The sequence below is a fragment of the Vicugna pacos genome, chromosome 16 (assembly GCF_048564905.1).
Source record: "Vicugna pacos chromosome 16, VicPac4, whole genome shotgun sequence".
NCBI classification, from domain to species: Eukaryota; Metazoa; Chordata; class Mammalia; order Artiodactyla; family Camelidae; genus Vicugna; species Vicugna pacos.
Genome location: NC_133002.1, coordinates 57,991,162 through 58,541,371, shown reverse-complemented (window position 1 = coordinate 58,541,371; position 550,210 = coordinate 57,991,162). Strand labels below are relative to the sequence as shown.

General features: G+C 50.7%; 26 protein-coding genes, 2 long non-coding RNA genes, 1 other non-coding gene and 1 pseudogene across 83 annotated transcripts; 17 read left to right on the top strand and 13 right to left on the bottom strand.

The window, feature by feature from the left end:
• Positions 1-900: 900 nt before the first annotated feature.
• On the bottom strand, positions 901-3,895 carry GALR2 (galanin receptor 2). Its single transcript, XM_006199407.4, is given in 3 exon segments — positions 901-1,106; positions 1,109-1,788; positions 3,054-3,895. Coding segments are annotated over 3 exon segments (1,161 nt in total). The 5' UTR covers positions 3,422-3,895; the 3' UTR covers positions 901-993.
• Positions 3,896-7,252: 3,357 nt separating this feature from the next.
• SRP68 (signal recognition particle 68) lies at positions 7,253-35,536 on the top strand. Its single transcript, XM_006199404.3, has 16 exons — positions 7,253-7,447; positions 9,015-9,081; positions 14,026-14,139; positions 15,309-15,504; positions 16,097-16,179; positions 16,467-16,576; positions 16,897-16,979; positions 18,079-18,219; positions 24,579-24,677; positions 26,936-27,000; positions 30,047-30,203; positions 30,868-30,962; positions 31,930-32,059; positions 33,710-33,785; positions 34,182-34,234; positions 34,702-35,536. The coding sequence occupies exons 1-16, from the start codon at positions 7,273-7,275 to the stop codon at positions 34,927-34,929; spliced, it is 1,872 nt and encodes a 623-aa protein (XP_006199466.1). The 5' UTR covers positions 7,253-7,272; the 3' UTR covers positions 34,930-35,536.
• Positions 35,537-43,532: 7,996 nt separating this feature from the next.
• On the top strand, positions 43,533-59,648 carry EVPL (envoplakin). Of its 2 annotated transcripts, none has more exons than XM_072939616.1 (22): positions 43,533-43,830; positions 46,148-46,247; positions 46,629-46,783; positions 46,887-47,013; positions 47,764-47,889; positions 48,086-48,124; positions 48,260-48,421; positions 48,499-48,606; positions 48,785-48,880; positions 49,851-49,976; positions 50,422-50,568; positions 50,895-51,049; positions 51,204-51,301; positions 51,601-51,773; positions 52,742-52,920; positions 53,007-53,145; positions 53,276-53,469; positions 53,843-53,939; positions 54,717-54,800; positions 54,933-55,043; positions 55,138-55,230; positions 55,956-59,648. In XM_072939616.1, exons 1-22 carry the CDS (start codon positions 43,733-43,735, stop codon positions 59,394-59,396), a joined length of 6,048 nt encoding a protein of 2,015 aa, XP_072795717.1. In that variant the 5' UTR covers positions 43,533-43,732; the 3' UTR covers positions 59,397-59,648. The 2 variants fall into 2 exon arrangements, with proteins under 2 accessions (XP_072795717.1, XP_072795716.1); XM_072939615.1 differs by having other exon boundaries at positions 53,843-53,993.
• A 282-nt stretch (positions 59,649-59,930) lies between these two features.
• CDK3 (cyclin dependent kinase 3) lies at positions 59,931-64,155 on the bottom strand. 3 transcript variants are annotated; one of them, XM_015235132.2, is made up of 8 exons: positions 64,076-64,155; positions 63,313-63,443; positions 62,897-62,974; positions 62,696-62,816; positions 62,435-62,605; positions 62,250-62,351; positions 61,765-61,968; positions 59,931-60,662 (listed from the first exon to the last, which is right to left on the bottom strand). In XM_015235132.2, exons 2-8 carry the CDS (start codon positions 63,426-63,428, stop codon positions 60,537-60,539), a joined length of 918 nt encoding a protein of 305 aa, XP_015090618.1. In that variant the 5' UTR covers positions 63,429-63,443; positions 64,076-64,155; the 3' UTR covers positions 59,931-60,536. The 3 variants fall into 3 exon arrangements, with proteins under 3 accessions (XP_015090618.1, XP_015090619.2, XP_072795712.1); XM_015235133.3 differs by lacking the exon at positions 64,076-64,155 and adding an exon at positions 63,654-64,062; XM_072939611.1 differs by lacking the exon at positions 64,076-64,155 and adding an exon at positions 63,680-63,725.
• A 26-nt stretch (positions 64,156-64,181) lies between these two features.
• Positions 64,182-81,515, bottom strand: TEN1 (TEN1 subunit of CST complex). 4 transcript variants are annotated; one of them, XM_072939614.1, is made up of 4 exons: positions 81,243-81,515; positions 74,152-74,248; positions 70,642-70,799; positions 64,182-64,613 (listed from the first exon to the last, which is right to left on the bottom strand). In XM_072939614.1, exons 2-4 carry the CDS (start codon positions 74,238-74,240, stop codon positions 64,492-64,494), a joined length of 369 nt encoding a protein of 122 aa, XP_072795715.1. In that variant the 5' UTR covers positions 74,241-74,248; positions 81,243-81,515; the 3' UTR covers positions 64,182-64,491. The 4 variants fall into 4 exon arrangements, with proteins under 4 accessions (XP_072795715.1, XP_006199604.1, XP_072795714.1 ...); XM_006199542.4 differs by lacking the exon at positions 81,243-81,515 and adding an exon at positions 80,119-80,257; XM_072939613.1 differs by lacking the exon at positions 81,243-81,515 and adding an exon at positions 80,000-80,097.
• On the top strand, positions 80,386-101,732 carry ACOX1 (acyl-CoA oxidase 1). Of its 4 annotated transcripts, none has more exons than XM_015235313.3 (15): positions 80,503-80,651; positions 80,932-81,091; positions 85,248-85,408; positions 91,058-91,218; positions 93,281-93,388; positions 94,781-94,900; positions 95,047-95,162; positions 95,604-95,773; positions 96,896-97,058; positions 97,512-97,702; positions 97,986-98,165; positions 98,304-98,409; positions 98,549-98,692; positions 98,853-99,059; positions 99,730-101,732. In XM_015235313.3, the coding sequence occupies exons 3-15, from the start codon at positions 85,344-85,346 to the stop codon at positions 99,778-99,780; spliced, it is 1,782 nt and encodes a 593-aa protein (XP_015090799.1). In that variant the 5' UTR covers positions 80,503-80,651; positions 80,932-81,091; positions 85,248-85,343; the 3' UTR covers positions 99,781-101,732. The 4 variants fall into 4 exon arrangements, with proteins under 4 accessions (XP_006199462.1, XP_015090799.1, XP_006199463.1 ...); XM_072939607.1 differs by lacking the exon at positions 80,503-80,651 and adding an exon at positions 84,389-84,436 and having other exon boundaries at positions 81,021-81,091; XM_006199400.4 differs by lacking the exon at positions 85,248-85,408 and having other exon boundaries at positions 80,386-80,651.
• Positions 101,733-103,887: 2,155 nt separating this feature from the next.
• Positions 103,888-127,570, top strand: FBF1 (Fas binding factor 1). Of its 11 annotated transcripts, XM_072939596.1 has the most exons (31): positions 104,038-104,158; positions 104,499-104,631; positions 105,141-105,224; positions 105,799-105,826; positions 106,584-106,625; positions 107,955-108,045; positions 108,628-108,688; positions 109,224-109,274; positions 110,835-110,976; positions 111,462-111,536; positions 112,136-112,255; positions 112,582-112,714; positions 112,858-112,991; positions 113,564-113,660; positions 114,698-115,147; positions 116,196-116,294; positions 116,622-116,710; positions 116,876-116,934; positions 117,729-117,884; positions 118,039-118,139; positions 118,256-118,462; positions 119,133-119,240; positions 119,322-119,461; positions 119,561-119,679; positions 121,173-121,295; positions 121,381-121,566; positions 122,011-122,187; positions 122,279-122,416; positions 122,511-122,628; positions 123,531-123,640; positions 124,199-127,570. In XM_072939596.1, exons 3-31 carry the CDS (start codon positions 105,222-105,224, stop codon positions 124,280-124,282), a joined length of 3,441 nt encoding a protein of 1,146 aa, XP_072795697.1. In that variant the 5' UTR covers positions 104,038-104,158; positions 104,499-104,631; positions 105,141-105,221; the 3' UTR covers positions 124,283-127,570. The 11 variants fall into 11 exon arrangements, with proteins under 11 accessions (XP_072795699.1, XP_072795701.1, XP_072795695.1 ...); XM_072939598.1 differs by lacking the exons at positions 104,038-104,158; positions 104,499-104,631 and adding an exon at positions 103,888-103,969; XM_072939600.1 differs by lacking the exon at positions 104,499-104,631 and having other exon boundaries at positions 104,024-104,158; positions 114,701-115,147.
• Positions 120,442-120,540, top strand: LOC116283762 (U6 spliceosomal RNA; annotated as a pseudogene).
• A 631-nt stretch (positions 127,571-128,201) lies between the features above and the next one.
• On the top strand, positions 128,202-133,401 carry MRPL38 (mitochondrial ribosomal protein L38). Its single transcript, XM_006199399.4, has 9 exons — positions 128,202-128,430; positions 128,555-128,734; positions 130,049-130,183; positions 130,270-130,478; positions 131,001-131,073; positions 131,244-131,289; positions 132,280-132,438; positions 132,688-132,824; positions 133,027-133,401. Exons 1-9 carry the CDS (start codon positions 128,364-128,366, stop codon positions 133,161-133,163), a joined length of 1,143 nt encoding a protein of 380 aa, XP_006199461.1. The 5' UTR covers positions 128,202-128,363; the 3' UTR covers positions 133,164-133,401.
• Positions 133,402-133,551: 150 nt separating this feature from the next.
• Positions 133,552-139,508, top strand: TRIM65 (tripartite motif containing 65). 2 transcript variants are annotated; one of them, XM_072939609.1, is made up of 6 exons: positions 133,552-136,127; positions 136,854-136,949; positions 137,150-137,383; positions 137,469-137,643; positions 137,782-137,847; positions 138,348-139,508. In XM_072939609.1, exons 1-6 carry the CDS (start codon positions 135,666-135,668, stop codon positions 138,920-138,922), a joined length of 1,608 nt encoding a protein of 535 aa, XP_072795710.1. In that variant the 5' UTR covers positions 133,552-135,665; the 3' UTR covers positions 138,923-139,508. The 2 variants fall into 2 exon arrangements, with proteins under 2 accessions (XP_072795710.1, XP_072795711.1); XM_072939610.1 differs by lacking the exon at positions 137,782-137,847.
• A 5,791-nt stretch (positions 139,509-145,299) lies between these two features.
• Positions 145,300-149,768, top strand: TRIM47 (tripartite motif containing 47). Of its 2 annotated transcripts, none has more exons than XM_072939593.1 (6): positions 145,300-146,014; positions 147,110-147,205; positions 147,414-147,644; positions 147,824-148,022; positions 148,470-148,541; positions 148,812-149,768. In XM_072939593.1, the coding sequence occupies exons 1-6, from the start codon at positions 145,340-145,342 to the stop codon at positions 149,450-149,452; spliced, it is 1,914 nt and encodes a 637-aa protein (XP_072795694.1). In that variant the 5' UTR covers positions 145,300-145,339; the 3' UTR covers positions 149,453-149,768. The 2 variants fall into 2 exon arrangements, with proteins under 2 accessions (XP_072795694.1, XP_072795693.1); XM_072939592.1 differs by having other exon boundaries at positions 148,467-148,541.
• A 13,198-nt stretch (positions 149,769-162,966) lies between these two features.
• On the top strand, positions 162,967-170,332 carry WBP2 (WW domain binding protein 2). 2 transcript variants are annotated; one of them, XM_006220272.4, is made up of 8 exons: positions 162,973-163,383; positions 165,497-165,605; positions 166,734-166,869; positions 167,373-167,465; positions 168,100-168,234; positions 168,426-168,548; positions 169,030-169,106; positions 169,226-170,332. In XM_006220272.4, the coding sequence occupies exons 1-8, from the start codon at positions 163,325-163,327 to the stop codon at positions 169,277-169,279; spliced, it is 786 nt and encodes a 261-aa protein (XP_006220334.1). In that variant the 5' UTR covers positions 162,973-163,324; the 3' UTR covers positions 169,280-170,332. The 2 variants fall into 2 exon arrangements, with proteins under 2 accessions (XP_072795692.1, XP_006220334.1); XM_072939591.1 differs by lacking the exon at positions 168,100-168,234 and having other exon boundaries at positions 162,967-163,383.
• Positions 170,333-171,116: 784 nt separating this feature from the next.
• UNC13D (unc-13 homolog D) lies at positions 171,117-187,343 on the top strand. 5 transcript variants are annotated; one of them, XM_072939586.1, is made up of 33 exons: positions 171,117-171,229; positions 171,631-171,782; positions 172,492-172,527; positions 172,730-172,837; positions 172,954-173,013; positions 173,103-173,169; positions 173,401-173,581; positions 173,980-174,024; positions 174,161-174,229; positions 174,392-174,461; positions 174,650-174,754; positions 174,837-174,929; positions 175,005-175,108; positions 175,974-176,091; positions 176,181-176,305; positions 176,428-176,518; positions 176,600-176,656; positions 176,750-176,847; positions 176,953-177,004; positions 177,090-177,220; positions 177,308-177,428; positions 177,790-177,933; positions 178,093-178,191; positions 178,298-178,504; positions 178,684-178,752; positions 179,745-179,824; positions 183,898-184,003; positions 184,079-184,150; positions 184,559-184,642; positions 184,737-184,857; positions 185,023-185,146; positions 185,634-185,830; positions 186,580-187,343. In XM_072939586.1, exons 2-33 carry the CDS (start codon positions 171,666-171,668, stop codon positions 186,699-186,701), a joined length of 3,273 nt encoding a protein of 1,090 aa, XP_072795687.1. In that variant the 5' UTR covers positions 171,117-171,229; positions 171,631-171,665; the 3' UTR covers positions 186,702-187,343. The 5 variants fall into 5 exon arrangements, 4 of the variants coding, with proteins under 4 accessions (XP_072795687.1, XP_072795689.1, XP_072795686.1 ...); XM_072939588.1 differs by having other exon boundaries at positions 171,134-171,251; XM_072939585.1 differs by lacking the exon at positions 171,117-171,229 and adding an exon at positions 171,457-171,514.
• Positions 187,344-188,338: 995 nt separating this feature from the next.
• Positions 188,339-220,905, bottom strand: UNK (unk zinc finger). 2 transcript variants are annotated; one of them, XM_006199396.4, is made up of 16 exons: positions 220,721-220,903; positions 202,261-202,470; positions 201,038-201,214; positions 200,758-200,888; positions 200,070-200,205; positions 199,387-199,504; positions 198,394-198,478; positions 197,089-197,231; positions 196,492-196,692; positions 195,842-195,907; positions 195,174-195,348; positions 194,129-194,230; positions 193,790-193,978; positions 191,522-191,703; positions 190,659-190,916; positions 188,339-189,803 (listed from the first exon to the last, which is right to left on the bottom strand). In XM_006199396.4, the coding sequence occupies exons 1-16, from the start codon at positions 220,822-220,824 to the stop codon at positions 189,648-189,650; spliced, it is 2,433 nt and encodes an 810-aa protein (XP_006199458.1). In that variant the 5' UTR covers positions 220,825-220,903; the 3' UTR covers positions 188,339-189,647. The 2 variants fall into 2 exon arrangements, with proteins under 2 accessions (XP_006199458.1, XP_072795690.1); XM_072939589.1 differs by lacking the exons at positions 188,339-189,803; positions 190,659-190,916 and adding an exon at positions 190,933-191,081 and having other exon boundaries at positions 220,721-220,905.
• LOC140686210 (uncharacterized) lies at positions 208,782-220,627 on the bottom strand. Of its 3 annotated transcripts, none has more exons than XR_012059855.1 (5): positions 220,325-220,627; positions 216,826-217,082; positions 216,359-216,524; positions 216,131-216,233; positions 208,782-215,269 (listed from the first exon to the last, which is right to left on the bottom strand). It is a non-coding gene; the product is annotated as an uncharacterized lncRNA (long non-coding RNA). The 3 variants fall into 3 exon arrangements; XR_012059857.1 differs by having other exon boundaries at positions 220,482-220,626; XR_012059856.1 differs by lacking the exon at positions 220,325-220,627 and adding an exon at positions 220,076-220,317.
• A 3,507-nt stretch (positions 220,906-224,412) lies between the features above and the next one.
• H3-3B (H3.3 histone B) lies at positions 224,413-226,810 on the top strand. Its single transcript, XM_006199395.4, has 4 exons — positions 224,413-224,566; positions 225,038-225,175; positions 225,299-225,452; positions 225,541-226,810. Exons 2-4 carry the CDS (start codon positions 225,048-225,050, stop codon positions 225,667-225,669), a joined length of 411 nt encoding a protein of 136 aa, XP_006199457.1. The 5' UTR covers positions 224,413-224,566; positions 225,038-225,047; the 3' UTR covers positions 225,670-226,810.
• A 7,280-nt stretch (positions 226,811-234,090) lies between these two features.
• Positions 234,091-239,258, top strand: GALK1 (galactokinase 1). Its single transcript, XM_006199539.3, has 8 exons — positions 234,091-234,318; positions 235,063-235,252; positions 235,710-235,829; positions 236,030-236,165; positions 236,286-236,467; positions 238,611-238,761; positions 238,850-239,012; positions 239,110-239,258. Exons 1-8 carry the CDS (start codon positions 234,154-234,156, stop codon positions 239,179-239,181), a joined length of 1,179 nt encoding a protein of 392 aa, XP_006199601.2. The 5' UTR covers positions 234,091-234,153; the 3' UTR covers positions 239,182-239,258.
• A 103-nt stretch (positions 239,259-239,361) lies between these two features.
• ITGB4 (integrin subunit beta 4) lies at positions 239,362-266,220 on the bottom strand. Of its 6 annotated transcripts, none has more exons than XM_072939579.1 (41): positions 265,946-266,220; positions 263,122-263,210; positions 262,056-262,138; positions 261,742-261,843; positions 261,381-261,585; positions 260,857-260,953; positions 260,519-260,690; positions 259,160-259,423; positions 258,775-258,864; positions 258,354-258,476; positions 257,746-257,910; positions 257,482-257,558; positions 256,897-257,099; positions 255,199-255,302; positions 254,981-255,079; positions 254,685-254,814; positions 254,061-254,183; positions 253,860-253,966; positions 253,077-253,110; positions 252,714-252,905; positions 252,352-252,455; positions 251,990-252,048; positions 251,835-251,858; positions 250,716-250,864; positions 250,454-250,633; positions 249,638-249,786; positions 247,356-247,560; positions 246,382-246,539; positions 245,853-246,033; positions 245,615-245,752; positions 244,496-244,678; positions 244,276-244,407; positions 242,891-243,079; positions 242,217-242,453; positions 241,907-242,065; positions 241,329-241,478; positions 240,580-240,768; positions 240,345-240,500; positions 240,099-240,263; positions 239,891-240,001; positions 239,362-239,790 (listed from the first exon to the last, which is right to left on the bottom strand). In XM_072939579.1, exons 2-41 carry the CDS (start codon positions 263,198-263,200, stop codon positions 239,651-239,653), a joined length of 5,607 nt encoding a protein of 1,868 aa, XP_072795680.1. In that variant the 5' UTR covers positions 263,201-263,210; positions 265,946-266,220; the 3' UTR covers positions 239,362-239,650. The 6 variants fall into 6 exon arrangements, with proteins under 6 accessions (XP_072795680.1, XP_072795681.1, XP_072795682.1 ...); XM_072939580.1 differs by lacking the exon at positions 265,946-266,220 and adding an exon at positions 265,716-265,744; XM_072939581.1 differs by lacking the exon at positions 241,907-242,065 and having other exon boundaries at positions 265,946-266,219.
• An 8,537-nt stretch (positions 266,221-274,757) lies between these two features.
• On the bottom strand, positions 274,758-306,051 carry SAP30BP (SAP30 binding protein). 2 transcript variants are annotated; one of them, XM_006199391.4, is made up of 11 exons: positions 305,879-306,048; positions 304,553-304,662; positions 302,288-302,335; positions 286,518-286,560; positions 281,725-281,813; positions 279,431-279,522; positions 278,112-278,172; positions 277,672-277,723; positions 276,739-276,797; positions 275,517-275,601; positions 274,758-275,220 (listed from the first exon to the last, which is right to left on the bottom strand). In XM_006199391.4, the coding sequence occupies exons 1-11, from the start codon at positions 305,982-305,984 to the stop codon at positions 275,039-275,041; spliced, it is 927 nt and encodes a 308-aa protein (XP_006199453.3). In that variant the 5' UTR covers positions 305,985-306,048; the 3' UTR covers positions 274,758-275,038. The 2 variants fall into 2 exon arrangements, with proteins under 2 accessions (XP_006199453.3, XP_006199454.3); XM_006199392.4 differs by lacking the exon at positions 302,288-302,335 and having other exon boundaries at positions 305,879-306,051.
• Positions 306,052-306,182: 131 nt separating this feature from the next.
• On the top strand, positions 306,183-339,166 carry RECQL5 (RecQ like helicase 5). 3 transcript variants are annotated; one of them, XM_006199390.4, is made up of 20 exons: positions 306,183-306,338; positions 306,831-306,971; positions 308,267-308,388; positions 309,408-309,926; positions 310,382-310,487; positions 311,130-311,241; positions 312,402-312,564; positions 317,364-317,443; positions 334,643-334,861; positions 335,100-335,199; positions 335,335-335,371; positions 335,501-335,559; positions 335,644-335,717; positions 336,050-336,143; positions 336,396-336,530; positions 336,834-337,375; positions 337,534-337,624; positions 337,846-338,070; positions 338,300-338,369; positions 338,461-339,166. In XM_006199390.4, the coding sequence occupies exons 2-20, from the start codon at positions 306,845-306,847 to the stop codon at positions 338,559-338,561; spliced, it is 2,976 nt and encodes a 991-aa protein (XP_006199452.1). In that variant the 5' UTR covers positions 306,183-306,338; positions 306,831-306,844; the 3' UTR covers positions 338,562-339,166. The 3 variants fall into 3 exon arrangements, with proteins under 3 accessions (XP_006199452.1, XP_015090784.1, XP_015090783.1); XM_015235298.3 differs by having other exon boundaries at positions 306,183-306,349; positions 306,827-306,971; XM_015235297.3 differs by having other exon boundaries at positions 306,183-306,393; positions 306,827-306,971.
• ERLN (endoregulin) lies at positions 317,963-321,752 on the bottom strand. 6 transcript variants are annotated; one of them, XM_072940089.1, is made up of 4 exons: positions 321,700-321,752; positions 321,017-321,055; positions 320,863-320,934; positions 319,652-320,099 (listed from the first exon to the last, which is right to left on the bottom strand). In XM_072940089.1, the coding sequence occupies exon 4, from the start codon at positions 320,091-320,093 to the stop codon at positions 319,917-319,919; it is 177 nt and encodes a 58-aa protein (XP_072796190.1). In that variant the 5' UTR covers positions 320,094-320,099; positions 320,863-320,934; positions 321,017-321,055; positions 321,700-321,752; the 3' UTR covers positions 319,652-319,916. The 6 variants fall into 6 exon arrangements, 5 of the variants coding, with proteins under 5 accessions (XP_072796190.1, XP_072796189.1, XP_015090788.1 ...); XM_072940088.1 differs by having other exon boundaries at positions 321,017-321,123; positions 321,651-321,736; XM_015235302.3 differs by having other exon boundaries at positions 321,017-321,123; positions 321,700-321,730.
• SMIM5 (small integral membrane protein 5) lies at positions 325,904-332,735 on the bottom strand. Of its 2 annotated transcripts, XM_015235301.3 has the most exons (3): positions 332,357-332,735; positions 326,631-326,791; positions 325,904-326,151 (listed from the first exon to the last, which is right to left on the bottom strand). In XM_015235301.3, the coding sequence occupies exons 2-3, from the start codon at positions 326,755-326,757 to the stop codon at positions 326,042-326,044; spliced, it is 237 nt and encodes a 78-aa protein (XP_015090787.1). In that variant the 5' UTR covers positions 326,758-326,791; positions 332,357-332,735; the 3' UTR covers positions 325,904-326,041. The 2 variants fall into 2 exon arrangements, with proteins under 2 accessions (XP_015090787.1, XP_072795678.1); XM_072939577.1 differs by lacking the exon at positions 332,357-332,735 and having other exon boundaries at positions 326,631-328,910.
• A 411-nt stretch (positions 339,167-339,577) lies between the features above and the next one.
• Positions 339,578-369,611, bottom strand: MYO15B (myosin XVB). The gene is given in 64 exon segments (XM_072939117.1): positions 339,578-339,637; positions 339,790-339,930; positions 340,020-340,153; positions 340,336-340,469; positions 340,706-340,821; positions 340,967-341,112; positions 341,280-341,376; positions 341,503-341,580; positions 341,683-341,777; positions 341,862-341,977; positions 342,081-342,154; positions 343,487-343,563; positions 343,952-344,024; positions 344,118-344,181; positions 344,342-344,469; positions 344,865-345,019; positions 345,128-345,239; positions 345,462-345,603; positions 345,675-345,793; positions 345,975-346,093; positions 346,224-346,299; positions 346,872-346,931; positions 347,162-347,274; positions 347,777-347,996; positions 348,112-348,202; positions 348,281-348,710; positions 348,876-348,954; positions 349,169-349,363; positions 349,461-349,576; positions 349,724-349,822; positions 350,006-350,090; positions 350,211-350,296; positions 350,394-350,485; positions 350,713-350,874; positions 351,349-351,421; positions 351,634-351,812; positions 351,897-352,132; positions 352,237-352,332; positions 353,028-353,158; positions 353,365-353,422; positions 353,726-353,782; positions 354,455-354,548; positions 356,551-356,714; positions 356,963-357,080; positions 357,505-357,629; positions 357,781-357,826; positions 357,918-358,033; positions 358,226-358,303; positions 360,083-360,208; positions 361,949-362,080; positions 362,330-362,425; positions 363,476-363,608; positions 363,685-363,743; positions 363,857-363,970; positions 364,964-365,125; positions 365,245-365,358; positions 365,520-365,583; positions 365,750-365,853; positions 366,117-366,239; positions 366,560-366,638; positions 366,795-366,904; positions 367,114-367,177; positions 367,510-368,903; positions 368,934-369,611. Coding segments are annotated over 64 exon segments (9,207 nt in total).
• A 4,230-nt stretch (positions 369,612-373,841) lies between these two features.
• LLGL2 (LLGL scribble cell polarity complex component 2) lies at positions 373,842-406,276 on the bottom strand. Of its 7 annotated transcripts, none has more exons than XM_072939570.1 (26): positions 406,252-406,276; positions 395,526-395,619; positions 386,764-386,861; positions 385,446-385,587; positions 385,066-385,181; positions 384,558-384,716; positions 382,565-382,727; positions 382,295-382,427; positions 381,945-381,999; positions 381,168-381,322; positions 379,663-379,880; positions 379,522-379,589; positions 379,244-379,397; positions 379,050-379,154; positions 378,348-378,640; positions 378,104-378,254; positions 377,596-377,746; positions 376,801-376,917; positions 376,516-376,682; positions 375,797-376,061; positions 375,399-375,552; positions 375,116-375,168; positions 374,835-374,882; positions 374,592-374,634; positions 374,413-374,474; positions 373,842-374,184 (listed from the first exon to the last, which is right to left on the bottom strand). In XM_072939570.1, the coding sequence occupies exons 2-26, from the start codon at positions 395,598-395,600 to the stop codon at positions 374,177-374,179; spliced, it is 3,153 nt and encodes a 1,050-aa protein (XP_072795671.1). In that variant the 5' UTR covers positions 395,601-395,619; positions 406,252-406,276; the 3' UTR covers positions 373,842-374,176. The 7 variants fall into 7 exon arrangements, with proteins under 7 accessions (XP_072795671.1, XP_072795669.1, XP_072795674.1 ...); XM_072939568.1 differs by lacking the exon at positions 406,252-406,276 and adding an exon at positions 405,884-406,035; XM_072939573.1 differs by lacking the exon at positions 406,252-406,276 and adding an exon at positions 405,884-406,035 and having other exon boundaries at positions 375,116-375,144.
• LOC116283716 (uncharacterized) lies at positions 395,960-401,639 on the top strand. The gene is made up of 3 exons (XR_012059853.1): positions 395,960-397,029; positions 397,819-397,940; positions 401,317-401,639. It is a non-coding gene; the product is annotated as an uncharacterized lncRNA (long non-coding RNA).
• Positions 406,277-407,060: 784 nt separating the features above from the next.
• TSEN54 (tRNA splicing endonuclease subunit 54) lies at positions 407,061-413,423 on the bottom strand. Of its 2 annotated transcripts, XM_072939576.1 has the most exons (12): positions 413,294-413,423; positions 412,987-413,151; positions 412,808-412,871; positions 412,640-412,723; positions 412,213-412,311; positions 411,661-411,713; positions 410,097-410,198; positions 409,253-409,896; positions 408,520-408,580; positions 408,086-408,202; positions 407,844-407,891; positions 407,442-407,578 (listed from the first exon to the last, which is right to left on the bottom strand). In XM_072939576.1, the coding sequence occupies exons 1-11, from the start codon at positions 413,347-413,349 to the stop codon at positions 407,888-407,890; spliced, it is 1,449 nt and encodes a 482-aa protein (XP_072795677.1). In that variant the 5' UTR covers positions 413,350-413,423; the 3' UTR covers positions 407,442-407,578; positions 407,844-407,887. The 2 variants fall into 2 exon arrangements, with proteins under 2 accessions (XP_072795676.1, XP_072795677.1); XM_072939575.1 differs by lacking the exon at positions 407,844-407,891 and having other exon boundaries at positions 407,061-407,578.
• Positions 413,424-414,443: 1,020 nt separating this feature from the next.
• Positions 414,444-428,371, top strand: CASKIN2 (CASK interacting protein 2). Of its 3 annotated transcripts, none has more exons than XM_072939565.1 (20): positions 414,444-414,618; positions 415,770-416,312; positions 420,388-420,439; positions 420,957-421,054; positions 421,455-421,600; positions 421,702-421,797; positions 421,884-422,014; positions 422,198-422,306; positions 422,643-422,751; positions 422,974-423,068; positions 423,499-423,760; positions 423,881-424,002; positions 424,075-424,153; positions 424,267-424,358; positions 424,544-424,654; positions 424,733-424,834; positions 424,948-425,086; positions 425,224-426,696; positions 426,789-427,011; positions 427,447-428,371. In XM_072939565.1, the coding sequence occupies exons 2-20, from the start codon at positions 416,219-416,221 to the stop codon at positions 427,535-427,537; spliced, it is 3,624 nt and encodes a 1,207-aa protein (XP_072795666.1). In that variant the 5' UTR covers positions 414,444-414,618; positions 415,770-416,218; the 3' UTR covers positions 427,538-428,371. The 3 variants fall into 3 exon arrangements, with proteins under 3 accessions (XP_072795666.1, XP_072795667.1, XP_072795668.1); XM_072939566.1 differs by having other exon boundaries at positions 414,446-414,618; positions 424,093-424,153; XM_072939567.1 differs by lacking the exons at positions 414,444-414,618; positions 415,770-416,312 and adding an exon at positions 420,222-420,284.
• Positions 428,179-462,427, bottom strand: TMEM94 (transmembrane protein 94). 3 transcript variants are annotated; one of them, XM_015235292.3, is made up of 32 exons: positions 462,300-462,427; positions 452,017-452,146; positions 442,231-442,350; positions 441,771-441,898; positions 441,355-441,491; positions 439,629-439,831; positions 439,122-439,273; positions 438,649-438,751; positions 438,341-438,427; positions 437,996-438,112; positions 437,567-437,623; positions 437,163-437,267; positions 436,870-437,034; positions 436,436-436,645; positions 435,594-435,909; positions 435,148-435,321; positions 434,639-434,741; positions 434,299-434,516; positions 433,415-433,596; positions 433,189-433,327; positions 432,813-432,928; positions 432,599-432,698; positions 432,146-432,254; positions 431,727-431,916; positions 431,413-431,490; positions 431,039-431,124; positions 430,692-430,773; positions 430,323-430,471; positions 430,145-430,239; positions 429,944-430,037; positions 429,601-429,771; positions 428,179-429,420 (listed from the first exon to the last, which is right to left on the bottom strand). In XM_015235292.3, the coding sequence occupies exons 2-32, from the start codon at positions 452,038-452,040 to the stop codon at positions 429,348-429,350; spliced, it is 4,083 nt and encodes a 1,360-aa protein (XP_015090778.1). In that variant the 5' UTR covers positions 452,041-452,146; positions 462,300-462,427; the 3' UTR covers positions 428,179-429,347. The 3 variants fall into 3 exon arrangements, with proteins under 3 accessions (XP_015090778.1, XP_072795665.1, XP_072795664.1); XM_072939564.1 differs by having other exon boundaries at positions 430,323-430,384; XM_072939563.1 differs by having other exon boundaries at positions 433,415-433,593.
• A 13,524-nt stretch (positions 462,428-475,951) lies between these two features.
• Positions 475,952-476,024, top strand: TRNAT-AGU (transfer RNA threonine (anticodon AGU)). Its single transcript has one exon. It is a non-coding gene; the product is annotated as a tRNA-Thr (tRNA).
• A 13,838-nt stretch (positions 476,025-489,862) lies between these two features.
• Positions 489,863-548,696, top strand: GRB2 (growth factor receptor bound protein 2). Its single transcript, XM_006199384.4, has 6 exons — positions 489,863-490,072; positions 497,155-497,368; positions 538,341-538,438; positions 543,381-543,503; positions 546,189-546,357; positions 548,155-548,696. Exons 2-6 carry the CDS (start codon positions 497,291-497,293, stop codon positions 548,338-548,340), a joined length of 654 nt encoding a protein of 217 aa, XP_006199446.1. The 5' UTR covers positions 489,863-490,072; positions 497,155-497,290; the 3' UTR covers positions 548,341-548,696.
• Positions 548,697-550,210: the final 1,514 nt, after the last annotated feature.

Sequence of the window (550,210 nt, the reverse complement as noted above, 5' to 3'; positions counted from 1 at the left end):
ACACCTCTGTGACATGATCCTTCCAACCTGGGCAGGTGCAGCCTGTGTTTCCATAGCAGGTGCCCTTCTGGCTAAGTACCCAAGCCCTCACCAAAGTGCCCTGTGCTCAACGATGTGAGGTGGGCATATCCTGCCGCTCCTTAAACACCGATCTGATTTTACATTAAAAAAACAAAACAAAACAAAACAAAACCTTGGCTCAAGAACTCTAGGAGTAGGGCAAATCTGGGAATAGGTAGAGAGTCTAACTCCTGACCAAAGCCCTGGGACATTTCTATTCTGGACTGGATTCTCGGCCTCCCTAGTTCAGCAGTGCCTTAGAACGGCTGCTCTGCACCTTGGAGCAGGACTGGTGGGTGTTAGGGTGGCTTTCCTGGCCCAAGGATAAATGGAACCAGTGGAGACCAGGTCCCAGAGAGCTGCAGCAAGGAAAAGAAACCCCAAGGCTGAAAGTGGGTAGGCACTGATCTGGCTGCCCAAATCGAAGAGGCTCCAGGGAGCTGAGAACAGGCGAGGACCCGTCACGCCGGCGCACGAACGCTACTGGGAACACACACATAGTGTCTAAATCTCAGCCACCGAACTTGATGGAGCGCGCTAAAACACTGTCTGCCTTTGTCGCACGCACTAGCGGCTGCTGGTTTGCAGATCTATATACACCTGTCACCTCCGCATGGCCACGTGCAAAGAGCCTTAGGCCGTCCTGCGCTCCCCAGCCTCAGGAATTTCTACGTGGATTTTAACTCTGCTGCCTTCAGTGCCGGCGTCCTTTTCCCTCGTAACTAGGCAAAGCACCCAGCGCTCATTCATCCAGAGCTCCCCTGTGAAGTCCCGGAGGCTTCCTACCACGGTGCCTCATGACCATGAGAGATGCGGAGACACAGCGCGTCACTGCACATGAAATGGTTTGTGCGTTTTATTAACAGATGACACTTCCTCCACGATCCCCCGACCTCTGACTCCAAATTTTTAACACCCAAGCGTACCCCCTACTCAGGTCACATTAACTGTCAGGATGCCTTTGCGGGCATTTTGGTCCCGCAGGACAGGCTGGGGACCAGGTTCGAGGGCTGGCCGCTGAGAGGCGCCGGCGCAGGGAAAGAGGGCCCGGCCGCCTCGCTCACGTGCGTTAGGTCGGTGGACTCGCGCTCCAACACGCTGCTGCCGCGGGCGCCCTGGACCGCGACACACACGCGGCCAGAGGCTCTGCGCGGGGCGCGGCGCAGCAAGCCCGCACAGATCTTGCGGAAGCCCTTGCGGAAGTGCTTGGAGACCAGAGCGTAAACGATGGGGTTGACGCACGAGTTGGCGTAGGAGACTAGGTGCGAGAGGATACGCAGCGCGTAGGTGGCCCGCGTCAGAGGGAAGCGGCCGAACCACACGCAAAGGATAAGCGCGTGGTGAGGCATCCAACAAAGGCAGAAGAGTGCGGCCACGATGATGATCATACGCGTCACCTTGCGCTTGGCCCGCCGGGCGCCCGAGCTGGCGGCCACCGGGTCGACGGCGCGCCAGAGGTAGCGCAGCGTGCGCGCGTAGGTCAGGCCGAGCACCACCACGGGGAGCACGTAGCTGAAGACAAAAGTGCAGAGGTCCATGGCGCGGCGGCGAGGCGCGCTCCACACCGGGTGGCACACGGTCAGGTTGGCCAGCCGCGACTGGCGGTAGTAACTCAGGTAGGGCCCGGAGAAGAGCAGCGATAGCCCCCAGATGAACGCGATGGCCGCCAGCGCGTTGCGAGGCGTGCGCAGCTCGCGAGAGTGCAGCGGGTATCGGATGGCCAGATACCTGCGGGTCAGGCCAAAAAGAGAGACGTCAGGTGAGCCAGCGGATTCTCTAGGCAGGGCTGGGTCCCTCCACCTCGAGCCCTACACCCGCTCTCGAGGAAGAGGAAGGTCCCTACCGCAGGTTAACACCGCACAGCGCGCAGGGCGACACAGCGCATCCAGGACACCCTAAGCCGCGCCTAAATGGGGGGGAGGCGTATAGTATAGGCCTTTCAGTGGCCCTTCCCGGGACTACGACCACAGCCAGGCTCCACCTGGTAGGGCACCCAGTAGATTAAATTGGCTTTAGGACTCCAGGGGATGGAGCTATGATTACCCATCAATGATGGCGCCGAGAGAGTTAGGACCCAAGTGCTTGGAAGCTCTAGTAGCAGACAGCCTGGAGATACGTCAGGCAAGGTACCGTGAGGGAATTCCTTAGAGAAGCCGACGGTGGGTCCCACCAACGCTCTTGGAACCAACACACTTCGTGTTCAGTGGAATGGGAAGTATATGGGGAATGCAGCCTCATCTGCTGCCTGTCCAGAGAAGGTCGGGAGGACGTGGGGGCGGGGAGTGGGGGAACCAGGTGAATACTGGAGTCAGACTCGGATTTTTTCCCCAGCAATCATCCAAGTGTCCTTTCAAGATTCAGCTTTGGTAGTGGGGACCCTTGGGCAGGCACTCCTCTCCTGCCCTTGACCCCAGGCCTGCTGTGGGGCGTGTGCTTGCTGGGACTTTGGTGTGGGCCCTCGCGAAGGACCCAAATTCCACAGGAAGAACCAGAGAGTCGACTGTGCCCAACAAACTGTGGCTTCAAGATGAAGGAGGTGGGGGCGCCTGAGTATGACCCTGAGAGACAGACTTAACGTACAAGATTACTGGATGGGCGACTCTGAGCACATCACTTAGGAACTCCCTCTTGTCTATAAATTGGGCGCAGTAATCCCTCCCATCCCAGCCTCACAGGGGCGCTGAGCTTCAAGGGAGATCCAACACGCGGGCACGCTTTGTACCCGGAAACGCTGTGCTTTGTTAGATGCGGGTGGCGCCATAGAGCTAAGGTCTCCAGCCTGCAGCCTCCAGGACGCATCTAAGAGGACACCAAGGTCCCCCATTCCTATTCCTGTTTCTCCTCCTCCTCTCCTGCTTGTCTTTCACTCCCTCCTGGACCCCATGATTTCTTAACGTCCTTTTCTACTCTCTGCGCATGCCTCCCTGACCCGCCCCCTTCTCCAGCCCCAGCCTGCGATTTCGACACCCTGGGCCGCCAGGGCCCTCGCTCACCTGTCCAGGGAGACAGCGGCCAGCGTGAAACTGCTGGCGTGCATGGTGAGGAAGATGAAGAAGTGGACGGCTTTGCAGAGCAGCGAGCCGAACACCCAGCCGTCCAGGGTATAGATGGTGGCCTGGAAGGGCACGCAGCACACGATGAAACACAGGTCGGCCACGCCCAGGTTGAGGATGAACAGGTTGGTGGTGCTGACCGCCTGGCCGCCGCGCAGTAGCACGGCCAGCACCAGTGCGTTGCCCACGGTGCCCACGAAGAAGATGAGCGCAAACAGCGCAGGCACGATGACTGCCTCCGGCTGCCAGCTCCCCGCGCCGGCCGCCTCGCTCGCGTCCTCAGTGTCCAGGCCACCCGAGCCATTCATGATGCCGCCGCACCCGAGGCTGCCCGGGCTTCTGCAGCCGTCTGGGTCCTGGCGAGAGCGCAGCTCCGGCGGCTCCAGCCGCCGCAGAGCCCAGCTCAATTCCGGGGAGCTGCAGGCGGAGTGAGCCTCGCTGCGGCTGGGGCAGAAGAAGGGGGTGCGCTGGGGCCAGGGGGAGGAGCGAGCAGCCGCAGGGTGGGATGATCCCCCGCCGCGCTGGGGGAAGGGCTGTCCAGCGGCTCCCGCGCGTCCCGGCCACGGCACAGGCAACCCATCCCGGGGACGGAGGGCCGCACTTGGGCCTGCCCGCCGGCCCTCCCGGGGCAGGCTAGTGGCGGGGGAGGGAGGCGTTGTCTTCGAAAGAGTTCCAGGCGGCCCCTACAGTGTAGGGGTGAGGAGCGATGAGGAGCGGAGGCGGATGAGGGGCTGCAGTTTTCCACAACTATCGAGTAGGACGGCCCTGCCGGCCCTGCCGTGTGCTCCGCTCCTCTTCCCGCTTCCAATTCCCAGGAGCACCGCACCTCACAGGAACCCAGGGAGCAGCGGTGCGGAGGGTGGAAGGAGGTTTCTGAGAGAATTTCATTCCCTTCTCTTCCCCATTGAGTGTTTTCCCCTCTAGTTCAATCCAATAAAAATGTATTGAGCATCTGCTGTGCGTCAGGCTCTGTACTTGGCGTGGTGCCTCAGTTTCCACAATATTACTATATGGGCCAATAACACCTTCTCCGAGGGCTCTGGTGACGATAGAGTGAGATGTATGTGAGACCTGAAGCCAGCAGGTAGAATGAATCAAATTCTTCTCTTTCTCCTTAACCTATTCAGATATCCAAAAAGAGAAAACTTGAGGAAATACAAAACACCAGAGTTCCATGCATCAGTAGTAGTTTCCTAGATGGCCAGGAGAGTGTTTAGGTCACAATAAAACCTAGATATTTGTTTCTGATTTTGTCATACTAGGCACTAAATATTTGAGCCCCAGAATCATGTTTCTACAGATTTTAAAAACTGGGTCTGAAAATCGCCACCTTCTGTAGCTTGACTTCCTGCTTCACCTTTTCCTGCCCTGTTCTTTGAGTCCCAGACAAAAACTTTTTTTTTCTATACCCTCTCCCCCATCTCATCTTCAGGAACCCAGCTAATCACCCCTCTTGGTAGGGAAGGCTTATTCACACCTCTGCCCTGCTTGCTTATTCATTGAATAGGAAGATAATAACCATTCATGTTTCTGTGATGCTTGCCCATCATTTATTCAATATGCATTTATAAAGCACCTACTCCTTTTCCAGGCACTGTTCTGGGTCTTTGGGCTATATCGATGAGCTCTACAAAGATCAAGGCCCTCCATGAGCTTCCTTTCTAGCAGGGGAGACAGACAAGAAACATAATTCAAGTAATTTATGAATCAATTACAAGTTGATAAGTACTTGCAGGAAAAGTAGATTAGGGTGAGGGAACTGGGACTCCCGAGGGGGTGGTGATGGTGCAATTTAAAATAGGGTGGTCAGGCAGACCTCATTAGGAAGGTGACATGTGAGCAAAGACTTGAAGGAGATGAGGGAGCTAGCTTAGCAGACATCTAAGGGAAGTGCATTCCAGATAAAAGAGCCAGTGCAAAGACCCTAAAGCAGGAGTGTGACAGTGTCCCTAAATAAGGAGACTGGTATGGCTTGAGTTGAATGAACCAGAAGGAGACTGGTAGGAGGGGAGGTGGGAGGCACAGCATGGAGGACTTTTTTTCCATTGTAAGGAGGACTTTTAGTCTGAGAAGAGGATCCACTGCAGAGTTTCGACTTTAGGACTAACATGAACAGAGTTTTTTTAAAGCGTTACTGAGATATAATTCATATGCCGTACAACTTACCCATGGATAGTGTTTGTTTGATTTTTCGCATATTCACAGAGTTGTGCAACCATCACCACAAACAGTTTTAGAACATTTTTGTCCCTGCCCAAAGACACCTCCCACCCCTAGCCCTAGGAAACCACTCTTTCTGTCTCTAGATTTGCCTATTCTGGCCATTTGATATAAATGGAGTGATACAATATGTGGCTTTTTGTGTGTGGCTTCTTTTACTTAGCATGTTTTCAAGATTCATTTACATCATAGCATGTATCGACAGTTTGTTCCTTTTTACGGCCAAGTAATATTCCATTGTGTGATATCACATTCTACTTATCCATTCATTTGTTGATGGACATTTGAGAGACTTACTTTTTAAAATTATTTTTAATCATGGTAAAATATACAATGCACAATTTGTCATCTTAAACATTTTAAGAGTACAGTTCAGTAGTGTTAAGTATGTTCACACTGCTGTACAACCAATCTCCACAACTTTTTATTTTTAGAGGAGGTACTGGGGATTGAACCCAGGACCTTGTGCATGCTAAGCATGAGCTCAACCACTTGAGCTATATTCCTCCCTATCCAGAACTTTTTGATTTTTGTAAAACTGAAACTCTATAACCATTAAACAATAACTCCCCATTTCCCCTGCCTCCAGCCCCTGGCAACCACCATTCTACTTTTTATACATTTGACTACACTAGATACCCCATATAAGTGGAATATTACCAGATTTGTCTTTTTGTGACAGGCTTACTTAACTTAGGACAATATTTTCAAGCTTCATCATGTTGTAGAATGTGTCTGAATGTCCTTCCTTTTTAAGGCTGAATAATATTCTATTGCATGGATAGACCACGTTTTGTTTATCTGTGAGGGCCACTAGGTTGCGTCCACCTGTTGGCTATTGTGAACAATGCTGCTGTGAGCATCAGTGCACAAATGTCTTTTCAAGACCCAGCTTTCAATTCTTTGGTATATATATCCAGAAGTGGAATTGGTGGATCATATGGTAATTCTTTTAATTTTCCAAAGAACTGTCATACTGTCTTCCATTGTGGACATACCATTTTCTATTTCCACCAAGCTTATAATTTCTCCACATCTTCACCAATACATATTATTTTCTGTTATTGTTATTTTTAATAGCAGCCATCCTAATGAGTGTAAGGGGATAACTCATTGTGGTTTTGATTTGCATTTCCCTGATGATTAATGTAGATTTACTTTTAAATGCACCATTTCATTTAGTCTTCATAACCGTCTTTATTGGTTATCGCCAGTCACAGATGAGGGTAAAGCTTTAGAGGGAGATTAAGTTATTTGTCCACAATCTCCCAGCCAATAAGGGCGGAGCCAGAATTGGAGCTGCAGAGCTGACTCCAGAGCTCGCACTGTCAATACTGCAGAGTAAAGATTTATAGTATCCTTTGCTTTAAAACTTCTCTCTCCTCGGATTGCTCGCCCCAAAGAAGAGCACAGATCCCCAACGGTCTGAGAAAGTCCCTGTACTATGGTCGGCTCCAGAGGAAAGCGCAGACACAGGCGGTTCCCTCACAGACGGGGTGATTCGATCCGTAGGGTGGGAACTCCATCTCCTGAGTCCCCAGGGAGGTAGACATTCCGAAGTCCAAAGGTCTTATCCAACCGCCCTAGCCCTTTGTGCATGGGACATGAGCCGGATCCCCGGTGCAGGGATGCGGGGTCGGAGAGCGCATCTCTGGGTCCTCCGCCTTTGGTGGACGGGAAATGGTATTCCCCTAAAAGACCTCAGCAGCTACGGTCTCCTAGCATGTCGGGGCCCTCGGACTATCCCGCCACCCTTCGAGACCCCGGAATCTAAGCCCACGCGCAAGCGCGCTCCAACAAGTGGCCGCAGCCTGCGGGCAGAGCCGTCGACAGCGGAGTCCGCCGCTATCCCGTCAGCCCGTCCGAGCAGGTCCCGCTCTCTCCCGCTCGGGTCGTCCCGCCTCCTCTATCCCGTCCTGCTCTGCGGCGCAGGGGCAAGATGGCTGCTGAGAAACAGGTTCCTGGAGGCGGCGGCGGCGGTAGCAGCAGCGGCGGAGGCAGTGGCGGTAGCGGTGGTGGACGCGGTGCCGGAGGAGAGGAAAATAAGGAAAACGAACGGCCTTCAGCCGGATCGAAGGCAAATAAAGAATTCGGGGATAGCCTGAGTTTGGAGAGTATCCTTCAGTAATGGGGCCTAACTCGCAATGACTACGTGTCGATCTGGCGGGCTGGGGGCGGGAGAGGCGACGGGGCCCGGCACGTCCTGGGCAGAAGAGGCCGAAGGTTGCAGTTTCTCTCGCCCCTACTTTTTGGCATTTAGAATTACAAGGTCTCTGTTTCGACCGGCCTTTCCTTGCATCTCCTTTACCCTCCAGTCTGGGGAACGTCCTCTTCTTTCAGGCAGCACCGGAATCCTGGGCAGTTTTCTGTAGTTTCCCCGCAGTTGCCCAGTTGGAGAGCTGGTGAAGGGACAGACACTGTGGCCACCTTAGTGAACTACTGCCTTGGCACCTTGGGCCACCGTATCGGGGAAAGGAAACTGCAGTCTTGACCTGTCGACTCAATATTTCTGACAACCGTCGAAGAATAGATAATGAAAATTACAGTCTGATGGTCTGGAAGTGGAGGCAAAAGTTGACTGTTCTAAGGAAAAGCTTATTGCCCGTTTTGAATATAAACCAAAGTAGGTTGTGAACATTACTTGTATACCTTACTTAGCAGGTCTGTAGGCATTTTATCTTGTTGAGAGTCGTTCATATGAGCTGGAGAAATCGGTTACTAGTTTTCACCAGAGGGTATCACAGTTGAGTGCTTATGACACTAATTTGTGGTTTTTTGAAATGAAAAGTAGTGGAGAAAATGGAAGTGAATTTCTGAAATAACACATTTAGCCTGACATCTTAATTTAGTGAAGTTTTCAAGGGGTTGGGAGTTTTACTTTCTGAACTGGTGACGTACTTCCAAATGGATGTTAGAATGCCTTAATTTTACTACAAACCTTATATTTCCTTGTCTCTTTTTAGTTATGGAAATAGTCTTATTTATTTTAAAATACACCTATAGAGAAGCATTGAGGAAACTTTAAAAGAAAACTAAAATTGTAGACAAAGGTCACTGGACTTCCTAAAGTTTGAGACAGTCCTAAAATATTTTGAGATCCTTAAGGAGAGTTTGGTCAGTGCTTTTTCTTTTAAAAGACAAACTGGGATTTTAATGCAAACTGTGGTCTTGTTTGGTTGGCGTGTGCTTACCATAGGCACATGCATCGTCACAGCTGTTAAGGAACGTCAGGTTTAGCAGATGTAGGAGGTTATGCAAATAGAGAAGTAATACACGTCATTTATAACCTGAATCTGCTTGAATGAGTAAAATATTGGGTCCAGGTGTAAATCAGTGGGAACCACCCCAGATACAGCCAGCCTTTAGGATCCAGCAGCTTTATTTAAGCTGTTGGGTTTCATTAATCCTCAATGGCCAATAATGCCCTCCTTTTTCAGTTTGAAAGTAGTAATAGTTCAGGCAATCAACTTTTCTGTATGCTTACAAGATAGCTGTCCTATTGCAAGATAGCTATTGAAAATGGTTACCAGAGATTTCACTAGTTAATGTACTAAGTATTTGAGAAATGTTTAATGTGCTATAGTTTGATGCAAATATAAACTAATGATACTAATATAAGACTAATGTTTTGATTTATTTTGATTCTCGCCATTGTGAGCTTTTCCTTAATCTTGGCTCTAGTTCTTCAGATAATTAAGGAATCCCAGCAGCAGCATGGTTTACGGCATGGAGATTTTCAGAGGTACAGGTTAGTATCATATTCAAGATATATAGAAATCATTGTGGAATTTCCAAACTTGGTTTGCTTTCATTAATAACCTACTTACTCTGCTCTATCGGAAAGTCTAGCTCTTAACTTATATTGAATCCTCAAAAAGATACTTAATTTTCCAATTTAAAAGGAGCCCATCTTTTTATCCATTTTGCCTCACAGTATTGCAGATACATTGGAGGCTTCTGAGAATAACAAGCAGTTATTATAATCTTTTTAAAATTTTAACCATGTTACAGAATCTTGGTTAAGTTCAGATTTTTGGTATTTCAAGCATTATATAAGGGGAATTTCTATACTGTCATTAAAATTTATTGGTAAACTTTTGTAACAACCTTCAAGTTGAAAAACATTTAATGACAAAAAATTGAATATGTGCTTAATATATAATACAATTCAGTACTTTGAAAGCAGACATATCCAACTATTTCTATATTGTAGATACAGGCTTTCATTACCTGATTTTTAAAAGTACTACTAAAACACCCTACATCTCAGATTCTAAGAAATTAGCTTTGTGGTGAAGGGCCAAGCACTGCGGCAAAGTGATCAAGGTGAGGAGAGATGGGAGAGGAAGTGGGAGAAGTAGGCAGGGCTCTATTGGCCAGGGTGACTCGTTCAGGTGTTAATCCAGCTATACTGGGAAGCCACGAGTTTTAAACAAAAGATTATTAGAATTTGATTTTTTTTTTAATTATTAAAGAAATTTTCGAAACTAAATGTGGAGATGTTAGTATAGTGAACCTATTACTCAGTTGTTACAGTAATCAGCTTCCTGCCCTATTAGTTTCCTCTGTTCCCTCTCCTTTTTAAAAACATTTTATTGAAGGATTTTTAAAAATCATTTTACTGAAATATTGTTTATGTACAGAAAAGTGTACAGAAGATGATGAATTTTTTACAACCTGTAACCAGCACCCAGATTGAGATGGAACAAACATTACCAGCATCCCAGAAGTCCCTCTTTTGCTCTTCTAATCACAAACCCTCCCTCCCCGAGGATCATCACAATCATGACTTCTAATCCTTAGATGGGTTTGCTTATTTTTGAAATGTATCTACATAGCATCACATAGTATATATAGTACTCTTTTGTGAGCGCCGTCTTTCTTTGTTGTCTTTCTTTCAACATTATGTTTGACATTCTTCCATGTTGTGTATAGTTATAGTTCTTTTATTCTCATTGCTTTATGTTACTCTCTTATGTGATTGTACCACAATTTATTTTCTACTGTATCATTGCTGGGCATTTGGTCCTGTTCAGGCTGTTACAAAGAGTGCTGCCATAAACATTCTTATACATGTCTTGGTGGAGAGAAGTATTCATTTCTATTGAATATATACCCGGGAGTGGAATTGAATAGAATATGTTTATGTTCAGCCTCAATAATATACTGCCAAACAGTTTTTCAAAGTTGTTGTACCAGTTTACACCTCCTACCAGCAGTGTTTGAGACCTCAGTTGCTCCACGTCCTTGCCAGCGTTTGGTATGGTCTGTGTTGCATTTTTTGCTGAATTATTTGAAAGCAAATCCTAAACATTTTATCATTTCAACCATCAATACTCTAGTTTGTATTGCTAACAAATAAGGCTTTTGAAAAACATAAGCAAAATAAAATACTGTTATCCCACTTAACCAAATTGGTGATAATTTCTCAGTATCATCATATATAATGATGTAAATAATGTAAAAATGCGTCGTTATTAAGTTTGCCCTAATTTTTTTTTAATGTTTATTTATTTCTTAATGGAGGTACTGGGGATTGAATCCAGGACCTCATGCATGCTAAGCAGGCACTCTACACCGAGCTATATCCTCCCCCTTGCCCTGATTTTTTTTAAAAGTCTTCATAACTTTAAAAATTTGAAAGTCTCAGACTTACAAAAAAGTTACTAGTATACTACAAATAACACTTTTTTCCTGAATCATTGAGGGTGGATTGCGTACCTGATGCCCATTGCCCCGGAATACTTTTAATGTGTATTTGCTACAAACAAGGACATTTTCCTACATAACTGCCATAATCAAAAGCAAGAAACTAATGATAAATTGTTATCTGATCATCAGACCCCATTCAGGATTTCCTAACTGTCCCAGTAATTTCCTTTATAGCAAAAGGATCCAGTTCAGAATCACTGCATATGGTTGTCATAGCTCTTTAATCTTCACTGCAACATGGTCCCTCAGTCTTTGATTTTTCAAGATCTTGATGCTTCTGAAGATTACAGGCCAGTTGTTTTGTGGAGTGTCACTCACTTTGAGTTTATTTGATGTCGCCTCATGATGAGATTCAGGTTATCCATCTTTTTCAGGAACATCACAGAAGTAATGCTGCATTCATCTCATTGCACCCATCTGGCGGTCCACAATTTCAGTTCATTCCGTTAATGATGTTCATTTTGTTCACTTAGGATGACCTCGGCCAGACTTTCCCACTGTAAAGTTACTCCTTTACCCTTTGTAATTACTAAGAATTTTGTGAGGAAACAATTTGAAACTATGTAAATAGCCCATTCTTCATTAAACTTTCAACATATCCATTTATTTGTATCTATATGTACTCATAGTTTCCTATTTCATTCTGTCAGTTGTATTCTGATACTAACATTATTTATTTTGATGCTCTGATTGACCCAGATTTGGCCAGTGAGCCCCTCCAAGTTGGCTTTCATGTCCTGTGACATGCTCCCATCTTTTTCTTTCTTTCTTTCTTTCTTTCTTTTTTTTGTTTTTGAGGGAGGCAGTAATTAGGTTTATTTATTTAATGTAGGGGATTTAACCCAGGACTTGATACATGCTGGGCATATGCTCTACCACTGAGCTATATCCTCGCCCCACTCCCGTCTTTCTTGAAGTCAGATTTTGTTGAAGTATTATTTATAAACAGTAAAATTCACCCTTTTTAGGTATGTAGCAGTTTGATGAGTTTTGATAAATGTATGTAGTCAGGTAACTATACAGTGAAACAAAGAACAACATTTCCATCATCCAGAAAGTTCCCCTGTAGTCAGTCTCCTCTTCCCCCCTCCCCGGCTCTTGGCCATCATTGTTCTGACTTCTGTCTTTATAGTTTTGCTTTATTTCAGAACAGTCTTTTGTGTCTAGATTCTTGCACTTAACATATTGCTCGGTGGTATTCCATTGCAGGGATGACCCACAGTCTGCTTTCTGTTCTCCAGTTGTATGGCTATTGCTTGACTCCAATTTTTGGTTCTTTGGGGTTTTGTTTTTTTTTGAACTTTTTTTTATTGCTTTATAGTCATTTTACAATGTTGTGTCAAATTCCAGTGAAGAGCACAATTTTTCAGTTATAAACGAACGTACATACTTTCATTGTCACGTTCTCTTTTGCTGTGAGTTTGGTTCTTTTAATTATAGTTATTAATTTTTTCAACGTTGCATTTTCCATTAGATTTTTTTGGGTGGTAAAACATACATAGCATAAAAATTACTTTGATACGTACCCTTTAGTCCATTTTTATGTCTTTTAAGACATAAAAACATTTGTATATGTATGCCTACCAACTAGTATTTTTGGTCTTCTAGTCTTTTTCTATGCATCTTTTTTCATAAGTTTGCTCATATTGTGTATACAACATTGTGTCCCGCTTTTTTGCCGAACATTATATGGTGTATATTTCTCCGTGCCTGTAAAAATGTTCCGTACATGTGATTTTTATTAGTTGCATTATAACCCAATATGTAAGCATACCATGATCTATTTACCTATTCCCCCAAGTTGGTTATTTATATGATAGCCAGTTTTGTAGGTGTAAAAATTTTGTTCCTATGTATCTCTGTATTTTCTCTTTGTATTTCTGATTACTTCTTTAGTATAGAGTACTGTAGAAGCAGACTGTCAGTTCAGGGAGTATGAACATTTTTAAGGATTTTGATAAATGTATCCATATTGCCAGAAAATTTTTACCATTTTATATTTCTGCCCATAATGTATGAGTGTTCCATTTGATTTTTATGTAAAAGGGTAAGTGATGATTAAAGCATAATTACAGATTAGGGAAAAGATCTAGTTCATAGATTTAACCAGACTATTACGTCTTCTTTTTGATAACCTGTACTCTGGTAGCTTTAAGAGATGCTGAGTCATGATTTAAATACCTTTTATATTGTAAATTATATGCTGTATTATTGATTATGGGTTGGTAAAATTTTGTATGTATTTTACACTAATTTAGTCAAAATATATTTATTGCAAATCTATGTGTTATATGCTAAGGCATTGGGAGGAATTCGGAAATAAAATCATCTTTGCACTAAAGGGGTTTATATTAGCAAGACAGACATGTAAGAACATAACGATGACGCTCTCACGCTCTGGTAGATGTGAGGATAAAGAGCTGTGTGAGTACGGGAGAGGGAGGCTTGGCATAAGAGGAGACGTTTATTGTATTTCTTGGCGCTATCCTAATTAGCCGCCTCGTTTTTCTGCAGATGTGCTTGCAGTTCCTTTCTCCATGTCTTCATTGTCATCACAGTCTCCCTCAGGATGCCCCTTCTCCCCTTTTACATTTGTCATTACCCTACTGATTCTTTCAGAGTTCACCATAAGTCCACTCCAGTGAAGGTGTTAATAAGAAGAAAGTGATTACTCATGTCCTGTACTTTTAGCTTGACATTTGCCTTGTTTTTTTGGTTACTATTTTATCTGCATTATTCTCTCCAACTAGAGTGTGAGTTCTTTGAGAATGGGTACTGTGTCCTCTATCTCTTCATGTTTTCTGTGATACAGTTATACTTCCTTACACGTTTTAGTTCATTGAATGTTTGCAAGAGGATGGTGGTGTCTGTAGCAACTGTAAGTAGAGAACACCCCAAACTTTTGATATGACCTTATGGAATGTACTATTGAAAATACTGTCGATTTGGCTGAATGATTTTTGTTTATGTTTTCTTACAGGGGCTACTGTTCCCGTAGACAAAGACGTCTTCGGAAAACACTCAACTTCAAGATGGGAAACAGACACAAATTCACAGGGAAAAAAGTAACTGAAGATCTTCTGACTGATAACAGGTATGACTGCTCAGTGCTAAGTGCTGAATACATCTTGTTCATACACTTATTGAACAACTAGTGTGCCAAGTGCTGTGCCAAACTCTTTAGTTATTTCATGTGATTCTTTTAGCAGCTCTGTGGAACAGGCATTTTTACTGTTCCTGTGTTACAAAATAGGGAAACTGAGGCTCAGAGAGGTTCAGTAACTAAGAACTGTGGTGGGATGGTAAATGTTGGAAGTCAGTGATTAGAATCTAACTGGTTATTAGGTAAAGATTCTAAAATGCAAATTTTAATGTCTGAGTGGTTAAACTTAAATCAGCATATCTTAAGAGAAATCTGACCATATGTAAATTATTACAAAGAGTTTTGTAATTCAAATGTTGAATCATTCATGCTTCATATTTGCTGAAGGATTACTCTGTCAAGCAACATGCATTAAAAGTCTGTAGATCAGTTCCTCAAACTTGACCTGTGGGCCAAATTGGTCTTCCTGCCACCTGTTTTATGTAAATAATGTTTCACTGGAACACAGCTACACTGTGTGTTTAGGAATTGCTTCTGGCTGCCTTCGCGCTGCAATAGTAGTTGTGACAGAGACCGTATGGCCTGTAATGCCTACAATACTTACTGTTGAGTGCTTTACAAAAAAAGTGTGCTGCCTCCGGTCTAGGATGTAGCCAGGACTGAGCTAGACATCAGATTGGTTGTAGAAAAGTCAGGGAGGCATAGTTACTTAACCTCATTGATTGCGACATTGTTGAGAGGTGCTGGTCGTGTATAGAACAGGGGACACTACAAGTTAGCAAAACTGCCATATTGTGTGTCATTTCCTCATAAGAACGCTGAAGTCTTGAAAGGGAGAAGTTAGTTTGAGGGTTCTTGATAGGGAAGCCAGGAAGCCAGATTGTGTGCCTGGACTGCCTCTATTTCCTAAATTTGGAAGGGGTAAGCCTGAGTTTGCCAAGTTTGAGGTGGTAGCAGTCTTCTTAATAAGATGTATCTGCTCGGTGGTTAGAAACCTATCAGAGATGCTGATGGTTGGTTCTGAGAAGGGCAGCTCCCCGGAGGAAGGTGAGGAGAGCGTAGGGAAGGGTTGAGAGGCCACAGATTGCACTTCAGAGAATATCTGAGTCTGATGCGCCTGGCCTGTCCTGTTCACTTGACCTGTTCTCTCTCTGGTTTAGGTATTTGCTTCTGGTTCTGATGGATGCCGAAAGAGCCTGGAGCTATGCCATGCAGCTCAAACAGGAAGCCAACACTGAGCCCCGAAAACGGTTCCACTTGTTGTCTCGCCTACGCAAAGCCGTGAAGCATGCCGAGGAGCTGGAACGCTTGTGTGAGAGCAATCGTGTAGACGCCAAGACCAAGCTGGAGGCTCAGGTTAGTGTCTTAACATCAACTTTGCTTAATTGTGGAGATTAGAAATGTGACTTGAAAACAGAAATACAGTTAAACAGAACAGAGTTTCTTACATTGTATACTGGTAGTCAGGAGGGGAAAAAATCCCAATCTTGCTTTTAAAAGGTGAAATTGTCATTTTTCTGCTCTTGAGCTCTTGGGTTTTAATTTGCTCTAACTTTAAAGAAAGCTCATGTTTCTTTTGATGTGTACATGGAAGACTTATATCTGGGAAATTCACAAAGTAAGAATTTTTTTATTAATGAATATTTGAAAAAGAGATGAATGATATTTCAAGTGTATATTCAAATTTTGATGCTCATGTTATAGCCCAGAAACTGATTCTTAAGTAAAATGAAGAAAACAAACTTTCTTTATTTTGAATTTCTTTCCTGGGAAGCAAATGAATCATAATGTATCACATTTTATAAGTGAAATAAATTTTTTCTTTTAAAAACAACCAGAATGTCTCTGTATTTCTTGATGTCAAAAGTTCAAAGTACGTAGAGGAGATTGAGCTGTTACACGGGGTCTCGGGTGTTGAAGCAGTTTGTCTTTTCCCGTCGCCTTACAGGCTTACACGGCTTACCTCTCAGGAATGCTGCGTTTTGAACATCAAGAATGGAAAGTCGCCATTGAGGCTTTTAACAAATGCAAGTAAGTCCTCGGATCCAAAGGCTGTGACCCACTTTGACTGGCATCACATTCAAGCTGCAGATGAGCTGAAGATTGTTTCTGTGAAAGTTATTACCATTTCTTTCCTTCTTTTTTTTCCTTCTCTTTAGAAATGTTGATTGTTCTCTCTCAGCCTCAGAACATGCCAGCTCTGGTAGTTGGTGGAAGGGCTTCTAAGGCCCATGTTTTGTTTTTAGCCACTGTGTTTCTTGTGAGTTTATTTTCTTCAAGTGAGGCTGTTGTGAAACCTAATGTTTCTTCCCTCGCAGAACCATCTACGAGAAGCTGGCCAGTGCTTTCACGGAAGAGCAGGCTGTGCTCTACAACCAGCGCGTGGAAGAGATCTCACCCAACATCCGCTACTGCGCATACAACATTGGTGAGCAGCGACTGGGCTGGGCGCCGGCAGGTGGCTTGGTGGGCGGTCATCTCAGGGAGCCTAGGGAGTTTCTCTGGCCTGGGTGTTGGTTGATGGAAAAAGTAGAATTGTCGGAATCAGCCCTACTCAAAACCCAGGAGGCGATTGCTTGTGTTTAGGCCCTTTTATCTTCCGTGCTCACCGAGAGCTTTGTAAAAGGACTCGGACTTCGTTGAAATGTGCTTTTGGAGGGGGAAGAGCTTGGAGCTGAATCTGGTATTTCTCGAGGGAACAGGCAAGACCCTTGAGGATTTTCCACTCACTCTCTCGCTCTTTCTCAGGGGACCAATCAGCTATCAATGAACTCATGCAGATGAGATTGAGGTCTGGGGGCACGGAGGGTCTCCTGGCTGAAAAATTGGAGGTAATCTAGTATGCACATTTTTGTAAAAAGTCTGGTTTGAAAAAAGTCCAGTAAGAGAAGTAATCCATAATTCTGTCAACGCAGGGATAATTGCTATTAATATATGCATATTTATATCTATATTGTCAACAAAACCTTTTTTCACTTAATATTTTTAACTTTTCAACTTTTTTACTTTGTTGCTCATAGGAAAAGGAAATATAAAAGATTGGAAAAAAATTGGGGGGGGGGGACCAAAATCATGTTGGTTACCACCCCGAGGTAACCACTCTTAATAATGTGATGACTGTTTTGCAGACTTTTGTATATGTAGAGAAGGCATACGTTTTACAAATAGGATCTCAGTGGGGTAGGGATAAAAAAAATAGGACCTCAGTATATGCTGTTTAGTCATGTGCTTCTTAAATTTAATGTTATTTGCATTTTTTCCACTTCAATAAATACATTTCCAAACATTTTTTTAATTGAAGTATAGTTGATTTATAACGTTTGAGGTGTACAGCAAAGGGATTCAGTTATACATATATATCTATTCTTTTTGAGATTCTTTTCCATTATAGGTAATTATAAGATACTGACTATAGTTCCCTGGGTAGTTCCACAAATCTTTTGATGGCTGCATAGTATTCCATTGTGGTACACGTTTTGTTTGACCAGTTCACTATTGTTGATTATTTAAAATGGTAACTGGTAGTACCATGAATATCTGTGTCCCCAGTTTTTGTACTGTTCTTAGTACTTCCTTAGGGATAAATTGTAAAAGTGGAATTGAATGTTTTAGAAGCTTTTAATATACATTGACAAATATTTTTAGTCAGTTTCTACTAATTTACATTTCTGCTTGTGGTGTGTACTGTTACGCTTTTCTCCAACCAAAACTTAGTGTTGCTCTTCTTAGCTTTCTGTCATGTCCTTTTAATGACTGAGTTTCTATAGGCTAAGAGATATGATACCAAGGAGGAATTTAGATTAAGTTTCTGTATACTCTATAAGCTATAATGTGCTAGTTATAGAAAGAGACAAATGATAGTTTCCACTCATTTTTCACCTTGATCACTCATACCCACAGTGAAAGCCTTACTTTAAAACTACTTCCCAGGCATTGATCACTCAGACTCGAGCCAAGCAGGCAGCCACCATGAGTGAAGTGGAGTGGAGAGGGAGAACCATCCCCGTGAAGATCGACAAAGTGAGGATTTTCTTACTGGGATTGGCTGACAATGAGGCAGCCATCACCCAGGTAAGGAGCAGGAACCTGTTATGTTCCCTTCTGTATGTCTGAAGGTTGTCCATGTGTGTTTAATATGGAGTGTTTTGTTGGTGTTCATTTCTCACAAAACAAAAATTCATCTGAATGCTGCTTGGGATTTAGTAACAGTCTCACGATGCCCCTCTTGAATGAAATTATTTTGAAAGCTGAGTTTATTGAGTTCTTATGTGTAGAGGGCAAAGAAATTGACAGTGACAGCCTTTACTAAAAATGGGAGCAATAAGAGGCTGGCTTAGAGTAAGGGGTCACGTTTGGCCCAGCAGGTGGTGCAGCAGCATAACTACTGTGTTCCTGGTGTCTTTCTCACCTCTTGTCCTAGTCTTCTGACCCTAGAGGGCCACCTTGTTCCTAGGCCCCTTAAAGGACAGCCTAGCTAAACTGAATCTCTTGTTCTACGTGTGATAGATCTGCTACATTCACGCAAAGCTGCACTCCCCGGTGCTCTTACTAACATAATTGTTACCTGTTTGTGGTTGTGAACAACCAGATGAGTTCCAAAGGATGAGAGATCCTGGTCATCTTGGTTTGTGTGAAGTAGACAGTGATTGAGGCTTTTTTTTTTAGAGCTCCTCCCTATTAGGTGAAGAATGTCTTGGGGACGTATCTTGCCTTGTAAAATAATTCAGTTTAGGCTACACTAGACCAAGTGAAGACATTTTACAATTGCACTTGAAGCCATTGCCTTTGAAATTGAAGATCACTTCAATCATGTGGTGACTAGTTGAGCTGTTCGGACATTTTTAAAGGATTACTGTCAGATTTGAGTTTTAGTGTAGTTGAAGAATTGACTTCTGGTCACAGCCCCCCTTATAAAGCAGTTCAAGATTGGCCAACATTGAATAGATGAAAATACTCATGGTCAGTCATCTCATCACAGCTGCTGTTGGCCTGTGTTCCCACCTCGTCTTCGGTGTGCGTGTTTATATAGTTAAAAATATTCTATTTAATACCCATCTTTACTATACGCAGATAATGGCAGGTGTCCTTTTAAAAATGCTGTTTAATCAAAGCACATCTTTTACTGGACATTTGCATTTCCTACACCTTTTGAGCACTATAAACAGTGGTGTAGTGTAGTGAGTCTTTCTAGATGGATTTTTCCATACTTTGGATTGCTGTTGTAGAATAAACTACAATCAAAAAGTATCATGTAGATTTAAAAATACATATGTGACCTCTTTTCTGACTGAATGAAGTTATTCAAACTAAGAGTTTTCAGTCTTGGTTTAGTGGGAATGTTTATTTTAAAGATTTGTTTATTAAGCACCTGTTCAAAGAAGCGAGGTGGAGGGACAGCGAAGGAATCTCATTGGGTTTGATAGTTTGGGTTTTTTTCCCCTCAAGTGTGCTGTGTGTTGTTTACGGTATTTAAGGTCCTTATCAAGAAGAAAGTAATCCTTCAATAAGTAGCTCTTTGCAGTAATACCAAAGCTTCGTAATGAAAGTGAGGCATGTTTGTGTTGTGCTAACATTTTCTCATGGACATCCATTTAACCCCATTATCATTTATGTCTTACTTACATTACTTCAGTTATTAAATTTAAAAATTATGCAAGTGCTTCTGTGCATAAGGGTCAGCGTTCTTCCCGCTAGACATGCTTTATGCAGTTCTATGGCAGGTTAGTCCAAGATTTTATGCTGAGGGTAAGTCAGGGTGAGTGGCCAAGGCTTCCTGTCCCAGCTACTGCAGGCTGTCACTGCTGCATGTAGCTGCTCCTCAGTCAAATTGAGTCACTAGAAAACCTAGCATGAAGCTTTCTCCTGTAGCAGTAAACTCTGTAATATGCAGATACACGAGGAATATTGTATGGGTTTTTAATTGTTACTCCAAAAGGTACAGGGATGTGTTGGAACAGTGTGTGAAATCAAAGGGCTGGAAAGAACCAAATGAGGAGAGTTTCAGATCTTTCAGTTTGGAAAGATAAAGGCTGAAGAGGGAAGAATGTTTGAAGCCTGTTAACATAGTGAATTACATTGATTAATTTTCAGTGTTTAACCCAACCTTGAATGTCTGGGATACCCAACCCCACTTGGTTATAATGTATTGTACCTTTTATATATTGCTGGATTTGATTTGTTAATGCTTTAAGAATCTTGCATCTATTTTCATGAGAAATAGTGGCCTATGATTTTCTTTTCTTGTCCATAATGTCCTTTTTACAGTTGGTGTCAGGGTATACATACCTCAAAAAACAAGTTTGTAGATGTTCCCTCCTTCTCTGTTTGGGTTTGTTTTTTTCCCTTAAATGTTGTGATTCACCAGTGAAACCATTGGGTCTGGAGTTTTCTTTGTGGGAAGGTTTTTTAAATTTGCTTTTGCTTGTTTTAAACAAATATAATTCCTTTACAAGTTCTAGGGCTGTTCAGATTCCCTTTTTCATCCTGTGTCAGTTTGGGTTTTATTTTTTAAAGGAATTTACTAATTTCATGTACATTATTGATTTTATTGACATAAAGTTTATAATATTCCCTTATGACCTTATAGAATTTATAGAATCTACAGTATTATTTCCTGTTAAGTGCCTGGTTAATGTGCTAGTTGTGGTGAATACAGTTATCTGTGGCTTTTAAGGATCTTACAGTGCATTAGGGTCACTTGACTATAGGAGACCTTTAAATATAGTAGCTCTAACAAACTATGTAACAATCCTGGGAATCCCGATACGGTTTTACATTAAAAACATTTACATGCCTAATGTGCTATATGACACATACACCAGATCAAGCCAGTAAGTAAAATAACTTCAGTACAGTGTCAAATAAAATCCAGTTAAATCCTCAGAAGTCAGGTCTAACACTGTGGCTGATTAAATGTGTATTGAATTGAATGAATCATGGGTCATTAAATGTGGGAAATGCCCTTTGGCCAGTTGAGGCTAATCTGCAGAAGAACTACTTGCTCCTTGTTGCCACTGTCAGATTATTCGCCAGTTCTTGTACTGTGTTGAGTGGTTCTCTGCCTGGGCTATGCCCTAGAGAGACAGGGCTTTTCACTGCTGTATTTCCTAATCCAGCTGATGTCAGTGTTTGCCACCCCCGGAACTGGAGTGCAGAAATTTGGTAGCCCCACTTACTACTTGCTTGTAGAGGTTTTTAGGACATTGAGATATACCAAAACAGTGGTTTACTGAAAAGCATGAAAGGAAGAAATAATTCAGGGAGGTAATATTCATGCCAGAGACTGGAGCTGAGACTTAATCAGCTGCCAGTATCCAGCTGCAAAATCCTTCGTTTCTTTAGCCAAGATTTAGGTCTTCATATTCTAATTACCTTACTTACATTGTCTTACTCAATAATTGTCTCACTCTGTAATTTATTTCTATTTTGCTTTATTAATACTTGATCACACCTAAATTGTCACTGTTGGTTGCATTGTGAGGATGTAAGGCAGCTCTTTGGTGGTGTAGGGGGCAGGGATTAGAATATCTGCAGATTTGATTATTCTTATCCTCAAGTTATGGCTAATATTTTAATGTTTGAATGCAAGGGAGATGCTTTCTCCTTTACTTAAAAAAAAAAATCTGTTGTTAAGTGAGGTTTGTATCCTTTACTAGATTTCCATGTGTGTTTTTCCTGCACCTCAGTGGGCCAAGTGAGGCCTGGTTCTCATCCCCTGGTTCTCCTGCAGGTGTATGAGTTTGGTAGACAATTGGTCGGACCCAACTTGTTTGTCTCTTAGTCGCACCACCACCTTTAAGCAATTTCTTTAGACAAGTGAAAACAGTCTGAGAGCTCTGTCTTTAATAGCCTGGGGTCTCTTATCTCAGGACACAAGCAGCCGGTTTTAGTGAGCCTTGAGGTGTGGCTTGAGGCTGTAGAAAAGCACATCCTAGAGTGTTTGAAGTTCAAATGAAAATTGATCTAGAATGTGTTTCTTTGTTAGAACTGAATAACATTGCTTTGGAGGCGCAAGGTTTCTTCTTTGTGTCAGAGGCATACCCGGGGAAGGTCCCGCCGACCAGATTCTTACGCAGGGAGTCTTCCCCTTGTGTTTGGCAGCACATTCTTGTGGGTTCAGCGACAGACTTGAGGTGTCTGCACGTCGATTCTGAGGAGCCCTGCCTCTACATACGAATGGAGAGGCGTTTCTTCTTCCTCTCTCCTTTCAGGTTATCTTAGCCTCCAAGATAGGTTTATAGAAGAATTTAAGTAGCAAAATAAGTTCCAGGCTTCCTGTTTGGAGGCATTTTGCCCGGCCCACAGAGAGTCGTGAGCTCTGCTCCAGAAATTAGTGGCCTCTGTGTCACTGTGCAGTGTGGGCGCTGCGAGAAAAGCACAACTGACCAAAGTCCTCACCTTCAGATAGGAGTTTTCCTTCGTTGTGGTTTAAGACTTTTGTAAAATTCGCAGTGGAACTTAGAATTTTCTGGAAGAAGAGGGAAAGTTTGCTTCTGTTCAGTACCTTGATGCAGAGGTTTCCTTATTCAAAAAACGAAGGTAGTATGTGGCAGTAAAGAGACTTAGCATTTAACATCATTTTAATTTTTTTATTGGAGCCATACCCTCCCTATAGGAAAGGAGACATCCTGTGTAGCTGGTAAAACCAAGTTTACTTTTCTCCTGCACACCCACTGCCGCAGCTGCTGAACCCCACCCATCTTAAAGGGGTGTTGGTGGCATATTTACAGGATTGCATGATATCAAAACTGGGAGTTCATCCACCTGCTGTTAGCATGGCTCTGGTATGTGTGTGTGGTGCCAGGTCTGTTGCATGTTAACTGTACGGCTGCCCCGTTCCACGGGATCAGTACTTTGAAAATGTGGGCCAGTGAATTTGGTTAAATAATTATAAAGAATCTTGCTAACTTGAGATGCTTGGCAGTGTTTTGTGTGAAGTGTGTTTCTCCAGAGCAGTAGCCACTTGAACGCATATTGCTATGTAAATTAATTAAAATTTCAGGTGCTGGATAGCCACGCGCAGCTAATGAGCACTGCATCGGACAGTGCAGGCTTACATCATCACAGAAAGTTCTAGTGGGTCACACTGCTCTCGGTGTCAGTGAGTTAGTGGTGGCTGTGTTTGCCTTTAGAAATTTATAGAATAGCTGTACCCCTGAGTTGTTCCTAAGTTACTAAACAACAGGAAAGTCAAGTAACTTATAAATAGAAAAGTATGTTTGGTTTATATTGGGTAATCTACAAGGAAGTTTTTTTTCACATTGGAACCTAAGAGTTCTTAAGAGAAGAAGAGGTTTTTCTTTAAGCCCCTTCCAACCATCTCTAAAGGAGTGGGTAGCACTTGAGGGTGGAGGGGTTTGGGCTTTCTTGGAGTTCAGCTGAATGTCAGGAGATCAGATTGGATGTTAGTTTCGATGGAAAGTCAAATATAACAATGGGAATGTTGATGTTTTAACGTCAGAGTGGGTCTGCCAGTAACACAAGTTCATCTCCTTTCTGCCTTCTGTCCATTCCCACCTGCTCAGTCAGATTCTTTAGAATGATAATGTGGTTTGGCAGGTATTCAGTTAGTGAATCACTTTTTGCCTTATCCCAGCTGGCTGGCGGAGGGGTGACGCCCTGTGCTTTGCAGACACTGTCATCAAGTGTCTGTCAACCTCATCGGCCCTGAAAAATGTTCTCAGCGTAGCCACATGGACTATCTGAGTGCAGAATTTCTGTGGTGGAGAGAACCTCACATAATATTTAGGAGAAATATATTTTTGATTGGCTGTTAATTAGTAATGTTTTTCACTTGCTTTGACCTAAAAGAAATCCAGTATCTACAAGTCTGTTGGGTTACATTTGTAAGGGCAAATTTGCTGGCAGTTTGACAGTATACTGAAAGACAGTCTGTTCTGGAGGGAAAAAGGAAAAGAAACTTCTGGTGTGCTGCGCGTCAGTGTGAGGTAGCAGGTAGCAGTGCTCCAAGTCTAGCCTGCAAGGCTGCTCTGGGGATGCCAGGGGCAGGTCCTGAGCCAGAGGTAGAGGTGTTGGAGGAGGCTGGTACGAAGTTCTATGATAGGAGAAAAATTAAAGCAGCTGTTTGTTGCCTGACAGTTTTAGATCAGTTATGCAGATACTTTTTCAGTATGTTCACTTTATATTTTTACATATATGTGTTTCTCACTTCGGTACAAATAGTGAATAAAACTATAAGAAAAATCGTGTATGGTAGAGAATCTTAATAACTGAAAGGATCTCTGACTTGGGGTGTTTTTGGTTGGATTTTTGTTTTTCTTTTTTTGTTCGTTTTTTTATTTTGTTGGTTGGATATTTATGTTCATGTCTAATTGGAGGAAGCAAAGTGCTGTTAGGTCCTGCTCTCATCAGAATACTGTGGCTTACTCAAAAAAAAAAAAAAAAAACTACCGCATTCTGCCTTTGTTCAGGCTGAAAGTGAAGAAACCAAGGAGCGTCTGTTTGAATCCATGCTCAGTGAGTGTCGGGACGCCATCCAGGCCGTTCGGGAAGAGCTCAAGCCAGATCAGGTAGGACTGTCAGCTACGGCACCAGCTCTTCTCTGGGCTGAGGTCCTCCTCAGTCTGTGTGTCTCATTCTCATGTGGGGTCCCAGTGGTCTGAGGGCTTTGGCTGCTAGCCACTGCTCTGTTTAGGTATGGTGACAAACAACAGAAGCCCCTTCTAGGCTCCCATCAGGTTGAGCAATTCTTTTCTCTCTATCCTGTTTCTCCTAATGGTTTCGTGTAGTACCTGTTAGGCCTTTGGTCTCAAATTCTTATCTCCAGGTGAATTCCTCCAGTGTTCCCTTTTTCTAATATCAGTGTGATTTATTCAGGCATCTAGGCTGAAAACCTCAGAACTCTTTCTTCCCTGTCACCAAAAACCTGTTCCTTCTCCCTTTTGTCATTTCACCTGCCCTTTGTCCCATCCACCTGTTTCTGATGAGCCTTTTGTATTATGCCTGGACTACCACAAAGGTCTCCTGATTGCTTTTCCTAACTTGATTTCAGTTTGGTCCTCCAGGCCTTTTTGCCAGAAGAGCAGATGAATCTTTCTAGATCCCATTTCACTGTCTCCTTATGAAAAGCCCAGTGATTTACTGGGGTCTTAGAGCAGTGGTCTCTAAACTCATGGTAATGCACCCCAGAAGTAAAATTGAAGATTTACTTCTGATACATTTATTTGTGAATTATAAACCTTATTATTCAGCTGACTTGGGATATATAAAATGCATTAAAACAAAGTTTTTAGAATTGAGAAATATAAATAGAGGCTTTAGTTCTCTTCTTATCCCATGCTCTCAGGGCTCTATGCAGGTATAGTTCAGACTGCTTGAGCTGGTATGTCAGCCTTCCCCTGTCTGTTTCACACCTGTTTCAGGCATTGTGCTTTGCTTCCCTCTGAACCTTCTGCCTTGAGCTGTTTCGCACTTACCTGTCCCACCTTAGTGCATCCCTAACCCTGTTGTCCTTTCCCTCCCTCCTCACACCTGGCTTCTCCTTCCTCTCCCTTTCACATGTCCAGACTCTGGCTGTCTTTCAAGGTGCAGCTCATAGCTCACCATGTCTGGGAAGGTTGCCTGCACTACCCGAGCCCACATCTCTCCATTTTCTGAATATCTGATACTTGCAGCTGTAATTTTTGTTTGATAGGTACTGCCTTTTAACACTCTGTGCATTGTTTTATATTTATTTGTTACATTTTTAAGATTATAGGCATATTAAAAGCAACTGTGTATTTCTTTAGTCATCTACCACAGCACCTTCTGTATAAAAGGTTCAATAAATAGATGTTGGGCTGTAGTCACTTGTTACCTTCTCCCGTTAAGCTGCCTTTGTATATTATACTTCCCCTCCTTGATTTAGCAGGTACGTACAGAGCCCAGCCTCTGCCGTTCACCTTGAATGCACAGCAGCTGAATTCAGTACATACCTCACAGAATGGAAGGAATATGGTGATAGGAAGGTGTATTCGTTTTCTGTTGCTGCTGTAACATTACCATAAACTTAATGGCTTAAAACAATGCAAATGTATTATCTTACAGTTCTGGAGGTCAGAAGTCAAAAATGGGTTCATAGGGCTGCATTCCTTTTGGAAGCTCTAGGGGAGAATCCATTTCCAGTATTCCAGAGAATGCATTTTCCACTGGTAGAGGTCTCCTGCATTTCTTGCCTTGTGGCCCCTTCCTCCATCCTCAAAGCCAGCAGCATAGTATCTTCTTTCCTGCCCAACTTCTGCTTCAGTCCCAGTATCTCCTGTATATTGTTGACCCTACTGCCTCCCTCTTATAAGGAGCCTATGATTATTTGGGGCCCACCTGGATAATTTAGGCTAATCAAGAGATCCTTAACTTCATCACATTTGTAAGATCTCTTACCATGTAAGGTAACATCTTCACAGGTTCCAGTTAGGATGTGGACATCTTTGGTGGCCATTATTCAGCCAACCACAAAGGCACAGAGCTTGGGTCTAAGACACAGATCCTCAGATGAAGCTGTGGACTGTGGCCTGTCTGTCGTCGGTGCTTTGGGTCTGGACACTGGACGCAGTGGTAGGAAACCTTACTGGCCATTACTCTGAATTCTCTTGTTCAAGTCCAGTTTTTGGATGCCAGTGGCAACTGAGTGGCCCTGTTCTAGAATATGCCTAGTAGATCTCTGATATTTGAGGACCTCTAACTGTCTGTGCCTGTGTTCCAGGGCACTGGGGCACCACACCATTGAATGAGGTAGTCAGAGCCAAGGATAGGATCAGCCGTTTTATCTTTACCTTTTCACTTTCTGCAGAAACAGAGAGATTATACCCTTGAAGGGGAATCGGGGAAGGTATCGAATCTTCAGTACCTGCACAGGTAAGGGCTGTAATTTTATTACTTTTTTTTTAAACACCTTTATTGTGATACAGTTCCTGTACAGTAAACTGCACATATGTGCAGTTTGATGAATTTTGATAGATGTGTACACCCATGAAACCACCACCACAGTCAATTTAGCTCACATTTCCATCCCTCCCTGAGAGGCGTAATTTTACTACTTTTTAACATTGTGTAATACATCATTAGAACAAAAGAGCATATGTAATGTTTATGTATAATTTATAATTTATTGATACATATTAAAGTACTAATGCATTTGTGCACTTTCATCATGTGAGTCTCTCATTTGCATATTATTCTAATTATGTATAATTTAGAATTTTTATACAACATAAGACCTGGAATAGAACCAATAATGTTGAAGCTCCCTCTGGCCCCACCCTTGTTGATTCCTCCCCCTCTTCTACATCTAACCACTCTCCCCTCTGTGTTCTGAGTGTTTTAAGTCGTCCCTTTCACATTTAAGTTCAGTTTCAACTCAAGTTGAATTCCATCTGGAGTTTATTTTTGAATGAGGTAACGATCTACTTTGCCTTTCCTTGAGGATAATAGATTGTTCCAGGGTACAATTTGTTGACTGTTTGTCCTTTCCCTGCTCATCTGCAGGAACACGTCCCGTTTTCTGCTTGCATGCTCTTTTTCTGAGCTCTTCTGCCCTGCTGATTTGTTGGTCTGTACTAACACCAGTGTGGTGATTTGCTCTTAACTTTATGACAAGTCCTGGTATCTGGCAGAGCAAGTTCCCCCACCAGGTTTTTCCTCAGGCATATCTTGACTGTTTTGCTCCCTTTGCTCTTTTATATGCATTTTAAAATCACCTTGTCAAATTTAATTTTTTTTGAAGGTGGATCATTTTGTTTCACAGAAGAAAGGAGGCAGAGTGACATTTTTCAGACTTCCTCAGGAGAAAATAAAACTCCATTTCTCTTTTTCTTGTCAGATTCTCTTTCCATGTGACCTTGAAAGTTCATTTCTTAGTCACTGCTAATAACTTTTTAGTGAACCTGGCAATATTTTCAATATTTTCACCTGCCCCCTCCCTTTTTTTTTTAAAGACAAACCCACAAAAACTTCTGTCTCTATCTTAATCTCTATTCCTGGAGAATTTGGTACCATGCGAATGTCAGATTAACTGCCAGATGACGCAGATGCATGGAATATCGAGCAAGAGTGGCCAGTAGCCACTGCCTTCTGTTTCCACAACCCCGTGAGAAAGATGAGGCCCCAGGAGGTGAGGGCACATGTTGGTAGCTAACAGCCACAGAGAGGCAAAGTCAGGAGTTGATCAGCTTCCCAACCTTGAAAGACAAGAGAGCCTCAACAAGGGTCAAGAAACTTTCAAATTGTGAAGCCCCTTGCCCTTGGAGCCGTTCGCCCACCTCTACAGGTGGTTAGTTTCGGGAATATGATTTCATTTAGGATCAGAAATCAGCTTCGGGGTAAACGGAAGGCAGAAATCAGGTGGCTCTTGTATTTTAATAAAACTCTGTAACGATGTATCTAGATTCCTATACCACTCTGTGAATGATACTTACTTTGCTTTGAGAGTCTGATTTTTCTGCAAAGCTTCAGGAAAATCCGTATCATGACCTTTCCTTCCATTTCTCAGAAGCAGCCACTTTTAATTCTTTTAACAAATTCTTTTGGTATTTACTCTCGTGTCTCTAAATGACAGTGCATGTTGCTACTTCTGGATTTGGGGATTTCGGCATTTCTTACCACTGTCCTCTACAGCCCGCTCTCAGCTGCTCCACTCCTGCTCTACACCTTGACCCCTCCTGACCGCCCATCTGACTCCTACATAGCCTTTCTCATTTCCGATGCCATTTTAATTTCTAAGAACTCATTTGGGTTTTTTGAATATTACTTTTAAGTAGCATCTCATTCTAACTTCACAACCGCAAAGTCTTCCCTTGTCTTCTGAGATTACTAATAATAGTTGTGTGAAGTTTTCTTCTGCCTGCAAAGTCTGGTTCTTCCAAGTTGCTTTTTTTCCCCTCTCAGTCTTGGCCTCTTCTGTCTTACTAGAGGTTTCCCTTAAAAGGTCTGGTGATCCTTCTTCATCTACTCCTGTTAAAGACTGGGGCCTATCTGTGGGAGCTCTGCACACATGCGTGGAGCTCGTCAGCTGTGGGTTTCACTGTGGGCATTCTGGCTCTGCCCTTCCACTGAGGACCCCTGACTCGAGTCTTGAAGGGTTTTTTCTTGGGCTGGTCAGATCCCTGGAATATACCGGGCTACTCTTGTTCTGGAAGCTGAGCAGGAGAAGGCTAGGAGGTCGGCACTTGGAACTTGACAGTCCCTTAGCTCCCCTGGTTCTTTATGGAGCCCCTGTATCAGCTGTGCCTGTATCCCCTGTCCTGGGCTCTTTTGTATCCTCTCCCAGGGATGACTCCAGCCTCTGCCACAGTGGGGTGGGAATCTAGAGGCCTAAATACTTCTTAGACAGACTTAAATAGTTACCATGTTTTTAATCCCCAAATATTAAAGAGATTTTCCAGATGGTGCAGTTAAAATAAGCAGGCATCATGCATGGTCTCTGATATATACACACGTTTACTGTGCCTAACCCTCCAGAGAGACTGCCTCAGTATTTTCTGAGAAGAGAAGGTCATCAGATGAGTAGGAACAGCTGTCACGCAAGTACACTGTCCTTACAGTGCGGGCCAGGCAGTTAACTTGTTCCTGGAACTAGCTCATCATTCATCAGTCATCTTAAGGGCCAGCCGTGCCCTCTGAAATTAGCAGCTCTGTGGCTATTTAAAAAATATACAGTGGATGTGATTCACCTAAAATCAAATTTTATCATAAGGTCTCATACTAGTCCCCTGCAAGTTAGCCACTGAATAGAGGCCAGCATTTGAGGCCCTTCAAGCTTAAGGCCCAGTCCTAACGGCCCTGCATTATGACACACCATCCACCCCACACTTCCCCTAGGTCAGTCCCAGCTTGTGGTCCAGTGCTCTTCCCAGAACATCAGCTTCCCTGAGCATAACCTGAGCTGCCATGTGGTACATTCCAGCTACCTGACTTACATCAAGCTGTCAACAGCGATCAAGCGCAACGAGAACATGGCTAAAGGTCTGCAGAAGGCACTGCTGCAGCAACAGCCCGATGACGACAGCAGGCGTGCTCCCCGGCCCCAGGACCTGATCCGGCTCTATGACATCATCCTGCAGGTGCCTGGGGGCTGGGAGAGCGAGAGCCTGGCCCGTGCGTGTGTTGGACACGAAGTGACCGAGCTTTGCATAGCAAGAGGGCTGTGACAGCCAGGAACGTTAGTGTCTCGGTAGAAGTCAGAGGTCTTGTTCTTGTACCAGGTCAGCAGCCCGTGAGCCCGCTATTCAGACGTGTCGATGTGTAGACACTAGTGAACCCGCAGGTGCTGACTGAGCGCTTCCCCTGGGCAAAGGAGCCTCCTGCGTGCTATGGGGCATCCTGGGACCTGAGGCCCCCCTGCCTCAGCCCACTGGGAGATCGTCAGTCAGTCAGTCAGCTAGCTGACGAGAGCCCTGCGCACAAACAAGGCGGCTGTGGAGATGCCATGTGAGTGGGCCGTCTGGGTTCAGAGCCAGTGAGAACCCCTCTAGCTGAGACGGACCAAGAAGCCTCTGAGGGAAGTGAGGTGTGACCAAGAGAGAAAAGAGAAACAGACTTTCAGTGTCAGGAGGGCAGAGGTGACACCGGGGATGGCTGCTGCCGAGTCACTTGTCACAGACTTTTCCCCGTTGTTTGAAGCCTAGGGTGGTTCTTTTTGCCCATGTCTGTTCTTACAAGTCTTCTGTCAGAAACTCAATGTGAGGCCGCCTCTTCATGAGTTTCCTTGTTGCATCTGTTGTGCAGAATCTGGTGGAACTGCTCCAGCTTCCTGGCTTAGAGGAGGACAGAGCTTTCCAGAAAGAGATAGGCCTCAAAACTCTGGTGTACAAGGCTTACAGGTAAGTCCCTGTGGGACGGACAGGGACTCTTCTACCATCCGATGGTTCTAGAAGCCTTGGGAGCATGTCCCGTCCCCCGAAAGGCTGGGTCACTGGCTGTGTGATCAGAGAGCAGTCAGCCTAGCATGTTCCAAGGAAGTCTCAGGTTGTGGCTGGGCATTTCCAGGGTAGCTTGGCTCTTTGGACAGCTTAGGGGAGCTGGGGAGCACATACGTTAAACATCTTTTCCCTTCTCTTTCCTCCCTCCTTCCAGTGGAAAAGGGACAAGTGTTGGAAAAAGTGTTAATTAGCAGAACCAGAGCGACCGATTCAGCGAACCGAGCTGAACTAGGAGAAAGCTAAACCTCTCAGTTTCACAAATGGATTGTACTGTTTGTAAAGTGAGAGTGGACTATGCAGCAAGTTGGGGACCTGGGCAGAATGGCACAGGAGAGCCCTGGGTGTTTTTGCCTTTCCTCTTCCGGCCTACATGCACACCCCAGTGCCCTCTGGCTCCTGTCAAGGACCAGCAGTGCTCAGGCTCTGTTGATCCCAGCAGAGTGATTTCCATTAGAAAGAGGTTTCTTTGGATTTGGTTTTTGAAAGAGGGGAGCAGAGAGGAGCGGTTGTGTCTTAGGTGTGTGGGCAGCGGTGGGCGGGGTGTCTATCTGGGCTTGGCAGCATCCCTCCTTCCTGCCCGTCTCCAGCTTCTTCCCTGTGCTGTTGGCGAACTGCCCCTTCTTTGCAGAGTCAGCCAGTGATTAAAAACCGTGGGTCAGCTTCAGCCCTACACTGTCACCTCCGGTTTCGGAGGAGTCTGCACGTTAGCCTGGCAAGCTTGAACTTTGAGCGTAGTGGGCTCTGACATCCCATGCAGTGATCCCGAGGTGAAGAAGCTTTGCAGTTTAGCCTAAACAGCAAGGAGGGCCTTGGTCTGGGGTGACTGCTGCTTAAGAAAACACTGAGGCTCTCTTCCCTGCCTCATCAGGTGTTTCTTCATCGCTCAGTCCTACGTGCTGGTGAGGAAGTGGAGCGAAGCTCTCGTCCTGTATGACAGGGTCCTGAAGTACGCCAACGAAGTGACTGCCGACGCTGGAGCCTTCAGGAATAGCCTGAAGGTGAGCCTTTGGCCTCTCCTTGTTCCCAAGCCCCGAGCACTTGTGCAGTGAAGCTGCAACTCCTTCTCCTGCCTGGTCAGCCGTGGGCTGAGGTGCTACCCCGAGTGCCCAGAGCTGCCGGTGTCAGGGTGTAACTCATGGCAGCATTCCAGGCCTGCGGGGGACTCAGGTTCTTAGAAGGATAGCCGTTCCTCTGGTTACTGTTCCTGGACTTGGCCAAGTGTTGGAGTCGCCTCGGAAGATTTTTAAAAGGTGGATGTCTGGGTCCCACCCTCAGAGATTCTGGTTCTAATTGATGTGGGATCTGGTATGAGCATTAGGGTTTTTCAAAGCCCCTCAGTGATTCTAATGTGCACCCAAGCTGAGAACCATTGGTGGGCCCTTTCCCCACAGAATGTGCCTGGACCAGCCGTGGCAGCATTTGGGAGTTTGTTTGGAATGCAGGTTCTCAGGCCCCACCCAGGCCTGCTGAGTCGAGTGCGTTTTAGCAAGGTCCCCAGGCGATCTGGGTGTATATCAAAGCTTACGTGCTGATCTGGTTTATTGTACTAATTGTGGAATGGCTGTAGCTTTTTAAACTTGTGGGCTGCTGTGAGGACATAGAGGTTCTTACAGCACTGATCTAAGAAACCTGTGTATATTTTACAAGTAGAGAGTGTTTAGAAAAGCAAGCTAAGGCTCCTGATGCTAATGTCACAGCCAGTGTGAGAGAGTTGCTGCTCTTAGGGCTCTTGTATCTGCTGGAACAGCGCTGGGCTCAGGGTTGAAGGAGAAACCTCCGGAGGTTACTACCTTCAGAGAGTTTGTGGTTTTGCCTCGGCTGCAAGACTTGCTGGCAGGAGGCCACCTGTGAATACAAAAGAAGGAAGAGAGTGAAGGTGGAGAGAGGAAAGAGGAGGTGGAGGTGGGTGTGGGCAGGGGATGGGGTAGCCAGTGTGGCAGTGTCATCGGGTAGGGTGTCTGGAATGTGGAGACAAACCAGCGTGGGTGGTTTATCTCCGGAGAGAAGAAAGAGGCTTTTACAATATTTAATGTGTCCATCTGACCTGATGTGTCGGCTGGTTTTGGGGGAAAGTGTCAGGGAACAGAGATGTGAAGGATTCAGCAGTATCCAGACCTACTCAGGTAATTCCAAATTTTGCCAAGTAAGAGGTGAAGCAAGACAATGGCATCACCCTCATAGAAGCAGGAGGTCAGTGGGTCGGGCTCAAGCCCGTGAGCCAGGTGACCTGGCTCTGATCCCTGTCTTGCTGCCGCTGGGCACGTGACTGGGCATGTTCTTTGGCCTCTTTGTGCTTTCGTCTCCTCATCTGTAAAATGCAAGTGCAGTCTGAGGATTATCATGAAGATGCAGTTAGTTATGTGAACCACACGGAGCAGTGCCTGGCACCTGGTGCATTTAGTGGATGGCAGGTTTACTAAGCTATCATTGTTGCCATTGTTTCTAGGCATTGGTTCTTAAGCCGTGGCATAGTTTTCCCCTTTTGAAACAGGCTAGTTTCTTTGGTGTTGTTTTTAAAGTAGGGAGAACCATTTAAAAAATCTAAAACCCCATGAAAATACTAGTGGAGTCTCTTAACCTCAGGTTAGTTCAGTGCACTCCTCTGAGTGGCTCCAGCTCGTGAGTGCACGTTGTCTGCATCGTTGCAGGACCTGCCTGACGTGCACGAGCTCATCACGCAAGTGAGGTCGGAGAAGTGCTCTCTGCAGGCAGCCGCGATCCTGGGTGAGCCACCTACCTGTTTTCTGCTGCCGATCTTCCCAGAGTCCCCTCCACTGCTACCCCTCTTCTCCCAGACTCCTCATCCCTCTGTTGTAAGATTGAAAGGGTTGTTTTGGTTAATCTGTAAGGTTTGAATTTTTTCCTGCTGCTACTTCTGCCTATGAGTGACTTCCATTCAACCACGCCAGCTTCGCTGGGCCGGCGACATTGGTTCTGGGGTTTGTTATCTGTTACCTGCACTACTTCTCCACCAACTTTGGTCTCAGGACGGAGAGGGCTAACCCCCCACGCACTGGCTGCCTTTGTGCTTAGGATTTAGAACCTAAAGGTGTGATAGGTGTCGTTCATGACAGTAGTGTGTCAAGTCCCTGTTCTCACTGAATCCTGTGAAACTTTCAGATACAAATGACTCCCACCAAACAGAGACTTCTTCGCAAGTCAAGGATAATAAGGTAAGTCTTGGCTGTGGCTTTTCAGGAATAAAGATCCCTTATAACTCACCTAAGTAAGAATATGTATTCATGTGTAGAGCAGAGGACCCTTAATTTCTTAGGAAACACCCTACTTCCCTCCCTTCTTTTACTCAGGACCTGAAAGCTGCCTACATAAGGTTTGTTAGGTCTTATCTAGATGGTCCCAAATAAAGTTAGGAACTTACTGTGCAGAGTAGCACCCCTGGCCAGGAGCTCTGTCTTGGACACAGGCCAGGCCTGCACCCCAGCCCCGGCCCTCTCCTCACCCTCACTAGGCTTCACTGACTCTCAGCTATAAGATGGGAACATGGTGGCACCTCATAGGTTTGTGGGGGCTGAGTGAGACAGCACATGTGAGCTCTGAAGTGGGTGCCCGGCACGTAGGGACTGATCCGCGGATGGACTGTGATTAACGTCTGAGTTCCTGCCTTTTATTTGACTTTCAGCCTCTAGTCGAACGGTTTGAGACATTCTGCCTGGACCCTTCCCTCGTCACCAAGCAAGCCAACCTCGTGCACTTCCCACCGGGATTCCAGCCCATCCCGTGCAAGCCTTTGTTCTTTGACCTGGCCCTCAACCATGTGGCTTTCCCACCCCTTGAGGACAAGTTGGAGCAGAAGACCAAGAGTGGCCTCACTGGATACATCAAGGGCATCTTTGGATTCAGGAGCTAACCAGGCTCTTCCTTGGGGGCAGGGGAAGATTCTGACTCTTAATCTGTATTGTGAGAAAACCCCAGCAGGTTCCATGACATTAAATCCAGGTCTACATTGGCCCCAGGCAGGAGTGTAACATCCTCAGCCCTGCATTCCTATGTCTTGTGTGTTTGTACACTTCCATTCTTAACCAGCGTGCTAGAAGGGCACCCTGTCGTCTTCTGGTAAATGTGTGCGGGGTCCTCTGTCCATACCCTCTGGGGGCAGGGCCCCTGCCATCTGGTCTCACGTGAGCCATGGTTGATTACCTTTGGTCAGTAATGTGTTCGTGGGGGTCCACACCAGGCACGGATGGGGGCCCGGAATGTTTTGTCGTGTTTCTTCAGTACCATGGATTTGAAATGAACTTACCCTTGCTGTGAGCATCCAGAATCCCTTGAAGAGTTTGTCCGTGACTAGGAAACATTGGCCGCGTCACCCCGAATTACAAGTCAGCCTTATTCCCCATCACCGCCAAGTGAAAGTTAAGAAGTTTCAGAACAAGCAAAGAGCTCTATTTTTAGAAGAAATATGTTACACTCAGAAATGATGAAAACAAATCTTATATTAAAAGGCAGAGATGCTGGCTGCCGTGCGCATGTTTTACCTGCCCTCGCTCGTGTCCGGTCCCAGTTCCCTCCTTGGAGCCTGGTCGCGTGCGCTTGTCCTGGCACGTGTTTCCCGGCTTCCCGGCAGCACTGGTGTGTCTGGTGCCCGATGAGAGACTGTTGGGTGCCCTCTGTCTTTAGAGTGCCCAGCCTGTCATTTTTAGTTGCCATATATTTTGATCAGTTTCCTTCCTGCCCCTTTATTTTTTCCTTAGTCAGTTTCTTATTTCTATTCTCGTATCCATAATAGAAATCGCAAAAGCAGTATCAGAAAGCAGGGAGTGAGAATGACTTAAGCATGGGGTGTGTGAGACACATTAAACACACTGTGGGCTCGGTGGTGCCTCTTTTCCCCCGGGAATGGCAGAGAGATTGCCAGAGGTTAGAAGAGGGTGGCGGGGAGACAGATCAGACGTGGCTGTTAGACTTGAGTATTGGCAGTGTTCTTGTGATGCTCAGAGATAGGATCTCTTCTCCCGCCAGGATTTGCTTTGGGTCTGAGAGCCTCAGGAAGCTGATTTTTTTTTTTAACTGGAAGTTTATCATCTGTGCTACACAACTTAGGGATATCTTTCCTCTCTCTCTGCCTCCCTCTGAAGATACAGCACAGATGATCTTAGGTTGAGGTCCTGGATTTTGGTCCTGAAAACTCGGTCGGTGTTCCCAATGGGCTGAGGGAGTACTGGGGGCCTTCGTCCTCTTCCTCACCCTCCTCCAACTCCCTCCCCAGTGCGGTTGGCAGCACCGGGGCTGTGGTCCAAGGCTCTGCACCTCCCTCGCCTCGTTCTCTTGCTGACCTGGGCTGCAGCCACAGCTGGGGCGTCCTCCCGCGCCAGGAGCCCAGTTCAAGGCCCACTGCTGTCCTCCAGCCTGCTTGTGCCGGTGTCTGTGGTGCAGTGGGGGTGGGGCCGGGGCTGGAGGAGCTCCTTCTGTTCCCGTCTGGGAAGATGTTTATGTCCCTTAGTCTTGCTCACAGTAAGTCCTTCCAGCCCTTCCTACTATCTTTAGATAGAGCAGGAGCCAGAATCCCGAGTCACTCATTTGAACCTTTTCTAAGGTGCCGCTTTGTCATGGCTGCACTAGACATGCCGTTCCACGTGGTGTCCCTGCTAGCTGTCCTGAGTAGCAGTGGCTTCTGTTAGCCCATGAGGCCGTGACAAGACACATTTAGTGTTAAAAGCACATGTTTACATAAGACAGACCCGGCTGGGCCGAGGTCTCGGTTCCCTCACACATCCCTTCATGTGGACTCCCTAGACCTTAAACAGGTGGTGTCATGGGGGACAGAGCACTGGAAACAGGACCCCATTCCTGTCCTCAGGCCTGGGAAGTGGCCGTCGCCTGTCATGGGAACAGGGTCAGAGTCAGCCCTGGGCTCTTCCGTGGGCCGGGCCAGACTTTGCTGGGCGAACTCACAGAAGGAGACTGCAGAGGCCGCGCGGTCCTTCCCTGAGAGCAGGGGGGGCAGTGAGGTCTCCGGGAGTAAGGAAGGGATGTGGACGCTCGCTCTGCCTTCAGCGGGTCCTTCCTGCTGCTCTGGCTTGTGTCCCTCCCCCAGGATGGGCTGTGACCCTGGAAGAGTCTTCTGCCTCCCCAGTCCTGAGAGTAATAGGGAAGCTCGGATAAGTCAGTTTTTAGAACATGCCTGAGACTGTGGTTAATAGTCTTTATTTTCTTATCTGTCAGGTGGTGATGGTTTTGATCTGCAGAGACGTTAGAGGTAAAAGCTCTACGTATGAGCTTAGAGGAATAAGGTTGAACCTTGGATGGGAAAGACATGATTTGGCCAAGTTTGTCACCCTTAACTCTGCATTCTGTTGGTAAAAAGGAACGTCAGGCAGTTGGGACTGGACAGGCCCCCCCTCCGCTGCTCAGTCTCAGTTTTTTCCCTTTTATATGCATTGCTTGCCGTACTCGCTCTGAGTTTCTGTTAAATCAGGTGATAATCCTTGGATTCCCTGTTTGAAATGAAACACTGCCAGGCTTGGTTCCATCTCCTTCTCTGGTGGCAACCTGAGCCTTTCACCACGGCCGTGAGGTGACAGCCTGGGGTGGCAGGTACCCGTCCACCCACCACAGCCCTGGACCTTTGCCTGTCTTTGTTTCCGAATCTGAGGTGATGGCTTAACCCCCCACCCCAGGAGAGGACGCTCGGCTGCAAGGACTCCAGGGCGGGGGCTGCACCCTGCCTGTTCACTCTCATCACCGTGGCAACGCTAATTTCACACACAGCATCAATTCTACACAAAAGCTAATTGATCACAGAATTCTAAACAGCACGTTGCTGTCTGCAGCTTTGAGAAGCTTGGAACCTTCAGAGGTCTAGAAAATGTCCAAAGATAGCAAAAATACGTGATGGTTCTCTCTCTTTTTTTTTCTCTGTAAGACGCACTGCTACAGGGGAGATGGAAACCAGATTTAGCTGTAAAATTTATTGATGTTCCAAAGCAAAGAGATAAATTGGAAACTGCCTGCGTCGTGACAACACCAACTGGAAGAACCTAGCCTGTTGTTCTGTGAGACATCGAAGACCCTGCGTGGGCGCGGGCGGGGACACACGAGCGACCCGCCCAGCCTCTTGCTGCAGGGGTCTCCCCTCCACGTAAGCACCTTGTGGCCCGGGAAAGGCTCTGCGGTGTTGGTGAACTGTGCTGTCGGTCGGCACAAGTTAAAATACAATCTCGGCTGATGAATACTGGTGGAGCACTTTTATCTGGCCTTTTCCAGCTGTTCAGGGACTGTGATCTCAGAAGCTATGGTTCTGTTTTATTGCTTTTGCTCCCAGGGTGGGATCTGGGGCAGCTCTGGCTGAGGCCATCTCGCGCTGGTGCCGAGACCAGCAGCTCCAAGGCAGGCAGGCGCTGCTTTCCTCCTTCCCCGCACCCACCGTGATTTGCATTGTGTTGGAAAGGGGAGCCTTGCTGCTCTGTGGTCCCTGTTTTTAGCAGGCGGTTTTGTTCACCTCCATTAACTGCAACTATGTGTCCTCACGCTCAGTCTGACTCCTTGGAAGAGAACCACGTCCTTTTCTGTTAGGCTGAAATTTTCCCACGGATCTTCTGGCAGGAAACTGCAGTCCCCACAGGCAGGCGGCCGGTCCCTGGAGCTGGTGATGCTCGTCAGCTCTGGCTCCTCTTGGCTTGGAAGGGGGTGGGGGTCATCTCCCATAAGACAGGGGCACCTGGTTGTCTAACATGCAGACGGCTGAGTAGCTGGTGGGCCCTTGACAGATAAGAATCTTCTCCCCTCTGCTCCCCACAGGTGAAGCTGGCATTAGAAAACCGTGCTGCTCGTTGCACTGCTGCCTGTGGGCCCCATTCAAGCCTGAGCCCTGGCCTGGCCCTGACCCGGGCCTCTCGGGAGGAGACCCAGCCTTGCTGGGACTGAATCTGCGTGGCAGCCTCTCCTCCTCCTCCTCCTCCTCCTCCCTGTAGCCTTAGTCTGAGCCCACGGTCCAGGATGTGTGTGCTGCTGTGCACTGAGCTGCGGGGCCACACGGCTGAGGGTGAGGAGGCCCTCCGGTTCACGGTGCCCCCTCCCTTCTCGCAGCAGACGCCTCTCTCTCTCCCCTTCCCGGAGCTGTGTCCTGCGGGGTCTAAGCAGCGGCATCACAGCAGGTGGAGGCTAATGTGCTGCCCCGTGTGCTCCCCAGTTTCCTGGCAATGGAGACGGATTCGGCGGGCCTGCCCCTCAGCTAGAAGACTGTTACTAGTTCTTTCATTTTTTGTTTTTAAACCTTCCTCAGACTGGTGAACGGGGCTTGCTGCGGCTGAACCCCTGCTGCTTCAACACAGCCAATGTAACTCTGTCCCCAGCTGCCATGCTGGCCTGCTCACCTTGCAAGGGACACAGCTAATTAGCCGCCTCCATCATATCTGAACATCTCCATAATGGGGCTGCAGGTCCCCAAAGGCCAAGCCATTGTCTCCAAGGTGACAGGCCGAGAGCCCTTGGGGACACCTGGAGGCCCAGCAGTCCCCGAGTGAAAGCGGGCAGGCTGCAGCCCTCTGGAACGCAGCGGGGCTTGTGCAGCAGGCGGCTGCCGCGGCCCGAATGTGTGGGCTGCACACGTGCTGGTCCCACAGGTGAACTGGGGCCGGCCACAGTTGCCCAAGGCTAGAGAAAGGGAATCACTTCTAGGGAGGGACAGGCATGCGAGGCAGCCTTGACCTTGCCCTCCCAGGCAACTGGGGACTTGCAGACTCCTGAGGTCCCCTCTGTGCTCCCTGTCTTGCGACCTCGTATGGAGAAGCCTGCTCTCCCAACATGGGCAGAGTTGGTTGGTCGGTTTGCTTGAGTTGCTTCCTCTAAACTCCCTGAAAGACCTAGAAGCCGTAGCCAGCACCTGCTTCTGCCCGTTCTGCTCTAGTTGGGCAAACTACGGTCCCCTCCTCTCCAGGCTGACCTTTGGCATTTATTTTTATCAGGCCAGCTAGGCAGCCATGCAGCCAAGAGAGCCTCTTCCAGACCGCCCAGTGGATTCCCAGGGCCTCTGCCTCCCCCAGTGCCTGTGGACAGAAGGAGACCCATCCCCTAGCTCCCCACCCCACCAGCCCTTGTCCTCTCTGCCAGCTGGTGCAGGTGCCTTGGCTCCTCAGCCGGCCACAAACGTGTAAGGCAAGAGACGTCACCAGCCAGCTCTGCTCTGATAGCTGAGCTCGTGTACAAACAGGGCAATTTCCTGAGATGGCAAAGCTTGTCCTGTTCCAGGAGCATATGGAAGCCTAACAGGTCATGGTTCTCAGGGCAAAGGAGATAATTGCCACTGTCTGCTTCATCAGAGGTGATTACCACTAACTGCTTCATCAGGGAGGATGCCCCTTCCTGCTGGACCCCTGAGCTGGAGGAGAGGGCGGGTAGCTTAAGCCCTGGCATGCTAGCCAAGCTGCCACCCGGTTGCCTAGCTACGTGCCCGCATGTGGCCTCAGAGCTGGGAACTGAGGTGTTTTCAGCTCTGAGCAGCCCTCCTGCTCCAGCCTTGGGCCTGTGAGCTGTGAGTGGCCCATGTCAGCCTGCTTGGAAGCTCCAGGCTGGGGCGTGTGAGTAAGCTGCCTCTCAAAGTCAGAGCTGGCACAGGATGGAGGGAGGCTTGGAATTAATTGATCTCCAGATCTCTCAGTCCACAGAGGAGAAGCAAGTGCCAGGTGAGGGGACAGCCTCGGGGCAGGACGAGAAGCCAGGTCCTGGGCCTCCTGCTTGGCTCAGAAGGAGGAGGTGTGGCAGGGGCGAGGTCTGGGAAGGCTAAAACTCGGGATACCCAGTCCAGCTTCTCAGTCATAGAGTATTATAATGTGAGCCACAAATCCAAGCCTCATCTGTAATTTTAAATTTTCTAGTAGCCACATTAAATAAAACTAGCAACACCCTTTCCACCGTGTGAGGACAGCACGACAGGTCTTCGACCCTAAAGAGGCCCTCGCCCGACCGGGCTGGCCCTCGGGTCTCAGGCTTCCGGCCTCCAGAACTGTAAGCAGTAACCTTCTGCTGTATAAGCCAGAAACAGTCTGAAAAGCCGCAGGTGAAATTAATTTTTGTAAATACATTTCATTTAACACAATCTACCCCAAATATTATTTTGACCTGTAATCAATTTAAAACATTGAGATATTTTACATCCTTTTTTCATTCTCAGTCTTTGAATTCTGGTGTGAATTTTATACTTAACAGCACATCTCAATTCAGACTGGCCACATTTCAAGTGCCCAGGAGCCACAGGGGCTGGGACAGTGCAGGTGGCCACCAAGGCCGTCAGCACCAACCTGGCCTTCTAAATGAATGACTCATTTTTTTCTCGGATATTTAGAACCCTATATCTTTCTTTGTCCCTATCCTTTCTGTTAAGTCTTGGGGACTGAGGTCGCTGCCGTCTGAATAGAAGCATCCCACAGTGACAGCCGCCTCAGAGACCTGGCTCTTCCGGCCTTCTGCATGTCAACCCTCTCTGGAAGCTGGGGTCTGATTTGATCTAGCCTTAGACAGTCACGCCTGGAATTCAGCTCTTGTTTTTCCTGCAGTGAATCAGTCTGTCTTAACCTCTGGGGCGTGTGAGGGCTCCCCATGATACTCATTTATTTCCGAGGGGGCAGGAGGGTGGCTTCTCCAGATAGGAGGCAAAGCTCAGATATTCCAGATCTCAGCCTGCCTGCCTTTCACCACCTGCGGGCCGTAGCCCTCTCCCCTGCCCAGCTCAGCGGGGCGTTCCCTGACTGCTCCTGCTCCTGGGGCTTGAGTCCTGACATTTTTTCCAGCCCCTGCTTCCCATGACCACCACCTCCCAAGAAGGAGCTTGGAGCTCTTGGGGAGGCTGACGGGGGCTGAGAGCTGCTGTCTCCTGGCTTGGCTCTCCTGGGCTGTGGCCATCTTCTGCCCAGTCTCAAAGATAAGGAAAGGAGCTGACTCGGGTTGGTGATGAGAGGCCAGCAGTTAGGGCTGGCTCCGGAACCCTTAGTCATTTAAACAGATGAGCCCCTTTCTGAGAACAGTGGATTGCAGGCATGCAATGAGTGATTAGAAGAAAACTGTCACCCAGGAGTAACATGGAGAGAGAGACTGGGGCAGAGGGTGAGGGGCCTCCTGGCCCAGCCTTCCATCGCTGGCTCCGTCTCACTGTCACACTCAGCTGGGAGGAGAATGTTGGCAACCACTCTGCTTCCTCATTGCTGCTTGTCCTGTCAAGGCCTCCTGCTGCTCTCCCCACCCCCACTACCACTATCAACCCCTGCCCCTCCAGGGTGGGTGACTCCAGTGTTCCCTGTCCAGGGCCAGATTCAATGCAGTGGCTCATTAAAGGGATGCAGCTAAAAGGACCTCCGGCCTTTTCTGTCCCATGGAGCATAAGGCCAGTCTCAGGCCTCTGTCCCTGATCTCCCCAGTCTCCCAGGACCCTTATCTCTTCCCTGGATGTTTTCTGCTCTCAGCTGGGCCTGCCAGGATGTCCTAGTGCTCCAAACCCAATATGTCTACACCGCTCCCCACTAGCTCCCCCTCAAATGCTGCTTCCACCAAAACAAATGGTTCCAGGAATGACTCCAGATCTACTGAAGGGGCTTCTTGAGCTGGGCCAGTGAAATGAGTGCCTGGAAACAGGGGGACCCACTCCTTTCTTGAAGACCCTGGGGACCACTACAGGAGAAGGCAGCTCCCAAGATGACCTCTCTGGCCCTCGATGTGAGGAAAAGGCTAAGAAACTGGCACTGCTGTTGGACACTCTATCCAACTTCAGAAAAGCCACCATGGGCCACTTTTGGGGAATGAGGAGGGGCAGGTAGGAAAACCCAAGTACAGTGGGTTCCCAGGAGGCTCTACAGGACCCAAGGCTTAGCAGCACCTGCAGGCTAGTGCTGGGGGCCTGGGGGGAGGGGCCCAGGGGAAGTCCCAGCCCCTGAGGAGCTGGCCTGGAACCCTTCTGAGGATCCCAATGATGCGCAACTGACTGCATCTGGCCCTGGAGCCGTGGACGGACGGGATGACCAGCCAGCCAGATGAGCAACCTTGGGCCAGCTGGGTGGTGACCACTTTCAAAATGTGCCTAGTGCCAGTTGTCTGGGGCAAATGCCCCCTGGCTGCCCCATCATGTCAGTGGAGGACATGGAGCAGAGACCTGGGCACCCTGGTGGTAAGCAGAGAGCCCAGGCCTTCCCGCCCGCCCTGAGCTTCCCCCAGCTGTGGGTGGGGGCCTGCCTGATAGCACTGTGTTGGCTGGAGGTGTTTATTAACCCCGAGCCTCAGGTCTAAGGCCGGGCCTCTGTCCCTGAGCCTGCACATGCATCCGCGCGTCCGTCTGTCTGGAGCCCTGTCCCTCCTGGGCCTGGCTGTTTTCCCATCTGGGTGTGACCACTGCTGGCTCCCTCTGGGTGTGTAGGTGTAACAAGTCCAAACCTTCTCGGAGAGTTGGGCAGGCTCTGGACCCGCCCTCTGGGCTGTGCCCTTTCCTCCCAAACTGGTTGTACAGGAGCAGGCGTGAGTGTGGGTGAGCGTGGGGGCATGCGCAGCAGCCTGGCCGGCCGCTCTCGCCGCCTCGCCTGCGGGGAGGGGCCACCCAGAAACTGCCTGCCTGGTGCCCAGCCGCCTCACCTCTCCAGAGCCCGGCTGAGCAGCCCGCGAGGACGCACGCCTGCCATCCGCCCTCCCGCACCGGCCGAGCGCAGCCTGAGCCGGCACCTGCCTTCACGACCATGTTCAAGGGGCTGAGCAAAGCCTCCCAGGGGAAGGGGTCCCCCAAGGGCTCCTCTGCCAAAGTCTCCCCCAAGGGCTCCCCCAGCAAGCACAGCCGGTGAGCAGGGCCGGGAGAGGGGGCCAGGGCGGGGGTGGTGCCAGACCAGGTGCTCCAGCCACCTGGAGGCAGCAGGCTGGAGCCCAGTGCTGGCATTTGGTGTCCCAAGGCCAAAGAGCCTGCGGGTGGACTCTCTTCCTGGCCCACGCCACTCTGAGGCCTGGCAAGAGGCCAGGGCTGGCCTGGAGCTCTCCACATTCTCCAGGGGGCCTGAGGGCCACGGGTTGGGGCTGCTCTGCAGAGGCGCTGGACAGGGGCCTGAGAAGCTGCCTTTCTCCGCTGGGAGGGCCTGGCTCCGTGTCCTAGACTCCTGCCCTCAAGACTCCGCTGGGACTGGGATGACCCTTGGGACCTGGTCACAGGGTGGGCAGAGGGACTGAGGCTGGAGGAGCGGAGAGGTGGGGGTGGGGTGCCCAGCTGCAGGGAGACAGGGCCGTGCAGCCTTCCCCACACGGCTCGTACCTCGCGGCTTGAGAGTTTTGTTAGAGTTGGGGTGATTCCTTCATCGTATGGGTTTGGGGAGGGGATGCTGTGGGGAACCAGGAGGGGCCTGTGGGCCCGGGGCATCCTCAGAGCCTCCCTCAGTTCACCCAGCTCTCTGCAGGGCCCAGCCCAGCTCTCCAGAGCCCCACAGTCTATGAAAAGACTTGGCCAGTATTCTTTTGCTCACTGGCCATCAGTCCCCTCTGCAGGATGGAGGTGGCAGCTCTCCTGGGGTCCTGGGTGTGGTGCTGAGAGCAGAGATGGAAGGCCCATTACCCCGATAGGGATCAGTTCGAGGACAGTGAGGCTCGGCTTCTAGGCAGACAGGAAAGACAGCAGTTAAGACTCTCACTGGAGTGACCTGTCCTCCCTGGGGCTCCTGGGCCCTGCCCAGGGTGGAGTGTGCTCCTCCGGGCAGGAACAGCCCTCCCAGGGCTCAGGACCCAAAATTCCCACCCTCAGGTAGGATCCCAGCAGCTTGGTCCCCACGGCCCTGTGCCCTGGCTGCAGGCCCCCAAAGACGGCTCACCATTGTTCAACACGTACTTATCGAGCACCCACTGTGTGCCACCTCTGTACCAGGCCCCGGGAATGCCCCTGAAAACAGAACCGACAGGTCCCTACCTTCACGGTACTTACATTCTAGTGGAATTAAAAACTAACACTTACCAGGTGCTGACTCTGCACAGGCTCAGTACTGGACACTTCAGATAAATTAGTTCTCTTAACACTCATAATGACACAGTGAGATAGATATTGTTAGAGCCTTACTTTACAGGTGAGGAACCTCAAGCACAGAGAGGTTAAGCAACTTGCCCAAGACCACACAGCCGTAGTGATGGAGAAGGATTAAAACCAGGCTGTCTGGCCAGAGTGCCTTCAGGCTGTCTTTGTGGCACCGTCCCTCTGCCTGGGGAGGGGGCGGGTGGGCGGGGCTTATCCTTTGACCCCTTTTCAAGGCTCAGCTTGGTAAAGGCTTCCCTTCTTCCCCAGGACTGTGACCTTAGACCACTCTGAGCCTTAGACCACTCTGCTTTTTATTAAGTCTGCTTGACCCTCCAGGCTCCAGAGAGTGAACTCAAGCACAGAACAGGTGCCCTGCAGAGGCTGCTGAGTGTCTGGGAAAAAAGCCTGGGTATGAACCTGGGGACTTGATTCAGGTTCATATTCAGCTCCTGGCTGTGTGGCTGGAGCAAGTCAGGTCCCAATTTGGGCTCTGAACCCCCCGAATCTGGAAAATGTTAGGGTGCCCTGGCAATCTCTTGGCCTCCCCCTGCCCTGGTGCTGTGGCTCCTCTGAAAGCTTGTTAGCTTAGGCACAAGGCAGCAGGGGGAGACAGGACTGGGGTGGGAGGAAGTTGGGCTGGGGGGACATGCTGCTGCTCCCCTGCCCCCAGCCAGCCCAACTGCCCCTCCCCAAGTCCCAGACATGCGGTCTCAGGTATTAGGAGCTAAGCCAGTGACTCACTCCTGGGCCGACTGTCGTCCAGCCCAAAGAAGCAGCAGGGAGCCGGATGGAGCTGGGAACACACTTTCAGGGCAGGGAGTTTGGCCCACTCTGCAGTGCTGCACACACCCAGGACCCTCATTTTTCTGAACCCTTGTGTGGAAGCCACGCTCCCCAGCCCAAGACTGGGTGTCTCATGGAGCCTCCTACAGAGAGACCAGTGCTCTCCAGGTCTTGGACTCCTCCCTCCGGGGCAGTGAGCCTGGCTCTTGGGCAGGATGGGGCAGGGAGACGCAGGGGACCCCACCCAGGTGGGCAGTCCTCTGCCCAAGGAGAACAGAGGGAACCTTTCCAACCATGCTGCCCTCTGCCCGCACCGACCCACCAGGGCTGCCACCCAGGAGCTGGCCCTGCTCATCTCCCGCATGCAGGCCAACGCCGACCAGGTGGAGAGGGACATCCTGGAGACCCAGAAGAAGCTGCAGCAGGTGAGGCCTGGGGGACAGATGGCAGGACGTGGGGGCGTAGGAGGCCCACTGTCACGCCTGGTGGTCCTTGGCGTGTCCACTCATCACACTAAAGATGAACAGACAGCCTTGTGAACACTGGCCACTGTTTAGGGAGTGGCCACAGAACACTGGCCACTCCCTAAATAGTGGGAGAGAGGGCTTACCACTCCTCTGTTGGGCTTCTAGCCTGGAGGGTCAAGGAGGCTTGAGGGGGCCCGGGCCTCCCTGTGTCTTTGAGTCTGCCCCAAGGGTACGTGAGCCCAGCCACCTGCCGGTGCAGGCACCAAGGTTGGCCAGGGTCCCTCGGGGTGGGGCTCAGGCAGCAGTGATGGGCAGTGAGGATGCTGTCCCACGCCGCAGGACCGGCAGCACAGCGAGCAGAACCAGGCCCTGCAGCACCGGCAGGAGGTAGGCCGCAGCCTGAAGGAGGCCGAGGGGCTGCTGAAGGACCTCTTCCTGGACGTGGACAAGGCCCAGAGGCTCAAGCACCCACAGGCTGAGGAGATCGAGAAGGAGTGAGCAGGGTGGTGGCAGGGGCTGGGGCTCAAGGTTGGAGGCGCTGGGGGTCCGGGTGGAGCCCCAGGCCCGGCTCCAACCTACTGGCCACCTCCTTGGCAGCATCAAGCAGCTGCATGAGCGGGTGACCCAGGAGTGCGCCGAGTACCGCGCCCTGTACGAGAAGATGGTGCTGCCGCCCGACGTAGGGCCCAGGGTCGACTGGGCGCGGGTGCTGGAGCAGAAGCAGGTCAGCGGCCATCCCCAGTGTCGGAGACACTTCCGGGAGCTCAGAGGCACACCCGGCAGCAATCAGAGAACAATACAGAGCTTCATGTTGTCAGGGACGGGGGACGGCTAGGGGTCTGGGAAGGGAGAGAACGGTGCAGTCAGGGAAGGCTTCCTGCAGGCGGGCAGGCTCTGCAGGGTCGGGATGAAGTGGTGAGGAGAGGATATTCCAAAAAAAGGAACAGAGCCTCCTGCCTGGAGGAAGCCTGGGGTGTGACGGGAAGTGGGGTTTTCTGGGCAGGTAGGCAGAACCAGATCACGGGTACCCTAAACATTAGGTGAGGAGTTGTGCTTTGATGTCACAACAGAAGGGGTGCCGGGATGACAATGAAGGGATGGGGGAAGGCAGGGCAGGGGATGCTTAGGCTCCTGGAGCCAGACTGGAGGTGTCCAGGCAGGAGCCAGGGCCCGGGAGGGGGCAGAGCACAGTGGGGAGACTTTTCAGAGGCTGAGCCCTGAGTCCCGGGGACCAGTGGGATTCAGGGCCTGCAGTCATGCAATGCTGAGGCCTCGGCCAGGACCACTGGAGAACAGCATGTTCCCCTGGGGGAGCCGCCAGCCACTCACCCAGGCGCCCACCTGGCCTGTCCACCCACTACCCAGATGACCAGCTCCACCCCTGCCGATGAGGATGCGGGGAGGGTGCTGGTGGGTGCGGGAGGGCTCCCACCCCAGGCCCTGCAGCAGAGCTGAGTCGCCAGTTCTTCTGCAGAAGCAGGTCTGCGAGGGCCAGTATGGGCCGGGCATGGCGGAGCTGGAGCAGCAGATCGCCGAGCATAACATCCTGCAGAAGGAGATCGAGGCCTATGGGCAGCAGCTGCGGAGCCTCATAGGGCCGGTGGGTGAGCTGTCCAGGCACACACCCCTGCTCCGCCGCAGCCCCCTTCTCCCATCAGAGCCCGAGCTAGGCCTGGCTGGCCCTCTGGGGCTAGGGATGGAGGAATGGGGCACAGATGGCCCAGGGCATGAGGTGCGTTCTCCCCTGCACCCCACCTCTCACTGAGCCTGCATTCTCTCTCCCTTGGTCGAGACAGGATGCGGCCACCATTCGGAGCCAATACCGGGACCTACTGGTGAGCAGAGGAAGGGCCAAGCCGACTGGGAGGTCTGGGAGTGGGGCAGGTGCTGGCTGCCTGCTGCCTCGCTGGGGCCAGCGTTTCTAACCGCTCGCTACCCCTTCTCGCTCCCTGCCTCTCACTGGAGAACAGAAGGCGGCCTCGTGGCGAGGGCAGAGCCTGGGCAGCCTGTACACACACCTGCAGGGCTGCACACGCCAGCTGAGCGCCCTGGCCCAGCAGCAGCAGCACATCCTACAGCAGGACTGGAGTGACCTCACGGCAGACCCTGCGGGCATGCGGAGGGAGTACGAGGTCAGTGGGGGAGAGTGGGGCTGGGGGGGGACAAGGACATCCTCATCCTCACTGCCAGCTCCCCGACTCTCTCCCAGCACTTCAAGCAGCACGAGCTGCTGGGCCAGGAGCAGTGCGTGAACCAGCTGGAGGATGACGGGGAGCGCATGGTGGAGCTCGGGCATCCGGCTGTGGGGCCCATCCAGGTGCAGAGGCCCAGGCACTAGGGATCCCCGCTTCCTCACTTGAGGCGCTTCCCAGGGAGGCTGGGGAGAGGGAGACGTGGCCCAGGCTGAGGACAGTGGGCAGGGCCCTCCAAGTGAGTGAGTGGGTGGACAGACCAGGGCAGGGCATGGTCCAAGGGCCTCATGCTCCTGCCCCCAGGCCCACCAGGAGGCCCTGAAGATGGAGTGGCAGAACTTCCTGAACCTGTGCATCTGCCAAGAGAGCCACCTGCAGCACGTGGAGGATTACCGCCGGGTGAGCATCTCGGATTCAGGGCACCTCATAAAAATGACAGAGCTGTGGAGGGGAGAGTACAGCTCAGTGGCAGAGCACGTGCTTAGCATGCATGAGGTCCTGGGTTCAATCCCCAGTCCCTCCATTAAGATAAATAAACCTAATTACCTCCCCTCACCAAAAAAAACATACAACAACAATATGACAGAGCTGTGTCATGACTAGGTCTCAGAAGGAAAATGTCACACATACTTTCTCAGCAGGATGAGAGTTGGTTCTTATGGGGGAAAAATATACCTTTTATGCATAAATTACAGATATACACATGTAAAGGATCTATAGCTTATCTGTGGTATTAAAATTTCACGGTGATAATGGGGAAAATAAAGAAAAAAAATCTAAAAAACTCCTCGGAAGGGACAATAATGAAACAAGGATTGAGAAACACTGACACAATATACAATAGGGAGTTGTTGTTTTAGTAATTGCCAACCAAAATGTTTAATGTACTCCGAGAATTTGAGAAAATGAAGGAGTTTTTTTCCTTCCTTCGTCTTTTTTTAAAAGGTATTTTCCTATACACCTCACAACACCATTATCCGGCCTGTTGACGAGAATTTCCCTTCACCCAACTGTGCAAGGTTTCTTTAAAGCACTTTCCCAGCTTCTACTCTGAGACACCCGGCCACCCACCCTGGGGCCGCAGCCAGGACGACCCCAGGTGCTGGATGAGGCAGGAGAGGCACTGCCCTTTATCTGTGGGGAAGGCCCCAAACCAAAGTGTTTTATGACACTAATAGAAATTAAGTTCAGTGACCCCAAATGTCCCATTTGCAGAGCACTCCAGTTAAAAAGGCCCCTCTGCCTGAGTAGAAGGGCTGACAGTGTATGGCAAGTGGCTGCTTGGGTTTAGCCGGTTTACACGAGCTGGTTTGCAGGGTTGCGGGCAGCGGGTGCCCCAGATCTGCCCTTGACCGCCCGCCAACCTCAGTTCCAGGAGGAGGCCGACTCTGTCAGCCAGACCCTGGCAAAGCTCCACTCCAGCCTGGACACCCAGTACAGCCCCGGCCCTGGGGGCGCCCCTGGTACCCCCACAGAGCTGCTGCGACAGCTGGAGGTGAGACGGCCCCACCTGGACACCTGAACCTACTCCTGCAGACAGGGCCTGCCTGTGTGTCTGGGCCTCTCGCCTCCTGGGTACTTATTCCTGCCCGGAGCTCCAGCCTTGGGGGTAGGAGAAGGGGGTCTGTTCCAGCAGGGGGAGCCTGGTCTGTTACCAAGCAGCCCTTCCAACTCTGGACCCCAGCTTCCTCTGCGGTAATGTCGCAGGGGCTGCCTTGGAGAGGTCTGAGGCCCCTCCAGCTCCCTCTCTGGAGATCTGGGTAATGCTGGGCAGCCCCCTACCCCATCTCAACCAGCACACCCAGACCTTGGGTCCCCAGGGAGGGGCTCCTATTACTTTGCTCACTGAGAGACCCTGTCTTCATGAAGGCCAGACCCCTCACCCTCTTGGGGGGCATGTATGGGACGGGCCTGAGCCCCCACTGCCTGGGACCCTGCAGGCAGAGGAGAAGCAGCTGGCCAAGGCCGAGAAGACCGTTGGGGACCTGCAGCTGCAGAGCCGGGAGGTGGCCCCTCTGCCGCAGCGCAGGAACTGCCCCCAGCAGCCCCTGCACGTGGACAGCATCTGTGACTGGGACTCAGGAGAAGTACAGCCTTGGCCCGCCCAGCTCCCCCGGCCCGGCCCACCCCACCCTTGCTGCCTCCAGTCCCACCCCTGCCCCACTCCTACCATTCCTGCCACCACGCCACCCCACCCCTGCTCCACCCCTGCCCTAGCCCCACTCCTCTCCAAGCTCTGCCCTGGCCTCTCCCTGTCCCTGCCGCAGCACCACCCACCCCTACTCCTGCCCCTGTCTCAGCTCCTGTCCCCACTGTCCCTGTCCCCAGCTTCTACCCCAACTTGGCCTTGATCCCTTCTCCAGCCTGGCCCTTGAGCCTACGTAAGTCCCTCCCCACCTGCCCCCCTCCCCAGGTGCAGCTGCTGCGGGGTGAGCGGTATACACTGATGGACAACACTGACCCGCACACCTGGGTAGTCCAGGGCCTGGCAGGCGAGACCAAACGTGTCCCAGCCGCCTGCTTGTGCGTCCCGGCCCCAGACCCTGAGGCCATGGCCAGGGCCTCCAGGTGCGTCTGCCTGGGGATCCTCAGGGGCAGGAGGCAGGTGTGGGCCCAGCCCAGGCCCTGTGGTTTGAGGCCATTGCCCAGCCTTCACCTGGACCAGTGATGGCTGGGGAAGAGAGTGGAGAGACTTCCTCCTCTGATCTCCTCCTCCTTCCAGGCTGGACTCGGAGCTGCAAACCCTGAAGCAGAAACTGACCACAGTCCAGAGCCGCCTGAAGGCCAGTTCTGTGGAGCCCTCGCGGCCCAGCCAGCAGGGTACCGAGGGCTGGCCCGAGCATGGGCGGAGGCGTTGTTGGCGGAGAGGGAGTAGCACCCCGCTTTGGTCGCTGTGGGAACTGCAGGGGGCAGAGGGTGACCCTGAATTAAGGACTTCTGCTCCTGGGCTGGTGAGCCCCTGGGGCTGTCCCTCCCTCAGTTAGGCCATCCCTCCCCCATCCCACCCTACGCAACACAGGCACTTCTGCAGGCACTCAGGGAGGAGGCCGTGAAGCAGACGGGCAGACAGGCAGACATGATGTAGGCCCTGGACCCTCACAGGCATCCTATTCCCCCAGCTCCGACCGGCTTAGCCCCAGCTGACCCACAGGCCCAGAAGCTCCTGACGCAGATGACCCGGCTTGGGGAGGACCTGGGGCAGATAGAGAGGCAGGTGCTGGCCTGGGCCCGAACCCCACTGAGCCGCACCAGCCCCCTGGAGGACCTGGAGGGACGCATCCAAAGCCACAAGGTGAGGGGTTGCAGAAGTGTAAACACAATCACAAAAGGATTCAGAAGGGCTAACAGTGAGAGCCGCCCCTTCCCTACACCTGGGGGGGCAGCAGTTTGGGTTATATCCTTTCAAGCCAGTTTCTATTCAAATGCACTGTTTGGATTTGGTTTTTAAAAATTTGAATCACATTGTTCACATTATTGTGCAACTTGTTATTCTCAGTCCACAATACACCGGAGTTACTGGGAGGCAGCGTTTCAGCTCGGTCAGAGGGCTGGCCGGGAGGGAGGGCTCCAGAAGCGGGAAAGGTGTTACAGATTGCAGGTGTTGGGTCCTCGGGCCAAGGGGACTTTGAGGTGTTGGAGGAGGAAGCAGGAGGAGAAGGCAGAAGGAGGCGCTGTGTAGTCTCTACAAGTCCCTCTGCCCACGCTGGGCACTGGTTACAACTGCCCTGGGACCTGGCAGCTCTCTTGGGCCCAGGCAGTTTCCAAATTGGTCCTGGAATTTTGAAGTCACAGCGTCTACTGTATCAGGGGCGTTGGAAGTCCAATTAGACTGGAAGGTAGGCAATGCGTGGCTCAGAGTTGGCACCAGTGGCTTATGGGATAGATGAGTGAATAATTGATTAAAAAAAAAAGAATGAAATAACCCCTAGTGGATGGAGCTAGGGTTTTGCTGCTTGGAGCAACAGGGCAGAGAACTAAAAGTGTCATGAACAGGATGGTGACATGAGTACTGACCTGGGCAAGAGCTCCTTACACACAGGGTCTCATTTCATCCTCCCATCGAGCACTCTGTCAATGAGGAGACTGAGGATCAGAGAGGTTGACCTATCCAAGGTCATCCACACAGGGACTGAGCCCAAGAATGTCCCCACCACACTCTCAGGCCTCATGGGCAGAGTTAGGCTGACATGGCTGGAGAGAGGGATGGGTGGTACCCACCTGCCCAGAGAGGAGGTCCTCAGCATCCCACCCCCACCCCAGGGCACCGCCCAGCGGCTGCAGAAACTGGGAGCAGAGAAGGAGGCGGCCCAGCAGGAGTGTGAGGCTTTTCTGTCAGCGCGGCCCGTGGGCCTTACCGCCCTGCACCTGCCCGTGGCCCTCAACAACGTCAAGAACAAGTACAGTGACGTGAAGGTTCTCTGCAGCCAGTACAGGGAGAAGTGAGTACTCTGGGGCTGGGGGCTGTTGGGCAGGGCAGCACGGTGTGGCCAAGGAGGTGTCTGACCCTCAGCCTCCACTGTGGCAGAGCTCAGGCTGCCCTGGGTCTGGAGCGGCAGATCCGGGATGCGGACAGAGTCATCCGAGGCTTCGAGTCCGCCCTGGCACAGGAGGCCCCCCTCCCTGCTGGGCCGGGTGCGCTGCAGGAGAGGGTCAGCGAGCTGCAGGTAAGGGGCTGGGTGGCCTCCTGGCAGGAGCGGGGCACAGCCTGACCAAGCACTGGGGGGCAGGTGGAGGGTGCACATGGCCTCTCACCAAACCTCACGGGTACATCGTGCTGTGGCCCCTCTCCCCCAGCACCAGCGGAGGGGGCTGCTGGAGCAGCAGGCCTGCGTGCTGGGGCTGCACCGCGAGCTGAAGGCCACCGAGCACATGTGCGGCGCGTTGCAGAACAATTTCCATGAGTTCTGCCCTGACCTGCCGTACCAGCAGCGCCAGGTGCGGGCCCTCACCGACCGCTACCATGCTGTTGGGGACCAGCTGGACCTGCGGTGAGTGGCTGGGTCACTGGGGCTCATGGCATGCTTCCACAGTGCCCAGCAGCCACTGCTGATAAGCTGTGTGACCTTGGAATAGTGACCTTGGACTAGTGACCTCACCTCTCTGAGGCTGTTTTCTCACCTCTAAAAGGGGGTAATAACTGCACTGACCTCCCATGTGGTACCTGGCAGAGGCTGTCTGGTCCATCTCTGAATGCCCAGTACAGAATAGGGCCAGAGTTAGAAGATCAGCATGGGAGGGAGGGTCATTTGGGCCTCCTGACCTGTCCCAGGGAAGGAGGCACCCACCAGCCTCTTCCGTGCACCCCTCACCTGTCCTCTGAAGGCAGCTCTCACCTCTTCTCTGGGCTTCACCCTCCTGCAGGGAGAAGATGGTGCAGGACGCCAGCCTCACCTACCAGCAGTTCAAGAACAGCAGGGACAACCTGAACTCCTGGCTGGAGCACCTGCCCCACAACCAGGTGCGGCCCAGCGACGGGCCGAGCCAGATCACCTACAAGCTGCAGGCGCAGAAGGTGAGGGGCTGGGGCTGCAGGTGACCTGGGGGCCGGCACCCAGAGCTAGGCCCTCAAGCCATGACCACCTCCCTGGCCATCATCCCAACAGGGAGCGCTGCCTGTGCGCATGTGGCCCCCTAGTGGCCAGTGTTTTAATGACCTCAAAGCTCAGACCACAGAGGCCTTGGGTCACTCACCACCACCCACCACACAAAATGCTTCATTTTGCCCACTGAAATGGCCAGTGCTTCTTTGTATGGTCAGAGATGGGCAGCGGCTTTTATACTTCTGGGGGTTCCAGCTCTTCCTGCATCCTCATACTTGCTGACCCCTACTACACGTAAGTAATGAACTAGGGGCCGGGATACAGCTCGGCCTTCAGGCAGCCCGCAGTCCCAGAGGGCAGCCGGTGCATCTCCGGTCACGATGCTGATGAGCACTTTTGTGGAAGAGCCAGAGCGCTGTGGGAGCCCACTGAGGACACGTGTAGGGGTCAGGGCAAGCAGTCTGGAAGGAACTGACACCCAGGCTGAGGCCTGAGGAGTAAATAGGATGGCCAGGTATTGGGGGGGAGGGTGAAATGTCCCATCAGAGGCCACAGAGGGTCATGGGGAAGAAGAGGCTGTTTTCCATGTAGCCCGTCCTGCCCGTGGGCTGGGCTGGCTGCCTGTGGCCCTGGAGGTGCCCAGCTGGAGGGGAGTCCAGTGAGTGGTGTTTCCTGACTCACTTCTTCCCCGGCAGAGGCTGCTGCAGGAGGTCCAGGGCCGAGAGCAGGACAGGGCCATGGCATCCCGCCTCTCCCAGCACCTGCAGGCAGCCCTCCAGGTGAGCAGTTACTTCAGCTTGTCCCTCTTTACTCACCTGCCCTCACTCCTTCTGCCAGTCTCCCACGCCACCCTCCCCTGCCAGCTTCCCCCACTGACCACCAGCCTCTTGTCCACTCCCTGCCCCACTCAGGACTACGAGCTGCAAGCAGACACCTACCGCTATTCCCTGGAGCCCACCAAGGTGGGGTCGGCCCCCAAGAGACCCCGAGTGGGTTCCCTGCAGGAGAGCATCCAGGCTCAGGTGAGACGGGACTGGGTGGGTCTCTGCATCCGTTGGTGCCTGCTCTGCAGCCTCTGAGACCCCCCCTTCCTCTCCCTCCCTCTGGCCGCTTCAGGAGAAGAGCCTGATGAAGACCTACACTGAGGTCACAGCTGCGAACCAGCAGCAACTGCAGCAGCTGGAGTTTGCCAGGAAGGTTCTGGAGAAGGTATGGAGGTGATGCCCATCTGTTCCTGCACCAGGCAGCCTGGCCCAGTCGTTGAGTTGGCAGTCTTCCTTCCCCTCTCCCCCGGCAGCCCACAGCCTGGGACAGACTCAGCGGCCCCTCCCCCAGTGCTCTCCCACCTGCTCTTCCAGGATGGTTTCCACCTCAGAGTTAGCACCAGGAGATATCACTCAATGCAGTCACAGCTTAGCCACTGGGCAGTGACTCCCCCACATGCAGACAGGAGAAACGCCTTCACAAAGTCTTCAGCCTTAGGACCTGGGGCAAGAGGTCACTTAGGTCTCCATCCATGGGAGACCAGGAGCCCGAAGCTCTCCATGACTCTTGGTGACTGGCCGAGGGACTTGATTGTTTTCTCCTACCCAGAGGAGTACTCCGGGACCCCTCAGAGGAGTATGGGCCCATTTCTGAGCCTAGATGGAAGGGGAAGGGGAAAAGGTTTGGAAGGGAGGAACTTCTTATTTGCACATTCTAGTGCAAACTCACCCTGAACACTGCCTTGCATCCTAACATCCTGGGCATTGATAGAGCCTCTCAAAATCCTGCCTCCAAGCCTCCCAGGTCTTTAGCTCCACCTCCTGGGACCTACTGGGAAGTCTCAGGAAGCAGGGAGGGGTCTGAGCTCAGGAGGGGGGGTGGGAATGGGCTTATCCCTTCCCTTCCCTCCGCTCGCCCTGGCACTCTTCCCTCTTCCTCTTACTCTGCAGAAGGAGCTCAGTGAGGACATCCAGGTGACCCAGGATGCACAGCAGGGGTCGGATAGCCCCTCTCAAGCCGGGAGGGAGTCAGAGGCCCTGAAGTCCCAGCTGGAGGAGGAGAGGAGGCGGGTGGCCCAGGTGCAGCATGAGCTGGAGGAGCAGAGGAACCAGCTGCTGCAGCTGAGGACTCAGCGGCCCTTAGAGAAACTGGAGGAGAAAGAAGTGGTGGAGTTTTACCGGGACCCCCAGCTGGAGAGCAACCTGTCCAGGGTGAAGTCTCAGGTGGAAGACGAGGGCAAGAAGCAGGCCAGCCTGCAGGCAGACCTGGAGGCAGCAGCCCAGAAGGTCATGCAGCTGGAGAACAAGAGGAAGGCCACACAGCCTCACCTGCTAACCAAGGAGGTCACCCAGGTGGAGAGGGACCCCAGCCTGGACAGCCAGGCGGCCCAGCTCAGCAGTGAGATCCAGCACCTGCGGGCAGAGAACACCGCCATCTCGTCCCAGCTGGAGGAGCTAAAGACAGAGCTGCTGGCCCTTGAGCGGAAGGAGGCGACTGTGAAGGAAAAGGTCGTGGTGAAAGAAGTGGTCAAGGTGGAGAAGGACCTGGAAATGGTCAAGGCGGCCCGGGCTCTGAGGCTGCAGGTGCAGGAGGACGTGGCGCAGAGGAAGGCGGCGGAGGAGGCCATGGCCAAGCTGCAGGCTCGCATCACGGAGCTAGAGCTGGCGATCAGCGCCGTGGAGCCCAAGGTGATCGTGAAGGAAGTGAAGAAGGTGGAGCAGGACCCAGGCCTCCTCAAAGAGGCGTCCAGGCTGAGGAGCCTCCTGGAGGGGGAGAGGAGTAAGAACGAGGCACTGGCCAGGGAGCTGAAGGAGCTGCAGGGCAAGTACTGCGTGGTGGAGAAGCAGAAGCCCAGAGTGGACCTCCAGGAGCGCGTCAATGAGATCTTCCAGGTGGATCCGGAGACGGAGCGGGAGATTTCGCGGCTCAGGGCCAAGCTGCAGGAGACGGCCAGCAAGAGGAGCAGCGTGGAGAAGGAGGTGGAGCAGCTGCTGCCCGACCTGGTGGTCCTGCGGGCGCAGAAGCCCACGGTGGAGTACAAGCAGGTGACGCAGGAGGTGGTGAGGCATGAGAGGAGCCCGGAGGTGCTGCGGGAGATTGACCGCCTGAAGGCTCAGCTCAACGAGCTGGTCAACAGCAGCGGGCGGGCCCAGGAGCAGCTCATCCGGCTGCAGGGGGAGCGCGACGAGTGGAGGCGGGAGCGGTCCAAGGTGGAGACCAAGACGGTGAACAAGGAGGTGGTGCGCCACGAGAAGGACCCGGTGCTGGAGCAGGAGGCCCAGCGGCTGCGCCAGGAGGTGCGGGAAGCGGCCCAAAAGCGGCGGGCAGCCGAGGACGTGGTCTATGAGCTGCAGAACAAGTACATGCTGCTGGAGAGGAGGCGGCCCGAGGAGAAGGTGGTGGTGCAGGAGGTGGTGGTCACCCAGAAGGACCCGAAGCTCCGCGAGGACCACAGCCGGCTGAGCCGGAGCCTGGACGAGGAGGTGGGCCGGCGGCGGCAGCTGGAGCGGGAGGTGCAGCAGCTGCGGGCCGCCGTGGAGGAGAAGGAGGGGCTGCTCAGCTTCCAGGAGGACCGCAGCAAGAAGCTGGCTGTGGAGAGGGAGCTGCGGCAGCTGACCTTGAAGGTCCAGGAGCTGGAGAAGCGGCCGCCTGCGGTGCAGGAGAAGATCATCATGGAGGAGGTGGTCAAGTTGGAGAAGGACCCGGATCTGGAAAAGTCCGCAGAAGCCCTGCGGCGGGACCTGGACCAGGAGAAGACTCAGGTGACAGAGTTGAACCGGGAGTGCAAGAACCTGCAGGTCCAGGTCGACGTGCTCCAGAAAACCAAATCGCAAGAGAAGACCATTTACAAGGAAGTGATCAGGGTGGAGAAGGACCCGGTGCTGGAGGGAGAGCGTTCCCGGGTGTGGGAAACGCTCAACAGGGAGCGCACAGCCCGGCAGAGCCGGGAGGAGGAGGCAAGGCGCCTGCGGGAGCGGATCGACCGGGCAGAGGCGCTGAAGAGGACCTGGTCGCAGGAGGAGGTCGAGCTCCAGAAGGCCCGGGACCAGGCGAACCAGGAGTGCCGGCAGCTGCAGCAGGAGCTGCGGGAGCTGGAGAAGCAGAAGCAGCAGAAGGTGCTGCAGCTGCAGGAGGAGTCGAAGCTGCTCAGCCAGAAGACAGAGAGCGAGCGGCAGAGGGCAGCCCAGCGGGGCCAGGAGCTCTCGCAGCTGGAGGCGGCCATCCTCCGGGAGAAGGACCAGATCTACGAGAAGGAGAGGACCCTCCGGGACCTGCACACCAAGGTGAGCCGAGAGGAGCTCAACCAGGAGACCCAGACACGAGAGACCAACCTCTCCACCAAGATCTCCATCTTGGAGCCTGAGACGGGGACAGACATGTCCCCGTATGAGGCCTACAAGAGAGGCATCATCGACCGTGGCCAGTACCTCCAGCTGCAGGAGCTGGAGTGTGACTGGGAGGAGATCACCACCTCGGGCCCCCGCGGGGAGGAGTCGGTGCTGCTGGACCGCAAGAGCGGGAAGCAGTACTCCATCGAGGCCGCCCTGCACTGCCGGCGCATCTCCAAGGAGGAGTACCATCTCTACAAGGAAGGCCACCTCTCCATCTGTGAGTTCGCCCTGCTCGTGGCCGGGGAGACCAAGCCCTGCTCCTCCCTCTCCATTGGCGCCATCATCTCTAAGTCCCCGCTCACCTCTCCGGCCCCTCAGAGCACCAGTTTCTTCTCTCCCAGCTTCTGTCTTGGGCTCGGCGAGGACAGCTTCCCCATCGCCGGGGTCTACGACACTACCACAGACAACAAGTGCACTATCAAGATGGCTGTGGCCAAGAACATGCTGGATCCCATCACCGGGCAGAAGCTGCTGGAGGCGCAGGCAGCCACGGGGGGCATCGTGGACCTCCTCAGCCGGGAGCGCTACTCCGTGCACAAGGCCTTGGAGAGGGGCCTGATCGAGAACAGCTCAACACAGAGGCTGCTCAACGCCCAGAAGGCCTTCACTGGCATCGAGGACCCTATCACCAAGAAGAGGCTGTCAGTGGGCGAGGCAGTCCAGAAGGGCTGGATGCCCCGGGAGAGCGTGCTCCCACACCTGCAAGTGCAGCACCTGACCGGAGGGCTCATTGACCCCAAGAGGACTGGCCGCATCCCCATTGAGCAGGCCGTGGTCTCCGGCATGATCAGTGAAGAGCTGGCCCAGCTCCTGCAGGATGAGGCCAGCCATGAGAAGGATTTGACAGACCCCATCTCCAAGGAGCGGTTGAGCTACAAGGAGGCCATGGGGCGCTGCCGGAAAGACCCCTTGAGCGGCCTGTTGCTCCTCCCAGCCTCGCTGGAGGGGTACCGCTGCTACCACTCAGCCTCCCCCACCGTCCCGCGCTCCCTGCGCTGATAGGGGCCAAGCAGTCATGGGGAGTGTGTGTGAGGGGGGAGGGTAGGATGCATGCACCCCTGGCCCCTAGAGCAGCCTAATCCGAGGGGTGGGTCTTCCCTCTGATCGCTGCTCTGCTCCTCAGATGTTCTCAGTATTGGGCTCCCTCCTCTAACTTTGGTGCCCAGCCCATCCCCTGACCTGGAGACCAGCAGCTCTGTTTCCTTCCCTCCTCCCCAACCAGTGCTTCCAATAAACAGATTTTTCCCGGCATCTTGGTCACATGGAATGGATTTGTCTGATGCATGAGCACAAAGGACAGCACTGCTTGGGTCCCTCCCACGTGACCCCACTGGGTACGGGGTGCTTTCAGAGGGCTGTGGCTCCTCTGCCTCTGGGAGGGATCTGATGTGTGGGCTGGTCACAGAAGATCATGGACCAGCCCCTCCCTGCCACTGGCTCAGGGCCTCTCAGTTCAGGCCAGAACCCTCTGTCCACCTCCCCCTTGTCAGTAAGTCCCTGGTGTTCCGCCATAAGCAGAGAAACACTAGAAAATTCAGAAATATATCAGTTTTATTTTCTGTTCTTAAAGCCAGAGGCAAACAAACGTAAGCATATCCTAGGTGACAGAACAACTACTTAGAACAGCCACACACCGGACCTCTCCCAGGGTCAGGAGAATGTCCTCTCTCCCCAGCCCTGCTTCCTGCTTAACTTGGGACTCTTAACTGGAACTCAACTCTTCCCCAAAACATTTTAAATCCAGAAGACCAGCCAGGGGAACCCTCCCCCTCAGGGTCTGGCTCTGCAGCTGAAGGCTGGGCAGCTGAAGGGCACCAGGAGGGCCTTGCTGGCGCCCGGGCAGGCTTCCTGCTCGCCTTGGCACCTGCTGTTTCAGCGCCAGCAGACCCGGCCGCTGACGGGCCCCTCGCGCACGGGGCTTCCGCGCCCTCACCTTGAATTGGCACGGTCAAACCCAACAAACCACACAGGAACTCGCTAACCTGCTGGCGGGACGAACCCAGACTCAGCCCTCTGACAGCTGATGCCCAACTGCTCTCTCCCCAGGTGTGTCCTCATTCTTGGGAAGTGGGTGGGGAGGTGGGTGGGGCAGCAGCTGGAGAGAGGCTTTGAGGCGGGGGAGGGGGGCCTCAAACGTCCTCAGCGGCAGAATCGCTCCAGCATACACTGGCGCGGGGCTGGGGAGGTCTCGGTGGACGAGAAGTACGGATGGGCAAGGGCGGCCTTGGCTGAGATCCGTCGGCTCGGGTCGTACTGCAGGAGTTGCTGTGGAGGAAGGCGGAGGTTGGGCCAGGGTGTGGCTGGAAGAGGAATTATCCTCCCAGGTCTCAGTGGGAGGGCCCCAAGCCCCAAAGCAGCTGCCTTCAGACCCAGAACCACAGGAAGCCACTGCCTCCCAGTTTGTGAGCCAGTTCTGGACAGTCCGGGAATCTGAGGACATGGACTTTGCTTTGGTCCAGCCCTGTTGAGTCACCTCTGTCTCCTTCAGGCTAGTAAGTACTAAGGCTGAGTCAGTCTCTCCCCCTCCTAATGGAAGTTCCCAGGCTCCAGCCTACTTCCAGTTGAGACAGACTTCTCTCTAGGTATTAGGAAGAGGGAGCCAAACCTGTCCAGGGGGCATATCGAGGGTGGGGCAGAAATTCAAAATCTCTAACCCCAGCCAGGCTGGAGAAGGACCCCCTGCCTTGGAGTAGCCTCGGTTGGAGTCCACACTGTCCTGCTGGCACTGTGTACACACACACAGTCCTCTGGAGAGCTGGACACACAGCCTGGAGATGAACATACTGCCGTGCCTTCCTCTGACCCAACATGAGACTAAAGAGAGAAACATGCTCCAAGTCTTAGTGAACAGAAAGGATGGCTCTACCTGGGCCAGGCAAGGGGTCAAGATTGGGCGACAGGAAGGGTGAGTGAGGACTGTGGCAGGGGCCGAGGCATCAGGAAGCAGCATACTCTGAACAGCCATGTGTGAAGCATAACCACTGAGGCAGAGGGTGGTGTGGACCCTGCCTGGGAAAGCTTATAGCTTAGATGGTGTAATGATGTCCACAGGAGAAGATCACCAAACACAAGGTGGCTGAGAAAAAGGGCACGTATCACAGCATAAAAACAAAGCTAACTAGAAGAGAGAAGTTTTAAAAGGGAAGGTGAACATTGGACTGATCTAGGGAGAGGCCTCCAGGTGGAACAATCAGTACACACAGGGACAAGCCAACTGTGTACAGGGGTCAGAAAAGAGACCAGCTCGGACTCAGAAGAAGCCAGGGTTACATAAGAGGCTAGATGACAAAAGGGACACTTCTGGCGACAGCAGCAGCTGGTGCTGGGAGGCCTGTCTTGCCCTCCCCTGCTGCCCACCCGTACCTACCGTGAGCAGGTCCTTGCCCTCTGGCTCCAGATTGGGCACAATCTCCTCCAGCCCCTTCCTGGTCCACTTGGGGAAGCTGCCCTTGTAGTCAGGCAGCTGGGTGACTCCTGGCCATATGGCTTCACTGGGTGTCCCCAGGGTCCGAAAGATACGAAAGAGCTGGTCAATCTCAGAGTCGCCAGGAAACAGGGCTCTGCGGGTCACCTGGAATGGGGAAGGGGAGAAGGTGTGGGGGCTACTCCCTCGTCATCCAGAATCCAGTACCAGGTAAGAGGCCAGACCAGGGAGGCAGCTTCAAGATATCTTTCCCAGGGCTGTGCTGAAAATCTTGGCCTTTCCTGGAAAAAGACCTGTTTCCTCAGTCCTTCAGCCAGACCCAAACACCCCCAAATCCACATCTAATTGGAAAATCAGAGCCCCCTGACCCCACCCCAGGAGGACCCTGCCCATGGTCTCCCTGTGGCCACAAATGTCCCTCTCTCTACCATCTCTGCGAAGATGCAACCAATGCTCCAGACATCCACAGCTGTCGAATAGAATTTGCTGCCCAAGAGGATCTCGGGGGCACGATACCAGAGTGTCACCACCTGCGGAAGCAAGAAAACAGCGTCATTCAGGGTAGCCGAGTGCTCGGGGTGACATCCCTTCTCTTGCCTTCATCCCACGGTACCTCGTGGGTGTAGGTGCGTAGGGGCACCCCGAAGGCTCGAGCCAGTCCAAAGTCAGCCAGCTTGATGGCACCCAACTCATTGATGAGCAGATTCTGGGGCTTCAGGTCTCGGTGGATGACCCGATGGGAGTGGCAGAAGTTCACCCCCTGCAGCAGCTGGAAGAGGTAGCTCTGGAACAACGAGCACGGAAAGGAGCCGGCTGAGCGGATGTGCGGCTGGCCGGGTGGGGCTTGCCGGTGCTCCGCGTCCTTGCCCCGTACCTTGACTAAGTGCAGGGGGAGCTCGGAGGCCGGGGTGGAGTCCATGTACTTCTTCAGGTCCTGGCTGAGGAACTCAAACACCAGGTAAAGCTTCTTCTCACTGTGCACCACGTCCAGCAGCCTGGCCGGGCAATGCCTGTCAGGACATGGCTCCCAGCCAGACGGGGACAGGCCCACTTTCCTGCTTCTTCCCCAGCTCACCTGACAATGTTGGGGTGCTTAAGCTCTTTGAGTAGGGAGATCTCCCTGATGGCGGTGCTTGGGACGCCCTCAGTCTCCCTATGGGAGGGGAGGGTACAGAAATGGAGGCAGGAGCTGAGAAGGGCACTTCTGCTCCCGGGGTGTCAACTGTGTTCCTTATTCCGTAAGGATGGCCCACCCCCCAGTGACGGGGTGCTGTGCTTCTGGGCACATGCTCCTCACCCCCAGGGGCCAAGGGGAAAACCTGGCCAAGGGGAGGATGTGTGGCCCCTCTGTGGCCGCCCCCGTGTAACTGGGCAGCACTGGGAAAAGGAGTTGAATGCAAAACTCTGAGGGGAGGGACGGACAGGGGAGCTCCCAGGGCTGAGGGTACCCCCTGGGAGAGAGGGGGTCTCAGAGGCCGTCCCCGCACTCACAAATCCAGCCTGATCTTTTTGAGGGCCACGAGCTGGCCTGTCTCCTTGTTCTTGGCCTTGTACACCACCCCATAGGTGCCCTCTCCGATCTTCTCCACCTTCTGGAACACATCCATGTCCGCAGAGCTGCCCTGGAAACAGATGCCGCCTGGGGCGTTCGCCCCCATGCACAGCACCCCTGCTTCCCCCCCAGCCTCCATGGCACCCCCCCCGCCCAGCCCACACCCAGGCCCCCCCAGGCTCCTGTGGCCCCCAGGGCTCATCACACTGCTCTGCCCGCCAGGCCGAGCCCCGGCTCCCGCCCTCCACCCCAGCTGCAGCCCCCAGCCCTCCCTGGGAACCTGGCTGGGAGCCGGCTGCCCCTCACCCAGCCCAGGCCAGGCAGGAACCCCAGGTCCCAGGAAGCAGCTGCCCCTGAGCCCGGCTACGGAGTGCAGGAGGGCCCAAACTTCCATGGCTGAGCCCCCGCCTCTGCTCAGCCAGGCCCAGGCCTTGGGGGCGGAAGGCTGCCCAGAAGGGCTGCCCAGGGGGCTGGGGTCAGCTCGGGGCAGAGGTCAGGGGTCGGAAAGGGCTTCTAGAGAAGCCATAGTTCCACCCTAGGCCGCAGGGCCAGGGCGAGGGGCTGGGCCCGGCCTGTTTGGAGACGCTCGGCCTCCTGTGAGGGCAGAACCTTAGCAGGAGGGACCCCCCTGCCTCCTGGGCACCCAATGTGGGCTTGGGCACCCCCAGAACCTTCCCCTCAGGCCCCCAGCCCAGAATTCACCAGAAGCCCTGCGCTCCTGCAGCCTCACTGCCTGGCAGGCTGCCCCTCGCTGCTCTGAGGCTCCCCCTCCTGGCCCCTGCCGGCGCTGCACCACATGCACACGCTGCACTGTCACACCACCAGGGCTTTATTCACATGGACCTTCTGGAACCCTCCATAAGCCCACGCGAGGCCCAGCCTCCAGCGCCCCAGGGCCCAGCCTCGGCGGGGCTATAGGTGTCAGGTCCTGGTGCGTGATCTCTAGAGTCTCATTTCTTGGACAATTCCAATGAACAACCCACCCCTCTTCTCTCCAGCTCCAAAGGCTGGCACTCCGGGAACTTCCTGTGACTTCTGCAGCAGCTCTGGCATCTCCAGTGCAGGTAGGAGGTGCTGGGGCCGGGGTAGGGGTGGGGGTTGCCAGAAGTTGCCATTTTCTACTGACTGCTGTCCCTCTCTTGCTGGTACATCCTCTGCTCCCGGATGGCTTGTTCTAACAAGGGTAGATTCATTCCTTCCACACAAGTCAGCACCCGGGCCTTCACCATGGAGCCTCCATCTGAAAGACAAAGACACCAGGGCATTAGCAGTGTCAGCCACACACCCTGCAGACGCATCTCAGCGTCTACCCTCGACCTGTTCTCCGTCTTGAGTTTTCACAGAAGAGTCTGACAGGTCACAGCTAAGAAGGATGGTTTATGGGGATGCTGGCAATTTGTCTACTTGGGCCTCAGAACTGCGGGATCGCACATGCCTGGAACTTAAGGGGTAGCCTGAAAATTCCACTTCTCCAGGGAGGAGGCCCAGAAAGACATAGCCTCTACTTCCTTCCCTCTTTTGTCATCTTAATTCCTGCCACTTCTCTGTAGGTCCCAAGTGCCCAGAGTTGAGGAGGAGTCTCAGTCACCATCCTAGTTCTCCAATTGTACCAAGGGAAGGGCCCCTTGGCATCCTGGGGCCCATGGGCATTGGAAATAGAGGCCAAGAGAACTCTACTTTTAATCAATCCAAGGGGATAGTCTGGCTTTATAGGGGCAAGTCACCCCACCCTAGACAAGGGGCTGGGGACGCCACTAGCAGGTGATGGGTGACCTGATGGAAAGGTTAGTCAATGTTCAGGTAACACCAAACAGGAAAGATATCTGGGGTTTGCCCTAATAGGGTTTTGTGTGTTTGCTTTTGTTTTTGTTTTCACTATGTACTCTCTGCTCTCTGGGCAGGTCAATGAGTCCAGAGTCCTAGGACATTACCCTGTCTTCTTCTGATGCCGTTTTGAGTTAGAGGTTCTCTCTGGTTAAAGTCTGTGCCTCGCCTCCCCTCCGGTCTAGGCCACTTTACTGCTTTAACACAGCCTGGGGGCAGAATTCAGAGTGTCGGACTATCTAGATTCCAGCCTTCAACACAGGAAGATGAACTAGTCTGAAACACAAAGTTGCCTAAACTTTATTTGGCACTGAAAGGCCCAGACCTCTTCTTGTGACATATGTGGCCCTGAACAGTTTTCACAGAGCAGCTGCCCGTGTTCACGACGACACAGGGAGAGCAGGGACCAAATCAGAGAGCTTGAGTTCGCAGCTAAAAATCTCAAAGTACGCATGTAGGTCAAATATTTCCAAAGTTCCTGTATGATGACTTTCTTAGTTATTTGACTTAATTTCACAGAACTTTCCTCACAGGAACACCTGTTAGCTCCTTCCACCCCTCAGCCTGGGGAAACCCTCCCTTCGAGATACAGAGTGTGGAATGTGTCGTTTCTCCCTGTGAATGGAAAAAAAAAGTTCTAAAGATGGAAGTGAGCTTTAGAAATATGATGATCAGAAGGACAAACTGGGCAATTCTGTTAGTCCAACTGCAAAAGGTCTGTGTAAATGGAATAAAAGAACAGCATCTGAAGACATGCTGCAGGGGAGGGAGCAAGGAGCTTCTGAACCCGGCAGCTAGAGAAATCTTCATTTCGGGGAATTTCTTCTTGTAAAGATGAAGAACTTGCAGTAAAGGAGGAGTGGCAGATATAAGAGCAGTTAGAAGGCAGCGGGTCGCCGTGTGAGAAGGAGAGAAGGAAGGGGTGTTAACGGAGCACAGACCTTCTTTTAGGAAGTTTGACTGTGACAGGAAGGAGGGTCATAGCTAGGTAGGGACACAGAGCTGAAGCTGACCTTATTATTGTTACTATTATTTTAATAGAGAAGAGGCCTGAGTGCTTTAGATGCTAATAGGGATGAACAGGTGGCAACAAGTTAAGGATTCAGCTGAGAAAGCAAAGCCCCTGCAGGAGGGCCAGCGTGCATCACAGCACAGTGGCTGCGGCCCAGGCAAGGCAGAAGGGGCCTTCCTCCCTCCCAGACTGGAGGAAAGGAGTTACTGATTTTAGGAGGACGGACTGCTGCTGTGGCCTCAATTTCTCCTGGGATGTATGAGGTGAGGTAATTTGCTGGAAAGGACAGGGGAGGTGGTGATGGAGGAGTCCTGGGTGACAGGTGAATGCCTGAAAGAGCTGCTGCGGACGGGGAAGGAGAGATGGGGAGGGGAGATTGGCCAGGACACGTGGAAGGATTTCTAGGCAGCGTGTTGGGCTCCGATGAGAGACCTCGAAACCACTGTGCTAGGGATCCCCGGAGCTCTGTGAACTTTCTCCATCAAAAGGCGGCTGGGACCTGAGGGTGGAAGTTGAGATTTCATCAGGGAGGAGGGATGGAAGGCAAGGGGCCGGAACTCCTGTCAGGAAAGTGGTTGAACCGATAGTGAGGTCCAGCTGGAGGGGAGAGAAGGTGGGAGAAAACGGCAGAGTTCAAAGTGTGGGTGACGAGGCAGAGGGCAGAAAGATACTGAGGGTGGAACCGCCTGGTTTCAGGTGGCAGGATTGGGACAGCTTTGGGTGTGGGAAGCAGCACTGGAGCAGGGGTGCCCGATGGCAGAACCGGTCGCTGCAGAAGATGGAGGAGTGCAGTGACAAACTTGCAGAGCAGGTAGGATTCTGGCACCACGTCTGGTTTCTGTGATCTGCAGGGCTTGGGAGGCACCACGTGGGAGGGTGGGAGGGGAACCACTTGGGGTGTGGGGGTCCAGGTTACAGGCAAGTCTCACAGGAAGGTGGCTTGAGGATGCAGGAGCAAAGGTTCAAAAGGACACAAAACAGCAGTCAGGTGGACGAAAACCACAAGAGGTGGGATTTATGGTGAGTGCTCAGAGGCAGCCTCTTGCTGTAGGCGAGTAACCTACAGCCTGGGATTCCATGCAGGACCCCGGGGCAGAGCTGGAGAGAGGCTGTGTCCCTGTCACCTTCACCTTAATCCACCTTAATCGTGGACAGAACGCCCTCAGTCCTCTGCTTGGTGTCCCAGCCAGCTAGCAGTTTGAGCACATGGCTGGCATTTTTTCTCCTTTGTGTGCAAAAATTTCAGCATGATGAGTTGCGGTTTGTCGGTCCAGAACTGCCAACCTTGCCACAGGACAGGATCCGTGCCCTTTGTGTCTCCACAGGACTTTGGGCCTGTCCGGGGACCAGACATGCCACCCCAGGCTGGAGGTCAGAGGCCACTTGCAAGCTCAGCCCGCACACTGCCCTCCCTCCTCATCATGGTCTTTCCTTCCTCCTGTCGGCTGCAAATGATCTGCATGTATTTTTTTACAGATTAGAAACTTGATGGGAAAAATTTTTAAGATAGAAAAAAAATATAGAATGTGATGACAATATTGAGTAGCAGTAAACTAACCAGAGCCTAGGAAGAATGCTGCTGATCTGAGGCTTGATTATTGAGTGCAGTTTTTTTTTGCGAGGTGGGCAAGAGTACTTCAGAGCGGTACTGTCTGTGCCTTCCCCCTGCCTCACAGCAGAGGGACGTGGTCGATCGGTCAGCTTTTTGTAACGTTTGGTCCATCGGGTGGGGCAGGCCTGGTCCCCACAACGCAACATTCCCGGGGAGCTTCCACCTAGTGGTTTTAGCAACCGGCGATAATGATCGTTTGCCTGGATTTATTATTTCCTCAGGGCTTTTAAAGTGGTAACTTTGGAGTGCAATCATTTCTCCTGCGTTTATTCACTGGGATTCTCCTCTAAAGAACCTGCCCTCGTCCAACCATTTGGTGTCCCCGAAATACAATCCATTCAGAAAAAAGGCAGGATAAACTCAAGGGAAGGAGCACGTTTAATGCACCAGGAGGAAGCAGTCAGCTAATTCCGGACCCAAGTTCTCCAATAAATGGCATTTAAAAAAACAAAGGAAAAAAGGAAGCCAGAACTGTTATTGGGATGTGTAACTCAAATGCAGTGTATGGACATTTTTTTGCATCTTGCTTTTTTTTTGAGGAGGGAGGTAGTTAGGTTTATTTTAATGGAGGTCCTGGGGATTGAACCCAGAACCTCATGCATGCTAAGCACACTCTACCACTCAGCTATGCCCTCTCCTCTTGCTTTTAAATGAACCAAAATTGTAAAAAGCCATTTGGGGGGTAAGGGGAGCATGAACACGTACAAGGTACGTATTAGATTATATTAAAGAACAGCTATTAATTTTGTTGGCCATGATTGTGGTATCATTAGAGATACATATTGAGGTATTTATGGGTAAATGAAACATCAGATTTGCTCTAACGTACACCAGCAAAGTAAGTAAGTAAATGTGGGCAGTGATGACACAGAACTGGGGAATGTGGGTCATGCAGAATCCAGGTGGTGAGTACGTGGTGGGTCAATCCACCATTCCATGTATATGCATGTTTGATCTGAAAACATTAAATTAAAAAAACTGTATGTGCTGAATTTATACTTAAGTTTTTTCCATTTTTTTTCCCATAAATAATTCTAAATGTCCACTCCGGGTCCTGCCCTGGTCTTGGCCCACTGTCCCATCTTAGTTTCAACCCTTATCTGCATCTGTAATCAGGCCTTTGAGTTCCAGATGCTGGGCAGTCGGTGCCTGAGAGCCTCCAGGACTCACTGTGGCGGCAGGAGTGTGGGACAGAGCATCAGGTGATCTGGGCTGCAGTCACAGTGGAAATCATTTCTTCATAGGCCCTTTGTACCTGTTTGCACCAGTCCGCCCCATACCTCTCTCAAATAGATTATGAGGGCAGGAACTTTGAGCTCAAAGGCTTAAGCCTGAATAAAGATTAACTTTTATTAAATCAGATATAATTAAAATAAGCCCCATTTAATTACTTTTTCCTAGTGCCTTTCATCTAGAGTTAAAATTCACTGCCACTGAAAGTAGGTTGGTAGTGTAAATCAGGAAACATAAATATTCTTATCCTTTAATGCAGTAATTCTACTTTTAGGAAACTACTTTAAAGAAATAATCAGAAAATGGACAAAGATTAGTACATGAGGCTATTAACTGCAGCATGTTAATTTTTTTTTTTAATCTTTCTTTTTTTATGGAGGTACTGGGGATTGAACCCAGGACCTCAGGGCATGCTAAGCACACACTCTGCCACCACCCATTTTTAATATGTATCTAGACAGATAGGTATTTTTAAACTTTTTTCCCCCTCTGGCTATAAAGCAATAAGTTTTCAATGTAAAATGCTAATAAAAGTATATGGAATCTCACAATCCCATCACCCAGAAATAATTATTATTAACATTTTGGTAAATAATATTTCAAAATGTTATGCATATAAAAATGTTTACTTAACCAAAAATGAGATCATGTGAAACACAGTTTTGTACATTGCTTTTTCTTTAGTAAGACGCTGTGAACATCTTTTCATGTCAATCGATATACATTTATAACATTTTTAATGGCTGTATTATATTCTCCTGACTGAATATCCCATGGTTTCTTTAACCAATAACTGTACAGTGTACTTGTAAGAGCAAAAGACGGGAGAAATACAAGCATCTAATGGTTGTGTGAATTAGGGTACACATCTAATCTATAAAATATTATAGAGCCATTAAATACTGTGTCTAGAAAAATTTAAAGACACAGGGAAATGCTTACACTATATGTATGTATGTATCACATTACATAATGTTAAACCAAAATAACCAGATACAACACTGTATAGTATGGCATCAGCCGTGTGAAGGACAATGGCACAGAGATGGCCAGAGAGGGAGGGCAAAGGATCAGACAACCTAGGTTTGTGTTTGTTTTTGGTTTTTTGTTTGGTTTTCCAGACTACCTAGGTTTTAAAGAGCAATCTTCAACCTTTGATGCCACAGAGATTCTCCCAGGTTGCTTTGGTTCCTTCCCTTGTGTTTCATATCTCTTAACCTAACTTCCTGGCTTGTTATTCCAGCCCCATCCTCTCTGAGCCTTGGTTTTCTCATCTATGAAATAGCCCTAAGACAACTCAGGTTAAGGGCTGGTGACCAGATTCAAAGAGACCGAGGACCAGGCCTGGCATGGTGCAGACCTTTAGGAATTAGTGATTTCTCTCTCCCCTTTCTCGCTTCCCTGTGCCAGATCTGCTGTGAGTGCAATCATGTGTTTTCCATGAGTCCCTGAAATCGGGGGCTGACGTGGAAAAAATGTGAACCCCAAAGAGGGACTCCTGCTGGGTCAGAAGCCAGGCCCAGGCACCCGAAAGACTGCCCCACTGAGGACCCAGAGTGAAAAAGGGTGTGTGAGGCCAAGACTTACCCCTCTGGTGCTCAAGCTCCCCAAGGACAGTGTAGAGAGAGCCCATCTGGGCTTGGAATGGTTCCACCAACTTGGTACAGACGAGGATCCGGTGCTGGTCAGATCCGTGCTGAGCCGTAAGGGTCACTCGGGACTGGGTCATGTCATAGCTGTGCAACCTGGAGGCCAGGGAAGATGGGATCATGTTTATCTGCAAACAGAGCCACCACAAAGTTCAAAAGGCTCTGCGAGGCCAGTAACTCCATAGGAAAATGTGCACCCTCACTTGAACCAGAGAAATTTAAATGGTAGCAACAGAAAATGTTTTTTCTCAGTCTACATAACTGAGATATAAATCACACGCATTAAAAGGCACCTGTTCAATGAGTGCTGATGAAAGTACATGCCGTGCAACCACACAGCAGTCAAGCTTTGGTACATTTCCATCACCCCGAAGGTTCCCTTGTGCCCCTTTGAACTCAGTCTGCCCATCGCCCACCCTAGGCAACCACTGATCTGCCTTTGGTCTCCATAGATGAGTTTTCCTACTCAAGCACCTCATATAAGTAGAATCATAACAGCACATATTTTTCTGTGTCTATCTTATTTCATTCCACATAAAGGTTTTTAGGACCCATTTATGTTGTTGGGTAAATCAGTAGTTTGTTCCTTTTTGTTGCTCAGTAGCACTCTGTTGAATGGATAAACAAATTATCATTATCCACTCACCAGCTGATCTGGTCTGCTTCCAGATGTCATTATGAATAAACAGGTATGAACTTTAACATACAAGTGTATTCATTTCTCTTGGGTGAATACCCAAGTGGAATATCTGGGTCATATGGTCAATCTGTCTGTTTAAAGGAAACCGCCAAATTGCTCTTCAAAGTGGTTGTGCCGTTTTACTTTCCTACCAGTAAGTAACGTATGAGGGGTTCTAGTTATTCCACACCGTTCTCGGCACTTGATATGGTCAGTCTTTTTAATTTTAGCCACCATAGTGGGCACGAAATACTCAATCATTGTGGTTTTAATTTGTATTTCCCTAATGACTCATCATGTTGAAAAAAATTTCATGTGCTTATCTGCCATCTGTGTATCTTCTTGGGCTGTGTCTGTTCAAATATTGTGTGTTTCTGTGTGTTCAAATCTTTTACCCATTTTAATTTTGGGGAGGCAGGGTAATTAGGCTTGTTTATTTACTTTTAGAGGTGGTGCTGGGGATTGAGCCCAGAACCTTGTGCATGCTAAGCATGTGCTCTAGTGTTTGAGCTATATCCTCCCCCACTTTAAAATTAAGTTCTTTGTTTTCCTATTATTGAGTTGTATGAGTCATTTGTATATTCTAGATACAAATTATTTGTTGAATGTACATAACATATAATACACACACACTTATTTCCTCCCAGTTTGTGGCTTGCCTCTTAATCATTTTTTTTTTAATTTTTATTTTTTTGGGTTTTTTTGAGGAGGGTACATAATTAGGTTTATTTACTTATTTGTTTATTTTTAATGGAGGTACTGGGGATCAAACCCAGGACTTCATGCATGCTAAGCAGACACTCTACCACTGAGCTATACCCTCAGCCCTGCCTTTTAATTTTCTTAATGGTAACTTTTCATGAAAAGCTTTTAATTTTGTTGAAGTCCACTTTATTCATTATTTTTCTTTCATGGTTTTTGCTTTCTGAGTCTAAGAAATCTTTGCCTACCTCAAGGTTGTGAAGATTTTCTCGTGTTTTCTTTTGAACATTTTATAGTTTTAGCTTGTACATCTATAATCCAGTTCAAATGATTTTTGTGTCTATGTGCTGTGGGGTGGGGATCAAGGTTTTTTTTCACCCCCGTAAGAATATTCAGTAGTTCCCGCACCATTTGTTGAAATGACTGTCTTTGCCCCACTCAATTATACTGATGTCTGCTGAAAATTAATATATTTGGGTTAAATAAAAAGACTGTGGTTGGGGTGGGGGGTATAGCTCAGTTGGTGGAGCGCACACTGAGCATGCACAAGGTACTTGGTTTGATTCTCAGTAGTTCCATGTGAAAAAGAAAAAGGAAAAAAAAGAAAAAGACTGTGGTTAAATGATGGTATATCTACACGCGATGAAATAAAGTGGATCTATTTAAAGTGATGATACTGATCTACATATTTGGCCTGGAACTAGGTCTACTGTACACACTTAAATGGTACCATAATAGGATCTTAGCTAGGTTACAGTATTTCTATATGTACGTGTATATGTGTGTGTGTGTGTGTGTGTGTGACTCTAAGATGGTCCCAGTGATGCTTATCCCCCTGGTATTCACATTCTTGTGTAGTCCCCCTGTCACCTGGACCAGCAGTGACCTGTGTAACCAACAGAACATTGCAGAAATGTAACTTCCTAGAGGTTAGGTCATTGACATTGTGGCTTTCTCTCTGCTCTCTCTGTTCAATCACTCGTTCTGAGGAAAGCCAGCTGCTGTGTTATGAAGACCCTCAAGCAGCCGTGTAGAAAAATCTGCGTTGTGAGGAACTGAGCCTTCTTGACAGCAGGCAGCAAAAACTGCGAAACATGTGAACGAGTGACCTTAGAATCAGACCCTCCAGGCCCAGGCCTGCCTTCAGATGTTGGCAGCCCTGGCCAACATCTTGACTGCAATCTTAAAAGTGAATCTGAGCCAGGGCCACCCAGCTAAGCCACTCTCAAATTCTGAGCCACAGTGAGTATGAAAAAATAAGCATTTATTATCATTTTAAGACGCTAAATTTTGAGGTGACTTGTTACACAGCAATAGGTGACTAACACAGTATATATGTATATACATATATTGTGTGTATATACACCCACCCACATATACATATATACATACACGCACACATGAGAAAGTGTATAATCACCAAAAGGTTAGCAGTGGGTGGTTGTCCAGACAGTGGGATTGTAGGTGACTTTTTTCTTGATTTCTTTACACCCTTATGGATTACCTACAGTTTTTACAATGAATACATATTAATTTTTTAGCATTTCAAAATAATTAGATAAAATTATAGTAAGACTTAAAATTTTAAATAATTAAAAATATATATAAAACATAATAAACTTAAAATAAAATAGAAGGTGAAGGTGTAGCTCAGCAGTAGAGTGTATGCTGAGCATCCCTGAGGTACTAGGTTCAATCCCCAATACCTCCATTAAAAAAATGAATAACCTAATTACCTCCCCTACAAAAATATGAAAAAAAATAAATTAGTTAAATGAAATAAAATTAAAATATAAAAAAATTTAAATAATTTTAAAAATAAATTAAAACAGGGGGAGGGCATAGCTCAAGCGGTAGAGTACATGCTTAGCATGCATGAAGTTCTGGGTTCAATCCCCAGTACTTCCTCTAAGAATAAATAAATAAACAAGCCTAATTACCTCCTCCCACACCCCAAAATTAAAATATAAGTTTTAAAAATAAATTTTTAAAATATTTCAATTTTTAAAAAGATTATTTTAATTTTTTAAACACCCCCCTACCATGTGAGAAAACAACCATTCTCACCTGCCGTACGTTCTCAGAGTGTCCCCATCAGGAACTTGGCCGGTACTGACCTCCCAGGGGAGGTAATAGATCCCAGGTTTGGGTAGCATCGTTGCTCCTGTAACCAGGTTGAGATGGAGAGTTGAGACGGATTTTTGAAGAGCCCTGACAAACCAAGCTAACCACCAGATGGAGATTAACAGACGCCCGAGACCAGCAACATCTGAAAAGCTAGTCCCAGGGGTGGTGTTTTAAAATTTTTGTAGATTTTTTTGATAGATTATGCATTCACATCTTTTAAAGAACAAAACAATATACTAAAGATCTATGTGGAGATGCACTGTTCCCACTCCAATTCCCATGTAGCCCATTCCCTTCCTTTTTTTTTTTTTAATTGAAGTACAGTCAATTACAATGTGTCAATTTCTGGTGTAGAGCACAATGTCCCAGTCATGTATATACATACATATATTTGTTTTCATATTTTTTCATTAAAGTTTATTACAAGGTACTGAACATAGTTCCCTGTACTATACAGAAAAAAACTTTTTTAAAATCTATTTTATATATAAGGGCTAACATTTTTAAATTTCAAACTCCCAAATTTATCCCTTCCCACCCCCCCATTCCCTTCCTGATCCCTTAAAGCAGGGGTCCGTAAAAAGGCAGACAGTAACATAGGATCTCTGTCACGACCACTTGGCTTTGCCATCATAGGAGGAAAACTCTCACAAACAATACGTACCGGATGAGCATACCTTATTTCCTTCAGACTTCATTTACAAAAACAAGTAATGAGCTGGATTGGCCTAATGTTTGCCAACTCCCGCCCAAGAGGAAATCATTTTCACAAATTTCTGTTTATTCTTTCATATTGCAAATAAAACCAAACAGGAGTATATATTAATTTTCCCTCTATAGTATACATATTATTCTTATTTTTTTCATTTACTATATTTGACACTCTTTCATAGTTGTACATTAAGGGAGTCTTCATGTTTTTTAAAATAAACTTTTTATTTTAGAATAGTTTGAATATATTAAAAAAAACTATAAAGATAGTACAGAGGATTCCTATATACATCACACCCAGTTTTCCTTATAATTAATATCTTACATTTGTTACAATTAATAAACCTGTATCAATATGTTATTTTAACTGAACTCCATACTTGATTTGGACTTCATCGGTTTTCCCCTGACGTTCCCTTTCTGCTCCAGGATCTTCTCCAGGATTCCAAATTACATTTACTTATCATGTCTCCTTAAGCTCCTCTGGCTGTGACAGTTTCTCAGACTTCCCATGTTTTTTGATGACCTTGACAGCTTTGAGGTATATTGCTCAAGTATTTTGCAGAATGACCTTCAGTTTGGGTTTGTCTGATGTCTTTCCACAGTTAGACTGTGGTGATATGTTTATGTTAATTATTAAAAAAAAAAGAAAAATAGACTGGTTAAGTAAGTTAAATGTAATAACAATGCAATGGAACATTCAGCGGGCTTTTTAAGAAGATGAGGCATTAAAGGTACTTATAGGACAAGAGCTCTAAGGTATACTATCGGGGGAAAAAATAAGGAGCAGGTGTGTACACATAATATGTAGCTTTGTGTGCACGCATGTGTGAGAAAGAACATGCCAGAACAAGAGGAGCCATGTGTGGAAAATGTTAGAGCACTGGAGATGCAGGAATAATTGTTCAAAGACAAAGGAATCCGGAAGGTGATTCTGGTTGAAGGACTTCAACTATTTCTGGGTAGGACAAGCAAGTGGTGATATGAACAAAGAAAACGGTAATTAAATAACCTTAAGTAAGATCCTCACAGAAACCAAATGACACAGCTCAAGTCCACAAGTTTAATGTAACCTAGAATCTTGCACAATTGTTTGCAATATCCCCTAATGAAGAGGTCACTGGGCTGGGCTGTTCATTTCACTATAGCGTGCCCAGAACTAGTTTGGCCAGTGCAGTGCAGAAGCAACTGGCCAAAGCCCAGTCCTCTTCCTCTGAGTGCAGAGGTCCCTCATTGCTGCAACCAGGAGCAGAGCCATCTGGTCACCAGAAGAGAGCCCCCTGATCATCTCTGGCATGAGAGGGAAGCAAAAAACAAAATAAAACCCCAAAAAACAGCCAAGAGAAGAAAAAAATGTAGTGGTTGCGGTTTTGGCTAACTGGGACAATCCCATCCAATCCAGCAAACCACTGAAACTTTAGAATCTTTTTTACAGTAATTTTTCTACTCTTAAGTACCACATATAAGTTAAGCTATAAGTAAGTATGTCATTAAACTTATTTTTATTTTTTTAAAGTACCACGCAGTAGCGTTGACTGTTCGGCAGAGGTATACTCTTGTAAATTTTAACCTCAATTTCTTCTGCAAACAAAAATTGCTATGTGTTTATTAAGACAGTTCTGTTAATTTGAATAAGCATAACTGGGGAGAGGGTATAGCTCAGTTGCAGAGTGCGTGCTTAGCATGCATGAGGTCCTGGGTTCAATCCTTAGTACCTCCATTAAAAATAAATAAATAAGTAAATAAACCTAATTACCTCCCCCCTAAAAAAAATTCAGATAAATAAGTATAGCTGACACCATAAACCATTATCCATATATTACTACCCATTCGATTCTGAGAAGATTATACTAGGATTAGGCTTCTCTTGTGACTCAACTGGATTTCAGATACTCTCTTTATAAAGTCTGAGTAATTCTACGACCTGTACTTTGTTCGAGCCTTGCCCTTTCATTCCACAAGGTGAAATATCCACTTCTGGGAGAAAAATCCATGACAGGAAACAAGAGATATATTCTCTTTTTTAACAACTGGGATGAGTGAAAATACTGTCCAGCAAGAATGGTGAACCAATCTTGATTGCTTCTTTCATTTTTTTCTGAAGCAACTGCCAAGATTTCTCTAGCAGGATCGAAAACTCAGACAAGTAATACTTGGTTTGTAACTTCCATGCCCCACTCTCCCAGCACCTCTGCACAGTCACCAACCCATTAAACATTAATTAGTGTTTTTAAAGTTACATAGCTGTAGTGTAGTCTAGATTACACAATGGATCTTCAACATGAAAACTCAAGTTATTCCCCAAGATTTGAACTATAGCTTCAAAAGATCCTATCACATGGGAATTATTACAAATTTTAAATGTAATTTCAACAAAATGAATTTTACAGTAACCAGATAAAATGGTTATTTTACGATGCCTTTAGAAGTTTTGTAATCACCAGAGGAAAAATGAATTCAGGGAAGAATTATCAATGGATGCTGAAAGTCTTGGGTAAAACTTGATGAAGAACATGATATTTACATGGTCTCAACACTATCTCCCCCCAGATTACTTATTAATTACAAAGGAGAAAAATGGTCCACTTCACAGTGAAGAAAATTAGCAAATACAGCCTTCATGTACCTCCTGGATGTGATGCACTGAGGATACATTTTTCTCTGTGATATTCCTGTAAAAAGTGCATAATCTGAATCTAATTACGAAGAAATATCAGACAAATCTGAATTGAGGGACAGTCTACAAAACAACTGCTTTGTATACTCTAAAAGTATCAAAGTTACAGAAGATGAAGAAATTGCCCCAGTTAAATGAGGCTCAAGTGATAGAACAACTGTTATGGGTGGAATTGTGTCCCCTCTAAAAAAGATACATTTAAGTCCTAACCCCCAGGACCTCAGAATGTAACTTTATCTAGAGATAGGATCTTTGAAGAGGTAACTAAGTTAAATGAGGTCATTAGGGTGGACCCTAATCCAATATGATTAGTGTCCTTATGAAAACGGGAACGTTTGGACAGACAGACATGCACACATGGAGAAGGCCAGGTGAAGATGAAGGCAAAGATTAGGGTGACATGCATACAAGCCAAGGAACACCAAAGATTGCCAGAAAACTATCAGAAGCTAAGAGAGAAGCATGGAGCAGATTCTCACTCACCCACAGCCCTGGAAGGAACTAACCCTGTTCATACCTTGACCTTGGACTTCTGGCCTCCAGAACTAAGAGACAACAGACTTCTGTTGTTTAAGACACCCACTCTGTGATGCTCTGTCATGGCAGTTCTAGCAAACTAACATAACTAAACAGAATTCCTGATCCTGGATTGGATCTTGGTTGGGAGAAAAAATTATGATAAAGGATTTTATTGGACAATAGTAAGTCCACAAAAAGGTTTGTAGATTAGGTAATAGTATTGTATTAATGTTAAATCTCCTTAATTTGATCATTTCTGACTTCCTCTTCTCTTTGTCCATTTAGGTGGGTCTTTGGGAGGGAGAGGAAACAGGCACAAGAAGAGGTTTTGGGCAGTTGGGGAGGGGGTAATTAGGTGTATTTACTTATTTATTTTTATTTAATGGAGGTACTGGGGATCAAACCCAGGACCTCATGCATGGTAAGCAGACACTCTACCACTGACCTATAGCTTCAGCCTCCTTTTTTGTTTTTAGGAATATTATTATTTATTGAATGGATGAATATATTCATGAAGAAGAGAGTGAAAACCCAAACCATCTACCCCCACACTCAGCCTGGACAAACAGAACCCAAACCACATCTTATTGCCCACATTAACTTGACTCTGTGATGCTATGTCTTCATTAACATTTTTTACTCTTCCTGATCCAGTCCAGGCAAATGGTTTGAACATCAACAGCCAGTCTGCTCACTGAGATTATCTGAATTCCCTTGCCTTACTGCTTCCACCAATTTGACTGTTGTGCAATGGTTTGTACCCAATCCTAAACAAACCCTGAACTGAAAGAACCATCTTAAATAGAACTTAATATTCTCAACAAATTCTAGCCTTAATTCTGAGGCATGGCCAAAGCTTTGCCAAGTAGTAGTCACCCTTACCTGTATAGGCAATCAACTCAAATTTGTTTTATCAACAGAATGCTAGTGATACCTGGAGAGCCAGCTTTTAACAAGAGGAATACATAGCTGCTAAACAGTTTAATGCCTGAGGGAATTAGAAAAAGCATCAGTTAACCAGTGACTTGCCCTGGTACACTGGAGCCTGAGACAAAAGGAACAATCAGTAATAATGATCCTGTCTCTATTTAAAATTTTGGTATTTTATTCATCGTGGATTTTCCTGCATTTTGATTTTTTAAATGTTTTATTAAAATAATAATCTTGATTAGTTTTTGGCGCTCCTTTTATTGTGTCTGTGTTACTAAAAATTGATGCAATAGGAAACTGACTACTATGTGTAGTTTTTTAAAAAACAGGATTTGTATGTTGTTTAAAGTTACAAAGGAAAATGAGAGATAAAGGAGACGTGTAGTATGCCATATCTTCATTACCATGGCATGAAGTCAAAAGGTAACTAAAATGGGCAAATCAAGAAACAGCATGTAAGAAAAAAAAAAAGAAACAGCATGTAAGTATTTCACTTAGCAATTTTTTTAGTAATCAAAACTAAAAACACAGATGGTTAAAATCGGCTGCCTCTGAGGATGGGGAACTTTTTCTTTTCACTACAAACCTTCCTATACCAGGTGTTTTTTCAAGTGTTCTTTTACTACTTTGAAGACGACGATAATTGTGAAAACAAGAAAGTCTGGATTCCAAGACCCCTGAACACACTCAGGTCCACCTCAAAGTACACACCCACTCCATTAACAGGCAGGCGCACACACAATCCCACACCCAGGTCCCCGCAGTCCACGCCTCTGGCAGCAAAGATGCCATTATCTGAACAAAAGATAGCCTGAGACATTCGCCATGTGACCTTTGTCTTCGTTCTTTTTTTCTCCAATCTTCGAGGGTTGCGGGAAACCCTACGGCCCGCCCCCTAGCAACTCCGCGCGGTCCACACGTTCACCACCCCCAGCCCGCGAGTCTCCTAACCTCTCTCATTTCCAGGAAAGCCTTAGCGCGCGGACCCGGAAGCGGCGGGGAGGGCGGGTCCATGGCGCAGGCGCCGTCCTCCCCAGCCTCGTCCCGCCCCTTCCCAATCCCTGGCCAACCTGTCCCGGCGTCCGGGGGCTTAAATTCCCTCTTTCCGCCTGGCGTGGTCACGTGACGAGGGAGGGCGGGTTACCAGGAGCGCTTCGCTTTGCCCCCAAGGCAATTTCTTGAGCTTCTTTTGGGGTCCCCTTCCCGGGGAGCTGCTCTGGCGGCCACCTGGCCGACAGCAGGCGACTCTCCCACCCCAGCACCCCCACCGGCGCCGCCTCCGCCTCGGTCGCGGGCGATCACGCGTGGAGGGGTCGCGGTGAAGGAGAAGGGCTGGGCCGGGGCGGGCCGAGGCGAGCGGGGGCGGGGACTCGCGCTGGCCTGGGGTGGCTCTTAGGGCCCGGCTCGCGCTGGCGGTGTGGACAGTCGTGGTCGCTGCAGCAGCCGCCGCCGTCTTCGCCTCCTCGGTCTCCCCTGCTTCTGCTGGCCGTCACCATGAACCAGGACCTGCGGAAGGAGCGGGCCGCCGCCAGCTTCAACCCGGAGCTGCTCACGCACGTCCTGGACGGCAGCCCCGAGAACACCCGGCGCCGCCGAGAGATTGGTGAGGGCGGCGAGCCGGGCTTCCTTCCTTCCCTGAGCAAAGCTGGAGACTCCCTCCGGGAGGAATCGGGGGGCCCTGTGAGGCGTAGGCCGCAGCCTCTGGCCCAGCTTTAGGGGAGATGGGACCCCTGCTTCCAGGGGCGGCTTGCGGCCGGGAAGGGAGGCGCGCCCATCTAGAGGGGAAATCTGTGCCAAAGTACTGAAACCAGCTGTGATCCAGGGAGCTGTAACGGAACCCTGAATTTCTGTCTTCCTTTTGATACCCTTTAACTCCCCTCTAGAGAACCTGATTCTGAAAGACCCAGACTTCCAGCATGAAGACTTGAACTTCCTCACTCGTAGCCAGCGTTACGAAGTGGCTGTTAGGAAGAGCGCCACCACGGTGGAGAAGATGAGGAAGTTTGGCATCGCAGACCCTGATGAAATCATGTGGTTTAAAAAGTAGGTATGCCTTAGCTTAGATCAAGTGCCTAAGCCCAGACTTTAAATCCGCAATCTGTGGTGGCCTTTTTCATCGTGTTTGGTGTTTGAAGACTCAAATTGGCATGTTTTTACACCATTTTAAAGTTATGTGTATGTGGAAAATGTTTACCTTTGCATTTAAGCTTTTTAAAGGCTTAAGTGACGTTTGTAGAAGGCTTTCAATGGAGATGCTGTAATTTTCATTCTCCAGAATTATACAGATTCGATCCAGACGTCTTAATTTTGAATGGTTTAAATGCAGAATGACTTTGCTCTTTGTAAGAAGGAGGCCTGCCAAATCCTGCCTGAATTCGGAAGGATTTTTTTCCGTTGCGAAAACCAAACACTTAAGTGTTCTGGAGCAGTAACAGATTGTATTTTCATATGGTAATATAGATCTTGCGTCTGAAATAATGGAAAATGTGGGTAAATGAAGAAGAACTTTATTCAAACCTCAGAATCAATGTGAAGTATTCTAAGAACCCAGCATTGTTGAATCTGGTGACAGTGTTTAAAAGGCTCTCATGTGTGTGTGAGACCTCGTAAAAACATACCTTAGTCCTACGGCTGAAAGGAGTATGTCCTTTTTTCAGACCATCTGCTTTTTGTTCTGTTTTTTAATTAGAAGTAAAACATTTTTTTTTGCCTTTATCTAAATAAACACTGTAAGAGTACGTGATCTTAGTACTCAGTTTCCTTTGGCCTCTAGCATACCTTAGGCTTCTCATTTTTTCCTGGACATTTCCTGTTTTAGGTGTCTACGTTTTAGAAAAATTCCAATATTTCCATCAATAAAGAGTAAATGAGGGGGGAGGGTGTAACTCAATGGTAGAGTACATACCTAGCTTGCATGCGGTCCTGGGTTCAATCCCTACTACCTCCATTAAAATTAAATAAATAAATAAATAAACCGAATACCCTCCTGCAAAAAAAAACAAAAACCAACAAACACAAACAAGAATAAATAATATGAATGGTGTATATTAAAGAGCCATTAAAAAATGAAACATGTTACAAGTTCTGCATTTATGTAGCAATAGTCATTGCTCCCTTTTACTACTCTACTGTCTCTAAGACATTTGGTATCTATTTTCAATTTAAGCAGGTTATTACTGTCAAGAGGAAATGATTTACTCTGACCCTTAGGACCACACTCAGAATTCCTTTCCATTTTACTTGTAAAAATGGGATTTATTTTTAGTAGCCCAAATCAGAATATTTACTAACTTCTGAATGCTTTTTTTTTTTTCTCAAGTTTGTAACTCAGGGCTGTGAGGATATTGAGGTAGAGTAACTCCTAGTGGATTCTGTTTCTGATTGACCTGAGTTGTGTTTGTGAACTTTATAAAATTAGTGATTTTACTCTTCCTTAAAACATGAAAGAGAAGGTGTGGGGTTTTGTGGGTTTTTTACTTTCTTTTATTGCGTTACAGTCATTTTACAATGTTGTGTCAATTTCCAGTGTAGAACACAATTTTTCAGTTATACATGAACATACATAGAGGAGGTGTATCTTGTTTTACCTTTAAGTGGCTGATGCAGTGTTTCTGAGTTGCTTAGAAGATTTCATAATCTATGGTGGTTCGTATTGTGTAACGTGACTCTAGCGAAGTCACAGTGAATTAAAACAAAGTCCTTGCTGTGAGTTAAAGATCAGTGGACACCAACCAGCTGTTTTGTGTGTCATTTTTTATGACACAGACCTTGCTGTTTGAGAAATACAAAGTACAGACCTTGGCACACCCTTTGACATCCTTCCAGTATTTCTGGGATATGACAGGGATACCCACTTATGTTAGAGAAGGTGCTTGACCCTTAGTCTTGGCAGTTACTGAACGCCATCCATTGTCACTCACACCCAAGTTGTATGTATCACTAACCGTTAACAGTGCTGTACCATTAATTGTGAGACGCACCGGATTTCTTAAATGCTAAAATTGCCGGGGAGGGAGAGAGGGATGCTGGAATTCATGAAATACAGTAATATTTCTCTTTCTGGGGATTTTGTGCATTTGTTGATCTCTTTTACATCCATTTCTCCTGTCACAAAGTAAAACTTATGAGACTCTTTTGAAGTTGACTGAAATATTAGTCAAGTACTTTGAGATTTCTCAACTTGAGCAGTGAAGAACTCTTTTCTCTGTTCCTCGAGAAAATAAGACCTTGCTGTCTGGGGAACATAAAAGTTGTTTTTCTGATCTCCTCTCCTGTAATTTTGTCTTTTAACTACACTGTTTGCTATGAAGAAGCTATAAAATGTTCTTAAAAGTAATTTAAAATTCCAATGAGAACCAGTCATGGTTTTTTTAATCGTCAGGTTTTTGTTTTTTGTTGTTGATCCTTTTTTCTATTTTTTATTTATTAAAAAGTTTATTTTGGGAAGGAGGTAATTAGGTTTATTTATTTATGTATTTGTGTACGTATTTATTTTTAATGGAGGTACTGGGGATTGAACCCAGGACCTCATGCATGCTAAGCATGCGTTTTACCATTCAGCTATACCCTCCACCAATCCTCCTTAATAAGTTTTTAAAGCTGGTTCCCTGAAAAGCATCTTCAGGAGGGGTTAAACATAACTTAAAAAGCAACCTCTCATGTTTTGTTCTTGAGTTGACTTGCAGGTGGCCTCAAAAAAGAACTCAGTATGTTTATTAAGAACATAAGTAATTGACAGTCTTTATTTTGTGTCACATATTTTTCCCTCTCAGCTTCCTAGAGTTAATTATTTTGTGCCATCATTATATAAACCCAGAGCCTCCTCCGTTCCCTCAAGGGAATGGGAGTATCATATTTTGCCACCACTTTCAGTACCTGAATTACTGCTTTTATTTCTCAGAAATACTTGTGGGTTCATTTCCTGTTTCAGTAAAGCATGGCTGTTGGGGAGTGCTGTGGTGCCTGTGCCCTTGAGAGACCAGCCTCTACATTTATCTCATTATCCCGCTTAAGTGAGATGAGTGTGCTTTGTGAAGTGCAGCAGCAGGAAGTGGCGGCCAGCCCGAGCTACTTGGAAGCTAACTCACCACTTCTGTTGCTGTGCCTCCCCCCGCCCTTGCCTTCTCTCTGTTCAGTTAAAATTAACATTTGATATTGGTGTAAAAATCATAGACCCTCAGGGTTAAAAAGCATTTTTGATGGTAGCTAGTCCAGGCAATCCTCAGAGGTTTGAATCTGTCCCCAGTACCCTTGAAAGGTGGGTTGGTTTCAGGGCCTCCCCAGAAGAGCACTGCAGCCTACACCCTGTTGCCCTTAATTCATGGTCTTTTTGTTGTGTAGGTCAGGATAAACTGGTGCTTCCTACCCTCTCCTTGAAAAGTCATGAAGGTCAGTTACATAACACTTATTTTGTACCTTAAACTCTTTATATAGACAGGAAAAAATGGACCCTTATAAAAGCTATAACACAGCGTAGCCAAGGCTGAGTAGTGTCTATAACGCATATTTTGACTATTTCACAAACTCTATGAGGAAACAGTTGAAGACTGAATTTCATTATGATTAGAGGTCCCTTAATCTGCAATAATGTTCAAAGATCATTTCTGATAGATTTTTAACACGCTAGTATTACCTACTTACCCATCTCTAAGCTCTGAAGACCTACAGAGATTGTGCTATGACCCCGGGGTGTATATGTACCACCCTGGACATTTGCTTCAGTTACTAGGGAAAGATAGTTTAAATTATTCTTCTTTAGGATGTTTTGTTAATAGCTCAACAGATAAGTGTTCCATAGAGTTTCTTTTGCTTTTCAAAACAAGTAAAACCTGAAAATAAAGCACAAACAAACACACTACCCCAAAAATCAAACCAACAAATAACATCAACAAAATAATAAGAGAGGTTTGAGGCTAAAACATGGGTAGAACTTGCTTCCTGGATTATGTATAAAACTCAGAATTCTGACCCTGAAATGATTAGGGGGAGAAGAGACACGGCTAGCTTCTGCTGTTGGTTTGTTGTTGTTTGTTGTTTTTTTTTTTTTAGGTTGTAAATGGTAACTATCACTCCTCGTTTCATAAGAAGAAGGGTTAAACTTTCCTGACCTTCTCCCTGAGGGCCAAGGCTGTCTGGCAAGACAGGTGGCGAGTGCAGTTCCCAGAGTGAGGCTGAGCTCCTTTTCTTTTCTCTCCCATAGACTGCATTTGGTCAATTTTGTGGAACCCGTGGGCCTCAATTACTCCATGTTTATTCCCACCTTGCTGAATCAGGGCACCACTGCTCAGCAAGAGAAATGGCTGCTCTCCTCCCAACGACTCGAGATAATTGGCACCTACGCCCAGACGGAACTGGGCCACGGTTAGTCTATGTTCGAGGGTCAGTAGGTAACCCACCTCAGGACTCCAGTTAACAAATGACTCCTGGCATTGGATTTTTTTTTTTTTTCGCCTGCTGCTACACGTTTGGGATTTTATTTTTGAATTGTTAAAACTTAAGTTCAGCCTCTTGTCTTCTTACAGTTTATTTTCCCCCATAAACTGGTCCAAGACTGTAGCCTGAAATATCTGTCTTTGTTACCTTTGTAAAGCCTTTTACCATCAAAATGGGTATTGGGCAGTTTGGAAAGGTGGGGTGGAAAATGTGGCAAAACGACCCATTGTGTTGGTATCTGATGAAAGACTTAGTTGGATATTCTTAAGAGGGTTAATGCCTCATCCAGAAGATGCTCCTCTGCTTTAAGGAAGTTAAAGGTGTGGATTTTAATGGAGGCAGAGGGTTAGAGCTGATAAATGTCTTACTCTTTGATTGCTCACTAGCAAGGTTAGAAAGTGGTTTGGAGAAAGTCCATGACTCTTCTTCATTTCTTTTTACTTATTTTTTCTGTGCATGTCCGTGGTCCTTGTATTGTCCATAATTCTTGGTTAAATTGTTCCTAAAAGCCTGGCTACTTTCAACAAGTCTTGTGTTTGGTCTTGTGAAATAGGTTTGTTTTCATAGACAAGGCCATTGACAGGTTTGAGTATCTTGAATTTGAGCTGCCCGATCTCATTCCTAATTATCATAATGGTTCCATCATGTAAATAAAAGAAGGTAAAGAAAGGGAATGAGAAAAGCACGCAAATATCAGGAAAGCTTCATTTTTGTGTTTGATTTGGCGCTTTTGTTTTGTGAATTGGTTTAAAGAAATGTTCTTTATTGTAATGCCTGTGGGCACTGCAATTCTGGTCATGTTATGGTAATATAAACACCCTGCCAAACCTCCAAAACTGGCTTCAGGATGGCTGATCCTGAGATAACAAACCTGAAGGAAGATAACATTTGTATAGTCCGTTCTCCCTCGGATTACATTTGGGTATTTTGTAATCTTGAAATAACTTTGTGGTACAGAACGCTTTTTCGGTTTTAGTATTCATCATTGAATTTATTTGACTTTAACGGTCAGGTTGTTCATAGGAAACATAAGGTATAAATTCTTCTGAGGCTAAACGAGTCTAACATGTGTCTCTCTTGTTGGTCTAATCCTGCTTTTATTTGTAAAGTACATTCCAAACATATACTGGAAGGAAGAGAGGAAGAAATGAAGACTTGAACTTCACTTGTTCGAGTAGCCCAGAATATTCCACGAAGGTCCTGTGTTGCTCTGGACGAGTTTGTGTTTCTTAGAGTTTCCTTTCCCTTACTGCTTCCAGTTTTCGAATGTTTTCTTGAATTCAAACAACTTTATCTTAATCTCTGTAGTTTATTTAGAGAAACAGAATTTTAAGATGAGGTCTTGTTTCTTGCTGGAACTTTGTCAGTTCACATTAGTTGTGTTTTGCTGACTGCTATTCTTTTCCAGAGAAGCTAGTCAGTTTGTTGGTTAATTTGTGTCGTGTGATGGTATAATCTTACGTAGAATCTGTGAAAAGTACTGCAGCGTCAGAGGGGTTGGCAGGAGAGCGGCTTGCACAGGGTAAAGATTGACTGTTTATAAAGACTTTGGATCATTGATTGGTCAGCAATGATTATCTAGAGAGTTCTCACAGAATTGGCTGTAACATTCAGTTTAGGTTTCTTTCACCTCTAGAGAGCCACTGAGAAGTGAAGAGACTCAAAATTGCTCGGGCTTGCTCCACAATGCTCAAAAATCTTAAAATGCAACCACCGGCAAAAAGTCTAGGTCACCAGTTTTTTTCCTTTTCCCTTTAGAATGTGTCTTCCCGCCTTTAAATACACACCTGTCTGTATCAGCATACGAGCCCCGCACACACTTGGTCTGTGAGTCTGTGAGCAAAGACAGAGGCCTGGGCCAAGGAGGATGCTGTCTCCCTGGGTGTTAATGGGAAAGTCTGGAACATGGTCCAGGGTTAGTCATCCTGACCATACCTTTCCCCAGGTCACAAAGGAGATAGTATGTTTGGTCTTCACACGTATTTGACCATTTCAAGTTATGGCCACTTAATAGGGATTCTTGCTTATTATTATTATTATTATTATTAAGGAAAATAGAGCTTATGTAGTTCAGTCATCCTCGAAGATGGTGCAGGATCTTTGCAAATTCCCATCACTAATACTCAAATATGAGATAATGCACCTTTCCTTCTTTGAAACTTGAAAAATAAATAGTAAACTTGATTTTGTAAGTCACTAATCTTTCTCTCCCTGTATCCTCACTGCTCTGTCTCTCAGAGAGTCTCCTGTCCTCTTTTTCCCAGGGTGATTCTCTTCCCTGTTGGACTTACCGTGACACTTGCTCCCTGGGTATTCTCATTTCCCCACTGTTTTTCATAACAATATAAACTTCTTTGCAAGAACTGTGTTCTTTGGATTATGCCTTTGGAATATCTCAGAAATGAATTATTAAGTTTTAAGGGAATGAACACTTTCTAGCTTTTGGTGGTGCAAAGTCCAAACGAGTTTTGGTCTGTTCATCAACTCACTAGTGCACTTGTGTCTCCATAGCCCCATCGACACTGTTACTTTGTTATTTTTTTTCTTCCTGCTTTAATATATCCTAAGAGTTAAAGTTTTAATTTTCCAGCACTAGTGAGTCTGGACGTTACATGTTTTGACTTACTGTCTGCATTTCCTATTTATAAACTGGGTTTTTCTCCTTCAAGTACTGAATAAACAAACTTTGCATATTGATCTTGTAAGATTACATTGTGCCCTTCCGGTGTTTTTCCTGTTGCCTCTGTTTAAAACGTTTTGGCCTTATATATCCAAAGTATCCTTCTCATATCTTGGATAATTATCTTCTATTTTATTCCTTTTTTGTTTGATTTGTGTTTAATGCTTTGACTCGTGTGTGATACTGAGTGATGAGTGAATCCCATACTGCTTTTATGTTTATTAACTAGTAAGCCCCTCCTCCTTGTTGCGTTCTTTCTGGTTCATCTTAGAGTTTTGTGATAGTTGCAATTTATTTCTGGAACCTTAAGTATATTACATGGATTTGTTTCATTCTTTTTCTCCTAACATCATAAACTTAGGCTCGTTGTTGCTTTTTAAGACATTTAAAAATCTGATGGGATAAGCCTACTGTTGTTACGTTTCAGGATATAGGTATTCAGTGTTCTTGCACAATTATTCTTCCAGATGAATTCTGATCTTAATTTGCCAAGTTCTAAAACATATTCTATTAGAATTTAAAACTCATGTTGCATTAAGTCCCTGTATTTTCTTGGGAGGTACTCATTTTATTTAGTCCTCTCAGCCAAGAATTAGCAATTTCTTTCCTGTTATCCATATCTTCTTTTATTCATCCTAGTAAGTATTTATGCTTTTTCCTAATTAAATCTTTAATATCCTGAGCTAAATTACTTAACACATTTTTAAAGTATTTTGTTGCTATTATAAATCACCTTTCTCTATACTGGTGCTTCTATTTGAATGGTTTTAATGGATAAGAATGAAGTGGGTTTTTTTCCTTATAGCGTACAACTTTTCTGAATTCATTTATTATTGATGGTGTTTTGTTGTGGTTGATTTCCTAGAATTATAATCATACTGCCCATGGAGATGATATGTTGATTTCTTCCTTTTTTATGTATTATTAACCTAATCATTTTGTCCTCAGTTGACTGGAGCCTTTCCAGCCCTGTATAACATAGAAGAGACTGGAAAGGCCTTTTGGTGTTACGGTTTTAAGAGAATTAATCCTAGCTCTTTAGCAAGTAAAATGATGATGTGTTGCAATTTTCAAATTATTTTTGAATAGTATATGATCTTTATCATGCATAAAGATTGCAACAAATATTTGATTTAAGTCAAAAACTATCCAGGTCACTTTCTCCTTGTAATATTTCTTCATTTCATCCACTTCTGAATAGTCCTTATCCTAGTCACAAGAGACTTTTTACTCCTGAAAACATTTTTCAGTTTCAAAACAGTGTCTGGCTGTGGTAGTGTTACCCCTGCCTTACTGAGCGTGCTCTGGGTAACACCATTTTTCCCCAGTACAAAACAGGACAGTTGGTTTTCCTATTTGTGAGTGAGAGATACTCTCTCATCCCGTGAATACCTTTTTCCAGGGATTGCAGCTGGGTTTTGGTTTGGTTTTGTTATGTTTAGCTTTTTATTTTGAAATGATTATAGAGTCATAGGAAGTTTCAAAAATAGCATGGAGAGGTTCCGTGGACCTTTCACCCAGTTTCCACCGGAGGTAACAGCTTACAGGATTTCCACTTTGACATCTCCCAAGTCTAGCTGTAGTGTCCGAAAGTCATCCTAGTGTCCTTATCATTGTCCTCGGCCCAGGTTGCACTGGGAGACAGAATGAGCCAATGAGATTCTTGTCCTTTATTGCCATTATCTTTTTGACCTGAAGACACTCAACTCATCTCAGCTTGAATTTCTTTGTAAAATGAGGAAGTTAGTCGTACATTCTTTGGTTTTTATTTCACTGGTTAGCTGAAAGCCCCGCCCAGCCCCCCCCGGGGGGGGGGGAGGACGACGTCACAGATCCCCCGCACCTGAGCACTCTGCCCTAATTATGCTCCTCCTCATGTGGAACAGATTTTTGAAACTGAAATGTTTAGGCTCATTTCTAAGATAACTAAAGAGAACAGTAAGAGCAATATACAGTTGATTAATTTAGAGCTAGAAGTTAATAAAAATGCCAAGAACGTGCAAAATTACAAAGGAATATAGAAAGCATATAGAACTATTTCCTATTAGAAATAAATGCCTAAGGCACCTGCAAGTTTTAAATGGAAAAAGAATGAATTTAGGAAGTGGATTATAAATGACAACTATAAATTAAATAAATAAATAAATAAATAAATAAATAAATAAATAAATAAATAACAGACAACTAACATGTTTATTATCATTAGTGGTAATTCCCATGTAATTGTAATGGAGAGCTTATTATGCATAAATCTGGTGTTTGTATATATTGTGGTCTTCAATAAAAATCACATGTCTTTTTATTTCTGAAATTAATTATTGGGATTAGGAGCACTGTCACTTTTTGTATTAAACTGGTTCAGTAGCATGAGGCTGAATATTTGATGGCTCTGAATGAAATGAACAGAGTTACGTGAGGAATGTGGACTAATGCTGGATGTTTTGTGGACAAACAGGAAAGGTTCCAGCCTAGAAGCATTATTGAAATTGGATCCTGGAGGAACTTTCACCTGAGAGAGCGACTCTGGTCTCCACTTTCCATTAACGTAAATAAGTCATTGTACAACTCAGCTTCTCCATTCCATCTAGCCTCTTCACGTTTTTCAGTTGCTTTGATTGCAAAGCTGGAATCCTCTGCCTTGCTTGTGTGGCTTTGTGCTGCACAGGCTTTGGAATCAGCGGCCAAACACTTCTTGCCAATGTAAGAAAAGTGGAAGTTGCCAAGAGTTATAAAGTAATACAGAAAGGGGCAGTGCTCCCATCCATAGTAAAGTCCACTCAACTAATTCATACTAACAGGTTTTTTTCTCCTTCCCTTGCTCTGTTTGTACAAATTGCTGATTCTCTCATCCCGGATGACTCTTCTCTCAAATCCCCATCCTTGGTATTTCTTCAAAGCTTTGTGCAGCGAGGGCAGCCTGGGCCTCTGGATCTTCACTTGGGCATGTTCCTGCCCACCTTGCTTCACCAGGCGACCGAGGAGCAGCAGGAGCGCTTCTTCATACCCGCCTGGAACTTGGAGATCATTGGCACTTATGCCCAGACAGAGATGGGTCATGGTATGGTGCATTCAGTCTACCTTCTGGGCTGGGCGGGGCTCTGCGAGCTTAGGGGGCCTGGAGTGCCCCCACGCCCCCGCCACGTGTCAGTGGTGGCATCTCCACATGCTGTGTACAATCTATTTAAATGCAGTCTTTTCTGTGGAGGCAAGGGTTTCCATACTTGAAAGTCTTGACTTAGACAGTGCTCTGGTCGGTGGAAATGAAAGGTCATATTATCACAGACTTGCTGATTATCTGTTCATGGTTCCCCTTCAGAAGGTCAAGAATTCCAAGTCAGACTTTATTTACTATGCAGTTTTTGCAGTTCACTGAAGTTATATAGAATTTGTGTGCATGTAGAATCTGCACCCATCTCTTTTTCCTCGTTACTATCTGATTACCTCTACTATGGATACCTTAATGAGCTTGTACAAATTCCAGAAGAACCACAAATTAATAGTATGTGTGCTCTTTGACTTGCTGGAGGGAAATGAGTGGCTTATGTAACCAGAACGTGCAGCATTTTGTACCTTGACATTGTCCTTGCCTTGGTTCAGTAAATTCAGTAAAGTTCTGAAGATGGCTTGGCCAGAGTTTAGAAAAATAAGGGAAGCAGTACTTCTAGGCGAAAAATTAGGGAAGCAGTACTTCTAGGCAGCTGATTCCGCACTGTGTGCAACCGCCTTTCTTTTCTCTTTCCATTCTGCACCTACCTTTTCCAGTGAACTGGATGGGGCTGGAGATGGTGGCTGGTCCTCTTAGCATCTGTTCTGTATTGGTATCTGTTGGCCATTCATTTACTTCTGGCTTCCTTTTCCTACTCAGAGGTTTTAAAACAACTGTCCTAGTGTATATGTGCCATTTGCTCCTTATTTCTGTACAACTTCATCTTAATTTGGTTGCTTAATTTGGTTGGCTTTCAGTTTTGGTGCTGAGTGGTAGTTTACAGGATTTTTCCAAAGGGAATATTAGTTGATCCAATTGTGCCTTTGAGCATTTTCATTACCTGCTCTGTTTAATATGCTACCTCGTTTTCTATAAAAGTTTCTTCTTTGATGAAAGGAGCCTCAGTGTCTGGTTCCTTGATTCCCACACAGAGGAAGGTTGTGGATCACACATCAACTGGCCGTTCTGTTACTTAGCCTGGAGGTTTCTAAATGTCTCACAGTTTGTGTTTAATGAGATGTGCGTTATCAAAGCAGTTTGGTAAAAGGGTCTCAGAATTGACTTGAGAATAGTATTTCTAGGGTTGTGTCACTTAGAACATTTTTCTGTAACTCTTTTCAAAGAATTTTGGCACATTTGTATTAACATTTAAAACATGAATCCCTGTCCATCTCCAGTAAACATGAAGTCGGGAAGTCTTCTAGTCACACTAGTGAACCAGTCAGGACTGAGTTAAGGCCTAGCATTGCAAGAATGCAGGGTGAGCTCAGACTTTATTATTGGACTTACAGAAGATTAAAAAAAAAATCCCTGTTCCGGGTCTTTTTCCCTGAAATGGTTATAACTTTTTAAGCTCTCTTTTTCGTTTCTAGCGTTCATTGTTGAAATGAACTCTCAATTTACAAGAACTTTAGCTAAAATCTCTTCCTGTCACGTGTTATTCTTTGTTGTGACAAAATTCCAGAATGTTGAATCGGTCTGGTAGACACAATACCAATGAGTTGAAATTGGCAACACTAACAACATAGAGATGCATTTAAAAGGGCTGTTAACGTCCCTGTGCAGTTAATATCCTGTGATCCTATGAAACTGATTCTAAGCTGCCTTTACATTTTCTATTGGTTGATCTCAATAAATGTTATGTATCCATTGCCATAGAGGTGCACTCAGTCAAGTGCAGAAATGGAACATGCTTGACATTTGTATTTCCAACTGAACAGGAACTTCTGATTTGAGCATAGGAAATTGTGTGTCTTGGTTATCAACCATTTGTCACTCATCTACAGATGTTTTGTTGATGTTAGGTTTTGTTGGTCTCTGAGAGACTATTGCTTTAGAGGGCTGGGTGGGAAATTTGACCCTGTACCTGTTTTTCCCGTATTCTGTCTGAAGTAAGTGTAATTCATTTCCTTAGGAACTCACCTTCGAGGCTTGGAAACCACAGCCACTTACGACCCTGAAACCCAGGAGTTTATTCTCAATAGTCCTACTGTGACCTCCATCAAGTGGTGGCCTGGTGGGCGTAAGTGAACTTTTTTTTAACAATTATTGGATCTTTTAAAGATTTATTATTGTAAGATTGTGTTTAGGATGTAGAACTTACATGAGAATATAATTTCGAAATATAGAAAAAGCTCTTCAGGTTTAAATTATCCTAAGCTATTTCACGTTCTCTTGGGTTGCATGTTGTAGATATTTATACATTTTACGAAGCTCAGGAAGGGAAGCTGTCTTACTCTGCTTTTCTTAGTTTTTCATTTAAACATTCCAACACGTTAGCATAGTTTCCAGAGTCGTCATTTAAAGTAACGTGGAGGGGAGGGAGCATATAGCTCAGTGATAGAGGGTGTGCTTAGCATGCATGAGATCCTGAGTTCAATCCCCAGTACTTCGGTTAAAATAAGTAAGTAAGTAACTAAACAACTAAATAAATAAACTTAATTACCCTGTCAAAAATTTTTTTAAAAACCACACAAAAACAGTAATTTAGTATTCCCTGTTTGGTTAGTCATTTCCATATTGAAAAGCATTTGAGTTGTTTTTAAATTTTTATTCTAAATAGCTTTGCCATGGAATTTATTTAATATCGCTGTTGTTTTAGGATATATATTTCAGATGACATGAGTGGTTGAAGGATTTCATTATTCACATTATATATTTTAATATGTGATGTTACATTTTGATTTAAAAAGGAAAAACCTAGCATGCAAAAAAAAAAGCTAAATATTTCTGGAGGCGCTGACCAAAAATCTCTTAAAGCAGTTCTATCCCATAGTACTTTATGCGGTGATGGAATCTTCTCTGTCTTCACCGTTCAGTGTGGTAACCACTAGCCACTTACAGCTGCTGAGCACTTGAAATGTAGCTAGCTGACTCGGGACTGAATCCTTTATTTCGTTTACTTATGATTAACTTAAATGTAAATAGCCACATATGGCTAAGTGGCTCCTGTTTTGGAAAGCCCTGCTTTAAGGGAGAAAAAGGAAGTGATTTAAATTAATGTTCTTATGGTTATCCTGAAATTATCTTTATGTAAATGAATGAGAAATAAGTAGAAGGAAAAGTAAAGCTGTCTTTTGAAGTGAAGGCTGGCTCTCAAATCAACATGTCTTACACTTTAAATTTACATAGTTATATATCAATTATATCAATACAAATTTAAGTTTATATATTAAAAAAGAAAATGAAGGATTGCTCTGCCAAAATTCAGTGAATTTTAATAGCTGTCTGTTTAAGTGTATTTCTTTCTGAGAAGTAGATGTGGCACTGTCATAAGAAAGGCTCTCTGGACACACTTTACTGATGGAATCTAGTGTTATGTTTAACATACGCTTTCCCCTGGCTTTTATTTCTATCCTTCGAAAATGTCAGAACGTTTGCTCACTTTCCTCTTGTGTTCTCTTTGATGTTGCAGTTGGAAAGACGTCAAACTATGCAATTGTACTTGCCCAGCTCATCACTCAGGGGAAATGCTACGGGTTACATGCCTTCATTGTTCCTATTCGGGAACTTGGGACCCATAAGCCTCTGCCAGGTTAGAATTGTTCATCTGATGTTAAGATGAAAAATTAAGCCAATCCCTTTCTTCTGCAAAAAGTGTAACATGTAACTAAAGAAGAGGAGGGAAGCCAAGAATTCTGGATCATAAACACCTTGTGACTTTCCTTTCATCTGTGGTAGGGATTACCGTTGGAGACATCGGCCCCAAATTTGGCTATGATGAGATGGATAACGGCTACCTGAAGATGGACAATTACCGTATTCCCAGAGAAAACATGCTGATGAAGTACGCCCAGGTATATTTAGGCAGAAAGTAGCAGCAGAGGTGTCAAAACCACGGGGGCATCAGTGTCTATTGATAATCACAGGGTTAGAAGGGTCTGTTCTTTTAGAAGATAATAACAAATTTTTACTTCTGCTGCTCTTTGTTTATGACCAGGAAATCAAAAGCAGTTGGAAGGTATGAAGAGCATGTTGTGGTTTCTTCTGCCAGGGGGTCTCAAACTTTCATTTGCATTAGAATCACCTGCAGGGCTGGCTAAAACCTAGATTGCTTGGCTCCCTGCCCAGAGGTTCTGATGTAGTAGGTTAGAGTGGGGACTGAGGTTTTATCTTTCCAACTAGTTTCCAGGTGACGCTGATGCTGCCTTTCTGGGGACCACACTTTGAGAACCACTGGCCTAAACTGCCACTTGGGTTTAACAGAAGGAAGCATCAGTCCCATGTTCTTTTTCCAGGTGAAGCCTGATGGCACGTACGTGAAACCCGTGAGTAACAAGCTGACCTACGGGACCATGGTGTTCATCAGGTCCTTCCTTGTGGGAGAAGCCGCTCGGTGTCTGTCTAAGGCCTGCACCATTGCCATCCGATACAGTGCCGTGAGGCACCAGTCTGAAATCAAGCCAGGGTAAGGGAGGGCCTGAGGTGGACTCAGTGCTGAAGACTTGACTTTGACCCCATTCAGATATGAGAATTCCCAGATATGGTGTGGAGAAGGTGTGCATTTGCTATAAAATTAGTGAGGATGGCTGTGTACTGGGTCTGCAGCCTAGAACCTAGACTTCCCTTAAGTGGAAAGATGAGAATAACCACCTTATTGTCACTTTTAACCTAGGAAAAACAGTAATGTGACTTCAGCTCTGTAAGTCACTTGAGCTCTGAAATGTTCAAAACCTGAAGGCAGTGTGAAACTCTCACTGCCGCTAAGCACTACAGATTGGGTATGGTAAAAGTGGCGTCAAATTTGACTCCTTGTTGTGCTCGTGGACGCGGTTTATTTCTTGGGCATGGCTCCTTGGTAACTTTTTTACTCAAAGAAATTGTTAAGAGCAGACTTTCTTAGACTTCAAGTATTTAACTCTATGTGTTGGGTCTTCTCAGATTGTGATCAAAATACGGTTTATTCAGCCATCTAGACCCCTTTCACATTGCCTTCCTCCTGTGAGGTTAATGAACTTTGGTCTTATATGTTGTCATGGGTCTTGCCATGTTTTCAAGGAAACTTAGACTGGAAAGACTAAGATATGAACGTCACAGCTAGAAAATTCTGTTCACCTAAGGCAGCTCAACAAGGTGGTTAAGAGCATGGTCTTCTTTATCCAAACAGCCTAGATTTAAATCAAGGATCTGCCACTTATTAGCTGTGTGACCTCTGGCAGGTTCTTAACCTCTCATTTTCCCCATCTATAAAATAGGGAAAATAAAAGTTACCTCACAGGGTCTTTATGAAGATTAAATAATCTATCAAAGTACTTAGACTAGGGGAGTGGGTATAGCTCAGTGGTAGAGCACATGCTTAACATGCACAAGGTCCTGGGTTCAATCCCCAGTCCCTCCATTAAACATAAATAAATAAATAGGTAGGTAGGTAGGTAGGTAAGTAAGTAAGTAAGTAAGTAAGCCTAACCACCCCCCCTCCCCCCCTCCCCAAGAAAAGTACTTAGACTAGAACCTGGCACACAGTAAGTTCTGTGTAGGTGTTTAATTTTTCTTTCTCTCTCTCTTTTTTTTTTTTTTTAATGTACTTTAGTGAACCAGAACCACAGATTTTGGATTATCAAACCCAGCAGTACAAACTTTTTCCCCTCCTGGCCACCGCCTATGCCTTCCAGTTTGTGGGCGCATACATGAAGGAGACCTATCACCGGATTAACAAGGACATTGGCGAGGGGGACCTGAGTGAGCTGCCAGAGGTGCGTGTTGGGTCCTGTTCCCTCGTGGGCACCCTCTGGTTCATATTTCCTGCTGGGTAATGTCCAGAGAAAGTGAAACATTGAGATTTCTTGAAAAGAATCCATATATTCTCAAAAGGTAGAGAAATTTTTCTAATTGAAAATGGATCAGATGTGAAGATGGTGTGGGTTTGTTTTTAAGATTCAGAATTACTGTACCACATTGGTCATTTATTAATCAAAGGAACATAAGTGGTGCCTTTTTTTTTTCCCCAGGTAGAACAGTTCAGAAGGGAGTGTGGGCATGTTATTATTTCAGGCCAATTGGATGACCTTGCTTTTCAGTTTACATGCCTGGCAAGTGATTTTGAAGGCAACTAGTACTGTTTGGTGAGGATAAGGGTTTCTTGTTGGAACACGGGCCGTCAGCCCCACGGGTGATGCTCTGACGACCTCGTGCCTCCTCCCCCGCAGCTTCATGCCCTCACCGCCGGGCTGAAGGCCTTCACGTCCTGGACGGCGAACGCTGCTATCGAAGCCTGTCGGATGGCCTGTGGCGGGCATGGCTATTCTCACTGCAGTGGACTTCCAAATATTTATGTCAATTTTACCCCAACCTGCACCTTTGAGGGAGAAAACACTGTCATGATGCTCCAGACAGCCAGGTGAGAGTCTAACTCATCGTTTCTCTGATCTGTTCTTAAGAATATTCCAGTTCTGGGAACCTTTTCGTTGGTTCCTTTTCCCACATTTTCTCTTCGCGTTGTATTTCTTCCTGAAAGATACCATTCTTGCTTTCCATCCTTCCAACCCGCAGTTTTTCTCTTATGGTCAGACTCTAGTGAGTATGAAGCACCTGTCCCATGGCTTAGTCCTTCCAGGGCTCTGTTTGATTTCTGTTTCACAAGAAGCATAGTTAGTGAAAGCATGTGACCTGGTGATTTGTAGGTTCCTGATGAAAAGTTATGACCAGGTGCACTCAGGAAAGTTGGTGTGTGGCATGGTGTCCTACTTGAATGACCTGCCCAGTCAGCGCATCCAGCCACAGCAGGTGGCAGTCTGGCCGACCGTGGTGGACATCAACAGCCCTGACAGCCTAACTGAAGCGTACAGACTCCGTGCAGCCAGGTGAGCACACCCTCGGGAGCTGGGACAGGCAGCAGTGGGGGCTGGGGGCCCGATGGCAGAGGACAAAGGCACAGGTACCACTGATCACTCCCTTGAGCTCTAGTTTTCTTTCTTTTTCTTTTTTTTCTTTTTTGACAGATTAGTAGAAATTGCTGCGAAAAACCTTCAAGCTGAAGTCATTCACAGAAAAAGCAAGGAGGTAGCATGGAACCTAACGTCCATTGACCTGGTTCGGGCAAGTGAGGTCAGTGGTGGTTCTCTCTTCCCCACCCCCCCGCCCCGGTCCTTCACCACCCACCTCGTTTTCTTAGTGCAGAAACCCTTCTCCGTGCGTTGAGTCTTTTTCAAGGTTTCTTACACTTTGCTGTTTTCTTTTTATGTAGGCACATTGCCACTATGTGGTAGTTAAGCTCTTTTCAGAAAAAATCCCCCAAATTCAAGATAGATCCGTGCAAGCTGTCTTAAGGAATTTGTGTCTCTTGTATTCCCTGTATGGAATCTGTCAGAAGGCAGGGGATTTTCTTCAGGTCAGTATTTCTCAGTTTAACTCCTTTCATTTACGCATGTAAGTTATTGGTAGAAAAAGAATTGTGGTTTACTTTATAGTTGTGCAGGTGTATATACATGCATATAAATATATCCTTCTGTCTGTGTAACATACTTCTCCTTCTGTTCTGCTGCTTTTAGTGGGGCATCATGACAGAGTCTCAAGTCACCCAAGTGAACGAGCGCATAAAGGAGCTGCTGACCGCCATCCGCCCTGATGCCGTTGCTCTGGTTGACGCGTTTGATTTCCAGGATGTGACACTGGGCTCTGTGCTTGGCCGCTATGATGGCAACGTATATGAAAACATGTTCGAGTGGGCCAAGAAGTCCCCACTGAACAAAACAGAGGTAAAGAAACAGTGTCTTTTCACCGTTTGAAACTGTTCACTTAAATATTAAGGCAGAAAAGCCCTGAGAGTGACTCATCCGTGAAAGCTTTGAAAGCCCTTAAAGGGCGCTTGGGACAGTCGCTCCATTGATTGAGCAGCAGGTGAGAAGGGAACGAGGCCATTCCTGCCGAGTGCAGGTTTTCAACTTCCTTGATTATTTAACAACAGCTGAAAAATTTTAAACACATACACAAATAGAACACTAATGCCTCCCTGCGTACCCTTCGTCGGGCTTCAAACCCCGCCTGCTCATGGCCAGTTGTGTTTCATCTCAGCCTCCAAGCTGCAGATTATTTAGAAACAAATCCAAGATATCAGATAACTTTATTTGTAGATATTCCAGTGTGTATCTCTAAGAGGTAAGGGCTCTCTTTTGAAAACATAACCACAATACCATTCTCATGCCTAAACAAGTTAACAGTAATTCTTTCATATCATAAACTACTCAGTCAATGTTCAGATACCCCCGGTTTGCTCAATTCTTCCCCACCTCCTGCCCTTTGGTGTTTTTTTTTTTTTTTTTTGGACTCAGGATCCAAATAAGATTCAGATAATTTCTTTATTAAAAGTATGTTGTTTTAAGTTGCAAACTCCTTGTCAGCAATTTTTTCTCTCTCCCTTCCCTGCAGGTCCATGAATCTTACCACAAGCACCTGAAGTCACTGCAGTCCAAGCTCTGAAGCATCTTGACAACTTCGACCTGCTTCTGAAAGCTGCTGTATCGATTCCCCTGACACCTGTCACACCAATCTGCGTGGAATCTTTATCAAATTCAGAAAGCTATAGAGCAAATGATAAATTGACCCCTTTCCTCTTTTTTATAAAAATGAAAAGAAAAAAACAACAGATTTCAGAGATTAAAGGAAAGAAACAGATGTGTTTTACAAGTGCAATTAACACTGAAAGAGAACCTGTGATGCATTCAGAAAAAGCTTTAAGAAACACAGGATGACTTCCATTTGTAATGCTGCTGATCCCAGGAGGCCATGACTTTTGATAATTAGTAGAATTCAACTACTAAGTAGTTAATTATTTTCTCTTCTTAATTGCTGATCACTGGATCTACAAGTGTTTTTAAGCAAAGGTATTTTTTAAGCAGGGTAGAACCCTTCCAAGCTTTCCTGCTAACTGTCCTCCCCCTCGGAGCCCTGGCTAAAAAGCAGGACCGAAGAAGAGGGATTGGGGAAGGAAACTAATCAGGAACCAATGTGCGTGAGTTTGTACTTGACACATTGGCACGTTTCCTGCCTGCTTGCCCCCCTTTGCTGACATCTTGTTCCTGCCTAACTGTAGGAACAACAGGAGGATTTCTTCAGCACAGGCTGCTGCAGGGTCCCTGTCCCATGTAATTAGGAACTGATCTCCCCTTGGAGAGATCCCTAAGCTGTTGCTTTTAGTAGCACTACAACTCCCTTTGTCCCCAACTTCTTGGGAAAGGGATAGGTAGCAAAGTTATCGCCACATGTAACTTTTGGCAACTGATGGGACCTCAGTCAGTGTTTGATCTGGCTCCCTCTCTCTCTCCTGAGAGAGATGCTAAAGGAAGGAGAAAAAAAGTGCCACGGTTCTTTCTTAGTGAAATACTTCAGGGAGAGCTGTCAGTTACGATTACTGTAACTTTTGTGACCATATTAACTAAATTTTCTGAAACTATCCAGTTTTCCTATGTTCTGTTCATTTTAGCATAAGCCATCAAAATGCTTGGAAGTTACAGTACCTGGCATCACAAAAATAAAAGAATCACTTACCGCCTCTTACACCCAGAAAAAAACCTTTGACAAACCATGTGTTCTGATTTTGGGATCAGAAAATCTAATCACTGAAACTCTGGCTAAAGGATGAATGGAAGTTCCATAGAATCTATTTCTTATTGTATATCTGGCTTTATTTTCAGCATGTTTCTAGGAGCTTTATCTGACTTGCTAAATTGTCCTTTCGGCTGAAATCTAATTTACACAGTCATTCTCTATTTAAAGCCTAAACATGTAGCTCTTAATGAATTTTTCTTAAAATCAACTAAAACAAGTCACTCGATTTTTTTTTAACTTGTTAACTGCTTATGTATATCTGTGACATCTTCATGAAACCGGTTGTTCTAGAATCAGTCTTGAGAATGTAGTATAGTTCAGTGGAAATAAAATTCCTATCTTGGGACCTGACATAAAATTTATCCCAGTGGAATAGGAGTCTTCAAGGTCCAGCAGAAGAAATACTGTCTGTTGACACAAGCCTTGATCTTTCCACCAAGAGAACTAATTGATAATTGTGTTAAGATTAAAGTAAAAAGCGCTCTTAATCTCTTTTGACAATAGTTCAGATTCTGGGAAATAATGAAGAGTAAATTTAAAATTGCTTAGTATTGACCTGTTCAAAGTCCTATTCACAGATGAATGCCTGTGGCCAGGATCTGAGGGTGTTTGAAATGGCACCCACCTAATCAAGCTGCAGAGGTCTGAGATCTAAGCAGGTTTGAATAGGGTGAGGACTCTAGAGCCAGCTTTATTCCGTCTAGCACCTTGATTTTTATTTAAATACTCAATCTGATATTTGACAGTGTTTTTATTAACATTGGAATGTTTTGTCTTGAACTTTATTCATTGTAATCAAAGAATAAAGATATCATGAAATCTCACTAATTTGTACTATTGAGAGGGAAAGACTGCCACATAATTAAACATAAGTTTATGAAGAATTATAAGATACAGGTTTAGGTAACACTAAAAACAAAAAAAGGGAAGAGAGACCTACCTAGGCAGACAGCTCTGAGCCGGCCGTAATTGCCATTAACTGTAGAGTGTGAGTACTCTGCCCACGCAGGAGTACAGATGTTGGCTGTTCGTAAGGAATTAGCAGACCCAGTTTGCTGTCTCTAAAAAGCCAGACTGCCACAGGTAAGTGTGGTTCTCTTGGATTCTTTAGTGAGCCATTTTCACAAAGAGTACAAAAAGATAAATTTCAACCTAGTCTTTAATGATGATGAATAGAACTAATGATACTGATGTAAGCCTTTGAGGTTTAATAGAGATGTTGCTGTTTGTAACGGATGAAGGTTGATTCTTCCTCACGTGTTTGAAGCTCAACATCATGCTCTACTTGATAGAGACAGGTATATTTCAGTGTTTGGACATTAGTCACCTCAGAGCACAGTGGGGCCCTTCATATTCTTGTTTTCAGAACATAGCTCTGCTAAGTAGCAGCTTATCTTCAGAACATTCACTTAATTGCAACATTAACGATGTTCACGTACTTTCTGAGGACTCACTGCTTGTAATTTCAGATTCCATATACCTGGAGGTGTTTAATAGTTCCTAGAGTTAACATATTCAGTCTTGATTCTTGAATTTTCTTCAGTGTAGGGCTTTGGCTGGGGAATTAGATTCATGATCCTCGAGTTCCGGGAACAAAAATTCTTTAGACAACCGTTGGTCAAATTTCCTCCTACGCTTTTCTGAATTCTTTCCATCCATCTTACTAGAAAGGAAGAAAATCAGACGCAGACAGTCTGTGACACCCACTAGGTATGTGGAGGGGATTATAGATTGTCTTCAAACGGCAGTTGCTACTGCAGCTGGAGAGGGGAACAGTGCCAGAAAATTGATTATTTTACTTGAGACCAAGAGTCTTTTGTTGAGTCTTCTGACAATCAGATAAAGGTTTTGATCATTTTCATGAAATAATGCAGAGATCATTTCAGCTAATTGAATATTTACTACTATAATCCTGGAGGATTAGACTTAAGTCACCCTGTAAGTGACTAAAATGTCTTTTAATATTAAAATATTGGTGGAGTTTTGCTTTCAGATGTCCAAACTAAACTTTCAGTACATATTCCTGTGGTCCATGGGAGTAAACAAACATTTAAGAAATCTTTAGAGTTACCAGATGTTAGCTGTTGCAGACTTGCAAATTCCTGGATCCCAAGAGGCTTTTGATTTGATTTTTCCTTAAATTCAAGTGAGTCACTGATTATCTCAGGAAGATCATGGAAAATTGGGCATGATTTTAAGAATTCTGACTCAAAATACATTGTTTTGCCACACTACTGTCAACTGTTTTCACAGGTAACAAATAGTGATCTTCAGACTGTTGACTACTACTTGGTAAGCAATTTCCAATTGCTGTGGATTCAAGGAAATGATCTGTATTCTCTGGAGTGTATAATTCCCTTTTTTTCTATGACTGTTGTGGCTTGAGTTGGTTCCTACCTGACAAGACATTTAGTGTGTATTGTTACCCATCCCTGATTGGATGTGTCATTGAGGATGGGAGTACCAGGAAGTGCGCGGGGTCGAAAGTCTGAATCATGGTTGAATCATCCGGCGGTGCCCCGCCAGCCCTGCTTGGCCTGCGGGTAAGCCAAACCACTAACCCCCCTTTTCCTTTGTAAAATTGACAAACCCTTAATAAAATCTTAACACAAAAAGATGTTACATGTCTTTATTACATGGTGATGTTGGGTTTCACTCTACCTTTGCAACTTTGATTTTCTTAACAGGAAGGTCACAACTATTTCCCTAAGCTTTGGAATGTGGGATAAATACATAATAATTTGTGGTTTCACCACGTCAATCTCCCACTCTTGACACGTTTCTCACGCCCTCCACGAGTCAGCCCTCGGAAGAGTGCTGGAAGAACTTTAAATGTTCCGTCTTGGAGCCTAGGCCCCAGCAGTTATCCGGGGAAAGAGGAGGAGGAAAAAGCCCAGCAGCTTTGTATCCCGGTCGCCCGCTCTTGGCGAAAGGGCTTTCAGTGAGCTCCTAGCAACGCGCCAAGCCTCAAACAGAGGCCCGACACCGACTAACGGCCGCGGCGGGGCACCCTGGAAAATGTAGTTCATCCTGGTGGCCCATGTTTCCTTGGTCTCGGCAGGTGAGCGGGCCTAGGACTACAACCCCCAGGATGCTTCGCGCCTCGCCTTACTTCCGGAGGCCGGGCGACTGAGAGATTGGCGTTCGCGAGGCTCCGTAGCTGGAGGTTGACAGAGCCGGGCTCGAGTGGAGTCTGGACCAGCGGCTGTGGCTGGGACACGGCCCAGCGGCTGCGCCTCCGAAGAGAATGGCGCGTAACCTGGGGGATTTCAGGGGCTGGGAGGATCGCAGGCTGCGCTTGGGATCGAGATAGGCTGGGCGCGGGGAGGGGGTGACGCATGGAGGGACGCGGAATCTCGGGACTGAGGGAGTGGGTGACTCCGGGAGGGCCCTTGCTAAGGGGCGGGCTCGGGATTTCAAAATGCCTGTCACGAAGTTGGCTGAGCAGATGCGATGACGCGAGGGTCCCTGTGGCAGTGTCCTTTGCAAGCCTCTCAGAAATTCCCACGGTCTGGGAGGGAGGAGATGGCAGACGCTCCTAGACTCCAAACGTGTTTGGACTTAAAAGTTCGTGAACATTGTCATTACAGAGAAGGAGAAACACAGCCATTCAGAGTGGCCCTGTACAGTAACCCCACACAAACTGCATTCTAATAACAGGACAGGACACCAGAGAAGTAAAGATCCCCTCCTCTGACTCCTTCCTTTCAAGCTGTGCCAAAGGTCAGATTTGGCAGCGTTGAGGAGGGAGAGGAAGAGTGATCATTCTGAGGAAAACCATTCTCTACTAATGGAGTGATTCGGATGTGTGTGAAGGGGAATTTTTCCACCATCAGTGAAAATGCTTTCAAGGAGTAACCAGCGTTCCCATCTGCTCTTTGTGCTGAATGCTGCCTGGAGAGTAGTCATGAGTGTTGCCTGGGGAGGTTTATTGGCCATAGTGCCAGGCACCCACCTCCTTTCTGAGATAGGTACCCGCCATTTTCTACATCTTCTTCCAGGGTGAGGGATGAGGACCACTGCACTTTTTTTGAGTGATGTCCAGGCCTCAGAAAGTTACCCAGAGCACTTTGCTTCTCATCTGAATTGCCCCGCATAAGGAATTTTTAATTGCTAGAAGTAGGTTTTGACCTCTTGAATGGGTAAAGTGAGAGAAGGCGTGACAGGTCTTGGACTCAAGCACTGTTAAAGCTACATCACTTTTAAGCAACCACTTTAATTTTCTTCATTAGGAAGGATGAGCCTGATGGACAGAATTCAAATGAGCTGGACAATGCTGTGAAGGAGCTGCAAGCAGCCCCCAGAGCCTTGAGATGGTAGGCAGAATGCAGAGTAGGTGTGTGGAAATGTCAGCCTGCCCTCACCCCTACTCCCACCTCCAAGATTTTAGCTGCATGAAGTACTTTGGGGAGCTGGGTGACCCCAAAGAAGAGTGATGGTTAGTAGCATTTATATCAAGCTTCTTATTAAGCAATAAGCAAGCATTTCTTCTTAGTCTCTCAATGTCCATTTGAAAGGATTTTTTTAAGTGTCTGTTCCTGGTATTGAGAAGTCAGGAACATGGAATAGAGGAAAATATTGCATCCTGGCTGGCTGGAAGGGTATGAATGTGGTGTCTGGAAATCTGGGGGAAAAGAAGAGACTTCTTCCCATCGGATGGCACCCACAGTGGTGTCCACTGCTTGTTAGTGGGGGCCGTTTTCATGCTCTGAATGAGCCTGTTCTCAGAAACTCTAAGAAAACCACAAAGGGCTTCTGTCTCGAAATGCCATCAGTGCTCCTTTTCCTCTGGTGACTTGGCAAAAGGCAAAACAGTTCATTCTGCATTCTCGATTTCAATACACATTTACTGTCTGATTTTGTTAATGTGATTTATTTTTCCCATTTTAGGCACCAAAAACCAAGAAGGGACTGAAAGGTGAGTGAGAGATGGAACATCACCCTTAAGCCAAAAAGAATTCCCCACCTTCAGTCCATAAATAACAGACACGTCTGTCTGAATGTTCTTGGTGTGAATCGTGCTGATTTCCCATAATCCCAAAGGCAGCTCTGGTTTTCCTAGGGAACTCCTGCTGCTGCCTCATTGGCCCTCAGAGTAATTCGGAAATAAACAAGGGATGGGACTTGGGAAAAAATCCTTCTTGTTGGGCTCTGGATCCAGAAGTATACAGTTGGGGTTAAGAGTGGTGAAGGCACTTAAGCTGGATATGAGAAGTTTAATTCACCATTCACCCCTGAATTTCCTCCATGTTCCCCCCATCAGAAGGTGTGTCTCCAAACCAGTTCTGGGGGTTTCAGCTGGAAGGGAACCAGGAAGCTATTGGTATAAAAGAAGATTGTATGTGTGCCTAGAAATCCTGGACACTTTTCCCAAAGAAGCATCTGGACTTTGTTCAGGGTCTAGAAGACTGGCTTGTTGGCCAATGTGTCACTTAGAATGTAGGTTCTCCTGAAAATCTGTGCTGTCCTTTGAGAAAGTTATTTTCAGTTTCTACACTGGGGTCTTTTAACCAGACGTTGTAACTTGTTGCCGGGAGTTAGAAAACATCTCGTGGCCAGTGAAGAGAGAGCCAAGCCTGAGTCCCAGCCTCTGAAGGCTCTGAGGTCTCAAGACATGAGGCCCTAAAAGATCATTCTTTTCTCCTGAAGTCATGGTGGCCCTTTTTCTTTTCCAGGCTCCATTGATGATGTCCTTGGTGACCTCCTGGGGGATGAGAGTAAGTGCCCCTCCCCAGAATCCCCCAACTAGGCTTTTTTTTTTTTAATTGAGATATAATACACTTTAAAATTCACTCTTTTAAAGTGTATAATTCAGAGACTTTTAGTATATTCACACAGTTGTACAACCATCACTGTAATCGAATTTCAGAACATCTTCATCACCCCACAGAGAAACTCCACACCATTAAGTCACTCCTCATTCCCCCCTCCCCCAGCCCTAGGCAACCACTTATTTAACTTTTCTTTCTCTATGGATTTGCCTATTCTGGACATTTTATAGAAAATGGGATCATACAGAATAAGGCGTTTGCATCTGGCTTCTTTCACTTTCCATGCCATTTTCAAGGTTTGTCCACACTGTAGCATTCCCCTCTTTACTCCTTTCCACAGCTGGGCAGTATTCCACTGTATGACACACCTTGTTTTTAGCCATTCATCAGTGGATGGCCATTTGAGTGGTTTCCACATTGTGGGTAGGCTGTTAGGAATAATGCTATTAGAAACATTCATTGGCAAGTTTTTTTTGTGAGCATATGTGTTCAGCTCTTTGGGTATAAATGTAGGAGCTGAATTACTTGACTGTATGGTAGGTAACTATGTTTAACTCTTTGAGGAACTGCCAAACTATTTGCCACAGCAACTGTACCATTTTACATTCCCACCAGCAGTGGAGGAGGGCTCCAGGTTCTCCACATCCTTGCCAGTACTTGTTACTTTCTGTCTCTCTGATTATAGCCATTTTAGTGGGTATCAGGTAGCATCTCAATGTGGTTTAGATGCACGTTCCCTAATGACTAATGACGTTGGCCATTTATGTCTTTGGAGAAAGGTCTTTGCCCAGTTTTTAAAGTGGGTTATTTGTCGTTTTATTGTTGAGTTGTAAGCGTTCCTCATATAATCTGGATATTAGTCCCTTGTCCTGTGTTTCTGTGTCTGCTGCGCTGAAGAGCAGGGCTTCGGGGTCATGCCAGACTCATAAGGGACAAGGCCCCGGTTCCACCTACCTGACCCAGAAGAACGCACAAGCACCAGCCCATGGACACGGCGGTGCCTTTTTCTTCTTGCATTTCTATGGGGTCGGGTAGCCTGTGGGGAGCATCTTCATTTGGCACCAGTTGGGTTGACTTCCTGCTCGGAAAGATACTGCTTCTTCCCCCGTTCAGGCTTTTAAGGGACCTGCTTACGGGGCCAGTTTCCTTCCTCCATAAAGGCCCTTCTTTCAGCAGGAAGATCTGGGAGACAGCGTGATGAGGAACTTGCTGCCCTTTTCATCTTGACTCCAGCTCTGCGTGGTCAATTGATATCTTCTGTTTTCTTTTTTCCAGCAACACCTGAGAAGCCTGTTAAACTAACTTCACGTGCCAGAGACACCTCAGCTGTCGCTCAGGCCCTCCCTCCTTCGAGGGCGAGGACAAAGTGAGCGCAGGAGCCTGGCTTAGGCATCCAAGCCCCATTCCATTCCAAATGCCCCTGCCCCTCCCCGACCTTCCCACTCACACGGGGCATCTTACAGTGTCAGCCCCTCCCTGCTCCCCGCTCAACTCCTGGCCAGTGAAGGAGCCTGGAGGAGAAAACAACTGAACTGGAGTCAAAGGTTCCGGCTTCTAGTCCTACATTGGTTGCTTACTGTGTGACCGGGGCAACTCCTGAACCTCTCTGAGCCTCAGTTTTCCTACCCTCAGAAAAAGGAGATTGGTGCCTTTCACACTGTGTTTGCTCTTCTGAGCTTTGTGAGCTCCCCGCCCTCCACCTTCTTTTTACTCCAAGCATTTCTGGTTTTCTCTCTTATCTGCTGTTTTTAAAGGGGCTCTCCTACTTTAAAAAAGTGAAAAATCATTGCACTGTGTGGTTTGTGAGGTTCCTTTTAGCAACCCTGTACTCCGTGAGTAGAGTCTACCTGGGTTCAACTCGGACTCTTTAAGCCACTTCTCCTTTGTTAGAATCACCGAGTGCCTTGGGGACTGTTTGTGGGTGGGTGCTGACTCTGCCCCTTCGCAGGTCCCTCCTGGAAGACAATGGCTTTAGCACGAGGGCAGGCCTGGCAGGAGCTGATGCTGAGGTGAGCCATGCCCCTTCTCTGCTACTCACCCTCTTACCCCCAGAAACAGTGAGAAGGAGGTTGTGGCCAAGGGGCTGCTGCTCACAGGAGGTTTAGAAGTCCCTGCGAGGCCAGTTTGTTCTTAAACAGAACAGTACCTGAGGGCTGCCCAGTGGACCCAAGGTGACATCCTTTTCCTTCCTCCCAGTGAGATGAGCTAGGGAGTTGGGCTCCTTGCACCTGCTAGAGGCTTGGGTGTTGCCCCTTCCCATAGTAAATGCCACAGCTGGTCTGGTCATGTGGACAGGAAGTAGCCTAATTTGAGTCCTGTGATGGATGTGGGCTTCCTATTGGGAAGGACAGGAAGGCTTTCTAGGTCTCCACTTCTAGGTTTGACTTCAAACAACACCCAAGCCCCAAGTAAGGGCGGGACCCTGCAGCGTATGCCCCGCTGGCCCAGCTCTGCTCCTGCCCTAACGGGAGCAAGGCAGCCAGGGCCCTGAGCTTTGTTGGGCCTTGACTAACACTCGTCCTTACTCTCTGAGGGTGGCTGTAGGTTTCAGACATCTCAGATGCAGACCCGCAGGCTCTGCTCCAGGCCATGAAGGTAAGGAGACAGCTGGCACAATGTGGGGACCTGGGAAGGTGGGGTGATGGTACTATGTACCACGCCTTCATTCTCCCTCTTTACAGTTTGCGTTTCTGAGCCCTTCCTAGTGCAAGAGTGATTTCATCCATGAGCTGCTGCCCTCCCTGTCCCTCTGGGCATATATCAGTTTTCCTGGTTTATGGAGATTACAGGCCTCTGGTGAAATGGGGCGGCGGCTTCCCGCTGAGGAATGGGGGAAGACTCCCCTGAATCTTGTTCTTAACCTTTCTCCATGTTTCTCCTCACACCCCCTGCCAAGTCCCCTTCAGTACAGCCATCCTCTCATCAGATCAAGCCCCAAGCTAATCTTTTTTTTTCCCATTTATTTATTTATTTAGTGAGGGAGGTAATTAGGTTTATTTATTTCTTGATGGAGGTACTGGGGACTGAACCCCGGACGCTGGGCATGCTAAGCAGACACTCTGCCACTGAGCCATACCCGCCCTCCTCCCAAGCTAATCTTTGCAGGGAATTTTAAAACGTAAGTTCTGAACAGCTCATGAGAGCATGATTTCACCATACTCGGGCAGCCTGGCTGGGGTCCAAGGCCTCAGGTTGCCCTTTGCTCTCCCTCCCCCTCCGTCCAGCAGCCCCCTCCTGCCTGACCTCCACCTCATGGCCCTCCTGGTCAGCCTGTGTTGCCAGGAGCCAAGGCTGAGCTCTCAACCCTGCAGGGCCCTCAAGAATTGAGACCTATTTCCTTCTTGACTCGAGAGTCAACTTCTTAAACTTGGCTCGGCTCAAAATCGCTCTTGCCCAAGGTCAGCCTGCTGGGACCTCCGGGCATGACCCTCAAGTCCTCTGACTCTGTTGACAGTGGTGACCCTGAGCCTCTCATCCAGAACCACGAGCTGAATCCTCCACCCACTGTGCCGCCGTCCTCATTCCTTGTTAAAATCACCATGCAGCCAGTCTGGACTCAGGGCTCATGGTGACCATGGGGTCCCCGACTGCCTTCCTCTCCTGGCTTGGTTGTGGTGGTTTTTAACGTCCTCACCGTGGAACCTTGACACAGAGTAGCATGCCTCTGCCTCTGGTCACAGTTTGCTTCCCCTGACCCAGGCAGGCTTAAGAATCCAGGTCAGAATTTTTCCAGACTTTGGACAAAGGGTTATCTTTTGCCTCAGGTCCCTCTCACTGCCCAGGATCCTGCTGTTTGGTTTCTACTGCAGATGTCTTCATCATTTGCTAAGCCTTTGTGCGAAGCTGCTGAGAGCAGGCTTCAGCCACCCTGTCATTCCCACGTCAGGGCAGCAGCTGCTAGTAACTGCTGGTAGGGGTACCAGTCTGAGACCGTTTGGCTTACTGGAGACTGACTGTCTGGGGCCTTTGTGGTTTGGCCCTGCCTCTGTCCTTGTTCTGTAACGCTGCTGGGGTCAGCCCCCCGCCCCTAGTCTTCATGCGTTCTGTGTGGAATTTGGGGGCAGCACCCTCACGAGGCTGCTCCGAGTGTGAGCGCATTTAGCAGCTACCAGCTGAGCAGCAGTGGGGATTCCTCCCTCCTTCCTGCTTTTCTAGGATCTGGATGAAATGGATGCCGATTTCTTAGGTCTGAAGAAGTCTAATCCAGCCTCAGACAAAAGGTCTGCCAAGGGTTCTGAGAAAGAAGAGCAGCCTAGTAATCTTAAACCTGCTGGTATGTTAACGGCCAATGAGAAAGGTAGGTGGGAGATGCTTAGACGGAAGCTCTCATTCCCGGTGGGTTTTCTCTCCCTGGGATGGAGATGAAAGGACGGGAGCTCCATGAGTACAGATGTGTGTTTGAATGTTTGTGGTGGGAGAGGGAGGCAGGCTGAGCCTCCTCCCTGCCTAAGGCTCTTCCAGTCCCGCTAAGTCCAACATGGTGGCTCTGGAGAAGCCATTGGAGTTAAATTGGAGAATGTTATGGCAGCCTGTGCATCTCCCAAGCCTATGTCCCCATTTGGAGTGACTTGTGACTAGGGGGCAGGAGGTAGCTTGCAGACCACATTTCTCTGCCAGAAGCCTCTCTGACAACTGGGGAGGTGTAGATCATCCCGGGGCTGCGTCCATGGCCGCCCCCAGGTAGAAGTGCTCACCATCCCAGTGGTCCCAGTCATGGTGTGGCAGAACATAGGCCAGGAGAGACACAGGCCTGTGACCTTGCCCTCTCTTGGCTCCCTGCAGGAGACACCATTCCCACCAAGAAGCTACCTCCCTCTCCCACCAGCTTTGGGCATCACAGGAAGTTCTCCTTCGAAGGTACCACAGGCCCTGCAGTCGTGCTTCTGGAACACTTTGGTTCTGAGAGTAGAGTAGCCTGGGCAATGCTTACCTGCTTGCCCGAGGCCAAGTCACTGTGTTAATCAGATGAGGAGCAGACGGCCGGTGCACCGATTTTGCTCTTCATGAATTCAGGGAGGGACCAGTTTTGTTCTCCTGGCTGGGATATTTGGGACACTTATTTACAAGGACTTTGACACCAGGTGTCAAACTGAAGATTTTATAACATGTGGGGAGAGTTTCCTTTCCCTTCGAGAATGCATGGAAGTTTGACTTCTCTTCTGATGCCTTGGGAATGTTTCCAGAAGGCTCGGGCAGACAGCAGAGCCTGGGCCAGTCACGCTGGAACGCAGGCCCCGCAGGCTCAGGGCCGCTCTCCCCGCTTCCTGTCTCCTGGCCGAGCCTGGTCTGTGTCCGAGCCCCCCTAACCCAGGCCCCCGCCCAAGACACCCTTGCAGCTAGTTTATGTATCAGAGCAGCTAGAAGTCTCTGGTTGAGTGAGAACACACCCAGCATGGTGCTTGTTTTCCTGAACAAAGTGTGCCATCTTACCTTTGCTTTTCCCTTCTGGCTTTGAGACTTGGAAGACCCGTTGGCAGGACTTCTCTCTGATGACGAGGAAGGAATCGCCAAGAAGCCACCAGGGATGGAGAGCAAAACAGCTTTGGAAAAGAGCGCAGCCCCAGTCAGAGATCAAGGTAGGGGGGTGGGCTTACCTGTCCTGAATCAGAGGCAGCTGACTCGCCCAACTTTCTGGTGCAGAACCAAAGACCCCACCAGGCAGAGACTACAGGTCTGAGATCCTGGACCAAGAGATTACCAGTCTCCAGGAACGGGATGGGGGATGCGTGAGCCCTGGCGTGGGGCCGGGGAAGTGAGGTCCTGCAGGCAGACCAGACACTGTGATGCCTGCTGTTCCACGCAAAGGTCAGGGTTGCAGGGAAGCGCCCCCCTCAACCAATTTAAACATCACAGCTAAGGGCAAGAAGGCTGCAGGCCTTATGCCCTGTGTTCTGTCTCTTAGGTCCCTCTCTGCCTCTAACTCCTGGGGACACCCCAGTCCGAAAGAAAGAGCTGCTCTTTGACGATGAGGATGACATCATAGCCACCCTGGGGTTTGGAGACCACCCCAGAGCAGAGAGGAGGCCAACGGGAGAGTAAGGGGCCTTATGAGCAGAGAGTCCCTGGCCAGGCTGCTGCTTCAGGCCCAGGGAGAGGGAGAAGCTGGAGGGTGGGCACAGCGTGGGCCCCCCAGGAGCCCTTGTACTCACAGGTCCCTGCCCCGTGTCCCATCCTGCAGGGCAGCACCCCTCCCCGCTCGCTCCAAGCTGGATGAGCTGCTGGGTCGGGGAACTGCCGCCAAACTCCTGGTCTGCCCGGGCAGCGGGGAGCGCAGGGAGTTCAAGCTGGACAAGAAGTACCAGAGGCCACAGGGTGAGGACGCCTGTGGGGCAGGGAACCCCAGAGCAGGTTTTTACAACAATCCATAATAGATAAGCTTTACATCATGACACACATTATTCTTCCCGTTTATAACTGAGACAGAAGCATCAGGAAATAATAATTACCTTGCTCAGTACTCTTGTTTTTTATTGATACACTGTTTGACTTATAAATATATTGGTCACAACTCATTAGTTTCTCAACTTGCTAATAGGCAGCAGCTCAGTTTGAAAAACACTGCCCTGGACCAGTGTTTCTTTGTTCAGAGCGTCGGCCCACTGGCCGTCTGTTGAGAATCATTCCTGTGACACAGGCAGCTCACCAGGCCTCACCTGCAGGATGCCTGGTGCAGGGCTCCCCGTGCACTTTTAACAGCTCCTCGGTGAGAATCGCGCGTTGGCAGACGCCCAGCCCCTCACCCCGCTCCCCCCACAGCAGCCTCCCGGTCCACTCGTCTTAACCTGTCAAGCTGCCAGTTCAGCCTTTTTTAAACAAAGAATTCTACAGCCGCAAAAGAAAGGTTGACGCCCCCTGCTCTAGATCACAGGTGCCTTAATTCACAGACAAAGAAGACACCTGGGATGACGAGGACTTCACCTTCAGAGCCTATCAGCCCACCGTGGGCCCCGAGGGCCGGCAGTCCCGCCGGCAGTCGGTCAGGTAAGCAGGGCCTGCAAAGAGCTTGGCCTCGGAGACTGGCTGCCTGTTGGGAACGTGGACCCGGCCCCGCCCCATCCCACTGCCAGTCTTGTTTGCGGGGCATGAGGCTCTGCGGGTGCTACAGGAGGAGGGGGTTGCCCAGTGCCCACCAGTCCAGGCCCAGTGGTCAAGACGGCCCCCAGCAGGAGCCAGCCCCAGGTTCTGCTCCCAGGGTCCTCAGAAGGAAAAGGAGACAGGGAACCCAACCCCACCAGAAGCCCCTGAAAGCCTTAGACTTCTCCCTGAGGCACATCTGCCCGCTGTGGGGGAAGAAGACTGTGACTGTGAACCTTGGGCAGCGGCTCCTCAAACTGCTCCAGGGCACACTGCCCTGGGATCTGCCGTGACCTCCTGACGGCAGTCTTGGCCCAGTTTGCAACGGAATGTTAACAGATAGAATTTTCTGAGTTTGAGGTATTTTCTCCCAGTAAGTATTTTAAGTTTTGTATTTTGAAATAATTTCGAATTGGCAGAAGAGTTGTGAGAAGGGTACAAAGAACTCGCTCCCCCTTCACCCAGGCTCAGCAGGGTTAACATTACTTCGCAGTAGCTTCATCAGCCTCTCTTTCTATCTGAATAACCCTGTGTACACGTCAACTTTTTTCCCCAATCACAGTATATTCTTAAACCTTGGAACTTGCTGCACATGGCCAGTAGTAGCACATAGAGGCAATGGCCAGATCGTGGAATGACTGTTGATGGAAAACCTAAAACCACCTGATCCAACAGATTTTTCTCTGGACATGTGGGCCCATGGTTGTACTTTGGTCCCATTTGCTGCGAATGGAGTTGTCCCTGGTTCACGTGGCAGAATCCACAATGTCTGTTTCACAGTGTTCTACAGATAGCACTCACCCACTGTGGCTCTGGCTGCGCAGGGCCGCTGGGCATCACGACTCCTTAGTGTGGGCCCCATTGTCACCCACTCCCAGCAGCAGAGGGAAAGGCTGGGACAGGCTGCTTGCCCTACCTTAGACTCCCTCTTCTCTGTCTTGAAGTAGGTTCTTAGAAGGCGGCACAGACCCCAAGGGAGAACCGGGCTCTAGACAGAGCAGCCCAGCGGCGTCCAGCCCCATCCAGCCCAGGAGGGGAGGCGCCGATTGGCTGGGCCTCAAGGACGACATCTCAGACCTACTCCCTCCCTCCCCAACCAGGGAGGCTCAGAGGGGACCCCCTCCTGTGAGTCAGCTTTCTGCCCCAGGCTGCCACTCAGGCCCGGCCAGGCTGCCTTCCTTCTCGGGGGCAAAGCCACCAACCGAGGGTGCAGGTTCCCCTGCCAAAGCCAGTCAGGCTTCCCAGCCAGGACCATCTGAGGAAAAGGAGGAGGAGGACTGGCTGAGCCATGCCCTGTCTCGGAAGAAGTCCCAAGGTCTGGCCAGAGAGGAGCGCACTGCGGCCCCTAAGGGCCAGAACTCCGTGGGGGCAGTGGGCCAGCCACCTTCTGGCAGGTAGGGGCTCGGGCTGCCGTCTCTGGTGGAGGGAGGGCCTTGCCATCTTAGTGCCTCCATCGGGAGCACCCACAGTGCACTGTGGGGCACAGTGCCGCCTCCTACCAGTGCTTCCCCTCTCTTGGGGGCTGGGGTGAGCATCTGGCTCCCCGCCTTTGCCCGGGTGAAAACATAAGGGAGCTGGGGGCTGTCAACACTCATGCCCTGACTGCTGTGGGGATAGGTGCCGACCTGATCAGGCAGGAGACCCAGGTACCCTTATGGCAAATACACAGCCATCCCGGTGCCTCTGAGCAGGGGCTCTGCCCACAGCACCCCCGGGCTGACAGAATACCAGTGTCCGATTGGTCTGCTGGCCTGAGCTGAAGCAGGTGACTCATCAGCTGGGATTCACTTGTGCTCTTCCGGGGTGTTAGAGGAAACAATGGCTGAGAGGCGACTCCTGGGGGAGGCCACAGAATTGGGGGCAGGACAGGGGCCTGGTAAGGCCGGGACTGTCCAGAGGAAACCTCAGGATGCTGTGCAGCCAGAGCAAAGGGGAGGTGAGGTGGACAGTTGTGTGACGGGCCAGAAACGTCACCCACCCCTGGGGTTGCTGTGAATGAGGAGGGCGGTTTTGACCTGAACCTGAAACCAACGGGAAAGCTTCCTCGCTGCTGACCCCGAGAGCCCAGAGGAAGGGGTAGCCACAGAGGGAGAAGGGAGGAGCTGGTCGGGCTCCGGGCACAGCGGGAGAGTGAGCCGAGCTGCAGCCTAAAGCCAAGCGAAGCTGCGGGGACCAGAGCATGGCCCAGCATTGGTGCCCAGGACAGGTCCACTGTCGCTCCTCAGACTGTCTTCAGATGGTCGCCCCAGTGAGCACTGGGGCGAGGACAGGTTACTGAACACCAGGGGCTCAGACTTGGGAGAATTTCCAAGACGGGCTGGTGGGAACAGGAGAAAGGCTGAGGGAGGCGCGGAGAGTCTTGGCCACAAGGCTGCACACGTGGGCTTTGTCTGGCCAGACCTGGACCTCCTGCCACCTTCACGCTCACGTTTCCTTTCTCAGCCTGCCTGCTGCCAGCCCGCAAGGGCTCAAGCCAGCGGCTGCCGCAGGGCCCTCAGAAACGGGAGCACCAAAGCCGCCTGCCAGGACTGCCACCTCAGGGTATGTCGCCGCGGGGCTGAGGGTGGGTGGGGCGTGGCAGGGCAGCTTGGGCCCTTTTCCCCACAACAACAGGTGGTGGCTGTGCAGGGCTCTGACATGGTCAGTGTGCTGTGTGGTGTCAGGCCCACTGAGTAAGGGACCTGAAGCTGGGTCCCCGTCTCCTCTTCCCAACTGAGACCCCACTCTTAGTGAAGTGATCACCTCCAGGCCTTTCCAGGCAGTGACTCAAACCTGGTGTTTTCCTTTCCTGCCCTGCCACCCTCCCCTTTTCCCTGTGTCCTGTACAGGAGGCTGTTGACCTTGCCACCTCCATCCCTGTGTCCTCAGGTCCCGTGTAACTAGGAACCAGGCCACCTTGGCCCTCCATGCAGGTGACTCAAAGAGGGGAACAGCCCCTGGAGACCACTCCGGCACCGGTTCGTGTTCCGCTTTGTTTGGCGGGTTTAACTTGGGGTAAAGGAGAAGCACTAACAGCTTGCCTTCAGGGCCCCCAGAAGGCGAGTGAAGCTGGGCACTCCTGAGCGCACACACAGACCGCATTTCTGCACTTCCTACTCATCTCTGTGCCGTTGATCTTTCAGAGCCTGCGATTTGTTTCCTGAACTCCCAGGAACCCCCAGAGCTTTCTGTGCCTGTCCAGGTAGGGAGGGGAACAAACAAGGGTAGGTTTCAGCCCGTGGGGCAATTCTTGTGTGCTCAGAAGCAACACCCGCCAAACCTGACCAAGGCCAGGAGGAATGTGCCCTTCTCTCAGCCAGCAGCCCGGCCTCCTCTCCAGCGCTTCCTTGCACTCCCAGGTGGAGTCAGGTGCTGATGTGCCAGCACCAGGAGGGAATGGAGGTGGCACCCAGGCGGGGGCAGCCAGAAATGTGCCAGTCAGAAAGCAGGGCTGCAGGCGTCCTGATGTTCCATCTAGAAAGCTGTCTCCATCCTTGCCATCCTCCCACTGTACTCCCTCTGTCTCCCAGGGTGGCAGGCCCCCGGGCCTGGGGAGGCCTAGCCCCACAGGAGCAGCTCACTGGGAACCCAGACGTGCCTCTGAGGTGGTAGATGGAGGCCGGTCTGCAGGAAGCAGGGCAGCTCTCAACATTTGGACTCAGGCCTGACGGAAAGGGCCAGTGTCACAACCTCTTGTCATAGCTGGGGCCCCAGTGTTCATCCAGGAATCTAGGATCCCTGCTGGGAAGGAAGTTGTTCTGAGGAAGGAAGGGAGACTCATTTTCCCTAACCAGACCTGAGAGGGAAGGGCAGTGACCCTATGACTATTCCAAGGCCTCATCCTTGGCCTCTTGGTGTCACATCCTTGTCCCCATCTACAGCTACAGATCAGGCACAGGCCCAAGAGGTCCAGAGGAGTGAGGGCCAGAGGTAGGTGAGCTCAGCTGAGTCCCCGTCCCATTCCTGAGCAAGAACATCCCTTCCCATCTCCTCCAGTCCCTGCTCCCGGAGTCCCTGGCCCAGAGCCTGCTGCCAGGCACACAATACCAGATGCAGCTCCTGGCTGCACAGGCACAGCTTCAGGGCGGCACCGCCGAGCTCCAGGCTGACCTTCTGCAGAATCAGGCCCGGCTGGCAGAGCTGGAGGCCCAGGTGAGGGGCAGAGGGGCAGCTGGCTTGGGGTTTGGGCAGGGAACCAGCATTGCCATGGGACAGTGTCACTGTGAGGGTGGGTGGCTTCCCCAGGTGGTCTGAGAGATCCCACCTCCCCTCCCTCCCTCCACGCTGCCCCTCCTGCATCTCCCAGGTGCGGAAGCTGGAGCTGGAGCGGGCCCAGCACAAGCTGCTGCTGGAGAGTTTGCAGCAGCGGCACCAGGCCGACCTGGAGCTCATCGAGAGTGCTCACAGGTACCCCTGCTCTTCCTGCCTGGGCTCGCAGCCGTCCCCGGCAGATGCGCTGGGAGAAGCCCTTCGGGTGTCTGCCCTCACCTTCTGAGGCCCATGATTGGGTGTTCTGTTGGCAGAAGCCGTGTCAAAGTGCTAGAAGCATCATACCAGCAACGGGAAGAGAGGCTGCGGAGAGAGAACGAGGAGCTGTCCACCCAGTACCTGTCGCGCTGCCAGGAAGCCGAGCAGGCCCGCGCCGAGCTCACTGCCCAGCACCAGCGGCGCTTAGCTGCTGCCACGCAGGAGAAGGACCAGGAGATGGAGCGGCTCCGGGAACTGCAGCGGTGAGGGCAGGCAAGGCCCAGGGATGGGAGGGCAGGGGGAGCTGGCTTCAAGGGTGGCCAGAGGAAGCTGATGGCCATGAGACACCAAGCTGTGGCTCAGCAGCCTTTGAACCAAAGCTTGACCTCACTGACGCATCGCCCCTCCTGAGTAGGGACCCACCACTCCTACAGAGGTGGGGAGGGCGGACTCGCAGGGCCCAAGGGGTCATTGGGTGCTCGGGAAGGGCCTGGCAGCAGCAGGCAACCCACGTGCTAACTCAGCACAGGTTAATCCACTCGCCAGCCAGACTTCTTAAGTCCAGTGACTAGATCGGCCCTGGAAAAGGTTTGCACTGCTGTGCCTGGCATGTTGATCTGCTTGCCCTTCTATATGGGGGCAGCGTGGGCCTTTTCACCCTACTCAGGTTAGCCAGACAATTAAGGGTTGTTGGCACACCTGGCCTTTCCTCCATGTCAAGTGTCCTTTGCTGAACAACAAGGACTCTCCCCCAGGGTGTGGATTGGGCATTGAGGCACCGAGACAGATAAGGCAGAGGAGCCAGGGAAACTGAGGCAGTGCCCAGAGGAGAGGGAGGAGAGGTCCATGGAACACTGACCACCCAGAGGCACGCCCCTGCCACGCAGAGCTGCCCGTGGTATTCTCTACACCACCTCCCCACCGTCCCCTCAGGGCCTCCATCCTGGAGATGCGCAAGGACCATGAGGAGCAGCTGCAGCGGCTGAAACTGCTAAAGGACCGGGAGATTGACGCCGTCACCAGTGCCACCTCCCACACGCGGTAGGCGTGCCCTCCTCGCCCCCTTCACCCCAAGGGGCGGTGCTGGGGTCCCCAGGCCCGCGTGACCCGAGCCTTCCCCAGGTCCCTGAATGGCATCATTGAGCAGATGGAGAAGTTCTCCAGCAGCCTGCACGAGCTGTCCTCCCGCGTGGAGGCCTCACACCTCAGCACCACCCAGGAGTGGGAGCTGGGGATCCGGCAGCGGGACGAGCAGCTCCGAGGTACTGCAGGATCTACGTGTCCCTCCCTCCGCTCCCCCCCTCCCCCGACTCCCCGTGGGAAGGTGGGCGGGCACTGAGTACCCCGTGGGCCGCCCCCAGTGCTGCAGGAAAGGCTGGGCCGGCAGCAGCGGGACATGGAGGAAGAGCGAAACCGGCTCCAGGAGGTCATCGGGAAGATGGAGGCGCGCCTGAGTGAGCAGAGCCGGCTGCTGGAGCAGGTGGGCTCCGTCCTCCTGCCCAGGGCCTGTCTCCCCCAGGCAAGGGCAGCTGCGCTCTGACCTCACCTTCTCGGCCCTAGGACTTCCTCTGGGGTGTCTCCCCTGCTCCGTCTGACCTCTACCAGGGCTCCCACCTCCCCACGTCCAGAGGTGCCCTGGGTCTGCCCTGTCCAGCCCCTCCCTGCCTACCCGCTGCACCTCCCTCTCTCCTGCCCCCCACTCAAATCCTTCACATCAGCTGCTGCCTACGACATTGGGAGAAATACTCCTGTCTTCTGAGCTGTAACAGATAACATTTTTAAATTCCCTACATATCTTCCATATATAAGAACAAGCTTTATTCTTTAAAAAATAATGCCTTTCACCTAGATTATCCAACTAAGTCAAGTCAGACGAAGAAAGACAAATGTATCACTTATATGTGGAATCTAACAAAATAGCACAAATAAACTTATTTATTAAACAGCCATAGACTCACAAATAAAACAAACTTATGGTTACTAAAGGAGACAGCAGGGGCAGGAGGGGATAAATTAGGAGTATGGGATTAACAGATATACCCTACCATATGTGAAATAGATAAATAGCAAGCATTCACTGTAGAGCACAGGGAACTGTATTCAATATCTTGCAATAACCTATAATGGAAAATAATCTAAAGAAATATATATATATATAACCAAATCACTTTGCTGTACACCTGAAATTAACACCATACTGCAAATCAACTTATTTCAATTAAAAACAAAAGCTTGTTCATGCTTGCTTCAGCAGCACGTATATTAAAATTGGAACGATACAGAGATTAGCATGGCCCTGCGCAAGGGTGACATGCGAATCTGTGAAGTGTTCACTATTTAATAAGTGTGCTAAAACAATTGTACTCCAACTGACCTCTACTTTGTGCTGAACAAAAAAGCAATTCCTGATAGAATTGGTCCAATAAATATTTGATGAATTCAGCCAGGGTGCCACTGATGGCATGGCATGTATCCTGCAGACCTATCAATATGTAGACATATATCCTGTTTTTTTTTTTAATCATGTTTTTTTATATTGTGAACCATATTTATTCAGCCCTTCATTTGGTGCTTTACTAAGCGCCCGCCTTGGGCCAGGCTTGTGTGTGCCCCGCATCCCCTGGCATATGGTGTCAGGCCCACCCTGGCTGGTGCTTTTACCTGTTGGATAACAGGAGACAGGAAGGCAATGCCATAGTTGGTGATTCAGGGAACAGAGGTATTGCTGTTCTTCGGACCTTCGGAGCCACCTGAGGCTTCTCCAGCAGTGGTTCCTGAGCTGTTAGTCGCACAGTTAATCCCAGCAGCTGGGCCCTGGTCTGCACCACTCAGGAAAGGAGGTGTCTGTGGTATGCTCTGGGGGAAGCCGGGATGGGGGCAGTTTGCACAGCTCCCCAGGGAACATTCAGGCCTGACTGGGGGCAGGCAGAGCATGGAAGGGGCAAGAGCTCTCATCTCTGACTTGGCCCACAGGAACGCTGGCGGGTGAGTGCGGAGCAAGCCAAGGCAGAGTCCGCGCAGCGCACTCTAGAGGAGCAGAGGAAGGTCATGGTCCAGCAGATCACCATGGAGCGGGAGGAGCTGGAGAGAGCCAAGGTGAATCCAGGCGCACCGTGTTCAGCTGCCTCCCTGCCATTACGCCCAAGGATGCTCACTCTGTGCCCTTGCGCCCTGGTCCCAGAGTGCCTTGCTGGAGGAGCAGCAGTCCGTCATGCACAAGTGTGGGGAGGAGCGGCGGCGCCTGGCGGCCGAGTGGGCCGAGTTCTTTGCACAGCAGAAGTTGAGTAAGGAGCGGGCAGAGCGAGAGGCAGAGCGGGCGCTGAAGGTGGACACCCAGCGGGAGGGCACCCTCATCAGCCTGGCCAAGGTAGGGCCCAGAGCCTCCTGGGCAGCCCTGCCCCTTCTCCCTGCCCCCACTGTCTGCTCCTCCCATCAGGAGCATCAGCTTAGCAAAGAGCGTAGTGAAAACAAGAGATTAAAACAATAGTCATCGCATCATAGTCAGCTTCCTCTTATCATCCTAGGTGCTCTGTGCACATTGTCTCATTTAATCCTCATCACGTTTCCATGACTTAGATATTCTAGAAATGAGGCAACTGGGGTTCAGAGAAGTTGAGCCCAGGGCAAAGGGGCTACACAGAGGCTTGGCCCCCGGTCTCTCTGCCCATCATCAGACCCCACCTCCTCCCAGGGTCAGGGTGGAGCAGAGCCACAGCAATGAGGCAGGAGGCTGGGGCTGGTCCTCGGAACCCTGAGCAAAGCCCAGTTCAACTCTTGGGAGGAGAAGGGAGCAAGGCTTTACCATCTCCAGGAGCAGGCAGAGCTGAAGATCAGGGCAAGTGAGCTCCGGGCCAAGGAGGATCAGCTGGTGGCCGAGAGGGAGGCTCTGGAGCGGGAGCGGCAGGAGCTGCGGCTGGAGAAGGAGAGGGTCAGTGCCGCCGCCCAGCGCATCAGGCTGCGCGCTGAGGAGGTGGAGAGCATGAGCCAGGTACCCAGCAGCGCAGCTCCCAGGCGTGGCTGGGGTGCGGGCAGTGCGCTGACCCCAGCCAGCCCAGCTGACCCAGGAGGCCTCCCCGCAGGTGGCCTCAGAGAAGTACGAGGAGGGGCAGCGGGCACTGCGTGAGGCCCGGCAGGTGCAGTCAGAGCAGCAGGCCCGGCTGCAGCTGGTGCAGCAGCAGCAGGAGCGGCTCCGGCAGCAAGAGCAGCACATGAATCAGGCAAGGCTCCTCCCCGCCCCCACCCCACCCTGGCAGCCCCTCTTCCTTGGCCGCTGTTCTCACAGCCGTGTTCTCTCTGTGGGGACGGGGACAGGAGCATCTGAGCCTGGCCCAGCAGCGGCTGCAGCTGGATCATGTCCGACAGGACCTGCTCTCTGGCCCTGTGGCGCTGCTCTCCAGGGCCCAGGGCCTGGCACCCTCTGGCCTAAGTGGTAAGTGGCTCTGGAAGGACAGACCATCGGATCAGCTGGCCCACTGGACCAGGCAGTGCCTGGAACATCCAGCCCATGCTCCTGGCCTGCTCAAGTTAGGGGCCGGCTGGGTTTTAAAGTCATCTTAGTTACTTCTTTTCCTACATAAGTGGTGCATGTTAATTATAGAAAAATAAGTCATAAATAGAAGAAGGAAAACTATTTTTTTAAATATTACCCTCAAGCTCCTAGACTTGACTTGCCCTTGCTATGTGCCTTCCTTGCCTCCTGGCACAGTGCTGGGCATATGCTGGGGGCTTAAGACACAATGGATTCTTGGGGGAAAATAAAATAAAATAAAAATAAGACAAAAATAATAAAATATTACCCTCAACTCCACTCTCAAGAGATAACCACTTTAAACATTTTGGTGCATAACATTCTAGACTGTTCTGTATATATTTTTTAAAACAAAATTGGGATTGCGTCATATGTTGTTTCATAACTTGATTTTTTTTTCATTCAGGAATATACAGATGGACCATATTTTCATGTCAGTAATTAAAGATTTAACTTAATTCTTAATCAGCATAATTTTCCATTATGAGGTTGTTCCATATTTTTACTGGTTTCCTACTGAGGGATTTTTTTTGTCACTAAGATAAACAGCACCTCAGTGGAAATCTTTGTACATACATCTCTGCACCTTTGCCCAATTATGTCCTTTGAATAAATCCCTAGAATTGAACTTACCAGGTGAGATCCCATGAGCATTTTCAAAGGCTTTTTAGAGTTGGATGTGCCAGCAAGATTGGCCTGGCTGCACCCGCCTGCAGTGATGAGAAGGCCCCGGGGAACAGGCTGTGGCCATCTTGGTCTCCCACTAACACTTTGGTCCCTGACTTCCTCCTCGGCCTTTTCAGCTGTCGTGGCTCCTGCTCCCACCACGCCTCGGTGCAGCCAGCCTCTGGCTGGCCTGGGCCCCTCACACCTCCACGCCAAGCTGGTGCTACTGAAACACACAGCTGCGCAGGTGAGCCTCTCAGCACATAGGCCGCCCTTGCCCCGGCCCACCCACCCCTGGAGACTCAGGGCTCCTGGTGTTCACACTGGTGACAGGCAGCTCTCGCGGAGGCAGGAGGGAGCCCACCCCCTGGAGGGGAATAGAGCATCTCTGAGGCCTGTCCTCTGTGTCACTTAGGGAGCATGTCCTATGTGCCAGGCTCTGTGCTGTAAGTTTATGTACCTTGTAAGCGCTTGCCCTCCCACAGCACTCCAAGGCAGGTAATGTTATTTTCTGCAGTTTCCAGACAGGCTTAGAGGGATGAGTCACGTACTAACAAGTGGTCCCACCAGGAGTGAGAGCTGGTGTCTCCCTACACTGCACGTGCTCCTGCCCTGCCCCACCCGATTCCCAGAGCCAGACAGAACTGGGACATAAGCGGAGGGGAGGGGGGCTCCCAGAGAGAGGGCTGCTCGCCTAGCACCCAGGGACCCCCTCACCCACAATGCCACAACCCAGTGCCCCTGTCCACAGAAGCGGGTACAGGAAGCAGCCAGAGGGCGACTGCTCAGTAGCTCTGCCTTTCAGGACCATGACTTCTTGGAGAATGAACAGTTCTTCCTGGAGACCCTGAAGAAAGCCTCCGACAACATGGCATCCCATTCAGCCTGAAGGGCCCACCGCCGCCTCAGCAGAGGCCTCGGACCCTGGAACTCTCCCACCGCCCACTGGCTGCCAGCCCTGAGGAGGGATCCCCAGGAAAGCTTGCGATGCCCGGGGCCTGATTACAGCTCTCCCTGTGGATGGGGTGCAGGCGCCTTCTTCCTGAGCGCTCCACCCCGTGGGTAAGGCCCTGTGCCTCTCGGACTCCAGGGGCAGCAGCTTCTGGGGAGACGTGATACTGAGGGCATCCCAGCCCCACGACACTGTCAGCCCCAGCTCTGGTTCTCCTGCCCCGCACGCTCCCAGCTACGGTCCCGGGGTCTGACGGGCTCTGTGGGCCCCTCAGTTCCTCAGTCTGTGGGTGGTTCGGGGATCTTTTCCCCTGGGCCTCTTCTGAGGCAGGGGGTCTTCTGGAACCCCTTTCCACAAGGAATCTCCCACCCTTCCTGCCTGAGAGGCCAGCAGAGAGAGCACGGGGTCTTCTCCCTAATGGGGACAGAAGAGTCAGGCCACCCATTTGAAAGGGCCTTCCAGCCTCCTGGCCAAGGGGGTGGGCAGCCATGCAGGGGCAGAGAGGGCTCTGGGCCCGGCCAGCTGTTACCTCCCAGTCTGCTGCGCTCTTGGGCCTCAGCCAGCCAGCCCTGCCTGTTATCAGGCCAGCTCCCACAAAGTCCCCGCCTCGTTCCTGGCTGGTGGAGCAACAGACTAGCTCACACAGACACTGGCCTCATGGCTTCTTGGAATACGCTCCCCAGAGGCAGGAGAGGGGGCTGTGGGTGATGGTGGGGTATGGGGAAGGACAGAAGGCTTCTCTCTGTGCTGTTCGCTTGTCACAAAACCACATCCGGGTGGGAATGAAGATGATGGCAGCGCCAGACCGCTGCCTGGGAGGAGACAGCACCCTGGAATGGGAGGGGCTGCTGCCCTGGGTCAGAGTTTGGGGGGGCTCTGCCCTTCTCCACGTGTGGGCAGTGGGCCAAGGCCAGCCGGAAGGGCACCAGGAAAGGGGTGGAGAGTTGGTGGTTGTCCCCTGCAAACCCAAGGACTCAACTAACAAAATCACAACTAATCTAGAGTGGCTTCTCTCACCTTCCATCAGAGGAAACCGTCCAGGGGCGCAGGAAGGTGAGGAGGGCCATGCCAGGTCGGGTGTGGTGGGCACAGGTGTATCTGCTCTTTCAGAAAAGCTTCCAGAGGGATCTTTTTTGTTACAGCCTTCATCTTGGACCCACTAAATAGCTATATTATTTTTTCTTTGTTTGATGAGGGGAAGGTAATTAGGTTTATTTATTTATTTAAATTTGGAAGAGGTACTGGGGATTGAACCCAAGACCTCATTCACCTAAGCATGCACTCTACCACTTGGAACTATACCCTCCCCACTAAATAGCTACATTCTTAATGGCTGGATTCTTAAAATGTGCCACCACTCATCCGAGTTTGAACCTATCTCTTAGAACTGTTTGTAGTGCTGTTATTTGCTATAAAACTGGGCGCGGCTGGGACCCTGCAGCCCTACACCCTACCTGCCTGCTGGCTGGACCACAAGCAGGAGAAGGATATGAAGGGGCGTCACAGATAAAGGGACTGAGATTCAAAATAATCTGCCCCAGGTGGCACAGCCAATAGCAGAACCTGGGGTTGAGTTTTGCTTGGGCAGATTCCAAAGCCCTAGGCGCTCAGCCACGTCACTCTGCTGCCTCCTCCTAGAACGGCGCACCGCACACAGCACTTCTGTGCAGTGGAGGATCCCAGGCTCCTTGGGTGGTGCCCACACCCAGGAGGGACACATCGGTGTCCCATTAGAAGCCTGATTAAAGCTTGGAATTCAGTCCTTTGAATGAATTCCCACCCATGTAAAGAGCTAGAGGGGTCTGAGGATGGGAGTAGCTGGTGTTTACAGTCACCTGACGGATTTGTGGATTAGGGGAGGGTGCAGGGAGACCCACAGGAAATGAGCTTAAAATTAAGGAGCAAGTTGTTACGGCTCTGTACACCTTGTTAAAGAGTTTGAACTTTTATTTTCAGGGCAGTAGGTATTCACTGAAGGGTTTTAGTCAGAGTGGAACCAAATTTGCGTTTTAGAAAAGCCGCTGTGGCCAAGGGGGGAGGACAGACTGGAAGGGCAAGAGTGGGGACAGGGAAGCCGGCAGGAGTCTGTCTGCCATGGTGTAGGGGAGACAGGACAGCATTCTACCCAGCATGGCAGTCAGGAACCCAGTGCCTGACCTGCAGGGTCAGGAAGGAGGGTGTATGTAGGAGGACCCCCAGGTCTCTGGCTTGGGCAACTGGGAGGTGTCCTACTTGGATGACACTAGTGCCCATGAAACAGCCAAGTAGAGATATTCCACGGGTACTTGGTCCTGACGACACTAAACCCAGTGCCTGTCACTGCTCTGGATCACCGTCCCTGGTGTGAAGGTGTGGTAGGTGGCTTACTCATCCCCTTTCACTAACCCTTTCTCCTTAAGGAGAGGCTGGGTCTTACTGGCCTTAATGTATAGTAGGTGTGCAGTGATGGTGAGTTGGGTTGTCTGGCTGCTCTTTATGAAAACCAAATTCAAGATGTGGCCACTTCCTGCTGGATGGAGACCCTTCACACCATTTCAGTGTGAATGTGAGGGTAAAGCTTCTGCTAGTACCAGAGCAATTGAGTGAGTCATCAGCCCTGGTTGGGACATCAGGGAAGGCTTCCTGGAGGAAGCACTTAACGAGGTCCAAGAGGTAGCCAGGCAACAGGGAGAAAGATAAGGAGTGGAAGGCAGAAGTGACAGCATATGCAAAGGTCCTGTGCCAGGGGGAGACAAGTGCTGACTAAGTGAAAAATGTGAGACCAAGTCCCTGTAAAACCCTGTTCCCTTACAGGGTTTATAATTAGTCTCTCTAACCAAAACGTTATTCCCTGTCTTGTCCTCTCTGACCTCAATCCTGTGCTAACTGAACACTAATCAATCAATCAGAGTCAGATGACTAAAACTGCTGTTGTTTATAACATCGTTAATGTACTAAAATTGCTATTATAGATATCCTCAACACACAAACTCAGGTTGTTTCTCTAGAGTAAGATGAGCTAACATATCCCTGAGCCTGGCCAGAGAGTCGTATGTAAACCAGAAATATCCCGATTCCCAAAACTGCAATTAAGAAATGTTACAAGATAACCCCAGCTTCTTTGTTTTTCCCCTTAAAAAAACAAAAGAAAACCCTAACTCAAAGACCAAGCTGGGGTGGAGCTGAGACTTGTCTTCCATGCCCTTGCTTGGTGCTCTGCAATAAATCTACTTTGCTGCAAACCCACCATCAGAATTCGGCTTTCTACACCACGGGCACAAGAGCCCTTTGCTGGGATACATGGAAGTTTGAGTTCCAGGACAGAGGCGAGAGCGGAAGAGGGTCCAGATCACCTGGGGTACCAAATTTTATCTTGTTAGCGCAACACAGTTCTGAAAGGGTTTAGGCACAGACACGGTTTTAACCAGGTCACTTCTGCTGCAGTGTGGATAACAGTAAACTGGAGGTGATCAACAGCTAACACATATACCACCGAAAATGCTTTATATATGTTAATTCATTAAGTCCTTCTAACAACCCTATGAGGTAAGCACCATCACTGCCTGCATTTTTTTTCCAAATAAAACGGCAAGACAGACAAGAAGGTCGCAATCTGGAATCTGAACCCAAGCAGGGGGACTCCAGAATCCCTGCTATCACCCCTCCCCCTGCCCGTGCTGCTGCACCACTGGGGGTGCTCAGGTTGCCTCCTTCAGGGGTGGGGCGACCCCTGAGAGCAGCAACGGGAAAGCGCCGCTGCCCGGCCGGCAGACCGCCGCCAGTCTGTGGCGCCTCCCGGTAGCTGGCCGGGGGCGGCGGCCCGGACTGCTCGCGGCTCCGCCCCGCCGCCCACTGGGCACGCCCAGGGCCCGTAGCTACCTTCAGCCTGGAGGAAGGCGCCCTGGGACCCCGGAACGGAGGGCTCCGCGGCCTGGGCGGAGGCGCGGCTACTGGGACGCGGGGGCGGGACTTGAGGGGCGTGGCCTCTGTCGTACGCTCAGGCGCTCTCCTGCCGTCTCTGACGGGCCTTAAGGGGAAAATGGCGGCGCCCTGGTGGCGAGCCGTGCTGTGCGGAAGTCGGGGGTGGCGGGGCTTCAGCACTTCAGGTGAGGGTTCTGGGGGTGGGGAGGGCTCTTGAAGGTCCCCGTGTACCCTAACCCTGGGGCTCGAGCCAGCGCCCGCCCCCGGCCTCTGTGGGGCCTGGCCTGACGTCCTGCTCTCTGCCTGCAGCCGCCCTGAGCCGCCGGACCCCTCCTCTGGGGCCGATGCCCAACGAGGACATCGATGTCAGCAACCTAGACCGGCTGAAGAAGTACCGCAGCTTCGACCGCTACCGGCGCCAGGCGGAGCAGGAGGCGCGGGAACCACATTGGTGGCGGACCTACCGGGAGCACTTCCGGGAGGAGTCAGGTGCGGGGCTTCCGGAGCTGGGCTGTGGGCGCCGGCATCGGGACTCGCGTCCTCCTCCCGCTTGGCGGAGGGGGCCGGCCTGCCTGGCTTCCCGCGCGCACTGATGGCAGTTTAGTCCCACCAGGATTTTTGACACCTTTTGGTCTCCCTACTTGAAAAGTTACCTTCCCTCACTGTTAAGAGTTCCACCTTAGATATGTCTACTCCTAAAATCCTTTCCAGATCAGCCTCCACACCCGCCATTCCTGGTTAGAACGCCTCTCCGTGCTGCTTTAATAGTATCCATGTGACCTTGACACACCGTATCCTGACATTTTTCACTGTCTCCCTCCCGGATTGTGCCCCTAAGGACAGGGATCCTGCCTATCTTGACCACTGTTGGCCCTCACACCCATGCAGTGCTTGGCACGTAGGTGTGCAGTACTTTGCTGAATTAAATTGAAAGCCCTGGACAAGGTGACGCAGGGACCCTGCTCTTGAGGGAATTACTGAATGTGTCCTTTTAGAAAACATTGACAAAGGCATTTTTAATATTGGTTAAGGGCACAGGCAGGGAATCCACATAGTCTTATTTAAACCCAAGTCAGCCTGTTGGGAGTGACTTCCCTGACGTTCAGTTTCCTCCACTATAAAATAAAGTGATTGTGTCACAAAATCGCTGTGAGGATTAAAGGAGACAGTTCATTGGAATTCTTAGACTAATATTCCTGCTGAGGGCCATGTTTCTTACTGTTACTGTCTAATGTAAATAGGAAAAGGGGTTGAAAGTTTTCTAAGGCCTTGCTGCTCAAAGTGTGTTCTGGGACCAGAAACATGGGCATTACCTAGGAACTTGTTAGGAATGCGGAGTCTCAGGCCCTACCCTGACCTACTGGTCAGATGGAGAATCTGAATTTTAACAAGTTTCCTATGTAACTTGTATGGTTTGTCCATTAAAGTGTGAGGAGTGCTTCTTTAAGTCCTTCTAGCTTCAGCTGTTAATTCTGCCAGGGACACAGGTGTGAGCCCATGGCCAGCTGTGAACAGGCTTGGAGGTGATCCCAACTCCAATTGGGATGACCGTCTGCCTCTGTTTCCCATGACTTAGATGATGCGACCTGGTTTAGGGATCAGAAAATAGTCTCGATTTGTATCCAGTTTGCTTAGCAGCTGGACACCGTTCAGGTCTGTGAAGCCTACCACACAGTAAATTTTAGTTTTGTGAACTAAAGAGTTAGAGTTAGCAGCAGAGCTTGGCCAGTGAGAGGACTAGGTATGGACAGGCAGCTTAACCAAGACTTGATACCACTGTCTCCAATACATCTTCCCTCCCAGATCCCAAAGACAAGATTGACATCGGGCTGCCTCCACCTAAGGTCTCCCGGACCCAACAGCTGTTGGAGCGGAAACGGGTCCTCCAGGAGCTGCGGGCCAACGTGGAGGAGGAGCGGGCTGCTCGCCTCCGCACAAGTAAGCCATCCCAGGGGCCAGGGGCCTGGGACCCGGGTGTGTCCCTGCCCCTAAACTGCATCCTAATTGGCATCATTCTTTCCCAGCTCGCATCTCCCTGGAGGCTGTGCGGGCCGAGTGGGAGAAGACCTGTGGCCCCTACCACAAGCAGCGTCTGGCCGAATACTACGGCCTCTACCGCGACCTGCTCGGCGGGGCCACCTTCGTGCCCCGAGTCCCCCTGCAGGTGGCCTACGCTGTGGGCGAGCACAACCTGATGCCCGTGTACCATGGCAACGAGGTGACACCAACTGAGGTGACTGCAGCCTGTGACAGACGCATCCCACCACGGGCCACAGACAACTCCTTTTTGAAAGCACCTATAGAGGTGGTGGTTACAGTGGTCAAGGGTGCCAGCGCAGCCTTGGCTTAGACTGATCTGGGATGTTCTTGTTCTCTGTCTCCTCTTTTTAATTTCTTGGTAAACAGCACCAGCGTACAGTAATTACAAAGAAAAATTATAAAATGACAGAAAATGAAGCTGCATCTTGGGCACACTTGGCATACATACCCTCTGTCTTCACAGTGCTCTCCCAGCCACTGGCTGCCAACACATGGGCCTTCTTGTAGTTCAGATCTCTGAATAGGCAATGGCAGAGTTCCTTCCATAGGTCTCTCTTTGCCCACCTGCCCACCTTGAGGGGCTGTCAAGGGCGTTTGGATCAGAATGGGCTCTCCCTTCAGGGCTCCCTCAGGCTCCTGCCCTTCAGAAGGAAGATCTGTTTAGAATAGTTTGTCCATCCCTGCTGGGGGTGACAGTTCCCTCTCTCTCCCCCAGGCTGCCCAGGCCCCAGAAGTGACCTATGAGGCAGATGAGGGCTCCATGTGGACACTGCTGCTCACCAACTTGGGTAGGTGTCTGGGGCTCACTGGGACTCCTGCCTCCCTCACCTTCCATGAGCCAGGGCTCCGGGGAGTTGGGGGCCGGGCCAGGCAGAGAGCTCCAGCCCCAGTTCCTTCCAAGGAAGGAGGTGGGAAGGGGCAGCAGGGCCCTCAGTCAGCAGGGTGTGTTTCTGTGCAGATGGACACCTGCTGGAACCGGATGCCGAATATGTCCACTGGCTGGTGTGAGTACCTGGGGCAGGAGGCTGGGTCAGGAGCTCTGGAGGAGTCCCTGGCATCCTAGAAAGAGCTGTAACTGCAATTAAGTCTTGGTTCCACCATGGAGTATCCGTGCGGTTTTGGATTAACCTCCCACCCTTGGAGGTGGTTCCTCACCTCTGCTTCCTGAGGGCATCAGGGGCCCTGTGATCCAGTGGCTGAAGACAGGTACAGAAGAAAAAGCAGGCAATGGCCTTGGGCACTCCCACAGGCCTCTTGGCTCCCTGAACTCATTTCCTCGCCTGTGAAACTAGGATGATGCCACCACGTGCCTTAGCTGCCCTGAGGGGCTCTGTGACAGTCAAATGGGAAAAGGACCATGACAAGCCTCTGGCAGCTGTGACATGCCCAGTCTGGGCTACCTTTGTTTTCTCACTGGCCTTTGGTTTTGAGCATCAGGCTAGAGGGCAGAGGTCATGCAGGTGACCCAGCTTTGGGACTTCTAGCTAATTGGGATGAGTGACTCAGGCTGGTTTCTGTCATTTTTTATTTAACTGCATATACCAACGTGTACAGCAGGAGCCTCTGAGGAGTTGTACCTGGGGCAGGCCCAGTGGCCATTCCCAGTGCCGGGCTGGGCAAACACTGCCTGACAAACCCAGAGCCTTCAGGAAGCAGAGAGAGAAGTAGCCTTAGGTGGCATGGCTCTCCTGCTGAATGGCTGTGGCAGCCCCACCAGCTCCCCAGGCCCCGTAAACAGCCTGCTTGCCCTTGCTGTCAACCTGACAGTCCTGGGACCCTAGCCCTCAGTCTCTAAGCCCCTGCTGCTCCCTCCACAAGTTTGCAGTCCGTCCGAGGGTTGCAGAGCTCTGCTTCCTGCCGGATTGTACAACAGAGATCACCTGATGGTCTGTCCTCCCAGGGGGTTCATCAGTCTTGAGGGAGCACAGAGGTGAGGACGTTCCTGCTGCCACTTCCCTCTAGTGGCAGCTAACAGATGCTTTTCCTCCCGCCAGAACCAACATCCCAGGCAACAGGATGGCTGAAGGACAGGAGACGTGTCCCTACCTGCCTCCCTTCCCTGCCCAGGGCACCGGCTTCCACCGCTTTGTCTTCCTGCTTTTCAAGCAAGACAAGCCAGTCGACTTCTCTGGGGACACCCGGCCCTCGCCCTGGTAATCTGCACACCTCTCCCGATCCCCCCACCACACACAGCAGTCCCCCCAGCCTTAGGCCAGCTTCCCAGCAATGGTCAGTCTTGCTCATTTCTCCTCTTTCCTAACTTAGACCTTGAGGTGCGCAGAAGGCTAGTTGTGCTAGGCAGACCCTAAGGGGCTTCTCAGGATTGCCTGTGGGACTGGAGGTAGGGTGTGGGGTTCTGGTTCCCCCCTCCCCACTCTCAAATGCTCCCCATCTTCCTGTAGCTACCAGCTTGCCCAGCGGACCTTCCACACTTTTGATTTCTACAAGAAACACCAAGATGCCATGACTCCAGCTGGCCTGGCCTTCTTCCAGTGCCGTTGGGATGACTCGGTCACCCACGTCTTCCACCATCTTCTGGGTAAGGGCAGAGGGGGCTGGGGGAGAGCGGAGGCTGGCCTCAGCTCACAGACCCGACTCGCCAGGAGAAGGGCCTGTCAGGAGAGGGCCCCCGGCAGGTGTGCAGCTCCTGGGGTGGGCTGGCTGGGTATCCCACCTAGCAGACTAGAGAGGGGCTCGGGCCAGCAGCAGCCCACACTCATGCCCCTTCGCTCTTCTTGTAGAAATGCGAGAGCCAGTGTTTGAGTTTGTGCGGCCGCCCCCGTACCACCCGAAGCAGAAGCACTTCCCCCACCGGGAGCCCCTGCGCTACCTGGACCGGTACCGGGACAGTCACGAGCCCACCTATGGCATCTACTGAGTGGCCAGAGTGCCACCCACCTCAGTGGACTGGGCCTCTCAGGCCGCCCTGTCAAGCTCTGCAGGCAAGAGCAATGGAGACAGCCCCCGGGGCCAAGCACTGGGGTTCTCGGCCCTGCCTGAGGCAGCGCCTCTGCCGCCCTCCCGGCAGGCCCAGGGCTTGGGAGTAAAGAAGGCTCTCTGGGGGTGACAGTGGGTGGCAGTGGGAGGAGATGAATAAAGACTCTTGCTGGAACCAGCCCTGAGCCTCGTGGAGGCCTAGGTGAGTACTGTAGGTGCGTGGCAGCCGAAAGCAGTTGCTTGGCTCCTCAGGTTTGTCTGCTTCTGGCTAAGGCCTCCGTGGTGCCAGCAGCAGAGGAAGCAGAGGGGACGGGGGCCAGGTTGCTAGGGTAGGGGGGAACCTGTGCTACTGCGACGCCCCACTGCTGCAGGAAGCCGCCCACGGATGCCGAGGGCTGGTGTGTGTGCCAGCAGGGCTCGCCTGAGATGCTCTGGCTGCATGGTGGGTGTGCGGAACCCTCCCCTCACCTTCTGACTGAAGACTCAGTTTAGGGACGTCTGACAAGATTGTAACCACAGCCCAGCCTTTCAGTGCATCTTGGAAGCAATATGTTTGTGGCTTGGGGAGGGTGCTGTGGGCTAAGGAAACAGGGATGGCAGGGGCACAGAGGAAGGTTCAGTTTTGAGCTCTCTCTTTAGAAACTCAAGATCTATGCACATGAGTCACAAGTGACGAGTGCTAAGTTGTATGGAAGATAGTTGAAGTATTGAGGCAGTGGAAAAGACTTCGAGAATTGGACTAACCCTGAGGGAAATGGGCCTCAGGGGATAACACTGATTAAAGGAGGTAGATGGGAGAATGCTTGACATTCTAGGTGAGAGGAACCATATGAAAAAGGCAAGTGGTGGCAGGACAAGGAAGGAAGGAAACAAAAAAAGAGACTTTTGCTGTAGCTGGTCTAAGTCTGTGTTCTAGGAACAGCCACAGCGCCCCCTGGTGGAAGTCTTGCTTTATGGGTGGGAAGTGGGCTGCCTCCCACCCCAGGTGACCACTCACCTCTGCTTCCTCAGGGTGTCAGAGGCCCTGTCATCCTGTGGCTGAAGATCAGTACAGAAGAAAAGCAGGTAGTGGGCCCTGACTGCTCCCACAGGCCTCTTGAAGAAAATCTGCCAGCCCTGGGCATTGGCCCCTTGCCTCCAAGTGCTTTGAATAAGAAGCAAAGGCAGGGCAAAGGCAGGTCTCAGATCTCTAGGCACACCCCCTGCTTGGGGTCCAGAAAGCCCTTGCATCCTTGCTGGATGGTTAGGGTATTTCTCCTCTTTAAAGGAAAAGACTGCCTAGTTGTCAATCAAGAGGAGATCTGTACACCTTTTCCAGAAAGAGAAACTTCATATACAACACGGAAGACAGATGCTTACTGCATTGCAGAGGGCAGCTTGCCTCAAAATTAGGCCAGCTCAGTAAGAAAGGAGAGTTAACCCTCCTCCAGCTCATGCTGGCTAAATACCAACTGCCCCAGGGCAGGTGGGCTAGCAATCAGGAAAGACCCCTCTCTTCTGCTCAGCTGCAGGGGAACCACCTCTCTAAAAAGTGAGGTTCCAGAACAGCCTGGACCAGCAAAGAAGGAACTCTCTCCAGCAGAGGGCTGACACCTAGAGGGGATTCCAAGTAAAGCTGAAGATTGCTTTTGAGTTTCCTTTAAAGGGGGTATGAAAAATAAATAAATAAAGGGGGTATGAAGAAACCAGTTTTCTGGTCCCTGTCTCTTGGTAACCAGAAATTTCCACCTCACTGTTTACTTTAAAAGAACTAAAATTAGGCATGGCCTAGAGAAGGGAGACACCCCAGTCTGGCAAGAGCCTGAAATTTAGCTCAAGGAGAAATGCAGCAGAGCCCTTGGGGTCAGGAGAGAGCATTTAATGAGCACTAGCTGTGTGTCCCATTCTCATTGCCAGGCACTCCCATGCGCTGTCGCATATAATCGGCAAAACTCCAGGGAGGTAGACATTGTTGCTAGTAGTATTAGTATTAGATTTTCAGGTAAGGGGCTCAGAAGAGGTCCCGTGATGGCCCCCAGCCAGGCCTGGAGGTCTGAGGAGTTTCCCAGGGCTCTTTTGTCTCTAGAGCCTGCGGCCGGATTCCACGCACAGAAACTGCTGGACTGAGGGTCTAGGGAAGCAGGATGGAGGTCTTAGGGTGGGACCGGAGAGAGCCAGACCCAAACTCCCAGCCTCCCAGACAGGAGGCAGAAAGGGGGTGTTTCGGAGCCGGGAGGGGCCGAGCGCCGGAAAGGGAAGCCGGGAGCCGTCGGAGCCGGCACGCTGCGGCGGGCAGGCGCTGGGAGTGGCAGCAGGTCGGGACGGAAGAAAGGCTATCACGTTTCTCTCCCGCGGTGGGTCGTCGCTCCGCCCCCAGCGCCCACGGCCGGGCGCCGCCCACGGGAGCCGCGGTCCCTTTCAGAGGCACGATCTGAAGGCGCACCCGGGGCCGCCCGCCGCCGCCATGGCCGCGCAGCGCCTGGAGGACAAGCTGACCTGCGCCATCTGCCTGGGGCTCTACCAGGACCCGGTGACGCTGCTCTGCGGCCACAACTTCTGCGGGGCCTGCATCCGGGACTGGTGGAAATGCCGCGAGAAGGCGTGCCCCGAGTGCCGGCAGCCCTTCCCCGACGGCGCCGAGCTGCGCCGCAACGTGGCTCTGAGCGGCGTCCTGGAGGAGCTGCGCGCCCGGCCCGCGCCGGGCCCTGGCCCCGGCCCCGACCCCGACCCCGACCCCGCGCCGGCCCCCGGCCCCGACCCCGAGCCCGCGCCGGCCCCCGGCCCCAGCGCGCGCTGCCCCCGGCACGGGCGGCCGCTCGAGCTCTTCTGCCGCACCGAGGGCCTCTGCGTGTGCAGCGCGTGCACCGTGCGCGAGTGCCGCCTCCACGAGCGGGCGCTGCTGGACGCCGAGCGCCGGGAGCGGGAGGTGACGCGCCGGGGACCCCGCCCTGCTCTCTGCGCCCAAGCTGGGGCGGGCAGTTTCAGCAGTGCGGCTTGGCCATGGGAGGGAGGAACCGGTGGTCCAACCAGATGGTAGATGCCCTGAAGGAGCTAGAATTTAGCCGAGAAGGAAAGTTATGCTGGAGTGTAAGGGGACAGATGCCTGGCCTAGCAGGTGGACAGTCCTGCACTCATGAGAGTACAACCTTTTGATCCTCAGGGGACCAGACAGGTCACAGCCAAATAGGGGTGCCCTCTTCCCCCTCATGCCCAAAGCTAGGGCTGAAGATTGGCCAGGCGCTTGGAAGAACCCACCTCACACATGCACTGCCTGACAAATAGCTTTGGTGCTTTGGGTCATCACCCCTTCCCCGCAAGTCTGCCTAAGCCGGAAGTAATTGCTCCCACTTATTGACGGGGTGATGGGGGGATGCTCCGCCTACAGGAGGGACCAGAAGTCATCTTCAGCCCAAGGCTTCTGCTCTATCTGCACCACCCTGCTCCAGGTGGGGAAGGGGCTTTGTCCTGGTCTCCCTGGGACTCTGACCCAATTCTCCCAGGTCTCAGATTAAGGCTGGTGCTTTGTGTGCTGTCCCACTGCTCAGCCTCACCTGGGGTGGCTGGGGAGGGGTGCCCAGCATACTGGCTGAGGGGAGACTTCACAGCCAATCCTGGCCCCCTCTTGTCACTCATTCCCTTGTGGGCACCACAGGCCCAGCTGAGAGCGACACTGGAGGTCACCCAGCAGCAGGCCACCCAGGCTGAGAGTCAGCTGCAGGAGCTACACCAGCAAAGCAGTCAGATCCAGGTACAAGACCTGTCTGTGCCACCCACCACGTCCTCGTGCTGTAGGTGTGAGCTACCTTGGAAATGCCTCCTGGCAGCAGGAAATAAAGGGCTGAATGGGGGAAGAGACCCCAGGGCCCTGGGCTGCCCACCCTCCCACCCCTCAGCCCAGTGGGCAGCCCAGGACCCTGGCTACCCTAGGTTCCTCGTGTGCCCACCCAGAGCTCAGCCTGCGCCCTGGCCTCCGTGGTCTTTGGGAAGTTCAGCCGCCTGCTGCAGGCCCTGGAGATGCGGCAGGCTTTGGCACTGAGGGACATCGAGGTGGCCAAGACACAGGTGCTGAAGCAGGTCCGGGACGAGGAACAGCGACTGGAGGGCCACCTGGAAGCCTTGGCTCGCTGTGACCGCAGGATTCGTGACCTCCTGGAGCAGTTGGATGACCGGACCTTCCTCCAGGTACCAGGCCTGGGGGTGGCGGTGTGGGGGACCAGTATGCCTGCCCCTCAGGCCCGGGCTCACTGCAGCTGTCCCTGGGGCTCAGGAATCACAGCTCCTGGTACCCCCAGGGCCCCTCGGGCCACTGACTCTCCCTCAGTGGAATGAAGATGGGCAGCTAGGTGGCCTGAAGGAGTCACTGAGCCAGCTGTGTACCCTTCTCCTGGAAGAGGGGGGCCACCCTGGGGCACGAGCCGAAGCTGCTGACTTGGGCTCCACTGGTAAGGCTGACCCCAGCTCTCTCCCTACTCCTCTGGGCCCAGCTGTCCCTCCCACTGGGGGTGGGAATGGAGTCAGGGCCCAGCCCCCCACCAGCTCCCCTCCCCATCACTCCCCTAAAACACTGCTTTGCTCCCTAGAGGCCCCAGGTCCCCTGGCACCAGTCTTGAGCCCAGTTTGTCCACTGAGGAGGAAACTCTGGCAGAGTAAGAAGGCCCAGTGCGTGCACGTGCACTTGTGTGTGCACGTGCGTGTGAGTGTGTTGTGCGTGCGTGTAGGGATGTGTATGGCACGTGCCATGACTGTTCTGTTCAGGAAGTCTGTTCCATGTCCTTTCCTGGGTCCGGGCTCATCCCCTGCATGCCTGTTGCAGGATGCACACCTCTTCCACATGGAGCCAGTGCAGTATTTAAGGAGATTCTGGGCACACAACCTAGGATTGATCATAATTCTTCCACTTACTTTGAAGCTAGTTTATCTCTCTGAACCTCAGTTTTCTCATTTGTGAAATGAGGCTCATGGAAGGTTCCACACCTCAGAGGTTGCACAGAGGATTGGATGCTGTGATGATGTCCAGCTTGCAGTATGCCTGGCAACTGTCTAGCGATCTGTCCGTGGGACTTCAGTTGCTGTCTGTCCCCTCTGGGGACAGGATGGTGGACTTGCTCCCTTGCCCACTCACCTTCCGTCTGTCTCTGCCCAACAGATTATCGCAATCTGACCTTCGATCCTGTCAGCGCCAACCGTCACCTCTACCTGTCTCGGCAGGACCAGCAGGTGAAGCACCGTCGCCAGCCCCGGGGCCCAGATGGGCCAGGCAGCTTCGAGCTCTGGCAGGTGCAGTGTGCCCAGAGCTTCCAGGCCGGGCAGCACTACTGGGAGGTGCGTGCATCTGACCACTCAGTGACACTGGGCATCGCCTACCCGGAGCTGACGAGGCGCAGGCAGGGGCCCCACACAGACAACATCGGCCGTGGGCCCAGCTCCTGGGGGCTGTGCATTCAGGAGGACAGCGCCCAGGCCTGGCACAACGGGGAGGCCCAGCGCCTCCCGGCGGTATCAGGGCGGCTCCTGGGCGTGGACTTGGACCTGGCCTCTGGCTGCCTGACCTTCTACAGCCTGGAGCCCAAGACCCAACCCCTGCACACCTTCCACGCCTTCTTCACCCAGCCCCTCTACCCTATTTTCTGGCTCCTTGAAGGTAGGACCCTGACTCTATGCCATCAGCCCGAGGCCAAGCTCCCTCCAGGGCTCCAGGAAGAGGCCTCAGGGCTCAGCTGAAGAAGGCACAGGGTGGAGCTGGGGGTCAGGTGCCACCGTGCCTGTGTGCCCAAGCACTGCCCCAGCCCCTGGCCTGGGGACTTGAGGCCGCAGTTCTAACAGGACCAGTCATTGACCGGAAGACCAACTCAGGACCAGGCTGGGCCTGGATCCTGGGGAAGCCTCCAACCTGGAGTTCACCTTTCTAGCCTCTTTGAAGGGGACAGGGACTGAAGGAAATGAAAAGGGCGCGCATGTCTAGGCGGCTGCCTTGACCTCAGAGGCTAGTGCGGTGCCCGGGGGCTCCTGGTCCTACACGAGCGTGCATGCAGTGTGGGACACACCACAGGGTGGGACAGACAAAATCATCCACCTGTAAACCCCAGGTTGCCTTCCACCAAGACAGTGTGGAAGCAAACAACTCCCAGAGGGAATCTTGAGAAAATTGATTTTCACCTTCTCTCTCCTTGTCTTTCTCTCTTATATTCCTTAACATTTTGGTGTATTTTAGTCTTTTTTACTTTGTACATCCTTGTGATTGCATTCTATAAACAGTTGCATTTTTGCATTTTTTAAATTTATCATAAGCATTTTTCACATTGTTAAACTTTTCCCCTGAATGATTACCATGTAGACAGTCATTCTAATGATTACCAAAATTTATTTACCCATTGTTGGACATGCAAAATGTTTTGGGCTGTAAAAATATGGCTGTGATGACTGTTTTTGAGCAGGAAGCTTTGGCCACGTTTATGGCCACGTACAAACGTAGAGTACACTCTAAAGAGGGATCACTCGACAGGGAAACAGTGAGCGCTTGAAGATATTATTTTTATACGAAAGACCAAAATGAAGAACCCTCGAGTCAGGCAGCTAGTGCCCCTGGCGCCCATCACACCGGCCAAGTTAGCGTGGCAGGGTCTTGGCCCCTAGCATCCTCACCGCGTCCCCACCCAGATGTGGGATTATGTGCAGTGATTTGTGCAGGGGCCAACACGGTGCTAACTCCTGTTCTTTTGTTTTTTTGCTACTCAGAACATGATTCTGGGACGATCTCTGTACATGTTTTTCCCTGTGTTTCTGGAACTGAGGGTACTGGGTCATAGGGGGAACAGAAATTTTGTCCTTGAAGTGTTCCACATGATCTGGGTGCTGGTTCCCAGGGTATTTGCTTTATAACCTTTTATGCTGCAGTTATATGTTTTCTATACTCATGTGTAAGTATTTTGTAATAAGGTTTTTTTTTTAAAGGATGACACATGCAAAAAAACACAGACTCAAAAAAAATACCAAGTATTTTTATATTTGTAAAAAATCTATCTCCCTTCCACATTGTACCCTGGCCTGGGCAGAGGCCACGGTTGCAAACTCCACCTCAGGCCCTCACTCCTCAGCCCTGCGGCATCTGTTCAAGGGCAGGGCCAGGCAAGGAGCTTCCAATAGATTCCTAAGGTGGGGAGGCCCCCAAACAGGAAGAAGGTTCTTACACTGGGCAGCCCCGACAGCGTGACAGGAGGCAGTGGGGACCTTGCTGAACAGCTGGGTTAACAGCAGAGCTGAAAGGCCCAGCAAGGCAGGAGGTGGGGTGGGGCGGGGCTGGGCCGGCCTCATCATCGCTGGCTGCCCCAGCATACAGAGTCATACAGTTGCCCCAGCACATGTCCAACTGGCCAAGCCCATCCTCTGAAAGGGGCAGAGAGAACAGCGTCCTTCTGCTTCCATGGTGGGAGGCGTTTGGGGTCACTTACTCTATGGATTTCTCTCTTTAATGGGTCGTTAATCCTTTCCCTGTTGTTCTGTGGGAGTATTCTAGATCATGACCATTAACCTTTGTTTACATATGATGAGATGCTACTGAAATTTTGATAGAGTGCTGTGATTAATCAGTGCTTCCCATTTTTGGTGGTGGTGGTTGTTTTTTAATGACAGTACTGGGAATGGAGCCAAGTACCTCCTGCGTGCTCAGCATGCGCTCTACCAACTGAGCTATACCACCACCCTTTTAAATTTTTTGGTGGGGGAGGTAATTAGGTTTTCATTTATTTATTTATGGAAGTACTGAGGATTGAACCCAGGACCTCGTGCATGCTAAGCCTGCACTCTACCCCTGAGCTATACCCTCCCCTGATCAGTGCTTCTCAATTAGGTGCTGGGGAGAAGCATTGCCAAATCTGGAAAACTTCAGATAAATTCACTCCATCTACCTGATTATGACAGAACTCTCCACCTGCTCTCCAGGAAAAATGTATTGGTACAGAAGGAAAAAGAAGCACGGACTTCGGGGTGTAACATTTATAAAAGGGTCACATTTGATTAGCCTAGGAGTGTTTCCAGCACCTCTGCCTGCCCCCTCCTCCTCATGGCTTCTGGGCTTCTGTGAGACAATCAGGAGGGTGGGCAAACAGACAGAACAAGGGCAGGAGAGAGTTTTAAAGACAGGGGCCTCTGGAGCCAATAGAGGTGGAGGGAGTTGGATTGGAGGCCAGAGAGGGGAGGGGTAAAGAGAAGAGGCTGCTCTTGCCCAAGAAGGGAGTAGCGGGGTGACTGCAGGAAACGTGGCTTTGAGTAACACAGGGCTGGAAGCTGGGAGACAATGGAGCCAGGCCTTTGAGATTCTGACAGGAAAGGATTTGCACTGAGAGTTCCATACGCAGCCAAGCTGTCAATCACGGACGAAGCCTGAACAAAGACATTTGTAGACACTTCCGCTTCCATTCTCAGGAAGCTCCCAGAGGACGTACTTTTCAAAAATAAAGGAATAAATCAATGGAAGGAAAGGGAGGCTGGGGATCCAAGCAACAGGGAATTCAACACAGAAGAGAAGCGATCAAGAATCAATATCCCCAGAAATATGGGCCCAGACATCCAGATGTTCAAGGCTTATAAGCATGTGCTTTAGAGACCTGGAGGTAAATGCTGGAAGACACGGTTAAAGTTGAACCCGGTTGTCCCTGGGAGCACGAATCTGGAGGAGGTAGGACAGGGGACTGCCAGGTTTTTGTTATAAGCCTCATTAAATTGTTTAATTTGTAAATACTCTATATTACTTTGAAATAAATATAACTTTTAAAGAACATCATAGCATAAAGAAGTGCTACTGTGGGGACATGGCTCGGGCCCCAGTTCCTTTTTTTTTTCAGCGGTGCAAGCAGAGCTAGGCCTGGCTTACTAAATACGATCATTTGCTTGACTGCTTTTGCTTGTTTTTTGTTTATGTTTGATTTTTTCTTTTTTTTTTTTTTTTTTGGAAGCAATACTGCAGCTAGACAGGGTCATTTATGAGGTTTAGGATTGTTTTCATTTTGCACCTTTTGGATTTAAACTCTGCCGCCTCTGCAGGACTGGCTATATGACCTCTGGCGAGCTAGGCAGCCTGTCAGAATTCCATTTCCCCTCCTTCATGACAGTCCTTGCAAGGGCCCAGCGAGATGCAGGCGTGAACATGCTCCTGCTGAACTCAACAGTGTCAATTACCCTTTCCCCTTACGAGCCAATTAATTTCAAAAATAATGAATATATTGGGCAACTTTAAAGCAACGATCATGGAAACGAAGTATCAAAATGCCACCACCCTGACAAACCACAGCTCCCTGCTTTCCTGGGGGAGCACTTCTTCCTGAACAGGCTGTGGGGTGGGGAGCAAAGCACCCCCCAGCCCGAGTGGCACGCCTCTCTCCCCTCCAGAACCAGGCGGGTCTGTGGACTCAGCAAGCCCAGGCAGCCTGGCTGCCAAGCCTCCGGGCAGGGTAGCACTGATGTCTGAGCCTCTGAACTGTTCCTGCGTCTTGGCAAACCAGCGACAGTTGTACAGTCAAGATCAAGTGCTTCTTATGGAACTCATTATCCGCCTTCCTGCCAAATTGGGCACACCCAGGCTGGTTCCCTCTGCTACTCCTCTGCCCGGAAGATCTTTTCCCACCCTGCTTTCTGCCCACCTGAGTCCTAGCAGTCTGAAAGCCCAGCTCAAATGCCACTTCCTTCATGCAGGCCTCCACGTTCTCCCTCCCCTTCCCCAAGAATCCCCCAGGAGTGGATCCCACCTCTGTTAATATTTAATAGATCCTAGTTTTCTTCTCTCCTTCCAGGAGGCTCTACATAGCATCTTTCTAGTTTTGGGGGGGGTTAGGTAGTTAGGCTTATTTGTTTACTTTTTAGAGGCAGTCCTGGCGATTGAGGCCAGGACCTTGTGCAGGCTAAGCACTCGCTATACCGCTTGAGCTGCTATACCCTCCCCTCCACAGCATCTTTCTAAATTAGACATTTTTAACCTGGGGTCTTGGGAGCTGGGGTGGAAACTCTATTTTCACTGTCCTCCAACTGAAATTTAGCATTTCTTTCTATTCCGAATGGAAAGAACACACCACAATGATATTAGCAATACCTGTGACTGGTCACCAATAGAAATTAGATTTTTCATAGTGCATTACAGAGGTGACAGAGAACTTGAAATATTTTTATAATCACCACTATTTCAAAAATACAGTAATGTTTTGGCCTCATCAGATCTTGTTACTTATTTATCCTTGTGTTAAAGAAACACATACATAACTTTACCACAGATTTTTCTTCATATTTTGTGCCTGTATTTCAGTGTTATTGGTTTCCATGGAATCCTATGCATTTTGTTTTGTGCATTTGAAAGCGTTACTGTGGAAAGGCTTCGGAGGCTATACTAGGCTTCAAGAGCCCCCTGCCCTGCACAGGGCGAAAGGCTAAGCCCAGCTCTAGGTGGGCAGACCTTCTTCACCCCTTTACTCTTTGCACTTTGGCCTCCCATCAGCAGGAGGTCTGCTTGCCTTGCGGTAGGAAGCATTGCCTCAATTATTCTATATTTTTTAATGAGCTTTTAATTTTAGAATAGTTACACACTTACAGAAAAGTTGCAAAGATGATTCAGAGTTCCCATATACCTCCCTCCCAATTTCCCCTTTTGTTACATGACTGTGGGACATTTGTCACAATTAAAGAGCCCACGATGGTACATTCTTATTCACTATATTCCATAATTTATGTGAATTTCCTTAGTTTTTTCCCTAGCATCCTTTTTTTATTTTCTTTCAGGAGCATGTCCAGAATATACATTACATTTAGCTATCATGTCTCCTCAGGTTTCTCCTGGCTGTGACAGTTTTTCAGACTTTCCTTGTTTTCGTTTGATGACCATGACAGTTTCAAGGAGTACTGGTCAGGCGCTGTGCAGTCTGTCTCGCCAACAGGATTTGTCTGAGGTTTTAATCTTAATTAGCCCAGGGTTATGGGTTTTGGGGAGAAAGATGATGTCATATCAAGGGTACTTACTGTCCACATGCTTACCACTGCTGATGTTGACCTTGCTTACCTGGCTGAGGTCAAGTTGGTCCATGCTCGTCAGGTTTCTCCTCTGTAAAGTTACTCTCCTGCTCCCTTTGGAAGAAAGTCATTAGGCACAGCCCACACTTTGGAGTGGGAAGTCACGCGCCACCTTGGAGTATTTACAAAAACTGTTCTGAATTCCTCTGGATGGGAAATTTGTCTATTCGCCCTCATTTATTTATTAATCCAGTCATTTATTTATATCAGCGTGAACTCATGGATGTTTATTTTATATTTTGGGTTGTAACCCAATGCTACATTAGTCATTTTGTTGCCAGTCTACTTTTGTTGACTTAACATTATTGAGGTATAATTTACATATAATAAAATGCACCGTTTTAAGGGCGCTGTTGGATGAGCCTTAGCAAACGCCTCCACTATAGGAACCTCCGCCCCTAGTCCAGGCACGCCACGTGAGGGTCCGTGGACCGGAACTGGATTCTTCGAACGACGGACTTGAGGATGACTTCAATTTCCCATTTCAGGTTTGGAAAAGCCCAAGTTCCCCATCGGGGGTAAATAGAGTCGCTATGGGGCAAAAACATGCGCACATCAGCAGTTATTTTTCTCTGCCATCAGCAGCTCAGCAATTTGCTAACGGTGATGCGGAGGGGTCTGGAGCGCAGAGGTGCCGGCATGACCCAGTAGGGTCGCCCAGCCCCTTCAGAACCCCTGGGAGGCCATGGGATAGGGTAATTTTGGGGGGTGGGTCATGGAGGGGTGAACTCCTTCCCAGCTCCCAGTGTGCCCCCCTCACCTTCTCTGCCCTCCGCCCCCTCTCTCTCTCCTCTTCCAGCAGCGCCCTGGCCTGACCACGCAGAACGCCAAAGGACGGGCCCAGGAGGGGCTGTCGTCCAGGAGCCCCTCAGGGTCAGGAAGGCCCAGAGGCCGCCCCGCGCAGTCTGGGCTGGGGCCAGGTGTGTCGGACGGGCAGGCAGGCCTGTGGCGCTGGGGGGCGGTCCGAGCCAGGGGCGGGCAGGGGCCGGACCCTTGGCTTTGGTCCCAGGGGGCGGCGCCGAAGCGCGAACGGTCCCGGTCCCTCCCAGGCGGAAGCAGCACAGGCGGTGCCCCGGCGGCCGCGAAGCCATGGACGGCAGCGGGCCCTTCAGCTGCCCCATCTGCCTGGAGTCGCTCCGGGAGCCGGTGACGCTGCCCTGTGGCCATAACTTCTGCCTCTCCTGCCTGGGCGCACTCTGGCCCCACCGCGGCGCGGGTGGAACCGGTGGGCCGGGAGGCACGGCCCGCTGCCCGCTGTGCCAGGAGCCCTTCCCCGACGGTCTGCAGCTCCGCAAGAACCACACGCTGTCCGAGCTGCTGCAGCTCCGCCAGGGATCGGGCCCCGGGCCCGGCCCCGGCCCTGGCCCAGCCCCAGCCCCGGAGTCGGCGGCGCCCAGTGCGCCGCCCAGCGCCCCGGAGCCGTCTGCGCCCTGCGCGCCCGAGACTTGGCCGGCGGGCGAAGAGCCGGTGCGCTGCGACGCGTGCCCTGAGGGCGCCGCCATGCCCGCCGCGCTCTCCTGCCTCTCCTGCCTCGCTTCCTTCTGCCCCGCGCACCTGGGCCCGCACGAGCGCAGCCCCGCGCTGCGCGGACACCGCCTGGTGCCGCCGCTGCGCCGGCTGGAGGAGAGCCTGTGCCCACGCCACCTGCGGCCGCTCGAGCGCTATTGCCGCGTGGAGCGCGTGTGCCTGTGCGAGGCCTGCGCCGCCCAGGAGCACCGAGGCCACGAGCTCGTGCCGCTGGAGCAGGAGCGCGCGCTCCAGGAGGTGGGGCACGGGCGCTGCGGATGGGCGGGAGCGGGCTGGGGCAGGTGACCCGCCTCGCAAGGCCCCCGAGGGCCCGGGACCCCCCATCCCCATCCTTCCCAGGTTGGGTCTTTATTTCCTTCTCTAACCTGAGGATCTTTGCGGTCCCTTCTAGTCCTGACAGTGTTATCCGCTCGCTGTGGGACATACCGCTCCGGACGAGAACTGGGGGGATGGAGGGGCCCAGTGAGAATGAGAAAAGGACGCGAAAAGCGGGCCAGAGGCCTGAAGCTGGGCCGGGGCCCGTGGGGCTCTAAAGCATCAAGGAACCCGATTAGGTCCGCGAGGTCCCGGCGGGCGGATTCCCGTGGCGCGGCTGCTGCGCCGGTCGGCCGGCTGGGTTCATGCGAGTCCCAGCTTAGATTTGCCTGGGTTGGTGTGGCGGGTTTGGATGGGTGTGGCAGGCGATGAGAGTACCGCAGAGGGTGGGCCGAGCACACAGACTGCTCTGTCCAGTTGTTCTGGGGGCCCCTGGTGTGGGAGCGTGTGCGCTCTGTCCATCCCGTTACCTCCGCCCCCAGTTTCCCTTGGCCCCCAGCCCGGTCTTGGCGCCTCTGGCCTTGGGATTTTCCGTCTCTCCTGCCTGGAGCGGTGACTCATAAGACCCAGGGGATTTGCCCGGAATCCCCTTTTTTAAGTCCTGAATTGGGGACACAGACTTTTTGGGGACAGTGTACTCCAGAACAGCTGAATGCCCTCTTGTGCAGCGCCCCCTCCCCACTCTCATTCTCTGCCTCTTCCCCACTGAATAAGTTCTCATGTGAATTTGGGCAACACTGAGGACGGTAGGGGGCCCTATACTTGCTCATGGGTCAGAGGAGAGGCAGACAGCCCACAGCTAGCCAGCCTGCCCTCTCCCCAGGCATTTGGGAAAGGCATCAGCCTGGGCTTGAGACACCACTGGCAGATTATAGGACATCATGGCTACTCCCAGTCCCACCTATGCACAGATGCCACTCCCAAGTCGCCCCTTTTCTCCCTCTGCATGAGGCCTGGGACCCCAGTGCACGGCTGAGCCTCTGCCAGACCCCTACTCCTAGAGGGTGTCATTTGCAGGCCGAGCAGCCCAAAGTCCTGAGCGCTGTGGAGGACCGCATGGATGAGCTGGGTGCCAGCATCGCACAGTCCCGGCGCACGGTGGCCCTCATCAAGGTCAGATCCCGTCCTAACCCCCACCCCAGTCCACTCCTGCAGCAGGCTCCTGGCAGCATCTCCCCCCACCTGGCATAGATACAGGGCCGTTCGTGCTGGTGTCTCTGTCCCTACAAGAGGACAGAGTGGGAAGGTGGGATCTGGGAAGGATGGCCAAAACAGTGACGTTCTTTGCCCTCATCTCTGTCCCCTCTGTCGTCCTGTGCAGAGTGCAGCCGTGGCAGAGCGGGAGAGGGTGAGCCGGCTGTTTGCTGAGGCTGTGGCCATCCTCCAGAGGTTCCAGACAGAAGTGCTGGGCTTCATCGATGAGGGGGAGGCGACCATGCTGGGCCGCTCCCAGGGCGACCTGCGGCGGCAGGAGGAACAGCGTGGCCGGCTCAGCCGGGCCCGCCACAACCTCAGTCAGGTCCCCGAAGCTGACTCAGTCAGTTTCCTGCAGGTGAGGGCAGCTCTGCGGGCCAGAGAGGGCACAGAAACGGGTAGGAAAGAGGTGGAGTGAGGAGAGGGCAGGGGGTGCCTGGCCTTTGGGGCTATGCCAGCCTCCTAGCAGAGCTGTCCCCCACCCAGCTGGGAGGAGCTGTGGCCAGCAGGGCCTTAATGGGCATTTGTCTGGCACAGGAGCTCCTGGCACTCAGGCTGACCCTGGAGGAGGGGTGTGGCCCTGGGCCTGGTCCCCCGCAGGAGCTCAGCTTCACCAAGTCATCCCAGGCTGTGCGGGCAGTGAAAGACGTGGTGGCTTCAGCCTGCACCAGGCAGTGGGAGCGGCTGCGGGGGCTGAGCAGTGACGAGGACGGGCTGCAGAAGCCAGGCACAGAAGGTGGGTGCCCCTCGAGTGACTCACCCTTGCCCAGACTTTCTGCACAGGCCCCCAGGCCTGGTGCCCATTCAGGAGTGGAGGATGGAAACTGTGCCTCGCATGGGGTGGGACCCAAAATCCTGCCTGTGACTGAAGCCACCACCCTGTAATCACGAGTCAGCCCCTCTGGCCACAGCCCAGCGGGTAGAGAGGGCCTCCCCAGTCCACCCTCCAGCTTCAGAAGGGCTGAGACCCAGAGAGGGAATGGATTGGGGGCAGAACCCAAGGACCAGGCATGTGGATGAACACAGGGCACCATATTTGGACGTGTGCCTGTCCCCAGGTGGCTTGAGATGATGGGAGGATGAAGGAGGAGGTCCCAGGTTCAGAAGGGGGTCACCCTTGCACAGCAGCTGGGCCACGGGCCGCTGAGGACACCCCCTCCCACTGTCTCCTCTTCTGCAGCAGATACTGAGTCCCAGGACCCTGATAGCACCAACAACCTGGAGAGTGAGGCTCCCCGGGATTACTTCCTCAAGTGTAAGTAAACACCTGAGCTCACGCCTCTGCTCACTCTGGGCCCTCCCAAGCCTGCTGGGCTGGGTCCTGGCACAACAGGGCTTGGATTCCTCTCCCTCATTTATGGGGTGAACTAGATCAGCTCAGGGGATACTCCCCAGGGTGGCTGAGTTGTGCTGATTGCAGAGGAGGGGAGATGCTGTGTTTGGGCAGGTGGGGCACCTAAGGGAGGGGCCATCCCACTTGACCTTGAACCTGAGCCCTGCGTCTCTCTCCCCTCTGTGGGAGCAGTTGCCTACATTGTGGACCTGGACAGCGACACAGCAGACAAATTCCTGCAGCTGTTCGGAACCAAAGGTGTGAAGAGGGTGCTGTGTCCCATCAACTACCCCGAGTCGCCCATCCGCTTCACCCACTGTGAGCAGGTGCTGGGCCAGGGCGCCCTGGACCGGGGCACCTACTACTGGGAGGTGGAGATCATCGAGGGCTGGGTCAGTGTAGGGGTCATGGCTGAAGACTTCTCCCCACAAGAGCCCTACGACCGGGGCCGGCTCGGCCGCAATGCCCACTCCTGCTGCCTGCAGTGGAACGGACGCAGCTTCTCCGTCTGGTTCCACGGGCTGGAGGTGGCCCTGCCTGACCCCTTCTCGCCCACGGTCGGGGTCTGCTTGGAATACGCTGACCGAGCCCTGGCCTTCTATGCCGTGCGGGACGGCAAGGTGAGCCTTCTGCGGAGGCTGAGGGCCTCCCGGGCCCGCCGGAGCAGCACCCCAGCCTCCCCCGTGGACCCCTTCCAGAGCCGCCTGGACAGCCACTTTGCGGCGCTCTTCACGCGCAGGCTCAAGCCTGCCTTCTTCCTGGAGAGCGTGGATGCGCATCTGCAGATCGGGCCCCTCAAGAAGTCCTGCATATCCGTGCTGAAGAGGAGGTGATGCGGGGGCACAGAACTGCCCCAGTGTCTGGGGAGCTTGCTTCTCTGCACTCGCCTTGCCCCAGGGAAGGCACCGGCCTCGGAGTCCCACACGTTCCCCAGCCTTCTCCTTTCTAGAGGCCTCCACCTTCCAGATACGTGGCCTTCCACCTCCAGGGAGGAGGCTCCCCAGTCCTTGTGCCCCTGCAGGCCTTGTTTCTGGGAGAAGGAGCCACATCTCAGTCAGCCCCAGGCTGCCCTGACCCTTCCTCTCCCAGGTTCCCGGGCCAGTGCCTGGCACATAGTAGGTACTCAATAAACATTTGTTGACTGACTGATCCCTTTTCTACCCTTCTCTCCACCCACCAAGAATTCCCAGTGCTTCTCATCTTTCAAGAGCTGGTCCTGCTGGGAGGGAGAGCCCTGGCCTGGGAGGAGCGGGCTGAAATGAGGTGCCTCAACTTGGGGCACCCCTACTCCCTGGTTCTGGGCAGGGGCAGCTAGAGGTGGCTTCTTCTGTAGGGGCCCAGCCCCACAGTCATTCCCACTGCCCGAGTGTTTACTTTGGAAGGTCTGGTTCCCATCAGCTATTTTCATCCTTGATGCCACGGCTGAGTTCTGGGCCTACCTAATGGTGTTTGTGCCCAGGATTAAATGCAGACCTCACACCCTCGAGAGCAGAGCATGACTCTTGGGTGTGGGTGAGAAAGTTCCAGACCTATAGTTTCATACACATACCTTCTCAGCCCAAGAGGGACAAGGACATGACTGAGCTGACCCCAGGATGTGGCTGGAGCTGAGGACTTCTACGCTCAAAGGACGCATGTCTTCCTTTGGAATCTGCCTCACATCTCCCTACCACGCTGGGGAGACCCGGGGCCCTGCGCCCCAGCAGACCTCTGCTTCTCTCCCAGGAAGGCTCAGTGCTCCCTGCTGCCCCAGAACCTCCATCCCATCTTGGGATACCCACATTCTGCTTTCAAGGGGAAGACTTGCTCCCTGAGGCTACAAGGTGAGTGTGTTCCCAGGCCAGGCCCTCCTCCCTGGGTTCTCTGTGACTCAGGTGCGGCCCAGGGAGCGCCTGACCTAGAGAGCAGGAGCAGACAAAGACCTCTCAGCCCTGGCCTGAGGTCAGGCGGGACAGAGGGTGACTTATGCAGCCAGACAGCAAGGCCATACAAGTCCTGCATCGCTGCCTCACCAGCTAAAAATAGCCCCTCCCACAGAGCCTGCTTGTGCCCTAGCAGCCAGGATGTTGTTTTTCCAGGCGGTGCCTCCTGGCTCCTGGTGCTCTGTGTTCTTAACACGGTTTCCTTGACAGCCATGGGGCCTGGGGCAGATGGAGGAGGCTGCTCCTGTCGCTGTCTCAGCGTGGACCAGTGGGGGCTTCCTACAGTTCCCTCACCTCTGGGAGCCTCCCACCTTCATAGGGTCCCTCCCACTCCCCAGCCTGGCACTCCTCACCCACACACTCCCTTTACAGAGAACCCTCAGGTCCCTGATCCTGCAGGGTCCTGGTGTGTCACAGAATGTGGATTAGACTGATGGGGTTGGAATTCAGGCTTCCTGGTTGGAATTTGGGCCTGACTAGTCAAATCTGCAGTCACAGCATCCCTGCCACTTGCAGAATGATTGGCATCATCCAAAGATTCATGTAACCTTGTGCAACTTAATCTTAAATCCCAGTGTTAACAGATTTACAAGGAAGGGGACTGTCTTGCCAAGGGCTGCACAGCTCCCACGTTGCTGGCTGGGCTGACCCCAGGTTTTTTAGTGTTAACCCCTTCCTCAGCCCGGAGCATTACTTGCAACCCTGCTGCACTTTCTGTGACTCTAGGATAAGATGGGGTGTGTGTAAGTCTAAGTGTTTCTGGGTGTATCTCTTTGCCTATGTGTGTATTTGTGTAAGTGTCTATGTGTATCTATGTTGTGTGTCTCTGTGTGTCTGTCCTCATGCCTCTGTGTATGTATGTGTGTCTGTTGTGTGTGCATTAGTGTATATGTCTGCCTGGGTGTGTGTGCATTTGTGTGTGTGGATGCAGCCCAGTGACTTTTCAAACATGCTCTGAGAACACCTGGAATTCTGAGGAGATTCACTGGGGCAGGGCTGGCTGGCGGATTGGGAGGGGGACACCAGGGGGTGAGCCCTTCCCTGCCCCTGCCAACACTTACCCAAGATGGCTTGCAAAAAGGAGAAGCTATTAAAAAGATAAAGTGTTACAAAACCATTGATCTAGTCCAAACCTCTCCCATCACCTTTTCCAGGTGAAGGAACTGAGGCTGAGAGACAAGAGGAGTTGCCCAAGGCTCCTCAGGCCACAGGACCCCTGCTCCATGTTCCATGGCTTAGATATGTCCTGCGCTTAGAAATGTCTACACACACACACACACACACACACACCCTGCTTCCCAGCGCCATCGCCTATGTAAGAGCTGCCCTCAGCCCAGGGCCCAATTTCCACGGCCACCAGAGCCCTTCCTTGGCAGAGCTGCCAGAGGATCTGTGGTCCCCAAAGCTCCAGTCGGAGCCCCGCCAGCTTCAGACAACAGCGGACAGCACAGCGTGAAGGATCTTTTGAGGCTGTGTTGCTATTAGCTGAATCTGGCTCCTTTGGGACAGGCAGGGAGCCAACCACCACTTGAGCTTTGTTTCTGTGGGAAAATGAGCTCCGAAGTTCCAAACAACATTCTGATCAACGGACTTAAGCATCGTTTCCCTCTCCGCAGCTGCAGGCTGCTGGGTCCTACAAGGCTCAGTGCTTCCTCCTCCACCCCCCAACCAATTCAGGGAAGAAAGAGAGGCATCCTCTTCCCTCCCTCCTCCTCCTCCTCCATCCCCTCTCAAGAAACTCTCAGAAGTGCTTTCCTTCACCTCTCCTCCTCCCAGGCACAGGGTGAGGCTGGACCGAGACTGTGGCTAAAAAGGAGAGCCTGGCCTGGAAGATGGGGCTGAACTGGGAGGGTCAGCGATTTGCAGGCGGCTCTACTGGTGCTTGGTTTTCTCCCCTGGGAAGAAAACAGCCTTCAGCTACAGGGTCTGTCCCATTCAGCCCCACGCCCAAGCCCAACACTCATTCCCATTTGATGCTAACATTCAAAATCTGAAACACGAGGTCACTTCCTTTCTGCACCATCACATCTCCTGGAAGGTCTCTAAGAACTGCAGGAGGGGCCCTGGGTGGTCCTCATTGGCTTCTCCCGGGTGGAAGCCTCGCCCTCCTTCCTGGCGTTCTCAGAGAAGGGACCAGGAAGGGAGCGCACACCCCAACACAGCTCAGAACCCAGCACTGAGGCAGGCAGGACGTATTGGACAGATTCTTTGATGTCCTGTGTACTTTGTCTTTAAACAACAGTTTTTGAATTTCACTCCATCATATCTCTTGATTTTGCTTTAATATAAAGGACAATGCTTCTCTGCCCTGGCAGTGGAGAATGGTGTTGTGTGTGAGTTCTGGAATCAGAAAGTCTCGGCTAAAAGTTCCACTTCAGCGATTTCCCTAGCTGTGTGTCTTTGGGCAGGGTACTTAGCCTCTCTGTTCCTCGCTTTCCTCACTTGTAAAATACGGATAATAGTAGAACAGCATGCACAGGTACAGAGAATAAACAGGTGATTGCCAGAAGGGAGCAGGTTGGGGGAGGCGAGAAACAGGTAAGAGAGATTAAGAGCAGGGCTGTACTGGGGGAAGGTATAGCTCAGTGGTAGAGCCTGTGCTTAGCAGGTATGAGGTCCTGGGTTCAATCTCCAGCACCTCTGTTAAAAAAAAAAAAAAGAATAGAACTGCATGGCATTATCTTGAGCATTAAATGAGGTCATTTAGGCAAAGCACTTGGCACAAATCTGGCACAGGTTGAGCTTTCAATAAGTGTTATTGTTATTATTTCTCTTGAATGATGAGTAAAATCGATACTCTTGGAAGTCTTTGCCAATCCTTGGGAGATCCCTGGATTTGTTCTTCAGGAGCTAAGATTAGCCCAGACCTAAATTTGTGAAGATGCTACATCTTGACCCACCCACTAAGACTGGAAATTTTCATTCACTCATTCAACAGTATTTATTCGGCATGGGGCACTGTACTCAGGGCTAGGGATACAGCAGTGAGTGACCCAAGCAGAGATGCCTGGGCCCTCGGGAACCACGCAAACAGCCACATGATAATTGCGGCTATAGTAAGTACTGTACGAGAAAAGGGCAGGGACTCCACCCTTGGGACGTGCCCCAAAGAACCAAAAGCAGGGGCTGGAACAGACATTTGCACACCCATGTTCATAGCAGCACTATTCGCAATAGCCAGAGTGCCCATGGTTGGACGGATGGGTGGATGGATAAGCAAAATGCGGTCTGAATAGACAATAGAATATTATTTAGCTTTAAAAAGGAATGAAGTTCTGACACATGCTATCACAGGAATAAACCCTGAAGACATTAAACTAAGTGAAATAAGCCAATGCGAAAGGGCAAATCTTGTATGTTTCCACTTAGATGAGGCATCCAGACTAGGCAAGTTCATAGACAGAAAGTAGGAGGGTGGTTACCGGGGGCTGGGGAGGAGGGATCGGGGAGTGAGTGTTCAGTGGGGTCGGAGTTTCAGTTTGAGATGATGGAGAAGTTCTGGAGATGGGTGATGGTGATGGCTCTACTGCAGTGTCATTGTACTTAATGCCACTGAACTGGACACTTAAAATGATCGATTTTATGTGATGTATACAGTGTATTTTACCTCTGAGGCGGAGAAAAGTTTTGCCTCCCATACATTACAAAACAAAACAAAACACAAATTTCCTTTGAACAGGAAAAAAAAAAGGAAAAAGATAGTGGTCATGAGAAGGGGCCCTATGAGGGCTGGGGGAGGGGCGTTTCCAGGGAGGACTGCCCTGAAGGGACAGCTGAGACTCGTTAGCAAGACAAAGGATGGGTGTGGGCTCCGGACAGAGCACTCTAGGGGGCCGAAGTAAGGAGAGCAAGGGGCAGGAGGTGGCTGGCGAGCCTGGCCGAGCAGAGCCTGGTAAGTGTTCTGGAGTTTTCTTCGGGGAAGTGGAAAGCCGTGGTGGGGTCTCACTAGGGTAAACAATACAATCAGATTTGAAAGTTTAAAATCACTCTATAATTTAAGTGAGAGATGGGCTTAAGGAGGGAAAAAGAGGATGAGAGAGGGGGGTTTTCATCTCCCTGGGGAGACGGGGAGGAGCCCCCCAACTCTTGGAAGGAGGATCCAGAAATAGCAGGGAGGGGTCCGGATGCACAAGAGCCCTCTTCCCCCCGACCCCGGCCCCTCCCATCCTGAGCTCCCTCCTGCAGAGGGGTCCCTCCAGGCGTGGCTTTCCCGTGCTAGGGTGGGGACGCCTTCAGAGGGGATGCCTATGTCTTTCCTGGGGTCTTGGAGGCCCAGAAGTGGAAAGAGACAGCAGGAGCGTTGTGTAAACACCCCTACAGCAGGAATCTCTCAGAGGAGGGCTTGCAGCAGAGTCTGGGGATATTGAACTTGACAGAGGAGGGAGGTTTGGATTGGGAACCGCTGGGTGGGGCTCATCTCCATAGCAACCAGAAACAGCCCCAGACAAGCCTTGGCTCAGGACCCCTGATGGAGGAGCAAGGAACTTGTGTTACTGAAATACTCACAGCCAAAATGAACCGCCCCAAAATAGCTCACTTCCCCATCCAGGGGCACCACACATGGTGTCTGCCACTCCCTTTTCGAAGCCCAACCAACCAACCACTAGCATATGCTGGCTTCTTTGAATGATGATGAAAAAAGTGCGGTGTGTCAAGCATGAATCTGCTCCAAAACACTCAGGTACAAGAAATGTCAATTGTGGAATGTTTCCTAAATCATAAAATTTGATTATGGGCTAAATCATAAAATATGATTATAAATTTCTTCCCCTTTGCCAAGAGGATAAGAAATTCAACCTCAGTCATGTTGGGGGAAGGAGTGGGATCTTCCCCTTGGTAGAATGATAATCTGGGGTTTACAAGGAGTTAGGATAAGAGAGCTTCTCCATGGGAGAGGAATCTTCTGGTCACCGGGGCAGCGGCTGAGATGCCCGTTGTCTGAGCCTTGTATGGTGAAACTTCTCTTCCTTGAGCCAAGCAAGGTTTGGAGATGGTGACAAACTGGTATCTTTCTGCTCCAGCCCAGTTGTAGCAGTCAGCCGACTGCGGCTAGGGCTGTTGTAACAAAGTACCACAAACTACGTGGTATAAACAACAGATAGAGTCTGAGATCAAGGTGTTGGCAGGGTTGGTCCCTTCTGAGGCTGAGAGGGAGAATCCGTGCCAGGGCTCTCCCCTAGCTCCTGGGGGCCCGCTGACAATACTGGGCGATCCCTGCAGCTCTCTGCCTTGGTCTTCACATGGTGTTCCCCCGTGTGCTTGTCTGGGTCCAAATTTCCCCTTGTTGTAAGGACACCAGTTATACTGGGTTAGGGCTCACCCTAATGACCTCATCTTAACTAATTATGTCTGCAACAGTCCTACTTCCAAATAAGGTCACAATTTGAGCTACTGGGGGTTAGGATTTTAACATATGAATTTAGAGGGGGATACAAGTCAACCCATAATGCCTACCCTCTAAACTGAGCTCTGGGAGGCTGGGGCTGGGACTCTGTCCCGCCCCCAACTCCGGGGCGGGGGGGGGGGGGGCGCATTTCTCCATTTCTTGCTGCTCCCTGCCAGGTTCTGCCAACAGGGGGCACTAGAGGGCTTGCAGGGCTGGAGAAGAAAAGGCGCTTCCCAGCTGCTGGCTGTTCCCTCATCGCAGGAAGGCTGCTTTACTGGGGCTGCTGCTGGTCCTGAGCAGCAGCTAAATGCAGTTTGTAGTCTTTCCAACCCTTGCAGAACCAACTACCTCGAGCCCCCTTCAGAGACACCAACACCAGCGAGCGTGTGTTCCCTAGAGAGCTGGGTTTTAGTTCCCAGGGGCTTTTCCTTCAAGCTTCTATATTTTAATTATTTCACCCTTGGGTCCTCCAGCCCTAGGTTCAGGCACCGCTGGGACACCTTAGAATTTTTTTTCCCACCTTTTCAGTTACCTATTGACCTAACTTGAAAGCAACATGCCTAGCTCTAGACCGGTGTTAATTCTTTATAGCAAATTCTCTCTGTTCAGATAGCTGGACCCTTTCATACAAACCCCAAAGCAGTGACCACACCCCACCTCCTGGGATTGCCTTGTGGGAACAGGATCGGAGGGGGTTGGGGGCTACCACTGGAGAATTCTTCAAACTCTGCTCCTGTCCTGGGGCTCTGAAAGCACCCCTTCCCTCTCCAGGTCCAGCCATTCAGCCCCCTAGCACCCTTTAGCTGCTACAGCCCCGGCTGCATGCAGTAGGCCTTGGCTCCAACAGAAGCCTGGGGCTTTGTACCTTCAAAGTGTCTGGTAACTTCTATGTTAGCCAGAGCTGAGAACAAGTGTCAGGGAACCCATAAGCCCGCCCTAGGAACAAGAAGGTTTGCCTGCCCTCTTGGTTGAGAGATGGAAAAATGCCTTGTGGTCTTTTGAGTCGCCTCCCACACAAAGTGAGGCAAAGATATAATATCTTAAAAAGCTACCCTCCCCACCAAGTGGTTGAGAATGACCTAAATCTCACTGACACAATCCTTTAGTGAACTGATTTGGAAATCATAAATACGGGACAGTTTCAGCTCCAGGAGGTGGATGCACGCGTTACTGAACCAGACCCGGGTCTGCTGGCCCACGCACAGTGAAGCCAACCTCCTGACACCTGGTTGTGGTGAAGGGAACTGTAGCTTTTCTTCGGGGCGCCAAGCAAGGAGTCCAAGCAACTAAGACTCAGAAGACTCGAACTCCCCATTGGCTTTCAGGGAAAGGTTTTTAAAGACATGGTGAGGGAGGGGGTGTGGCTGTGTGATCAGCTCGTGGACATGCTTCTGATGGGTCGGTGGTGAGGTCATCGGGAGTCTGCATCATCCACCTTCTGGTTCCAGCAGGTCTGGGGCCTTCGTGCTTGTGGGCAGCACGCAGTTAACTTCTTCCACCTGTGAGGGTCTCAGTCTCTGCAAGCAAGGGACATGGATCAGAATATCATCTATAGCCATTGAGGAGGAACTAAAGGTCCTTGGCTTTGTGTAATGGCAAAGTTGTTATTATTTTGTCTTTTTTGTTTTTGGTGGGGGCAAGTAGTTACGTTTATTTATGTACATTGTTTGATAGATGCTAGGCACACACTCTACAGTGAGCTATACCCTCCCCCCCTTATTATTTTGTCTTGCTTGATTGGTTTCCTTTGCTTCTGCATTTTCTCACTTCTCTGATTAAATTTATTCTTTGGAACTTGGAGGAGGCTAAAATTTTTCCACAAACAAGAGGCAGGTGGAGGACATTGCGGGGGTGGCGAGGGAGGATCTGTGCCGGGAAGGCCCCCTCACTGCCCCCCCACCCCCGTTACAGATGCAGGTCCCAGCCTCTGACGGGGTGGGTGCTATTTCCCTCAACTCCAGCACTCTCCTCTCCTCCCCCCCTCCTCCCCCACAGCCCCATCCCTCCTTCTGGAACAGGGGTTTTCAAGCTGAGGACTGCAAAATCAATTTAGGGCAGAAAAATTAGCAGTTTTAAGGTACAGAAAATCTCAGCGTACATCATAATAAAAATTGTCCCAAACCTAGGCTGGGGTAATTTCTTTTTTTTTTTTTTTAGCTAATACAGTTCACAGTCTCCTTCTGGGGAAAATATAGCATTCATGATAAAATGCTTAAGCAATTTTTAGGTAAACTTTAATGGCATTAAGATTGCTCTGGGAAATTAGTTACCACACCCACCTACCCAGTTGTCTTCAGTCAGAAGCCCAGTAACTTCTGGCCAAACAGAAGCTCTGACAGCTCTCTTCCTGTAAATGGTCCCTTATAAGAGGGAACATCTGAATTGCCCTTTTCCTCTGCATGCACTGTTGCAATACGACTTCTATGTGCTCATAACTAGCGTGACCGAATGGTGTCCTTTAGTAGCATATAGTGAGGGTAGGTATTGTTTCAGGAAGGGTGTTATGGTAGAGCCTCCTCCGCCAGCCACCAGCAGGCACGCCAGCCCAGGATTGCCACGGGATGACCACGCATCCCTGAGTGGGAGGGGGGAAGCAGTTGTGTCTAATTTAGTTTCTAAGGGAGTCTGAGGGGAGTCTGTGGGAAGCAAGGACTAGTTCTGGAGTGGGTGCTGTTTCTGAGCAGAAATTAGAAACAGTGGGGATTAACTGGGGCCTGGGGGCTGTCACCAGGTGAGCGGTTGGGGACTGGGGCATGCCCAGCAATAGATGGGAATTGCAAAGCTTGTCTAGGGGTATCATTGGTAAGAAAGCAGCATTGCTGACAGAGAGGGGAATTGTGCCAACTTAGAACTGCTGCATGAAAAAAAAGGGGGGTGGGTATAGCTCAGTGGTAGAGCGCATGCTTAACATATATGAGCAAGTACGAGGTCCTGGGTTCAATTCCCAGGACTTCCATTAAAAAAATAAAATTAAAATCATAATAAACTTAAAAAAAAAAAAAAAGAACTGCATAACTCTGGGAGAAACCAGGTTTCCTGCTGGCTCTGCTGCAGGTTTTGTCTGAGTCTCTCCTCCCAGCCTGATTGACTGCAGGGCCATTTTGTTTTGTTTTGTTTTGTTCCTATTTCAGTCTGGGCTGATTTTTACTCTTTCAGTCCCAAACAGGCTTTTACTCTTTCAGTTCCACTTATAATAAATATATGTCTGTGTGTATTGGGTCTGGATATAAAAATGTACTTCTTACTGTGGGTCAAGTTTAAAAAAAAAAAAAGGGAAAGCCACCATCTGATAAATTGCTTCACAACCTTTTTAACATCAGGACACACAGAAAATTATTTCTTCATTCAGCACAAATGATATTTTTTCCACTCTCTGGGGCAAATAGATGAAGCTTCTAGGGAGTAAAGAGGTGATGGAAACAGGGGCCCAGTCACCCTAAACCCCGCCTGGTTGTCCTGTAGCGATGGGAGAAATATGCCAGGCTTACCTAAACCCCTGCTTAGCAACGCTCCAGAAGGTTCGGTCTGGAGATTAGGAGCAATTGCAGCTCAGCAAAAAGTGATCATTTCTGGAAACAGGCAGAGCCTGTGTGGACTAGAGCTGTCTGCGTTCTGGGACTTGGGCTCAGATGGGACCTTTGGCCACAAATCTGGTTCAGGAATGAAATCCCCCTGAGCCCCTCATCATGGGTACCTGAAAGGACCCGCCCCCTCCACCGCCTGGGAGCAGCCCTAACAACCTGTTCACACGGTCAAGTGGTTTTATCAAATTTGCAAAAGTTGGACAGTTCACCCTGATTCCGTGAAGCCTGCTATCTCATTCCGCCCCCACTTCCTCTTCATCACGTTTCCCTTCCTGTTAGGAGGCTTCAGGGTGGCCACAGCTCTGTGTTCCTAATTGTGTATTTTAGTTCTTAAACAGGATCTCCAACATTGTATAGGCTTTAGGCCCAACAAAACCTGCCTGTGTCTGCCACCCACCCAGTTCCGAAAATGGGTCGGGGTGGGAGTGCACTGTTGCCCCATCTTCCCTCTTCTGGCCCTTATAGCAGCCGTCCTTGCACACCCACTGCTGGGTGCGTTTTCTCTGGGTTTTTTTTTTTTGAAATTTATTAAAATTTAAAATGCACACAGTAAACAGTACCAAAGAGTACAATGCACACTGAGTCACCTACCAACCCCAATTCCCAGAGCTGTGCCTCAGTGGAATAAAGCCAGACACAATGTCTGGGTGGGTCTTTCCCAAAATGTCATATCTAGATCTAGATCCAGTTTTTTTCACAAGTATATGTTTGTTTTGAATATTACTGTTACCGAGTCCAAACTTGTTTTGCTCGCCACACTGCAGGCCAATAAATCAGGAGACAAGGTGTTGAGGCAAGGAATAGAGACTTTATTCAGAAAGCCAGCAGACCAAGAAGATGGCAGACTAACATCCTGGAGAACCGTCTTCCCCAGGTCAGAATTCAGGCTCCTTTTATACTAAAAAGGGGAGAGAATGTGGTTGGTTGTTGCAAACTTCTTGGTGTTGGAATCCTTTGTTCTTGCAGCTGTCCACGTAGGCCAGGTCGATCAGGTCAGCGTGGTGTTCCTGCAAACCTCCAACAAGACAAATGTTATTTATCTTTATATGAATGGGGAAGGGTTATACCCTTAAAGGTCAGAGCCTTGAGAATGGGCTCTCCTGTATATTTCAGGCTCTAGGCAACAGTCTTTTACAAAAGATGCAGAGCCAGCATGACTCAGCATGAGAAACAGCATAGCGTTCAAGCCAAAGGAACTGATCTAATACGGAGTCAGATTTGTTCTTTTCTATTACACTACCATATTTTTATTAGTCTCATTTATGGATGCCCCTTGTGGCAGCGGCAGCAGAGAGTGCTGCGTGGTGGAAGGAAACTTTCATCACATACAGAGGTGGCGAGATTGAGTGATCATGGTGAAAATTTCTCAACATGCTCCTGCAGGCTGAGGGTGGCCTGAGGTGAAACTTCCAAGGGAATTCCAGCACCCAAACCCGACCCTGCCTGGGCCAGGAGGTGCGCTGTGGAGGGGGGAACCCTTCCCCTCCCCAGCAGTCATACCTAGCCAGAGGATGTTTGAAAAGAAGTTTCCAGGTCTCTGGTGCAAAGAAATGCACATCAGGCAGGACAGTCGTGACGAGGCTACCCATGTGCTTGAGGGTCCAGCAACAGGTCCCTGCTGCCCAGAGATCCCGGTGAGTCCCCTCACTCTACTGCCTATTTTTTATGCAAATGGAAGAATATATATATATTTAATTGCAGTTTAGTTGATTTACAATGTTGTGTTAGTTTCTGGTGTGCAGCATAGTGATTCAGACACATATATTCTTTTCCATACTCTTTTTTCATTATAGATTATAACCAGATATTGAATATAGTTCTCTGTACTATACATTAGGACCTTGTTGTTTGTATCTGATAATCCCAAGCTCCTAATTTATCCCTCCCCAACCGTTTTCCCCTTTGGTAACTATAAGTTTGTTTTCTCTATCTGTGAGTCTGTTTGTTTTGTAAATAAATTCATTTGTATTTTTTTAAGATTACACCTATAACTGATATCATATGGTATTTTTCTTTCTGACTTACTTCATTTAGTGTAATAACTTCTAGGTCCATCCATGTTGCTGCAAATGGCATTATTTCATTATTTTTTTATGGCTGAGTAGTATTCCAGTGTGTGTGTGTGTGTGTGTGTGTGTGTGTACACAACTTCTTTATCCAATCATCTGTCAATGAACATTTAGGTTGCTTCCACCTCTTGGCTATTGTAAAATTGTAATAGTGCTGCTACGAACATTGGAGTGCATGTATCTTTTCAAATTATAGTTTTATCCAGATATATGCCCAGGAATGGGATTGCTGGATCATACGGTAACTCTATTTTTAGTTTTTAAAGGAATCTCTGTGCCGTTTACAAACGGAAGTGTACTTATACAACATTCTGCACTAACAAACCTTAGCCATCTTTCCATATCAGCATATAGAATTTGACTTTTCAACCGCTGCAGAGATTGCATGTGTGGAAATTAACCTAACCCTTTGGGACAGATTTCATCATGTCAACGGGGCACTTGTCCTGCAAGGTGCAACCTGGTTTTTGCACAAGACCCCACAGAAGGCTGTTACCTTACCTGTTTTCTACTTTTAGATCCTTCACCTAGGAAATCTCACTCAAAAGGAAAATCAAGCAGGTGGATTCTCAAGGTTGGCCACAAAGTGTCAGGAAATCAGCTGTCTGCTTAAAATCAAACTCTGATCCCTTAAGATTAAGCATGCATACACCATCACAGCCACATAAGGCGTGAGACCGTTCCCCCTTCCATTCCCCCTTCCATTCCCCCATAAAGATCCACCTCGGAGGTTGGGGGTAGTTTATATAACTACAGCGACCTAGTGGGGGCTACCCAGTTCTGGGTCACAATGAGTCAGCCCTATTTTGTAAACTGTCGGTCTAGCATTGTGCCTAATTCCATTTAGTTATTTCGAGTTTTGCTTAAATCTTCTGGCTGGACTGCGAAGCCAAAACATTCTAGAGGAAGCAGCGCCACCGCGAGGCTAGCTACGGCGGAGGCGACAGTGAGGCGCGGGCGCAGGGCCCAGAATCTCCCCGCACGGAGATTCTCCCCGCCCACCTCGGGGCTTTGGGTTTGATTTCTTGTAAGCAACAGAAGCTTTTTTTTTTTTTTTTTCCCCCGACTCTTCTCTGTCAGTCAGCCAGCCCACTACGTCCTGGAACAGAAACGAGATCTCGCACTCATTTATGTGGCTCAGCGATTACTCAAGTGGGGTGGAGATAAGAGATACAATAAGCGCTCTCTAAACGGTAGAGAATTGAATGAAGATGTCCCAGTAAGCGTTCAGTGCTCCATAAACCAGGTTTAGGTTACGGTCCCCATTGGTTAGGTTACATACGCCAGTAGGTATGAGCTCTTGCGTCCAGGGCCTTTATTGATTAATTCGCCTGTGACGCGCCCAACTATTTATTCCGGTCCTTGGGAGTACCGGGTGGAGATGGGTAGGGAGTGCGTAGGCCGATTAGTCATGCAATAAGTGAAGTCCATCCAGGCCTAAGGTCTGGAACACTACAAGTTCCAGAATGCATCCTTTCATTAGCGTAGGGAAAGGTCGAGGTTGAGGGAGCATTGCCTTCTGGGAATTGTAGTCTTAAACTTGTTTGTGATGCAGGAGAAACCGGGGGGAAGGGGAGAGGGAGTAAACTATTAGCACGTGACGTCCGGGGTCAGGTGGTTGGGCCAGCCTCCGCGCAAGAGGTGTGATTGGCTGACTCTAATACGAACGACGCCACAAGGGGCGGGACGAAGAGGAGAGCAAGCGCACTGCGTTCCGAGTCTCGGGACCCTTTTCCGAGAGACTATGGCGCTCAACAAGAACCACTCGGAGGGCGGCGGAGTGATCGTCAACAACACCGAGAGGTGAAAACAATGCAGGAGGATCCTGGAGGACCGAAGGGCTGGGTGTGGGCGGTGGGCAGTGGGTGGTGAGGAATAAACCAGTGAAGAAGAGAAACTGATAGGGGTAAGGGGTTGGGGGGGGTAACGGCTGGGGGCGGGGCTGGAGGAAGGTGGGTGGGTCGTGAGGGAGGGGCCGGGATGTTGTGATCAGCCAGGGAATGGGGTGGGGCCGCTGGATGGGGCCGAGATTTGGAGAGACAGGTGGGGTCTGCGGGTAGTTTTTGAGCTCCTTTCCGAGAGTAGGTGACTTTAAGAAATGGGAAGAGCCTTAGGCAAAAATGATGGCCATTTATGGGTTTTTACTATGTTACTATATGTCAGGGACTGTACTTCGTCTTTCTTTTTCAATACGTAAATCCTGTGTGGAAGATACTATTCACATGTTCCGCGTAGAAAAAGTGAGGCACAGAGAGGTTAAGTAACTTGCGTGAGATCACAGAGCTGTAAGTAACAGAGATGGGATTCCAGGATAGGAGTCTTGTTTCCAAATTCAGTAGGCTTAACTGCCAGTATATAGCCTTCCAGAACAGCTCAGTTTTCAGATGAGGAACTGAGGCCCAGAGGTGAAATTGTACAGTTAATGTTTGTCAAGTATGTAACACATTTCCTGTAAAGGTGTAAAGGCCTGTCTTTGCCTCTTTCCCTTGAATTCCTGTTGGTTTGGTTCACTCCCTTGAGCAGAGGTCTCCCAACTTCCAAGTTCTTCCTGCCCACCCCGTCAGTTCTGTCTCTCCTCCTACATCTGGGCTCCTTGGACGACTTCTCTTGCTCCTCGGGCACTGAGAATCGGACCAGCCAGCCCTGGTTGAGCGATGCTGAGCCTAAAGCACCTCTTGAAGGCAGAAGGAACATCGCAGGAAGTGAATCCCCAGAGAAGACCCTGTGGGATCAGAGCTTAGTAGCTGATTAAGACAGTGCTCAGCCCAGGGCTGTCACCCGGGAATTCTTGATGAGTCAGAGAACACTCAGGGAGCCCCAGACCTCAGAATGCTGACTTTTCCTCCGTCGTACCTGCTCCGGGTCTGTAAGGCCAGCTTGTTCCCGATAATGACCTCTTTTCTCTGAGCTTGTCTTCTCTTTTCTGGTACTGGTCCTCCTTCCCGCTTACCCCTCCCCAGTGAAGGAAGTTGTGATATCTGGGAGGAGAAAGAAGACAAATGCAACCATATGAACTTGGACCTTGTCTTGTAATCAGAGACACGGGACATTGCTCCTGACATGTAGTCTCTGTGTGCAAGCCAGTCCAGGCCCCGACGAACCCTTTTGACGCTGTTTGGCAGTATCTCCTGGGACTGTTTCTTTTTCTCTCAGTGGGACTTTTCTGGGGCAAGACTGTATCTGTCCTGCTGGGCCTCCTGTGGCTTGGCTTAGGGCTTAGGGCTCAGTGCTGCTACATAATGATGTGCCTTGTTTTAGAAAATGCTTCAGCCTCATTTCTGAAATAACTGTGTAAACAGTGATTGAAGTTTACTTTCAGTACTTAAAATTTGATTTGTGAAATAGTTAACCTTATTCCCCAAGTCCTGAAACCCTTTGAGAGTGATGAAGGCTGTGGACTCTCCCAGGAAGATGCCGGTACACAGTCATCTCAAGGGCTCATGGACTGACAACCCCCCCCCAGACCTAGCTTAAGAACCCCAGGTTTAAAGGAACCCGTAAGTGAGTCCTTTTGTAATGTGTAGAGTCATGTCTTAAAATGTTCATTTTATGAGACTTAAAAAAACCAACCAACCAAAACCACACCTCTGGAAAAGGACCTGGAAGAAAATGGAAGGGTTAACCCGGATAATCTAAACTGATTCAGGGGATTATGGCATCCCCCGGGTCCTGCAGCTGCTCTTCTACTCTGGTCACTTAGGGGCTGTGTGGGTGGGGTTTGGGGAAATTCTATAGAACCCCAACATGCTAGTTGCTTCCGTGGCTTCCTTAATAGTTTCCTCCCAGCAGTGGTGAAACAGACAACATGCCGGCAGCTACTAATAAGCAGCTGTTCAGTGGGAGGATCCAGTCCCTGGAGGTGACAGGTCGTGACTCCAGCTGTCTCATCAGGGCCTTTCCTCTTTTTTCGTCACAGCATCCTAATGTCCTATGACCATGTAGAACTTACATTCAATGACATGAAAAACGTGCCAGAGGCCTTCAAGGGGACCAAGAAGGGCACCGTCTACCTTACCCCATACCGGGTGAGTTGTGCAGCGCGAAGGGGTTTTGGAGGCTCGTGGCTCCTGGAGGTTGATGAGAGTCTTAGGTCAGCCTCAGCCTCATGAGTCCAGTGGCCCCTGAACCCCAGTGAAAGTTAGCGTGGTTTTCTGTCACATGCTCCTAGTTCTAGGACCACCTGGCTCTTTGCGTGGGTGAATTGACCACTGGGCAGTGAATCCATGCAAATTCCAGAGCTGCTGCTGCAGAATCTCTGTGGAGAGTTGGATGCAGCTGTGGAGATGCAGACCTGGGCTTGGAGGGGAGAGGTGGCTTTTCTTTTGATTTCTGAAGTAGCCCACGAGGCCTTTGTGCACATCCAGGGTGATAAATGTGGTAAACAGGATACAAGAGCGTGGCCAGTCTCCGGACTGGGCAGAGAGCCCGGCAGAACCCTGCAGATCGAGAAGTGCCAGACTGCAGGATGGGCCTTGCCTGAGAGTTATCCAGGCAGGCTGAAAGACTTCCAGAGAAATACAAATGGATATTCTTGGAAAAGATGGCTGCCTGTGACTGCCCAAGAGCTAGACTTAAAGATGGTTGGAGGAAGAGGAGCACAGGCCTTAGTGGAGACGGGAGTCTCACAGCCTGAGCTCTGGGGGTTCTAGTTGGCATCTTCAGTCACAGATCGAAGTTGTGGGTGTAAAACAGAGGGTTCGCCATTCTAGGGTTGGGAGACTTGCTGGTGTTTGGGCCGTGAGCCCGCAAGAAGGTTAGGACAGCCGCTGCTCTCCGGACCTGAGGCCCCCTTCCATTCCCTTCTCTTAGTTCTGTGAAGCTCGGGCTGGACACCCCCTTCCGGAGTCCTTCCCCGCCTCCACCCTCGCCCCCCAGGCCCCTTCACTTCTGCTGCACATCCTCCACCTCCTCACCACCCCTCAGATGACAGAGCTCACACATGCTCTCTGTGAGCCACACGTTTTTCTTGTGAATTCACATATCTGGCCTCTCCAGCTCGGCTGCACGCGAGGCCTCGTACTCTACAAAGCACTCTGGCCTGGTGCCGAGAGTGCCCAGCCCGGTCCTGGGAGTGGACTCATCACACACCGGAAGTAATGGATGAATGGGCCCTGGTGCAGGGGGGTGATGGCTCTCGTCCTCGCTCCCTGCAGGTCATCTTCCTGTCCAAGGGGAAGGACGCCATGCAGTCCTTCATGATGCCATTTTATCTGATGAAGGACTGTGAGATCAAGCAGCCTGTGTTTGGGGCAAACTACATCAAGGGAACAGTGAAGGCCGAAGCAGGAGGTGGGTGACGGGGGTTTGGGGACACGGACGGGCTTCCAGAGAGGTGCGCTGGGGTGCCTCTGACTGCTGCCCGGGAGACATCCTCTTTGGATCCTTACCACCCTAGCCTTGTCCTCTTCCTGGCTCTGGATTAGCTTCTGAGACCAACACCTGGGCTGCCAGCTGTGCAGGCCAGCTGACTCAGGTGTTGCTGAGTGTGTCCGCTCCTGCGAAGCTGCTTTATTGGGGGTGGGAGGCCTGAGTGCACATGTGCCAACAAGGCTGGGGGAGGGAAGACAAGCTTGTTCTGAGAAGGAAAAGCCCCCAGTTCCAAACGGTGAAGCAGGCGTGGGCCGGAGGCGGGCCGGCCTGCAGCGCTGGTGGGCGATGTGGGTGGCCGCCAGAGCAGCCCTTCTCCCGCAGCTTCCCAGGCAGTGGGTAGGGTCTGGAGTGGACGAATTGCCATCTCTTTGGACGTAAGTCATGTTCTTCCCTGAGCTGTTGATGCACTGTTCCCTTCTCAGGTGGCTGGGAAGGCGCTGCATCGTACAAGTTGACCTTTATGGCAGGGGGTGCCATCGAATTTGGACAACGGATGCTACAGGTGGCATCTCAAGGTATCAGGGCTCTAAAAATTAGGAGCTGAGGACACATCGAATGTGTGTGGTGTTTCATTTTTTATTTTCGGTTCGTTTTTGTTTTGTTTTTGAAGCAGTCAAGAGATGAGTCTCTAACCGGGCTAGGAGATGGGGAGGAAGCCTGTAATTAGGATCAGCCTCCTGTCCCTCAAAGGCTGGGTTTCTCCTGCATGGAGCAGGTATAGAACATTTAGACAAAGCTGTTTAGACTCGAGGACATTTTACTGTGGCTTCAGAGAAACACACAATACCCTCACCATTAAGCTGCCATTAGGCAGCCATTTTAGGTCGCCTGGGATGTGTCCAGCAGACCTCCTCAGCTCGTCCCCAAACTCACCTAGCTCCATTCTTTACCCCATCCCTGAGCCTCCCTCCTTCCCTCCATCCACCGCCCCCTGCCTGTCCTTGACCTCCCCCACCCCAGCTCTGACCCCTCCCTTCATCCCTGACTGAGGCCAACTCAACCATGGGTGAGCAGCGGAGTGGGTAGGGTGAGGCACGTCTGCTGTGCACGTTCCTGGGACCCTGCAGCTCTGCTCGGCAGGCAGTGGGCCCGCCCTCTTTCCAGGCCCAAGGCAGGCGACACTCATTTCTCTCTCCCCTTGTGCTGTAGCCTCCCGAGGCGAAGCCCCCAACGGAGCCTATGGTTACTCTTACATGCCCAGCGGGGCCTATGTCTTCCCCCCGCCAGTCGCCAATGGAATGTACCCCTGCCCTCCTGGCTACCCCTATCCACCGCCCCCACCTGGTGAGTGTGTCCTCTGCTGCCCACCCCTCACCCCACCCACCCACCCACTAACCACCCCCACCCAGGTCAGGGGGTCGAAGAGGGAAACTTGTTCTTTGACCTGCTCAGGACTGACGGGGAAGCTGGAGAGGCCTGGGAGGGAGCCCGGGCTGGGCTGCTCACTGGGTCCCTGTCACTCTCCTGCCAAGCAGAGTTCTATCCAGGACCTCCCATGATGGACGGAGCCATGGGATACGTGCAGCCCCCGCCACCACCCTACCCCGGGCCCATGGAGCCTCCGGTCAGTGGCCCCGATGTCCCCTCCACTTCTGCAGGTGAGGCTCCTGGGCTGCTTGCAGCCCTGGGGGAACTAGCCTTGTCCTCCCCATGGTTATACAGGAGCCCCAAATAATGAATGACTACTGGCCTAGGGACAATCCCAGGGGCCAGCCGCGTGGTGGCCTTGTGATGAAGAGCTAGATCCCAGCCCCCACTTTGTCCCTTAGCCACCTGTGTGCCCTGGGGCCAAGAAGGTCTCCTTCTGCACCTCAGTCTTGTCATCCACAGAATGTGCTAACAGTACCACCTGGTGGGTTTGTGGCAAAGCTCAGAAGGGGAGGTGGGTGTCAAGGGACTGGATGGGACAGTGTGGCCGCTGTAAGTGCTCAGGAAACGTTAGTCACTGTTCTTTTGATGAAACCGGGTCCTCAGCACTGAGGGGCTGGGGTCATGGGCCAAAAGCAGCTCCAGGGGCGGCTGGAGGAGGCGGGGAGGGTTGGTCTCTGGGGCTTATCCTGAGTGTGTGTGCTCTCGCAGCTGAAGCCAAGGCCGCAGAAGCAGCTGCCAGCGCCTATTACAACCCGGGCAACCCGCACAACGTCTACATGCCCACGGTGAGCGAGTGGCCACGTGCTGGAGGGACCCCCACCACTGCAGCTGGCTGGGGTTTAGGGGCGGGGGAAATCTTGTCTTATTTTGACCTTTCTAATGTGTTCTTTCTTTTCTCCCTTAGAACCAGCCTCCGCCACCGCCCTACTACCCCCCAGAAGATAAGAAGACCCAGTAGACCCCTCCCACCCCCTCCTCCCACCTCTCATCGCTCTTTCCTCCCCTCCCCTTGGGCTGAGTCTGGGGTGGGAGGTGATGGGAGAGCCTTGTCCTTCCTCCAGGTTTGATTATAAAACAGTTACCAGGAACTGTCTTTGAAGGAGGGGAAGGGCCCCTTGACTCGGGAGCGGCGCCTCCCAGCTTCCCACGCGAGCCCGGAACCCCCAGGCGCTTCCCTCCCCCCATCTCTGGGGGCGTCCCCCTTGTTCCTGTTTGGCTTCTACACACGGAGGGACTCTCTGGCCACCTCCTCCAGCAGTCCAGCCTCCTGTTTTGGTAGCGCCTTTATCCTCAGCCTCACGAGCTCCGTCAGACCAGCCACGTGTCTTCCCCGGGGCCCCTGCCAGGCCCTACTCACATTCCCCCCACTCTAATCTGTGCCTGGCTGTGAGAGGCCCCCTTCCTGCCGGACTGTCGGCCCACATTCCGTTCCCAGCCAGCCTCGGCCTCCGTCTCGCTCACCTTCCCTTCCCTGTCCTGTCCTGGTCATCCTGTTGCCACCACTTTTGACCTTTGGAGCTCTCCCCTGAGCTGCCGGGGCGGTGGCATCAGGGCCAGGCCCCTGCGACAGGGGAGGGAGCCTTTCTGCTTCCCTGCTAGTATTTCTGGAATTTGTTTCCCTTTGCCTTCTTGCTTTTCCCTCTAGAAGGGGCTTCTTGGACTGGAACTGGAGAGTGCATGTCCATTTGGAGGCTGCGGGGCAGGCGGGGAACACAGCACCTGATCCCTGGGGCCCGGCCAGGGTGCTGTCCGTGACCTCTCACCAGCCCCTCAGCCTGCCCCCTTCCCTTTGAGCTTCATGCCTGGTTGGCAGTATGCCCCCTGGACGCACTAAAATTTGCTCTCATTTGCTCCTGGACTGGCCTTCAAGTGAGGAGATGGTTATTTAAAGAGAATTCCCTATTTATTTGACCAAAAAAAAATCCAGTTAATATATTAATGTGAAATAAACCCTGTTTGCACCTTGATTTGTCTGCTGAAAATGTGAACTAGTAAAAATGAAGTAACTGGACCCTGTCTGGCTCTGTGTGTGGTTATGGCCGAGGTGAGCTCTTGGGAAGGAGAGCTGTCTGGCTGCTGAGGGCTGGGGAGGCTCCCAGGAGACTCTGTTCCCTCCTGTGTGTGAGTCCCTTGTTCTCTTGGCCCATTTGGGCCCAAGATGCTAAGGCCTCTCCTGTGTCCATTCCACGGCAGTTGCTTGGCAACTGTGCCCACCGACTTAGTCTCCTGGGGCCTGGTGCGGCCCAGCAACTGTCCCTTGGTGGGAGGAGGCATTGAAGGCAGGGCCCAAGCTGGTCATGAGTTCCAGTGACCCTGGCCACTGTGCTCACTGCCTCACTTCATGGAGGTGGGACGGCGCCTCTGAAGCCTAGCGGGGGTGGGGCTGTCCCCTGCAGTGCGTGTTCTGGTGCCACTCCTCGTAAACATCAGTGCCTGGGCCAGGAGAGGGTGGGCAACAGCCACAGTCCATGCCCAGGCCTGCAGCCCTGGTGGCCCTGGCCTGGAGGACGGCCCTGGGCGTGGCGAGCTCAGAAAGCCCGGCACTGAAGGGTCCATTTTCCCGAACCTTCTGGACTAAGTGGCCCTGTCGGGACAGGCTAGGCAGCAGCCTCTCCCACTTCTTCCTTCTGGCCAGCCCCACCCAGCAGCTCCTGGGGTTGGCTAAACCCACTCCAAGGGCACTTGAAGGGAGTACCTTCCTGACCATCCTTGGGGCAGGGACTGTGGGGCCGTTCCTGACCGGCACAGCCTGGCCCTGTCACCTTTGTGGAATGTCACCTGTAGGGCTGAGCAGGTTGAGCAGTTGGCTGACTGCTGCGCTGCTGGGAGACGCCTCTCTGGAGCTGGCACACTGCCCTGCCCACCACTGCCAATCCTGGGTCTTGGGCCTGTTCAGGGACAGCTGTGGGTGAGACCCCCCCACCAGCTAGGTCAGCTTCCCGCAGTTCCCTGCCCAGCCGGCACACACCTGGGATGGGGCAGGGCTGCTACCTGCTTGCCCTGATGCCCCCTGCTGGGCAGCGCGGGGCGGGGGGGGGGGCGCCTACCCAGGGCCTCTGTGGGAGGGTGGGGTGGGGCCAGGCCCGCCCACTGGGTCTACCTTCTGCCTCTAGCCCAGACCAGTTCCTCCCAGGATCCAGTATCTGGCCAGCAGGAGGCAGGAAGGTGCAGGGGCCTGGGAGCTGGCCCCGAGGTGGTGAAACACTGACCTGACCCTCCCTGGACTCACCCTTCCTTCCCCCTCCCTGGGGACGGGGTGGCAGCCCTGGGCTCCTTGCCTAATCCTGTGGTTTTGCTATCTTCACCCAGCGGCACGGCGGAGGGGACGGGCAGAGCTGGCCACCATGGCGACGCTCTTCTCCCACCCCCAGCGGCGCCCTCCCCTCTTGCGCCAGGCCATCAAGATAAGGCGCCGCAGGGTCAGAGATGTGCAGGAGCCTCTGCCCCTGAGGGCTCAGGAGGTAGGAGTGACCTCAGTGGGAGAAGAGTGGGCCTGGGTGGGGCTCTGCCATCTCTGGGTATGGGGCCCCACCTCCTGTGGGCTGCTGCTAAGGATGTGGTCCCTTCCCGTGCCCACCCCAACCCCCAGGCAGAGCTTTCTGGGTTGGCAGGGTGGGGTCTGCCATGTTTTCTCTGGGCCACCCTGGGCCTCAGGTCTTGGGATCTGAGCCCACCCCTCCCCCACCCTCTGCCCCTCCAACTCCAAAGTCACCCGCTCCCTGAGGCTGGGAGTGTCCCTGCTGTGGGTTGGTCTTTGGGGGATCAGCTGAGCAGCCCCTAGGCCTGCTTGGCATGACCCCTCGTCTCCCACCTCTGCTGCTGGGCCTCACTTCCGCCGCCGGGGTGTGGAGCGGGGCGGCCGATAAGCAGGGCTGTTTCCTCTGGGGAAGGAAGGGAGGTTGGGGCCGTGGTGCCGCGAGCTCACGCTGCTGGGCAGCTGAGCACCAATGGACCTGAGCCGTGGCAGGCCAGGGGACAAGGAGGGTGGCCCGGGGGCCGGACTCCCAGAAGGCTTGCTGTGGGAACAGGTGTGCGGCACTGGTGGGACTGGAGGCCGGATGCTGGGGCCCCCTCAGCCCTCAGCCTGGTCCTGCTGTGAGGAGCCATTCAGGCGTAGAAGCCCTGGTCCAGGCCTCTGAGACACTTCGTTTTTTTTATCTTGTTCCCCAGATCAAGCCTCCGTCCCACCACTTAACCCCTGAGGAGGTAAGAATTGGAGTGCTGGGGCGGTGGGGGGGCACAGAACGGTGCTGGGAAGCAGCTGGGCCTCACCCCCTCCCTTCCCTGTGTGTGTGGATGCCTTGTCCCAGCTTTGGGCATGTGCTGTGGGTGCCAGGGGTGGCTGGTGGGGCTCAGACCTTGTTGTGGGTGGATGGGGGTTCCCGAGGTGACCCTGCTGTTGTCTCAGCGGGCCCTGCTCTACGAGGAAGCGCTCTACACTGTCCTGCACCGCCTGGGTCAGCCTGAGCCCAACCATGTGGTGGAGTCCTCGGAGCTGCTGCGATACCTGCAGGAGGTGAGCCCAGCCCCCACCCCACCCGCCTTCCTGCAGCCTGGCCTTTGCAGTCTTCTCTTCCTGGCCTGGCCACTCCCATCCTGTGTCCCAAGCTTCCCATGTTCCTACCCGGCCAGGCCTTCCACATGGAGCCTGAGGAGCACCAGCAGATGCTGCAGCAGGTCCGGCAGCTCGAGGTAAGCCTGCCAGGGCCGTCCTGGGCAAGGACGGGGACTGGGAAGTCCAGCTGCCTCTGAGACTCAGGCCCCACCTCTCGTCCCTCCAGAAGCCAATATTTTGTCTGAAGGCGACAGTGAAACAAGCCAAGGGCATTCTGGGCAAGGATGTCAGTGGTGAGTAAGTGACAGGGGGCCCTGAGGGCCTTCTTCCTGGCTTCCTCCTCTCCCCATCACAGCCTGCCCCAGACCTCTTGGTGGGAGCTCCCATCTCCTAAACATCCCCTGGGGCTCACCTCGGAGCTGCTGGGATGGGGAGAGGCTCTCCCCACTGCCCTGGGTAGCGGGCAATAAGGACTCTCCGTGGGAGCCCAGCCCTGGCTGCCTCATCCTCCCCGTCCTCCCTAGGGTTTAGTGACCCCTACTGCCTGCTGGGCATCGAACAGGGGGTGGGCGTGCCGGGGGGCAGCCCTGGGCCCCGGCGTCAGCAGAAGGCTGTGGTGAGACACACCATCCCGGAGGAGCAGACCCACCGCACCCAGGTCATCACCCAGACACTCAACCCCGTCTGGAACGAGACCTTCATCCTGTACGTGGCCCTAACCTAGCCCTCGCCTCTTCTGGTCGTCTGGGACTACTCCGGGTGGTGGGAGTCAATAGGACTCCTGGCTCAGGGGAGGGGCTTGGCTTGCCCGGAGAAGGAGCCTGCTCCCAAAGCAGGGGGGACAGACAGGAGGCCAGACTGGACAGAACAGTGGCATCAGACACATCTGGTTTGATCTGGGGGGTAGCGTGAAACCTTACCTTAAAGGAGGACGAGGTGCAGCTGGGAGGGGTGGAGGAGTCTGTAGGGAGGGACTAAGACTTGACAGTGGGTGATAAGGGAGATGGCAGCTTTGGAGGACAGGCTCAGGGATGGGTAGACTGTGGCCTGGTCAGGGAATCTAGCCCTCCAAGACCCTCAGCCATGCCCTTTTCTCCCTACAGAGAGTTTGAGGACATAAGCAATGCCAGCTTTCATCTGGACATGTGGTGAGGGGCGTGTCCTGCCCGTAGGGGTGGGGAAGAGGAGGGGATTGGGGGTGAGGGTTGCAGAGGTTCCTCCTAAAGGGGTCAGGGGACCCCAGAACACCCTCCTTGCCTCTCGCTCAAGCCTTTGCCCCACCAGGGACCTGGACTCCGTGGAGTCTGTCAGACAGAAGCTCGGGGAGCTCACAGATCTGCATGGGCTGCGAAGGTGAGAGCTAGGGGATTCCTGGGAAGGGGCTGGGTCCCCTCTGTCCTCCCCGGCACATGCGCACTGGTGCTGGGCTGCAGGATCTGCAGATGGAGGCTGGATCCCAGCCTGACCCCTTCAGGCTCATGTCTCATCTCCCTCATGGGACCCTGCCTGGAACAGGATCTTTAAGGAGGCTCGGAAGGACAAAGGCCAGGACGACTTTCTGGGGAACGTGGTTTTGAGACTACAGGTGAGTCGGATAGGGAAAGGTTCCCAGGAGAGAGGCAGAAAGGGGGTTATGAGGGGTCCAAGGAAGTGGTTCCAGTTCTGCACCAAGCAGAGCCGGGGGTCTGCCTCCCATTGCCTCCCCTGCCCCTGACTGTGTGAGGCTCCTGTTGCTCCTGGGCTTGGGCATCTCCTGCCTGCCTGGCCTCCCAGGACCTGCGCTGCCGGGAGGATCAATGGTACCCTCTGGAGCCTTGCACGGAAACGTACCCAGACCGCGGTCAGTGCCACCTCCAGTTCCAGTTCATTCACAAGCGGGTAGGTGGCCCGGCTGGGTTGGGAGGATGGGCTGCACTGGGCGTGGGGTCCTCTGTTCACAGCCATGCTGGCCCCCCTGCAGAGAGCCACTGCGGCCAGCCGCTCCCAGCCCAGCTACACAGTGCACCTCCACCTGCTGCAGCAGCTCGTGTCCCACGAGGTCACCCAGCACCAGGTAGTGCCCTCCTAGGGCTGGGCAGGGCCAGGGTCTGCCTGCCAGGTCTTGACACCCTTCTACCTGTCCCTCTAGGCAGGCAGTACCTCCTGGGATGGGTTGCTGAGTCCACAGGCTGCCACCATCCTCTTCCTCCATGCCACGCAGAAGGACCTGTCTGACTTCCACCGGTCCATGGCGTGAGTGCATGGCCCAGCCAGAGCACCTGAGGGCTGTCTGTGCTGAACCACCCTCTCCCTCCCTGCCTGCCCTCCTCCAAGCTGACAGCCCAAAGTCTAATCCTCAAGAGATTTCTGTTTGGGGCCCAAACTGTGGGTTTTAAGTTTTGAGTCACTTGCCAGCTTTTAAAAATCTGGCGCTTTGCCTTGTGGATTCACATCTCCAGCGTCTCGCGATATATTAGTCCTGGAACTGCAGGGCTGCAGTCGGTCAGAGCAGAGTAGTGCGACCTCCTCCATCCATCACTTCACTCCCTGACATCACCTGAGTCCTGGGCACCTGAGTTTGCCACCCTGGGCCCAGTTTCCAGGGCCATCAAACAAATCTGTGCTCTGACGCTCCTGAATCTGTGGTGAGGGCCTGTCACGTCCCCAGAGCCACGTTAGGTTATGGGAATTTTGGGAATGGCACACAGGAGTTCAATGCCCAGGAGAAGTAGGGGTGCAGCCTAGGGGGCTGCCAGGAGGAGGCGTGAGAGTGGATGCTGCCCTGGGCCTGGCTGACAGTTGGATTTGAGTAGGGGGTCGAAAGGAGGCTGGCGGAGGAGGGCAGCTTGTAGGACTGTGGGCAGGTGGGTATTCCTAGATAGCTGAGGGGATGTAGGTGAGGCTGGAGACTGGCGCAAGTGCTGATGGTGAGGACCTCGTTTGCCTGTAGGGCCCCAGAAGGTAGTGCAAGTGGCCGTCATGTCCCAGCGCGGGGTTACCTTCAATCACTGGTTTTCAGCCTCTGCGGGTTGATAGGATCCCCAGGAGGCTGTGGAGCAGGGGGAGGCGCTGTGTCTGCCCCCACCTGGCCGGGCTGAGGGCTTCCTGTCTGCCACAGGCAGTGGCTGGCCTACAGCCGTCTCTACCAGAGCCTGGAGTTCCCCAGCAGCTGCCTCCTGAAACCCATCACCAGCATTGAGTACCAGTGGATCCAGGGCCGGCTCAAGGAAGAGCAGGTGGGCTGAGGTGGGGCTGGGGTGCGGGGCCAGTGGGGCTCAGGGGGTGACAGCAGCTCCCACCTCATGGCATCTTCCTGGCCCTGCAGCTGGAGGAGCTGGCCACCTCGTTCAACTCCCTGCTGGCCTATGGCCTCTCCCTCATCCGGAGGTTCCGGTCTGTCTTCCCCCTCTCCGTCTCCGACTCCCCAGCCCGCCTGCAGTCTCTCCTTAGGTCGGTGGGGTCAGGGACAGGGGAGCAGCTGGGGCACCTCCGGGGTGTGGAAGCCTGCTTGGAGGAGTGAGTGGGGGCTCTGGGGCAATAGGCATCTTGGACACGGCTTTCTGTCCCCACAGGGTCCTGGTGCAGATGTGCAAGATGAAGGCCTTTGGAGAACTGTGCCCCAGCAGCACCCCACTGCCCCGCCTGGTGACCGAGGCGCTGCGGGTATGGTGCCCACGCTATGGGTGGAGAGGGCAAGTGCCTGGGCCTGGCAACCCTCCCTGCTCACTGACTCTCTGCCCGCAGGCTGGCACGGTTGAATGGTTCCACCTGAAGCAGCAGCACCATCAGCCCATGGTGCAGGTGAGGGGGAGGCTGGGGCAAGGTGCTGGGTGGTGGGAGGGGGTAGCTGCCTGCCCCTCGAAGCCCTGCGCAGCTCACCTCTGTCCCTGCCAGGGTATGCTGGAGGCGGGCCAGGCCTTGCTGAGCCTGGTACAGGACATCACTGGTGACCTACACCAGTGCCAGCGCACGTGGAACAAGATCTTCCTTAAGTGAGCAGGAGGCCGGGTTGGGAGGCAGTACGGCAGGGGCTCACAGTGGGGACCAGAGGAACCCCGGTGTGTGCAGCCAGGTCATGCCTGCTGCCTTTCCTCCAGTGTCCTCAAGATCGACCTCTTCTCCTTGGCCTTCCTGGAGCTGCAGTGGCTGGTGAGGCTCCCCAGGCGCTCAGCTCTCCAGGCCTCGCCCTCTGCACTGGCTCTGGAGCTCCGCCCACCACGCCTTCCCTTCGCAGGTGGCCAAGCGGGTGCAGGACCACACGGCGGCAGTGGGCAACTCCATGTCCCCAGAGGTGGGCGAGAGTCTGTTCCAGCTCTACATCAGTGTCAAGGAGCTCTGCCAGCTGGGCCCTGTCCCCACAGAGAGGTGGGCAGCAGGCCTGCTGTGGGGAGGGAAGGGCCTGCAGCCTGCAGGGGCCCCGGCCTTCCCCAGACTGACCCTGGCTCTCCCTAGGGATGGAGTTCTGGCCCTGGATGGCTTCCACCGCTGGTTCCAGCTAGCCATCCCCTCCTGGCTGCAGAAGACGTATAGTGTGGCCCTGGCGCGGGTGCAGCGTGCTGTACAGATGGACGAGGTGGGGCCTGGACTAGGGGCGGAATCCCAGCTTTGGGAATGTGGCCTGGGGCTCTGCGGGACCTTTAGAGTGTGCAGAAGAGGGTGACTGGCCTTAAGTGGTCCTCTTGAGGCCAGTTGTGTGCAAACCACGGCCTCCTGTTATACTCGGGGTAAACTATGGGTTCCCTTTACAGGCTGATCCTTGCAGCCTGGTGTTGGGGGCTGGGCAGAGCCTGGCTTGTTCACCTTGCAGCCCCCTGCCCAGCTCTGTGCTTGCTGGTGGTAGGGGCTCTGGATGCTTGAGGATGGAAGGAGGGAGGGAGGGGCATGGATTTGGCAAGCCCTGAGCCCTCCTTTCTGCATTCTCCCCCATCTCCCAGCTGGTGCCCCTGGGTGAATTGACCAAGCATAGCACATCAGCTGTGGATCTGTCCACCTGCTTTGCCCAGATCAGCCACACTGCCCGGCAGCTGGACTGGCCCGACCCAGAGGAGGCCTTCATGATCACTGTCAAGTTCGTGGAGGTGCAGCCTCGTTCCCACCCCACCACTTCTGCCAAGTTCTCACCCTAGCAGCCTGCAAAGGCCTATGTCCTAAATCCCCCAAGAAACTGAGATTTCTGTGCCTCCCCTATTGGCCACTCCTGGGACCCCCCTCCAATGGTCATTCCCTCCCTATCCCAGGACACCTGTCGGCTGGCCCTGGTGTACTGCAGCCTTATAAAAGCCCGGGCCCGTGAGCTCTCTGCAGGCCAGAAGGACCAAGGCCAGGCGGCCAACATGGTGAGGGCCAGAGCTGGGGGCTGGGGCCAGGCCGGGGTGGGATGCAGCCTGCAGTCCTGGCACTGTTCAGGAAGCTCTGCATCCTTGTGCCCGTGCCTGCCTGCAGCTGTGTGTGGTGGTGAATGACATGGAGCAGCTGCGGCTGGTGATTGGCAAACTGCCCACCCAGCTGGCATGGGAGGCGCTGGAGCAGCGCGTGGGTGCTGTGCTGGAGGAGGGGCAGCTGCAGAACACGCTGCACGCCCAGCTGCAGGGCGCACTGGCTGGGCTGGGCCACGAGATCCGCACTGGCGTCCGGACCTTGGCCGAGCAGGTACCCGGTTTGAACCACAGTGACCCCACCCCACCCATGCTCATCCTGTAGTCCCCTCAGTGGGACTTGGGCCAATATCTAGCCTCCTCTTCTGCCTGAACCTGAACTCAAGCCCTAAACAACCTCTCCTGACTCTTGACTCACACCCTGGCTTCCTTCCTACCATTTTGTGTCTCCAGCTGGAGGTGGGCATTGCCAAGCACATCCAGAAACTCGTGGGCATCAAGGAGTCCGTCCTGCCTGAGGATGTGAGTGGCCCTCCCTGCTCGCTGACCTTTGCCAGCTCTGTGGGTCTCAGATTGCCAAGGGGCTTAGGGTGGGCAGGGGGCTGAGGGCCATGGGGTGTCAGAGACAAGTCCCCCAGACTTAGGCAAGAAATGTTCCCTCCTGAGCCTTGGTTTCCTCCTTGGATGCTAAGAGGGTAGAGTTGGGTCACTCCACGGCCTCTCCCAGCACTGATAGTCGGTGTGGGGGCTGCACTGGGGGAGGCTTGGGCTTTGCAGCCAAGCAGACCTGGGCCTGCATCCTTCTCAGCTGCCTGCTAGCATAGCTGTCCCGGTTACACAGGCCAGGTGATTTCAGTTTCCTCCTCTGTCAGCGGGCATAGCGATGTACACCTTTGATTGTTTGGAAGAATGTTACTGGTAAATTAATCAACTTTTTAAGCATCTACTTTGTTTCAGGCATTGATTTAGACGCTGAGGGTTTATATCAATGAATACCCGTGACAAAAACCCCTGCCTTCCTAGAGTTTACATTCTAGTAGGGGATGTGGAAAAAGAGCTAAGTATATGTAACTAGAACTATAGCTGTAACTGGAACTATACGAATATGTGTGTGTGTATGAACATATATGTGTATATGAACTTATATATGTACATACATACACATATGGTATGTTAGATAATCATAACCACTAAAGAGAAAAATTAAACACGCAAGGGAGTGGAAAGGGTGAGAGGGCTGTGTTTTTAGATAGTGGCCAGAGAAGGCCTTAGTCCGAGGGTGACCGCTGAGTCAAGATCTAAAGGAAGCAGGAGGAGCCATGAGAATTGCTCCAGGAGGGGACAGCATGGGCAAAGGCCCTGAGGCAGATCCATGCCTGGCAGGGGTCAGCTCCTCAGACATTCCAAAGATGCTCACAGAAGCTCCTGGCCCTGTTTCCTCCCCTGGTCAGGGCAAGGAGGTAGGGGTGGGACCAGAATGGGCCAGAGCCAGATGTGCTGCCACCTCTCCCCAGGCCATTCTGCCCCTGATGAAGTTCCTGGAGGTGGAGCTCCACTACATGAACACCAACTTGGTGAAGGAGAACTTCAGCAGGTCTGCAGCAGCCTCCTGCCCCACGGTGCCCCACCTGCCCCGCAGTGCCCCACCTGCTCCACTTCTCCTCCCACCCACCCCTTCTTCCCGGCCTCAGCATCCATCCTTGGGTTGGGGGGATGCTACCAGCCTCTCAGATTCTCACTCCCAGGGACAGGGTGCTGATGACCTCAGAAGCCTGTCCATTTCACCAGAGGCTGAGCTGAAACCTGCCTGTCCTCTCTCTCTTAGCCCTGAGCCGTCTCTGGGAGACTGCAGCTCTGCCCTCCCTAACATTATAGGCAGCTGCTATTTCTCTCCCACCATCCAGGGCACCTTTTAGTTAGGGTCTCTCTTAAAGCAGGGCCCAACACACTGGGCAGCAGAGGGTAGAGGTCAAGGGCTTGGGCTCTGAATAACCTGGATTCAGACTCCAGCTTCACTGCTGGCTGCTTGGTGGGTGGCCTGGAGCAGATTCCTCAAGGTTTCTGTGCAGATGATCGTAGTTCTGGCCTCTGATGAGGACTAAATGAGTCACTTGAAGTGCTGAGAGCAGTGCCTGCTACAAAGGAAGTGGTCGATGACTGCGAGCTGCCATGAGAATGGTGGCAGTGACGATGACCCCTGATGACAGGGCCACCATGTGGGCTCTGGGCCCCAGAAGGCTGCAGGCCCCGGCCAGAGTTCTACTCCACTCCCACTGGGGCAGCGGGGCCGCGGGAGCCCACCTTCTTTATTTGCTAGGCCAGAGTATGCCGTTTGTTCAGCTCTGACTTTCACACAAAAGAGCTTAATCTCCACTAAGATAGGAGCTTTACGAACCACTTCCTCAGAAACTGTTAGAACAGTGTCTGGTGCATGATGGACACTTCAGTGCTCATTACACTTGACTAAATTAACTGCCTCTAACATAGACCGTCCCTGTTCTTTTTTTTTTCTCTTTTTTTCTCTCTTTTCTTTTTTCTAGACTGTCCCTATTCTTTTTTTTTTTACATTTTTTATTGATTCATAATCATTTTACAGTGTTGTGTCAAATTCCAGTGTTCAGCACAATTTTTCAGTCATTCATGGACATATACACACTCATTGTCACATTTTTTTCTCTGTGATTTATCATAACATTTTGTGTAGATTTCCCTGTGCTATACAGTGTAGTCTTGTTTATCTATTCTACAATTTTGAAATCCCAGTCTATCCCTTCCCATCCTCTACCCCCCCCAGTAACCACAAGTCTGTATTCTCTGTCCATGAGTCTATTTCTGTCCGGTATTTATGCTTTGTTTTTGTTTGTTTGTTTGTTTTTGTTTTTTAGATTCCATATATGAGCGATCTCATATGGTATTTTTCTTTCTCTTTCTGGCTTACTTCACTTAGAATGACATTCTCCAGGAGCATCCATGTTGCTGCAAATGGCATTATGTTGTCGGTTTTTATGGCTGAGTAGTATTCCATTGTATAAATATACCACATCTTCTTTATCCAGTCACCTGTTGATGGACATTTAGGCTGTTTCCATGTTTTGGCTATTGTAAATAGTGCTGCTATGAACATTGGGGTGCAGGTGTCATCCTGAAGTAGATTTCCTTCTGGGTACAAGCCCAGGAGTGGGATTCCTGGGTCATATGGTAAGTCTATTCCTAGTCTTTTGAGGAATCTCCACACTGTTTTCCATAGTGGCTGCACCAAACTGCATTCCCACCAGCAGTGTAGGAGGGTTCCCCTTTCTCCACAGCCTCTCCAGCATTTGTCATTTTTGGATTTTTGAATGACGGCCATTCTGACTGGTGTGAGGTGATACCTCATTGTAGTTTTGATTTGCATTTCTCTGATAATTAGTGATACTGAACATTTTTTCATGTGCTTTTTGATCATTTGTATGTCTTCCTTGGAGAATTGCTTGTTTAGGTCTTCTGCCCATTTTTGGATTGGGTTGTTTATTTTTTTCTTATTGAGTCGTATGAGCTGCTTATATATTTTGGAGATCAAGCCTTTGTCGGTTTCACTTGCAAAAATTTTCTCCCATTCCGTAGGTTTTCTTCTTGTTTTATTTCTGGTTTCCTTTGCTCTGCAGAAGCTTGTAAGTTTCATTAGGTCCCATTTGTTTATTCTTGCTTTTATTTCTTCTAGGAGAAAATTTTTGAAATGTATGTCAGATAATGTTTTGCCTATGTTTTCCTTTAGGAGGTTTATTGTATCTTGTCTTATGTTTAAGTCTTTAATCCATTTTGAGTTGATTTTTGTATATGGTGTAAGGGTGTGTTCTAGCTTCATTGTTTTACACGCTGCTGTCCAGTTTTCCCAACACCATTTGCTGAAGAGACTGTCTTTATTCCATTGTATATTCTTGCCTCCTTTGTCAAAGATGAGTTGACCAAAAGTTTGTGGGTTCATTTCTGGGCTCTCTATTCTGTTCCATTGGTCTATATGTCTGTTTTGGTACCAATACCATGCTGTCTTGATGACTGTAGCTCTATAGTATTGTCTGAAGTCTGGGAGAGTTATTCCTCCAGCCTCTTTCTTTCTCTTCAGTAATGCTTTAGCAGTTCTAGGTCTTTGATGGTTCCATATAAATTTTATTATGATTTGTTCTAGTTCTGTGAAATATGTCCTGGGTAATTGGATAGGGATTGCATTAAATCTGTAGATTGCCTTGGGCAGTGTGACCATTTTAACAATATTGATTCTTCCAATCCAAGAGCATGGAATATCTTTCCATTTTTTAAAGTCTTCTTTAATTTCCTTCATCAATGGTTTATAGTTTTCTGTGTATAATTCTTTTGCCTCCTTGGTTAGATTTATTCCCAGATATTTTATTACTTTGGGTGCTATTTTAAAGGGGATTGTTTCTTTACTTTCTTTTTCTGTTGATTTATTGTTAGTGTAAAGAAAGGCAACTGATTTTTGAACATTAATTTTGTAACCTGCTACCTTGCTGAATTCTTCGATCAGCTCTAGTAGCTTTTTTGTGGACCTTTTAGGGTTTTCTATATATAGTAACATGTCGTCAGCATATAATGACACTTTTACCTCTTCTTTTCCAATTTGGATCCCTTTTATTTCTTTCTCTTGCCTGATTGCTGTGGCTAGGACTTCCAGGACTATGTTGAATAGGAGTGGTGATAGTGGGCATCCTTGTCTTGTCCCAGATTTTAGTGGGAAGCTTTTGAGTTTTTCACTGTTGAGAACTATGCTGGCTATAGGTTTGTCATATATAGCTTTAATTATGTTGAGATATGTTCCCTCTATACCCACTTTGGCGAGAGTTTTTATCATAAATGGGTGTTGAATTTTATCAAATGCTTTTTCTGCATCGATTGAGATGATCATGTGGTTTTTGTCCTTTCTCTTGTTGATGTGATGTATTACATTGACTGATTTGCGTATGTTGAACCAGCCTTGTGTCCCTGGGATGAACCCCACTTGGTCATGATGTATAATCTTTTTTATGTGTTGTTGGATTCTATTTGCTAAAATTTTGGTGAGGATTTTGGCGTCTATGTTCATCAGTGATATTGGCCTATAATTCTCTTTTTTTGTAGTTAGACTGTCCCTATTCTTAATCACGCAGCACACGTTTTTGTACTTACCTGCCTGCCTCTGACAAGTGGCATCTCAGTTACATGAGGAGTTACTAGGATGAACTGTGGCTTGATTGTTACTACAGGTTTTATGTGCTTATCCCTGCTGTGTGCCGAGACCCTATTCGTTTTGGCCGCTCCCATCCTGACTTATAATTCTGTCACTAGGGGACCACAGCCCTTGCCCCTTCTGCCCCTTCGCTTCTTGGGGTTTGTTAATCCTACTGAGAAGACTTCTTCACTAGGTTGGGAGACATGTTGCCTAGGACTGAGCCTGTCTGCCCCGTCCCCTGCCCTCCTTCCCTCAGGAGACCAGCCCTCCCTCCCTCCCCTGCCTGCCTGCCTGCAGCCCGGGCCCAGTACCCCTGGTGTGGGGATGGGGAGGAGCTGGGGGCGGGAGTGGTGTGTGTTGGGGGTGGGCCTGGGTCCGATGAGGCCCCTCTTCCTCAAGAGCATCTCCGCCTCCTCTTCTGTCCCCCTGTCCTATGTCTGGCATCCCTCTGCTCCTCACCCCAGCCTTCTGACCCTGCTCTGGACCCACACGCTCACGGTGCTGTCAGAGGTGGCTGCCTCCCAGCGGAGCTGCCCCCTGGCCTCTAGCAGGCTGAAGATTGCACTACAGGTAATAACACAGTGACAACAATGACAACCCTGGTGGGAGAGTGCCTGGGGTCACCTCTGATGTCTTACCCTCTAGAACCTGGAGATCTCCTTCTACGCTGAGGGCTGTGGCCTGCTGCCCGAGGCCCTGCACACGGCCACCTTCCAGGTAGGGGCCTTTTGGTGAGCTGGTGGCATGGAGAACCTGCTTTCCTGTGCTCACCTGTGTCAGAGACCAGCTATATCATTTATAGAGCCCAGCACAAATTGAAAATGTGGGCCCCTTTAAAAAATAATAATTGAAAAAGTTAAGATGGCAACAGCAGAGCATTAAACCATTTGTTTCTTCTGAACACGGTGGGCAGGGGTGGGGAGAGGGGAGGGCGGGGGCGGCTGTGAGACATCTGTGAAGCGCACCCTGTCCGTGCAGGCAGTCCTGCCTTTGGTCCCACAGAGCCCAGTGCTTTCCCCAGCAAATGGACGTCTCCCCCCTTGGTTGCCAGCTTCTGAAGGGCAGCACTGGGCTGTGGCTGAGTGTGTCAGTTCTGGTGACCCCTCAGCTGTGCCCCATCCCCAGGCTCTGCAGAGGGACCTGGAGCTGCAGGCGGCCTCCAGCCGGGAGCTCATCCAGAAGTACTTCTGCAGCCGCATCCAGCAGCAGGTGAGGCTCCCTCAGCCACGCCGCGCTCACTGCACCCAGAGCCCCGCCCGCCCACTCTGCCCCAGCTGACGCTGCCCCTGCGCCCCACCCCCAGGCAGAAACCACCTCAGAGGAGCTTGGGGCCATCACGGTCAAGGCCTCCTACCGTGCCTCTGAGCAGAAGCTGCGTGTGGAGCTGCTCAGTGCCTCCAGCCTGCTGCCCCTGGACTCCAACGGTGAGTGGAGGCTGCCCTCTTCTGGTCCCGTGAGTCCTTTCTAGCAGAGGCACTGGGCGCTTCCTCGGGGTTACTGGGAGGGGCTGGTGCTGCCAAGCGGGGCGCAGTTGCAGGGAGTGGCAACTGGATATCCTTAGCCAAGGCCCCTCGCCGGCCATTTGCCAGGCTCCAGCGACCCCTTTGTCCAGCTGACCTTGGAGCCCAGGCATGAGTTTCCTGAGCTGGCCCCCCGGGAGACGCAAAAGCACAAGAAGGACCTTCACCCACTGTTCGATGAGACCTTTGAATTGTGAGTGGTCCCCATGCTCGCCGCTCTTCCCCCACCCTGGACCCGCCGCTCGTCCTCCCTTTTGGGGCCAAGGGGCTCCCCCGAGATGACTGGGTTCCAGGGAGGGGGCCCTTGGGACAAGAGTTTGTTGGCACAGGCCTCAAACCTGCTCCCTTGCGGGACTGTTGTTGGGGGAAGACTCTTCCCACATGTTTGACTGAGAGGCTTCCTGGCCCTGAGGTCCTCTGTTCCCCAAGACAGACAGGCCCGGGTACACAGGGCCCCCTGGTTTAAAGCATCAGCCCACAGTCACAGCAGGCATCATAGCATGTGGCCCAGATACACCAGGCTGAGTGAGAGCTGACTTTGCAAACCTAATCCCACCTGTCTGTGGCCCTTCTCCCAGCCCTGGCCTGTCCTCAAGAACCAGGGGTGAGCCCGTGTGAGGGCAGGTGGCAGTGGCAGTGTGTGGGGCAGGCAGCTGAGCCCAACTCTGTCCCCTGCCCAGCCTGGTGCCTGTGGAGCCATGCCAGAAGGACGGGGCGTGCCTCATGCTCACGGTGCTGGACCATGACACCCTGGGGGCCGACGACCTGGAAGGGGAGGCCTTCCTGCCGCTGCAGGCGGTGCCGGGCCTGACGGGGACTGAGGAGCCTGGTGAGGTGCCTCAGACCCGCCTGCCCCTCACCTATCCTGCACCCAACGGTAGGCCTGGGCCCTAGGGCAGGGCAGAGGCTGTGAGGCTTGGCAGGGGGGTGCCTGACCCAGCACTGGGGATGCAGGAGAGAGGCAGCCTGTGAAGGCTCAGGGACCCCCAGGGAGCTGAAGTTGGGGTCAGAGGAAAGCCTCCTTGGAGGTGGAACCTGTGGCTTGTGTTGCATCTGATCGAGGGACCAGGGATATGTAAGCCAGGCCAAGTGTATGTGAATGTGCCTCTCCCTGTTCGGGGAAGGTCACCAAGTTTTCCTGGGGAGAGGGGCCATCTCTCTGCCCGGGGGTGCATCTGTACAGAGCACTCCCCAAGCTTGGTGTGAGGTGTACGTCTGTCTTGTGTTTGAGCACTGATGTCGGGTCAGTCCTAAACCCTTGACACTTAGAACTCTTTCAGTCCTCACAACCCCTCAGTGGGGCAAGCAGTGGTGTTCTAATCTACAGATGAGTAAACTGAGGCACAAAGTGGTTAACTAGCTAGGCTAAGGTTCTCATATGAAAAGGCAATAATCCTAACTTGAGCTGCATCTCAGCCTCTTGCTCTGCAGCTGGGTCCAAGTGCCTGGGACCAGCGCGGCTGCGCCGGGGGTGGCGAGCCTGTCTTGTCTGTCAGGCTGTCTTGTGAGCTTGGCTGGTGTGGGTCCGTTGCTAGTTTCTGGAGAATGGGACAATGCTGTAGCTCTTGCCACTCCGCAGGCACTGCCTCTTCCCCTCCCTGACCCCCCAAATGCCTCTCTTCGCAGGGGACCCAATCCTGCAGCTGCTGGAGAGCCGGAGGGGCGACCGCGAGGCCCAGGCGCTGGTGAGGCTGCGACGGCAGCGCGCCAAGCAGGCCTCCCAGCACGCCCTGCGGCCAGGGCCGTAGCAGTGGAGGTTGGGCCCCAGTAGGGACGGGCTTTCCTGGGAAGCCTGGGTTCTCCCCATCCCAGTGTTGCCCTCCTGTCTGGTCTAACACTCTGTAAGGGCCCTGAAGTCTGAGGAGCCCCAGCATATGGGGCTCCTGTTGCCAGAATTGGGGTCCACTGTGATGGGGCCCCATTCGCAGTATTTATGCTCCCCCCACCTCAGCCCTGGCCTCAGCATTCTCTGCCAAATCCAGCCTCGGGGGAAGGGAGACAGCTGTCTGCACGCCTTGCCCCTGCTACCTTTTAGGGAAAAGCTGCTTTAGCAGAGCAGGGTCTCAGCCCTCCGTCTTCTGGCAGGACTAGTCCAGCCACTGGGGCTGGGGGCCAGGCTCCTTGGGCCTGTTCTTCAGCAACCATAATCAAGGAAGCTGGGGTCCTCTCCTGCGGGGGCTGCCAGCACCCGCCTGGGCTAAGGAGCCTAGAGCCAGGGGCCTTCTAGCTGTGAAGGGAGTGAGAACTGGTGAGCAGTGGGGCTGGAAGCTGGCACAGAAGGGCGAAAACACGAAGGACAGTTTGGCGAGCTGTGTCTGCTGAGGACACCTCCTTGGGACAGTCCTTGCCACCTAGAAACTTTCTTAGCAAAAATAAAAAAATAAATAATCCATTGTCCTGCTAGAAAACATACTGTTGGACTGCAGTGGGGCCCAGGTTACGGTCAGGCCGTGCAAACCTTCACCTCAGCGTTCAGGAGACCTTGCGCTGCCCTGACCCTGGGGCCTGGCCCACCCCAGCTCCCCTACGTTACAGAGCAGGGAGGTAACTGATGCGGCAGCAAGGGCTGGGGCAACTGGCATCACTGGTATTTTGGCCAAAAGCTTCGGACAAAACCCTACCAGATACATCAGGTTCTGTGGTCACTGCCCAGCACAGGAGCCTGGCACTCTCATGGGAGCACTGTGAGCTGGGGGCCTCCCAGGGGTGCAGGCTGAAGCCAAGCAGCTGCTCTTGACAGCAGGGCTTAGATGAATGGGGCCCCAGACCTGCCTGGGGTAGAGGGAGGGCCCACATGTTGGGAGTAGGAGCCTGAGGCTCAGCTGTCTGTCAAGTTGTGTGACCTTGGTTGAGTCACTAAAGCTCTGAGCCTGCACAGGCTGGTGTGGGAGGTGAGATAAGACCATCGTTTCAGCTCTGCTCCTCTGAGACCCATACAGAGAGCCCACTAGAGTGTGTGTTCACACCCACCTAACAGGCCAGCTAAGAATAAGGGAAGGGAGGGGGCAGGCCCACTTTTCTTTAAATGCTTTTGTGAGAAGGCAGTCTGCTCCCCTGAGAAACTACTTGGGGTCTTGTTGTCTCTTGGAAAACAAGTAAAAACCAGTTGCATCTGACAATGGAGCCCTGAAGAATCCTAGGGCCCGGGAGGCCCGTGTCCGAGAACACTCAGCTCTGTCTAGGAGCCTGGAACAGCCTTTGGGCTTGGATGGGCCCAGGGAGCCTCAAGGCCTCTTCAGCTACGTAGCCCCCGCCAGGTGGGGGATGAGCTGCTTCCATGGCTGAAACCTGGGCTGGGACAGCTGAGCTGGGAGCCGGCCCACCTCATTGTTCAAGGCCCTCATTTGGAGCCCCACTCTCCCTCACCCCCATGTAAACAAGCTACTACTGCAAGTTCGTATTTTATTTCCAATACGTTTGGAGCTTTGATTTTTGCATTTTTGTAAAAAAGTTTTCACTTAATTCATTGAAAGCCCTTTCGTGCTGAGCCCAAGGGGGCACCTGGGCCGGGCTAGACCCTTTACAGCCCTCTTGCTCCCACCCCAGACCCCCAGTGCTGGGAGCAGGGTGGCTTCCCTCTGCCCTCCCGCCCCCATTGCATCTCTCTGTACAGAACAATTTTTAAAATGGAAGCTAAGACACAATATACACTGGACAGGCACGCACACACATGCACACGGGCGTCCGCTCCACACAGGGGCAGGACGTCAGCTGCACTCAGAGAGCACCAAGGAATGCATATGGAGCCCCTCCTGGCGAGGAGGGCAGAGCCTGAGCCCCGCCTTGGTCCTCACAGTCCGCAGCTCCTCCCACCTATTGCCCTGCTAGCTGCCAGAGGGAGGGGGGACAGCACGGAAGGCCGTGCAGGAGGGGGACAGCTGAGGGCAGCTGGGGATGATGGATAGGGCAGTGCCAGCCTGGTAGGTGGCCCTCGGGCCAGGGAGGCTGCTCTGGGAGCCCAGAGCGGGGTGGGGGAGGACTGGTGGACCCCCGGCCTCAGGAACCTGAGGGGTAGAACACCTGGGCCTTGCCCCTCTAGGAGCTTCAAGGGCCCAGGGTCGGGAGTGGGGCTGGCCCCACAACTTTGGCCTGCCAGCCCCAGACTAAATAGACATTTGGTAAAACGAGGAGCTAGGCTGGCTTCAACCCCCAGCATACCCCCTCAAGCCTCACAGCTGGGAACCAGTTCTGCCCCCAGACCCTCCACTCTCCTGGCTCTCGCCCTGGCCTGGGGAGGTGGGGTGACAGGGCCCGCCCTGAAGGCTTGTCCCCTCCCCTCAGCCCCTTCTAGCTTCCACCCTTCCCTGCTCAGGCCCCAGGAAGAAGTTAAAAATAGTTAGTTCTTACATAAAAAAAGAGACAGAAACAGATTCCCTGCCAAAAGGCCGGTGGGAGAAGAGGGGACTTTGTCTCTGCAGTGGGAAAGGTAGGGAGCGGGCAGGGGGAGGACTGCAAAATAGTTTTTTCTTTTAAAAAGTGCTTGGTAAGTCTGTTTTAAAGTGTGTGTCTATATCTATGTACAGATATACACACAGACACTGTTCACACACTGGCTGCCCACGCATACTTGCACACATACAGAAATGTATACATATACATAATCATATACATATACATACATACATACATATATATATACTTTAAAAAGTCCTAGGTGAGAAGATCTGAGCCAGGCCGGGGCCAGGCCTACAGGGTCACGACTGGAGGGCATGGGCCCGGCCTGGCTGGCAGACGGGGCACTCACTGCCCTCGGCACAGAGCTCACACAGCACGGCGTGTTGGCACGGCAGCACAGCTCGGTTCTGCTCCTGACACTTAAGGCATTTCACCGACTGCATGTGGAACACGGCCTGGGGGAGAGGGACAGCATGGTCACTGGTCTGGCCCCTTGTCGGGCCAGAGGTTTCCCCAACTCTCACTTGAGCCCCCTTGGGATGAGGAAACTGGGGCACAGAGCTCAACCATGTGCTCACAGGCCTCAGCTGACAAGAACAGGGTTAGAGGTCAGGCTGATCATCTCAAGGCTTCTAATTTCCACTTGCAGCTGCAAGGCCGAGTGTGGGGGACTTGGAGTCCGGGCACGGGGGAGGGGCAGGGCCAGGGCTGCTCTGCAGCTCCCACCTGGATGGGCTCGTCCTCGCACAGAGGCTTCAGTTTCTTGTCTCGTTTGATCCTGTAGTGACCCTAGGTCCCCAAACGAGAACTATGGCGTCTGGAAGGACACTGACGTGCCCCAGGTGACATGGTTACGTGTGGGGCCTGGCTGCCAAATGCCCAGTGAAGGGAAGAATGCTCTTCCCTCTGTGCCATGCTCCCCTGGGGACCCAGCAGGGTACTGAGGAATGCATACAGTAGCCCTGGGGACCTAACCATTCTGGAATGTCTGCTGATGTGCACAGAGCTCACAGGAGAAGCGGTCAGGATGCAATTTAGGGCCCAGGTGTAATAATACAGCTCAGGTCAGTGCCTGCCCTCCAAAGTGCCAGGCGTGGGCCCCGGCACCTGCCTACCTCCAACCTTCCCACTTCCCAGTGAGTGACATTCTCTTCCCAGCTCCCCTCCACCAGGCCAGCATTTTGTGTGAGCCCAGCTGCTGAAGAAGGAGGGTGGCCATCCCTGGAGCAGCGGGGACATATCTGAGTCCAAGCACTAGCTGAGGCCACCGTACATCTCCACCCTGTGCTCCCCCGTCCTCCGAGGCTGACCTTGTCCACTTGCTCTAAGTGAGCCCGCAGCTGCTTCTGGAGGGAGTAGAGGGTGGAAAGCGAGAGGGCCTCCAGGTTGGAGAAAGTGGGTAGGGCCTGTGGGTCGGGGCCCGAGTGCAGCCGCTCCAGCTCCTCCTGTAGTTTCTTCACCTGCACCTCCAGTGCATCCCGCTGTTCCCGGGCCAACTCGCACTCAGCGCCTGCTGCGCTGGCCCGCTCCCCGGCCTCCTCTGCCTCCTTCTTCCAGGCATCACAAGCCTGTGGGCCCAATACGCAGCACCTTGTCACGATGGCCCCCTGCCCTTGCCCCCCTGCCCTGAGAGTGCATCTCTCAGAGCCTGTGTGGGCCGCTGTGGCTGCAGGGCCTGCTGGGGAGCTGGGTCAGGTGCCTGGGGAGGGGGGCAAGGAGGAGGCTGATGCTGCCTGCAGAGAAGAGAGGTTTCAGGACCTGCGAGAGACCCTCTGTGGGCAGGGAAGGGGGCTGAGCCCAGCACAGCATAGGTGAATGAGGCACCTCCAGGGGCAGCCAGGCTGTAGCTGGACATAGGGGCCATCTCAAAACCTAGAAACCCTGGACCTAGAGCCCTGGAGAGTCAGGGCTTCTGGGGAGAAGCAAGTGGTGCTGTGGGGCCAGACCAAATAAGCAGCTCGCAGAGGGAGTTCCAGGCCTGGGACACCAGCCACCCCAGGGTCCTGACGGGTAAGACAAGTCTTTTCACAGGGGGAGAGAGAACAAAACTGAGTTTCTGTTCTGTTCTCCAAGACCCCTGACCTCCCCCAGCCCCTGCACCCACTCTGTGTAAGATGGGCTTGGGCAAGATGCTGCCAGGCCCTGGGGAAGGTGGGTGGGAGCAGCCCAGTACCTGCTTCGCCTGCTTCCAGGATTCCTCCCACTGCTTGATGGTGCTGTTGGCTTCATCCAGCTCTTGCCGAAGCCGGGCCAGCTCGGCAGCCCCCGGCCCTGACAGGAAGGCAGGGGAAGTGCCCGGGGAGAAGCTTCCAGAGGCAAAATGCTCCCAGATGCTGCTGTTCATCCCGTTCAGACCTGTCCCAGGAAGGGGAGGACCATCAGAGGTCTGAAGGAAGGGCTTTGGGCCCAGCCCTGCCTGGGGGCTTAAGGGAGCTCGCTGTGCAAAGCTCCAGCAATGTCAGGCTGGGGAATTTCACAGGGATGTGTAGGCATCACCTGTTACTCATCAGCTGCCATTTAACTCCTGAGTCTCAGCATCCCCATCTGTAAAGTGGGGTTCCCATCATTTGCCTCACAAGGGACCTGCGAAGTGCTGCAGGGAGAGTAGTCTGTGGATCTGGCAATTTGTGATCACAACTTCACTTTAAGGCTAGAGAAAGGGGAACCTTATTGCACCCTGATGTGAAGCCCAGGAGGTGATTCAGGGGAAGAAATGAGTCAGAGCCTCAAGGAGCCCTAGGTCCATTCCCCCTTGTTTTACAATGAGGAAACTGAGAGAAAACATGTTGCCAAGAATCACTCAAACAGTAAGTGGCAGAGCCAATACAGTTACGGCGTCTGACTGCAAAGGCCTGCTCCCTGCAGTAAGCTAAGGTGCATGGCTGCCCCCAACCGATGTTTACCTACACCATGTGCCCCTGCTCCGTGGCCCCCTGGGTGGCCCGTCTTGTGAGGGAGACCCGTATCCATCCACCTCTGGCCTCATTCTGCTCACACAGATTCTAATGACCCCTTTCTTGATCCCTTTCCACTAAAACAGCCAGGATGTTCCAGAACCAAATGGATTTAAGACAGTCTCTCCTTCAGACTCCAGATGTTCACGGGTGCAGAGCTCTGCAGCAAGTGCATGCACAGGACCAGTGTCATCCTGTGTGGAGACACATGGCTACCTGCTCCGTCCTGGAAGCGAGAACATGGGATCACTGCGCCAACACAACCTTGTCCAGCTCTGCCCGCATCGTGCCTCTCCTTCCACGCAGGTGGCATCTCCTCTTGTGGAGAAGAGCCACTTCCTCACAGAGGGCGTCCAGGTTAGGTCCCTCTATTATTCTGAATTACAGCGCCCAGCCCACTGCCTCCACACGACAGTGACGGTCTCTACTGTGACCTAATGTCTGGGCACATCTGCCTCCTCCAACAGACCACGGCTCCCACGCCAGCAGGGACTGTTGAGCTCACACTGTATCCACCAAGCTGCTCAGTAATTACATGGAGAAGGAATGAATGTGTGGCTGGAAAAGTAGGGCTACAGTCGAGATGCCTCCAGAATGTGGGGCAAGTCAGACAAATGCACCACTGAGCATGAGGCTGACAGCGTCAACACCAACTATAATGTGCTAAGAAATCCATATGCTGCTCTGATCTCTGGAGTTTAGGGAAGGCCTCAAACCTGGTCAGAACGTCCAAGGGCAGCGCAGAGGCTCAGTGTGACCAAGATGCCCAGCACCCTCGGGAGAGGGCACTTCTTATCTCCTTGAACAGCTGCCAGGGGAGGGAAGCGAGAGTAGCAGCTGCTCCTTACTGAGGGGCCGCGGGCTGGGCGCTATGCAGTCTCCCGTGTTACCTCAGTGAGCGTCTGCCCAGCCCCACACGGGGAGATGAGCACCCCGCTGTCGTGGCGGAGCCTGCAGGCTCCGCACTGCGCTTCTAGACCCTCTGCTCTGACACGCCCTCCAGAACCCCCAGTCCACACGGCTCTAATGCTGTTTTTGGCAGACAGCCTTTGGCGCTGGAGCTGGGTCTCCCTGGTGCTTCTGCCTGCCAGGAAGGACACCTCGTGCCTACGGTCAGCCTGCCCTCAGGAGCTCCGGGTGACTGGGCAGAACCACTACACCAGCATGAGGAGCAGACCTTGGTGACTCTGAGGCCACTGCTTCTCACTGTGCAGGAGGCCGATGCCTGGCACTTCACTCATCTTATTTCGTTTAAGCCTCGAAACCATCTTATAAGGAAACTAAGGCAGAGAGGCTAAGTCTCTTGCCCAGGTTCACACAGATAAAGAGAATCTTGGAATAGCGACCTCATTCGCCTCCAAGTTCAGGGCCCCTGCTCTACCTCTACTCTGTACTGCCTCTAGCCATGGCCAAAGCAGCCAAAGGCACTTTCCAGAAACCCAGAGTCCTGCCCCAAGCCTTAGAGAGCCATCCACACCCCCTCTTACCCAAAGATCCATGTGATGCTGAAGTCCCCAAAAATGTGTTTTCTGACTGGCTCAGGTGGCCCTGGGGCTGCTGCAGGAAGTGTGAGGAGAGGCTGACAGGAGGGGACGGGGACGCTGAGTGGAAGGAGGCAGAGCTGCCTAAGGAGCCAGGGATGTTCACGGGTGCAGAGCTCTGCAGCAAGCTGCCGCCTGCAAGAGAGGTCCCGGAGAGTGGCGCAGTGAGGGCTGGGCAAGCCACGTGGGGCCACACTGAGCAGAGGACTGCCCATCTGCCCACCCCGGGCCAGGCTGGGCCCCTGGAGCCCCCCCGCGCCACCCTGCCCGCCCACTGCCCAGTACCGATTGTGATGCTGCCTGGGTGGGGCACTGTGCTGTTATCGAAAGTTTTTTCTAGGGCAGCTACCCCGAACTCGTTCAGGTCCAGGTCATCCAGGGCAGACTCTAGAGACAGAGTGATTGGAGTATGAGTCTCCCAGTCTCCCAAGGGGCCACACAATCCTGAGGTTCCAGGCCTCACCTCCTGGACCCACCTACCCTTTATTGCCCCATCTCCTGCCTTGGTGTCACCCCCTGGACCTGTGCTTTCTCAAGCCTCTGCCTGTGCTTGGGCTGCTCCTGTGCCAATAGTGACCCCCCTCCCCCAACCCATGCTGTCTGCTTAGCCAAGTCCAGCTCAAATGGCTCTCCTTTCTGAAGACTTCTTTGATACTCCCAGGGGTAACTGAGTCCTGATCTAGGGTCCCTGCGTCTGACAGAGGTCTTGTCTCCTGATGTTATAGCCTGTATGTCTCACTCCTCAGTCCACTGAGGGCAGGCAGGTTTCTGGGCCCTCAATGGCTAGTGCATAGTAGGTGTTCAACAAATGTCCACTGTGCTCTGAAGAACTGAACTGGTAGGATGGGAACAATGTCCTTCCCTGAGGGCAGGAATAGCATGTCTTCATTTCTATCACCCCAGTGCCTGTGATAGGACCTGGCACAAAGTGGCACCCATAAATGACTGCTGAAAGAGAAGGGAAGTGGCTTCTAATGACTGAATTCTGAGGACAGTTGTGTGGGTTGTTCACTGCACAAGGATACCCATTGGGGGCTGAATGACATATGCTGTGGAATGAGACTACACATACCCATAAGAAGAGGCATCTCTTTCTAATGCGCACAAAAGAGCAAATAGGAAGGCTAATCTGCTATAAGGGCTAGTCCTGGCCCTGTACCTTGGGATCATTTTCCATTTAGGTCAAAGGGCTCAAAGTGGCCACCCTCTGACTCTCCCAAGACAGATGATCTAAAGTGACCAGTATACTGATTTGAGTCTCATTCCAATGACCTAGTATTTCTGACTCCAGACCTGGTCCTAGACTCAGCAACAGAAGTGGCCCAATTACCTATGACCGACTCTACCGTGTCGCTGGTGGGGTAGAAGGGCAGAGCATTTGCATTCATTCCAGGGACGCTGCTGGTGCCGGCAGGGCTAGGGGGAGTAGCTGCTAGGCTGGAGGTGATACTAGAAGAGATGCTTGAGGTCAGGGGGCTGCCCACAGGGAGGATGCCCAGCATGTCCTGCAATGAGAGAGTGAAGAGGAGACACAATGGGATGGCTGCCATGGAGGCCGTGGCTAACGGCTGAAGACAGAGGCTGGGTGGGGCAGAAGGGAAGGGTGCAACCCGCTCTCATCTGGTTGCCTCCACGCCCAGGTGGGGCCTTGTGGAAAGGCTGAAGTTGGAGAGGTGTGGCTTGGAGGCTGCAGGACCCACTCATTCCTAAAGTCCTGCAGTAGGGGAATGGACAAGTTGAGTCCAGTGCCAGTATAGATGCTCAATGAATTTTTTTTTTTTTTTGACTGACTGATGAGTGAATCCAGGAGGTTAAGGGCTCCAGGGCCTGGCCCCCACCCTCTCTGGATTTGGGGTTGGGGCCCCACCCACCTTAATCCTGCCCTCAGTCTGTAGAGAAAGCAGTGCCCCCACTCCCTGAAGAAGCCTCCTGGGGTTCTGGGCCCGTCCTGTCCACAGCAGGTGCCAGAAGGGAAGAAAGGGGGCTGAGGGCTTGTACCTGTTTGGGCTGAAGCAGAGGCTGCTCTTGACTTCTGGGCTCTAGTGAGTGGGGTTTTAACTTGGCCTGAGAGAAAGTCAGGGAGCAGGTGGTGAGTGTGGCGCTAAGGAGGGCCTGAGTCCGCGAGTCCTCCCAAGCATCGACCGGCTGCGGCTCACTGAGGCCGCAGGTCCCAGGGGGCAGAGAGGCAGCAAACACCCGCTGTGCAGTCCCCCTTCACACACGTGCACCTTCCTTCCTTACCCTAGGGCCCGGGGGAGCTGCTCCTCTCCTCCCTGGCAACTCCCAAGTCTCAGATAAGCCCAGTTATGGACCCCTCTTGTCCTGCTCCTCAAAGCCCTGCTGTCCCATCACGGCAGCACAGGGCAAGGAAAAGACTGGATGTGGGATCCAAAGACTGAGGTAGGAACCCCTACCCGCTTGTTAACTGTATCTGACACTGGGCAAGGTGCTCAGCCTGGAACCTGCCTGTCTTCCTCTGTAAAATGGGACGACCTTACTCACTCTGCTCAGTCTTGAAGAGGCTGGGAACAGGGACTCCCTAGTAGCCAGTCATGCTCCCCAGAGCTGGGCTATGACAGCACTCTAGGGCTTCTACAGCCCCATACAAAAGGTGGCTAACCTCACTGGGCTGCCCCCTCATCCCTTACCTGGCATTTCAAATTTTTCAGGTACTCGGCTCCCACCTGATCTTCCCTCTCGAAGCCAGGAGCCTTCTTATAGCTGCCAGGGGCGAGGCCAGACTCCCCAGGGAAGACAATACCTTCCAGATTCGGGGGCTTCCTGATGGAGCCCGGCGGGGAGCCACAGAGGTTAGATGGACTACCTAGACTGCTGTTTCTACAGAGGAGCTGCAGAGAAGAAAGACAGCAGGCTGGTGGGCAAAACGCAGGCTGGGGCATGGCCCATCCTCTGTTCCCTCCGCAGAGGGAGATTCTTCAGCAAGAGGCTTGGTTCCATTTTCATTTGCCAGTGGGCAGCAAGCACCACCCAGGCACCCAAAACCTCCCGAGGGAACTGTGTGTCAGAGGCCAACAGGGGCTTTGTCCTTTCTACCAGCTCTACCCAGGCTGATCACAGACTTCAGAGACACCACCCCGCTATCAGTTTCTGACAGAGAGAAGAACCCTGAGACAGAAAAGGCAGAACCCTTTGGCTGGAGACCTCTTCCCCAAGCACTGGGCACAAGAGGTAGGTGTTGGCTCTGGGCAGGCATGGTGCCCACCCACCCCTGGGCAGGCACGTACGGCGCTGAGGTCAGGGGCATGCGGGCTGGAGGGGCTCACGGGCACCGAGTCTCCGGCAGCAGATGGCATGTACAAGACGGGACCTGGCTGGGTGGGGCTGGACACGGCTGAGGAAGGCTGCAGATCATCACCAAGGGGTGGCTCTGGAAGAGACAGGGGCAGGGTGTCAGCAGGCTCCTGAGCCAGTTCTGTCCCTCCAAAGATGCATCTGGGTCTCTTTCAAAGGAGATCCTCCATCCCCTTGCACATAAAGGGAAACATACCTTGTTTCTATTAATATCATGCACTGTGCACTTACTATGTGCCAGGCAATTTGTACTGTGCATCTTCACAATGACTGGAAAACAGAAGTAATATCATGGTCTCCATTTTACAGATAAGGAAACTGAGAGTCAGAGAGGTAAGGTAAATTTCCCAAGGTGGCTGAGCTAGGAAACAGAGAGCAGGGATTTGAACCCTGATCCACATGGAGCCTGAGCCATTAATCGCTTCTCTGCGCTGCCTCAGCGAGGCCTACCTCTGAGCTAAGAGGCCCTGCCTGGGCCCTCAGTTTACTTTTCGCTTAGATCCCAGAGAGAAGGCCTGAGCCTAGAAACAGGTTAAGGACAAACAGAGCAGTGGCCTGGAGCAGACACAGGTTTTAGCTCAAGCCCAGTCTCTGAGATTGGCAGTGGTGGTCTGGAGCTGTGCTGAGCAGTACAGCAGCCCAGGACCACATGTGGCTGCTGAGTACCTGGAATGGGGCTGGTCTGGACTGGAATGTGCTGCAGCTATTCAAGTGCACACCAGGTTTCAAAGACTTGGTTTGGAAAAAAAAAAAAAAGTAAAATATCTTGATGATTTTATATTGATTATATTTTAAATGGTATTATTTTAGATTGGATTAAATTAAAATATTATTAAAAACTAATCTATTTTTTTCTTTTTTTTAGATGTGGTAACTAGAAAATCTAAAATGACTTAAGGAGGTTGTATTATATTTTGATTGGACAGCTCTGCTCTCAGCTGTTCAATTAGTGATGTCTGCCATGGGGGTGGCATGGGGTGGCTGCTGGGATCTGCCTAGTTGGCTCAGGAAGGGTGCCTCACCCTGCCTGGACTGTGAGTGCCCAACCAGGCACTCTCTGCTCTCTATCTCCCAACCTTAGAAGCTCCGGGGTTTTGAGGCAGTTCTAGAGAGGTGGGGCAGAAGGGTGGGGGAATAGAACTTCCAGTGGGGACAAGGCCCACTCTGTCCGACAGACTGAGCATAGTGGGAGGGGAGGGTAGAGAGGGCACTGTCCCAGGGCAACGGGAACAGCATACGTTCTACATGGGCGAAGGCGCAGAAAGGTCCTCTGGGACAGCTGCCCGACTGCTGCATGTCGTTGCACTTGGTAGATTTATAGATCTAGAGGGAAGAGCAAAGCAGAGGTGGGTCAGGCAGGCAGCAGTGCCTTTGGCACGGCTGGGTTAGCTTAGTAACCTCTTCTTTCTCCTCCCTACTCCATGCCACTTCCTCAAGTCTCTCCCTACCAACTTCATACTCAAGACAGAGTAAGCAGACACTGCCACCCCTATGCCCAACAAGCCCCAACCCGGCCCTCACAAAGGGGTCTTCTTCATGCTGTTCTCACTCCTGATCTTGGCCTGAGCTGTGACTTTTCAATGTGCCTCTAGGCATTTAGAGAGCCAAGTTCACAGGCAATACTTCCCCACCCTCAATTGGGATCTACGCTGGGTCTAACTTTCCACCCTACCGTCTGTGGCCCATTTCTGCCCACGTGTCAATCTTAGGGTGTCCTGACCTCCATGGAACCAGGGGAAGGGACAGCATGTGCCTCTATGTACCCTATGTGAGATCTTGGCACACTGAAATAGCCCCGGGCCACACCATGGGGGCTGTGTCAGGGAAGCTGCTGATACCCTAGGTTCTGATCTAGAATAGGACAAGTGTAAGGGTCCTTTTTATTTTCTTAAATCCTGATGTCACGTTAAGTACCGTAAGTGGTACAAAGCCCAGAATGGCCAAGTCACCATGCTCAGCGCACGCCCTCCCTGTCAGGGGGAGAGCGGAGGGCTGCTAGCTGAACGTGGGCTCAGAACAAAGGAGGTTGCCATTTAGGATGCAGGGCTCCTTTAGGCCCTGCCTGGTGGGGAGCCTATGGCTACAAACCCCTCTTCCAGGAGGTGTCAGGGTGGGCTCTGCCAACATCTGTGCAGACTGTCCTTTCCTTTCTCCTTGCCTTCCAAAGAGGGTATGTTAAGCCACCCACACTCCTCAAAGGGCTGCAGCTCTGGCCTCCCTCCAAGGCCCACCTCAGGGTGGAACTGTTGCTCCGTGCGGGTGTGGCAGTACTGGCAAGAGTCTCCGTTCTCACACTTCCCGGGGTCTCCCCACTCATCCCCGTGTTTTACGTTTGGACACGGAGATGACCTGGTTCAAAGAGAGGGAGGGGTCAGATGGACGTACAAGAAGATCCGGGAGATGACAATGAGATCTCTGTTCAGGGCCCGTCTCTGGTCTCCCTACTTTGCAAAGCCAGGCTCAGAAATACGAAAGATCAGCTGTAGAGTGAGAGCCTTACTAGGGCCAGAAGCCAGGCTTTGCTTCACTGGCCCAGCCTAGCTGCATCACCAAGAAGGACACTGTTTGGTTCCCTTCAGCCAAGTCCTCCCCCCAAGCACTATGCAGCCCAAGGAGAGCCAGGCTACAGCCACCACACTTTTCACACCATGGCCTGGCCCTAGAAGACACCCCACAGGATCAGCTCTTAAGGGGCCTCTGACCCAAGATCCTCATTTCATGCCAAAGGGAGATCTAGGCAGGCCCCCTCATCGTTTAACTCTGACCATTCCCTCCCCTCGTTCCTGGGTCCTGCGATCCTGTAATCCCCAGGCTGGCCTCCCTGCCTCCCTGAGAGCACAGTGGAAGCAGCCCCTGCCATGATCCCTCCCCTGCCACCCTCCCTCCCACAGCTGGCCTGCTTGGGCCAAAGGACCTGTATTTGTGTTTCCGGGGGCTCCGCCGCCGGTCCTTGCTGTTGTGGTAGTAGGGACAGGCATAACCCTGGCGGCACAGCCGCGGGGGCTTCTTGCACGGCTCCGTCTTATAGTTCCCCAGCACATAAGCGGTCTCTGCACAGGGGGCCAGAGGCAGGGGTCAGGTGGGGGGGCGGGGGGGGGAGAAGACACTGGGAAGGGGTCTAGGAGCCAAGGCTTTTCTGAGAGGTATGAGCAGGGCCACCTCCTCACGTGCCAATGCCAAGACCTGGACCCAGGAGGGAAGTAAGGAGGACGCCATGGTCCCTCACTGGAGATACTCACAGCTCAGAGTAAAAAAGGCACCCTTGGGAGAGTTGAGAATACAAGTACGCGTACTTATACACATGCACAACTACGTATGTATGAAAGCCCCTTGAGGAATTTGGGGAGCACCTCGGGTGATGGGAGCAAGGCAAGGTGTGTCTGAAAAGACTCTCCCAGAATTGCCCCTGAACAATGGGGCTGTAGTTGGCTGGACGTAAGGTGGGATGAGGGGGCAAGTGCCTGCCAGCAGAGATGGTGGCTTGGGTTGGAGAAGGCAGTGGGTGGTGGTGAGCCATGTCCTCAGAGCAGCTACGGGAAGGAGAGGGGAGAGGACAGACAGCTGGTGGGAGGGGACATGGCCATCTGTGTGGCCATCTCTACCTTGCCACCGTGGCTCCTCACTGAGGATTTTTTCTATCATGGCGTGGCTCGCGGCCCCAGCAGACTGGCCCTCTATGCTGCCCTCTACTGTGGTCTGGCCGTTCTGCAAGGCCTCCATTGCCTGGAGCTCCCTGGGAGGAGAGGACAGAGAGCGAGGAGGAGACATGACGAGAAAGGAACCAGAGTGCCAGCCCTGTACTCCATCTGTGCTACCACCGTGTCAGCAGCCAGGCCCCCGCCCCGGCCCTCAGCCATCAGCCCAGCGCAGCAGCCAGCCCACCTGATGTCGTAGACAGGGGAGCGGAGGTCATGGGGCCCGTGGGCAAAAGCGCAGTGCAGGCCGTTTTTGGTGCAGTTGCCTTTTGAGTCTGTCTCGTGGATGCAGATTCCAGTCTTATAGTAGCGCAGGTGGTACCTGCGCTCAGTGTCCCCTGTGGTCCTGTGCAGGAATGGGCACCTGAAACATGGCAGTAGGTGGGTGGGGTGTCATTTACCTTCGCCCCCTGCAGCCTGGGCTACCAGCCCTGCCCTTTCCCTACCTGTTGAAGGCTTTTCCCATGACCCGCAGGGTGCACTGACAGTGGGTCAAGGAGGCAAGCAAGTGATGAGCTCTGCTGTAGTAACAGAACCACCCTCCCACTGCAAGGGCTGCTGTAGCCCGAAGGGGGGCCACATTAGGGCCTGGGATTTCCACTTCAGCTTCTTAAAGGCTATTCAGCCAGAGCCCTGGGCTGTTGTGAAGAGCAGCTCCAGAAGGAGGCACTCCTGGGAGAACAAGTACTGCTCAGAACAGGGGAACTAAGAGAAGTAAAGGGCCTGCTCAAAACATGGGCAAACCCCCTCATACCCTGAGTGCTCCATTAAAGCTGGGGGGAGGGGTCAGCAAGCCTTTGACCTTGGGAGAAAGAGAAGTGCTGATGCAGGGATGGCTCAGTGAGCTGTGCCCACAGAACCTCTGCAGCGCCTACCATCACTACCTCTGCGAGGTTGAAACAAATGACAGGCAAGGTTAATAAATGTTCCCTCCTCCTAGTGACATTCCCAGGTTTGCCACCTCCTTATATTTGACATTTGTTATCCCCTGTCTTTTCACAGGGGTTTGTGGCAAAATATTTAGGGTCAGCAAAATGGGGAGTTGAGGAGGCTCTATTTCTATATAGCCAGCCTTGGTGGGAGCTGCATGGAATGGAGTGAGCAGCGTTGGCTGGGGAGAAGATCCTTGTGACCTGCATGGGACCAGGACAGAAGGCCCAGGAAGTCACTTTGGTTCAGATGTGGCCTTTAGGCTTGGCAGAAGGCAGGCCTGAGCAGGGCTTACCAGAAGTGGGGAAAGGAGAAAAGGCCCCCCCAGAGGATGGTGGGGTCTGAGCCCAGGTGGGCCAGGATGCAGCAGTCCTCCCAAGGCAGCCTTGCCTGGCTTCTCAGACTCTGGCTGGCCTATTCTGAGGGTGTCTGATCCAGGAGACAAGGCGCTTCTGAGCGGGCAGACTGGGGGACACTCACTCGTCGCCCTCCGGGCAGAGGCCAGTGGCCTCGTCGTATTTGCTGCAGTAGACGTCAGGGCTATAGTTGAAGGTACCGTCCCGACGGCGAATGGACCGGCGTCGTCGCTGGTTCACAAAATGCCAGTGGAAGCAGGTGTAGGGCCGATGCTGAGTGCATTTGTGTTGCACAAAGAGTGGGCACTGCTCAGTGCGGAATTCCTTCAGGTACCTGCAGGGAGAGCCCCCAAGTAGGGCAGGCCAGGAAAAAAGAATTAAGTCCGTTGCTTCCCAGCAAGAAGTCAGCCACCAAGTCCTTCAAGGACTCCCGCTCTAGGGGGCTACTTCCACTGGGACGCCAGAAAAGACCCAGAGCTAAGGCAGGACCTCAGCATTGGGATTCTTCATAATATTCAGGTCCCCAGCCAGCCGGAAGGGCAGGACCCATAGACCCCAAGGGCCCCCAGCAGTCAGCTGCCTGCCATGGTGACCAGAGGAGGGCTTAATCAGTGGCTTGTATTCTGAGCACTCCCTGAAGTTTCCCAGGCCAAATCACTACCACAGGGAAAAGCATGCAAACAAGAGCACCAGGAGCCCCTCCTAAACTTCCTGGGGTGGGGGGTCTCTGCTGCCCTACCTGCCTGCCATTCCTGGGGCTCCAGGCTGAGGGCCAGGGAGGCTGCTGCTTTGGAACTGAAAGCCCAGGTCACAAGGTACCCCTCCGGACCACCAACCCAGGTGACCACTGTCCTGTCTGCCCGCCTCCTCCCAGAGACGTTTCCTAGCACTACCCAGGTACATGTTTGTGAAGCTCATATTAGAAGCATCTCAAGAGACTCCCTCTCAGCCTTGCCTCCCTCAGTCATCCCACAAATGAGCACCTGCAGCAGCTGAGGCTATGCTACTGACATCCTGACTAACCTAGGGATCGGGGGGCTGTCTGTCCTGGCCTCCTCCCAACCTTCATTTCTCTCCTCTGCTCTGCATCTAAAGTCCAAGACAACTCCAAGCTCCTCTCCCACAACCACCCAGGGGAGGTCCCCAGACCCACTTACCCCCGTACAGAACATACCATCCGTGTTTTTGTTCACTTTGTGTCCAGGTGGTTTCTTGGATTTACACCCCACCCCCGCCCAGCCCACATACACAGGGGAAACAGGCAGGCTGCTCAGTTCTCTTTATTCATTCCCTCAAGCCCTAACAATGCAGGCAGCAAATAGTTTGATAGAGGGCATCTGATGCCAGTGAGGATGGCTCTAGAAGGTACAGAAGGTTGTGTGCAGAAGGGAGTGTAGAGGGAGCAGCTGTCCAGACTGGGAGCCCTACCTGGAGCTGGAAGGCATGGGAAAAAAGGCGAAAGAGTCCAGCCCATGTCTTTGGCTCATGCCAGGATACTCAGAGCCTTATCAGTCTGGGCATATGGAAGATGTGGGGACAGGTAGGTCCAGAGCTGAGACTTTCCAAACAGGTGTCCTTTAATGCTAATGACAGTGCTGAAAAACCCTCCTCGCCCTGAAAGGTGGAGAAGTGTCCAGCTGTGTGTACTGGGTGGGGGAAGCTGAAGCTGGGTGCTCCCTAAGGAACACAGATGGGGGCTTGAGGGGCAGTGAAGCTTCCAACAGTGTCCTGCTGTTCACTGAGCACCTCCTTACTGAGGACCTACTAGGTGCAGGCATGGTGGTGAGCACCGAGAACAGACAGAACAGGTCCTTATCCTTCAGAAGCCCATATTTTTGTGGGAGAGACACACCAGTAACAGGCGGGATAAATCTACTGTGGAAAAGGTTACGAGGGAGATTTGCTAAGGGTTCTTTGGGAACCCAGAGGAAGGATCCTTCACGCAGGCTGGCACAGAGGAAGGGAGAAGGGAAGGAGAGTGCTCGTGGGTGAAGGCTGGGAAGGGCGTTTTAGGCAAAGGGAACAGTATGAACTTAGAAGCAGTATGTCTAGGTCGCAGAGCTCCAAGCACCTTTGTGGGGTAGGAGGAGGGCAGGAGAGGAGCTAGAAAAGGGAAATGAAGATGAGGTGAGATGCAGCGGGAGCCAAATTTTGGGGATATCTCTGGGCTGCAGGTATATTCCGAGACACCAGGATGAAACCTGGAAGGCTCCCTAGGGCCTCTCCCGCCCCTTTTGGCATCAGAACACAAGGCCTTTCTTCCTGTCTGCCTATCCGTCTGGTTATAGACAAACCTGCTCTGCACGCTGCACACAGGTACCAAACTCTAGCACTGGGTTGGGACACCAATCCCCCAAACTGCTAGGCTGACCTCTCCTGGGCAGCACATACTCTAACTCCGGACCCACAGGAGACCAATTCAGGAGGTAGCAGGTGGGAAATGAAGAGGAGGAAGCTGAGCCCAGGGCCAGAGAAGAGTAATAGTTAGGACTGCCAGAGTAAATACAGGACACCCAGTTAAACTGGGATTTCAGATACTTCATGCGACATGCTTGTATTAAAAAATTACCCATTATCTGAAGTTTCAATCTAACCGGCATCCTGTATTTTCACTTGCTAAATCTAGCAGCCCTAAGAGTGATGCCTATCTGCTTAGTATCATCAGTCTGTAAGTAAAAACCCAGGGAAGCAGTCAGGGGAAAAATTAACTTTGGGTACAATCTCTCTTCTTGGAGAGAGTTCCTGGCGAACTGGGGCAGCCATGTCCACACTGCCCATGCAGATGCTGGGGCTCCCAAGGGCTCCAGCTAGCAGGGGTGCCACAGAGAAGGACAGACATGGAGGCAACAAATTACCTCAGGCACTTGGTACCTTCTAACAAACTGGTCTCCTTGCATCTGGCCTCCCCCCTGCCCAGTTCATGCAGCACCGTGCTCACTATTCTTCCCAGGGCCCAAATTTACTTCTCACTTTCTTAAAAGCCTTTAGCTTCCACCAGTAGCCACTGATAAAGATCAACTGTTTGGCCTGGCATTGCAAGCCCTGCAAATCTGGCCCAACGTACTTTTCCAGCCTTGTTTCCCTTGACTTCTCTCTACTGCAGCCAGTAAAACTGGAGTCCCTGATGTCCTGCAAAGAGATCTTTAACTTCCCTGCCTTTGCTCATGGCCCCTTCCTTACCTGTAGAGTTCAACACTGAACTCAATGGTAATGAATCTTCTGATACCATCACCTCCATGCTTTCCTTGACCTCTACCTCCCCTCCCCGTCCTGCCCTTGTCCCCAGCTAACAGTTATCATCTCTAACTTTTTTACAAGACTTTCTCTGGACATTTCCTGTAGCCCTTACCCTGCATTTCATAGTAATAACATGTACATTTTTCTCTATTACTAGATTAAAAAGTCCTTGGTAGCAAGCAAGCAAGAACCCAGTACAGTGACAAAGTCTGCTGAATGAATACAATAAAAAGTCACAGAAGAGGCAAAGTCCACAAAGAAATACCAACAGTTTTATGATGCTGCCAGCAGGCAGACAGTGAGAGCTGGAAGCCTAACCCTATTCCCTTGTGAAAAGCATTACAGTGGACAGGAAATTTCTAACTGTCCTGCAGAAAAGCACCTCATCAGAGAAGGGGCCAAATGACCGAACCTAGGCAGGGAGAGGACCACTTTCAGTCAACTATAATCGGATGAGAGAAATTTCTATCTTTTTGTTTAAGTCATCCTCTACCTGGGAACTAAAATGTTCAGTCAGAATCTCCCATTCTCCCGCCACCCTCCACTCCAACATTGGCTAACCGGCAACGCAGTGCCCAGATGACAAGGGGAAACTTGCTCAGAAATCACTTTTTTCTATTTTCATGGATTGAAATGAAACAAATTTTCAGTGAAAATGCACAACTATCTCCATTAAGCTCCAATCCATCTTTCCATTTTAAAGATCTGAAAGCACGAGATCTAAGGAAATAGGCGGAGACTTACTCTTCAATTCATCCAGCTCTCAGAAACCCAAGAAGTCCTGGAATTCTTCGTTAGGAGAGAAGACTCACCAACTATCCCTGCCCCACTCCAACATCTGGGGATCGCACAGGGCCAGAGAACTCAACTCATACTTCCATCTCCCACGGATACTCGTACTCAAGGATAAAAGGCAACGAACAGAGACTAGCAAGGCCAGGATGACTCAAGAAACCACTCAGGCCCTGAGTAAATAAGAGCTGACAGAAAAAGCCTTCGCCGTGCAGAAGGATCAACAAAGGTTGGTGGGACATTGCGGCTGGTCCGAGCCTCACCTTGACAAAGGAGCAGTGCCCACGTTTACCCCACACCAGGGGCTGACTTTCAATCAAAGCTATCTTTCACTCTTATTTAGAACATCACATTAATTATCCTATTAATGGTTTATTTATAAGTATAAGATTATTATGAAAGTAACATGACCACTTAACAAAAATATTTTTTTTAGAATTTTTTTGTGTGTGTAGGGGGGAGGAAGGTAATTAAGTTTATTTATTTTTAGAGGAGATACTGGGGATTGAACCCAGGACCTCATGCATGCTAAATATGCACTCTACCACTTGAGCTATACCCTCCCTGCAACAAAATTTTTTAAATGTAGAAAAGGACAAGAGCATACTTAATCCCATCACTAATAATGCTAGACTTTTGGTAAATTTTCTCCCAGTATTTGCACACAGCTATAATTATAATGCATATATTGCTAAACTGCTTTACAAACTAATACTTTTCCCTAAAAACTTTAAAAATCAAATATATGCAAACATTTTTTAAAAAATCAAATAATACTTTCCATATTTACTGGATTATCTTTATTTTCCAAAATTCTAAAAAACAGCAAAACATCAGGCTACTTGAAATCTAAATTCAATCACTTGCTCCACTAAACCAACAGTGATAACACATAAGGGATTAACACTATATTCAGTAAAGTATTTGCAAAAGATGAGGCTGACAAAGGGCTTAATTTCCAGAATATATAAACAGCTCATACACCTTAATAAGAAAACAACCCAAACCCAAAATGGGCAGAAGACCTAAACAATTCTCCAATAAAGACATACAAATGGCCAATAGATACATGAAAAAATGCTCAATATCGCTAATTACCAGAGAAATGCAAATCAAAACTACAAGGTATCACCTCACACCAGTCAGAAAGGCCATCATTCAAAAGTCCACAAATGATAAATGTTGGAGAGGGTGTGGAGAAAAGGGAACTCTCCTACACTGCTACCGGGAATGCAGTTTGGTATAGCTGTTATGTAAAACAGTATGGAGATTTCCTCAAAAGACTAAACCAACAGACTTACCACATAATCCAGCAATCCCACTCCTAGGCATGTATCCAGAGGGAACCTTAATTCAAAAAGATACATGCATCCCAATGTTCATAGCAGCACTATGTACAATAGCCAAGACATGGAAGTAACCTAAATGTCCATCAACAGATGACTGAATAAAGAAGTTGTGGTATATTTATACCATGGAATACTACTCAGCCGTAAAAAATAATAAAATAATGCCATTTGCAGCTACATGGATGGACCTGGAGATTGTCATTCTAAGTAAGCCAGAGAAAGAAAAATACCATATGTTATTACTTATATGTGGAATCTAAAAAAAAACAAAAACAAAAAGGCAGACAAACTTATTTACAAAACAGAAACAGACTCACAGACGTAGAAAACAAATATGGTTATCAGGAGCGGAAGAGGGTGGGAAGGGATAAATTGGGAGTTCAAGATTTGCAGATACTAATATATACAAAACAGATAAACAAGAAGTTCATATTGTATAGCACAGGGGACTATATTCAGTATCTTGTAGTAACCTATGGTGAAAAAGAATATGAAAATGAATATATGTATGTTCATGCATCACTGAAGCATTATGCTGTGCACCAGAAACTGACACACTGTAAACTGACTATACTTCAAAAAATACATATATATGAAAGATATTTGTAAAAAAGTAACAATAAAATGCTTAAAGTTCAATGGCAAAAAAACTTTTTAAAATATATATTCAGTAATTACATTACTCTTTAGGAGGTTTTAGATCAAGTGCTAACTGCTACTGGCCAATTTCCAGCTAAACTTTAAATCCTTTTCCAAGTTGTCTCACTTAATAGATTTATCTCTTCTGGGGAGGAGCGTGAGGAAAATCTGAATAAACTGAATAAACAGAAAAATATTAGCGAGGGAAGGGTATATAGCTCAAGTGGTAGAGCACGTGCTTAACATGCACGAGGTCCTAGGTTCAATCCCCAGGACCTCCTCTAAAAATAAATAAACCTAATTACCCCCCACCCCAAAAAAGGAAGAAAAATGTTGGAGATGACTGATAGGAAAACTATGTAAATTTAGAAGCAGTGGGGAGAAAGTAGCAGATGTTTTAATCCACAACTAGCTCACCACTGCTTCTAGAATAGTGTTTAGCCTGGCCTCACTCTGACTTTATCTCCCCTGTGGCCCCTGACCTGCTCCTCTCCCACCAAAGCAAACTAAACTCTACAGCAGGGTAAGCAAACTTCTTCTGTAAAGGACAATATAGTATTTTAGACTTTGAGGGCTGAGAGGACAAACTGAGGATATTATGTAGGTACTTACATAATAAGAGAGAAAACAAATTTCCAGATTTTTTATTGATGAAATTAAAAATAATTGGCTACAATTTTTAGTAACACAAGTCTACTGATAAGATGACTTGAGGGGCAGGAATAATACAAAGTTGGGGACCCCTTTCCTCAAAACTGATTACAAATGTTCATGTGTTAATGCTAGTTCTGTAATAAGATTTTACATATTTCATCTGTGAATATGTCTTTTCACATAGATAACAAGATTTGTACAAGTACATGGATTTTAAAATACAGAAATTTCCTTTGCATTCTTATCAATATGCAAAATCACTGCTCAAACTGTAGTTTGTGTTTGGAAATCATATCAACAGTAAATCTGTGTAGATAGAAAGATCTCACTCTTGTTTTAACTTTTGGCACCAGAAGCAGTGTACAAGGTAGCTTGACATGACTTATGATTCAAACATTAGTTTACTACAATATAAGGTTTGCATATAAGCAATGTTTCACCTTATAATTTCAAGGTGAATTCATTAAGAAATATTTTCAAGTCTGCAGCAAAAGCTAATTTTCAAAGCCAGCCAGCATTCCGTAATAGTGGTTGAGAATGATTCTTCTTTTCAGAAAAATTTCAACTTTAGCCCTGAACTCAAAAAATTATAGAACTTTACCCCTGCTAAGCTATCGAACTGTTGTGTAGTAGGGCGTGTCAGAACATTCAGCTTCTATTTCTGATAAAAAATTCATGGAATTGATGATAGTTAAGTCCACAAGAGGGAGTACAGTTCATCACTGATCCCAGCTGTTCAATAACACATGAAGATTCAAGTATTTTCTGCAGAGCACCTGCTGATGAAGAATACAATGAATAACTACAGGCTTTAAACACCTTACATTTTCATAAGCTTGTAAACTTGTCCAATTAAATCTCTTTCCACTCCACATTCTTATCACCATCAGTTGTAACAGATATTAACAGATTTCACTTCAGCTTGTACTGAATTACTGTTTTCTTAACTTCTCTGAAAATATTCTCAGTGGTAGTTGTTTTAAGTAGACTATTCATAGAGGCTACTTCTTCCATCACTTCAAACATGGCATTGACTCCATGAATAAAACCACCACCAAACAGTAGCATCTGTTGACTCGTTAAGAGCCAAGAAAAACCACATGAAATCATTTGCCTTGCTTTTTAATTGACTACTGATGCTGCTCCCCCTGACCTCAACATTTTGAGAAATTGTTCTTGCCGAAAAGATAATGTTCTTAAACAAGTCTGTTTTCTCTAGGTACATTTCTTCAGTTGCTACAATCAAACACAATTAATTCAGTATCAGCAAACGGCTTTCCTTGCCTGGCTAACAAATGAGCCACGTGGAAACTTCAGTCATAGCTCATTTCCATTTTTGTGAAGAAATTCTGCTGTAATGAAAGTCTCTTTAAAAATTTTCTAGTTTTTCTGACTTGCCTTCCTATGAGCTGAAGATACTGTAACGACTGCTTAGTCTACTAATGTTGATGGATTCTTTCAGCACTGGTAATAAAGAATAAATAAAACATTGTGGTATGCTGATACACATGGTGCTGGAAACATTGTCAGGCTGTAACTGTGTCACTGATTTGCAGCACACTGAACAGCAATGCAAAATGATGAGAGTACCACATATGGTCTCCATCAGAACTACTGAACTTTGTGATTACAGTTCTGCCATAGACTGTAAGCCAATGAGTGTGGGTTCCAATAAAGCTTTATTTACGGATGCTGAAAACTGAATTTCACGTGTCATAAGTATTCTTTTTCAACCATTAAAAATGTAAAAACTGTCCTTAGCTCACGGGCCATATGAAATTAGGTAGCAGGCCGGATTTGGCATACAAGCTGTAGTGGGTTGATGTCTGCTCTGAAGAGTACCTGCTTTTGGTGATACCCTCCCCTCACTTTTGATCTCCATACTTTTGATTCTGTTGCTCCTGTGTCTGGATCACCCTTCTGGCTTCTTCTCTGCATGAGTTTCCCACACTGCCCAGTTGCGTTAACCGCCTCCTCTTCCATGTTTCCACTGCACTGTGTGAACGGCTCCTACCACAGTTGACTTCAACTGCTTTGTGTATAGCCAGGTCTATTCATCTTTGTACCCCTGCATAAAGCCAGCTCAAAGCAGGTGACATGTTTGTCCAGGGAAAAAGCAAAAACATTAAAGCATCCCAAAAGATAAAAGCCTGGTCTACAGCAGCTATGTACTAACCCAGCAAAACACAGAGAGGCAACTTGGCTGCTTCTCCTGGCAGTTAAGAAATCAGTAACCTCTCTAGCTACCTTCCCTACAATGTCTGCACAGCCTTGGTCCTCACCCTGGACACTAAATTTGAGATCCTCAGCTTCATATGCAGACTAGAAAAGCAACCAGTGAGATGGCTTGTTCTGTAACTGTTACTGGGAATGTGTGGAGATAGATGTATTAAATTCCTTTTTCTGTCCCCTCAAACAACTAAGGGGTATTATAATGACTATTTGACAAAAGTTGGGTACAAACTAAAGACTTATTAAGTGAAAGAAAAAAAATAAAAATATATATCTGGACAATTAGGTAAACTTTATGCAGAAAGAAAAACTGGAAAGAAAAATATATCCAGTATTACTGATTTTAGGGGTTATCTAGGCTTTTCTTTACTGTAACTTTATTTTTAGAATTTAAAAAAATTATTAGGGAAGAAATCCATAATTTAATGACAACTTGACAGGGAATCTATCCTGATCCAAAATTAAATGAAAGACATGTTGTTAATAACTCAGAAGAGTTCCTTTACGTTAGAAGTGAACTATGGTAAATCTTTTTGTAAAATGAGTGACTATTAGAATGTCATCCTGCCTACGATTTGTAAAATCTGATTGGCTACATATGTAGAATGGTCAGATTCGAATAAAAAGGTAAACAGGCAAGACAATGATGGCCTTTGGAGAAGCAACAGGATGGTGCTGCTCGGGACTTGACTCCCACTGTGCACAGTGAACAGCAACCTGTGAGCCCAACAAAAATGGGACAACAGGCTGAGCCGACAGAAGAAACCCACACCAGATGCCCTGCAGCCTGGGGGTCATGGCCCTGCTCTGGGGGAGCTGTCTGCTCTCCTGGCCAGTCAGTGGTCACTGCTCATGACCCTGACACGGGATGGCAGAGGCCTAGCACTATGACAGATGTGCACATATTCCTAATAAGCCACCAGTGTTCATCATTATTACAGAAATTCATCTATTTCAAGCAATACACAAGCTTTATCATGGAAACAGAATCTTAAAATGTAAGAAATGGTCCTGTTCTTAAATATTCCTTATTGAAATGTAACCATAATGTAACAGGATTCTGCAACAAGCAAAGGAAGGAAAAAACAAAAACAAACAAAACACCCGCCAAAACCCCAGTCACTGTTGAAAACTGTATTTGTGGTATCCAGAGACTCAAGTGACACTTACGTGTAATCTACTGTTTTCCATAGTCATATATACCCTACTGGCTACTTTTTCCTCCCATATGTAACGCCTGTAAAGAATTTAGTCATAGAGTTCATAGTTCATGGCTTGTCAAAGATTCTTCATTTTTAAATTTGAGAATAAAATCTTTAACTTCAAAGTGAATATTAATTATAAGAGCAGATAAGCAGTAGATTAATAATCCTGAATTACTAAATCTAAATGTGTGTATAAAAATATATATTTCTTACAATTTGCTAAAAATGTTTTCCTCATTTTTGTAGAGCTTTAGGTAAACTTTAGCATTTCTAGATTCAGTATTTATAAAGATATATATACACATTCTGTTCTGACACCAAACACAACCAGAAACCATACAACTCTATAACAATAACCACAGTAGTGGGAGTTGCCCCAAAAATGGCTTTTTAAAAAACAAGGCAAGGCCAAATAAAGCTAAAATTGGTGGTTGGCAAATATTTGGACAATTCTGATAAAGCACTATCTTTTGAAGTGATTCTCGTTTAGGACATTCTCTCTGGCAGAAAAAACAAGCTTAGATAGTATTATTCAGGCAGATAAAATAAGTGTCTAGTGAATTCCCTAGTGTTTGAATCTTTAAGACAGGCTTTGATCCTGTAACTGGGTTTTAGCAAAAGACCTTAGGGCAAATATGGACCTCCTGGATACAATAAAACTATCCTAACACAAGGATGCATACACAGGAACCTACAGTACAAGTGCTACAAGCACTCAAGCATGCAAACACTTTAAGGTAGGGGAGCCACTCACTAGCAAGTAATTTCAGCCCATTCCACACTGGGAAAGAGCTGACACCTATGAGCTGTCCTGGCCCCAAGAACTAATAAGAAACATGAATGGTACAATGTTGATGTGCAAATGGTCCTACGTGTCCCTGGTTCCTCCTTTCTGTAACTGTCTCCTTGCCGTAAGAATCCTGGAACTGGTAAAACTGAGGAGGGAAAGGTCATGTAATATTTGAGGAGTACTGAAAACCTTGGTTCACATTAAAAAGAATAAAATAATGGCATTTGCAGCAACATGGATGGACCTGGAGATTGTCACTCTAAGTAAAGCCAGAAAGAGAAAGAAAAATACCTTATCACTTATATGTAGAATCTAAAAAAACCCACACAAATGAACTTATTTACAAAACAGAAACAGACTCAAAGACATAGGTAACAAACTTATGGTTACTGGGGGTGAAAGAGGTGGGGATAAATTGGGAGTTCGAGATTTGCAGATACTATTATATATAAAATAGATAACAAGTTTCTTCTGTATAGCACAAGGAACTATATTCAATATCTTGTGGTACCCTATAATAAAAAAGAATATGAAAACGAATACATGTACGTGTATGTATGACTGAAACATGATGCTGTACAACAGAAATCAACAAAATGTTGTACAGACTACACATCAACTGGTAACAAAAATTAATTGGAAAAAAAAAAAACTGGGAATACAAAAACAAAAACACCTTGGTTCATTCTTCACTAATCAGTTACCAGCTTGACTTGATTCAAAGTTTTCCTGTACACAGCTGGCGTGAAAAGCTTCCAATATGATGACTATTTTAGTATAAACATTTTAATTGATATGCTATTTTGAATACTGTTTTCTGTACAACAAAGTCTTTGTCCCTGAAAGAGCAGATCCATTTAGAACACCAATTCTGGTAGGGGCTATAAGAACTGCGACGGAAATGAAATTTGAACGGATGAGGAAGAAAGGAGTGCTCTGGAATAGAAGGAGACACTGACCCACGTGTGCCCAAGAACTGAAGAATCTACTTCAGTGTGAATGTTGCTAAAGAAGACATTTGATTAAGGCTGCTGAAGGAGATAGCAATGCAACTGAAAGCAGTAGCCTGAGCATTGTTCAAATGTTGATAAGAATAGTACCTACACTGTGCTAAGTGCCAGGCACTGTTTTAAGCACTTCATATATATATATAAACTCACTTAATCCTCGTAACAATCCCTTGGGACAGGTACTATTGGCATCCTCAGGAGACTGACACACAAAAAGGGAATTCACTTGCCCAAGGTCCCACAGCTAGTAAGCAGCAGAGCTGGCCTTCAAACTCAGACAATTTGGCCCTAGAGTCACCATATTTAAACACCATGCTGACTGTTAACTATGCTTTTCTTTTTTTGTTAACTGTGCTTTTCTTAATTAAGCTACAGGAATAAGCGTAAGTGACTCTTTAAAGCTGTTTAAAATATGTCAGGAAGTTTTCAACAGGTCATAATTACAATATCATAAAATAAGTTTTAATATTAAAAATAAAAACAGAAATGTTAACTTCAACATACTCTACTGGATATTTAACATTCATTTTATGTGTTCATCATAAAAGTACTTTTAGTTCCATAGTAAAAAATTTTTTTAAATAAGAAAATACAAGTACAAGTTTTTAATTTATGTTATGTTTGGATAGGTTCAACTCACACAAATCCTAAAGTTTCAGGCTTCTAGATGCCTGGCACCTTTTAGCAGTAGAAGTTAAATTAAAAAGATACAGTAATGTTCTTACCAAAATTAATAAAAGCTTAGATATAAAAACTATTAGTTAAAACTTTTAAGTCATAAAACACCATGCCAAAAGTTTTTTATCAACCTCTTCTTTTCTAAGCATAACTATCTCTCTTCAATGGGGGTAGTTTTGTGAATAGGCCAAAATCTCAGGAAGGTGGGAATATGGGCCTTCCCCCTCCTCATCAGAAGTCATTTTGTTAGGACTTATGGTGGCCATATGGTGCTTCAAATACTAATAGGAAACAAATGAGTCAACTTATGAACACAAAAAGCAAACTGTGATGTAAAGAATAAGGAAAGGGAAGAAACATTTCAGTAAGCTCAGATATGACATGACAATACTGTCACAGGCCTTAGTATCTTCTTTGTCTCCTAAATAGAGCCACCAACAGGAAAGAGGTCACCTCACAGAGAACGCTATGAGATTTTTAAGTCGCTAGACTCCTTTCCATCTTCTCCTCCTCATCAGCTCTTGATACTGCTGTCAAATTCTACACACTGGCAAAGAAAAAAGGGGTGAAAGTTGAGGGATTTTATAGAGAAAAAAATAAAAAGTTTGTTGTGATCATTTGAACTAAAATATTACAGCTACTGAAATCATTTTAAATGCCTAAAACACATGGCCTGTCCTTACAGAAATGCCCATGTGAACATAAAAAACAGTCATCCCAATACCTGATGAACAGAACTTACTGCATTTTAGCAGAACAGCAACCTTTTCTACCTCCCACCCACCCTAGGAAGTAAACAATTCATTTTACGAAGGTACTGGCAAAGTGTGCTCGTTCCTTACAACGGTTACCAATTTAGAGGCAATTTAAAGTACAACTACTAACAACTAGGGATCTCAAACTTGCTGAGTATTCACTTTTTACCTCAAAAGAATCTCTGCAGACTTACAACATGTGCATGTTTGCCTAGAATGGATATATGAGGACAAAGCCACTGAGCAGGCTGGGAAAAGGGTGCCAAGGAGCTTTTCTTAAGCTGCAGGCTTTCCCATGCTGAACGATGCTACCAAGCCCTTTTAGGCCGTATGTCTAAGGCCTCTGTAGTAGGGGGGACTCATATACACTGATTTTAACATCTCTTTTTCAAAAAAATTGAGATTTAATGACCACAACATAAAAATTCACCATTTTATATGAAAAGTAATATATATACGTATATGTACAACTGAAACATAATGCTGTACACCAGAAATTGACACACTGTAAACTCACTATACTTCAATTTTAAAAATCACCATTTTAAAGTGTACTTTTCAGTAGTTTTTAGTATATTCATCATATTGTTGTGTAACCATCGCCACTGTGGGATTCCAGAACATTTCTACCATCCCCAAAATTAACCCCGTACCTATTTTCATATGTACTGATTTTACCCAAGCCTTCTCCGCAGATCTCTCTGTTGCCCATGCAGGTATTTTAAGATGACTGGCTGGGGTCAATCTATAGAGTATCTATACGGTAAGAAAACAAGAGAACTACATTGTCCAGAAGGATACTGAACGCAAATTCTTGGCATTTTTAGCAATTAGGCTAATGTAATTTTTACATATTGGCTAAGAATGACAGAGAAACTTACATTCAACATCCATCTTCACATAACACATTAGTGTGCCCCAAAATTCATCCAAGATGTTAAAAGAAGGGAAGACAATCTACTAGGATTAGCCATAACTGTCCATAGTTGCAATTTCAAAATACAGAAGATGCATATGTGGGAAAACCTCCTTTAGTATCAAGCACAGCTGGATCAAAAAAAAAAAAACAACAAAACAACAAAATGAAAAACTTAATCATTAAGCAAATACTGCCCCCAATTGGGAAAATAATCCCTAGACACCAGTCCTCCATTTAAAGTAATGTAGCTTTAAATGCAACCTTACTTTTATCAGTCTCCTGACCTAGAGTCTCTCCTAATGAGAAAAATAACCTTTAAGCAAAGGTCTGGCAAGAAAGCCTGAAGATGTGTGGTACTCAGGCTGTTGTAGGGCTCTCATTACCTAAGTGAGCTCATGGCTTCTAAGACACACAGGAAGGAGACCTCACCTTCAGGCATCAGGGTGTTGAAAGCGGGAGGAAGTAGGTCCACGAGGGTGTCTTGCTTTTGTGCACTTATCTGGGGTGCTATTTCCAGAGAAGGAGCTCCTTTATAGAGTGTGCCCAAGGTGGATTTCTCTAAGTTGCTCTCAGAGTTGTCCAGCTGCCCTCACCAATAAGCCACAGTCTTTGTAGGTTGACAGAAACCACCAGTCAAAGCAGATGCATATGGATTGTGGGGAAGCCTTCTTTAGTATCTAACATAGCTGGATTAAAACAAAAAAACTTAACCATTAAGCAAATCTCCACTTTAATCATTTAGATTATAGCAAATATCAACTAGGTGCTAAACTTGAATCTACCCTTAGCATGGGCACTTAACACTTATTAATGGGGATTTTGTGGGCTTGCCTGAAACAATGAGCTCTCACTCTGTCTTGCAAGAAATTAGTTCTTGATAAACAAGTAAATAAGATCCAGAAATGTTTAACTCATTCTTGCTCAGGCTGCTAAGCAATGCTTCCAATGATTTTCATTGTGCAAGAGCTGTACTCTAGTAATGTATTTACCATGTTACTGCAATTTGCAATAATGATTTAAATATTGTTCATTGCCTAGATTTTCCAAAACACAATCAGATGCAATCAAGTGAAGCTCATGACATTTACATAATGTATGAACTAACAAATTTCCCTCAAAATAGTTTATCTATGGAAGTACTGCTACATTATTCTTGTTTAAATATGTCCAGGGAACAGTCCTAAATTAAAACGACACCTGGCTAGATGAGGCTATAAAGCATTTATTCTCTGTCTACTCAGTGGCCAGAAAGTCCAAGAAATCTTCAGTAGACTAGAATTTCATTTGCCTTTAATGCAAGAGCATTAAGTCTGCAAATCAACTGCAAGTAAAGGAGTCCAAAACTGACTTAATAGTCTTCGAGGTTTATATTCTCTTATAGGGTCAATATAATAAGGTCAAAAACCGGGATATTTCAGATGGCAGGTTTTTTGGTGACTTTTCAACTATATGTTTAACAGTATAATTGTTATATAGTAAAAAGCCCGAAGTTAGCTAAATTTGTAGGTACATTTCAGAATGTAAGCTGCTCCAGAATTTCCCATTCTTAATCTGTTTTTATAAAACTCTTCTAATATACAAGATGGACTGATTCTGAATAAAGCTGCATTAAATTTAGTCTTTGTCCAACAACAACAAAAAGACAAATTATCTAGCAAGAGATCATATGGTTCTCATACTGAAGAGTATAATACATGCACATTACCATTCTATTTAGCGCTAATCAAATACTTAGAACTGTATAACTGAGGAAATTCTCACATGACTATTTTCTAAAAGGGTTGAATTCCTCAGGTCTAGCACAAGTGCCTGCTGTATCAATTTGATGAAAGAATTAATTAGAAGTTTCCCCTAAAGTAAGATTATTCAAGACTTTTTCTTAAAAATCAACAAAATAAGTATCTCTCAAACTATGTTATAAATAATTCTCTTGGTTTAGGAAAAGGAGGGCTCAAACCCTAGGACTTTAGTTGTGGGACAAGAATAAAGGGCAAGAAGTAAGCCAATAGGAAGGCAATTTTTGCTTTTGATGGATTCAACTGTGTTTACCAAGTCTGTCTGCCATTAAGATGAGTGGGATTCAATTTTAATGCAAATCTCTTCAGGATTATTGCAAAATTACTGCATGTCACACAATCTCAAACAACATCAGGAAAAAAATACACAAATTAACATATTAATGTATAAGTTTTAAAAGATAAAAAATTTTGACATGTTAAAGAAATACAAAGATTCCAAAAAAAAAGGGAAAACCAAGGGGGTCTATGTCTGTATTCAACAATGTGATCAACGTAATAGATAATAAGGTCATATTCAGACTGGAACAAATTATAGAAATTTATGCTACAAAGGAGAATGACAAGAAATGCTGGACAGCTCAAAATTTCTTAGTAAATATAAAATCAAAATTAAAATATTTGTGTCTCCTAACCCCCAAGGACAACAAATGGGTTCACGTTAGAAAAAAAAAAAAAATCAAGAGCCAACAAGTGTACTGGTGCCATCATCAGCGTCCTTGTGGTCCCTGCTCCTCAGACCTGGGTGACAAGGAATGAAGTTTTCCCAATCATCAAGGTGTCTGAACGTCCATAAATCTACCAAGGAAGACAACTGGTTTCTATCTCTGATTTTTGGAGCTAAAAACATAAACACACAGGAACAGATAACAGAAAATAAAAATGGGAACACCTCCAACCTCCAAGCACCCAATCAGGCTCTGGCTTTTCATCTACTACTGTTGACTGACTAAGCCACTTCAAGAGCCAAGACTGACTACCCTGTATTTATCCCACAAGGAGTGGAAAGACAGATTTTAAACAAATGAACATCAAGAGGACAAAGACTGATATTAACATTTACACAGCAGTTGACTTGTTTCATCTATCAATTCCAAAATGATGAGAAACCTTTCTAATACAGATTCCACAGTACACTTAATGACAACACAGAAACAGAGGTTGCTGAAACCAAGACTCACATTACTCAAAATGTTACAGGTATTTTACTGAAAAACGTGATTTGAGGAACCAGAGATTATAAACAAGTTATGTGAAGTTTGCAGATTTCCAAATCAAGACCATACTGTTGCTTGACCACACCATTCACCTGAATTCTGAGAGAGAAAACCATCTCACAAAACCAGTGGTAGGACTGCGGAAATAATTCCAGTAAGCAATGATCAGCAAACCAATGGTCACATTAGAAAATTTATAGTCAACATGAGTGAGGCTGAAGAAAAAGTTTCAAGTGGATGTCAACCAATAGCAGAGAATCTCACAAAGAAATCAATACTCTTTCTAAAATCGATGTTCTCTAATCCCAGAAGTTTCCCAATGGGTCTTACTTCTGTGACAAGAACCGCTCCTGCCTACTTTTAGTTCTTTCCAAACACACTCTTCCTGATCTTGGTTCACCAGGCAGCATTACTGCCTGCCCCTTAACGGTTGTTCAACCCCCACATTTCAAATCTCCAGCAAGACTGAGGTACACTTGGGGAACCTCTAAACATGCACATAACTTGGGTGCCCAAGAGAATGAGACACTCGAAGAGCATCAGGGAAAATGGAAATCAACATTTTGCTTAACAGGAGGGCCTGCCTCTTTTCATCTTTCTCCCAGTGCACCAAGCACGAGGTAGTTGCTTTAAGTGCCTCATAAGAAAATAAAAAGAAGGACCTACACTCAGACACAAGGAGATTCTCAGGAACTAAGATTTTCCAGGACTCTCGTAGTGTTAGCATTCGGGGCTCCTGCAGATGGCATACTTAGGTTGGGCGTAGACCCCGTCACCCTAGGGATCCTTGACTCGGGCTGAATCAACTCTTTTAAAGTGAATTTAAGCAAGAGTAGCCTCCGTGGACAACACACGGGCCTTAGGGACACAAAAGGCCTCCTGGACGGTGTGGTCTGACAGGACTTCAATGCTAACCATCATTCATAGGCGGTTCTAGGGCTGGCCCCTTAGGAACTCATGTGGGTCGCGCCTTGGACTTCTTATCGCCCCGAAAGTGCCTGGTACTGTGGTTTTACGGTCTGAGGAACAGTTAGGCCTCGAAGGCCGACCCTAGGATGTGTGCACTCCGCACCGTGAGCACCCGCCTTCCCCACTCGTCGGCGGGGACCAGGTTTCCCGCCCCACGGCCCGACCAGAGGTTGGTGGCAGCTGGAGGCAGTTGGGACCGGCCCCAGCAGGTTGGAACCGGTCTGGGCCGGGCCGGAGGAGGAAGGGGGGAGGGAGAGGCCGCCTCGCGCTCTCCCTGCGCGCGTGACTCACGCTGGCCGCTGACGTCAGGCGTGCGCGCGCGGCGGGGGGGGCTCTACGTACGTGTAGTGCTGCGGTTTCTCGGGCTGTGCCTGCAGCACCTGAGCGGTAGCGGCCGGGGGCGCCGAGGAAGCTGCGGAGCCGCCGGGCCCGGGGCCCTTCGACATGGTCCTGTCTTCCTGCCTCTTCGCCGCTCCCCTTTTATTATTCAGTCTGCGCGGTCCGCGCCGAGGACCCAGTGCGCCTGCGCCGCGCCACGAGAACGTGAAGACCCCCCGCACTGCAGCAAGGGTTGCTGGGAGTTGTGGTCCCGGGTTCGGCAGGAATTTTACCGTCGGTAGAAGGTTGCTGCTAAAGGAACGGACTACAATACCCAGGGATCCTTGCAGGCAGTGTCCCGGATGCTGAGGCCCCGCGACGGCTTCTGGGGGTTGCAGTCCCGCTGCGTTTCACCTTAACAGCGCGTTTCCAGGTTCGTAGGGGAGACTAACCCCTGAAACTGGAGCTCCTGAGTCGAAGAGGCCCAGAGCTAGGGCGGGCCTAACGACTTCTGTGAAACAGTTCCAAGTGTGATTTCAGTGCCAAAAGTGTAATGATTACCTCGCCTCCATACTTAAGCACAGCTTGGGCTCGGTTGTGATGCCGACACCGAGCACTGGGCCTTTGAGCTTTAGGCACTCGGAGTACGCCAGCATCCTCATTCCTGCAGTGTGACCAAGTTGAGGGGTGTGAGGGGAAGTTAGCCGGCTGGAAGTCGGCCTGAGGAGGCTTTACTAACGAAGAGCTACACGACACAGTATTGTGTTCCCGCCCCTTTGCTTGAGGCGCTCCATAGACTTTTACCAACCTTGAAACCTGGAACTCCACAATTTGATCCCGTTCTCAAGAGGCGATACCTGGCATGACCAATTTGTTTCCAGTACTTTAAAGGCCAAGGACGAATTTAATCTCCGTATAGTACAGTCTCAGGTACACTAGCAGGTTGCAGAGGCGTGGAGAACCGTCGCAGTGTCTAGAGGAAGGGCCTGGGTTTGAGTAGAGTGCGGTTGATAATCCACTCCAATTTCCTGCTCTGGACGCAAACCTTTTTACTTGGGGAAAATGTCTCCTCCCTGCTTCCTGCAGTCTGGAGAAGTTCCTCATAGATATTTTAACACTCGTCATCTAACTTTCTGTTCCATGTTGAATCTATTTAAATCCATCGTTTTAGAGACTGATTTACATTTTATTAGATAATGTTGATTTATGATAATCTCACTAAAGAAACACATTCCAGTAACCTTAGCAGTGATGCAGGGTGGGGTGAATGGAAGATTGTTAATGTTTAAGACTGGGGTGAATGGAAGATTGTTAATGTTTAAGACTGACACATACCTATTTTATTTAGTTTGAGTAACTTCACATCAAAAGCCAAATCGTCAGCCTACAAAGTTGAGAAACTGGTATTTCCTAAACAAGCCAAATTGTTCAACCACTAGGGGCATTTGAAGATGAAGAATACCAAAGTGACATACACACAGAAAAGTTATGGTGTATTGCTTTAATCCTACTATTAAATCCAAGTAATTGCTTTATATGTTGCCCCCAAAATACCCGTGTGATTTGAATGAAATATAATTCGGAGCGCTAGGTTTTATGGGTGTATACTATGAGCTTCAAAATAAGTGTGTACTGGTGGAATTGGGAGATGATATCATCTAAACTGCTTGATTCACAAAAGAGGAAACCGAAACTCAGAGAGGTTAAGCAACTTGCGCAGGGTTACTCAGCAAGTTGGTAACAAAACAGGAACTAGGACAGTAGCCTACATGCTGCAGCACATTCTGCATTGTTTTGACTGTATTAACGTGTTCCCCATTTCCTATGTTGCTTTTTCTCCCATCCACCAACTTAGGAAAAAGAAAAATACAACAGTATGGCCAGTAAGAGGGACAAACTATTTCCACTAATCATCCTTAAATGGCCGAGTATAAATTCATACCTAGTTTCTCCTGGAGCAGTTTTAGTTCCTGTCTAATAATTAGCAAAACTGAGGGGGAAAAAATAACTGGACTACTTCTCCTGTAGAAAGCATGGGACAGACAGGGTTCTGGATCCCCTAGAAAAGCCTTGGAACACAAAACAGGTGTTATTCTAGGAGCCCATTCCCCCCTCCAGGCCATTTAAGCAGTCAAAAAAAGATGACAGGATATTTTTCTGGTTTCGTTCCAGAACCTTTGACAGCCTCTCATGCGGATCTAACCAGTGCCGTTTCTTTGCTTTAGACAGGTTCTGAGGACAGGGCAAGAGCCTCCATCTTGGTTTCTCTTCTTAGCCTGGCAGTAGTGAAATGGCTTAAATTTTCCCCTACCCTAAACTGAGCAGAAGAGAGAAACTATGGTTGATCGAATTATCACATAAAAGTTTAGAGGTACAATTGAGAGGACCGAAATAAAGACACGAATTTGGTACCAGAGATTGAGCCAAAGGTGTTTTTGCTATAGCTGCTTTTATAAATTGTGCATTTTTTTCCCACTGCTGATCAATGAGGGAGCACCTTTGGTGTCATGAGCAAATTTTTGAGGTATTTGTATTTATGTACAGTAATTCTCTGGGTTGAAATCTACATGTATCTGGTTTGGGGGCTTTTTTATTTTAATAATTTAAAATATTGGGTGAACCCAGAGTTAATTGTGGAGTAGAATACCCAAGGCTCTATTTCAATTTTCTGAGCTTTGTTTGGCTGGTCTTAACCTTAAGCCTGCTTTGATATTTTATGTAACTGAGTCATCTGGATAACTAAATATTGAAATCCACCCAAGGTATTTATTTAGGCAAAGGTGAGGATTATCATTTTTATACATCTGTCATGTTTCTTTAAAAGTAATATATTAAAAAAAGTAATACATACCATTAAATACAAGGGAACACTTTTAATTTACTCTTACGGATATGCAAATGCTGTTTTAGGACTATTCCCATTCTGGCTGTAGTCATTTCCTTCAGTTGAATTACATAATTTAAAAAATATGTTACTTAGTAGGTCACTTCTTTGTAACTCTAAGCATATTGAAATCACAAAGTATTTTGTGATGTCCTAAGAACACACAAAATACTACTTATAAAACATTTATTGACATTTGTTTCTTTGTATCTATTATGTGCCCCTCCCCATCCCACCAAACAAGTAACTGCTTTTTGGTTAAAATGTATATGCCAAATAGATAAAATACATGGTAAAATAACATGATTTACTGAATTCTCCTCATTGTCACTACTATCTAACGATCAAAATGTTAATGAAAAGTAAATAATCACTGGGAACATACTTCATTTTACACTGGAAAATATTTACAAAAAATTCGTTCAAGTAACCTCTCCTCCTGCATTGTGTGAGCCTGATGCAAATAAGATTAAGCTCCTTCCAATCCCGACTCTTAAGTCCTGATAGAGACCAGTGCAATTCATTTGCATTGACTTTCTATTGTAGAGCTTTGGAACCGAGGGAAGGATCCAAACATAGCTCCATTTTATCCAATCAGAAGAGCCGTTTAGTGCTAAGCTCTGATTCGTCCATTCCTTTCTGCATTCATCCAATCATTAGGCCACTTTAACAGCCAATCAGTGGTCTAGATATTCACCAATCAGGGAACGGGGCCGAAGCACGGCCTTTGTGTCGGGGGATGTCAGCGCGTCGGCGACAGCGTCAGCCAATAGAAAAAGTCGTTGGTGTATGCAAATTAGGGCCCTATGACGCAGAGACGCAGCGTGAAGCGTGGGTATAAAAACGGAGTCATCGGGGGGGCTTGGAGCGCAGAGCGGTTTGGTCGTTCGTTGGAGGAGCTACTTTTCTTAGCTCAACGACTGCGGCTCTTCATTGGGCAGTAGAAGCGGCGCGGCGGAAGAAGCGGCCTAAAACTTCGGCATTGAGTAAGCGTTCTCGGATTTATCGGCGACTTGGGGTCCTGCCAGCCATTGGTGCCGCGGGCCGCGGCAGTTGAGAGCTGAGTGTCGGCTGGTGCGGGCTGCTCTCGCCGCTTGCGTCGGCTGTGGGGTCGGGTGGTTTTCCCCTGGGACTTTGTTCCGGAACCGCGTCTCCGCCTCTTCCCTGCTGGTGATTCAGAGATCCCAACGCGGGGTTCCGGCCAGCCCGGCCTCCGCCCGTCGAGGAAGGGAAGTGACTCCTCCCCGCGCCCCCCCTCCCTAGGGAGGTTGCTGCTACTCGCAGCCTGAGTCATTAGGGGAGGGGGAGGAGGCGGCGGCGGCCCTCTGCCGTCTGCCGCCCGCGGTGGGGCTCGCGGACGCGGTAGGACAGGGACGCCAGGTGTTCCCCTGTACACCCTCCGTCTGACCCCCGGGAGGCGAGCGCCACGGCCCGGGACTCACGGATGTCTTCTGCAGGTAAAAGAAAATGGCCCGAACCAAGCAGACTGCTCGTAAGTCCACGGGTGGGAAAGCGCCCCGCAAACAGCTGGCCACTAAAGCTGCCAGAAAAAGCGCTCCCTCTACCGGCGGGGTGAAAAAGCCTCATCGCTACAGGTAGGCAGTGCAGAAGGAAAACAATGACTCGGCGGCGCGCTGCGAGCGGGACGCTTCGTAGTGCTTGCTCGGCGATGTCAGTTAACCGGTGTCCCTTTACGCCTCGCTCCCTGCTCGCTCCAGGCCCGGGACCGTTGCGCTTCGAGAAATCCGTCGTTACCAGAAATCGACCGAGCTTCTGATCCGGAAGCTTCCTTTCCAGAGGTTGGTGAGGGAAATCGCCCAGGATTTCAAAACTGACTTGAGGTTCCAGAGTGCCGCCATTGGTGCGCTCCAGGTAAGGAAGCCAGGGCTGTAGCAGGGGTGGAGGGCTTGTGTGTGGTTCTCCAAAGAGAGTTTAATAGTGTGGCTCTTGTCCTCAACAGGAGGCTAGTGAAGCGTACCTGGTGGGTTTATTTGAAGATACTAATCTGTGTGCCATCCACGCTAAGAGAGTCACCATCATGCCCAAAGACATCCAGTTGGCTCGTCGGATACGGGGAGAGAGAGCTTAAGTGAAGGCAGTTTTTATGGTGTTTTGTAGTAAATTCTGTAAAATACTTTGGTTTAATTTGTGACTTTTTTTTGTAAGAAATTGTTTATAATATGTTGCATTTGTACTTAAGTCATTCCATCTTTCACTCAGGATGAATGCGAAAAGTGACTGTTCACAGACCTCAGTGATGTGAGCACTGTTGCTCAGGAGTGACAAGTTGCTAATATGCAGAAGGGATGGGTGATATTTCTTGCTTCTCATGATGCATGTTTCTGTATGTTAATGACTTGTTGGGTAGCTATTAAGGTACTAGAATTGATAAATGTGTACAGGGTCCTTTTGCAATAAAACTGGTTATGACTTGATCCAAGTGTTTAACAATTGGGGCTGTTAAGTCTGACCATACATCACTGTGATAGAATGTGGGCTTTTTCAAGGGTGAAGATACAAGTCTTAACCACAGTGTAACTTACAGTTTCCTTAAAAAAAAAAAAAGTAAACCTGGCAGCTATAGAATACACTATGTGCATTTATAATAGCTATTTTATATATTGTAGTGTCAACATTTTTAAATTAAATGTTTTACATTCACATGTGGTGGGGAGTCTTGTCATTAAGATGTGTGTATTAGAGTCCAGTTGGTTTTCTCCTAACTAGACTGCACTTGTTTTCATAGTAGTAAAATGCTTTGCGCATTGTACCTTGCATAAGTCCTCATTCTACCACATGTTAATTAACCCTCTAGCTGATAATGCAAACACTAACGGGATTTTATTTATAAGGGCTCTAGAATATAATACGAGTTATTCACACCAGCATCATCTGTTACTAATACAGTAGTTCAGCTTTTCTTTGTGTTGTGATTGGTTTCATAACTAGGTTGAGTTTTTCTCTGTCAGGAGGGAATTATACCGAAGTTCTTTTCTTGTGGAGTTTGTATTATAACCCTTAGGGTAAATTTGCTGTCGGGGAGGGACACACAGCTCCAGTTTATGGAACCTCTGCCAGTTAAGATAGTGTCATCTGGTATAAGGTCCTGGGAAAATCACTTCATAGGGATGGCTTTCCAAGTGGTTTTAAACTTTAATCCTTCTATTGAAGTTTTTAGGTCAATTATGTATGTTGACTCAATTTACAAATAAACTTGTTTATTCAACTAAGTGTGAAAAACCTAAATTGAGTGTGCAAAGCTTTAGTATATTCATCATCTAGGTTCTTAAAGTTTGAGTTTAGCTTATTTCAGATTTTGCTTGGTAGTCAAAGGAACCTTTTATTTACAAAAATACATAACAAAGCATGTAAACAGCCTTCTGGTCTGAAAAAGTCATTACTGCCATATTTGCATTGTAGGTTTAAGACAATTGTATGGTTCACTCCCCCATACTGTCCAGGAATAAAAATACTTTTATTCAAGGTGCAATGTAGGCCAAGGAAAGTAAATTTCTTTTGAAATTCTAAGACTCACACTTGGCAGCTGTTTTCGGACCTTGTTTGTGAGGCACGTTTATAGATCTCTTTATACAGCAAGTTGTTTAAACTCAAGCCCACAGATGTAGAATTCATTTAGTCTGAGCCACTTTTTAAGTATGTAACTTGTTTTCTTCACAAGTGTTGGCCACCAGTGAAGCATAGTGTGTGATGTTAGCAAGACAAAGGCACAGGAACCACACCCATCATCAGACCCATCTTCAGACAAAAGTGTTCTGTGTGATGTGAAGTCAGTAGCTGTAGAAAGACCTTTATGTTGTAATACTTTTTAATTTGGATTAGTTTCAAATATAAGGGTCAAGGGGCTTACTATTGAAGAGAAGTAAATTAGAAACGGAATCTTGGTAACTTAATGAGCTTTTATGAGGTGTCAAAGGTAGAAACCAGTACAATACAATGAACTGGTTTTCTGCAAGGTCCATCATAACCAGCTCTGGAACAGTCCCCAGTTTTGACAGTTTACTCACACTGCTTGTGAAGGACATTGAAATCCTAGATAGTGAAATAATGTGATGTGCTGTGGAGTCTGGCAGTGTCCAAGCACAAGTGGAGGAACAGCTATGATGATGAGTTTCCAGTTATCACTCCAGTGGCTGACACTTGAACAACTTTTCTCCAGTCAGCCTCCCCAATATAGGAATTTTATTGGGCAGCTTGGAATCTGCTGCTTAAAAACTGCAACTTGAGCTTCCACACTTTGAGCATACTTTTAACCCAGGAGGCAGAAGTATTTTTTAGTTAAGGAAACTGTCCATATATGTGTTGGTGTAGGTGGTGAAACTGTAAGGAGAAAAGCAAGCAAAAGTTGGAGCTGATGGAGGTCCGTGCCCTTGATGGATGAGACAAATAAAGTCTTTGAAGTTTAGACTTTTCTTGTTAATGGTCTTCATTTGATAATATCATTTAATAATGATGATAACATTTTTCATAAAATTTTCTATGGGGAAATGTCGGGAAAGTCTTCCCTTATGACTCGGCTGGGGTTGGGGGAGTGCATTCCTCAGGTCTCCACTAGGGCTCCCCCTGCCTGGCTCCCTGCAAGCAACTGCTTGCCTAGTGTCAGGTGTTGAGGCTGGAGACTGCAGCAGGTGGAAGGCAGACCGCTTCTGGATCACCTTCAGGTAGGGTAGCAGGGGATGGACACAGTCTAGTCTGCCACACGGTCAGCAGGAAACCCCTGGGCTTGGTCTTAAGTTTCTGCAGGAAAGGAAGCCTGTGTTGGGAGCGGCAGCAGTAGGCCAGGGATCCATGCTTCAGGCCCATGGTCAACCTAGCCTGCCACAGAGAAAGATGGGGTGTAGTTTTCATCGTACCCTTCTGCCACTGTGGTCCACTGGGTACCAGAACTGTAAGCCCCCACCCTGGACATCCTGTCCCCACCCCTATGTCTCCATCCCTTGGGTTGGGAGCACTTAACAATCAGCTCATCCAGGTAATCACAGTGCACTTCCGTCAGCCCCACCCCAGGCACTGATAGAAGAGCTCAGCTGAGCTGGGGGCGCCTTCCCTGAGCTCAACAGCCTCTTCTTTCCCTCACCCCAGTGGTGGTCTCACCTTCCTCGAGGTATTCCTCAGGGATGTCACCAGCCCCAACAGCTCCATCCTGCTGGGCCTGGCTTCTGGCCAGCAACTTCAGCACAAGCAGCCAGGCTTCCAGCTACCTTCCTGAGGACAAAGCTTGAGGAAGGAAGGAAGGAGGAGCAGGCACTTGCCCAGGTTGCTAACTCAAATCCTACAGCACCCCCAGGGAAAAGGCTGATGACCTTCTCGGGCCAGGTGGCTGACCTTTCGGCTCCCTGACCCCTTTGTCAGCAGGCCTGGGAAATGAGCAAGGCTCAGTGAGAGGACCCTCTACCCCTATTCCCCTGCTCCATTGCCCTTCTCGTGGAAGAAGCTAAGAGGTTCTGCTGTCATCTCAGCTTCAGTGAGAAGCAAGCGGAGGGGCTTAAGTGAGGCTGCTGGAGGGGCTCTAAGGCCACGTGTAACCTGGAAAAGAGCACAGAAGGGTGTGGTCAGAGTCTGGGGTCCTCTCTCTGGAAGCTTCCAGCTCCCTTTCAGGAAGCTGTGGTTCTCGGACTAGACAGTGGAAGGGAGAGTGGGCTGAATGGGAAAAGGCCATCTTGGGACTCATCAGTACCAGCGACAAAAACGCCTCTGGGAAAGGGAGGTTGGTGGGCTGCAGGCTTAGGACCAACTGCCTTTCGTTGAGGGGTGTGTGAGGGACTGCACACGTCCCCACAGAGGTGCTCAGTCTCCATTAACCTCCACTCCCTTCCCATGCCCTCTGTTGGACATACTGGGCCCCAGGACCTTTCCTATAAGCTCTTCACTGTCTAGCACTGAGTCAAGGGGACAGGATAGGGTTGGGTCCAAGGCCCAGGCATCATGTAATTGAGGATCCTGCTGAAGCCTAAGGGCTTCTCCCTCCCCAGTGCCCTGCCTTTGGCCAGTCTCAGTCCTCCTGCCCACCCCCAGTGACCTGGAGGCCTGGGCCAGCTGCAGTGCCTAGTGTGAGATGCAGGAATAGAGCCGCAGCTGCATTCCTGAGTCTGGATTTGCTCCCTGCCTGGCCATCAACCGGGTGGTGGTCAGCCTACAGGGCAGGAACTTAGGGGACACAGTGGGGGTATCAAATAAAGACAAGGCCTACAGCAGGCCCCTCTTAGCAGGGACAAGAAGCTCCTGGCGCTCCAAAGGCAGGCAGGGCCTCAGTCTTCCTCTGGAGTGGTGCCTGGCACACAGCAAAGACTCCAGGTGTGTTTGCTGGCCAACCCAAATGGCCCTGGCAGCCCCACAGCACAGCTGGCTGGATCTGCTCCCAGCACAAGTGGCAAAGAATCAGTCAGGTTCCCAAGAGCATTGGTTACTAGCCTGGCTTCCAAATTGGGAGCATTCCAGGTAGGAACTGGGGCTCCAGGGGTCTAGGAGAGCAGCTGCCCCTCCTGTTCCCTACTGAGAGGCTGAGCTTTGGATCTTAACACTTCAGTAAGCCGAGGCTGGTAGACTAGGGGCTGAAGCAGGTCAGGGTGCTCCTCAGGTGGTTGCTAAGAGAACAGGCTCAGGGTTAGACAGACCCAGGTTCAAGGCCCAGCTGTCCTACTTGGATGAGTTCCCTAAACCATCTGTGCTGCTTTTCCTCATCTGTAAAATGGGAATAAAACCAGTACCTACCCGATAGGCTTATAAGGATTTAATGAAACAATCTGTGCAAAGTCTGGTGCCTTTAAAAATATTTGACAACAGAAGTGAAGAGCAGTGAACAATCAGAATAGGCACTGATAGTAAGCAGGCAGTACTGCCCTACGGGCCGCATCTCAGCTCTGATCCCAGGGCTGCCCACAACCTCAATACTAGTATTATCAATATTACAGAAGCTATTATCAGCAATGTTACAGAAAGGCCAAGAGGGCCCAAATCAGGAGATAGGCTAACCCTCTGGGACAACAAAAAGATCCTCTCAGGATGGGGGAGAGGTTGGGCCATCTGCTGAGAGCAATCATTGTCAGACACTGTGTCTGTAGATATTAGCCTGGGAGGTGTGGAACCAAGTCCATCTGCAGTGGAGATGCCAGAGCTGCGTGAAGCACACAGACCTTCATCCTGTGAAGAAAGCCCGGGTCTATCAAGGACGGCCCAAGGGCTAAGAACTGGGCAGGGAGACAGCTGTGGATTCTGGGAGAGAAGAGGCGCCTCTGGAACACCTGTCCTCAGTGGTGGGCCAGGTCTTGCCATGGCCTGGACAAACATGCCTTCGTGACTTCTAGGCTTGCCTGGGTCACCGGGCACTCAGCTGGCACAGGTGGTATTCCTGCCACTGGACATTTATCCCTGTGGGTGGATATTACCGGGAATTCTATCATGACAACTCAGTCGTGTGTGAGACTTGGCTCTGGCTACTCGGATACAAGTATTTTGGGCAGCAAAGCAGAGGACAGACCTTGAGTGGCAGTGTCCCCTTTAAGGTGCCACCTTCCCCCTAATCTTGTGACATCTTGCCAGGAAATGGGAGGGAGGGTCAAAAGTCACAGACAGACTTCCTTTGCAACAAATTTCATGTAACATGCTAAATGAGATTCAAACACTGAGAGTAAACAGGTCTCCCAAGTGCAATCAATGTTTCAGAGTCCGGGTGAACGAACAGGAGCATTTGTCCTTGGGTCAAATTAAGTTTCTCAGAGAACAACGGAAGCAATACAAAGCATAAAGACAGGTCAAAGGGATGGTCAAAACCGGTATTTTCAATCAAAATAAAACAATGGAAATAAAAAACAAGGGTGTGTGTGGGCTGCCCAGTGGTCAGAATTCCTCCTCTTTAATCTTATTCTGAAAGCTCTTTACTATCACACTATCATAGCATTTATCTCAGTCGGGAATGGGGAGTCAGATCATGACTGCCTCCCAATCAAAGCTTGAAAGCCCGAGGCTTTTCTCTGGCCAGTTGCCTGCAGAAGAGTCCCAGGTAATGTCTGTTGTATTAATGAATGATTGATAGTAATAGCAAATATTTATTCTGTGCTTACTGAGGGCCAGGGCTGGGCTGAGCACTCTGAAGATTATCTCATTTGGTTCCTTTTATAATAGTCTGTTGGGAAGGAAACACTAGTCTCATTTTACAGATGAGAACCTGAGGCTCAGAGAGGTCTAATCATCTGACTGAGCTCACACAATAGTAGGGGCAGAGATTTGGGCTCAGAGCTGCTGGACCCCAAGGCTGAGGTGGGTAAAGGATTCTCAAAGCAAGGGATGCTTCCCACATCACTACCTCATGGGGAGGCATGGTTTGTGAGTTTAATTCCATTTCAGCCAGCCCCAAGGGCTGCTCATTGTTTGTCCTGAGGAATGCTCAAAAGGAGCAGGGGGGAGGGTACAGCTCAGTGGTAGAGTGCATGCCTAGCAAGCACGAGGTCCTCAATTCAGTCCCCAATATCTCCATTAAAAATAAATAAGCCTAATTTTCTCCCCTCCAAGAAAAAATTAAAAAAAAAAAGAAAAAGATCAAAAGGAGCAGTCCATCAATGAAATCTGGAATTTTCATTCCCAGTTTAAAAAAAAAAAAGCTTATTGAGACATAATACACATACCACACAATTCACCCATTTAAAGTATACATTTCAGTGGTTTTAGTATATTCACATATATGTTTATTTAGAATATTTTCATCACCACAAAGAGAACTTGGTACTCAGCTATCATTTTCCTCAGTCCCAAGTAACCACTAATCTACTTTCTGTCTCTATAGATTTGCCTATTGCAGACATTTCATATGGATGGAATCATACAATTTGTAGTCTTTTGTAACTGCCTTCTTTCATTTACCATAATGTTTTCAAGGCTTATCCATGTTGTAGCAGGTATCAGTATCATTCTCTTTATGGCTGAATAATATTTCACTGTATAAGCCACATTTTGTTTATCCATTTATCCCTTTGGGTTGTTTCCACCTTTTGGCTAATGCAGATAGTGCTGCTATGAATATTAATATACAAGTTTTTGTGTGGATATATGTTTTCAATTCTCTTGAGTGTATATTTAGAGTGAAATTGCTGGATCCTATGATAACTCTGTGGTTAGCATTTTGTGGAACTGCTTAATTGTTTTACATTCCCACCAGAAGTATATGAGGGTTCTGACTTCATTGCATCTTCACCAACACTTGTTATTTTCTGGGTTTTTTTTTTTTGAACCATCCCAGTGGGTGTGAAGTAGTATCTCACTGTGATTTTGATTTGCATACTGCTAATGACTAATGATGCTGAGCATCTTTTCATGTGCTTATTGGCAATTTGTACATCTTGTTTGGAAAAAAAGTTTGTTCAAATCTTTTGCCTATTTTTTTTCAAGCTTTTAAACCTTTTCTTTATTGATCCCCAGTCCTCAGACTTAGTCTCTTTTTTTTTTGCCCATTTAAAATTTTTTTTTACTGTTGAGTTGTAAGAGTTCTTCATACATCCTTGACACAAGGTCCTTAAATATATGATTTTGCAAATATTTTCTTCCATTCTGTGGCTTGTCTTTTCACCTTGATGGTGTCCTTAGGTGCACAAAAGTATTTTATTTTGATGAAGTACAAGGTCACAAAGGCACACCCCTATTTTTACTTCTAGGAGTTTTCAGAGGTGACTTTTGATTGCAGTTCTCCACTCTTGGGGCAAACCCCTGAGCAGACCTCAAGCTACAGCCGTGGCCACAACCCTCGACAAAGCCTTCACTCTAAATCCCAGATAGTCTGCTTACATTTCAGCCTTTCTTCTCCAAGGTTTCATATGGGGTGACCAACTGTGAACAGGAATCCAGGCAGGAGTTGAAGGTTTAGGATGCAGGCTGGTGAGAGAGGAAGTGGCTGGTGTCAGACTCTGGACACCAGAATCTGGGACAAAGGCTCTGGGCTGAGAAGGCACCTTGGCAGCTGCAGGAGATCCTCCCAGGAGGGGCTGGACCCTCTGCTGTCCATTGTCACTCTCCTTCACTTCATTGCCAGGAGCTGGGACAGTGGGTCCATTCTAGAAAAGCCTAAGGTGACTCCTTGGTCACCACCAAACTTGGTTTTCCTTATCTCTATTTATACTGAGTGCCAGGTCACCCACTGAGAGATCCAGGATCAGGGGCTGGTGATCTCTGATCACACAGGACTTTAGGACACAGGAGATACCTTTGGGAAACCTAGGTGTGCTGGATGCCCGCTCTACTGCTCTGGCTGTGAGCAGATGGCTGGGTTGGTGGGTGTGGGCACAGAGAGGGGCATGAGGGTCAAGGAAGGCAGCAGATCTTACAGTCCGGGCCAATACCACGCAGGGACGCACGGCCCGGTGGGCGCCCAGCTGTCTTTCCCAAAGCCCGCCGGAGCCCGCCCCGCGCGCGCAGCTCGGGGATTGGGCCGAGAGCGTCGGCCGGGGCGGGGCCAGCGCGGCCGGGGCGGGGGCTGCGCGTGCAGCTATGTGAGCCGACGCCGCGCGGCCCCGCCCCCAGCATCCCGCGCCGACCCGTCTGCGCCCGGCGGAGCCGCAGGGCGAGCGTCATGGCCGCTTCGGAACAGCCCCGGGCTGAGGAGCTGCTGGCCAAGGCTCGAAGAGCCTTTCTGGAGGAGTTCGGGGCCGAGCCCGAGCTGGCCGTGTCGGCACCGGGCCGCGTCAACCTCATCGGGGAGCACACGGACTACAACCAGGGCCTGGTGCTGCCCATGGTGAGGGGCTGGGCGGGAGGCGCCATCTCCCCGCGTGCACTTTTGGGCGGGCCGCTCCGAACTTTTACCCTCGCCGGGCTTGGGGGCGAGCACGTGGGAGAGACCCTAGGGCTGGGCATTTCCCACGTTGGAAGGGAGGACTCCGGGAATCCGCGAGGAAGTAGGCTGTGGACCCCTGAACCTCGCCATCGCCCTGCGAGTCACCTCAGATTGTGGAGGAATGCGGAAGGGGGCCCAAACGTAGACCGGGGCGAAGTAGCCCTAAGCCTCCTGGTCCAGCCCTTTTAAATTTCCAGAGGAGGGGATTGAGTCTCAGAGAGGGCTAGTGATCTGTTCAAGGTCACACAGCTGGTTCTCTGTGTGGCTCCCTCAGCCTGAGGCTCTTTCCATCCAACCTTGAAGCTTGGCTTGCGAGTGAATACGGTACCTCTGAGGTCACACCGTAATGAGAAGGCATCAGACGAGCTCCTTTGATTCTGTTTTCCTTCTGAGCCCTCTCTCCCCCTCGCCCCACAGTCGGGAGCTCGTGGTCAGGGCAGAGTCCAAATCTGCACTCCTGCTGCACTGGCCCTGCCCCTGAAGACCCGTGGGGGCAGGACCCAAAGCCCCTAAGGCCAGATGAGCCCTGAGGCTCTTCCCTGAGACACTCCCCATTTCCTGGAGGCTGCCTCCTTGTCTCTGAGGCCTGCCATCCTCAGAACCTTGGTATTGGAAGTTTTGCAGACTTTATGTTTCTCCTGCCAGGCTCTGGAGCTTGTGACCGTGCTGGTGGGCAGCCCCCGGGCGGATGGGCTTGTCTCCCTCCTTACCACCTCTGAGGATGCCGATGAGCCTCGGCGGTTGCAGTTTCCACTGCCCACAACCCAGCGGCCACTGGAACCAGGGACCCCCCACTGGGTCAACTATGTCAAGGGGGTGATTCAGCACTACCCAGGTATGGGGCCCAGGCCTGGGTCAAGTTCGCCCTAGTTCCAGGAGTACCAGGCTTTCTCAGCCACAAAGCTCATTAGCTCATCTGATCCACTGTAGGGTAGCCATGCAGGGTGGAGCATCCTTGTTCTACAGGTGAGAAAACTGATGCCCCAAGAGGTTCTAGAACCTTCCCTGGGTTGCCCATTACATGATTGGAGGAGCCAGGATTTGAGCCCCAGCCTGCTGGCCCCCAGAGCCCTAAACCGGGAGGACAGCTAGGAGACTGTGTCCCAGGAATCTTAGTAGGAGAATGGAGAGCGGTAGACCCCTTGACCTAGTAGGTTGGTGGCCTCTGACAATTGAAACACATCCTGTACAAGGAGCTGCCAGGAAGCTGTCTCCCTTCATAGCAGAACACATGCCCTTCCTGCGCTCATGCTCCCAGATGATCCATCTTACCATCATTCTTTCCCCTGCAGCGGCCCCCCTCCCTGGCTTCAGTGCAGTGGTGGTCAGCTCAGTGCCCCTGGGGGGTGGGCTGTCCAGCTCAGCATCCCTGGAAGTGGCCACGTATACCTTCCTGCAGCAGCTCTGCCCAGGTACCTCCTAGACCCCGGCCCCTAACCCAGCCCTCCTTCCCTGAGGTCTCTTTGTGATCAGAGCTTCCTCCCTCTACTGTGGCTTCCAGGGGTGGGTGGGGAATCTCCCTGGAGGGTCATTGGAGCTAATGCTGCTCCCACCAGCCTACCCCTAGTGCCCCCTCTTGGGCGCTAGCCTCCCACCTCACCCTGTGCTGCAGACTCGGGGGCAATAGCTGCCCGGGCCCAGGTGTGTCAGCGGGCCGAGCACAGCTTCGCAGGGGTGCCCTGTGGCATCATGGACCAGCTCATCGCACTGCTGGGGCAGAAAGGCCACGCGCTGCTCATTGACTGCAGGTCAGGGGTTCCCTTCGTACCCTCCCACCTCGGAATCAGGAGCTCCTGGTTGAAGCATGGCCCCTGCCTGGCGCAGCAAGCAGGTGCTTAGCCTTGTCATCTCCCCCATCTCCATCCCAGGTCCCTGGAGACAAGCCTGGTTCCGCTGTCGGACCCCAAGCTGGCTGTGCTCATCACCAACTCCAATGTCCGCCACTCACTGGGCTCCAGTGAATACCCACTGCGGCGACGCCAGTGTGAGGAAGTGGCCCGGGCGCTGGGCAAGGAGAGCCTTCGGGAGGTGCAGCTGGAGGAGCTGGAGGGTGAGAGCTGGCTGAGTGCGTGCTGTCCAGGAGATGGCTGGGCACCCCATGGGGGCTGCCAGGGCCTTGGTGTGGCTTCAACCCTGCTGTACACTCCTCACCTCCAGGGACCTCTGCCAGGCTTTGCCTGCTCCCCCTGACTCTGCTACTCCAGAACTGCTTGAAGTCTCAATATCGCTTTTTCTAATATGAGAATTAAGTTTCCACCGTGGACAATCTAGAAAAGTACAAAAAGGAAAATAACAAACTCTAAGAGCACTCCCCAGAGGTAGCCACTGCCAGCAATGTAGCTTATTTCCTTCCATGTTTTTCTACGTCTGTGTTTTCAAAGCTGAGTATATACAGTTTTGTCACCTGCCCTTTTCTTAACATTATCTCAGAACCTTTCCTGTGCCATGTCATTATGCCTTTCCTATGCCTGTCATCAGCATGACTTTTTTTTTTAAGCAGCAAAAATTAATTTTTTCACAGTTCTGGAGTCTGACTTCTTAAAGCTACGTAGCATTTCAGCAAACACATGCACTGTGATTTACTTAACCATTTTTGATAATCACACCTAACACTGTGATGAATTTTTTTGTTTTCTCTCTTTTCTTATTGTGATGGGTGTTTTTATACATGTCTTTCTCTGCATTTTCTTAGGATTAGGTTCTTAGGAGTAGAAGCACAGAGTTAAAAGATAACATGTATTTTGAAGTATCTTGATACATATGGCCTGGAAGGTAGTTTAACAGTTTAAAGGTCATATAAATATCAACTCATTTAATTCTCTTACAACTCTGTAGAGCAGATATTATTACTATTCCCATTTTCTTGATGGGGAATGTCCAGTAAGTGGCAGTGCTGAGACTTGAACACAGGCAGAGGAGTACTCTTAACTGCGGGGCTGCGCTGCTGGAGCCGTGCCCTCCCGGGCAGTGTGCAGGTGCCCATTTCAGGGACTGTCTTGTCCTTTTTGGTAAACCATCACCTTCAGACCTGGGCTGAGCACTTTTGCTGTCCCTCCTCCCCACCTCAGTCCTTCTGTCCCACTCCTGGGGGCCTCCCTGTGCCTCAGGAACTCTTGACTTCTAGTCCTGCTCTAACCACCCCCACCCACTCTCCCGCACTTTCCTTCCTGTTCTCTGCCTGGCTCCTCCCCTTCTGCTTTGAAACAGGCCTGGTTTTCTTACCTCCTAAAATGGAGCCTCCTTCCCATTGCCAACCCTCTTGGAATAATCCCTAATGCTCATGGCTCCCAGTTTCTCATCTCTACTCATTTCTTTTTTTTTTTAATCGCAATACTAGGAGTTGAACCCAGGACCTCATTCATGCTAAGCATCTGCTCTGCCACTCAGCTATACCCTCCCCCTACTCATTTCTTAACCCTCTGAATCTGCCTGCCCATGTCCTATGACAGCTCTCCCAGGGGTTCCCCACGGAACCCTCCCCTCCCCCTTGTTCATCATCCTGTTTCTCGGCCCTTGCCTGCCCCAGGCTCTGTCCCCAGTGCTTAGTGCTGACCGCCACTACCCCACTGAGTTCTCAGACGGGAGCCTGTAGCCCCCCATTTCCTGGAGCCTTCTCCTGACCCCCGATGGACCTCGGCACCCTTCTTCCCCTTGTCTGTTACTTCCTCACCCTTGTCACTCCTGTTGAAACTTCAGAGTCACCTGAGTCCTCTGTTCCATTTCCTACCCTTGCCTCTGGCCTCTTTCCCCTCCTTTCATTCCTCCCCCATCAGGCCCCTCGTGGGCTCTGACTGTTTAGTAGCCGCCGGCTGGGCTCCTGGCACCCGCTTCTCCCAGCATGGCCTGCTGCTCGAGGCAGTCACTTGTCAGCTAGAGCTCAGCTCCGTCCCTCCCCTGCTCCCATACCTCTCTGGCACCCGGAATTAAGTTTCAAAGTCCCTGGGGCTCAGGGCTGTCGTTAGTGACTCAGCTTGCTCTTGCTCTGCCCTCTTCAGCGTTAGCCTGTGGGATAGCCCACTGGGTCCCTGGCATGCCCTGGACACACCTGGGCTGGAGCCCTGGCCCTCAGAGGCTCCACTGTTATTCCAGCATAAACCCCAGCAGAACTTTTCTACCCTCCTGTGCTGTCTTAGCCTCTTGAAGACAGCATTGTGTCCCACTCAGTGGATCTCCTGACCCCTTTTCCCCCTCAGCTGGCAGAGAGCTGATGAGCAAGGAGGCCTTCCGGCGGGCACGGCACGTGGTGGGTGAGATCCAGCGCACGGCCCAGGCAGCGGCCGCCCTGAGCCGTGGGGACTACAGAGCCTTCGGCCGCCTCATGGTGGAGAGTCACCACTCGCTCAGGTGAGACCCCCTCCTCCGGTGTGCCCAGCACAAGCTGTGTCCCCTGTGCTGGATGGGGCCTGTTCAAGGCCCCCAATTTCCTCTGCAGGGACGACTATGAGGTGAGCTGCTCTGAGCTGGATCAGCTGGTAGAGGCTGCGCTGTCTGCACCCGGGGTTTATGGCAGCCGCATGACGGGTGGTGGCTTCGGTGGCTGCACGGTGACCCTGCTGGAGGCCTCTGCTGCTTCCGCAGTGATGCGGCACATCCAGGTGGGCAGGTGCTGGAGGTGGGGGTTGTGGGGAAGAGATGGGTTCCTAGGACCCTGCTGTGCTTGGATCCCACCCCATCCCTCCCTCCTTCCCACAGGAGCAGTACAGTGGTACCGCCACCTTCTACCTCTCCCAGGCTGCTGATGGCGCCAAGGCTCTGCGCTTGTGAGGCCCTTGCCCAGGACAGCACACAGCAGGCTTGCCCTCCAGTCTGGGTGTTCAATAAACTTGTACCTCTGACTATGATACCTGCCTGCCTCTGGAGGTGGGTGTGTGCTGGCATCAGAAGTGGGTGTCAGAACTGCTCCTCTGCTCTGGGTGGGCCCCAGAAACATGGACAGGACAGAGACAATGGTAGCAAAATCTTTTATTAAGTGCAGAACGAAGCTGGGTCCTTGTCATGCTGGCTCCAGCTCTTTGGTTACAAACGGGCTTGGGTCTGGGGCAGGAGAGCAGTCAGAAGGGCCTTCCAGGACCTCTGCCCACTTCATGCCTCCCAGAGGACACGTACCCCTGCTCTGTGGCCAGAGGCACCAGCCCTGCAATCAGCATGTGGGTGGGCTGGGCCACCGGGGGCCCAAGGATGGTGTAGCTGAGGCAGTGCCAAGGAGAGAAGGGGGGCGGCAGGGACGGGGAGCTCAGGTCTGGAAGAACTGTTGGTCCACCTGGGTGCTGAGGGTTCCACTGGTGGTCAGTGTCCGGCTCACGAACTCCTGAGTCACATGGCGGGTGAGAGAGCCAGTTGCTTCTAGGTGCTGGGACCCCAGGGTCAGTCCGTCTGCAAGGGAAGAGGTGTTGAAGGACCCTTCCTGTTTCCCACCCCCTTCCTCAGTTAGCTCTGCTCCCCAGCACAGCCAGGAGCCCCACCCATGGCTCACCCAGCAGGAAGGGCTCGGCGGTGCTGGTGTGGGTGCTGGTGATGGTGCTGTACTCCCCTGGCAGCAGGTGCTGGAAGGGCCCCGAGTGGCTGCCCAGCTGCGGGCAGGGGCCTGGAGTGGGCAGAGGGGGCAGTCAGGATGGTGCCAGGAGAAGGTGTGGGTGGGGGTGAGGTGTGGGTGGGGGTGAGGTGGGGGTGAAGCAGCCTACCTCCATCCTGGGACTCGATGGTGATGATACCCTCACGCTCTGGCCCGAAGCCTTGGGTGGTCTTGGCCTGCACCTTGAACTTGTAGGGCACGTTCTCGCTGAGGCCCGGCACAGTCAGCCGGCTCTCGGGGCTGTCACCATCCACTAGGAACGTGGTGGCTGGCTCTGGGCAGGGAAGATGCCTTTAGCCTCTGTGGCTCCCTCTCCAACCCTTCCCTGGCCCCCTGACCCTGAGGCGGGCAGCACCTCCTCCGTGGGCCATCTCACAAGTCACCAGGTAGCCGAGGATATCCCCATCAGGTCTGCGAGGCCGCTCCCAGCTTAACTGCAGTGAGTCCGGGCTCAGGGCCGTGAACACCAGTGGGCCAGGGGCACTGGGCGTGCTCAGAGTGAAGGCAGAGCCTGGGGGCAGCAGAGGAAGAGTGTCAGTGGGTGGGCAGGGGGGATGGGGGCAACTGTCGGGGCAGAGGAGGCAGCTCACCTGGCAGGGGGCAGAGTGGACTCTGTGGGTGCACCTGTGACTCGATGGTGATGACACCCTCACGCTCTGGGCCCCAGCCTTCCTGGCTCTGGGCCCGCACGCGGAACACGTAGGAGTGGTTGGGCAGAAGGTCTTCCACCACCACTGCAGTCTGGCTGGGGCTGGGGATGCTGAGCCGATGCAGCTCACCTGGGGTGCGGGTGGAAGCAGACACCCAACAGCATTATTCCTGCCCCTAGCCTGTTTTCGCCCCTTCCCTAAGCTGCTGCCCAGACCTAGTCACCCCTCCCCTCCACGATTAGCTGTGGTTTGGGTACAGGTGGTATGGTATGGTTGGTCAGGATGTACGGTATACAAAGGATGAGTAGAACCCAAAATCCCAACTGTGTTTGGGTTCTTCATGGGCCCGGGTCGTGCTGCCACAAGTGTGTCTGTTCAAAGAAGTGCTGCTTCCTGAAAAGGCACCTCAGGCCAGCAGAGTTCCTGGGGCCCTCAGCCGACAAGGCCTTGTTAGGCGAAACCTAGCAGTGGGAATGATCTGGAGAGGCTCATGGAGATGGGCGAGGACTCAGAAGAGGGAAAGCAATGGAGGGCAGTCGGGGGCGTGGAAGGGAGGGAGAGGCCTTCAGAAAGCGGGGGCAGACATTAGAGTTCAAGGGACTTGGGTGGATTCCTGCCAGCCCGGTGCCCCTGGGTGTCAGCAGGGGGCCAGGCTGCACCCACAGTGCCCGACAGCAGCCGTGCCTCACCGCCGTTCAGCAGTTGGTACTCCACGCTGTAGCCCTGCAGCACCCGCTCGCACTGCGGCTCCTGCCAGCTCACTTTCAGAGACGTGGGTCCCAGAGCTGAGAACACCAGGCGGGTGGGTGTGTTGGGCACACCTGCAGCCAAGCGGGAGTCTGGTGACAGGAGACCACAGTCAGCCTGTGTCAGAGGTGTCTGGGCAGAAGTCCTGGTTCTACCCCTGACCTCCCTCAGCTATAGTATCTGCACTGACTGCTTGCTGGCCAGGTGGCCCACTCACCCTGCAACACCCTGTCCAGACCACCCAGCACCTCCCGAATGTCCTCAGAGTGGGTATGGGCCCTGCCTGTGCCAAAAGAGGGTGAGCCTGTGAGTCAGCTGGTCCCCCACCCTCCTCAGCTGGCCTCGCCCCTATCCTGCCCCAGCCCGGCACCCCTGGGATGAGGATGGAGGCTGCGTTAGGCACCAGCACTGATGTGGATGGAATGGAGGGTAAGGTGGCATGGGCAGTGGCTGCGGTGGGTGGATGGGTGACAGATGGAGCAGGACAGCTGTGGAAACAGGATGACCATCCCTGTACTACCTGGGGCCCAGGAGGGCGCTGCTGGCTGCCCAGCCAGGATTATAGAGTCTCGTGAGTCCCCAGAGCGAGGGAACCCCTTCATCCGAGCCCGACTCCGGGACCCCAGGGCCCAGGACAGCGGAAGCCTGCTCCTCCCGTCTTCCCAGATGGGAGGGAGGCCTAGGGCAGGACAAAATAAGAGTGAGGGGACGGGAAATGTGTGTGTGTTGGAGGATGGGTATTAGAGGGCTAGCAGGCCATATCCCGAGTCTCCAGGAGCTGGAAGAGAGGCCGGGTCAGCGGGAGAGGCTGGCTACGTGCAGGCACTCACTCTGGGAGGAGAGGGAGGTGAGAGTGGAATAGTCCCTGGGCAGCGTGGTCGAGTGCGAGTGTTCCGTGCGGGTCAGTGAGTGGTAGTCCCGAGTGAGGGTGGAGGATGTGCTCAGCACGCGGTGGGGCAGGTGCGGGCTCAGGTGGGTGCCGTAGGCAGCGTTGCTCACGGTCATCCTGTGCAGGGAGTTGGCGCTGCCCGGGAAGGCGAAGTCCATCCGCCCATTCACCAGGTGCTCTGCAGGGGAGAGCAGGGTCAGCTGGATCAGACCCCAAGTTCCTTGGGACAGGCTGCGGCCCTGGGAATTCCCAGGATTACCTACCCTCTGGGGCCCTTGGCATAAATACAACCAGCCTCCCTCAGCCCACCAGGAACAAAGGCCCATGTCCCTGGAGGAGTCCAAGGGCCCTCCTAGGCTTCCACAGCCCAGGTCCTCTGGCCTGGCAGGATGCTGCCACTGTGGACAGTCTGAGCGCTGCTAAGCCCCGCTGGGGGACTCACTGCCCCCGCAGTTAGCTCTGCCCTGGGGAGAGCCCAAATGCCTGCCCTGAGGTCCCTTGGCTCTGGGGTCTGCCCCCGGTTCATGGACAGCCTGGCCGCACAGGCTCCAGCTGGGGCCCTGACGCAGCAAAGGAGTGAGCCTAGGCGGGTGCGGGTTGGGGCGTGCCGGTCACCTCCCTCCCCGCCAGCGCCCCGCGCGCCCCCGGTGCCGTCATTCGGGGGCGCGCGGGGTGGCTCGGCCGCGTCGGAGGAGCCCCGGCTGCTGGCGGACAGGCGCGGGATGAGCTCCGGGGGCAGCCGCCACGTGATGCGCCGCAGGTCCAGCTCCTCCCCCAGCAGGGGCTCGAACTTCCAGCCGCTGCCTTGGGAACAACGAAGGGCTGCGTTGGCACCGCCAGTGGGCACGGGTGGCTGTGTGGAGGGGCCCCAGGGGGGAGGCTGGCGGCGCTGCGACGACGTGAGCCTGTCCTCCGGCTCTCTGGGATCCGGGTGTGTGTGGGGGGAGCCCAGAGGCAGGCGAGACCCTCAGCCCATGAGGTGGAAGAGCTCTCCAGATGAGCGAGGGCAGGGGGCTGCAGCCAGCGAGGAAGACCCCCTGGACCCGAGCCCTGGCTCTGTCTCCAGCTGTGAGGTCCCCCTGCTCTGAGCCTCAGTTTCCCATCTGTATAATGGAGCGTGCTCTCTCCCTGCCTGCTTCTCAGGGACAGTTCCAGAAGCCAGAGTGCTTCACAGGTAGCTGAGTGCAGTGTAGCTGAGCTGGGGCACCTGATTCCTATCAGCTGCTTTCACCTCAGACCCTAAAAACCCTCAAGACCCTTGGCCTTCGGTTCCTTGTAGCCAAGTTCAGCCCGGTGGAGGCAGCAGTATGTTCACGGGAGGCCTGGTATAGGTAAGGATGGAAGAAAATTCAAATCCTGGAGGACTTCCACTCCTATGTGTTTGGCATCTCATTTTACAGATCAGAAAACAGGCACAGGGAGGGTAAGTGATTCCTCTGAATTCCTGCCGTGAAGCCAGAGCTAAAACTGAGGACCCAAGAGTCCCCGTTGAGGGCTCTTTGCATGACACTGTACAGGAATCGAGGATGGTGGAGGAGCAGGACCAGTGTAGACAGACTGCTCTGTGAGACTGGCCCGGTGGCTACTCTGGGACTCCTGGGCCTGGCCTGCGTCCTCCATCACAGCCGTGTCCCTGGGAAGTGGCCCGACTCCAGGGCACAGCTGGTGAGCCTTCCGGTCTCAGAACTGTGTTTCCCGTCCCATGTGCACGAGCTTGTGTGCATCTGCTCCCAAGCACGTGTCTGTCTGCCTGTCCCACACAAAGACATGCACATGCTTAACGGGGCCACATCAGCTCTGTCCCCTCTGTACCCAGAGCAGCACGGTGCCTGCCAAGTTGTCAGCTCTGCAGATACTTGTCTGGGCCTGAGAGGGGACTTTAAGTCTTGATCTTCATGCCCAGTGGTCACTGACTCCTTTGCTCTCTCTGGACACCAGTGACAGCCCCACCCATTACCTAGGACTCCCACCTTCCTTGCAGGAATCCCAGGCTCACTCACCAGTGTCATCAGAGACGCTGGGCCTCTGGCTGCTGGCCGGGGAGCGGAGCACGTCATCACTGTACATGAGGAAGCTTTCGTAGTCTTCCCCACTCTGGGCGTCCACGATGGGGATGTCCGGGATGATGGGGACTGCAGGGTGGGAGGGGGTGAGCCAGGGCCCCAGCCTCGGCCTCCTGTCCTCCCCTGTCTGCCCTGTGCCTCCCCGCCCACCACTCACTGGACATGGGCCGCTTGGGCTGGGTGGCTAGGTTGATGATGGCCTCCCGCTCAGGCCCCCAGCCTGCCCCGTTGCGAGCCTTGACCGTGTAGCGGTATGGCTGTGACTCCCGCAAGTTCTCAATGAGCAGCGTCCGCCTCTTGGGGCCGTCCACCAGCACCTTCTTCATGGGCCCGATGGGTCCTGGGGCAGGGAGAGTGCTTCAGAGGGGTGTTCCAGGTTCTGGCCTGGTCCCTGCCTCTGATGCAGCAGGACCACTGCACAGCCTCTCACCTGTACCCAGAAGGTTCGGTGAAGGAGGCCGAGAGCAAGCAGCTACTTAACCCCAGCTGCATGCCAAGCCCTGAGAACCTGGACGTGGCTGGCTCAGAGAAGTGTCCCACCAAGTCTCCACAGGGCTCATCGCTAAGTGGCACAGACAGACGAGACTCAAGTTGACCCCACGGTCACCTCTACCAATTGGTTAAGGGTCCTGTGTCCAGGCTGACTCCAGAGGCGAGGGCGCCCTTACCGCCCGGGCCTCCCTGTCCACAACAAAACCCCAAATGCTGTGTTGAGGAATCAAAGCTGGAGACATTCAGACACCCGCCGCAGCTGCCCCGTGGTCACATGGGCCAGGATGGGAGAAGAGAGGCAGGCCTGAACCTGCACCTGAGGACAGGCTGAGGCTTGTGGGAGCTAAGGGCACCAGGGCAGAATGGAGGTTACACAAGAGGGCCACTGGGTGTCACTTAGCAGAGAGCAGAGAGGAAGCAGCTCTCCTCCCCAACACTTAGAAGGGTGGACACACAGCCCTGGGAGAGAGGAGGAAGGGACCCCAGGCTGCTCTGAGTCCTAAGAGAAAGGTGTAAAATTGAGCCACTCTAGTTACCTGGATGGGCAGGTAACCCCATAACACACATAATCTCAGGCCTTCCATCGCCACCTGCTCTGGGGGCTTCTGGGCTTGGCTTGAGAATGCAACTCAAACCTGACCACAAACCTAAGGATGTCTCCGGCAACCAGGCATATGGGGCTATTCCACTGATCCCGGACACCGTGACCTCCCTCCTACCCTCTGCCCCCTCCCCTTCCACAGCTGCCACCCCTGGGGACAGAAGAAGAGATCCAGGTCCTTACGATTGTCCTCGTTGACCAGGCCGTAGCAGACCTCATAGGCTGTGATCTCGCCATTGGTCTCGGCTGGCTCAGCCCAGCTCAGCTGGGTCACGGTGGAGGAGACAACATTGAAGGCCAGACGCCCGGGCTCACTGGGTACTGGGTTGGGGGTGGGTGCAGGAAGAGAGCTGTCAGCAGCGGCGGTGGGGGTAGGGCTGGGGGCGCTGGCATCAGGGGAGCTGGGGTCAGAAGGCCTCACCTTCCTGGTGGGTGCGGCAGGACACCAGGGAGCTGTAGGGACCCTCGCCCTGTGCCCCGTAGGCACACACCTTCATCTCGTAGTCGCAGTACGGGTAGAGGTTGGTGAGCTCCACTGAGGGCACCTTGCTGTCGAGCAGGTGGGCTTCAGACTCTGAATCACCCTGGATCCAGTATTTCACCTGCTCCCAGGGTGGGACTGGTCAGTGGAGAGCCAGGGCCAACTGTCCCTCCACTGACCCCTGCTCTCATTGTCCCTTTTGTACACAGACACCGATGTATTCAGTGACCTGCCAGGTTCACACAGCAGGACTGAGCAGAGCAGGGGTGTCTCCGGGCTGGTGGGGCCACATTCCAGGAACTGGTCTTCCCTCCCCTTGGCACAGATGGGGTACCCCATCCACTCATGCTAGGCCCACGGAGACCAAGCACACCCTCTCCTGTCCCACAAGGGCCCTCTGGCCTCCAGCAGCCCAACTTCCCAGTGGGTGCCAGACCTCCCCACCCCCTCCATCATCACTCCACCTTACCCTGTACCCTGTTGGCTTGCCAGGAGGGGGCAGCCAGTTGAAGTGGATCTTCCGGGACCCAGCGGCCTTGGCATTGGGGTTCTGGGGGGCACCCAGTTCACCCCGAGGGGGAGGGGGTGATGACAGGGTCTGGCTCATGAAGTTCAGGTCCAGTTCGTCTGTAGTGAGTCAAGCCAGGGCGGGGCAGCCAGCTCAAAGGCCCCTGCTTTGAGGCGGCAGGAACCCACCTTCACCACCAGGGGGCGCCAAAAGCCCAGTTAAACACCAAGACTCCCTCTCCCACAGCGCTCAACTGAGACCTGCCAAAGGGTGTGACCAGCAGGCTAGTGTCCCCATTGGTGAGGCACAGGGCATCTTGCCAAACTCGGTGGAGGGCCCGGGTGGGTCTATGGAGGGATGAGAAGGAGGAGGGAGTTTGCCCCTCCTTCTCCCTTGGCAGCCATGGGAACGTCCCACGTGAAAACATTTGCTCCTCCCCACCCCCTTCCTCCCTCCCCTCCCCCAAGAATCCTCCTCCCCCTTCCATCTCCCTGGCAAACCTCCTCTCCGGGTGGGCTCACAGACACAACCATACCAGAGGCTAAGGACCCATAAGAACTGTTTCACCCGTTCTGGGAACACCTGCATTTTAGCTGGAACTCAGGCTGAAGTCAAAGGGCTAAGGCCTAACAGTGGGATTCACGGCCAGCAGCAGGCTGGTGCCACGTGACCCCAGCCTCTCTGACCGAGAGCAGGGTTGACAGGCAAACGCAGGATGCCTGGTTAAATTGGAATTTCTCAGAAACAACAAATGGTTTTTAAGGATGAGTATATCCCAAATAGTGCATGGACATACTTATACTACCAACATGGGCATTATTGATCTGAGATTCAAATTTAACTGAGTGTCCAGTATTTTTACTTGCTAAGGCTGTCAGCCTTAGTCAAGAGGCCCCCAGCCCTGCCTGCTTAAGCTGACTCCAGGATTTGCCCACCTTGGTATCCAATGATGACAGTGGCTGACTGGGGCTGGCCCAGGCGGGCCCCGAACTTGGGGTTGCTGAGTTGGATGTAGAAGCGGCGGGTCTGGCGGCCCCGCAGGAGGGAGTCCATCTCCTGCAGTTCCAGGAGCTTCACGTGCAGCTCCTTCTTGGTCTCCCCAGGTTGGAATAGCAGCTCACCCTCTGCGGGTATGTAGTCCTGGGAGTGGGAAGGGGTCCAGGTCAGCTCAGGACTGGGGGATGAGTTGTGGCCACATGCTCCCCCCCAATCTCACAGATACTGCAGAGACCCTCACATAGACCATCCCACAGGAACACAAAATGGCTCACGTTTACACAGCACCTCTTGTACATCACGCACTTTACAAATATTAGCTAATTTAATCCTCATGGCAGTGTGAGGTAGAGATATTGTCCCCATTTCACAGGTGAGCAAACAGAAGCAAACAGGTGAAAAATCCTATCCAAGTTCACACAGACAGTTGTGGTGGATCTGGGATTTGAACCAAGGCACAGAGAGAGAGAGAGAGGATGTAGATACGGAGGGTCGCACACAGGCAGGCACTCAGCCCAAGGAGCTAAGACTTGCAGACCCCAACCAGGGAGGGAAGAACTAGTCCCTACCCTGTGGCTCTGAAGTCTGGGATCCTGCCAGCCCCTAGCCCTGCCTCCTGGGTGGGGCACTCCCAACAGCTCCAATTTTCTGTTTTCAATGCCCCAGAGCTTTCCTGAGCATCCCAGAATGAGTGTGTACCTGTGGGCACTAGACCAACTGCAACCAGGGTGTGTGTGGGGGGAAACCCTTCTCACATGACACCACTAGGTGGCGCTTCAAGCTAACATTCAATTCCAGGCACCGCTAGCCAGGGCTGCTGGGCAGAGGACAAACTCAAAGGCTACAAAACCCAGACAGTGAGAGAGCAACTGGAGGAAAAGCAGGAGTCGCCTGCAAGACCACTGACCTGGGGGGACACTTCAAAAACGTCAAAGGCACAAAAGACAAAGCTGAGGAATTATTTTAAAGGAGCCTAAAGACACATGACAAGTGCACTAGACCCTTCAATGGTTCCTGGACTGAGGGGGGAGGCTATGAAGGACATTACTGGAACATGTGAACGTGGGAGATCTGAATATGGACCAATTATTAGTTACGAGGACAATGTGACATTTCTTAAGTTTGGTAATTATGTCATAGTTATTATGTAGAATGACCTTGTTAGCAGGCGCCTGTTTAGGGTCTACATGAAGTCTACAACTTACTTTGAATAGTTCAGCAAACAGAAGTAAGCAGAGCACAATTCTCTCTCCCTCTCTCACTGCAGTTAAGGATACAGGTCTACAGATACATGGATGTTTATATACATGCATGCACGCAGACAATTACATAGTAGCAATGGGTGAATCTGTGTGAAGGGTAGACGGGTGTTAACTTTTAATCAGTCTTTCCATTTTTCGGTAGGCTTGAAGTTTTTTCAAATTAAAAAGTTGGGAAATAATAAATGTTTTTAAAACTAGTTCAATACCAAAGCATCCTTATAAAAGCGTAACAGGATAGCCAGGATCTCTACAGTATGACATATTCAGTGAACATTATGGACATACAAATTCCTCTTTGGAAGTTTTACTGGGAGCATTGGAGCAGTAAGGTGGGTGTAGCTCAGGTGAAGAGTGAGTGCTTAGCATGCATGAGGTCCTTGGTTCAATCCCCAGCACTGCCGTTTTAAAAAAAAAAAACACTACTGAAAAAAAAAAACCCCAAAATAAATGTTGATAATAAATACAGAAAAACAAATCTGTAAGCCAAGCCAAGCATGTCCAGCACCTGCATCTGGCTGCTCCCTGGGACTGGGGCTCAGCGATAAGGAAACGCTGGCCCACCACCTGGCCTTCCCTGCCCTGAAGGGCTGCTCCTGCGGTCTGGCCCCAGGAGTGACAGCCCTTGGGGATTCTGCCCGGGGACATGGTACTTCGATCCCACATCATGACGCCCAAAGTTCCTGGGCTAGGGTAGACAGGGGAGTCTATTTCTCTGTGAAGGGCCTGGCTGTCCTGGTGGATCCTGGGTTGTTGGAAGGGGGACACGGATGGTCTGGACATGATGGGGCCTCACCCAAGGCATCACAGGCACTTTTGGTGACCAGGGTGGCAGGAGTGGGTGGACATGTCCCTGGGAGGCCAGCCAGGCCACCACCAGCATCCAGGGACTCAAGCAGCTGCCATGTTCTGTCCCCACTAGGCCCCTGGGATGCGCCCATGACCCCGTAGCGGAGCCTTACCCGGTTGCCCTGTGCTGTGTTGTCCTGTGTGCGGTAGGAGACCTGGGACTTGCCATTGTCTAGGATGCGCCGGACCACGGGGATGCGGGCCACATGCTCCCCGCCGCTGACCAAGTACTCGGGCTGCTCAAAGGACACGATCCCGCTGGCTGCAAGGAGCCAGGCGTCGGTCAGGGATCCTGGCCTCAGTCCCTTCTCAGCTCCCGCCCTCCCTCTGGCCCAACCCGGCCCAGACTCCAGAAGTCTGCTTGTCACCCCTCTTCCCAGCGCTCTCTGGGGACGGCAGAAGAAGGGGGTGGAAAAGTCTTCCAGAAAAAGCTGAGGAGGCTGGAACAGTGTCCAACTGACATACTAGAAGGGTCAGGGCAGAGAAAGGCCAGGCAGGAGCAAGACCAGAGATGAGGTCCTGAGACTGAGGACTGGGGCAGAGCAGGACTAAGTCCTGGGGTCCATTCCCTTCCTGCTCTGATGTCCTGGCATCCTAGGGCGACTCACTCAATCTCCTAAATTTAAAGGGCATAGGGAGAGAAGAGCTTGGGGGGTGCTGTGGGACGGCTCCAGGAGGACACAGCACCCTCTGTGATCCTAAGAAAAGTCCCTACATTGAGAGCTTCCTACCAGGCACTGTGCAAAGAGGTTCAGCCACACATCCCTCACAAGAGCCAGAAACCCATTTTACAGATGGGGAAACCAAGGCTCAGAGGTTCAGTGACTTGTTTAGGCCACACGGCCGGGTCCCACTTCCACTGGGCTGCCCAGAGGAACAAGGGGCTCCGGAGCCCCCTTTCTGCCCCCTGCTCCCCAACCCTGACCGACCTTGCTCCTTGATGATGGTGATGTTCACCAGGCGGCGGCCGAGGGTGGCGGTGCCCACGGGCACGTCAATGGCCTCCACCAGCAGCTGCTTCTCATCGTCGTCCTCCGGCCGGATGAAGAGAGGCACCCGCACATCCACCAGCTCCACACCCTCCTGGAACTCCACCATGCCCCGGGCATCTGCGCAGGTGTTGGGAGGCAGTCAGACGGGGGTCAGGGGGCCGCATGGGGATGGGAGGTGGCAGGGAGCCCACCCACCTACCCTGGTCTGCAGTGAGGGTGTAGTAGCCGGGGGCCACCTTGAGCTCATGGAAGGCCCCCTGCTCCACGTGCTTCTCTGTCAGCTTCAGCAGAGCCTGCTTGGCCGAGCGGGGTGCCGTCAGCACCGTGTCCACAATGGTGTGATCCTGCCTGGGGGAGTCAGGTGGGGAGGCGTCAGGCGGGCCAGGAGGATGGCCCTAGTCCCGCCCGCCCCTCCTCCCTGTCCTCTCCCCATCTGGGGACAAGATTCCAGGCAGCAAAAAGCAGTCTTTAGAACCAGGCAGTCCTGGAGGCCCACTCTGGCCCCACCACCTCACCCTGAAGCCTTAGTGTCCGCCTCTGTGAATGAGGCTGCTACCCCTGCCCACCTCACTGGGTGAAGGGCTGGTGATGCAAGGATGCTAAGGGTGTAGACCCTGCAGCCAGATGGCCTGGGTTCAAATCCTGGCTCTAGATCTTCATAGCTAGGGAACTCGGGGCATTACTTAGCCTCTCTGGTCCTCAGTTTCCACAACCATAAGTGGGAACAGCAATGGTACCTACCTCACCCGGCTGATGAGAGAGGTGGGTAAGATAACCACACACACAGCCCACAGGACGAGGCCTGGCCACTGGAAGCACTCAGAGTGCTCGTCTAAATGGCTCTTGTTGATGGGTGATGTGCTCGGTGAGAGCTGTATTCTGTCCTGTCCACTCTGCACTGAGCCCCTGTGCCCCGACTCTTCCCCTGAGGGGCCAGGACTTGGGGTAGGAACTGGGAAAGAGGTGTGTGACCCGCCGGACCATCTCCTCGGCACCCAGTGGGGCCTCGGGGGCCAAGGCCTTTGGCCGTGGAGGAGGGCTGGGGCTGGGCGCTGGGCTATCCCTGGTGCTTGGTGGGGGCCTGTCCGCAGTACGGGGGCAGGGCCCGGGTCCACTTGGTTCCCCGCGGTTCGCCTACTCTAGAACAGGGGCTGGATCTCGGTGAGGGCTTCACGTTGGTATTTGGCCCATGAGGGTCCTACCCCAGGACTGACACAAACAGCCCTCCCTTCCTATGGGATGGAGATGGACATGGAGATGAGGCAGGGGGCAGAGAAGGCAGGCGCCTAGCGCCGCCCCACCTGTGTCTTCCACTTACTTTTTCCCGGCGTTGGGCTGCTGCCTGTGGGGGACAAAGTGGGGACCATGAGCCCAATGGTCCCTGGGGTGGAGGCACAATCTGCTTGAGGGAAACCCCCCGCAGCCGGCTACGTGGGCAGCTCCCCTACCCCATCCCGGGCACCCAGGACCCACCGGAACTTGGTCTGCTGGAGCTTGTGCACGCCTGTGATTTGTCTGTACACCTCGTTCAGCTGCCAGGCAAGGGAGGGCTGTGAGGCTCGGGCCCCGGGGGAGCCTCTCCACCCAGAGCCATCCAGGCCCAGAGGACCTGGCAGGCTTGGCTCGGGGCATGGTCACAGGCATGCACACTGCCTCTACCCTTCCGGAAGCATTCACAGGGAACAGATCCCAGGACGATCCCAGGCCAGGCATATGTCCAAGGAAGCCCCTCTTTCCTGCCCAGAAGAATCCAGGTTCCCTCTGCTTTCCTGCCACCGGGCTCACACCCAGCCCAAAGATGCCAGTGGCCCAGGATTGGCTCCTTTGGCCCTTACATTCTCTTCCACCTCCTGGCGCAGCTGGTCACATTCTCGGGTGTCAGGCTTCAGCAGGTTCTCGGTGCAAAGGCGGGCAAGGCGCAGGGACAGCCCGTAGGGCACTATGGGCAGGCAGGGATGGGGCTGGTCAGCCCCTGCATGTGGCACTGCAGACGTCCCCTCTAGGAGCCATGCCAGGGTGAGGGGCACCTGAAGCCTGCAGCACCATCAGGAAGGGTAGGAGGTGACCAGACCCGTGCCTGCACCCAACACCCGGAGAAGACAGCAGTGATGTGACCCCAGACCCGGGAATAGCGGTCAGCATGCTCTGGGCCCCAAAGGCAGCTCCCAGAGCTGCGGTGCCAAGCCCCGGCCCTCACCCAGCTCCGTGGGGTTGATGCTGGCGGCATGCGAGGCAAAGCCAGGCCTCTGCACGTTGTTGGTGATCTTCCAGCGGACCGTGTCCCGCCCCTTGAGGTTCCCGCTGCGCAGCATGGGCGTGTCCAGGTGGTCCGAGGCCATCAGGTTCTCCCGCAGCATGTAGTGGTCTTCCTTGAAACCCACCATGTGACCTATAGGACAGGGTACTCAGCATGGGGCCCCTCCCTAGACCTTTCCCCTCCACACCCCTTCAAGTGGGACCCAGGGCCTCCCGCCTCTGTTGCAGGTGGGCCTCCACTTCCCCTCCACCCCAGCTGGAGGAGAGAGAAGCCCCACCACCCCTGCCAATGCCGGGGCCATACCTCGGTTGCAGCAAGGGAGAAGGGCCAGGCAGGCCTAGAAGAGAAGGTGGGTGGAGATGGGAGCTGAGACAGCCGCCTCCGCCCAGGTAAACCCCTCCAGCCACCACCTCCCACCCACACCAATGGTCCAGAGCGGGCAACAGTGCCTGCCCCAGACACCAGGATACCCAGGCACTTGCAGGGATCTAGGTGTGGGGCACACAGGGAGGGTCCAGAGGGTTAAGGGGGCAGAGGGTTCCCAAATTCTGTGCCGTGGGACCCTGGTCCTGCCACACGCTCTGTAAAGTGAAGGTTTTGTGAGCAAAGTCATGTGGGAAGCACTGAATTCATTCCCCATGACTCTCTTATAGGTTCACCCTGCATACAACTAGATCAAAGGCTCTGAGAAGTCCTGCAGGGAAGAAACCGCTTTCTCAAATGTATCACACACTCATATCCCCAACACTGGGGGTTACTATGAGCGTTGCCTCTGTTCCCTATAATTCAGGATTCCATGCTGTGCCCTGCTCCAAGCTTTCCTGTCTCTTGTCTTTCCTTCCCAGTGAGACTGTCCGCTCAGGATGGGGGCAGGACCCTTCCTTCCTTGTTGGCTCTCATAGCCATTTGCATGTGGTTGACCCCAGGGCAGATGCTCCCAGGTATCCAGCCACTGATGATTGGCAGAGGCGAGGGGCCAGGGTGGGGAGGGTGAAACACGTGGTTTTCACCTGGCCTCTGCCACCTACAAGGACCCTGGTGGGAGATGGGGACCCTGGAGGGTGGGGACCCTGGGGAAGCCCCCACCTTGCAGCAGGCACAGTACTTCCAGCAGAGCAGCAGCAGCAGTGCCAGGAGCAGCAGGAGGAAGATGAGCAGGGGGATGAGCCACCAGAAGGTGCCGGGAGGACAGTCTAGGGAAGAAGGAGGAGGAAGGAGGCAGTGCCCACTCCCCGCACTGGGGTCTGACACGCTACCCACCTCCCCCAGGCCGGCCCGCCAGCTCACCCTTCCTCCTCTGCACCAGGACGGTGCTGTTGGGCCCGGGGGCGCCATCACCCTCCACGGTGTAACTGTAGGTACAGTCGTCATCCTCGTCCCGGAAGGAGCAGTATTCCACCACCTCCTCCGCTGTACCCATAGATGGTCAGCAGGGCTCCCCAGTCCCACCCCAGCGCACCTCAGGGCCTGGTGAGGGGCCACTTCTCACCACGGCCCCGCTCGGGGGCCCACCCCACCCATCACCGGGTAGGAGGCACCTCCCTGGGGAAGAACGTGAGTTTCCGGCAAACTGGACAGAGGGATGGGGGGGTGGGGGCTGCCCTGCTCAAGAGCATCAAAGGCTGCAAATCTGTGCCTGTCCTGGGCATCACTCAGGAGCTGAGCTTCTAGAATATATTTCTGACCTAGAGGAGAGGAGGCCGTATGCTCCCATGGCCTAGTTATGTGCCTTTGCTGTGCTCACAGCCCTGCCCAGCTATTTGCCCACTACCCAAGCCAGATGCCCCTTCCCCAGACTCTTTGGTCCCTCCCCAGCTGTGCCCCCTGCCCAGCTCTACCGCCCTGCCCAGGTGAGCGACACCCCCACTCTACTGGATGCCCCCTGCCTAGTCCTCCTTCCCTGCCCCATACCTTTCTTAAGCTCATCCACCATCTTGACCTTGAAGCTGCACTCCTTACACGTGCGCCCCTTCTTCTCACCAGTGCCCCACGCCTGGCACTGCACGCAGGAGCGCAGGTCCTCACAGAGGCCCAGGCGGATCTGGGTGGGGAGGGGCAGACAGGCACTGTGCTGGGCATCCCCTGCCAGGCCCGCTCCTGCAACCTCACTTGCTTGGCCAACCCCTGTGGCATAGGCTCAGCCCCTCCTGTCCGCCCTGCCCTGTGCCCGGGGTCCCCATGCCCACACCCAGTGAATCTGGCCTCACCGCTGAGTAGTTGATCTCGCAGGTGGTGTCTGTGTACAGTGACTGTTGGTTGCAGTGGCAGCGGCCACACTCACAGTAGCCTCGCCCGTTACAGATACCCTGAGGCAAGAGGAGGCACCAGTGAGCCAGCTGTGCCCGCATCCCTGCCTGAGAGGGAGGGTGGTCCTGACTGGGACCCCTCTGCCACCCCACACTGCCTGCTTCATGCCCAGGCCTACCCCGTTGCTATCGATGCAGGTGGCATTACTGAGAGGACAGTCACAGCTCAACCCTGTCCAGCCAGGCTCACACTCACACTGGCCCATGGAGCAGCGTCCCCGATCTGCAGAGAAGGGGAGGGGAGAAAAGAGGCACATTCGCACCTGTGGTCCAGGCTGCCCACCTGCTAGGGAGGGCCTGTAGCTGCTGCCTTGGGAGCTAGGATGTCTCCAACCAGCTGCAGAGTCATCTCTTCCTCACTTTTTTGGAACCTCCTTCCTTTTCTCTCTCTTGCTCCATTCCACTCTTCTGCCCTCCACTCTGCAGCCAGAGTGATCACCCCAGAGCACAGATCCAATTAAGTGGCTCCCCAATTAAGTGGCTCCCCTGTTTAAGAACCTCTAATGAGTCCTGGCCAATGCAATAAGGTAAGAAAAAGAAACAAAACATATAAGTATTGAAAAGCAAAAAATAACATTGTCATTATCTGCAAGTATCAGAAACACATCACAAAATATCAAGAAGCATCTACAGATAAACTGTTAAATTTCATAAGTGAGTTTAGCAAGGCGGCTAGACATAAGGGTAACATACAAAGAATTAGAAAATGAAATTAACACCTCCAATGACTCCCTTTTGCCCAAATGATAAATTCCAACATCCTTACTAGAAGAAGAGTTGATGAACTATGCCCTGCGGGCCAAATCTGGCTCACCATCTGCTTCTGCAAAGGTGTCATTAGAACACAGCCACAATTATTTGCCTATGTATTGTCTACGGCTGCTTTCTGCTATGATGGCAGAGCTGAGAAGTTGTGAAAGAGACAATATAGATCACCAAGCTGAAAATGTTTAATGCCTCGCCCATCAGAAAAAGTTTGGACCAGACAGGAATTGGACCCACCATGGACTGGAACCCAAACCCCTCACACTCTGACCCTGCCTCCTTCCCAACAGCCCTCCCCTCCTCTTTCACAGCTCTGCCTGTGCCAAATGTCTGTCTTTCTCCAGACATCCTGGCTTCTCCTTTCATTTCTCGGAGCACACTCTGGGATGGACAGTTGAAGAGAAGAAATGGCAGACAAATGCAAGCACAAAGGAAAGGGTAGAAAAGCAGTGGCCTGACCCCCAGTGGCAAGTATACAGTTGGGGTTTAATAAGTACTTGATGAGTGGATTTTCATTCATTCTCCTGCATTCAAGCATTTAACCCTCCCATGTGGCCCCTATCTGGGTTCTGTGACCCTTGCCCAGCTCTGGAAGCCCCGGCCAGCCTGTGTGCCCACAGCCTGGGCCCCACAATGTTAGGTCCGGGGGGACTACAAAGAATGTGTTACTCCAGGCCCCACCTGCTAGAAATGCAGCATCTTCTGAGAGAGGCAAGATCACCACGCCATATACCACCCGTCACTGAGGGCTGAGCTGGGTGGTACCCACCCCAGTGAGGTGGGAGAGTGGAGAAGGGGACGGACACTGACAGGAGGGAGCTGGAGTCTTAAACACACGGGGAATGTCATGCTGCCAGGGGCCTTGTGCATTAAGTTTGTAAAGAGGGAGAGAGGTTCAGGTTGGGGCTGGACTGAGGGGAAGCACTCAGGAAATCTGGAGGAGGGCTGGGCCTGAATGTGTGGATTCTGACAGAGCCAGTGGGACAGGGTAGGGGCTAGGCACCCAGGCCGCCCCTGCTGTCCTGCAACCCCCAGCCCGGCCAACCGCTCACCATTGCAGAGGAAGCCGGAGGTGCGGGGGCACTGGAAGTTGTCGTACTCGCAGAACGGACCCTCGTAGCGGCCTTCGCCGTAGCACACGCAGTGCCCACACTGGCACTCGCCCCGCCCCGAGCACGGCTTGTCCTCGCCCTCCCGCAGGCAGGGCTCCAGGTCGCTCAGGGAGCCGGTGCGGCAGTTACAGGTCTTGCCGCTCCTGCGGAGGAGCCAGTCACTTCCCCACAGTCCAGCAGGAGGGCTGGGTTTTCACCATCCCGTTTTACAGACGAGGAGACTGAGGCTCTGAGAGGGCCCTGGTGGGTCCAGGTCATGCAGAGAGCAGTGGCTGCTGGCCACCACTGTCCTGATTCCTACATGTCTTTCTACAGGTATCCTCTACACCTGAGTATTTCCAAGTGCTTTGAACTGGATCCTCCTGCCAACTTGACAGGCCCCTTTCCTAGCCCCTCCTATGACCAGCTGCCTCCCGCTCAGCCGGCCCACATGGTGTGTCCCCCATCAGGGCCTTGCAGGGGCCCAGCCCCTTCTCTGGGAGCTGCTGGCACCCTGGGTGCCAGCTTTGCCCCCCACACACTCACCAGCCCTCGTTGCACACACACTGTCCACACATGAAGTCCCCGTGGGAGCTGCAGCGGGGTGATCGTTCCTCTTTTTGCTGGAATGAAATTGTGGACGGGGGGTGGGGGAGGGGGCAAGGGACACTGGAGGCCTCTGCTGTCACTGCCCCTCAGGGCACCCTGAAAGGGAGATGTGGCCACAGGAGGCTCAGCTTCATTATTCAGGGCCCCAGGGTGGTTGGCTCAGCCTCTCCCTCCTTCCCACCTGGTGGGGCTGCATCATACCAGCTCACAGGCACACAGGTCACAAATGATGTCCACGTCCATCCTGAGGCCATTGGAGAAGGAGGGTTTCAAATGGATGTTGCCCTTCTGGTCTGCTTCTGGCAGCTGGCACACATGGGTCCCGTCCAAGTCCTCGATAGCCCGCAGCTGCACTTGGTATGTGCCCTGCAGGGACCCCACTGTCAGCTAAGGCAGGCCCAGTTGGACGACCAGGGAGCAGTTGTGCCTGAAGGCTCTTGGTGCTCAAGCTTCAAGAATATGCCTGGGCCCTGACACCCAGCTCCTTGCGGACACTTGCTCAGGGCTGCAAACTTGCTCCTTCCAGGCACGGTCACACTAACAACAGCACCAACTTTAACAAGGACCACCGCCTTCGGCTCAGTCACTCAACTAAGCAACTCTGAGCTCTGTGCTGGTTAATTTCCACCGTACAGATGAGGACAAGCCAAGGAAGGTGTCGCACTCACCCAAGGGGCTGACCCAAGGGGCTTCAAACCCAGATCTGTCTGACTCCGGAGGTAATGCCTGGGACGTCTGTTCAGGCAGACCCCACCCCGCAGGGCCCAGTGCCCATCCTTCCCTCCCCTGGGGCCCTGACGGAGACATACCACCTCCCCCCGCCGGATGAGAAAGGACCCAGTGTCCGTCTTCTGAAACATCTTGGAGGTGACCTCTGTCCGCAGGCCTCGGGGGCTTTCTAGGGCCCGGATGTCCAGGTTGGAGCGAATGCGCTAAAAGAGGATGGGCAATCAGCCACCTGGGGGAACTGGGGTGCAGCCACCTGGGGGAGCTGGGGGGCACCCACCCTGGCCATGCTGCGCTCCCATCTGCCTGGAGGATTGGGCTGGTTGGGGCTCAAGGCAGAAGAGCCTGGGGCCAGACCCAGGTGGGCTCCTCAGGGACCGCAGGGGACTCTTCCTTCCCCCATCCTATTTCTCAACTGTGGCTGGAGACATCCTCCGCCTTTCATCTTTCTCTCCAGCCCCGCCCCACTAGGACTCAGACTGCGGAGCCCGCACGGCCCCTCACATTGAAGGCATCCTGTAGCAGCTCCACGATGTTGGACGAGTCCTCCTGCAGCACCCCCAGTGAGGACACAGGGAAATACGAGGACAGCTTCTGCAGGAGAGAATGCCAGGCCCAGGGCTCAGCCTCTGACAAGTGTCACCTCTCTGAATTCAGACAACAGCTCTGGGGTTAACCCACTTTGCAGATGGGGAAGCTAAGGCCTGGAGCCTGCTTGTAGCCCCCACCTACCAGGGTGTCAGGTGCGGGGTGAGCACATGATCTTCTTTTCCCACCAGGGCCCACTCTTAGTTTTGGGAAGGGAGGGAGGGAGGATGGGTATCTGAGAAGGTCCATGAACCACTGCCCACCCCACACCCTCTCCCCAGCGCGGCCCCAGCCCCTGAACCTCGTAGTAGCTGTAGGAGTAGTTGGTGACGGCGAAGATGGGGATGATGTTGTGCTGGCCGAGCAGGCGCACCAGGGTGGGCACCGACGGGTAGTCCTGCGTCCTGTACTGGGTGTAGGTGCCCGTGGCGTCCAGGTGGCACTCCTCGTCGTTGCGCTTCATGATGCCGGCCAGCACGTTGGCCCCGTCGGCCTCGTAGTGGAAGGCTGACTCGGTGGAGAACACCAGCAAGTGGGTGCTGTCGGGGCGCCAGCCGATGTCCCCCTGGGGAGAGCAAGGAGGGGCTGCCAGTCAAGCGGGCTGCCTGCTGAGGACATGCATCGCAGTGTCGTGCACAGTCACAGTGGAAGTACATCCCAACATGGGGCTCAGGCAGGACACAGGATTAACAGCGTGCCACCTCCAGGAACGACGCAGGTGACAGCATGTGAGTGATGACGGTGAAAAAGAGAAACCAGCGATGGGGAACGGGAAACAGATGCAGGGGCTGTGCCCACAGTGGGCACCCTGAAAGATGTGAGCCAGTTTCCTCCAGCTGTCCCCACAAGGTCTTAACCACTCTGCGAGAACCTCTTGACTGCACAGAAAAATGTATACCATGCATGTTCGGTGAAAAAGGTCGGTTAAAATAGGTACAGCAGTGGGGTGGGTATAGCTCAGTGGTAGGGTGTGTGCTTAGTATGCACAAGGTCCTGGGTTCAATCCTCAGTGCCTCCATTAAAAAAATTTTTTTTTAAATAAGGACAGCAGTGCATGACAATTTATTAGAGAAATATATGGGGTGCTTTTGAAAACCGTGTATTACAGGAGAAAACATTTATGATAGCATTAGGTGAAAAAAAAAAGGTAGGTTTTAGCACTATACATACACTGATTCCAACTATAAAAAAATAAGGAAAAGGGACAAAACTATGCTGGCAGGAAATCAAGTGACTGGCTGGCTGATGATGGTGAAATTATGGGCAATTTCTGTTCTTTGTTTTCCAAATTGTCTGTAAGATGGATGCATCATTTTCAAAATGAAAAAATTGATGTGCATACAAAAAGAAGTGGCCTCTTCCAGTACAGCTGGAGACTGGTATTAGCAGGGAGACTGGGTGGGAGGCTGGCTTCAGGGCACTGAAGATTCCAGAGTCCTAAGAGCCATGTCTGTCTTGCTGGCCAATACAAAATCAGACTGACTGCTCAGGCCTGGAGACGTCCGAAGTTGGATTGTAACTGAGGGCCCCTCAGAGGGTCCGAGCTTGTCTTAGGGCGTGGAGCACTCAGCCTGGCACCCGAGCAGGCCAGTGGGCAGCTCGTGCCCTCATAAAAAAGCAAAGCCCTGGTCTGGGCTGGCAGGACCCTCCCTGCACTCACGGTGCACACGGCCGTCTGCAAGATGGCATCGAAACCTCCTTCGGGGGCGTCCAGGTTGCCCGAGATCCGCTCTTCCTTCAGCTTACTTCGGAACTCCTCCACATCCTCTGTCAGGCTGATGACATTCTTGAAGGAGAAGGGGGGGTCACTGTTGGGCCAGGGCTCCTTCAGCCTGGGCAGAGATGGGAAGGAGAGAGTCAGGGGAGCAGACGCACGCACCCGCGTGCCCACCCTCTCTGGGAACCGCCTCCTCGGCCCATTTCAACCCAAAGACTTGAGTGCCCAAGTAGAGAGGAGGTGGGCCACGTGGACAAACCCCTGCCCGCTTGGTCACTCACTTCTCAGGCCTCATGTCCGTCTGAGGGACGCTGACTTTGTCCACAAACTTGCCAAATCCAATAGTGTAGTCACTGGTGAGCTGCCTCAGGACCTGGGCTGGGCATCAACAGGAAAGAGGGGGCAGCTGAGCCCCACATTGACACAGGGGGCGGGGGGTGGGCTCGGTAAGGAGGAAGAATCACCTATTGTCAACACTTTGCATGTTGGACATCAGTTCACGTGCACAATAGCTCTTGTCCCTATTTACAGATGAGGGAATGAGGGCTTGGGGGACCCAGAGCCATGCACGGGGCAAGCTGGAGCAGGGTGGCCGGGGAATTGGACCAGCTGTCTGCAGAGTTGGGGCTTAAGCTCAGCCTCATGGCAGCTGGTGCCCTCATGTTAAGACCCAGGACTCTCAGATGTCCCGTCCTTCCTTGAGGAGTGGGTTCAGCTATCCTGAACCCTGGCCTCCTGAGCAGGTGCCCGTCAGCTGGGTGAGGCTGCTCTCTCCTGCCCTGCCCCTCTGTCTTCCACACCGTACCCAGATCCTGCCCCATCTTCTTGAGGTTGTCCAGATCGTCCGACATGGAGTTGGAGAAGTCCATGAGAATATACAGGTCCATGGGGCTCTCCAGGGGCTCGAACACCTGCAGCTCAAAGTGTTGCTCCTCGCCGGGCCGCAGCCGCACCCGCAGCCCCTGGGGGGACACCTGGCTGCGTCGTAGGGTGGTGTCGATCAGGGTTTCCTGCATCCAGGGGAGGGGGACAGCCAGCTGGAGATTCTCTCCAGACCTAATGGGGAACTCCTAGTCCAACCAGGGGACCATGTGGACCCTCAGAAATGGCCAGCTTTGAGCTTGGAGGGCCCAACCCCCCTGGACACCGCCCCCGACTCCAGGCACCTCCGTGATCTCGAAGCTGCTCTCCATGACCACCACGCTCTCCTGCCGGCAGCCCGCAGCCAGCAGCTCTGCGTGGGTGTTACAGCGCCGTTCCTTGAACATCTGGCCGGAAGGAGATGGGGTCACGGGGGCAGTGCCTGTCCCTCAGCTGGCCCTGACCCTGACCCTGGATTTATTCGCCCTGATTCTCCTGACCATGGCCTGTTCTCCCACGCCCACCTGGCTTGAGGCTGGGCTGAGGGTGCGCAAGTGTGGACTTGGCCAGAACCAAGGGGTGGGGCGTGGGGGTTGGGGAGGTGGTGGCAGCGGCTCACCTCGTCGGCGCAGTAGGCACAGTCCTTGTCCACGCGGATGCACTCGGTGCAGCTCTTCACCTGGGCTTTCTTGCAGCGGTTCGCTGGGGAGCAGAGACGGGCAGACCCACTGAGATGGACCTCACCCATGGCCAAGCCCTTCCCATGTGCATCCTGATTTGAAGGAGGTGGGGATTCTCTCCCGATTTACAGAGGACGAAATGGAGGCCAGAGGGTATGTGGTCAGTGTGGTAGCACAGCCAAAACCCAGCAGAGCCAGGTCTCACACCTGGACTGTTCACTCAAGTCTGGAGGGAAGGATGGTGGGGGCTGAGACGAACGCGCTGGCCCATTTGCTGGCAGGGATGCCCTAACTGTCCCCCTCACCAGCTCCTCCAAGGTAAAAGGGATTCTGTCTGTCTGGCGTATCACTGTCCCCAGTGTCTAGACCAAGCCCTGTACACAGTAAGTCATTAGTAAATGAATGAGGTAAAACTCCAGTTTCCCCAAAGGCTGGGATTCCCTTTGGTTTTGTTCAGTCAAAAATCACAGTAAGGACCTGTTACGTGCACTTGTAGGTGCTCTCCTGGCAACGGTGTGCTGCAATATTTAGCAATGGCTTCATGAGGTAGGGGAAGCCTTGACTTGCAGCATTTGCCAAGTACTATGGTGTAAATGTTCCCACCCTGGTCTGTTTCAAGCTATCAGCATGGCCTCCAGTGACAGGCAAAATTTCATCAGTAGAAGCCAGGTTCAGCCCTTTGCCAACTGCAGACACTCAGAGAGCAGGTGATGATCACCTTTCTTTCTCTCTTCCAAATTCCTATATAACTTTTCAGCTCCACTTTTGAAGCCTCAGCACATCTTGCAAGTGCCTCTGTTCTCTGAGTGGACCAAGTCTCCTCCCCTGGGTGTTCTTGGGCCACGTGGCTCAGGCTCAAGTCTCCCCAGCCCTTGAGGGGGGTTTGTTGAATAGCCAAGTGAGAGTCTGGGCACGACACCTGGTTGAAGGTCCCCCAGGTGGGTGCAGTGCCTTGAAAGTTGAGTCCTCACCGAGAGGGGTGCTGCAGGGACGTGCTCGACTCACCCATGGCCCCGGGGAAGCTGAGGCTCAGCAGGGCTGCCAGCAGCAGCCTGGTCCACGGGCTGGAATGCAGCCCTGCCATCCTCTTCCTCCTGTATAACAGCAACAATTGACATATGACATCTGACAGCCCTGCTCAGAGCATCAGCTCATTGGGTCCCTGTCAGAGCTCCACCACTCCCATTGCACAGGTGTGGAAACTGAGGATCTGAGAACTTCAGTGATGTTCCAAGGCCACTCAGCCTGTGAGTGGCAGGGCCCAGGGCTCCTGACTCCTCTTTTCCACTCCCTCTTCCCTGGAATTCCCTGGAGTGGCCAGATGCCCTGCAGGCAGGCACCCTGCCCAGGGAGGCTGCCATCCTCTCCTACTGAAGACTCTGGGCTCTGAGCTCATTCCAGTGCCAGGTCTCTGTGCTGACCTCCCTGAGGGCAGAACAGGGCTTATTCCGCCCTTGCCTTTCAGACCCTGGTGGTCTGGGTCGGGCTCAGCAGGCATAGGACCACCCTAGGAGGCTCCGACTCTACCTTCCCCTTCTTGCCCTACTGTGTCCTGGCCCACTTGCCCCTTGGTTAGGGGTACAGCCAGGAGGAGGGGGCCCCTCCCAATCTCTGGAGCCTGGGGAGGGGGGAGGCTGCTTGCTGCACTCAGCTAAGTTCTGCGATGGCTGCCTGGCCCATCAGAGGAGGGGTCCCTGGCCTTACCCCACACCTCTTCCTGCCCCAGAGTTGAGTTTTCAGGGCCCCTGAGCAGACTACCCTTCCTAAAGTTAGCCCTGAGCTAGATTACAGGCCCCTCCTGCCACACACACACACACACACACACACACACACACACACACACACACACTGTGCCAGTCATCCCAGGAGACCCATCTGCCTTTGGTTCACTATTAAACCATCTCAACTCAACTCATTAGTGACCTTTGGGTCAGGCACCGGCATCCCTGAGGCCCTGTAAAAGATGGGCAGCCTGCTGAAGAGACGGGGCTGGCCAGAGCAGCAGGCCTGTCAGGGAAAGGGTTAGGACCCTGGCTTCTTTCTCTACGGCCAGTCCCCCAGTGGCCCAAAACTACACTGTGCCCACTGGCCCTCCGTCCTTGGATCCTTGCTCAGTCCTTGGCTTGTGGGGCATGGACAGCCCCAGGGTCTAGGAGGCTGAGGCCCTCATACTGCTGGGGAGACCCACGGGGGCTGCATGAAGGCATTACCTCCCTCCCTCCAAGGCAGGCGGCCCCCAAGAGCCACAAGCAGCTTCAACACATCCAGAGGCACAGCCAGCTGGGGAGGGGCCAGCCTCTAAGAGGGGCCTGGGGTAAGGGAGCCCTGAGCCAGTCGAGGAGGGACTTCTTGGGGAAAATGACTTTCCTGCAGCCTTGGGGCATAGGCACCACACCCACACACTACACAATACAGACTGCAATCTCAGGCTTCCCTGGGGCACCATTACACATGCAGGTACAGGCACTGCAGGGCCGAGCCCAGCTCTTACTCACCCTCCATGCCCACAGGCTGGGCACACAGTGGGCACAGGCCCAGCACTCCATGTACACAATTGCTTTTTAATCTGGACAGGAAGCCAAGAGGAGGATGACCGACTTACCCCCACTTTCCAGATGAGACCCGGGCAGTCCAGAAACCTCCCCCCACATTTAACCTTTGCATTATACTCAGAGGCTATAAAATGGCAGTGACGGGGCTAGTCGGTTATGAATTCGGGGGTGTTTTCTTTAACGCAACTTGTGTTTTAAAAGTTTTACAAGTAGTTGTTGATGTTAAAAACAAGAAGATTTCACATGACAGGACTGTGGGCTTATTGGAAGATGTGGCCAGGATAGGCTGGGCAGAGCCCTGGAGACACGTTCTCTCTAGGCCATTCTGGGTCCCCCCAGGCTGCGGGGCCTTTTTAGGTACCAGCTCGGTCCCGGAAGTATGTGACTGCCACTGAATGTTGTCACATAGCAGCACACCCAGGCCTTCCAGGCACAGCGGACACATTTTGTGACCCACATGAATTTAGGCTCAGAGCTCTCCCCATATCCACCCTCCCTCCCACCCCATAGGACCCCAGCTTAGCACATCCACTCCTGCCCTCCACAGCTCTCTCCCCTCCTGCTTTCCCATCTCCTGGCTCCTCTGCTGCCATATCACCCAAAGAAATCAAAGCCAAGAAGACAGGCACCCCTTCCCCGCTGTCTCTACTGCCCTCCTCTCCCTCCTCTGTCCCCAGCATATAGATTCTCAGACTTCACTTCCAGCTCTGCCCGATGGGGCAACAACCATGTCCATCCTCGGGCTCAGGGTGTGGCAAGGCCATGAGGAGGGGGTGGAGTCCAGCCGCTGCCGTCCGGAGCAATCTAGAGCCCTCTCCCTCCCTCCCCCCACCTCCCTTTGGGAGACGGCAGGCGTCTGCCTGCCCAAGAGAAGTGGAGAGTCAGGGACTCCCCAGACCCCAGATGAGCTGTGTCACCATAGTTAAACAGGGAGGGCCTCTGCCTCTAGGTGGCTGCTCCCCCCACTTTCTTTGTGAATCCCAGAGGGGCCCGCCCAGTAGGCCTGCCAGCCACCCCCAGGCCTCTGCCCACTTCTCCCACACTCACCCAATGCCCAGGCCTCCGTCCCGGCTGCCCTCCTCCAGCCCAGAGGTCTGAAAGCCAAGAGCCTTCTCCAGCTCTGCCTGTCCCTTTGCCTCCAGCGGTCCCCTGGACACACCCTGGCAGGCTGGGCACCTGCCCTGGGCAGCAGGGGTAGAGGGGCCGGGCGGTCAGCCTTCAGGGAGGGAAGAGGGAGGGGAGGAAACAAAAGCCAACTGGCCCATCAATCAGCTCACCTGCGCAGCTACCCAGGCTGGGATGCGCACTTTCTTCTTCCCTCGGAGGTCCCAGAATGGGCGCCAAGCTCTGGCCGCCCGGGGCACTGGAAGGACGGCGGGGTGCGGCCGGCGACCCCCCGACTGCCCTCCCGCGTCCTGCCAGCCGCGCTCCGAGGTTGGACCTACCCTGGCGCAGACTCGCGCCCTCCCCGCGCTGGGCTCCGCTCGGCGGCTCGGGCTGCAGCGCGCGGGCGAGCCGGGGCCGTCCGGAGGGCGGGCTGCAGGGAGGGAGGGAGGGCGGGCGGCGGCGGGGAGGGGACCGCTTTATGGGGCGGGCGGCAGGTAGCAAGGAGGCGCTGGTGAGTCAGGCCCGCCGCATTCCTGCGCGCGGCGCGCACCTGTCGGGGCAGGAGTTGAGCGCCGCGGCCGCCAGGCCCGCCCCCCGGAAAAGGCTCCGGCTCCCGCGGCGCCCGGCCCCGCGCCCCGACACACGGCGGCCGGGCCAGGGGAGGAGCCACCCCCCTCGCTCGCGTCCAGCCCCGGGAGCGGCGCCTCCCGCGCCACTTCCCTCAGGCTCCAGACTCACTCGGGTGCCGGGGTGGCCTTTTAGGTCGCATCTTGGACCTCCGCCCTCTCTCCCCCGGTCCCTGGGCCGTGAGCCATTGCCACTGCCTTCGGGAGCCATCTAGGGCCCCTGACCGACCACCGGACGGCAATGAGTGAGCGTACCGCCTCCCTCCTTCCTGCGCCTGCGTGAGCCCAGTGCTTGCCCCCAGCCAGGTCGGCCTTCACTGGGTCTTCCCGGCCTCTCCCACCGCCCAACGCACGCACGTGTGTCCAGAGGGAGATCTGAGCAAGGACTGGTTCCTTGAGACGGTTTTCAGGCAAGCTACTTAAACCTCATTAAAGTGTAAATAATACCCATCAAGAGGCAGCACCCACCTGATTGGAGGAGGCACTTGAGTTGTTACAGCTGTTCTTGACAAGCTGGTTCACAAATCTGACCCCTCCAATCCTTTCTCAAGTGCTACTGGTTAAGTGCGTTCAAGCCGGACCCTCTCAATTTGCTCCATGACCTCATCTTGGTCTGTTTCTTGGGCCCCATCTGCCTACCATGCTGGGCAAAACCCGATTGCTGGCAGCTTCCTCGCCCAAACCAAGCAGCTTCAAGACAGCATGCTTTTGCACCTGGTTGTTTTGCACCAGGCTGTTCCCTCTGCTTGGGATCCTCCCACCCCCACTCCAGCCTGGTTTATCCTCCCTATCCTTGAAGGCATTGTGTTGATGTGGCATGCTCCAGGGAGTCTCCTTGACCTCCCTGCACCCTGGACTGGGTTATGTATTCCCCTGGGGCATGGTTTTCTCATGTCATTTGCCACACTGGTTTGAAATAATCTGTTTAGGCGTCTCTCTTCCCCAGTGGACTGTGAACCCAGAGGACAGACATGCTGTAGCTCATCTTTTTATCCCTAGTACAGTGCCTGGCACATAGCAGGTGCTCAGTAAATGTGTGGTGGACCCAAATGGGATTGTCACATCGCCTCCCTGAGCCTCAGTGCTCTCACATGTAAATAGACTTGTGCATTAACAGCTCTCAGAGTGACTGTGAGAGCAGCTGGGACAGGATGTGGAAGAGCTGTGACACCCAGTACTCACTGCAACTGTGTGAGCCCCAGTCACCACTTGGCCACCTTGCTCAGTCATCTGAAATCTCTGCACAGGCCAGGGGCTCAGAGAGACTGTCTGCTGGATTTGGGAGCTCTGAGGCAGGAGCCCCAGTTTGGCTGAGGCACCCAAGGCAGAGTGTGCCTGGCCAGGACAAGTGCCGTGTGGACCTGAGCTACACCAGCAGATGCCCAGTCCACCCCAGGAAATGGGAGTTCAGGGGGCAGCCCACTGCACCATCCATTAGAGGAGGGGACAATATGCACCCCACTGGAGGTGGGGGGCTCACACACCCTTCTAGAGAAGGAGACCCCACCTCACACCAGTCAGAATGGCCATCATTAAGTTCACAATGATAAATGCTGGAGAGGGTGTGGAGAAAAGGGAGCCTTCCTACACTGCTGGTGGGAATCTAGTTTGGAACAGCCATTATGAAAAACAATATAAAGATTCCACAAAAAACTAAAAATAGACTTACCCTATGATCCAGCAATCCCACTCCTAGGTAAATATTCCTGGAGAACTCTACTACAAAAAGATACATGCACCCCAATGTTCATAGCAACACTATTTACAATAGTCAAGACATGGAAGCAACCTAAATGTTCATCGACAGATGATTGATTGCATAAAGAAGATGTGGTATGTGTATGTATACACACACACACACACACACACACACACACACACACTGGAATACTACTGAGTCATAAATAAAGAATGAAATAATGCCATTTACAGCAACATAGACGAACCTAGAGATTATCATACTAAGTGAAGTAAATCAGACAAAGACAGATTCATATAATATCACTTACAAGTGGAGTCTAAAAAAGAGGTTCAAATCTTATTTACAAACCAAAAATAGGCTCACGAACATAGATAGAAAACAAACTATAGTTACCAAAGGGGAAAGGTTGGGGGAGAGATAAATTAGGAGTTTGGGATTAACAGATACACACTATTATATATAAAATAGATAAACAACAAGGATCTACTGTATAACACAGGGAACTATATTCAATTTCTTACAATAATATATAATGAAAGAAAAGCTGAAAAAATACATATATATGTATAATTGAATTGCTTTGCTGTACACCTGAAACTAACATTGTAGATCAACTACACTTCAATAAAAATAAAAATTTAAAGAAGAATAGGTTATGTAACACTCAGCTAATGAAATGCTTTCATATTTTCTTAAAAAAATTGGCGGTGGGGTGTAGGTATTGATCAGTGGTAGAGCTCATGCTTAGCATGCAGGAGGTCCTGGGTTCAATCCCTAGTACCTCTATTAAAAAAAAATAATAAATTGAAAGAAGAGTACAAAGATCACCTGCATTTTTTACCGCCTAGACCCAAGTTAACTTTTTGCCGTATTTGCTTTATTTATGTTTTTGTTATGTATTTACATATTTTTTTAATTCAAGTTAAAGATATCATGACATTTCATCCTGTAACATCTCCGAAGAACAGTCCCCCACGTAACCACAATGACTTCATCACACCTAATAAAATGAATGAGAATGCCCTAATATCCACCATTCTGTCCATATTAAAATTTTAGTTGTCCCAAAATGTCTGTTATAATTATTCCCTTTTGAATTTGGGTTTAATCCACATCTAATCTGCTACATGGATTGTTTTATCTTTCTTATCCCCAAAACATTCTCCCCTGCAAAAAAAACATTGACCTTTAAAGAGACAGGCCAGTTGACCTGCAGGATATCCCACTGTCTGGATTTGTCTGATTACTTCCTCATGGTATCATGAGAATTGATTTTTTAGCCTCCTATAAACTGGAAGTTGGGTCTGAAAGTCTGATTAGATTCAGTTTAGACGTTTTTGGCAAGGATGTTCATAGGTGGTGCTGCATGTTTTATTGGGTGAACGTGATGTCAGATGCCCCACTAATAGTGATAATTGAGGAAGTGACCACCATCTCTCTCCATTGTAAAAATAGGTTTTCACTTTATGATTAAGAAGTAATCTAGAGAGGGTGATGGTGTTTTGTCACCCTGCCTGTTTCCCAACAAACTTTCACAGGTTGGTTTTATCATCCATTGTTGAACCTTGTTTGAATCAATTATTCTTTGGGGATTGAAGAATAGTGATTTTCCATTTTTATATTTAACAAACGATATCCTTCTGATTAAAAAAAAATTTCCCTTCATCAACTAGGGATGAAATACATGCCTCCAAAATACAGAGTAAATGCTTTTTTTCTTTTTGAGTTACAGAACTTTAAAAAATTACTTCTATTATTACAAAGCAACCCAAAAGATTTTTTTTAATTCTTATTTTTTATTGAAGTGTAGTCGATTTATAATGTTTGTTTCAGGTGTACAGCAAAGCGATTCAGTTATACATATACATGGATGCATATGTATTTTCTCAGTTTCTTTTCCATTACAGCTCATTATAAGAAATTGAATATAGTTCCCTGTGCTATACAGTAGGTCCTTGTTGTTTATCTACAAAAGATTCTTTTTAGAATTGTGGTAAAAACTAAAAATTACCATCGAACTCATTTTAAAGTGTATAGTTCAGTAGTGTGAAGTATATTCACATGGTTGGGCAACACATTTCCAGAACTTTTTCATCTTGCAAACTGAAACTCTAGACCCATTAAATAGCTCCTCATTTCCCCCTCCCCCAGCCCCTGGTTAGCTGCCATTCTATTTTCTGTCTCAACGAATTTTACAGCGGAGTCATACAGTATGTCTTTTTGTGATTGGCTTATTGCTCTTAGCTCAATGCCCCTTAAGGTTTGTCTACGTTGTACACATGGCAGGATTTCTTTTCTTTTTAAGGCTGAATAAAGTTTCATTGTACATATAGACCACATTTTGGTTATCCATTCATCTGTCGATGGGCATTGGGTAGCTTCCTCCTCTTGGTTATTGTAAGTAATGCTGCTATGAACTCGGGTGTTTGACAATATCTTCAACACCCTGATTTCAATTTTATTGGATATAAATGCAAAATGGGATTGATGGATCACGTGGTAGTCTTATATTTAATTTTTTTGAGACCCACCATACTGTTTTCCATAGCAATTACATCATTTTATAATCCCATCAACAGTGTACAGGAGTTAATTCTTTTAACTATGAATTTCAGAGTAAAGAGTTGATATATTCAGCTCTAATGGTGGCAAATTCATTTTTTCCCTCCTTTTTTCAAATACTGTGCATGATAGATTTTCACTTATTCAAAGATAATAATTGTGATGTTGTGATATAATAAGAAATATATATATACATATATAAAAGAAATACATATTTGGCCTTTGTCCATGGTTCTTCGAACAGCTCCAGAGCAGTAAAGGTGAAAGGAGAGTCTTTGTTATTCATAACAAGCCCCTTTCAACCACACCAGTTTATGTTAATGAAAAGACTTTTTGGAAGGCCACTGAGGTTGGGGGCACTGGTTGTCAGGGGAACCAGTCACGTGATTGGAGAGCTGGAACTTTCAGCCTCAACACTCCTCCACCCCCACATCACCCCCACCAACCTCCAGAGAAGGGGGATGGGCTAGAGATTGAGTTCCAGCACCAATGGCCAGTGATTTAAGAATCATGCCTGGTAACGAAGCCGACATAAAAATCTTAACCAAAGTGGGCTCAGATTCCTTCCGGATTGCTGAATGCATGGAGTGCTGGGAGGGTGCATGCCCAGAGAGAGCTCGGGAGCCCTGCACCCCTTATCCCATCCTGTGCCCTGTGCAGCTCTTCCTTCTGGCTGTTCCTGAGTTGTATCCCTTTATAATAAACCAGTAATCTTGTAAGCAAACTGTTTTCCTGAGTTCTGTGAACCATGCTAGCCAATTATTGAGCCCAAGGAGGGGTCATTGGAACCCCAATTTATGGCCAGTTGATTAGAAGTAGGGAAGGCCCGGACTCGCAGCTGGCCTCTGGGTAGGGGGCAGTCTTGTGGGACTAAAGCCCTTCACCTGTGGTGTCTGTGCTAACTGCCGTCTGTGCTAACTGCTAACGTAGGCAGTTGGTGTCAGAAGTTCTTCGTGTGGGAAGCACACACATTCGCTGTCAGAAACGTTTTATGAGTGTCGTGAGTTGCAGTGACCAGGAAGCAGTATTTTCCTTTTTCACAGTAATTGGCCAGCGGGAGATCCTTTCAGGCTGGCTCCTTTGACCTTTGCAACACTTGTGGTAGGTGGTAGTCCTCAATGCTTTCTGGAACAAACTGGCCCAGTCCCACTCCGATTTCTGGATCAGCTGTGTCTCTCCGGAGAACCCTGGTTCCTTTTGCTGGGAATGGTACTGGGGATGGAGATCTGGGCGCTACGTGTGCTCATTGCTACTGGGAGCCATTGCTTCCGGGTCCTTCCAAAGCATATAGCTAGGACTTTTTTTTAAATCGTGAGTTCATATTGATATTTCCAATTCAAATTTAACATGAAAGATCTTTCTTAATTTTATTTTATGCTCGTATATCTTTCCTTTATTATTTTTTGTTTCCTCCCTTTTTTACACAAAAGCGTAGTCTATGCAACTTGCCTTTTTCATTTTATCTCCCCTGAAGATCACTCCAAATCTGTCCACAGAGGTCTTCCTCATTCCTTTTTATGACTCAACGGCCCTTTACATTTTTATGACAGAGATTTTAAACATATATAAAATTAGAGTACCCATCACTGAGCCTTCACGACTGCCAGCATGTGCACATCAGCGTACAGTGGGATGCCGTGAGGTTAGCACGAGGATTGGGAGTCTCCAGTCTAATGACCATGAGGGCGGGGGCCACGTCCCCTCCATCCTCCCTATCACCTGGGCACTCACCTCATGCCAGGCGCTTGGGACACAGTGTTGTTGGTGCCCTTTCCTCTCATAAGAACCGGGAGACAAGCACAGTCTCACTCAGCCCACCTACGCGTGGACAGAGGTTGCAAGGCAGTAGTGTTATCAGAGATGCAAGAGAGTGGGAGCACTGAGAAAGGAGCAACTAATGCCCAGGGGAGTCGGGAAGGGATTAAGAAAATCTGAGCTGCATCTTGAAGGTATCAGTGTGCCTGGAGGTGGGGAGTGATAAAAGAGCAAAGGTGAGAAAATGGATGGGAGTGAAGAAGCATAGGGGGCGTGGGCGGGGACAGCGGCAGGAGTGGGAGGCTGAGAGGTGATGAAGATGCTGGCAGCCTTGCATGGCAGGCTGAGGTCGACTCTCCTGTGGACAGCGGGATACCACATAATGTGGCAAGAGCTGGGTGTAGGAAGATGCCAGCCCGATTGGAGCTTGGATGGGAGTGGGAGACTGAGAAAGCCAGCAGATGAGGCCAGAGCCATCTGTGAACTGAGTAGTAGTAACAGCGACAGGGGAGGGGTTTCTGAAGTGACCTGTCAGATGTGGGGGAGAGCACAGGGTTCCAGGTACGCAGCTGTGGGCCCTGGACAATCACGATGTCATCATTCAAGACTAGGACCACGGGAAGGGGTAAGTGGTGTGTGGGTGGGTGGGAGTAGAGTTCAGCTTGGACAGCCTGTTTGTGAGCAGAGACAAAGCATTTTGGGTCCTAGTGCCTGGGACATGCAGTCTCCACAGAGAGAAGCAGATAACCCGCCCCTGTGGCACCCCCAGTGGGACTAAGGTGGGCAGGCACTAGTCCCATTTTACAGGACAGTAAACTAAAATTCAAGGGGATTAAAGCCCTTCACCCCCCTCATAAGGAGTGGAACAGCTCGGCCCACTGGAAGCTGCCCAAGTCACAGGTCGTGTTCATTCCCCAGGGCCCTGCAGCTGCGGCCCCGCAGTGGGAGGAGCCATTCCAATAGCTGCCCAACTGGACAGCTCAACGGTGCGGCTGGAGGCTGCCTGCAGGACAGGACAGTAAAAGGCCATGACCCTGGCCAGTTTTATCATCCCCAGTTTGCTTCTATCTTGGTCTAAAACAGGAAGGAATTGGATTGGGCAACAAGCTCCGGTACTTTATGGTTTAGAAAACTTTCACATACATCGTCTCACTGATTCCTCACAAACACCTCAAGAAGCTTTATTACCATGATTTGACAGGAGGCTTACAGAGGTGAGGGCCCAAGACACACACACACACACACACACACACACACACACAAAACTAAAACACAACTTGTTTTAAACGGGGACCCAGGGCAGAGGCGCTGACTCCGTCCCCACTGCCCGCCTTGGGCTCCGCGGCGCCCTAATGGAAGGAGAGGGGCCCCTGTTGGAGGCTGCTGGGCAGGAAGCCCCTTCAGAGATCATCTCGGGAATGAGGGGGCAGCGGCTCCTCTCCTCCAGGGGGCAGTCTCCTCAGAGGAGGGGAGGGGGGAACTGACCGCCTCTGGTGCCAAGTGTGTTTGGTGGGGAGGGGGAAGTGCGACCCGCTTGTTATTTTGGGGGCTGCAGGGTCTTCGCGCCCCTCTGGTCACACAACAGTATCAGGCGCCATCTCAGGACATCTTTCTAACCCCCGCCACCCCAGGGAAGCAAGACGGCTCTTCACAGCCCGGCTTCCTTCTGTGACACGCAGCCCTTCCGCTGGACGGGAGAGCTGCCAGATTGCAGGAAAGGCAAACCAGTTCCCTCTGGACTCGGACTAGAGGGCTGGCAGGGGCTGGGAAATCTGTTTTGGCCCCAGAGCCCGGAGGCCAGTGGCGCTGCCCAGGGGCTGCTGCGGGGCAGAGATAACAGGCACAGGAAGGGCGGGGCAGGATCCTCCCAGGAGCCGGGTTTCACGTAAACAATGAGCGGCTGCCCTCTGGGCAGGAGGTGATTCAGTTCCCCCAACCCCCGGGGAGCCCACTGGCCATGCTCACCAGGCACCAACACCGTGACCCCTCCCTGCGAGGGTTGGGGACCAACCCCGGCCCTTCTGGTAACTGGTGGACTTTGAAAGTCAGGGTGTGTCCAAGAAGTGGTCTGAGGAGGGCTCAACTGCCCCGAAGAAGGTAGAGGCCTCGGCTCCTGCCTGAGAACTGGCTGGCTTTCAGGCCCCTGGTAGCAGACAGTGGGAACGTGGGGTCTCCCCCACTCGGGCCACCCTCTCTGAGCAGTACCACAGGCTTTGGTCACCTTGCTGTCAACCCTGAGGTGATAATTCCAACTGAGAAGATGGGGAGGACACTTGAGCTTTCACATTTGCCTGAAAACGGACAGTAGAAGAGGTCAGTGCATCTGAGATGCCGAGATGTGAGGACACAGTGCTTTTAATACGGAGGCAGAGACCATGGGGTGTGAGTCGCGGTCCACAGTGCCTCACTCCTCCGCAGCAATGTCTCTTCCGGCTGGAATGCCACACGGGGACTCCTCACAGGGTGGCATCGAGGGAGCAGGTCCCAGTCCTGAAATATACAAAGCGACACCTCCCAGTGGGCACTGGTCACCAGGCTGCACAGTCCTGTCAAGGCCCAGAGTGGCTCCTCCCGACAGAAGGGAAAATGTCCGAGCCACCCCAAGCTGGTCCCTCAGGTCACTGCTTGGCCTTCTTCACAATGGTGCCAACGGCAGAGATAACGGTGGTCTTGGAGCCACTGGCACTGGTGGTCACTGTGACCACAGCTGGCAGCGTCGCCGTGGTGGTGAGGATGGTGGGCTGGGCTATCGTGGTCACCGGGATAGCTGAGTCCCACTTGCTCTTTCTCTTCTGGGCATCTGGGCACAAAGCAAGAGAGAAGTCAGGACCAACACCAACCAAAAAGCAACACTCCCTTTCCAGTGGTCAGAGCTGAGGGAACAGAAACTGCCGGGGCCTTCGCCCCAGAGAGCCAAGGGGCAGCCAGTGAACTGGGGACCCCACCCCAGCCCCAAAGCAGGCTCAAAACCTCTGGGCTCAGAGAAAAGCACAGCAAGGCTGGGTCCAGCCCAGATCCTCATGGTGTCTGTTCCCCAAAATGAGGCAGGGAAACCCTTGCTGCATCTGCAGTGTGGCTGGGAAGCAGAGCCTCTACCTGCAACAGCTGTGCTGGCTGTGGTGGTGGTGGTGGCCGTGGCGTTGGTCGTGGTACCCTTCTTGGTGCCTGTCACAAACTCAATCTGGAGGGTGAGAGAGATGAACGTTAAGACCTGAGCAAAACTGTTCATCCACGTCCTCTGCCAGCCGTCTGCTCCCAGGGGGTGGGAGTCTGGCACCACACAGAGAAGGCACTGAGAACCAGCTCTGCTGAGACTGTCCAGCGAGAGAGGTGACAGAGCAGCGCCCCACGGGGATTTTTACTCCTCTGAAGAGAGCTTCCCAAACAGACGTTGGACCCCTCCCGGCATCAGCATGTCACTGCATGAGCTTGGGCACCCCTGCCCGCTGTCCCACCATGTGCCCAGCCCCCTCGCCCTCACACGCTGGGGGAAGGACGGCTCTGGTCTCAGGTGCTGCAGACACATCCCTGCAATGAGCCTGAGATTTGGAAGGGAGAAGGAAAGAGACAGAAGGGAAATTCAACCAAGGGTCACGACTGTGGAAACCTGATCACCCCTGGTACCAGGTCCCCAAGGGCTGCCCCACAGCCCCTCTGCCCGGGGGATGGGGGGAACGTCCCAGAGGCCACAACTGCTGTGGAAGGGTCAGGCCAAACCACAGGTGGGAAGAGCTGGTGTTCTGAGGTCCACTTTCTCTCTCAGAGACTCTGGTTGGAAAGGGCACAGTTCCCAGGACAATGTCTCACAGCCAAATTTCTGTTCCCCGAAGGACCCAGACCACATTGCTTGGGAAGAATCGTGCTCAGGGTCCTAAAATGAGGGGTCACCTGGCCATCAGGCGTGGGACTTACAGGGAAGCGCTGAGTCGGGCTGCCGAGGTCAGCTCTGGAGCCCAAGAAAGGCACAGACCAGAGTGCTCTGGGAAGGAAATACTTGCCTCCATTCAGGCCAAGGAGGGCACTGATGACCCCAGAGAGAAAGCCCCTGAGGATCTGTGGCTGCACGGGGGAGGGGAGGGGACATAATGCAGCAAGTACAAGACCCCAAGGAACCAAACGGGATTAACTGGGAAGCACCTTCAAGCTGAGTTAAGGAGCCTTAAAATCCAGCACAGGGCACACCTAAGGCTGCCCAGAGCATCCTCAGGCAACATATTGGCGGGGGGGAGAGCAGCCTGGAAGGCCCCTGGGCTCAGTCAGCAGGACCCCTGCGCTCCAAACACCTGCCTTTTCATCAGGACGTTCGTCCATCACTTACTTTGGTTCGCTCCTTTTTGGCCTTTTCCAATTTGTCCATTTCAATCTTCTGGGCTTTGGCTACGAAGACAAGAGAAGCATTACACAAACAGCCCGGGAGCAGCCCCACACAAGGAGATGGTTTAAGCCGAGGGACCCTAGTCCAGCACTTTCCACTTGCCCCACGTTCTCATTCGACGCACCTGAGTAGCCGGCAGACCCGTGTGGGCTCAGTGTCCTTCTGTGAAGGGCAAAACCCAGTGCCAGCTCTTGGCCAGCATGAAGCAGGGCCTCAAGCGCAAAGGCCCCAGGCTGGGGCTGCGCACCCCTTCAGAGGGGCCAGCTGCTCCTGAGCCTCAGCCGGCTGCTGCCATGTGGGAACGCCAGCCCAGTGACCCAGAGCAGCCGGAATCAGGGATTTTTAAATAAAATGTTGGCAAGGAATTCAAATTAAAGCAAGACAAAACTTATGTGGGCCAAACAAAACACACCTACAGGCCGGATCTGAGATCTGGCATCTGAGGGCTTGGGCCCTTTGAAATTCCTCCCAGTTTTCCCAGATAGGCCCCTTCAGAAAGTGCTCCAGTCTCGCTGGCCGCCAGCCGCCTGGCTACCATCTACACCTGCGAGGCCAGCCTCTTGCACCTTCAAAGCTCAGCGTGGACACAGTTTCCTCGGGGAGGCTGCCCCACCCCCTCGGCCCTGCAACGCCATCGCCCCAGCACTTGTCACCATTGGAATCACTCCTGTCATCCTGTCTTCTCTGCGGCTGTTATAAGCCTCCTAAGTCAGGGATGGGGTCTGGATTGCTCAAGGCTGTAAACCCAGCTCCTCAGATGTGGCCAGACACGGAGAAGACCCTGAAATATGTGTTGCCTGATGACTGACTGAGTGACTGGATGGGCAGACAGACAGATGGACAGATGGGTGGGTAAGTAGATGGATGGCTACCCACCTAATGCCTCATAGTAGGAGTCCTCAGACCAGCCGTGGGGATCAAACATATCCTGAAAAAGAAAGGGTTAAAGCTACAGTAAGGGCCATCAGATGACAAATGACTTAGAAACCCAAGTGCCTCCCCGCGTCTATCTATGGGTCCTCCTGCCTTCAAAGGCAGAGGGGCTCAGCTGTTACCCCTGCTCTCCAGCCAATCCTTCTTAGGATTATGAGGGCAGTGATGCATTTGCCCAAGGGCTAGTCCATGGGCACAGCGAGTTCACACTCAGACTCTAACCAAGCAGAGGCCCCGGGGCTCGAACAAGAGCGAAGGGGACTGTCCTCTTCAGCCAACAGTGCTGCCACCTGGACCCTTCAGTGGCTCCAGGCTGAATCCAGCAGGTGAGCTCAAGGCCTTGGGTATCCTCCCTCAGCCTCATCCCCTGCAGGAAGGAATACCTTTGGGTAGTTGGTGCCGAGCTCATCGATTGCACAAAACTGGATCAGCTTCTCATAGATGCTGAAAGAAGAAAACCACAAGGTGCTGAGCAGGCCTGAGGCACCAGATTTCAAGAGATCAGAACCATTCAGCACCTGGGCTCAGGTGAAGCCTCTACACCCAGCTGAATCGTTCTAAGCTTCCCAACGGGAGGGGAAATGTCCACTGGCCTGACATTAGAAGTCACTTCTCGCACTCCACCCTCCACCCTCACAGGGAGATGGGCTGTTAGCCAGGGGCCAGGACAAGGATCGTGTTGAGGGGAGGGCTGCATTTTTTTGGTCTTATCAGGACACCTGACCTTCAGTCTGTGTGGCTGGATCAAGGCCACCATACCCAGGCCCACAGGGGCCAGGGCAGGTCATCCTATCAACACACTGGTCTCTTTCCTGGGTGTGTCACTTGCTTGAGCACTGGACAGAGGGAGGCCAAGACACAGCTGTTTCTAAACCCTCTCCCCTGCACGTAGAATCAATGACTTTTTAGAGGGAGAGGAAGAACCTGGGGTGATGGTCTAGTCCAACCCCCTCATGGTGCGGCTGAGGAGATGGAGGCCTCGAGAGGTAGCGTCTTTTTTTTTTTTTAACATTTTTTATTGATTTATAATCATTTTACAATGTTGTGTCAAATTCCAGTGTTCAGCACAATTTTTCAGTCATTCATGGACATATACACACTCATTGTCACATTTTTTTTCTCTGTGATTTATCATAACATTTTGTGTATATTTCCCTGTGCTATATAGTGTAATCTTGTTTATTTATTCTACAATTTTGAAATCCCAGTCTATCCCTTCCCACCCTCTACCCCCCCCAGTAACCACAAGTCTGTATTCTCTGTCCATGAGTCTATTTCTGTCCTGTATTTATGCTTTGTTTTTGTTTGTTTGTTTTTGTTTTTGTTTTTTAGATTCCACATATGAGCGATCTCACATGGTATTTTTCTTTCTCTTTCTGGCTTACTTCACTTAGAATGACATTCTCTAGGAGCATCCATGTTGCTGCAAATGGCATTATGTTGTGAGAGGTAGCGTCTTTAGGAGCGGAGTAGGAATGAGACCCCGGCTGGGCCTCCTGCTCCAGACCAGGTCTCTGTTTCTGCTCTACGTACTGCTTAATGTGTTCAGTCTGGATTTTCAACAGTAAACCTCGGCGAGGTTAATGTGGTCTGGGTGACGGCCCCTGTGGGCTCAGGTGGGATCTGAGCTGGGCCTCTCCCTGCCACCTCCATGGGGGCATACCAGTTCCCAGCCGACCCTGCAGGCTCATGGGAAACTCACCTGGGGTTCCGAAATTCCTTCTTCCTTTGGATAATATAGTTCATATCCATTCCCTCCTTTATCTTCCGCTCATAAAGCTTCTGGATCTTGTCCTATGGAAGAGGAACAAAAGGATGCTTATGACAGAACCCCACTCCCTCATGATCCTAGTCTGTGGTCACACATGCGGTGTGGATACGTGGACAGAGGAGAGCCACAGAGCCACGAGAAGCCCTGCTCTAGCCACATGGTCTTCCTCCGCCAGCCTCTGACCAGCCCTGAGCACAGGTAAGACAGATGGAGACCAGACTGCTTTTCTTTGGCTTTCTCCTGATCCGCTCTGGGTGGTCAGTAGAGGGAGTGATAAGGTCGAGGCAGTGAACCCACGGAGAAGACAGGGAACAAGTCCCCACTCGGCTGATCAGTTCCTGAATCATCTATAGAGAAGTTTCAGGTATTAGTGTTGATGGGTAGAGTCTACATGCTGGCTTTATTTTTAATTTTTATTGAAGTATAGTTCATTTACAGTGTTCTGTTAGTTTCTGGTGTACAAATAGTGATTAAGTTATATACATTCCTTTTCATTACAGGTTATTACAAGATCCTGTGTAGTTCCCTGTGCTATAGAAGGACCTTACTATTTTGAACGCTGGTTTTAAATTTTAACACAGGGTTAATTTCTAGCAGGAGACCTGGGAAGGTGATGTCCTTTCAGAGGAAGGCAGGAATAGAGGTTTTGGAACCTGGTTTCACAAGCCTCCCAGGGTGTCCTCTGCTGGGAGACTCACAGGTCCTCACCACTTTATCAAGAGGCACCACCAGGGGACAAGGGCTCATTTCTCATCAAAACTCCTCTCCAGGCCCCTGCCCTGGCTTTCAATGGGAAACAGGAGAAGCACCCAGCAGGGATCCAGGCCAGTGCCACAGGTGTCCCCAGGCCCAAAGAGATGATGTCTGCAACAGATGGCATCAGGATGGCCTGGTGCGTGAAGGGACCTGGAAACCCGAGTCTCAGGGTAGAGCCACCTCTAAGGAGGAGCAGTCTTACCCAGGAAGGCACGCGCTGGCCCAGGGCAAGGTCTCCTGGCCGCCACCCCCACTAGTGGCAGCTAAACATGGACACTCCAGAAGGAAAACATTTCGGGCTTCACTTGCAGGAGGAGGTGGGCAGGGTGGGAGGTCCTGAGTGAGGGAGGACCTTTGGGAACATCCGGAGAGATGACCCATCCCCTCTGCCAGAACGCAAGACTGGCCAGAGGAAGCACAAATTGCAGAGAGAGGTCAGTAACACATTTACAGGGAAGAGAGCAGCCGAGAGCGACACGCCTCAATGTTAACCTCTTCATAGGTAATGAGGGGAGGCCTGCGCAGAAGGCTCGGCAGACAGAAACAGGTCTGTATTTTACAGACGACTTTTCTGTGTCTCCCGGGCCATCAGACAGGTTCTCCTATCTCAGGTGAACTAACATGTTTGCTCAGTGTCATGGTTTCTACCATTAGAAGGTCCAAAAAGTAGAGATTTGGAACTTGAAGGCTGGGCCAGCTAGATGTCTCTGCCTGGAGGATTGCTGGACTGTCCTTATAGGCTGTGGCTTGTTGCCTGGTGTAAAGCTGATGAAGGTGATGCTATGCTGGGAGGCAGAGGGTAGGTGGTGGTGGTGGGGACAACTCAGCAAAGAGAAGAGACTTCCAGGAAGAGAGGAACCTCCGGCCCCGCCCGGTCGCCCTGTTCCACTGCCCTAGGACCCATTAGTCATCCGTCCATTAAGGTGGTGCCAGGGGCCTGCGGTGTAGCCAGAGGCACTGGTAGAACCTACAGGATCAAAGGTAGAGTAGATGGACGGGGGCCACTATGGGGCAGCCCTGGGGGTCTGTCCTGTAGTCACAAGGTCTCATTCACAGGAGAAGGCACAGAGGGACGAGGATAAGAGGAGGATAGGAGTTTTATGAGCATAAATGCTTGTGTGTTTGCATTTCTGTAATCTGTTTATTTTACGTTCTGAAAATCCCTTCGTTTCTTAGCAAAGTTCCACTGAGACTGTCCCACCGGCTCAAGGTTGCCCAGAAAAGGTCTGCTGTTTTATCTGCCGAGGTTCAGGACCTTACAGAGGGCAAGCTAGGGGCCCCAGCGCAAGTGGCAGTGGTGGTGGGTCCAGAGCAGACGTGAGAGCGGGCTCAGGGAGGTCACCAGGACTGCAGGCTCCTTCCCACCTGCGCTGTTTCATTTACAGAAGCCTCTTAAAGTCAGACCAAACCAGACCCCTGCCCCTGGATTCCTGTCTACATGGGCCTCAGCAGCCGTGCCCTGCGCTTACTTGTAAGTGATTTGAACACCTGCCAGGGGGCTCCGGCGGGATCTTGATTTCATCGGGTGACATGTTCCGGACTCTTTCAGAAAAGGAGGCTGTTGAGAGAACAGAGAAGAATTCTGTAGGTGGGAGGGACGGTGAGGGTGAAGGACAGGCATGGACAGTACAGAAACCAAAAACCACACACAAAGTGTTTTCAGAAAGGGACACACGCCTCTGCAACAGCGCAACAGGGTGTGCGGAGTAGCTCTCTGAGAGGATGCATCTGAGCTGAGATCAAATGACCAGAAGGAGCTGGCAGGTGTCAACTCAGGGGAAGAGAAATTCAGGCAGAGGGCACAGTTTGGCCACACAGCAGCAGTTCACTGAGGAGAGGCTGTGTCCTGGGGTGTGCTGGGAAATGTTTACCAACCAGCGGGGAGGTGGGGAGCGGTCTGCCCGTTTCTGGGCTGTTAATTCTCCCGCCAATTTCAAGCTATCAATCTGCAGTCGCTGAACTGGCTCATCACGTGAGCCAGCTCCAGCCCCCGACGGGCTCTGCCCCTGAGACACCCTCCCAGGATTCTGGAAACTCAGAGTCTGGCACCATCCTTCTTACCTCAGGCTGTCCTACTCAGGCTACAGGAAAAGCTCAGGGTTCCCTAGGCTTTGAGACTCAAAGCTTTCAAACTGCCTTGTGTATAAATGACATTTGCAAAACTACCTGTTGATTATTGGCTTAGGGCCCTTTAAAAATAAGTCAATCAACCACTTCATTCCAGGGAACAAAAGGTCTGATTCCGATGTGCAGAACCACAACTCCCAGGGGAGAACTCCCTCAGAGGTTTGCCTCTGCCCACCCAAGCTTCTGGCTCTCTCTCCACTCCCCTCCCTGCTGCCCCTGGCCACCCCGGGGACTGTAGAGTCGTGCTCTGGATCACCCAGACAATGCACTGTTTGTTGTAAGATTCTGTCTGTGCTTTTAAAAACATTCTCTCATGAAAAGGGCCATACAATGAGCAAATAGAAGGCGGAGTGGGGTGGGGCAGGATGAAGGCAAAAAATGAATAATCTGGCACCCACGACACCCTGCAAGTACTTACTGGGTGCCAGGCCCCAGGCGAGGAGACCCGTTCTCAGTTGCAAGTGGCTGCCTTGACTGTCGGGGACGGCCCAGCACAGCCTTGCCCTTCTCTCCCGAGGCTGGGTTAATGTTTTTTTGGCAGACAAGGTGCTCTGATTTCTGCTTAGAGCTTTGCTAGTCTCAGCTGCTACCAAACAAGCCAGCACACACTGCAAAATACTGTAAATACTGAGGCTGGGGCCCAGGCCCAGGGCCCAGTCTCCTCACACAAGCTACCTGTGCTGACCCTCACTGTCGAAGATTCTCACCAGACGTGCCCCAGGAACAGAGCACTAGACCTGCCCTTTCAGGTGAGGGCAACAGGACAGAAACTGGGTGACATACCCTGTTGTGGATCCCAAACACCAGTGCAAGCATGGGACTACATGTTGCTCTTTGCCAGCACCTTCCTTCTGTCTCCTGCCTCCTGAAGCAAGGGTGACACCCAGGTCTGGCTGGAGTTCAAGCTCATGCTGGCTTCCTCCTTCCTCACAGACCTGGGAGAGGCAGGAGTTCTAAGTCCAAGGCTCAAGCAGGCAGCAGAGGCCAGATGAGAGCGGAATTAGCTGGGGTATGCTGGTCCTTGTATTTCGTAACAATCAGCAACAAAAGCAAGAGGGGCTCAGGCAGGCTTTGGGCATGAAGCGAGGGCTGAGGCTTCCCTGGGGTGGAGAAGGCATGTGTGCACGTGACAGAGAGACAAAGAATGCCCTTTGGCATTTGCCAGGAAAGCCTTTTGGAAAAACAGGGTGTGACACTGTTGCCACAGCAACCCAACCACATTCAGGCTCAAATGGTATATAGTATGACAGAGAGGGCGAGCCCTCCCTCCTCCAGCTCGCAGGCTAGGAACTGGAGAGTTCCTTGGGAGTCACTGGCAAATGGAGGGACAGTCAGGAAACTAGACTCAAGTTCATCTCACAGATTTCAGGAGAATCTTTCAGTGATTCTCTCTCCTAAGTCTCAGCATGGATGTGAGTACAAGACAACAGACCCACATACATGGCTATTCAAAACCACTTTCTGGAAACACGCTGAGAAATGCACCCAGCACATGGGAGCAGCCCGTGTCTGTGACTGCCCCGGGTCTGCCAGGGCTGTTCTAGGAGGGCATCCGTACTCAGAATCTGAGAATCCTGCGTTGGTGTGATTCACCCTGGGTGCGTGCCCAAGTCACAAAACAACGATGGTAACCATGGCTGCCAGGTGTGAATCGGCACAGGAGCAGCTCAGATGGATGGGCCTGTGTAACGGCGGCGGGGAGTGAAGGAATGCCCGGCGGGTACTGTGGGGCCGCAAGCAGGAGGCAGTGGAGTGTCTCCAGCTCACCAGAGACACGGAGAACCCAACTAGAATGCCACCCTGGGGCCATGGTCCCAGGCCTGCCCGCAGGCACCCGGAAGGTTTGCACAGGGCGTGCACTCAGCTCAGCCGAGCAACTACAGAGCTGGAGAGGCCCGAGCCAGCTTCTCCGCCTTCGTGTGCTCCATTACACGTATGAAAACGCTTCCCACACCAGCAGACCACTCGGTCCCTAACCAGAGGCCTGAATGGAAGGAGCAGAGTTCAGGCAGAGGGGCTGATAACCATGGCGCCCTGAGTGGGGGCCACACTGCACGGGCCAATCGTTACATCCTCCGTGAACAGCGGGAAGAGTAATCAAAACCATGAGGCTTAAAGTTCCATCTGTGTCCTTCGTGGGTAAGTGGATTGAGAAACTGCAGTGTAACCCTACAATGAAATAGTATTTGACAATAATAAAAAGCAACTATGGATATGTTCGAGAACATGGATGGATCTCAAAAACATTATGGTAAGTTAAAGGAGACAAAACAAAAAAAAGACTGATTTCATTTGTATCACTGGTTCTCCAACTGGGGCAATTTTGCCCCCTCAGAAAACATTGGGTGATAACTAGAAATATTTCTTATTGTCACATCTGGCGGGGGGAGGGGAGTGTTGCTGGCATCGAAGGGGCAGAAACCAAGAATGCTACTAAAACATTGTACAATGCACGGGCCAGGCCCCCACAACAAAGAATTATCCAGCCTAAAATTTCAATAGTGCCAAGGCTGAGAAATCCTGACTTGTAAGAAATTCTAAAACAGGCCAAACTCTAGTGAAGAAAGGACATCACTGCTCGCCTGCGGCTGAGGGAGGAACTGCCTCCAAGGGAAGGGGTCCAAGGGCATACTTTAGAGTGATGGAAAAGTTCTATGTAGCAACTGTGGTGGGGATTAACACGACTACGTATCTGTCCACACCCATCAAAGGGCACCCTTAAAACCGGCAAAACTTACTCTACGTTAAGTTACACCTCAAAAGAGCTGTTTTCCAAAAGTGACAGAGAAAAAGTGAGCGCTGGTTGTGGAAGAAGCTGGGCTGAGCCGGCCAAAGCCCACACACATTCCACCGCCTGACAAGCGGAGGGCACGGCCTCGCTGGGCTCCGGGGAGGCGGCTCTCTGACCCAGCTCCTTGGTAGTACACAGCAGGGTCAGCAGGGGAGAGGAGGCCGCGGATCCAGGCCACAGCCGCTCCCGTGGGCCACCCACTCCGGGAAGCCCACTGGCTTCCTGGCAAGGCTGTGCTCTGTTCCCTCTGCCTGCAAAGCCAACTGGTCCACCCCTTCACTGCCGTTTTCTTCAGAGCAAACGTAAGGTTTTGAGAAAACTCAAACTCCGTTCATCAGAAAACTCAGGGGTAAATCCTGCTGAGGGTCTGGGCTGCTCAGTGTGGTCTCGTTCCTACCCCGGCCTTCCTCAGGAGACAAGCAGAATGAGTAGCTTGCAGTTTCTTTAGTCAGGAAAACCAGAACAGGTTCCCGCCTCCCGCCCTCAGTGAAGGGACCAGTCCAGAAAACGGACAGGTCAGAGGGACTGCAGGGAACAGTGTTTCCAGGCTAAGTCCTGGGCTTCCCAGGGGTGGGGGAAGTGAACCTCGAAGGCTCTGTTTGGAAGCAAGGAGTGGGCTCTGCAGGACACCTGCAAAGCAGAGCCACGGGGAGCGGGAGCCCTGCTGTGTGAGGACGGATGGAGTGGGCAGGGAGGCGGCCACAGTCGCCACGGGGGGGGGGGGTGTCAATGCCTCCGTGAGGTTGGGCCAGGCCTGGGGAGAGCTGTTACAAGGTCCAGGGCCAAACTGAAGGAGCTGAGACACCTTCTAAAAGGATTAAGAAGCTGGGGTTAACACACGGCCGGGATGACATGTGTGCTATTTTCCAGAAATGTGACTGCCCTGGCCAGTTACGTTAAGGGTCCCAGACTCCAGGGCTGTGAGCATGTCCCCTTCTGGAGACAGAGCAAAGCGCCAGCAGAGGCCACATGTCTGCTCCTTGAGCACATAAATGTGCCAGTGGAGCAGGCAGAGCGCGGACAAGGACAGAGGATGGCCGCAGAGCACAAGGGAACAAGCTCCCAGCTGGACGGGGCCCTGAATCTCTCTTGACAACACTGGCAACTGACCAAAGCCCAGCGAAACGCACTATGAATGTGATTTTCAAAGAAGAATTGTTCCCTGGGTGTCTCACTCAGACATCTTATGAGATGCCAAAGGCCTGGAGAGAGAGGATAAAGAGACAGGCTCGCAGTGGAGCAGCTGCCTTGGCCAAAGCAGAGAGAAGCCACCTGCGTGGCCGGAAGCCAGTTGGCTCCAGGCAGGGCTCAGAGACACGCCCCGAGGCCCCCCGGGGTACTCACCAACCAATTCCTGGGGATCTCGCTTTTCTACTTCTGGGTTATCCTGCAAAAGAAAAATAGAAACACAAGGAGGTGAGCCTGGGGTTCCTGACCATAGTTACTCTCCTCACTGACACCACTCCGGGTTTTTAAGGAAGGAAAAGGTGAGAGGACTGCAAGGAACTCTTAAGAGTGAGCCGATACCTGGGGCCTTCCGGGACCCCTGGAAATCTGAGTTCCCCTTCTTCCTTCATCAGAGCAGCCGGGATGTTCCAGATGCCTATTTCAGTCTCTCCTCCGCGGCCTCCAGCAGTGACCAGCACCCACCAGTGCTGAGGAGAGCAAGCACCAGCCATCCGGCACCTGTATACCCGGAGCCTGCCCATCGCTCTCCAGGGGGCCTGGTTGGCGCCTTCGCCTGGTGCCAAGGAAGCAGGAGGTGGCCACCGTATAACATGAGAACCCCAAGACCAAAACACAAGAAACCGTCTGCTCCCAAGAGATTTTTCTTACTTTCAGTTTAAGCCAAAAGGGGAGACTCTCTCCCAAGGAGGTAGCTCATGGAACCTGGGAGCAGGCAGGTAGCGGGCCTTTAACAAGAGATGGAACCACCCCCAGGAAGGCCCAGCTCAGAGGCAGGGTCTCTCCGGCTCTCACTGGCTCACTTGTCAGGTCTCCCTACGTTGGCTTCTAGTCTTTCCACAGGAAAGCTTTCTCTGGTCCTCAGTGTAAACCACCGCCCCCAACACCCACGTCCACGCGTCCTTCGGTTCCAGCAGAACGCAGAAACCTCGGAGCAGGTCTCTCATCAGATGGCTTTCTGGACTTGCTCTGTATTTCACTGCTCAGAGTAAACAGTTCATCTCAATCAAATCAACTGGGAGAAGGCAGGTTCTCAGCCCTGTTCTTGCGCCCGGGCACCGCTTCCACTGTTGCCAGTGCCCGACGGCAAGAACATATCTGTTTTCCCCATTTCTGGGGAAACCGAGTCCCTCAAACACAGATCAGGAGCCTCCAGTGCCCTAACGCGCTAATGATCAAAACACCAGAGGCTGTGCTGGTGAAGTCTGGTCTCATTTCCTTTTCTTGGTCGGTGAGGGAGGAGATAAGACAATAGCAACTCTGGGGGAGACGGGAGCACGGAAACAGCCATGGAGCTCTGGGTGCTCCACTTACACGAAGCGAGGCTACATCAAGGTAACATCTCAGGAAGGAGGACCACTGGCCTCCCTCCAACTACGGCTCCAGGCTAAGACCAGAGCAGCAGTCCTTAGTCCTCTTCCCCAAAAAGTCCCTCTGGATTCTGGGACAGGCCAAAACCCCCTCATTCTTTGGAACACTGCGCCTATTCATTGGATCTGGACGGGCGTAACTTCAGGCCAGGCTGCTTAGCAACTGTCTCCTCCAGCCACCAGCCCCCTGCCAATCAGGTGGGCCAAGAGGAGGGCCTGGAGGGCTGCCGAGCCAAATGCAGGTTGGTCATCAATCAGCTGTCCCACAGAAAGTGCCAGTCTCCTGGGGCCACACAACCCTCCCTTTGTAGCAGTGGCTCTGGAGGAACCAATGTTAAAGAGTGTGGCAGTGACAAAACATTGGACTGTAAAAGGCTCTTAAATTTTCCCTCCAGAGGACAGCTTTCTGGGTGCTAATTGTGGGAAAACATCAGTTGGGTCCACCCTACCTCCCCTCCAGGCCATTTGGCTAGTCATAAGGGACTGACCCATTAACTCTTCAAAGGCCCCCCAGGGCTCTTTCTCAAAGCGCTGCCCCAGCTGCTTTCTGGCCCAAAACAGCAGAGCAGAGGATGAGGATGCAGGCAAATCTACTTGGGAATTCCACTTCCACGCATCTACCACAGAGGCACAGGAAGTTAGTCACCAAACAGACCAGTGTCTCTTCAAAGGTGAAAGTACTTGTTTACTTGGGGAAGATAAAAAGGTGTGAGGTTCCCTGGGGCTTCTCTCAGCTTTTGTGCCCCCAGCCGTGGGAAGGGGAGGGATGGGAGAGGTGGGGATTCCTGCATTTCACAAGGTCCTGGCCTGGCTTAGCTGAGGTTTGTTTAGCCAAGTCTCAGGGAGAAAGATGACGGGGCAGAATCACAAAGTTTTTCCCACTTCTTTCAGACTTTCCTTTTTTGGCATGGCTCATTTTCCCCTCAATTTATCTCTCTACACATACAAAAACAAAAATAAAAAAATAAACTTGGTAGTTGGTTTCAATTTGCTAACTAGTCCAGTCTTTGCTTTTCTACATTCACAACGTGTGTGTGCACTCATGCGTCCATGCACGCACACACATGCATATGCGTGCGCACACACATGGGGAGTGCTCAGGGTGTACCCCGAGTCCCATGGAGCTATGGTCTCTTATTCAGTCCCAAACCCAGCATTCCCAGGCACAAGCCCTACCCCACCTTCCCAGCAGTGGAATCCAGCTCCATGCTGTCTCCAAGCAAAGTGCCAAGCAATGGACAGTGGACCCCACTCCAAGTGAGAGAAGACTCTCCTGCCTTGAGAGAATCCTATAAGCCACATGTATGACTGAGCCTCCACAGACTGGAAGCCATACAATTCTGCACAAAAGTCTCCTGGAAAGACTTTGGAATCTGTGGTTGCTCAGATGCCCTATTTGTGTCACAGGCACCCATGGGAATTCTCAGGCCCTGGAAAAGCAAACAATGGGAACCTGGGCCTCCGGGTGGCCACACCTCATTGTGCTTTAGAACGTAATTCTTCGGCCTCTGATGTGAACATGCTGGTTGTGAGCCTGCTAAGCTCCTGGGCATGTGGCGAGGTACCCAGGTGCCCCTGAAGAAGAAAGCCAACAACCCAAGTTCTTCTGGATCCTAAAGCAGCTTAACCCCACACTCCGCCCTGAACATCAGGAGGAGAAGGGGTTGACTGTGCCCCACAACGAAGGGCCTGGAGCCACAGAGCTGCATGCAGGACTTCAAGCAATGCTGTAGACGGCCTGACAAGGAAGGAGAGTTGGGGTATCTGGCAAGACCACTGAGGATGGGTGTCAAACCCCAAAGATGTTTTTTAGAACCATTTATGCTCAACTGCCCTCTGAGGCAACTTTCATCCAATGAAAGCAGTCTTGGCGGGAGGACAGGGGGTCCACATTCAAGACGAAGACCCACCGAGACAGCCAGGCCTCAGACACCTGGAATTCAGCACAGAAATGAACAAAGCACCCATGACAGTTATCTTGGAAGCCAGCCATGTATCAGAAAAAACATCTGACGAAGTATTTACAAAGACAAAGCTAAGGAGACAGAAGGAAGGTTGACACCACTAAACTGCCAGCAGTTCAAAAAACCGGTTTTACAAAACCTGCTATAGGGAGAGAGTCTATGTCCTTAAAGAGGCAGAAGGTAGCAGCGAAGAGGATACAAGTAAAAAGCAACAAGAAACCACTGTTGCTTTTCTTCCCCTAAAGCAGTGTTTCAGAGTGCACACGGGACACCTGTCTTGACTTGTATGGATCCATCTCCCTGGCCTGCGGGTGGATATTCAGTTGGTCAAAGAAATGAACTCAGCCTGGAGATCTACTTACCAGACAGCTGTCTGCGTCAGCGGGGAGGCACGAAGCCCACAGACCTGGACAGCCCTGGACGTGACAGCACACGCCCCGCAGATGCAGCAGGATGAGCGCTTTGCGCCCAGATCATGAGGATGGTGGAAACAAAGCATCTTGCCTAGGACAGCGGCTCACAGAGCAGTTCCTAGGAGGAAAGACCAGGGAAACCGCTTCTGCTCTCTGGTTCAAGTCCAATGAAGACACAAGGAAAAACAAGACAAAACAGAAGTCACATCTTGCTGAGAAGCCAAGTGAGAGTACGGGAATGGGAGGAAAGAGCTCAGAGGCCTTCTCTTCAGTCTGCACCCCTCCAACTTTCTCAGGCTTCCCTCAGGCCCCACCAACCAGGGCACGAGGCGGTAGCTACAGGCCAGGGGACGTCCCTGGAGAACTGTGATGGGGACCTAACAAGGCCTAACAACTTTGGTTTCTTAGCCAATTGTGTCTGAGACTTGTAAGAACGCAACAGCCATGGCAGGGGCCCTGTTCTCAGGAATTCCAGAATCTGAAACATGGTTCCCCCTACAGAGAACACAAAAGTCCAGCCACCAGCAAAGCTACGACTGCAGCAGAGGAAGGAAGTAAAAACAATATCGTTACACGGAGCAGGACAAGCTGCCATTTGAACTGGGAGGATTTACTCAGCGGAGGAGGACCAGGTCCTGCAAGGAGAATGGAGGTTTATCTACAGCCAACAATGCTTCATCAATCCTCCCTGGAGCCAGCCCCACAAAGCACACTCAAGGGTCCAGCGTCCAACTTGAAACAAAGCAACGCAGCCTCTGGCAGCTGGGTTCTGCCAAATCTAAGGGTCGCTTGTTCTCCCTAGTTTTGGGAGCATTAGGCCCAGAGAAAGCACTCTGAACAGAGGGCAAAGGGTAGGCTTTCCTCCCTCCAGGGGAAAGAATGCTATGGACTGTATGTTTTCTGTTGGATGATGTGATCCTGCATCTTAAAAGTAGGAGGGCAGCTGAGGAGGCAGATTAGCAAAACACAGCCTTCCAAATCTTCTGTTCTCTCAGACCTGGGACTGACTGCCCCAGTACTTATCAAGTCCTAATGGTGCCTCACTTCCATGAGATGAGAGCAGAGTACCTAATTAAAAATGAATCCTCACTGTGGCCGGAGGCCCTGGGGACTCCCAGCCGATCATATCAGCCTCCACCCCGCACCCTGCACCAGGGTCCTGGCAAAGCCGCTCCCTGGATCGCCCCCTCCCCACTCTTGCCTAGTGAGCCCCATTCAGACTTCAGACCTCAGTTCAAGGAAGCCTTCCTCCACCCCACCCCGACTCGGCCAAAGAGGACACTGGCCCGCCCTATTCTGTGCTCTCACTGTCTTAGTGACCACTGTTCCCCAGCACCTGCACCAGTCAGTGTCCTGCCCACAACAGGTGCTCACAGATGAAACACACACACACACACACACACACAGTCTCTCCTTTCTAACTGGCTAGCAGCCAGTTCTTCTTCAGTTCCGTTTAGGGTTTCATAGCCACTGTCACCTGCAGTGCTTTAACCCCTAAACCTGTTCATGTCCACAGTTAGTTTCAATGTGTGGACTCGAGGTCAGAAAGGGAGGCAGCAGGGGAGCTAAAGGGGCTGGCCTTGCAGTAAAGGTTGATATGGGACAGGCAGGAAGGTGTTGGGGGGACACCAACACCAAACTAAAAAAAAAAAAAAATCTAGCTCGTTGCTCCTAATCTCAAGACAAAAAGAATTACTATATAGTTAATTCATTTATTTACCCCACAAATAACTTATCAAGCATTTATTATGTACCAGGCAATGGGCCAAACACTGGGGGTATGAGATGAACAAACTCAATCTATGGGAATAATTTTAGGTACCACGCCAAGCACTTCAGTGAAAGAGCTCTTTTAATTCTCACGACAGACTAATGAAGTCGAGGGCAGAACCGCTGCTTCAGAAGCCCCTGGCTGCCTCGGGGGCCATCCTGAAGGCAGCAAGCTAACAGTCAAATGAGGTTTTCTGAGACACAGGAGAGCCACTTTGGGTGGCCAAGAAAGCAGCAATTAGGAACTTTCGTCTAAATACTACCAAGCTCTAGAATAAAGTGATCGTGGTTTGACAGATATGGTTGGGAGCCTGGATGGAGAGCTGTCAGTAACCCCAAGGCTCAGCTGTCACTGAACCGAGTGCCACCTGGGGATGGCTCCCCCCAGCTCTGTGGCACAGATGCCCGGCGCCAGCTGTTTTACCCAAAGACACAGGAGAGCCCTGGAGAAAGCCCGTCACAGCACGTTTCCTTCAGCTGCATCCTGTTGGTCAGGATTGGGCCACTGCCACTGCAGCAGAGGATGGAAACACTCATCAGAAAAATGGGCGGAAGTTGGTGGGGCCACTTTAAATGCAACGGTCTCGCCTTCACTCCCAGTTCACTGCCAGGAAGGCTCAGCTCCCCAAGCAGAGGTTTCTACAAGAAAGGGTTAAACAGGTGTTTGCCAAGACAAACTAACCAAAGGCAGGAAGAGTCTCTTTCTCTGAAAATTCAGTCTACAGTAATGCTGATGCTGTTCAGCATGGCGCCAATGCTGTCACATGGAACCAACCAGACTTCACGTGAAGGCAAAGCTCTGGCCAGAGCACTTCCGAAGGGGAGACTTTGTTATCTGATTATTCCAAGTGAAAACTCAGATTTGATTCAAGACACCTGAAGATTTTGAGTTTCTGGAAAACTGTGGAAGATGTTTAGAGAGGACCATTCCACTTCTCTCTCTCCCCACCGAGTACCAGGGTGGGCTGTATCTGGGCAGAGAGGTCGCCTCATATCAAGGATTTGAGTCAAGCCCTCAGTGGTGGGGCCAAGTTGCGCTTTTTTCTTACAGGGTTTTCACAAAAACAGTGTCTCTATGCTTTTGAGTTGTGACGCGGCGGGGCTTGGAGCCAGACAAGGACAAAGGAGACAGTTTTGTGAGGTTGAGGATAGCAAGTGAAGTCTTTGAGACACAGCTCAACATGGCCACCAAATTATAAACGCATTATCCTGCCTGAGAGGTCAGCTGCCAAGCTACGGTGTTAGATTAACATTCGGGGCAAATATAAGTGAAGTACCAGAAAGCCAGGTGCGTGGAAACGCAAAGTGGTCCTTGTGTACATACTGGTAGGAAGAGGATCAACCATCTACAGGGCCAGAGGGAATGCCAGTTATCTTTAAGGTACTGCTGAGGGAAAATGTACCTAACTCCAAAGCAAAGAATGAAAATGAGTAAAATCTGCACAGCAGCATTTCAAAGGACATGGATCAAAACACAGAAGGAAGGTGAGAAGTGCTGGATTTCTAAGGACAGGCAGCCCACTGCTGCGCTGTAAATTTCAAAAAAAAAAAAAAAAGATAAATCCTAACTGGGGAAGGAGGCACCCGGCCACACCTCGGTTAGTAATCTGTGGCATCTGGACCCGAAGGGAAGGAAGTGTGTCGGGGCTTGCACAGCTGATGGGTGGGCGGACTGGGCATGTAGTGGCTCCTTCTTGGATGCAGAACCACGCAGGAGCTGGGTAGGGCTTCTGGGAGACTTGGAGCGAGTGCAGTCAAAGAAGGCCCTCCTGGCACTTGCGGTGGAGCCAAGGTAGGGCGGGAGTGGGGGGTTAGAGGGAGCATAATGGTGGTTCTTCCCCTTTGCAGGAGATCACAACTTCCAGCAATTACGTTTCTTGCCACCATGTTCAGCTATAGATGAGTCCAGGCCTTCTCTGGAAGGCGGCAAGACAAAGGATCTACCTTGGGTTTCTTTCAATCTGGACAACAATAGAGCTACTTTCCCAGCCTGCCCTGTCTGTCCTTCTGTCTGCTGCTCAGATCAGATTACCCCTGAGACAGATCGTAGGCCCCAGCCTGGGGTGGGTGGGTTCTCTTCAACATGGAAATTCTGTGTCACCTACTCTGCAAGGGCAATCCCAACCTTGTTAAAGAGCAGGCCTAAGGAAGGCCATTTGGCCTTTCATTGTGATGAGAGCGAGGAAATGCCAATGTTAAATTGGCCTGGGCATTTTCAGCAGTTCAAAGGCCGAATTACAACAGTGAGAAGTTAAGATCGGCTGGTTCACAAGCCAGTAATGGTCAAGGGCCATTTCCTTCTCTGGTCCCAGGTGAGTCATGCTGTTATTTTTTCCCCCCGTTCATCAGCACTCAAAGGATCATGGGGTATGGGAGGCAGAATGTGGGGGCAGGGAGGATAATAAAACCAAGATGGAGTGACCAAGCATATACTCTCCCTCTTACACCCTAAACAGACTCACTAAGAGCTAATATACATTATTCAAGTCTCACAGTAACACCACGAGGCAGACGTTATTATTTCCATTTTACAGATGAGTAAACTGAGGTAAAAATACAACAAAGCAGTTTCTTTCTTTTTTGGGGGTGGGGGTGGGGAGGTAATTAGGTTTATTTATTTATGTATTCATCTTTCATGGAGGTGCTGGGAATCGAACCCAGGACCTTGTGCATGCTACTGAGCTATACCCTCCTCCCTAATGAAGCAGTTTCTTGCTGAGTAAATGGTAATGCTGGAATTCACCCCAGCCTGACTCCAAAGCCTAGTATTCCCAACTTCTCACTTCCTCCATCTAGACCAGGAGGCTGCAAAGGATAACAGTTTCTACGAAGCCCTTGGTCCAACCATTAAGGAAGCCAACATCGAAGACCAAGGAGGAAAAATTCCTCTCCAGGAATGACTCCACAGCAGGTCACAGGCAAAGTAGGCGTTAAACCCTCTACTTGAGGGGAAGACGACCAGATCTGTTACTTTTTAACTATAATTCAGGGGAAACAGCCCAAGAATCCATGGTGCCCCAGTGAGTAATGTATGAGTTGACTTGAACGGAAGGGTTGGTCCTGAAGACTTAATCATGTAAACAGTGGGTGCTGCCGCCTTGTTCTTAGCCTAGAGACTTCCTGGGGGCTTACAGAAGAAATGCTACCAAATCCTGACCCCTCCTCCCTTACTGGGTGAACAATCCTGTGGACTTCCAATGAGAACTCAAATTTTAAAGAATGAGCTATTTCTTTTGACTCATGTGAAGTGCATGGCACATTTCCTGTCCATCAGAGAATCTCTCTGGAAAGAAACTGCCTCTAGCATTTTACTCAGGAATAACTATATAGATATACTCATATTTTGCTACTGTGACATACTAATTCTAGATTTTATTCTAGCTATCTGAAAATATGAGAAGGACTAAGGGAAACAATAATGAAAAGGTGTGTTGCTACTGACTGGTATTACTGCTAGAAGAAAATCTAGAATCTCACTCACCCTTTTCTTTATCATTCTCCATCTGGAGGTATTTAGAAAATTACAAAAAATTTTTCTTAACAGCAGTTTTATTGAGCTATGACACACAGTATCATTCTTAAGTGTTAATTTTTCATTTGTGTCATGCTATTATAATTACCCAGACTCCAGACTACAGCAAGTGTTGAAGATGTTTATAATATAAACGAGAACAAAACTGAATGCAAAACCTCTCTGATATTATGCAGGAAAACCAGAGATGGGAGAATGAAAATGGGTGTACTGCTGGGATCATGAAATTAGTTGATTTTTTTCTTTTATGAAATATACAGTCTTGCTACTGTAATAACCTGACAATAAGATACACACAATATAAAAACAAAACAAAATCCTGACAAGATAACCACCAAACAGTGCCATGTGACCCTTTCTATGTCAAAGACACTTGAGAAGGAACCCAAGTTTAAGCTTTAACAAGGGAATCATTGCTGCCCCATCCTGAAAAATAATTCTCAATAGAACATTCCATAAGTGAGCATTCTTCAGAAGCTCACCCGGCACACCACGACTCATTTCCATTGGCTGGAAAGGGACTCCCAGCATCCTTCAGGATGAACCGAACCCTGTGCTGCTTGTTTGTGAAAACCTTAGCACCTCCTTCTCCCATTTCAGAGTCCTGGAGGTATAGCAAACACACCCAAAGCCCAAACAGGGAAACGTTTTGCTCTGCAGTGATCTCGCAGAGGCTGGTGTGTGTTCTGAGTCTCTCTCCTCACGTGGTCAGTAAGGGAACTGCTGGCAGGCCCCTGAGAGTTCTTTCTGAAGTCAGGAGTCAACAGCAAATTCCTGGGAAACAAGCTCCTTGGGCCGTTTCCAGTCTCTAGATCTTTCCTTCTGATACTTTAAAAGATGAGTAATAATGTGGGGTTGGGGCAATGGGCTGGAGAGGAGGGAAGTGTGAGAATTACTGAGTCTAAGCTCTGAGTCAATAACACGTGGTGCCCGAGACCCTTGGCCTTCTGGAGGGAATTCAGGTGTGAATGCAGAGCCACTGAGGGCAGAAGCTGAGTGAGGACTTCACCCAGCCCCACCACTCTGAACTCTAAGCCAGTCTACCAATGCAGCTCCCAAACTGTCCGTGTCCCAAACACCCCACAAAGCTGCCCGTGACATTTAAAACTTTCAAGAGAAACAGGATTACTCAACATCTGTCAGATACCACACGAATTTAGATATTATTTTTTCAAGTGGCTACTAAATTGTCAGGACAGCAGTGCTGACTGGAGCAAGTTACTTAATAAAGAGACTCGTTAGGTATTTCTTGGCCTAGAAGTCCTGTGACAAGTTCCTGGGACACCAAGGAATTGAAAATATGGGGCAATTTCTGACCGGCAGAATGAGGGCATAATCAGACTCTGTTTCGCTGAAAGGGCCCAGCACAGATCACAACTGCATTTTAGACGGACAAAGACCTGTCCGCACTCGTCTCCCACGACTGCCGCGGTCACCGGCGGAAGCGGCTGTCACAGCCCCGACTTCAGATGGGGTGAGTGTACTTTCAGCTACGTGCCTGTTGACCCACAGCTGGAGGGAAGCTGAGCCAGCGCTCCCCCTGTCTTCTGCCTCCAAGTCCACAAGACTGGCTCCAAGTCGTGAGCGCATTTCTGCACTACTTTTGGGCTCGAAGAATTTTTTTCAGTGTTTTCTTTGAACTGGGGTTGTACACGCCTTTAGAAAAATGCCGGAACAATATTCCTCCCCCACCCAATGCCACTGCCCTTACCAGAGACACTATTTTGTTTTGACAGATGTTCACTCCTTGGGCCGGGAGGATTCCTTCTCCGGGTCAAAGCCTGGACCACGACACCTCGGTGGGCCGGCCCTCCCAGTTAGCTGGCAACAGGCTGCTCTGGCTCCCTCGCGCCAGGTCATCAGTGCCCGTGTTTGTTTGCAGAGGAAGAGTGGGTCAGGGACAGGGAGTGAGTGGAAATACCTCTCCCAACAGGAACTGTGGGAGTGGGGAAAAAATAAACAAAGGGAAAAGTTCCAGGGCAACCGAGGTAAAACAAGGACAAAGGAGAGCGGAGAGGGGAAGCTCACGTGCCAAGGGCAAACAGATGGAGGAAACACTTGAGCCTACAGGACCCCTGTCCCCGCAGTGAGAAGCTGGACAGACGACTGCCATTCCTAGTCTGTTTCTAGGGCAGCAGTGCCACCGTCTGTTGAGCAACTGCAACATCTGAGTTGGGCTGTTTACTGGAGGTCAGACCAGAAAACTTACGTTAGAGGACAAATACGACATAATGGAAGTGCCAAAGCATTCTGTTCCCTGAGGGATGCTCAGCCACCTCCTCCAAGCTCCTTTTCTCTAGGTGAGGCAAACTCAGCGACCCCAGAGCCTGATCCCCGCCACCCCGGCTGATGGATCAGGACCAGAAGCCGATGGTGGGTCTGGAGTTCTCACTTCTTACTCAGACTCCCAAACATGGGAATTTGCACTCACTGTAACCCCAAGCATCAGAGTGATAAAAATAAGGGCAACTTATAATAAAAATAATAAGGTAAAAAATAAGGGTAATTTCCATACTTTTGGTACTCTACACTTGTATTTTCTAAAGTCACAGATAATAAAGTTGGAGAATACTCAACTTGGCTTATCCATAAAGCCAAGTCCTTTCCCAAGAAATCTCTTGGGCATTTAGTTTAACTCCTACCCACAAATTTCTTTTAGGACATTTGTGACAAATAGTTTCTTAAAATTTGTCTGAAAAAGGCCCAGAAACAGGAGGCTCACTACCTCCTGAAGCAGCTCGACCCACTTTTGGCCAGAGAAGACGGGCAGTTCTTTGTTATGCGAAGGCCAACGTCATCCCTGTAATCCTGGGCGCTGCTTCAAGTTCTGCATGGGCCCGCCACCTCCCCTCTGTCACCAGACCTTCCAACAGCAGGTGGAACTGCCAGCTCCACCCAGTCTTCTCTCTTCCAGCCCTTAATTTTTTTCCTACATGACATGCTTTTAAGTCCCCTCACCTTTGCTCTCCTCTGGGCTCACTCCGGATTTAAATGTGAAATTCAGGATCCCCAACACAGGCCCAACGACAGGTGTGGCCAGTCTGGGAAGGCAGCAGAGGGTACACTGGTTGTCATAACTAACGCTACTGAACACAGACATGCCAGATGCTATCAAGCTAAGTGCTTGTTTCATTTCCTTACCTATTTCTCATAAAACGAATGAGGCAGATTTTATTAGGATGCCTGTTTTCCGATGAGCAACACTGAGGTTGAGGGACTTCCCCAAGGAGAGCTGGAATTCAAACTCAGGTCTCCGACTCCAGAGCTGTGACTTCTCCCACTGCTGGGGCTGACTGGTCAGATTCTAGATGCTCTCCTGCCCCCAACCCAGCTCAAGGCCCCGTGACGCTAAAAGCGTTAATGGACACGAACAGAGCAATGAAAGCAATTATCAAACAGCTGTTTAATATTACGGACACAAGATTTTTGAAGAATAGTGGTTCTTGAAGTTGATCTGTGGACCCCTGGGGGTCTGCAAGATCAAAAACTATTTTCGTTAATACTAAGACATTATACACCCTTTTGACTGTGTTGACATTTACAGGAGCAAGAGTGGGTAAACTTGTTGGCCCTCAATCAAGGCACCAGCACCAAGTTTTAGCAGCAGACATACTCTTGAGTTTAAAAAAAAAAGCCAACTTTATTTAACAATATCCTTGGTGAGGCAGTAAAAAAGATTGATTTTGATCCCTGAGTACATACTTTTTTTTTTTTTTAGCATTTTGTGTGATTGAGTTACAAGCTGAACTAGCTGCTTTCATAGAACACCATTTTTACTTAAAGAATCACTGATAAACTATGTTTATTCAAACTTATGTTGTTGGCAGGCATTTTCTTAAAAATGAAGCCCATCACTTCAAGGAAAATTCTCTCATAGTATTTATCAGCAATGAGAAAATTCAAGTTCACAAGCAAAAATCAGGATCTGGGAAAATGTATACTTCCCACTGTGAGCGTGACAGTGATATCACTAACAAATAGGATTTTTTTTGATACTGTAGAACAAAGTCAGTCAACATTTAGGAGATCTGCATAACTCAGTGAGCTATCATCGTCCAAAATACTGGTGCCCGGTGATGTAACGTCATGTATGGGCAAAAGAGCCATTTAAAGTGCAAGAGAGACCCACGGATTTTCATGAAGCAGAGTGGGGTAAGTTCCCCCATCAGGCAGGATTCACGGTCTTGTTGCCACTAACCTCTGGGAAGCTACCACTTGTTGAGTTCTGATGAAGCGTCAAAGAAGAACCACCACAAACACTTGAAGGGCTAGCAGAATACTCTCTTCTTTCCAATGACCTGTCTGCATGAAGCCAGAGTTTCTTCAAATACTTCAACCAAAACAACATATCCCAACCGACTGAATGCAGAAGCAATTATGATAACTGAGCTGCCCATTCAGCTAGACGTTAGACATTAAGGAGATTTGTAAAATGATACAATGATGCCATTCTTCGTTCTCATCTTTTTTGTTTGTTTCAGAAACAGTAAAATCTTAAAAAAACCTTATTTATGTTATTAGGTAACAGATTTGTTATTTTAAAATAAACAAATACTCAAGATATCAAGAGGAAAGACCAAAATGGACAAAAGGTCTTTGGGATCCTACTTTTTAATTGTGTAAAGAAACTAAAATGTTTTGAGAACTGCTACAGTAAAATATTAAAAGCAGAACTTAAAGAGCCAAAGTAGGAGTGCCATCTAGTGGAAAAGAGAGTTATGACATCAACCCATTTGCTAACAAATGACACCTCCAGTGACATATCCTATTGATAGAAACTTCAAATACTTAAGGCAGAAATATGCAAAATTAAGGGTTTAGAATACAAAAATATTGTCAAATATCAACTGAAATAAAACTTAACGTGTCAGAAGAGTTCAGAATAGAGGGAGGGTTGAGAGGGGTTTGAGGTGGAGTCTGAGGCTTGGAAGACAGTGGGATGCCAGCTCAGGCAGGAGACGAAGTCAGGGCCACAACTGAGCACGTGGAACACACAAAACTCATGCTGGGGACTGTTTCTAGTCCTTGGAGATGCCATGAGGACTCACTGTCTTCCTGTTCCCCAGTGGAACAGGCAATGAGAATGAGTGGGCCTCTGATAACCACTGGGGACTGGAGGCCATCTGAGCTGGCAAGCTGTCTGACCCCCTCCAAGCTCAACCTCCAAAAGAACTACATCAAGTTGCTAGAAAGGCTGGATTTTGTGTTCTGCTTTCTGAGGGCTAACAGGAACAGAAGTTGTTCCATGAGGACTTTTCATTCCACAGACTGGATATTCAAATGATTGGATGAAATACAGTAAAGCACGTCAGTCAGCCTCCTTGGGGGACTGCGGAAGGGGAGGCTGAGCACAAAAGACACCACAAACTTCCCAATTCTGCCTCTTTTTTTGGTTGGCTGTTCTTCCTCTCTCAAACAGGCACATTATCCCCAGGCGGTTTGCTGTTTGCATCACTGTATTCCAGAAGGGGTGACAGTTAAGGACGCCCACCCTGCTCACCAGCCAACTTCTCCAGGAGGCTCCAGTGGCAGGCAAAGGCTGGCAACTAGACACATAAAGACTCCAGGCCCCAAAGATCCTCCTTTCCTTCCACAGCTGAAGCCCTGACACTTAGCGGCCCCACAGGCTTGTTTTATGCCCAGGCTCTAAGGCCCACACACCCCAAACACTAAGACAGAAGATGGAGAGCAACACTACTGACCATTTTCTTTCTGCAAGCCCGAGCAGAGCTGTGGCCATCCAGGGCCTACCCTCCTGCTAGCAATGCTTGGATGGGTTCTTAAGCCTGGGTTCCTCTGTAGGCACAGGAAGGAGCATGCATTTCAGTCCCCAGGACCCTTTTTTTTTTCCCTCTTGCAAGCTGGTACCTAAACTTTCTTTCTTGGTAAAATGTTCTCTTATCTGTATTATCCACAGCCCTCATAGGTTTATTTCTATGCCTGCACACAGTTGCACCCAACCATAGAATCAGTTCAAATTTAGAACAGCTCATGCTAGGTTTGAGGATATACCACTGTTTCAGATTATAACTGGGGATAGTTTTCCTAAATTCCACCTGGTCACCTTAAAGGCCTTAGCTGGTTTTAAAGCAGTTTTTAGTCACAAAATCTGGTCCCTATACCCCAGGCCCAGAGTGATGGAATTATTCTCTCTTTGCAAAAAAAAAAAAGTTTGTCCCCTAAAGAATGCTTCCTCAACAGGTACACTTATACTAATGCCCAGCGCACAGTATGGCAAGCCTACCCACCACGGAGGAAGGGCGTGTGTCTTACCCTTCACCACAATAGGGTCAAGGATACCTGAATTACTCTCAGCTGCTACCGGGATGAACCTATAAGAAGAGATGGCTGTGTTGTTTCAAAGCAAATCATTCTGTATGATTTACCCAAGAGCAGAAGGGCGCAAGCCTGGAAAGACAAGGATTAGGCTCAGCATCCCCAATAGCTGGGAGAGGTCTCATTTTCTCTGGCCGTCTAGGGCCCTTCTTCACGTCTAGATGACTAAGAGGACCCACAGCACATGAGGCAGCCCGTGTGGCTTCCTGATTCTACAAACATTCCCACTTCTACTCTACCTGCAGGGGCAGCGACCCCACAAAGCCCACCTGGATTCAGAGCATAGGTGGGTCGCTGCACTCAGCCAAGCCTCTCGCCTTTCTAGTCTGGGGATGTGGCACGACCTGCAAGGCTGGAAATCAAGCTGCCTCAAGACATACCAGAGGGGTCTCCAGGTTTCTTTTAAAACTAGTTTACCCCAGAAAAATTACACATGGTTACGTTATGTTAGTGGGACAGATCTTGACCAGACATATGAACTGAGCCATAACGTTAAAATGCCTTGTTCGTATCCAGCCACCCCACCACAGCCAACACCAAATACCTTTGGGTCATCAGCCTCAGGTTTTTCAGTCTCTGAATCGTCATCTTCCTACAAGACAAAGAATTTAGAGGATTAAGCTTAAAGGAGTGGGCCTGCGGTTCTCACATGCATAACTAGGGGTCAGAGCAAATTTCCCCAGCCTGGGTCATCCCACCAAGAACCCCTCCCCGACTATATGACCCAGGCTCCAGAGAAAGAGAAGGGGGGAAAGAGATGTTCTGAGAGGAAAAAGAACATCAGCAGCTCAAAGTCGTTACTCCAGCAGTGCCACAGTCTATGTTAATGAAAATGCCTGAGATTAAAAACCACACGCATAAAAATGGAGAAAGACTGCAATATGCTTGAGAAAAGAATAAGACTAGCCCCCCCGGATAAAACAGACACAGCATTTCCAACGAAGTAGCAATTATTTCGAACCAGGAATTGCCTTTCAGGTGCACAAATACATCAGACTCAGACCTCCTGTGACACTGTTCACTGCCAGAGCGCCATGACCCCCACACACTCTACCCCAGCACTTCAATCCAGCGGCATCTGCACCAACATGAACAGCAGGAAACTGGGGGTCAAACAACCAGGGCAAGTGACCTGGGAAAGGCAGGACTCAAGGGCAATGCCCAGCCTGTCCTAGGTCCCAGGTGAGTGGGTTCTGCCTCCATCCAAGCTTTCACAGAACTGCCATTGCCCCGTTCTATCCAGCCTCGTTCCTTATCCAAATGGCCTGCTTGACACAAAGCACCATGGAGGCAAGGCCTCTTCCAAAGCGTGCCCTGGCCTCACAGAAGCTAGCCCACCAGTCCACTGAATGCTAGTGAAGATTGAAAGAAAGCTACCCTGTTAGGTAGCTGTATTCATGTCGGTTCCACCACCCAGCACACCCTAATGCACGGGAGCTGTAATTTTACATCCAGGAAAAATTAAGTTTTCTCTGAAACTGCTTTTTTTCAACTGAGCTATACTTTACTGCCTCCCCCCGTTAAACAGCACGCCAGGTCTTAATATAAACATCACCTGAGAGACTTGAACTATATTGATGACTCTGAGACTTAATTGTCCTGCCAGATGTCAGTGAGCCACAGGTTTTAAATGCAATCTCCTTAAAATGAAACCCATAGTGCTAAATAATCAGAGATGTAGCTCAGCCAAACACAATCACATTTTAGAATGTCTACATTGGGATTGGATGGGAGGCTTTTACTAAAATATGAAATAAAGTTTAAATATAATGAAAATTCTAAGTGAAGTAAATGTGGGAAAACACTTCAAAAACACACATCATGCAGATTTGCTGAAGAAAATAGTTATGGACGTTGAGCCAGTATGTGCACTTAGAAGTCAGGAAAAGAAAACAACTTACAAAGCTTTTCTAAACAATTTCAGTCAATTCTGAATTATCAGAAGTAATGGGGGATGGGGGTCTAAGGGGATAAAAATATTTTCTAAAAGAATAGAAAATACAGAATGCATTTTTGTTTAATTTGTAAAGCATTTTAATACTAATGTTTAAGTATCAATGGATAAAAAAAAATTCAAACAAATTAAGTACATTGTTACTAAAGAGCCAGATTTTATACTGAGATTCAACTTTGTATGTCTTTGTGCTAAGCACCAGCCTGAATCCCTGTTTATCTCCAAACTTTTAAATTCTGGATCATGATGCTCAGGTTGACAGTGTATCTAAAGTCTTTCTGGTTACTTAAGACACAAGTTCTCTGTTCTGTCAATCAGCAGGTACTAAACTTCAGGCAAGATTTATTATCAAGAATTCTGATAAAAAGTGCCAAGTAAAAAGTCAAGAAAGGAGTTAAGAAGGATATCCAAAAAAAAAGTCCTTCCTAGTCTTTTTAATAAACTGAGAGATTTGAATGAGCCCCAACCAAAATTAAAAATAATACAGATCTGATCGCAGATATAAATGATAAACCAATTAGGACGAACGCACTGTTACAAATGGAATAAATGATCTAAACAGGGAAAACCAACACAAAATACCCATTGATGTGTGGATTAAATAAAACTGTCCACTATCTTTCCCCCCAAATTCAACTCAAAGGTTAATACAAAATGGTCCAGGTGAAAACAAATTTGATTTTCAAACAGAACTACTGATGTCCATCCCAGTTTCCTCAACTGATACTAAACAAAAAGGTTGGTGGGGGGATGAAATTAGGCATGAAATGGAACACTGTTGGTACAGTTTAGAAAGTTTCTGACAAACGAAATGGTGCTTTGAACAGCTCTGGATTTGGGAACAGATTTACTCACCGACTGTTTGCTGTTCTCATCTTCTTCTTCTTCATAACCATCCTCATCACCCCCGAGGCGAGAAAAATCATCCTCTCCATAGGCTTCAGATACCAATCCGCCTTTCTCTTCTTAAACATAAAAAATAAAATAAAATAAATGAAATGAGTAACTGGGGAAAAGAATGCAAGAAAAACCTTTGGGTGATTTGAGTGGCCAGGACTATCTCTGAAGATAAAAGGAAAATGTGAATCTCATGTGAGTGACCTTAGGTCCAGATTCTGCTTTTGGAAGTCACAAAATTTAGTGTATGAATTCATTAAAAGAACAGGGAAGAAAAGCAAACAATATTGAATTGTTTCTAATGCTTCCAATACACTTATTAGGCAAACTAAAGCCTTTCCTTCTCCTAGCTATTATACTAAGTTGTTTAAGGACTTCTTTCGTTCTGCATGTCTAACTTGTATCATAGGCACAAATGAACTTCTCATGTAAGACAAGGACTCTGTGTCCTCATTTTTGTGTGTCCTCCCCTAATAACAGAGGGCACTCTGACAGGTTCTCAATCATACCTACTTAAGAAACAAATCTTTTTCCACGTTTAAAACAAAACAAGAAAGCCCCAAAACAATACAAATTACTGGGAAACCATTAGAGAACCTCCCGACTGATAGAGATCACACAAAACTAAGAGTAGCTAACCTAGTCCAATCCCCCCTTACTTTTCAGATGAGGAAACCAAGGCCCAGATATGTTGGGTAACTTGCTGCCTCCCTCTACACTCCCATATAAATCTGCTCCCACTTCCTAATGTGATTCTCAACTTCAGTAGGGCAACAAAGTCACCGACGGGCTTTAACAACTGACAAAGTAGTGGAATTACCAAGGAGTCTTGGAGCTCACGAATGCCCAGATCCTTCCCTGGATCTCCAGAATTACTCTCTAGCAGTCGAGATTAGATACATGTATTTTTAAAAGCTCCAAGATAACGTCTAGGGCACATTATTATTTAAAAGTTTCCCTCTCCCCTACCAAACAACAAGCCTAGAGAAAACAGGTAGTGGTTCAGAAGCCTTGTATCCTCTCCACCCTTCGTCCATCCTTCTCCCCAGCACGGAGACTTTCAGTAAGTTTCGGCCAAAATAATCGACTCAACGGAAGAAGACGGTCCATTCTTACTACAAAGCATCTAACGGTGGGTCTAGCCCAAGGCCCTGAGCGCCCTTCGGGGCTTCGGGGCCCGATACTTGGAGCAATGACCATCTCTTTCCCTCCCGCCCTGGTAGGGAAGCAGCATTCTGAGCAGACACCCGATTCTCCCCTTCCAGCTCCCTGCTCGGGCCTCACCAGCCGAGTTGCCTGCCGCTTCGACTCCAGCCTCGCCGTCAGACTCGGGCTCTGAATCTTCCGCGTAAACTGCCAGAGACGACAGAACATTCTTCTTCCCCGCCATCTTATTCCCACAGCCCCGGCGCGGCTCTCTCCTATGACTCCAAAAGAGCCGACTTCCGTGCGGAAAGGCGAGTTCTTCCGGATCCCAGGAGACCCCGCGCCCGTTCCAGACCGGGAACCAATCAAAGCGGCCGTTTCTGCGCCTGGCTCCGCCCCCTCCTGCCAGGGCTAGCGTAACGTCATCACTGTGCGACGGATACAAGCTTGTGTGGGTTTTACCTGACATTGCATTCCCAGGCGTCTGGCTTCTCACAGTTGCCTGTGGCAAATGGGGGTCTTCGAGTAGTTCCCGAGCCAGCGGGCAGAAGCGGCCCAACAAGAGCCCTTCTTTCCTGGGGGCCCACAGCCGGCTGTGATATCTTGGGGGTGAAGACGGGGAGGCTTCGGCTGGGAAAGGGAGAAAAGAGCAGGTCGGGGGCTCAGGAGGAAAAGGAAAGACCTCTCCTCTGGGGGATGGGAAAGGGGGTCGGGGTCCTGGGGGGAAGCATGGTCGTCATGGCTATGCTTAGAGCAGAGGGTGGAGCTTAGAAAAACAATTCCACCTTCTCCAAACTATTCCGAAGACATTTGTGTTTCTTCTCGTGATCTGATTTCTGGTTCTGTGCTGTATTAGCTGGGATAGTTCGATGTTTTTATTTTCAATGAGCATAAAAATGGAGCTATTAATTACCCAGGAATGTATTGCTGGAGGCTGTTCACCTGGAGCTATATGACTTGAAAATAATACATTGTTTGAGTGTCATAAAGCAAATTTATACCCAGAAAAATAAGCAATATTTTAGAAGCAGAACAGAGGGTTCTCACTGAAACTGTATGATCATTCACCTTTGCCTTAACCTTTAGCCACTGTCTGTCGGTAAGATGAGCACCCACCCTTCCTCTCCTTTTGACCCTGAGCGCCGAGTTCGGAGCACGCTGAAGAAGGTCTTTGGGTTTGACTCTTTTAAGACACCTTTACAGGAGAGTGCGACCATGGCTGTAGTGAAAGGTAACATGACCAAACTACCTGTGTTTACATTTGTGCTGGCTATACCAGCCTTCTGACCCTTCCTACCTCCCCACCCTTGGGCCATATTTGGTTTTAGAGATCTTGTAGATGTGTTACTAAAAACTTGCAGTTTTATTGTCAGGATCACCCAGCTGTTCTGGTTCTTATATTTCATAGCCGGAGCTAAGGTTGTCTTTGAAAACAGTTAATAAATTTCCATTTTTGTTTGTGTCTAGGCAGTAGTGGGGTGTGGCAGGATTAGCCTAAGCCAATCACTAACCTTCTAGATAATTCCTTCGTTGAAGATTGAGTGGCCTGGGTCCCAAATAGGGAAGGAAGGAGTAATAGTTTTATAAATCTGAGATATGTTGACAAATAGAGGTTGTCAAGAGGGGAGCAGCAGTGTAATGCTAGTTACATTATAACAAAACATAACATTATAAACAATTTATAACATTATAACAATTTATAACATTATATTATAACATCATAACATTATAAGCAAAAGAACTCTAAGTGATGGTGCCTCCATGTCTACACAGATATGCCCACTCATCTAGAAGTATTCAACTTTCATGGTTGTGCCGTTCAATCATCTATGTTCCAGTAGACACAGACTTCTTACCTTCATAGTTGTTATTGCCGTTACTGGAAGTGACCTGTGTGCGTTGCCAAATCTCCCTGGATCATTACTTTTTTCATAGAAAGGATGGGAAGGGAATTGAGATTATATTAAGACCCTTCCATGTGCCAGACATTCTGCTAGGGGTCTTTCCTACAATCTCATTTAATTTTCAACAGTTTTTTTTTTAAACTGTAGTACAGTCAATTACAGTGTGTCAGGTTTTGGTGTACAGCACAATATCCCAGTCATGAATATTTATAAATATATTCATTTTCATATTTTTTTCATTAAAGGTTATTACAAAATATTGAACAGTTCCCTGTGCTATACAGGGGTGACTATTTTTAAAATTATTTTTACAAATAGTGGCTAGCATTTGTAAATCTCAAACTCCCAAATTTATCCCTTCCCACCCCCCTTCCCCGTAACCATAAGATTGTTTACTAAGTCTGCAAGTCTTCAACAGCCTCTTTTAAAAAAGTCTTTTTGGGGGGATAATTAGGTTTATTTATTTATTTTAATGGAAGTCTTGGGGATTGAACCTAGGACCTTGTGCATGCCGAGGACCTGCTCTACCACTGAACTATACCCTCCCCCCTCAACAGCCTTGATGAAGGAAAGAGATAAAAGGCAGGAAGCTTTAAGACGTTGTCCTCTTGTATTTTTGCAGGTGACAAGGACGTCTTTGTGTGCATGCCCACAGGGGCAGGAAAATCCCTCTGCTATCAGCTCCCTGCTCTGTTGGCCAAAGGCATCACCATTGTAATCTCTCCTCTCATTGCTTTGATTCAGGTGAGGCTCAGGGGAATGAAGATGGCAGCCCAAAAAGTCTAGGGGAAGGTTTTTTTTATAGCTTGAGGTTTTACTTCTCCTTTCTTTGGTCTTTTGCCTTTTTTTGTTCTTTGATTTGCCTGTATCCCTCTCTATATCGGGTCCCTGAATTGCCCAAATGTGGGTTTCTCCACTAGCGCTTATTACTCTGCTGGGTTATGAATGAGTCTTCTGTGTTTTGATGGCCTGAGGTCGCTCACCCTCCTTTGTAACTTTTTGTCCAGAGAAATATGGAACTAGGTGTATATACACGTATGTACACACTCATGTACACATGTGCACTCTCAACATTATAGGAGATGGTGTTGGATAGATAGTACATTGATATGTGGGCATCCCTGGTATTCTGCTTTATTCCGGCAAGGGCACAGCTGTGAGACTGAAAAAAAAGATGAGAAACTTGTTAGGATGTTGTTCACATCTGCTCTGTACTTCTGAATATATTTAAGGCCTGCAGATGGGCTGATAGAATCAGAAAGGAGGAAGTGTGGCCATGTGGTTAAGAGCCATCCACCATGAAGAAAAGGAGAACAAGGGAGAGACAGAGACAGAGAACAGTGATGCTTAGTGAGTGTGCACTAGTCTCAGCCTTTGTGCTAAGTACTCTATGTGCATTAACTTACTCTGAGATGTAAAATTTCATTTAGTTCTCACAACAATCCTATTCGGTAGTTTTCTTTTTTTTTTCAAGAATAAAGACAGAGAGTGAGAAAATTGAAAGGTTAAGGTTAAGAACCAGCCAAAGAGCATGTGGTGGTTAAGGGAGTGGGGATTAAATCCAGGTCTGTCTGTCCCCACGGCCTGTCCTCTCAACCACTTCACCTTCTGTACTTCTTTTATGCCAAGAGAAGACACATTGGAGGGTGGGAAGGGGATTTTTATGACTGGGAAATACCCCAGGGAGTCATGGTGACGTTTACCACTGAGTCCTGAGGGTCACGTATACTCCCTTCTATGTCTTCTCCCCCTTCTGCCATCAGGACCAAGTGGACCACTTGCTGGCCCTGAAGGTACAAGTGAGTTCCTTGAACTCAAAGCTCTCAGCCCAGGAGAAGAAGGAGCTGCTCTCTGACCTAGAGCAAGAAAAGCCCCGGACCAAACTTCTGTACATCACGCCGGAGATGGCAGCTTCCGCCTCCTTCCAGCCCACCCTGAACTCCCTGATGTCCCGCCACCTGCTCTCCTACCTGGTGGTGGATGAAGCTCATTGTGTTTCCCAGTGGGGGCACGACTTCCGGCCTGACTACTTGCGTCTGGGTGCCCTGCGCTCCCGCCTGGCACATGCCCCATGTGTGGCTCTGACTGCCACAGCCACCCTGCAGGTCCAAGAGGATGTGTTTGCTGCCCTGCACCTGAAGCAACCAGTTGCTGTCTTCAAGACTCCCTGCTTCCGGGCCAACCTCTTCTATGATGTACAGTTCAAGGAACTGCTCTCTGATCCCTACGGGAACCTGCGGGACTTCTGCCTTAAGGCTCTTGGGCAGAAGGCTGATAAAGGGGTGAGGGCATTGAGGCTTGACGGGGAGCTGAGATGCGTTGGGAGCACTGGGGTGCTATCTGCAGCACAGAAATGGATACTGATTTTCTAAGACCTTTGTTTCTTCTAGTTTCCTTAGCCTTGAAACTTGTGCCCAGAGTTGTGCCTTTGGTTTCCTGGCATTGTTCCCCTTCCTGGGGTTCCCATGTCCTGGAATCCTCCTGTGGGAGGCCTTTGCAGACCTAGCCAAGGTTTATGGGGTGGGGGGAGGCAGAGGAGTTAGAAAGGTTGGGTTTGGAGCTGCTTTGGTCCTGCTTTGCTAGAAAGTGTCAGAGCTGTGCTAGGTGGCTTGCATCAGAGGAGACTTTGAGGCTGACAAGAGAGAGTCAGAGTTGCTTTTAAAGCAGGCTGCAGGCTGATGGGCTGACTGTTCTGTTCTTCCCAGTGCTTATTTTCTTCCTGTGTCTCCCCATTCAGCTGTTATCTGGCTGTGGCATTGTCTACTGCAGGACCAGAGAGGCCTGTGAACAGCTGGCAATAGAGCTCAGTTATAGGGGTGTGAATGCCAAGGCGTACCATGCAGGTAAGGGGCACCTGGCTATGGTGCCCTCCTCCCTCTCAGAAGCCTCTTAGTCCGTCTCTTGTTCCTTATGGATCCTAGATAATCAAGTAGCCCATCATTTTCCAGATACCCAAGCAGAGCTTAAGTGATTCACTTAAATCCACAAAAAGGAATCTAGACAGAAATGAGATATAAAATAAGAATTGTTGGGGGAGAGGGTGTAGCTCAGTGGTAGAGCGTGTGCTTAGCATGCACGAGGTCTTGGGTTCAATTCCCAGTACCTCCATTAAAAAAAAGAGAGAGAGTGAATTGTGACTCCTGAATTCTTTTTCTCACTCTGAGCCCACGCAGCAGCAGGTGATGAGTTTTTATAAGCCCAGGTACTGGTGTCGTGGAAAAACCACAGGCTCTGAAGGACAGTGGACTTGGGTTTGAATCATGACTCTAACATTTATTGAGTGCTCTGCGCCACACACAGGCTAGGGTCTTTGTGTTTATTGGCTCAGGCTCAGTGAGGTTAAGTGCCTGGCCCAAGGTCATACAGCCAGTAAGTGATGGATTTAGGGTATGTGTATAGTGCCCAGCATAGCATCAGACCCAAGGTAGACTCTAAGGGAGAGTCAAGGGAAATAGCTTCCTTCCCCACCCTTCCCTTCTTTCTAGGGTTGAAGGCTTCTGAAAGAACGCTGGTGCAGAATGAGTGGATGGAGGAGAAGGTCCCTGTAATTGTTGCTACCATTAGTTTTGGGATGGGTGTGGACAAAGCCAATGTCAGGTGAGCCCTGGTTCTTGTCTTACCATCACAGCTGGGGCCTGGGAGCGGGTGGGCTGCCTAGTCCTCTGCCTGGAGGACCGGGTCCATATGCTGCTTCTAGGGCTGGAGGAAAAGGCAGCCCCAGGAGAGAGTCCCTAGTATGTAGTCCAAACGCTGACAGTTCCCATGCAGTCTGCTCCCTTGTGCCCATCCCCAGCACGTTTCTGCTCTCCCCCAGGAGAGGGGGCAGCACGCAGATGCTCAGGCTCATCCATTAACACAGCCCCACTCACTCACATCTTGGCAGCTAGACCCTGTGAAGGATGGAAGGAACTGTCTCACATTGCACCCTGTGGGAAGCAGAGGCAAAGATCTCATTCTTGTCACACCTTGTTACTGCTTACTGATGGTCCAGAAGGGTCGGATGTGTCCCAGCCTCACACTGGCGACTGTTGGGAAGTCTTTTACCTCCAGCCACACTTGACCTTCCAGAGACATCTTGGGCTATAGCCTGAAGCCCTTTGCTCTGAGTAACACCAGTAACACCAGTAATGCCTTGTATGATTTACAGAGCATTTTTGTATGCATGGTCTTGTTAAGCCTCACAGTGACCCTGAGTTGGTCAGGGTAGGAATTAGACTGTGAACCACATTTGAGAGAACATGGCCTTTGGAATCAGGGTTTGAACCTTGGGTCAGCTGTGTCTTGTTAGGGGCCAATTTTGAAGTCAGATACCCCTAGGCTCAAATCCTAGCTCTGCTGTCCCCTTGCTATGTCACGTTGTACAAATTGACCTCTTTGAATTTCAAGTTCATTGTTTATAAAATGGGGCCACTTCACATGACAGTGACTGTAACGATAAAATGAGACAAATATATACCCTGGCTCGTAGTAGGTACCTAGTAAATGTTATCCCTTCTTCGAAGATGTTCTAAAGGACCTATTCAGCTCATTAGGTTCCTAATCTTGTTTCTTTAAGCCCACAATTTTTCACACTGTGCTGTTCCACGGCAGGGAGGCCTGCTGACAGAGTGCAGGAGCCATAGCCACGCTTAATCTGGGTTCCTGTCTCTGCCTCTCTGCCTGCTGACCTCCCCGTTCCTGGTCTCTGTGGAGACACCTGCTCTGCTGACTCAGCTTTGCCATCACACCTTATGCTGCTTGTCCCTTTGGACCTACAGGTTTGTTGTCCACTGGAACATTGCCAAGTCTATGGCTGGGTACTACCAAGAGTCTGGCCGGGCGGGCAGAGACGGAAAGCCTTCCTGGTGCCGTCTGTATTACTCCAGGAATGACCGGGACCAAGTCAGCTTCCTGATCAAGAAGGAAGTAGCAAAACTCCAGGTAAGCCCCGGGCTGTAGGAGTCCTGTCTGTCCAGAGTCACCACTCTCCAATCTCATGAGGCTTATTTCCAAACCCAGATGGGGCTTCTGTAATCTGGAGAGGTGCTCCTGAGGCTAGAAGGTAGAGCAGGGGGATGGGGAGTGATGTGCTGCTGGATAGGCAGCTTGTAACAAGCTAGGTTAGGCTTTTTTCTTTATGCTTAAGTGATCTTAGTACAGTCTGCTGTGCACTTGTTATTTTATGTAGTCAAGATCAATCCCTTCTTGTTTTAAATTAGCATTGTTATATTTTACCATATTGTTAGAAGTTCTTTGTTTTTAGTCTTTTTAAAATTTCTTACTGGTCACACATTCTTTGTAGAGAACCTAGAAACAGACTCAAGTATATAAGGGAACTTGGTGTGTGGTAGGTGGCATTATAAATCAACAGGAAAAGGATGAACTGTTGAATAATTGGTGCTGGAAAAAGAGAAAATTAGATCCCTACCTCCCATGCTATATACGTGTGAATTACTGATGGATTAAAGACCTCAAAAAACTGTAAAATTGGGGAGAAAATATTTTATGGTCTTGAGGAAGGGAAGAGTAGGTCAAGATTTTAAAACCAGAAACCATCAAGGAAGACTCGATCTGTTATTGGACTAAATTCAAGCTAAAAATTTCTGTTGATGAGAGACAGCATAAACAAAAATGGAAAAATGAGCCATTGTTGGGGAAGACATTTGCGACAGACATGATTGCCTGGTTATATATAGAGAACTCCTGCAGGTAAGAGGGTGAAATCAAAGACAAACAGCTGCATTGCAGGAAGGATGGACTTCACAGATGAGGAAACCAGGATATCTAATAAGCTTCCGTAGAGATGCTCAGCCTCACTTAGAAATCAGAGAAATGCAGATCAGGCCCCAAGCTATCATTTTACGCTCATCAGACTGGCCAAGTGTAAAACATCTTTATAGTCACCGTCGGCAGAGCTGTGGGGAAAGGGCAGCTCACAGCGTTGTCAGGAATGTAAGCTGGAGTGACCGCTTTGCAGAGGTACGTGGAGGGTAGACAGGTTGTCAGCGTACAGGGTGGACTGTACGAGAATGGACATGGATGTTCGCTGCAATATAATAGTGAGATCAGACTCCTCCTTTGTAAGATGTTGGGTAAGTAAACAGCGGGCTAGTCACACAGTAGAAGGGTCTAGAGCAGTTACGAATGAAGCAGTAAATCTACGTGAATCAAGAGGCATAAATCGTCCCCCTCAAGCATAACGTGTGAAATTGCAAAAGGATACACGTCAACTTTTCCTCACAAGAAAAACTGAAGACAAGGTCTTATTCCTGATCCCCACCAGAAGGGCAATAAAAAGCCAAAAAGTATATGAACTCAGGGACAAGACGAACAGGAGAGAAGACACCAGGAGGTAGAAATGGCAACAAATGTCTGCCTAGAAAACCCCAAAGACACCACTAGAAATCTACTAGAATTCATAAGGAAGCCTGGCAAGATGGCTGTCCGTAAGAGAAATAGCTTTTCTCCATATTACCATAAATACCTAGGAATGGAAATGAAAAAAAAATTTAATCTGCAAGACTAAAACTTGTAAAATACCTAGAAGTAAATGTTACGGGCTCTTACCAAGAGACTTTAAAAAAAAAATCTCCCCGGTTGCTTTTAATATGCAGCCAGGGATGAGAACCACTGATATAGATGAAGAAAACTAGAATCTTATTGAAAGAAAACAAGCTGTGAACAGGCACAGAAAGTGGGAAGAAACGGTTTTTTCTCCTCAAAGTTAAATATTTCACAAAGTTCCTATTGAAGTCCCAGAAGCCTTTTATTGGAAAGTGGAACCTTAGAATTTATACACAAGAATAAATGCGGGGAAAGGGGTGAAAAAAAGATGAAGGGGACATGCTTAACCCCGTGTCAGTCTGCTGCGTGGCCACTGTAGTCAAATCTGTGTCATACAGAAACAGGTGAGAGCATTAGAAATACGTCCCAGGATATGTGATAATTTAATATCTGATGAAGCTGATGGTTCAGTTTAATGAGAAAAGAATGGATTGTCTAATACGTGGTGCTGATATGGCAGGCTATCCTTCTGGAAAAAAATTAAAGTGCCTCTTTTGACACTTTATATAAAAGACAGATTAAGGACCTGCATGTAGAAACTAAACAATATTTTGCAAGAAAATTTAGTCCACTGTACCATCCAGGGCTGGAGATACTTTGGTAATGAAAATGAAAAATCCAGAAAGCTATCTTAAAAAAACAAATAATTTGAGTATATATTAAAGAAATCCTAAGTTTCTAAAAATTTTTAGCCTATGTAAGAATTTATATGGTAAAAGATACCATTAAAAATATCAATAGATAAACAGTAATCTGGAAAAATACATAATGTAAAAGGCAAACAAAAGGTTGAAGTTGAAAGTAAACAGAGAGCTTTCACCAACTGACAAGAAAAAATAAGGGATATGAAAAGAAAGTTCCCAGACAAGCTCATCCAAATGGCATATCCAAAGATGTTCAGATTCAGTAGTAATCAGGTAAATGCAAATTAAAGGAAAATGATTTGACACCCAAGTAAAGGAGCTCTAATTCCTGTTGTTAGTGGCCATGTATAGAAAAGTGTGCCTGCACTTTGCCAAGAGAAAAATGCAGTCTTACAATCTTTTGAGGGGGAAGCAATCTAGCAATATCTATTAAACTTTAAAACACAGGTACACTTTGACCTAGATATCCTATTTCTTGGACCAGATCACCTGAAATAAAAGTGCCAGGGGATAAGCTCACGTGCTCAAGGGCCTGAATGATAGAATGGCTCATGAGGACAGAAAATGGGAAACAAACTATCTAGCAAAGATGAGTAAAGAAATTATAGTACAAGAGAATGTGACAACGTATGTATGTATGTTCATGCAGAACTGAAAAATTGTGCTCTTCACTGGAATTTGACACAAAATTGTAAAATGACTACAACTCAATAAAAAATGTTTATATTAAAAAAAAAGAAATTATAGTATATATAGGTAATAGGGGCCCAGGAAGTCTCCTATCTTGCTTTAAAAAAATTATATTTATTATGGCTTGACATTATAGATTTGCTTGTTCTGTATCTGCTCTATTGAAGTGTAAGTTCCACCAGAGGAGAGCAGGGGCCTTTTATTTCCTGTGTAGCTGTAATTAATGCCTGGATTAGTGCTGGGGACATAGTAGGTGCTTAATAAATGTTTATTGAATAAATGAGTAAATGAACTACTAGGGAGAGAAGGTGAATGCAGGTAGGGATTGAGAACCTTTCAAAGGGGCCTTGTGAGGACCAAGAATGGTAGTCTGTCATGACCTAAGAGGGCATGATTAACTTGTCTGAAATTAAAATTAGGCAAGGAAAAGATGTTGGTAAGGTGATTGGGTATAAGATAATTTATTTGAAACCTACTAACACAGTGAATTACAAGAACTCACACTGGGCTCTTCGTTGGGACATTTGAGATCAAGAGATGATCCAGAAAGCTTCCGGAGAGGTGATTTACAGAGGACTGGAAGTCAGAAGAGCATCCATTTTCTCCACTGTAACACCATAAGCAAGAAACATCACCTTCAAACTCGAAATCAGCCATTTCCAAATTGAATTTCTGACCCAGCCAACCAGTTAGTGTGAAAGTAGGATAAAGACATTTTCAGACAGAAGATTTTAAGAACTTTTCTCCTATGGAGAAGCTATGAGAGGATGTTCTCCACTGCAGAGACAGTGGCCTAGGAAAGGCAGATGGTGATCTGACCCAGCAGCAAGGCAAAAGGAGTGTCCTAGGACCAGATCGAAGGGTAGTCTTGGAAAGACAGCTGTGCACCAGGCCCAGAGAGCAGAAGTACAAGTCGAACACAGGGACAGAAGGCACCAGGAAGGATGTTTCCAAAAATAAAAGTGGATCCTGCCACCTTTGGTCCCTGTTGAGATGAATTTTTCAATATGTCAGAGCATTTGGGGGTAAATTAGTGATACACTGAAATCTAAGTAAATGAAAAAACTAGGCACCTATTAATTTCAGGAGAAACGAAGTTGTAGAAGAAAGGACATGTGGTCATAGAGAATGCAAAAATGTCATCATGTGATGAGCTCCGAAGAATGTTGACATAGTCATATTAATGAAAATTATGATTTAATAAGAAATTATGATTTAAATGTATTGGGAGAATGGAGGTAGAGGAAGCATGTGTATTTGCATGCATCTGGGAAATGGGGATGATTCAACTTCCAAAAACGGAGAGGCAATAGATAATGTCTCAGATAGTGCCTGTTATATTTTCCTGGCTTTTCTGTATATTAAAAAAATTTCACATTTTTTGAAAGGAAAATCTGACAAACGGACATGTACAAAAAGGCAATTAAGGCATAATCCCAACACTCAGAGCTAATCACTGTCGACATTTTAGTGTGTGTCCTTCCACACACACAGGTTAATATGTTCCTTCATATCTAAGTACACACACTTGTGCGTATATTTAACTCTTATTAAATTAGGTTGTATTGTACAGTGATTTCCAAATGCCAGTCCCTGGGCCCTTTACATGAAACTCATCTGAGTAGCTTTTTGAAAATATAAACTCCCAAAAACTCCAGAAGTCTTGGGGTGGGCCCCAGGTCACTCTTTTCAAGTTACCTGGCTGATTCTGATGCATGATCAGGTTTGGGAAATCTGTTTTGTAAATGGCTTTATTAGTGTATTTGATATTTTTCTCTGTTATCATTTGTTGGACTACAGGGTAGTCTGGACTTTTGCTAAACGGTCGTTTCTTGTCTCCAGGAAAAGAGAGGGAACAAAGCATCTGATAAAGCTGCTGTCTTGGCCTTTGATTCCCTGGTGGCCTTCTGTGAAGAATCAGGGTGAGTGACTTGTATTGTGTGTGGATCAAAGTGTTAGTGAGGTCTTTTCTCTTCCCTCAACAGCACCACTCATTAACCAGCTAATGTAGGGCAGCTCTTGGGCCACCAAGGGACCTCTGCCTGCTGAAGGCCATTGTGTGGGATGTTTCCTATCAGGGAGCATGGAAGTTGGTACCCCTCTACTTTTCTGTGGAAGGCCCCAGGAACTCTGGCAGTGTGCGAATTTGTTGAGTATTTTGGGTGGGCATCCACCCACCCTACTCTACTCACTTCTGGAATGGCTGGCCCTGTGAGTGACTCAATCCCAGGTCATGTCACCGGTTCTGAGTCATTGGCATTGTGGTCATCAAGTGTCCCTGAGCCAGACCATTGGCTTCACTTGTGTAGTGGTCACTCTTATCCCAGACCCATACAAGGCATGTGGCCCAGCTCATCTCTTGGCGGGTGGGGGCAGTAACGTGCTTGGAGAAAAGTCAGCTTTTCTAAGAAAAGTCAGCTTTTCTAACGTAACACCACCTGTCCCCTTGGAACTCACTTGTTTATTTGATCTGCATCTCCCAGTGGTGGGGGCCATGAAAGAACCTGATTGCTGCTCAGTGACAGACAGGTTGTGGCAGGGCAGGTCCTGGGCATGAGTAGCTGTGAGCACAGTTTATGAGGGACGTCCACTAGCATTCTGGACAAGCTGGGCCCACTTGCATCTGTGTAGCCCTTTGGTCTAAAAAGTTCTTTGATTCTCTGCTCTCATTGGTCAGATCTCGTTGGACAACCCTGTAAGGTAGATGAGGCAGAATTGATTGCTTCAGACTTAGACATGAACAGACCACAGTCCAGAGAGGTCATGGTCACAGAATTCACAGTAGGACAGATGCCACTAATCCCCCATCTCCCAATTTTCAGTGACATGCACATTTTCATACACTCATGCCATCTTGGTTTATGCAAGAAAAGATTCTTGAAGCGTGGAGCTGATAAAGTACCTGGTACAGGTGTCCAGCAGATGTTTGGGGGTTTTCCTCTGGAAACTAGAGAGGCACTTATTTGGACCATATATTTCTGATTCCCACCCCCTATTCACCGATGAGCTGGTGGCTCCTGGGCTGAAGCTATTCACTTCTCCAAGCTCTCTCCTTTGGCCCCTGTAGCAAGACCGCACCCAGCAGAGGTGGTTGGCACCCTTGCCTACAGCCATTGCCACCAGAGCCCTTTTCAGACACTAATATAGTGAGTTGTTAAATTAGGCCTTCTTAGGTTCCTTGAGTGAAGCGCTCGTAATGAAAAGGCTAAGTGTCCTTGTAGGTTTCAGTCCCCTTTGTGGAAAATCACCCTGGCTGGATTCTTATGTGGGATGAGTCTGAGGTTCTGTGGGGCTGTCTGGAGGGCTGGTTGTGCCAGGCAAGAGGACGGGTCCTCCCAAGGGCCTCTGCCTTCATTCCTCCTGTCTTATACCAGGGAGCTGGGGCCTCTCAGTGTGGCAGGGGTCTGGGCATCCTGTTATCCCTTGTGCGGCCTCATCTCTCCTATCTCATTTGCTACCTGTGAGGATATCAGATCCCAGGACTTCCAGGCCCTGGGATGGAGTGAACACGCAGGTGTGGCTGGATTTGAAATTGCTCTTTGAGTAAAAGGAAATGTTCCTTCATTGCATAAATGGCATACAGTGTGACGGCAAAGTCCCCTCCCCACCAGATATGTGCCCCTTTTCTAAGAATAGCCTGGTTTGAGGTTGACGTTGAAGCAGCTGCTTGAGAAGGGAGGACACCTGGCAGCAAGGGACAGGCCAGTGTGGTGGCTTTGGCAGAGGTGGGTACATTTCTACAAAGGCAGCTTTGTAGGGTCTGGGGTGCATGGGGGCTGCGGGACCCTGTGAGGGATACCTGGACATCTTTGGGACCAACAGAAAAGACACTCGGCTCACATGAATGAGGCCAGGGTGGGGCATCCGGTGGATTTCCTCTCCTCTCTGCATGCATCTACTTTGTCAGAGCGTGGCCGTGAACAGCATTTGATTATTCATGACAGGACTCTTTATCTCTTAGTGTAAAAAGGAACAGTAATTAGGTTCAAAGCAACCTCCAGCCTAGAGGCCTCTCTGCACCTTGTCTGAGACGGAAGAGCCTTGGTTTAGGCCTAGATTGTATTGGGCTCTGTCGTCGCCAGGCTGGGGAGCCAACAGCCTAGCATCTCTCCATTTATCCATTCATTTGCTCATTTGTTCATTCATTCATTTATTCAACCAGCAAATAGTGATTGATACTGACTCTGTACGAGGCCCATCAGATATGGGGGTGCATGGTGAACAGAAAGACCATCCCCTCCTTTTTGGTGCTTGGTCCAGTGGGGAAGACAGGCACTTATCAGATAATCACATAATAATGTATAATTCCAGACTTAAAAGGGCTTTGAAGAAAAGGTACAAGGCGTTTTGAGAATGTATAACAGTGACCCCCTTTTTGGCCCGCAGGAAGTCAGGTCACAACCCTTCACAATGGTTGTCCCTGTCAGGCGGACATAGTAAGCCAAATATAACAGCGAAAGAGATGAGGAACAGGACCATGGTAATAAATAAGATGATCACTACCAGGCCCCCCTGGTCCCAGGGGTTCAGCCAGAAACCATTCCAGGTGCGCTTTGTTAGCAGTTTGTCCATGTGAACCTGGAAAAGTCAGGATAGAGGCCCTGAGTACAGGGGCTGCTCCAAGGCCCCGCCCCAGGCCCTGCTTCCCACTCCCCCAACTTCACCCCTGGCGCAATCTCAGAGAATATCCGGCCCACCTCTGCAGCTAGTGAACACTGAAGGGTCGTTGGGCTGGATGCCTCCTGAAAGCAAACATGGGCTTTCCTCCTGCACAGAAGCAGAAGCAGGGACTGGCACCAAGTGGCGGAGGGGTCCCCGTCCCTGAGACCTGCTCAGCCAGAATCTAAAAAGCACCGCTATAGGTCCTTCCTGGCTTTCCTGTCTCAGTTGCCAGACATTTGGGAAGCATTTTGAGAGATCAGCATAGGAGCCAGCGCGGAGTGGAATGACTCAAGCTGAGACCTCAGCAGACGGCCTGAGAGGCAGCTGAAAGCAGAAGGACTAATCCTGAAATAGCTGAGATTGACAGTCTGCGAGCCTGTGGCCTGTTGAAGGGAGTGAAGGTGGAGAAGGAAGGAGTAGTTACCGGGTTCTGCTCTGAACAGTCCTCTGTCCTAAGAGAGGGCGGATCAGGGTAATCCTTCAGGCCCCACACTTTGGGGGGCCCGAGCTGAGGCCACCAGGTGAAAAGAGTCACACTCCAGGGAAGTAACTCTTAGGAGGAAAAGGTGGTCACATTGCTGACTGGCCCTGACCAGACCTCCTTGCTGTCACCAGAGTAAACAAAGGTGGGCTAGCCATTGCCTAGCAACCACATTCCCTTTCAGCCTTTCACACTTACCCCCTTGGCTGTGCTCGGCTCTCCTGTGATGCCGTTTGTGGGGGCTGCTCAGAGTGCTTGTGTTGCGGTGTCCTGGATGGGAAGTCAGACTTGGGGTGGGTCGGGGAAGAGACTGGAGCCCGGGCCCTTGCCCCCAGCCACCTGGTCACCTCACCTGTGGCTGGGCCCTGCCCCTCCTCTCAGTCCAGATGACCTGTCCACCGAAGAGCTCGGGAAGTCAGGCCTGGGGCTGTCGCACATGGCTGCTCCCTTCCCGTGGTGCTGGGTGAATGATTAACCCCAGCTGCAGCTGGTACCACCTGGAACTAGCCTCTGGGTGTTTATCGCCATTGAGGCCCCAGGTTCCTGTGGAGGCCTAACTTCTCCCTTCGTGTCTTTGCCTCTCAGGCCCGGCCTCAGCAGCTTCATGTGGGTTCCTCCCCGCCCCCCATGTTATAGGGTGGCTTGGAGAGGGAGGAGGGGCCTGTGCCCTGCTGTGTGAAACCCAGTGGCCGCCATTCATTTTTTGAAAGATAGAATTTGAGTGCCCATGGCAGCCAGGAACTGGGCTTGTCACCGCGTTTCTAGTCGTGAGCAAGAGAGGCAGGCCCTGCCCACCCAGGGGTTACATTCCAGGAAGCCAGTCCTCAACCCTGCCTGTTAGAATCATCTGGGAGCTTTTCTGAATGCCTGTGCCCAGGCCCCACCTGGTAGCCCAGGATGTGTCAGAGCCCCGTGCTTGGTAGAGCGCTCTGGGCGATTCTGATGTGCAGCCCGGGCTGGAGGAGATGTGAGCAAGCCCTTCTTACCATCTGCAAGCCCTTCTTACCATCCTGGCTTAACTGACCCCTGGCTTACCTGCCGCTTCGCATTTCCCCGTGTAAAACACACTGACTAATGCCCTTGGCCCGCTGAACCCTCCCAGCCAGCGGGCTGGTCTCTAGTGCACCCTTGTACTTCCTCTCTGTCAGGTTAATTGGATGCTTGTCAAGAGTCAGCTGTTTGTTCCCAAACCTGTTTTGTGGCGGCTGTGCTTGTTATTCTGATTACATAATTGCACTTAATATTACACAAAAACGGAGCAACAGTAAGAGCCGAAACCCCAGTTTTACAGCTGGGAAACAGGCACAGAGAGGTTAAGTAACTTACCCAAGGTCATATAGCTAAGAAGTTACTGCACTGAGGTTTGGACCCAGCTGTTCAACTCGGCTGTGCAGGCTGAGCTCTCTGAGGCTCTGTGCTGTACTTCAGAGTGAGTAGAGAGGGCAGGTCTCTTCCTATATCTATTTGACCACCTTGGAATCATTTTGGAATCATTCAAATAATATTCCTGTCAAAAATAGTTGTGGACAAGACAACCGTGGACATTTTCTAAAAATCCAGGAGGATTTCACACTCAGGTTTCTTTGCAGATGTCTTTAAGTTCTTGTTCTGCTTGAAAGAAGTCAAAATTAGCAAGGAGACAGTTCAGGAACTCGGGTCAGCAAACGCACACGCAGGGAAAAGACGTTAGCCCTACGTCAGATAGATTGGCCAAGGCGTGTGTGTGTGTGTATCTCCATTTAAAATGAGAGGCGTGGAGAATATATGTCTCGTGTACACAAACATTGCTTTTATTGACTTTTTCAATTAACTGCTGGCCCTGATTAGAAGATTCTTCTGAAATGATCAAGGAAATGATATGATGGGAAGGGGTGGAGAATGCTGTTGGTGACCCTAACATAGCCTGGCCCAGGGGCTGAGGGGACTCCCCTGAAAGGAGTGATGTGTAAGTTGAGATGTGAGGATGATGTAAGAGTTAGAATTAAGGGACAGGCAACTGGTCCTAAGGACAGTCCCAAGGAAACTTTTTCTAAGGACAGAATTAATTTGTCCTCAGTTTTCTCTGGTCTGGAATTTGTTATTACTCACAGGCATATATATCGTGAAGATTTTTATTGTAGATTGCTTTTAAATCTTGATATTTGGGAAAACAGATTTAGGAGAAAACTGTTTTGAATGCTCTCTGCCAAATGTGGCTAATGAGATTCTTGCACCAGGTGGCTTCACTGCGGTTTCTGGTAAGCTGTAAGGTACAGACAGTACAGTGCACGGATCTGAAGTGTGGAGTGAAACCCTTGTGAGGAAGCAGGAGACCACAGTCGTGGTCAGTGGTGGAGCAGAGGTCACAGTCGGGGGAGGCACGGGGGAGCGGGGGAGATCAATGCTGAGACTAGCTAGGATGCTGCAGCAGTGACCACAGGCAGACTGCTGGTGGCTTGGTCCAGGGTGGCAGGGTGGCAGAAACGAGAGGTGTGGCAGCCAAGGTCAGCCAGACATTCTCTGGGGCTCAGACAGCCTAGTGGCCGCCCCTTCCATGGCCACCACTTGCCTGTACCTCTCGGTTTATTCTTTCCCGCCCTGGGGGAATTGCTGCCTCCCCTCCATGCCCGTCTTCCTGGAGGACCCGGTCGGCATGTGTCAGACTGCTGTCATGCTACAGCAGACCTGTTTGGTTAAAGTGAGCAGGACTGGAGCCTGGCCTGACAACTATGGGGAAGCCGTCAGTGGCGGGGCTCGGTGTGTACCAGTAAGCCCTCTGAGGGCAGGGACAGAGTCCTATTTGGACTCAGCAGTTAGGAACTGACTGGCCCGGAAGAGGAAAACAGGAATGAACCACCAGTCAGCCTGTCAGTGCCCAGGGCTGCCCATGGTCCCCACGTCTTGGCAGCTGGATCAGGGAGCCAGCTTCTCTTCTAGTAAAAAGGCTCAGCCTTAGCCACCCTCAGGGAGGGTGTTCTTGATGCTGATGAAACTTGCTTAAGGAAAAGTCACACAGGAATCAGGGGCATCTCCTAAACTGAGGACCCTCCAGCCAAGTTGGTGCTGGGACTGGAAAAGGCAGGGCTTCCCATCCAGTTCCTCCCACCTTCCCTGTGTTTTTCTTCTGGGAGGAAGACCTAGCTGGGCCCCACTCCAGTTCTTAACTCTTAGGCCACACCCACTTATAGGGAGATTATTTTGAGATGGAGTTTGGGGTGTGGCTGTTTAGGATTTAGGGTTGGTTGACTGGATGGTGGAATGAGAGCCTTATCAGTACTGTAGCTGGAGGCCTGGGGCCCAGGGTGTGGTGAGCGAGGGCTCTGGAGCCAGACAGGCGGGGCCCAGAGGCTGGCTCTGCCACTTTTTAGCTGATTGAATTTAGACAAGTTTCCTAGCGTTGCTAAGGCTCAATTTCCTCATCTTTAAAATGGAGATAATAGTGGGGGTGGGTATAGCTCAGTGGTAGAGTGTATACTGAGCATGCACGAGGCCCTGTGTTCCAGCTCCAGTCCCTCCATTAAAAAAAAAAATGAGTAAATAAATCTAAAAAAAATAATAAAGGGGGGATAATAATGGTACCTATGGCAGTGAGGTTGTTGTGATGATTTAATGAATTTATCTGCATCAAAACGTGTAAGTCAGTGCCAGAGTAAGTCCTCGGGGACCTTTAACTAGCTTTACCATCGCCTTGTTGTCATCATCATCATTATGCTGAATCCCACTCTTTGGTGGTGGTGGGGTAGAATGGGTAGAACGTATAGACAGATTCTTGAATTTCTTTTGTTTTGTATGGAGGCACTTCCTCTCTGGTCTTAAACCCAAACCAAACCTGTCAGACAAGACCCTGGACGCCAGGAAGTGAAACCAGCCACAGAGAGTGCTTCTCCTACCTGTCGGAGATGGCCGGGAGGCAGGGGCTGGCATCTCCTCCCGATGCGCTGTTTTCTGAGTAGACAGGGCTTTGCCCCCAGGCAGCCGGAACAAAGGCCACGCAGGCCTAGACAGCAGAGGTGTGCGAAACACAGCTGGCTTTGTGGCTCTGGGGGACCGGTACGGTGGGAAGGTACGGCGCCAGCCTCTGCCTTCCCCACCCTCATCCCTGGGTTGTAGCTCTACCTGGCGAGTTCTCTGGAAGAGAAAGCAAACTGAAGGGATGGAGGCAGGGCAGTGTTGCACGTCAGTGGGCTCGGTCCTTAAAATGCATCCACGTTGCTCTGGATTGGCCTTCTGTTTACAGAGGCGGGTATTGACGGCAGGTCTGCGGAGCTCTTAGGATATGCCCAGCACTGAGTCCAGTGCACGACATAGGTCATCTTGGTTTATCCTCACAAGCTTACCCCCGGAGGTGGGTACCAGGATTAGCCCCATTTCACAGGAGAGGAAACATGGCGTGGGGAGGTCAAGTCACTACCCTGCATTCACATAGCTGGTGAGAAGCAGGGTGAGGAGTCGAACCCAGACAGCTCAGCACACACTGGGGAAAGGGCAGAGGGGCCAGGGTACAGGTTATGGATAGTAATGGGGCCTAACCTCTCTGACTGGAAGTTTGGGAAGACCCAGTGGCCTGAGCCTGCTAGGATGGGGTGTGCTGGCCAGTTAATGGCAGTGGTGACTGCTGAGTGGCATTCCTGAGCCCAGCACCTGCCTGGGGCAGATGCAGCCTCCGTCACGGCAGAGTGGGCGGCTGGAGGCAGAGCTTGTCGGCAGCTAGTGCTTGGCAGGAATTTCCCTTCACCCCTCCCCTGGTTCCATGGCATTCCTGCCTGCATGTTTTCTCAGCTTTCGTGGGCACAGGGAGAGCAGAGGCCTGGAAGGGACAGTCCCTGGCCACGCCTCCGGAATTCTGGCACGTCGCCCTCCCGATGCTCAGAGCCCAGCCCAGGGAGTCTGACACCACAGAAACACATAACCAAAAAGCTTTTACTGGGAAAGAAATGGGCAAATCCTGGAACAGAACACAGACATGTCCCCACTGTCGGGGGAGCTGGGGATCCAGGAGCTCTTGCACGAAGTCCTTCTGGTGGGCCTGCTCCTCTTTGGCGTTGGAGCCCCAAGGCCAGCTCCCCACACGTGCGGGCTGTTCTCCACCCAGGAATGGGGACCCTGCTGCTGTGTTTTGTTAGAAAGTACAGGAAGGCAAAGAATCCTCAGTGGTTTCCTCAGTCTCTGAAATAGTTGACTCCTCCTCAGCACCCAGTGTTCACTGGCAGATGAGGGTTTTGTGGCCGGAACGGTCCTGTTTTCCTTGATGAGGCTCCAGGTATCAGTCAGTGTCTGGGTTCCTGGGCCAGGCCAGAGCTGGGGCCTTAGATCTTTGTCTTGAGGGGTGAGGGCTGTAGGGCCAGGCTGACACCCTGGGTCATGGCTTTGGTGGTCTCCTCGGTTGTCGCCCGGTCCCTCACCGTGGGGTCATGGGGCCCACCTGGACCTTCCTGCCTCTCCGCGCAGGGCAGCAGCACTGAGCACAGCAGTAGCTGCCGGCTATCAGCAGCAAGAGCACAACGGTGGCTGGAAAGTTGGGAGAGAGCAGAGCACAGGAAGCTCAGAGGTAGGGGAGAAAAAGCAAATGCCCACCCTGCTCCCGAAGAAGCCCCTCTTGGGGTGTGGAGGACCTTTGCCCAGAGGTCTGGCTTAGTGGTCAGAAACACCCAAGGGTCTGAGAGGTGCTGACTGTCCCCATGCCGGCCCCCAGGCCCTGACTCCCTATCCTGCTTCCTCTGCTGCCCAGAGCTCTGCTCCCTTCATCCCCGGGTGGGGGAGCTGGGGGCGCCTCTGGGCCCTGGTTCCCAGCACCACCCCATCCCTAGAGCAGCATGTCAGAGGATTAGGGGCAACCCCATGGCTTCCCCCAAGGACGTCTGCTTCTCCTCCTCTGCTCCAGGGGACCACCCAGCCACCTCCCCCAGCCCTCTGGCTAGCACTGTGGTCTCTGCTGGATGCCAAGAAGAGCCATGGGCACTGAGGAGACCCTGGGAGCCCCAGCTTACCTGTGAAAATGACAATGACCGAGAAGGCCACAATCTCCACGGGCTCGGCCTGGGGCAGCCTCTGCAGCCTGAGCAGCAGCCTCTCTCCGATGGCATGCATCTCCTGCACGAAGTTGGCAGCGGCCATGCTGCGCCAGGCTCCCGCCGGGGTTCCTCCTGAGCTGTGCGAGCAGAGAGAGGACTATGGAGTCCCCACAGAGCTGGCCCCAGAGAATCCGCCCTCTCATGCACCCCAGCCCGCAGAACAAGTTTGTCAGGTCTCACCCATCACACTCCTGGTGGCTCATGAGGGAGGAAGGAAGTTGGTGGGCCCCCCTCTGCTCGGTGGTGGCCCTCAGCCCCAACCTGGCTGGTGCTGCCCAGGGCGAGGGTTGCCTGAGGCCCCGCCACGGGGCTGCTCGGCAGAGCTGGGCACAGGAGGAATCTGCTGGTCAGCCAAGTTTGGCCACGGTTTCTGACCTCACTGATGCTTCCTTTGTCTTAGACACCACTCCTAGGTGGTGCCAGGGTGTCTCGAACAGGCATGGCTCCTCTGGTGGTCCTGGGTCATTCAAGACTTTGGGTGCCTCCCCAGGTTCCCAGGCAAGGAGATGGGGCTCCAGGATCCCAGCCTAGTGTCCTTGCTTTTCCTCATATGTGGGGACAGGAATGTCAGGTTCTCCTGAGAGCAGCCTCATGGGGGCACCTGGCCGGGGGCACCTGGCCAGGGTCAGCTGTAGGTGAGAACTGACTGGGGAGGCATCTTAGGTCCCCAACCTCTCCCACCAGCTCAGTTGCCTTACTTATACGGTGTCCTCCTTTGAGAAGGTGGAGATGACACTGTGTGTTTCTCCAGTTTTTGCTGAGGGGCCCTGTGTCAGGACGGAGTCAGGTGTCCCAGGGCGGGTTTAGCCTGGTCCCCACCCCTACCACTTGCTGGCTCGGACCTGCCCCTCTGGCCTGTCCAAGAAAGTCCCCTCCACCCCACCAACTCCATCCCAGTGGCAACTCAGCTTGCCAGGCCCCACGACCAGGAGCCTCCTTCTGTCATGCCCGAGGGGCCGAAGGTGAAGGTCCAGCCGAGTCAGTGAGTTGGGACATGTTATTCAGACTTTCTTTCCCCTCCTGCCTCCCTGGTGAGCACGAGGGAGCCAGTGCCTCTTCAGAGAGGGACCAGGGACGGCCTCATGCCAACCCCTCCTGAACCTGTTCATGAGTCAGCTCTAATCCAAGGGCGCGTTGCAGGCGGCCAGAGGCCTGTGCCGGACCTTAGGCTCTGCTGCTGCCTCTTCCCTGGTCTCAGCCAGGCAGGTTCTCCCCGAGATGGCCGTGGTCTGTGGAGCTGGTCACCATGGTGCTGCTGCCACGGCGTAGCTGCCTTAGAACTGCCCTGAAGGTCATTTGTGGAGTCCTCTACCCCGCACTTGGCTCCCTGCCCTCCCTCTTGTGTGCGGCCTTTGCTTGAGGTGGGGAGCCCCACCCCATCCCTTCTCAGGTAGCTCTGATCTCTAGAAGGTGGGACTGCCTAGTGACCTCATCAGTCCCACCCGTGTCACTAAGGACGCTTCCACCCCCTGAGGCCTCCCAGTCCTCTGGGACCCCTGGCAGCTAGCGTGTGAGCCTCCCACATCTCCTTCTCCACGAGACAACTGCTCTCGCTTGGCCAGCTGTCCCCCACGGGACAGCGTTTGAATCATCCTGGATTTGAATGCTGCTGGCCTCCTCCTGCATTTGCGACGTGGACGAGCCCCTTCGTCTCTCTGAGTCTGTTTCTTCTCCTCATTTTATGTGAAGATGAGATGCCTGTCTTTCAAGGCAGTTGGGAGGGCCGAGCACCTGGCAGTGGAGAGCAGCAGTGGGCACAGGGCCTGGCTCCAGGAGTGCCCAACACATGTGGCTCCCTCCAGATGGGGTCTGGCCAGCACGGGAGAGTTGAGGTGGCCTTTGGGGACAGTCGTGTCCCATGTACACTGTCAGCGCCGTCCCCCAAACACCTTTGGGGAGTTGCGTCTGCATCCTTCGTTCCCAGGCTGTGTGTGGTGTGTGAGGTGAAGGAAGGTGCGGGGTGAAAGCTGGAGATAAGGAGCTGTGATTTTAGGTGGTGTTTAAGGGGTCGTAGGCAGATGAGGGCTCCTTGGAATATTAGATGGTTTCCTGTCAAAGGGGGAGTTAGAGCTTCCTGGCTTCTCTCACATCCCACCCTTGGGTTATGGTCTTCCTGCAAAGGAGATCAGGATTCCAGCTTTCAAATGTACTAGGAGGCACAGGATTCTAGAACACCACAGTTCATTCACTCCTGCCTCCTTTCTTTTGCTTATGGGGAAACTGAGACCCGAGAGAGGAAGGGACTTCTCGGAGGTCACACTGCAGGACAGGAGGCTGGCCAGCGCTGCCCTCGCTGTTAGCTGGGCAAGAGAAGTCAGCCCAGGAGCAGCCCGCCGAGGGCCCCGCCCGTGTGGTGGGCTCAGCACAGGGACCAGGGCTTTGTGTGATCAGCCCTACCCCACACTCCTAAGTCTGGAACACAGCTTTCATCACTCACCAGACCACACCTGCTCTTCAAGAACCACCTGTGACTTGTCACCAAAGGAACAGTCTTGTGTGTGTCTTGGGTTCATGAACTTCTTCTCCAGCACAGGACCCCTCTCCACTAGTCACACCAAACAGACTTACCTCTCCGCCGACCAGGAGAGCAGGCTCATACAGGGGAGTGGACCCCTCCTTGTTCTGGGGCCTCCGGGCATCCCACTTCCTGGGTTTCCAGGAGGACCAGAGCCCGCCTGCTGCTCTCATTCATGGAGTTGGGGCCAGTGGGCTGACTCAAGCCCTGGGCTGCTTTTGCCCTCCCCTCTTCGGCTACACTTGGTTTGGTTTTTCAACTTGCTTGGCCCGGTGCCTGTGTTGCCTAATGTAGCCATCAGAGACACTCCTTGAAAGAGGAAGCAGTGGAGGGCGGGTGGGCAGAGGGCTTTTACACCTATGTCCATCACTCCCAAAGGCCCAGGAGGGGTTGCAGAGGGGGCGCCTCCACTTGTGAGTGAGAGGTGGCGTGGATGCGGGTCAGTCCGAGGGGCGTGATTTCTGGAGCAGGGAGGAGGAAGGTGGGGCCGAGGCTGAACCGCTGTTCAGGGGAGGTGGGGCTTGTTGATCAGAAGCTTCGCCTCTGAAGTCAGCCGTTCTCCAGGGGTTATGAAATCAGAAAGCTGCAGACTCATGCCTGGGGGACCCGGGCCTCACTCTGGGAAGTGTGTCGGTCCATGAGCATGGACGCCGTGGGCCTCTGGGGACCTGAATTGGCCAGCTGTGCCCAGCCCTGGGGACTGACCCAGGGCTGCTCACTGGATCCTCTCTGCACCAGGAACAGGAGTGGGGCTACTGGGCACGGCTGTTCGCCCTCAAAGATTGAAGCCCCCTTTGCTTTTCCGTTGCTGTTTTGTTATCGCCAGCTTGGCCTTGAGGAGAGCCTTTGTGGGGACTGTGGTGGGGCTGGAGGGGAGGGCGGAGGCACATTCCAGCAGGTCCCAGGAGGGCTTCCCAGCGGGCTATTTAAAGCGAGGCCAAGGGGTGCTTGATGCCTGGTGCCCGATATAACCGGCAGTCGTCAGGTGACCGTGTGGCCTGTGCCCCAGCTGTTGCACTGTAGGGAGCCCTAAGTGTTCCCAGCTGTGGCCTGGGGAGCATGGGTGCTCTGGGGCCAGCTGCCTCTTGTCCCCTTTACCTTCCCAGGTTTGGAGGGAGGAGGGCAGGGAAGCCTAGTGGGGCTACTGATAATTCTCTATATGTTTCCAGTCTATCTCAGGTCCACCACATTCCTCTCAAACTGTACTTCCTACCTGCGAACCAGGGAAACCAGAGTCCTCTCAACCCCATGCTCGGTAGTGCCTGGGTTAGAAGCAGCCAGAGCAACTGGTGGCTTCCCCTGGCCTGGCTGCCTGCATGGCCCTTCCCGGAGACTTCGGAGGGTGCTCCTCCCCTGGAGTGGCAGCCAGCGGAGGGGGAACATGAGCCGGGCCGAGGGGAAGGCTGGCAGAGCTGGAGGGACTAGAAAACATGCCTTTGTGTGGCATCTCCTGGCACAGAGAACCTTGAGACAGAGCAGGCAGGCATCCGCAGGCCGGACAGCTGCCACTCTGAAGCGTCCCTGTTTCCTCCTTGCAAAGCTGATACTCCAACTGCAGCTGCCTATGGAAGGATGTGTTGTGACTGATAAGAAGCTGTTGATGGCTGAGGGCCCAAGGGCTTCTTGCCCTGCCCCTATATTGGTGGGTTTTAGCCACCCCAGCCCTCAGGGCAATGTCTTGTTTGAGAAACAAAGAGAATGAGGCATAACTCAAAGTAGTGGGAGATTTGCGGGGTCCGGAGGCCTGACCAGCAAGGCAGAGACGCTCACTGTGCACTGTGCCGAGCCTACAGCTGCCCCTTCCTGCCTCGGCCCCCACTTGCAGTGGGAGGTAGACACTTGAACGCTCAGCGGTCCCTGCTTCCGCAGCCTCGTAGCTTTCCAGGACAGGAGGAGGCACGTCCTGCTGCTGCTGATTATTCATGCAGCCCCAGAAACTGGTCATTACCCTTCTGTCCCCACATGGGCTGTTTGGGGGACCCCGTCCACCTGTGTTCTGTGGGTGCAGGGACTCTGATCCCGGCCTGCCTGCCTGCCTGGGCCATCTTACAGATAAGGGTAGCCACCAGGCCTGACCTCCAACACAGCCCGGCATCTGTCCCCTCTCTGTGCCATCACTGCCCATGGCCGCAGGACCTTTAGTCTCCCCAGCCACCATCCCAGGCCAAATCCCACAACTTCTGCCGAACCAAGAGCCAAGCTTCAGCTGATCCTTGGTTTCTACTTTAACCTGGGGGGGTTTTGTTTCTAAGTAGCTACTAGCTTATTTGCTTTGGGGAAAACATCTGGGGGCCGGGGAGGGAGACTTTAACCCTGGAGTGAGGACAGGGAGGCAGGAGGAGTAGGCACCAGCGTTGGTTCCCGGGGCCCTGCCCCAGAGGGCCGATCTCACTGCTGCCCGAGGAACCATCTTGGGGTCAGCAGTCCGGTGGTGAGGCAGAGGGCAAGTACTGGGGCGGGGCAGTCCCTCCCCCAGCCTCGGTTCCATTGCTGTTGCCTTCTCCCTGACTCTGGGTTTAGAGTCAGGCCCTCATACTTCTGGTGCAGCATTCAGAGAGATTTGGGGGCTCTCAGGGATCCAAATGGGCCCAGGGAGGAGCACCTGGGCCTAGCCCTGAGCTGAGAACACCTGGCAGTGAATGGGCCTAAGGCCCCCACTGGAGGTAGCAGTCACTGCTCTTGTCCAGGACATAGTTCTGCCACATCCTAGGGGGTGTGAACTGGCCGGGCAGACTCTGCCCTGAGCCTCCTCGACTGGGAGATAGCAGGGACTCGATCAGGGAGAAAGGGAGGCTCAGTGGGCAGGCGACAGCTCTCCCAGGCCAGGCCAGCCAAATCCCTTGTTTAAGCCCCCTGAATAGAAAAAGCTTAAACTGACTTGCAGAGTAAGCAGGCACTCTGAGCCCCTCTGCCCTGCCTGCTCAGCAAGCAGGGAGGAACCACCCTGAGCAGAGGGCTGTAGCCTCAGCCTGCGGCCATGCTGGGTCCCAGCAAAAGAAGAGGGAGCCCGGGTTTGAAAAGGAGGCTGTCCAGAGACCGACCAAGTGTGGCCCCCTGGACCCTCCTCTCTGTTCACAGTAGACTATGGCCCTCCGCCCCCTCCTCACCTGTGACCCGCACCACTTACCTGGGAGCTCAGGTGTTCGGAGCCCGGCAGCCTCTGAGCGCTTCTCCTCCGCGCCTCTCCACCACTCACACTGCTTCCTTCCTTTGCTGACGCCTCTTTCCTGACCCACGGCCGGCCGCTCCCTGGGTGCCTCTGCCCAGCTCAGCGGAGCTCCTGGCTGCTGACAGCCAGCTGCTGTTACGGCCTGGGCTTTTTTGTTGTTGGTCGTCTGGGAGATTCAAGTGTCAAATTACAAGGGGCGGCCACTGAAGTGGGGAGCCAGTGCCACCGCTGCCCAGCGCAGGCGAGGGAATCCCTGCTGGGAACTGGTCCTGTGGCTTCAGCTCCCTGCCCTGGGAGGTCTGCACGTTCCTCCTCTTCCTCTCCTCCCTCCTGGCGGGTGTGTGCTAACCCGCCCGTGGGCTGGGCCTGGGCTGTGAGCTGATGAAAGAGGAGGTCGGCTCTCATGTTCCCTGGCAAAGAATGACCCCTGGGAGGTTCCACCTGAGCACGGAGTCAGGAGGGAGGGGGCCCGCAGCTCTTCCAGCTCTCTGCCCTCTGCCTGGCCCTCAGGAGGGCCTTTGGGCTCAAGTCCCTTGACCACCCCAACCTGTCCTTCAGGCGACTCCCTGGCAGGTCCCTCCCTCTGCTTCTCCTAGGAAAGAAAGTAAATAGTGGGGGAGCTGCTGGACCACCCAAGCAGTCAGCCCTCTGGGGAGGCATCTTGGGGAAGAACTTGGGAGTCCCGAGTGACTTGGGAGTGGCCTGGGCTTAGCCTGCTAGGGGAGGTGCCTCGTGTTCCATGGCTCAGGAGGAGAGGACACTGCTGATCTTGTTCTTGCCAGAGTGTCTGCCGGGGCTGTCGCCACACTCCTGGCCCGACTGTCAGGGACGGGCTCCAGAGCCCAGTGGCTGGCGGGGCTGTTTGACATTTGGCTGGTCGTGCCACCCCAGCAAACCAGGCTGTGCCCGGAGCAGAACAGGAGGCGACCCCAGCCCGCAGCTGTCAATGGAGCCCTTTGAATGTGAGCACAAAACCCTAGTGAGTCAGGGCTTGGGGGAGGGTGGGGGGAAGGAAGCCAACCTTGTGGCCACACCACTTGGATGCCAGAGGCTGGACAGGCGGCTACTGTGCCGTTGCACAGACTTGGGCAATGGAATGAGTTACACATCAATTTTAGGTGTGGCAGGAATAGCGCCCTCTGGTGGCCACTGGCCTCCTCCAGCTGTTCTCCACTCAGCTGAACAAGGCAGCCAGCCTGCACTCCCTGCGGGCTGTGTCACCATCGGTTCTGGTTCCTGGAGCCTGTCCCTCAGGGTCTCAGCTCCTCAGAGTGTTTCCTGCAGCCCTGGGCAGTGCTCACAATGAGAGGTCTTCTGGTTAGAGCAGTGACACCAGCTCTTATCTTTGGGATGTGGTGCCTTTACAGCCCTGCCTCTGCTCCAGCATCTCCCTTGGGCTCTCCCACCCCAGGACACATTTCTGTTGCAGGAATGACTATTTGTAATGGCCAATAGAGATGTGGGCCCCCACCCTGGCCTCTGCAAATGCCTCTGAGCCTGGGGGGTGGGTGATCACAGGAGGGACAGCTGCAGGCTGGCAACCCAAGGTGGCAGGGTCTCCTTGCTGCCCCCACCAGTGCCTAGCATACAGTGCCAGCCCTGAGCTGCCTGGTTCCTGCTCTCACGCAGGCCCTGGGACCTGGGCTGTGTACACTGGGCTGGGCAGAGGCTTATTGGGGACAACAAGGAGGAGGTCACCAAGAGACAGAAGCAGAGCCACGTTCCTCCCCTCCCAATCCCTCAGAAAAGAGTGAAGAGTGATAACATCCCTTTTCTGTGCCAGACTCTGCAAAGCGCTTCAGAGCCTCATCTCAGCCCTCACGCAGCCCTGCACCGCGTTGTAGGCGAGCTCCATAGGCTTCAGGAAGTCAGATAGCTTTCCCCAAAGACACAGCCTCAGCAACAGTCAGGGTCTGCACCCGGATCCGTGCTCTTCCCAGGGCACCCCACTGCCAGAGGACAGAGAGGGAGCTGGGCCCAGAGGAGTACCCCATGGAGAAGCAGGACAGAATGGGGTTCGTGCCCTGGTTCCTCTGGACACGTGTTACATGACTGAGAAATCTCTCACCTCGCTGTCCTCACCTGTAAAATGGGCACTCCAGTGATGCCTGGTGAGGCTCGCGAGAGATGCCTGCCACGGGGCTGGCCCCGTAGCAGTGCTCAGCCTGTGTTTAGGGACCGGGTGACTGGACGCTGGCCTGCCTGGGCCCCTCACGCTCACCTGTGCTGTGCTGCCTGCTGCAGGTGCCGCCACGCTGCCATTGCCAAGTACTTCGGGGATGCGCCCCCCGCCTGCACCAAAGGATGTGACTACTGCCAGAACCCTGCGGCGGTGCGGAAGCAGCTGGACGCTTTGGAGCAAAAAAGCAGCTGGAGCAAGACCTGCATCGGGCCCTCCCAGGGGAATGGCTTTGACCCTGAGCTGTATGAGGGAGGCCGCAGGGGTTACGGGGGCTTTAGCAGGTGAGGGGCCATGAAGCCAGGGGCCCCCAACCCACTGAAAATAGTCTGGCCTTCTCTCCTTGGTGCCAAGGCCAGACCAGAGGTGACACAATGCCATAGTTCACCCCCCAACGCCACGGGCCACACTAGGGCCAGGACTTTAATGTTGCCCTGAGCTGCCAGGGCCTTAGAGACATCACTGTGCAACGGGAAGGCAAAGCCGAGACCCAGGACTGCTCACACCCAGCCTGTCCACTAGGTACGATGAAGGTTCTGGAGGCAGCGGGGACGAGGGCAGAGACGAGGCCCACAAGCGGGAATGGAATCTCTTCTATCAGAAGCAGATGAGCCTGCGCAAGGTGAAGGGGGCAGGGGCTCAGGGGGTCCCAGGTGGCCCCCCTCTTACCCCTTCTTAGCCCTGTCCCTGGTGCTGGACTGGGAGCTGTCTATCCATGGGGCAGGATGCCTGACCAGCCCTTCATGTCATCTTCCAGGGCAAAGACCCCAAGATAGAAGAATTTGTACCCCCAGGTCAGTAAGAAATGTCCCCAGGAGCCTGTGGGCTGTCCCCAGGGTGTGGAAGGAGGATGCCTCATTGGGGGGCGGGGGTTGGGGGGCGCCAGAGAACAGAAAGTGAAGTGGACGGACCTCTCCCCCCAGATGAGGACTGTCCCCTGAAAGAGGCTTCTAGCAGGAGGATCCCCAGGCTCACCGTGAAGGTAAGAGATGGGCAGCTCCTCACACCTGCCCCCCTCACACCGCCAACCTGAGACTCGTGTGGCTAACTTCCCTCCCCTGTGCAGGCCCGTGAGCACTGTCTGGGGCTTCTGGAGGAGGCTCTGAGCAGCAACTGCCAGGCCGTAGGTTCCACTGATGGGTGAGTGTCATAGGGGCTGAGGAGGGCTCCCCAAGCTCCTGTTCCTTTAGAGACCACAGGAACCCCAGCTCCCTGGCTTATCTGGGTGCCCCTCCCCAAACTGTGACCCATCCTGCTCCCAGGGGGTGCGGGAGGCTTGACTACAACTGAGGGGCTACCAGGAGCTGCCAAGGGACAGTAAGCCGCAGAGCACCCAGACAGTCCAGGGTGGGATCCCTGTGCGCAAGGCCATTCCCACCAGACCCTGAAGCCACCCCCAGGGTCCCCAAGGAGAATCTGACAGGGAGGGGCCTCAGGCCCACCTGATGCCTTGATCTCATTCCTACCCTCAGACTTGACTTCCAGGCTAAGGCTGTGGAGCTGGAACACGAGATATTTCAAAATGCCAAGGTGGCCAACCTGTACAAGGCCAGCGTGCTGAAGAAGGTGGGCCCCGGGCAGGGGTGGGTGGGACATGCTCCAGGCGGGAGAGGCAGCACCCCCAACTCATGGGGCCACTTATGTTGGGGGAGCCCAACTTCCCTCCTTTGCCTGCTGGAAGTATTTCTAGCTGACCTCATGAGGACTTGAACTTGTCCCATGTCCAGTTGCCTGTAGCCATGGGCCACAGAGCCCACATGTGGAAAACCTGGGCTAGGGGCTAGCAGATGCCACAGCGTTCCCTCCTGTCTCTGCCAGGTGGCTGAGATCCACAGAGCCTCCAAGGCTGGGCAGCTCTACGTCATGGGAGGTGGTACCAACAGCCGTAGCGCCCAGGCTGAGCCCCCAGAGCCCACCGAGTACGACATCCGGCCGGCCTCCCAGGTGTACTCGGTGAGTAGCGTCCCGGTGTCCGCCGCAAGCCTGGGTCCAGGAGAGGCCGCAGCCCCTTGCTGCCTCCCGGCATCACAGCCCCAGCCTTGAGTGCTCTGGGGCAGGCCCTCAAGCGTCGCTGCTCTGCTGGCTGTACCTCTGCAGTGCCCACAGCTCTTCTCTCATCAGCCTGACCCCCAAATGTTGTCCTGCCCAGCTTCTCCCTCCCCCACTCCTGAGAGCCCCACCGGCATGGCCACACCCGGACCCACCAGCAAATGCCCTTGAGGGGCCTGTGGTCAGAAGCCTCTCTCCTCTTCACAGCTCAAACACAAGCGGGTGGGAGCCGGTTTCCCCAAAGGCTCCTGCCCATTCCAGACGGCCACTGAGCTGATGGAGAAGACGCAGGCCAAGGAGCAAGACCCCCAGCCTGCGCAGGGAGGCAAGCAGGAGCCGCCCAGCCGACCCTGTGGCCTCCAGGATGAGGACCGCAGTGAGCCCCTTCCTGGGCCCAGAGGAGAGGTCCCCGGGAGCAGTGCTCGTTGTGGGGGGCCCTCCCCTGAAAAGAAGGCAAAAGGCCCCTCTCAGGGCAGTCCCTCTGCCAAGGCCCGTGTCACCAAGAAGCAGCAGCTCCTGGCTGCAGCGGCCCTCAAGGACTCTCAGAACATCGCCCGCTTCTTCTGCCAAAGGGCTGAGGGCCAACCTCCAGTCACTTCAGCCCCAGGGGCAGAAGGTGCCAGCCCCTCCTGTGGGGAGGTGCAGGGACCCCTAACAGCCTCAGAGGAGTGCACAGGGGAGGCGGATGAAGCCATGGGACATTTGGCTGCCCACCCCCAGACAAAGGAGTGCACCAGGGAGGAGCCAAGGTAAGGGCATGGGCAGTCCTGGAATCCTCTGGAACCACCTTTGCTAACTGGGCCTCTTAAGCTCAGGGCCTCTTCCTGTGATGGCCTTTGCTGGGCGGCCTGGGCTGAGGGCACAGCTGGTACCTGGAGCTCTGATGCCTGCTTTCCCCTCCGGCCAGTGTCTGCCCACTCAGAGACCAGAGGCCCCCTGAAGGCCAGCCCGCCCCAACAAAGGAGACCCAGAGAGGCAAGCGGCTCAGACCCCAGCAGGTACAAGAGGGACGAGGCCATGGGGGAGGAAGATTCCTGCCTACAGGCTGCATCTGCTCCGCTCTGGGTTAGGGGTTTGGGAAAATCATCTTTTCTTCCCACATCCCGGGGGCAGATGGGCTGGGCCAGAGGGAGCCAGTGGGTGCTGAGGCCTAGTCTTCCAGGAGGGGGTGCCAGTAACAGGGAGCCCAAGAGTGACCCTCCACTGTGGCCCTGCCCAGGGGAGCCCAGAGAGCCAGGCTCAGAAGAGGCCACGCTCCTCTGCCAAGGCCTCCATCTTAGCTGAGACTAAGGGCAGCGTCTCAGCCAGCGATCAGGGCACCATGAACTCTGCGGCCCAAGGCTCCTGCCAGCTCTCAACTCCTGGCATCTCCCTGAAGGAGGCTGCGAATGTTGTGGTCAAGTGTCTGACCCCTTTCTACAAGGAGGGCAAGTTTGCATCTAAGGTAGGGAAGGTGGGTGGGCTCCGCTCCCTCCTGGGCTGGGGACACGTGGGTGCGGTGAGGGATAGGGAGGAGGGTGTGAACACCAGGACAAAACAGGGTGGAAGCAGGCCAGCCCTGAGGCCCACAGCCCCTCCCTGGGCTTGCCTTGCTCTTGGATCACGGCTGTGGGTCGCTCGGAGGGCAGGGCAGGGGTCTGTGCTTCCTGCTCCTCTTCACCCTCTGCCTCCAGGAATTGTTTAAAGCCTTCGCCCGCCACCTCTCACACTCACTGACTCAGAATCCCTCTCCAGGAAGGAGCGGTGAGTGCCAGCATCACTGGGCTGGGCGGTGCTTGGGGAGGCCCCGCAGGGAGGAAACTGGCTCTCATGCTCCCTTACCCTGAATCTGTAGTGAAGGAAGAGGCCCAGAACGTTATCAAGCTGTTGTTCCACGGCCGGGCCCGGTGTGAGAGTGAAGCTGACTGGCACGGCCTGTGTGGCCCACAGAGATGACCGACGGCTGCCCGACAGGGCTGGTGTCCTCCTCGGACTCCACCGCGGCCCAGCTTAGCCTCACTCAGGAATGGGGAAGGTGGGCGGCCTGCTGCCGCCAGGGGCGTCCTATGTTCTCAGGCTCCTAAGCCCCTTCCAACCACACCTTGCTTTGGAAATGGGCCTGGACACTTCCCAAATCAAGGTCAGAGGCCAGAGTTCAGCCCACCTTTATTTTTGCTTGCAAAGCCTGAGGTCCTCTTTCTCCCAGCCTCCCTGCCTCTTCTGGCCCTCGTGGCAGGGTTTTCTGGGCCAGATCCCCAGGTTAGAAAGTGGCCGGTGGTGTGGCTGCTGCCAGGGGAACAGAGGGAAAGAAGGTCTCGCCACCTCTTGTACTTAACAGATTTTAAGCCGGGGGCCAGACCCACCGGCCCAAGGCCTTGGGGCCTACTTAGGAAGAGCCCCTGCTGGCCTCAGATCTCCCTTAGGCCTCCAGTTCTGCCCAGGCGCAGAGCTCATGAGAGGGGCCACAGCCAGGCCCCACCCAGCTTCTGGTCAGGAAGGCCAGGCCGGACTTAGATGTTTACCTGAGGAATAAAGTCCTGGTTGTCATGACACACACTCACGCACACACAGCCCGGTTCTCTTGGGGTTTTATTTCCTCAGCAGCTGCTTCTCCCCAGTCTGGGCTTGTGCTGATATTGGGCCAGAGGCCAGGTGGGCATGTCCCCGGAATGGGCAACATTAGACACCTGGGCCAAGTTCCTGCAGCCCCACCCCAGGCCAGGTCCACCCCAGAGGGAGGCTTGCGACTCTTTCCCAGCTGAAGTCACTCTAGCAGCCCCAGCTTCGTGGCTGCCGTGTGTGTGGGCCAGCTAGGCGGTGCTGCAGCAGGTTCCAGAACAGCCAGGTGGCAAAGTCCAACCCCAAATGCCTGAGAGCGCCCAAGGGAGACCATCTGGGTGAGACTTGGGCCAGAGAGGGTTCCCGTCCCCATCTCCGCCCCTCCCCCAGTCCTCCTGGGTAAAGCTGGGCCACTAAACCGAAGGCGGGTCGCCGGCCAGCAGGAAGGTGATGGTGTGCTTCAGCTCCTGGGCCTGCAGGGGCACAGGCAGGTGCGGACAGGGCTACCAGCCAGGTGCCAAGCTCTGCCCCCTCCCCGCCTCCCTGGAGCCGTGGGCATCGGCCTGGCCCCGGGCACACCAGGCCCGGGTGAGGCACTCACCGCTGCCTCAGGGCATGCACTCACCTGCGGCAGCTCAAACCAGATGGTCTGGGGGCTGTCAGCCGAGCCGTAGTTGAGTTCCAGGCCAGGGGACCCTTCAGCCTCCGCTGGGCTCAGCAGGTGGAGCCGCTGCAGGTCCCTCAGGGCGATGGAGCAGCGCAGCTCCTGGGGGCACAGGGACAGCAGCGCTCGGCCCCCCTGGGGTAGGTGGGGAGGGGCGGGGGGCGGGGCAGCCCTGGGGTGCCCAGGCCCACCTGGGAGCGGGGCTCCATGAGGATGAGGTGCTGGCGGCTCAGCCCCAGGAGGCCGGGTCCGGGCAGGCCCAGCTCGCTCACCCGCAGCACCACGAAGACCGTGTAGCCGAAGAGGGGCAGCACGCTTGCGGCCTCTGGGGACAGACGGCTAGGGCAGGAGTTCTGACCGCCAGGGTCCTGGGACCTGCCCTCCTCCTCCCCCGGTTAGAGGAGGGGCAGGGCAGATGGAGAAGCTTCCTCAGCACCCCCCAACCCTCACCCCTTCCTTCCTGGGCCTCCCGCCTCAGACCCAGCTGCCTCCTTGCCCCAGACCCACCGATGAAGCTGATCTGTGCTTCCTGGGAGCTACATCCTTGCAGCTGCCTCAGTTCCTGGCCCGTCAGGCTTTTCACAGTGGCCATGTTCACCTGCCATTGCAGCTGCTTTGGCAAGTAAGCCAGTAGGTCTTGCCTAGGACACAACATGGTCGGTCAAGGCTGGGTATACAGCAGGTGCCAAATAAGTGAACAAGTGGCTATTGTGAGACTGGGGATCCAAACACATGAATGAGGCGTGGGCCCTGCCCTTGAGAAGCATGAGGTGGGATGGGGGGCAGGTATACACAGCCCTCCTTTGAAGGGCCATGAAGGATACAGGTGGCCATGACCTTGGAGGAGGACAGAAGGTGTGGCCACGTTCACACTCACTCTGAGGGGGGATCCGAGAGCGCCCTGCTGAGGTGCTGCAAGGCAGCCAGCCTGGCGAGTTGGGTGTCTGCCTGGGCTCTGACCAACAGCCTGCCCTGCAGGTAGTCCTGCAGCACCTGTTGGGGGGCAGTGAGAGTGCAGCTGTGCCCCAAAGCCCCTTCCTGCTGCCAGCCCTTCTCCTGAGGGGAGGGACTCTTCCTCAAGCCACAGCCGAGGCCTGCCTGGCCAACGACACAGCAGCATGGGGCCAGGTGGGCTGACCTGGCCGTAGTGGGTGCTGACGTATGTGGGGTCATCGAAGTGCAGCCGGGTCTCCCAGCTGAGCCGCCAGCTGTGCAGGCTCACGTCCCGATCCACCACCACGTTGCTGAGGTACTCCTGGGGCCACAGGGGCCGCACCAGCTCGCCTGCACCAGGATCCCGGGTCCACAGCCCGCCCTGCCACCCAGCGCCAGCCCCGCCCACCCCCGCGTGGGAACTGCCTCACCCGCAACCACAGGAGGGGACCTGGCAAGGAAAGTTCCATCCCTGAGTCCAGCCTGGCCTCGCTTCCTCCCCGGGGCAGGTGGCTCACCTTCCCCTTTGATTAGGAAGAGGGCAAATTCCTGCACTTCCTGGGGGTCCCTGATGCCCATCTTCCCACACAGCTCCTCCAGCACTTCTGCCGCCACCTGGGCATAAGGACAGGGCCGTGATAGGGGGCTGGGGAAGGAAAGAGCCTGCGGGGGTCCCCAGAACTGATGCCCACGGCTTTTCTCTGTCTCTCCCCAGCCCCTCCTCTGTGGCCCCGAGCTCACCGTGAAAGTGTGGCTTTTGGTCTTGTAATCCACACCCCCAGGCAGGTGAATTAGAAGCAGGTGGACTACTTGTCCTTTCTGCCAAGGCAGGTACAGGGTCAGTCCACCAGTGGACAGTGGCCCCAGCTCCCCCCACCCAAAGGGAGTCCCAGAATGCCCAGCCGCCTGCACCCCCAGTACCAGGAAAGCCTTCATTTCACTTGGAGAGGGCAGCTGCCGGCGCCCCCCATATTTGACTGTGCGCTGGAGATGTTCCTGGCTGCTCCGGGCCAGCTCTGCAGAGAGGAGCCAGGCTGGGATCAGGAGCATCTCCAAACCCCTCCCCAAGCAGCCGAGACCCCAGTCCCTCATACACGCACCTTGGTTCAGGCTGGAATCCTGCAGAAACTTGGTCACATAGGGCATCAGCGTGGTCGATGGGGGAAAGTAACCTGTGAGGAGGCTGAGGAAGCGCCAGCCTCGAGCACAGGGTTTCCTGCAGGGCACAAAGCTGGGGCTTCAGGCCGGCGGGACCGCAGCACCGTGTGGCCCCGGAGGGGCCCTCCCTCCACCGCTCCCTGCCCATCCCCCACACTCACGGCCGCGGGTGGCCTGTGACCTGCTTGATGACCTGGCAGTAAATCTCATCCCTGAGGTTCTCCTCCCGGCACAGCTGTGGGGACAGGAAGGGCAGGGGGAGGGATACCGTGTGGTGGAGAGAGGGATGGCATCCAAGAGAATGACTTCTCTGAAGTCAGAAATCCTGCTAGTGGCCCTGGGCTGAGGGCCAAGTCCAGGTGACAGCCCCTGGTCATCTCTCGGTCTTCATCACATTCAGCTTAACAGCATCTGCACAGCTGGTCACTCTCTAAGTCCCCATCCTGACCAGATTCCAGGCTGCACTTGGCCTTGTCCTTCCTCTGGTCCCTCTGACTTCGTTATCCCTGCTGGCGCCCCCTTGTCTCCTTGACCTCTAAGGGCTGTGGGCCCAGGGCCTCTGCGGTTGCTCCCTGGTGATCTGTCTCAGCTGCTCCTGTCTGCTGAGGCCTCCAGACCAGACTTCTCCCTTGAATCCCAGACACTCTACTTGGAAGTCTGGCACTTCAGACTTCACGTGTCCCAAACAGATTCCTCCACCAAGCCAGGCCAGACCCGCTCCTCACTCAGGCTTCCTTTTGGGGGCCCACTGTTGGCCTGGCCAAGGCCTCGGTGTCATCCTTGGCTGCGCTCTTGCACAGCCCAAGCGCACATCATAGCAACCCTGCTGCTGGGAGTCTTTCCTCTCCCCTCTGCTGCTACCTCCAGGCCCGGGCTGGCACCGAGTCTCACCTGGGATCATTGCCATAACCCCCTCCTTGTCCCTGAACCCCCAGGATCACAAACAACAGCCAGAGCGACCCCACACCATGTAAGCCACATCTCTTCAAAACCCTCCAGTGGTTTCCCATCTCGAAAAATCAAGGTCCCAACAGTGGCCTACAAGGCCTGCCGCGACTAAGCCCCACTGTCCCCTCCAGTCCTCACCTGCTACTCTCCCCTTTGCTCGCTGGGCTCCAGCCACACAGGCCCTGCTGGTACTGAGGCTCACCCTCTCATCAGGACTGTCGCCCCTGTCCCTTCCTCTGCTCACGTGCCCTGCCTCTGATGCACACGTGTCTCACTTCCTTCAGATTTCCACTCCAGTGTCATCTTGTCACCAAGCCTCCTGCACTGTGGCAGCCCCTCCCCTGCTTTATCACTCTCCACAGCACTCTGCCCCGGACATGTTGCATCTTGGTTTACTGTCTCCTTTCACTGGATTGTAATCTTGGTGGGGACTGCGCCTGCTTGGTTCACCACGATGCCCCCAGCATGTAATAGGTGCTTGATAAATATTTTTGGATGATTTGAATGCCTGGTGACCAAGGGACAGGGGATCTCATTCAGGCCCAAGCAGGAGGGCAGGAAAAGGGCCCTCAGAGCTCACAGTCTGTCTCCCCCAGCTTCCAGCACACATAGCTCTTACCTTCAGTAGCTCATAGAGGAGATCCAGCTCATCCTTGCCTCGGGGCTTGGACTGGTCCCCCATAAACTGCATCAGAGCTGCGGGCAGGATGAGAGGCAGAGTGAGCTGGGTGGGGGCCTGGCCGTGGCTCCTGCTGACACTAAGCAGGGCCCTCCCGTGCCATCTTGCACCTGGCTCTCAAAATGCACGAGGGTTAAGCAGAGCAGCAGTCTCAGCTTTACCAGTGAGGAAATGGGGTTCTGTGGGCTACACAGAGCACATAGCCAGCTGGACCCACCGCTGCCTTCCAGCCCAGACTCCACACAACCCACAACCCCTTGAGCCTGAGTAGAAGTGGGTAAGGGCCATGGGGTTACAGGAACCACCAGGGAACCTCCCTGAGTTGGCAAACTCAAGGAGAAAAGCGACCAGGCGCCTGGGTCCAAGGCACTGCAGACGGGGAGCTAGGATGCTGTGGCCACTCACCTTGGAAGCTTCCCACAGCCTGCCTGTTCATGTCCTCATCACTGAAGCTGATGAGTGATGTCTGGATGGGAGCCTGTGGCCGAAGAGGCTGGGCTGTGGGTCTGGGGTCTCGGGGGGGCCAGAGGACAGGTCTACTGGCCTGACTCCCCCCATCTGTCCCCCTTACCTTGGTGTACTGCACCAGGGTAGCCATGGCCTTCTTCTCAGTGCCTCTACCTGTCTGGTCCAGCCTGAGGGACAGAGGGGAGGACAGCCCCACTTGCTCAGCCCTCCTGCCTCCATCCCAGGCTAGGTAGGGAGGGTGCGAAGAGCCTCAGCCTGGTGGCTCTGAGCAGGGAGGCACACTTCAGGGGGACTGAGGATGGACGGGCATGGGCCCAGGGCACTCACAAGGTTTGGGGCTTCCGGAAGTAGCGCAAGGCAAATTCCTGCATGGTGTAGTCATGGGAGTCCACAGAGGGCGACAGGCTGGTGGCCAAGTTGTCACTGTGTGCCTAGCTCCGGGGGTGAGTGGGGCTCTTAGGAGCACAGGAGACCTGGTGCCACCCGAGTGCCCACTGGCCCGTCCAGAGGCCCTGCCCCAGCCCCTCAACCCCAGCCCAACCCAAGAGGAGCAGGCAGAGCAGCAGCAGTGAGCACACCACCGGAAGCCAGGAAAGTCAAGAGCTGTTTATTGAGCATCTTCTAGGCGCTGAACTAAGTACCACGAGGGACACAGGAGAGGTATACAGGGAGCCCACAGTCTTGCTGGGGAGACAGGGCAGGAAATCGGGAGAGGGCAGAGAGGCAGCATCATCAGACCAAGCGCTGCCCACCAGGCAGGGGGTGGTCCTCGGCCGCTCTGCGGCGATGGAGCCCTTGGCTTCCTTGACTCCTAGTTAGGCCTCGCCTTGGCCTCTCCTGTCTCCCTCACCTCCGACGCCCTACCCCACTCTCCGTGCTGCAGCTGGCTCTTGTGCCGGCCGCTCCTCTGCTCGGTTGAGAAGGAAATGTCTGGAGCAGCAGCCGGCTGCACTATGTCAGCAGGGAAGAGTCCGGAACGGCCCCCGGTGGAGCCAAACTGCCAGCCTGGGAGACATCCACGGACAGCGCCTCACCCACCTGGCCCTCTGCCCTGGAGGCTCCACTGCATGCTGCCTGCCCTGTGCCCGCCACCCTGCTTGCCCCTGGGGGTACCTGGCTCCACAGTGGCCCCTGGCAACAGCCTGATGAAGTCTCCCCGTTGGAAACTGAGGAGGCTGTGGTCATCAGTGATGTAGCTTCGCAGGGCAATGACGTAGCTGGAGTCCTGTTGGCCAGCAGGCGAGTGATCAACCTGCTTATGATCCCGTCCCGCCCATCCCACCTGCTCCCCTGTTGGCCTCACTCTCCACCGAGCTCCCCAGAGTTCCAGCTCCACCTCAGGCAGCTTGAAGGAGCTTGGCTGAAGCCCCAGGACCAGCCAAACCAGGCAGGCCACCTGCCCACCACTACCACCCCACACACCCCCATCCCCACTGCCCACACTTGCCTTCTTGAGCTCGCTCAGGAACAGCTCCACCATAGCCCTGATGGTTCTCGCCCGGACCGTGTGCAGCACCAGCTGCTCACTCTTCAGCGACAGCTCCAGGGTGGAGCCAGCTGGGCACTCCACGCCCAGCACCTCAGCAAAGCTGCACAGAGGGAGGGGGCATGAGCTGGGGGCCATTCCGCCAGCCCACCCTGCACCCCAGCCCAGGCTCACCTGTAGGAGCAGAGAGTCTTCAGCTGGTTGGGGTAGAAGCTGGGGCCCTGGATCACCTTGAGCAGTCTCAGTCCCCGGTGGGACACACCCAGCAGCTGCACATCGCTGCCACTCTCGCCCTGCCCGGAAGGTGGGTGCATCACAGACAGGCTCCAGGCTCCCCACCACTGTCCAAGATGCTCAGGCCAGTGCTGTTCATGCATCCTTCCACTGGGGCTCTGCCTGCCCCCAGCTCATCCCTCTGCAGCAGGCCCAGGCTGGGATGCAGACTGGGGTGCTGCCATACCCAACCTTACTGACCCGGACAGGGAAGATGCGGGAGAAGTAATTGGCCCAGTTGTCCCTGGCGGCCACTACGATGCGCTTCTTGACACCGTCCTCAGCTGTGTCCAGTGAGTCCAGGCCCACCTCCAGGTCTCCTGCGGGCAGGAACAGCCCCAGGCTGTCCTCAGGCTCCATCACAGGGGAGACCCAGAGTTTGCTCCCTTCCTCTGGGCAGGCCCAACCCCCAGCACTTCAGCGCCCTGATTCCAGAGTCCCAGGCCCTACCCAGCAGGTCTTTCATTTTGCGCCGCTCATCCTGGGAGATCCGGATGCAGGACTCAGCAAAAGTGTCCCTCAGGATCTGGGGGCAAAGCCAGGCAGTCACCACCAGGTCCCAAGGCCAGAGCGCACTCCAGAAGCATCCACGCGTGGAGAAAAAGCCGGAGAGCCCCGTGGGCATAGGTTGAGCAGGGAGGGGTGTAGGGGCTCCCAAGCCCAGGGCCACGACCGCGCGGAGCTCCCACCTGCCTCCCCCAGCTGCCTGCGCTAGTCAGGCTGTTGCTCCTCGGTCAGCTGAGATAAGCTTCCTGGAAGGAGCAGAACTTGGGGAAGGAACAGGAGGGGTGGCTGCTGCAGAATTTGGGGGAACAGACACGAGCATCTGGGAGCATCTAGTGATGGCAAAGGGACAAGCACCAGCGAGCGGTGGCTGTGTGCCGGGCCCACGTTGGGTACCGTATACACTTTATTTTTAATCCTTGTTATAAATCAGAAATGGTCCTAATTCTGAGGAGTGTTGTGAGGATTAAATAAACGAAGGCAGGGCTTGAAATCCAGCCATGAGTGCCTGTGAGTGCCCCGCGTGCAGGCGGCAACCTGGCCCAGATGTGGGGCGGTGTGTCTGTACGCATCGCAGGCAGGCTGGGCTCTCACCTGCTCACAGAGGAGCCGGAGGCAGTAGGGGTGGCTGAAGTTCTCCCGGGGGTAGAACACCTGGACGAGGGCAGGGAGAGCCAAATGGATGGGAATGGTCCCCTGCCAGCCCCCTCCTGCCCCACCTCTGCCTCCCAGGCCCAGAGAAAACCAGGCCTGAAGAGATCTGAGCAGGGAGGCAGCCCCCACTGTTCGTGTGTGGGGAGGAGATGCTGGAGTCCCAGGCTTGACTCCCTGTGCCCCACCCCCCACCCAGAGAGGCCAGGCTGCGGCCCCACCCTGGTGCCCACCTCCTTGCGCAGGAACAACCTCCAGGGCACACTGGCGTAGGAGAAGCACACGCTGCCCGAGGGCGCGAGCAGCTGGGTGGAGATGCCCTGGTCCCCCATGGGCTCCCTCAAGCCTGGCAGATGGGTGGGGAGAGAGCATCAGGAGAGAAGCTGCCTGAGCTGGAATGATGGGGGCAGGGGGAGAAGGCCCTCCCTGGGGCAGGGGGAGAAGGCCCTCCCTAGGGCCCGGGTAGCCGGCTCGCTCCACTTCTGCCGCCTCCTTCCTGCCCAGGGTCCCATCTCCTGCCTCCATCTCCCGCCTCCAGTGTTCCCTGCTGTACCCGATGTGTGTGGGCCCTCCCTGACCATGTCAGCAGGGCCACTAAATTCCTGTCAGAGCTGCCGAGCCTGCATTGAGGACAACTTCCTGTGTGTGACAGTCCCTCCATGTCAGGCAGGTGCCAGAGGTGCCCCGGCCCGGCCCCGGGCGGGAACGCGGAAGCCAGGGCTCCTTACCCGCGGCTCCAAAGTCCAGAAGCCGGAGCAGCTCACCTCGGCTGTGAGCACTGAGAGGCTGGTGGAAATCCTGCTCCCACCCCCACAAAGCCCACCAGACCGGGACGCAGGGTGCCTTACCGTGGAGCTCAGCTGGAGGGGTCCCTGGGTCCCCAGGCGGAGGCAGTGGGGGCGCTGGTGGAGGTGGGGGTTTCTGGGCAGTGGGTGGGGCCTGGGCAAACAGCTCGTGAAGGGGCCCCTGCTTCTCCTTGATGGAGTTGGACGGCACAAGCTGTGGTCGGGCCTTGGGTCGAGGGGCCACAGCTGGTGGGGGACACTTCCCCGGGCTGAGGGACTGTGTCTGGGGAGGCACAGAGAACACACACTGGCTGTGTCTAGCGGCCAGGTTCACTCCTGAGAGCTTCAGGAGGCCTCCCGAGCGGAGAAGCTGTGCCCTGGACCGGACCAGGCCTCACCGAAGGGGGTGAGTGGGCACCGTTGATCCCCAGCTTAGCCAGAGCCTCGTCCTTAGGGTTGTTTTTCTTCAGGAAATTTTTGGGGGGCTTCCTGAGAAAGGGAAGAGGTCATGAGTCCACAGGGTGAGTCTCTGGGCAGCGGGCAGCCCAGCCAGCCCCTGGGGTGCACCTGGATGGCTGCACAGGCACAGGCACGGGGCCTGGGCGGCTCTGGTACATGCGGATGATGTTGCGGATCTCCCTGCTCGGCTCCCCCGGCCGGGGCGTGGGGTCCGCGCTGCGCACCACGGCTCTGTCCTGGGCCGGCTCACAGCCACGGTCAGGCCCCGCCTCCATGGCTGGCTCAGCCTCCGCCTCCTGTGCAGCTTTGGCCTCACCTTGTGTCAGTGGCTTCTTCACTACTGGTGGGGGAGGAGGCGACGGCACTGCCCGGACGAAAGCAGAGTGAGACCCCGTGCGGAACCACAGGCCCCAGCCCTCCCCCATCTCCCCACCACCTGCTCTTGTTTCCTCCTCTTCCGGCTCCTCCTGCTCCTCCCCCTGGGGTATCTTCACCTTGGCTGGAGGCTTTATCATCTTCACCTTGATCTGCTGCTGCCCTGTAAATGCCCCCGATGGCCTTGTCTGTTACCTTCCACCTGGCCTGCCCATCTGGGCTCCTAGACAGGCCACACTGACTCAGAGGAGGGCGCCCTGCTGTCCCCTGGCCAGCCTGGGGCAGTGGCTGAATTTCTGCGTGGGATTGCCAACCCAAGTGCCCTCACCCAACTTCTGGAAATACTCTCGTTTCTGCTGGAAGCTCCTGGGCCTCCGGGGCCTATCTTCAACCTCTTGTGAGGTCTCCTGCTGGCAGGAAGGGGAAATGAAGGAACAGCCCTGCCAGCTAAGTTGCCCCTCTCACAGCAAACCCACTCAGATCCATGGAGCTGGGGCCTGGCAGTATCTTTTCTACATCTTCCTGCACCCCTCACCCTGCCCCATGTCTCCCATCCCTGTAGCCTTGGAACCTGCTGCTCCCACCCCAGGACCTGCCATCTGCCTGGCTTTGGCTCCTCACCCTCAAGTAGGCACCCATCAATTCCGGCTCATGCTCTGGCTCCTTCTGAGGGGTGGGGGGGTTCTCAGGCTTGGGGGTGATGGCTGGGGGTGAAGGTGGGGAGGCAGCTCTAGCGGCCTGGGTCTGACCCTGGCGTTGGCGCTGTGTCTGCTGCTCCAGGGACAAGGTCAAGGCTTGGGTAGTCATCTGCTGGGCCTGAAGGAGGAGGGGTGGAGAGCCAGATTAGAGCTGTCCTGGCCTTGCCCACAGACCTGCACCCCCTAGGCGATCCATGGGTCCTGCCCATCCTCACCAGGATCAGCGCCTGCTGGTTGATGAAGTTCTGCTGCTGGGCTGCCAGCTGCCTCACATCCACACTGGGAAGCAGGGGCTGGGGCTGGGGCTGTGGCTGCGGCGGCACCACCACAGCTGGAAATACGGCAGGCAGTCGGGGCTGGGGAGCATCATGGCCAAGTTCACAGCCCCTGCCCACTGTGCCCTCTAGGCCCCTGGCAGGACCCTCCCTCCTACAGTCCCCACCTGAGAAGGGACCTGGTGGCCCCAGCCCAGCCTTACCTGGCATGGCGGGGACAGCCCCCATCGCTGGCATTATAGGCATGGGAGCAGGCATCATGGCTGGCTGGTACCCGGGCATCTGCATCATCCCTGGGTACACTGAGGGAACAGGGCCCTCCCAGGTCGGTTCCTACCTGGGCCCACAGCCAGCCTCCCTCCAGCCCAAGTCAAAGAAAAGAGTATGGGCCACCGGGCTGCCAGCTGGAGCTCTGACTGCAGCCAGGTGTGTGCTCGTGTGGCTGGGCAGGGAGACTCTGGGTGGGTGCTCAGCCCCATACTCACCCACGGGGTAGCTGCCTTGCTGCATGGGCCCTACTGAGCCCCCTCCCTTCATGCGGCCACTCAGAGCCCTGCCTTGCTCCAGATCCTGAAGGGACAAAGGTCACAGTTTCCAGGGTCAGGGCTAGAGCCCTGGGAGGGATGGGAGAGGCAGCAGAGGCCCCAGTGAGGTAGGTGCAGGGGTAGGGGGTGTGTGCAGGACACTTACGCTGAGGCCGGGGGAAAGGACTGGCTTGAAGAGGTGGTCCAGGAAGCCATCCAGGCTTCCTGAGGTCCGGGACTCACCTGTGGAGGCTTAGTGTCACATGCCTGGGGCACGGGCCTTCCTGTACCCCTATTCCCTGTACTCTGTCAACCTCAGTGTGCCCACTCCCAGCCTTACCTGGGCAACCCCTGCTGGGCAGTGCTGGGGCTGGACCTGGAGGAGGACTTGAGGGCAGTGAGGGGGCCTGGATGCTAGGGGCTGGGGGGATGTCCTCGGCTCTGCAAGAGAGAGTGGGCCCAGCTAGGGAGGTGCCTTGGCTAGGGTGGTGCCCAGGCTGAAATGAGGCATGGAAGCTGCTGTGGAGGGGGAGGAGGCCTGGTGGGGCGAGCTAAGCCTGTGGCAGCACCTGTGAACCCCGGGTACTATAGGGTGGCTGAGGGGGTCACCTATGACAGGATAGGGACAGGAGCAGACCAGGGACAGGGGCACTGGGGATGGCACCTACAAGCCACCGAGAGTGATGGGGTAGCTATGGGGACTGGCCGGGTCCCCCAGGTCCTCAGTCTGGCCGATCAGGTCCAGCACAAAGTCGCAGCCAGCCAAGTCCCGCCAGGAGTCCCTGGAGTACAGTGACACAGACCAGCCAAGCGGAGGTGTTTCCAGGCCTCTGGGTGAGACAGGGATGTGAGGTAGAGGGTGGTCAGCCAGGCAGATGACCATCCCGAAGGGGCAAGGACCTGAGGTCATGCTGGGGTTGGGGGTCAGTTGTGGAAGGGGCCAGGAACCAGGGTGCGGCCATGGTTTCCCTCAGACAGCTCTCCTTTATTTGCAGCGCACAGCCCTCTGACTCTGCATCGGCTCTGGTGCATTTATTTATTCGCCTATTTGATCAGAATCTGGACCAGATCTAGTAGAGATAATCTTCACTTGCTTTCCATCTTGAATCTGCCGTCTGGACCCCACCCACCTACCCCCACCTCAACCCCACCCGGCCCCTAGGGGAGCAGGCTTTGGCCTCAGGCCTGCAGGAGCAGCTGCAGGAGGTGCCCTGCAGGAGAGCCGGCTGAGGGGATGAGGAGGCCATGGAAGAGGAGACAACGGTCAGGGTTGGCCACACTCCCCCATCCCAGGCCCCCCATACCTGCTCTGCAGAATCCACCCGGCAAATTGCTCCCCTGTGGTCCAGGACTCCACCTCGGCCGAGTAGCACTCCTCTGCAGGGATGAGGGGTGGGGGCAAGAGTGAGGGACAGCAGGATCCACCATTGTGGGAAGGGGCTAGGGTCCCCACGGGGGTTCCAAAAGCAGGACAGAAGGGAGGTCAGGGTCACATGGCAGGTACAGTGGAGAGCTGAGGCAGGAGGGGGTCTAGGGAGGGCGAGAGTGCAGGGCAGGCTACACTGTGGGCCTGAGGAGGCGGGCATCACCATTGAAGGTGAAGACGTCCAGTGCCATGCGGCCCCTCCTCCATCCGGCCGTCCATTCGAGCTGGGTGGGTAGGTGGGCCCGTGCAGACTCAGGAGCCAGCTGTGTCTGCTCCAGCGCACCCAACAGCTTGTGCTGGCACAGTGCGGCCATGCCTCTGGGGGCCTGGTCGGACACAAATCTGCGGGCACAGCACAGGGCTGCTGTAGGGGTGGGGTGGCCCGCTGACCCCACCCACGGGGCCCCCACCTGCCAGGCCCCTTACTTGAGCAGTGGCTTCTGCAGCATGGGCATTGGAGGGAAGGCGCTGAGCAGGATGGCCATGAGGGCCCAGCCGCGCTGGCTCTGCTGTTCATCCGGGTTGTGCCAGAGCTGGGCCACGAGCTGGCCGAAGATCTCGTCGCGCAGCCCGGGCCGGCGCTGCCCCTGCCGCACCAGGTACTGGCCCATGGTCTGCTCCTGCCAGGATGGCAGGGACCCATCCCCCAGGAGCCGCAGCATCTGAAGACACAAAGCAAGGTTTGGCAGGACACGCAGGGATCCCTGTGCCCGGCCAGCACTCCGTGCCCCAGCCCACCTTGTCTCCTCCCCGATGTGTCACTCACCACCTTGTTGATATCCAGGGCATGCTGAGGGTCCTCACTGTCCAGCCAGGTCAGTGGCTTGGCCAGCAGCTGCCCGGGATGGGGCAGGGATGGCTCCTGCAAGGAAAGAGGGTGACATGGTGCTGGAGCAGGGGCTGGTCTGTGCTGACCTGCCAGACACAGCCCCAGGGGAGCCCCAGGGGAGCCCCATGGGAGCATCCACCCTGGGAGAGGAAAAGGGACTGGCGAGGAAAACCATCTTAAAAATAGATCTCAGTTGCTCTTTCTGATTAGAAAATTAAAGCCCATGCATGCAGAAAACGTGGAAAAGATGAAAACTAAAAACCACCATTAACTTTCCTCTGCCAGATACAACCACAGTTAACATTTTAGCCTCCCTCTTTCTAGTCTTTCTAGCGCAGATACACACATCATCCCGCCCCGCCCCATTGTTGTTGATTTTAACAAAACTGGGATCATACTCTGTGCAGTTTTGAATCCTGCTTTTGTTCCTAACACTGCAGACTGGATGGCCTGCCTTGTCATCACATGTGCTTTAACGACACGGCTTCCACAGCCAGGCAATGCCACAGGTGTGACAAAGGTTGGGGGCACAGGTAAGTAACAATAGCAAGTGCAACATTTAGGTTCAACAGATATTTTCCGAGCAACACAGATGCATCCACAGCCCCCAGGACAGGAGAGTAAGTGGGGGTTGGAGGAAGAAGGATGGACACAGCTTCTGCCTGACAGGGGCTAACATCTGGAGAAAAGTGGGGTCAGCCAGGAAAAGCGGAGGCCTGGGGGCCCACCTGGAAGCTGGTGGAGATGAAGCTGGAGAAGGGAAACCGGTCGATGTCGGGCGGGAGGGTCAGGCTGGGCCGTGCCGGAATTTCTGGGGGCATGGACTCGGTAATGTTCTCGGCCAGGGCGTGCTTATGGCCTGTGGTGACACAGGAGGCAGCCCGGAAGCACTCAGGTCGGGCACCTGGCTCTGGCACCACCTCCGCCTCTCACCATCAGCCCCCAGCCCTGGTGCAGAGGGAGCTGGGCAGTGGGGTGAGGGGGCACCCAGAGTATCAGAGGGAGGGACCACAGGGACACACAGGAGGGGAGATCACAGAGAAGGCAACACCCATCCAGACTCACCTTCTGCTCTCTTCAGCATGACAGCCAGCTCAGCTGGGATCTCCAAGCGCCCCAGCTCCTAGCGGAGAGGAGTAATTGACTAGGAAATAAGGGAGGGGGCACAGGGACCCAATGTCTCTCCTCACCCCCAGGGCTATAAGTGTCTCCTCTAAAGACCAGGGATTCTAGTCCTGGACACTCAAGCAGGACCCCTGGAGCCCTCATAGGGAAACCCCAGGCCTCTTTTCAGGGGGCACAATGGATGCACCCCAGGGACAGGACCCATTGCGGCACCCCTGGGACCCCACACTCCCCCTTAAGCCATGCTGAGTCCAGTAGACTCACAACCCAGCAGACACCCTCTAGCTTCCAGGCCACCTACCATGCTTGACACCTTCTCAGGAACCCCACCGCTGTGCCAGACACGCCAATGCCCAAGCTGTTGGGAGAGATGCAGGAAGAGCTGATGCCCCCGTGAGGCATCAACACGAGCTCCCTAGAGGCTCCCCCACACCAGCTTGGCAGTTCAGCTGCCCACTTCTACCCCCAGGAGGCCCTGACATCAGCAGAGGAACAGGAGCAGCCCCAGAGGGGTCATCTGTGTGCCCCTAGCCCTCCAGAGTCCTCACCAGCCTTAGCACTGTGGATGTCGCTGCCTGTCTGCCAGGGCACTGGGAAGAGGGCAGGAAGAAGGGAAGGAATGGTCCCAGGGGACAAAGTCCATCCAGGGAGGGGCCGGAGACGGGCATTATATGGGCATTGAACTTTGAGCTGCTTTATGGCCCCCAGGTTGGAGTCATCAGGCAAAAGAGGGGAGCAGCCCAAGGGTGGGCTGGAGGGGATGGGAAGGCACCCTCAGCAGGCAGGAAGAGTCAGGCCCTGGGGGGGGGGCAGGCATGAAGGAAGACAGTCACCTCCCGGAGGCCCCAGGCTATCCTGGCCAGGCAGAGAGAAGCAGGAAGTACTCGACCAGCAATGGTTTCTGAGGCCTCGGTCCTTGTGAGGTTGGGCTTGGAGAGTGGGTGCTTCAGGAATCGGCCAACTTGGCCAGCAAGGCTGCCTGCCTCTCCCCTGAGCTGCCCCGGGCAGCAGCCCCATCCACACGCTTCACCTGTAATCTCTGCCGTCTCCAGAGCAGGGGCCGGGCCACCAGCAGGATGGTGCTCAGCTGCCCCAGAGCTGCCCGCCGCTGGAGGTACCGCTTCCTGGAAGCCGGGAAGGGGGTGGGGAGGAGTCCAAACTTACACTCAGTACCTGAATCCTCCAAGCCAAGACATGAACATAAAAACTGACCTGGGACCAGTGAAGCCCCCAGCCGCTTCAGAGAAACAACAGGGAAAGGACAGGATACTTTTTATTTTCATCATCTCTAAAATGAGAATTATTGTAATACCTGCCCCACGATAAGATTAAATGAATTAATGGTGTAACTAGTTAGAATAGAGTCTGGCATATTATGATTTAAGAAGCAGAATTTCTAGGGGGAGAATAAAGCTTAGTGGAAGAGTATCTGCCTAGCATGCACAAAGTCCTGGGTTCAATCCCCAGCACCTCTGTTAAAGATAAATAAATTAAAAAACCGAATTACCTGCCCCCTGTCCAAATTTTCTTTTAAATGAATAAACAATAAATAAATAAATACCATTAAAAAAAGAAGCAGTATTTCTGAAAACGAAAAAAATAACATTACTGGAAATCTAATAGGAGATCCTGGAAGAGACAGTATCTTTGAGAATTTTCCAGATGTAAAAAGAGACCAGACTCCTCAGTGAAGGAGCCCTGAGCAGATAAACATTTAAAAATTAATCTACAGCTTTTGTACATCAAAGGACACAATCAAGAGAGTGAAAAGAGAATTCACAGAATGGGAGACCACTTGCAAATCATATAGTTGATAAGGGTTTAATATCTAGAATATATAGAGAACTCCTACAACTCAATAAGAAAAAAAAGGAAAGAAAAAGCAGGCAGAGGACTTGAAGAGACATTTCTCCAAAGAAGATACACAAATGGCCAAGAAGCACATGAAAAGATGCGCAACATCATTATTCACTGGGGAAATGCAAATCAGCCCTTCACACCCGCTAGGAATCAAGGCTTTAACTCAAAAAGCGGAAAATAACAAATATTGACCAGGACGTAGAGAAACCGGAACCTTCGCACCTTGCTGGCAGGAATACAAAATGGTGTAACCACTGAGGAAAATAGTCTGGCAATTCCTCAAAAAGGTAAACACAGAATTCCCATATGATCCAGGAATTCCACTCATAAGTAAGAACGCAAATGAATTGAAAGCAGAAACTTGAAGGGGGAAGGATATAGCTCAGTGGTAGTTTGCCTGCTTAGCATACACAAGGTCCTGTGTTCAATCCCCAGTACCTCCATTAAAAATAAATAAACCTAATTACCCCCTTAAAAAAAAAACAAAAAAAAAGCACTGTACCAGAAATGGACACATTGGAAAGGGAGAGTGGGGGATCCTTGCTGAATGGGTCCAGAGTTCCTGTTGGCGATGAAAATGTTTTGGAAACAGATAGTGGTGATGGGTGCCCCCTCACCAGAGGCTTCCTGGGTGTCCAAGGCACTGCTCTCATTTTGTTCTTGGTCCTTTCACAACCTGCTTTGGGGCGACTGGAGGCTGCTTTACTGTCTGCTCTGAGTCCCCGGCTAGCCTAGGAGGCACCATCGCTGCCTTGGTCCCTGTGTCTCCAGCATCTGGCCCAGGGTAGATGGAGAAGATGGTCAACCAACAGCTGTTGGGTGAATGAGTGAAGGTGGGCTGGGAAGGGTGACTGGGGGGAGTTAATAGGTGAGAAGCGCAAGGGTAGCATCGTAGGACCAAGAAGTCCAAAGAGTCTGGAGTGTTAAAGTCTGGCCTAAATTGAGGCTGGAGAGGTAGGCAGGGCCTCACACAACACGATTCACTTGTTTAAAAGAGTATGCTTGCTGCAGAGTGAAGAACAGATGAGAAAAAAGAACAGCCAAGGAGTCAAGACCGCAGGTCTGAGTGGCCTCAGCTGGTAACGAGCTTCTTGTGACTGGAGGTATTCAAGCAGAGACCACATGGGTATAGGTGGGGTGGAGTCTGTCAAGGAAGAGTCCAGTGCTGATAGGATGCAGGCAGACTTGCCGTGAGGCCCTATGTCTTCCTGAACCTGCCCCACCACCACCGTGAGGAGGCCTGCAGTCTCACCCCACCCTGCAGACCTGGCCTGGAGTCCTCGCACACGGGCCTGCATCCGTGGCAGGAGGCGGAGGCGCTGGCGAGAGATGCAGACGCGGAGGCCTCGGTGCAGAGTGAGCAGGGCCTGGGAGCGCTGCTGGGCCCTGTGCTGCTCCAGCTGCTGCCATCCCGGCTCCTGCAGCAGGACCTGGGGGCGGAGGTTGGGGCTGGAGGCAAGACAGCTGTGGGTGCCAGGGGGCCGGGGCCCACCCTGCCCTTCTCCCGAGGCCTCCACCTCTTCCCTGCCAGCCAGTCGATTCTTCTGGGGTTCCCCAGGACACCCAGCCCCACGCCATCTCCCCACCATCCAGAAGGACACCAAATCCTGAGTTAGTCCCTGAATGCTCCTCCCGATTTCCAGCCATGCCTGCGTCTCTGGGCATACATACCACCCACCTGGGTGGCTCCCAGGTGACAGAGCGGTGACTCAGCCCCGAGCACCTGGTTCAGGATGGCGCTACACCTTTCCCGGTCAGAGAGCTCTCCCTGCCCCTCTGTCCCCAGGGCCTGAAACCTGCCCCAAGGATGGAGAAACAAGGTAGGAACAAGCACAGTGAGGACCTCCCTCCATTCATGTGACACCCTGAGCCCCTCGGGGTCTATTCAGTCAATAAGTCATTCAACAATGATTTGGAAAGCACCTACTTTCCAAAGTAGGAAAGCCAGGCACCCAGGAGAGTTTTGCTGAAAGGAAGAGGGCAGTGAATGCATGAAGGCCTGGAGGGGACGGAGGGTGCAGGAAGAAGGCAGGGATGGAGGGAGAGGAGAGAGAGAAATGGAAGGAGAGAGGGTTGGACGTCAGGCCCAGGGTCCCTCGGATAGTGGGTCCATCTCCACTCTGAAGGAACCCCAGATCTGCCAGTCACTCTAGGGGGCCTTCCTAGTGATCTGGCCCAGAGGTGCCTGGGCCCTTGGCTGCCCCCATCCTGGGGCCCTACCTGGCCAGGAAGGCCTGGAAGGGCACACGAACAGGGAAGTTGGCACTGCGGGTACATATGGCCTCCAGGATGCCTGCCTGGCGCAGCTGGCCTGCCACGTGACCCACGTCGAAGAGGCCCGGCATCTGTGGCCGTGGGACAGAGCCAATGAGAGCTAGAGTTGAGGCGCTTAAAGCCGTGGGGAATGCGGGGACCGGGCATGAGGAGGAGTGAGGAGGCTGAGAAGGGCCGGGCAGGGGTGAGAGGGCTCTGGGGCCAGGTGCTGGGAGAGCTCACCTTTCCCGGGTTGGGGCTGAGGCACTGGATGAAATAGACATGGCTCCTGGTGGGTGGCGGTGAGAGGGTCACTTGAGCACAGACTGGCCCCCCGACTCAGACTCCCTGGGCTTGGGTGTTAGGGGCACTATTCTCACCTGCCCAGTTGGGCTATGAGGTCCCCCAGGGAACACTGGAAGCGAGAGGCCAGCGTGGGTTTGCCTCGTCCTCTCCTGGACTCGGGCTCTGCTTCCTGGAACAGGCTGCCCACAAGCTGGAGGGCAGGAGGGGGCTGAACCGGCTCACCTGGGCCTGTCCAGAGCCCAGCCTGCTCTCACCCCCGGGGAGCCAGGGTGGGCCAGACAAAGGTTCAAGGTGCCAGGGGCTTAAGGGCAAGCTCCTTGGGCTAGACTGTCAGGTGAGGAGGGCAGAGCTAGGGGACAGCGTGTGGGGCTGGCAGGGGCACCTGGAGCTGGCTCTGGGCAAGCATGTCCACCACGGCAGGGTCAAGATGATCCTGGTTTCTGTTTAGAAACTTGTGAACCTGCAAGAGAGTATGTGGGGGGGGAGGTGCTGGGGAGCCAAAGAGAGAAGGCTGGGGTGGGGGGTGCAGTCTCTCAGGCAAATAAATAAGCCAGCCTCTCCCCTGAGTTAAAAGGCCACCTTTGAATTTGGACTCTTGTCTCACAACAAATACCAAAATTGAGTCAAAATGAATGGACCAAAGACCTAAACGTAAGACCTGAAACTATAAAACTCTTAGAAGAAAACAAGGGAGAAAGCTTCATGACATTGGACTTGACAATGATTTTCTGAACATGACACTAAAAGTACAGGCAACAAAAGAAAAGATAAACTGGATTTCATCAAAATGAAAAACTTTTGTGCATCCAAATACAGTATTAAAAGAGTGAAAAGACAACCCACCAAATGGGAGATAATATCACATATCAGATAAGGGATTAATATCCAGACCATGCAAAGAACTCCTATAATTCAATAAGAAAAAACCAAAACAACTCAACTCAAATGGACAAAGGACTTGAATAGACATTTCTCCAAAGACACACACATGGCTAAGAAGCACATGAAAAGATGCTCAGCATCATTAGTCATTAGAGAAATGCAAATCAAAACTACAATGAGACACCATTTCATGCCCACTAGGATGACTGCAATTTTTAAAAAATGGAAAATAACAAGTTTTGGCAAGAATGTAGAGAAACCTTAACTCCCAAACATAGTGGGAGTCAAGTGGTGGGAATGTAAAGTGGTGCAGGAAAATAGTTTGGTGGCTCCTCAGAAAAGTAGACATGGAATTACCATGTCACCCAGCAAACCTACTCCCAGGTAGATCCATCAAAGAACTGAAAGCAGAGACTCAGTTACTTGTATACCCATGTTTGCAGCAGCATTATCCACAATAGCCAAAACATGGAACAACTCAAGCGTCCATCAACAGGTTGATGGATAAACAAAATGTGATCTATCCATATAATGGAATATTAATCGGCCATAAAAAGGAAGGAAATTCTGGAGAAAACTATAATTTGAAAAGATACATGCACCCCAGTGTTCATAGCAGCACTATTTATAATAGCCAAGACATGGAAGCAACCTAAATGTCCATTGACAGATGACTGGATAAAGATGTGGTATATATATACAATGGAATACTACTCAGCCATAAAAAACAAATGAAATAATGCCATTTGCAGCAACATGGATGGACCTAGAGATAATCATGCTAAGTGAAGTAAACCATAAAGAGAAAGACAAATATCATGTGATGTCACTTACATATGGAATCTAAAATATGACACAAACTGGGGGGTGAGGGAATAGCTCAGTTGTAGAGCCTGTGCTTAGGGTTAGCATGCCCGAGGTCCTGGGTTCAATCCCCAGTACCTCCATTTAAAAAAAAATTAAGGGGTGGGGAGGATATAGCTCAGTGGTAGAGCACATGCTTAGCAAGCACAAGGTCTTGGGTTTGATCCCTAGTACCTTCGTTAAGGAAAAAAGTAATGATAATAAATAAAATAAATATTATCTCCCCCCCAAATAAAACTCAAGAATAAAAAATTTAAAAATAAATTTAAAAAATTTTAAAAAGCCAAATAAACTAAAAAAAAAAGCCCAATTATCTCCCCCACCCCCACAATAAATCATGCCCTGAGCGAGGCCGAGGGCCCAGGTAGGGACAGATGGCCAAGACTCAGAAGGGGCCTCCCCACACTTACTCCTATCACCTGTCAGGTGACTCACCAGGGCCACATTGCCCTCACTGACTCACCCAGGAGTCTGCCCTGATTCACCCTGATACCTTGTAGGTGACAGTTCCGGCATAGTGACGCACGGTGAAGATGGGGAGGGGCAGCTGGGGCTTGGCGTAGCATGGGTGGTCACCGTGGTGGTAGTGGCACTTCTGCAGGAAGGTGTGGTCCGTGGCCTGGCAAGAGGAAGAGCTTCTCAGGCCTTTGCATGCTCATGCTGTTCCCCTGCCGGGACTGTGCGTCCTCCCCTGCCCCCAGGGACCACAGACAGAAAGTGAGCTTTGGTTTTGTTCCCCAAACTTCTTTTTCAGGAAGAGTCGCTCCGTATCTGGGTCCTTATAAAGGGCGCGGTCTCTTTCCCAGTGACTGTTTTGAACAATCGAGTGCTATCTGAGAAAGACACAGTAGCCTCACGCACAGAAACCTCAGTCAATAAAGATTTGGTGGCTTGGGGGATGCTTGATAAAATCATTTAAAGGAAACGTGGCTTGGGGAATTTAAGGCAGATTTAGCCATCACTCCTGGGAGTCTGGTCTCACAGTGACAGGTGTATCTAAACAAGTCTTTCAAAGTACTTCTAAAAAGTCACCCAGTAAGAGGCTATTGCATGGAGCTAAGGAATTCATAACAACAGATACTTGGGGAAGCCTGCCTTATATATAAACAGGACATGAAGCTGGGGGTAACAATTCCAGGGTCAACACCCAACACCAGCTTGAGAGGTTATTTGAAGCAAATAATGGAGACCTAGGTGGTGTTGCTGAACCAAGCCGGAGGATTCCAGACAAAAGATGCCTGTGACCAGTTTCAATAAAACTTGATGAAAGGTGAACTGGGAAAAGCAATCATTAATGAATTAACATAGTATTTATCGAGTGATAGATTTCGAATACATATGACTGTTAAGAAATATTATATATTAATAGAACATATTTTTACATGCTCATACCCATTATATATTATATACTTTTATATTCATATTTTATTGATCAATGAACTATTACAATCACATTTGACTATTTTACTGTTATTTTGCCACTTTCATTTTGAACCTCTAATTGGGCAGAAAGGTCATCTCATTTTAGGGGTCATGGTGTATTTCGCTTCTATGGCCTCAGACCCCAGGGAAGGCACAAGCCCCCACCGAGCTCTCCTGGCCCCCACACCCGCCCACAGCTCCACACAGCTGTGGTTTTGTGTTCGATTCTGTGCATGTGTGTTTTTAATTAACATCTCTCTCCGGTTACATTGCAGGCTCTCAGAGGGGAGGGGTGGTTCTATTTTGCCCGTTTTTTACCCCTAGCACAGTTCCTGGCACGTATATACACACACTCACTCATGTATTCAATATTTGAGGAACCCTTAACGTGTGTCAGGCTCTGTGAGTAGGGCTTCAACTCTTTAGACGAAGACCCAGCCCTTACAGAGCTCAGTCTAGCACAGGGCAGAGTCAATGAATAAATAAATACCATAATTGCTTGTGGACGTGAGTGTCGGAAAACAAAGTAGGGGAGAGGCTGGAGAGGAACAAGGGAGCCATCAGGTAGGAGTGGGTGGAAGGCAGTCAGTATTTATTGGAAGTGTGCACCAGGGTCCTGATGTTTGCCCCCTACTGGCTTGAGGCCCCCTCACAAGCTCCTCATGAGCCCTGTATAGTCCCCACCACTCTGCCCCTCAGGCACTATTGTCCCCTTCTGCAGCCAGGACTCAAGGAAACTCAGAGATGTGGGCAGCTCACTCAAGATCACCCAGAGATGGGATCTGAACCCAGTTTGGCCCCTGCCTTCCAGGCTGTGCTGAGGGCCTGTGGGCAGGGTCACAGGACTTCATCACCAGATTGCTGCCCTGGGAGGTCCCAGGGGCTCCAGTTTGGCCACCAGGGCTCCCACTCCTTGTACCCTACACTGGGGGCTCACCTGAGACAGCCATGTCTGGGCATCCAGGATACTGAGGAGGCTGTGGGGCTGGTCTACCAGGAGATCCAGGCAGGACTCCTGCGAAGGCTGGGGGATGGGCACCCAGGGCAGCAACTCTCGCTGACACTCCTCCTGGGAATAGCCAGCACTGGTTTATAGAGACTGCCCGTGTTTGTGGGGAACCTCATTTGAGCCAGAGCAGGGGTGGCCTTCCCATTTTATAGATGAGTAAACTGAGGCTCAGAAGGACTGAGGCGGCCCATAGCAAGGGGGTTTTGGGGCAGAACTCTCAGTGCCATGCCCTCTCTTTACCAGGGATGTCCTCTGTCCTGGGAAATAGCTGGGTGTCCCCCTGCCACCTCCATTCCCAGCTCCCTCTACCTCCTCCTGGGCCCGCAGCATCTGGCTGGAGAAGAGCTGTAGGCGCTCGCTGGCGAGGTTGTTGCACAGCTGTTCCAGGCCATTGACTCGCAGCGCCTGGGGGCACGTGGGCAGTGAGGGGGCACCCACACGAGGGAGGGTGCACAGGGTAGCTATAAGGGCCAGTGCCCAGGCCAGTATCCTTCATCCCCTCCCACAGCTGCCCACATTCTCCCTGGCTCTAGGCAGGAGTGCTGCCCCAGGGCTGATGCTTCAGCCTCCAGGGTCAACCCCAAAGACCCTGACAGTGTGCAGGCCACCTCGGCCCTGCCCCAGCCACAGTCAGGCCTCCCCCAAGAACCCACACTCCTGCCCTCTGCCTCAGCATGACTGTGAGCCCTCAGGCCTCTGGTCATAGCCATCCTGTGGCCTGGAAGGCAGCTTCTCCCATGACCTAGCTCCCTGACTACCAGAATCCCACATCCGCATAAGCAAGGCTCCAGGATGCTGCCTCCAAGAAGCCTTCCAACATTCCTCCTGTAGGAATGCAGGCTCCTTCCTCTGTCCCCCCCCCCCCACCGCCACTAGCACTTTACTAATAAGCCCAGCAGAGCCCCCACTTCATGTATCTTTGTACAGACTTCTGACACACTCTAAAACACACACAAAAGTACATACTTGTGTGCATTCACACACACACGCCACGGTCATCCCCTCCTCAGAGAGGGGATGGTCACCAAGGACACACTGGAGAGGAGACAGCAGGGGAGAGTGAACAGTGCCCATCCAGGGGCTGAGGTCGGGGCCACCTCCTCCCTGCCCTGAGGAGGCAGATCTTCTGGAAAGGGATGAAGGGCTTATGAAAACTCAGGGTGGTCTGGGGAATTCTCTCTCTTCCCTCTCTTGGTACATGGGAGTAAGGCTGTGGGCTGACCCATCCTAGGGTCTTTTGCTGCCTTAGAGGCTCCTGTGAGACTCTGCAAGGCCAAGCAGGATAGAACTTTCCAGAGGTTATGTCAGAACTGGACAGGATAGCTGTCTCATGGACCATCTTATGGTCAGACAGGCCAGCAATGCACCAGGGTCCCCACAGGAGAGCTGCTGGGGTCCCCAGAAGTAACCAGCATGAAGTGGGCATGCCTTCCTGGGCCCCACCCCAAGGAGGACCTCAAAGCCATAGACGTCCACGACAGTGACAGTGTCCGCGTTGCCTCCCTCCGCGGGGGGTGCCAGCCATGCGTTGCTCCTCCTCAGAAGCCAGGTGAAGAGCCGCGAGTACAGGGCCTTGGCCAGGGCGTCCCTGTGGGTGTGGTGGGTGAGCCACGAGCAGCACGGCTCCAGGCCCACTTACACCTCTCTCCTGCCCCCAGGACCACCTGGCATCGATGGCACTTTCCACAGGCAGGGATCTCAAGACCTGGCCGTAGGGCGTCTCCTGAGGGCAGAGGAGGTGCAGGTGGTATGTCAGGCCCAAGGCCCACACTGGTGCCCCCCAAGACTTCAGGCAGGCCCGTCAGGTCCCTGCCTCCCCAGGGCCCTCGAGCTCACCACGACCCTCCTGGTGACAGCCCCCTCCAGGCGCTCAGGTGGCACCCGCAGCAGCCGGGCTGCTGTGTGGATCTCGGCCCAGCTGGACACGGCAGCCACCTCTCGGGACTCCCTCTGGACAGAGGAGGGAGGGAGCAGGGAGAGCCCTGCATGTGGAACAGCCACATCCCACAGGGCAGGGCCGGGGCCATGCTTTGCCTGGCAAGGTGCCCTATTATCCGAAGGTAGATCTGGGAAGGTAGGAGCCAGCTCTGGAGTCTGAGGACCCTGGGTGTGAATCCTGCCTTTACCTCTCACTAGCTGGCCGGCCCTGACAAGTCTCTTTCCCTCTCTGAGCCCCCATTGTCTTACTGGTAAAAGGGGAAACCATAACCTTCATGTTACGGTGTTGCGTTGTCAGGAGAACTGAATGAGAAAATACATGTGGGGGGCAGGAATAGATTGGGAGTTGGGATTAACAGATACAAACTACTCTATATAAAACAGATCAACAACAGGGTCCTGCTGTACAGCACAGGGAACTACATTCAAGAGCTTGTAATAACCTATAACGGAGAGGAAAATGAAAAAGAATATATCTGTGTGTGATTGAATCACTATGCTGTGCACCAGAAAACTACACATCATCATAAATCAACTACACTTCAATTAAAAAAAAAAGATTTTCTAACAAATCCCACATTCATCACATTTCTTTTGCTTTGAGCTTGTCCAAAAAGGCTATCATTTCTAAAGTATGTCAACTTAACAAGTGTATAATACAATGAAGATTAGTGAGAAACATACAAAAATTCAGACGCAACTCCTTAAAAAAAAGTAAAGTGATTTACACGAGTGTCAGGTACATAATAGCTGCTCAATTAATGCTAACTAGCCTTCTTAGGATAATTAATGCCAAGTATCCTTGGCAGCTTAGTGGGACAGAACTGGTATAGATGCAGAGGACCCAAGTCTCAGTTTTCTCATCTATACAATGGGAGTTCATGTGCTTTCCAGGGCAGTGGTGAGGGCTTTGCTTTCTCTGACACACAAGTGTTTGGCATCATTATTGCTGCCCTGATTATGCAAATAAGCCACCACGAATAAAGTGCCTCAGAGGAAGCTCACCTCTGAAGAGGAGAAGCAGATGTTGCCCAGCTGCAGGATGGTGGCCAGCACAGCCCAGACTGCAGTCAACTCCTCGGCACACAAGCCCAGTGCCTGCAGGGCCTTCAACAGTCCTGGGAAGTCCTGGGCATCTTCCTTGCCCTGGAGCCGGCAGGCCCTGCCCTGCAGAGCACAGCAAGGGTGAGGGGAGCGGGGGCAGGGCCTGGCCACCCACAGCCTCCCTCTTCTCAAATGCCTGCCCCAAGACCCATCCTTGGGCAGGTCCTGCCACCCAGCACCACCTGGTTGAGATAGTAGTAGGTCTCCGGCCCCTGTAGGGAGAGCTGCTCCCGTTCCATGGGGTCCAGCCCCGCCAGAAGCTCGTAAAAAACGTGGAAGCTCCGCTCAGCCTGGGCCTAGTGGGGAAGGACTGGCTTAGGGGAAGCAATGGCTTCCATGTGTCCCAGGGGACCAAGGACAAGTCCTAGGGAAGGCAAGTCCGGGGGCGGAGGGATGACAGTCCTTTACAGTGGCCCCTCCCCTTTTCCCACTCTGGAAGCAGCAGGGAGGGTCTTACCTGAAACACCACTCTTGAGGTCTCAAGCAGGTAATGTGACACAGATGCCCCCAGGACGACCCCGCTGTGGGCACAGGACACTTGGTGAGGGGACCCAAGGTACATGCAACCCGGCGGCCCCATTCAGAATGGGACCTACCGTGGGCTGGACCAAGGGGCAGCAGCCTCAGGTTCCCAATAAAGGGAACTGATCATGGATGCCCCTGCCCACCTGGACCCCCATCACTCACTGCTGCAGGCGGAGGCAGAAGACCTGGCCAAAGCGACTGGCATTGGCATTGAGGACTGTCTTGGCATGGCCAAAGCTGCTGAGCATGCGCAGCACATCATCCAGCTGGATGGGGAAGGGGCATTCAGGTATCCCCTGTGGCAGCAGAGGTGCCCACTGACCAGGCATCCCAGCTGAGGACACTGTACCCAGGAGCTCTGTTGGTCCGTGGCGATGGGGGTGTCAGTGCCCCCAGCCCACCCTGCTCCCACAGGAGACAATGCCTGGGACTGCCCCCGAGAAGCCAGAGGCCTGAAGACCATCTTCCTGGCCCAAAGGAGTAGGATGGTCCCTCTTGGATCTCTGGTAAATGGCCAGCTGCCCCTCACCTGACACCCTCTGTCCCTCGTCTGCTCCTGCTCCAGGCTACTTAGGAACTGCACAATCTTTTTCGCAGCTTCTGTCTTCCCAGAGCCACTGGGCCCACTGCAGGAGGGAGGGGCTGGCAGTGTCTCCAGGAAGGGGCACATAGGATGACCTGAGCCCCAAAGTGGGGCTATGCCCACCTGGAAGTGACACCTACCCTAAATGAGACTCCCAGAAACGCAGAAACAGAGCCAGGACATAGATACCAAACAGAAAAAAAATAGCCCCCAAGATGCCACATTCAAGGGACACACGTGGTGACTTCAGCCAGGAGTGCAGTCTTAGGAAGTCCAGAGCTGCCACCCAGCAGTGTATCAGACTGGCAGTTTCAAATGCAGCCCTCACATCCCCCCTACTCCAGCCCTCAGTGTGGCCTGAGGGTTCAACCGTGCAGGGCGGACACCACTCACCCCATGAGGATGCATGTGCCCTGCCCAGTGCTCTGAGACAGGATATAGGCTGATGCCGCAATGGCAAAGATGTGTCTAGGGGAGGATGGGAGCAGATGAGAAGGTTACTGGAGGTGGGCATCTGGGGCCCTCTTGGGTGCAGGCAGGTCACGCCCACTGTCCCCAGGTCCTCAATCAGTGGGACACGCTGGGGCTTAGCCACCTGGGGGCTGCTGTGACAAATTCACTTACGGGGTGGTGTTGGGGGCCTTCCTGGGAAGGTAGCTAGCCATGACCTCAGGTGAGAAGAGAGGCAGGGGCCGGTGGGGGTTCAGAGCGAGCAGGAGGGGCCCCCCAAAGGTCTGGGAAGAAAGCAGAAGCTCTCACCAGAACATGGAGGGAGCAGGTGATACAAATGGAGTGGACCTTTGATCCCCCCAGCCCCTGCCCTGCTCTGCAGGACCCCAGAGAGGACTTCCTCCAGCCCAGGGAGAAGGAAGGAGGGAGAGGCTCTAGGGGGGCTGGAGGGAAGCCCTCTGATCCCAGGGGAAAGAGAATCCCAGCCTCATACATAGATTCGGCCCAGGTGAAACCTCTTCTTGAGGCAGAGCAGAATGGAGTTGTCACACACCAGCCTGTAGGGAAGCAGGGTAGAGGAGCAGGGTGTTGGGGACAGAAGCACTGGCTGCACAGTTAGGGTCATGTACCATCTGGGAGCTCCCCCCATGACATAGGGGCCTCTGTGGGGGCCACAAGCAGGACTAGGCCACCAACCCAGAGGGAAGCCTTGTGCCAGTTAGGGAAGGAAGGGGCACCTGATTTTCTCCTCTCACCTACCCCTTCCAGCCAAGCGACCTTTTGTGAGGCAAAATCCCTTCTAAGGACACAATTCATAAAAATGGGAGTAGAATGGGATACGGGCAAGTGTGACCCAGGGCACGGTAGATTTGGCACCGCGCCCTCTCACCGCAGCCGGGCTAGGTCCTCGGTGTCTTCTAGGCCGTCCCCGAGGCCGGAAAATGGTAGCGCCTCCAGGCCCGGCCCGAGGCTCAGCTCCAGCTCTCTCTCCAGCGCCTCCTCGGCCTCATCCTCCGGCTCCCACCGATCCCTCAGGGACCCGCGGGGGCCTGGGCTCCTCTCCCGCCGCAGGCGGGTCTCCAAGGTGAGTCGGGGCAGCAGTGCTTCGGTGCCAAGCCCAGGGTCCTCATGGGCGTCCGAGCTCTGCGCCCAGTGCACTGGAGCCTCGGCTCCCAAGGTCTCCGGCTCCGCCTCGCTGCTGGAGCTGCTCTCGTCGAGTGGGGGCTCGTCGGAGAAAGTTGGGCCGAGGAGAGAGCTGTGGAGGGGCTCGGCCACCCCTTCTCCACTAGCCCTGTGCCCCTCACTGTCTCCTGAAGCCCCTGCACAAGGCCAAATGCGCATCTCCCCGGCGGGGGGATCCGCGGACCCTTCCTCTGAACTACGTCTGCGTGAGGCCCTCCCTGCCGTGTGGATCCTGGGGAAGACGACCGCGAACTTGGGATCTGGAGTCGGGTCCTGGTTCTCGGAAGGATAGTCAGGGACTGGGCTTTTTGCAACCTGCGGGGAGCTCAGGCCGCCGCCAGGGGGAGCCCTCGGTCGCCCCCTGAGCCCCACTACACCCGCTAGGCTCAGCACTAGACGGCGTCGCAGCCCAGGCCCGCGGCCCCGCCCCTCACCCACCTGAGCCTCCGCCCCCCGCGCCCCTCCCACCCCGGGCGCCCCGGCTGCCCGCTGCCGGAGCCGCAGCCTAAGCCACCGCAGAAGTCCTAGAGCCCGTGCCACGCAGCGGAACCGCTCCTTGAGGCCGGAGGGGCGAGGGCCCGCCGCCTGGGGACCTGGGCCTGGCGGAGGCCTCGCGCGGAGCTTGCGGAGCGCCACTAGGGCGGCCAGCGGCGCTAGGTCCCTGGACCCGTCTCCTCCTCCAGTTCCCGCTACGCTCTCTCCCGCCGTACCTTGCACCTTCCCCACCACCTTTCCAACCTGGCGGCGTTGACCCCGGGCAGTTGAGGCCTCGGCTCTTACGGGCTCGGCGCCCCGCGGCTCTGCCTCCAGCTGCAGGCCATTGTCCCTTGCGTCTCGGGCCGGCTTTGGGTCTCGAGAAGCCCACAAGCTCCGGGGAACGCGTGCGCGGCTGCCCTCGAGGGGACTAGGAGCCGTGGCTTTTCCGTCCGGCTCAGCCTTTTCGGCCTCAGTGGCCCGGCTCGCCGTTCCTGGGGCTGCCCATGGGCTCCGTCCAGGCCCGGCCCCCCCCAGACTCGAGTCCGTGTCTGTCCCAGAATCCTCAGTCTCTCCCTGGGGCCTCGCCCCCGACGACCCTTCCGGGCTCTGGGGCTCGGCAGAGGGCTGGTAGCTGCCCCTGCCGTCGCTGCTGACGCCGTCGCTGCTGATGCCATCGCTGCTCGGGCGCTCTCCTGGCGTCTCCAGCGCTGGCTCCAGACAGGTTTGGGTGCCTCCAGAGCCCGTGTCCGTTTGTTCCGAGTTGGGCCGCAGCTCCGGGACCCCGCCGCCCTGGCTGCCGCTCTCCCAGGCCTCTCGAGCTTCGCTGTCCCGGCAGGAACTGCCCCCGTCTCCACCCGACGTGTCCCCATCGAGGCTCCGGGTCTCTCGGCGGCCCGGCAGAACCGAGCGGCTGTGCCCTTTTCCTCTCCGCCTGCGGCGGTCGCGCTCGCGTGTCCTCCCTCCTCCTCGGGGGAGACTCTTCTCCAGGCACCCTCCGCAGCCGTCCTCGGGCTTGTGGCTCTCCTTAGGCCCGCATCCCCGACGCCGCTCGCTGCCTTGGCTCCTCTTGGCCTCTGGCTGCGGCCCAGCCTCTGGCAGGCCGCAGTCGCTGTTCTCCTCTACGGTGGACTTCCTGCGCCCACCAGGGTTCTCCTGGCCTCCCGCGGTGGCGGGCTCCAAGACCGGTCTCGCCCCTCGGGCCTTACTGCGGCCCTTTCGGCGTTCCTGGCTGGGCGCGCCGTCTGTGCTGACTGACCCTGATTCCTGCTGCCCCGAGGCTAGCTTTTCGGTTCCCTCCGGGCGCTGGGGCCCTTCGCCCTTCCTCCCACCCATGGCTTCCTGGCGTCTCCCTCCTCTCCTCTTCCCTAGGATCTGCCGCCCTCGGCACACGGGTTCAGCTCCGGAGGGGGCTAAGGGCTTAATCTACGCCCCGCCCCTGAGTCTCCCGCCTTACGCATGAGCATCAATAATGCACGCGGCTGCGGGGCCTGACCCTTTCAGCCAACAATAGAGTGGAGGCCTCCCAGGAAAGAGGAGAAGGGCAGCTGTGGGCAAAGGCCGTGGACAGGGCAACCTGCTGCCTGGAGTGGCTGCCAGCTGGGCCAGCCTGGCACCGCGCCAAACTGAGGGGGCCCACGCTCTGCTCCCACCTCACTTGCTTCTTCAGCAGGGAAGAACCTGTTTGGGTTGTCCTCCTCGTCCTGGGGGCTCCAGGGGCACAGACTCTCCTCCTTGGCCCCCTGGATTGCTCCAGGAGGCTGGGACCCAGCTAACTGGCACACGGCCGGTACTCCCTGAGTCTCCTTAGGTTTGCTGTTGTACTTCTAGATTGTGAAATACAATTTAAAGAAAACTGCATAAAACATAAGTGAATCTTGAACTGGTGTAACACAAATGCCTGTTAGTCATGAAACATAACCAGACCCCATACGTTTCTGATTGCCCCAATGTGTGTGTTGTTAGTATATTTAATTTTCTGAACAGGTAATAAATACATTCACATAGTTCAAAATCCACAAGATGAAGTTTTCCATTCCTGACCCTCCACTACCTGTTTCTTGTATTTCCTTCAAGAGCATCCATGCAGAGAACAGCAAATAGCTCTTTCCCTTTGAGCACAGGTGGAAGCTTACCTAGCTCATAGCTCTTCACTTAGCTTTTCCCAATCATACAGATTAACTTGGGGAGTTCCTAACAGTACATAAAAATCTTTTTCTTTTCTTTTTACATCTGTATATTATTCTAGCAAATGAATATGCCTTGTTTAACCAATTCTTTATTAATAGTGTGAAAATTAATAAAGGAAAACCTCACTGAAATGGAGCCCAGAGGCCAGAAGGGGGAGGGCTCACACATATATCATTTCACCTCATTACAGATCCCAAGAGAAAGAAAATGTGCTTTGGATCTTAGGCAGGATGTGACTCTACCACGGACAGCAGGAGGAAGACTTTCTCTTTGCCTGGCAACAACTCAGTCAATGAGAAACTGCCTAACTAAGCCAATGAAAAGCTACTATAGTTCAAACTCTCAGTTTCTTCCAATGGACTTTTTGTTTATAACAGCCCCTCCCAACTTCCCTTTCTCTATAAAATTTTCCTCTCCTTTGCTTTACCAGAGTTGTATGTGGTTAGCCATAATTGCTGTCCCAAATTGTAATTCTTTTCTGCTCCCGAGTAAACCTATGTTGCTAGTACAAATAACCGGCTTTCTTTATTGTTTTAGGTTAACAGAGTTTTACATCTGAAATGGATGCTGCCTTCATTTCTTTCGCTTCAATGACAAACACTATTGATTTCACTGTATCCAAGCAGAATCAGTTCCTAAAAGTAGAATTGCTGGACTATAGGGTATGTGCATTTTTAATTTGGAGCATTCCAAATTTTCCATGGAGGTTGTACCGATTTACACTTCTACCAACAAGATAGGAGACCACCCATTTTTCACATAGCACCAAGGCATGGTGTTACCTAACATTTTTGCCACTGTGAAATGTGACAAAATATCAATGCCTTTTAAGTTCATTTCTCTGTGAAAATAATTACCTCTTCTCCCTCATTCAGCTTTTTTTCTTTTCTTACGAGGCCTATCTTTTCTCATCCTTTACCCATCTTTCTGTTGGGTGTGGGTCTGTTTCTTGGTGGTCATACTGTAGTTAAACCCAGGCAGGATTCATGAGCCCATTTGGATGGCCCCAGGGCCAGGAAGCTGCTGCAGGGCAGGTTCTGGGGCATCCAAGATGGAGCCAGATGAGATATCCAGCCAGGGCCTGTGACCTGCCCCATAGGACTCCTGTCCCCCTGCTGACCACTCACTCTGGCCTCTCCTCTCCAGCTGCCCCAGCCAGAATCAGAGGCGGAGGAGGGAGTGACATTCCAGGTTGTGGCACTTTCCTTAGAATGCTCTCCAGTTGGCTGGTACCTGCCTTACACTCACCTCTCTGCACATCTCCTGGAGACAGCCTCAAACCTGGGTGAATCTGCTGCAAGCAGTCACATTACCCAGGAGGTACACTCACAGCCCAGAGTCCTGGTTTGAGCAAGGAGTTGAAAGTTACTCGGCCTTTGTAGTCTGCATTCCCAAGGAAGCAGCCTTCTAGGGAAGGAAGCAGCTGTCCCAAAGGAGCACAAGCTCTTGGGTAACATCAGTTAGCAAGTAACTCATAAAACCAGTATCTTTGACTGTGAAAGTCCACCACCAATAATGACCAAGACAAAAGGCAATGATATTCAGAGGGCTCATTTCACTTGCAAAAAAGCAGAATGTGGGGTGATGTGTTCACACAGTGGGTGACCACACAGCGTTGATAAGGGCCTACAAGCACCAGCAACATGCATGGGCTGTCTCACAAACGTAATGGTGAGTGAAAGAAGCCAGGCATGGAAGAGTTACTGAATCACTCTGTGATTCTATTTATATAAATTTCAAAAAGAGGAAACGGCGCTAGTTACAGGATGCTGCTTGGGGTGAGGGTGGCGGGTTGGTAGTGACCAGAAGGGTCACAGGGTGATACTATTTGTTCAGTTCGTGGATATTTCCTGGGTTGTACTCCCATGACTTATGCTATTCTGTATGCATTTTATAGTTTAAAAGATAGAGAAAGAGCTCACTGTTTTACCCTGGACTAATAATAATGACAAGGATGATAATAAAAATAATAATAGCTGACACTTCAGGGCTTATTATGTGCCAGGTACTGTTCTGAGCACTTTACTATGAATTCACTTAATTTTTGGAAACATTCTACGTGGTGGGTGCCATAAGGATTCCCATTTGATGGATGATAGGACTGAGGCACACAGCTGAGTGTCAGAGCTGGGATGCCCACTCAGGCTGTCTGGCTCCCAAGGCCTGGCAGGAGAACAGGTGTGAGGAGTCACCACCAGCTACAAATGGGATTTCGGTTTCTCCAGCCCATTACAGTGTGTCCTGTGAGCGCTGGGAGCAGAGAGCACTGTGCCCCCTCTCCAGTCTCTTGTCTTCTGTGCCCTCCTATGCCTCCCGTTGATCCAGGCCAGGGCTTGTATCTCACTCAGCTGGGTGGGCGTGGCAAAGCTTGCCTTATCCCCTGAGCAGCAGGTCCCTTCCCAGGCTTCATTTCATTCAAACCTCCCCAAACCTGAGGAGGGGGATGTGATCTCATTTCTCAGATGGTGAAACAGCTCAGGGAGGATGAATGGCTTAAGGACCCACAGCCAGTAAATGAGGAATTGGGGACCAAATTCAAGGGTCCCGCTCTTCTGCTCCATGGCACTTCTGTTGGGAATTGGCTTTGGGACCAGACAGGCTCAGCACCCACTACACCCACTTCTTGGCTGTGTGATTTCCAACAACCTGCTGCTGTCCCCCTGTCCTCTGTGCAGAACAGTCCACCCAGCCAACTCCTGGTCACCTCCCCAGGCACATTTCTCACAGGCCCTGGATTTTCCTCATCCTAACACTTCTTGCAAGCTCTTGTAAGGACCATGAGCCCCACAGTGGCAGGGACCACATTGCCTTGGCCACCTCTGAACCCCAAGTGCCTGGCCTATAGTAGGTGCTCAATAGAGACAGGCAGATAAAGATGTAGCCCAAGTAATCAAGTCTCCAGCTTACAAGAACCTTCACAGCAGTTTAATCCAGCCCATCACCTGGGGCTGAGACCTTTCACCTCCAGGCACCGCCACCCCCTCACCCCCCGCCAGCAGCACCCCACAGTCTTTCCCCGAAGCCCGGAAGAAGCCATCAGGGCTGAGATACTGTGGGCATCTTCCCCTTCTGATGGCAAGGAAAGGCCAGCCAGGGCAGCTTGGGGCCTCCCTCTGCCTCCATACCCAGGGATGCAGTCAGACAGACTCAAGATGGTTAGCTCATCATTTATTCCCAAAAAGAGAAGGCATATAGTGTTCAGACACAACCAGTTTGATCTGATTCAAGTGGCTTAAAAAACATTCTCCTGAGCACCTGCCTGGTCCAGGGGACGCATCCCAGGGGCAAAGGTAAGGAACCAGCTAACGATCATTTCCATTCATATGGGAAAAATCTCTGCACAATTAAAAATTAAAGTCGTTGGGCCAGTCCAGAGAAGAGGTAATAAGGTGTTTATTAAAAACTCATTTTCACCTGGAGGCAGTTAACATTTATAATTTAAAATCCAGCCCACTACAAAAAGGGGAAGAGGAGGTTAAAAACTGTGCAACATTGACAAAAGAACTGAGAGAGTCAAGGCCCGGGGAGGGCCAGCCCCAGGGGCCTGGGGTCCCTCTCCTCCTGAGGCCAGGAGCAGCAGCAGAGTGGGAACTGGGGATGCCCCCAGGCCCTGCATGGCCCAGTGCGCGGGCCTCTCCAGGCGGGGCAGTGCCCCGAGGAAGAACCCTCAGTAGTGTGTGTTCATCGTGCAGCCCGGACGTGCATCCTGCTCATTCCGCTGCAGGAGGAGATAGAGTGACAGCAGCTTAGGGGCATCCTGGGCAGGACACGGGCCTCAGTCACCCACCTGAGCCCAGACATGGAGGTTTTCAAGACAAGCAGAGGCATGTGTCAGGGCTGAGATGGACCCAAAGATCCTGAGGAAGCAGGACAGGGGCTCATCCCTCCCCAGAAGCGCACCCTCCTGGCCGCCCCCCCCCCCCACGGCAGTGCCCAGAGCCCTTACCTCCCCCGTTGCCGAGGCTGTACCCCACGGCCACTCGCTGAGAACGCCAATCACCACAGCTCCTGAGTGGACAAAGACAGGGCAGTCACCCTCCATGGGGACTCCAGTCAAGGACCCTTATTCCCAGAACTCTCCTGGCACCTCGAGGTCCACTCCTGCAAGCCCGAGCAATAACTCACCCTCGGTCTGCCTCTAGCGTGCTCTGGATCTCCTTCAGGACCTCTGCAGGGCAGGGGTGGGGAACAGAGGCCTGGTGAGGCCAGCAGGGGCCGGGCCAAGTCTTTCTCCCCTTTCTACTGATGGGGTGCTGGACAGGTCTGCCCCCCTTCAGAGAAATGGCCCTCAGTTTCCCCTGGCCTTCCAGGCACTCCCCCACCCCAAATGTCCCTCCTGCCAGCCCACTGACTCCTGCCCTGACTCACTCTCGTCATTGAGCAGAGCGTGCTCCATCACAGGGCCCGATCTCCTCTCTGGAAGGCAGAGGCCAGGTCAGGTGAGCCTTAGGCCCTTCTCTGCCCCAGCTTCCTCCTTATGGGGGTTGGGGTGCTGGAGCCTAGAGCTCAGGACTGGAAGGGAAGCTGTTTCTACTCCCAGCCCGAACACCAGCTGCTCACCTGGGGTCCCCTTCCCTCCCCTTTCCATCTCCAGGTCTGGGCCCAGATGTGCTCACAACACCTTTGCCCTAGATGGAGGCCTGTCTTACCCTCTCCGTCACTCTGGCTCCCTGAGTTCCTGTAGGGGAAGAGACAGTAAGGACTGGGGGCCACTAGGCTCCCCACTCTGGCTCGGAAAGCCCTGGTTCCACAAAGAATGAGGTCGACTGACCAGCTTGCACGGGGGAGTGGGGCATACGAAGGAAGACAAAGAGCCTGAGCTGGGAGGGTGGGCTGAGCTCACAGGCGAAGGCGACTCTAGCAAGCCTCCCGTGGGTACCCCGGGGAGGAGGAGGAGGGGCTGCAGCAAAGACCATCTGCCCTTTTACCTACCTGGCTTGGCCCGAGGCCTTCTCAGGGCTCGATCTGTTGCAGGGGCGGCTGTAGTTCTTTGTTTCTGCTGAATCCACCAGACACCGGGGCTCAACCAGCCACTTGGTAGAGAGAGAGAAGCGCTCAAACTCGGAGGGTGAGATCAGGTAGAAACCTGGGGGGTGGAGGAGTCTGGTAAGTGAGGCCAGCCTGAGTCTCCTGGGCCTTGCGGCTGCCAACACAGCTTCCCTCCCAGTGGGTATTAGGGGCCAGAGCCTCTCCCAAAGTTCTCTGCCTAAGGAGCCTGGCCTTGGCCACAACACCCGTGGCTGCCCTTCCCAGCAGCCCCCGCAGTGCAGTGGGAGCCCCAAACCCAGCCCTGCTGGCAGAGGTCCCCGAGGCGCCCGCCACCTACACACCTTGGCCATATTTGGTGAAGACACAGGAGGCGATGCCGCTGACGTCCTCCCGGCGGATGCAGCTGTAACGCACCTGGGGCTTGAGCAGGGGCAGTGAGACCACCTGGATGTCACCCAGGTTGGTGAGGACGGCCAGGTGATGCTCCCCATAGTCCTCGGCTCGACAGCTGCCAAAGCGGGCCGCGCTGACCCGCCGCACCCGTGAGCCTTCCAGGGCGGTCAGCTTCAGCTTCAGCCTGGCACTGACCTTAGGCAGCGTGAACACCTGGGGCACAGGGCAGCCGGTCACATTTGGGGCCAGACCAGTTTGCAGCGCTTCATCCAGCCAGGCAAGCACTTCTCGCTTTCCTGCCCGATGCTGCCGCTGGGCTCTGCCCTCCGCCGGATGCCGCCCACCCAGCTTCCCAGCAAAGCTGGCTGTCTTGGGCTCCCTCTCTCAATGCTCAGACATGGAGTCACTGCAGTTGGACTGCAGGCTGTCAGGGCCTCTTATTTCCCCATCTGCATTTTCTGTGTCTTCCATAGACATGTCTGCCATGTGTCCCCACTGGGGCCCAGGGAATCCACCAAGACCCCTTTCCTTTCCTGTGCCTCTGCAACCCTCACACACTAGCTACAAAGTGTGTGACTCCTAGCCATTGTCATTTGTGCCCAAGGTCTGGGTGCCCCCAAATGTCCTGGGGGATTCCCGGGGGACCCAGCCTCCTCCAACAAGGCACCTTGAACTGTTCCTCCGACACGACAAGTAGCTGGTGGCTTCCTTGCATGTCTGGGCTCTTTGACAGGTCGTGGGCCACTTCCAAGGGCTCAGGAAGGGGTACGCTGTGTCCGTCCAGCACCAGGATGCCCACCACTGGTGCTCGGTGCATCAGCTGGATCTCCTTGGCTACAGGGACAGATGTAGGTGGTGGGGCTGGTGGTCAGGTGGAGGCAAGGCTGGAGACACCAGCTGGCTCCCAGCCCAGGCAGACCAGGCCCTCTGCTCTCCCCAACTCAGTACTCACCTTGCTCTGCCCGCACTGGCTCATCCATTCTCCGCTCGGCAGGGGGCACACGCAGGGCAAAGGCGTAGACGGTACCACCATTGGTGCCAGCCCACAGCGAGGGGCAGTGGCGGGAGCCTGACAGGAGGCAAAGGTTTACATCTAACCCCTGGCTCTGAGGGTCAGAGGGAGCCAGGGACCTGGGCTTACTTCCTGGCCTTGCCACTCACTACCTGTGTGACTCCAGCATCAAGTCAGCAAATTTCATAAGGCTCAATTTCTTCCTCTGTAAAATGGAGCTGCTGTGGGCCCTGCCTACCTCCTGGGTGTAGACAACCAAGGGCCCCATGTACAGATGATCCCAAACTCAGACAGCTCAGCCCTTGAGATCCAGCAGTGGACAGCCCTCACCCCACCCCTGCCCTGGCAGCAGGGCAGCATGGGGAAAACAGCCAGGGAAGCTTCTATAGGGCCTACTGGGTACCAGCAGGCATACAGCATGTCCCAACCCTCACAGCCACTCTAGGAGGAAGCTATTACCCCATTGCACAGGGGGAGAAGCTGAGACCCAGAAAAGCTAAGTGACATGTCCAAGGTCACATTTCTAGAGAGTGGTGGAGCCTGGATATGAAGCCAGGGCGACCTGACTCAGAGACCCAGGAGAGGGAGGGAAAGAGGCAGGTGGGGGCTCTGGTCTCCCCTGCTCACAGAGGGAAGCCCCTTTTAGGGTGGCACCAGCCAGCAGGCAGTAGCCTCCAACACACCCTCATGGCAGCGGGCGCCCACCCAGGCCCCCATCTCAGGCTGGCCACTCACTGTCCTTCAGATAGGTGTCAGCAAAGTAGAGGGTCCGGACAAAGCCTGTGAAGGAGTCTTCTGCCGAGCGGGCCTCGATCTTGCGCTGCACGGGCGCCAGCTCCATGTTCTGCAGGCCGGCCCGCTCTGCCCTGGTGCTCCCCTCAGGCACCTGCAGTGGGTTGGGATGGGCCTGAGGGTGGGCTCTGGCCTTCCCTCCTGGGGGGTGGAGGGCAGCATCACATTGCTCAACAGTGATCTTTCCAGGGGAAGACTGGCCACAGCCCTCACCGCCACTTGCCTGGAGATATTGACCAAGGACTTGACCCTGAGGTGTTAACAATGACTGCCTTTTACACTTGGGGAAGCTGAGGCATGGAGCAGCAGTGTGACAGATCTGAGGTCACCCAGTTGGTGGGCAGTGGGGCAGGGCATGAACCTGTGCAGTGCAGCTCAGGGCCTATGCTTGTGACCAAGGCAAGTGGGGGATGGAGGGGCAGTTTGGACCTGCTGCCAGCCTTGGCCTCACCTCTCCTGGAGGGCCCGCAGGACGCCGCTTCCTGCTGGACACTCGGCTGCGACGTATCCGGCGAAAAGATTGGCGCAGAGACTTCTTTAGGGACTTCACACGGGATAGTGGGCCCTCCAAGGCCAGTTGGTCGCTGGGGTGCAGCGTGCACCTGGGGTGACATTGGCCTGTCAGCGATGCTGGGGCCCAAGGGACCTTGCCAATCACAGAGCTGGGCCCCAGCCACCCTGGGCAAGCTGCTCACTTGACAAAGACCTGCCGCCGCTGCTGGTGGTCAAAGAGGCCAAAGCCATGGCTGGTGCCGAAGGCCACGAGCCGCCATTCGGAGTGCAGGGCCAAGGAGGTGACCACGGCCGGGGGCTGGCACTGCACCAACACGAAGGGCTGGAAGCCAGGCTCAAAGCACACAGGCCCCGGACGGGCACACAGGCGCTCATGCCCCTTCCAACGGTAGCCCTCCTGGTCCTGCAGCAGGTCAGCCTCCACCTGCTCCACGGCGTGCTCCGCCTCCTCGTCATTCAGCTCTAGCACCAGCACCTGGGCGGGGTGGCAGACAGGCTGAGCAATCCCCAGCACCAAGGGACCATGGGACCTCAGGGACCTGATGGCCGGGACAGCAAAGGACCTGGGACCCATGCCAAGGCCCAGGGCCCAATCAGGATCAGAAGTGTCCCACCCTTCGCCCTTAATTCTGGTTTCTAGAGGGGAAACAACCATCCTAAGGCCTCCCTCTAATGGGATCAGGGAACCTCTATTCGCTGGGCAAAGCCAGAGCCACAGGGTGGGTGATGATCCTGGTGACGCCACCAGTGGGCGCTCAGGAGGCTGGCTCCTGTCCTTTCTGCCCCCCCCCAATCCTGAGACAGAAGCTTATGGGCCTGGATGCTGCCCAAAGTCACCTGATCACTCCTCACCCTTGCTCCCCACACCCAGCCCGGCCTGCTACCTGCCCTGCTGTGCCAGCCACAGTCAGGTAGCCGCTGTACTTGCAGAGGAAAATCTTCTGAATGCCCAGCCGAGGATCGTCACTGTAGGGGTCAAAGGAGCCCACCTGACAAGGGAGAGGAGGCCCGTGAGTGGCCATGAGCACCAGACCTGCCCCATCCCTGCCCTCCCTGGTTCCCAGGTTCCGGGCCTCACTTTGCGGAGGGGTGGCCACTCATCCTCGCCCTGGGCATTGAGGCTCTCGCTGGGGTCTGTGTCGGTGAGGAACACCCGTACCGTGCTGAGTTTGTAGAGCAGCCGCAAGCAGACACCCGAGGCATCCCAGAACCGCACCGTGCCATCCTCATGCCTGTGGGCAGAGCCCGCCTGCCACCCGTGAGAGGCATGCCGGGCCAGGCACGCACTCCTCTGGGTTCTGCTCCCACTTCACTTATCCCACTAGGCAGGAAGAGAGTACCATCAACATCACCTACCCTGTGAGCAGCAGGTCCCTCTGGGGTGGGGCCGGGGCCAGGCTGGTGCCACCATCGATGGGCCAGTCCTGGAGGAAAAGACAGAGAAGTTCATGGTGGGGCCTGGCCCTGGGGTGGGGCGGGGGAAGGGGCTGGACCCACCATGGTGGAGAAGTGTGTGTTCTGCCGGCTGCCGGCAGCGATGATCCGCTCCCACAGCTTCAGAGGGATGTTGGAGATGTGATGGGAGCAGGTGATGGCGGAGCAGTGCAGGGAAGCCAGGTAGGGAGGCTGGACCGGAGGCCAACCAGCCGTCTTCAGGTCAATCACCACCAGCTCCTCCTCGGCCAGCACCACCAGAGCATAGGGGTCATCAAAGGCTGCAGGGACAGGCCAAGGTCAGGGGCTGTGGGAGCCACTAGGAGCAGTTTCCCCAGCCTGGACCTGTGGAATCTGAAGCTCTGGGGCTGGAGCCAGGGAAAAAGCCTGCATTTAATATCAAGCTCTGAATCCAACAATGCATAAAAAGAATTATATGCCACGACTAAGTGAGATTTATTCCAGATATGCAAGGCCATGTAAACATTTGAAACTCAGTGAACGCAATCCATTACATCAATAGGCTGAAAAAAGGAAAATCTCATGATCATATCAATAGATGCAGAAAAAGTATTTGACAAAACCCAACACTCATTTATGATAAAACCTCTCAGTGAACTAGGAATACAGGGGAACTTCCTTAACTTGATAAAGAATACCTAGGAAACCCCTACAGCTAACGTAATACTTAACAGTGAGAAACTTGAAGCTTTCCCGCTGAGACCAGGAACAGGGCAAGGTTGCTTCCTCTTGCCACTCCCTTTCAAGTACTAACCAAGGTGGCAAGACAAGAAAAGGAAATAAAAGGTATACAGATTGGAAGAAAGAAATAAAACTGTCTTTGTTCACAGATGACACAATCACCAATGTAGAAAATCTGAAAGAACAGACCAAAAATCTGGACCCTGCTCCCAGCATGCTGTCAGCTGTGAAGAGGAAAGAGGCTCAGAAAGGAGGAAGAGCAAGTTCAGAGTCTCCCTCCAAACGGCTACTGGTGAGGCTGGGAGAACACAGCCCAGGGCGTCCCGAGCAGGTCCGCCCCGACCTGGCCTGTCGGTTCAGAGTCTTTTGGGGAGGGGGCCCGCACTCCTGGAGATCTCCCGCTATGCCACCTCTCTGGGTTTCAACACAGGCCCTTTCTGGCCTTGCCTGTCACCCAATTTAGGAAGCTGACTCAGGGCTTTGCTGGCCCGGCTGAGCTCCAGGAGGTCGGCTCAGCTGGCCCCACACTGTTCCTGCCCCACCCCATAAGGAGGGCTTCACCATGTCCAAGCCAGGAGCCCCGTGCCTCAGCTTGGGTGGGTGTTAAACCCAAGAGTGCAGATCTGCCCGCTTTGGACTAAATCCCATCTGAGCCAAAGAGAGCCTGGGGTGGGTGGGAGGTGTGGCCAGGAAGGAGGGAGGAAGGGGAGAAGCCTCGGGGGCACTAAGAAGAGGTGTGGTGGGGCTAAGGAACTCAGGGAGGAACAGGTTTGGGGAAACCTGCAGGCCCTTCCCCCTTGTTTTCCAATGGGGGATGGGCCTGCATCCCCACACCTCCATAGCCCTCCGAACCCACTCCTGCCTACCAGCCCCAGGGCCTGCCTCGACGAGGACAGTAAAGTCGATGACCCGAGAGGTGAAGTCGAAGGCTGTCTGCTCGCCATTGTGGACCACCGAGATGCAGTGGCGGTCCCCATAGCTGGCCCGTGGCATGCCACCCTGGAAGATGGTGAAGGGCAACCTGGCAGGGAACAGAAGAGCAGGAGCTCAGGTGGGCTGGGGCTTCCAACACCACTGCTGACAGCCATACCACCCCGTGAGCCAGCCACATGGGCTGTTCTGTGACTGGCCTCTGTGGCAGGGCCTGGGAGGCCAGCCAGTCTCAGAGTGAGTTGAGTGTTCACTCAAGGTCCCCAGGAGGGGCTGGGGCAGAGCCTCATCTCTGTTCAACTGCAAGAGCCCAGGAGAGCTTGGGGGTGAGCGGAAGGGCAGGCCGCAGGTTCTGAGACTACTGCCACTCCTGCTCCAGCCAGAGTACCCCCACCGCCCTTTGCTGCTTATCCATCAGGTCTCCCTGTATCATTCTGCTTGGTGAAACAGGCCTGCTGCTAAAACAGAGCTGGAAACCTGCTGGCCTGAATCATCTCTCCAGGATGACAGAAATGAAAGAACGGGAATTTTTTTTTCAGGAATTAGCCAGTGAGAGGTACGAATGGCCCCTCTCCCTTCCCTGGAGACCCAGATGTGGGGCCCAAAGGCATTCACGAAGCACCTTCTCCCCTAGGCAGAGGTCTGCAGACTTTCCAGCCCCCCAAGAAGGTTCTGGAAAGGGAAAAGGAAAAGGACAGAGCACTGATACCTACCCCTGCTTAGTGGTCAGCCAGAAGATTTTGGTAATAGCTTTGCAAGGAAAGGGACCTAAAAGAAAAGGAGTCAGCTTGAACAAGTCCTCCCACTCTCAGAGGCACACGGGTTTGTCCCCGCGGAGCAGACCTATGCTTGGGTGTCTTGCTTGGAGCAGTTCCCTGAGCCATCATGGGTATCAGAAAACCTGCTGCGCGGCTTTGGACAAAGCTGTCACCCCTCTGGGCCCCAGGTTTTGCTTCTGTGAGTTGGATGCCTACACCTGACAGCAGGAGAGACCACCTGGAAACAGAGAGGGTGTTGTCCCGCTCACTGGAAGGCGGCCCCAGGTGGTGGGCGGAGCACTGACCGTAAGGCACACAGCTGCGAAGGGGTTCTGGTTGCTGGGTGTCGTGGGACACGGGCCACTGGTAGTAGCTGCCGTCAGAATGGCAGCTGACAATCAGGTGGCCATCCCGCTGCCAGCAGACGTTCTCCAGTTGCTTCACGGTGGGAGAGGAGAGAAAGAACATGTGGGCTGGGATCAGGGTGGCAGTCCCATCGCCCGCACCCCCACACCTCAGCATACAGGGCTTGGGAGAACCACGCGGCACCCACCAGTGTCCCAGGCACCCCCTACCTGGCTGCTGAGGAAATGACAGAGCACGCGGCTGCCCTGCAGGTCCCAGATGACGATGAGGCCCCGGCTGTAGCCAATGAGGATCTGGTTGGGGTCCCGAGGATGCTCCTGCAGAGCCTCCACCATCTCAAACACCCGCCGGTGGCGGGCCTCCTCTGGTAACCTGGGCGAGGGCAGAGCCGTGAGCCCACACTGTCATCCACCAACGGAGTGTGGCCGAGAGCATGGCACAGCCACACACACACATTCCACAAAGCAGTGGGCACTGAATGTGCCAGCACAGGAAGGCCACTAGGACACACTGCCAAGGGGGAGAGAAGCAACACACAGGACAGGACAGTGATATAGAAAACCCCCCAAGGATGCAAACACACGTGGCACAATTATAAGGAAAGGCAAGGAAGTGATTTCCAGAAAAGTGGATGTGGAGGTTACTGCTGGGGGAAGGAGGCGGGGAGCCGTGACTGGGAAGGGAGGTAGGGGGATCCTGGGGATCTGGCAAAGTTCTGTCTTTCCTCAGAGTTGGTGCATAGATGCTCACTTAACAAGAATCCATTATACCATACATTCAAACTTGGTGCATTTCTGTAAGGTTGGTGGTATTTCATTAAAAAAAAGTTTTTAAGACCCACAGAACAAAACTCTCTATATCAGTTGGCCTGGCCTTGAGCCTTGACCTCCTCTTCCTTTTCTGAGCCTGGAATGTGATGTGAAGTCTGGAGGTGCTGCAGCTAACACGAGACTGTGAGGTGGCAGGTACAGAACCAAGAGCCAACACTGAGGATGGCAAGTAGGAAACTGCAACAGCCAGGACCCTAAGGGTATCTCTATGCTCAAACCCAAACCAAATTCTCTATATTTAGAATAAAGATTTAGATCCATTGGAGGTGTTTCCAAGGCACTCAGGCCGGAAAAGCCCAGGCAAGGGGCTCCTCCCAGACTAGACTCCCACCAGCGCAGGTGAAGCAGGTGCGGCACAGACACATGCTGAGGAGCAGGTCCTTCTGCTGTCCTGTCCACAGAGCAGGCACCCCGGCTGAACACCAGCCCTGCCTGTTGTCCTGCAAACAGTCCTGCTCTGACGGTGATCACGCTGCCCTGACTCTACCCTATCCAGAGTGGGAAAGACAGGTTTGTGCTCAGGGGGACCCATTCCTAAGTGAGAATCTTCCCAACCCAACAACGTCCTGCCCTAGACAGCTGGGCCCTGCTTCACCTTCATCCGGAGACTGACGGCTGAGTGCCACAAGCCTAGTCCAGAGTCGTCAGGAAGCTTGAGTCTGAAGTAGCTTCACATCCCAGCTCCCTGGCCTCCTCCTTGCCCCACTTCGCTGCAGAATATTCCCCTGCCACCAACCCAGCCCCCGCAAGCTCCTGCTGGACTCCTTCATCTCCTCCCCTTTTGGGCCCTGGCCCCCTCTCTCCACACCCAGACCAGATCTGACTCCCTCTCTACCGCAGACACCACTATTAAGGAACAAAGATACCGAAACGATCTCGAGCCACTCACTAGGGCTGTGGCTGCCAGGTGTCTGGGGCCAGGGGGCCTGCGTGCAAAGGGAAACGTAGCAGTGACTCCAAAGCACCAGCATCAGCAGAAGCCACCCCAGCTGACAAGGGAGGTTTGGGCCTGGCCCGCCCCTTCGTGGAGCCCCTGGGGCTTTGAAAGAGGTGGTATCAGTGCCAAGAATGCCAGACTGAGAGTTGGTAACATTACACAGTCATTTTGACTCTCATTTTCCTCACCTTTAAATGAGGTGACAAATTACTCCCAAGACTCATTTTCTTGCTAGGATGCTAACACATCTCAGGGTGAGATTCTCAATTTGGAGGACAGGTAGGAAGCTGAGAGTCTGTCCTTCCAACCCCACAGATCTTTCAGGAGAGAAATTATAAGCTCCTGAGACATAACTGGGACTGAAAGGAGAAAGCCATGCCCAACTCAAGGGGACAGGTTCCTAAGGGCGGCAGGGTCTCTGGGCTCAGGGCTCACCGTTGTAGCACGGCGTCCGAGCTGATGGTCCGGTCCTCCAGTGTGCAGAAGGCCGGCAGCTGCACCACGAACACGTTGCCGCTCTCAGTGCCCAGGTAGAGCAGCTCGCGGGAGGAATGTGGCAGGACTACGGTGATCTGCGTGGCACTGGGGGCAGCCCTGCAGACAGGAATGATGGCTTGTGAACTGGCTGCTGCCTAGGCAGGCATGACAGGATCCCCTGAACCCCTCACCCTTCCCAGGGAAGGCCACGCCTCGGGGAAGCAGGCACGTGAGATCCTTTAATGCAGTCCACAGCAACTCGGGCCAGGACAAACCTGGGTTCTTTTCTGCCAAAACAGATGGCAGAGAGCTTGGGCTAGGAGGCAGAGAAAAATCCCTTGGAGCCTCCTGTGTAGGCACGGTGTGGGATGGAGGGAGGCAGGCGGCAGCCTGCCTGCTCCTCCCAGGGCACCCAGAGTCGGGTGCAGGGGTCAAGCCAGCTGGGAAAGCAAGACCAGGTCCTTACCCTGGGGGGCCACGTAGTGTGAAACTCTCATCTTCCTGTAGCTCCGACACCCCACCTTTGACCTTCAGGCTCCACAGGTGCAAACTGTTGTCATCCAGCAGGGTGACCAGCTGGCACTAGGGAAGAAATGGGACAGGGGCAAGGGCGTGTTGTCTCTTTAACCAGGGAGGGACAGTATTCACTGAGACCGCCTAGCCCATGCTGGTTGTTTCAAAGAGACCCCCAGCTACTGTTAGGGTGACTGTGGACCGCGGCTGGGGAAAGGCAGGTGGCCCAAGGCCCTCCCATCAGCACCAAACCCAGGGCACCAAATGCCTGCCTCTTCATACACGCCTTCTGGAAGACATGAGAGCAAGGAGGGCAAGGAGAGGGCTCCTCACCTGTCCAGGCAGGAAGTGGATCTGTACAACCGCATTGTTCTCCCGGTGCAGACCCATGAACTCCACCCCTGGGGCACCATAGCTAGGAGGAGCATGCTCAGGAAAAGCTCCAGAAGGCAGGACACCACCCCGAGGCCAGGACCTCTGGGCTAAGGAGTGTAAATACCCAGCAGCAGAGAAGGGCTTGCCCTCATCCCAGGCAGCAGGACCCCTGCTTGAGGGATTAGGGTGGGAAGGATAGCCGTGGGCCTGGCCTAAGGGCGCACAGCAAGTAACCTGACCCCTGAAGGTGAGGCCAGCCAACCAGGGAGAGCTGTCCCAGCAGGCAGGTGGGGGGTGACTCGGTAGAAGGGTGAAGTCTTATCTTGGCAACGGTGAGGCTGCCCTTGCCCCCCACCCTACCCCATAACCTGTTGAACAGACCTATCAGCTACCACATGGGGGCACCTGTGAGAAAACAGGGTGCTGCTGTAGGCCTACCCACAGCAGCCATGGCCACAAGTCTTGGCACTGGGAATCGGTAACCAGGGTATGGCTGTGGCCTGGCAATGATTAATCAGCTAAGGGAGGGCTGAGCTGGTGTGGGACCTGGGCCCCTGCCCTCCTGTGTATACACCACCTCCAGCCTAACCCAGCACACCCAGCCTCCCTGCCCATCCTGCAGCAGAGAGGGAGGGAATTACAGCTTTGCGGGAGGAGGTGCCGGCTGGGCTGACCACACCACCCACCTCCCAATTCTCCTAGGTCCCACCCTAGCCCACCCTAGGGGCTCAGGTCAGATTCAGGGGTCCCAGACACAGGCCAGGGGAACCGAGTAGTGATCTCCCATCCTGGAACCTGTGGGCTTGCCTCTGAAATGGACTCACTGGACCATGTCCAGCCTCAGGCCAGGGAAGGGCTGTTCCTGCCGACTGGGAGTCCACTCTACTCCTTGGTGTGTATGTGTGCGTGTACATGGTGGGTATGCATGTATATGGGGGGTGTGCATGGTAGAGTCTGGAAGAGTGGTTGCCTAAACACTGCTCCTCTAATTTGAGGTCACCTTGTCTGCGGTTTGGACAGAGCCCTGGGATCAGACCATTGCCTCTTATGTGCACAGGCGAAGGAAAAACAACACTTCTTGGCCCTTCACCAGCTTCCACTCACTGCATTCAGAGCTGACCCCTAAAAGAGTATTTAGAATATCCCAGAACAAAAGGGGTCATCTGTGACTTGCTTTTCCATGGAGGGTGGGGGTCCTTCCTGAATCTCATCAACAGCAAGGCCCCCGCCCCTTCCAGGGCATCCTTGGGTGGGAGCTAGGAGAACGTAAGGATACAGCTTGACGGCTCCAGAGCGGGTGCCAATGGCCAGAATGCGCAGAGACGGGCTGTAGCCGAGGGCGCTGGGCTGGTGCGGGAATCCATGCTCCACCGTCTGCAAAGAGAAGCAGACAGGCATAGGTTTACAGACACATACTCTCCGCCCCTCCACAGCTGAGAGGGGTCAGTGCAGGATGGAGGAGCCACAGCACAGAGCCACCCCTAGCAGGAAGGAGGAATTCAGTCATGTTCAGGTCTCTACCCGGACCCATCTGGGCCCCCTGCCTCAGTCCATTTCTGACCCAGTCCTTGGCCACATGGCTCTCCCACAGACATCGTGCTGGCCCCATGTTCTCCGAGAACTCTGGGTTCCTCCACCATCCGTAATGTGGGTGACCCACCCAGCCATCCCACAGGGGTGCAGGGAAGCTCTGGCAGGGGGGCTGGCACAGTGGAGGCACCAGTCACTCAGGAAGCCTGGTGGCACCACAGATCCAGGTGGTCCCCTGGGGTCCGACGGAACCCACAGCCGTCCCTCAGCGAGGCTCCTCCAGTGCTGAAGACCTGCTCTGTCTCAGGGGCCTTTGCTGTCACTGTGAGTTCTCCTCCACCATCTTCCCAGAGAGGAAGCTGCTGGAGTGCTGTTGCAGACACAGGCTTCTGTTCATCTCTTATTATAGAAGTAATACACATTGTAGAAAACTTGGAACATATAATGGAGTTTGAAAAAGAAAAATCACCCATGGTCCCCCAACCGGAGTAACCCTTGCTAACAAGGGTGTGTGTCTGACTGTAGGTGTGTGTGGGTCTTTACTTAAAACCAGAGACCTCAGAGAAACACAAATACCGTACAGTATCACTTATATGTGGAATCTAAAAACTACAACAATCTAGTGACTGTAACAAAAAAGCAGACTCACAGATACAGAGAACAAATTGGTGGTTACCAGTGGGGAGAGGTGAGAAGGGGTAATACATAGGGCTGGGGGAGTGGGAGGTACAAACCTACTGGGTATAAGAGAGGCTCAGGACATATTTATAATGCGGGGAATATAGCCAATATTTGTAATAACTGTAAATGGAAAGTAACCTTTGAAAGTTGCAAAAAAAGTTTAAAATACAAAAAAGTTTTGTTGGGGGGAGGTGATTAGGTTTATTTATTTATAATTTTTTTTTAATAGAGGTACTGGGGATTGAACCTAGGACTTTGTGCCTGCTAAGCACACACTCTACCACTGAGCTATACCTTCCACCTAATTAGGTCCCAGAGATCTAATTAGGGCCAGGCCACATGGATAACTATGTACATGTATAGCTCTGTAGTCTGTTTTTCCACCTACAGCCAGCCCAGGTTGTTAGAGGCACTAAAAGCATTTTTAAATGCCTGAAGACTATTCCTTAGGTGCAGGTGCCCTAACTTGCCAGGCCTCCATTACTGAACATTTACTTTGTTTTTAGAGGTTTTGCAGTCGCCCGGGGCACTGATGACCATTTCTTGGGCTCCTATCTTGGCCTGCAACTCAGTATTTCCTTAGGCAGATGTCCCAGGGGTGGAATTACAGGTTAAAAAGGGTCAGGTGTAAAGCACTAGAGATTTAGATCAACAAACCATCTTCGGGAAGGTTCCTGGTTGTTTCTTAATCAGCTAACCCTATCCCCCCAACTCCCACTGCAGGGGATCCTAAACCTGCAGAGCTAGATTAGATCTAGACAAAGGATGCCAGCCGGCTACTTTAAAGATCCCCCCCACCTCAAACCATGAAGACTCTGGCCTGCACCAGAAGGTTGCCCCAGTGAGGCAGCTCTCCTCAGGCCCAAGGCTCTGTGCTCCAGTCTTCACTTGGCCTCAGAGAAGCAGAAGGATATAAGTCCTGGTGACAGCTGGTGTGATAGGTGAGCAAACTCAAATGCTGCTAGTCCAGCCTGGTGGTTCACAGAAGGAGGCCCTGTGCTGGGGTCAGCCCAGGGAGGAGGGCTCCCAAGAGTGCCTATTCTGGGGAGGCAGAGGTGTGGGGGCCCCACAGGCCTGGTTCTTTGCCAGGAACACAGTCTGCCCTGCAAATGGCTATACCTGGGAGGGCAGAAGTATGCCAGCAGGACCTCCCCCTCCAATCTCCAGTCAGCCCAGGTTCCTGTTCAGCTATGTGAAAAATGCAGAGCCTGGAAAAGCCTTGGGGAGATAGCAGAGTGTCTGGAATGTAAACATTTCCCAGGAAAAGGAGGGCAGGGCATGTGATGGCCTGTGGGACAAGCTTCCCCAGGACCCCCGCTAGGCCTCGGCCAGGTTCCTGAGATGAGAGCATTTTCCCATCACCAAAGCCAAAGCCTCTGGGATTTGGAGGGCCCTGGGGGAAACCACCAGCAGGAGCCTGGTGGCCAGTAGAGGGTCCAGGCCCTGATGCCCAGTACAACAGCCACGAGCTGTGTGGGACACTGAGAACTTGCAGTGTGGCTAGTGCCACCAAGGAACTGAATTTTTAATTTTATTTAATTTTAATTAACCTAAATTTAAGAATGGGTGCTCAATTCAATTACTGGAAAACTTCTCAGGTATGTTCTTGGGTTCCAAAGGAACAAAGGCTACAGTTAGGCAGACCAAGCTTCTAATCTTTTCCAACTGCCACATATTTCCAAAGAAAATTTAATGTCCAAATTGAGATGTGCCATAAGTGTAAAATACACGTTTGTATTTAAAACACAGAACCACTAAGCAAAAAAAAAAAAATCTAGTATCTATTGACTGTATATTGAAACAAGAATATTTCAGATATATTGGGTTAAACAGAGTATGTTATCAAAATTAATGACATTTGTTTAAAAATTTTTGTAATGAAGCTTCGACAACATTTTAATTGACACATGTGGCTCATATTATATTCCTACTGAACCGAGGTGCTGCCCTAGACACTTCTACCTCAGTGCATCAGCAGAAAAGTCAAGCCAAAGAGAAAACAGTCTGCAGTTTTGTCAAGGGTTCAGGCCACACATTATCCTCTCAACTCATCAGCAGGAAGTTCTGCTAACATCTCACCTGAGTCACTCTTGCTGCAGGGTGGGCTCTTTTCTCTTAACCCAGAGGGAGGTAAAGGTCGAGCCCATCATTCAATCACTCATACTCATTCCTCATTTCTTCGGGGTCCTGAGGACACTATGCCATTCCCCGTCCCTATTACCCATCCCCTCTTCTTTTCCAAAGGCTGGTTTTCAAACAAACAACAGGAATTGAGTCAGGCCCATGAAGTTTAGAATCCTCCGCTATCCCTTAAAAGGTGTCTGGACTTGGGTGAGCTACTTTGCCTCCCTGAGCCTCATTTCGTATGTGGTAAACACGACAACTCTAATGACTGCAGTGAGCAGGCTGGCCTTGGCTCAAATGTGATGAGCCTCAGGACAACCACCTGACAGTGGCTGGAGGGCTTGGCTGTCTCACAGAGGCAGCACATAGGCCTTGCCCCATAAGCCCCCCACTTCCTTCTAAGGTTCTCCCTCATTCCCTCGCATTCCTCAGGGCATCTTCTCCCAGTTGACAACTCTGGAGGGACCAAGGGTCTCTCAAATACAAAATAAGGGGAGGGAATTTCACGGTGGCCCTAACTAACTGGGGCTAAGAGAGTGGTTCAAATGTAAATAGTGTGGTGACAGGGGATGATTCCCCAAGTCCAGGGAGTGAAGGTGGCCCTGCTTCAACATGCAAATAAGACCCAATCTCTGAATGGGCAATATCATATGAGGCAAAGCAAGTCATGAGCTGGGGACCAGGTGGAGCAAGGAGGTGTGGGGGCCCCAGGCCAGTTACGAGCAGCCTGGGGTGCAAGGTCTGGCTAGAAATGGAGAAGGAATTTGGATATGGGGAGAGAGGAGAGGTCAGCTAAGTGAGAGGAACAGGGAGGAGCTGAACACCCAGGGCCCAAGGAGCCTGGGGAAGCAGGAAGGTTCCACGAGGTACCCCTGGCCTGCACTCCAGCTGTCCTCCCAAGCTCAGGTGCCCCTCCCATTCCCTGGGCGTCCCTCCCTCCAACTCCTAACAGCCTTTGAAGATTTGGTCCACGTGGGCAGGAACCCGGTCTTGCCCCCACCCCAGCTTGTTTAGGGTTTAGGCACAGTCCCAGGACCCTGGAGCAAGGAGGGTATGAACTTCCTTAAAGAAAGCAACCCCAGGGCACCAGGGACACAACCCCAGGGACTGCCACGGCACACAGTAACCCCAATCATCCCTCCACCCAGGACAGTGGGTGGGGCGTGGGCTCTGCCTGGAACGGTAGGTGTGGATTCCAGGGCCGGCCCTCACGGCCGGAGACCCCAGCCGTCTCCGGCTCAGGCTCAGGCTAGGAGGTTGACCAAATCCTGGCAGCCACTTGGGCCATCCTCCCATATCTCCTGAGCTCAGCATCCAGCTACCTGGCTCAGGTGACCTCTGCCAAGGGAGGAGAGAACAATGAACTCTTTTGACAGGGAGCTGGGAAAGGGAGATTGGTAGGAGCCGCCAAACTGCAACATTAGTCTGGTGTGGGAGAGAAAGCCCGTCTGTCTCAGTCTGGCTCCAGGACCCCATTTCAGGTTCCCAGAAGGGGGAGAGCAAAGGTGGTTTGTCACGGAGCCTGAGGCCCCTTACCCTGCCTCCAGCAAGGGGGCACCCCGTCCAAGACTGAGGGTCAAGGAGTACCTAGCGCTGGTCGCAGGGTGGGAAGGAGGGCTGCCCGGGACCACAGGGGGTGCACAGAAGTGGGGTGGGGGACAGAGAGGCACTGCCCCATACTGGGTGTGGTCAGCCCAGATTCCTGACAGTGGCAGCAACCCAGCCCTCCCTATGTGGCTGTCACCTGACACTGAGGCCCAGCCACGCAAAAGCCAAGACAAAACAGCCTGGCCCTGGACAGGGGCAGCTGGTCAGGAACACACTGTTCAGCGCTGGGGGTGGGGGAGGGTGGGCCTGGGTGCCCTTATCAGCTGGCTGGCGGGTTTCACCAGAGGGAGGGCCTCGAGGGATTTAAGGAAGGAGTTTTACTTAACATGAACTTACACCCCCTGCAGTCATCCCCCCCTCCCCTGCTGTCCCCTCATTTGGTCTTCAGTGGCCCTGCTGGCACTGCCAGCCGACTTCTCTGTCTTCCCAACAGGCCTGAGGAGCCACCACCCAGCACAGGAGAAGAACATTAAGTTGCCAGCCTGTGACCACAGAGCTGGTGGCAGATGGGAGTCCTCATTCCCAGCCAGGGCCCTCCTCGATCTGTTTCCTTGCCTACAGAATAGGACCGCCACCCACCTATGAGTTGTCAAGAGGACGAGGTGAAGACGAGGCTGAACTTGGCTCAGGACTAGCCATATGTGGGCACCACTCGAAGCAAATTTAACTCACTTAGCACACTAGTCTGGATGTAGGGGTTATTATAATGCCCATTTTACAGAAGAGGAAACCGAGGAGCAGAGAGGTTAAGGCACGTGTCTGCAGTCACTCAATGAGGAAGCAGCACAGCTGGCATCTAGACCCAGGCCACCTGGCTCCAGGTCCCCACCCCAAACAATGCACAACCTGGCCCTGGTCCCTCTGCTACTTAGCACAGAAGCCTTGGTGAACTAGAGTTGCTCCTCAGACAATCAGTCCTCAGCAGAAGGTTCAGAGAATCTGTCCACAGACACAGTTCCTTCCCAGGTACCAAAGCTGAAGAAACAGGACATCTCTTGGTGTGGGTGTAAGGAGTTTGGCCAGAAAGTGCTGGTGGGAGAGGCCCAGCACTGGTTTAGAAGCCAGGGTCTGTATGTCACTTGAGACTGGTTGACGATGGGGCCACTGTCCCATATCCCCTGCACAGTGCTCTGCAGTCCAGCGCTTCTGGGATGGAGCTCTTGGAACAGGTGACCAAACGCTTCCTGCTTCCCCAGATACAAGGCTCAGAGCTCCAGTTCTATATATCCCACTGTCTGCTGGGACCTGCTCTCAACTGAGGGTGCCAAGACTCTCCAAACTCAACCTCAAGCCAGATAACATTCACAGAGATGCGCTGATACTATAATCAGGGCCCTTCGACTTATATATTAACTCATTTAATACGCACACCAACACTGTGGAGTAGCTTCTATTATCCTCTCCGTTTTAGAGATGAGTAACTTGTCCAAAGTCACCCAGCTGGGTGAACCCTGGTAGCCAGGTGCCAGGGTCAGCACCACTAACCCCTGGGCAAAACTGCCTCTCAATAAATCGATGATCATCATTTTCGCTGTTCTGTTCAAACCAAACATATCACTTTCCTCAACCCTGCTCCTGGCCCCTCCTGGGCTCCCATCCCAGGGCGTGGCCCCACCACCCAGCCAGGATGGAGGCCCTCCTCCTGTAGGACATCCACCTCCCTTCCCTTTTATATTCCTTCTATCACCAGATCTCATCAATCTCATGTCCTGAATAGCTCTCAACCAGGGCCATTTTACCTGCCAGGGGACACTGGGCAATGTCCTGAGACATTGCTGGTTGTCACGTCTTGGAGAGGTGGGGCCAGGGTGCTGCTAAACAGCCTCACAACACAGCAGGCCCCACAGGCCCCACATGTCAATAGTGCTGAGGTTGGAAACACGGCTCTACTCCTGCCCTGGGCCCCACCCCCACTATGGGGCCCTCCAGTCAATGCAAAGATCCCTTGAGTGCTCTGAGTTTACCTGTTTCTAATTGAAAGATTGAAAAAAAGGAAAACAAAAAGTCCCATGTTAGCATTTCTGAATCATAAATGAGATCCGCTCACGGAAGAGGAGGGGTCTGGGGTGGGGCTGGTGTGGGTGGGACCACCCAGGTTCCCAAAGCTTCCAGAATCTGGCATCCCAACCCTTCTGGCTCCACCATTCACCCAGAGCCTAGATGAAACTAATCTCTTCCCCTCCCCAGTGCCCCCTAAGACTCTCCCCTTCCTACACTCAGAAAGTGGAATTTTGACCATCAGCCCTCTTCCTTCCACCAGACTATAAAAGTCCTGGAGGGCAAGGGTCTTATCATCTAAGATTCTCACAGCCTCAGCCCTGGGCTGTGTATACAGTAGGTACTCAATGCATGTTTCTTGCAAATGAAAGGAAGGAAGGAAGGAAGGAAGGAAGGAAGGAAGGAAGGAAGGAAGGAAGGAATTTCAGGAGCCTCCAGACACCCTCCCCAGCGAGGTCTGGGGGTGGGGCAGCCAGGTTTGAGGAATACGCGTGGGGGAAGTGGGGGGATGATTCCTCAGCCTCAGCCCCGCCCCAGCCCCACCCTACTGCTGCACAGTTGGAACTTGGGGCGGGGGTTTATCCCTCTTTGCTGAGCCTGTTTATCCGGTTTCCACTAGAATTGGCCACCTTTTTGGGGTGTGAGATCCCAGCGTCATCAGGGGCAATGGAAGGCGACAGGGGTCACCCAGGCCCTGGGGCAGATGCTGAGGTTCTGAGACCCGCACCCAGCACTCATGGGCTGCTCCCTTGGGAGTGAGAATGGCAGGCCCCCAGGGGCCCCAAGATCCCCCAGTCATAACACATGCACCCCCATATCACAAGGCCCAAAAGCCCTGCTCACAGCTTCCTTCTGCCAATGGGAAGAGGCGTTCATTTCGGGAAGCCCTGATCCCAGAGGCCAGTGGCCTCACAGTCATAGGTCAAGAAAATCAGAGGAAAACGCAGAGCACATTGGGACCCTGATTCACCAAAAACAAGCGCCTGGGAGCTCTCTATCCCTGGGAGGCAGGCAGCCCCTGCAAACAGCACCCAATGTTCCTGGACCACTTTGCCTAGCACTTAAATGATCTAACTCCACGTAATCCTCATAACAAGCCTATGCTGTGGGTGATGGGCATGGGGTCACCTAGCTCCTAAGTGGCTAAGCTAGACTTGAGCCCTACCCATCAGCATGTCCTGGAGGGGTCCCGGGACCCCTGAGGGGAAGAGCATCTTGATGCTCCCCTTCCTGGAGTCTGCCTTTATGGTGCAGGGAAGCTCAGGCATGGGCCAAAGGCCTAGATCAAAGCAGAGGTGAGGTGCTAATTACTCCCTAACAGCTGCAGATTGCTAGGTGGGCTCTGACCTAATAAACCAAGCTGTGATCGTTTTCCCTTTATAGGTCACCTTCTCAGGCCCGGCCCCCAAGGGAAAGCCCTGCGAGGCTTCTGGGACCCTCCCTGTGATCTCAAGTGACACGACACTTTTTTCGGGGGCCTTAGGAGGTGTGTAAGGTTGGGGTAGTCAAATGCCAACCCCGGCACCTTCTTGCAGGCGCCTTTCCACACTCACGCAGGCCTGGAGCCTGTCAGAAGGAATCATGCATCTCACCTGCAGAGAAAGCTGCATTTTCCTTTGGGGGCAATTTGGGGAGGGAGGGAACAGTCATGGCCTGTGGCCCCTGGGCACCAAGGAAACTGGCATCACAGGAACATTATTACATTTTGCAGGGTTCAACATACTTTCATCTTCCCCAGCCCTGAGCCTCCTCAATAACCCCATGAGGAGGTAAGCAGGGCAGGTTGTTTTATCCCCATTTTACACATGGGGAAACTGAGGCTGGAAGGGACAGAGTTGACTTGCAGAGGTCACAGAGTCAGTGAGAAACTTGGGACAAGGAGTGCCAACTCCTGGGCATCCTACTGCCCTTCCCCAGGAAAGCCTCTCTAACCAGAACCCATTTCCAAAGTCAGATTCCCACGAGGCATTGCAGGCAGTTACAAGTAAGTACCTTAATCCAGGTAAGGGCGACTCAAGTGCCCCCAGCCCAGCCTGTGGTGAGAGGGACACCTTCAAACCTGACATAAAACCCTGTTGGCCCCCCGCTTCCCCTTACCTTGTTAAACTGGAAGAGGTCCCGCTTGAGCCTCTCTCTCGCAGGGTCATGTCCCGGCCTCAGGAACCGCCTCATCTTGCTCCTGTGCAGCCCCCTGGGGAAAGGGGAGGAGCTGCTGAGGACCAGGGCAAGGGAGGCACTGGCCTCTCTCCCCTAGCACCGAAGGCAGCCACCCTCTGGGCCAGGAGGGCCAGACCCCTGGAGTGTGGTTCTGGTTCCCGGTTTCAGGAGAGGAAACCAGACAGAGCTCTGTACCTGGAGGCCGGGGCTGCCTAATGCTCTGATGCTTGCTCCTAGACACCTGTGGCCTTATAAAGCCAACGGGAGAAGCCGGGGGAGGAAGCCATTTAGCCTGGCTTTATAGGAACCAGGAGGGCCAGAGGCCCTGAGGTTAATTAAGCTTAATTGTTAACCTGTTTTCTGAAGACCCATAAAACTCTGGTTAAACAGAAAGGGAAACTTCACAAGCCTCTCTCCAGAATGGGCTAGGAGGTGGGAATGCAGAGGCTCTCAAGTCAGAACCCAAATGGGGGAGGGGAGAGGCAGGGACATTTCTAATGGGGCCCAGCAGAACTCTCTCTTGGGAGTCAGTACACCTGGGCAGACTCCTCCTTCTAACTTCAGGGAAGCCTGCCAAGGGACTCTCAGCTTAGGAGCCGGAGCAGGCGAGGTGCAGAGCACACAGTCAGGGGTGCTGGCCCATCCCACTCCACACCTGGGACCCACAGTGGAGCTGGGTCCACCCCCAGGGCTGATGAGGTCTCTGCAGCCGCAGTCCTAGCCCCAGGCTTCCTGGCTGCCCCCTCCCCAGCCCCCATCTCTGGCTCTCCCAGTTCCAGCTCCCCTGGGGTGCTGGGGTGCGCTCAGAAAGGCTCCCTTTCCCACAGGTCCAAGTGGAAGCAAATTGGGAGAAGAAATGTACTCCCAACAAAGAAACCAGCTTAAGGCTCCAAAACCATCTGCCCACCATAGAATACACTTCCAATCCAAGGGGAACTATTTCTGGATCATCCTTGGGGGAAGGAGGAAGGATCATGTTTGTTCCCGCTTCTGGCTTCCTCCCACTGACCACAGGACATCAGGGTCTGTCCTTGGAAACACAGGGGCCAGGCCCACCCTGGAAATGGCTTCATTCATTCAGCACTAGACTCTGAAAGGAAGGAGGCGGAGCCAGTTCCTGCCCCGAGGAGCCTACTCTGGAGCAGGGGCAGGTAAAGACACGGTGGTGCAGTGTGCCGGGTGCTCTGACAGGGAGGCACAGGGGGCACTTGGCCCAGGCTGGGGAGAAGGAGGGGATGTCCTAAGAGAGAAAAATGTAGCTGAGCTGAGACCTGAAGGATGCCCTGAAGTTTCCGGCTTTTTGGGAGGTGATAAAAATTAACCATCAGGCTGAGACACTGCATATGAAAGGACCATGGGAGGCACATATGTGGCAGAGCTGGGGGAACTTTCTGGCAGAGACACACATCCTACGGCAATTCAAACCCACCCCAGCTGGGAAAAGGTAAAGACCAGACCTCAGAGCACCTCACCTTCTGGGGACACTGGAAAGGCCACCACTAGCGGGAGGTGGGGGAAGGGGTGGGTATGAGAGGTTTGTGCCTTTTTTGGGGGAGCCAGAGCAGGAACCCCACTTCTCCAAGGATCAACAGGTAGTGGGGAGGCTCCCAGGTACCCACTTGACCCGAGGCCCTGCAGCAGGTTCAGGGAACAAACACAGGAAAGTCCCGGAGGCTCCAGGGACTGGGAGTGAAAACAGGCCTGCAGTGACCTCAGCCTCCTGGACAAACAGCTGAGCTGGTGGCCTCACATTCCAGCCGTGGGGGAGGGTGGCGCCAACTCATCAATCGGCCTGGGGCTCCTGGGGGTGCCTGTTCTTGCTCTCTCTCCCCCAACCCAGGTCACTGGGTCAGAAGTCAGAGGAAGCTGGGAGTGATGCCCTGGAGGAGGACAGGGGCCTGCAGACTCCAGGGAGAGGCCAACCTGGCTCTGCTCTAGGGACTGGCGCAGGTCATGTGGTGGGGACAAGAGGGCACAGGGCTATCTGTGTGCAGGACCCACAGAGGCTCAAGGGTGACATCACACAGTCCCGGGGAAAAATGTGCAGGTGGGAGGGAGGGAGATAGGATTTGGAGCAGGGTGGGAGGCAGCCCACTTGGGAAGGTGGGGCGGGCACTCCACCCACCCAACTGCTCCTCAGAGTACCTGCTGCGTACCAGGCACTGAACCAAACCTTTGTGTGTTAGAACAAGGTGCATCTAAACCTCATCCTGGATGTTCATTCACCTTCCAGATCCTCCCTGGGAGATGCATGGAATATCCCTACTTGGCAGACAAAGAAATGAAGACCACAGAGGCTGGGCACCTCATCCAGGTCACTGAGAAAGAACCAGCAGAACACGGATTTGACCCCAGGTCTGGCAAATTCCCAAATCTAAGGGCTCTGGGAGGCAGCAAAGGATGGATATGACAAGACAGAGGATGCCTAATTACACCCCTGCAGTTAAAAGGCACAGACGCACGCAGACACACACACCCACATGACTTCAACTGGGAGCCAACCAAGCAGTTTGGGGCCAGGGGCCTGGCCGCTGGCGAGGTCTGGCTGGGTAGGGCTGAGTGGCCTTGCATGGATCTGCCATTCATTCCATGGGGGCTGGGACCCCATTGCCCTAGGGTGATAGAGCCAGGACCAAGGCAGGGAAGGCCCAGCATCTGCTCCTCGCTCCAACTTACCTTCAGTGTAGCCCCCGATACGGAAATAACTGCCCAGGTCAAGGCATAAGAAGCACCATCCCATCCTGAAGGTGGACAGGGCTGGGACTGGCTGGACTCACCTCCAGGCAAACTCCCAGCCCCACTCACCCCAGACAAGCAGGTTCTCTTAGGAGAAGCTTCCGGAACCTGGGCCTGGAGCCTCCTGGTGTGGAACAGATCCTACCTGCTCAGCCCACTCCTGGGGGGTGGGGCAGAGAGACGTAAGGGACCAACAGCCAGGGCTTAAGCACTACAGCTCAGCTCCTCCAAGCCAAGTGTCCCCCAGGACAGCTCCTCGAGGCCCAGAGAGCTCGTATGCTGGGAGCAGCGGGAGCAGCGCCAAACGCCAGTGCCTGACACAGTGCTTGGCACGGAGCAAACACTGCCCTAGGAATGAGCATACAACCGTGACAGACAGACGAGATCCCCCAGTTCACCAAGCTTACATCCTTGCAGGGGAGAGTGTGATGACTCACAGGTACGCAATCAGTCAGCGGGATGGTGTCAGAAAGAGATCAGAGCGAGCAAGAAAATAAGGGAAGACGCGTGATCGAGTGACCAGGGTTAGGTGGTCGAAGGACTCGGTGAACCTTCCAGAGCCTGACCTGTGGATTTGAATTCCTTCTGCCTGGTTCGCTTTTCTTGCAGATACTCACTTGCCTCCCACCCTTCCCTCTATTCAAACATGCCTCCCCTGACATTCCCTCTCCTCTACTTCCTGGCTTGGCTTTGCTCCCCAGGACTGGTCCTGTTGGAACAGTTAACTATTACTAACAGTTTACTACCTGTGCAACCCTCCACAAGGGTCTTCTTCCTACTCAGGGACTCCCGCCCTGTTTCACCCCACACACACTGGATGAATGAAAGCAGGTGGTAATACCTCCACCCAGGCCTGAATGATGACAGGAAGTGGTCAACCACGGCAAGATTCAGGACAGGGTGGGCCAGGCAGCTGGAACAGGCTCACGTGTGCCAGGAGAGGCTGAGTACAGACAACAAGGAGAGATGAAGTGGGTCGGAAGAGGGCCTGGTGTGCCCCAGCAAAGAGCTGCAGTTTGACTCCATGGGAACCCACAGACTGCTCTGGGCAGGGATCTGATGGGGCCCACCCTCCCCTCCCCCACGTCCCCTCCTCCCCACGTCCCCTCTGCTTGGCCTCGAGTTGGCCCCTCCATCTGCTCAGCCCCTCTTCAGGCTGCATTCACAATGGATTCTGTGCTTCTGTCTCCACAATTCTGTCTGAAACAACCTTCTTGCCCCTCAAGCAGCATATCAAAAATCACCTTCCAAAAAGCCTCCCCGTCTGAACCCATCCTGACCACTCTCACCCCCTTCCCTCAGCGCTTGACCGCACCTTAGGTTAAAATGGTTCCGAAAACCACCGGACACGTGCACCCATCTGTCTCCTTGGATGTCCTCCTCCCCCATGTCGTGCTGGCCACTAGGGAAAATCAGAAGCAACCTAAGCGGCCAACGACAGGGGGCAGGTGAAGGGTGCTCAGCCCCATGGTGGAAGGTATACAGTCATTTAAAGGGCAGGAGACCATGGCCATGGAAACAGGTACTGTCTCCAAGAGTCAGGTAGAATCTATTAAAAATATTTACATAAGTCAACAACACACTGGAAGGGTTATGGGATTACTGGTGATTTTTTTCCTTCTCTTGGTTTATCTGCCTCCCAGGCAGGTAGATAAGAGGATCACACAGAGAAGGGGTGAAGGCCCAGGTGGTAGTCAGTTGTGAGGGTGGCCCTAAGCTCATAGTAGGCACTCAGTCCCGTTGGGGGAATCATTCCTACTCCCCCTGCTACGGACATTAAACGGGTGCAGAGGCAGGGAACAGACAGGTGGGTTGGACCAGCTGTGTGACCTTAGGCCTCAGGGTCCTGGGGCTGGAGGTAAAGGATGTTACTACTTCACAGGCTGTGACAAGTGGGGTGGCTGTGAGCTTCAACAGGAAGGGCTGGGCAGGGGGTTAGCAAACTCTTGAGTACTGTACACCACGAGGGATGTGGGAGAAGAGATGAGTCCAGGTACCCCCCAAGCTGAGGAGCTCCTCCCAAGTCTGAAACCAAGAAGGATCTAAGGCAAAGTCACTGGGGCTGGAAGGAGCTCCGAGGATCCTGGCTAGACCCTTGGCAGGGGTTCTTCCTGAGAAGAAACACCTTCTCAATCCCCTGAACTTCTTTGTTTTTTTAGACCCACCCACAGAAGAGGGCCTGGGCTGCTTGCAACTAGACGCCTGGCTGCGGGTCCCTGAACTTCTAAAGATTGACCAACCCGGGCCTCCGTTCCTGTCCACTGCACACTTTGTCCATGACCAGACCTACCTCTGAGCTGCCTGCTCTGCTCTGCCCCGCTCTCTGTTCCCTTGGGGGCCGGAGCTCAGGCTTTAGGGCCAAGACACGTGAGACTTGCTGACCTGTGGCGAATTCTGAACATATTCCCCCCACAGGTCTGTGCTGCCTGCATGGAACTAGCCTGAGAGTTCCCCGTGGGCAGCCGACCCCGCGATTTCCTTCTCTCTTACTGCTCCAGTCATCCAACGCTGCTGCCGGCCAGCGCAACATACCAGGGCCTAGAATCAGTCTCCTCACACCCTGATGCCCACCCCGGAATAAAAGAGGAGGGCTACCTATCTGGCAACAGGCTAGCCACACCTCACCCTGTCTGCCCTTCCCATCCCTCTGCCTGGACCCTGCAGCGGGGTCACACATTGACCCTCCCACCACCCCTGCATTGCAGGCCCTCAGGACAGAGACCAGTAGCGGCAGAGAAAAAAATAAATGCATGGCGGGGTACTTGTCTTGGTTCTCTGCTCTAAGTAGCAGGTCTGATTGTGTTGCAGGAAGGAAGAAGGGGGTCCCCAGACCAGATTGCTTGTCCCACACTAACACTGTTTGGGATGCCTGGGCTAAACTGTCCTCATGAGATCAAGGCTTGGCCAAGCTGAGCCAGCCTGTCTTGGAGGTGGGTGATGGGCCAGCCCCTTAGGGGGTCCTGTTAACAACCTGGGCATTTCTATTGATCTGCAGGGAGAGGCTACATCCAAAAGCAGGACTCTGGACATCTCGGGCCCAAGGGAAAGAAGGCTCCTGGAGCCACACTAGCACCTGCCCATGTTCACGATCTCCGGGAGCAAACACAGTGTGAAGTTGAGTCCCAAGCTCTCCTCTCCTCTCTTCTCTGCTTATGCTCCTGCCAGTCTGCTGCTGCTGAAACTGCCCTCCCTTCCCCAACATCCTGTGTGAGGCCTGTGTGAGGCCCGTGTGTGGCTTTGGCCTCCATGGGCTGGGTGTGAGTGCACCCCGGCACCTCCCACAAAGGGGAGTGGTAAGGCAGGCCTCTAAGCGGCTAGGGCGGCTGCTGACCCCTCCGTGCCAACTCAGATGCCCACGGCTCCTTTGCAAAGTGCCTGAGTTGCCCTGGGAAACCCAATCTCCCAGAGGCGCCAGGCAGGCCCCTGGCCAGCAGCTTAGCAACCAAACCTTTGCTGAAAAGGCACCTCCACGGAGGTGGGACTAGGAAAACACAGACAGAGAGGGGGGCGGGAACCACAGAATTGTTGTCACTGCTGTTGTTAAGTAATAAAAGGGAACTGTGGCTAGATGCTACTTGAAGCACTTAACATGCATCATCTCATGTAATTCTTACAATTACTTGTGAAATAGCTGATTCTGAGAGCCCTCAAGCCCGAGCAGTAAGAGTCCTAGTCCCAATAACCTGACTGCAGACCATCTGCTCAGTTCAAGCCTCTCTCCCAGGGCAAAGGGCCTTGCCCACAGGAGGCTGCATGGGACCACCTAGGGTCAGCAGCCAGAGCCCTCCCTGCCCTCCCTGTCTGGGTTCAGGTGTCACTGTCCATCCTACAGAGCCACAGGCCCCTCCCACAACCCTGGGAGGGTCCTCCTGCCACATCCAGCTTCTTCCCACAAGGAGGGTTTCCTGCCCTAGGCCTGTGAGGATGGGGTGGAAAGTCAAAATGCGCACATCCTCACCACATCTCCATTCTGGGGGCCTCAGTCCCCTTCTCCAATCTAACACCAGCCTCTCTCTAGGGAAGTGACGGATTCCATGTGGCCAAGTACCTGGAAAAGCAAAGCCCTTCTGGGGAGAAGGTGGATGATTTACATGGATGACTTGAATAGACGAATAAACAGCTCGGACCGAACCAGGATCAATTAGGCAAAGGTGCTGTTCTCCAGTCGGGAGCCATGGTCCCCAAAGAGCAGTGGGCTGTAGCCCCACATGGTCCCTCAGGGAACTGCCCCCCACCCCAATCTCAGGTCTCCAGCCAAGGCCAAGGCCATGCTGCATGTCATGTCTGACATCCTGCTGGGGATACCCTTATGGGCCCTGCCTCAGCCCAAGGCTCCAGGACACCCAGCTCCTTGGCAAGGAGATCCAATAATAGTATTATTTACTAGAATCAAACAGTCCTGTGTCCAGATGTCCCTCTCATCAAACCCTGGGAACACTGAGTTAGGTGTCTCCGGTCTCTGCTGAATTCTTGAAAGGTAGAGTCAGGAACCTAGCAGCTTCCCTGTCCCCACGCCCAGAGAAGCAGCCTCTCCTAGCTCAAGAATTCACTGTGGTTCCTAGGAACGGAAAGGAGTGGGGTGACTCTTCAAAGGGCCAGTTTCCTCAGAGAGGCAGGGCGGGGAGGGAAGGCCACCCCAAGGGAGCTGGGCAAAGCTTCATGGGGACAGGGCACAGGTTAGGGAGAGTCTCCTGGGGAAACCTAGGGAGCCAGGGCTGGAGAAGGGCAGAGTATGGGTGGCATCCATGGGAAACACTCATCTTCTGTCCCATACCCCACTTCTCCCTGCAAACTACTCCTGGGCAGGAAAAAACAAAGTTGCCAAACAGACCTGGCATGCCTGACTCAGGAGGAGCCCTGATAATGATATCGCCTGTGTGAGATAAGAAGGCCTCTTTGGGCTGAGTACTCAGGATAAATGAGTCCAGGCAGCCAGGGCTGCTCAAAGCAGCCAACCAGGCGCAGGGACCACAGGCCTCTCTGGCCTCCACCCTGGCCCCTGATTCAGGTGTCTCAAAAGCTGCCTCTGACACATTTGGGAGGATCCTTCAGGAAACACCACGTTACTCCTAGAGACTCTTCTCTTGCCAGGGATGCTCAGTGTCTCCAGTGGGATACACAGCAGATCACAGATTGATGGCAGAGGATCCAAACTTTCTGGCTCTGCATACCACTTTCTCTATGGGAGGGGGAGTCCTGGGGCTAGGAAGTCCTGGGAGAAGAGGATACCTGTTTCCTAAAGGAGGCACTATGGAGTTTGCAGAAAATCTCCTTAATGACAACAGAGAAGCACAGGAATGTGCTTCCCTCTACCCACCCACCCATCAGGATGCAGAATATATACAGCTAAGCCTCCCCTTGAGCAGAAAGTAGAGCAGATTAGATTGTACACACACACACACACACACACACACACACACACACACACACTCCTCCCAGGAAAGGTCCCACAGCGGGGTCTGGCCATTAGGCCTCATTCCTGGCTCTTCCAAGGAGCAGCAGAATTACCAAGGGCTATTGGAACCTGAGGTGAGGTTAGGAGAGGCCACGGACCTCTACCTCTGCCCTCCCAGGAGCAACATTCTCATTTTAAAAGTTCTGATCTCTAGAGGTTTTCAAAAATCATGATTTCTGGACAGAGAAGTCAAATTCCCTCACAACCATCAGGGAGGTCCAAGAGGCCCAAGCGTCTGCCCGAAGGTGGACAAGTGACCACGCTTTTTCTGCTTGGTGGGGATGCTAAGCAACCCACCTTTACCTGGTGCATGCTGTGTGCCAGGTCACATGTCTTTATGACATTTTGCATCCTCTCGTCAACTTTTGTCAAAACAAGGCTCGCTGAGGCTTGGCATAGTTAAGTGCCAAAGCCAAGATCATGTAGCAAGAAATCAGCAAGGCACAATTCAAAACTACACTTGAATCTGGAAATACACTAAAAAACTTAATGAACATTATCTGAGGAAAGAATGAAAGGCAAGAGGGAGAAGTTTTTTCCCTCTTATTTTACACTTTCTAAAACACTTCATTTTCCCCATTGGGGTCCTATTACCTTTTTTTTTATGCCAACAAGGGTCATCTGAGATTAAGGGTCTTTTCCTTTTTCCTTTTAATGTTTGGACATTAAAACATTACTAAGTGCTAAATTAGTAAAGTTATATTAATTGCTGCTAAAGGGGATACTCCATTGCTTCCGGAAAGAGTAGGGATGCACAATGATCCCAGACCTGGGAAACACTGTCCAGTGGCCCCATGGCCACAGAGACGGGCTGAGTCTAACTTCAGAGAACAGGAATCAGCACTGGTCAGAGTCCCCAGAGCTGGGTTTGAGTCCCGACTGACATAAGTGAGCTCTGTGGGCCAATGGTTTAGGAAAACCAAATCTGAGTTCCCTGTGTATAAAATGAAGAAGTTGGACCATCTCTTCCAGGATCATCCTCATGCTTCAGTTCACAAAGGCCCAGATCTGTCTTCCTCAAAAGCCACTTCTGACCTTGGCTCCCCCTGTGTTGGGCCAGGGCTCTTCTGTACTGCTGCTGTTCCTCCACCTGGGGTTTCCTGTCTCCCTGACACACTCATTCCCTCCCTCCTCCCCTCCACAGCCTGATAGGACCTTGAGCTGTAAACTCTGCAGAGGATCCCTAGAGCCCAAGTTAAGACGCCCTGCATCTGGCACATGGATCCCCATGGGAAGGGGGCTGAGTCTACGCCCCGCCCACCTCACCCAAAGCTCACCTGTCTCAGGTGAGAACCTCATGGGGCCACGACACGGCTCTCCCGGTTACAGTCAGTTCTCCCCACAGCCAAAGCTTTGTGTGTCTGCGAACCGTCCAGCCCGAGCAAACCAAGAGCAAACTTTGCACACTTTCTCTGGCAAGACAGAATTTTTTCACTCCTCGCCAAATCCCAACATACCACGGCGCAACCTCACCCTCCTCGGTAGTGGAAAAGACACTGGGTCTCCATAACGTTCCCTAAAGGTGTCCAAAGCCGCCTGAGGCGGAGAAAGGCCCCGAGACCCAAGTCCCTCCCGCGGGCTTCCTGCGTCCGGGGATTAGGAGGCACAAAGAGCCGGCAGGGAGAGGGCCCAGATGGCAGAAGCAGGGGCTAAGCCGCCGACGTAACGCGCTCCCGCCCCGGCTAGCGGAGAGAGGTCCACCGGAGACGTGCGGGGCCGGCCTCTCCGGCCAGGCGCCTTGCACGTGGAGCTCGAGGCCCGGGGACCCCGTCTCCGCCTGCAGTGACCCCCGCACCCAGACGGGAGGAGCACCTGTTTCCCTGTTCCTCAAAGCCAACGCTATTGTGCAAACTCGAAACCTGAATTCTGTAATCGCGGGCGGATCAGGCACAGAAAAGTTCCCAGCGGCACTTTCTACAGGTGTCCTTCTCCCAGACGAGCGGAACGACGGGATCCGGGGCGAGGCGAGCGGACCTGGGCGCAGCCCTCCTCGCCCGGTAGGGCCCGAGGAAGCCAGGGGTCCCGGCCCTCCCCCTCCTCCCCGCCCCGAGTGGCGGGCACCCCGAGGGTGCGGGCCTGGCTATGAGGGTCCGGGCCCGCGCCTCACCTGGAACCCCAGGCTGGCCCCCACCCGAGGCCTCCACGTCCCTCGGAGTCCGCCGCCGGCTCCGCTCACTCTGCGGCGGGCCCACAGGCTGCTGGGCGGCCGTCTCCTTCCTGCTCACCTCAGGCGCGGCGAGCAGAGGGCGGAGCCTCTATTTACATAAAGGGCGAGAGCCCGGCCCCCAGGGCCCCGCCCCCCACGAACCTCGTCCCGCCCCTGGTCGTCCTGCGCCGTCGAGGTGGGGGCGCAGCCGGGAGCCTCGCGGGGCGGGAGACGCGCTCGGGCCAATCCGTGGCTCCAGGGAGCGAGGGGGCGGGACTCTGCCCTGCTTGAATATGCACGAGGTGCCGCCTGCCCGCCCCCAGCCTCACCTGCGCGCACCTGGCCGCAGAACGGCACGCCGCGCCCAGTGTCCCGCCGCCTCCCGGAGGAGGAAATAGTTCCCGGAACTCGTGGCGGTCCCAGGCCACCTCCCAGGTCCGACTGCAGAGGGGAGCGGTTCCTCCCACAACTCTGTCCCGCGCTCCGCAGAGGGAGGGGCAGAGCCAGGCTGGCTCTTCCTGAAAGCGCCCAACCCGATCAGAGAGGGTAACCAGCGGACACAGGGCCAAGTTTCGGGCCCAAGAGCCAGGTGGCTTGGGGAGAAGGGCGTCGCTGAGAAGCACCTCCTCTCGGGGCGGGCCCCAAGCCTAGACCTTCCTCCGAGTCCCTGCCGCCGGAGGCCCCGAGGGACAGCAACAGCGACAGGAGTTTTTAGCACAACGAGGGAGGGGATTGGAACGACGACGCGGGAGCAGACGGGGCGCGGACGCTCGGCCCGAGGCCCTGGGGGCAATGGCGCGCCCCACTGCACAGCTCGAAACAACTAGGGTTCAAGCCACACCGACAAAGCGCTTCTCCGCCGCCCTTTTACCCGGACCCGGCTGCATACACGGAAAGACCAAAGGAGTGCCAACTTCCTTCCTCGGACTACCCTTTTGAAAGCAAAGCTAACTAGAGGTCTGTTACTTCCCTGAGAAAGGCGCCGGGGTCGCGTTCCTGCCGTGCTGCGGGCGGGCTGCTCTTAGCTCTTGCACAGAGAAGGCGCTCTTTGTGGGTGAGCAAAGCAGGGGTGAGGGCCTGGGGGCCAGTTCCACGGACAATGGTATGGCGGGGTGTTGTAATCGTCCAGTATATCCAGTTACAGCAGAAAAGGGGTCTAATTTTTAATGGCTTTGGCTTTATCACATTAAGCAGGCACCCTCTCATTTAAAGGCACAGAGTCCTCTCTTCTGCCCCACCTCCCTGGGTCTCTGAAATCTAATCCTGAGTTCCCAGAGGATCACTGCAAGGCAGCAATCTCTTGGAAGCTTGGATGCATTGCAATAGCCAGGTACAGGGGCAAGGCTCCACTCTCCTGCAAGCATCAGATACCCAGGGCCAAGGCCCAGACTAGCCCCTAAAGTGACAGGTCAGAGTCTGGGTGTAGGAGGCAACTGAGGTAGTCCCTGAGAGTAGACAGTCCAGGTCCCCCAGAGCAGACCCCAGGCCCTGCCAGGGCTGCGTGGTCAGTGTTCCAGATCCCTGGGCAGCGTGAAGTCCCTGAAGCTGTAGAAGGAGATGTCTCCGTGATCCACCAGGGCAAAGATCAGAGGAACATCCCCACTCTGGTAGGACAACCGCTTGAGGGTGCAGAGGTCTGGGACTGGCTCATCAAATCTGCAGGGATCAAGGTTAGACCGAGACCTGAATGGAGCCCACCCATAAGCTTTTGAGAACCCAGCCCTCTGAGGCTCCCAGGGAATGGAGAGTGTAAGACAGGAGTTGGGGGTGCAAGAAGTCTGGCCCTGGGGCTCTTCTCTGTCTGCAAATTGCATGGCTCTCATAAGTTCTCCAGGTAAGACCCAGAGCCCTGGTTGGGTAAGGGGACTAGAAAAAGTGAGGTTCTCATCATTCTTAGCCTGAAAATCCCTGATTCACATACCTTTTGCTGGGTGAGCCTGGGACTAAAGTGGCACAGGAGAGAGACTACCTGAAAATACCAGGAACGAGAGCTGAAGATTGGGAAGCTTGGGTTCCCAGAGCACTAACTGGCTATGTGGCCTACCTCAGGACCTCTGGTTTTTCTCAGGGGGTGACAGACTAGTCAGGGCCATGGAGAGGAGGTCCACCTGGTTTACAAGAGAACTGGGAGCAGCCTGGGGGCAGCGCTCACTGTTTTCGTACCCACTAACACACATCCGGACATAAGGCTTGCCAGGGTTATTCTTTCGGAACGTGGCCACAGCGTCAGCCTGGTAAACATCAAAGCTAATCTCCAAGCCCCCAGACTTCTCCAGCAGCCTGAGGACAGAGTAAGAAACCTTAGGAAACAGGGGCTCTCCTCCCCCACCTTTTCTTTCCAAACCACCCTTTCCCTCCCCTAGGCACTGAGGTCCTGCTGTGAGGTGTCACTTGAGGGCCAGAGAAGGCTCAGCTATAATAAATCTACTCTTGTCTCTCACTCCTCCCTCTCCCCTAGACACACATGAATATTAGCCAGGGGAGAGGTCCCTGGAATGATCCCCCAGCTCATGCCCAACTTCAGGAGTCAAATCCCAGCTGCCAACTCCTGCTGGCAGCCAAAGTACTGTGGAGACAGGCACCACGAGGAAACTCACCAGGCACCTCCATCAGCAAGGTGTGTTGTCTGCAGCATAGAGATCTGCTGAAGGACAGTGGCTACAAGGACAGTGAAAATAAGGCATTAGTGAGGAGGGTCAGCCATCCAGACTCCTCTGACATTTCCAAATCTGCCTTCTAGTTTAGGTTTGCCAGATTTAGCAGATTTTCAGTACAGGTATGTCCCATGCAATATTTAGAACATACTTATACTAAAAAAAATTAGCTGTTTATCTGAAATTCACATTTAGCTTCTGTGGCACCCCCTACTCTAGTTACTTACAATTTACCATGTTCCTGTAAGGACTGTAAGTAGTTCTGAATCCGTTAATACCGTTCTTGCCTAATTCTTTATTCTTAACATGCAGGGCATACAGTAAGCCTTCTTTTTATTTGTCCAACATATCACATCCTTGTTCCCCTCTAACAAAGGTAGGAGTACAGGGGACCAACAGCCAGTTGATGGCAGAGCCATCTAAATTGCATCTTGTTTATGATTTTAAGGACGTGGCCGTAGTTTTCATTCCTCCTTGCCTCTCCTTGGGGCACTGACTTGCCATCTCCAAACTTTCCCACCTGGGTCTTTCGGCTGCTTCCCAGAATGGACTATCCTTGTGGGTTCCACTCTACCAACAGCTCTCTCCTCCCCCACCAGTCGTGGTCAATCCATTCCCCTTTCAAAGTATTGTGATTCCTCAGCTACCAGTGGCCTACTGCAGGGTGAGGGGGTACCTGGGGAGTCTGCCTGACCAGGGCTCAGCAAGGGGGTGACAAGCTGGTCCCACAGGTGTGGGGGGCGGCTCTGGGTCTTCTGCAGGTGCCGCTTCTGCAGCAGCTGCTTGTACTCCTGCCAGCTGGAGCAGCGCCGCACCTCGGGGTCCAAGTTTACATCCTCCCGGAAGTGCTGGGCCTCTGCCTGCTGCTCCCGTTCCTGCCGGGAGAGCTTCTCCTTCCGCTGGTTTAGCTTCTGGCACCAGGACGCAGCATCTGTCTCCCGCCCAATGATGTTGGCAGGGAGCAGCTCTGGGGCTGGGGCAAGCAGGAGGGTGTGGCGGCTGTCTGAAGCCATGTTGGGGAAGGAGATCTGCTCAAAGTTCCAGCGTGGCTTACAAGCCCCCCTGGCCCCATTCTCTACTTTGCCACTCTCCTGACTGTACCACACCCCCTCCCTGGCCAGACCAGAGTAGGGCTCCAGGGACCCCAGAAGCTGAAAGGGGCCCCCTGGGCCCTTTAGGGGACTTGACTCCTGGGGTTTCTCCTCTGGGCACCGGCTGTTCTTGTTTCGGGGAGGTGGGCTGGAGGTTGCCAGTCTCTCAGGTGTCCCATCCACCCCCTGCTGGGGGTTCTCCAAGGCCTTGGGCTTCTTATTAATGGACCTGAGGGATATGGGGAGGAAATGCAGCACATCTGCTCCTGATTGCGCAGGTTCACGTGACCCACACATGCCCTACTGCCTCCCTGAGCCTCCACAGGAGCCACCCAAGCCCAGTGTTAAGCCCAGGCATTCTCTGAGGTCCCGAACACCAGCACTCCCTCAACAGCTCTCCCTTGAGGGGTGGCCAGGTGGGAGCATTACCGAGAGCTGGAGCTCCTCCTCTTCCTCTTGCCATTCCGATCCTTCAAGTGCTGGGCACTGCCATCCAAGTTCAGCTGCCTCTCATAAGGGGACAGGACAGAGCTGTGGGATGAGAATGGGGAGGGCAACAGATCCACTTCCTCAATCTGGTGCTCCCAGTGGAGTGTATGAGGGACTGGCCCAGATTAAGTCAGTGGGCCAGGGTTAAAGCCATACCCAAGGGCTAAGGCCCAGGGCAGACCTGCACATAAGGAACATGGGGGCAGCCACAGGGGCCTGCCCATGTATCTTTGTCCAGGTCTCTGGGTCTCACCAATGGCACCTTTGAACAGAGCCTCCCTGGAACCAGGGCTCCTGTAGAGCTGGCAATAAATGATTAATTACTGGTAAGAAAAGATCAAGGGGACTAGAAAACTTGGAAAATACAGAAAAGTGAAACTAAAACTCATGGATACCACTATAACATTCTGTTTCTTATAAATACACTGGCTGTCTCTCTCTCCATTTTTTTTTTCTGTCAAAAAGACACTGTACTATCATACTGCTGGGGGGGGGTCTCATTTTACATAGCTGAAAGGCTGCACTGTCCAATATGGTAGCCTTAGATACAAGTGGATATTTAAGTTAAATTTAAATCCATTAAAATTAAACAAAATTAAAAATTCAGGCCCACAGTTGCACAAGCCACATATATTGGAAAACACAGAATATTTTTATCACTACAGAAAGTTCTATTAGCGCTGCTCTAAAGGTTAAACTAATCTGTGTGGCCATGCTCTCCCTGTTGGGCTCACAGGATGTTTCCACGATCACTGATTTTGTAAGGTGATGGTGTTTTATGTAAGCTCTCCACTTAATGCAAGTTCTGTGGGGCAGTGGTTTGCTCTCTGCTAGGTAGTCAGTAAATGTTGTTCAACGAATGAATAAACATTCTCACAGGTGAACTTATGCACACATCTGAGACTGTTTCCTTAGGATATGTTCCACTTTCAGGAATTAAAGGATGTACTTATTCTAAAGCACTCTTGACATACTGTGAAACTGCAAAGGCTGTACCAGTTTCAAACTTTCAAGAGTCTGAAAGTCTCTGTGGCTCTTCGCTATGCTGGATTACTAAAGTGGTGATGATCTTCAGAGGCCCCAGAAGGAAGGAACATCTAACCTAGCAAAAGGAACATGCAGCCCTACTCAACTGTTAATTCCTCACTTGGTCCTTCATAATTTCACTCAAGAAATCTACTTGCACACCTACTAAGTGCCAGGAATTGTCCCAGTACCACATCTACATGCTCACAGTGAGCTGTAAGTGCTCAATTGTTATCTGTGCAGTGAATGGGTTGAAGATGGGGCTTAATCTGATAACCCAGGATCAGCTGAAATGACCCAGATTTGTCCCAACATGCGTCTCAATACAGCACTTCCAGCAGAGGTCTCCAGCCCACGTCCAGGGAGCTGCAGCTCTGGCCAAGGATTCCAGATGAGAAGAGGCCACTTTCTACCTTGGGGCTAGTCAGCCAGGTCCCAGGACTAGAACAAATGCAAGGGAAATGGGATAGGGATTTACCTTGGTTGAAATCGTCGAACCACATAGCCCAGTCTCTTCAGGTGGCTGAAGACCTCAAAAGAAAAGTAGAGGTCAGATGTCCACTTTTGAAAACAACTAGTTTCTCCAGACAACGGTCATTCCTCACACCCCCTCCTCTGCCTCTCCTACAACCCCCCGATTCCAAACCCTGAAACTGGTTGGACTATAATCCATTATAAACACCCTCCCCAAACTAAGGTCTCAGACGCAGCCCTCTACTGTGGGCACACCCCCATACAGCCCAATGAGGTTTGAAACACCATCCATGCAGCCATGATGCCCACATTTATGACTCTAGGCTTATACCCCTCCCCCTCTGTCTTTTTCCTAGCTGTGAAGTCAATTGTCCATTCGCTTGCTTGCTTATATATTACCCAAGTGCCACTAGGATGTAAGCACCATAACAGCAGAGACCTCACCTATCTTGTGGCCTCAGCACACCACTCCATGCCTAGTGCCTTGCAGGTACCTATAAATACTCCTTAGCTCAGTGTGTGGGTGGCTCCACTCCCAGGAGAGGGTGGCAGATACCTGGTACTGCAGGAAAGTCCTGGTGTCCTCGGTCAGCAGCAGTTGGTAGGCCTCTTGGATAGACAGCGGCAGGTCTTGGTGGAAGAGCTGGATGGAGCCCTGAAATTGCGACCAACAGCTTGGCTTGTGAACCCTCCCTGCAGTGGCACAGCCAATAGGGCAACTTCCCGGTTCTGATTATCTGCGTGCTATATGCCCCTCTCATCATGGCAAGAATATGGCCAACCAGGAAGAAGGTAGGGGTGGTGGAGAGGCAGCACCACTAATTTAAACCAGAATCCCTGCTCCCTGCATTCTTGTCTCCTGCTCTAGAAATCAGTTTACGAGCTCTCTGAATACTGCTGTATATACTTTTTCTCTAATAGAAACATGTCCTTCCAGCTCCTTGGTCCCAATCCCTTCCCTACCCTCCCAGGGCCCCACTCACACACTCCAGCAGATACAAGGCCTCTTCCGGGTGAAGCCGCTGCCGGCCCTGCTCTGAGAAGCCCATGGTCTGCCAGAATTTACCCTGCGTGGGACCCAGAGCAAATGTCACATAGGAGCCAGGAGAGCAGAGAGGGCGGGCCCCCTGTCTCTGTGCCCCACCGCTCACCGCAGGAGACTTCAACTCCACGAAGCCCTCTTGCGGTCTCCACTCGGCGGCCACCAAACTGCCCCTGGCGAGGAGTAGGGAGGGGTCGGTCTCAGACTACCTACAGGATTAGTCTACCGGGTCCGGCCGCCTGGCCCGCCAGCCCTGGCTCCGCCCCCGCCCCGGCCCGCCCCCCTCACAGGCGCTCCACGCGCTCCTCCGCCAGCAGTTGCCAAAGCTCCTCGCGACACAAGCGCAGCCGCTCAGCCTGCTCCGCTGAGCCGTCGGGAAGGAAGTCCTTGGGGCCATGCGAGCGCTGGGGCAGTTTCTGGGACCGCGAGCGGGCGGCGAAGAGCTCCGGGGCACTGAGGAAAGAAGAGACCGGGGTTAGCGCCACGTAGTCGGAGCCGCTCGGCCCAGGCCGGGATTCCCGTCCAGGGTACCCGTCCCCTTCCCCGCGCCCACCCCTCGGTCCAAGCGCCTCCTCCGGGCCGGGCCGCGCCGTACCTGAGCACGCGCCCGGCAGGAACCTCCACATCGGCGGGTTCAGGTTCGGGCTCCATTGGGCCGCCGTCTGCGGCTGCGCGCGCGCCGCCCAAGCCCCGCCCACTGCCGGAACTCCGCACGGCCCTAAAGCCTGTGGATCCGACTTCTACGATTGCAGTCTCCGGAACAACCCACCTGTGCTTTCCACCCTCCTGAGTGTCCTGAATCCTAGCGCCTGCTAACAAACATGTGCCTCGATTCTGGGGGCGGAGAGCTTGCAGGTTTTTGGATTTGTAGGAGCTCCCCTCCCCTATCCCCAGCCCTCCTCTGGGCTCCTCTCTAGTAAAACTTGAAAAGCCCGGCGTTTGAAGTTAAGTATGAAGAGTCAAATGCGTGACCCTGCCTTCCGCAGCCCTGGGCTGCTTAGTGCCTACCACCCAGCTGGACAGGGAGGGAAGAAGAGGGGATTTAGAGAAGGGAGAGCATTGGACTCCCAAATTCTAGCTTCGCCAACTGAAGGCCACTGAGGGCTATCAGGTGCGGTCTAGGGAGGTTCGGACTTCTTTCAGGGTCTTCCGTTGAGTCCCTTTCTAAAGGCTCGGAAGCTGGGTTTCTAGGGCCGGGGAGGGGGGGCGGGAGGCGCTGTCCGACCCACGATGGTGCTGAAGCGCCACCCCAGCCCGTCATTAGCACCTCCTCGAGGCTGGGGTCCCCACAGCCGCCACCGTGGACTTTTCCAACAAGGTCCGGTAGGTGGCACCATTACTCCGACTAGTGGCTTTTGGTATGCGACTCTGGCCGCGGGCGGAGGTCGCCGCAGGAATCCCGGGAGGGGCGAGGAGCAAAGAGGAAGAGAGGTTTCCCAAGTGGGAGTCCCAGGTCTCGGTTCCCAGATCCCTTCACATCATGTCTTCTCTCCTACACAGTCACAAACAGGGTGTCTTATCCTTCGTTCTGAACTCTAGAGCCCCAGGTCGTGCCGGCTCCACAACCCGGACGCAGTGGCGCCCACTCTCGCTCCCACCCGCGACGCTTCACCTGGGCGCATGCGCAGACTGGGCCAGCATCCTGGGTCCGGACCGGGGCGATGGAGGCGGGGCCTGGCGCGGATCGGGGCGGGGCCGCAGGCACTGACTGACAGTCCGACTGCGCGGCCGGGACGGTCCCTCCGCTCCCGATCCGGCGGGAGGGAGGGGGGAGGGGCGGGATTTCCTGCGGGAGGCGCCGAGCCGGCCTCGGAAAAGGAGGAGGAGGAGAAAAGGGCCAAGAGGGGCAGTGGGAGCCACCGTCCAAGTGCCAGGGACCAAGCAGGACCATCTGGACCCCTGGCGGGGCGGCTGGGAGAGGTGAGACTGCGGGGCCTGAGTTGGGGGTCAGCACCCTTGAGGGCAGGCACAAACTAACTTTTCTTGCGGGTTCGGCGGGCTCCTTCATCTGTTGGCTTCTTCTGTCCTCCTCGCGCCCCTATTCCGTCCTCCCGCATCAATCCCTCCGGCGCTTGGCCCTCCCGGTCCCTCCTGCTGCTTTGTTCCCGGGTCGGCCTGGGTTGGGCTGGATTGGGGGGTTGCGCGGCGCTGGACTGGCATTCCAGGGGGCGGGGGAGCCAGCCCGACCCCAGGCACTGCCAGGGGCGCCCTCCCCCAGTGGCTGCCTTGGGCCTTGATCTGGAGTGCCATCTGGGTTGGGCTTGGGACGTTTTGGGAGTAAGGGGACCCCAGCCAGGGCCCCAGGCCTGCATGGCTCTCATGCCACAGGACTCGGGCAACAAATTCGCCGCCACTGAGGAACTGCCTGTAAGTTTCCTAAAGTGAAGCCGGGGCTCTGGGCCTCAGATTCAAGCTTGGGGAGCCAGGCAGCCCCTTTTACCAGTAATGCCCCAGCTCTTGTCTCTCTTCTCTGCCCACCTGCTTCCCCATCTTGCACAAGGGGTGAGGATGGGTTAGCAACAGGTGCTGTAAAGCCTCCCTGTCCTGCCAGCAGAGCTGCCGCCAGAGATGGGGGGCTGTAGCTCCCCACTCCACCCTCTGAATTCATAAAGAGCCCTGGGGCTAGGGCATCCAGATATTAGAGCAAAGCTTAGATAGGGAGGAGCCTGGGGGCAGGCACCTTCCACAGGGAGTGAGCCCTGCCCATCTGCCTGTGCTTGACCCTCCCAGGCCCCACCTTCTGGCCCACCAGTTGTCGGTGGGTGTCAGAGCCTTGGGCTGTGGAGAACAGGCTGCTGGCCCCGCCTGCCCCAGTGTGTCCTGCTGCCAGGGCCCCTCCTGCCCCAGGTTGAGGTGCTGCCAGGTGCCCCGGGGCCTCAGTGACTCAGCCTCCCCCTCCCAGAACACCACCTCCCCCCCTCCAAATACTCCTCTCATGCATGGTGGTTCCCTCCCCTCTATGAGTGGCTCAGCGCCTCCCTTGACTCAGAATGGCAGCTGGGGTGATTTGGGGGCTCCCTGGAGGCCCTGCTCTGTTCGTTCTCTGAGCCCTGCTTCTGGGACCTTTCCAGGCTCTGGCACAGTCTTCAGCATACCTTCAGTTGACCTTTTCCAGACTCCTGAGACCTGTCCACCACTGCTGCCTGAGGCCCAAGGGAATGCTGGCTGCTCTCCGGGTGGGCACTGGTGCTTCAGAGCCACATTGGGAAGATTGGTATACCCAGTCCCGGCCCATCCCAGGGCTGTCAGAAGCTGCAAGCTGATATCCGTCCAGATTTCCACACAGCCTCCACCCCCTCAGAGATCAGCTTTCTGGCTTGTGGCAGCAGCTCACGAAGCACCTTGAAGGAGTACTTGTCAGCACCTAAAAGGAAATTCACTGCCTGGGAAACCAGACACGCTTCCCCTGGATGCCTGGCCATCCAAAGGGCCAAGGGATGGCATCCTGACGCCTCAGCTTAGACCAGTTTCCCGCCTCTACCCTGGATTCCTGAGCCCACAGCCTAGCCCAGGGACCAGGATGGGTCGCGAACAGGACCTGATCCTCGCTGTCAAGAATGGAGATGTGACTGGTGTGCAGAAATTGGTTGCCAAAGTCAAGGCGGCAAAGACAAGTGAGTACTTGGTGGGGTGACTGTCCAGCTGAGACTTCCCTGATTGCCAGGATATAGAGAGGTCTGGGACAGGGGTCACTCTGATCTGGAGACTTGGGGTGGGAAGACTGCCTTTTTCTGTATAAGGCATGTCTCTGTGTGGGAGAGCCAGAGAAGAAGTTGGGTCTCCTTGCTGTGTCTCCTTAGGCAAATCACTTAACTTCTCTGGGCTTCAGTTTCCCCACCTATAAAGTCAAAGGACTGAAGAACATTCATTCAAATTTTTTTGAGTGTCTATTGTGTGCCAGTCTTGGTTCTAAGCACTGAGCCACAGCAATCAACAAAACAAACCGAAATTCCTGCCCTCATGGAGTTGTCTCTAGCAGGTGGTTTTTCCAGTGTGTTCTTTGGAGCTAGGGGATTTTTTGCAATGGGTGGGGAAAGACTGAATACGTAGAGCTTCATCCCCATCCCCACCTCCCAATTCAACCAGCACATCTCTGCTCTTTTGTCAGCTTAATGCAGGTATCTGTAAGATTTCTTTTAAAAGAGAATTCTGCTTAAAACAAAGTTCAACATTATCTAGCCACTTACTAAAAGCCCCCTTTCCCCCTGACTTATCTGCCTTTGTCCCCTGGAAGGGTGTGGCCAGAGTTAACTTTCTGAAGGTTTCTCCACAGCCTCAGGTCACTAGTCTTGACAGAGTTGTGGGGGCTTCGTGCCCAGGTGGCCAAACCTGAGCCCCATCTCTTGAGTACCTCTGCAGTGAGACCTCCCCCCAGGAGAGTGGACCTCTGGGCTTCAGGCAAGCTCTCTGGACTGTCCCAAGAGGGCAGTGAACTTGTCCTCTTGAGTTCCTAGACCAGCAGGGGCAGATGGCTCCTGCCACCAAACGGGCTGGAGGAGAGCGAGTCCTTCCAGAGTGCTGGGGTTCTAGACCCAAGACAGACCTTGGCCTTTTGCACGGGAAGGAGTCCCCCAGGCTACCTGAAGACATCTAATTATCCCCACTCACACCTGGGAGTATGGGGAGCCAGAAGGAAGAATTTTAAGGGCCTGGGAGTTGTGCCCATGTGTACCCACTTGCACAGCAGGGCAGGACACCCAGGGTATAATGAGATGGAGCTGTAGGGGGTGCTCTCTGTGCCCTGGGGAAATGGGTGCAGGGTGAGCTTGTTTGGGGAAAGGTGCCAAGCGGGGTCCAGGAGGGCCCTAGAGGCTCAAGAGTAGGAACCACTACCCCTCCTCCCCTCACCTCTGTGTTGTTTTTGGCAACCTGCCAGTGGAGGCTTGGTTGAGCTGCTTCTGGCCTCAAGGCCTTGGGGCCTCAGAGTGAGGCCCTCAGGAGGGCAAGCGATTGGGGTCTCGAGGCTGGTGGCAGGAACCTTGCAGCCAGGCTCCTAGGCTCCAGAAAGGTCCCCTGTGCCCAAGGGGGAAATGTCTGTGGTGAAGAGGACCCTTACCCCAGCCCCCAGGGGATTTGCACAGAGTAGAGGCACAGGCACAGAGTGATAGGGTCCTGGGACTCCTTGTGAGGTCCTGGCACTGTGTCTCCCCAGTCCTCTGAGAAGCTGGGAAAGTTGGTGGCAAAAAGGAGATCACAAGGTGACATTTGCAGCCCCTTCAGTTTATGAAATATTGTAATCCCTTCAATTCCCTGTGAGATGGATATTTCTACATACACTTTACAAATAAGGGAACTGACTCTCAGAGAGGGTTAGTGTCTTGCCCAAGATCACACAGCCATTGTGGGGCAGATCAAAGACAACCCCATGTCCTCTGCCCTGTGCTCCCATACTGGGCTGCCCATCAGAATAACCTAGGGCTTGTTCTGAAAGTGCAGGCTCCCTGGTCTCCCGTGGAATTATAGAATCATCACAGAAAGTTCTTCTGGTGATTCTAAAGTAGTTCTCAGAATACTCTGGCTCCATACTCAGAAAGGCAAAGGAAACTGCCGGAAGGGAGGTGTCAGGGCTCCCCTCTTCCCCTCTGGGTGGTGGCTAGAGCTTTCTGGGTGTCCAAAGAGAGGTGCTCCCTCAACCTACTCCATCTGATATCTGGTCACAGGGGGCCAGCTTTCCCTGCCTACCTAGGTCTTCTTCAGGAAGCAGGTGGCTGGGAGGAGAGGGGTACAGTTGCCCTGGCCTTGCCTCTGCCCTCCCTCCCTCCCCTACTCCCTTTTCTGAGCCTTCTCCTTCTCTGGCCAGAGGAAATGGAGTGGACTGGGGGTGGCCCGCTGAGCTCACATCCTCTGCCCCAGCCTAAATCAGGAGCGACCCTTCCACCCCCAGAGCCAGGCCTGGAAAGAAAGTCGAGCTGCAAAGGAAGTGCCTGGAGCCACTGCCAGGAACCTGGACCCTCCACCCTCCCAAGGTCTCCAGCTCAGTCATTCGGAGCCTCTCCCCAACTGCCTTTCCGGCCATTGTTCTGGAAAGAACAGAGCCACCCAGCCCCTGTTCCTGTCCCTCCTGTCACGTTGTCCTGCCACTCCTTTGAGGGGCCGCATCTCACCATCAAGCTGCCCCATCCCAGACTGTCCCAGCAGGTGGAAGGACTTTCTGTGTCTCTTCCCTATTTGACCTTGTTGTCTTCCCTGAGGCTCAGAAAGGTACCATGGCTGGCCAAGGTCACACAGCCAATAAGAGGGAGAAGAATTTGAACCACGCACTTCCTGCTTCTAGGGCCCCAGTTCTTTCCACTGCCCTGAATGGTTCTGTGTGACAAGCACTTTCCAAGGGGGGCTCCAGGAAAGCTGGGAGGCCTGTGTTTCTTTCCCGCGGCCCCCACCCCCTCACCTCTTCCATCACTCCTTGGCTCTGTGTTTTCCTTTTTGATGTAGTGTCATTCGGCTCAGCCCTAAATGTAGCTGTCCCCTCTCTCCCCATCCTAGGCTCCTCACTGCAGGGTTGTTCCCTCCCTATTGGAATGAGGCCCTGTCTTGCTGGGGTATTCAGGGGCCCACGAGGGCCTGGGGGGCAGGCCTGGACCAGCATGCTTGGCACCCTGCCCAGCCGGGTTGAGCCAGGCCTCCTCCTTCCCAGCAGGAGTGGGTTCCAGTAGGAGGCAGGGGCCGCCAGTGATAGGCATTCTCCTTCCCCTCCCCAGCACTCATCAAGGGCCGCCCCCTCCTGTTCCCTGGCTCACGCATGGAGCACACCTGCATGAATCCTGTCCCTGCCCCCGAGAGGGGTATGAACCAGCATCCTACCCATGCTCCTGGCTTTTCTTGCCACCACTCATTAAAGAGCCCCCTGCCCCAGGGTGTGGACCTCTCTGCTAGGAGCCTATGGGTGCAGAGTCAGCAGTTACTCCCCTGACAGGGGCCAGTGGGAGGGTCTGTACCAGCTTTTGCTGGAGGCCAGCATCTTGGTGGTAATGGCTGGTGTGTAAGCGTGGATATCTCCCATCTTTTGCGTGCTGACGAGGGTCAGGCATTGTGTACACACCCCTGTGAGCAGGTTCTGGGATCAGCCCATTTTACAGATGAGCACGGAACCTAAGAGGTTAATTGACTTGCCCAGGAACACATACCTATTACATGGCAGAGCCCAGGCACGGTGGAGGTCTGTGTGATGCCACCTTCCCCACCAGGCTCCCACTCAGGGATGCCCCAGGGCCAGGCAGTGTACCTTTCAGTCCAGCCCTGGCACTTGCCCTCTGCTCTAGGGCATCTGGTCCCCCCTCCTTTCTCTCCCAGCCCACTCGTGTCCCAGCCCCCGTGGGACAATGAGACTTGCTCCTTGGCCCTTCAGGCAGGAATGCTAACCATGTGCTCGTGGGCCTGTCCATAGAGGGCACGGCATGCCAGTCCCCCCCCCATCTCCGCCCCTTTTGACTCTATAAACAAGCGGGGCTGGGGGCCTGGGGAAGCCAGGCCACTACTGCAGCAGCTCCCTGCACTTGGTACCCTGGAGCAGCTGGGCCACGGTCGAGAGCCCTGGGGACAGGCCGGCTAAAGGGCCATGGGGCAGGTGCTTTTCTGCACTCCAAGAGGTCAGCTGGAGTTGGGAGGTGGGTGGGGAGGGTGCACTGGGTTAGGTTTGGGTAAGGGTGGATCATTCGAGGGTGCCCTGATGCCTCCCGCTCTGACCCCCAGAGCTCCTTGGCTCCACGAAGAGACTCAATGTCAACTACCAGGATGCTGATGGGTGAGTGGGAGCTCTTGTCCCTCTAGAGAGAGCGGTGGGGTGGGGGCGGGGAGGGGAAAGACCCGGGGCCTAGAGTCCCTTCCCCTCTCAAACTTGGCCCTTGAAGTGTGTTTGTGGATAGCTCTGGGCCCTGCCCACCCACCTGCCCATGGAGCTCTCCCTTCGTAAGGGGAGTGGGCTCTGGTGCCTCTATGAGGGGCCTCCTTGGGTCAGATTCCTGCTGGGCCCCCTTTTCTCCCTGGAGGGTAGGAGCCCTCAGGCTCCTGCTCCCACAGCCCCCTCCCCTGGGCCGGCTGTGGGGGAGGCCAGACAAACAGGCCTCTCAGCCCAGACACTGAGCCCTTTCATGCTGCAGCCCGGCTGCTCTGCGCTCCCACGGCAGGGCTGGCAGAGTGGGGGTACAGGGCACAGTGGGCAAGTAGCTCATTCCTGCCAGCCCCCAGGATGGGTCTGCTTTGGAAGACCAAGATCTGGGGGGTAGGGGCCGCACACCAAGACCCCCCTACCTTATATCCAGATTCTCTGCTCTCCACCACGCCGCCCTGGGGGGTAGCCTGGAGCTCATAGCCCTGCTGCTGGAGGCTCAGGCCACCGTTGACATCAAGGACAGCAATGGTGAGGCCCCAGGGCACCCCCTACCCAGGTGGTCAGAGTTTGCCCCTGCTACATCGTTACAGTGCTCATAGATGTTGGCATAGCTTCTCTGAGCTTGCAAATGCTTTACCGCTTCAGTCTTCACAGCCTCTGGGGTAGTGGGTGGTACTGACATCCCATTATCCAGATGAGGAGGTTGAGGTTACATCACCGTCATGAGGTCACCAGATCATTTGTGGCAGGCTCGGTGGGATTCTGGCTTCAGCCTCATACAGCCAGACCTCTCCCTGACCAAACCCCGGTGAAGCCAGCATTGTTGGGTCTGTCTCCCCTCCAGCTGGGGTGGCTCCAGACTGCTCAGTTCCCTCCCCTGACCCCACGCCATCCTGGGACCTCCCTCAGAACCCCTTCCCCGCTGCAGGCATGCGCCCGCTGCACTATGCGGCCTGGCAGGGCCGGCTGGAACCCGTGAGGCTGCTACTGCGGGCCTCTGCGGCCGTGAACGCTGCCTCACTGGATGGACAGATCCCTCTGCACCTGGCTGCCCAGTATGGACACTATGAAGTGGTATGTGCACCTGCCTGCCTACAGGGGCGCTGAGACGGGGACAGGGGCTTGTGCAGGGGGCTGGCCAGGCCAGACCCCTCACTCGGCTGCCCCCACCCCAGTCAGAAATGCTCCTCCAGCATCAGTCCAACCCGTGCTTGGTCAACAAGGCCAAGAAGACGCCCTTGGACCTGGCCTGCGAATTTGGACGGCTAAAGGTGAGGCCTGCTGCCCTTGTGATACTGGGGTCTGGGCTTTTGTGGGGTCTTAGGAGGATGCCTTGCCTGAGTGCCAGTTGCCACAGGTGGCCCAGCTGTTACTGAACAGCCACTTATGCGTGGCGCTGCTGGAAGGGGAGGCCAAGGACCCATGTGACCCCAACTATACCACACCCCTGCACTTGGCTGCCAAGAATGGCCACAGAGAGGTCATCAGGTACCCACCGGGGCCCCCCCCACTTCCTCATCCTCTTCCTGTGGGACTGGTGGTGTCCCTTCAGTGCCCTGCCCTTCTGCCCTCTTCACCCTTGCTCTGGATCACTCTCCCGGCCCCCAGCAATTGGCTTCCTCTCCTGTCCCCACACCCACCCCAACCCATAACTCACCCTGCCCTCCACAGGCAGCTCCTAAGAGCTGGGATTGAGATCAACCGCCAGACCAAGACAGGCACTGCTCTCCACGAGGCCGCACTATACGGCAAGACCGAGGTGGTGCGGCTCCTCCTGGAGGTGGGTGTGGGCACCTGGTCTCCCCACAGGTGTACACGGATCCCCACCAGGTGCCAGGTCCATGCCCAGCTGGAGAGGTGCAGGAGGGGGTCTCCACCACCAGTGTGGTGTTTGGTTTAGGTGGGGCCAAGTGGCTGGAGAGCAGACAGACCTGGTTCGAGCCCCAGTCTACCTCTTACTAGCTGAGTGACCTTGAGCTTGTCCTTAACCTCATCTCTGTGCTTCCATTTCCTCATCTGTAAACTCTGAAAATAGTAGCTTCCTCCTGGGTAGTCCTTAGGATTAGGAGACATGACAAACCAGGTGTCACACACTCACACCGCACTGTGCACCCAGGGTGGGGTGGATGTGAACATTCGGAACACGTATAACCAGACGGCACTGGACATCGTGAATCAGTTCACCACCTCCCAGGCCAGCCGGGAAATCAAGCAGCTACTTCGGGGTGAGTGTGTTTGGGAGACCTAGCCCAAGGGGTCCAGAGCCACTCCAGAGGGTACTAGAAGTGGATAAGGAGTGGATGCCACACTCCTGGGCCCACAGCTGGTCGGGGGATGCTGCGGGAATGATGAGGCAGGGACCTGGGGGAGGGTCGTGAAGGGGCCTGGAAGACTGGAAAGATAATCTAAAGACCCCCAGATGACATCTGTCCTCCTACTTCTCTTAGAGGCCTCAGGAATCCTGAAGGTCCGAGCACTCAAGGATTTCTGGAACCTCCACGATCCCACTGCTCTCAATGTCCGGGCAGGTGACGTCATCACGGTGAGGACCCAGTGCAGGCATTCCTTTGTGAGCTCAAATGATTGCTGTCACTTACTTGGGTACCTACTGTGGATTGAGCTCTGTATTAAGGTCTTTATGTGTGCTGTCTCATTGAATTCTTCCCAACCCATGTAAAATAGGCACTCTCACCATTTCCTTTTTAGAGCTGACAAAATTGAGACTTAGAGAATTAAAGTGATTTGTCAAGAGTCTCAAGCTAGCAAGAGGTGGAGCTATGATTTGAATCCAGGACTCTTACTTGTATGCCCTGGAGGCACACAGGGGACTGAGCGGGATGCTGGCAGCAGCAGCAGCAGAACTGTGGGCCGGCTTGGACATCAGAGACCACCTCCTTGGAGGGAGGAGAGGAGCTGGACCACAGGTGCAGGAAGTTACCATTGTCATCATTCCCCGCCCCAAACTGCCACAGGTGCTTGAGCAGCATCCTGACGGCCGCTGGAAGGGCCACATCCACGAGAGCCAGAGGGGCACGGACCGCGTGGGCTACTTTCCCCCAGGCATTGTCGAAGTGGTCAGCAAGCGGGTGGGTGTGCTTGCACCCCGCCTTCCTTCGGCGCCCACCCCTCTGCGCCCAGGCTTCTCCCGGACACCACAGCCCCCTGCTGATGACCCCCTGCACCCTGTTACCTATGGCCAGCTGCCTCGGGTGGGCCTCAGCCCAGACAGCCCAGGTACATCCTCCCCAGGGGTAGTGCTAGGCACCAGGGTGGGCATCTGGTTTTGGCAAGCTGCCAGTCAGCTGTTGGTAGGGCCAGCTGAGGCTCTGACCCCTTGGCTTCTGCCCCCTGCAGCAGGTGACAGGAACAGTGTGGGCAGTGAGGGCAGTGTGGGCAGCATCCGCAGTGCTGGCAGCGGGCAAAGTTCCGAGGGCACCAATGGCCACAGCACCAGCCTCCTTATTGAGAACGCCCAGGTAGGAGGGAGGGGGCGTTGGGGCCAGGGCCAGTCCCTCCCCGCTGCTGCAGTTCCTCAAACGCTGAGTCAGCTCCTTCCTTGTCTCCAGCCGCTACCCTCTGCCGGAGAGGACCAGGTGCTGCCGGGACTGCACCCTCCATCCCTGGCAGGTAGGAAGGGTGACTGGGACCTGGGTGGGCTAAGAGAAGTGCAGGTGGGGAGGCTGAAGGCTCGGCAGCCCTTTATTCTGCCACCCTGATTCCATTTCTCTTCCTCCTTGAAGACAACCTGAACCACCGCCCTCTGGCCAACTATCGCTCTGGGGAGCAGCTCTTCACCCAGGATGTGAGGCCAGAGCAGCTGCTGGAGGGGAAGGTGTGACCTCTACTAGGGAGTGGGCCATAGGCCCATGGTAGGGGGTGGGGTGGGCCTCAGTGTGAACTTAAGTCCCTGCTCAGACCAGGTCCCTGGGGAGGCTGGGGTTGATGGCTGGGCTGTGATCTTGGCCTCCCCAGGCAGACTCAGCTCTGTTAACTTCACCCCCTCCCCCCACGCCACAGGATGCTCAGGCCATTCATAACTGGCTGAGTGAGTTCCAGCTGGAGGGCTACACTGCCCACTTTCTGCAGGCCGGCTACGACGTGCCAACTATCAGCCGCATGACACCCGAGGTAGGAGCCGCAACGGGAGGGCAGTTTGGAAACCAACGGGCAGAGAAGGGGGCCTGATGGCACAACTCTGTGTGGCAGGACCTGACAGCCATCGGGGTGACCAAGCCTGGGCATAGGAAGAAGATCGCCTCAGAGATCGCCCAGCTCAGCATTGCCGAGTGGCTGCCCAACTACATCCCAGTGAGTAGGCGGCCAGCACGGGCTCCTACCCTCACCTGGGGCTTTGCGGTGCCTTCGTGGCTTGGGGACCGAGGCTGCCCGGGGAGCCAGCTCCGATGGTGCTGTTCTTCCAGGCGGACTTGCTGGAGTGGCTGTGCGCACTGGGGCTGCCCCAGTACCACAAGCAGCTGGTGAGCAGCGGCTACGACTCCATGGGACTGGTGGCCGACCTCACCTGGGAGGAGCTGCAGGAGATCGGTGTCAACAAGCTGGGTGAGGACTGCCCTGGGCCTTCTAGCTGGGCCCCACGTGCTCCCCAGGGTCTCCAAAATGTTTTCGGGGTCCAGGAGGGACTAGGGTGACCCTTTCCAGCACCAGCTAACCTTGCTGCCTCTCCCCACCCCACTCAGGTCACCAGAAGAAGCTTATGCTGGGGGTGAAGAGGCTGGCTGAGCTTCGGCGGGGCCTACTGCAGGGCGAGGTCCCAGGGGAAGGCGGCCGCCGGCTGGCCAAGGGCCCGGAACTGATGGCCATCGAGGGGATGGAGAATGGGGACAGTCCGGCTGCAGCTGGCCCACGCCTCCTCACCTTTCAGGGCAGCGAGCTGAGCCCGGAGCTACAGGCAGCCATGGCAGGGGGTGGCCCTGAGCCACTCCCCCTGCCCCCTGCCCGTTCCCCTAGCCAGGAGAGCATTGGAGCACGCTCACGAGGGTCCGGTCATTCACAGGAACAGCCTGCCCCCCAACCCAGTGGTGGAGACACCAACACCCCACAGGAGAGGAATCTTCCAGAGGGCACGGAGCGGCCCTCTAAGCTTTGTTCCCCACTTCCTGGCCAAGGACCCCCCTCTTATGTTTTTATGTACCCCCAGGGCTCGCTCTCCAACCCAGCTCCAGGGCCGCCACCTGGTGCACCTCGGGCCTTCTCCTACTTGGCTGGGCCCCCTGCCACTCCTCCAGACCCCCCTCGGCCCAAGCGCCGGTCCCAGAGCCTGAGCCGCCCCTGTGCAGCCGAAGGGGAAGCAGAGGGGGAGGCTGAAGGGCCAGTGGATAGTGCCTTGGGCAGTTACGCCACCCTGACCCGGCGACCAGGACGCAGCGCCCTAGCCCGGACCAGCCCCAGCCTGACCCCAACCCGAGGGGCTCCCCGCAGCCAGTCCTTTGCCCTTAGAGCCCGCCGCAAAGGACCCCCACCCCCACCCCCCAAGCGCCTCAGCTCTGTCTCTGGCCCTACTCCGGAGCCGCCTCCACTAGATGGAAGCCCTGGGCCCAAGGAGGGGGCTGCTGGGTCCCGGAGACGAACACTGAGTGAACCTACTGGCCCCTCAGAGCCCCCTGGCCCACCAGCCCCAGCTGGCCCTGCATCGGACACGGAGGAGGAGGAGCCAGGGCCTGAGGGGACACCCCCGTCCCGGGGCAGCTCAGGGGAAGGGCTCCCATTTGCAGAGGAGGGAAACCTGACTATCAAACAGCGCCCCAAGCCGGCAGGCCCCCCACCCCGGGAGACACCCGTGCCACCCGGCCTCGATTTCAACCTCACAGAGTCAGACACTGTTAAGCGGAGGCCCAAATGCCGGGAGAGGGAGCCGCTGCAGACGGCACTCCTGGCCTTTGGGGTGGCTGGTGCCACACCCAGCCCCCCTGCTCCCCTGCCCTCCCAGGCCCCCAGTGAGTCCCCCTCAGCTTCTCCTAGCCCTTCCCGGCCTGACCCTAGCAGCCTTCCAACTCCAGGAGCTCCAGCCCCTCCTTGTTCCAGTCCCCCGACCCAGGCCCCAGTGCCTCCCTGCCCTGGCCCGGCTCCGGAAAACTCAGCAGGCAATTGGCGGCATGGGGAGATGGAGCCCCCGGCTCCCCCCGCTGCCCTCATCAAGGTGCCTGGAGCAGGTAAGAGGCTGGGTCTGCAGGGAGAGGGGGTGGTTTGCAGGGGTTGTGTCTAGCCCAGCTGAGTCACAAGCCAACCTTTTCTGTCTCTACAGGAACAGCCCCCAAGCCTGTGTCTGTGGCCTGCACCCAGCTGGCATTTTCTGGCCCTAAGTTGGCTTCCCGGCTTGGCCCCCGCCCAGTGCCTCCTCCAAGGCCAGAGAGCACTGGGGCTGCGGGCCCAGGCCGGGCCCAGCAGAGACTGGAGCAGACCAGTTCATCCTTGGCAGCTGCATTGCGGGCCGCAGAGAAGAGCATCGGCGCTGAGGAGCGAGATGGGTGAGGGGTGCTGGGTGCTGGGCCGGGAGGTGGAGAAGGCGGCATAAGAGCAATTCCTCCTGAATCCTTTTCCCAGGGTTCCAGGAATGTTGGGAGGGGGACATCACTGTCATGTTGCAGGCAGATCCTCAGGCTGGGGAGGCCCCTGTTGGGATGGGAGGAGCCCAGGTTCTGGAGCCTCCCAGACTTGACCTGCAGGGAATCCTGGTGCCTCTTAGAGGCAAGTGAGTTTGGGCAAGTCACTTATCTCTCTGAGCCCCAGTGTGTTTGTGCAAGGAAGGGAACAGTAACTCCTACTGCTTCAGGAAGCTGTGAGAATTAGAAGATGTACACCAAGTGCTTGCACCAACCAGGCTCTCGGTAGTAGCCCCCTTGCCCAGGGCCGGCAGGATGCAGACCACTGGCTGATCTGACCCAGTCCTTCCCCTGCTGCAGCCCTCCTGGCACCTCCACCAAGCACATTCTGGATGACATCAGCACCATGTTCGACGCCCTGGCTAACCAGCTGGATGCCATGCTGGACTGAGCTGGACCTGCTGGTAGCCTTCAGCAGTGCACACCATGACCTGCAGTGACCAATGCCTTTCCCCCAGCACGGAAGCAGCTCCTGCTGCCGTAGCAGGGTCCCTTAGGCTGCTCCAGGCCAGCAGCTGTCAGCACCACCGCTCCAGGAGGCAGCACCCTTGCCCCCTGCTCCTGCCCCAGGGAGCTGAGGGGACCTGTCAGAAACTGACATCTCAGCAAAGCCCCCTCCAGTGTGTAATCTGATGGGATGGCCCTGCCTTTTGGACAGGGGCCCGGTAAGAGCTTCCTCCCCTGGAAGAAAGAAGTGGTAGCAGGGCTTCTTGGGGTGCTTCCTCTGTCCCCCGTGTCTTGAGTCCCTGTGTTGAGGGCCTCTTGCCACCCACTTTGCCGTCCTAGCTCCTGGCAGGCTGGAGGAGGCTGAGTGTCTGGCCTGGTCCCCCGCAGGTGTACATAGGACATGTAAATAAGCAGCCAGGGGCCTGCTCGCAGCGGCGGTGGCAGTGCCCAGGCCAGCCTCTGCTCCCGCCCCTGCCTGCCCTCAGTGAGGCAAAGCTGGCAGGGGTGGGGGCAGCGGGATTAACAGATCCCCGAAGTCCAAACTCTTTCAACTGTAAATGTAATTTTTTAAGCAGAGAGAAAGCATATATTTTAAATGGAATTTATTCTATCTATAACTGCCTGAGAGGACGCAGTGGGGGAGGGGCTTCGGACCACAGCAGGAGCACCCACTGCCCACCTCAGGGCTGGAAGCCTGACCTGGTTGGCCCGGGCCTCGGTTCTGTAACCATTAACCTCTTCCCGAAACTAACACCAATGAAAGTGTCATTCCACGTGATCACACTGTGTGTTTGGATCTGTGCCGTGGACCTCTGAGCCCAGGGTCGCACCTGAGCTGGACCTGAGCACTCCCGCCAATGTGGGAAGGAAGAAGGTGTGGGCCATCTCCCCTCCTCACCACTGGGGCTCCCTCACTGGCCCAAGCCTTGAGTGGGCCCCTTAGTGGCTGCCTCATGGACCAGCCACAGGTTTTTCTTAAGCAATTTATAAGTTTTAATACAAATCAGTCTACATTCGTTCCTAAAAGGCTCATTTCCAGTAAAAAATATACACCAGTAAAAACATCCTCACAGGAGAACTAGGGCAGGGAGCTAACAGGAGCCCTGGGCCGTATCCCCAAGACGGACTTGCGGCCAGCCAGGGGAGGCACAGGAAGAGGTTCCAGGGCGAGGCGGGGGCTCTGCTCCATCGTCGGGTCTGAGCATGAGGCTCCCCCACAGAGGGAGGGAGGGAAGGTCCTCAGGGCCAAATCCAGGCCCCTGCCCCAGGAAGACAGGATGAGAGGAGCACAGAGGACGACCACCATCCCTGCCTTCAACAGTGGCTGAGGGAGTTGTTCAGAACCCCCAGGGCTGCTGCCACTGCTCTTCTACAAAAAATTGGAGCTCAGACCCAAGAGCAGAGGGCACTGTGTTACGGGACCCTGACAGAGGGGTGGCTCACAGGTGGAAGAAGCTGAGGGCCCCTCTATTAAGCGCACAAGGTCATACATTCAGGAGTCCAGGGGCTCCCCCCCCCCCGGCGAGGCCCAAGGAAGAGCCAGACTGTCCTGACGCCGAGGCCACAGGTCAGCATCCTCTGTAAGCCCCAAGGGTCAGGACAACAGCTGGGTCTGACACCGGGAGTGGGGCCACCAGTGCCATGGGGCACAAGAGCAAACTCTGAAACATTCATGATATCAAACTCCAGACTCAAAAATTGGCCTGGTTTTAGCCTCAGGAATCAGGGCAACTATGGCCACCATGGTCAGTGGCTCAGAAGGGAGAGTTCATGCCCAGCTTAGTTTCAAACTGCAGCTTCTGTCGCTTCTGGTACCGGACCCGGACCCTGGTGGGGCGGGAGATTATAAAGTTCAGGTTAGCCCAGACCCCCCAGGCCAGGGGACAGGCAGGACACCCGAGGAGAAGGGAGGCATGGGCAGTGGGAGGGTGGGGGAGCGGTGCCCAGGAGGTGATGGGCTCAGGGAACATGCCCGAGCCTGGAAGGGGCACCAGGCAGGTGGCTTACCGAATCTCATGCAGCTTCACGATCTCGTTGGTGACCACCACGAGGACCAGGGAGAGGCAGCCCAGGAGCCACGTCAGCAGAGGCACATCCTCCAGGCCAAAGTGGACGTGGCTATCCGTGTGTGTCCACAGCTGCAGGTCCACTGCCGTCTGGACTACCTGCCCCAGCAGCCTGTAGGAGGTGGCATTCCGGCGTCAGCCAGGGTCTCTTGCTTCCTTCCATTTCCTTCCAGCAGGAGTAGCTCATGCAGGGCACCCTTCAACCTCTGGCCCAAGCCCTGCCTCAAATTACAGGCCTACTGCAGCCCCTCCCTGCTCCTGCCCTCCTTCCCAGCGAGACTCACACCACGGGCACCGTCACGGCCCACCAGAGGTTCGTCAAGGGGCTCTTTCTCCACAGGGGCTTGGTGCGATGCACGTGGGTGATGGAGATGAAGACTGGAAAAAATGGGGTCGGTGGCAGGTGTCAGACTTCCCACTACCCGGGGCCTTGTCCTTGGGGTGCCCCACCTGCCCCCATCGGCCCCTCCCAGGGAGCCCCTCACCAGTGTGTAGGACAGTAAGGGCGGCGGCGAGCTTCTGAGCCGGCAGCAGCCCATTGGCGAAGTCGTCAAACCAGGCTGGAGCCGTGTTGGCGTGGCTGCCAAAGCAAAGTGTGGGCTCAGCCTCCTCTAGGCCCCAGGGAAGTGGACTGGGGCGGAGAGGGTTGGCGGGGAGACCCACCTGGGCAGCATGATGGAGGAGCAGTTGGTGAGGTTGCGGGCCCGGGAGCTGTCGCAGAAGCTCTGCAGGGTGAAGCCAAAGCAGATGAGGCACGAGCTGATGGTGAGGCTGAACTTGAGTAAGAAGCAGAGCAGGAAGTAGTGCTGGGTCTGCGGGAAGGAGGAGGCCATAACTCCCATGGCGGCCGTGATTCAACGGGGTTCTTGGTCAGTGGGCAGGCCCGGGGGATAAGCAGCAAGGATCTTTCCCAGCTCTGTGCCACCGCCTCCCCTTTGGTCTGGGGACGTTCTGATGAAATCCTCCCATCCCCCTCTGCACTCACATTCCTCAGGAAAGGCCCAGGCTCACAGGGCCCCACCCCACGCGTACCTTCTTAGGAATGGACTGAAGATTCTTCCCCGTTGCCATAGACATGATGGAGCTATGGGGTGGCTTCCCCAGCAGAGAAATGCTGAAAAGCAGAGACTCGGTGAAGGGTGGCAACTGTGACCCTCTGTCCCCCAGTTCCTATGTGGAAAACCTTCTGACAGTCTTGAGAGTGAGCTCAAGTCTGCTGGGCAAATGGGATAAGACAAGAGGGAGAGAGTCCCCCAGGGCCTCCTGTGCCAGAGGAGGTAGGCACTGAGCATGGCTTCCTGAACCTGGGCTCCAGGGGGATGCTCGGTGACATTCCAACCCTGCCTGCCTGGGCTTGGAGGGGTGGCCTGGCCTCTCACCTGAGCAGAGGGTAGCAAAAGCAGGACAGCCACAGGATATCGGTGGTACTCAGGATTGGCGGCAGCTGGACGAGGCAAGAGAGGAACTGGACCAGGAGGAGCCAGGAAGCTCGATTAGATTCTGGCAAATAGTCATATGCTGGGAGCCCCAGGGCTGCCTCGCCCTGCGCCCAGACAGAGACTCACACCCTGGCTGAGAGGATACAGCTGGACGGGACACTACTCTGCCAATGGAGTCATTTCCAAAAGCCCAGGGGTTTCACAGATGCTCTGGAGGCCCCCCTAGGCTGTGATACAGCCTCCTAGACTCTCAGTGGGCTCTTGAGCGAAGAAGCCAGCATGGAGGAGCAACGCCTGTGCTGGCTTCACCTCACCTGGATGACCACGAGAGTCAGCTGGCACTGCAGCAAGAAGAGGAAGCATTTTCGAATGCCGTAGGTGGCGTGCCGAGCCTAGGGACCAGGAGGGACAGATTGTGGCCTCTCTCAGGCCCTATAGCTGACAAGCTTCAGCCAAGGGCCAGGTGCCCCAGATGCTCCTGCTAGGAAGGGGTGGAGGCAAACTAAACTGCCTGGGAGGGCATCGCCTGGAGATGAACCACCCTTGGGAGCCCAGGTGGATCCTGGGTTGCAACTCCCCACCCCAAGCAGACCCTGAGCCCCGCCCCCTCGCCCGCCTGAGCCCCCACCTGCTCGATGAGCCGGATGATGCTGATGGTCTCCTCCTGGCGAAAGGTCAGGGAGCAGGGCAGGCTGTTAAGCTGCCCCGAGAGCTGCAGAGGAGCAAGGCCGTCCGAGGCCTGGGCCATGCTGGTGCTGGTGGCATAGCCAAAGGTCTCCCAGGAGCAGCGGGATGGGTACAGGGGATCCAGGGCAATGCTGCTCAGCATAGGGGGCGAAATGGACCCATGAGCTGCACTCTGCCAAGACCCCATCTCCCACAGGACTGAGCAAGTACCTGCCCCCTCTTCTCCCCACCATGCCCAGATCCCTTGGTCCCAACCAGGGCAAGACTGGTTGTGGAATACACTCCCAGGGATATGCCAGCCCGACTCTGGGGTCTCTGGGAGGTAGAGGCTGGCCCCCGGCTGCAGGGTGTTACCCTGACCTGATGTCGCTCTGGAGGAAAAGGCAGCTGTTCCGCAGGTTGGCAGAGCTGCCCAGGCAGCAAGTCACCTCCCCGTACTCCTGCATGATCTTGATCATCTCACACATGGCTAAGGGAGCAGAGGGGGGAGCACAAGAGTCAGGGAGGCAGAGCCCCAGCTGGGGTGCTGGGCAGAGACAGGACAGAGCAAGAGACAAGGGAAAACGGGCCCCTCTTTGGGACCATCCTGTCCCCAGTTTCATGAACATCGTATGAATATTGTCACTTCTGACTCTCTAGAATGGGTCACCCACAGCTCCAGCCCACCAGACTCCCCAGCTCTTCCCGAGCCAGGTTCCTTCGCTCCCTGCGTGGGAAGCCAACATCCCCTCCAGGGCCCACCGGGTGCCCAGGTGCTGGCAATGCTCGGCAGAAGGGCTGGTCTGGCTGAGTAGCCATGGCCGCAGTACTCACTCTCAGGGGTACAGTCGGTGAAGAGAGGCACTAGCAGGGGCACGTTGTCGATGTTCTGCAGGTGGGGCCGTACTTGGTGGATGCCCCGGGGCAGCTTGGCCTGGAGAAAGCAGAGATGCCAGTGGCCTCAGGGTCCCTCCTCCCTCCCTCCTTGGCCCTGGACCAGCCACGCACCACCCCCGGGACTCTCGGGGCATGGACCCTGCCTCCGTACCCGGTTGCAGTCCTCCAGGAAGCTGGGGAGGTCGCTGTCCGTAGGCTGGAAGCTAATGAGATCTGAGTGACCTTCCTCCTCCATCAGGAGGAGACCTTCCGCATCATCTCGGGACACTGTGGGGACAAAGCCTGTCCCTCACCTTGGGGTCAGCCTTCTGGGGGCCTTTCCTTGCCCCGCAGATGGCATATAACCTCCTGCCTCCAGGCCTCCTCTCCCCCACCTGTCGACTGCTGCTACCACAGGGAGATTGAAGCCATTTTCCAAGGGAAGGTATGTATTGGGAAGGAATCCATGGAAGCTCTTTCTAGCTATGGCTCCAAGGATGGGGAACAGCCCACCCCACCTCGTTCCCACACCAAATCTTCGCCCTCACCCTGATTCAGGTCATCATGCAGGGAGCCAGCATGGCTGGGGCTGGATGGGGGGATCTCTGAGCCAGGCACATCACCATTGGGCGTGAGGGAGATGTGGCAATTCCAGCCTGTCTCCAGGCCCATCTTTTCTGCAAACACCTGCACAAAGCAGATGGCAATGAACAGATGGGCCCAAAAGCCTGTGGGGCAAAGGGTCAGTGGCCGCAGAGGAGGCAGCTCCCCCACCTTGCTTTTGAGCTCATCCTCCAAAGAGAAGTAGACAAAGCGGATGCAGGCATTGACCAGCCCGTCAATGAGGCGCACAATGTCCAGCCGGGCCTGGTACTGGGAGGACACCATGCCCATGAAGATCTGGCCGCTCAGGGCCTGCATGCAGTCTTCCTTCTCCAGCACCTCCCCGATCCCTTCTTCAGGGGGCACAAGGCACAGAGCCCGGCCAGGTCATAGCCCGGGCAGGACACCCAGGAACCAACAGATTCCAGGAGGCAGCCCAGAGCCACACACAGAGATGCCACACCCAAATCAATGAGCACACGGGCCCCGGGGGACCACATACATACAGCCACACACACACACACACACACACACACAGCCAAGACATAAAGGAGCCAACGGACACGACACAGGAGAAAAGACAATGAAAGGTACTCATCAGTCAGGTGACAATCCCTGGTCCAGGGCTAGGGGGCAGGCCCCACCCTCATCAACAGCTTCAGTTCATGGTCTCTTGGGTCATAAGACCCCATAAGGCTGTGTGTTTGACCGAGTGGGGAAGGGTGGGTGGAGCTCTGAGTCTCTCTGTTCCAGCAGGTGTGTGAGCCAGTCTTTTGTCTAATTTGAATACAGCTACTGCTCTATACATGCTGCTGCTTTATCACTGTCCAAGAAAGGGCTCACCTCTATGTCATCCCACCAGAGCGGCACAATAAACCTGTGAGCACCTGGTTATAGATGAGAAGACTAAGGGACTCGCCCACATCACTGGACCATAAGAGCCACTATGGTGTTCCAGGTCCACTGCTATGCCTGCTGTCCCCTCTGCTACAATAGAGTCCGGGCCCCCAGAAGCCCTCCCTGCCCCCGGCCCCCAGGGACGGCATGCGTGGTACCGTCAGAGCTCCAGCTGCCACGGCGGGCGCTCAGCTTGATGGGGATGGTGCTGGGCAGCTCGCACATGGTGAATATGCTGCTCTGGCCGGGTGCCTGAACCAACTCAATGCACTTGCCGTTGAGCTGGGAGGATAGCGCACAGCTCATGGGCTTGTAGGCAAAGGCAGAGCAGTAACCAGACAGGCAGGCTCGCTGATAGAAATCCAGCACTTTCTTTCTGCCAGGAAAGCAGGGCAGAAGTGAGGTGAGTGGTCCTGGGATGACCCCGTGCCTGGGAGCCAGGCAGGCAGACCTCCAGAGCTGACTGCCCTCACCACCAGCCTGTGCTTCCTTCCTTACCTGTCGGAACCCGAGAGAGGGTAGATGTCAGCTCCATCCCAGAAGTCCGTGCAGGCCTCCAAGACCACGTCAGCTGTGCCATGAGACAGCATCTGTTCTGTGCCTGCGGGTGGTGGGGGGAGAGGCAGGCCAAGCTGTGAGCTCCCCAAACCACCCCACCCCTCACTCTGACCTCCAGTGACACACTGCCATCCTTGAGAAGGGTGCTAAGGAATTCTCAGGGTGGGTGGGAACTCCCCAGGCCTCATGCAGCAAACCTGCAGGGAACATCGCTGGGTACCTAACACAGGCACTGAGCTGCCCACCCTCCAGACGGTCCCATCATGCGTGGCCACCACCGTCCCAGCTGCGGTGCCCAAATCCAATCCCTGCCATGTGTGACGTCTCAGGGAGCAGTCTAATGCTTGTCAGTCCAGCTGTCCCTGAAAAGGGATGCCCTAAAAAGAGCCCTGCCCTGCCCAGCTCTTGGGAAGTTTGGCCTGATGCAGGTGGAGCCCCTGGAGGCTCACTGGTGGTGGTGTCCTTGATGAAGAGGCTGATCATGTGGCTGAGTGGGGGGCGCCGCTTAGTGACACAGGAGAGCCTCCCCAGCGAGGTCTCCTTCATGGTCTCGGCACTGGGGAGGCGGTAGAGAGCAAGGTGGTTCCCCTGCTTGAAGAGATCCTTTGCCCCAGGAGTGAAGCCTGTAGAAGGAGGGACGGCAACTCAGGAAGTAAGCCCACACCCCTGCACCTCCCTCCCTGGTAGGGAGAGAAACCTAGGCAGGCTGGGCTGCGTCCCTCCGCCTGTCCATCCCACAGTTACATTCCCAGATGAGGAGATGCTGTCCAGTGGCAGTTAAAGGGAATGATCAGAAGCTCTAAGGGTTGGTGGTGCCCTTGACCAATGCCATGCCCGGGCTCGATGTGTTTGGAGTCGGTGGCCAGCCTCTGGGAAGAGGCCAGTGGCCACGTACCGATGAGGCGGGCGAGCTCGCAGAGGCCCCAGGGCACGTGCACGGGCAGCACCGCGCTGTGGCTCTCCTGCAGGGCGATGTTGCACAGGTGGTCCGAGAACCGGCACAGCCGCTCGGTGACGCCAGCGCTGCACAGGTTGAGCAGCACGTTGAGGCCCAGGGGCTTGAGGGAGGTGAGGTGGAGCTGCCAGTTGGAGTCATCGAACTGGATGCAGGAGGGGTTCTGCTGGTCCTGGGACAGGCTCAGCATCTCCAGGTGGTAGTCACACACAAAATCCTCAGCTTCGTAGGGCTCGCCCTCCAGCCCGCGCGGAGTCTGGAGGACACATGGAGGGGAAGGGGCCTCAGACAGGAAGGGGCGCAGGGGCAACGCCCCAAGAGAAGGCAGCCCTTCCCCGCAGGGCACACTCACACTCACACAACCCGTTCCTCCTGAAACCCTCTCCCCGTCCTTCCTGGCTCCTGGCTGCTTCTAGAATCTATGCCCAACAACACAGGCGCTACCTGAAAGGAGGCTGACCAGACCAAGCAAGAAAAAGCCAAGGACCTTTCTTAGCCAGGGGAAATATTTTTAGAGGGAGCCACTGGCTTTCTGTCTTTAGAAGGTTGTGATTAGGAAGAAGGGTTTTGCCACAACCAATTACGACCATCAGTGAGACCCCCAGAAAGGGGGGAAGGGCTTACTTCATAGAAGAGTCCCAGGCAGGGCCTCAGAAGGCCCAAGAACAGAGGCCAAGTCATCTGTGCTCCAGGCTGGGCTGCACCCCTGTGGCCCCTTGGGCGGGGAGACCAGGACACCCTGAGGCTGAGCGAGATGGCTGCTCCCCGTCCTCTCCCCTCACCTTGCCAGGGTCTTCTTCACCGCCCTCTGTGTCTTTGCTGAAGCTCACATTGGAGCCAGACAGGTGCTTGCTGCGGCCGTGTGCTTTGTGGTGAGAGTAGGGTTCAGGGACCTTGGGACCATCACCTGGCCAGTCGCCACGCTCCTGCTCATTGGAAAGGTGCATGGCAGTGTTCAGGGAGCCGGCCAGGAGGGCATCTCGTTCGTGGGGCTGAGGAGGACAAGGAGCACAGGCCTTGGACCGGGGTCCTGTCAGCTGCTGCGGGCCAGGGAGGCAGGGTGGGTGAGTCCCCTCTGTGCCTCGTCTAGTGGCTCGGCCTGAAGTGCTCAGAAGCAGATCCTGATAGTGCCTGAGCCCTCCTCCTCCCTCCTAGCCCCACCCTCCCTGAGGCCACCAGCCGGGCCCAGAGCTGGGCCCACAGACGCTGGCCATACCTCCTCCTCCACCTCAGGATGGCAGAAGGAGCGGGTGGACAGGTCATCTGTTAGGTCCTCGTGGCTGCTGTGCGGGGGCTCCACCTTCCCACTGAAGAACAGCACCGTCTCTGGGCTGGGGTTTGGCCAAGACAGGATCCCCTGTTTGTCCACACAGCACAGGACCTGCAGGGAGACATGGGGTCGGGAAGGGGGCTTGGCATTCCCCAAGTTGCCAGGGGCCCTGAAGTGCCCCCAACATGGCCAGACAACAGGCCTGCGGAGGTCACGTCCTCCGGTGGGGCTGCCCTCACCGTGACAGAGCCCAAGCTGTGCAGGAGGCTGGAGCTGTGGCTCAGCGTTGGTGATGTCCCCTGGATCACCCGCAGGAAGTGGCCCCAAATGCAACGCAGCATTTCCTGGTGGCAGAGACAAAGCCCGCAAGGCCATCTGGGGCTCAGCCATATTTCCCTGGAGATGGTCCCTGGGGCCAATAGAGGAAACAGTCCGGGGGGCACTGGGAAGTTGGTTGGAGAGGCATTTGACCAGCGGGGCAGTGACACATTGCCCATGTAGGTTGGGTAGACTGAGGGCTCCAAGAGCCTGCTGGAGGCTCAAAGGCCATAAAGTGGGGGGAGCCCTAGGGTTCTGGAAGGGGCTTGAGAGAGCTCAGGCCGGTTGTACAACGCCTGAGGCAGAATCCATCCCAGGAGCATACCTGAGAGGAGACGGCTTCCGTATAGCTGCTGAGAGTGTCCTCCGAGAACTTGGCCAGCTGCACAGAGAAGAGGGCGTGAGTCTCAGGGAAGAAACTGCCACCCTCTCACAAGCCTCCAAGCTGGCAGGGTGGGGGCCTCATGCCAGCCAAGCTCCTAACGCCTTTGATGAAGGACACCCAGGGAGCCCCTGAATCTCCCATCTGCTGAGAGCCAGGGTGGACGCTCAGCCACTCTCAGGGCCTGGCCTGGAGGCCCGTGTGGATGGAGAGGGCAAACCCTTTGGCTAGCTGCCCAGGGCCTGCCAGCACACTGGCCCATAGTGGGGCTGGACTTCTGCCCCTGTTTGCTGGGGCACAACCCCCTCTCTTTCTTTGTTCCTGTTTTTGGTTCTTTTTGCACTGTCCCCTGGATATCTTGGAACAACCTACCAGGGAGCTGGGGGAGGCCTTGCTCATCTGGGCCAGGACGCGGGCTTCTCCACAGGCGGTTGCCAGAACCCAGAGGACTGGGAAGAGCAGGGGCAGGATGGGCAGGACGCCATTCACCTGGGAAGAGCGAAGAGCCCCCAAAGAGCTGCTGGCAAGACAGAGGGACAGAGGGAGGGAGGGAAGGGCTTCCCTGGCCCTGGGGACATCCCCTGAGTAAAAGGGGACAGCTGGGGACAAGGGGCAGGAAGGGAGGAAGGGAAGCACGTGCTCTTAAGCTCGAAGCCACAGGGAGACCCAGCCTCAAGGGAAAGAGAAAAGCAAGGCAGAGAGGAGGGCAGTCGTTACCTGCAGCTGGAGGAGGGTGTACTGCCAGGTCGTGACGCCAGGCGCATTCAGCAGGAAGCGCAGGGCATTGGTGATGAGGAAGCTGGCCTGTTGCATACAGGAGAGATGCTGCCTTAATCTACCCTCCCCACTAGAAAGGGACCAGAGTCAAAAGCTCCCCTTCTTCTGTCCACTCACGCCCGTGCCCGGCACTGGCCAGCTCGTGCTGGGACCCTTCAGTCTTCACTCGCACGCTCACCTGAGTCTGGCCTTGAGCTTCCCCCGTCTCCTGGCCCCTCCCCCACCCTACGCAGCCCCGCCTCACGTACCAGTACCACGGGCACAGCGTAGCGCAGCATCACTGACTGCACCGTGAACCTCTCGTTGTCCAGGGCGGTGACTGGGCGGGACAGCGCCATGTCCAGGCACCATCTGCAGGAAGAGGTGACCCTATACTCAGGCGAGCCCTGCTCAGGGGAGGAGCCAGAAGCCTGCACCTTCACTGAGCATCACCAGGTCCTATAATCCCCTCCTATTCCCTGGCCCGAGCCAAGTGGCCTCTCGGACAGTGGCCCCTGGCAGCCTCCGGAGCTGTCCCCTCAGAGTTCAGATTGTTGAGCAGGGGTCAATCACCCAGTCTGAGAATTCTCACAAGATGCTAAAGAGAAGGGCCTCTGGAGACGCCTGCCCTAAGGGGCCTCAGTATGAATAAGGCTCCTTCCTGTCACCCTACCCCCTGCTCATAGGAGGCTCTGGGGCAGAGAAGTCGGGGGACAGGAGGAAGGCAGGGCAGCACCCCTACCTGATGTTGTCAATCACGGGGGTCTCCAGGACACGGAAGAGCCGGTGCTGCTGGGGGTTCTGTGGCCCTTTTTTCACTTCTCCCCGGGGGGAGGGGGGCGGAGAGAAAGGGGGAAACAGGTCTCCTGGCTCCAAAACGATGTGCTCATCATCCTGCCAGCAATGAAGGGAAGGAGGGCGAGGGTAATTCATGCGTTCTGTGGAAGCCACTCTTCCTGGACAGCTGCAGCTAACTGGAGGAATCTCACTGGGTTAGGGACCGTCCGTTAGCAAAGAGGCAGCAGGGGTGGGGCCTGGGGACCAGATTCCTAGCAGCTTGAGGATCAAAGAGAAGAAAGAATGGGACTAGGGGAAAGATGGTCCAGCTTCTCTCCATTCTCCTAGAGCCCTTGCCAAGAAGCCTAGGAGCTGGCTGGGAAGCATCCAGGATTAAACCCCCGGACCCTCCCACCATTGTTGGTGGACATTCCCATAGGACTTCTAGGTAAGGAGAAAAGCTTCTAGCTACCTTGATACCCCTCAGAGAAGCAAACGATTCTTGGCCGGGCCTCAGAGCTATGATGTCTCCTTCTACCAACAGGCTAACTGGCAGGTTGACCAGATGTCCATCTCTGTAGGCCCAGTGCAGGGACCAGGATGGTGCAAAGGGCATGTGGAGGTCTGGGTACATGGCATCTGGCCACTTGATCTCCTTGCCATCCCTGAGGGCATCTGATGAGAATGGAAAGCGGGAAACAGCCTCACCCACGGTCCCGCACACCAGCCAGACCCAGCAAACGCCTACGGAGCCATATCTGCTCTATGTCCCCAGAAGGGCTGCTCATTCCAACACTTTCCCTCTGCAAGGCTGCCTCCCAACCATGCCAGCCTGGGCACTTCCACCTCCCCTGAACACCTGAACCTCCTATTGTTTGTGCCCCAGTTCCATTCAAACACATTTCACTAAATACTTTTCGCTAACTTTGCTGCAGGCTTTGAGAGGTGTGCTGAGCCCCAAAAGGAGTACAAAAGTCAAATGTTGAGACAATTCAGAGTCACAACCAAAAGGGGAGATGAGACGTATGGGCAGATAAAGTCAAACAAGGCAAATACATGCTAAGAGTGCTGGGAAAGATCCCAGAGCCACAGGGGCACAGAAGAGCTGGGGTGACCAGAGATGGCTCCATGGAAAAGGGAGCATTTAAGATGGGTCTTGAAGAATGGGCAAGATTTTGTCAGTCTGAGATGAGCGAGGGAGAAGCACTCAAGGCAGAGGGACAGCAGGATGAAGGCAAAGAGGCAGGGGAGTCTGCAGTGGGTGAAGACTGGTGGGTTGTTTTAACGTGAGGATGAGTAAGAAGAGAAGAGGCTGGAGAGGAAGGCTGGAGCCTGAGCCAGGGGTTCTGGGAAGCCATGTGGGATGGCTTTGATAAGCAAGAGGGAGCCATCGATGGTTCCTGAGCAAGAGACTAAGCTCCCGGAGAGCAAGGCTCAGCCCTCTAGTCATTGTTGTACTCCCAGTGCCTGGCACGTGGTCATAATTAATCAATCATTTCAGAATGAACCAATACATCCTCACGTAGCATTTACACCTCCATGGCCCAGCACTACTAGAGAGAAGTCTCATGAGAACTGCTTCTCTTACAAGGCCATTCGTGCCTGGGAAAGCAGGAGCCAGCGTTTCTCAAAAGAGCCTAATGTGATCCTCCATCCACAGCTGGGGCTTAATAAATACTAGTTGAAAGGAAGGACGAGCAGAAACCTGACTGAGCAACACCTTTCTTTAGGAACTGAGCTGCTCCGCCTTGGCCTCTAGCTCCCTGCTCCCAACCCTGATGCTCACGGGTATCTCAGACTTCTCTGGTCCACCTTCCCACCTCCCCTGGCCCAGGACCACTAGACAAGACAGACTTGGAAGAGAAAAATCTCAACTGTCCTCCTGCCAAGAGAGGGTCTTTTCTGTTAGTCTCCTGATCAACTGGGCAAGGCTGCAAGTCTACTGTGCTGCCATTAGCCTTCCTACCTGCCCAGGCCCCTGCCTGGGTGCCCACAGTGGTCCCAAGGCTCTCACTGCAATGCTTATAAGAGGGCAGCACATCCTTCCAACCCTCTTGATGACAAGAGCCCCCAGAATGCTGACCACAGGCGACGCCAACGTGCTGGGGCACCCAGCTGGGTCTCAGGAGCGGAGCTCGAGGGCTCTGACATGTCCAGGGCATCTTTTCCCACCCGACACATCTGCCCCTTGCCCTCACCTTGGATTTGGTCAATGATCCCTCGGAGTCTCCGTTCTACCTCCTGACGCTTCAGCCGATCTTGCCGCTCAATGAGGATGAGGTTGAGCAGCAGCAAGAGGAACAGCGCAGAGGCGTTCACCAGCTCCACACCGTGGCTGGCAGGAAAAGGTGAGGGGGTACAGGCAGGGAGTCGGGGGGCCCTCCAGCCCAGCCAAACCCAGGCCCTAGACTCTCCTCCCCACTCCCTTCTGAAGAGTCTCTCATTCTGGTCCTGACATCAGCCAGCGAGGGACTGAGGATTCCCACACAACCCAGGGGCAGGAGCCCCTCTCCCCAGGACGTCCTAGGTGGGTGCTGAGGCAGGAGAGGGACAAGCCCAGACCCCAAGCTGTGTGAGGCGGGAGGAAGCCTGTCCCAGGGCCACGGCCGTGTACCTGCCGGCCGGCTGGCTCCCGTGACAGCTCAGCAGCAGCAGCACAGCCAGGAGCATGAGTGAGGCACCCGGCCAGTGGAAACAGGAGCAGCGGTTACTGTGGTGCAGGAAGCTGCTTCTCCACGTCTCCTGAGGAGGGAGGGGCAGGAGGCCGGGGAGTGAGAGGCCGGGGGATGAGGAGGGAGCGGGGAGCTGAGATTCTCCGTCCTGCTAGAATCTGGCCACCTTTCTCCCACACCCACCAGACTCAGGCCCCGTGGCCACCTTTGTCTTCTCACTTCGGTCCCAGCTGGGGTCAGGACATCACTCTGAAAGGAACCCAGGTGTCCTTCTGAGTTTTAGTGATGCCTCGAACAGGTCTCACTGCCCAGGGTGACAGGGCAAGTCAGGACCCAGGAACGAGCCTCCCAAGCTCTTCTCCGTCCTAACTAGGCCCTGGGCTCCCTGTGACAATGCTTCACCTTCCACGTGAGACATTTCTTCCGCTCTTTCAGGTGTCCTTCTAGCACGGCCTCCAGCTGCTCCTTCAGGATGCTGAGGGCCTTCCGGGTGGACAGGCCCAGGGCCAAGGGTGGCTCGCCCTGGAGGCAAGCGGGAGGTACTCAGCATCTCCCCGGAGGCCCAGGTCCCTGCCACGATGGGGCCTTCCCCTCCCACGCCCCTAGAACCTTCCTCCCTCCTCCCGAATCCCTGCCCTCCCCACCTCCACTAGCCCCAGTCCCTCTGGGCGTGAGCATGCTCAAATCTCCACCAACTTAAAAGACGTTAGAGCACACAGTCCTCTGCTCTTCAAAGCCAAGTTTATGACCAAACCAGAAACAAAACTTTCTATACTCAATGTTTCCTAACTCATCTCTCACTCAACTCTCAACCCTCTGCCATCAGCACCCTCCGGCCCCACTCAGACCATGCTCACCACTGGCCTCCCGACTTAGCTTACTGCTGCCATCTTTCAGATTTCCTGGGTCAGAAAATAAGTATTGTTTAAGTGGGGAGAAAAAAACTAACCTAGAGATGCTAGCGTTTATTTGTTCCTAGTAAGAACGTTAAGGAAAAACCCCACCAACTTCTGTTACCACCATTTCATAAAAGGGAGGCTATTGTGACACCACGACATTGGGAAGGACACAATCTCAGAAACAAGACAGCCGCTCCCAGGAAAGGACCGGCACCGACTGTACCGCACCCTCATCTCACTGAGGGTGGTGGATGGACGGGGGTGGCTCCCGGCACGTTGTCCCGTGTGACCCCACGGCCTGACCTCTCCCACTGAGATCCCATGCTCCTGGGCTTCTCTCCTGTTTTTTTCCTGTCTGTCTACCCCACAGTCCATCTTACGACATCTTCTTGAAAACTTCATGTACATTTCCAGGGCAACGTCGGCCACGTGGATTCACCCACCACCGATAAGCTTACAACTCCTATATTGTACCTCTAGCCTGACCGGTACCCTGAATTGTGACCTGTTTACTGAACTGCCCCACAGCTGCTTCACAGGTACCTACAAGCTGATATGTCCAAAACCCCGAAATTGCCCCCTGGACCTCCCCGCCAGAGTCAGCACCCTTCCTGCAGTTACCACCTCACCCAGGCAGCCCAGCCCCTTACCCTTACCCTAACCCCTCCTGCTCCCTCCAACCCCCCAAGTCCCTACCTTTTCCAAACCAACTGCCACACCCCAGCCAGTGAGTGCAACTGACCCCAGTTACCTTTAAAATCTAGCCCAGACTCCTGAGCGTGACCTGGAATCTGCCAGCTTCTACAGCCTCCTTTCCCGCCGCTCCTGCTGCGCGTGCCTTGCTCCCCCAGCTCACATGCAAATACTTTCTGTATTTTCCTAGCCGAGAACACACTCCCTGCCCCAGACAACTCTTACGTCTCCTTCAAGACTCAGTTCAAGCATCACCCGCTCTGGGAAAATTTCCCAAAACCCAGGGCTGCATTTATAGGGGGAGGCTTGTATTCCAACAGCACCCCGGGCAACCTGGCCCCTAGTCGGCATCGTGGAGGACTGTCATTACAGATTTACTTGTCTGGCTCTCCAGCCAGACTGCCAATTCCTTGAAAACAGGTACTGAATTCTTCCATCTCTATACTCCTCCCACCGACCGCTAAGACAGTGCCTGGCACAGGGCAGCAGCTCAGTGAATACCTGCTGAATGAAGGAAGGAAGGAGTGTACATGTGGCTTCGCGGGTCCCAGTGACACCCTAATCAGGGTTGTCAACCCAGGATTTGTAGCAGAAACACCTGGAGCTTTTACACATGTGGATGTCCAGGCCCCACCCCAGATGTACTGAATCAGAACTTTTGGAGGCGAGGCCCAGCCCAGGTTGGATCTGATGCACAGATCCTGTCGGGGGATCTGGGTAGAAGAACGCCCCCAGGGAAGGCTGTGCCTGGGGGAGGAGTGAGTCTTCTCCAGGGGCTACTGGAAGGGCACCTATGTGGGCTTCCACCTGGAGAAGTTCCTGAGCAAGAGGAGCGAAGCCCTAGGCCTGGGGCACCAACAGAGGGCCAGGGCTTATCTGCTGAGTCCTGACCCAGGGTCGCAGAGCCAGTGTCACCCTGGCCACCTGGGCTCGTGGCCCTCCCCCTTCTCTCCTATCTCCTGTCCATCTGCCTTCCCCAGGGTCCTGCCCTGGCTCTGCCCACTCAGGTTCTGGATTTCCTCCTCCCTGCCGGCCTCCACATCCAGCCCCCTCCTCAGCAGCCTTGCCTCTCATTGGACACACATCTCCACGACTAGCTGTTGACGGACTGGGGGCAGCATCCCATGGCTGCAGACCTGGCACGGTGAGGTGCACCTCAGTGGAGCACTCCATGCTGGCCCATCACCAGCTCCCTCAGCCTGATGGATGAGGACGGGCCAGGCCCAAAGACTCCCCAGATCCCTTGCCTAAATCTCACCAAATCCCCACTCTCCACGGCGGCTTTGGGGGATTATGAGGATGAGAGCTGCTTCTTCCCAGAGGGGATAACTGGTTATTTCAGCTCAGGAAGAAATGGCCCTCCAGCCAAGGAGCCAGCACTCCAGAAAGGGTAAAAACTATACCCCAAAGTGCTCATCTCCCTCTGGCAGGGATCCTGGCCCTGAGAGGCCATGGTCCAGGACAAAGGAGTGTCACGTAAGGCAAGGTCTGGACCTCTGCCTCCTCGACTCCTGGCACGAGAGAAGAAAGCCTCCAGTGGCTGGAAGGAGGCAGGGGAAAGACAGGGGGACCACAGGCCTTCTCGTGTCCAGGGGGGTGGCCCAGAGGGCCTGCCCCTCCCAAGAGAGCCCAAGAAGAAGACAGTTTGGGAGGCTGGATCCCTGCCCCTTTCTCCCTCAGGCTCAACCTTCTGAGCTCCCTCCCTGCCATGGGATGTGGGAGTTCCCAGGATGGACTTGCCCAGGCCAGGCCACCAGAAGCAATAAAGTGAGCAAACCTCCTGGAGGCGGGGAAGGCTGGCCTGCAAAGGGGGAAAGGATGCGTGCGGGCAAGAAAAGGGAAGGGTCGACGCGTCCTAGGGGGCTGCAGGATCACCTAGGACACTGCTCCCTCTGGAATGAGTGCCAGGCTCATGAAGGCAGAGAAAGGCTAACGGAGCAGATGGATAGCTGGGGCAGCGTCCTTCCTCGGGCCTGGACTTTGGACCATGGATGCTCAGGAACTGCCCTCCACCTACCCTGTGGCCGCCCTGCATCCGCTGCCTTCTTCCAGGCACGGCCTCCCCCAACCCCCTCGTCCCCTTGCCCAGCAATCGTTTCACTCCTGCCTCCAGCTTTCTAGAACCTGCACTCTGCTCCTCTCTGGGCGTGGGAGGCAAGGCCAGAGGGTGGCAGGTGCTCCCAGGGCAGGGCCTACAGAGGCAGAGGGTGGCTGCAGAGCTGCCGGAGTGTCTGCCCCCGCATGTTGTGTCTGGCTTGAAGCACCAACTCCAGACTGGCGATTAAAGCCAGCATGGCAGTGGAAAAATAAGCCATTCTGTAATTATATGCCTCCTCAAGAAAGTGCCTGCCCACACAGGCTGGCCCCGGGGCAAGGACACAGGCTTCCAGGCCAGCTGACTCTCCACAGTCCCCCAACCCCTCTTATCCAACTGCCACGGCCGCCCACCGAGCCCAGTGCCAACTCTCCACCCCGTCTCCGGCAGGAGGGTCCCGGTTATGGGTAAAATCACTGTTTCTCTCGTGCTGTGGCTCTTCCCTGACACGGTGTAAGAGCTGACACCCAGGAAATGGGGAAAAGACCTTCACACTTTCCAAAGGAAATTCAGAAAGGGCTCACTGGTGAGCGGGCTCTGCCAGCCTTTCTCACAGCAGGGAGTGAGGCTGGGCACCCCCACATGGCAGGGAGACCAGGCGAGGATGGGGTTGGTTTGAGAAATAAGAAGTCGAACACATGCCATCTGAGTTCTGCTCTTCTCGTCCACCAGAGCCAAGAAGGGCAAGGAAAATCTGCCCCAGCCTTCAGTACCCAAAGGCAGTAAGAGATTCTTCCTGCTTCCCAGATGCTCAGAAATTCCCGCTCCCCGGATGTCCCTGAGGTGAGGAGCAATAGCTAAGCTCGGCTTCTACACCAGAGGGGAGGTGAGGCCCTGCCTCTCCCCTGACACTGACGCTTTTCAGGTAGAAGTAGTCCCGTCCCGCTGTTAACTGCTCAGCCTCAAGTGGACCCAGCAGAGGAACCAGAGGCTCTAGGAAGTGTGGGCTCAGGAGAGGCCCCCAGCAGATGCCCCTCAGGCCCTGGACTTCCTATTCCATCATCAAAGGGGAACAGGGCCAGGGCATGGGGACTGGGGGAGCCGCAGGTGGTGAAAGAACTCTCCGTCAAGTCAGAACTGCAAGGAATCCGCTACGAAACAGAACCAGGCCCTCAGGGCCTGGAGCATCTGGGTCAGTCTAACGAGCCTTCAAGAGCCAACCCACCTGAGTCACCCAGGCCACCTGGGTCAGGTTTCTCGGGCAGCCCAGGACCAGAAGCCCCCAGCCCCTGTCCTTTCAGGACTCCTCAGAAGTTCCCTCAGCACAGCAGCTGCTCCACCTACTTCGGGAGAAAGTGGAATCAAGGTCTCCCAGGCTCAAGTAGACAGATTATGAATCTGTCTTTGCCTTTGGCCTTGACAACAGCAGATAACCACTAGGTCCCCACTGTCACAGCCTTCTTGGCCAGTGCAGGTGGGAGGGGACCCAAAGCTGGACTCCCTGGGGTCTGAATAACTGAAGCTGAGATTCGGCCACTACACACCAGGGTCCCTTAGAGCAGTCACCATAAATCTCTTCTGGGTCTGGCCAGACACAAATCGACTGCAGACAAGCAACTCAAAGCCTCAGGCAGAGGCGCCTCCTCTTCCTCATACTTCCAGGCTCATGCTGACCTTGGCTCTTTCACCCATCTTCTTCCTCACCTCCAAGACCCAGGAAGAAATTGCCCTGGCCCTGGTGGCTCCTGTCTCAGTGACCCATGCGGTCTAGCGAGAAAAGCCCCCTTACTGGCCCCGAGGAGGGACTGGCAGCCATGCCTTGTGCGTTGGAGACCCAGGTCCCAGCACACCTTGACAGGATGCCCCACTGGGAAACCTGGGCCCCAGGCCTGTAGTGGGTGACTCGGGAGCCTGGCTGGCAGGTAGCACACTGGCTGTCTGGCCCCGACTCCCAGTCTCCTTCCACGGTCCTCACTACCTCGTAATCCAAGCTGCCTCCGGTTCAACATCCATCTCTGAGACTCATGCCAACTGTTAACCCGAAGCCTCCGACACAAAGCGGGGAACAAGGCATTTGGAATGGGCATGTCAAGCCGGGTTGGCATACTCACTTTGTTTCGTTTGCCCTGATGGGCCATCCATAGCTCCGCCTGCTTAAAGAGCATGGGGTAGCCCCTGGGCCACAACGAGGCAGCCACAGAACCTCCGACACCACCCTTGGAGACAGAGAAAGACAGGGACAGAGAGAGGAGAGGGGAGAGCTGGAGAGCCTGTGAGTGAGGAGCCCCTGCAGCAGAGAACCCAGCAGCAGCAGAGTGGAGCTTCAATCTGCTGATTAATTCAGCCTACTTCCAGTCACGCTGCAGATTTAGGGAGGGAGGAGGAGGCAGCAGCGCTGCAACGGGGAGGCAGGGAGGGAGGGGCAAGACAGAGGGAGGGAGGGGGAGGGGCTGAGAGGAGAAAGTTTGGAGGTGTTCTGCCAGATGTCCAGGGGCTTGGCCCCTTCCTCAGAGGAGGCCACCATAGGGTGCGATGTGCAGCCCAGGGGGTACGGACACGCCCACAGTGGGGAAAAGAAGCTGTGTGGGAAATGGCTGCTGCCCCGGAGCCCCGAGGGCAACTGCTGGTATCAAAGGAGTACCTGCCTCTCTCCCCAGACTCCCTTTCCTGGGTCCCAAGTCACTGAGCAAGGTTCAGAGCTCCACTCTGCTGAGCCTGCCGTCCACAAGAGCCCCCCAGATCACTGAGACCCCCAGCGCAGAGCCATGCCAACAATAGCTCTTCCCACAGTTAGAGCTGCAGGAAGGAGGGGAGAGGGGACCTGGGAGTTATTAATAGCAGCACATCCTACATGGAGGGGGAAGGACTGGCAATTGAGAAAACTGGAGCAGTGACTTCTAGGAGGGCAGAGCAGCAGGAGAATCCAGCAGGAGAGGGGAGAGCCAGTTGAAAGGAAGGGCCCCTGGGGATCCCAACACCTAAGACCCAACAGCCACTAATCTGAGAGTGCAGAGCTCGGCCAGCTGCTAATAACCACCCAGGCGCATTGAGACACACCTGCTGAAGTGCTACTGGGACCAGGACACTGCCTGCAGACATGAGGCCTCATCCCAGGAAGAAGGAGGAGGCCTGTGACCTAGGGCTCCCATCTCAGCACCTCCCAGGGCTTCAAGCAGAGCCTGGGCATCACTCTGGGACCCCGAGTTGGACGTACAGGAAGCTCTCAGCACGGACCCTCCCGGGTGGTGCAGGGGGCAAAAGACCCTGGGAGTGGACAGGAGATGTCTCTGCCTCTATCCAGGCCACCCTGAGGATATGGCTGGAAAACCTCAAGGGAGCAGAAACAGCCTAACAGGTCCAAAAACCAGAGAGCAGTCTGGAGCCCGAGTACACTACTCCAGGGCCCTGTTTCCTAGACGACACCATCTCATCTGCAGGGAAGGGAAGAAAGAGCCTAGCAGAGTTCCAGCCAGCCTCTCCCCTCCCCCTTCTCTAGCACAGCTCCCTGTGGGGCCCCACCTAACCCAGAGCCGAATGGGAACAGAGAAGGAGGGGCCCTGGCAGTCCAGAGGTTAAGGACAGGAAGTCTCTATGAGGTGCAGGCCAGGGGAGGGGGGGCCAGCTTCCAAACCAGCCGCTCAGGATGGCTGCTGCCTGTGTGGTCGGGCTGTAGCCTCAGCAAACTGCCAAGGAGAGACTCCTGTCCCCTAGTGCCCCACTCCCAGGTCACACTCCCCCTTTAGCTTTCTACCAAGGCACTGCTCTACAGGCATCACAACTAAACAAACACTCCCTCCTGTGCACCAGGCCCTAGAAGAATAGTGCGTAGGGTCTAACCCGGGTGCTCCACGGGGCCCCCAGCGCAGCCCTCTGGCGTCCTGCCCCCTTCCAACACCACCCACTTCAGCAAGTGAGAGGCAGAGCTCTGTATCTGAGAAGGAGAAACCCAGACCATCATTGCCACAGCACATCCACCATGGGCTGGGGGACTGGAGATGGGAGAAGAGTCTCTGCAGGGGACACTGAGGAAAGGTCACAAGAGAAAGGGGATGAGGTGCAAAAAACCAACCAGCAACAGCCAAACTGATCCTGGGCTGTAGCAAGGTGATGACAGGCCACCTTACCATCCACTACCACCACACCAGCTCTCCCACTCCTTAGTCTCCAAGAAGCCTTTGACTGTGGGAGGCCACAGAGATCAACTATAGAAACCCATTTACACAACACGCAAGGTACTTCAGGTAGAAATGCCATCATATCTGTTGCTTAGCTGCTTGTGCTATTAATTCCTCAACTACACCGTAAGCCTCTCCAAGCCAGAGGCCATCCCCCAGTGCCTAGAGTTCTACCAACCCAAGGGAAGCATTCCATAAAGATGGCTTATGATGATGGTGATGACTCTTCCTACGGTGGGACTCATCTATTCAGAAAGAAAAAGAAGAAAAAGAAAAACCCTCCTGGACAAAAGCCCCCTGAGAGTTACCCACCTTGGGCTCACAAGTGTTCTTCTTGAGAAAGAAGCCAGCCCCCGGACCACGGAACTTTGTTTCCTCAATTCACTAGGAATGGGGGTTTCAGCAATAGGCTGGAACCACAGAACAACTCTGGGGACAGTCAGCCTCACCCAGGCAGGCCACCATATGCACAACATCATAGCCTCTGCCGGGGTGCTCCCTGGAATTGAGTAGTGCACAGCCCTTGCAACCGTATGCAGCAGCCTTGCACCCAGGGTAAAGGAGAGGCAAGGGCGGCTTTCCCTGCGTGCCAGTCACTGCTAGGATGGACACGTGCAGAGCAGCCAGGGGCATCTGTAAACAGTGGGCTGAACACACCTGCTTCCAATTCAGGTCCATGAGCCTCTTCCACAGCTGATCCAGAGGCACGTGAAGCCTGGAGCTGAACACGTCAGCAGTCAGCCAGGCACCAGAGTGTGGACCCACAGCTCCTTCTCCAGACCTCCCAAGATCTCTTTGGCAGGAAGATCACTATCCATAAGTTCAAGTCAATAAATATTTACTAAGCCCTTGCTACATGCCAGGTTCTATGCTAGGAGCCAGAACACTGAGATAAACAGACAGGTGACATCAAGACAGCAGAGTAGTATGATGGTGGAGGTGCTATGAATACTGAAAGGAGCAACTCTGGAGGGTGAAGGAGGCTGTATCTGGATAAAATTATGGGTCTTTTTTGTTTGTTTTGGGTTTCTTTTAGTTTGTTTGTTTCCTTTTTAAATTAAAAAAAATTTTCATTGGGGGGAGGTAATTTTAGGTTTATTTATCTGTTTGTTTTTTTTAAACAGAGGTAGGGGGAATTGAATCCAGGACTTCGTGCATGCTAGACATATACTATACCACTGAGCTATACCCTCCCCAACTAAATTGGATTTTGAAGAAAGAATAGTAGGAGTTTGGAAGGAAGAAGGGTGAGTTTAAAAAAAAATTAATTAAAAATTTTTTTAATTTAAAAATGTTATAAAATAAAATAACTTTAAAATTTTTTAAAAATCAAAAAATAAGGGAGGAGAGTGTAGCTCAGTGATAGAACACATGCTTAGCACACATGAGGTCCTGGGTTCAATCCCCAGTACTTCCATTAAATTAAAAAAAATTAAATTAAAAAATTTTTTAATTTAAAATAAAATTAAATACAATTTTTAAAGTTTAAAAGGGTGGGGATAATTTTAGGGTGACAGCCTAAATGTGGAGTGTGTGCCCAAACTCTGAAGTGTTCAGAATTAATAGCGGTAAAGGCAGAGGCAGGGGAAGCTAGGGACGCTGGGTGGGTGGGCAGGAGTGGGATTCTGGAGGGCTCTGTACCCCACACTAAAGGTTTCAGCAGGCAATGTGATAACTTTTAAGCAGGGGCAACAAAGGTTCAGCTCTGCATTTTGGATGGCTTTCCCTGACAGCCGAGTGATGGAAGATCAGAGACAGACGGGCCTATGAGGAAGGTGTGACCGAAGTCCAGGAGGAAGGACCTCCTCTAGGGCAATCCTCGTCCCAGGAGAGGAATGCTCTGATCCATGACAAATCTACCTGTGCGCAAAGACGGCATACCTGGAGGCCAGGGTGCCTACGTCAGGCTTGCGGAGGACACCTGGACCTCTGGGATGCCCACCCCCAGCTGATCCCACAGCTGTGTTTGGAGTCTGACCAGGTAGCTCTTCCCTAACCACAGAGAGGGTGCCCAGCAGTACTCAACACGGCCCAGCAGGTTGGGGCAGAGCCCTAGCAAAGAGCCAACAAATGAAATTACACAGCCCTGGGCAAAGAGTGGAAGACTGGCTCAGAGCCAAACCAAATCAGAAACCGGCTCCCATGCAGCTATGTTGACTGGTCCACCCTTTGACCTTAAGTCACAGTTCCCTGAGCCTGTGTGTCCCAGCTGAGCAATAATATCTCTCAGAGGGATCACAATTACATATCTCAAGCCTCAGAGCCACGCCCCCTCCCTTACTTTTGGTGTAAAGCCCCCAGATGAGGACCTCCAGGAAAACACAGGTAGGGAGACCCCAACAGAGACACACAGGCAACACCCATGAGGGAACCGACCGTGGCCTACCGTATGCTTCTCCTTCAGGTCCATGGGCCCAGAGTACTGCAGGCATGCCCAGAGGAAGGTGGTCACCCCCGAAAGGAAGGCTCCTCCCCAACATGTACAAACCCCAGTGGCTCTGTCACAGGCACAGCATCTGGGGAAAAAGGAAGAAAGAGGTCCCCTAAGTCCAGGCTGCTGGAACGGGCAGCGATTGTGAAATGCAACAGTATCATCTAAACAACAGAGCAGTGCATGGAGAGGTTGGTGCCACTGACTACCAGGGCCCCCGGTCTGTCCTGGAGGCAGTGAGCTTGAAGTCCACTCTCTGAGGCCAGGAGGGAGAGGGCCATGGAGAAGAAGCTGCAGGGCTGCCAGCCTCCCCCCTTTCAACCCTAAGTTTCGGGGGCACATATGTTTTGCTCCCTGTGTACTCTTTCACTCGCTGACTTCCAAGGGACAGGGAAAGCCTTGGATTTTCAGTGCTTTAAAAGTGAATGTTATCATTAAGGTAAACTGGAATCTAGATACAACCCGAATAAGTGGGTGAGTGGTGGGGAGAGCAGCAGGGATGCTAAAAGCAGAGACGAGCTCACTCCACTGCCAGCAGGCGTATAGCATCCTTCTACTCCCTCAGGCTGGGAAACACACACCACACGTGCCAACACAGACGTGCCCATGGACAGCGGGCCTCTAGGGCAGTATGCGGACAGGGCGGTGCTCAACAGGTACCTGGGTGGGTGACCACGAGGATGGGGGATGCAATCGGACAACAATCAGGAAAATGAAGATTAGCCTTACCTCCTTACCCGCCACCCCTTCCCCACACAACCCCAGACCCTCACCCATCCATCCCAGTGGCCAACTCACTTTAGTCATTTCAGACCAGGGCGTGTTGGGGTAAAGAGTGCCACTGAGTAATCTGGTTTAGTGCCAGGTGACTGCTTGTGGAGAAAGCACTAACCTGCTGACTGGGGCAGTTCTTTTGGGGCCTGCAGCAAAGCCTTGTTAAGAAGGGCTGGTCAGAAGCCCAGGAGAACTGATCCATAAAAGAGCTGTCTAGAATCAATTAAAAAAAAGGCTGTGTCCAGAGGCCCCTAGCCAGGAGATCCAGGCTCTGCAGGCGCCACCTCCGCTCCACAATCCCATCCAATTCCTTGCAAGGGGCACTGGTGTCACTGGGCTGCCAAGTCTCCCCACTCCTGCCTTTCCAGCCACAGCTCTCAAAGCAGAGCTGGCCCCAAAGGGTCAGAGACAGCAACGGTGCTGGGAGCAGCCTCACAATGTGGTGAACTTGGTCTTTGGCAGACGACTGAAATGGGATCCTGAGAGGCCGAGTGCACTTCTCCCCAAGGCCGCTCTGATTCAGGCACCCAGGGCCTGTTTATGAGTACAGCTCAAGATCCCCATGACACCCCCTCCCAGCAGGGGCTGGATGAGGTAGTCACCACACAGGGAAAGGCACCAAGAGCCAGATGGGAATTCTGCTTAACTCCTTCTGCCAACACTCCAAGAGTGAAATAACTGCGGCCGGCTGGAACCACGGCAGTTCAGAAAGGGCAGCCAGGAGCGTGACATTTTTCTAAGAGTCTGTTTTCCCATTGCTCCATACATGGGATTCTGGGAGAGAGCTGTCCTTAAGCATCTAATCCGAAACCAGCAGCTGTATCCTTAAAGGGCCAGGTCTACTCTCTGGCCATAGTGAAAAAAAAAAAACCCCACAGGCTTCAAAGCCAAACACTCCTGGGTTCAAATCTTGGCTCCATCATGTATCAAGTGCCAAGTGACCTTGGCAAATCACATGTCTCTCTGAGCCTCAGTGTCCCTGGTCACTGAATGGAAGTGATAATACCTATTTCACAGATATACAACAAGAATTTTGTAAAATATGATATGCAACTCATTTATAAAATAGAAACAGACCCACAGACATAGTAAACAATCTTACAGTTACCGGGGGGAAGCGGGGGGAGGGATAAATTTGGGAGTTCGAGATTTGCAAATATTAACTACTATATATAAAAATAGATAAAAAACAAATTTCTTATGTATAGTGCAGGGAACTGTATTCAATATTTTGTATTAACCTTTAATGAAAAAGAATATGAAAATGAATATATGTAAATATATGTATGACTGGGACATTATGGTGTACACCAGAGATTGACATGCTGCAACTGACTAGACTTCAATAAAAAATAAAATAAAAAACATATATGATATGCAGAGGGTCTAGCACAGTATTTGGCACATTGTAAGTCTTAATAAATAGTTGCCATTACTATCACTAGCAAACAAGAAATACGAACAAAGAGCCACCTAGGTCAAAATGAGAACTCAAAAGTAAGGAGAAGGAAAAGAACTGAAAGGCATAAAGATTGTAAAGAAATAAGTAAAACTGTATTTGTAGAAGACTAGATCATATATGTAGAAAATCCTAAGGAATCTACAAATAAGATGTTAGAACAAATAAATGTGCAAGGTTGCATGATATAAGGTCAAAATACAAAAGGCAAATATAAAGTAAATTTCTATATGCTATAATGAAATATAGGAAAATAAAAATGTGTAAATGTCACTTACAGTACAAAAAAGCATGAAATACTTAGGGATGATTTGAACAAAAATACACATAAGACCTATATACTGCTGAGAAAAATGAAGACGACCTAAATAAACTGTGAGCTATACCATGTTCATGGATTGGAACACTCAATATTAAAATATTTTGATACTTAATTTTCATATTAACACATTTATATTTACCAGTATTAATATTCATATACACCCATTAGAATGACCAAAATGAAAAAGACTGACAGTACCTAGTGTTGGGGAGGATATGAACTCATAAATTGCTGGTCAGAATATAACAAGGTATAACCACTAAGAAAACATTTTGGCACTTTCTAAAAAAGTACAGGTGACTCTTGAACAAAGCGGAGGTTAGAAGCATCAATCCCCAACATCCCCACCCCTGACCCCTGAGTGCAGTGGAAAATCCACATATAACAGTTGGCCCTCCACATCTACAGTTCTGTATCCGTGGATTCAACCAACCATGGATCATGTAGCACTCTGGTACATATTTAGTGAAAGAAATCCACATATAAGTGTATTCATGCAGCTGGAGGGTCAACTATATACACTTACTGTATGATCCAGTAATGAAAACATGTCCTCAAAAAGAATTGCATAAAAAATGTTCATAACAGTTTTATTCAAAATAGCGAAAAACTGGAAAGAATCCGAATGTCCACTCACAGGTGAATGGATGAACGCATTGCGGTAAACCCATTCAGTGGAATTCTATCCAGTAACAAACAGATGAAGTCCTGATATACACAACAATGTGGCTGAATCTCAAAAACATCTGATGAGTGAAAGAACCACACAGAAAAGAGTACCTACTCTCTCTCTCTGATTCCATTTACATAAAATTTAGACCAGGCAAAACGAATCAATAGTGGTAGCAAAGAGGTCAGGGGCTGCCTGGGGGTAAGGAGAGGAAGGAAATGACTACATAGGGCACAGGGAGCATTTGTTTAATATCTTGATTGTGCGCGGTAGTTACAGGGATGCAAATGCTTGTCAAAATCCCTTGAACAATATACTTAAATAGGTGCATTTCATTATGTGGAAAGAGTTGCCTCTATTCAAAAATCATAGAGTTGATTTTTTAAGGTAGGGTAGGGAAAAAAATTAATAAAACAGAATTAGGGTAGAATCTGAGCTCCAACTAAATCAACTCAACCAACCTCTAAAATGCCACAACATACAAGGTTTGGCAGATATACAAGAGAAGGGACAATGAAGCAAACATTTATCAAGTTCCTACAGTGTGTTGCAGTTGTAGACATTTAATAAGTATAAGGAACGGGCCTGTTTTCAAAGATGCATAAGATACAGACTTCCCTAGAGGGATTTATAATATTGTGGTCCAGGCTATTAAGAAAAAAGATAACTAAAATTCAAGACAGCACTGAAATACTAAATGAGAATTACAAACAGGGGCTTGGGAGTAAAAAGAGGAAGAGCTACCCAAGCAAGAGCCAGAAGTCCCATCCAAGGCACCAAGGAAGAAACGCAGGAGCCTTTCTGAAAGATGGTGATCTGACTGTTTGGTAAGACTGGTCTCACCTGAATAGGCAAGAGTGAAGAAATCACTGAAGGACCACATAGGACAGGGAATCAGGGGCCGTAATGCAGGGGCCCTTGAAACAAAGAGACCCCGAGGAGTCACTGAAGGTTCCTGAGTAGGTCCCAGTATTTTAAGAAGGTAGAGAATGGATCAGAGAGTAAAGGAAAAGAAATCACAGGTAGAAGAGTTAGAAGAAAGTTACAATAACCCTGGTTTACCCTGACAAGTATCTAAAAAAAGGTGGTGATGAGAACGAAGGAGTGATGCTTCCTGCTGCCAAGCTCAGAACCTGCATCAAAAAGAGCTAAGTGGATGCTCAGGGTTCAGGTTGAGGGCAGGCTGAGAAGCTGGCTGTCCTTCTTATCTCTTCCGACACAATCTTCATTAGCTGTGCTGGCACTCTAGCCACATCCAACACACCAAAAACACAATTTGGCGGACTTGTGTTCAGCTGAACAGCTGTGCCCAAAGTGTATTAACTGGTGGATTGATGTTCAGCTGGAGGGAGGTTTTCAATAGCAAGGCTCAGGGTTCTATGCTTGGTGGCACCCTAGTCAATATATTTATCAATGACTTGAGAGAGGAAACAGATGGTATGCTAATCACATTCTTGGTTAGCATAAACCTGGAAAGGGGATCAAAGTCAAGCTCCAAGAAGATCTCAACAGGCAGAAATGATGGGCCAGAAATGACTCAATTTAACTGTAAGAGATTCAGTATTAACTCCTGCACTTGGGTTCAAAAACTATCATATAAAACTACTACCAATGGCTTAGTTAAATATAATTTCAATATAAATGACATGGCCACCCAAAGTTCATTCATATTCAGGCTGCATTAAGAGACATGCCATGTCCCCAAAAATAGAGGGGTAAGACTGATTCCTGCGCATTTCAGAACATCTCTGAAATATTTTGTTCATTCGTGCATCACCTACTTTAAGCAGGACACTGACAAAACTGGAAGGATTCCAGAGACCAGCAACCAGGTTGGAGAAACTATCACATGAGAAATGGTGGAGGAAACCGAAGACATGTAGCCAGTGCACCAAAAACACATAAGGTTAGAGCAGGGCTGCAAAGGGCATGGTGGCTGCCAGGTGGAAGAACGGCCAGGCTTACTCTGGGAGGCTCCAAAAACAGGGACTAAATTAGGGGAAAGGAGCTATAGGGAGGCAGATTGGTACTGACTATGAGCAGTATCTTCTACATAATTAAAACTGTATGAAAAATGGAAGAGGCTACCCTGAGAGGGAACGAGCTCCCCATCACTAAAGGGTGGAGAAGGTGGGAAATTATGGAGATAATAAATACAGCAGGTAGCAAATAAGAAAGAGATGATTTTTTATGGTCTCTTCTAACCCAGAGAGACCATGAAATCAAGAAATCCAGTAGCATCTACATATTGAAAAGATGCTCAACTCCACTCACAAGAAGAGATGTTCAAATTAGACTACCCTAAGCAAATAAAGGAGGAAGAGTTTCACTACCTGACTTCAAGGCTTATAAAGCTACAGTAATCAATGCAGTGTGGTATTGGCCTGGTAACAGAGTCTAGAAATAGATCCAGACATATGTGGCCAATTGATTTTCAAGAAAGGCACAAAGGCAGTGCAGCGGAGAAAAGACAGTATTGCAACAAATTGTGCTGGAATAATTGAACGTTCAGATGAAAAACTAAAAAAGAACTCAGAAATATAGCTTGCACCATACACAAGAATTAACTAAAAAATGGATCATAGACCTAAATGAAAAAGTAAAACTACGTAATTTCTACAAGAAATAACAGGAGATAATCTTTGTAACTTTGGGTTGGATTTCTTAGATGCAATACCAAAAGCACGACCTACAAAAGAAGATATTAATAAATTGGAACTGAGTGGCTAAGGATACGAGTGGGAAGGAGAATTTTCACCGTATATACTTTTGTTCCTTTTGATTTTCAAACCATGTGAATGTACCTTAAAAATTCAGCAACTTCACTGGGGGTGGGTACAGCTCAGTGGTAGAGCATGCACAAGGTCCTGGGTTCAATCCATTTAAATAAAAAATCAGCAACCTCTCATTTCTAGATATATACCCAGAAGAATTGAAAACAGGGACTCAAATAGATATTTGTATACTCATACTCATATCAGAATTATTCACAACAGCAAAGGTCGAAGCAACCCCAGTGTCCATCGACAGATGAATGGATAAACAAAATGTGGTATATGCATACAACGGAGTTTTATTCAACTTTAAAAAGGAAGAAAATTCTGACACATGCCACAACATCGATGAACTTTGAAAACCTTACACTAAGAGAAATAACCAGTCACAAAATAACAAATATTGTATGATTCCTCTTATCTGAGGTTCCTAGAGTGGTCAAACTCCTAGAGACAGAAAGTAGAACGGTGGTTGCCAGCGACTGGAAGAGGAGGGAATGGGGAATTAGTGTCTAATGCAGACAGAGTTTCAGTTTAGGAAAACGAAAAAGTTCTGGAGATGGATGGTGATGATGGTTGTACAGCAACGTGAACATATTTAATGCTACATAACTGGTTAAAATGGTGAGTTTTGTGTTATGTATGTTTTACCACAATAAAAAAAAATTCAGCAACTTCTGATTCTGCAATTGGCTCTGGCTGAAATTACTAAGCAATATTCCCTCAGTGCACTCCATGTTAACTTTAGGGATGTTTATGCCCTTTTTTTTTTCTCAGTTGAAGTACAGTTGATTTACAATGTGTTAGTTTCTGGTGTATTGCATAGTGATTCAGTTATACATTTATATATATATATACTTTCTCATATTCTTTTTTATTATAGGTTATTACAAGTTATTAGATATAGTTCCCTGTGCTATACAGTAAGACTTTGTTGTTTATTTATGCACTTTTAAATACACCTTTGAGGGGAGGGTATAGCTCAAGTGGCAGAGTGCATGCTTAACATGCAGGATGTCCTGGGGTTCAATCCCCAGGACCTACTCTAAAAATAAATAAATAACTAAACCTAATTATCCCCAGCCAAAAAAACTAAAAAGAAAAGAAAAAAAGTACAGTATACTGGAGTCTCTCTCCAGTATATACTTTTTCCCAAGTGTTTCTCAATATTGTTCTGTTCACCTCCCTACTAAGGAAGACTGCTATCAGGAATCGCTTTTTCAAGAAAATTCTGAAATTAAGAAAACTGGGTTCACATACTCTTTCTGGTTTCCCAAAGGCCCATGTGAGCCCTGGAAGGGTTTCCTTCCTTTGGGCACCCCTCTCTGCCCCACTCGCTAGGCCTCTGCAGGCAGGCATCATGCCAGGTCTAAATCTGGCCCTAAGCCTACGAGCCATGCCACGTGACCCTGTTTACTACTGTCTCGGTAGCCACAGGCAAACCTTATTATTACACGAACTCCTGGTCACCAAACCACACCTTCTGGCTGGCTGGTCCGTTTGGAAGAAAAAGATTCCTGCTGCAGCCACAGCTTAGCCTTTAGTTCACCTGTGTACTGTAAACATACCTAGGCCTACTCAGAAATCTCAGTCTAAACAGTATTTTTAAAGGAATCTATCTTTTACGTAAAGAAAGACGCTCTTGTGAAAACAACACTGACACAATAACCAGACAAAAAAGTATTAACAGCTGACCAGTGGAGAAGTGCCAACCATGACCTGGAACCTTCTCATTTGAAGACCAGGAATGGTTCCGGGAAAGGCAATTGTCAGAGCTCCAACTTGACTCACCAGGTGAGGCTCAGTCAAGCCTTGGGTGGAGGTAATCTTTCCGATGGTGCTCCTCCCTCTCCCTATAGAAATTGTTTCGCAAGCCCAACAAGAGGGAAAGAGCAGTGGGAGGAACCCCTGGACAGCAACCTTCGTTTCTCGTTAGTTCTGCAGGAGTTAAGCTTTCCAAAAGGCTGATTCTCAACACTTGGAGCTGGCACTCCCTAGCAACTTCTCAAAATAGAAATGTGAAGGGCTTTCTGTTTTCTTCCATCTCACCGCCCAGCCCTGGCTCTCCCAGACTAATCTTCTGATGTCGGGTCACCACCAACAAGGGGTGGGAGTGGGGGTGGGGTGGGGGTTCAAGGGCAGTTAACTCTCAATTATTTGGTGGCTGATTGTCCAGGGGATGGTTTGTACTCCACCTCCCTAGTCACTGCACTTCCCCATGGTCTCCACCAGTTTCCCTACTTGTCATTCTGACACAAACCAGTGAGCAAGGAATTTAAAGCTAACATGGCAGCTGAAATAAGCCTTTGCAGAGTATTTGCGGATTTTACGTGAACATGCTATCTCCAATTCTAGGCTCAATTACAGTCTACGTTCTGATGTCTTCTGATCTCTACAGTGGTTTTCAAATTGTTTTATTCTATGGATCACTTTTATTGGACTCTTTAGATAATAAACCTTACTTGTGCCACTTTTTAAAAATTAAAACTATCTGGAGTGGAGGGTATCGCTCAGCAGTAGAGCGCATACTTAGAATGCACGAGGTCCTGGGTTCAATCCGCAGTACCTCCATTAAAAAATAAATAAACAAAAATAAATAAACCTAATTATCTGCCCCCCCAAAATTAAATTACAACTATCTAATTGGAATACTAAGATCAGCTCTTTATTTTGCCAAGAGTACCATAAAGACATACCACCATAGTATTTCTTCTTTCTTAAGGTTCTTAACATTTTTCTGCCTCTATGTGTACACAATCACACTCTCATTAAACACCTCTAATGACACTATAATGGTTTCCCAAAACAGGGGAAGAGCTACCTTGCTCTGACTCCGCCCCTACCAGCCTCCCCTGTGAATCACTGCAATAATTTACACACACAAATATAAAGAGAGACCTCAATAAATGTTAATACAAGAAATCAGCCAGTGAACTACTTGTTGGTTACTTAAAACTAATGACTGCAAAAAATTAAGAATTTTATTAAGAACCTAGTAGGTGCTAGACCCTGTGCAAGGGATCCCATCTATACCATCTCATTTAATGCTCACAGCCACACTGCAAGAGGCTCAGCGAAGTCAGGGAACTTGATTTCCTCACTTGATCACACCTAGAAACCAACCAGCTCTAGTGGATAAAGAACTCAAGAATATGGACTTTAGAGTTCCAGTCCTGGCCCTTGGTGACCCTGGACCTGTCCCTCTGCCTCTCCCAACAGTAAGTCTCCCCATCTGTAAAATAAAACGTTAAAACTCCCTCCTGACTTCCATCTTCTCCGAGTACCTAGGCTTAACTGAACTATGTCACTACAGCTGAGGCAAGTGTCTTGATAAAGCAAAAGAAAAGTATCATATTCCCCAAGGCACAAAAATCACATACTAGAAGGAAAACGGATTCAATGCAGGGCTCCCTCCTTTTTCCCCTAAGAGCCACATACGCAAAAAGAGGGTGGGATGAAGCAGCACGTGACCAAATCAATGAACGTGCCAAAGTGCAGCCCGTGGTTACACACCAATGAAAGAGCAGGCTTTCCCTCGTATCTGGCACCGGGCAGGGGCTCCCACGAGGGACTGTAGGAACTGGACTTCAGCACTGTGCAGCAGAGGAATGAGAGCACTGCACAGAGATCAGGTTATAGGGTGGCAGTAATGTCCCTCTGGTTGCTTCTAAGAAGTCTTTAAACATTCTAGAAAGGCGGAAGTGGGGTGGGGGAAGGCAGGGCATCTCCAAACTGCAACGTCGTTTCTCAGGTTTGAGAAGCCCCTATGGCTCCATTCACCTGGACATAGGGCAGGTGGTCTGCACCAGGGCTCCGGCGGCGGATGAGAGCGCACGCAGGGGAGACAACCGTCTGAATTGGGACGGGTACGGGGACTCCTAGAGACCTATAAATGCACTGAACAGCAGCGTTGGTAGCCCTCTGGGCCAGGGCCCAGCAAGAGCAAACCTGCAGCAGGGAGCCTTTGTTGGCGGGAGGCTTCGATTTCTGACGCGGGACCCCTAAGAGGCCAAGCCAGGGCCGAAGGCAAGTGTGAGCACCTGGGGAAAGGAAATGGCCAAGACCTGAAGGCAAGAGCCAGTCCCTTGACTCCCCCACCGAAGGGATCCCCCAAGGCCATTCCCTGGGTGCAGACCCCAGACTCCCCTCGCCTCGCCCCAGAATCTCGAGGACACGGAAGGCCGAACCCCACGCCCCTTTGCTCCCCTTGCTTCGGGCCACCGGCCTTCCCGTACTTACCGGGGCCCAGGGACCAGTCTTCCTCGCCCGGGTCCTCTCCCCTCCCTGCCCCCTCCTCACTTCACGTCCCCTCCTCCAGGGGCCGCAGCCATGTCCGTTACTGGCAACTCCAAGGGGATTTGCCTCCCTTCTCTGACAACGAAGGCGCCGGCTAGCAAGCTAAAGTCCTGGGCGACGATTGGTCAAAATCCAAGACAGGCGGGGCTTTCTGGCTTCTTATTGGTTGGGGGGCACACTAGGCTGTAGCTGCAACCGCCCCTCTGGGAGCCTGGCGGAATTAAGCGCAGTGATGCCGGCGGGAGAGCGCGCAACCACTGTACATCCTTGAGCGTCGAGCCCAGGCGTCTTCTGATCCTGAAGTCCTGGCCAGAGGAGAGGGCATGGCTTTCACCTCGATTAGTTTTACTACGGAATTATCCTAAAAAAATAGACAGAACCCTACTATCCCTCGTCTTTCTTTTTAAAATAAGCCCTTTGCAGAGCGCCTGTGTCTCCTACTCCTAAGCTCTTTCCTTGTTGCTGGGAACAAATGCCTAGAGACACCTTGCTGAGAGACCTTAGAGGGAGTCCCTCGGGGACCAATACTGCGTATAAGCAAAGCTGGAGAATCTAAGGCAATACTGCAGTTTTCCCCCCAGCTCGGCTAAACTCTAAAGGGAAAAACAAGTTAAATTTTTTTCCCCTAGATAATTAGAGAAATCCCCTGGGAGACCTCTCTTGGGAAAACAAAGCAAGTCTGTGTCAGTATTTACTTCTATTTTCCCAGGGATCTAAGTCTGGAGACTTGGTGTTTTTTTTGTTTTGTTTTGTTTTTTGGTCTTTTTATAAAATTGGAAGAGAGTCATGGCTGGCCCTGGGAAGCAAGAGACCCTTCTCCCTATTAATGAATTTAATTATGTAATTAAAATCTCTCTTCTCAGCTGGACAAGAAGTTTCCATTTCAGTTCCTAATCTTGTATGTTTGAACTGTTTTAGCTGTTGTCTAAAACTGGTAAAATCAGGTCACTTTCCTGCATACAAAAATCTTTTGCAGTTTATCTTAGCAAATAGAGTCCAAATCTCTCTCCCTGATGACATTCAAAGCCCCTCATAAGTTGACTCAGACATACATTTCCAGGCTTAACTCCCCACAAGCTAAACTGCTTTTGCAGCTACATGGATTTACCACCATCCCCTAAATTCCTTGGGAATCCTCCCACCTCTGCTCCTTTGCCCAAAAGATCCCCTATGCTTTGAAGGTTCCCTCCTACCAATAAAGCCAATGTTCAAATACACACCCATCCTAAAAGTCTACCTCAAATACTACCTGCCTAGAAACCTTCCCTAACTTTTAGTCATTGAAACTCTCTCTGTAGTACTGTGCTTTTCTTTGTGTTTCCACTGCCGCCTTTACAAAAGTATGCTTGCACAGAATTATTTTTGTAAGGCCTCAAGCTCCCTGAAGGTAGCTGGTTTATCTTGGCAGCCCCCACAGTACCTTACTCAGAGCCTGGTCCCCAGCAAATATTTGCTGAATTGAACTAATCAATTGCCTGTATCTTACATCTTTTCACTTCATCCCAGAAGGTTTACATGGCGACATTTGGTTAACAAATGTAACACAGTCATCCTGCCCTGCCCCACTTTGTACTCGATCCCCTCTGGCCATACTTGTTTCTCTGTTCTGTGGGGTTTTATGAATATCACTCAACAAATTTGAACCAAGTGCCTACCAGTTTCAGGGGCTGTGCTACAGTTCTTCACACTCTGACTATCCCTTCTGTTAATCGCCCCAGCCATAAAACTTTGCTGAAGAAGTAAATCAAATCACTCGGTTGAAAACATACCAATGCACCCTCTCTAAATTCACCCTGGCTAGCCTTTTTTGTGTCTCTGGGGTCCCTACGGCAATGTCTTTTTGGTTGCCTAGCAACTGCAGTCAACTGTACCAAACTGTCTTCATTTTTCTGGAGCATCCTCTGTCTCTCCGTAGCAAAATGACCTTGATGAGAAGACCAAGTCCTTCCAGTGGAGCTGTCTCATCCACTTCATCTACTTCTATTTCCCTTTCATCATTCCTCCAAGGATGAGATACTCCTCTGCCTTTCCCCATCTGTATCGTCAGTCCTTTCCCTGACCCCAGCCTATTTCCCATCTCTAGGCTTAGCTTATGCTGTATGCTGTGCCTGAAATGCCTTTCTCCTTTCTTCCTAACTCCCTGCCATCCTTTAAGATCAGGTTGGCTTGTCCCTGCTCCGTTTTCTCATAATTCCTTGAAGATGAATGTGTCTTTTCACTTACCACATTGTTTTATATATTTGACAGGAAAATAATATTAATAATTAATTAGCATCCAAGGTCTCTTTCTCTCCTCCTGCCTGATAAGGAGGACTCTGTTCCTGTTAGGTTGCCAGCTTATTGCACAGGATCAGAATAATAGGGAAAAGTTAGGACCAATAAGACCAAACCTTGAGTGATTTGGTTTGCTTTGGATAGGATGCCGAATTACTGGCAGGTGAGAGCAGATGGGTTTTTAAAAGAGGGCAGGAGGGAGGGGATGGTATGGCTTAAGTGGAAGAGCACATGCTTAGCATGTATGATGTCCTGGGTTCAATCCCCAGTACCCCCTCTAAAAATAAAGAAACCTAACAACCACCCCCCCCCCCGAAAAAATTAAATAAATAAAAGAGGGCAGGAGAAAGTGAAGTGAGAGGGTATGGATTAGGGAGGAGCTGGAGGAATTTTGGAGAGAGGGGAAAAGGGAAGCTTGAGAGCAGAGTGAGAAATGCCTTAGGTGAATAGGTGGAATGCTTTTCCCTGTTATTCTGATACTGTACGATGACCTGGGAGACTGGACGTAGCCATCCGCTAAGCTTGATGTAGTTAATAACACTGTCTCTTTATGTGTCCTTTCTCTTCCTGTGAGCCCCTTGAGTTCAAAGACTATGTCTTATTCATCTTTGTGTCACTGCTGATTAACGAAGTACCTGGCACACAGCAGGTGTCTGATTAATGTTTCTTGACTAAATGAGTTGGTGCTCAATTATCCCCTCTAGCATCTTTAGCTGCTTCCATTGGATCCTTTCCCCTAACTCTATGAACACTCATAGTTCTCATCTCTCCTTAATACAAAAGAAGGAGGGGGGATAGTAGAGGGACAAGAGGAGAAGGGAAAAGGAAGAAAGACAGGAAGAGGAGAAGGCCCTCAGGAAAGGGGAAGAGCAGAGTGATGAGCCACCAAGCCGGAGGAGTCAGGCAGCAGCTCATGCGGGATCTTCTACAGCCTTAAGGGTTTTGAGCTTTATTTTGAAGACATCAAAAAGCTACTGGAGGGTTTTAAGTGAAAGAGTGCCACAACCTGATTAGCATTTATAAAAATACTCAGGTTGGCTGCTGAATAGAGAATGGATTGAAGAAGCAAGAGCAGTTTTGAGAAGCCCAGAGAGGAGGCTTGGCAGTAATCTGAGCAACACAGCCCCTGTGCTAAGGGGGTAATAGCCCAGATGGCAAGAAGTAGGGGTGCTCAAGAGACCTTTAGCAGGTAGGTTAGGCGAAACTTAGTGATTGATCAGGCTTACAGTTTGGGGAGAAAGTGGAAGGGATGACTCCTAGGTTTCTCCACCCTGGACCTCATAGGGTGTCGGATGTAATGACAATGTACCTCTGCTCAGCTCCAGGTGCCTCAAAAAAGGCTAATTTAGAGCAAAGTACTGAACAGAACATCTTCCAGAAAACATTCCTGTTTCTTTATGACTTCACTTCATCTAGATGGAGATATGAGAGGTGAGTTAGAAAACGTGAGTAACTTTGGCAGGACTGATTCAGGATTTTGAACAAGGAGTGACATGCTGAATCACATTCACACAGAAACAAGCTCCTCCCACCTCACACCAGAGCATCCTTCATCTCGCACCATTCTTTCAGCCTAACCAGGTGTTTCAAGGTGATAGGATGACATGGTGATTGTTTAAGATTCCTGGGCTTAATTTTTTTTTTAACACAACTGAACCGAACACCATGATCGAAATTAGAGTCCCTTGCCAGAAATCACCATTTCAGGATCCACATTCTTCAAATGACCGAGAAGTATTGATTGTTGCTGCAGCCAATGTTTCAGACTGACCTCCTACTTCCAAGCTCTCTGAAAGGGTGGACCACATGATCGAAGAACGTGAGCTGACAGTTTACACAGGAAGAAACCAAGATTCAAGAATTGTTATTTGGGGAGAAAGGTTCTTATTAATAAGCAAAGAACATTCAATTAAAAAGGATCACAGAGGTGCCATTTCTCTCCTTTTCTGTTAGATAAAATAATAAAATTTAATAATGTGGAAACTGTAATAAGACTGGTAGCTTTAAACATACTTCTTTATATATATATGTACATATATATATTTAAAGTATAGTCAGGTACAATGTGTCAGTTTCTAGTGTACAGCATAACGTCTGTCATGCATATGTATACATATATATATTCATTTTCACATCCTTTTTCATTAAAGGTTATTACAAAATATTGAATATAGTTCCCTGTGCGATACAGAAGAAATCTGGTTTATCTGTTTTTACATATAGTGGTTAAACTTTGCAAATCTCAAACTCCTGAATTTATCCCTTCCCATCCTCTTTCCCCCAGTAACCATAAAACTTAAACATTACTTCTTTTTTTTTTATTTTTTGGGGGGAGAAGGTAATTAGGTTTATTTATTTATTTATTCATTTATTTTCAGAGGCGGTACTTGAACCCAGGACCTTGTGCATGCTAAGAATGCTCTCTACCACTTGAGCTATACCCTTCCCCCCTAAACACTACTTCTTGATTGCAATCTACATTGTTATAATATCTGTGCTGGGCAATCTGACAGCAGGTGATAAAGAACCATAAGAAAATCAACTCTTTTGTCTTGATTATCTCTTTCTATGGCAGTACACCTTTAGGAAATCATTCCAAAGCTGTGTAGGGGTGGGTGGGTGGCAGATACAGCAATGAACAAGTAGATAAAAATCCCTGCTTTCACTGAGCTCCCATTGTAGTTGGGGAGGGGAGTTGCCAACAGATTAAAAAAACAAGTAAGTAAAATAGTCTGTCAGATGACGGTAAATGATATACAGAAAAATAGTTGGGAGAGGTGAACGGAGGACAACGAAGGGTTGGGGTATTTGAGATGGGTGACCAGAGACAACTTCACTGAGAACATGTACTTGAGCAAACATTTGATTTAGTGCATTTTGTATTTACTGTCTCACTGATGAGGGTCTTTCTTGAGCCCTTTGATTCGCCAGAGAGGTCCTATGGGAGAACTTTGTTGTAAATACTGAGAAGGAGTAATTCTGACATTTCTTTGTCCTTTCAAAGAGCAGTCCTGAAACAAGGGCACAACTTCACAATATGAGCATCTGGCTGCATTCCCTTTTTCTGAAATTTAAGTCTCTGCATATGATGACTGTCCACAAAGACTTGGTTCATAACAGCCCCAAATGGGAACCAACTCAAATGTCCATCAGCAGAAGAATGGATGCACAAATGGTGGTATGGACATACAAGGGAACACCATGTAGCAGCAAAATGAATGAACCAACGATACACATCATGGTATGAGTGAATCTCACAGAAATTATACTGAAGGCAGGAAGCCGGACGTAGATTACACACCAGATGATTCCATTTATATGACTTTGTAGAAGATGAACTTCAAAGAGGAGCCAGTGGAGATGGGAAGCCACTGGAGGTGGTCCAGGTGCCAGCAGACAAGGCAGCCATCCTTACTCCCCACCCCAACCCCAGGAATCTCTCCAGCACTTTATTTCCCAAACACCAACTCCAGACTTCTCTGTCTGGCATTCTGAATTCGTTTTTGCACTGCTTCTTAGCACTTGAGGTGTAAATATCACTTCATTAACTTTTAAGCTCTCCAAGAGCATGGACAGTGCCCTACTGCTTTTTAATTCCTCACACATTATCAGAGTGACTGTTTACATATATGGTCACGTCCTTACAGTGACACCAAAAGTCCTGAAAAGGGAGGAAACACTCTTTGTTTAGGAAATACTTGATAAATGTTTTAAGGAAAGATGAGACCCATAAGGCTTAGGTCTGCAAACATCAAAGCAATAAGAGAAGGAGCCCAAATGTTCTGCATTAAAAAACGAACCAAAAAATTGAAATTAGATGGAATAAGAAAGGGAAGAGCAAAGAGGAAGGCTGAGTGATGTGAAGGGAAGTTGGAGCCTGAACCGTGGAAAAGGCAAAGGACTTTTAAGGAAAAATACCCTGGTATAAGTTTAAAGTTACTTGTGTTTCTACAGTGTAAATCCCTGCATCTCCCTAACCTAACCCTTCAGTAGAGACATCTACATGTACAGATGGCTGTGTGAGTGGTTGGTTTAGTGAAAATTACTGAGCAGCTGTATAGATAAGGAACTACACCAGTGGGATTGTGGGAGAATCCCTGAAGTAAACCAATTCACCTGGGAACCAGAAGCAATCATAAGAACATAAGACTGTGCAGAGAATTCTTTCGACTGGGGTTTAAGTTAATATTGTCTAGATCACAAAGGACAAAAGAAGCCCCCTGCTGATACCTAGACTACATTGACATACAGGGGCCTTCTAACCTGGTAGATATGCTAACGGAGAGAGCAGCCAGCTTCCTTTTAGTGCAAGAGAACACTGGCTTATCTACAGAGGGGGAGGTCAAATAGGATGGAGAGCATTAAAGCAACAGTAACACATCCTGCAGAGGAGTGCTCTTTGTCAGTGCACAGCCGGGTCTGTATAGGATAACAGACATGCTTCCTGGAATATAAACAGCTGCTCTTGGCCCGCCCCTCTTGCTCGTAGAAATACATTCTTCGGCTGGCTTCTGGGTCACTCTGGTTTACCTCCTGCCTCACTGGTTACTCCTTCTCAGTCCCCCTTAGTAGCTCCACCGCTAATCAGCCTCTAGGTATTGGAGTGAAGAGGGCCTCTTCTAGGGGGCTGAATTCAATCTTATGGTTCTAAATACCATGTACATGCTGATGATTCCCACACTTCTATCAGTCTTTTTTTTTCTTTAATTAAAAAAATATTTTTAATGGAGATACTGGGGATTGAACCCAGGACCTCATGCATATTAAACACCCTCTCTACCCACTGAGCTATACCCTCCCCACTGTCAGTCTTAATCTCTCCTCTTTTTTGTTTTTAATTCTTATTTTTTCTTGACATGTAGTTGATGTACAATGATAATTTCAGATGTATAGCAAAGCGATTCACTTATATACATACATATGTATTTTTTCAGTTTCTTTTCCATTATGGCTCATTACAAGAAGTTGAATATAGTTCTCTGTGCTATACAGTGGGTCCTTGTGGTTTATCTATTTTATATATAGTAATACGTATCTGTTAATCCCAAACTCCTAATCTGTCCCTTCCCCCACCTTCTTCCCCCTTGGTAACCACAGTTTATTTTCTATGTCTGTGAGTCTATTTCTAGTTTGAATAAAATCTGGGTTTTTTTTTTTGGATTCCACATACAAGCAACATCATATGATATTTGTCTTTGTCTGACTTACTTCACTTAATATGTTAATCTCTCCTCTTAATTCCAGATTCACTTACTCAGTTGCTTACTTAACACCTCCACTTGGGTGTCTAACTGGTATCTCAAATTAAAAAAATTCAAAGCCAAGCTCATAGCCTCTTCCCTGCAACAGCTTCCTTATTCCAGTCCTCCCCTTTGCAGTAAGTGGCACTAGCAAATACCCTAGCTGCTCCAGCCAAAACCTCTCATCTTTGATTTATTCCATTTTCTCACTTTCTCTATTCAATTAGCAAGTTCTATGGGCTCTAACTACAAACTACACTCTACTCTGTCTACTTCTCTCATTTCCAACTCTACCACCCTGGTCCAGGCTGCTATCAACACCTGCTGGACTATTGCAACAGCTCCTAATTAGGGCCCTGTTTCTTCTTGCCACCTCCCCCAAACACACACACACACACACACAATTCAGTCTCAGCACAGTTGCCAGATGGATCTTTTCACAACATAAGTCACATCGTGTCACTCCCCTGCTTGAATTCCTTGAATGGCTTCTTCACACTCAGACTAAAAAATCTCAAGTCCTTACTGTGATGTATTAGTCATCTATTGCTGCCTAACAAATTGCCCCCAAATTTTGTATTTTAAAAACAATATGCATCTATTATCTCAGACAGTTTATCTGGGTCTAGAATCTGAGAGTAACTTGGCTAGATGATTCGGACTCCGGGGTCTCTCATGAGGTTGCAAATCAGGATGCTGGCCAGTCACCTGAAGGCTCCATTGGGGCCGCAAGACCCAGGGTGCCTGACTCACGTGCCAGGAGAGTTAACACTGTTTGTTGGCAGGAGGCCTCAGTTCCTCATCACAGGGGCTCCAGAGCACTGTATGAGTAGCCACAGGACATGGCAGCTGGCTTCCCCCAGAGTGAATGATCCAAGGGAGAAGAAGGCAGAAGCCCCAATGTCTTTTGTGACCTATCCTTAGAAGTCATGCTCCTTCATTGCTACAGTACCTTCTGGTTACACAAGACATCCCTATTCAATGTGGTGCACACGTGGTGCGGGAGGGGAAACACACAGGAAATTAATCCCAAGAGGCAGGGATCACTGGGGCCCACCTTGGAGGCTGTCACACATGGCCTATGAGACCCCACATAATCTCATCCCTACTTAGATTTCCAGTTTCCTTCCTACCACTGCGCCCTTGTTGCTCAGCAGGCTCCAGGCACACTGGCCCTCTTTCTTTTTCTCCAGCACACCTTGTATGTTCCTGCTTCAGGACCTTTGCACATGCTATTCCCACAGCCAGAATGCCCTTCCTTGGGAGGTTTTCATAATCGAATGTCCCCTTCTCTGAGAGGATGCCCCTGACCCCTCAACCTAAATGCTCCCCGTCACTAGCTATTTATTTATTTATTTATTTGTTTGTTTGTTTATTTATTTATTTATTTATTTATTTATTTTAGAGTGCTGATCTCTATCTGCTATATTTTCTTGTTTATTTGTTCATTGTCAGTCTCCTTCACTACGATACAAGCCTCATATGAACAGGAAATTGTATCTATTTTGGTCATTGCTGCCTTCCCAGCACTTAGGACAGTACCTGGCACACCCTCATGACTTTGAAAAATGAGTGAAGGAAGGGCTTTCCAAGGTCTGATGAAATATCCCACAGGAACATCCACCTGCTTCTGACTTCATGCTTTCTAAGCATCCTTCTGACAGCTCCTTGAGTGTCAAAAGCAGTGAGGGCATGTCCTGGGAGACACATGTGACTAATAATATTATCAGTAATAGTTAACTTTTCGTAGGATTTACTATGTACTATGCATTATTTGAAATGCTTTCCATAATAATGCATGATAACCCACAAGGATGGATATATTATCATTCACATTTCAGAGATGAGAAAAATGAGGCCCAGAGGGTCCAAGTAACTTGCCACTAGATCACACAGCTACTGAGTAGTAAGCAGGATTCAAGCCAGGTATCCTGGCTTCAGTAGCCAGGTTCTTTGTTTTTTTAACCAAACAGCTTTGTTGAGATATAATTCATATGCCATATAATTCACCCATTTACAGAGTATCATTCAATGGCTTTTAGTATATACACAGAGTTCTGCAGCCATGATCACACTGATTAGAGAACATTTTCAGCATCCCAAAAAGAAACCCTGTACCACCGGCACTCAATTCCACTTGTCCCCAACCTCCTCCTCCAGTCTCAGCTGACCCCTAATCCACTTTCCATCTTTATAGATTTGTCTCTTCTGGACTTTTCATATAAGTGGACTCACACAGCACATGATCTTTTGTGACTGGTTTATTTCACTTCACACAATGTTTTCAAGGTTCATCCATGTTGTGACATATACCAGCCCTCCATTCCTTTTCATTATTGAGTAATATTCTAGTACATGGATAGACCACATTTTGTTTATCTTTTATCTATTCAGTTGGTGGCCATTTGAGTTATCTCCACTCTTTGGCTATTATGAATAATGCTGCTAAGAATACGTGTGTTCGTTTTTGTGTAGATGTGTGTTTTCATTTCTTTCCAGTAGATAGATACCCAGGGGTGAAACTGCTGGGTCGTTTGGATACAGAGACCAGGCTCTTAAAGGCTTCACTATGCAGCCTCCTGTAGTGAATGAATACCATGAATCAAGAGTCATATTGGCTTAAACTACATCAGTCTGAGGGTCTTAGCACAACTGACACCTGCCTGACCTGAGGGGCTGATCACTTCCAGGTGACCCAAAACCCAAGAGGTGAGGTGCTGCCCTGAGAATGACAAAAATGCCCCCAGAGATAAACTATTGCCAGTTGCAGACTCCTTGTGTAAGGTCTGTGCCCCTAAGGTTGATGCCACTTTCTTTTCTTTTTTTCTTTTTGGCACTTTCTTTTTTAAGGGGAGAAATGAGTTTGCATCAGTTCGCCTGCATCTTCTCATCCATGGCCTTCTCTGATCACACTTGTAAGGTGATTGGTTAGTGTCTGGAGGTGCTGTCAATACCTGGAAATAGATACCTGTTCCAAATAATTGGTCATTTTAGGGATCAAGTGGAACTGAGGTCTTGTCAATACTTTTCCCCACCCTTCAGCTCAGGCTCACATGACCCTATCAGCCCCTTAGGACCAAGGCTGCATCCACTCACAGTGATGGGTCTTTCTCCCCACGTAGCTCATCAGGATGTGCAGACAAAAGGATGTTAGCTATGAGACACCAAGGCCCTACTGTAGAGCACAGGGAACTATATTCAAGGCCTTGTAATAGCCTATAATGAAAAAAAATACAGGGGTGTGAGTACAGCTCAGTGGTGGAGTATGTGCTTAGCATGCCCGAGGTCCTGGGTTCAATCCCCAGTAACTCCATTAAAAAAAAAAATACTCTCTTAAAACTTTTTCAAAAAATAAAGGGAAAGAATATGAAAAGGAATATAGATATGTATGTATAATTGAATCACTAGGCTGTACACTAGATAACACAACATTGTAAATTGACCACACTCCAGTAAAAATAAACATATAAAAGAACAAACAAACGAAAAGGAAGTCAGTTACGGAATCCACAAGAGCCACAAGCCTCAAAGAAGGCGCCTGACAGCTTGGAGGGGACGGTGCTTTGGGATTTGCCTGAGGGCACAACCTGAGACTTCCCTTTCAGGTCTCTCTGCTGAGCTCTGGATAATCCCTTGGCAGGTTGGCAGTATCACATGCCTCAGCGGTCACTGCCACCTTGCCCACCTGAGGGGGCCAGCCTCAGGGGCCTGCTGGCTCAGTAAGGACTGTGTGATCAGCGCCAGCTCATAAGCACAGGTGCCTTCCCTGGGAAAGCATTCTGGGGCTCAGGAGCAGACAGCCCCACGCCGAGCAGTTTCATCTGGGTCATAAAGGCCAACAAATATCCGTTGTTGCCTTGGTTTTGTTTTGATTTTATCATGGGTGTGGTGAGCGCGTAGGTCAGAACCAAACGAACTTTAGTATCCCCTGAATGTCTTTATTGGACTGAAGTTCATGTCTGTTTGCAGTTCTCATAATAAACCCTTGAATTCACTCGCTGTCTTTCCTTTAGGTTCTCATGGATAACCTAAAACATCCCTGAGAAATGGGCTGCGGTCAGTAACATCCTACGGTACCTGTATTCTAGAAGGCAGAAACGGTGGGACCACCGGGCTAAGTGGCTTTGCTCAGGACCACATAATAAATGAGCTGTGGCTTGAAGCTGAAAATAAGCCTCGTCTTGTCATTCATCACACCCTTCCCACAGCCGGACAGCTTAAGCCTCCTCTCGCCGCCAGCTGAGTTTGCGAGGGGAGGGGGCACGTGGAGTAGCGAGAAGATGCCTGCTGCGCGCGCACCCTCGCCCCGCCCCGCCCCATCCCTGCCGATTTGAACGTGCCCTTCCAGCTTCTAGACTTGGAGGGAAAATCCGAGCTTAACTGGAAGGTACAGTGTGTGGCTTTCTTTGTTTTCTTTATCCCTGCTAAACAGCCAGGTGATTCTGGGGTCGCAGAGAAACAACTTGGCCCAAGCTGTCAATCTGTAGGCTGCAGATTTAAAAACTGAAAGTGATTAAGTCCAAATTTACCTAATGGAGGGGAAAAAAAAAAAAAGCAGGGGAGAGTCGGGGGTGAGGAGGGACTTCAAATAAAAAATACACAACAGACAATTTTCCTATTCAGCACTGTAATACCAGTTGCTTGATATAACTCATAATTTCCAAGTAAAGAGTGATGTATGGGGCCATCTAGAAAGCAATATTATGTTCCTAAAAGATAAACATTTGAATTTCCTCTACGAAATGAATTCCCAATGGGGGCAGTATTGCCCCAAAGGGGGAAAAAAGAAAGTCGGTTCTTGGAAGATGAAAAAAATCTGGGATCTTAAAAGAGTTTGTGGTCTTCCAAAGCTCAGCTCTACCCCACAGAATCTTATTTCTTAGTATTTAATTTCCCTCATGAAGGAGAATTTCAATTCAATTTACTTTTTCTCTTGGGGAGGGGGAATGATAAAAATTTTGAAAAACTTTAAAACACTGCTCTAGAAGGTCTGCTTTCTCATGGAAAGACTCCATCAGCACAGAACATCTTTAGCTCTGATTTTTTTCTAGAAGTCTTAGTTCTTAATTGGGAGTCAAACACCCAGGGTCACATCACTGGAATGATGGCAGTCAGTCCTGCATAATCTGGAGGGCAGCATCCTGCCAGGATTTGTTGGGCAGAGACGGGCGAGCACGGGGAAAGAAGAGGGTCTTCTGGCTCAGGCTGTCTCGAGCCCCACACACCCCCCAGTCACATGACTCACGCAGGTGGTTGCTCTACTTTGCAAGAGGTTAATTTCAAGAGTGTCAGGAATGCAAACTGAGAAGGAAGGTAGGAGAATCTCTTAAATTTTGTGCTAGTGCCAACACGGAATTACTGTGCCATTATTAAAAATGAAGGCTGTGTCCCAAAATACTGCCCCTTGGACAGAGCCCACAGACCTAGCAGTTTGCTTGCTGCTGCTTCCCAGGGTCTGCTGTTCCAAGCCCACCCAACGTGGTTGCTTGTTGAGGAGGGGATGGGGAGAGGGAGGTAGTTGGACATCAGGTCTGGAAGAGGATGAAGACCCTCACTTGATCAAATGAAATAATGTGTGTGAAGATACTGATCAGATGAGATAATGCATGCTTTTGCACTGCAAAGTGTATTCAGTATTTTATAAATCCTCCCCCTAACGGTGTGAACAAGCTACATGAAGGAAGACAGGTTTATTTAAAGGCGATGACCAGATCCCTGCCTTGATTTCACCACAGAAACTTGGGATAATTGATGGCTGTTTATAAAACTTCTTTTCTATCTTTGGATGACAGGGGCTTGGTGAGAGTGTGGGATATATTATCAGCTGTTACTCCACCTGGCCTTCTGCAACCTCATCTCGAATTGCTGGCTGCTTAGTTATTTTTCATTGCAATCCTGTCCTTTCTTCCTGTGTCCATAGAAACTGCCAGTAATGCAGGGACTCGTTCTTTCATGGGGCCTCTAAGATTCTCACAGCTTTGCTCTGAGCCCGAGAACTTTCCTCATTAAGCCAGAAATAGTGTTGGTGTATCTACTGGTGATGTCTTCTAATTTAAACCAAAAGTGTCCGCTTTTTAGGGGAGAGGGTATAGCTCAGTGGCAGAGCATGTGCTTAGTATGCACAAGGTCCTGGGTTCAATCCCCAGTACCTCTATTTAAATAAATAAATAAACCTAATTACCAACCCCACAAACAAACAAAAAAGTGTCCCCTTTTCCATTTGAATGCTGCTTAAGTTACGTCCCACTGAGAGAGTCCTTGCTCAGGATTTGGTTGTGGGGAATCAGAGTCTTCATAATTAAAAAGCCGATGATCAGTCATTTTGCAAAATAATCAGTGCCCCACCCCTGCAACATGAAAAAGCACATGTACTGAAAACCTAGCTTTGCTATCAGGCAGAGAATGTGCATTAAATGTGTTTCATCACTTTTGTGTCTTTTAAGGGTTTGGTTGACATAAGAATTTGGGAGAAAGTTCCTAATATGTTTGATGCACTTAACCCTGTCAGTGTTCTTCCAGCTCCTGAGGCAGTGGTCTGTGAGAGTTACAAGTGGAGCCTGGTCAGGTAAACCCAAGTTTGAATTCCAGAGCTGATACTTCCTGGCTCTGAGACCTTTCTCAAAGCCTTAGTTTCCTCATCTGGAAAATTTGGGTAACAAGAGAACTTTCTCATTGGCTTGTTAAATGAGATCAGGAACAGAAGACGCTGAACCCAGTGCCTGGCACAGTGAGTGTTCACTACACAGTGGTTGTGATTATTAGTGAAATGGGTTGCTGAATGAGACAGAGCAGGGGAAACCTGATTTGGGAGAAAAGCAGCTAAGTTAAACCTCACACAGAATTTTACAAACTTTATGTTATGTATATATGTTTAAAACAAAAGTATTGTATTCTGTAATAGGTAATCCATGCACATAAATAGTTCAAAAGAAACAAAGAAGTATGAAACATAGGTCTCCCTCCCACCCCTGACCCTGACCTCCCAGTTCCCCTCCCCGAGGCAATTAATAAACCAGTTTCCTGAGAATCGTCCAGGAAATTTTCAGTATTGAAAAATTCCTACCAAGGGAAAGAGTTTTGAAGGGCAGAAGAGTTTGATTATAAAGACAGCTGCCTGTGTGGTCTGTTGGACCCCAAGTGTACCAAGTATTTTGAAAGCATATTTAGTTCTCTGCAGCCTGAGCCAGACTGGATGAAGTCTTTCTAGCTATAATAAGACACTTGGGCTCAGAAAAGCAATATGATTCAGAAGCAGGATTCACAGCTCCCAAAGCAGAGCCCCTCATATTTGGCGGGGGATGTCAGGGCAGGGCAAAGCAAAACTGTGAGATCTGAACTCTGGACTGTGGGCTCATTCCCGACATTCCCTGTTTGCCAAGCCCGCATTGCCGACATTCCCCTGGGGCTTAGGTTCTCAGCTCTCCTCCTGGACAGGGATACTCGGGGTCACATAGTTTTGCCTTCAGCTGCTGGAGGGGCTGGAGGACAGGTTGGAGGAGACAGTGATCCAAAGCCAAGTGAAATAAGCAAGGATCCCTTCCTGCATTCTCCCCTGGCCTGCTGGAGTCCAGTTTCTATTCTGTAAAATGCACAGATCTTATATTTATCCAGGATCCACTGGGTAAATTTAAACCTGCTCAAGTCCCAAGAAGCACCTGTTTATTGGCCAAACAGGGCTATTTGTTGCCCTACTGTTAACAGGGTAACTGCGTGTAAATATGGAGCCAAGAGGGCTCACTCACTGGCCTCCCAGCTTCTGTCAAACAAACAGGTATTGAATCACCCAACTGAATGGGATTTTGCAACCTTGGTAACACATTCCGGTACTTAACTCTACGTCAAAAAGTTCCCACTTAAATCTAACCTGAATTCACCAAGCTGGAATTTGTCTGGTATCCAGTTATTAAGGAAAATGGTGGTGACCATCTCTTGTGCGCTTGAAGACATTCACTAGTCTTTGTCCCTTTAATACGAGATGAAAGCCCATCCAAGTTCTTTCATCTTCCACCTAGATTCAATTTCTAACCCCTCAGTTGCTCCTGTGACTGTCTTTGTGCTCTCTTTTCCCAGCCTGCAAACCAGGCCAGAACTTTCCCCATGCAGAATATCAGGGAAGACCCCTGACATAGCATCTTTGTGTGTGTGTGTGTGTGTGTGCACGCGCGTGTGGATGTTCATTGCCTTTTCAGTCACAATAGCCAAACACTGGAAACAATCCAAATGTCCACTAATTGGGGAATAGATAAACAAAATGTGGTATATCTAAAACGAGGAGTCCCACTTAGTAATAAAAAGAGACGAATTACTGATGTGCACAACCAGGTGGATGAACCTCAAAATTCTTACACTGAGTCAAAAAAAGCCAGATCCAGAAATGTTTATGATGTCTGATTCCATTAAATTTTTATTTTGTAACTTTTTTGGGGGGGGCGAGGTAATTAGGTTTATTTATTTATTTATTCTTTAAATGGAAGTACCAGGGAATTGAACCCAGGACCTCATGCATGTCAAGCATGCACTGTCATTGAGCTATACCTTCTCCCCGAAATGATTCCATTTTAGTAAAATTCTAGAAAATGCAAAGTGTGTTATAGTGACACAAACCACATCAGTAGTGTCTCCTCTAGTAACTGCCTGGGGCCAGGGATGGAGGGCCAGATCAACTGCAAAGGGCCACAAGGAAACACCTGAGGTGGTTGGAAGTCGTCTGTATCTTGCTTGTGATGATGGTTTCACTATACACACACACACATATACACACACACACACACACACACTCATTGATGTGTTCATGGACATAGCATCTTTTACTCTATTTTCCGCTTCCCTTGCATCCTCCAAGCCTTTGGAGCTGCTTGCCTGATACATCTTCAGCCTGCGTGTATATCAGCTCAGCTATATAAAGCTCAAGATTTTCTCCATCTGATATTCCTAAATGTCAGAGTGGACGAGTGATGATCCTCCTTTCTGGCCTCTAGGCAGTTCTGCTATTTATATTGATCTGAATTCATGATGGTGCTTGTAGAGATTTAATTTTCCTAAAGCCCAAGCCCTCACGTTAATTTGGGAGAGGGTGGAGATTTGATTTCCTGAGCCGAGCCAAAGACTCAGGAACGGGGTTGATTCCTAGCCCCAGAAGGGCTGCCGGCAAGACTGTGAAGCCAGTTGCTTTATTTCTTTGGCGCTCAGAGCAGAAGAACAGAGATAACGTTAGTAAACTTCCCCCGGGGTTTTGTGACTGGCTAAGGCCTCAACTGGACCGAAAAAAAAAAAAAAGAAGAAGAAAAAGAAGGAGTTGGAAAAGCACAAAGCATTTGAATTGATTTTTAAGCAATTCTATCCTATTTTCAAGTAAAACGAGCCTTAAGAAAGCAAGTATAATACATTACCGATTACGTCTCACAACAGCCTACACTTATTATGACTAAGGGCCCTGAAGCCCAGTTAGATGAGATAAATTATGCCAAGTGCCTTGGACAGCGCCCTAAAACAGGGATGGAACTCAGGACAAGTTAGTTCTCTTCCTAATTGTATTGCTGTTAACCAGAAAGGTTAAAGGAGTAATGGAGTCGACGTTCTGCTGGTTGCTAATTAAACCGTCAGCTATGTTGTCTATAAAACACAGCCAGTACATGGCGTCTGTAGCCAAAATGCCCAGGGAGGGCTGTTCCCGGTGACAGCCTGGTTTAGGTTGTCTGGCCACCTCAGGAGGGGCCTTAAGATGCCACTGAGTCCCTGAGAGGACTTATTTTCAGTCCTGACAATTATCTTAGTGTCATGGTCCAGACACCATAATAACAGTAATAATACTAACAATGAACATTTTTTTAGAGCTTACCGAGGGCCAGGCTCTGACTTAAACACACTTCTTGCAATATTTCATTGAGGATTCTAAGACAAATGTTCAGACACTGAGGATCCTTGCCAGAAAGTGGGACACCAGAAACCTTTCCACTGAGCTATCTAAATTCGAAAAAGGTTGAGAAAGAGAGAATAAATTCCATAACGTTCTGCCCTTGGGTCATAAAACCAAAAGAATAGTCTAGCAGCCGAAAGATGTTTCACACAAGAAGGCAGGGAAAATGCAGCTTTGGGTTTATTAAGTAAATGGGGAAATATTACTTCTGTTCTTTGATAACCACAAAGAATTGAAACTTGTGGTTAAAGATTAAGGGGTTAGGGAGAGTGAGAGGGGAGGATTGTCTTATTCCTTCCTGATGCCTTTTCTGGTTCCAGGGACTTAGGGTTTCCATTGCATAGGGTGCAACTGGATATTTCCTCCACACTTCATTGCTGGGACCTGGCAAGCGGCATTTCCTGGCACTCAGGAGCAGCGAGTCCTGACAGCAGCGAGGTCGAATCCATTTTTGGAGCCAAACACCCGCATTCCTTTACAGTGAGTTCTGCAACCTCGAGGCAGCGCTTCACTAGAGTGCCCTCTAGTGGTAACCACAGGGAGTTGCCCAATTTTCCAGCCTATGGATGATGAATCACCCCAGAAATGTTAGACTCCTTGTGGCAACAGAAACCTCTTGGTTTTTTCCGTCACTAATTGCCCTGTGGTTGGTGATGACAAATGCGGCTGACAACATGAGCAAGTTGACGTTATTCCACTTGCTAATTAAAACCATGAAGTACACTTTCATGTGAAACACGAAAGCTCCGAAGATGCTTGTATATGTCCAACCTCCCACCTGCGGCAGTGATTGCTCTGAACTGGAATGAGACACTTGTCCACCAGTGATGCGACTTCTCTATAGGGTGGCAATGGGCTGTCTCCTCTCTAGAGGGGCCTTAAGACTGTAGAGGAAAAATAATGGTAATAATCTACAAACTGTTTAGAGATTGTTGGTTGGCTGGAAGTATAGGTGTGTATACTTAAGAGACAGCTAAAAGATATGGCCTGATAAGTTTTTAATAAGTATGGGAAATGAATCCATATGGGGTCATTAAAATGAAGACAGGGAAAATTGAGATGTGAGAGCCTAAGGTTATGACTAAGGAACATTTTACAGCACTTTTATGATGCATTATCTTTTTTTGTTTCATTTTCACAACTCTGTCTTGAGATGTATTTTTTCCTCATTTTCCCACATGAGGAAATTAAGTCACAAGTAGCTAATATCACATGTCAGAGATTACAGTCATTTAGCGGAAGGGCTAGGAGTGGAACCACCTCTCCTGCCTTCAATACTGTGTTTATTTCACTGGGTCTCTTGAGTCAGTCCTCCGATCCTCAGGCTGGAAAAGGGGGAGTCATCCTTCATTTCTCACTCTCCCTCACCTCTCACATTCAGTCCACCAGCAAGTGGAAATCACAGGTCTCCACGCTCTGTTGCTGCAACCTGAGGCTTCCCCCTGCAGTGAAGAGCTCAGGTCTGTCCATCCCCATGGCCCTTCTGTCCATCTCCAACACATCGTCCCAGTCCAGACTCCCTTAGACGGTTGACACAGGCTTCTGAAAATTGTCAAATATTTACTTGCTCAGCAGATGACTGGTTAAAGAAGATATGGTAAGTATATATCTACAATGGAATACTACTCACCCATAAAAAAGAATGTGATAATGCCATTTGCAGCAACATGGATGGACCTAGAGGTGATCATATTAAGTGAAGTAAGTCAGACAGAGAAAGACAAATACCATATGATATCACTTACATGTGGAATCTAAAGTATGATACAAGTGAACTTATTTACAAAACAGAAACAGACTCACTGACATAAAAAAACAAGCTTAAGGTTACCAAAGGGGAAAGAGAGGGGAGGGATAAATTAGAAGTTTGGGATTTGAAGATACAAACTACTAAATATAAAACCGGTAAACATAAAGGTCCTACTGTATAGCACAGGGAAATATGTTCAATTTATTATAATAACTTATTATGAAAAAGAATATATATAAATATATAACTGAATCCCTATGCTGTGCACCAGAAACTAACACACTGTAAATCAACTATACTTTAATTTAGAAAAAACATAAAATATTTGTTGACTGATTTGTTGTTCACCTTTCCATATAGGATTGTCAACTCCACGAGACAGGAGCCTTGTACTTAAATTTACCAGTGTGCCCCCTATGCCAATCTCATAATGTGCATTCGATGTGTTCATGAAATGAATGAGGAAAAAAAACACACTAACTCAGCCATTCCAGTCTTTTAAAATACTCATGTCCAGACCCTCAACTTCAGAGAGTCTAATTTATCTGGGATGGGACCAGGTATCGATCTGGTATTTTTAAATTTTCGACGTATTTTAAAATTTGTTATTGTGGTAACATATCCATAACATAGTATTTACCCTTTTAACCATTTAAAGTGTACCGTTCAGTGGCATTAAGTACATTCACGATGTTGCGCTGTCACCACCGTCCATCTCCAGAACATTTTCCATCTTCCCAAAATGAAATTCTGCCCCCAACAAAAGCTTACTCCCCTCCCCACTTTCTTTTCTGCCTGGCTTAGACTCCACACCCCATCGCTGCGTCTAGTGCCTTGCATGCACCCTCAGCAGCACCCTGACCCCTTCCTCCTTTGGTGGAGTCTGCCTGGCAAAACCCCAACCAGGCTCAACCAGGTTCTTCACCTGTCCTGTGTCTGCAACCAGGCAGCTGAATGTAACTGGTTAAACACAGGTAACCAGGCTGAGTGGCCTCTTTTAAATCTACAATCCCAAATCCAGGTGGGACCTTAGCACCACCTGTGGTGTTTCCTACATCGATTTGCTCCCCCTTAGTCCAGAAGTTCAGTTTCGTACCTTCCAATCAAAACAAATCTCCTAGGGGGAGGGTGTAGCTCAGTGGTAGAGGACATCCTTAGCATGCATGAGGTCCCAAGTTCAATCCCCAGCACCTCCACTAAAAACTGAAAACAAATAAAAAACCTCCTGCACTCTTCTCCCCTCCTCCACATCAGGTGTTCACCCCACTCATTTAACTAAGAGAACAGAAGCCATCAGTATAGAAGGACTGCACCTTCCCACCACCATTGCCCCCCACCGACCCACATCTGTTTTGACACATGCCACACCTTGTCCATGAAAATGGGTAAATTGCAAGGACTCTGCTCCTCAATTCCCTTCTCTGTCCTGTGTCCTAAAGTTTCCCTCTCTACCAGATAGTCCCCTTCAGCACACAAAACATGCCCTAATAGGTCCTCTATTTAAAACCCCTTCCTCAGCCACCCAAATCTCTCTGCTCTGCTTTACAGCAAAACTGTCACAGAGTTACCTTTCCTGGCTGCTTGCACTTCCTTATGTCCCATCCTTTCTTTCCGCCAGTTCTTTCTCCAATCTCCTGCAGTCAGACTCTCACACACCTCCTATGAAGACTGCTCTTGTCAATATCACCAACAATCTCCATCTCTCCGAATTCACTGGTTGATTCCAAGCCTTCATCTTGCCTCCCATCCTATTTAGCAATGTTGGACACAGCAGACTCTCCCCTCTTTTTGGAAACACTTGATTTCCCCATCCGTAAAATGGGCATAGTCATAATGTCTACCATGTAAGGTTATTGTGACAGCTAAAGGTGGTAATGCACATAAAGCCCTTAGACTTTTCCTGGCCCCAAATTCATGCTCAATCCCTGTCAGCTAGTCTTCAATATAACATTTTCGTCTTTCACAGGAGGATGGGTTCATCTAATACTTGTCTAATCAAAACTTAGTTTGCAAAAAATTAAAAAGCCAAAGGGAAGCAGAGGCTCAAATTTTTTTTAAGTGGGAAATTTTAAGGGAGAAGAAGATAGAGTCTCATAGGTAGAATATTGAATTATTTTTGTAAGGTTAATAGAACCAGTTGCTAATGCTTCTTTCTCATAAGCGTGGGAACAGTGGGGAAATTTCCACTCTTTGGATACATCACTTGCAATTTAGCTCACAGCCAAAATGGAATTGACTTCATCACTGTAATGAACAGAATGTGTTCTAATGAAAGAGCAACTTGGAAACCAAAACAGAAGGAACGGAGAAGGGCCAGCCTCCTCTGAGCTTGACTCTGGCAGGGCTACAGAGAGCTGTCGGGATCAGAGTCCATTTGCTTATCTGGGCTTTTATTTTTTTAATTTATTTACAATGTGGTGCTGAGAAGTGCCACCCGCCCAGACCTTGACCACACCAATGGGCTTTACTGGCATTTATCAGCTGCAGGCAGCTTAAGACGTAGGGGAGTACTCTAGGGGATGAGTCCCAAGTTCTCTCCTCCCCAAAGCAACTCACATTCTGATTCCTGTAATCTAGGGCATGTCAGCAAGATCCCAGAGTCCCCAGGAATCAATTATTCAGTACACACTGTCTCTCAAAGTCTGGTCTAAAGATGACCAGCCTAAGAATTACCTGCAGCTGCTTGTTTAAAATGCATATTTCTGAGCCTTTCTCAGACCTAATGAGTTGAATATCTCTGGGTCACTGGAGCTCGTATTTTTAACAGGTCCCCAGGCAATTCTCTTATGTATTAAAATGTGAGAGCTGCTACTATGGAGAATTGTCGACCCTTTTCTCCATTTAAAAAACTTGCTATTTGGTCTAGAGGGGCCTCCAGTTGATTCTACCTATTAGAATGTTAGCTGTTCTTCAAGACAACTCAGATAATGCCTTTTCCATGAAGCCTTCCTGGACTCCCTGTCCCCAAGTTCTCTCTCTCTCCTGGCCTCCCTTAACCCTGAGTCCCAGTCCTCCTAGAGCACTTGTCCCGTTGTATTACATCATCTGGAGTCAGGCTTTCTCACCACTGTAGTTTATAAAGTTCTTAGGAACCCTGACTTGTAAAAATTCATTTTTTTTCCTGTCCACCACGGTCCCTAGTTTCCAATCTTGCACACAGTGTTCAATAAAAGTTAGTTGAATAAGTGAATATTGTGTGATAAAACTGATTCGGGGAATGACCAAAGAGGAAAGAAGAGTGAGGGACAAGAATGTGGAAAGAAGAAGATAGATAAGAAAGAAATTACAAAATTATAGCTGGCTACTTTACTAGGACTTATGTCAATGCATACAAAAAATAGAGAGTGATCAATATTTTAGGAAAATCATATTCTAATGCTTTGACATTAATGGCTCTTAGTAATAACTGAGGAAGGTAAGGGAACCCTTATGCTCCCCATCAGACGTACCCCCTTTTCTCTCTACTTCTTTCCTTCTTTCCCGTCTCCTATTTCTCTTCCCAGCCTTTCTTATCTACGCTTTCTCTCCCTTATTTCCATTTACCTTTTTTTAAAGCGCCTTCTAGCATGCCTTATGCTAGCCTATCATTTGGTTGCTAAACATTAATTACCAGGCATTAGGCCAGGTGTGAGGAGCCAAAAAAATAAGACATGGTCCCCGTCCTTGAGGAACGTGTGGACTAAAGGGGAGTACAAGAAAGTAAATGGGTCACATATGGCTTTATGAAAACGCAATGATGCTGTGGCTGAGGGTGCTATGAGAACACGTTGGAGGGACCAGAGCATCATGGAAGGCTTCCTGGTGGAGATGGCACTGAGTTGAGATTTGGAGCACAGACAGGAGCCAGGTGATGACAGGGAAGGCAGGGAGAAGAGGCACTCCAGCCCAGAGGAGCAGTTTGCACAAAACCTAGGTCATAAGAGAATGGTAGAGTCATTCAGGAAACTGCAAGTCATTTGGAACAGTAGAGACAGACGGGTTCAAAGGATGAAGCTGGAGTTACTGGCAGGGCCAGCCACGAGGGTCATGTGGGGCTCGTAAGGACCTTATCTGTGACCCCCGATTGGATTTGTATTTCAGAAAGCCCGCTCCGGCTGCAGTGTAGATAATGTCTTGGAAGGGGGCAGGGTGATCAGTGAACAGGCCAGAGCAGCCCCCCAGGAAAGACGGTGGTGTGGACCAGGTCGGGTGATGGAATTGGAGTCAGGAGGTCAAGGAAGGGAAGTCACAGGACTTGGTGTCCCAGTGGTAGACTTAGCATCAGAGGCCACCCTCAAAGCCCAAGAGGTGTGTATCTCAGCCTTGGCTCACAAATAGAAAAAAGCAAATTCCAAGATAAGAATTTCCAAGATCAATTGAGCAGGTGGGAGTAGAATTTCAATGACCAAGTTTTAGTGGTCACTGGCTGTCTCGTTCTTTCCCACTAAAGAGAAGCTCGGAAAAGTGGGCTCAGAGGAGGTGCCTGAGATGGGCTTTCAAGGTTCATTTAATGCCAGGGCAATGTCCAGTTCTTACCGGCAGGCGGCAGCACCACAACTCAGAGAAAGCAAAGTGAGAAACCCTTTCTGACGACTAAAAATAACCGCAAACCCCAACCGAAATGAGAGCCGTTTTGGTGATTAATTTGTGCATTCCGAAGCAACTGATGTGGCCAATCTGCAATTAGCAAGTTTTGCTACAGTTGCAACAGCTTTTCATACCAGGGTGTGGCTTTTACTTCACAATTTGCCTCTTGCTCCAACTTTTTTCCTATTTAACATGAGCCATTTTTGTTAATATTTACTCATTGTAATCCACTAGTGTGGATTGTTTCTCTGTATAGAATGATCTTGGGCAGCGTTCTCTCACGTTTCTGAGTCTGCGTCTGCAGAAAAAAATTTTTGATCAAAAAGACAATGTAACAAATGTGGATTTTTTTTAAGTCATCCATAATCACTTCATTACAACACAATTATTTTTACTTTTAAATGTTCACTTCCAAGTCTGGCCCATAGGCATACATTTTTACATAGACATACTCAGAGTCTGTTTTATTAATTTTAAAAGGAAGTGTATCTTTTTTTTTTTTCTCCTGTTCTGTTAGGGTATCTAGTCTCTTCTGAGATCTCACCCACTTCCTTAGCTTCAAAGATCACATTGCACAGAAAAGCAGCCACATCTTTATCTCTGGTCAACTTCTGGTATTTATTCATCCATCCATCCACCCATCCTTTAATTCACTCTATGCAGTGGGCTAGGGGCTGGGAATACAACTGCGAGAAGATTTGGTCCTCTTTGTCTGGGAGCTTGTAGAGGATTTGGTGGAGGATGAAGGGAGGAAGTGAACCAACCATTATGCTGCAATGAGATTGGAGGCACAGTGGGAATTTTGAGGAAGAAACCCTAAAACTGACTTGGGGGGCCTAAAGCAAGGGGACAAGACCAACCAAGCAGAGGAAACTGTATATGTAAAGATATGGACACTCAAAAGATCATGGTACCTTCTGGAAACCACAGTGGTTTAGTATTGGTGGTATGTGTTGGCCGGAGACTGAGAGAGTGCGGCTGGCAGGCAGTGGCCAGATCCATAAGGGTCTTGCACAGGTCTTAGGACAGTTTCCTGTGAATAAACAGCTTAGTTCCAATTGATTTTCCATTCTACAGCTAGAGCAATAAAATATTCTGAAGATGAAAAGCTGCCCACAGTCCACCCCTGCTTCAGTGTCCCATAGAATCAAGCCCCTAATGTTTTTCTTTTTAAGTTTATTTTTGTTAGTTTGCATGCTCACTTTTTAAAAAACACTTTCTAATAGATTTATTTAGTTTATTTTTATTTTATTTATTTTTTGAAGGGGGAGATAATTAGGTTTATTTATTTACTTACTAAAAATTTTTTGTTGTTTTTTTTGCAGGGGAGGAAGGTAATTAGGTTTATTTATGTATTTTTTAATTCTTTTTTTTTTAGTGGAGGTACTGGGGATTGAACCCAGGACCTCATGCATGCTAAGTGTGAGCTCTACTATTGAGCTATACCTTCCCCCTCAAGTCCCCAGTTTTTAGCAACACTGAAAGGCCCTGTAGGCACCTCTCTGAATGCTTCACCCACGTGCCACATTCTTCTTCATCCCAGCTGTAAATGGCTTCTTGGAGTTCTCTCTTACTGCCTGGACTTTGCACCCTTTTCTGGAACATTCTTTTCCTCTCAGGCTAACCAGGGTTTCAGTTTAAACCTCCCTCCTCAGTCTTCCTTGATCCTGGATTAGGTCAGGTTCCCTGCTTTATGCTCCCAAAGCTGCCAGTCCTAAGTGCATCCTGTTCTGAGATCTGTCTTCCCCTTTAGACTGCAAGCTCTGTGACAGCTTGTCCTGCCGTCTGCAGGACAGATTCTCAGCTAATGCTGTGGACAGAAAGAATGAATGCATTGAGCTTTTCAATGACCTATTGGAGATTTCCATCTTCGAGTCTCTACATTTCCCAAATTGGGGCATCATCACCATCTTCTTAACTGTCCTTTCCCTGTACACGTCCCCCACCCCCAACCTCCTGCCCAGTCAGCTCCTCCTCTGGCCTAGTAAATTTCTCTGCCGTTCTTCCCACTCAAAATAAAGAACTGAAACTCTTCCCTCACTTCCTCTTCTACTCTGCTCAGCAGCTAAGTCCTTCCCTTTCATTTCTATTTTTTTTACTGGCCACCATTCTAGAAAAAAGTATCATAGTGGGAAAAATATATACGGGTTTTAGGACAAGACAGATCTAGGTTCAAATCTCAGATCTACTATATTCGGATTTCCTTGGATGAGTTTCTAACCTCAATTTCCCAGTCTGTAAAATGGGGATATTATCCACTATAGCAACACTATGGCTTTAGTATGCATCAGGTGGTAAACAGATGGTCCTCTTGTTGTTTGCACCTTATATCAGACATCTGCTCAAAAACCTTCAGAGGTTGCACGTCACTTGTCAGTGAAGCCTAAGCCACACATTTTGGCCTTGCCTCTTATTACTTTTCCCCCTAAGTCCTAAACTCTGGCCAATCTGAAGTACTGGCTAATCCCATCACTCGTCCTTCCCTGCTTTCATGTTGCAGTTCAAACACCAAGTCCTCCCTGATTACCTGAGCACCAACTGGCTCCCTTCTCTGCAATCCTACATGTAGTTCAATGGCACTTAGGGCCAACGGTTTTGCCCTGAAGACTAGGCAACTCTCCTCTAGATGACAAACTGCTGAAAGCAGAGGTTCTGCCGGGTTCATCTATCACTCAGCCTAGCGCCTTGCATGCAGTTAAGGATCAATAAATACTTAGTGAAAAAACAATTCATTCTCCTTACTTCAGAGGGCTTGTTTTCACCATAGTATCAGATGTTTGGTTATTCTCATCTCTAGCTATTTTGTTGGCTTCCAGGAAGCACATTACCATTAGATGCTCCGTTCTCTCCTGTAACTGGAAAGAGCTTTTGGAACTGAAAAATAAGTTACTTCTCCAGGATTCATCTTCTGCCACTCCCCAGTAACTCACCTCGCCTCATACAGGAAGCGAACTACTTAGCATCGCACAGAACACGACTCTCACTCCTCCGTTCCTTTGCACGTGCGTGCCATTCCCTTTACCTAGAATGGCCTTACCCCGACTTCTCTGGCGAAATCCTACTCATCCTCCAAGACTCAGTTCAGACATCACCACATCACCATCTCTGAGAAGGTTTTTCTGATATGGGCAGAGTACCGACCCCCCCCCCCATGTTTTGGCCTCCTCAGCATTTTCCAAACAATTCTGACAGTACTTTTGGTATTATTTGTTTACTTTTCTTCTATTCCTCCAGACAGTGAATTCCTTGAGTGCCGGGATTTCTGCTCGTCGTTGTACTTCCTATACCTAGCACAGTGCTTATCACGTATTAGGCACTTGATTCAACCGATGAACGAATGAATATACGAACTCATCTAACTCTGCAGAGTTTGGACCGAATTCTCAAATATTTCGAGACCTGGTCCTCTATTTGAAGTGCTTCGTGCGGGAGGTAGATTTCCTGCTCCCCTTCCCTCCTCCCTTTCCCTCCTCCAAATTGCCTTGGTTTGATGGAAAGGGAAGGGAAGTGATTAGGAAGCGGTTAAAGAGTTAGTTACTCCTTCAGGGCCAAGCTGTAATTTACCCGCTCTGGCACCGAGAGGGTTACAGCGGCCCGGGGGTGGAGCCCTGCGGGTGCCACCTGCTGCGGGGCGGCCTGGCGCCTGCGCCCTGGCCTGTAGCAGGTCTACCTGCCGGGGCCCGGAGAGAAAGAGCGCTTGCGCTCTGGGCCTTTTCCGCCGGGGAAGTCTCGCGGGGGCGGGGCGGGGCGGAGCCGCGCGGGGAAGTTCTCGCGGGACCCGGACGAGGAGCGGAAGCGAGGCGGCTGTGCTGCTTCGGCTACCGGACGGCGGCGGCGGCGGCGGCGGCGAAGACTGGCGGTGACGGCGAAGGGAACAGGAGCTGCCCTCGAGGAGCAGCAGCGGGGTCGGCGGCCGCTCGCACCGCTGCGGAGGGGCTGGCCAGACGCTGAGCGGAGCAGCTGCGCCACGGTGAGTGGCTGGCGCCGGCGGCGGCGCTGCTCCTGTGCCCCTTCTTCTGGGCTCCACGGCGGGAGATGGCCTGGAGGGACCGGGCCCAGCGCACCGCGGGCTGCCGGGCCTGGGGGTCGGGGCCGCGAGGGGCGGGGAGCGGAATCCCTGGGCTCCGGGCTTCACGTTTCCCCTTTTGGGTGCTTCCTTCCTGGGGGCCATTCTCCCCCGAATCTTGGCTCCGGACGGAGCCCCGGACCCCCAGGCCAGAGGCACCTTGTTAAATTTCATGCCTTCTCTACGCGGGTTTGCGCAGAAGGGGCCCGGGAGAAGCCCGAGAGCACAGGGTACTCATTCTGTGAGTCAGTCTGACTTGGCCCGGGAGGCGGGGGATTCGCAGCGGGCTGCAAGTGTGGTGATTGATGCTCCTTCGACCTGCAAGGCCACCACGTCACCATCTCCTGGTGTTTGGGGGCCGAATTTTGGGAGGAAACCCACCAACCCTATAAATACTATGAGTTAGAACGTTCGCTGCTCGAGCCTGTCGAGATGCCTTTGCTTCTTCGTGGTTTGTTTGTTTGTTTATTTTTGAACTACTCTGAAAGATACTTGTCAAGAGAAATAAGCAGCAGTTGATTGGAATGCTCGGAGGAAAGGTTTCAGTGAGAGAGGAGAGGGAATCTCTGGTATTCCTCATTTGCGGTGCTCTCCGTGTATATATAAGCCGTATAAGCTTATTTAGGGAGTTACTCTGGGCTGGCTTCAGATGCAATAAAAGTATAATTTGCAGAGGAGCCGAAGTGCCCTCGTGGTCTATCTTTTGATTGATTCTCAGAAAAGAGTGGAAAGACACACGAGGGAAATGAGCATTAGTCTCTGGCTTTTCTAGTACCTCTTTCACTTTGCCCTCTCCAGTTGTTGCCTTCCTTTTTTCCCTACTTTTCTCCATTGCCCTACGGGCACTAAATGCTTACGCGTATAATGCAAGTCACTTGCCACCTCCCCCCCCTTCCCCCCATCTACTTCCCCTTCCTCCTTATTGTCCCCTCTGTGGCATAATTTTTCGAGGTTTCTGCTCTTCGGTACAATTTGTTTTCAACGTCATTTAAAGATTCCATTTCTCCTGGGAAGATGCCCTCTTTCCTGCTTTATCCTTTATTTTTAAGCGAGCACTGTGTTCCTTCAGTTAGCCAGAAGGGTTGCTAGAGAGCTATGGGAGACTTAAGTTCTTCCCCTGGGAACTGGGAGGCGCAAAGAATTGAAATCAGCCGTAAGTAATCAATACTGCCAGTAGGTGACAAGCGTAGCTTGCTTGTATTTTTGTGTTTTAGTTGTTTTCTTCACTTTTAGATCACGTTTTCGTGCCTGCTCACACTCTCCTTCCTGTGTCTCTTTTATGTTAGTAAGGAAGATTTGGTTGATTTGGGGGTTGTGTGACTTCTCTTTGGCTTTTAGTGGGGGTGATGAATGTTAAAAATGAAAACCAACCATAGAGCTATATTACAATAGAACTAAGAAAGCTTGAAACATTTAAGGGAAGAGAATTTTAGACCAGTGATGAATTAATTAAAGTTGCCTGTTGTGATAATACTAAATTTATTCTTTACCAGGCTTTTAAAAAATCAGGTGTCTTTTCCCACTTACGCTGTAATCAGCCTTCTTTGTTACTGCTGTTGGGTTTTGTTTTTTTTTTTTTGACAGGAAGAAATTATTTGTTCTGTTGCCTCTTCCTTTGTTCAAAATTTCCTGAATCCCAAAATTTAAAAACGGTTAATTCTTGTAATCAGCTTTCTTTGATACTGAAAGCAGGCATTTAAACACTTGAGGCAGTTTACTTCCTCAGCAAATGTATTCAGACTTGAGGGATTACTAGATTTTAAATACTACTAGTTGATGGTGCTTAGAGAATTTTTCTCAGTAATTCCTGTTCTCACGTTGCAGGTTATGCAGCAACAGTTTTAGTCATTACCTAGAACAGAAGAGTAATAGATTTTGGAGAAATGAAGTAATAAAGAATAGAGACCCACCAAGCTCTCCTGAGAGACATTAATGGTTACTTAATTCAGAAGACCTTTCCGGCACTACTGAACGGCCATTGAGAGCCTTTGGTTTTATTTGTCAAAGTTGGCCTTTTCCCAGTTGTGCTAAGTGAATATGCATTATTTTCATTTTATGCAAAGACACTGTAGCGCATTATCTAAGATGCAAAGTTTGAAATCCAATAAAGGCACCATTACTGTATAGCAGTGATTTAAAAAAAATTAGCATGCATAAGAATTACCTGTGAATCTTATTTCAAATTAGGTTCCAGGCCTAAGGCCACTACATTGCAGAACTCCAGAAGGGCACAGTGAATCAGTCCCTGAATGGGATGATTTGATGCAGCTAGTGCAAGGACCAAAACTGTTGTTACAGAATGCATCCGTAAATTAATGGGACTGGTGTGTTAAAGTGTGGCTTTAAATTACTCAGCTCAAAATTATACTTTCTGTATATATGGAGTAAATATTTAAAGGCCTATTAGAATAAGTGACTATAGATGTGATTAGTTTTTTATAAGTGTGAATATTTGAGCATTGTTAGGACTTGATGTGGAGCCATTTAAAGTTTATACTTAATAGGGCTGTTAATTTGCCAACCAGAGGGTTCTTCTGAGTCTGTATGTAGATGGAAGTTCCAGACTGACTGTGAGAACATGTGGACTGATATTTGAAAAGTCAACTGATGCTAGTTGACAGCTCTTAGCACTTGATGCCAGGGGCTGGGCTGAGGCCTTTTACAGGTGTTGTCTCTTTTAATTAGTCAAATGACCATGTAAGATATAGATGCTGTTATTTCCCCCATTCTCTAGCTGAGGGAATACTAAGGATTAGAGAACGTTAGTCATTTCTCCAGTGTCGCCCACTCAGCCAGTGGTAAAGTGACAGTTGAATCCAGGTCTAACTCCAGAGCATCAGTAAGATTTTTGTTTTTGTTTTTTTTCTAACTACAAATGCATGCTTATAGTGAAAACAATGGAAATACAATTCAGGTGTATGGTACAGAAAGTAAAAATATTCTGTGATCTCACTTCCAAAGGTAATCACCGTTAACATTTTGTTTTGGGTTTTGGGGGGGTTTGGGGGCACACATTGATGTATATTATTTTGCTTTGCAGAAATGAGATAAACTAATTTTTCTGCAGTTTTTTTTAAGCTTAATAATGTATCTTGGTACTTATATAGAAAGATACTTGTTAGTTATTATGTTCATAGATATTAATCAGGGACATATGTATTTTGCACACAGTTTTTGGTCAGTATTTTAATGAGATAAATCTGGAATTGCTTATCCAAGGGTATGTAGTTTAAAATTGTCAAAAGATACTACAAAATTACTCTCCAAAAAGACTGAATTAATTAATTCCCTGCTAGAGTGTAGGCTCTGTGATGGTTTTATTATTATAATCCAGTACCAACCATAAAGTCAGGCAAATAGTAACTGCTTAAAATGTTAATAAACATTGGTAGAATAAAGAGTCTGAGAATCTGTTTATCCAGAGTATTGCAGAGACTGGATATTACATATCTTAAAAATTTGCCACTTAGGTGAAAGAACTCTTATTGTTTTAATTTGCTGTTTTTAATAATTAAGATGAACATCTTATGTATTTTAAGTAGAGTCACATATTAACTTATTTTGAGTGACTTAGTGTCAGGCTCTGTTCAAAGCACTTCATGTATGTCTATTACCTATATTACCTAATTTAATACTCAGTGAGTCTTATAAAGTAGGTGATATTATCCCTATTTTACCAATGAGACAAACTGGGGCTTATTAAAAAAAAGGCTTCCCGAAATTATAGCTGGTAAGCATCAGGGTCATTGCTTGAACCCGGGGCCAGCCTGCCTTTGCAAACCATGCAGACTTAACACTAAGCTGTACTGCCCCAGTAAAGCGTCATGTATTTTATTTTCTGTCAATTTTGGGAAGAAGAGAGTTGAATAGAAGAAAGAAAATAAAATCCTACAGATACCTTTAGGAGACTGCAGTTTAGGATACAGTGCACATTGCTTTAAATGTGTAATTCAAGCTGCACTTGCCTAGTTAAAAATTCTCTGCTTGTGATGGGCTGCAGGGTGTATGCTGGTACCAGTTCAGTTCACACATACTCTCATTAGGCTTCAGTGTTATGTGTACTCTCAGCCTGTTTTCTTGGGAAACGAACAGCAACGTCTACTGTTAAGATCATTATACATGGTGTCCACGTTGACATTTCTTTCTTTTCTTTTTTTAAGTAATTAGTGTGGTGTATGTGATAGAATTTTTTTTTTCTGTCTTAATAATGAAACACACCCTTCTGAATTCCTTTAGCCTGTGTGCTTTTCTGTGGATAGCTTAATATGCTGACTTCTTCCAGTTTTCTCTGTGAGATGCTAATTTTTATTTGGCACAGCCACAGAAGTACTGATTAGCTGATTTTCATTTCTATCAAACTGTATCCCACAAAGCAGTAATTGCCTGATTTTCATGAGTGTTAGTCTGTTTAAAGTTTCTCTAGGAAACCTGTGGTAGGTAAGTTGAGTAACAGCAGGAAGACGTTGAAAACTCTTGGTTTTTATGCCATGGCTGTTCAGTCACACTACAGTCATCTGGAATCCTGAATGAGAAGTTTATGCCCTGTTACTACATAGTACCTTGACAGTGACAGTGCTTTGGGTTTCCATCTGATTTCCATTTTACAAAAATGAAACTCAGTTTTTTTGGATTTGCTCAGTTATTTTTCAGCTTCCCTTTTTTTTTTTTTTAAGTTTTTTTAGGGGGAGGGCAGGTAATTAAGCTTCTCATCTTTGGTATATATAGTTCCAACAGTCAGACCAGGAGACCAGTGAAAATAAATGGTCAGGTCAGGGTATGGAAGATATTGATAGGTGTGTGGCAGAGATTTTGGAGCATCTGTAAAAAAAAAATTTTTTTAAGTATACACATTGGAAAGTAAGCAAAAAAAGACAGTTATTAGTTATTAATGCTGGAAAAAAATTGAAGGATTGTGCTAGAAAGGAACATTGGTTCTCACACATTATTTACATCATCAGTGAACACTCTTTCATAATGTGATACTGCTGTTTAAACTGGAATATGGGTTGTTACTGTGATGGGGCAAAGGAAAACCAGCAGGGGTGGAACAGCCAGGTACTCATCTTTCAGGTGATAGGAAATGGCTGGAATAAGTTAAGAAACAGCATATGTAGAAGCATATTATTTAGAAATATTGTGAGTAAATACAAAGAGAAAGCTAAAAACAAAGTCAAGGGGGATGGCTTGTGGGTATTGGGGTAGGGAACTCCTTTTTCTTAAGCCTTTTGATACTCTGACTTTTAAAGTTGTATACATGGATTCATTTGATAAAAAAGCAACAGTGGTGAGTGTAAGTAAAGGGTATTTAAGGACTCACAGAAATAGATACCCTGAGACTAATCTTTGTTTTTGTTTTTTTGTTTTTTTTGTTTTGTTTTGTTTTGTTTTGTTTTGCTGGGACTCTGTCTTTGCTTTCCCCTCAGGGAGCCAGCACAACATAGGATATCCTAGATTTGGCCTGATAGAATAAACACTGGTTTGGCTTATTAGTTACCTGCAGGAGAATGTTTGGCTTTCAGAATTTGACTGAAGGACTTCTTATTACTAGATGATTTCTTTCCTCCTTTTAACATTCATTTCCCTCTGATCTTACTATTATATTCCCAGCTGGTTTACTCTGTAGTTCATTTGCAGCTATGCCCCAGTTGTTAACTTTAGAACAAAAGAATAATAACCTCAAATGAATTCTCTGCTAGGTGGTAATTATGGAAGAAGGGTGTCACTATAAATAATCTGTCCCCATTCTGCCACTGTCCGTGTTGTCTTCTGCTTTTATTTGGACTGTTTGAAACCAGTGACTGACCCAACAAGAACGGGACTTCGTTTTCCTTTGTTATGCAAAGGTATAGGTTGTATCCCTTTCTCTTGGCTGGAGATGCTGTACTTCCCCCTTTGCTTCTGCAGCCATTGTCTGTACTGCCTTGGTTCACCTTGTCTACTACCTAAGGGAGTATTACAGAATCTTTACCTGCAAAATGCAATTTGGATCAGTTTAGTACTCCCCTGGCTCCCAGAAAAGCAGCTGTTCTTAGGGTAACTGAGAGAGACTTCTGTTTGGCTTTCTGGCACCGTCTCCCAGACAAGGTGTCTGGCAGCTCAGATTCTGAAAAAGGGATTCCTTTCAGGTATAGATTAGGACTTCAGCTTTGCTCCTCAAGCTAGTTAGAAGTAATGTGGAGGCTACTCTGGAATGCTGAACCTTGGACATCTATTTTAAGGGCTGTTGTGGCCCCCAAAGCCCTCCTTTGCAAGGGAGCTTTATGCGAGAGCAGGTCTCCACTTGCAAAAGGCTCCGAGCTGAAGCGCCTCTCTGGTCCCCTGAGCTTGCAGATCACAGTTGTTAAGTGGAGAGGGAGAGCTACCTGTGCTGAGAGCAGCAAACTGAATGAAAAAGTAGTTCCTCGGTTCATTTTCTCCCCTTTCCCAGGAGCAGACCAAGGTTTAGTTTCTGAGAACAGGTAAAGCAGCCTAGGACCAAAGCCCACATTGCTGGCTTTTGACTGTGGTTAGGGACCCAACATTTTCAAGAACCAGAAAGCTTGGCAGGGAGAATGGAGGGAGAGAGGCCTATTTAACTGAGAAAAGTTGGGTGTCATCCCCAGGGTGAGGCCTTTCTTTTGGTGGACCACATTTCGTGCCCAGAGAAGAGAGTGTAAGGGGTGAGGGAGGAAAGGCGGAGACTGCTCGGGACTCCAGCCGGTTCCTGCGCACCGAGCACACCCAGCGGGAAGGAAGAGGAAGTGTGTTCTGGAATAGCTCGAGCAGCTGTCGCCATTGGCCGGCAGGCCTGTCAGTCGCCTGGGGGCTGAGGTTGGAAAGAGGAAGAAGGAGATCAGGGCTCTTGCCTGAAAGGGAGGGAGGAGGGCTGAGCCAGGCTGAGCCAGGCCGAGCCAGGGGGCGTGGGGGCTGGGACGACTGGCCGACTGGCAGGGCGGGGCTGCCTTCGATCCCAGCCACTTCTCTCAATCACTCCTCTTCTGATTCAGGGTGGCATTGTGTGTCCGGAGTGCAGGAGCGAGTCCGAGAAGAGAGGCGAGGCTGAGCCCAGAGCACTGGGTTGCTTCAGCCGGGAAGACTCCCTTCCCCCTGCTTCGGGCTGCTGAGCACTGAGCCCCGCTCAGAATGGAAGCCATCGCCAAATATGACTTCAAAGCTACCGCAGACGACGAGCTGAGCTTCAAAAGGGGGGACATCCTCAAGGTAAGCATTGATGCCCAGCAGATGCCGAGACGCCCTCTCCTTGTACTCACCTGCCTTCTTTTGCCCTGATAACACACAAAGAAGCTGTGTTCCTTCTTTTTTCATTGCCCACTTTTCACATTTACCATCGTGTGTGATTTGGCTAGCTGAGATAGATGCTGAGTAGAATATCAAATATGACTTCAGAGGCTTGGTGTGGTGTATGGTCTTTAACTGCCTTTGTGTGGGTGCCTTTGTGAACATTTCTCCTTGCTTGTTAATACTGGTAATTCAAGTAGAGGCAAAGCAATGGGATTAGAGTAAGGAAGTAGATGAGTAGATGGGTTTACCTTGTAGAGTTTTATTTAAAAATTAGAGGATTTTTTTTTTAAAAAAGGGCTAAACTTGAAGCATTTATGTAAAAGCACTCAACTAGCCTTCTTTTACATAGTCAAAAGATTTTTGCATTCTGGAATGTGATCCTAGAAGGTTAAAAATTAATTTCCCCTACTTTAGAGAGACGGTTAGAAGTATATGCCAAAACTCATTAAAGAACCTCTGTATTTTTATTCTTTGTGAAACAACTAATGGAGTTCTAAATGACAAGGTTCAGCTTGCTGTTGTACAAGTCAGATTTCGATTTTCTTAAATGGAACTTGAGGAGCAATTACCCTGTATTAAACTCTGATTGCACACACACACACACAAAAACCCTGCTGACGGTTTAAAAATAAGCTTCCGTATAGTTTGCAGCTCATTTTGAGCCCCGCTATTTACATGAGATTCGGCTTCCACCTGGCACATGTTAATTATGTGTTTACCCAATTGACTGGAGCACTTGCCCTTTTGGATATGTAATTTATTTTTTTTACAAGGCTGGGTGTTATCAAATAGTGTATCAACTCTAACTGAGGAAAACTTGAGGTTTAATGTTTGAGTCTTCACTGTGTCTCAGGTTTTGACGTTTTTTTCTCTCAGAACCTCAGTCTGATTGTTGGAATTTGCCATCCATTATTAGGATTTTTATAAAGACGAAAAAAATAGAAATAGAGAAATATGCTTCTTTATAAAAGGACTAGTGGTTTTTGTTTTTAAGCTTGGCAGACCTATAGATGGTTACTATTTTGCTCTCATTGCCTGAGGCTTGGAGTTCTGCTTTGAAGTTATCTGCACGGTAGTTTTCTTGATGTTAGAAATGTAGGTTGTACTTCATAGAAGGTGATAAAGAGCCCTTTAAGGAGAAGGAAACTGTGTGTGTTCTTTTCAAAGCTGTTTTTGTGATGCCAGGCTTTTTGAGGATATTCTCAAAGTCAGTGCTAAATTGTCAGAAAGCAGACAGAACCAGCTATAGGTTTTAGAATGAAATACATCTTCTGTTTCTATTTCTTTAGCTAGAAATCAAAGTAAACATAACTTAGTAAATTACTCTGTCATTGGTATACAGAGAAAGTGATTTGATGTTTTTTATGTGATTACTGCTTTCAGCAGATAACCTGCTCCTGATGTCATAAGATTGGCTACTTAAGAAAAAGGGGATTAGCTAGTCAAGTAGCCAGACTTGTCGCCTATAGAAAAATACTTTGGGGCCAACTTTTGTTTGTTTTTATCTAAATGTAAATTAGATTAAACAATTAAAGTTACTCTAGGAACTTGAAATTTGAGCCTGGTAGTTCATATTTTTTTCTCTAACTCTATTCAATTGCACATTTAACGCTAAAGCAACAAATTAAAACAAAACTGCAGTTTTGAGGTCTGTTCTTTTTTTTTTTTTAAGAATTTTTAGACAAGAACTTTCTCTGTTTACTGTCACTGAAGTTTGTCTCAGGCCTGAACAGTTTATAAGTTCTCCAATTTAAGTTGGTAAACTTCTTGAACAAGTGTGACATCCTTCTTTCCCATCCTATAATTAGAGAAGATGATACTGTTTAACGTTCCCCTAGAAATTTTTATAATGGGAGAGAAAGTGAATCAGAGTCCCCACATTTACCTTCAGATTTTCTTCTGGGAGAGAGAAAAATACATATATTTGGTTCTTTCCAGTTTGGTAGATAAGTGGCATATGAAGTCATAGTGCCATTATTGCTTTTGAATGGTGGCTGTTAGCTGTTTGTTCGTAATCTTGTGGCTTTACTCCAAAAAAAGAGTGACGATACAGTGGTTGCCCTTTGTCTCATAATTCTGTGAAGCAGCTGAGTGAAGAGGAGGGACATTGCTTTGTCTTTATAGCTATTAGTTTTAAAAAAAAACAGTGTTTTCTTCTTTGATTATTCAAGGAGTAACTGGCTTCATTTGAGTGGCTCTAATTTGATTTGATAACTCTTTAGGGTGTTAGTTGTGAACCAGAACACGTTTAGAAGTGACTGGAAAGCATTGGACAGTTTCCCTTGATTGAAATAGAGATATATTTGCCCTGTGTTGATGAAGGGGACATGTGCACTTGGGTATTGAGTACATTTTATTGGAAAATGATGAAGTAGAAAGAGGCTTAGCCCTCTGCCCCAATTAGAGTTCCAAGGGATTACATTCTCTCACTGTCAGGGAGTTCCCGGTTAAACTTTTGGTGAATGTTGACCCCTGTGCTCCATCAGACCACTTCCTTACTTTCCATCTACACATTAACTTGTACTGCCCTGAGAAAAGAGCAAAATTAAAACATCTTACTGGAGGCCTTAAATAGAACTTAATGCTTCAGTATATCTGCCTTTGTTAATTTCCCTTTTATGAAAGCTTGTGTTTTTCTTGGGGAAGGGTGGGGAGGGCGCTGGAGCATAGAAATGGAAGAAATCACTCTTCTGTTGCAGATTTTAGGTCTTACGTGTCTGAAATGAACCTAAATTTCCCCACCGTTGATTAGGGCAACCTTGAAATAGTCCTGGGGGTTCTCCACTGAACAAGGCCCCTAAATACTCTGCCCTACAACACACAAAATGCCTGAGCTTACCTAAAAGTTGTACCTGCCATCTAGGGGCTTATGTACATGTACTTCAGACAGTGCTGCATAGGAATTAAGAGACTGTTTTGAGTTCTCACACCCGGCTCATTCCATTCTAGAGCAGACTTATTTTCTATCAAGGCAGACCCTCGACTCTAGAAGATTACCAACAGTAGACCATCTCAGGATCCTACTCTGTCCGGCACTAACTTCCTTTGTCTGTTTCTTAAACCTCTTGAGAACTAGATCTTGAGTTCAATACTGATGACCCTATTTCACCATCACATTTACAGAGCATCTCCTTGAGCCACGTCCTGGGACAAGTTGCTTTGAGAGTTGGGGAAGAAACAGAAGGTGTAGTTCCTCCCTTCAGGAACTCTAAAAATCTAGTAAGAGAAGTGAGATTGATAAGTAAAACAGTATGTGGGAGTATATAAAGTTAGAGGGTTTTTAGAACAGGAAAAGACCTTTTAAAATCTCTTAACTTAGACTTTCTTATTTTACCGGTGAGGAAATGGTGGCCGATAGAGTTTAATGATCTATCCAAGATTACCGCTATTAGTACTTAGTACTGAGCTGGTATTTAATGAATTGCTAAAGTTGTGTTGTTACATGCTGTAACTGCGGAGTAATTTAGGAAGGGAAGAGATGGGTAAGAGCTGAAGTCAGAAAAATGTGTGGGAGAGGTGCGACTTGAACTGGACCTTGTGCCAGGTAGGATAGGGCTAGGTGAAGAGAAGGGTGAGGCGGTGCTTGTTCTGTTTGACATAGGAATGCTGGAATAAGGTTGCAGACTGTTTCAGAGTGGAAAACAAGGTAGAATTGGAGCCAGATAAGAAAAACACAGTAAGAGTCTGATCTTGTCCTTAAGTGTCTGAAGGTTATTAGCCAATGACGAAAGTGTTCTCTGCGTGTGTAGTGGGTTGCAAGGAGGGAAGCCTGGAGTCCCAGCCTAGCGGGTCGCAGTAATCGGTGTAATTTAAGTGCCTGCCTAGGTGTTGGAGACTAGGAATGAAGGACTGGGGGTGCTTTGAGATACACTGAAAGGAAAAACAGTGGGATTTCTGCCTGTCAGTGGTTGGGGGACATTTAAATAATTCTCCTGTGTAACTGAGACGAGCATGTCAATTGAGTATGCTCCTGAGAGCCAGAATCTGATTGGTTATCGTTTTCACAGCAGCTGTAAGTCCTGAATTACAGTACATGTGTCTCATTTCAGGTGTTTGAACTGTCAAACCTGAAAAATAAGAGGTTAGGGTGGGTTTTTTCTTCACTATTTTAAAGCCCTAGTATCAGTGTACTTTTTGAAATACTTCTTTACCTGTTGATAAGAATTATTATCAATCTTGTTGACTAAACTGAGAGTATTGCATTTAATCTTTAAGTGTGAGGACAGTTTGATTGAGTTCTCTTATAGCAGATAGTTTATTTGCCTTTCATTATGTTCGTTTGCCTCCCCTGCCATCTGAATGGACTATTTCCAAATAGATGCTAAGAATGAACTTTCAGTTCTTATACAAGACTCTTTTGGGGGGCTGGATGAAGACCGGTCATCCCTGTTTGGAGAAAGAAATGTGTAAGAAAATGCGATGTTCCTTTGGGTCTTCAGGTTTCACCTCTGTGAGCTGTTATAATTAAGGCATCATTGAATGGCTATTATTTATGGAGCATTTAATATATGCCACGAAGTGATACGTGATTTCTGATTTTGGGCACTGAAAGGTTGACATTATTAGCCCCGTCTTAGGGGTGCGGAAGTCAAGCAATAGGCTCAGGTTCGCACATCTAGTAAGTGGCAAAGCTGGGGTTTGATCTTAGGTCTGGCTGCAGTGCTCCCCCTGCAATACATTAATGTCCCTGTTAACTGTCAGGGAGGAGGAAACCAGAAATGTAAGGTATCCGCAGTCCTGATTTGCTCACCTGCCAGGCATGGGCAGCTGTCTTGTGGCACTGCTTCTACGTAGTGACTTATTGGACATCCTATCTAAAGCAAGCTGAGGTTAATAATGAAAGAAATGAAGGGTGTAAAAAAAGGTCATTTTCCCTGTCAGATTAGCAAAGATGGTAAAGATTGACTCCACTCTGTTGGCCAGGGTGTGGAGAAATGGGGCCTGCCACCTCCTGCCAGTGGAGGTTTGTAGAAATACAGTTGGTCTTTCTGAACAGTGGCTTAGTAATAGGTGTCAGATCATAAAATGACCCAGCAATTTCACTTTTAGGAATTAATTCCAAGAAAATTCACAAACAGATTTTTAAAAATGTAGACATAAGGATGTTTATTTCAATGAATCGGTGTACTACCTAGCAAAGAAATTGCTGCAATTAAATCATGAAATATCATTTATAAGATTCATTTCAGAGATGTTAAAAGGTGTGAAAAGAAGCTTCTTCCTTGAATCCATGGAATTACTGTATTGGGGGGAACAAACCTAAGTAGCCCATTGATAAGGGGCTACATAAACAGATGATAGTGCCTGTAGAGTAGACTACTGTGAAGATGTTAATGTGAATATCAGTCTGTATCAACACAGTATTAACATCTACACTTGCACAGACAAGTGTTTATGGATCCTCTTTTGAATAGTAATAATGTATCTAATGCATTGAGTTCTTAGCATGTCCTAGCACTAAGCTAAGTATTTTACTTGCATTTTCTTTTGATCCTCACAATAATCCTATTAAGATAGATGCTATTATCCCCAATTTACTGATCAGGAACCTGAAGCTTAGGTTAAGTAACTTGCCCAAGTTCACATTCAAATCCAGACCGGTTAAGTCCAGATTCCATGTTCTTAACAACTACCCTGTGGGGCTTTTTTGTACCCAAACGAGGTCAAACAGAGAGAGAAAGGGAGAGCACATTTAGGGAAAATTGCTATCTATTTCTGTTTGCTTATTAAATACATAGACTTCTTTCTGAATGGTCCCCTGAAAGATAATAGTTACCTCCAAGGGGCTGTATTTCAGGTGATTGTTACTCCTTTTTTGAGCTCTTTTTTAATTACTTTATTCATTTGATTAATCAGTTTTATTACATCAATACAGTTGATTATTCAAGTAGTAAGTAGTTAACATTTTGCATCTTTTTACCTTGATGGATATTTCCAGGAAGTTAAAGTGCTCTGGTCAAGGGTTGGTTTGTTGGTTGGTTGTTTTTTTTTTTTTTCCAATGACTGAGATTTAACCTGCTTTTAAATCTTGAGGCTACAATTCGTTGTGCCTATGCTGTGTCATAAAAGTTAGAAACCTTTAAAAGAGTGACTCAGAATGCCTTTTTGACGAAAATCTTGGTCCTTCTGGAAGGTACTTCCTCTGTTTCACCTCCTTGTCGATATGGATGAGAGACATGTGCTCCAGGGCCGTACCCACCTTGTTTGAATCCCAGCTCTGCCCCTGGCATACCTGGCCTTGTGGTCTTAGGCAATTTATTCTATGCTTTGGTTCTCCCATCCTCAAAATGGGAATGGTAGCACCTACCTTCCTAGTGTCACAGTGAGGTTGACGAGAACTAACATATTAGTGTACTTGAAGCAGTGACTAGGATGCATTAGATAGTATGCTAGCTGCCATTGGTTTTATTAATGTTGTTCAGATGCACAGCTTTGCTAAGGGGATGTCCGTTCATCTGCTGGCTCAGGTAACTGTTAAGTTACGTGATGCCGCACAGACAACTGGCCAGGGGCTTGTCCTTATTTTACCTCAAACTCAGAACTGTGCCACCTTTGTCTCAGAACTTAGCTGAAAGCATGATATTGATGGAGGATTGTATGAAAGACAAATAGTTTTTACATTTTTTAAAGTCTTTGGTCTCTCTCAGGATTAAACCTCAAAGCAAAGAGATGGGTACCTGCACAGTGTTCTGTCGGGGACCTTGCCTTTGTATATTTCTTGGGTTGAATGGAGCTTTGGGATTGCACTGTTGGCCAACAATAAGAGATGATGGAAGAAACAGCGTTGGGAAAAATTCATCATTGTCACGGCTATAAGGATATTAAGGAGTTATCTCTAAGTGTCTTCAGGGAGGACCTGTGGGAGAACATTCTCTCTGGTCTCAATACCTAGAATAGGCATATTTTCCTCCAAACAACTTTTTTAAGTCTCAAAGATGCTATAAATAATGCTTTGATAAGTTTCCTTCTTTATCTTGTGGGAAGGCTCAGAGCCTATGTTGGTCCCCTTTATAGCAGTAGCTGTGTGTTTTCTGTCCTAATACTTTTATCAAAACAGGTACTAATTATTAGTGGTAAAATATTAGAGTTTTTTCTCACCTTAACAGTGGCTTTACTTTTTAATTAATTTATTCTCAACAGTGGACTTTTAAAATCTAGGATTGGTGAAATGGCAAAGCCTTCTGTAATAGTTTGCTTTTGAAAAATACAAAAAGCATCAGTTTAGTTTTGAAGTGAGAGGAAATGCCTTTTGGACCTTGAAACTGTAGGCTTCACAGAGAAGAAAGGAGTATGTGTTTTCAGTTAGAATATTGACCGTTGCATGTTTTCTTTGTGTCATTTCATAGGTCTTTTATTTTCATAGATAAGTAGTATGTATGGTTTGAAATGGATTACTAGAGGAAAAAACATATTTACAACATTTTATTAGCAGTACTTCCATTTTCCCTTAACATTTAAAATTACTTTAACATACATTAATAGGGAAAAAAAAGGTAGGAAATTCAAAATCTTGCATAACACCCCCCCCCCCCCCCCCCGCCAAACTCTAGTAGAAGAGAGCTAGTAGATCTTTTCTGGGCTTTGTCATCATACCAACATTTTTATAGTGCTGTAATTGTAGTGGACTTAAAATATAACATATGTTACCATTCGCCCATATTTACTGTACTAATTATTTTTTAATGGTTTAATATTTTGAAATATTGTTAAGGTTAATGATCTATAATTGTACTTAACTATTTCCCTATTACTGTATATTTAGCTTGTTTCTACTAATAATTTAGTTCATAATCTCAAAGGAGGCTTTCGATATATTTATGTGTGTGTGTATGTGTATATATATGTGTGTATAATGCTCTGTTGTCCTAAAGGATTGGACAGGTTACCTACCCGAGGTCAAGTTAAATGACAATGGCCCATAATCTTAGCCAGAATACATAATAATAGTGCCGCTGATTGATGTTGGCTTCATCCTCTGTTCTTCTTTAACAATAGAACATTATTTCACAGTTTGACAGTGTTTTATAGGACTGTGGAACCAGATTTGTGAAATGATTAAACCTCTTCACTCAGCACGTAAGATACTTGACTACAGCACGTAGTTTTTTTGAAGCATATTTTATTTTGTGCTCTTCCTTCAGGTGATTAATTTTTTTAATAGCTGTGTCAGGTTAAGTTAATGAGTAATTTTGATAGCTGAGAAATTTGGTGCTTATTCATAGATGTTGTTTTAATTCAGTTTTACTTCTTTGGCTAAATCAGTCCCTTCTAGAGGGAGAGCATCCATCCTCACTCCTGTTTGGAAAAAGATGGGAAGACAGACAAACCAGGCTTTGTTTAGTTGATGCTGCAAATGTTTAGGTTTGGAGCCAGGAGGTTCTGCTAAGAGCTTTTGAGAAAAAAGCAGAGTGACTTAACTGAAACATCCCCATGCACTTACATGGATTGCAATATAAAGAAAAAAGAAAAGTGTCATATTGGTTTTCTCTGGATGTTGGGATTATGGAGAACTTTTACTTTCTACAGTATGCATTTCTGTAGTGGATATTTTTATAAGCATATATTAGTTTCATAATCAGAAAAGCAATTAAAAACACTACAACCGTTTTCCAGATGTCAGTTTACAAGTGAACAAACATTTTAGGGTCAGTTTTGCTTTCTTAAAAGGGAAAAAAATCACAGTGTCCAGCTTCATGGAGTGAATTTACTTCATATTAAGACTCTTCTTGGTGCAGGCAGCACAAACATCTCCTCGTTATCTAGGGCTGTTACATAGACTTTATGTAGAATATACACCGATAAGCCCTTTTCCTTATGAACAAATAAGATTGGCCCTAAAACTGGTCTTGCTGCCCAGGTTTCTAGTTATACTAGCTTATCTTTTCCCTGCAGCTGATAGGAAAGTAATGTTATGTGCTTTCTTATGTAATTTTGACTTAGGTCAGTCTCCCAAACTGGATTAAAATTAGTAATGCAGCCAAATTGCAGTTTTTCAGAGGTTTAATTATCCATTTCTCCTTGTTGTCTTCCGTCCATATTTAGCTCTGACTGGTCAAGTTTACTTTTTATTTATCAGCTTTTATGAAAATATTCGGCTTTGTAAAGTAAAATTAAGAGACAAAATAAAGATTTGAAATTATTAGTGGGTCTTAGCTATCTATTGTGCATTATAAAAATCAGATGTATTCGTTTCATTCTTTTAAAGTATTTATTGGAAATATTTAATAGAGAAGTGTAGAAGAAAGTTAGGCCATAATCCGTCCTGTCACCCAGATAAGTTTTTTCCAAATTAAATAAACGAATAAATGTAGGACCCATTAGAAAATGTAAGAGGCAAACACTCTTCCCAGAGAAAATTACTGTTCCATTTTGCTGTAACCTTTTAGGACAAAAACATTTAATGAATATAGCCATAGTTACTGTTCCTGTACTTTCTGGGTACAATGAGAAAGCATAATCAAATCACAGTGAAACCATAGTCAAATAGTACTAATAATGAAAGTACGCAGGTACTTCATCTTTGGAAGGAAGGCCAGTGTTGCTGTTTAATGTACTGTACCTCTTTAGAAAACAGCAGTAGCTTGAAGGATTTCTTTGCCAGGCTACTAGAAAAGATCATAATGATTAAGACTTTCTCAAAGTCACATGTTACAGCTGAGTCAGAATAACTCTTGAACCTGAAATTGGTGTGGTGTGAATTTCCCCCAAAGTTGTGCTAATATTGTCCACATTAGATAATCAAATGAATTTGTGACTAATGGCCTCACTTAGTGCTGCAGGTGAAAAGTTGTAGCCCTTCAGGTCTTTCCTTGAGATTAATTACTTTACTGGTCTAAATTTAGGGTACTGGTGTAGAAAGAACCAATACTTTTAAGTTTTTATCAACTTGGAAAATCACATTCTATGTGTTGAGAAGCCCTTTGTCTGCCTTCTTGGAGCCCCTAATATAACTGCAAACACCTAAACAGCTGTTGCCTTTAAAGACCCTAGAGGTTACTTTCAAATTTAGTTACTAGTTTATTACTGTTGTATATGAAGGTTTAAGCTTTCTGCATGTTCTTTCCCTCACTCCCTTCCCTATTAGATATTAAAGGACTTGTGAAAGGGGTGTGCCTCTCATTTGCATATTCTCAGATATCCTGATGAAAAATTGATTGCCTGCTTTTGAGGGGGGGTTGGGTTTTATAAATAGAAGAATAGCAACCTCAGTTTGAAATGAACTATGGTACATTTTTCCTTTGAATATAGGCATTAATAAATACCTAAAGCTGTAGCCTTAAATTTCCCTCTGAATGCTGCTTTAGCTGTATCCCATAAATATGGGTATGCAGTTGTTTTCGGTTTCATTCATCTCAAAGTTATTTTCCAATTTCTCTTTTTTCTATGACCCATTGGTTATTTTGGAGTGTGTTTATAATTTCTGCATATTTGTGAATTTCCCAGAATTCCTTCTGTTGATTTCTATTTTAATTTTACTGTGCTTTTAGAACACACTCTGATTTTGGTCCTTTTACGTTTATTGGGGCTTATTTTATGGCCTAGCATAAGATCTGTCCTGGAGAATGTTCTGCTGTGTGCTTCAAGTGAATGTGTATTCTGCTATTGTTGGTTGGAGTGTTCTATAGATGTCTGTTAAGTCTAGTTGGTTAATTATTTTTCCCTTGAGTATGTATGAATTCTTAAGATTGCTTATCTAGTACGTTGATGAATCATAACAACAAACTGAATATCTCCTAGGTCAAGAGTACTATGCTTAGTGCAGAGGGTTCATGATATAGATAATATTCAGTACTGCACTGTTTTTAGAGGTACGCACTTTGGTGTCCTGAATGAAAACAGACTTGATAAGACATGAGTATTGAAAAGTTTTCTGAGCTAATTTAGAAACACTCATGGCTGCTTTGTCCATCCAGATATGCCTGAATTACTGAGAATTTCTGTAAGCTTACTGTCAAACTCTGAAGAGTTGTTGGAGTTGTCCTAGAACGCTTAAACTTGAAAGATTAATTGCCTTCCAGCATATAGGCAGTTATAAAAGTAGACATGAGCCGTTTGATGACAGCATGGCACATACAAGAGCTTCAGAGTAATCATGACACTTCCTTCACGTTTTATAAAAAACCTTAGATAAGTGCCATCAAACTCAAACTTCCTGCTCATGACACCACCATACCGCCTTTTAAGGAGGTATTTTATGGAAATAGGTTTCTAAGTGGGACTACTTTTAACTAGAACTTTCCAAGTATTGAAAATAGCATGAACTTTACACTAGTAATTTAGTAACTTCAGAAATAGAAAGGATTAAGCTTTTTATTTTCTCTATCACCAGAATATGAATCACGTTTAACAAGTTTGTATATAGTGCAGGTTGGTATCCACCTGAAATCTGGCTATCTAGATGTTAGTTTCTAAAAAAAAAAAAGAAAATTTAAAAAGTTTGTGGTCTAAGTAGAAAATGGAATACCTTTTCAAGAAGCCTTTGGGAAAAAAATTGCTCAAGTAAATAAAGAAGCTCAAGATTTCTCTTCATATACCTGAAAACATGTACTCAGTTAAACATTTACACAGGTGTTTATCAAATGTAAGCCTGGAGGCCCCAAAATTCAGTGTTCTGTTTACAGGGAGGGTTGGGTAAGATACCACTGCTTCTATGTTCTCAACCAGGATCCCTTAACAGGATCCTCTCATTAAGATAAAACTGTTACAGCATCTTTACTGAACATAATTTCTTTGAGCATAGATTTTCTTTAAAGTAACTTTATTTTAGAACCCTTTTAGGCTTACCAAAAAATTTACAAAGACAGCACAGAAAGAGCCCATGTATCTCACACCCAATCTTTCTTGTCATTAACGTCTTTTTATTAGTATGGTATGTTTGTTACAATTAATGAATCAATATTGATATTATTAACCAAGGCCCATACATTATTCAGATTTCCTTAGATTTTTCCTGATGTCCTTTTTTCTGTTCCAGGATCCCATCTATTTGATTGCCACACTGGTTGCGTCTTCTTAGACTCATCTTGGCTATATAACAGCTGAACATAGATTAAATCTATCAACACACACACACACACACTTAAAATGTAATATTCTTTTGATTCCTTGATAGTCCCTACTTAATGAAGAACTGTTTTCTAAGAGCTTATAAATTGGTGTTTCTGTGGAAGGTGTTATTTCTCGTGTAATACTTATCAACATTTTAAGGTTGGACTCCATAAGTATTTGGCTTCCATATGTCGGATATTTACCACTCTCTTCAGTACTATCGGCACTAGCCTTATGTGATTATTTAAATTAAGTAAAACATTCAGTTCTTCACTTGCATTGGCCATATTTCAAGATCTTAATATCCGTGCATGGCTAATGGCTACTATATATTGAACAGTGCAGACATAGGACATTTGCATCACTGTAGAAAATTTTCTTGGACAGCCCTGCTGTAGAATGTCACCACCCAAATAAGAGTGTTTTTGTGTTCAGAGTATTTTGGGTTTCACTTTGAAATGCCGGGAATCATATCCTCCCTCTCGTTGCAGACCATTGGTGGTTACTCTGGTCTTTGGAGGTGAGGCCGTGGGGCAGAATTGGGGCGGGAGTGGGAATGGAGAACCCCGCTGTGGACTAGCAGTAGAACTTGGTAGGCATTTCCCTTTACCATGAATCTGTACTCCTCCCTTTCCTCGAGGACCTTTGACTTCCCAAAGCCTTTCCTTCAGGGCGCTGCACCTTTCCTACCCCAGCCTATGCAGACAGAGGCAGATACTGGGGACCTGTGATTTAGTATTGTGTCTTTATGTGAAAATTGAAGGACCAAAAGAGTACTTGTAGAGTGGCTCCACTGGGGTGACATACAGCATGTTTCCAGTCCAGCACTACCTCTTCTAATTTGGGTTCCTTGTGTCATTGGATGTGTAATGTGGTCTTGAGCTAAATGTGCAGACAGCAGCATCTGAGGCACATCCAGAGAGCAGAGGCAGCATTTCTTTGAATTCAGCAAAACCATAATTATTGTGTTTTCTTTTCAGAACTCTGTTTTACATAAATAATCTTAGGCAAAGTCTTACTCTTGTTGTAGAGTCATTTTGTTTCTTTGTGTTAAACTGCACCAGAATTTTGCACAATTAAATATCCTGGCCCAGAAAGCTCTACAGTGTTTCATTAGTGAACATATTTGCCAGTAATGTCAAATAATGGGTCGATTAATCTTTGTGACTATATTTAAACAAAATTTGGTCAATTTCCAATTAGCTGCATAGTTTCCCTGAACACTAAGCTATTTCACATCTTGTGGTCTTCAGTCCTATTGTTCCTTTTGCCTTGGCCACCTCCCATTCTTCCCTCCTGGTTTAGAGCAAGCCCGAGCTGCACAAGTCTTTCTCGATGCGCTTCTCTCCCTGGGGTGCCCCAGCACTGCCCCTTAGTGCCATTGTGTACCTCTGCCTGTGGCATGTTTCTGTGTCCCCGGGTCTCAGGTTCCTGTATCTCAGCGTCTTGCACAGCGCCTAGCAACGTGTTCATTTAGTTTGTTGGAAGAGAGGAAGGTTCACTCCACTCAGTGTAAATCGAGTCCGTAGTGGGTATTGACTTTGTGACCTGGTATTGCCCTGTCAGAGGTCAGGCTTGGTTCTTATGTTGCCTCAGCTGTTTTTGCATTTATTTAGATGACATAAACCAGAAATAGGAGCTCTGGAATTTCCACTGTATTTTTTTTAATTCCCTTACTTTCTGCTACCACCTTAGTTAGGTTTCTTAGCTACTTTTCCTTTGAGTCTCTGTAATTACACGTTACTGTGCATGTGATCTAAAGAATATTCAATCAGTTTTATTTTTGTAACTATCTAAAAGTGTTCCCAGTTTCCACCAGCTTTTGGTTTTGGACATTTACTCCATCTATAGTCATGGTGGCATTTCATTTCAGCATATGGTCCATACACAGATAAGAAATACTGCTTTAGAAGGAGATTCTGAACATTTTGGCTTTCTGTCCTGAATTTGTCCTTTATTCTTTAAGTGTATAAGAAAAATGAGAAAAAAATTTGCAGGAATAGTTTGAAGTAACCCTGATGATCTGTTCTAATTTACATAGTTTACACAACTCCTAGCCTTAGAAAAAGTGCCAAAGAACAGCTTTGTGGAGGGCTGGAGAGCGGAAAGAGGAATCTTCTCTCATCAGATATTCTCTTGAGTATACTCTACTGCTAAAAGTGAGGTTAGTTGGGGGAGGTATTTCTTCTTATTTTTGAAGCTTTGCCAGAACTCTTTGCTTACAAACAACAGTGTGATCTGTTAACTAGCGTCCCTGTATTTCCAGGGATGCTTTCCGACCTCCTGTTAGCAACACAGCTAGGACTGGCAGCATGCTTTGTGGTGCCAAACATAGCTGTAGCCAGCCTGGAACGTGTCCAACTCGAAGGACATCCTGAAGTCAGAACTAGCAAGTGGTGCAAATGCTCTCAGTCAGAATCTGGGAAGTCTTCATAAGGACCTAAGGCAGGCGGATCTGACAGGCTGATGAAAATGTGTTTGTAGACTGACGCTTCATTTCCAGGCTCTATAGTTGAGTTCAGTCAGTGAGCCATTAATACCTCTTTTAAAATTTGCTCATAGAAGCCAGCTTTGGAAATGTACCCTGGAGCCTGAATATTGGTAGGATATTCAAAAAATAATGGATTTGCATCTCTAGTAGGACCTGGCTTTAGATTTGACTCCATAAGTCAGTGAAAGCCTTGCTTTAAGGATTCACTGATTTTAAGTGTTTGTGCTGCTTCATTGATAATATGGTGGTTCATGTTTTGAGTAAATAATGCTGTCCTTAAAGCAAAGGAGTACATATGTTTTGAGTCGTTTTTTCTAGTAGTGGTAGGTACAGTATAGGGTCAGTAAGTTCTTAAACACCATCGCTGTGTTGACTGGTGCCATTCATAAATAGGCTGGTTGGTTAGAGTCAGAAAGTCAGTCTTTGACCAGCCCAGCCCATACCAGCCCACAGTCCTTGTCTCAAGAGTCTTATATTGTGACTAGTCAGCTGAGCTCAGAGGAAACAAAGAAATAAATTGGAGTTTTCCTTAATGTAAGGTTGATCAGCATCTTTCAGCTGAGTAAAAGTAGCATAAGGCTGTTCATGCCTTCTTAAATTTTTATGTCTTTGGCTCTGGCCTTACAGTGTAAAGAAACTTTCAGTTTTGCTAGAACTTTAAGCTGCCACTCCTTGTTCCAGCTTAAGGTCATTTAAATGAGATAAATAGTTTTGATGTATCCCATTTTGAACTCTTAGGAATATCTAGTGGCACATTGATAGAACATGAGGAAAATCGTAACTTACACATTTCTAAGATTCTGTGTTTATATACCAAGTTTAGGTCAGTCAGCAAGCTTTTGACTGCGTGCCAAGGAGACAGTTGCTAGGGGCTTATAGTTGAGCTGGTGAGGCTCTGTGTTCATACCTGTGAAACAATGTGTAAAGAAGACAGTTCCATGAAGTACCCCTTCTGACTAAATGCTGATTAGAGTATTTGTAGTGTTATAGAATCAGATGTAGTGATTGTGTACTATAACTAAATAATTTTGGACTTGAGATTCTATGAAACAGTAGCTACCATCTGAGTAATCAGATCCTTCTAGGTGGGAGGAGACCTGAAGACAGAGGGACTTGAGCACAGAGATACCTCACTGATGTAAAGCTTTCATGCAGGCCAAGAAAATTAGCTCTTACTGAGCTCATACGGTCTTGGGAGCCAGGCAGGCTCTGTACCAGGTGCTTTTGCTCTTTAATCCTCTCAAGAGCTCAATGAACGGGCTTTTTCAGATGCATTAACAGAGAAGCTGAGTAACTAGTGTAAATTGCATAGCTAATCAGTGGGAGGACAGACACTTGTGCACGATTTGATCTGGTTTTCATTTTGAACTGTGGATTGAATTGATCAGAAGGCAGGCATTTGTATTGATGGAACAGCAGCATTTTCTAACAGGTCCTGGAACAGTGAGCTTACCCGAACGGTGTTTTAGAAAGACTATTGTGAGTAGTACTGGATTAAAGTAGAGAAGGATTAGAAGCAAGATACAGCCTAGGGAGGAAGGACCCAGGCTGGAGCCAGACCATTTGGGTTCAGACTTCAGCTGTGCTGTTTGCCATGGTTGTGATGTTAGGCAAGTTTTTAAAACTTCTTTGTGCCAAAATTTCCTCATTGGAAAAAATGGGGATAATAATAGTACTTATTACCTCATCAGATTGTTGTAAGGATTAAATTAATTGAAACATGTAAGCAGTTAAAACTGCAAGTATATAGTTAGTTGTTATCAAAACAGTTTTGTTGCAGGCAAGCTGATGAAATGAGTTAGTGGAAATGGAGAACAGTCCAGATCTAGAGGATGTTACAAGGGAAGAAATCACAGGACCCGGGAGGAGATGCAGTCTAGACAGAGGATTCTGAGTCTTTGATGCTGGGAGATTATTGGTATCATTAACAGGATGGGAAGAGGAATTACCTAGTTGGGGAAGATAAGAGGTTGAATCCTCAACCATGGGAAGAGGTTTGACTGAAAATACTGCGGACAGTTTAGACTCTTCCCACTGTAGAGCAAAGTAAACAGTAACAGGATTCAAGTCACTCTTCACAAGGTAACTTCTTTCTGCATCTTCCACAGCAAGAAGCAGCTTTAATATTGAGAAACATGAGTCATCCTTGAGACCTAATGCTCTGGGCAGTTCCTGTTTCACTAGCAGAGTCATAGATTGGAGTATGACCCTTTGTGGCAAATGCTAGATTCCACTGCTGTAGATTTTCCAAATCGGTTACAGTACAGTTTTAAGTTGTATTGGCTAATAGTAAGAATAATGTGGCTCTATTACTCAGAAAGATTCAAGTGAGGATTCCCACATCTCAATTATAAGACCCTGAAGTACTGAAGCCTTGTGTTAATTTTATATTCATCGTGAGCCCCGTTGTGCTTATTATGGTCGGCTTAGGAAAAGCTTGCTGACTGGGTTAAAATGATTACAGTTTCAACAGCCAATTCATGTAAACAGAAGGATGAACACACAGGCGCTCCTCCCCAAGTCCCGTGGAGAGGGATCGTTAACAGTGCCCTCAGTTGTCAAGGAGAGGTTCTGTTTGCCTCTACTTCATCAGAGTACTCTCTGTATGAGGTTCCTAAAACCTGATCACACGCTCAGCGTGACTAGAAATATGTTCCTCCACTTGTGTGGACTGATGTGCCCTTTACCCGAGAATCTTTGGCTTATTGGTGGTCTGTTGAGCTACTGATTTAAGAACTATTCGTTGAATATTGCAGTAGTTCTTAACCTATTTTGGGGGTCACATCCTTTGAGAGTCTTTTTAAAGCTATTTCCCCCATTCCAAATGTATATAAATAATCCATATCAAGACCCTCTACTTTGTTTTAGAATGCGCAAGGCATTGAGGCAGTTCAACATAAGTGTAAAACACTTCCTGCCCTCCAAGAATTTCATATGTGGTTGAGTAGAAATAACTAATACAGAAATGGTTATGTTTAACTGTAATAAAGCGTAATACAGCACATAGTAGGTGTTCAATAAATGAGGTGGTTATTGTAATGGTTGCTGCTGTTAACTGTTGAAGGCATCAAGCATTCAGAGAAAGAAGTTGTTGGGAATTATAGATACGAAGGAAGAGGAGCACTGATCCTTAATGGCTAAGATTTGGATCTGTGGCAGAAGGAGAGAATGGCATTTCATGGCAGTGTTCCAGTGTAAATGGAATATGAGTTTCAAAGACAGTGATCAATCTGGCAGTCTCTTCTTTATAATTAAAATATATGTCTGATCATTACTGATCAGTACCCAAATCTAGCCCAATCCACAATCCACTGCCTAGAAATAGTTTATTTTATTATCTTTCCTAATAATCATTTTTTATCGACATTTTTAAAGATCACACTGTGTGAAATAAAGTAGTTTCCCATTGTATTAAGCCATTATTGTTTGCAAATAACAGAATATGATACTCATACTGGTCTAAACAATAAAACATTGGTTTATGTAATCAAAAAGTTCAACAGTAGGATGGAGATCAGATAGGATTTGATCAGGGCTCCTGCTCAGTGTCTCCATGAGTTTTTGGTAGCTATGCTGTGTTCCACATATTAGCTTGTTCTGAGGCTGGTTCCTCTCGTGATCACTATGCCTATGGCCAAGAACCTTGACTAGACACATCTCGTTAACTTCAGGGAGAGAGAAAAGTGTGCCTTAGCCTGAGATTTGAGTTGATTGGTTCAGGTAACCAAGGGCTAAGCTGTTCAATGTGGGTTAAAGAGGATAGACTTGCCCTGGGAGATTTGAGGGGGGGGAGTCAATCCTACCCAAGCTTCATGGTTGCTACATAGAGCAGAATAGAAGTTGATGAGACCACCCATTGTGTATCTCACCCTATTATAAACTCTTAGTAAATAACATTTGCAATCGCTGCAGAGTATCTCACTGTATGAGTGTACTATAATTTAACAATTCCACTACTGTTGGACATTCTAGAATGCCCCCCCCCGTATGTTAAATAACGCAAGTGGTATTTCCATAGACAGACACAGCGAGTTGGCTAGTAGGGACACTTGGAAGGACTATTGGTTTGGGTTCTGGCACATTGAGTGGGAGCCATTCCTTGACTGGCTCTGTTCATCTTTTTGGTGCTCTTGAGCATCCCCTGGAATCCCATTCGTTATTAACTGTTCCCAGTCACATTCTTCTGTTTTATCTTCTAAAGACGCTAATTGTACTGATGGTGCTTTTTTTGCCTTTTGCTCATTTTGTTTCTATCCTCCACAGTCCTGTTGTACTTTGATTTGAACCTTTTCACTTGGTATAGATGGTACCAGATGTTCCTTTCAAGTGAAACCAGTTGGTCATTACTACTACAGTTATAAAGGCAACATCTTGCCAGAATATCCTGTCCCTGCTGTCCCCTTCTAGTTTTGCTGTGTTTAGCTTCTATTAAAAATGCATAACTGATTTACTCTGAGTAAAAGGACAGCTTAATTTCCTGTACCCTTACTTACAACAAAGAAGAATTCATTAAAGTAGGATTTAGAGTTTCTTTGATATAAGATTCTGTCCAGGAAGATTTAAATGATTCTAACTTAGAGGGTTTTTTGGTTTTGTTTTGTTTTGAGACAGCTGAAAGTAGGAAATCTGGTGTAAGATGAGCCATTAGCTTGTGCTCCCTTCCTGGACTTCTTCCCAGTTTAAATGCAAGCATCTGGGTGGGCAGCAGATGGAGCTGCTGTAGAATTGGTATCCGACACCTGCCAGCTTGTGAAGCTCACATATTCTCAGTATCACAATCATTTGATACTAGAAGTGCCAGAGAATGTCCTAAAAATAACGATGGCCAGGAGCAGGGGAGAGGCTTACAAGATTAGTTTGATCTTACTTTTTCTTTGTGGTCTGCCATTAAAAGTTTGGATAAAAGGCTCAAAACTGCCAAATAAAAAGAATTTTTTATATTTTTTAGACTGCCCTGCTTTCAAAAAAATGGGAGGAGTTATTCCATTTGAAGATGGACCTAAGTAAATAAGTACTCGGTAGATATCTTTTTCCTTTGTGAACCTCAAAAAAACTTTTCTAGTCGGCTGGATTTTTCTGTCTGCGTAGTATGTAAAGATTAGGTTGGGTACCAGGTACTTGTGTTTGAGACAGTTTAGAGTAATGGTATTTTCTGAGCTCATTGTCCATAGCATTCGTAATCCAAAATAACTCTTTTTCCTTAACTACAGAAAGTACAAAACCCTAATAGAGACCTAGCTAGGTAATTGATTCTGTGAAGTTTTGAACAGAAGTAGTGCAGACAGCACTCCTTGGGAGGCCTTTAAGGACTGTGTAAAACAGCACGTAGCAAGAAGTATACATAGAGGTTATAATAAGCAGGGACTGCAGTTGATCAGACCTGAGTTCCACTCCTGCCTCCTCCGTTACTCTGTAAGTCTTTAGGCAAGTTATCTGGCCTCTTTAAATGGACCTAAGATTCCTCATCTGTAAAGTGGAGTAATACCTACCTACCTTATGGAGTTGTTGTGAAGATGAAATGGCCTAATACGTCATGAATTCTGCCATATGATAAATGCTATAAATAAATGTAAGCTGTGTTATTTTAGTTACTTATTAAAGGAGAGATTAACTCATTCTCCAAACAGGCAGTAAGTGTTTATATAGATATGTGATAAAACCAGCACTCCTCTGTGAAGGACGTGGCATATACACCCTATGGTGTACAATTAGTTTCTTTTGACTAGTAGAGGTGCGTACGAGGTACAAGTCTAGGAAGGAGAGTGGTGGTAATAGAGTCACAGGGGATGGACGTTTCAGCTGAGTTTTAAAGAGCGAGATAAGACTAGGTGAAGAAATATGAAGGGAAGGGCATTCCATGCAGAGAGGGCAGAGGCGGAAAAACACAGAAGGTGGGTGGGGAGGAGCAGGTAGTTGGCTATAGTCAGGATGTGGAGTCTTGTGGGGAAATGGCAGAGGTAGTTGGAGAGTCAGGCAGAAACTGTCATTAGGGAGTTGGTATGCTGGGCTAAGTACTGGACTTGATTCTATAAGGGTAAGAAGTAATTAAAAGATGGTAAGCATGGAAATAAATCAGTTGCATTTTAGGAAAGTCACTGTTACGGCAGAGGGGTAAAGAAAGGGATATCAGTTAGGATGTTGCACTGTGTAGAGATGATAGACATTTTAATTGAAGAGGACGTCTATTTAGATGTAGAAGAAACTAGATTTGGGGATAGATAAGGAGGAAGTCTGAGTAAGGCAGCTCGGTGGCTGTGGGCACTATAAACTGGGAACGATAATGTGGGAGTATTTTTTGGAACATCCTGAGTTCCATTTGGTTTGAGGTGCTTGTGAGACATCCAGGAAGTTAGATTAGGCTGTTGAACAGGTTGATTTGGGTTAGAGAGATTTGCATATATCCAAGTAGAATATAAGCAGTAATGGAAGTTTGTGTAGGGGTGAGCTTTTTCTAGAGTGGAACTGTAGGGTTAGAACAATTCCAAAAAGAGAACCTTGAAGAATGTCAAACATTTGAAGAGGGACCAGCAGTGAGCAGTGCTGTGGAAGCACTCCTGCTATCCCTGAAATTGAAAGAGGCCATGGTAAAACTCTCCCAGAAATATCTTAGGTTGACTTTTTGGTATACAGTCATTATATTGACTTTCTCATGTACACACCGTGTCAACCATGTCTTTGGCTGGTCTGCTCTTAGGACAAGCTTAACAAAACTTCAGGGTTGTGATTTCATAACAGTGAGACTTGGTAAAACATTTTGCAAATATAACATTCTTTGCGTTTGCACTTTTGGGTTCCTAAAATAATGATCAAAAGTATATCTGTCTATCACTGCCCCCTAGATAATCCACATAGTTTTCCAAAGTGGAAAAGATATTCCAGAGAGAAACCTTAAAGGCAGAAGGTGCTTTTATGAGCAGAGATGAGAATATCCCCCCATGGCTGATTTTAGAGGTCAGAAAGTGGAAGACATGGCAGTCACTTACTCGTGGATGTGTATTGGGGCACATGTTGACCAAAGAAGTTAATCTGAGTGTTCAAAACCTTTGTTTGAGAAAGGGCCTCTTGAGTCTTAACTTTAGAAACCAGAGGATCTGTGTGATGGAAAATAGTCTCCCTTCCCCCAAAACAAACACATACCCTTTGTGACAGGAAGATTATAAAGTATGGTGTCAAGAGCAAACTCTCCACTGAGCACCTTTATTTTCACTTCTTTTTCCTTCAGTTACCCAACTCAGACAGTTCTCTCTCTTTTTTTTTTTTTTGCTAACCTCTAGACTGACTTTTCTTTTCTTCCTTCCTCTACTCCCAAAACGAGAAAGCGTTTAGCTTTTAACTATAGTGCTTTATTTGGCTGTCAGTGTTTGTCACATTAGTAATTGGGTGATCTTGGCGCTGGAGGTGGGGGGCTGTTCTGCCCTTTTGAAGATTGGCCCACACACCATTGTACTTAGGTACCCACACAGGAGCACAGGCAAACTGGTGGATGGATTTTGAACGCAGAAGCATGATGCTGTGGGTGGGAGGATATACAGTTTTAGATTTTTTTTTTTTTTTTAGAATTTTTACAGGCAAGACAAAACCTGTGCACCTAATGGGGCCAGTGGAATTAACTGTACAAAAGATAGAACTTTCATTTCTATTTTTCTTGTCCTACATCCAGCGATTTAAAATACTAAGAATAGAAATAAAGTGAAAATTATTCAACACCTGTATCTATTGCTTATTGGTAAAAATCAACACATTAAAAAATAACTGCTGGCTCCCAGATTGTTAACCCTTCCTGATTTCTGTGTGTTCTGAGTAGTTAAGTGGAGTAAATGGACTGGATCTTACACTTTCAACAGGGATGATTTTCCCCTCAGCTGGAAGAGATGTGCTGGTTGTAGGGTTGAAAAAAAAAATCTCTTTATGCATACAGTTCATAAATACAAATTAGTGTATCTTTGGATCCAAATTTCACGGAGGGGGGTGATTTTTTCTTTTCATGCTAAGAAACATTGGGCTCTTTCCAGTACCCTGCAGAGCCCTGAGTGTGTGCCTGAGGGTGTTAGTGCACCTTCTTCATTTTTCTGATCTCTAAACTGAACTTAAGGTGATAAACTCTCAACTAATCTGAAGTGCTTCAGGAATGCTTATGGGTGTTTTTAGGATTAGGACAAAACATGTGATTCTAACACTTAGCAAGAATATATATAATGCTTCAAAAATATATTTATACTACACTTACATTCTCCTGCACCAGGGAATTCTGAGGTTGATTTAAACATCGGAAAATCAGCTGAGAAAAATACTAGGAGTGGGAAGACATGCGTCCTAAGATAGTTCCATTATAATTTGCAGTATTAATTTAATAACTTGTATGAGTGGAGTTGCTCAGTAACTGATGAGCAAAATATATTTTGCTCATGGAATTGTGTTGATTTCAGAGATGTTAAAACCTACTAAATTGGGAAGATTTTTTCCCCCTGATTTGATGGGGAGTTTATTGTCTGCATGCCTGTTTCCCACCCCACCCCAAAACCATGATTTTCAGGATGGTTCCTCAAACTGTTTAAAGTATTTCCTTCATACCTTCATTCAAGATGTTTGATATTTTCCAAGTAGATATGAGAAGTAATATGATGGAATGTCCTGATAAATTAAGCAGTTGGTAAAGAAATTACAGCATTTATGGTGACAGTTTCAAAGAGCCAAGTGTTTGGGCCCTTTTCCCTTAGAATTCCCCAACCCTTCCCATGGCATAGTGGACTGTCTTGACCTATTTTTCTGACTTTCTACTGCCCGCAGGAAAAACACTTACTTGTATCATTGTCAGCCTGTAGGTTTTTTTCTTTTTTCTTTTTTTTCTGTTTCTTTTCTAGGAGGCAGATTAGCAAAACGTTTTTTAGAACCAGACAGACCTGAATTTGAATTGAATTGCGGTTTCACTTTTTATTAACTGTGTTTGTGGTCAAGGCATTTATTAACCTCTCTGAGCTCTGATTTGTTCACCTGTAAAATAAAAGTGCCCTTTCTGGAAAGGGTCATCCTCAGTATACACATAGAGGTCACGTAACAGGTACATAGTACGTTGTGCCTTTAAAGTTCTAACTTTAAAGTAGAAAAGAACCGCGCGTTACAGGGCTTCAGTCCAGCACTCTTATTTTACAGGGGATTTATATGAGGCCCAGACAAGCCAAGGGACCAGAGCAAGGTTAGAGGGATGGGCAGCGTTGATGCCACTAGACCTCAGTGTTCTTTTCGCTCCACTACATTTCCCTTTTGTGTCCTGTCCTTCCTCAGCTTGTAGACACGTGGTAGTGGTGAGATTTTGCTTTCCTGTGTGAACTAATGCTGAGTTTGACCTAAATTGCATGGGTAGAGATTACATTTATATAAATTCTTAAGTATAATTCTGTGGATGCCTCTAAAATAGGATAATTATCTTGGCCATGTTTGTGACTTCATTTACTAGGTTTTATAATAGGAAAACAGATTGGAGAATCTCCTAAAATCCCATCTGGTCCTTTGATTTCTATGTGTGAAAGGCTTACAATTACCAGGAATTGTTCCAAATACATATAAAACTGGTCCCTGTTGTCCAAAATTGTCTAAGATTGTGTGTGTGTGAGAAAAAGAGAGAGACGCACACACACACACACAAAGTGCTTGAAATCTATTGAAACCGTATTTTTGAGATCTTAAGCTACTGAAGCATTTGTTTATTATAAATAAAAAAGAAAACCAGGCATAAAAGTTCATTATGTAATAATCACATTTCCTCATTTACATCTAGGAGATAGTTTATCATTTCTTTTAAGAGAGAAAGAGCTAGAATATTTTTGTGACGTACTGTTTCCCCAACAAAGATTTCTCTTTTCAAGACAAGTCAAACTGTCAAATGCTTTACTGAATGCCCTTGAGGATTCCAAGGTCAATAACTGAGATTCTTGCCTTCAAATCTAGTAGAGAAGACAAGTAGTTACAACATACTGAGACTAGTATGATGATAAAACTGTGATAATAATACGAAGATCAGTGGTAACAGAGAGGAAGTGATCCTTGAGTCTTGAGTTTGCCATCTGAGCCGGAGGAGACACATGTCCCAAGTCTGAAAACCATAAACCATCTTGGCAGTTGGGGAGCGACTCGCAGTAGCCTTGGTGTTGTTGAAACTTGGAGTTGAAGGCGAAAAGTAGGAGGAAGACTGGAGAGTTAGATGCGGGTCTGGTTGGTAGAGGAGGGCTTTGTGTTCAGTGCTGCGCTGCCTCACGCCAGCCGGGAAATAACTGGACTTAGACCAAGAATTGCTGAGGTTTGACATGTTAGTCACAGGTGAGGTCTCTGGAATTGATCATCTCTGTCCTTCACTTAAGTTTATCACATTCACTGTCGACACAAGTAAGTTTAGAGGAAGAAAAATAGCTTTTGTGGGTAAGTAAATATTTAAACCAAAAACGTGGCTAATGGGCCTGTTAAGAGGAATTGATTCCAAATTGCATTTTACCTGAATTGGTTTTTTTTTTTAAGTCATTATTTAACATTTGATTAAAGTTTTAAAGACCTAATGCATTTTACTAAGTATCGTCTACATTATGTGTGGGTGGTGGTTGTTTAATCCCAGTTTAAGTTGCATTATAGCCCCTCTCCCTGTGGACGTACTCATTCCCCATTCTCTTCCAGTGTTTGTTGAGTGTTTAGTGTATTACACAATACGAAGAACAGTAAACGGGGTCTGTCATTTCAAAGAGAGGTCACAATGTGATGAGAGAATTTGTTGTCAACAAGGAGTAGAACTATCATTGAGAATAATAGACAATAACACTTCTGCCAAATTGTCTCAAAAAACGCTTGTGGCGTTGGAAATAATGTTCACCTTCCCTCCCTAAGGATACCTGCAGCTAGATCTCTGTCTTAACTTTAAGTCTCTGTTTTCAGGCCTCGCCCTCTTCCAGTAGAGTTCCTAATCTGCTTTTGTGTTGCCTCAGTTTTAAATATGATTACACAACAGAGCAACACCAGATGTTAGAGGAATGGGAACTTGATTACAGAAAAGTTGTACAAAGTGTTCAAGTATACCCCACATCAAGTTTCCCCTGTTAGCATCTTACATTAGTATGGTTTGGTTTTTGTTTATTTGCTTTTTTCAGTTAGTGAACCAATACTGATACATGATTAGTAACTAAAATCCATGCTTTATTCAGATTTCCTTAGCTTTTCCCTAATGTCCTTTTTCTGTTTCAGGATCCCAGCTAGGATACCACATTACACTTAGTTGTCATGTTTGCCTAGACGACTCCTGGCTGTGACAGATCTGGTTTACATTTTAATGATGTTATTCTGGTTTGCAGAGTTGAGAGCATTGTGAAGGGGACAAAGTGAAAGCAGTGAGACCTGTTAGGAGGCCAGTGTATAATAATCCAAGCAAGAGATAATGGCAGCTTGGACTAGAGTTACAGCAGTGGGAGTGGAGAGAAGCCTTTGGATTTAGGATCTGTGAGAGCCATCAGCCTGTGTGAGAAAAGTAATGGGATGAGTGTAGACAGAGAAGAAAACAGGTTCAGGGATGGAGCCCCTGGGACACTTTAATGTTTAAAAGTTAATGAGATAAAAAGAAACTAGCAAAGGAGACCAAACAAGAGTGGCCAATTAGATCGGAAGAAAACCTAGGAAGTGTTGTGTCCTAGAACCAAGAAAGTGAAGGCAAAGGAAATGATCACTCTGTTATGTGTTTCTGATAGGCCAAGTCAGGTAAGGATAGGGAGCTGACCTTTAGATTCAACAACAGGAGATCATGAGTGACCCCTGTGAGCAGTTTCATTGGAGGGGTGAGAGCAAAAGCAGGCTTGGAGTGGGTTCAGAGAGGATGGGTCGGCACATGGAAAGGGGCGTCAGGAAACTTGCTGGGGGGGAGGGGGTTATGTAAAATTTTACACCAAAGAAAACATTGCAAACTAATATTTGACTATAGTTAATAATATGTATGCAGAAGTATTTAAGAGAAAAAGTACTGATGTCTGCAACTTTGAAGAACATCAGAAAATAAAATGGACTAATGGAAGGGTGTCTAGATGGACAGATAACATGATAAAGCACATATTGTTAATGGCATAATTTATGTGGTGGGTAAATGTGTATTCATTGTAAAATTATTTTAATTGCTCTGTGTTTGAAAGCTTTCATAATAAAATGTTGGGGATGGGGAGAGAACAGGAGGAAAGAAATTGGAAACAGGGGATGTAGACAGCTCTTCTGAGGAGTTTCAGTGTGAAGACAGAATCAAAAGAAGTCTGTTTCCATCCCGATCTCAAAGTTGAGAGAAATCACAGTGTTTTTATTTATGGATAGGAAAGATCCAGTAGAGACAGAAAAAAAAAAAAAGATAATGCAGAAGAAAGGAAAATTACTGAACTAATGTCCTTGAGCAGGCAGGAAGAGATGGACTCTAGCACAGAAGGAGAATTTTATTTTGTTAGGAGCATGGAAGAAACTAATAGAAGGTAGAGGATAAAGATATAGGTGCACATAGTTGTATAGATGTGGGAGCTTTATAAGATCTCTTCTGTTTGCTTCTGCTTTTTTGGTGAAGTAGAAAGTAAGACCATCTACTGGGAAAGATGGTGGAGGAGCTGTTGGAGCTGCAGGAGAGAAAATGAGATAGTCACCTAGGAGAGAGTGTGAATGGATTAGGGAAATACAGCCCGTTTGAGGTCTTTCATGAGGTCTAATAATTAATCTTTAAAGTTTCAGAAGAAGAACAGTATAAATGCCAGGAAGACACTATCAGATTTTTAAAAAAGAGATAACTTCCCATAGCTGATGGATGTGTATTTTTGGATAGGAAGGACCTACCAAGTCTACCCAGCAATATGAACAAAACTAGATCTGTGCTCAGATAATTGTTAAGTTTCAAAATGACAAGAAGAAAAGGTTCTAAAAAGCATCTAGAAAAAAGAAACAAGTCTCTGTAAAGAAAATGATAATCAGATTGCTGATAAACTTTGCATGAACAACTTAAAATACCAGAAAAGTGTCTTCCAAATTCTGAGAGAAGATGCCATTCAGCTTAGAATTCTTTTGAACACTAAACCTCACTGAACTAGCATTCAAGTATAAGTGTAGAATCAAGGCAATTTCAGACATGTTGAGACTAAAACATTTGCTTCCCAAGCACCCTTTCTTTGGGAAAGCATTAATGGTGCACTTCAGTAAAAACCAAGAGTGAGGAAGGCATGAAATATAGGAATCCGTACATCCAACCAAGGAAAGTATTAGAGGAAAAGCCCAGAATGATGGACCCATGAAAGAGAGAAACGATTATTCCAGACATTTTTTATATATACCATCCTTGCAAAGTTGTAATAATTTAAAATTTAAAAAGCCAGAAAAAAATTGCTTTGGGACCATTAGAACTCTAGGGAAAGTAGGCCATCCAGTGGCCTATAATTTTTTAAACCAGCTTAGCTGTATCTCCCAGACCTGCAGATCTGGGACTTCAATAATGAAAATTTACCTGTAGTAGGCGGGGCATTTTGGTTCTAGTCCATTCTGATCTGATAGCTTAATCATTGTAGGTCTGTTATGCACAGCCATTCATATTAGAACCCCTTTACCTCTTGTAGGGGGAATTCTAAGGGCCTACCAATGCCATTCAGTAACTGCAATCAGTAGTCACAGCTTAGTTGATCACAGTATGTCTGATCATTTTCGTGATTTTGGGAAGCTACTTGTTATTGTGGGCAAGAGAGAATCCCAAATGCCTGGTTTCCCCTTGTGTTTCCAGGCAGCACAGATGTTGTTCTTTTAGTTCTGTGGCTGACCCAAAACTGGGGAGTGGCACACAAGTTTGGCACTTGAATTACTGGGTGAAGTCAGGAAGTTGTTCTTGTAGTCTGGAAGTGAGGGTCTGACAGGCCCATTGTTTGCATTATTACGTCCTATTATTTAGTCCTCTGAGTCCCTCTGTTCTCCGCAGGCTGTGATGCTTCTGTGGGACGGAAGTGCTGCTTTTCTACGTGGAACAGTGTGTAGGTGCTTAGAGAGAGAAAACTAACAGGCGGAGCAAGGCTGGGCTTGTCTTCTTTTATGGTACAAGCTGAGAACAGAGCAGCCTGGTTGTTCTCCGGCTGCCCCCACCCCCCAGCCCTCCCAGGGAACCTGCTCTCTCTGGGGTGTGCAGCTGCCTGAAGGAGGCCATGAAAGCTAGTTAATTACTAGACAGGCCTCCCAACAGTAGAAGGGGGAGTAGTTCAGCCTGTCTGTTAACATCAGCTGTGTTTGTCTCCAGTTCCGTTAGAGAGGTGCTTTGAAAATTTTTCATGTCCTGAATGCTATTGTCTGTTTTCTTGATGAAAATGTATTTGGGGTCTTAGAAGACTCCTAATGTCACTTTTGGAAGTAGAGAAAGTTTAATACATGAGTAAGCCTGAGTCAGTGTATAGTAGTTGAAATTGAATATTTTCATAGATTCTAAAAGACTGCACATTTATTTGAATTGGTTGTATGAAAAAGTAATATCCTTTTTATGTAGATTTTCAATGTATAGCAATTAAAACATCACCTCAGCACAACTGAAGGATTATCTTTTTTATGCATTTTCTATTTCTTTTTGAAGAATCAGCTTTCTCTTAAGTTTTGTCACTTGAGAAGCCTGTGGTATTGCATGAAATTTGGTGTCTCACCCTATACTGTGCTGTGTTCCTTGTTCCTGCAAACAGAGGGGATCTTGTAGGGTGGAGGTATAAATTAGAGTCTGCAAATATTGTGTATGGGGTTTTTAATGTTCATTTTTTAAATTTATTTAATTGAAGTATAGTCTTTTACAGTGTGTCAATTTCTGGTGTGTGGCATAGTGTCTCCGTCATGCATGTATACACATATATTCATTTTCATATTCAATGTTCATTTTAGAGTCTTCTCAAAACAGTCAAAATCCCCCACTCTAGTCCAAGGTCTCCTCTGGCCTAGCTTTCTGCTGTAGCCCCTTAACTAAGTGGTGTTCCTGCCATCACTTTTGTCCCTCTCAGATCTTGGCACCACATAAAAACCAGAATCATCTTAAAGAGCAAGTTCAGTCCATGGTTTCCCAGAATCCTTACTCTACCTTTCAAAGCCCTGTGCTGTCTGACCCAGTTCTCTCTCTCTCCCTCTAGCCTCCAGTGCTCCGCTTTTTGCAAAACTCCCCTGGATTCCACATTTTAGTTCTAGACCATGCTAAACCCCTTCCCACCCAAGGACCTCTATTCATGCTCTGCCCACTGCTTGGGGTATTTCTCTTCATTCTCATTTGTGTCCTCCATCCCTACCCCCAAGCCTAGCTAAGACCTACTCATACTTAGGGTTTCAGTTGAAATGTTACTGCCCAGGTGAGCTTTCCTTGACACCTCTCTCTCTGCATGATGAGATTGGGCCTCCCCAAGTGCTCATACGGAACTTTGCATCATAGAACTTACTATACCTGAAGTTATAATTACCTTGCCTCCCCTACTATCACCTCCTTGCAGGTAAGGGTCATTTCCTTATTGTGGTATCCCCAGGACCTAGCACAGTGTCTGACTCAGAATGGATACTCGTTGCATACTTGTCTACTCCCTGAGTCTTAAATAGTGTATCTTTGATTTATTTTAGGATAGAGTCCTAAGAATGGCATTACTGGGTTAATAGGTATGAAAATTGAAGTCTTTAATGTGTATAGCCAAATTGCTTTTGATAAAACCATATTTTTTTATACTCCCACCAGTACCATCCCACCACCATCACTGAGTATTAACTTTTTTTCAACTTGGCCAAAGGATCATCCAAAAAGGAAAGGAAGGTGGAGGTCTATCAACTGTCTGAGCGTTAAAAACAGAAGCCTAGAGTAGGCCACTTGATCTAGTTATTCCAAGAATGCCTGCACGATGTCCTGTCCTTGAAGGTTTCAGGGCTATAAGACTTCAGCCTTCCTGGTGGCACTTGAGCAGAGTGGAGACCTTGGGGAGGAGAGCTTCTCTTATCTGTTAGGCAGTAGTGTTCCTGCAGTGGCATAGCCTCACCACAGCGGTTCCCTGTAAGAGGTGACTCCATTTGATTGAGCCACATCCAGCCATCCACGGTGTCTGTAATTACCATCTGTCACTTAAGCATGACAGCTCTATCACAGGAGGGCAGGGCATAGCCTGGCAGAGGATAGCAAGCAAAATGTGACAAACAGGGACTCCTTCATGTATTAAACCCCAGGTTCAATATCAAAGGGAAGATGGTGTTGCTTACCATATGCTCAAACTTACTGAGTTGCTCTACCTTTTAGGTTCTTGCTCTTTTCCTGGACTGTTTGAAGTTGTCCCTTTCCTAGTTCCTCAAGACATGAATTGAATTTTCTGTATCAACCGTGCAGTTCATTTGGAAACATGTAGCTGTGAATTCCATACAATCAGCAGTTTCCCTTATCCCACTTTTTCCTTATTCCCTCATTATTTATGTGTATAGCTCCCTTAGCTATAAACATTTCTGAGGGCAGGGAATGTGTATCTCTCTGCCTTTTTTTTTTTAATCCTGGTAGATTATGCTTTCCTCACACAATGCTTTCTCTGTAGTAGACACTTAAACATTAATGAAAATGCAATTCAGAGAGGACAGCTACTGTGACTCATTAGGACAGCCTGTTAATAAGCAGGTTACAGACTTGGATTTTCATACCTTCACCACCTTTCTCAATTCCCTGTAACTGTTTTAATAGTAACCAGAATTATTTGGTTGCTTAAGAATGGTGGACCTCAAGGCTGTTTTATAGTTTTCTTCTCCCAAGCAGTTAGTAGAATTTGGATACTTCCTGCTGTTTGCTCCATAACAAATGTCACTTTATATAATGAAATATCTCCTTAGTGAGTTCCGAAAGATGGATAGAACTGATTTGAGAGTGATTTCAATCAGGATCCTGATAGGCAACACCTGACACACTTAAACTGTCTCATTTGGGGAGACTTTATTAATGAGACTATTCACATTGTGTGGACAGGGTTTCTCTAGAAACCACAGGGGATGTTGCAGTGCCCAGAGCTGGTAACTGGGTTACTGCCTTGAGGCCTGATGAAGACTGTGGAGTAGAGGATGGGGGAGGTGTTACCAGAACCTGGAAGAGGAAAGGACTGAGTCAAGAGGGCTGAGACTTGCAGTTGCAGGCCTGAGACTGCCCACAGAAACCCCTAGACAGGAAGCTGCCTTCTGCAGGCCTCCCCACGGGGGGAGCTGAAGAGCCTGTGGAAGAGCTTATTGCCGTGGTCGTAGGGGTGGAGGGCCCAGAAAGACGGAGAGGGTGTCAGCTGGTTCTGGAGAGGCAGGTGGAAGATACCAGCACGGGGTACCATCTGCCTTTTACAATTACGCTTTTCACTTATGGCTTTAAAAGAGGGACGTTTGCCCAGCGGCTCTATATAGCTGTTTTTTTCTAAAGTGCTTTTCAGAAAAAAACTGATGGCCAAGGAGACGACCACTGAACTACCTACCTCTAAGCACCAAGATTTTTTGATTCCACCTCCGAAAAGTGTCTTGAATCTGTCTCCTTCCCTCTGCCGCACTTTCCCAAGCACTGTCGTCTTTCACCTGGCCTCTGTAGCTGTCCCCGCCTGGTATTCCCTACACTTCTTTCTTACAGGGCACCCAGTGGAATGTTCGAAAAATGCAAACCCGAATGTCACTCTTAAGTGACTTCTGATTGGCATCCTTAGCATACCAGTCTGAGCTCACAAATTTGCACGCTAGAGCCTTCTGCCTAGACCGCTGGTAGGAAATCCTTTGTCCCTTCAAACGTTACTCTCTCATCACATTACCCCTCCCTCTCAAACTAAGTCATATCCCTCTCTTTTCTGCTCCCTTACACTGTATTAACCTAACACTCATCCACACTCTCAGTTTTAGTAGTGTGATCGCCCATTTAATTGCTTGTATTCACCATCACCCTGGGAATGGGGTAGGACTTAGCACTCTACCCCAGTCCCTTGGTCTGTCGTGTGATCACTGTTGGTCCTGCCTTGGAGCTAGATGAACTGTTCAAAAGTGGAAAATACGTTTGGAACTAGTTTTTTTAGTTCAGCATGATAGCGTTCTAGGTATAAGGACCCCTGGCCTTGAGTTTTTCAGAGTCATAGATCTTATGCAGCTGCCAGTGATTAGCTCAGTGACTGGTGGTTTTTTTGTTTGTTTTGTTACATTCTGTGAAGTGGCCCTTGGGTCACAGAATGACTGTAAATCAATAGACCCTTTAGTTCACATCTTGAATCAATAAGGCTTAAGTGAAATTTAATAAACTCTGTGGTCATTAATGGGGGAGGTGGTTGGGACCTCTGGTTTTGTTATGCTGAAGCAGCAGAGTGAGTTAGATCTTAGAGGGTGGAACTGATGGAAGTGAGCAGCTTTGCCTGTCATCAGAGAACAGGTAACTGCTGCTCCCCTGGCCTAGGAGGCTTTGGGGTTTTTTGTTTGGTGGTTTTTTCCTGGGGAGAGGGTTGTAGAATTTGACCTAAGATTGAAAGCTTTCTGTTAATGAACAAGGTGATAAGGGCAGTAGCTAAGTATATTTTGTTAAAGTAAAGAATTAACCATGGTTTGTCATTATTTTGGTTATTTCCAGTTCTGATACCATTAGTAAAGGTTTTACTTTTCAACTTAAGGAAACTTAACCAGTCTTTTAGTTAATGACTGCCGAGTGTGGCCAAGGGAACCATCGTCCCTCCGTTTGCTTGATAGCAAGTTGGGAAGTCTGCCATGTTTCTTCCACACAGAGTTCTACATAGGCTGAGCAGAACTACAGATGCAAACAAAGACTATAACCCAGTTCACACCTCATCCAGGAGGTTTTCCTGTGTCCCCTACACAGGGCTTAGGTCTTTCTCTTTGGTGTGTGGAACTGAGATACTTTCTGTTGAATTGATACTTGCCATAGTACCTGCAACTCCCCCTCCCCTGGCATCCATCACACTGTGTTGCAACGGGCAGTTACAACACTGTGTGCTCCCTGGAAGGGGTGTCCATTGTATCCTCAGCTCACCTGGCTCAGGGCTTGGCACTCGTGTTGCGTAGTGCTTACCTAGTACTGGCTATTGTATGACAGCTGAGTTTTTCAAATAGACAGAATTTTCTCCCTTGAAACTCCCTGATATTTATCCCTATCTCCATCCACTCCCCCTGCCCCTGTGTCCCCTTTCCCCTGCAGCTGGAATTCTGACACTCCTGAGAGCATTTCACTCTTCTGTTGAGCAGTCAGCTACACTAAAGGAATGTCTTCTGCAAGTCACAGAACATAAAAGACAGTTATTTTGAATGGAAACTCTTGGTACCCCTTTGGTAGAAAGAGTTTATTTTGGGGGTACTGCCTGTTCATTAGGTTTCATTGCCTCTAGATTCATCTGGGTGGAGTAATAGCTACATAAGTGTGAACCACCTTCCTGTTTTGTTCAAATGTCATGAACATCTTTTCATAATGACAGCTGAACCTGGAGAGGTTGATAAGAGTATCCAATTTGTTTTTTGAGTACTAAAATATTTCTTAGAGAAAGAAAAATATTCTGGTTTTGCTTATTCTTCTTATAATTCTTATAATATTAATTTGGTTGGTCTTAATTGTTCATCTTCGTACCATGTATGAACATTATAAAGGAAGTCTTCCATTTAAAGAAATGCATGAGTGGTCCTGAACTCTTGATACAATCAATTTTGTGTTTGTGTGTGTGTGTGGGTGTGATCATTTTTCTCTCTGCATCAACCTGGCTGCCATTTAGAAGAATAAAAAAGGTGGAGGTCTTCATACTATCCTTGTAAAAGTTTTGCTGGAGGGAGTTGTAGCTGTAAAATGAACACCCTGCAAAAGTCAGTCACCAGTTAAACATGCAGACTGAACTAGGCATCTTAACATTCCAGGAAGGGCCCGCATGCTGAGAGCTGTCAGGAGGGACAGGTGTGTAGACCCAGAGCCACAGCTCTTCACTCCCTAATCCACCCAGGGCACCGATTTCATGCTAAAATTTCCCTTCCCTGTCTACCTGCCCTACCCTTGCACTTTTTTATCTTGGAGAAAGTAGAAGCAGGTAGTGTTGTGGAAAATGTCTGTGTACCCGCTTTTGAGATACTCCACATGGAAGTGGTGCTTACAGTACAGGAAGACTGCCTAATTCTGTTACTTTATTTTGCTGCTTCTTCCTTGCCCCCAACTCATGACAATCGGTCTTCTTCCTGGGATCTATTGAAGAGGTGGTTATTTTCACCAAGGAATTTGATGGTAATATATAACTTGGGGTGCTCTTTCTGCTGTGCCTAGACCCAGCTAGCTCTGTGATACTGCACACATTGCTTAGAACAAAGCACCCATATACAAGTCAGTTCCTCAAAATACACTGTATGTCATTCTAAGAACTGTGGAGAAAATTGGTGAGAACTGACAGGGAGCTAGCATTAGGGTGCTTGCAGTTTAGTTCAGGAGAGGACCGAAGCATACCAGTACACAGGACAAAGGAGTGGTGGTTGAGATTTGACAGATGAGGAAGAAGACAGTCCAACCAGAGGAACTACAGTGTGTTTAGAGGTCACTTTCTTGACTGAACTGAAGGGTTCATTTAGATAAGTAGCAAGTGAGAAGGGCAGGAAGTAGGTGATGGGCAAATTATGAAAAGTGGAACACCAAACTCAGGATAATTTGGACCTGTAGAAAGCTACTTAAGACTTTAACAAAAAAAAAAAAAAACAGTGGTGTTTGAACTGATTTGGAGCACAAAATAGATTGAGGTCAAATCAGGTCAGCCTTAAGCTGTGATGCCTGGGCATTTGGGGGGCCGTGGTCTCTTGATCCACCAGTGTTCACCTTTCAAACTGACCCCCATTGATAGCAGCTGCTTAGAGAGGGTAGAGAGATCTCTCTTGGGCAACAGGAAAAAAGGTCAAAAGGCGCTTGGTGTGTCTTTACTGAGTTTTAATCATTCAGCATTTGGAGACTGGCCTGTCAACATGCATTTGAGGACTGTTGTTCTCTTGTGCTTGGATAAGCACCTTAAGGTTTCTTTGGGACCAGGAACCTTAATTATTAAACTGCCTTTAAGTTGTACCTTTAAGTTGGTCATCTCATCATTAAAATTCGGAATAATTTATCTGCAGTGTGGGTGTTTTTCATGGTTTGGCACACAGTAGAGCAAGCAGCGTAGCCAAGATGTTTTCCATGTTGAGCAAAAACTGTAACAGATGGAGGTGGTGATTGTAAAGTACTTATTTAAAGTGTTAGGAATGAATCAGTGTCGTTTGAGTCCGAGTCAATAATCCGTACTAAGGGAGTCTGAGAAGTTGGAGAGCGTCCTAATAGTTTCTAATAAAATCTGTAACAAGCAACTGAAGGGAACTGATTTTAAATGGCTCTCACAGTACTGTTACCCTAGCCAGGGGCCTGTAGAATTTTTCTTAGGGATTAAAGTCTTTTAAAAAGCCTCTGTGTGTGTGCGTGTGTTTTCTTTCCCTTTTCTGAGAACTTGAAATTATGTGGTAGGGTGAACATAATTCTTTAAATTTGTCTTCAAATCATGGCAGCATTTCAGTGTTGCTCATGTGGGATTGACTGATCTTGGAAAAGCTGGGGAAGTCGCTGGCTATTGCAGAATTTCTGTAACGTAGGGACCAGCTATAAGTGGTATTTTTGGTTTTTTTATGTAGTTTAAGTATGTAATTGTTGCTGTATGTATCTTTTATGTACAAATGTTCTTTCTTATACAGATTGCTTTCACAGACTGATAGAACTTTGAATAATTTTTTCCCTGAAGAAATGTTGAACCCCGTGCAAGCTGTTAGAATTAGAGTGTATGTTGAAGGCTGTAATGGGACTGCTGTTCCAGAGCTGCACGGCTTCTTTCTTTCTTAAAAAAAAAAAAATCATGATTCCTTTGTTTATTTACAGATGACTGAATATGTTCAGGCAAGAAAATATGCCCATATTTCAAAATTCAGCAGCCTATAGACAAAATACTTACCTACCATTTTTCTAAAAGACACCTCTTTTCTGTAATTTGTATAGAAAATTAAGTGCAGTTCTTGTCTCCCAGTATTGGTATGGAAGGGACGGGGAAGGGGAGTTACCTACTGTAAACCTTGAACCCTGCATTTAAAATCTTACTTGAAGTAAGCACAGAAATCTTGTACTTCGGTGTTTTCAGAATAAAACAAGAATCCCAGTTCTCTGTTAATGTGTTGGTGCCCACGAACAGCGTTACATCAAAGACACCTAATTTAGACAAAACTCAGCCCCCCAGGATTGCCATATTTTGTTAGAGCTAATGCTGCTGATGTGTCAGGCAGAGTAACTTCTGTGACTGTCGCCCTGTACTGGTCGCTGTACTGCGTATTACACCTTCTTCCGTAACTGCCTCAGTAACCCGGGGGTAGATATTATCACCACCTTATAGGTGGGGAAAGCAAAGTTGAGAAAATGGCCATTTGCCCAAGGTCACATGGCTCGTTGTTGGTGAAATTGGAATTTGAACCCATGGATTTATTAGCCCCGAGTTCTTCCAGATCAGGTACATCCTAAGGGGTCTAAAGACCTCTGGCATTTTTTTCTTTTTTAAACTATTTGGAAACCCTTGAATTGGTATAGTATAAATGGAAATCTGCATTGCCTTTAGAATGGTCTCAGATTGAGGGTAGGGTGGGGGCAGCTGTGAATACTGTTACAAAAATTATATAATACAGAAAAGTAGAACACGTGAAGTGCTCTGAGTTGTCCATAGTGAAGAAAGTCTTATTTCTGGGAATTAATTTTTTTCATAAATCAGTGATGGTAAACTACCATGGTGGGGGTTTCTGAAGTCTCACTGTGTTATTTCCTGCTTCCCCATGTATTTTCTGTGTGAAAAGTTTGTACCGGAGGTGTGCGAGGCCCTGGTATGTTTCTTACATGTAACTTGGACCGTAATATTACTGTGTTCTCATGACTGAAATATTTCTTTTAGTTGTAGTATGATGTCCATGTAGAGAAGTTACATATCATAAGTGCACAGCCCCGTGAATTGTCACAGACTGACCACACCCAGGCTGCCAACCCACGGGGCAAGAGGTAGAACACTTGCGACACCTCAGGAGCACCCATGTTGTCCCTTCCATCGCCTGGAATAGTTTTCATTTTTCCGTAGGAACCTCTCACATCCTTTCTTATCTTTTAGTTTCTTTCTGATTGGGTCTCAAACATTACTTTCAGTCTTTTTGCAACCAGAAAGAAAAAAAAAAAAACCTTCACTGAAACTTGTGTCTTCCTCCTTTCATAATCTCATCTCTTGATCAGTCTGCTTCCGTTAAACCAAAGTGTTTTGATGGCTACAAAGTCATAACTCCAGGGAATAGAGGCTGTGAGAACAGGCAGCTGTGCAGTTGACAGCTAAAAGCATGCCTTGGAATTTTCAAAACTGAATGGAAATTTGGTGGTTGAACTCAGCCATCTATTTGTTAAGAGGTAACAAGTCAGCAAATGGTAAGCTGCCCTTGTTTCGGGGAAGTGGTGATGGGAGCAGTTTCCTCCTTCTCAGAACTCTGATCAGGCTTAAAAATTACTTGTGAAGGCTGTGAGCTTTCATCCAAAACCATAGCAAATTCAGCACCGTCTTTGTAGATGCACACTCACCCACATCTGGTTCTGGTCCCCTTCTCTGTTCCACTTTAGACTCACTTGTGTTAATTGGTGCCCTTGGCTGTTCTACACATTTGAATAGAACTTAATTTTTAACTTTTAAATTACGCCATCCTGGTTTGGGGGCTTGTGTGTGAAGGCTTAGGTCCCCAGGGAACAGCTGGATGGGAAGACCTGGTCCCTGCTCACACGTGGCCAGGCTTAGCAAGCTCTTTCTCCTGGGCTTTGCCTCTAGCAGAACCAGTCTTTTAAAAGTATTGAGTCGAGAGGTTTAGAGGCATGCGTGGCAACACCTTGGCTTTCTGGCAAAATAATACTCTGGATCCTAGAATGTGATGGAGAACCACAATTTTAGCCTCCCATGTATTCAAACATTACCTTAAAAAATAACATACACTTCCTATCTCCAGACCTTCCTGGAGGAGAAAAGCATTCCAAACACCAAGTATTAATTTTGTTCTGCCGAAAACTGTGGTTCCAAAGTGGTGCCAAGTCTGGGAGTTGCCCTGGAGCTTCTGTACTGTTGGGGGGACGTTTTTCAGGGGGAGGTTTGCCTCTTCCACAGTGAAGGTGGCGAGGAGAAGGTGCACTTCTGTGGACGCTGAGGGCGGAGCACAGTTAGCCTTTTCTGCACAGTTATTGGTCACAGATTAAAACTGGCCTTTTCCAAGTGATTTCTTTATTCTGTTTTGATGCCCAGACAGGCCACAGTCACCTCCTTTTCGGTCTGGCTCTCCTCTGTCTTCCAGGAAATCTTTAGAATAGGTAAACAGCCCTCCATTTCAGGGATTTTAAAAGATATTTTGAAAAATGCTTGTTCATCGGCCTTCAGGGTTTATTATTTATTATCATCATTGTAGGATAATGCTTTATAAGATAATTACTAGGCCACATTTTTCTTTAAGCCCTTTTTGGTAGATAACAGAAGCCTGGCCTTAAACTCCTTTGCTCTCATGCTGTTGAGTCTTGTGTGTTGCCTGCACAGTGACAGGCTCCCTCCTGAGGTCACAGCATCTCCTGTGGATGCTGGCGGGTTTACCTCGGTGCTTAAGGACGTTAATGTTGTGGCAGGGAGCACGTGGAGAGCCTCTCCCTCCCAAACCTTTATGCTTGGTGTGCACTTCATAATAGTCTACACACAATTTTTCTGGACACAGCACATTTCATTGTTTTTGAAATGCAGATTTTAAAATTATGAATGTATTTTACATATATTAGTTTGTATCATCACAATATTTAATAAAATACAATTTTTTAAGGGAAAACAACGATGAAAAAAGTTTTCATCACTGAAGCTGATGGGGTTTGCCAGTAGCTGATTCTTTCAGCTCTCGGTTCACATTTATTAGTTCTTGCAAGATCTGCTGCCTTATCTTGCACTCTTAAACTCAGTGGCTGACACCGCAGGCCAGAGGTTGTCCAGCATCACAGAGAGGCACCAACCTTATAAACTTCTCAGGACACAGCCTCTGTTCAGAAGTGAATTCACTAAGAGGCATCACTTAGCTGTTTGTTGGTTATTGGTCAGTCTCATTTACCCTTCCTAAAGTTGGTCTGACTTTGAAATATCAGTACATTTACACCATGCTCTCTAAAGCAGTCCAGGTTCTAATCTGGTCACAAGTACAGCATCATGAATAAATAATTTTGTGAAGTTTTACCGACTTCCTGTTCCTGCCATGTAGGTTAACTAGCCCTGTTCCGGTCCATCAGCATTTTCCCCTGTTCGCTGTTTTGGAGTTGGGCTTAGGTTTCTATTTTCTCTTTTAAGTTACTGGCAACTTTTTTTTTTTTAATGCCTTACACCGTTTGCCTTTTGTTAGAAATCTAGAATTCAGAGGGTGGCTTTTATTACTATCCCTAGATCTGTTCTGCTCCTTACAATACTCTGCAGATGATAGTCCCATGGCCTAGCCCATCCGTGTGAGTCAGCATTGGAGAACACACTCGATTGGGATCTGAAAGTCTGCGTGGGATTCACTAGCCCGTAACCTTGGGTGGTCTTGTCACATTCCTAGGTCATTTTCACTTTATAGGATGCAGTGGCTCAGTTATATGCTGTCTGGGACTTCCGCCTGAGCTGGGCTAGTTGGCGTGCTGCCCACATTCTCCAGCTTGAATGCCTTGAAGCCCTTGGGGGTGAGAGAAGTAGGTAGGACTTGCTGTGCCTTTTCATTAAAATACTTTGTTCCTACATGAGGGCACATGGATGTGCACACAGGTTGCAGCGTGATGGACCTGTTTGGTGGCTGGCCCATACATGGGATAACCTAGAGAGGATACTAGGAAATCCCAAGATTGCAGCCCTGTGATTCTGGAGATGGGCTTGAAGATCTCCGGAGAGGTCTGAAAGCTCTCTCTGTTGCTGCTCACGTCTGTTCTGCCTCTCTCCCTTTATTCTCCAGCATCTGTGTTTGCTGTTTTCCAGAGTCTCCCCTCGGAAACTCATCTCTTGCTTTTCTCTCCCTCTGCTTTCCTACTGAGGGTTTAATGCTAGGTATTTGGGAGCCTGAATTCTCATTTCCAGATATAATTTCTTTTTCTTTTTAAGTATCAGAGTTGACATAATGCTTGTTGTTTGAAATTACAAGAAGTCTTGCGTCCATGTAACTGATAATACTCCAAATAACACCTTTTAAATTAAAACAAACCTAAAGGGCAACATAATCGTCTTCATGGCTACCCCTTTTTAAGAGTGGAAAGGAAATAATTGCTTTTTTTTCCCTTGTCTTAATACTTTGCAGGTTTTGAATGAAGAATGTGACCAGAACTGGTACAAGGCAGAGCTCAATGGGAAAGACGGCTTCATCCCCAAGAATTACATAGAAATGAAACCACATCCGTAAGTTGGGCTCTGCTGACCCTTCAGGGTCAGACCCGCCTGCCTGTTTCAAATCATGTTTCTAAAATTGAGATCATTGGGATGAATGTCATACTTTTAATTCTGTCTTCCCAGGGAATTAGCAAAGCGTGTTGAGTTTTCCATGTTAATGAGAGTATATGAGAGTATAATAGTAATAGTAGATGTTTTAGGTAATAGCTGTCCGTAATCTTCAAATGATGAAACAGCAGTTATGCAGGCTCATCGTTCTCTTTCCGTGAGACCCTTCGTACCAGATGCGTTTCATAATTCTTCGTTTTTTGAATTTTAGAAAGGGTACTTACCACATGGTTTTGTATTGACATGTTTGGTTTTCCTGTGGGACCATATCTTAATAATCTTTGTATCCCCAGAGCACAATACTTAGCATATAATTGATTTTTAATTAACGTACACTGTAATCACCGCCCTTGCCCTCCACTTCAGTGTTCCACTTCAGTGAAAACAAAATGCTCTCCTACTTAAAATGCTGAGAGCAGTGGAAAAAAAATTTTTTTTTAATTCCAAAACCACTAGTGCCGCTGCACCCCCCCAGCCCAATTTATGTGGATACGTGACATGGTGGGACCCTGGGAGCCCTTACAGACCACTGTCCTCCCGCCCTCACCCACCACCTCTTCTATCGTCCCTGCTCCTCTCTCAAAGCAGTCACTTTCTTGTGAGTATGTCAGAACTGAGGCTGTCATTGCTCAGACCAGAATGCCACTGAGACTCAAAGAAATGTAGGTCCCTGCTATTTGCTTGTTTTAACACAAAATGTAAATAAGACTTTGAGATGACTGCCGCCCTTGAGTAGCAGCCCTTTGTCCCTTTCGCCCATTGTCACCGTTCTAATGTGTCCCAGTCATTTCTCATCTCCCAAGGAATAGAGCAGAGATCCTAACCACACCTTATCTTACACAAATCTTGCAGCACCCTACATAGAACTTAATGCCGTAGAGTTCGAAAGGCCCTTGACAATGGTCTAGTTCATTCCTCGCTATCCTACAAATTAGGAAAGCTTCTAGTATTTTTATTTCAAAACCAGTGATTTTTGAGTATAGTTTTCATTCTAAAAGACTCACAGTGTCAAAAACTATAGAGCAATATATGAATTTCTCCCATACACGTACTCCTTTCAGAGGTAACCACTAGCAATTAAATGTGGCCCAAATGCTACTTCATGAACCCAGTCTGTTCTAAAACGAGGATTTGCCTTCGTAAAACAAACAAATGATTCAGGAGCTTCACCATAAAACTCTTTTGGGTCCATGCCTTAGTCAATAAACTCTTACACGGTTCTTATCATGTAGCAGAGACCGTGCTAGGAGCTGGGAAGTTAGGTTCTGTAGTTAAATTATAGTATAATAAAAGTCCGTGTAGTTAATGTGAAGTTCTTCGAGATACCACATCCAGGAAGCCTTAACCTGGAGAGATAAGCTGGGGTTACCCTACAGTTTGGTAATGGGAAGTCACCTATACAGAAGTTTCCATAATGAAGAATCTGTGAGGTCCTCAAGGAAGTTTTTCCCTTTAAGAAGAACCAGACACCTTATGATGGATCAGTAAATGTTTCATTGAATGATTTGCAGGGAGAAAGCCAGTCTAGCTGATAAAGTATACTTTTCTAGTTTTTGTTTGGAACTTGTACTCTCTAAATCTTTGTAACTATATGAGTTTGATCTCTCCCCCCAGAAGAGATACTAGATTCCTTGGAGAATTTGTCTTCCTCTTTATAAACTCCCTTGTAACCTGCACCTTGCTTTTGTGCCTAGTAGCTCAGAAAGTAGTTCTGATCTGATACTGAGACCCAAATTCTTGTCCAAAGGCCTGGACCAATTTGTTCATGATAATAGAAGCCAAAAGTATTAAATCTTCAAAGGTGCATATGGGAGAGATCCTGACCCTCTGTCAGTAGATTGATAATGTCCCTCATTGGACGTCCCTGTAACATTAGATTGGCGGTTATGGACACGCAGCCATGCCCAGGTTACTAAAATGTAGGCACACATAGTGCAGAAAACTCCAAAAGATGAGATGACTACAGATTCCGGGGACATGCAGGAGGCATTCTTATTGCCACTTAGTGTCCGTATTTGCTTTGGGGGCCGTGTGGGCTTTTCACGGACAGCATCACAGAACGCACTCCGTGGGGGAGGCGATCAGGTGGTGGTTAATGGGAGTCGCAAAGTGTGTCCTCCCTCAGTCCGTACAAGACAGGTGATCTGTGCACATCTACTCCTTCAGTCCGTCCTCAAAATAGATCACGGGTTGGCTAAACTGCTTCTGTAAAGGTCCAGATGATAAATACTTTAACCCTTATGGGCCATGTGCAGTCTTCTGTCATATCACACTTCTTTTGAATTTTTTAAAACCCAGTTCCTAAAAAAAATTTAGACTGTGGGCCATACAAAAACCAGACCAGTTTAGACCAAGGGGCATAATTTGCTGACTTCTGCATTAGATCCAGTGATAACAAAATTAACTTAAGTTCCTTTTCATTTTCATATTTCCAGGCCGAAAGGGAATTCAGCAGAAGCATCAGAGTGTAATTTTTATATTAAATAAAATTCCTGTGGTTCTAAATCCTTGTTTTCCTTCCAGTTGCTTCAGGTGGTGTAGGCATTTCATATCTGACTGTTGAAAACAGAGGAAAGGCCGCCTTCCTTGGATAGTTGCAGTTACTGACACAACTGATTAGCCTTTTAGGAAGAGTCACCCTCATGGCTGCTTCTCTCTTCCCACTATAAAGAGCTTTGGAATAACAGTTGATCTGGAAGCAGCCAGCACAGGCTCGGTGGTGGTGTTCTTCACAGACGTGAGGTGAAAGGCAGGCAGTGCTCATCCAGTCCAAGCTCTGAAAAAGGAAAGCATATTGCCAAAAAAGGCCATGCCCTTGTACCTGTGTGGTGGTTGGCCTTACAGGCCTGTGTCATCTTATGGGATGTGACTGGATGTCCGTGAGTACAGGGTCAGTGTTGTCTCGGAGCTGTGGGAGAGCGCAGAGGACCCGGCCCCCTTCCTTCTCCCCTTCCTCCCTTCCTCCCCCACCTTCTAGTTTTTGTTAGGGAGGAAGAGGGAAGTTTAAAATGGAGTATGACCTAATACTGCATTTGAGCTAACAAATTAAACACAGGCTGCAAAATGATTGTTGGCATTAGTGTTGCAGCATGAGTTGTATATACTGGGGGTGGATCCAAATATATGCTTTTCCCATTAGATGAATATGGAAGGGAGCCTGTAGGATGTAATAAAGAATTGAATTGGAAAGTAAGATGCCTCCTCCCATTAGCTTTCTCCCTTTTTATTTGTATTATAGTATAAACCCATCTTTTTAAAACTTTAAAAAATTTTTTGACCATAGCCATGTAGTTACATATAGATATCACTATTAAAGGAAGCTAATCAAATTTACAAACAGTATAAAATGTTTTAACTGAGAGATAGCTGTTCCTCATATAGTGTCATAGCCCTTACGTCGTGGGACATCCTTGAGAGGGAGGGAGAGTGTGTGTGTGTGTGTGTGTGTGTGTGTGTGTGTGTGTGTGTGTGTGTGTGTGTGTGTTTAGTGAAAACAGGAGCAGATACAAAAAAAAATCTTTAGTAAAATAGTCTCCAAGTAATTTTCTATTTTTCAATCTGGGTGCTGATAACAGGGGTGTGTTTACTTTGTAAAAATTCCAATCAGAGTACTTCACTTCACTACAGTTTTTTAAATTGAAAATGAAAAATGAGTTAATTTTAAGCTGAGGGCAAGAAAACACTGCAGCCATATCTGTGTATTTGTGCACCGTAAGGGAAGGTCTAAAAACATACGCGTCCAACTGCCGACAGTTGCTGCCTCTGGGGAGTTTGAGGAAAGAGTCTTGCTTTTTATTTTTACTTCAGGCTCATCTAAGCTATTTTAATTTATATTCATTACTTATACTTTATAAAAGGGAGAAAGAAAGAACATGCCTGGTGGGAAGACTAGGTGGGGTGGTTTAAGAGGAAAGAGTATGGCTATTGAGTACCTTCAGCCCCCCTCCCAGCCAAGTGCCTACTGTGTGCACGTGCATCAGGAACTGGAGAGCAGAGGGATTCTCAGCTCTGTTAGCTGTCCTTTCAGAGCTGGAGATCGTTCTGTTGTGTTAATGTGTGATTTCTCTTGTGCGCCCTTGTTTCCAGGCAGTGGGGGACTCATTCTCGATTCCATGAATCCCTCACTTTTTCTTGTGACCAAAGTGAATTAGCATTGGGAGCAAAAGAATCTGTAACTTGCTCCGAATGAAAAAAATCAAATTTTGCAACTAGCTGCTTCTGCACAGGGTAAATTACGGCGTTCCTGGTAGTTCTGGGAAGCCACACTCTGAGCAGTGATGGCAGAGAGAAGCCTTGAGAGGAATGCCGACCGGAGCCACGGGTCGAGGCTGCTCCTTCATAGCCCCGATCCTCTCCCCTTGGGGCTGACAAGACCCAGCAGCCCTGTCTGTCTCCAGCTTCTGGGCCTTCCAGCTTTCCTAGCCCCGTTTCTCTTCATCCCACTGAGGCAGAGCTGCTGCCTTATCAAAGGCTGCGAGCAGGGCCTGTCTCCCCTTACGTGGCTCATCCTGTGCTCAAGTCGATAGGCCTGGGCTTTCCCCAGTGCCTCGCTGATGACTCAGGAGGGCGCCCAGGAGGCCCATTTTTAAGTGTCTTCCTCTACAGAGTGGCTCTCGATGGTGTCTCTTGAGTCACTTTCTGGAGAGGGGGGGAAGGGTGAGGACGCCTGAAGGGAGACAGACTCTCTCGGGAGTGACTGAGCAAGTCCCCTGTGGAGACTGAAGGGTAGAGAGGGAGGCCCCTTCCTCTGGCAAGGAGTGTTCTGTTTCTCACATTTCGGAGGCTGGATATCCCGTTTCTTTGTGGGGAAGCAGATGTTGACTGGCTTGCCTTCCTTCCTTAGGTGGTTTTTTGGCAAAATCCCCAGAGCCAAGGCAGAAGAAATGCTTAGCAAACAGCGGCACGATGGGGCTTTTCTGATCCGAGAGAGTGAGAGTGCGCCTGGGGATTTCTCCCTCTCTGTCAAGTAAGTGTTTCCTGCTCTGGTGCCCGGGGTCCTTCTCCAGCTGATGTAAATTGTGAAGCCACAGGCCGGATGTCTGGCTACATGCACCAAAGGTGGCAAAATAGGAGAGGTTTAGCCTAAACAGTGTTTTACAAGTCAGAAAGTTTTACATTAAGATCCTAACTTCTGGCTCCTCATAAAAATTCCCTCTGGCAGCGCTGGGTTTCAGTTCCCATGTGGAAACAGTCTTTAGTTACTGGGAGCAGATACTGGTCGGATTTCCCAAATCCCCACCACTCTGCGGTGTTCTCCACACACACAGCTCTGTCCTCCTCAGGGCCCCCTGCAGCTCTCTTTAACTGATCACCATTTCAGCAGCCTTGTGCATCTTTACCAGATACCAGGGATCTAGCTGAAACCTACCAGCACCAGCCTAGGCCTCTCCTGTTGACTTAAAAGGTTACTACAAGGGTTTTAGGGGTTTTGGCTTTCACAGTGGTAAGTTTAAATGCAGAGGGGAGCAGGGAATGGGGAAGGCTGGAGTTATACCTTGGGAATCATGGAGAATATAAATTGGAACTTGGAAAATCCTAAATTGATCACTCCGCATCCATGACATAAGGATTTTGAATCAAGCTGTCATTTCCATATGTGTTTTGACTCAGTCCATTTCTAACTAGCATATTATCACAGGAATCCCTCCCCTCAGAATCTTACAAATCAGTCATTATTTACATGACAAAAAGGTGGTCAGATTAAAGCTCAGATGACTTTTAGTACAGATTGCATTGATTATTTTAAAATGAAGACTGAAACAATTTGCCATTTACAAATGATACAAAGATTTTCCAGTTTCAAAAATCAACTGAATATCTTGTTTCATTTTAGGACCAAATGTGTGGTTACAGTGTAGATTTTTTAAATGTAGATTTAAATTTAGAATTTTTGTGTTCTTTCTCGTAGTGAAGATATAGGAGGTGGTTTCAGGTGATATTTGCAGTATCTTACAGATTTGTTTCCAGTATAGTTAGATTTTAGTCCCAGCGTGAAAAAATTAAGCTGGATCTAATTATTGGTTTTCTTCTTTTAACAATGGCTTTTTTTTTTAGAGCAGTTTTAGGTTCATAGCAAAATTGAGTGGAAGGTACAGAGATTTCCCGTGTACCCCCTTACTCCCACGTACATAGAAACAGTGGGTTTTTGATGTGCTTGATTAAACACATGCAAATGAGGATCTGGTGAAGAGCATCTTGAGGTGGAAGAGTCTTTAAGCTTCTAGTTAACTTGTGTTTCTTCATCTATTTTCCTTACATTTTATACTGACCTGAGTATAAATCAAACAATGGAGGACGAGGAATACAAGCAATTAATCCTTGAATAGTGGCCCAAAACCCCGTGGCAGTTAGCGTTCCATTGTCCGATTACCAGGGTCCCTGCCGGTGTTCATGCCCTGCCTGCCAGGAAGCCCCTCCCCCCATTTCATTTTATCAAATAAAACCTTTAAAGAGTCCACATACTTATTGTTCTAGAAATAAAATTTGGAACAGATGTCATAACCACCTTTAACAACACAAGCACCTGCACAAAGGAGATTCACGAATCCACAGTCTCTAGTTTCAAGGTGTGGTGAGTCTGCAGTGGAAAAACTGCTACTTAACAGCTCATTGTCATGGACTCTTGTACTTTTTGCAGAAACCACCTGCATTGCATGGTGGGAGTGGGCTTCCGTGGGGCCTGAAGTCCGTGGGGCTGAAGTGTCATTTGAGTATGTCCTTCCTCATAGAACTTTTCTCCCCATCTACCTTTTTCCCCACATAGCAATGCTATGAAATAGCATTACTGTCTCTAAACACTTGGTAGCTCCTGTTCAGTGTCTTCCCTGAAGCTCAGTGCTGCCACCTGCTGGGCTGTCTTAAAGAAGTGTTTATGCTTTAATGTTGATGGGAGGGGAGACTCGTTCATTGACTTAACAGATCTTCAGAGAGTGCCTTTTGAGGGCTGGGCACTGGTGTGGACACTGAGGACTCAGCAGAAAGTGGGACAGGCACAGCCTTCGCTGAGCTGATGCTCGAGGCAGATAGTACAGTGGCCACTCAGGTTCTTGCTACCTGTGTGGGTCAGTATAAAAGGGGGCATTTACCTTCCTACCAGGTGGTAGAGAAGCCTTGAGGGGGGTGTGCCTGGGCCTCTTCTTTATGTTCCAGCACATTCTTTTGTTCTGAGACCTTTTCCCCATGAGTAGAACTAAAATCCCTGAGTGGAAAACATGACTTTAAACTCTTCCCAGTTGCAGTCCCTCCTCTTCTCACCTTATTTCCTGTCCTACCTTTTGTACTCTTTAAACAGCACATAAGATTTCAGTTCTTTTTCTATTTAGAGCACATAGAGGCATTCCATAGGTTAGGACAGTTCTCTTTTTATTTACAAATGTCCCCAGAATTAGAAAGACTGCCAGACAGGGTTTCCCTGTCTGGTGAGGATTCTTCTTGTTGTCGCTGGTAATTGGCAGTCCTGATGGAGGGGTCTCGTCGCTCCACGATTACCCTAACTCTCCAGCCAAGGAGTCAAGCTGGGCCTCTCAGCTTGTGGGAGGTGTGGCCAGAACACTAGTTCTTTCAAGATGCCTCCTTGGTGGGCAGGTGGCCCTGAGTAGCTGGGACCAAGCCCTCTGGCCTGTTCTCACATGTGTCCTCTGCCCCTCCCCAGGTTTGGAAATGACGTGCAGCACTTCAAGGTGCTCCGAGACGGAGCTGGAAAGTATTTCCTCTGGGTGGTGAAGTTCAATTCTTTGAATGAGCTGGTAGATTATCACAGATCTACATCCGTCTCTAGAAACCAGCAGATTTTCCTCCGGGACATAGAGCAGGTGCCACAGGTAAGCCTCATGAGCAGTGAGAGCAAGATCAGTTTTAGTAACTAAGAATAGCTCCAAAAAGAATATGAGATGAATATGTGTATGTTCGTGTGTGACTGAAGCATTATGCTGCACATGAGAAATTGGCACAACATTGTAAACTGACTATACTTCAATAAAAATATTTTAAAAAATAGCTCCTCAGATGATCCAGCAATCCCACTCTGGGCATATATCCAGAGAGAACCTTAATTTGAAAAGACACAGGGAGAAGATAGCTCAAGTGGCAGAGCGCATGCTTAGCATATACGAGGTCCTGGGTTCAATCCCCAGTACCTCCATCGAAAAACTAAATAAATAAATAAACCTAATTACCACCCCCCCAAACAAACACAAAATTTTTTTTTAAAAAAAAGAAAAAAAGGAGAAGATACATGTGCCCCAATGTTCACAGCAGCAGTATTTACAATAGCTAAGACAAATGACTGGATAAAGAAGTTGTGGTATATTTCTACAATGGAATACTACTTAGCCATAAAGAGGAATGAAATATTGCCATTTGTAGCAACATGGATGGACCTGGAGATTGTCATTCTAAGTGAAGTAAGCCAGAGAGAGAAATTACCATATGATATCACTTATATATGGAATGTTAAAAAAAATGTATTTACAGAACAGAAACAGACTCACAGACATAGAAAACATGGTTATGGGGGTCTGGGAGGAAGGGCGTTGGTAGGGATAAATTAAGAGTTCAAGATTGGCAGATACTAGCTACTATATATAAAATAAACAAGGTCCTACTATATAACACACTGAACTATATTCAGTATCTTGTAGTAACCTATAATGAAAAATAATATGAAAACAAATATATGGATGATTGAACTATTATGCTGTATACCAGAAATTGACACAACATTGTAAATTGACAATACTTCAATTAAAAAAAAAGAATAGCTTCTTAGGCGTGTGCTTAGTATGCACGAGGTCCTGGGTTCAGTCCCCAGTATGTCCACTAAAGAATAAAGAAAAAGGAAAAAATCTTAAATTAGTATCAACCTTACCAAAACAAACAAAAAAGGAAAAGAATAGCTCCTTGGGCAAGTGGGTGTTTTTTTCAAAGGATCACCTCTGGGGCTTCCGTACTCATTATTCAAAATGTCGTCCTTAAGATTTGAAGTTTGAAATAAGAAATAGTTTTGCCTTTTCCAGAGGCTGCCTCTCTGAAGTTACGTGTTGCTAGTTAACCTTGTGTCTCTAGGAACAGAGTCTAACACACACTCAAATATCCTTGAAGTCAACTGTGAAGAAAACCATACTTGTAAGGGAGGTGGGATCCACACTCACTCCTGTATTTGTTTCTCAACTCCTGGTCGTGTGTTTTGGTTAGCACCACCTTATTTTATTCAAGCTCTTAACCTTTGACTCTAAAACCTTAATAAAGATTTTGTAAGTGACAAAGTGATAGGAACTAAAACGTTTATTTTCGCATCTGGGATTGTAAACAAAACTTCCCAGTGGCTGTTCCCGAAGTTCTTTCCCCTCAAAACAGCATGTGCTTCTCTGCTTAATGATAGGGCCCAACCGGGCGCTGTCAGGGGTGTGCACCTGAGTGTTTTTTGGAGCACTGATGAAAGATTACATGGCCCCCAATCTGTAAGAATTAGTGGAACGAAGGGGAGAACTGGGGGTTATTTTAGGAACTGTGAATAAGCTGGCGCACGTCTGTTTCCCCCAATCACTAGTCCCGCTCACGAGGGAGCTGGGCTGTGACACGGATGCAATGTGTGTTCTCCCCCCGCCTCTCTTCTGCAGCAGCCAACGTATGTCCAAGCCCTCTTTGACTTCGATCCCCAGGAGGATGGAGAGCTGGGATTCCGCCGGGGAGACTTTATCCACGTCATGGATAACTCAGACCCCAACTGGTGGAAAGGGGCTTGCCACGGGCAGACCGGCATGTTTCCGCGCAATTACGTCACCCCCGTGAACCGGAACGTCTAAGAATCGAGATTATTTAAAGAGAGTGGAAAATTTTAAACACATACAAAAGAATTAAACCCACAAGCTGCCTCTAACAGCAGCCTGTGAGGGAGCTCAGAACACCTGGCTGGGTCACCTGGTGACCTCCTCTCACTTTGGTTGGAACTTTGGGGGGGTGGGGGGGGAGTTGGATATAACAATGCCAAAACTTACCTATAAATTAAGAAAAGAGTTTTTATTACAAAATTTTCACCGCTGCTCCTATTTCTCTTCCTTTGTCCTTTTTTTCATCCTTTTTCTCTTCTGTCCATCAGTGCATGACGTTTAATGCCACATATAGTCCTAGCTGATGCCAATAATAAAAGAGAAGAAACCAAGTGGGCTGATATTTTCTCTATGCAAAATGTCTTGAGTCGGAACGACAGGAGAACAGCCGTTCCTGTGTTCCGCGTATATACACACAAAAGGCGAGGCGGGGGGCCTTGCTGTTGAGCTTCTGCCAGAGGAAGATGGGGGCGAGCAGGAACCTGCCCTGCAGCCCCCCAGCCCTGCTGGTATATTTGGTCAAAGTCCGACGGAGAGAAGGGGTGACGGGGGAGTGGTGCCCCTCAGGCGTCCTGCGAGCCAGGCCCCAAGCTGATGTCTCTTCCACTGTCTTCCCTTTCCAGTGGTGTTCTCCAGCATGTTGTTTCTCATAGTGCCTTTTGCCTCATTTCAAGGGTTGCTTCTGAGTGGTGTTTTTTATTTGTTTTGTTTTAAAATAAGTTAAAGACAGTCAGCCAATTTGTCTCCTACTCTGTGTAAATATTTTCCCCTCGGGGGAGGGAAAGCAGGGTAGAGGAGACTGAAGTGAGGGTGTGGGCGTCCTGCCGTGCAAAGCCAGAGTCTCTCAGCTTTAATATCCGTCAGCCCTTCCTGCCCCCCCCCCAAGTTGAAGGGGCCAGAGCCCTGGTATCTGGAGTCGTTACCCTGGAGCGTAGTGTGACCCAGTTGCAACGCCTCCCCCCCTTAACGCCTGCCTGGATCCGGCTGAAAGGGGGTCAGGGTTCTTGACCTTGTGGTCTCAGGTGTTGTCCGCCCCCTCCTTAGCCCCAGTGGCCCCCAGGCGCCAGGCTAGTGCCAGCAAGTTTCAGACACAGAAAAGCCCAAGGAGTTGAACTGTATCAGATTATACCATGTTTCTGCACTGGGGGGAAAATGTGAGTTTTCACTTCTTTTTTTTTTTTTTTTTTTTTTGCCCTGAAAGCTAGAGGTATCTGTTCATGGCTCTCACCTTTTGTGTCCCCTACCTGACCTGCCCAGGTGAGCTTAGGGCAGCATTCAAGAAGCAGCCTGGGTGATTTTTCATGTCCCTGTTCACAGCGGGCTGTGTTCATAGCTGCTCCACCCGACCCCCTGAAAAGGAAATACCTCCATGAAGCAGGGACACTTGGAAGGAAGGGTTGCAAATCTAGGAAGACTGCAACCATTGCAAAGCTCTTTCTGTCTGCCTCCTGTCGGCTTCTTGTCCCTTGTGGTGATGTGCCTGCGAACTCTCCCCTCACCCCGTCCCCTTCCCGCAACCAAAACGGGGCCACCAGGACTTGGTGACAGCCTTTGGGTTCTGAAGTGGTCGGTCAGCGTCCCACGGGCTGTGGTCATAGAGCCGGACTTGGCCGGGAGCATTGGGAGGCCCCGGAGGCTAGAGCATCGCCTCTCCCGCCCCCGCTCTGCTAGCTTCTCCTTTCTTCGCTGATGATAAAAGGAATCTCTGGCATTCTACACCTGGACCATTTGATTGTTTTATTTTGGAATTGGTGTATATCATGAAGCCTTGCTGAACTCAGTTTTGTGTGTATATATTTAAAAGAAAATCAGTGTTTAAATAAAAAGACCTATGTACTTAATCCTT

Excerpts from the sequence above, each read along its gene's own strand:
- SRP68 (XM_006199404.3), top strand. The coding sequence starts at position 7,273 with ATGGCTGCTGAGAAACAGGTTCCTGGAGGCGGCGGCGGCGGTAGCAGC. Across the intron at positions 16,577-16,896 it reads CTACTGCGCATACAACATTG|GGGACCAATCAGCTATCAAT; the intron begins GTGAGCAGCGAC and ends GCTCTTTCTCAG. Across the intron at positions 34,235-34,701 it reads CGCAAGTCAAGGATAATAAG|CCTCTAGTCGAACGGTTTGA; the intron begins GTAAGTCTTGGC and ends TTTGACTTTCAG.
- EVPL (XM_072939615.1), top strand. The coding sequence starts at position 43,733 with ATGTTCAAGGGGCTGAGCAAAGCCTCCCAGGGGAAGGGGTCCCCCAAG. Across the intron at positions 54,801-54,932 it reads ACCTGCAGGCAGCCCTCCAG|GACTACGAGCTGCAAGCAGA; the intron begins GTGAGCAGTTAC and ends TGCCCCACTCAG. Across the intron at positions 55,044-55,137 it reads AGGAGAGCATCCAGGCTCAG|GAGAAGAGCCTGATGAAGAC; the intron begins GTGAGACGGGAC and ends TGGCCGCTTCAG.
- CDK3 (XM_015235133.3), bottom strand. The coding sequence starts at position 63,767 with ATGGAAGTTTGGGCCCTCCTGCACTCCGTAGCCGGGCTCAGGGGCAGC. Across the intron at positions 62,975-63,312 it reads AAAAAGATCAGGCTGGATTT|GGAGACTGAGGGCGTCCCAA; the intron begins GTGAGTGCGGGG and ends CCCCTCCCATAG. Across the intron at positions 62,817-62,896 it reads AAGCACCCCAACATTGTCAG|GCTGCTGGACGTGGTGCACA; the intron begins GTGAGCTGGGGA and ends TTGCCCGGCCAG.
- TEN1 (XM_072939612.1), bottom strand. Across the intron at positions 70,800-74,151 it reads ACTCTGAGAACGTACGGCAG|GTTGCACAGCTATGACATGA; the intron begins GTGAGAATGGTT and ends CCTGGCCTCCAG. Across the intron at positions 64,614-70,641 it reads GGAGCTTGAGCACCAGAGGG|ATGGAGGCTCCATGGTGAAG; the intron begins GTAAGTCTTGGC and ends TTTGTCTTTCAG.
- ACOX1 (XM_006199400.4), top strand. The coding sequence starts at position 80,543 with ATGAACCAGGACCTGCGGAAGGAGCGGGCCGCCGCCAGCTTCAACCCG. Across the intron at positions 93,389-94,780 it reads CAAGTGGTGGCCTGGTGGGC|TTGGAAAGACGTCAAACTAT; the intron begins GTAAGTGAACTT and ends TTGATGTTGCAG. Across the intron at positions 94,901-95,046 it reads GACCCATAAGCCTCTGCCAG|GGATTACCGTTGGAGACATC; the intron begins GTTAGAATTGTT and ends CATCTGTGGTAG.
- FBF1 (XM_072939598.1), top strand. Across the intron at positions 118,140-118,255 it reads CTCATCGAGAGTGCTCACAG|AAGCCGTGTCAAAGTGCTAG; the intron begins GTACCCCTGCTC and ends TTCTGTTGGCAG. Across the intron at positions 121,296-121,380 it reads AGGAGCTGGAGAGAGCCAAG|AGTGCCTTGCTGGAGGAGCA; the intron begins GTGAATCCAGGC and ends CCCTGGTCCCAG.
- MRPL38 (XM_006199399.4), top strand. The coding sequence starts at position 128,364 with ATGGCGGCGCCCTGGTGGCGAGCCGTGCTGTGCGGAAGTCGGGGGTGG. Across the intron at positions 131,074-131,243 it reads ACTGCTGCTCACCAACTTGG|ATGGACACCTGCTGGAACCG; the intron begins GTAGGTGTCTGG and ends GTTTCTGTGCAG. Across the intron at positions 131,290-132,279 it reads GAATATGTCCACTGGCTGGT|AACCAACATCCCAGGCAACA; the intron begins GTGAGTACCTGG and ends TCCTCCCGCCAG.
- TRIM65 (XM_072939609.1), top strand. The coding sequence starts at position 135,666 with ATGGCCGCGCAGCGCCTGGAGGACAAGCTGACCTGCGCCATCTGCCTG. Across the intron at positions 136,128-136,853 it reads CCGAGCGCCGGGAGCGGGAG|GCCCAGCTGAGAGCGACACT; the intron begins GTGACGCGCCGG and ends TGGGCACCACAG. Across the intron at positions 137,848-138,347 it reads GAGGAGGAAACTCTGGCAGA|ATTATCGCAATCTGACCTTC; the intron begins GTAAGAAGGCCC and ends TCTGCCCAACAG.
- TRIM47 (XM_072939592.1), top strand. The coding sequence starts at position 145,340 with ATGGACGGCAGCGGGCCCTTCAGCTGCCCCATCTGCCTGGAGTCGCTC. Across the intron at positions 146,015-147,109 it reads AGGAGCGCGCGCTCCAGGAG|GCCGAGCAGCCCAAAGTCCT; the intron begins GTGGGGCACGGG and ends TGTCATTTGCAG. Across the intron at positions 148,542-148,811 it reads CCGGGATTACTTCCTCAAGT|TTGCCTACATTGTGGACCTG; the intron begins GTAAGTAAACAC and ends CTGTGGGAGCAG.
- WBP2 (XM_006220272.4), top strand. The coding sequence starts at position 163,325 with ATGGCGCTCAACAAGAACCACTCGGAGGGCGGCGGAGTGATCGTCAAC. Across the intron at positions 166,870-167,372 it reads AGTGAAGGCCGAAGCAGGAG|GTGGCTGGGAAGGCGCTGCA; the intron begins GTGGGTGACGGG and ends TTCCCTTCTCAG. Across the intron at positions 169,107-169,225 it reads ACAACGTCTACATGCCCACG|AACCAGCCTCCGCCACCGCC; the intron begins GTGAGCGAGTGG and ends TTTCTCCCTTAG.
- UNC13D (XM_072939586.1), top strand. The coding sequence starts at position 171,666 with ATGGCGACGCTCTTCTCCCACCCCCAGCGGCGCCCTCCCCTCTTGCGC. Across the intron at positions 171,783-172,491 it reads TGCCCCTGAGGGCTCAGGAG|ATCAAGCCTCCGTCCCACCA; the intron begins GTAGGAGTGACC and ends CTTGTTCCCCAG. Across the intron at positions 176,848-176,952 it reads TGGAACAAGATCTTCCTTAA|TGTCCTCAAGATCGACCTCT; the intron begins GTGAGCAGGAGG and ends CCTTTCCTCCAG.
- UNK (XM_006199396.4), bottom strand. The coding sequence starts at position 220,824 with ATGTCGAAGGGCCCCGGGCCCGGCGGCTCCGCAGCTTCCTCGGCGCCC. Across the intron at positions 198,479-199,386 it reads AGCAACAGTTCCACCCTGAG|ATCTATAAATCTACCAAGTG; the intron begins GTGGGCCTTGGA and ends TCTTCCCTCTAG. Across the intron at positions 195,908-196,491 it reads TGAAAAATTTGAAATGCCAG|GCCAAGTTAAAACCCCACTC; the intron begins GTAAGGGATGAG and ends ACTTTCTCTCAG.
- H3-3B (XM_006199395.4), top strand. The coding sequence starts at position 225,048 with ATGGCCCGAACCAAGCAGACTGCTCGTAAGTCCACGGGTGGGAAAGCG. Across the intron at positions 225,176-225,298 it reads AAAAAGCCTCATCGCTACAG|GCCCGGGACCGTTGCGCTTC; the intron begins GTAGGCAGTGCA and ends TGCTCGCTCCAG. Across the intron at positions 225,453-225,540 it reads CCGCCATTGGTGCGCTCCAG|GAGGCTAGTGAAGCGTACCT; the intron begins GTAAGGAAGCCA and ends TGTCCTCAACAG.
- GALK1 (XM_006199539.3), top strand. The coding sequence starts at position 234,154 with ATGGCCGCTTCGGAACAGCCCCGGGCTGAGGAGCTGCTGGCCAAGGCT. Across the intron at positions 234,319-235,062 it reads AGGGCCTGGTGCTGCCCATG|GCTCTGGAGCTTGTGACCGT; the intron begins GTGAGGGGCTGG and ends TTCTCCTGCCAG. Across the intron at positions 239,013-239,109 it reads CAGTGATGCGGCACATCCAG|GAGCAGTACAGTGGTACCGC; the intron begins GTGGGCAGGTGC and ends TCCTTCCCACAG.
- ITGB4 (XM_072939579.1), bottom strand. The coding sequence starts at position 263,200 with ATGGCAGGGCTGCATTCCAGCCCGTGGACCAGGCTGCTGCTGGCAGCC. Across the intron at positions 240,264-240,344 it reads TGAGATGGCCCACGGAGGAG|AGCCAGCCACCACGTTCCTA; the intron begins GTGCTGCCCGCC and ends TTCCCTGCCCAG. Across the intron at positions 239,791-239,890 it reads CGCCGAGCCCTTCCTGCTGG|ACGGACTGACCCTGGGGTCC; the intron begins GTGAGCCATGGG and ends CTTCCCTTGCAG.
- SAP30BP (XM_006199391.4), bottom strand. The coding sequence starts at position 305,984 with ATGGCGGGGAAGAAGAATGTTCTGTCGTCTCTGGCAGTTTACGCGGAA. Across the intron at positions 276,798-277,671 it reads CTCCTACTATGAGGCATTAG|CCAAAGCCCAGAAGATTGAA; the intron begins GTGGGTAGCCAT and ends TTGTCTTCGTAG. Across the intron at positions 275,602-276,738 it reads CCAAAAAGGAGCGAACCAAA|ATTGAGTTTGTGACAGGCAC; the intron begins GTAAGTGATGGA and ends CTCACCCTCCAG.
- RECQL5 (XM_006199390.4), top strand. The coding sequence starts at position 306,845 with ATGAGCACCCACCCTTCCTCTCCTTTTGACCCTGAGCGCCGAGTTCGG. Across the intron at positions 334,862-335,099 it reads GGTTACGGGGGCTTTAGCAG|GTACGATGAAGGTTCTGGAG; the intron begins GTGAGGGGCCAT and ends CCTGTCCACTAG. Across the intron at positions 335,372-335,500 it reads AGAAGAATTTGTACCCCCAG|ATGAGGACTGTCCCCTGAAA; the intron begins GTCAGTAAGAAA and ends CTCTCCCCCCAG.
- ERLN (XM_072940089.1), bottom strand. The coding sequence starts at position 320,093 with ATGGACAAACTGCTAACAAAGCGCACCTGGAATGGTTTCTGGCTGAAC.
- SMIM5 (XM_015235301.3), bottom strand. The coding sequence starts at position 326,757 with ATGGCCGCTGCCAACTTCGTGCAGGAGATGCATGCCATCGGAGAGAGG. Across the intron at positions 326,152-326,630 it reads GGTCATTGTCATTTTCACAG|CCACCGTTGTGCTCTTGCTG; the intron begins GTAAGCTGGGGC and ends CCAACTTTCCAG.
- LLGL2 (XM_072939570.1), bottom strand. The coding sequence starts at position 395,600 with ATGAGGCGGTTCCTGAGGCCGGGACATGACCCTGCGAGAGAGAGGCTC. Across the intron at positions 382,428-382,564 it reads GTCATTTCCTCAGCAGCCAG|CAACTGGAGAACGTCTGCTG; the intron begins GTAGGGGGTGCC and ends CCCACCGTGAAG. Across the intron at positions 382,000-382,294 it reads TCGCAGCTGTGTGCCTTACG|GTCCCTTTCCTTGCAAAGCT; the intron begins GTCAGTGCTCCG and ends CTTTTCTTTTAG.
- TSEN54 (XM_072939575.1), bottom strand. The coding sequence starts at position 413,349 with ATGGAGCCCGAACCTGAACCCGCCGATGTGGAGGTTCCTGCCGGGCGC. Across the intron at positions 412,724-412,807 it reads TGGAGTTGAAGTCTCCTGCG|GGTAAATTCTGGCAGACCAT; the intron begins GTGAGCGGTGGG and ends GGTCCCACGCAG. Across the intron at positions 407,579-408,085 it reads GTCCGGATGTGTGTTAGTGG|ATTTGATGAGCCAGTCCCAG; the intron begins GTACGAAAACAG and ends TGATCCCTGCAG.
- CASKIN2 (XM_072939565.1), top strand. The coding sequence starts at position 416,219 with ATGGGTCGCGAACAGGACCTGATCCTCGCTGTCAAGAATGGAGATGTG. Across the intron at positions 423,069-423,498 it reads GGGCAGGTGACGTCATCACG|GTGCTTGAGCAGCATCCTGA; the intron begins GTGAGGACCCAG and ends AAACTGCCACAG. Across the intron at positions 425,087-425,223 it reads GATCGGTGTCAACAAGCTGG|GTCACCAGAAGAAGCTTATG; the intron begins GTGAGGACTGCC and ends CACCCCACTCAG.
- TMEM94 (XM_015235292.3), bottom strand. The coding sequence starts at position 452,040 with ATGGACCTGAAGGAGAAGCATACG. Across the intron at positions 442,351-452,016 it reads ACCTGAAGGAGAAGCATACG|GGCGAGCCACCCTTGGCCCT; the intron begins GTAGGCCACGGT and ends GCTTGCCTCCAG. Across the intron at positions 433,597-434,298 it reads TGGCAGCTGGAGCTCTGACG|AAGGGATCGGGGAGGTGCTG; the intron begins GTACCACGCATG and ends TGCCCCCTGAAG.
- GRB2 (XM_006199384.4), top strand. The coding sequence starts at position 497,291 with ATGGAAGCCATCGCCAAATATGACTTCAAAGCTACCGCAGACGACGAG. Across the intron at positions 538,439-543,380 it reads ATAGAAATGAAACCACATCC|GTGGTTTTTTGGCAAAATCC; the intron begins GTAAGTTGGGCT and ends TTCCTTCCTTAG. Across the intron at positions 543,504-546,188 it reads GATTTCTCCCTCTCTGTCAA|GTTTGGAAATGACGTGCAGC; the intron begins GTAAGTGTTTCC and ends GCCCCTCCCCAG.